Source organism: Paroedura picta, chromosome 1, assembly GCF_049243985.1.
Source record: "Paroedura picta isolate Pp20150507F chromosome 1, Ppicta_v3.0, whole genome shotgun sequence".
NCBI classification, from domain to species: domain Eukaryota; kingdom Metazoa; phylum Chordata; class Lepidosauria; order Squamata; family Gekkonidae; genus Paroedura; species Paroedura picta.
The window spans coordinates 180,826,666-181,264,432 of record NC_135369.1 but is presented as its reverse complement, the minus strand read 5'-3'; the positions used below and the strand labels follow the sequence as shown (position 1 = coordinate 181,264,432).

The window sequence follows — 437,767 nt, the reverse complement described above, 5'->3', positions numbered from 1 at the left end:
TATATACCCTCTATCCCATGCTTGTAGCCAGGGGTTGGGCAGTCCTACCAGTTCATTGCAAGGCAACCAAATAGCAGAGAGCTGAATTTTTGTGATCCCCCCCCCCCTTTGTACATCTCTAGGCTCTATGGAATGTCACTGGGGAAAGATTTTAATGGGGCATGTTATGGGGAAGTCATGGCTTTAAATCCTATGATGTTTGTCATTCAATAGCAAGCCAGCCAGCAAGATACAATTTTAAAAACAAGCTCTTTATTTTATGGTGTGACAATTACAAATTGATCGAACGTAAGAACAAGAGCCTCAAACAGGAGTGTGCCTGATAGATTCTTGGCCAGGGCCGATTTCCTTGGAGGGGGGGCTGTGGCTCAGGGGTAGATCTTCTGCTTGGCATGCAGAAGGTCCCACATTCAATCCCTGGCATCTCCAGTTGAACATTTTTTTAAAGGATTAGGTAGTAAGTGATTGATTGATTTTAGCAATTATTTGCTGCCATTCTGCCGTGCAGAACTCAAGCCAGCATACAAAGATGTGAAAGACCCCTGCCTGAGACCCTGGAGAGCCGCTGGCTTTGGGGGACCAAGGTTCTGTTTTGGTGTAAGGCAGCTTCAACGTGGGCAATAGAGCCGACATGCTCTCTCTGCCTGCAGCAATCTTCTGTTGGCGTATCCAAGCAATTGCCTGACACCAGGCTAGTACAGAACGTTCACTCTCTTGCAATGGGAGTTAATTCTCGCTCTGCCTCCCTTTCTTGCTGGTTGGAAGCAGATTTAGAATCAAGCCAGGGAGGAAAGGGGTTTTCTCCCTTTACTGGATGCCGTTCCAGGTGCCACAGAGAGGGTGAGAATGGTAATGTCTGTACCATTCTCCAAACTAGAATGTGTGTGTGTTTGTAATTTCGCTCACCTACCAATCCTCCCCCAACCAGGAAGCGGCATGGAGAGGCAAAGTGAAAACAACCCCCTGCAATAGGGCAGCCCCCCCCCCGCCCTCCCCACTGAATCTTCCTTTCCTGGGTCTATTCTGCAGAAAACAGATAATGCACTTTCAATGCACTTTAGAAGTAGATTTTCCTGTTCCGTACAGGAAAATCCAGCTGCCAAAGCACTTTGAAAGTGCATTATCCTATGTGTGCAGAATGGGTCCTGGTCTCAGTGTGTTGCTCTGGAGGGGTGGGGGTGTCAAATCCAGAGGCTTCAGGAAGCACAACCTCCTTGTTCCAGACACCAGTGTTTTGAGTGTGTAACCAGACTACTGTTTCGCAGACAGCAATAAATCTTCCTGTATATGAAATGCAGGTCATGGAAATCAGCAGGCACATGAAACAATGCACAACACTGGATGACACACCATTGGCAAAAAGAAGTGACCTTGCAAGAGCGTCACAGCACCAAGGCCACAATCCAGTGCAGGCTTGCCCAGAGTTGGATTGTGGCCAGCATTTTAGAAACAAAAAAACGGACATCTCTTTCTCTTTACTAAAACCTTTGTATTTCAGCTTGCTAAGCCGATCCCTGGGTATTTTGCCCTTCATTTTTAACATCTATTTTAATGACTATGCGTTAGGACTGTTAACTGTTTCCAGAGCAAAGCATACAGAACAAAAGTGGATAAAATGGTGGTACGAGGGAGACCTAACCAAAAGCACGTCTGTTAGGTCACGAAATGTGCCCACTGCTTCAGCCTTGGAGGAGAAAGGGGTTCTCTCAGTAACCAAGCAGAAGGCAGAAGATGGCCTAACATGAAATGGTAACAGAAACCCTCGCTTAGTCGGAAGCGGGGGCTGGGTTCGGTTCTCCCAAATACTAACTGGAATACACCTCTTCTTTGGGTTTTGAGGTAATAAGTTAAATAAGCACCAAGAGGATGTGCTCCCCGTCATTTTGGAGCAATCTGTTTTTTACAGATTTTTCATGCAGACTTGGCAACGGCTGATGTGTGTTCGGATGAGTCCTGCCTTGAGCGTATCCGGAGAGGGCGAGTGTTGGAACTGGTTGTCGATGGTCGTCAGCCAGAAGCTGTACTTGTTGGCAAAGTAGTGGCAAGTCCCCTGAGCGCCGTTGCATTCGATGAAGGGCGTTGCGCGGAAGTCCTCCAAGCAGCTCCCCGGCGAGACGAGCGACTGGCCTCCTCCTTCCGCACCAGCGGCCGTGTGCTAAGAGAGACCAAGAGGGAACCGTGGTCAAATATAAGACATGTGATCTGGAACAATGCTTTCATTGGCCTCCACTGTTTTCCACCTCGTGACTTGGAAGAGCCCCCTCCCCCCTCGCCAGTTTTGTGTAGTAGTTAAGAGTGGTGGCTTCTAATCTGGCAAGCTGGGTTTGATTCCCTGCTCCTCCACATGCAGCCAACTGAGAGACCTTGGGCTTGTCACAGCCTGAATAGTGCTGTTCTCACAGAGCAGTAATATCCAGTCTCTCTCAGTCCCACCCATCTCACAAGGTGTCTGTTGGGAGAGGAAGGGAAGGCGATTGCAAGAGAAAAGTGGCATATAAGAACCAGCTCTTCTTCTAGAGTCTGTTTTTGGGATTCCTTTTTTGTTAATTTCTTCCAAGCAGTATTTTCATTTTCTAAACTTAATGACCCAGCTACGCCCACTTCCGTTGCTCAGCTGATCAGCATAGAGACCAATATATTTTCTAAAACAGGGGTCATCAACCCCCGGTCTGCGGCCCAGTGGCGGGCCGCAAAGGCCACGGTACCGGGCCGCCGGCAGCCATGCCTGCCTCCCCCTGCCGGGAGCAAGAAGGAAGGGAAGAGGCAGGCACAGCCGCCGGCATGGCGGTGACGCAAACGCGCATGCACGCTGTTGCCGTGCATGCGCGTTAGCGCCCCTAGTGGCGAAAACACACATGTGCAGTTGTTGCGCATGCGTGTTAACGCCACCTGGTGGCGAAAACACGCATGCGTGGCAACTGCGCGTGCGCGTTTTCGTAGCACCCGGGCCGTCGGCTCTTCCCTCACTCCGGAGGCGGTCCCTGACCTGAGAAAGGTTGGGGACCGCTATTCTAAAAGATATCACAAAAATATTTTTGAAAAATCTTGGGTCCCAATCCGCAAAGCCCCAGGAGAAGCAAATACCATAAGGAAGGAATAGCCGATCCATAAGCTGCGCCATCCTTCTGGGCAGTGCGGGATAGACACATCCTGGCTGTGTATAGCGATGGCAACGGCTGGAGCTTCACAGACAGAACAGCGGCTGATATAAGGCTGGATTTCTTCTTCTCTCACAGGCATCATGGGCAGTGGGGCCGTCGTAGAGAGCCAATAGGATTTGTCGTTGCGGCTTGCGTAGTAGCAGACGTCTCCGGGATTGCAGTAAAGGAAAGGCATCGTGCTGAATCGAACCAAACATGACCCAGCTAGGCCTGGAAAAATGAAATGCGTACCTTACGTTGGCTTGTGTCATTCAGAAATCCCCACCTTCCTTGGGCCAATGGACACCTTGGGGAATTCTGCCACATGGGGGGCGGGCACAACCACAAAATGGCCTCTACAGGGGGCGGAGCCACTTAAGTGGCAGTCCAAGTGCAAGGAAGTCGAGACGTAGTTTAAAAAAATACACATAGAATGAGGAATGAGAATGAGAATAAAAACACCACCTTGGGGGCAGCGGCCGCTGAAATGCATTTTGCCTCTGCCTAGCCTATGAGGTCTCCAGTGGAGTTCCACCTGTCCAAACACTTTCTAGAAACCCTTGGCAGGCAATATTCCTCATTTAGATCTTCCTGAACTTTCCAGACTCATTAGATAAGGGCTGGCCAGAGCGCACAGCCCAGGTGGGACACACCTGTGCCACTCCACCCCAACCTCAGCCTCTACAATCGTCTCTACTATCCAGTTGGTCTGTCTGTCTGTTTGTGACCGAAAATACAAACTGTTGCTGGTAAGTGACAATGGTAGGCACCATTGTCTCTCCCATTGCTGCTCAACTGTAGACTATAAAGTTCAGCTCTGCAGTCAAAAATTGCTGCTTTGCAGGATGGACTCTTGAGGCATCGTACCATTTTGAGGCCCCAACTCCAAACCTCAAGGAATGTTTCCAACCCAGGGGTAGCCAACCTCCAGGTGGGGCCTGGAGATCTCCTGGAATTACAGCTCATCTCCAGACTATATAGATAGAATCGGCTACTGTTGGGGGTGGACGGGGCTGTTTTGCCAAAGAAACATTTGAGGCTTCCCACACAGGTTGTTGTGGAGATGAAACCCTTGAGGCCTACTGCACAGGGTTGTTGTGCAGATGAAACATGAGGCAAAAGAACTCCGCAACAGCATCCATTTTCATCTGCACAACAACCCTGCGTGGTAGGCCTCAAATGTTCAGAGAGTTGCAGAGAAGAGACACGCATGGATTGGCTGTTTCTTCCCTCCAGCAGTGAGGCCGGCCACAGCAGTATTGTAAGTGAGAAGGCGCTTTCCTCAGGCCTCCCTGTCAGCCAGTGGTATTGGAGAAGGGGAAAGCTTTCCCCCCTCAAAAGGAAAGCACACCCATGCCCACAGACTCCCCTGCATTGCTCTTGGAAGGAAAGGCTTCCCTCCCCCCCCTCTGGGTTCTTAGAGGCTCCCTTCACAGCAGGCCTGAAGGGAAGGGGGTATGTGCAGAATCCTGAGCAAGAGCAGCCATTGGCCCTGAGTGGGGGATGTTCCACCAATAGGAGGCTTCGGAACCTTCAGCGTTTTGTCAGGCTGTACAGCAGGGGTAGTCAAACTGCGGCCCTCCAGATGTCCATGGACTACAATTCCCATGAGCCCCTGCCAGCGTTTGCTGGCAGGGGCTCATGGGAATTGTAGTCCATGGACATCTGGAGGGCCGCAGTTTGACTACCCCTGCTGTACAGTCCTGATTTTTTGTATATAGATATCAGTCTCTGAAAAAGAATTATCGAAACAAGCTGAACAAGCTTCTTGTCATGATGCTACGAATGGAGACGAAAACCGAAGTTAAAGAATATTAAAACTTAAGCTAATGGGATAAAAAATATATAAGCTGACAACTATATGAAGAACTTTGTCTTCAAGAGGCCTTTATATTACTGTGCATAGCCAGTGTCTTTTTCTACGGCTTGTTTCTGTGTATCCTTTTTTGGTATATTCTCGTCCATACATACCCAGGTCCTGATTGTGTGCTTTATCTTGTCCTTCGAAATACAACAAACTGTAGCCGCTCCACAGCTTGCTCATGCCCACGGGGCACATAGGCTCTTGATCCGACTGGCTGTGCTTCACGAGAAGGTATCCTATATTAACGCTGCGGCCTGGCATACCCGGCAGCCCAGGACTACCTGGATCACCTGGTGCACCTGGAGAGAAGGGAGAATACCATGTGTGTGGATTTCAAGGTTAAAGGGCAGTAGCATAATTTCTGTGAATAAACCTTCCCTCCCCGCTCTGATTTTGCTCTGTGTAGATTCTCCGTATTCCTTTTGTGGACTTCTAAAGAGAAGCTCACCTGGACACCTGGGGTGAGCAACAATCCCCTCCAGGGAACCAGTCAGGGGTCAGAAGGCTGGTGCTTTGTCATCCAGGCTGCCCTGGGGATGGCTGAGGGATATCTTGGACTTCCTAAGCAGCTCTTCCTCAATAGTTCATGCCCCACTTGGAGACAGGCAGTCCCAGAGCCATAGAAAGGGAACAGCATTCGGGGAGCACCACTTACCTTCCAAGCCCAGAGGACCCTGCAGTCCCATTCTGCCTTGGTCGCCTCGGAAGCCTGGAGATGCTGGTATCCCTCCACCTCCTTGCACCCCGGCTTTGCCTGGCAAGCCTCTAAAACCTTAAATGTGAGGTTAAGGATAGTCATAAATGAGTGCAATGTTATGGTAAGTTCTAAGCAAGGAAATATCACAGTGCATAAAGCCCAAGAGATCACTGGTAGGCAAAATCAGCTCGCTTACTTGTCTGCATCATGCAATCCAACTCAGTGGAGAAAGCCATTATGCTCCTCAGCGATCACCGAAGCCCTGAGTACATGACTGACTGGCATGTGGTTGGATCCCGTCTGCCAGATCCAGTCAGTTTACAGCAAAACTGACCAATAGCGCACACTGGTGGGAAGATCCGTTTGTTCTCTGTGTGTATATAAGCTGGGGTTTTGTGGGGTTTCCCTAGTTCAGTTTTTGCCTCTTGCATCCTCTAGCTGGGGTCAATAAAGAGCTGAAATGAATTCCCAGCGTTCTGCTGTCTGAATCCACAGATATAACGGTAGCCATGGCATAGATTCACATGGCCAGACCAGCCGCATCAAAGTACGGGGATAATCTTCCAAGGAGTTGTCAGAAAGCCCCTCCCCCCCTTTCTTTTGCAGCTGCATCACTAGATCATTAGATAGAAAGAGCTTTTCAGAAGCTTAACTGGTCCCAAATATGTGCAAACTGCATCCTAGGGGTAGGTTCCTTCATCTTGCTTGCTTGCACAAGAGGTCTTCTGTAGCAGGCACACAGATGAAGAATATTTTATGGTTCATGGAGTCAAGACCCCAAAAGCGACATACTAAATTTCTGCCTGCTCAGGGTATCAGTCCCAAAAATGTTACCTGGGTGACATTCATATATAATATTTCCAAATGCATACCTCAACAGGATCTGGTCACAAGACATTATTTGGACTTCTGCTTTGTTATTTACTTATAACATTTATTGCCCACCTTTCTTCTTGACAGAGCTCAAGGTAAAGTGCATGACACAGGTAAAGTGCATAAAATATACAGAATACATAAAACCCAAAATTTAAAATCAGAGCTAAAGACTGCTAAAATGACATGCTTCCTTTTTTTTCACTGAAAAGCTGGGCTCTAAATTTCCTGAGAAGGGATTTCGTCCAGCCTATTACTCTGGTGGCTCAAACCCTATCTCAGGGATGGTCAAACTGTGGTTCTTCAAATGTCCATCCACTACAATTCCCATGAGCCAGGGGATCTGAGCTAAGCTGACAATGTAAACTGATTTCCCTCTCACTCTCCCCTCCCATTGGGCTTCTTCGATCATTCGTGAGCCCTGACTGGCTGTCAGCTGCTCTGCAAGACACATACTGGTTGGTGGCTGGCAGAAAGGGGGTGGACAGGGGAAAAAATGCCTACCTGCATCTCCTGGTGGTCCTTGTGGACCCATTTCACCACGACTGCCTTGAGGCCCTGTGTTCCCTTGCGGACCTGGTGCCCCTTGCAGAGCATGCAATTTAGGGGGGACAGGAGCCGGGCCAGGGGAGCCTGGAGGTCCCTGAAATCCTAAAAATTAAAAAAGTATTAGAATAAATGATTAAAAACAAGTCAAATGATTTGGGATACAAGATGTACAATTTGCACAGATCCACCTCTTTACAGCTAGCTAGTGTGAGAGATTGTTCTTAGCTGCAATTCTTTATCTGGCTTCTTAGGGAAGGGCGTGTGTATAACCTTTTAATTCTGTTCTTCCATTCACAAAATCACAGCTGCCCTTAGCTGTGTCCGATGTTCATTGAGTGCTCTTCTGTGCAGGCACACAGGTGCAGGACAGCCATGGAGAAGAATTATAAGATTCGAAAGCTTTTCTATCTAAGAGATCACTCCCCCCTCCCCTAGAGCCTGTGACTAGGAAAGGGTGAAATTTTAGGTATGGAGCATGTCACATCTGAAGATCCACAAATCCCTAAGTCAATGGGCTGATGTAATCACTACCAAGAATGCTGTAGAACAGGGGTAGTCAACCTGTGATCCTCCAGATGTTCATGGACTACAATTCCCATGAGCCCCTGCCAGCAAATGCTGGCAGGGGCTCATGGGAATTGTAGTCCATGAACATCTGGAGGATCACAGGTTGACTACCCCTGTTGAAGAAAACACAAGTCAAACCAGATGTTGCCAGCGGTTCAAAGGGTTTATTAAGTAGACTGGCTAAAACCAGGAATACTCCATTGAACCATAGTTAGAATTGATGGTGGGAATAGGTTGAGTAGCCCTTTAGGAAATCTCCTAGATGGAGGGGCAGCCAAACCGCACAATCGTCCACCCTGTCATGGTAGGCCGAAATTTCTAACAGATGGCCCTTTCAGGATGATGCTGAGATCAGGCAGGAAAATATCAACGGGCAGGAAGAGGGGTGGTGATTTTTCCCAGCCACCCAGTTCAAAAACATGTCCCACTTAGATGTATGGGACTGGCGGGTGTCAGGTTTAAGGATTACTTCTAATATCCTAGCTCAGTGATTTGGCCTCATAGGATCAGCCAGACTGTCAGATGAAAGGAGTTTATGAGAAGGGCCTGTTGAAGGAAGCTGAACTCTGACAGTAGAGTGAAATAAATCCCACAGTCTAGGGAACCCGATCTTCCTGGGCTGAAATGAAATAGAAGAAGGTTCTTATATGCCGCTTTTCTCTACCCGAAGGAGTCTCAAAGCGGCTTACATTCACCTTCCGTTTCCTCTCCCCACAACAGACACCCTGTGAGGGAGGTGGGGCTGAGAGAGCTCTGAGAGAACTCTGACTGGACCATGGTCATCTATCACGCTAGCATCAGCTCCTGCTTTTAGGCTTAACGTTGTCCCACCGCCATCTTGTTTTTTCAGCCAAGCTTCAAATATAGAGCTTGTAGGGGTTAGAGATGATCCAGTACATTGAACTCCTCTGTTAACCCAGGAAGAAGGACAGAACTTCTGAAAAGATACATGTTTCTTGAGCATGCCCTTAAACCAGGGGAAAAATAACCATGGCTAGACTGAATAAGGCTCTATTTCTGGATTCTTAAAGGGTTCCAGGTTCCAGATAGAGTTGCCAACTCCATGGGGTCCCTGGAGAGCTCACAGAACTATGACTGATGTCCAGAGGACAGAGATCCATTCCCCAAGAATGGCTTTGCAGAGTGAATTTTATAGAATTATACCACACTGAGCTCCCTCCCCTCTCCAAACTCTGCCTTTCCCAGGCTCCGCCCTAAAATCTCCAGGAATTTGCTAAAAAGGAGTCTACAACCCTAGACATGAAGCAATCTATGAAGAAGGTAAGGATTGTTTCTCTAAACAACAAGTCAAGTGGCAAAGCTTGTGAGTGGGTGGGCAGAAGGGACTGTGTCGTGGCTTGGCTCTTGTGGCCCTTTCTTGCACACCCTGGGAAAAGCCAATAGGCACTTTGGGATCCAAAGGCAAATTTTTTCTGGGCAAAACTGGCCAGGGATTCTGTTATGGGGGGGCATCATCTGGGCATGGATCTGGGGCCACTGTGGGTAGACAGGTAGTTGTGAGTTTCTGCATTCTGCAGGGAATTGAACTAGATGACTTTGGAGGTCCCTTCCGAGTCTATGATTCTATTCTAAGCACAACCACACACTCACCTGTCGGTCCTCTGTCACCTTTGGGTCCCCTAGGGCCAAAGTCGCCCGTACTTCCTACTAAGCCAACAAGTCCCATGACTCCTTGGTCCCCTTTCCTTCCTGCGAAAGACAGCAATGATGGTTGTGTGTTACTGTGGGTCTGCCAAGTCAGCCTAAACCAGCAGATCTCAGGTTTTCCCCACCCTACCTTTTGCTCCCGGATATCCTGGTATTCCAGGTCTTCCATCTGGGCCTGGGTCTCCTCTAAATCCTCCTGGACCATCTTCTCCAACCTGGCCCACTGGACCCATTTCTCCTTTGGGTCCAGGTGGAGCAGGTATTCCAGGTCTCCCCAAAGGCCCTGGGTAACCTGTTAAGAGGTACACATAGTTTTACAACCTGTATCAAAAGACAACGCTTCAAAGGCTTGCCTTTTCTCAACTAATGCCCTACTGGCCAGTGTGGAGTTGCGTCTTGTCTACCACAACCACATTACAGTCTGCAAAACATTTGAAAGGAGACAACAATACTCAGCAAGAAAAAGGTGATTAGCACCAAAAAGGTGATTAGCACCATCACAGAATATACAGGGGTAGGCAAACTGTGGCCCTCCAGATGTCCATGGACTACAATTCCCATGAGCCCCTGCCAGCAAATGCTGGCAGGGGCTCATGGGAATTGTAGTCCATGGACATCTGGAGGGCCACAGTTTGCCTACCCCTGTCTGAGAACTTTCCTACATCTGAATAGGAACGTCTGGAAAGTTTTTGGGAAGCAAGGTCAAATAACTTTTAAAGTGCTCTCAAGAGGGGAAATGTATTCTGAGGGCAAAAGATCCATTTCTATTCAAACCTGGACTTGGAAATTAATGAAATGTACAGAAACACCCTGCTTTAGAAAGCTAGTCTGCCAACCAAGAGAATTCTTCTTCTTTGGCAGGCTAGTTTTTTCTTTGTTTAAGGACTTATTTCATAATGAAACATGGGATTAAATCCTTTCTGGAATTTCCCACAGGAACAAGGGGTGTGTGTTTTTTGTCGATTCCGTTCCTGTTTCTCACAGCAGCATAACATGCCCTCTAAAAGCTCCACTGAGGGAACATTTTAACTGGAGATGCTGGGGATTGAACTAGGGACCTTCTGCATGCCACAGAGATATTCTATCCCTAAGCCGTGGCCCCTTTCCTCATCCTTCATCTCCCCCCTCCGATTGCCTTTCTACCTTTTATCTCTAGACTGACTGAGCTTGTTTTCTGCCGTTTCCTCCCCTCCCCTGATCGGCCCTGGGCTCCCTTCTGCTCTCCCTCTCTTAGCACCTAGTCCTTGGAGGACCTCATAAAACCCTATGGTTATCTCCATACCCGTGAGATCCCCTAAAGTTCCCCCCTTCAATCTTGTATCACCAGCTGACCATCTGCCTGTTCTCATTGTTATCCCAACTCCTATGCTCTCCATGCCCTCTGGCAATGTCACTGTTCACCTTTCAGAACATTCACAAAACCTCTGCTTTTTATTTTCCTCTTCCACACACACCAGGCTAGATAAACAGGGCCAGCCGAGGGCCCTTGTTCTGTCCTCTGCCAGCAAGAATTCTGGTTGATGCTCTGGCCTTCTTGCTCCTTGACTACTGCAACCTTCCCCTATTTCCTTCCACTCCCTTACCCCCATCCCTGGATCATCTTGATGTGCATGGAATATTCTTTCTTCTGTCTGGCCTGCTTCTGGATCCTTGCTCTTATCTTCAAAGCTGTCCTTGGCCCATTCCGCACATGTTGGATAATGCACTTTAGAAGCAGAGTTTCCTGTTTCCCGCAGCTGTGTGGAACGGGCCCTTCTCTCCTCCCTCCCCATCTCTGCTGTCTTATCCTGACTCAGTCTTCTGCTCCTCCGGCTCGAGGACCCCGAGCCACCCCGAGCCACCCACAGGTCTCCTGATCTTTCAGGTGACTCTTCCATTTCATCCTGTCATGAACCCCGATTCATGCCCTCCCTCCCTTCCTGCAGCCTGGTCTCCCCAAGCACCATAAAGCTGTAAATCTCCCTTTGGCTCCATGCCTCCCCTGCATTCTCGGTGGGACACCACTCTCTCTCTTCCTTATCGAGCCGCTTATTGTGACCTTGCCGAGACAGCAGAGTCTCAACAGAAATGTAGCTATTAGGATCAACAGACCAGGCCATCTGGCCTGGCTGGGAAACCTCGCACCCTTGCTGTCCGGTGCTCTCCTGCCTAAATTCCATTGTACCCCCTCCCCTATCGCCTCGACCCTATAATAGTCACCCAATGTCTATTGTACCTTTGTATCTGCCAAGACCTTTGCTCAAGAGCTTATAGTGCTGTCTGTTAAATAAAGCTCTTCTTTGGATCCTGAACTGCTGTCTGGTTTCTGAATATGCTTTAGCACGGACTCTATTGACTGGGCTCAGCTTGATTCCTGACACATCTCGGCTGCCATTGATGCTGCTAAGTGTTCCTGAGTGATGTCACCTCGCTATTTCCTTCAAATCTACTTTTCCCCTGAAACTCCCCCCACTTAAATCAACCCCAAGCACAAGTCATGGAGCTCCTGCCTCTGCCCATCGGCCTCTCTGCCCGTCTCCCTTTGAGTCTCCCTTAGGACAAATTTCCAGCTGCAAGCTCCTCGGGTCAGAGACCTGTTTTCTTGTGTTCTGCCAAGCGCCATGCCTGTCGGTGGAGCTGTACTAATAAGTCATCCTCATCATCACTAGTAATAGAAGGCGGGAAGATGGAGTTACCTGGTACGCCATCAAAGCCAGGGGCTCCAGCGTCCCCGGGGATTCCCGAGATATTGGAAATTCCAGGAATGCCTGGAAATCCAGCCGGTCCGGGCTCTCCAGCTGCACCTCGTGGCCCTGCCAGGCAGAAAACCGAGACATTAACGTTGCAGGATGAGTCAAAGGCAAAGCGAAATTCTTAGCCAGCTTGGTGGAGTGGTTAGGAGTGCGGACTTCTAAGCTGGCAAGCTGGGTTTGATTCCCCGCTCCCCCACATGCAGCCAGCTGGGTGACCTTGGGCTCGCCACAGCACTGATAAAGCTGTTCTGACCGAGCAGGAATATCAGGGCTCTCTCAGCCTCACCTCCCTCACAGGGTGTCTGTTGCGGGGAGAGGAAAGGGAAGGCGACTGTAAGCCGCTTAGAGACTCCTTCGGGAAGAGAAAAGCGGCATATAAGAACCAACTGTTCTTCTTCTTCTTCAGGAATATCAGGGCTCTCTCAGCCCCACCTCCCACGCAGGGTGTCTGTTGTGGGGAGAGGAAAGGGAAGGTGAATGTAAGCCCCTCTGAGACTCCTTTGGGTAGAGAAAAGTAGCAGATAAGAACTAACTCTTGTTCTTTTTTAGAGAACCTGACGTTTGCTTTCTTTGTGGGTTCTTCCCACTGCCACAGGTTAAGGTTTCACACATTTTGGAGCTGACCAAAATGATTCAGTTTTCCCATGCCAAATGATTACCACTTTTATACCTCATTTGTCACTGCCTGAAGGAGTCTCAAAGCGGCTCAGAATTGCCTTCTCTTCCCTCTTGCTGCAGCAGATGCCCTGCGGGGTAGGCAAGGCCTCAAGAGCTCTGAGAGAACTGTGACTAGCCCAAGGTCAGCTGGCTGCATGTGGAGGAACGGTTCTCCAGATTAGAGTCTGCAGCTCTTCACCACTACACCAAGTTGGCTTTACATGGTTTTCCTGCAGTGACTGATACATGGTCTCATCAGGGGTCCCCAATGTGCTTTTAGAAACACTAGGAGGGGGTCAGATGAGGATTTTGCCCAGCAGGAGTTCTGACCAGTGATTGGAGATCTAATTAGCTTTGCAGACTTGAAAAAAATGCTTTTGGCAGCAGCTGCTACAGCAACACAAGAATTTGAAGGTGTGTGCAAGAAAATGTTTTAGAACCATATGTTCATTTAAAAAGGCTTCCTGTTAAACTCTGCTCCCTTTTATTTTGTGGCTTGCTTCACCTCCTGCAACAGCTGTTTTTGCCACTGACTCCACCTTCTGTGGCAGCCATTTTTGCCACTGACTCCACCTCCTGCAGCAGCCATTTTTGCCACTGACTCCACCTTCTGTGGCAGCCATTTTGTGGGTGCAACCTCCACCCTGGCTGGGCACTCAAGTACAAAACCTGTGAAAGTTGCTAACAGGAACGTCTTTAAAAAATCGTGATTAAAAACTGATGCTATAAAGTTAGGTAATGAGAGATTAGATTTTTAGATTATGGCCCTCTTTGGTGGTAGAAACAGAGGGCCCAGTTATAAGTGAGATATTTGGAGGGCCTGCAGCTCCTCTCCCTGCTCCCTTAGTTCTGCATTATTCTGTCCTTTCCTTGGAGTAAGCTTGACTGACATAAGGGCTCCCAACTCTTGCTTGGGTTTTGTGCAAACCGGACTGGTAGTGTCTGTCTCAGAGCCACTGGCTTTTTGTCCTCGGAGATAACTGCTTGCAATCTGAAGGAGTTGGTTTGTATACCCTGCTTTTCTCTACCTGAAGGAGTATCCAAGAGGCTTACAACCGCCTTCATCTCCCCACAACAGCCCCCCTGTGATGTACGTAAGGCTGAGAGAGCTCTGAGAGAACTGTGACTGGCCCAAGGTCACCCAGCAATCCTCATGAGTCTCAAAGCGGCTTACAATCACCTACCCTTCCTCTCCCCACAACAGATGTCCTGTTACCCTCCCCCCTGACTTACTCATGAGAAAACCTTTGTGGGATCTGGTTGCAAGACATTTCCCCTCCTGTTTCAGATCTGAAGCCCTTCCTACTCTCTTTGACCATTTTCTCCTCTCCCCAACTTGCTCAGCCTGCTTAACCCTTTCAGTGCTGCAGGCAAAAGAGAAACAAATTCAGTTCCTCAGCAAGACTGTCCTCAGTGGAGTCCTCCAATGCAGCTCAACGGAGCTGCTTGTGAGTAACTGCACAGGGGATCCCAGGCTGTGCAGCCCTCTCAGAAAACAGCAGGGAGCTGGGGGAATGGGGGAGAAGGAGGTGAACATAAACTCCTGCAGGCTCTCCAGTGTGTCTTCCCCAAGCCTAACACCACCACAAGCACTCTACTTCAGGGGTAGTCAACCTGTGGTCCTCCAGATGTCCATGGACTACAATTCCCATGAGCCCCTGCCAGCAAATGCTGGGAATTGTAGTCCATGGACATCTGGAGGACCACAGGTTGACTACCCCTGCTCTACTTACCAGTCAATCAAGTCAGGTGTGGCACGGAATCCTTGGGGCACTGGAAGAAGCTAACAGCGGAACTGAACAAGGGGAAACAGCTCTGGAGCTACAAGGCAAGTCTGCAAGCTTAGGCGCTCAAGAACTAAACCAGGCAGCAGAACGTGGGAATCAGTTTGCAGGAAGCAGGCACCCAAGTGCAACAGGGCTTTTTCCTTAACACAGCTGCAGTTGCTCCCCTTCCATGCTGGCCGGAAGTCACCAGGATTCGTGACCCCACATGAGTTTGCGACTCACATTTTAAGAAGTTTTGCTCTAAATGAGGACCTACCGTAGATCTATACAATCCATTTCCTAGGAATCCCCAGCACTGAGTTGGCTGTTCTTTACCATTGCTGCGTGCTGGAGTCAGTGTTTTCATAAAGGTCCCAAGATCCCTTTCCCTCTAAGTCGATCTGTGATCACTGCTTGCTTGCTAACGTTCACTCTTAAGAACACTGAATACCACAACGATTTTCATTTTGGAAGTATTTCCCTGTACGAGAACTAGTGTTTCACAAGTGACTTTGGCCAAGAGCATTTTCTCCCCCTAGCTGCTTTCCAGATGCCCAAAGAAAAAATGGACACAATAGATTGGGATGTGATGGTAAAGGTAAAAGGTAAAGGTATCCCCTGTGCAAGCACCGAGTCATGTCTGACCCTTGGGGTGACGTCCTCTAGCGTTTTCTGGGCAGACTCACTACGGGGTGGTTTGCCAGTGCCTTCCCCAGTCATTACCGTTTACCCCCCAGCAAGCTGGGTACTCATTTTACCGACCTCAGAAGGTTGGAAGGCTGGGTCGACCTTGAGCCGGCTGCTGGGATTGAACTCCCAACCTCATGTAGCATTCAGGTAGCATTTCTGCTGCCTTACCACTCTGCACCACAAGAGGCTCTTGATGTGATGGTACCACGCATAAACCTAAGGAACAAGATACTGACCTGTATCGCCTCTCACTCCTTTTTGACCTGGAGCTCCTCTACTGCCTTCAACAGAGCTCGATTCTCCTGGTGTACCTTTGTCACCCCAAGTACCTCGGAAACCTGGTGGGCCATATGCGTCGGGACCTTTGATGCAAAGAGAAGTGTAAGAAGGCTTCTGCAAGGTCAAGCATCGCTTTTCTAGATAGCAAAACAAATGTTCCAGTAACATTAATTATCCAGTGCTGTAATGGGGTAGGAGGCATAGTGGACAGCTTCTGCAACGTTTGGGCTACTCTCTTAAAATGATACATGGGGCTGCCCTTGAAGCTGCAATTGGTCCAGAAGGCAATTAGTTGACGGGTTGATCTCTGATGTTACCTGCAACGGATGTTGAATGCTGATCTGAGCTCCTCTGTTTGCTTAGCTTCCTGCCTAAATGCATGATGCTCTATGTTTTCCCTAGGAATTGGCATTAGAGGGAGGACTCAAATTTTCCCAGGTGGTGAGAACTGATGGGTGAGACACTGAAGGCAGAGATGGATATGGGCTGCCTGGTGTCATAAGGGAAAAGATATTTCATACCCATTTAATTAGAATATATATTTGATCTCTTGGCATAATTCATCACTATGTAAATTAAATCTGACTAGTTAATCCTTCAAGGAAGCAACACATCTGTCTCATTCTTGATTGTTCATTATAATTTCTCCATAGTGCTATTAATTGACATCTTCCCACTCCCCTTATTAGATGTTTTATTGGGGGGATGGGAGACTGACTACTACCACCATGTTGTTGGGTTTGTTGTATGTTTTTGTGTCCTTGAATTGTTTTAATGGGATTTTATTGGGGTTTTTAGCATGGACGATTGTAACCCACCACAGGCCAGTCTTGGGAGTGGTGGGTAATAAATTTAAATCATCATCATTATCTTGATGCCACGTGCTCATCTTCTGGCTTTCTTCTTTGTGCCCAGTATCTCTGGTTCTTCACATGAAACGCTCACTCAATTCAGCAGGACTGGGCAGAAGGTGACCTTTTTGTTGTTAGTTGTTAGTTGCGAAGTCGTGTCCGACCCATCGCGACCCCATGGACAATGATCCTCCAGGCCTTCCTGCCCTCTACCATTCCCCGGAGCCCATTTAAGCTCACAGGGTGACCTTTATCGAAACCCCGAATTATCTTCAGTGATGAAAAAAGGAAGCTCGGCTGTAGCTGCTGTGTTCTGAAATAGCAAGAGAGAAAATTCCTACTCCTCTCAACCTGGAAAGCATATTGCCAAGGTCAGGTCGAGCCACTACTGGTGTTGAATGGGATTCCATTCAGCATTCAGATTCTCTGTTACGAAGGCCCCATTCACTTTAGCACTTCACCCCACTCCATTTACAGTTTTTTACTAGATGCCTGTAAAACCTACCTAGAGGCTGAGTGGATTCCAAAGGCTGATGTTGTACCTTTAGATCAGGGGTGGTCAAATTGTGGCCCTCCAGATGTCCATGGACTACAATTCCCATGAGCCCCTGCCAGCAAAGGATGGCAGGGGCTCATGGGAATTGTAGTCCATGGACATCTGGAGGGCCACAGTTTGACCAACCCTGGTTTAGATGAATCACACCTCTGTACTTCATTTAAAGATTCAGTGTGATTAATTTATAATTTTTGGACTGTAGTTTTTGCTTGCTCGCTCGCTTGCTCATTTATTTAGCGATTTATATACCGGGACAAGGCGATGGCAGTCTACACAGGGAGGCTGTCTGTGGGTGCGAGGCCTTGGGAGTGCAGCGCCGCTACCTTGTGGGGGCAGGCCTTCTAGGGGCTGGGCCAATCAGGGTGCACCCAGTTTTGCTGGGCATGCACTAATTGGCCCGCAGAACATGTCCAGCTGGAAACAGAGGCCGGATACGGGAAAGAGTATCCAGACACTGGCCGGACATGCTCTGCCCAGGAGGGCTGTTCACTAGGTGGTAAGGATATGTTGTGATTTTTATGTCCTGTCCAATATTTTAATGGGTTTTTATTGGGTTTTTCAATTTTTGGACTGTCTGTAACCCGCCACGAGTCAGTCCTGGGAGTGGCGGGAAATAAAAAAGCCAAATAAATAAAATAACAGACAGTAGAATATATATTTTGGGGAGTGGCTCCCAAACTACAGAATGAGCTTCTGCACTGATGCATCCTTCACATCTTGACCCTTCAGAGGAGACTCTAAACATTTGCCAACTTACATAAGATTTGTGCTGTTATTCTGCTCTGGTTGTAATTGTCGTAGGAAGCAGAATAATTCTGACCCCTGTCCCGCTGTGTTTGATTTACTGATCTCAGATTGTAAGCTTTATTCCTCGTTTTCAGAAACTTTGTTGTTCCAAAAGCAAGTACCCAATAGATTTGTGTATAAGCCTAGTTTGTCAGCAGCTTTTCTCATGCTGAAAAAGCCCTCCTCTGCATATACGTGGGTATATACGGTAACTGAAATAAAAGCTTGTTCCAGCCAGCCAATCATTGCTCTGGCAGCTTGTAGGACATCAACAGTTTGACTGAGGGACTCTGATCTTTTTTACTTTTTCTTTCACTTCTTCTTCTTCTTAATCATGTCTTCCAAACTATTATTTTGGTTTCTGTGGGTGAAAAGCAGGGTACAAAACCAAGCAGGTATTCATCCTCTTGACTTTTCTGTATTTGTTGGGGGGAGGGAGGCTGGATGGGGGAGCCTGTGATGATGGAGCATTTCCCACCCTCGACTTATATGCGAGTCAATAAATTTGCCCAGTTTTTGTGGTAAAATTAGGCGCCTCGGCTTATATGAGGGTCTGCTTATATGCGAGTATATACGGTAAGAACTTCCACAAAGGAAGAAATGGCTTGCAGGTCACCAGCACCTGTCTCAGTAAGAAACAGCATAACCTGGACATACCTGGTGTTCCTTGCAGTCCCTTCGCACCTGCCAACCCGTCTAATCCAGGAATTCCTTTTGGACCAGGTACACCTGCCATAAAATATCGTAAGGTCAACATAATATATAATTCCTAGATATAATTAGCAAATGTTACAGGCTGAATGGAGGGAATGAAGAGATTGATATGGAACAAATTCACATGCCCAAAGGTAGATCTGCAGCTTTATCTTCTTGGCATCCATGGCCACATGGAGATTTGTAGCCATTCTGCCTGACAGGTTTGTATACATGTGCTATTGTTTTCTGCTTAAAAAGAAGCAAAGCTCACTTTTCTCTACCTGAAGGAGTCCTAAAGCAGCTTACAAACACCTTTCCCTTCCTCTTCCCACAACAGACACCCTGCGAAACACGTGGGGCTAAGAGAGCTCTGAGAGAACTGTTCTGTGAGAACAGATCTAAGAGAACTATGACCGGCCCAAGGCCACCCAGCTAGCAGCCTGTGGAAGAGGAGTGGGGAATCAAACCCAGCTCTCCAGAGCTCTTAACCACTGCACCCTGCCGGCTCTCAGATGCACGGGCACATGAAGCATGGCCAGCTGGCATGATGGATTTCTTCTCTGGTGTCCGTGTCTGGCACAAAAATAGGAAAAGCGGCTGGGGGTTCATGTTCACTAAGCCAGTAGCGGATATTATTGATGCAGCAGTTAAACAATTTTACCATCAAACTCAAAATCCAAATTTCGAATTTAGCCCTGATGTCTGACATGTCGGGGAATTTGTTTTTTTTTACAACCAGTCAGCAAATTCTTGACTGCTTCTTTTTCTAAAAAAGATGGAAGACAGCACATGCTAGAAGCTCTTAACTTTAGGGAGTTCCAGCAACAGCTGCTAAGCACAAAATATTATTGAAAATAAGCAAGCAAATGCTGTTGAACACTATAGGGAGGAAGAGCTTGTGCTTCGCATGCAGAAGGTCCCAGGTTCAGTTCTTGGCATCTCCAGTTAAAAAGGCTATCTGATGTGGAAGAGCCTGAGACCCTGGAAAGCTGCCGAAAATATGAGTAGACAGCACTGACCTTGGTGGACCAATTGTCTGATTCGGTACAAGGCAACATCATGTGCTTACATCAGGGGTAGGCGAACGGCGGCCCTCCAGATGTCCATGGACTACAATTCCCATGAGCCCCTGCCAGCAAATGCTGGCAGGGGCTCATGGGAATTGTAGCCCATAGACATCTGGAGGGCCGCAATTTGCCTACCCCTGGCTTATATCATGTGCTTACCCATAAGGCTATTCACAGTCTGGGTCCTGCATAGATGAGAGACCCTGGGGAACAGTTTGTTCTATGAATACCACCAGGTGGTGGTCCCTGGGCCTAAAGAGGTACCTTTGGCCTCAACCAGAACCAGGGCATTTTCTGACCTGGCCCCTACCTGGTGGAATTTATTTATTAATTTATTGAGTTTCTGGAACACATCCAAGACCTGTTGCAACTAGCACAGTTCCGCAGGGCTTGTAAAACGGAGCTCTTCCGCCAGGCTTTTGGTTGGAGCCAAAGCTGAGAGAGCCCTGATATTACTGCTCGGTCAGAACAGAAGAAGAGTTGGTTCTTATATGCCGCTTTTCTCTCCCTGAAGGAGTCTCAAAGCACCTTCCCTTTCCTCTCCTCACAACAGACACCCTGTGGGGTGGGTGAGTCTGAGAGAGCCCTGATATTCCTGCTCAGTCAGAACAGCTTTATCAGTGCCGTGGTGAGCCCAAGGTCAACCAACTGGCTGCATGTGGGGAAGCGCAGAATCAAACCTGGCTTGCCAGATTAGAAGTCCACACCCCTAATCACTACGCCAAACCAATCTTAAGCTTAAATCTTATTTGTTTTAAGTTCTGTATTTAAACATTTATGTTGTACACTGCCTCCTGGATAGGGTGGTACAGAAATCATCAATCAAATATATTGATAAGAACTAACTAAATAAAGCGTGTATTTGTACGTGTGCAGCAACTGCATACAAGCTACTGCATGCCGGCTACCCAATCGTGTCAAAATCAAGTACACTAGTCAGCAAATTGTCCAATACCAAACGCTATCGTGTGCCCAATTAGCAGCACCGACAAATACTGCTGCATATTAAACACGCACGACATCATTTACTGAGGCTGAATGCCAGCTATCAACCAGTGTGCAGCATGCAAGGTCTCGCGTATGACAAATGGAAGATTAGATTTATCGCATCGTGAAAGCCAAAGACGCTCACAGGCAAAGGATTCAAATTTGCTCACGCCAAGAATACCAGATATGCACAAATACTGAAAAGTTTGACATCTAAAACAGGCATTCTGAATGGATACGGCACCTTGTGTTCAATTATGCAAAACAGAAAGGACATTTTAAAAACAGAGGGATTTGCTATCCAACCCAAGATTGTCACTGTCTATTATTGTCACTGCAGACGTGTCTGAAATCGGTGTCTAAGAAAATGCCCAGGACTTCCTAGAACACAGTAGAACTATGGCAGGGGTAGTCAAACTGCGGCCCTCCAGATGTCCATGGACTACAATTCCCAGAAGCCCCTGCCAGTTAATGCTTCTGGGAATTGTAGTCCATGGACATCTGGAGGGCCGCAGTTTGACTACCCCTGAATTATGGTGTCATGGGACTTGGGCTTGCAATAAGGAGAAGGTTGAGTGGCTACTATTTGTCCCTGCACTTTAAAGAGGTGGAGGGAGAAAATTCCCCAAGGGAAAATAGGGGCAGCTCCAGTACTGATGGCCTCTTTGACATTTATCTGTCTTCTGACTTTTCAGTGATAGTTCATAGTTCAAAAGGCCTCACCCAAGAAGTGACTGTAGAAACAGCTAGTTCAGGTTCTGGGGTTACAATGTTCAGCCTGTAGAAGAGAAGGTTGACCGGGGACATGACTGCTGTCTTTAAGTATTGGAAAGGTCTCGTCACTTAGAGCAGGGGTACTCAACCTGTGGTCCTCCAGATGTTCATGGACTACAATTCCCACGAGCCCCTGCCAGCAAATGCTGGCAGGGGCTCATGGGAATTGTAGTCCACGAACATCTGGAGGGCCACAAGTTGACTCCCCCTGACTTAGAGGAGGGCAGGGAAGGATTCCTGTTGGCAGCAGAAGATTAGCCTTGCAGTAATGAGTTTAAATTACTTGGAGAATGATATTGGCTAGATATCAGGAAAAAGAATTCACTGTCTGAGTAGTTCAGTGAAACTGACTGCCTAAGGAGGTGATGAGATCCCCCTCACTGGCACTCTTTAAGCAGCGGCTGGACATGTACTTCTCATGGATGCTTTGGGCTGATCCTGCATTGAGCAGGGGGTTGGACTAGATGGCCTGTATGGCCCCTTCCCACTCTATGATTTGACTGGGGAAGGCCCTTTCTTCCCTGGGGCGATGGCAGAATCCAGGCATCTTTTATTCCTTCCCTCCCTCCTCCAGGCCCTCTAGCATGTGGCAACAGCAGCATTCCATGTGTAAGGAACTCTGGGAAATGTAGTTTTCCAGGGCTCCCTTATTCCATTGGATGGTTTTGGACACTCGCAAGGCAAAAATGCAAAATGGGAACAGAAACTGAAGCAAGCCAAAGGGAGATTGCCCATCATGGAAGACCCCAGAAAATATTTAGTGAAAAGACACTAGAAGGCACAACTCCCTAATTTAGCATGGAGTACAGAGTTCTTAATTCATTTAAAATTAATCATAATGTATGAATGAAATAATTAAACCGACTGACTGACTAATTAAACTTACCTTTCAGTCCTGGAAGCCCCGGCAGGCCAGGACTTCCTTTTTCACCTGATAATCCTGGGATTCCGGGATTCCCTGCTGGTCCTCGTTCCCCAGTCTGTCCTGGGAAACCTACATGGCACACACACAAAAAAAATAAGCAGTATGTCTTTGTGTGCATTCAATTGTTATCCAATCCAAATATTAGTGAAAATTCAATTTGTGGTTCAAACTTTTAAAACTATTTCACATTGTTTTACGTGGGATATACTGGTTTTATTGAGTTTTGATTCTATCAACTGCCCCAAGACGGTATGTCCGTGAGGGACGGTTTATAAACCCCTTAATAAATAAATGAATAAAATTTAAAAACTAAGGTGAAAATGTCACACTGTCACCCCTTTTACAGTGCTGTTTTGCAGGCCCTGTAGAACCTGGACAGCTCCGTTTGTCTTTCAGCAAGCCCCAAGTTGTTTGTTTTTGTTTATTTTCTGTTTTTTTTTAATTGCTGGATAAGTCCAGCCTTTATTTTATTTAAGAGCAAGAATAATAGAAATAAGAAAGAACAAAAGATTATAGTTCCATAACAAGTCAGTTCACCCTACTAACATATTTGTTAATACCTATACGTATCTGAATAAATATTAATACATATTTAGTTAATACATATATACGTATCTGGCTAAATACTGTGAGAAATACCCCCGATTGTTCTTCAAATTCCTCTGCTGGTCTTCCATTAACTAGATTAGTAAGCTTTGCCACTTTGGTCAGTTCTCCCAACTTTTCTATCCAGTCTGTTATTTTTGGTATGTCTTCTTGTCTCCATCTTCTTGCAAGCCCCAAGTTGTTTGGTAGTTTGGCGGGGAAAGGACTGAACCCCCCTCCCCTTGATTCAAGAATGCACTGTACATTGGTTTTATATTTCATATATTTAGAACTGTTCTGGATATTCAAACTAGGGTTGTGCGGTTCGGCCACTTTGGCGATCACCGAAGCCCAAGGCGGCCAGCACCACGGCGCAGAGAGGAGGTCTCCTTCCCAACCATACTCTGCACCATCACACCATTTCTGGGGGTTCTCAAAGCCTGAAGAATGTTGTGGGGGGTTTCTCAATGGTAAAAAACCTGAAAAAGGCTGCCCTAAAGGTTCGCCATGAGTCGACACGAACTTGACTACACTTTCCGCCACCCCTCTTCATGACCCAGTGAAGGGCAACACTTCGGAAATGGAAGAAACCTGTCTTAGTATTTCTTCTACATGCCCAGGTTGGACAGAGTATCATTTTGAGGAATAAGGATGGGGAGGAAGAAGTGTACCAAGGAAAGCAGAACCACCCCTTCCTTGTGATACATAACCGTGGCGGGAACTTCATGCTCATTTTGCTTGAGACCATGTTCAGAAGAACCGTGGGGGAATGAAAAGTGTTTATAAGTAGCTGTGTAAAAGGCAAGAAGTACCTTCTTGTCCTCTTAAGCCAAGTTCTCCTGGTGTGCCCCTGATTCCTTCAATGCCTGTAGAACCAGGATCTCCACTTTCCCCTTTCTCTCCTGTTCGGCCTCTGCCACCTGACAAGAAAGGAAAAAAAACAATCAATGTAAGTTAATCTTGCAAAATCTTGTACCAACTGATTTACGGACTGGGACCGGTTGTCAGACCGGGGGTTGGGGACCACTGGTCTAAGCTGTTTTATATATTGTTGTTTTATGAGTAAGCTCATGTTTTGGGCTATTTTATTTTTTGTAACTGAGAAACTGCTAATTTTGACTTTGCTGGTCTATGACCGTAATAAAGATATGTCTGTCTACCCCTGGCTAGTATTTGGATGGGGGTCTTTGAAGGGTTTGGGTGGTAGTTCCTCCAAGGAACACCAGGGGTCGTGACACAGAGGCAGGCAATGCAAGCCACCTCCAAACGTTCCTTCACTGGCTGCCAGACACTCTTCAGATCTCCCAGTTATACTACACACGTCATACAGTAATAAATACTCCTGGACTCCAAGAGGATAACGGCTTTGATATTTAGGCGCATAACTGGAGATGTGTCAACATTTGTGCTACTTCAAGGATTCCAAAATCATACACAGCAGAAGTGTTGGCAGGGTTTCAGTCTTATTTCCCCATCTGCAAGCGGGAACTGTCACACCATTTCACTGGTGGGCACAAATGCGGAAGTTCAGAACAGCTATGCATAAATTCTAACTATCATGCTGCTATCGGGAATGAATAAAGGGGGGGTGATCCCCGGTGGTCATATCAATAACAGCAGTGAAAGAGTTTTACCTGGGAATCCAGCAACACCCCCCTCTCCTTTAGGACCCGTCTTTCCTGGTAAATTTATAGTATCTCCCGTGCTACCTGTTAGAAGCATAAATTAACAAGGTGTTTGCATATATATATATATATATATATATTTGAACATTTTTTTTCCAAGCAGAAATGAGAACTTTGGTATGACTTTGCACTATTAACACAAAATGAAAGGTGAAGACTGAAAGGAAGTGAACAAACTGGGAGGGGGAGGCGAATTTGCAACCGATGCCTTGAGAAGCCTGCGGAAATCTTCCTACTGAATTCATCTTATTTTTGATTAGCTGATTAGGAACAAGTTTCCATACTGCACAGAGCTGTATGTATGTAATGAAATAATTAAGCCAGTTTGGTGTAGTGGTTAGGAGTGCGAACTTTTAATCTGGCATGCTGGGTTCGATTCTGCACTCTCTCACATGCAACCAGCTGGGTGACCTTGGGCTTGCCACGGCACTGATAAAACTGTTCTGACTGAGCAGTGATATCAGGGTTCTCTCAGCCTCACCCACCTCACAGGGTGTCTGTTGTGGGGAGAGGAAAGGGAAGGCAACTTGAAGCCGCTTTGAGCCTCCTTCGGGTAGGGAAAAGCGGCATATAAGGACCAACTTTTCTTCTTCTTCTTCTTCTTCTTCTTCTTCTTCTTCTTCTTCTTCTTCTTCTTCTTCTTCTTCTTCTTCTTCTTCTTCTTCTTCTAAATCACTAGCTGTAGAGCTTAGTCTTTACCAACATGAATTTAGATCTTGGCAAGTAAGTGAGACTTCCTGGAAATTCCTGCATGAGGGTATAGAGTTCCAAAAATGGTCGGAAGAGAACTTGAGTTGATCCTAATTTCTTTGAATGTGTTTGAATGAAGAGAAACATCTCCAGATGGTGAACCAAAGAGAGTTTTTTCTTCTGGGCTTTTTAAAAAAAGCAATGTCTGGCTGCAAACAGTGAGGTTGGCAGGTCTACTCATTAAATACGACGAATATAGACAAGTCCCCCCCCCACATAAGTAGTTCACAAATTATGTTCAAATCACAGACTAACTCGTGTTTACCTGAAGAGTCCTTTGCATAGTACTGCTTTTTCGTTCCTGGCCCTGACCTGTGGAATGAGCTCCCGGGTGAGCTGCAGGCCCTGCGGGAATTTTCGACATTCCACAGCGCCTGCAAAATGGAGCTTTTCTGCCAGGTCTATGGTTGAGGCCAGGGTAGTGCAGAAGATCACCTCCCCCCTTGGTCAGCCAGCAGCTAGTCTTACGATCTGACCCTCTTTCCATCCCTCCATAGATGAAGGTAAGGAGGGAATGGAGGAGTTTCTGGACTTTTTACTGCCACGTTGTTTGGGTTTTATTGTATTTGCTGTCCGTTTTAATGGGGTTTTTACTGGAATTTTTATTGGACGTCTGTAACCCGCCATGAGCCACCTCCGGAGTGGCGGGTAATGAATTGAAGAAATAAATAATGGACTGGGTTACAAGTTAAGGAACTAGCTGCTTCCATTGCTTCTCTTCCCAGGCATGAGATCTCTCGTGGCTTCTGTGACTGGGAGGGTGTGGAGCCTGCACATTTACTCCCACTTTAAACCACCTCCTGTCTCTCCCTCCTCAGTCCTCCTTGAGCCTGCATGTAAACATGGACAGTGGTGTGATTTCCGGTGACATTTCACTCTTGGGGGCCCAGAAGCTGACACCAGTTCTGGGGCTCCTTGAAGCCTGAAAAAAACATTTCAAGGGTTCTTCCCTGGTCAAAAGATTGAAAAAGGCTGAATTACTCTTAAAAGCTCTGCTCGATTAGAGTACAAAGGAACTCACCGATGTCACCAGACAGACCCTTCTCACCAAATGTCCCGATAGTCCCTGGCATCCCCTTGTCGCCCTGTCACATGGTTGAAAGGCAAAATTAGGATATTGAGCAGAACAGATATGACACATCAGCGCTGTTACGGTACAGATGAAAATGCCACAAATATTTTAGCCTTGGTTATTTGTCTTTCTTTCAACTGGAAGACTTTGTTCCAAAGAAGTTACGTTGAAAGTGAAAAATTACATTCCCCAGTATTCAGTATCAAAAGGATTTTATGTCCAAGCAGCTATGGGTTAGAAAGTCCTGTGAACATTTTATTTATTCAGACAAAATTTGGTATTCCACCTGTCCTCGTAGTTCAATGCGGCTTACAATAACGGTTTAAAAAAATCTCTAGCGAAGACCAAAAATAAAATAGCAAATCCCATATCTCTTCCCCCTTCCCTCCTTTAAAAGATGCCTACCATTCAGACCCCCACAAAAGCCCTGGCAAGCAAGCTGGCCTTGCAACGCCTCTTGCAGGTCTCCAAGGAGGGGACCTGTTAGATCTGTGGGTTCAGAGGTAGACATGGACACTGGTTCTCAGCTCTTTATTAGGACCCCGGCATGAAAGAATAGAGCGGATAGTTATTAAATTAGCAAGTGATGCTAAACTGGGAGGCGTAGCAAATACACCAGAAGACAGAATCCGAATACAAGATGATCTTGACAGGCTAGAAAACTGGGCTAAAATGAATAAAGTGAATTTCAATAGTGATAAATGCAAAGTTCTTCATTTAGGTAGGAAAAATCATATGGATCACTATAGGATGGACGAGAGTTGTTTTGGCAGTAGTACGTGTGAAAAGGATCTGGGAGTCTTAGTAGACCAGACACAACATGAGTCAGCAGTGTGACTCGGTAGCTAAAAAGGCAAATGGGATTTGGGGCTGTATTAAAAGAACTATAGTGTCCAGAACACGTGAGGTGATGTTATCGCTTTAGTCCGCTCTGGTTAGACCTCATTTGGAGTACTGTATTCAGTTTTCCTCACCACAACTGAGGAAAGATGTAGAGCAGGGGTAGTCAAACTGCGGCCCTCCAGATGTCCACAAACTACAATTCCCATGAGCCCCTGCCAGCAAATGCTGGCAGGGGGCTCATGGGAATTGTAGTCCGCGGACATCTGGAGGGCCGCAGTTTGACTACCCCTGATGTAGAGAAACTGGAGCGTCTCCAGGGGAGGGCTACAAAGATGGTGAGGGGTTTGGAGACCAAGACGTATGAGGAAAGGTTGAGGGAGCTTGGTCTGTTTAGCCTGGAAAGAAGACAACTAAGAGGTGATAGGATAATCACCTTCAAATACTTGAGGGGCTGTCATATAGAAGATGGAGCAGAGTTGTTTTCTGTTGCCCCAAAAGGTCAGACCAGAACCAATGGGTTGAAATTAATTCCAAAGAATTTTTGGTTAAACATCCAGAGGTTCCTGACAGTTAGTGCGGTTCCTCAGTGGAACAGACCTCCCCGGGAGGTGGTGGGTTCTCCTTCTATGGAAGTTTTTAAGCGGAGGCTCAATAGTAATCTAACAGAAATGCTGATTTTTATGAACCTAGGCAGATTGTGAGTGGGTGGGCAGGAAGGGATGTGCATGTTTGTCTCTTGTGGCCCTTCCTTGAATACCCAGGGAATTGCTGATCATCACTGTGAGATGGTAGATGAAATCAATCCAGGCCAGGCTGGATTCTGGAGGTTTTTGGTGATGGGGGGGGGGAACACTTGGGCATGAAATTGGGGTCACTGTGGGTGGGCAGGTAGTTGTGAGTTCCTGCATTGTGCAGGAAGTTGGACTTAATGACATTGGAGGTCCCTTCCAACTCTATGATTCATGGTGTTGGGGATGGGGACAGCATGGATCAGGGCCTGAGACAGGAGGAAAATAATTCACTATTTTGGGCTCTCCCCCAATTTAAGATGGCTAATACAAAATCAAACAAACAAATGGTATTTGCTTACCCGACCTCCGGTGGCTCCAGGGAAGCCAGGAATACCCGGAGGTCCTTCAGTACCAGGATACCCTGGAAAGCCTTTGACGCCTTTGATCCCAATCTCTCCTTTGTAGCCTTTAATGTAACCTGGTCTTCCAGGTAAGCCTGGTCTTCCAATCTGGCCAGGGTAGCCTGGCATCCCTTTACTGCCTGAAAACAAAGAGTTGGAAAATGATGACTTCAAAGGAAATGGAGCTTCCATCAAGCTGCCAGAGCCTTCTGGAGGGGCCTATTTTCGACCACAAGAGCACCAACTTGTAAAAGAAGCACCCTGCCGAACTTTCCTAATGGATAGCCACACAATGATGCCCTGCTGTAAGGCGTGTCCTAAATGTATCTTGCGAAATAATTTTTGTATGGTGTCTTGATTTCATTATTTGCAAACTATAACCTTTTATTGCCCTGACTTGGATGGCCTAGACTAGGCTAGCCAATTTCGTCAGGTCTTGGAAGCTAAGCAGGGCCAGCCCTGGTTGGCACTTGGATGGGAGACTTCCAGGGAAGTCCAGGGTTGCTATGCAGAGGAAGTCAACAGCAAACATCTCAGTTAATCTCTTGCTCTGAAAACCCCCGAGAATCACTGTGAATCAGTGGTGACAGTCCTTTCTATCTACCATTGTTTTTGTAATACGTGATGAACAGTGTGACGACAATGGTAAACAAATACTGAGCCAAAGGGTTGAAGGCATACACGCCATCCTGGGGGCAGTCTCCTAATTAGTGGGGGGAAATTAGCTTAAAGGAGACAAAACTGGGAGTGGGGGGAACTGAGGTTCTCCAGCTATGTATATGGGGTTTGTTCTCTGAAGACCACTTTTGAAATAAGCCAGGTTGGGTTCACTGGAAAGGTGTTTTTTTTTTAATTTAAAAGAAAATATAAAAGGGCAAAATACATATCCAGACAAGCACACTCTATGGAATTGTGGACAAAATATCACCTAAACCTGTTATGTCATGCTATGACTGGTTTTATGTTAGGACTAGTAAATAAGCCCGCTGTCTCCTAAATACAGCGGGAGCTAGGCACCATGAGACCCTTCCCGGACCGGCTGGCAGCATCCAAACCGGGCCCCCCGCAGGTGAGGCTGGCCAGGTGGCGTGCTTGGAGCCTACCTACCGTTGGTGGGGTCTGCGTAGAACGGAGCGTCAGAGGTGGGCTCGGGAGAGTGCGAGGTTGGGCAGCTCATTGGTGGCGGCGGTGCTGGGTGCGGGCGGGGCCAGGTGCCTGTTGCGGCGTCCACATCCTCGGGGCAGCAGCCCTCTCAAGATCGGCGGCGGGGGGGGCAGCGTCTCTCGCAGTGGGCTTTCTGGGCGGTCAGTGGCTCTTGGCAGGGCACGTGAGCCGCGGGCGTGACGTTGTTGTTTTGCTGCTGGTGGCGGTAGGCGGGCGCGGCTGGCGGGCTCCGCTTCTTGGGCCTGGTCGTGGGTGGGGCGTATTCGTCTTCGTAGCAGCTGCAGAGGCTTTTGGGTCATCTGGGTGGCTCTGCAGCCAATGGCGGCGGTGGGCGAAGCTGGGCGAGGCTGGAGAGGGTAGGCTCAGGAGAGAGCGGGGTCGGGCGGCTAGCGATGGCGCGGGGTGCGCGGACGGGTGGGCGGGGCCGGGTGCCTCTCCCGGCATCTTTGTCCTCCGGGCACCGGCTCTCTGGCGATCGCCGGCCAGCGGCTCTCGCGTCGGGATTTTTCTTCAGTCTGCGGTCGTGGGCAGGGCATGCAAGCCGCGGCCCTGGCGTCGTTCTCTTGCTGCCTCTTGGGGCTGGCCGGGGATGGCGCGTCTTCTCAGCAGCCGGGCAAGGTTGGAGGGGGGCGGTTCGGCAGGCACGAAGCAGGGAGGCTCTTTTCGCCGGCGCGCCGGCGTTAAGGGGCAAAAGGCTGTTCCGGGTTTTTTTTTTTTTTTATCCTGCCGCTTCTCGCCGGCGCGGCGGCGTTAAGGGGCAAATGGCTGCTCCAGGGTTTTGTTTATTTTTATCCTGCCGCTTGTCGCCGGCGCGGCAGCTTTAAGGGGCAAATGGCTGCTCTAGGTTTTGGTTTTTTTTTTATCCTGCCGCTTCTCGCCAGCGCGCCGGCGTTAAGGGGCAAATGGCTGCTCCAGGTTTTGGTTTTTTTTTTGATTCTGCCGCTTCTCGCCGGCGCGCCGGCTTTAAGGGGCAAATGGCTGCTCCGGGTTTTGTTTTTTTTTATCCTGCCGCTTCTCGCCGGTGCGGCGGCTTTAAGGGGCAAATGGCTGCTCCAGGTTTTGGTTTTTTTTATCCTGCCGCTTCTCGCCGGCGCGGCGGCGTTAAGGGGCAAATGGCTGCTCCAGGTTTTGGTTTTTTTTATCCTGCCGCTTCTCGCCGGCGCGGCGGCGTTAAGGGGCAAATGGCTGCTCCAGGTTTTGGTTTTTTTTTATCCTGCCGCTTCTCGCCGGCGCGGCGGCTTTAAGGGGCAAATGGCTGCTCCAGGTTTTGGTTTTTTTTTATCCTGCCGCTTCTCGCCGGCGCGGCGGCTTTAAGGGGCAAATGGCTGCTCCAGGTTTTGGTTTTTTTTATCCTGCCGCTTCTCGCCGGCGCGGCGGCTTTAAGGGGCAAATGGCTGCTCCAGGTTTTGGTTTTTTTTATCCTGCCGCTTCTCGCCGGCGCGGCGGCGTTAAGGGGCAAATGGCTGCTCCAGGTTTTGGTTTTTTTTATCCTGCCGCTTCTCGCCGGCGCGCCGGCTTTAAGGGGCAAATGGCTGCTCCGGGTTTTGTTTTTTTTTATCCTGCCGCTTCTCACCGGTGCGGCGGCTTTAAGGGGCAAATGGCTGCTCCGGGTTTTGGTTTTTTTTTATCCTGCCGCTTCTCGCCGGCGCGGCGGCGTTAAGGGGCAAATGGCTGCTCCAGGTTTTGGTTTTTTTTTATCCTGCCGCTTCTCGCCGGCGCGCCGGCTTTAAGGGGCAAAAGGCTGCTCCGGGTTTTTGTTTTTTTTGATCCTGCCGCTTCTCGCCGGCGCGCCGGCTTTAAGGGGCAAATGGCTGCTCCGGGTTTTGTTTGGGCCTCGGAGGCTGTGTGCGGCTGGAGTCCTGTGTTTGCGGTGGCGGTGGCCTGACGCGGCGAGAGGCGCTTCGCGCCTCTCACCGCGTGAGGCCGCCGGGCAGGGAGCCCCCGGAAGCCGCGCTCTGCGCGACTGCCGGGGTCTCCCTCGGGGGCCGGTCTGACGCGGCGAGAGGCGCTTCGCGCCTCTCACCGCGTCAGGCCGGGAGCAACTGCGAGCCGCGCTGCGCGCGGCTCGCAGTTGCTGGGAATCAGAGGGACCAATCGGCAGGCGCTTCGCGCCTGCCGATTGGTCCCTCCAGGTGTCTGTCATGAGAAAGGGTCCAATCCGGACCCTTCCTCATCCCGGACACATCCCGCCCCAGAACCCCTTACTCTTTTATTTAGTCCGTGGCGCCCGCGGCGCCACGGGCGGTGTACAGATTATAATTATATGTTACATTATAATTGCTGATGTTAAGACTGTTGTCAGTTACCAAGCTTATCCTGTACACTGTTATTCATTTAATATTTTCTGTAAACTGCCCTGAGCTGAAAGGGAGGGTGGTATATAAATACAAATAAATAAATGAGAATATGAGATTTGAACTGATGATTATTAACCATGTTCTTGGGGGACCTAATGTCCTAAATTATGCATCTCCCTGGAGTGAAGAGTAGGTTGTTAGTCGGTCAGTCATTCCTTTCCACACATTCTAAACTATAGGTCCAGACTTGTCTCTGGAGGCTTCTGGATGGTATCCATTCTGTGTCCTGTTAGGTCAATCAATGTATTTGGATTCATGAACTTCCTGACATCTATTTCTAGGTCATTTTCGGCCATTTTCAGCTTTTAGTATTTGAAATGATACTGAAGGAAGGTGTTTATGGTTTTCTATCGATAAACTGACCCTCAATGAGAGAAGGAGTCTGACTGCTAACATAACATCCCCATTCCCAATGGTGTTGCAGTTGCTCCTTACCTTTGGGACCAATGAATCCCTCGATCCCAGCTTTTCCTTCATCTCCTTTTTCACCTTTCACATCCTGGAGCATGCTTGCCATGATTTTTGGGGGCGTTCCTGGTGGGCCGTGCACTCCACGGTCACCTATGGGGAATAAATGCCCAGAGGTCACGTAGGTAGTTGTGGCTGCAAGCAATGAACCATTGCTCCAATTTAAAGTAATGGGGGACTTGTTCCATTGGTAAGCCTCCTTCTACTTCCCCATTCGAGACTGAAATTGTAAGGGATCCTGGACCCAGGGACAGAGTCCTAGGCTTCTCCTGAAGGATTGGTGTAGGCTCAGAAATGAGGACTGGTGCATATTGTTGAGAGGCAACTCTGCATTTATCCTGTTCTTTGGGTTCATGCTTCACACTCTTAGCTACTGGCTCAGATGAGGTGTGATGAGCTGGAGGGGAGCACAACCCATATCGGACCCACTACGACATGGATCCAGTAGGCAGATTCCGAGGGCATGGGGATTTTCCCAGGGTTGACTTCAATGAAGGGTTGAGGCTTTGAGGGCTTTCCCCCACAATGCTGCTTTATGTTATGGTACCTTATCCCCTGAGCTTTGGTAGTGAAGTATTGTCAGGTGTTATATGTAGGGATGTTGTGCCTTTCATCCAAATAAAGCGGACAAAAGTCGTAGTCATCTGTTTGGGACATCTTCACTCCACAATGGTGCATTTTTTGAAAAGGGCCTTCTGAGCCATGATAATAACTCAGAACAGAACAATCCCAGACAACTGGAAAAAAATTTCTCACTAGCGCAAAAATTGGAGACTCCAAAAAGACAACCTCTTCCTTCAGCGTCAAAAGAGGAACTGAGGGTGGGGTACTGCTGCATGGGCACGTGTGGTCCCTGGATGGAAGCAAGCTTACTGACTCTGGTCTGCAGCCCCCCCCCTGTAGGCTTTTAACTGTAAAGAGCTCTTCGATGGCAGGGCCATGTGAGACTGCACAGAAGATGGATGATGAACAATTCATAGAATCATAGAATCATTGTTCTCCATTTATTACACATTGTTCTCCATTGTTCTCCATTTATTTCACATAGGAGGCAGCCAAATCTAGCATTCGCCTAAATAAATGCACTAGATTAGGGGGGAAAGACTAAACTAAACCCATCCAATAGATGTTAGAGTAACATTTGTCAAAGCAAAAGGAAGTACCTTTCTGTCCTGCTTCACCGGCCAGCCCTGGTGATCCTTGTCGCCCATCGAGGCCTCTCTCTCCATGGACTCCTTTCCACCCCGGCCATCCTTTGGGGCCCATGGCACCTTTAAACCCTCCAATGCCCGATGAACCTTTGAGGCCTTGTGAGAGAAAAAGGGAATGCGAAAGGTGAAGATCCCTCCCACGTGGAATCAGTTGTTTGCCCCTGCTCCATTCTTTGCGGCAAAGAACAAGCTGGATTTCATTTTCCCATTTACAAGGTTTGACGCAAAATTGTCTATTTGAAAAATTCATATTGACATTTACCAAAATAAGTACCAAGTTCAAGCTGCGTCGTGAGAAATATAAATAAATACTTTAGTTTTCTAGCCCTCCCTCCCAGTACCGCTCAGGGTAGATAAACAACATCATAAAATCATTATAAGTTAAAGTTAAAACATTATTAAAACAAAATTCCCCAATCAAGGGGGTTTTGACATCAAAACGTTGATCTTTTCATCACCCATTTATTGTTGGTTATTTTGGGCCCCAACCATTAGCTTGGTAGAGTAGCTCCATCTGGCCTGGTAGAATAGCTCCATCTGGCCTGGTAGAGTAGCTCCATCTGGCCTGGTAGAGTAGCTCCATCTAGCGTGGTAGAGTAGTTCCATCTGGCCTGGTAGAGTAGCTCTATCTGGCCTAGTAGGAGCTACAGCTCCATCTGGCCTGGAAGAGTAGCTCCATCTGGCCTGGTAGAGTAGCTCCATCTGGCCTGGTAGAATAGCTCCATCTGGCCTGGTAGAGTAGCTCCATCTGGCCTGGTAGAGTAGCTCCATCTGGCCTGGTAGAATAGCTCCATCTGTTCCACAATCCAGATTGTGTTCCACTGATTTCTTTTCCAAAGTGGCTTCCCTTAGAGCAGCTAATCATGCATTCCTGAGTTCAGGATCTGTGCTTTACCTTTCAGACCTGGGTGTCCAGGCATCCCATCTACTCCAGAAGGGCCAGCCTCACCAGCTCTGCCTTTGATGCCAGGGAAACCTGGTTCACCTTTGGTACCAGGAAGACCTTTTATGCCCGCAGGGCCAGGTGCTCCTTGGTCTCCCGAATCCCCTCGAGATCCAGGAGGACCTATAAACAGTCACGTGGGAAAGAAAGTGAAGAAAGGTTGGGTGTGATTGCACAAATGGAAAACTGCCGTTGTAGACATTTTGAGTTAAGATCGGGGGGGGGGGAGAAAAACAATCAGAACAAATCATGAACCATCAGCATCCATTAGAATCATAGAGTTGGAAGGGGCCTCCAGGGTCATCTAATCCAGCGGTCCCCAACCTTCATCTGGTCGGGGACCACCTCCGGGGGTGGGAGTCAGCCAGCGGCCTCTGGCATGCGCATTTTGGCCACCAGGTGGCGCTAACACGCATGCGCAGAGTTGACGCGCATGCGCGTTTTGGCCACCAGGGACGCAAATGCGCACGCGTGGCAGTTCCGCACTTGCGCCTTAGCGTTGCTGGCGTGCTGGCTGGCGCGCCAGCTGCCACGCCGGCTGCTGCGCCGGCTGCCGTGCTGGCCTCTTTCCCCCCCTCTCGCTGCAGAGGGGGGAGGCAGGCACGGCTGCTGGTGGCCCGCTCCGATGGCCTTTGCAGCCCGGTACCGGGCTGCGGACCGGGGGTTGGGGACCCCTGATCTAATCCAACCCCCTGCAGAATGCAGGAAATTCACAACTTCCTGCCTGCCACAATGACCCCAATTCCGTGCCTAAATTATGTCCCCCTCCCAAACCAAAGTGTGGCCTGGAAGAAATTCATGGAGTGAATTCTAAATGACAAAGATTGCTAAGGCTAAAGGGGGAAAAAACCCCTTCCTGATCGAGACTGTATTCCTTAGTTTATTTTATGGCTTGAGTAAGTCATCTGGATATAGGCCTCTTGTGGTGCAGGGCAGTAAAGCAGCCAACATGCTGTTTGGAAGCTCTGCCCATGAGGCTGGGAGTTCGATCCCAGCAGCTGGCTCAAGGTCGTCTCAGCCTTCCATCCTTCCGAGGTCAGTAAAATGAGTACCCAGCTTGCTGGGGAGTAAACGGTAATGACTGGAGAAGGCACTGGCAAACCACCCCGTATTGAGTCTGCCATGAAAACGCTAGAGGGCGTCACCCCCAAGGGTCAGACATGACTCAGTGCTTGCACAGGGGATACCTTTACTTTTACATTTAAGTCATCTGGATATTAAATCATAAACCCACACAAGCCCCCCCACCCATTCTTTTTTGCTAGAGGATGACATTATTTTATTTATTTAAATATATAAGGGCAATAAAATCTGAAACCAATCTTAAACTGGTTTACTCAAAAGTAAATCCCATGTTTTTAATGGGTCTTACTCCTGGCCAAATAGTCTAAGAATTAGGGGAGGGGCCATATCTCAGTGGCAGAGCATTAGCTTGGCATGCAGAAGAATTTCTCACCAGTAAATCCCTGTGAACCGGTTCTTCCTAGAGATCCTTGTGGGCCTGGCATTCCAGGGAATCCAAATGATCCCGGTGGTCCCGGAATACCTGTCACGCCAGGAGGACCCGAAAACCCACGCCGTCCTTTGATTCCAGGTGGACCTGGAATTCCATCAGTACCTAACAATAAATATAAAAAAGCCAACGACTAGCTGAAAACAGTGACTCTTAAAGCCATGGAAATGGAAGCTATACATATTTTCCATTGTGGCCCCTCCTTAGATCAGGGGTAGTCAACCTGTGGTCCTCCAGATGTCCATGGACTACAATTCCCAGGAGCACATGCCAGCATTCGCTGGCAGGGGCTCCTGGGAATTGTAGTCCATGGACATCTGGAGGACCATAGGTTGACTACCCCAGCCTTAGATCAGTGGTCCGCAACCTTCCGGCTGCTGCGGACCGCTGCTTCGGAGTGGCGGGAGAGGGTGGCCCGGGGCCCCATAATTTTCTGGATGAAGATTGTCAGGAACAGCTTCCAAGGCAGTCTCCATCCCAAACCCAAGTCTGAATCTGGACTGAAATGGGTCCAGATCCTCCTCCTCCTCCAAGATTACCCAAAGCTGTCTCTACTCCAGCAAATAGAGTGCCCATCAGGAGGCAGATCATTTAAGTCTAAGAATGCCCTCTTCAAGTCTCTGACTTCTCTCTTTCAAAGTAGGAGGAACTACACCCTCCTGGAGCCACTTGACCAAGCCCTGATGCAGCCATGAAGGGCAAGGGCTGAGCCCAGACAAAGTGGGCTGCACAATTATAATCACGTTGTCCTCAGGCAGAATAGCCCTCCCACACCTTCACAATCTGGAAAAACTCCAGTGGTAAATGTTGTGTGGATGCAAGGTTGGTGGTGAAGTGAACTTGCTCCACTTGTCATCATTACTGCAGAGTACACATCATGATGCACCTCTCATCTGGACATATTAACTTCAAGTTGTTTCTCCTCTGCTTGTGCTCCAGCCCTCTAACCAATTACTTCATTGGCCTAAGCTCCTTGGTAAATCAAGGGGCATTTAGTGCCCTGTGAATGGGAAGAAGGCACTCCAGAACAACTATATCCACCATCCAGGTCATCTTTATATTCCACAGGTCAACCAGGGCTGTGACAGGGGCATCAACCTTTGCTACTTGAAAATCCCCAAGAGGCAACAGGAAGCCCTTGAGATCTATCAGCCTCCAAGGCTGGACCATCCTCCCTGAGCCTTTCAGAGGCTGTGAGAATCTGTACATCTAAACTGCAAGTCCTAATTTTATTATCCTGTAGGTAAAGGGCTATATTTGTTTCAGGCCAAAAGGAGATTTTTGAGATAACCGTAAAGTATGTTAGACTTCGTTCATGTCATTCCACTTCTTCTAGCTGTTCAATAGCCAAATCAAGAATTACCTCTAAATCCTGGTACACCTTGGTCTCCTTGGGGGCCTCGCTGTCCTGGGAATCCAGGTTGTCCAGCATCTCCTGGGAGGCCTGGCTGTGCTCCTAGGATATCTCCTGTGATTCCTTTTGCTCCTGGTACACCTGGCAAACCTGATGAACCAGGAGTACCTGGAACACCTTTTGCCCCAGGTAATCCTGGTAAGCCTTGACTTCCTCTGGGTCCAATAAATCCTAAATAGAGCAGAATGACCATCCTGAGTAGAACAAGGTATCCACCATAGCAATATTTAATACATTCCACATTGGGGGGGGGGGCTGTGGCTTAGTGGAACATTTTCATGCAAATGGTTCCAAGTTTGACCCCCAGCATCTCCAAATAGATGGACCAGCCCATTAGCGATGTGAAACTCCTTTGCCAGAGATCCTGGAGAACTGCTGCTGGTCCAAGTAGACAATACTGACTTTAATGGACCAAGGGTCTGATTCAATATGAGGCAGATATAGGGGTGTGTGCACTGGGGGTGTGCCCCCCAATTTATTTACATTTTGATTTTTAGTCCACCACTCCTGAAAGACAGCTCACGGCTGGTTAAAATAGTCTTTTCCTAATAAAACCCATTAGATTCCCAACAATCAATTAACCAAGAGGTGAAAAAACCCTATTCCCACCCTCCAGATGTTACTCCCTGACTCAGGGAAGGGGTATAGCCTGATGACCTGGCTCAACCTGGGGGGGGAGGGGAGGCATGATCTTCATCTTCCGCTGGCCTCAACCAAAATTATATTTTTCCAGTTTGGGTCTAATGAAACTGAAAAATAACATTATTTACCGATATTTCATGAATCCCAAAATCGGTATGGCACTTGGATTTGGTAATATTTAGGAATGCTGACCTTTTTCAGCTCCATTATAGCCTATCAGGACCATTATAGTCAATCAATGTGGAGAACTGATTGTGAGCCAATCCATGGATAATTGACCTGCGGCTATCTGGGACTGTTTTTTGAGGAAGAGGCACCAAATTCCCAAATAGCTGTTGGTGCCTCTCCTAAAAAAACAAACAAACAAACAAACCCATAAGTATCAAAAGGATTGGACCAGGAGGTCCAATTCTATGAGCCCTCAAAGAATGTGCCCCCATTATTCCAGTGGAAGGGGGGGGAGGCATTTAAATGGTCCCTTTAACATTTAAATACCTTTCACAAGCTGTCGCGGTGGTGCAAATCAACTTCAAATGCATTCCCAGGCCCTTTAAATGCCTTCTCCAAGTGGAGAGTTCCCTTCAAAGGCATTAATAGTGGCTGGTAACCCTTTAAATGCACTCTAACTATGGCTATCTGGTATTCCCAAAAAATCCCAAGTATTCTCAGGATTTTCAGACTGGTCATCTTGGATAGCTGGAAAAAAGAATCTGTCTGAATTAATATTTGAAAAATATCTATAGTACTCCAAATGAGACTATGCTACAGACTGAGCCATCAGTCTTTCAATGTAAAAAAAAAAAAATAAAGGGGCCGAACTGGAAAGAATAGGTGTGAATCCCATGAGAGTTCCATGTAATTCATACCAAGCCTTGACTCCCCCACCCAACCTTCCCTTCAAGGCTTTTTAGTGCTATTTTCCTTCATCTGTCTGATGAAGTGGACTGTGATTCAAAAACACATTGCCAGAAGCCTTTTGAAAGTCCATGCATGTAATATCTCAAAGAACTTCAGGTGGTTAGTGAGGCAAGACTTCCTTTTGCAGATTCCCCCTAAACAGTCTTTTGTCCCTTTCCCTGCTTAATAACTCCATCTTCTTTTATAACAATTTCCACTCATTCACCTGGAACAGACAACCACTGGCCATGGAAGGAAACCCATGGAAAACTCAGCACAAATATCATTACTGGATCATGTGTTGGGTTTTGCAATACCTGGAGGACCGGTTACACCTTCAGGGCCTGGGTCCCCTTGGGAACCTGCGACCCCCTTGCGACCATCCAGACCGAAGTCTCCTGGAATCCCTTTTGCACCAAGCACACCTACATTTTGGAAGGTGAGACGCAAAATTTAAAACGATGAGCATATACATCGCAAAAACACATACACCCAACTGGCTTCTCCATGTTGGAGGAGTTACGGGGAGCCCCCCTGCTGCCCCCGCATTCAAGCAACTGCCAATCTACTGAGGGCCGGCATTAGTATACCTTGAGATGAGGCAGTTGCCAAGGTCCAGGGCATCTAGCAGGCCTCCGCTGTGGCCTCCTCCCACTCCCTTGCTAGGCCCCCATCCCCTATGATGTCCGGGCCAATGGGGAAAGGGCTGCACACAGGTGTGATCACAGGTGGTAAGAGAGCTCTTGGGCATATCAGAAGGTCACACAGGCAGGTGTGAGCTTTGAAGGGTGAGTGGGAGGGAAGGATAGAAACCTAAATCCAGAATGGGTGTGAGTTCATTATTACAAGAAATGGGCAATACGAATTTACTGTCCACCGAATCACTGTTCTGCCAGTGCTGCTCTACATAGCTAAATCTATGCAGATTTATTGTAATGGAACGTTTAAATAACACAAGAATGCTCTTTATGTATTTAAGATATTTGTGAACCATTTTTAAAATTCTTTCTTTGCCCACAGGGGTCCTCAAAACTTGGAAACCGTAAAAATAATACAGTTAATAAATAATATAAAATATATAATATAGTAAATGAATATAGCAAATAAACAAACCAATAACTAAGTGAACAACAATGCAGGAAGGAAGATTCGACAACCCTCATTCAGCGATCAGTCTACCATCGGTCAACTAAGCCTAATAGCTGTCAGAAACTTGATGTGGGAAAAGTAGCAGGGAAGGAAGAAAATGGGCATTTCCGAAGCAGAAATTCTATAATCTTGAGGCTACCACTGAAAAGGCCCTGCAGTGCAAAAACAGCTAACAAACCTCAGCCAATGAAGAAAACAGAGCTGAGTGAGCCCAGGGCCAATATCCCCTCTAGTTGTGCCCACAGAGATGCACTAGACCAGGGGTAGTCAAACTGCGGCCCTCCAGATGTCCATGGACTACAATTCCCATGAGCCCCTGCCAGCGAATGCTGGCAGGGGCTCATGGGAATTGTAGTCCATGGACATCTGGAGGGCCGCAGTTTGACTACCCCTGCACTAGACAAAGCCCCAAATGACAGGAGCGTTTTACCTCTTTGTCCTGGTGATCCTGGACTTCCTGGAGCTCCTTTGGGGCCTGTCGGGCAGCCAGCACCTAGAGACAAACGGCACAGACTGAGGAGTTCTGGTCAATGAACATGAACCTACCGCTCAGTAAGTAATCCTGCCGTAAAACATAAGGCGATATGGCCTATGTGCCCCAAGGCCTGGTTTGTATTGGCAGCAGGGGCACATGGAATACAAAGGAACATACTGAAGGGGGAAGGAAAGGAGGCTGGCTGGGAACAGAATAATTATCTCCTAAGATTTAAAGTAATGACATCCTCTCAAGGTAGGTTTTCGGAGGGTTGTGTGCGGCGGCGTCCGAATCGGCCGTTCCAGAACGGCCGATTCGGACGCCACCGGGCACAACCCTAAGCTTCCAAAAGTTGAGGTTCCTTTCATCAGATACTCATTAGAGCAGCCTTTCTTGAATTTTACCATTGAGAAACCCTTGGAACATTCTTTAGGCTTCGAGAAACCCCAGAAGTGGTGTAATCATGCAGAGTATGGTGGGGAAGCACAGCTGTGGACACGCCTACCCGGGGCTCCTCCCCTTCCCAGCTCCTCCTGGCTCCTCATTAGCCATTTTGAGGGGGGAGAGGGACGAGTTGACATGACCATATATAGTCACATCACCTGATAGATGTATATCAACTTTTAAAACTATATTAAAATTAATTAACTCCCATTCATTTGGGATACCCTTCCAGGATTGTCATGCCCTACGGCAGGGGTGGGCAAACTGTGGCCCTCCAGATGTCCATGGACTACAATTCCCTGCCAGCAAGGGCTCATGGGAATTTTAGTCCATGAACATCTGGAGGGCCACAGTTTGCCCACCCTTGCCTTAGGGTTTTGTGAAACCCTGGTTGAGAAAACCTGCATTGACTCATGACAGCTTATGTCCAAAAAGTCTTGTTGGTTTCTAAGGTGGGACGGACTCAAATCTAGCTCTTCTACTGAAGATCAACTCGGCCAACCTCTGAAGTTCTCTGGACTGGAACAGAAGCCAACCCTTTCATGTATCCACATCCTGATTACCTTCATCGGAATATTTTTTATATAGTACTTTTTATTGAACCAAATTTGTGAAATTACAGCCCAGCTAGGGTATGCAAATCTTGCGTTCTCAACCCAGTCCTTATGAAGTGCTGGTTTCCTTTTTCTTTAACTTCCCAAGCATTTTTTGAAAAATTTAGTCACGTTTATTTTACCTGGCCGTTGTGGTTGTGTCCTGTCACCGGGGAAAAACACTTGCACTGTTTGTCCACAATCTTGAAGGAAGTTAAAAGGAGAAGGGGGGGGGGTTATTTTTATAGAATTTTGAGGTCACCTGTAAGCCACAAGCTTCCAAGAAAATCATGTCAACTCACAGCCCATAAATAATCAGATTCTTGACACTAAAACATACAGACTAGGAAATCTAATGAATGTACAGCATATAATATATGAAACCAGCGTACATGAGAGGGGACCTGATGGCTGTCTTTACGTATTTGAAAGGGTGTCACTTAGAGGAGGGCAGGGAAAGGTTCCTGTTGGCAGCAGAGGAGAGGACCTACAGTAATGGGTTTAAACTACATGTAGAATGATATCAGATATCAGGAAAAAGATTTCACAGTCACATTAGTTCAGCAGTGGAATCAACTGCCTAAGAAGGAAGGAAGGAAGGAAGGAGAAAGATGCATTGTCCAGAATAGTGGAAGGAAGGAAGGAAGGAAGGAAGGAAGGAAGGAAGGAAGGAAGGAAGGAAGGAAGGAAGGAAGGAAGGAAGGAAGGAAGGAAGGAAGGAAGGAAGGAAGGAAGGAAGGGCTTGTGATTGACTAGTTGATACTATCAGAATGTTTCCGCATACCTATTTGAGCAGCAGTCCCTGGGGGACCTGGAGGGCCTTGTGAACCCGGACTCCCATGCGTCCCAAGGTCACCAGGAGGACCGGGATATCCCTGGGGGCCTGGCAAGCTAATGCCAGGCAGACCCTCTTCACCTACAAAGCCCCTAGGGCCAGGCAGTCCAGGCTCACCAGCATCCCCTTTAGCACCTCTTATACCATCACCCTGTAAAAGAGAATTTTTTTTTAAGCCACCTGCTTACATAAAGCTCCTCTGCCTGTTAATACTACTCATTCATTCATTCATTCATTCATTCATTCATTCATTTTTCACATTTATATACCGCCCTCCCCAAAGGCTCAGGGCGGTTTGCATGGAACGGAAGAAACTATACATGAAACATTACGTATAACTAATTATAACATTAATATTATTAACTGATAACAAAGTAACTGTATGACATTAAAATATGGAGATTTTCTGAGCTCTGAACCAAGTTCAATCTACCATCTATGGCAGGGGTGGCCAAACTGTGGCTCTCCTGATGTCCATGGACTACAATTACCATGAGCCCCTGCCAGCTCATGCTGTGGCTCTCCAGATGTCCAGGGACTGCAATTACCATGAGCCCCTGCCAGCTCATGCTGTGGCTCTCCTGATGTCCATGGACTACAATTACCATGAGCCCCTGCCAGCTCATGCTGTGGCTCTCCAGATGTCCAGGGACTGCAATTACCATGAGCCCCTGCCAGCTCATGCTGTGGCTCTCCTGATGTCCATGGACTACAATTACCATGAGCCCCTGCCAGCTCATGCTGTGGCTCTCCAGATGTCCAGGGACTGCAATTACCATGAGCCCCTACCAGCTCATGCTGTGGCTCTCCAGGTCTTAATGGAATACAATTGCCATGAGCCCCTGCCAGTGGGAGTTCATGGTAATTGTAGTCCATGGTCATTTGGAGAGCCACAGTCTGGCCACCACTGGTCTATGGGCACAAGAGAGCAGAAGGCATCATTCAACGTTGTCATTCAACGGAGGTAAGTGCTTGGTCTTCCTGGAAATCCGTATACCCTTAATGTGGCTAGGTCTAAGGGACCAAAACTAATACCACACTTTTGCTTTTGTGCAGATGTGGTGGGGAAATGGGGGGGGAGTGGGGGGGTGGCAGCAAGAGCAAGTGTCATGGAGCCCCCAGTGTGAAATAGGGTTGAGCACTTTGGCGCGGTTCAGCCACCTTGTCGATCCAGCCAGCGCCTCCGTGCGGACGCCGGCTGGCACGTCCCCGCCACCCCTCTTCTCCGCACTGCAGCAGTGGCCTCCTATGTGCCGCCTCGGGCTTCGGTGATCGCCGAGGCGGCCGAATCTCGCTAAAGCGCTCAGCCCTAGTGTGAAACCTGCCGTGGTTACTTACCGGGAGCCCTGGAAGTCCTGGCAATCCGTCATTTCCATCCCTGCCTGGGAAACCATCGTCTCCTTTCGGTCCCGGAATCCCAGGGTCTCCCTGGTCTCCTTTGGCACCTGGTGTGAACAAAAAACACCTTCAGTCAGATTCAAGCCACGTGAGGCTACAATGTGGGCAATAGTCAAAGGGAAAACGCATTGCCGAGTGTACCTTTTTCTGTGACGTATCGGGCATCCCCTTTTGGCCCTGGCAGTCCGGGCAGTCCAGGAAGTCCTGGGAATCCCTGGTTGGGTTAAGAGAATCAGGTAAATTGCAGCCAACCGAGTTCCAGAGGACAAGAGAACTAGATCTGAGCCCAACAGCACTTCAGAGACTTAGCAGAGTGGCTAAATCATAGCTTTCCAGATGTCCATGGACCACAATGCCCATGAGCTTATTCTTTTAAGCAGTCTTTGTCTACTTAAACTCTGCCCGCAAAGCAGACCCTGAGAATTTGTTCTGCTAATGGCAGCATCTTCTACTGGGCCAAGGAACCTTCCACCATAACAAGAGGATCTTCTCTTGCACCTGGGGGAGGTGCTTTGTACCAAGGTGGGGAGCAATGTCGTTAGCCGGACGGATTCCCCCGGGTTCATGCAGCAAAAGAGATATTTAAACGGAAGGAAAAATCAGCTCAAGTCCCACCACACTGGCATACAGTGAAATACTTGTAATCATTTCAATCAAGGCTGCATCTCTGTTTACATCAGAAATGAAAATCATAGACGCAGAGTCAGAAGAGACCTACAGGGTCGTCTAGTCCAACCCCCTGCACAATGCAGGAACTCACCACTACCTGCCCACCCACAGTGACCCCAATTTCATGCCCAAATGATCCCCCACCCCCAAAATCTCCAGAATCCAGCCTGGCCTGGAGGGAATTCACCTACCATCCCACAGCGGTGATCATCAATTCTCTGGGTATGCAAGGAAGGGCCACAAGAGACAAACACTGAGACATCCCTTCCTGCCTTCATAATCTGCCTGGGTTCATAAATCAACCCCCCCTTCTCTCCCTTATTCTTATATCATGAGTTATTGTTAACAATTGACAATTTTGCAATTTTTCAAATGACATGAAATCCTTCATTAATAGAATAAATGAGGCTTATCATGGGATCTGCTACAATTCTAGAACCACACCAATCATTCTTTTTCCTGACAGAGTAAATCCATATAGAAGTATTTTTGTATTTGGTCATCAACTTAATTTGAAAATAATTTTGCACCAACTATTTTTAGTGATGATTATTATTTGACCTTCCCTCTTCCTGCCAAACAGTTGAATGGAAGAAGAATAGAAGAAAAGTTTTTTATACACCTTTCCTTTACTCTCCCCACAACAGACACCCTGTGAGGTAGGTGAGGATGGCAGAACTCTGACAGAACTGCTGAAAACAGCCCTAAGAGAACTGAGACTAGCCCAAGGTCACCCAGCTGGCAGCATGTGGAATCAAACCCGGCTCTCCAGATTAAAGGCTAATGTTCTTTAACCACTACATCATGCTGGTAATGAGGGAGAGCTAGCATAGTATCATGGTTACTGTATCAGACTACAGAAATCCTTGTTCAAATACCCTGACATATTGCCTTGAAGTTTGCGGGTGATGTTGAGCAAATAACTCTCTCAGAACCTGACCTACATCACAGGATTGTTGTGAGGATAAAATGGCGGAGGGAGAACCACATGTGCCATCCGAAGTCTCTTGGAAAAGAGCACGATCCGGAGTCTCTTGGAAAAGAGCACGATAAAAAAAAAATAATAAGCTCAGTCCAGGAAGGAATCACTATTTTGTATAACATGGTCCTGCAATATTCAAGGGGTCTGTTATTATCTTTATATGTGACTCCTTCTTATATAGGCTTAGATCAGGGGTAGTCAAAGTGCAGCCCTCCAGATGTCAATGGACTACAATTCCCATGAGCCACTGTCAGCAGGGGCTCATGGGAATTGTCGTCCATGGACATCTGGAGGGCCGCAGTTTGACTACCCCTGGCTTAGATAATATGGAAAATAGGAAGGCATTTCAAAAATGTCATACCTTTGCACCAGAAAACCCAGGGACGCCATGCTGGCCTTGGTCGCCGACTTCTCCCTTCCTCCCAGGCGGTCCTGGTGGGCCTGGAAAACCTGGGGGTCCTGGTTGCCCAGCTGGACCCGTTTTTCCTTCATCGGATCCGCATCCACAATCCCCTGCCTCACCTGGAGGGAAAAACACATGTCTCACCGGTTTCCCAGAAGCGAAAAACTTTTGCACAAGCATATTGCTCGCGGCGGGTAACAACATGTAAACCCCCCATAAAACCCCTAGTACATAAAACACCTAAAACAATCCCCGACCCACCCGACCCACACTACCTGATGGCGGCGGAACTATCCGAAAAACCAGGGGTCACTGCTGATGTAGATGTAAAGGGGGGGGGCAATCTCAAAAGGGGGAGGCACCGGCCTCAACCATAGGCCTGGCGGAAGAGCTCCGTTTTGCAGGCCCTGCGGAAGGATGGCAAATCCGGCAGGGCCCGCACATGCCGCTGGTTCCGTATTGCACAAGCGCAAGAGTTTTCGTAGGGAAAGGAGGCAGAGCTCAGTGTGAAATTTTGCATGCCCAGCATCAAACTAACTTACTGGCAGTCCTTGGCACCGAAGCAGAGCGATTGGCCTCGACCAGGGCCACGGCCTTTTCGGCCTTGGATCCAGCTTGGTGGAATGAATTGCCAGCCGAGATCCAGGCCCTGGCACAGTTCTGAAGGGCCTGCAAGGTGGCACTCTACCACCAGGCGTATGATTGAGGCCCCCGGGATGTCCGCCTGGCCTCGACCTGGGCCAGGGCTTTGTCAGGCCTGGCCCCAGCCTAGTGGAATGAGCTCCCGGAAGAGCTGAGGGCCCTGCCGGAATGGTCAGCTTACGGCAAGACGGAGATCTTCCGCCAGGCGTAAGGGTTGCGGGCAGGACGGGGTCTCGGTGACACCATCGGAGGATCCCTTAATGTGTGGTCAGATCAGGTTCCTCGCTCCCAGTGAGAGAGAGCTCTGACCCACATGCTGAACGGGGTGGGGTGGGGTAGGAGATTAGAACTCTTAATAAAAATTAGCTGCTATCAGCCTAACAAGGGATGTTTTTAGGGAGGGGGGTAATTGTATTTTATTGTACTGTTGTGAACCGCCGCAAGACGTTTTGAGAGCAGCAGTATAAAAATGTCAAGATAAAATAAATAAATTTGCAGCAGGTGATGTGTTAAAACACAGCTTACCTTTGTAGCCTTTTTGTCCGCGTGGCCCCGGGTAACCTGAGATGCCTGGACGGCCAGGAAACCCCGTTTGCCCCTTTGGCCCGGTAACATACTCTGTCAAAACAGAAAACAAGAGCATTAGAGCAGGGGTATTCAACCTGTGGTCCTCCAGATGTCCATGGACTACAATTCCCGTGAGCCCCTGCCAGCGTTCGCTGGCAGGGGCTCATGGGAATTGTAGTCCATGGACATCTGGAGGGCCACAGGTTGAATACCCCTGCATTAGAGGATTCCACTGCTTGAGATCAACTTTTACAGTTGCCTAAACTGGAAACACCAATTTATCATAGTGATATTGGGTTCCTGCCTAATTTTGCAAGGGGGACAGAAAAGGCATTTGTAGTAAGTAGGCAGCTCTCCCTCCCCCACTATGGAAAGCTCAACAGAAGCTCGAATGAGCTGTAAATGGGGTGGAGCTCGTTGTCCTTTGTCAGATGTAGTTTTCTCCCGATGAGTGAGCACCGCGAAGTTTTGGTGATGTATAAACTTTTGAGAGCTCTCTCTAAAGCCTAAACCCCCCAACATCTTCTTGGCCTCTCAAGTGCCACCGGACCTGAATCTACTTGGTCCTACTGCAGAACAACACAACTACGCTTTGAAACTATCCCAAAACAACTATCCCAAAACAACAATGACTCTACTACTCTGTGTCAGATGCCTAAACAGGAATTTTGTTCCACTGTTGGCCAATGTGCTCTTGATCTGTCTTCCACCGGGTCGGGCTACACATGGGGTGGGAGATGTTTTAATGTATGACTCTTGATGTTTTCATTAGAGCAGAATTCTCAACCAGGGGCCAAGGGACCCCGGGAATCCTTTATTTAATTAATTAATTTATTTATTTGATTATATTTATATACCGCCCTCCCCGGAAGGCTCAGGGCGGTTTACAGGGAACAGGAAACAGGTACAGATAGCTTTGAAGGGGGTCTGCAGGAGCTCTGAAGGGGAGTAGCATGGGGGGGGGGAACCAGGAAGACTTCTCAACTCCTGCTCTTCTTTCTGGCCTCCATGAGGCAGAGCAAGGGGAAGGGGGAAAAAAGGAGGGCTAAGGATGAAGGTAGTGATGTCACTTCCAGTGTGCGGCAGAGAGGCGTGGCCAGCTGACATCACTTCCGGGGCTCCTCCTCAATAGGCCTAAAGCAAAAAAGGGGGGGGGGCTGCAATTGTTCAAAGCAGTGGTATTGGAGGATTGTTTTTTACCCCTTCCCCTTGTAATGATCTCCTGATTGAAACACTGCTTCAAAACTGCCCCTGCCTTTAAAAAAGAGATCAGATCCTGGATTTCCCATATCACGTGTTGCCTGTTCCCCTGTATCTCCCAAAAGGACAATTCTTATTTTCCACAACTTTCATTTCCTAGGCACCAGTCTATATTCCTGATCTCATTCAGGAAAAAACCCCCACAGTTCTTGGGTTCTTCTGCATTCTCATTTTATCGGTAAGTTCCTGTTTCTTTGAGACCCCCCTCCCCAGTCCATGTGTGGTGTATGCCCTCTAGTGGTCCATTCGATATCACACTGGTTTATTTCAGCTTATCTCCCTCCAGTTTGAATCTACAGGGAGATATGCTGGAAATAAACCTGTGGGACATTGAACTGACTACTAGAGGAAGCAAATTAACTAGTCATTAAAGCTCCCCCCCCCCCCCAGGAACTCACCATTGAGTAAAATGGGGGTGCAGAAAAGGCTCTTTCAATACGTCTTGTGAAAATCATCAAAACCACATGCACAGAGCAAAGTATCTGAAAAAAGGAGCTTTGACACGCAACAGTTTATGTCCTGCTTCAGTTGTCCCTGAGATCTAAACCTAAATGGTTGGTGAACTGAGAAAGGGCCTTCTTGGCTTTGGCGCCAAAGCTTGGGACCCTCCTTCCCAAGCTCCTCAAGGTCTGTCTCCCTCTATCAGTGTTTTTCTTTGCCAGCAAATGAAGGTTTTTCTGCTTTGTCTTGCGTACCCCCAATAACAGCTATTGGTTCTCCTTCCAGTGTTGCTAGTTTATGTATTTCTAATTAGATTCTTTTATAATTTTAACTGTATTTTTAATTAATTAAACTACAAGTACAATGATATAGGCTACATATCAGGAAAATATTTTTCACAGTCAGGAGGTGGTGAGCTCCCCCTCACTGGCAGTCTTCAAGCAAAGGTTGGATACACACTTTTCTTGGATGCTTTAGGATGCTCTGGGCTGATCCTGCATTGAGCAGGGGGTTGGACTAGATGGCCTGTATGGCCCCTTCCAACTCTATGATTCTATGATTTTATGATTCTATGATTCTACTCCAATGTTTTAACTTTTTAATGTTTTTTTTGCCTTGTGGACCCAGACTGGGTAGAAAGACAGAATAAAAATGTTTTTAAATAATATTATATGCTGTTTGTAAGTTGCATGGGGTCCCCACTGTTGGGGAGACAAGCATGATAAAAGTACACGAAACAAGCAGAACAAAGTTTGAGTCCAGGGTCACCTTTAAGACCAACCAAGTTTCATGGAAGGGATAAGTTTTAGGGGCAGGCACACTTTGTCAGCTCCCAAACGAGAAAATAATTCTGCTTCCTTGAAGTTCAAGTGGCTGCTTTTCCATAAATGCTAATCCCAAAATGCTATGACCACTTACCTGAACTACCTGGAGGGCCAGGTGGGCCACGAATGCCAGGTGGTCCGGGCAGACCATCTAACCCCGCAGGACCTGGATCTGAAGCTGGGAAACCTGGATCACCAACAAATCCTTTGGGACCCATTTCTCCAGGCAAACCTCTTCCTGCAGAGAAATCTGGAAAGGGGAAAATAGATATCTGTGAATTTCAGTGTGATCTGGAGGATAGAAGACACCATGTAGAAATGCAGGTGCTGGGCTTTTGATCACACTAACAACAATGACATTTGTCTTACAAACACCTTTTCATGGTGGGGCTTCCCCCAATTGTCTAGAGCGGAATAGGAAGCCGGCAGACAGAAGTGACTTGTTTCCAGCCAAACGGCAACAGGATCAAAGCTGAGGACCCCAGGTGGGTATTCCATCCATCCCGGTTTCCAAAGTACAAGTCTTCAACTTGCTGTTGCTATAAAGATTTCTTGATTTTTTAAAAAAACATATATTACTATGTTGCCCATATGATAGACTCAGAGGGCATTTTCAGCAGAATTCAGGAAAGTATGATTTTAAGCAGAGAAAATGATTGATAGCACCAACTTGCACTGACAAGACCTCAGTAGAAGCTCTGTCTGAATCAGGATTTAAGTATCAATTTTAAGAGCATTGTTGACGTTGAATGAATCACAGAAATGCAGTGCTGGAAGGACTAACAGTGCCATCCTAAACAGAGTTCCACCATTCTAAGTCCACTGAAGGTAACGGGCCCAGAAGGATGTAAGTCTGTTTAGTATGGTGCTGTAAAAGTCCTTATCAGTGACTAACAGACAAAGGTATCCATGCCCTAATTTCTCCTGCCAGTCTTTCTCAGTTCTCATGATCCCAGCCTTGAGGAATGGCAAGGATTCTGCTATGGAAGAGGAGGTGCAAGAAAGTGCTGGTCGGCCCTGTAGTTCTGGACAATGACAAGGAGGACCCCATGTGGCCCTTTCTTTCATGCCCAGGGAAATACCGATTGCCACTCTGGGATCGGGAAGCGAATTTCTTCCAGGCCTGACTGGCTAGGGATTCTGGTTGGGGTGAGGCATCATCTGGGCATGGAATTGGGGTCATTGTGGATCATTGTGGATGGGCAGGTAACTGTGAATTTAATGCATTTTGAAGGTGGTTGGATTAGATGAGCCTAGAGGTCCCTTCCAACTCTATGATTCTATGTTGTAACCTCCTGAAGAAATATCACATCCACCACTGAAAACCTTACATCTCCCTGCCCCCCTCACCAAAACCATCGAGGGACTCCCTTGGAAAGAACAGAAAACGGATGGAGGGCAAGAATCTTGATGGTGTGAGACTGCCCCTTTAAGACCTCCACACTTCAGAAAGAAGGTGGTGCATGAGACAGGGAAGGGCCAGATGGGAGCTACCTACGATGGAGAAGGATCTAGTGCTCATTGGACTGTGAACCCCACAGCTTGTCCTGCAGCCCCAGCTCTACCAGTCCAGCTTCTCTGCTTCTCTGACCAGTCATGGCGGCCCTTGATCCCAAACAGCTCCAGAAAATTCCACAAACCCCCATGGACCCTCTCTTGCTCATGGCCAGGACAAGATATCACCATAGCATTTGGTTCTGTCCTAGCTGATATCCAAATAAGGAAATGAATAGGAAATTACCTGCTGCTGATCCTGGTGGGCCATGAATTCCAGGACTGCCCTGTTCACCTCTGTCTCCCACAAGCCCAGGAACACCAAGAGCTCCTTGGTCACCTCTTGCACCTGAAAAATCCACAAGAATGCAGGTTAAACCTCTGAGCTATCATATACGTACGCTACTCCAGAAAACACATGCCGTATCTCATGCTAGAACAGCCCAGATTAGTAAACTAAGTTTTGATACATGTCATAGGTCAGCTTCCCCACCATGGTGGCTGCTGAAACCTTTCTTGGCACCCAGGTGCCAGGTGGGCCCTTTGACAAGCAAGGCATCTGGTTGGCACTGGAGATTTGATTGGCTTCACAGATCTTCTTTAAAGGTCGTTGACTCATGCTGCGGCCATTTTGCTGAGGCTCTCTGTCGCACCGGTGCACGTGTGTGGAGAGGCCACGCACCCGTTTGCCTCTCCACCTCACTAGTTTTCCCAGGCTGGACATGTGGACTGCCGCCTCGGAGCTTCCCTGTGCTGCCAGCAGCCAGGACTGAAGCTCCCAGGGCTTGATGGAGGATTCTGGGATACGTGTTCTTCCATTATGTGCTCTTGCCTGGGGGGGGGGGCATTCATCCCGAGGCAGCAGGATCTGGAGTTTCCTGCCAAAGGGAATTCAGAGTTCCCCGGGGCTCTGTGGAGCAGGGAGGGGGAGACTGTGGGCAGGGAGGGGAGGGGCTGGGCTGCAAAGAAAAGCAATGGCGGCAGCATAGCGCAGGCACAACAGAATCTAAGAGATTGGGCGAAAGAGGCCACAATGGAGGAACAAGGGTACAGAAAGAAGCCCCCTGGGTCAGCAGGAAGTGTTCTACGCCCCCGTTAAGAGAAAGATTTAAAAAAAACAAAAAACCTCCCTGGATTCCAGTCCCTTCATATGCAAGGAGCCTTGGCTGGCAAATATGTTTATGGCCAAGGCCTCTCCCTTTCCCACCCTCTCCAGGCCAATAGCTGGGCATTTTGGGAGGGAGGGTGGGTTAGTATGACCATATATGGTCATCTCACAATTTTTTTAAAAAAAATTAAAAATATTATTAAAAATAATTTTTTCCCTCACGATTTCACAAAACCCCTGGGGCGCTGCCATGAAACCCCAAGTTTTCTCAAACCCCGGTTGAGAAACCCTGGTTTAGACACTGTCAAAATATTTAAAGCCATTCAAACCATTTAAAACCCTTAGATAAATTGAAATCAGTTTAATCAGCTTTCTGCCACTTTAAACAAATTCTAACCCTTTTAAACCATTCAGACCAGTTAAAACCAGTTCAGACCAGATCAAATGAGTTGAAATTGATTTAAACTGGTTTAAGAATGGTAAAAGTTGGTTTAGACCAGTTAAAACACATTAAACCTAGTTTAAACTGAGTGAGACCAGTTAGGGAAAGTGCTAAAACTGAACCAGGGATTTGAGTTCGCCAAGACTGAAAAATATCAGTATTTCCTGATATTCCCAGATCCAAGTATGATATTGAGTAGGTATTCAGGAATACTGAATTTTCAGCTCCATGAGTCCCAGGAATTTAAAGGGAACAAGATCCCTTTAAATACCTCAGAGTCAGACAAACCACAACTTTCCTGCTTGGAGTGGAGGGCTCCTTAAATGCTTTGAACTGAGACTTTACTCCAGGCTGTGACTTCACTGCTTGGAGTGGAAAAGACATTTAATGGGGCCACATTAAACGTCTAATAATATTAATAACCAAACCTTTTATTAGAGTAGGACGATGTGCATGAGCTGGCTGGCCTCGAAAGCCTGGGTTCCCTGGCTCTCCCTAGAAAGGTAAAATCACATCATCACCAAAAACATTTCCCCAGTTTCAATACACGATATGCGAAAATCGACTATTTCAACTGTTCTTCTGAACCAGAGAAACAAAAGCTTAATTGTCACACCACTGATTTCTTAAGCAGTGTCTTTTGTTTCATAGATCACCTTTCTCTGTCTTCCCTGGTCTTCATCTTTGTTATAATCTATTATAATCAAGACTATTATAATCAAACTAGTATCAAAGCCCATTTTAAAAATGGGCTCCCTCCCAGCAGGAGCGTACCTGCAGGCCGAAAAGCCCTGTCACTGCCTCTCTCCTCTCCTCGTGGGCGACAATGGAGGCCGCAGCCACAAGGCTTCTAGCAGGCAAGGAGGGAGGGTGGGAGCTGGAGGGGGAGGGCCAATCAGGGTGGACCTGGACAGACAGGGCCCCGGACAGTCTCCTCCCAGGAAGCTGTTTCCCAAATATATAAGGGAGCGAAATAGTGTTAAGGATGCCGCTAAATTAATTGTACCTGCAGTAATGCCAAGATATTTCACTTGTGAGTGCACCCCAAAAAGCACTGAAGTGAGCTGTTCTTTTGCATATATTTCAGTGACTGAGCAAAGTTTCATATGCATTGATGGCACAAGCAGCTAATTAAATCAATTAAGTACCTTCATTCCCTTTTGACCGTTGAGGCCGTGGAAGCCATCCAGTCCTGGGCTACCCTGAAATAAACAAGACACTGGTGGTTTAAACATAGATAATTAACTAGTCATTAAAGCCAGCAAAGTAATTTCAAGATTCTTCCTATTCTTTCTTGCCTGTTCAAGATTTCCTAGATTCCCTCCATCTCTTGCTTTGCCTCCTCTCTGGACACAGCTGGGAGGAGAGGGAATGTTTATGTAGGATATGGGGCTCGGCACACAAAGTGGGAAAAGCCAGACCTTGCATGTTCCAAGGGGGATGCAGAATGTTTGTAACGGGCAAGCAGTACAACATAGAATCATAAAACCATAGAGTTGGAAGGGGCCATACTGGCCATACAGCCCAACCCCCTGCTCAATGCAGGATCAGCCTACAGCATCCAGGATAAGGATCTGTCCAGTCGCTGCTTGAAGACTGCCAATGAGGGGAAGCTCACCACCTCCCTAGGCAGTCAATTCCACTGCTGAATTACTCTGACTGTTTATTCCCCCCCACACACACACACTGATATCTAGCCAGTATTGTTCTACATGTAGTATAAACCCATTACTGCAGGGTCTATCCTCTGCTTCCAGTGGGAACCTTTCCCTGCCCTCTTCTGACAGCCTTTAAAATCCTTTAAGAGAGCCATCATGTTCCCTCTCCACCTCCTCTTCCCCACGCTGAACATTCCCAAGTCCCTCAGCCTTTCCTCATAAAACTGATATAAACATGCAAATATACAAACACCACAAATAAAATCTGATTTTAGAACTACTTACCACATCTCCATCAGCTCCGTTTAGACCATTGATGCCCGGCAAACCCTATAAAAGTATAAGTAACAAGCAAAGTCAAACAACTGATCTTGTAGTTGCTCCTGTTTTATTTTATTTATTTAGATTTATTTAGATCTATATACCACCCTCCCCGAAGGTTTTGGAGAACAGGCTCCAGCAAACCTGAGAGCAAAGGAAGAGGAAATTTGAAGGGCATCATGTTTCACCGTAGAACTGTCTAGAACCAGAGTCCACCTTTGCTGGGAGAAGGATATGCAAAAGCCCACCTGATTTAATCTTGTAATCCCTTGAATACACCTTGCCCTGATCTGGGTCTATTCTGCACACAATAGATAATGCACTTTCAATGCACTTTAGAAGTAGATTTTCCTGTTCTGCGCAGGAAAATCCAGCTGCAAAAGCACATTGAAAGTACATTATCCTATGTGTGTGGAACGGGCCCTGGATATCCCAGGCTGGCCCAGTCAGATCTCACAAGCTAAGCAAGGTCAGACCTGGTTGATGAAAGCCCAGGTGGCCCTGGGGGACCGATATCACCCTGCAGGAGAGCCACAGGGATAAGTCCACCAAGCAAAATAGACATTTACATTATGTTGGACAGACATTGGGAGGGAACACAAGAGAGGCTAAAGTATTGGTAACGTGGCTTTTCGCATCTGAAAGGTCTACTTCAGGGGTAGACAACCTGTGGTCCTCCAGATGTCCATGGACTACAATTCCCATGAGCCCCTGCCAGCAAATGCTGGCAGGAGCTCATGGGAATTGTAGTCCATGGACATCTGGAGGGCCACAGGTTAACTACCCCTGGTCTACTTCTCTGAGCTGGAGCAACAAGGGGATTAGAATAGTGTGTGAATGTCTTGATATCACAACTCCAGAAGGATGTCAGAGCTAGCAACTAGGTGTGCTACTGTAGCCTACATGTGTTACTGAAAAGATCAAGAGATCAGGGCGAACTTACCCTTCAGATCAGGTGCATTTCCAGTGAGAAATTCTGGAAGATGTCTTGGCGGGGGGGGGGGAGCATGAGAGAGATTCCTAATGTTATGAATGGTGTGGAAAAAATGGCCATGACCTGAATCATCTGATCTCAAAAGCTAAGCAGGGTAAAACCTGTTAAGTACTTGGATGGGAGAACACCAAGCAATCCCAGGGTTGCTGTGCCGAAACAGGCAATGGGCAATCGGTCCTGGCCCCTACCTGGTGGAATGAGCTCCCGGAAGAGCTACGGGCCCTGCGGGAGCTTCCGGTGCTCCACAGGGCCTGAAAGATGGAGCTCTTCCGCCAGGTCTATGGTTGAGGCCGGCGCGCGGAAGAAGATCTGGACCCCCCCTTGCCATTAAGCCCTATTGGGGCTATTAAGGGCGGATTAAAGGGAGAGATCAGCCCCTCTGCCCACCCTGAGGTTTTTGATAATGATTAGTATGGGGTTTTGGCCTCCGAATGAATGGATGATTTTTACTTGATTGGCTAGTTTGATCGAAATTGTTACTTATTTTATTGGGGTTTTTATGTAACCTCCCTCCCAGGAATCCATGTACCTGAACTGAACCATGGACCTGTTTGTTATCCTGTTTGAAATGTTATCTTCTGTTGTTATCATTACCATTGTTGTATTCTATTTGATCGAAATTATTACTTATTTTATTGGAGTTTTTATGTAACCTCCCTCCCAGGAATCCATGTACCTGAACTGAACCATGGACCTGTTTGTTATCCTGTTTGAACTGTTATCTTCTGTTGTTATCATTACCATTGTTGTATTCTATCTGACACAAAACCAAATTCAATGTATTGTTCTTTACATTCCGTGTGAACCGCCCTGAGCCTCAGGGGAGGGCGGTATACAAATGTAATTAATAAATAATAAATAAATAAATAATGGGGTTTTTATCTTGTTAGCTGCCACGAGCCCTTGTGGGAATGGCGGGATATAAATGTAATAAATAAATAAATAATAAAATAAATAATCACCTCTGAACACCTCTTGCCTTGGAAACCCCTCTCCAAAAATCAGCTGCAATTTGATAGCATCTTCTACCTGAATATACCTTGCCCAAGGGCGAACTTACCCTTCAGATCATCACACATTGACTCACCCTATTTAGGCCATAGCATCCCTCTGATATAGGAGATGAGTACCCAAGCAAGATGTCTTGTTACTGGGCACTCTTGGGTCTCTCTTGCTGATTTGTCTAGCAAGAAAATTTCTTCCACCCATTAGATCTGGAAACCAGTCAGCATCTCTATGGGGGAGCAGAACTATTTGGTGAAAATCTGAATCCGTGAGGCCTAAAATGCTGCCTGTAATGGTGATGTATTCCCTACACTCCAGAGAAGCGAAAGGAAAGGATCATATGGGGGAAAGAATGAATTCATGATTTTTATCGTACTCTTACCCTTTGTCCCGGGAAGCCGGTGACCCCTTCTTCACCCTTTTCAGCTAAATATGCATAGGAACCCTAAAATTCAAAAAAATAAAATCATAGTTGTAGTTTAGCACCTCAGATTACCACAGTGCCTTTGCTGTACATGACTTGACCATTTCTCCTCACCTGGCAATTTCACGTGGAACTGTCTCCCCTTCTAGACTCAAATGAGCCAGTTATGGTAATTCAGAAATGTTTGCTAGGTAGTTTGGGGGCTCCTTTCGCTCTCTCCTACCGGGAAGCAGAAGGGAGTGAAATCGATCACTGAAATGGCTTCTAGCCATTTCAGTGATCGATTTCACTCCCTTCTGCTTCTGATCGAAGCCATTTCAGCCTTACAGTTGGTGCACGTGCCTGTCCACTGTGAGGCTGAAATAGCTGGCAGCCATTTCAGTGGTCTCTTTTTCTTCCCCCTGCTTCTAAGTCAGGAGAAGCAAAACAGACCGGCCCAAACATGCTGGTTTATTTCAGGGCCTATGGTTCAATTGGGTTCGAGGGGGGGGGGGAGTCAGTTTGGAAACACCCTGAACCCCAAATAAACCAGAATATTCTGGTTCATGTCCATCCCTAGTGCCAAGAACTAATGTCAGAGACAATGTCATCCCCCACCTCCAAATACAGCCACCCTCCTGCATTCAGCTTTCTCCAATTGAGTAAGGAAAGGCAAAGGAAAAGGAGACCCAGCGGCTCTGTTTCCATCACAGTTTATATCCTAGGAACAAATTAACTCTTTGCTAAACAGTTTGCAGGGCATTCCTTTTAAGGGCTGAATGACACTATTCCCTCCTTCTTTTAAACTCAGGAAGAGAGTTTACAGCCTAAAGACTACCAGAACTTTAGCTATCCGGAGGAAACTTGTGGGCCTATTCTGCACACATTGGATAATGCACTTTCAAGGTGCTTTTGCAGCTGGATTTTCCTGTGCAAAACACAATAATCTACTTTTTAAATGCATTGAAAGTGCCTTATCCAACGTGTGCAGAATGGGCCGTGGTCACAATTAAAATTGCCAAACTTTAAGTGGGATCTCCTCCTATTACAACTGATCAGTTCCTCTGGGGAAAATGGCTGCTTTAAACAGTGGACACCATGCCTTTCTAATCTGCTGAGGACCTTTTTGTCCCAAACCCTTCCCACCCCAGCTCCACCCCCAAAATCTCCAAGTATTGTCTTCCCTACCTCCCCAAGCTGGGAACTCTACTCACTACAGTGACCCGACTCACATAATTGTGAAGACCTGTTGTAAAGACAGTTTAAAAAGCCTCAAGCCTTCAGTAAAAAGCCTGGGAAAAGAAAGAGTTTGGGACGATGCCTAAAGGATTGTTTCTGTTGCTTGATGCTGATGCTTTTAACATTGACTTTACTGGTTTAATGATGCATCATACCCTTGTTGGCTTATTTTACTATATGCACTGGCTTGAGTCTCTTCGGAAGTAGTGAGTAGGATGGAAATCTGCTCCACATGATATATTTCTGGTAAGGGCTTGGAGGAGCATGTCTCATGGCTTAAGTGTCACTCAGCACTTAACACCCACTCACTTAACACCCGCCCCTGAGTACCTTCTCCTCCAACCGGCTTACCTGACTGTCCAGCTGCCAGCCAGTCAGCTTCCATCCCTGACCACCCCCTCATCCTTCCACTTCCCGCCGAGGCTCAGAGGCTGCAGATCCCTGCTGCATGACAGCTACCCCTGTGGTGAGTTCCCTAACAGCTGCCTGCAGCCTTTCCAGGTCCTGGGGAGAGGGGGAAACCATCCACAGGGTTCTTCCTCTCCACACCCCTAATCTAGCAACCGTTGTATTCCTGAATGCAACAGGCTTGTCCCCTAGTAGTTTAATAAACAGATAAAATGGATTAAATGCAACGGACTTACTGGAATTCCAGGTTCTCCCCTTATTCCTTTTTCTCCTTTGATTCCCTGGAAAAAAAATCAAATAACATATTGTTGAAATAAGACATCAGGATGAATCAAAAAGCAATTTTGAAATCTAAGCCACAGACACTGCAAAATGTACACTGATCAGTAACAACTGATAGCCGATATCGAATATTTGTTCACAGAACACTTAGTTTATCGGTATATGTTTCCATAGTGAAAGTGTTACAAAAATATTTATTCAAAAAAGAGTTACCAGGCTGTGCAACCAGCGGGAGGCTTAAGGTGGGGTGATGCAACATCCTGTGTGTCTCTATGTCACTTCCAGAGAAAGCCCAGGAGTGACGTAGGGTAGTCCTAGGAATTGTCACAAACTTTATGGTTCATAGAGTTTCCTGCAATTTCAAAAGTTACCCTCGGTCACACCAACTTATTTTTCTCTCGCCACCACTTGAGGGCAGTAGTGGGTAAAGATGACCATCAGCAGGGGGCCTCCCTCTATAGCTGGGGGCCTGACAACCTTCATTTAAAAACACATTTGAAAAAAGTTTGCCTTTGGAGACAGTTACTCATTTCAAGCTTATTTCATATACATCGCATTTCTTTAATTCACCTTTCCCTTACATTAAACATTTCAGATTTCAATAAACAAAAATGACCTTGTGTTCAGCTGTGATTTCCGGTGTGATGACCAATTCTCCAGTTGATGAAAGCCCAGGTGGCCCTGGGGGACCGATATCGCCCTGCACGAGAGCCACAGGAATAAGTCCACCAAGCAAAATAAACATTTACATTATGTTGGACAGACATTGGGAGGGAACACAAGAAAGGCTAACGTATCAGGAACATGTCATTCCAGGCCGATCCAAACGCCGTGGTGGGGGGAGGGGAGACGCGGATGCCAGTGTGTAACTTGGCTCACACACGCAGGTGAGAGTTCTCCCCCCCCACAGCGCGGCAGCCTGGAATGGCTGATTTGGACACTGCCGCACACAACCTAATTTGAAGTGCCTGTGGCACCAGAGCCAGCTTAAGGATTCGCAAGGCTCTAGCAGAGTGGCTTAGGGATCACGGCGAAAGCGATCCATGACTAGGCTAAAGATCCTTGTTGTTTGCCAAGGAAAAAAAAGCACTGAAGAAATTTGCCAGCAAAATTTTATTACAGCCTTCAATCAGCCAGCAAGAACATAATCCATAGATTCATCAACCAATGCATAAAAATAATATGTATATAAAATAAATGTTCATAGCCTTGGTAAACTAATTTATAAGATATGGTGGGGACAAGATGGCGACCAATGAACAGCGCCATCTAACAGCTCTGTGATTTTTAGGTTTTCTTCTTTTTTTAAAAAGACTCGATTAGGTTACCTTATCTGTCTTGGAATACTGGATATGAGAGAATGGGCTGAAGGATTTTGGTTCTTGATGTCTCTGATCTATTTGACATAATTAAAGAATCTCTAGAAAAGCAGGCCCAAAGATTCACTGAGTTTTCGTAATGAAGGCAGTTCTTTAAGGCAGGGGTGGCCAAACTGGCTCTTCAGATGAACATGGACTACAGTTACCATGAGCCCCTGCCAGCATGGTCAAATGGTAGGGGCTCATGGTAATTGTAGGCCATGGAGAGCCACAGTTTGGCCACAGTTTTAAGATCATATTAGAGCACTGCACAGCAATGATTAACGGAAGCAGCATGAGGAATGTAGCACATTACTTAATCAAGTAAATCACCTAATCCACATAATGGATTCTGGAATGTTAAAAGTGCCCAACCAGGAAACTGAAACAAAAACAAGAGACCAGGGAGAACACAGAGGAACTTCAACAAAAAAATTCCCATGGTTTGTGTTTTACTGATAGGGGTCTCCAGAGCCACAGAATAAAAATGGGTTAAAAAACCAATTTGAACTTGGTAAAGGCTCATAGAAAGTCCTATGCATCTGGTAAATAAGGATCTGAGAAACAGCCAAGGAAAGGAGATGGTGATTCAGTTGCAGAATTGGATGCAACGGAATTCTGCGATCATCCCGTGCCGGAGACAGAGAAAAGGAAAAGGACCTTTGCAGATGTCCGAAGCTAAGTGCCCTGAAATGAGTATGATATATTTGTTCAAGGGTTTCTTTTTCTCTGCCTTTCGCAAAATATACTGGCCTAAATCAAAGAAATAAACTGAATGAGACACTTTTGGCTACAGAATTTATGAGATTTACATATACTGGGACCAGTGATTACGCCAGAAGTTTGAGAACTCCTTCTCAAGAAAACAGCTAGCATCACTCATATTCAATGACACATACAAATTCCTTGGTTTCGATTACCTTTTCACCTTTTTCTCCGTAAAAGCCAAGACCTCTGTTGCCCTGAAATGACAATGGATTAGTATGTAGAAGGAAAAGAAGAGCTGTTATTTTGTTCCCTGCATTTTACTACCTGAACGAGTCTCAAAGCGGCTTACAATCGCCTTCCCTTCCTCTCCCTGCAACAGACACCCTGTGAGGTAGGGGGGCCCAAGAGAGCCCTGTGAGAATTGCCTGGCCCAAGGTCACCCAGCAGGCCTCATGAGTCCCAAAGCAGTTTCCGATTGACTTCCCTTCCTCTTCCCACAACAGACACTTTGTGAGGAAGGTGGGGTTCAGAGAGCTCTGAGAGAACAGAGACTGACCCAAGGTCACCCAGCTGGCTGCACGTGGAGAAGGAGTGAGAAATCAAACCCCATTTTCCAGATCAGAGTCCACTGCTCTTAACCGCCAAGCTGGAGGAGAGAATAACATGGTAAGTCACTTTGGGCTCCCCCTTGGAAAACACAGGGCTAAAAACAACTAAATAATCAGATTTCTAGATGGGTGCAGGTTGATTTTCTCTCTTTTTTTTCATTCTCCCTTTTGCTCATTTTCTTTCACTCTGTTGGTCCTGCCTCAGTTCCTTTCAGAGCTGTGGCTTATGAGCAAATTTCTCATCTCTCGACACAACCTTTATGACCTTGACTCCTTGGAGAAAGCTCCACCTCTGGCCCTTGGAGGAAGCTGAGAAGGAAGCATATTTCATAAGGCCCCTTCAGCTCCTTCTCACTGTTGAGCACAAATTCTCATCTTCAATGGGTGAAAGATCTGCCAAACCTTCAGCATTGCACATCCATTTAAAAGTTTTGTTGAAATGTTTACTTTGGTCAACTCTGGATTAGGATATTCCTGGGGTACAGCCTGGGGAGGGCAGGATTTGGGGAGCGCAGGGGTACAATCCCATAGAGTTCACACTCTGAAGCTGCCATTTTCTCTAGGAAGACGTGATCTCTGTGGTCTGGAGATTCGTTGTGATTCCAGGTGACAGCCATCCCTTACCAGGAGGCTGGCACACCTCTGGCTCAAAGACCGGTGTGAAGAAGCAGAAGAGTTGGTTCTTATATGCCGCTTTTCTCTACCCGAAGGAGGCTCAAAGCGGCTTACAGTCGCCTTCCCTTTCCTCTCCCCACAACAGACACCCTGTGAGGTGGGTGAGGCTGAGAGAGCCCTGATATTCCTGCTCAGGCAGAGCAGTTTTCTCAGGGCTGGGGCGAGCCCAAGGTCACCCAGCTGGCTGCATGTGGGGGAGTGCAGATTCAAACCTGGTTTGCCAAATTAGAGGTCCACACTCCTAACCACAACACCAAGCTGGCTATGCACTCCTAGCCACTACACCATGCTGGTGTTGTGGCTAAGAGCAGCAAACTCTAATTTGGAGAATCAAGCCTGATTCCCCACTCTTTCACGTGTACCCTTGACAAAGAGCAGTTCTTTTGGAGCTCTCTCTGCCCCATCTTCCTCACAGGGTATCTGTCGTGGTGAAAGGAAGGGAAAGAGGTTTGTTAGCTGCTTTGGGACTCCTTTGGGTGGTGAAAAGCAGGGTATAAAAAAAACACAGCTCCTTCTTTGCAAGAGAGAACAAAAGAAGGAGAGGGAAGGTCACTCTCATGGGCCTGCCTGACCCATATGTCACTAAGTCAGGTCAGTGACCCTCTATCATGTGAAAGATGGAGGAGGAGGGGAGTCAGGAACCTTCCTGCCGAGTGTATCCAATACTCTGCCTTGCACATTCCTTTCTTAGTAACTCTTGAGTTTTTCTTTTGATAAGAAAAGACACAGTAAACTAGCTAAGAATAATTAACAGATGGCTCTTTGATCAAAAGACCCCTTTGGTCTGTGATCACGAGCTATTGCAAGAGACTTCAAATGTTGTTGTACAATCTCAAGGAGGAGTGGGGAGAGATAATAGGCCAGGGGAAAACATCTTACTGTATCTCCTGGGTCTCCTCGACGTCCAGGGGGCCCCTATATTTTGAGGGGAGAAAGAAGGGACTTTTTAGAACTTTATAGAAACACATGAGAAAATCAGTAATTTTACACAATACACACTGGAAGACATTTTCAAAAAGATATTTTTTAAAATGTTCATTGATAAACAGAGTCCAGGAACACTTTTAAGACTAACAAAGATTCATTCAAGGTGTGAGCTTTTGAGTGCAAGCATTCGAAAGCTCACGCCTTGAATAAATCTTTGTTGGTCTTCAAAGTGCCACTGTACTCTGATTTTATTGTGCTACTCGTTTGAATTGATACACTTAGTACTTCACCGTTCTTTGATTTTTGCAGCTTACGTCTGTTCCAAAACAGAACTTCCTAATTCAGGGACTTTTGCAGTTTGAGACCACACACAAATGTCAGACCCCCCCCCCTCCCCACATACACACATTGGCTTTCTCAATGAACACACTTGGCCTTAGCAGCAAAATCTGTTTATTGGAGTAGCGATACGAAGCTCACGATTATCCTTGCTGAAACTGATCTGATAGGGAATACAAGGATCAATGTAGCCGCGCCCCCAACTGACAATAGGTGGGCTTCCCTTGTTCCCAGAAAAGGCACACATGACAGTTACCAGTTGAATACCAGATCAGACTTAAGGTTTTGGTAATTACCTTGAAGGCCATAAGAGGTCTGGGCCCTGAATACTTGAGGGACTGCCTCTCTACCCCCAGAGAGCACAACGTCCTAGTTGAAGCCAGGCGCATTTTGTGGGCCACTTACAAGGGAGCTTTGAGGCAGAATTTTTTAACGCAATTCTGAAAGGCAAGAGACTACCAATCTAAATAAATGCTACTTACAGGCAATCCTGGGTCTCCCACAGGACCAAATACACCTGGGGAACCAGGGAGACTTTGAGGACCCTGGAAGGGCAAGAAAAGATGCTTTTAATAAGGTCCCTACTCTGATGTCAGCATCATCTGGGGATACTATACGATGATACTTACTGGGAAGCCCATCAGGCCTGGATCCCCAGGATCACCCTACAGAAAGAAAAACGGAAAGCAGTAAATACTCTACATCCTGAATTGTCAAATGCTTCCACAGCCAGAGTCAACGGGCTGTTGTGGGTTTTCCAGGCTGTGTGGCTGTGGGTCTTCTAGTTTTAGTCCCTGACGTTTCAGCAGTAACCGTGGCTGGCATCTTCAGAGGTAGGACATGGCAATATGGGGATCTTCCTGTCCCAATGTATAGAGTATGTAAACAGTTGCTGGCCGTTTTATTTACTTCTCAGGGGTATGTGTTAGTTGTATAATGCATCACATTCCTGTCTTACCTGGGAGTCTCCCAGGGGATGGACTGGAACTAAGAAGCAGCTTTTATGTGTCTAGGTGGAGTTCATTAGAAAGTTCATCAGTCAAGGTTTGCCTGTCTTATCTGATGAATGCAAGGTGCTTTTACAGTCCAGCTTTTTAAAAATCTAATGCTCTTTAGGACTGGCGGCCAGGTTTTATTGATTTTCAGACTCACTTCTTTTTTTATTAAACTCTTATTGGTGTTTGTGAATTTCAATGGCTTCCCTGCAAAGTCTAACATAATAGCTGTGGTGTTGACCGGTATTTTTGTATCTTCAAGCAGGATTCTCTGTTCAGACTGATTTAGAGCATGTTCAGCTATGACTGATTTCTCAGGTTGTTTTAGTGTCTTTCCATGTTCTTTTACTCTTGTCTGAATGCTGTGTTTTGCAGCACAGTTTGCATTAGACTCCTACAGTCTCTTCCTACTGTGTATATGACTGTTTAAAAAATATGCTACTTCTCCAGAGAACCTGCTGGAGGTAGTTTATAAAACCTTGGCCCTTGAAAAGCTAGGTGACAGATTTTTTTTTAATTTGAAGGTCTTTTTTTCCCCCTTCTATGATTGGCTGACATAAACAAGAGTTCCAGGAGGCCAGACTCTCACAGGATTGCTACAGAACAAAATAATCCTGAGGGAAGATATCGAAATGGTGTTTTAATTAGCTGGCAAACCATCAACTGCTATACTTCAATTGTTATCCTTTACTGGAATTTATTTGCCATCAAGACATTCAGAAATTGTTATGCTTTACAGGGACTGTTTGCAATTTATTTGTTATGAGGACGTTCCGAAATGGTTACACTTCATTTGAATTGTTTGCACTGTATCTAGGGATTATTTGTACTGGATATAATAACAATTAGTTTTTACTCCCCCTTTGCGTTTTGCACAGCCTCTGGTTCTTGGGTTCTTGCAGAGGTTTCCCCTTTTTGAGTTTACAAAACATAACATGTAACCAGTAAACAACGTTAACAGTGAGAAATGCAGCATTAAAAAAAAGCCAGCCGGAGCATCAAGCTGTCGAGCCAATTCAAGTAAGTCCCATGAACCCGCGTCTATGTTAGAGGCAGGCGAGAAAAGTGATTTTAAAAGGTCGGCCCTTTAAGTAAAAAAGTCCCTGCTCAACCAATAAGTTTTACTGAGGTTTTAATAAATAAATAAATACATGCGCCACACTTATTTAGATGTGTCCTAGTACCTTAAAGTCTATTTGATCATTTGTAGAATGTAAAAAAAGATAACTAATAAAAGAGAAAAGTGGCTAAACTCCTACACGTATAAAAGAAAACAAAAATTAACTTCTTCTATACTACTAATAAGAGCCTCTTGTGGCGCAGAGTGGTAAGGCAGCAGAAATGCAGTCTGGAAGCTTTGTTCATGAGGCTGGGAGTTCGATCCCAGCAACCGGCTCAAGGTTGACTCAGCCTTCCATCCTTCCGAGGTCGGTAAAATGAGTACCCAGCTTGCTGGGGGGGTAAACGGTAATAATGACTGGGGAAGGCACTGGCAAACCACCCCGTATTGAGTCTGCCATGAAAACGCTAGAGGGCGTCACCCCAAGGGTCAGACATGACTCGGTACTTGCACGGGGGATACCTTTACCTTTACCTATACTAATAATACTTATTCTGGCAGCCAAATTCTATCAGGTAATTTTGTTTCAAATTCACCTGCTTTCTTTCACTAGCACAGTGGTTCTCAACCTGAGGGTCGGGACCCCTTTGGGGGTCGAACAACCCTTTCACAGGGGTCGCGGCAGGGTGAGCAGCTTGGTGTGGGGAGGGCGTCACCACTGTTGCCCCTCCTCTTGAAGGCGCTCGCCAATTTATATATAATTTATAACCAATTTATATCCAATCATGACCAATGGGTCTTCGCACCATCGGTCAGTTTCGGTTTAATTTCTGTGAAAGAACCCTTGCATAGTTTTATGGTTGGGGGTCTCCACAATATGAGGAACTGTATTAAAGGGGCGTGGCATTAGGAAGGTTGAGAGCCACTGCGCTAGCATGGAAGCCACATCGGGAAAAAAGCCTCTGCAAAGTATTTTACAAAAAAGAAAACAAATGTGACATATGGAAGCTATAAACCTGCAGAGGGAGCTGTCTCATCAGATCTTAGAAGTTAAGTGGGGTCTGCTGTGGATGGGAGACCACCAAAAGAAACTATTTCTGAATATCTCTTGCCATGAAAAATCAACGAGGTTGCTCTAAATTAGCCTTTCTCAACTTTTTTTTACCATAGAGAAACCCCTGAAACATCCTTCAGGCTTTGGGAAACCCCAGAAGTGGAGCGATGGTGCAGAATATGGCTGGGAAGCAGAGCTCTGGATACGTCCACCAGGAGCCCCTTCCCACCCCCTCCGTTTGGGAAACCCTTCCAGGGTTGCTAAGACACCCCAGGGGGTTCACAAAACCCTGGCTGAGAAATCCTGCCCTGAGTCAACTGCAACTTGATGGCAAAACAAATAAAAAGAGCTATCTTAAAACTGGTGGCCAGACAAACCTTCTGGGCAAATTTGGGGGACCGTCCCTTGCAGAGCTCTGCGCTCGGCTGGTACCAATCTGCTGGTTATTCCTCGCCCCAGGGATGCTTGCTTGGCCTCGATCAAGGCCAGGGTCTTTTCAGTCCTGGCCCCTACCTGGTGGAATGAGATCCCAGAAAAGCTGCAGGCCCTCGGAGAGCTTTCTGCTTTCCGTATGGCCTGAAAAATGGAGCTGTCCCGCCAGGTTTATGGTCGGGGCTAGAGCTAGAGCAGGTGGCATGGGTCCTCCTTGATACTGGCGTTGGACATCTTGACGCAGGTTGGTCCTTCCCTATGCCGTCCTGATAAGGTGTTTCCCCATATGAAGTTTTGCCATCTGTTTGGGGTTATAATATTGTCAATTGGGGTTTTAATGGGGTTTTATTGTTGGATTATTGTTGTTACCCGCCGCGAGCCAGTTTTGAGAGCAGGGGGTTATAAATTCAATAAATGAATGAACGAACCAACCAACCAACCAACCAACCAACCAACCAACCAACCAATGAATGAATGAATGAATGAATGAATGAGTGAATGAAACTCTGGCTTTAGAACACTGAAGGTCTACAGACATTTACAATAAGCTGGAGGACACATACTGCCTCCCCATATGAGACACAAAACCACCTGGCACAAAATTGCATTCATTAATGTGCTGATCCAACTTACCCTGAACTTTTCAGCTAAGTCGGGAGTCAGTACGAATGGTTCCCCCTTCTGACCTTTGGGCCCAGGGTTTCCCTACAGTTCGGAAGACAGAAACCTCAATGTCCATGAGAACATCAGCGACACCAGCATTTCACAGAGCGCTTTCTTGTGCGTACCCAAACACCACTACCCCTCTTCACCTCCAAGGGCTCTACGTAGAGAGTCCGCTTTTCAGCTAGCAGACCTATGAGGTGGACCATGACAGTGATAGACCGCCCGCATCCCAAACCAACAGACGCAGGTGACTGCAGGAACAAATGCATGTGGATTGAATTCATATTGATAGACACACTTTGAATAGACCCCTATACGGACTAGACATCCAGCGAGCCAGCTTGGTAAAAGATTTGTCTGTCTCTATGATATGGGCCTCCTGATCCTGACCTGCATGGGCAAGGCTAACCGCATCCTGTCGGAAGCCAAGCAGGGAGGCCACCAGGAAAGTCCTGGCTTGCTACAGAGAGGCAAGCAATGGCAAACCAATCAATCCAACTTTATTACAGTCGTTCAGACCAAGTTATATGAAGTCGATACATACGAGGCCAAAATAATAGGGTCTTTTAATGTAATACAATTTAAAACAGATAATAAAATAGAACTTAAAATTATGCTACTTTAGAGCATCGGATTTTTATGGCGGCGGCACAAAACTTAGCCAGCTGAGTTGTCACCTGGGGGGACTCATCACTTAGCAGCCTCTTTGCTCGATCTACATCATGATGTCCTGGCAACTTTTTAAGGAGTGGTTCAATCAAGTTGCTACGAATGTCTACATAAGCAGGGCAGTGGAACAATATATGCTCTCTTGTATCAGTTTCACCACTCCCACAAAAACATTGTCTCAGTGTAAGGGGAATGTTCTCATAGCGACCCTGTACAAGAGCTGAAGGCGAGACGGAGCATCTTGCAAGGGTAAATGCCCTTCTTTGCAATGGCAAACCCTTTGTGAATGTCTCTTCCCTAGAAATCCCCTTCAGGGGTCCCTATCATTTGTCTGTGACTCACTGACACTTTCCACCACCTAGATATGGGCACAGCAGGAAGCCTGTAAAGATGGTGGTCAGATTTCTGCTCCCATCTTGAGGGTAGAGAACAGAGCTAGGCAGCAGTGCTCAGCCAAAGCTCTGTACCTGCCCTCTCTGGCCTTCCTTCCCCCTGCCTCCGTGGCTTCCAGCTGTCCCAAGAAGACAGACCTCTTCCCCAGCCTTCCCTTTCTCCCATCCCTTCCCCCACTTGTCCAAAGGCTTGGCCATCAGTCGCTTATGTGCAGAAGGACTGTGCCAGAAGAAAGCCAGAAGCCTGGTCCTCAGGAAGAATGATCTCCATGCAGGGAAATGCATGTCCATTTAAACCCAACTCTCCATCCCTAGCTCACTGTTCAGAACCCAAAATAGAAGGAAAACAAGCCCCGAGTTTATAGTGCCGGGTGGAAATCATCAGATACCCCCAGTTGGATCCCGCTGTCTGCTCACCAAAGGCTCAGAGATCTCCTCTGGTATCTCCTTCCTTCAACAAACCTGCGTGATGTGGTTGCCAGGCCACAGGGAGCATGGAGAATGGGGGTTGCTCCATGCAGGTTGGTAGACTGGGACGGGGAGGGGTAAGGAGGCAAATTTCTCACTCCTCCCTCTTCCACCAGTGGAGAATTCACTTTCCTAAAATTGGGACTTCTGAGTGGAAGAGGAAAGCAGGGACTATCCACCCCTGCCAGCGATCTCTGCATCTGACGCATTGATATCCAGGTATGCATGAAACTGCTTGATCGTGAATCAGGCCCCTGGTCCATCAAGGTCTGTGCTGTTTGCTCTCCAAGGTACCTCAGACCTTTCGCAATACCCACCATCTGATCCTTTTAACTGGAGATGCCAGGGATTGAACCTGGGATCTTCTGCATGCCAAGCAGATGCTCTGCCACTGAGCTACGGACTCTCCCCACGCATATGCATTCAGTAAGTATGAACAACACTCAGCGACTCGGTGCATTTGAGTACTCAGCTAATAACCACAGCAGCACACAGTTCGTACTTCCCGGGGTCTACTCTGAAACTGGGAATTTTAATTGCTTATATCCCAGAGATGCTTTCTTTAATTGGAATCTGGCAGTGAAGAGCCATTGGGTCACTGAGAGCCATTGGGTCTCTGAGAATTTGATCCTGATTCGACAGGATGGGATCTTGGGCAGTATTCATTATGGCTGCATGCTGTATCATGACTAGCCACTTACAAAAAAACCAGGCAGCCCAGCAGTCCCTGGACTTCCCTGCTGACCAGAATCTCCCTTGGTCCCGTTGCAGCCGTCGTGGCCAGGCTTCCCCCGAGACCCTCCATGACCAGGATGGCCCTGTGGACACAAAACAAAACAAACAAAAAGGATGTTCATCTGACTAAATGTTTCTGTTTTCAAAGCAGCTCCTGAATTCTCACCAGTTTCATGGGAAAATACAGTAAGAAGAAGAAGAAGAGTTGGCTTTTATATCCCGCTTTTCACTGCCCAAAGGTGTCTCCCCACGACAGACGCCCTGTGAGGTCGATGGGGCCGAGAATGCAGCTTGTGACTAGCCCAAGGTCACCCAGTTGTCTGTCCATGGAGCAGTGGGGAATCAAACCCAGCTCACCAGATGAGAAGCCACAGCTCTTAACCATGACACTCTGTAGTTTAAACCAGTGGTCCCCAACCTTTTTATCACCGAGGACCAGTCAACACAATTTTACTGAAGCCCGGAGGGGGGGGGGTTAGTCTTTTGCCGAGGGACGTCGCCGCTGCATGAGCCCCTGCTCTACTTGCTTTCCCGCTAGCGCCCCTGACTCCCCACCACCCACTGGGGAGCGCTGCCAGCAGCAGCTGCGCAGTGCCATGCCGAGGGGGAGCCCCAGACATGGCAGTGAGCCGGCAGCAGAGTGGCAGGGCAGCCCCCGAGGCAGTAGCCGGGGAGGAGGACGAGGAGGAGCCGCGGCCTGGTACCAACTGATCAACGGACCGGTACCGGTCCCCAGACCGGGGGTTGGGGACCACTGGTTTAAACCAAGATGCCTTTGTGAATAGCACCAGTCCTAAGGTGAACATTGCTTGGTCCCGGGAAGAGTGCAGGAGGAGGAGAAGTCCCGCTATGATGGGTGTCTTTTCTTTTTTCTTTTATTCAAAGAGCTAAGGCTACCAGTTGAAATGGGACTCCAAACAAGGAAGGGAAATGTACAAATGCCGCACTGAATGTGCCTTTCTTTAAGCCAGGTCACCTTGTCCGGGCAAGCTATGCACAGCTGCGGAGGATCCAACAGGAACCACATCCTGCAAATGTGGAGACCACGTGGCCAAGACCTTCTGACTTGCCTGCAACTGGGACTTTTTTGTAGCACGTTTACACAAATGACAGAGTGCAGGAGTGGTAAAATTAAGGGGTACCCATGGAGAATAAAGAGAATATATTATTTTAAGTAGGTGACCACCCTAAAGAAGCACTTATTCTTATAGGAGAGCAATCATTTTTTTTTCCTTATTAAGCTTTTACAAATATTTTTATTCAGCTGTATGATGATAAAAGGTGAAGTTTAGTTCAGAATTTAGAAGAAGAGTTTGTTCTTATATGCCGCTTTTCTCAATGTAACAGTAGAGGATTGTATTAACTTTGCATTAGCAAATCAATTCATAATGTTTAAGGTTGCCTCTTTTATGTTATTGATTAAGTTAAGGAACCGATTTGTACAAGCCAATCTCTAAGCCAGGAGTGTTTTATTAGTATTAAACCAACCATTATTTTACAATTTTTTTTAAAAATTGGCTCTTATTGTTGTTTTAGTTCATTTGCTGTAAGATGTTAAGGCCGGTGGCCACAACACTAAATAAATTACTGCTTATGACTAACTGAATTTTAGTAGGTTGTAAACTGCCCCGAGCCTGTTTGCAGAGAGAGGCAGTCTATAAATTTAATAAATGTGATGCCTGGCCTCAGCATACACACATCATGCCAAGACAGTATGCGTGTCATCATCGCACATGAAACTTTTTGCAGTTTACATGTGGTGACCATGTCTTCTGTATCGGAAATAGGTGACATTGGAACTATGCAATGTTATATGAAGAAGAAGAAGAGTTGGTTCTTATACACCACTTTTCCCTACCCGAAGGAGGCCCAAAGCGGCTTACAGTCGCCTTCCCTTTCCTCTCCCCACAACAGACACCCTGTGGGGTGGGTGAGGCTGAGAGAGCCCTGATATCACTGCTCGGTCAGAACAGTTTACTCAGTGCTGTGGCGAGCCCAAGGCCACCCAGCTGGTTGCATGTGGGGGAGCGCAGAATCGAACCTGGCATGCCAGATTAGAAGTCCACACTCCCAACCACTACACCAAACTGGCTCTCTGTATGTTCTTAGAAGAAGAGTTGGGTTTTATACCCCGCTTTTCTCTATCAGAAGGAGTCTCAAAGCAGCTTACAATCTCCTTCCTTATACAGTCCTCCTCCTTATACAGTCAAATAACACCCCAAATAAGTTTAGGCAGTTTCTGTAATTGACAACAGAGCCAGAAAGATGGGCTAAGGGTTTTCTGGTATTGCCTTTGCAAAGCGATGTACAGAGAAAAGTGTGGGCGGTGAAGACAGGAATCTGAAAAAAGACATTTGGGACATGTCTGGATTTCTGCCTGTGGGTGGTGGACAAAGGCCTGGGGTCAAAGGGCTCTGAAAGAAGAGGCGACATCTGGGAAATATGCTGGGGGATTTCTGTGAAGCAGTCTAGAAAGTTAAAAAAAAAACAACCCTTTGCTCATTACTTCCTGCTTTGATATATGAACGTAAAAATTAGACAAAAATGGAATGAAACCACAACGCTGCCCCATGAGTTGCTCACGGCGTTTGTGTTTAGTGACTGAGGGGGCTTCACACTAGGGATGTGCGCTTCGGCTCGGCCGCCTCGGCGATGACCGAAGCCCGAGGCGGCACGTAGGAGGCCAGCACCGTGGCACGGAGAGGAGGGATGTGTGCATATCCCTACTTCACGCACCTTCATCACCAGCCAGGGGCCGCACACAGGCCACCACTGTCCCTCCTCTCTGCGCTGTGGTGCTGGCCTCCTACGCACCACCTCGGCCTTCGATGATAGCCGAGGGGGCTGAGGAGAGTCGAGGCGCACGTCCCTCCTTCACACACCTTCATCACTCATTCAAAATCTCCCTCCAAGAGTGTACAGATTTATTGTCTATAGCAGGGGTAGTCAACCTGTTGTCCTCCAGATGTTCATGGACTACAATTCCCTTGAGAATTGTAGTCCATGGACATCTGGAGGACCACAGGTTGACTACGCCTGGGCTATAGGATCTAAGGTAGCTTTCATTTCCTGCAAAAGTTGGCACATGTGTGGCAAAACCCAATAGGCAGAAAGAGATTTACAGTGCCAGCCTGAACGCAGCCACACTTGTCTAATGAAGTCAACTTTGTTTTATTTTCTAGAAATTCGAACCTCTCAATTACCAGAATTAAACGAAAAGCAACTTACCGGAATGCCATCTGCTCCGGGAAATCCAGTGATCCCTCTTTGTCCCTAGGATTTAAAAAAAAACAAAGAAATGACAGTTCTTTCTCTTTGTTCTTCACAATGTGGTTGGTCTTTTGAGTGCTGCCCTTCTATTCCATTAATTAAAATATTTATACCCAACCTTTCCTTAAGGTTCAAGATGGCTTACAATGGCTTTTTTCAACCTTTTAACTATGGAGGTACTATTACTGAAATAATGTTTCAGGTTTTGATACCAGGATGTGATGTCAGGTGGCCACACTTCCCTGCCACACGCCCCAGAAGTGGGAGGAGCCTCAGGCAGCAAAGGTTTAAGTGGCTGGGGGCCCTCTCCTTCCCACCCCCTCAAGGCCCATCAGTGGCCACTTTGGGAAGGGGGTGAATCAACCTGTCCAAATAAGGGTATATATTTATATTTAATTTAAACCTTTTGTCTTTCCTCTTCACTTGGAGCCAGAAATGGCTGGCGCAGAGTGGGAGAGCTCTCCCTAGCAGCCATTTTGAAAAAAACAACACACACACTCTGGGGGCTTTGCAGTAGCATACAGCAGGGGTAGTCAACCTGTGGTCCTCCAGATGTCCATGGACTACAATTCCCATGAGCCCCTGCCAGCAAATGCTGGCAGGGGCTCATGGGAATGGTAGTCCATGGACATCTGGAGGACCACAGGTTGACTACCCCTGCCATACAGTACCTCAGTACCGTGTTTGGGAAACCCTGGTTTACATTAATAGTTAAAACATTTCCAGAATGGCATATCCCAGATCTTTCCCTCCGTTCTTAAGAGATGACTGCCATTCTAAACACTTCAAAGGCTTTGGCAAATGGGCAAGATTTGCAGTGCCTCCTGAAGATCATCAAGAACTGCTCCTCCTTACCTCTCGAGGAGACCCATTCTATAGGCATGAAGGAAAAGGCTTTGGTCAATGCCAAACAGGCCATCTTAAGTGGATGGCTGCCTGAAGACCACAGTTGGGAGAAAAGGACATAAGGAAAAAGAGATGGTCCTTCAAACATTACCACTTCTCCCGTTGGTCCAGATATTCCCGGTCGGCCTCTTTCGCCTTTGTCACCTTTGTGTCCTGGCAGTCCTGGTATGCCTTCCACTCCAGGGGGTCCAGAGAGCCCCTGATGTCCATGTGTTCCTGGTTGACCCTGAGAATCACAACAGATCAATGCTTCGGTCATACATGAACAACACAATGAAGAAATCTGCCTCTTTCCTTATGACAAAGAAAAAACGTTATTTTGAATCCAGCAATCCCATTTCTTTGTTCATTAATGAGCAGCAATGTCTGCGGGTGTGCATTAATTTATATTACTGTTATTGTTGTTAGTATTTGTTGACCGCTGCTCTTGGTCCAGCCGACTCATGGTGGTTTACAACACATTAAAATACGGAGCCCCACAATACCCATAAAACCTTTAACCCCCTAACCCTTCGCCCCCCTGCCAGACTCAATGGACCCCTCTGGCCGGATGTATCAGAGTGCTGTTCAGAGGAGGGACTCAACAATGCCTTGTCCTTGGCATCAACCAAACGCCTGGTGGAAGAGCTCTGTTTTACAGGTCTTGCAGAACTGTGATAGCTCTGACAGAGCCCTTAAATCTTCCAGGAGCTCATTCCACCAGGTAGGGGTGGAATCTAATCAAATAACCCCTCCTTGTTAATGTCTTATATGTCAGGGGTAGTTAACCTGTGGTCCTCCAGATGTTCATGGACTACAATTCCCATGAGACCCTGCCAGCGGTCTCCCCTACAAAACACCCCCAAAGAGAGTCATCTTGTCTGGAGACTTATGGGCAGTGATTAATCTGGAAGTTGCTATTCCTTAAATGCTGCTAAATTGTTAATTATGTCTTTATTATGTTTTATACGGTTAAGGTGGTGTTTATTATGTTGGTTTTAATCCATTGCTAATTCTTAATTGTATTATGTACACTGCCCCGAGTCATTCTGGGAGAGCGTTATAGAAATGTAATAAAAATAATATTGTAATAAAGAATATGAGGCCATCTGTCTTGTCCATGTACTAGGGCAGAGGTTGTGAACATTTCCTCCCATCAATTCCTAATGGCTTTCTATGAGAGAGGGAGATCAGGAATTGAGGTGAGGAAAAGTTAACTTTTTGACAAATATTAAAGTTAACATCCATGTATACAGACACACACATGAGCCTCTTGTGGCGCAGAGTGGTAAGGCAGCAGACATGCAGTCTGAAAGCTCTGCCCATGAGGCTGGGAGTTCGATCCCAGCAGCTGGCTCAAGGTTGACTCAGCCTTCCATCCTTCCGAGGTCGGTAAAATGAGTACCCAGCTTGCTGCTGGGGGGGTAAAACGGCAATGACTGGGGAAAGCACTGGCAAACCACCCCGTATTGAATCTGCCATGAAAACGCTAGAGGGCGTCACCCCAAGGGTCAGACATGACCCGGTGTTTGCACAGGGGATACCTTTACCTTTTTATACATACACACACACATCATGGATACCCATATATCGAATTTCACCGAGCTCCCAAATGTGACATCTAAAAGCAGCATGCGTAGCCTCTAGCGATGAAGAAATTATTTATTGTTCCAGAGACACACATTGCAGGTGTAATGTCTGGCTAAGAGAACAGTAAACCTTCATGGCCTCTGTATGTTGAACTCAGCTGAAGCCTGTGGTAATGAGTTTGACACATCCTTGTGAGGTAAAATTTCTGACAGGGAGCTTGATTTGGAGGCTCTGTGTGACTTCTGGAATGCTAACAACAGTTATGTTAGCCCTGACAGAAACCTCACAGTGATTGTATGTGGCCGGCCCTGCATTATTCCCAAGGAGCTCATCTGTCATCAAGTATACCAGGGGTAGTCAAACTGCGGCCCTCGAGATGTCCATGGACTACAATTCCCAGGAGCCCCCTGCCAGCGAATGCTGGCAGGGAGCTCCTGGGAATTGTAGTCCATGGACATCTGGAGGGCCACAGTTTGACTACCCCTGAATTATACCATCGGCCTGGGTATGGAGGTAACTCACAGCCGAGTTCAGTTTATAGCAGGGGTAGTCAAACTGCGGCCCTCCAGATGTCCATGGACTACAATTCCCAGGAGTCCCTGCCAGCAAATGCTGGCAGGTGCTCCTGGGAATTGTAGTCCATGGACATCTGGAGGGCCGCAGTTTGACTACCCCTGGTTTATAGCATTAGCTCCTGATCCCATTCGGGTTTTCCTAGCTTTTTAAATCCTTGGAAACGGCCAGTAGATGGCGTCTTATGCTGCACGTTTGTGGGATCGTCACATGATGGCGTTTACTAATTTCCTGCTAATTTACTGTGACCTTTTAAAAATTTTATTTATCTTCAAATTTTTAGACCGCCACTCCCGGAACAACCAGCGCGTGGTGGTTGACGTAAATCTACCCCCCCCCCCATAAAACAGTAAAAAAATCCAAATAAACCCCAAGATGGCGGTCAAAGCACAATAGCAGGAGAACCCACTATATCTGCCCTTCGACGATTCATATTCCATTGCCTGAGGGAGTGTGCATGCCCATGAAAGCTCACACCTAAAAGAAAAATTCGTTCATCTTAAAGGTGCCATTGGACTCAGATTTTGTGCCAGTAGATGGCAGCAGCTGTTTGCAATGTTTGTGGCAGCAGAGACAGGCAGAAGCTGCTGATGCCTTTATGGGGATTCTCTGCCATTCTAATTCTGGGACTGTGTTAGTAGGTAAGCGGGTCAAGAGAAGGAGGACGGCACCAGGCTAGTCTGTTTCCATCTCTGCTGGTCCTCTAGGCAAGGAAGTCCCTCCCTAATGCAACCTTTTCCAACCTTTTGATCACGGAGGAGCCCTTGAAATAATTTTTCAGGCTTTGAGGAGTCCCGGAAGTGATGTCAGCTGGCCACGCTTCCTGGCCACGCCCCCAAAAGTGTCATTTCATGGGAAGTGACATCACCACCCGTGTTAACAGGCAGGTTTGAGGAGGAAGGGGTTGGTAGGTGGGTGGAGGAGGCAGTTTAAGATGGGAATAGGTGTGCAGGCGCCATATTCGCCCAGGTGCAGAAACCACAAGGAAATCCACTCATTCTTGTGAGGGAGGAGGGGGAGCAACGTAAGTGGCTGGTTCCCTCACTTGCACCCAAGTCCTTTAAGGCAGGAGGAGAAAGGCTACAGACCCCTTCCAAAGTTACCACGAGCCCCTGGTTGGGAATCCCTGCCCTAATGACTAGGCTGAATAAGAAGAAGAAGAGAAGAAGAGTTGGTTCTTATATGCCACTTTCCCCTACCCGAAGGAGGCTCAAAGTGGCTTACAGTCGCCTTCCCTTTCCTCTCCCCACAACAGACACCCTGTGGGGTGGGTGAGGCAGAGAGAGCGCTGATATCACCGCTCGGTCAGAACAGTTTTATCAGTGCCGTGGCGAGCCCAAGGTCACCCAGCTGGTTGCATGTGGGGGAGCACAGAATCGAACCTGGCATGCCAGATTAGAAATCCGCACTCCTAACCACTACACCAAACTGGCTCTAAGGAGGTGGTGAGCTCCCCCTCACTGGCAGTCTTCAAGCAAAAGTTGGATACACACTTTTCTTGGATGCTTTAGGATGCTCTGGGCTGATCCTGCGTTGAGCAGGGGGTTGGACTAGATGGCCTGAATGGCCCCTTCCAACTCTATGATTCTATGATTCTATGATTCTATTCTATGACTAGGAACGACATGTGAGTGCTTTAGAGGGTGGTCTCTACGGCATTGTACCAATGGAAATATGTGTGATGTGTTCTCACTAACCCATCGACGCACGTGCAGCAGCGTTCTGCACCCACTGCAATATTCAAACCGTCTCTAAGTACAGCTCAATGCAGAACACTTTATTTATGTATTTATTTTCTTAGATTTTTATACCGCCCTCCCATATGGCCCAGGGCGGTTTACATGGAACGTCATGGGATACATAGAACATCATACATTAAATAACAGTCACAACACAACACATCAAGAACGATTCAAGCAATAAATGCAAGTTTAACAGATCACCACAATTAATTCATTGAACGCTTTCAATGGAACAACAGAACCCCTAGGAGTGTCAGAATCATTCAGATTATGGAGGATGTGACTTGAAGGGGGCCACTGGATGTTTTTAGGTCAGATTAACCTCAGATGAATGCCTGGTGGAGGAGCTCCCTTTTGCAGGCCCTGCAGAATTCTGGGAGTTCGACCAGGGCCATGATCTCTTCAGAGAGCTCGTCCCACCAGGTGAGGGCCAGAACCGAGAAAGCTCTGGCCCTTGCTGAGGTCCGACATACTTCTTTGGGGCCATGGATTACTAGCCAGTTGGCGGTGGCAGAGAAGAAGAAGAGCTGGTTCTTATATGCCGCTTTTCTCTTCCCGAAGGAGGCTCAAAGCGGCTTACAGTCACCTTCCCATTCCTCTCCCCACAACAGACACCCTGTGAGGGAGGTGGGGCTGAGAGAGCTCTGATATCACTGCTCGGTCAGAACAGCTTTATCAGTGCCGTGGCAAGCCCAAGGTCACCCAGCTGGCTGCCACCATGCATAATAGGTTTTAGAGAAGCTACCTGCGTCATCTGGCTCAAATGAAAACGGCCGGATGCCATTTGCTTCCCTGTTCTCAGCCAGTGGTTTCATGCAGGCACTAAAAAAGGACAGGAGGACATGTCTGCCAAGGAGAGAAAACACTATTCCTCATAGTTTAGTCTAATGGGCATTTGATATACTGCTCGTTTAAACTGTGCGGCTCAGACGTTTGACATTTACTCCCGGGAAATGAAAGGCATTCCAGACAAGTGATTCAGTTCTGAAACAGGTTTTTTTTTTTTTTAAACAAATGACAAATGACAAAATTAACATGAAATCCTCCTTGCAGTGCCTAAGGAATCTTCACCAAATTGCAAGCCACATCCTTGTTTGCGGGCAGTAAGCTAAACAACTTGAGTGGGTGCTCTTTCTTCCCATGGCCCTGTCCAGTTTGTCAGACGTTTCCTAAGACTGTTTGATCTCTCGGAAAGAGTTTAAACACAAGCCCTGAAATGCTCCAAGGATTTGTTATCAAAATTCTTCCACAACAATGCAGCAATACAAAAGATTTTAAGGAATATTATCTGTGGGGTTTGCCTTCTTCTTGAGATTTCTGGATTTTCTGTACCTGTAGAGAATTCACGGCAAAGATGAAAGATGGGAGGAAACCTTGGTTATCATTGTTGACTTTTCTACGTTGTTGACTGGATGGGAACTACAAAGGACCCAAAGTTTCCCCAGCAGAGATAAAAGCAACCGGGATGGAGGGGGGGGGGCTGATGCAGTGGGAAAACGGTGCACTGAGAAAGAGGTAGATTCAAGTGGGTCACTGTGTTGGTCTGAAGCAGCACAACAAAACAAAATCAGAGTCCAGTAGCACCTTTAAGACCAACAAAGATTTATTTAAGGTGTGAGCTTTTGAGTTCAAACACTCTTAGTCAGACTATGAACTGAAAGAGGTAAATTGCCTTTTCCCGTCCCACTACCTGCTACATTGCAACTCCACAAAATACACTGTTCCAGTAGAGGGAGAATCCCAGGCCAACAAAAAGCAACAACCTCAATATGATGGGAGAACATCAGTTGAAGAGAACTTCCTAGGCCAGACAACTTCTCTTGCAGATGACAAGACCCAGGCCAAGCAAAACTTAGTTATTGCGGAACCTTACTGAAAGCAACTGGAGTTGCAGCTTAAGAAGGACCCATTTACACAGTCAGCCGTGGGCAAAACTAAGAGAGATTTCCTCCTCTTTCCAAGGTGCCCAAGATGCATAGGGGTCAAGATAGTGATGAAGTATTTTTGGTCTCCCTTTTCCAGCTGTGGTACAGCATTCTCTGTTTAGGGCAGTACCTTACAACCCAACAGGGTTTCTAGGCCTTTATTAATTCTGTGCCTGGCTGAAATCCAAGTGGAAAACTTCACCCCACCACTGTGTTATCACTGTGGGTGACGAGCTTCTCTCTGGCATGAGGCAACCAAAAAACACCAGGATTCCTGCTAGAAAGGAGAGGCGGCAACTCCACTGATATTGCCGAAGATACAGATGCTGTAAAGGTGAATCCAACCTCTTGGAACGTGAGAGAAACTTTTGAATAACGGTCTTCGAAAAACCATTTAGACCAGTTTCTTTAGGGGCAGGATGAGGCATCTCAAAAGACAAAGGTTCAAATGAGAACCAGATCAAATTTGTATTTGGGAACATCTCTAACTTGGTTAAGCTCCCTGGTTTGGAGCCTATGGCTTGGCTGATCCACATCTGAATCCTTCCCTGGTGCAATTAGACCTCTCTCAGAAGAGAGGCTTGTTGGAAGAAGAACCTGAGGAAGACTTCAGTCTCGGCTTCACAACAAGAGGAGGGGAGGGAGGAGGCACAAGCCATTGTCCATAGCATAAGATGAAGTTCCAGTTTGCCCTCTTGGGTGGTGGTGGAAAGTGTTGGCAAGTTGCAACTGACTTATGGCAACTCATATAGGGTTTCCAAGACAAAGATGAACATAGGTCGTTTGCCTCTGCCTGCATAGCAATCCTTAACTTCCTCAGTAGTCTTCCATCCAAGTAGGCTGAACCTGCTTAGCTTCTGAGATTTGACAAGATCAGCCTAGCCTGGGCCTTCCATTTTCTCTTGACAACCAAATCCAGTCAAGATGGAGGTCCTTGGGCTAGGATGGCTTGCGGAGAGACAGTTGCCACAGCTCCAGGCCCTTGATGGAGCTCAACTAACAATGGTGCCTTCCATCAGGAGCCTGGATGTGATTCTGGATGCCTCCCTTTCAATGGAGGCCCAAATCATGAATGGATATTTTTCCCACCTTCTCCAACTTGTGCCCTATCTCTCGGCCTCAGACTTCCCTTGAAACTGCTTTGGAAACTTCAACTAGTTCAAAAAGTCCTCATGGGGACCCAGTGGAGAGTACATATGACACCTTTGTCATCCCAGCTCCATTAATTCCAGTTTGGAGACTGGACCAAGTTCAAGGTGTTGGTATAAACCTTTAAAGTCCTAAGTGGTCTGGGACTGGCATGTCTACAGGGCTGACTCTTCCATAGGGTTGGGTGCTTCAACGCCCGAAGCGGCTGTTTTCTCCAAGTGCAGTGAGCACCGCGCCATGGGGGGGGGAGGGGAGGTGTGTGTGTGCCTGCTGGTGCGCTGACTCCTGTACCTCCCCCCCCCCCATGGTTGCTTCGGGCGCAGAAGCGCCCAACTCTACTTTTCCATGCTCTCTTCAAAAGCATTGAGGTCATGAGATCAAAACATGCTTAGGATTCCTGCCCCCAAAGAGGTGGGTTTGGCTTCCACCAGGACCAGGGCCTTTTAGGCCTTGGCCACAGCCTGACAGAATGTTCTGCCAAAAGAGATCAAGGCCCTGCAGGACCTTAACCAGGTCCTGAAAGATAAAGCTGTTCCACCGGGCTGGTTGACGCCAGACAGAACATCAAGAAGCGTTTGCCTCACTGCTGAAACGGGGTAGATCTGCCTCTCCAAGAAAGATCTTGAATCCCTCCCAAGTTCTAAGCTCGACTGAATGGGGCTGATGACATGTACATACATGTTTTAACGATTATAAAAGGATTTTAAGTACTGACTGTTTTAACCCATGCTATTACCTGCCTAGAGCTATCTAGGAAGAGTGGGACACAAAAACAAAGATGATGATGATGATGATCTTTCTTAAGATTGGGTGACACTTTCATGCACCAGATCAAATTATTTTAATTCCTGACACTAAGTGGCCAGCGTATCGAGTACTAAAAAGCTGCCAGTCCTTTGAGCCAGCAGGACTCAAATATCTTTCAAGCTGTTCCTTGTAGCTCAAGGCTTTGCCACCAGGCACCTGTCTGTATTGCAACATTCCTCTAATCAAGTGAAAATTGAGGAGCTAGCCTTTGCATATTCTACCCTCTCGGAAACTGCGTGGGAGTGCTCTCAAGGCTTGGAAATGTGCAGGAAGTTCCACACAGATGTTTTCTTTCAGTAGGCGTTAAAAGCCACCAATAATTGCATCTGCGTTTTGCAAAAAAGATATTTGTGAGAACATTATTTTCGATCCAAAACCAATAACTGTTGGAATTGCCAAACTCATTCTCCGGCCAAGCTCATCGTTGCGAACTACATAAACTCTAATGGATGCAAATGTTATAGTTTCTATAAGGAAGATATTTCATGGCACTTCTTCCTCCCCTGTAAGCCCAACATGCTGGGAACGGTTTCAAAAACTCCTAGGTTTTAATGAGCATTAGTCTGACTGCTTATGTAAGGAACAGGGAAACAGCATCTGTCTTTTCTTTGCTGGAGTCTCCTCCTTGTATACCACTCTAGGTAGAAGCAGAGAGAGCCGCCCTGTGATGGTTTTAAAAAATAAACTCACAGATTGTTTTAAAAAATAAACTCACAGAAGGAAAGAAAACAAAGGCAATGTAGTGAACAGTAATTGGGGGGGGGGGGGAATTACATTCGGTGTGTTCTTTGTGCCGGTTGTGTTCCCTTAAAAAAAAAAGGAGACACTCCAATCATGGAATATAGCAGGGGTAGTCAAACTGCGCCCCTCCAGAGGTCTATGGACTACAATTCCCAGAAGCCCCTGCCAGCATTCGCTGTCAGGGGCTTCTGGGAATTGTAGTCCATGGACCTCTGGAGGGCTGCAGTTTGACTACCCCTGGAATATAGAAATGCAGAGACAAACTGCATTTGGAATGTCTTTATACAGGCACTTGAAACAAAAGGGTAGATTTTTTTTCTTTTTAAGTACTTAACAACAAAAATAGAAGAAGAAGAAGAAGAAGAAGAAGAAGAAGAGTTGGTTCTTATATGCCGCTTTTCCCTACCCGAAGGAGGCTCAAAGCGGCTTACAGTCGCCTTCCCATTCCTCTCCCCACAACAGACACCCTGTGGGGTGGGTGAGGCTGAGAGAGCCCTGATATCACTGCCCGGTCAGAACAGTTTTATCAGTGCCGTGGCGAGCCCAAGGTCACCCAGCTGGTTGCATGTGGGGGAGTGCAGAATCGAACCCGGCATGCCAGATTAGAAGTCTGCACTCCTAACCACTACACCAAACTGGCTCCTAAGGGGAAGCAAGCAGTCTTCCTCTCATAGGCTCACTTCACAGCTTGTGCATATGTTCAGCCTGGAGAAGAAGATGTTGAGAGGGGACGTGATTAGTCTCTTTAAGTATTTGAAAGGTTGTCACTTGGAGGAGGGCAGGATGCTGTTTCTGCTGGCTGCAGAGGAGAGGACCTGCAGTGATGGGTTTAAACTATGTGTAGAATGATACCAGCTAGATATCTAGGGAGAAAATGTTCACAGCCTGAGTAGTTCAGCAGTGGGATCAGCTAAGGAGCTCCCCATCACGGGCATTCTTCCAACAGCAGTTGGAGAAATACTTAGGCTGCTTTAGGCTGATCCTGATTCGAAGAGGGGGCCGGACTAGATGACCTGTATTGCTCCTTTCAATTCTAGAATTCTATGATATACATTCTTCCTGCCGCTTTTAGGCTGCATGCGTCCAGATGGTTTCCTTATATGATGTTGTACAGTAGTCCCCAACCTTTTTATCACTGGAGACCGGTCAACGCTTGGCAATTTTACTGAGGCCGGAGGGGGGGTAGTCTTTTGCAGAGGGATGTCGCCGCTGCCGCCTGAGCCCCTGCTCCACTTGCTTTCCCACTGGGCCCCTTGACTTCCCACCGCCCACTGGGGGGTGCTGCCAACAGCAGCTGTGCAGGGCCACGCCGAGGGGGACCCCAGCCATGGCGCCCGCTGGAGAGCACCAAAGGTGAGCCGGCGGCAGAGTGGCAGGGCAGCCCCCAAGGCAGCAGCCGGGGAGGAAGACAAGGAGGAGCCGTGTTCTGGTACCGACTGATCCACTGACCGGTACCAGTCCCTGGACCGGGGGTTGGGGACAGCTGATGTTTTAGATGCATACTAGCTCAGTCCATTCACTATTTCTCCAGTTTGTTGTAGTGGCTTCTAATTTGGCAAACCAGGTTTGATCCCTGCTCCTCCACATGTCGCCTGCTGGGTGGCCTTGGGCTAGTCACGTTCTGGTTAGATCTGTTCTCATAGAGCAGTTCTGTCAGGGCTCTCTCAGTCCTACCTCCCTCACAGGTTGTTTGTTGTGGGCAGAGGAAAGGAAGGTGACTGTAAGTCACTTTGAGGCTCCTTTGGGTAGTGAAAAGCGGGGTTTAAAAACCAGTTCTTCTAACTTTTTAAAAATTGGTTCTCAGGTGTGCACCGATGTGACTGAGATTGGCATTAAAAACAACAGAACATCACAGAGAGTTTCCAGACGAGGAGCTTCCAGCAACTGTCCTGGTCCGGCCTTGGGAGCTCCAGTCTCGTCTTGCTGACATGCAATGAATGGCGCACGATGCCAACCGATCTGTCCTGAACCGCAAGCAGAACTTAGGGGAAATTTCTTCCCTGCGTGCTGTAAGAACAAACATACATTCTCCGTGGCCATCACACAGCTCTCTACAATATTCCCTTGTCATCGTCTCACAGACTCCCACATCCAAAACCGAAGGGTTGTCAGCCACCCACCAGACAGGGATAGCAGGGCTGGATTGCCAGATCGAGTTGAAAAACTCCCTGGAGATTTGGGAATGAAGCATGGGGAGTACAGGGACCTCAGTGGAGGGCAATGTCATAGAGTCCACCTGCATACGTTTTCTCCAGGGGAACTGATCTCTGTAGTTTGGAGATGACCTATAATTCCGAGGGATCCCTGGGTCCCACTGGGAGGTATAGCAGGGGTAGTCAACCTGTGGTCCTCCAGATGTCCATGAACTACAATTCCCATGAGCCCCTGCCAGCATTTGCTGGCAGGGGGCTCATGGGAATTGTAGTCCATGGACATCTGGAGGACCACAGGTTGACTACCTCTGTGTTGTGAGCTTTGGTGGGGTTCGGCCGCCTTGGCGATCACCGGCGCAGAGAGGAGGGGTGGTGGCAGTGCACCAGCTGGCAGCCGCAAACAAGCACAGAGCTCTGCGCCTGCATGTGGCTGCCAGCTGGTATGCCACTGCTGCCCCTCCTCTCCGCACGGAGGCACTGGCTTCCTACGCATCACTTTGGGCTTCAGTGATTGCCTAGGCGGCCGAACCGCAATGAAGCACACAACCCTAGTTGTGTACCTGGAGCAGAGACATCCCTGTGGTTTCAATTCTGGGGTACTCAAAGCAATAAATAGACTGCTGGGAGCAGATTTGGGCAACCGCTGGGGTGAAAGATCCTCAACTATAATTTCTCCCCGTTTTTGTTCCTCCTGACCAAGCCAAGAGGCCACATGCTAACCCACCTGTTTGCAATCCCTTCCAGGCATTTCGGTTGCATGACCACCCCTTGGTTCAAATGAATAATCCGGTACAAATCATTGCTACGATGATTGTAAAACAGTTTTTGCTTTTTTTATGAGGAAGGACAGGATAGCTCCTCGTGCTGCCAATTGTCAGAAGTGTTTAGCAATAAGCATTTGCACACTGAGTTGTTCAAATCCCAGGAGAATAGCAAAAATCCAGATGGCTGCAGTTTCCACCCCCCCTCCCCTCCGAGTTCCTGGACAGTCCGTTTGGTCCCTACCCACGGTCAAATTAGATTCATTGTAAACATGGAATCCACTCCAAACTTCTGGGATTCTCACAGTCCCGTGGGGATTACTCAAGTTAGGAAGAATTTTAATGAAGCATTATACACAGGCAGTTGTGTCACTATCTTAACTGTGGGAATTGAGTGCCAAAGCAGCTCCATCAAACGGTGCTTCCCCTCTGCAGGCCGCTGCAACTGTTTTTGCCTCTTTGAAGAAAACAGGTGGCTTGTCGTAATTCTTTACTTAACCGATCTCCTCTGCAAACAAGTGATCTCCAAAGGTACACACGGAACATCACTCTGTCAATACGATAATTCCACTGCCTGTCAAGCCCTGGGACAAAGACAATATGTGCTCCCAAGCTTCATTACTCGGGGGGAATGCTTTCATGCTACCTTTTAACGACCACAGGGTCTAACGCAGGCTAGAGAGCGCCTGTCGAAATATCACTGGAACAGAGGCAGGGCAAAAACTTATGTGGGATACTGGGCCACGAAATCTTCAAATGAAGAGAGATGTATAATGAGCAAGAATCCCACCGAGCCCCAAAGGAAACAAAAATTATAAACAGGAAAATAACCAAAATCGATATATATTCTGGAGCAGTGGTCCCGAACCCCCGGTCTGGGGACCGGCACCAGTCCGTAGATCAGTTGGTACCGGTCTGCAGCTCCTCCTCGTCCTCCTACCTGGCTGCTGCCTCGGGGGCTGCCCTGCCACTCTGCCGCTGTCTCACCTTTGGTGCTCTCCAGCGGCCGCCATGGCTGGTGCTCCCCCTTGGCGTGGCACTGTGCAGCTGTTGCTGACAGCGCCCCCCCCAGTGGTCGACGGGAAGTCAGGGGCGCCGGCAGGAAAGCAAGTGGAGCAGGAGCTCAGGCAGTGGCGACATCCATCGGCAAAAGACTACTACCCCCCCCCCCCCCGGCCTCAGTAAAATTGTTACGCGTTGACCGGTCCCCAGTGATCAAAAGGTTGGGGACCACTGTTCTGGAGGATGTCCAACAGGTGAAACGAAGGACTATGAACTGTATGAAGGCAACTAATGTACTTGGGCAACGGCGGCTTCTATGGTTGCACGTTTTCTTCAAACATCTCCTCTTTATAGCCATGTGTTACATGTTTGTATAAAGCACTGTCAAGTCAAAGGGGAGGGGCCTTAAGTGGGTGTGTCCACAGGTATGCTTCCCCACCACAGTCTGCATGATTGCACCACTTCTGGGGTTTCTCGAAGCCTGAAGGATATTTCAGGGGTTTTTCAACAGTAAAGAAGTTGAGAAAGGCTGATCTAGGACTTCATCAGTCTGGTTGCCGAAGAGCTCCCTTCCCTCAAAGGGGAGGTCTTCAGTTTTGGTCCTGGTGCCTGGTAGGAGGGCTGAGGATCTCAGCCAGAAATATCTCCTGATAATGACTCCTGAAACCATAGCCCCTCTGTGGCAACTGGCTGCATGTCGGCTTGTATTCAGTTACTGCTTTTGGTCCTTTAAAATGAGAACCTCAGCAAAAGGCTTCTTATCAACCAGGATTAAGTCCACGAACTGTGACATCCTGTCCTGTAGTAGCATCTGATATTGTCCCATTATGGCTGTAAAACTGGACATCCCCAGCCCCATTGCCCCTGAGAAGCAGACCTTCCAGCCTAAGAAGCTGAGTCTGCAGCCATCCTTGTCTACCGGTGCAGAGTGGGCACCCAAAAATCTTCTAGCTGGAAGGATCTTGGAGACCCGCGAGTTAGCTTTTGGCTGATAAAAGAGGTATACACTTTTAAAGCTATCGATGCCCATGGCCATCAGTGCATCCTCCGGCAGCAAGGAGTAGTGACTTCTCAGTGGCAGTACCATAAAGCAGGGATAGTCAACCTGTGGTCCTCCAGATGTCCTTTGCTGGCAGGGGCTCATGGGAATTGTAGTCCATGGACATCTGGAGGACCACAAGTTGACTACCCCTGCCATAGAGGAGTAAGGGGTCATCACATTGGTACCTAGGACAATGGGATAAACAATTTTTTTATTGAAGTCCAGGATTTCAAACGGGATAAGGTATCTTTCAGTCTCTAAAAACAATTCAACAGATGTGTTGTCAGAAGAAGCATTAAGTTGGGGAAAGAAACATTATGATGGGGCAAAAATCATATCTCTACTGGCAACTGGACGAGTTTGTTGAACACAGTCCACTGCAGTCCCTGCCCCAGTTCGATCCGGAACATGTATCTCGACACGGTTGAGATGGTAAATTTCGTTAGAGCAGATAATGATGAACATCTGTCACTGCTGCAGAAGACGATTCCAATCTCCCTTCTCACTTGTGACTGCCAAATATCTATGCAATGGACAATTTACTACACAGAGAATGTGGATGCTGTCTGAAATGGTACCAAAGGCAATGCTGAATTTTATGACGTTAACTTTTATGTTAAGAGGTTCTACGGAACTTTCCTTTAGGCTACTGCAGGATCATGCACTGGAGCGGAGAAGCCATTCTGCAAAAATGGGTGGGGGTGCCACTGGAATAAGTGCAAAGGCTGAAATTATTTCTTTTGGATGCAACGCACGCTTATCACTCTTAAAAGGACAATGGACAAAAATGAACAAGCTGCCAAATAATACTAATACTAATACTAATACTAATACTAATACTAATACTAATACTAATACTAATACTAATACTAATACTAATACTAATACTAATACTAATACTAATACTAATACTAATACTAATACTAATACTATTCTGCGAGTCACAGCGTGCCTTGAAAAAGGCATTTGATATACAGTCCTGTCAAAGTCGTTGCAGTAAAGCAAAGAAATCAATTCTATTTTTAAAAACCTACTTTCAAAATAAGCCTGCTAGAATTCTTCAGTCTTTGAAGCTGAGGCTTTGAAAAGCATTGAAGCAGTTCTGTCGACTGTACAGACGGCTGATCTTGCGAGGAAAAGGCTCCCACACGGCAAACTTTTATCTCAACACAATGTGAAGCTGACATAAGGAGACTAAGAAAGCATCACTGCTCCACCTTCTGGGCACAAACGTAGACCGGGACTGTGGTCAGTGGCCAAGAGCTAGCAGGAGAACATGATCAAATTCTACCCATATCTTTCAGATCCGGATCCATATCTTTCGGCAGAAGAGTCAGCAACAGGGAACCAATGAAGGGCTGGATTGATACCAAGGCAATTTGGCCTCAAGTGTTTGCTGGCTGTGATTGGATAACCCCAGAATAAAGAACAATGGCAACTAAAGCAATGAAAGGTATTAAGGGATTTGGTGACTGTGTCTTTTGGCTGAATGAAACTGTGGGCTAGAGATCTGTCGGGGCAAGGAGTCGCTGTGCTATGTTCTCCTAGGGAAAAGAAGGGAGCGTAGCAGGAATGTATATGGAGTAGAGCCAGAACTGGAGTAAAATCCCTTGAGAGAGCACATAGAATGCCTTCACAATGGGTGAGATGTAATGAAATGCGTGTACTAGGGGCCAAGCCCATTGCATCCAGGAAGACAACGGTCGCTGGATTAGGGAGGTGGACTGGAAGAACTCTGCGTTGGCCTCCCCCTTCCCCCAGGACCTGGAAAAGCTTCAGGCAGCTGTTAGGGCAGTGGTCCCCAACCTTTTTATCACCGGGGACTGGTCAACGCTTGACAATTTTACTGAGGCCCAGGAGGGTAGTCTTTTGCCAAGGGAAGTCACTGCTGTCGCCTGAACCCCTGCTCCACTTGTTTTCCCACTGGCGCCCCTGACTTCCCGCCGCCCGCTGGGGGGCGCTGCCAACAGAAGCTCCAGCAGCCGCTGGAGAGCACCAAAGGTGAGCTGGTGGCAGAGTGGCAGGGCAGCCCCCGAGGCAGCAGCCAGGGAGGAGGACGAGAAGGAGCCGTGGCCCAGTACCAACTGATCCACGGACTGGGACCGGTCACCGGACCGGGTGCTGGTGACCACTGTGTTAGGGAACTCAACGGCAGGGGCAGCTCTCACATGGCAGGGATCTGCAGCCTCTGAGCCTCAGAGGAAAGCGGAAGGAGAAGGGGGGTCAGGAGAGGGGAACGGAAAGTGATTGGTTGGCCATTGGACAGACAAGCAAGCTGGTTGGAGGAGGAGGCACGCGTGGGTGGGACAGCCATCCTGAGTGGGCGTTAAGCGCAGAGTGGCACTTGAGACATGCTCTTTCTCCAAGGCCTTACCAGAAATCTATAGTGGAATAGATGTGTATACGTGCATGTGTGTATACATGTATGTTCAATAGACGTTCTCAGTCCAGGTCTCCACTTGGTAGAATGTGCTCCTGGAGGAGACCGGGGACCTGTTGGAGCTGACTCATTTCCACAGGGCTTGCAAGACAGAGCTCTTCCGCCAAGCTTTTGGTTGGGCCAGTGATCCTGTAAGAACAACTGCCCCCCCTCCCCCCAGGAATTACTACTGACAGTTTACATCTGAAGGAAATTGCATGGTTGCACTGAGATGTTTGTAGTTTTCAATTTTATGATGTGTTTTCACTAATATTTTTACTAACGTTTATGTTTTATTGTTGTTTATTGGACTACAGTTGTTCACTGCCCTGAGCCGCTAGGGAGAGTGGCCTATAGGCTAGATACAGGCTAGATATCAGGAAAGAAATTGTTCACAGTTAGAGTAGTTCAGCAGTGGAATAGGCTGCCTAAGGAGGTGGTGAGCTCCCCCTCACTGGCAGTCTTCAAGCAAAGGTTGGATGCACACTTTTCTTGGATGCTTTAGGATGCTTAGGGCTGATCCTGCGTTGAGCAGGGGGTTGGACTAGATGGCCTGTATGACCCCTTCCAACTCTATGATTCTATAAATTAAATAAATAAATGTGCGTGTTCGTATGTGTGCATGTGTGTGTGAGTGAGTGAACTACAGGGTCAATTGTAGATGTACTCCTACTCCATTCCAGTCTACTCCTTCTTCAGTGTTCTCATGAAATGCCTATTCATTCACAACAACTTGGCATGGTTAACCCGCATTGTTGTCTGTCATGGTTCACATACTCGGTTCTGCCTCCTATGAAATTATGCACAAATAACAGCTGTAGGAAAATCAGGTTTTTTGGACCTTTTCCTTAACATGCATATGGTCCCAGACTGCTGTAAATGTGCCCGCCAACAATAACATTTAAATCACCCGGGTCCAGAAAGTCTCACTTAAGTGACCTTGCTGTAAGTGGGACCAGAGGAATTTGGGGACTTGTCAGGAGGAACCCAAATACACCATGGAGAGCATCAGTTTAAATGTAAACACAGTCAAAATATTCCCTCAAACTGACCTTACTGCTGGAAATCACTAACTAGCACTTCACCCCGACATTTTGTGTTCAGGTATACTGAAACCAAAAAATATTGGTATTTCCTGATAATTTCCTGATAATTCCCGAATCCCAAAACCAGTATGGACACCATTATAGTCAATGGTCCTCATAGGCTGTAGAGGAAAATCATTCCAGAGGTATCTGTGCCTTGGGGAGGGGGGGGGGGGCTGTTTTGTTTTTTTTTAGGTAGAGGCACCACATTTTTTGCATTGCTGCTGGTGACTCTCCTCAAAAGGCCTCCCCCCAAGTTTCAAAAAGATTGGACCAGGAGGTCCAATTCTATGAGTCCCCCAAAAAGGTGCTCCCAGCCTCCACTGGTTCCAGAGGAAAAGGCATTTAAACTTTAAAGGGAACGTGGTCCTTTTAACATTTAAATGCCTCTCGCAAGTCACAGCTGTGGTATGAGGGAGCTCCGAAGGCCTTTAAAAGGCTCCCTCTAAATGCCCTCTCCAGGCTTACTCCAAATACATTTAAAGGGACAGAGAGCCCAATCATAGAATCATGGAGTTGGAAGGGACCTCCAGGGTCATCTATTCCAGCTCTCTGCAGAATGCAGGAAACTCACAACTACCTGCTCACCCACAGTGGGCAGGTAGTTTAAATGCACTTTAACTACAAGTTTTTGTGGCCTGGACATTTCAGTAGCTGAAAAAATATCAAAATCAGTATCCAGCAGAATTAATATCCCCAAAATACATAAAAGGCTAAATCAAGGTTCCCTAATATTTTTGAGCTTGCAGGTACCTTTAGAAAGGTGACCCAGGGTGGTGGGAGCAACCACAAAATGCTTGTTGTAAAAGTAAAAGTTAGTCACAAACCGTCAGGGAATGAGATCATGCATAACTCCATCTGTGGATCTTCAGCATCTCTTACAGAACCTCTGTTCAACTGGATGCTTTTCCGAAATAAACTTACGGTTTTAAAAGTTTCTTTGCGTGCATGTGCAAATATACACATATACAACTTGCTTAAAATCTATTCACCTGGCAGGATCTATAAGTTCTCTAAGGGCCAATCAGAAGCTGCCAGCCCCGCCTACTTTGTAAAGATACCTGGTGGGCGATGGTACCCATTTGCACAATGTTGAGGATCCTCAATCTATATTTTGATACCCATTCTGCTACTGAATTTGTCCATCAGGGCAACCTTCTCAGGGTTTGCAGGAGTCTACAACCATCAGTGAAGACTGTTTTATATTTAAGACTAGTATCAAAGACCATTTTAAAAATGGGCTCCCTCCCAGTAGGAGTGTACCTGTGGGCCGCAAAGCCCTGTTGCTGCCTCTCTCCTCATGGGTGACAATGGAGGCCGCAGCCACAAGGCTTCTAGCAGGCAAGGAGGGAGGGTGGGAGCTGGAGGGGGAGGGCCAATCAGGATGGACCTGGACGGACAGGGCCCCGGACAGTCTCCTCCCAGGAGGCTGTTTCCCAAATATATAAGGGAGCGAAATAGTGTTAAGGATGAGAGGAACCCAATGACTAAGAGTGTTTTTGAAATATCCCCAAGCTGAACTTAGCCGTGAATTCTGAGGGTCAGAAACATATACTGGAGCGGAACTGTGCTGCTTCTAGAATTGTATTCCTGGGATGCATTCCCAAAAAAAAGAAGCAAAAATAAAACTTAAATGAATCTCTCCCAAACGAATTCCACATGTGCTGAATTTTTTTTAATGTTCTCCTTTCTGTTCTGAAGACTATAACTGCAATATTTTACAGCACAGCAACAACAACAAAAAAAACACAATGGAAAATATCTTGAAAACTAGATTCTTTTCCAAAATGCTCAGAAACAGGTCTTCTCGCATGGAAAAAGCTACGTTTCAACCATCTGTATTACAGAGGATCACAACAGCAATATACTGCAACATGACTGCCAAGAGCCCATGTCAGCATTTATTTATTTACTATAAACATGTTTCTCTAGCACTGGCTTTCTCAGCCAGGGTTTCATGAAACCCTGGGGTTTCCTGACAGCCCTGGAAGGGTTTCCTGAATGGGTGGGTTAATTTTTTAAATACATTTTAAAAATTTGTTAAACATTTATTGGGTGATATGGCCATATATGGTCATGTCGACTTGCTCCCGCCCACTCAAATGAGCAGTGATGGGCCTAGAGGGGTTGGGAGGAGGGGCCCTGGGTGGGCGTGTCCACAGCTCTCCTTCCCGACCATATTCTGCATGATCACACCACTTCTGGGGTTTCTCGGAGTCTGAAGAATGTTTTAGGGGGTTCTCAACAGTAAAAAAGTTGGGAAAGGCTGTTCTAGCATGTTATGACCCTCCCCTCTCCTCCCCTCCCTCTGAGGCAAGATTTTTCTTCCATGTCTCTTTTCTGACTGAGCTGCCCTTATGTTTTCTTCTTTGCTGAAAAAACTCTGGCATAGTAGGATATTTTGGCTGTTGGCTCAGCCCCGGATCCTGGATTGGAAGCCCCCTTTAACTTAAGCAACTTAAATGGCACTCAAGGCATTTTGAAATTCAAAGAATAACAAAACATTTTATTTAACATAGAAGAGAAAGGTCAGGTAAAATCAAAGGTTAAAAATTCTGAGGGAACTCAATACAGCGCACTCCATGCGCAGACTTTTGATCTTAGGTTTCAGGCTAATTAAGCTATTAGCGGTTACTTAAATCTTTATGTCGAAAGGCTTTAGATCCAGTGTTTCCCCCAAAAGTCTAGTAAACCTTCTTAGACTATTCTTTGACTCTTTTAGTTTCCAGAAGGCTAGTATATTCTTTCCAGTTCCAAACATCTCATCTTCAGTTTTTAACTGATTCTGTATGATCCATGGACTGAAGACCAGAGGTGGTCAACCTGTGGACCACCAGATGTTCATGGACTACAATTCCCATGAGCCCCTGCCAGGAAATGCTGGCAGGGGCTCGTGGCAATTGTAGTCCACGGACATCTGGAGGACCACAGGTTGACTACCCCTGCTGAAGAGTATTCTACTAAGGAAATTATGCAGTAATTCCAGAAGCAATAATCAGGTCGGACTATCAATATTCCATTCAACACACCCAGGCATTAAGTTGATGGCTCATGGCCAAGAAAATGTCTGCGGATAGATTTATGCAAAGGACCGCCAACTGATTCCCACCAACTCAGTGATGGACACAACTGGACTGATGGGCAGCTACAGGAATTGCCTCCTGATCCGCTAAGTTCTATGGAGCGATAACGGCAGAAGTAAATGTGGACAGTCTATATGGACAGTTCTTCTGTCAAAGGGTCACTTCTGTATGCCTGCACTTCCAGCGGTTTTCTATAAGGCGGCAGCCCAGCAGAAGACCTTCTCAGTCATGGCACCAAACCACCATGGCTTGAAACTCAACATCAAGAAAATTAAGATCATGGCATCCGGCCCTCTCAATTCCTAGCAAATAGATGGGGAAGAAATGGAGGTAGTGACCGATTTTATTTTCCTGGGCTCCAAGATCACTGCAGATGGGGGCTGCAGCAAAGAAATTAAAAGACGCTTGCTCCTGGGGAGGAAAGCTATGGCAAATCTAGACAGCATCCTAAAAAGCAGAGACATCACCCTGCCAACAAAAGTGTGTTTAGTCAAGGCTATGGTATTCCCAGTTGCAATGTATGGCTGTGAAAGTTGGACCATAAGGAAGGCTGAGCGTCAAAGAATTGAGGCTTTTGAACTCTGGTGCTGGAGAAGACTCTTGCGAGTCCCTTGGACTGCAAGGCGAACAAACCGGTCAGTCCTAGAGGAGATCAGCCCTGACTGCTCTTTAGAAGACCAAATCCTGAAGATGAAACTCAAATACTTTGGCCACCTCATGAGAAGGAAGGACTCCCTGGAGAAGAGCCTAATGCTGGGAGCAATCGAGGGCAAAAGAAGAAGGGGACGACAGAGAATGAGGTGGATGGATGGAGTGCCTGAAGCAGTAGGTGCTAACTTAAATGGACTCCGGGGAATGGTGGAGGGCAGGAAGGCCTGGAGAATCATTGTCCATGGGGTCGCGATGGGTCGGACACAACTTTGCAATTAACAACAGCAGCAGCAACAACAACAACAACAAACCAGCATGAGCCAACTATTTTGGAAGTGGCGGTATATAAAAATGATAAATAAATGATTTAATTAAATAAAGAGGTGTGCCTGGTCTTGACCGGAGCTAGGGTCCTTTCAGCTCTGGCTCCAGCCTGGCAGAATGAGTTACCATCTAACGTGCAAACTATCGCAGCACCTGCCAGCACCAATGCAGGCCCTTACAGAGCTCCTGAATTCTGATGGGCCTGCAAAATGGCACTTCTCCCTGGGCATTTTGTTCAGGCTTGGGCTGCACCTCAGTTATCCATCAGGTCCCCCAGCCTACACCCATGGTAGGGGTTACTGCTGGATGGATACTCACTTCATTGGGCCAGGCTTTTCTGATTTAGATCCCAACCTGTTGGCCTGGCCCATGGGCAAGGTCATGCCCAGAACTAAGCGGGATACCAGGAGCACATTAAATTGATCTTAGTCAATTTTTAAATTTTTTTAACCCAGATTTCTATTTTGTTTGTGATTTGCATTTTACTGAAATACCCTGCCCCGAGGCCAATTCTGAAGAGGGATGGCTTGGAAATCTGAAAAATGAATGAATGAATGAATGAATGAAGCAGACCCAGGTTCCTTTTTACGTGCTTGCTAAAGGGCACCCGTTGAGACAGGGGGACAGGAACCAGCTTGTCCTTCCCCTATCCCCCCCTTGCTTACAAAGGCAGCGGAACAGCAAAAAGCTTTGTTAGGGGGATGAGACGGGCCAGTTGCCCTAAGCCGGAGCATTCCAGCCATTTCCCAGCGCTTGTGAAAACAGGGCGAGAAAGAGAACAAAGTGCCGACGGCAAGAAGCACTTCTGAGCAAGCCGGAGGGGAAAGGGCGCTCGGGAGCGATGCCTGCAGGAGGCGAAGCATAAGCCAGCGCGTCTCCTGACGCATTTGCAAGTCAACGAACTATAAAACATCCCCAGACAGATAGCAACGTGGGGGTGTAAGCCATCTGCGGAGGGATTTCTCTCAAGGAACTCCAGCCCTTGTTTATAGGAATCCAAAGCGCTCTTGGCAGCCAGACTCAGAGCAGGGCGATGACCATGGATGGTAAGGAGAGATGTTGCTGCACAAGCCTTGGAAGAACAGGCTCCTTCCCGTCCCGCCGAGACCGAATGGGGGTTCTTGGTTGCTCTGACGCCCGAAGGCGTCAATATGTTCAAAAAAATCACGAGCGAAACGCTGTAGCGTCCAGGGAGGCTGAGTAAACAGTGATCGCTTTCACTCCTGTCCCGAAGCGGGGTTTGAGTTGGTGTTTGTGTTTCGAAAAACGAATTCCGTATATTATGTGCATTAAGTACGGTGCTAAATTTTTCTAGGGCAGAGTTCAGAGAGAAACACATGAAATGGGGGACGGCAGTCAGGGGAAAGAAACCTAGCAGCGCAGAAAGCATTTTGCATAGTTTCAGCCTAGAACAGGGGTAATCAAACTGTGGCCCTCCAGATGTCCATGGACTACAATTCCCATGAGCCAATTCCCAAATGCTGGCAGGGGCTCATGGGAATTGTAGTCCATGGGCATCTGGAGGGCCGCAGTTTGACTACCCCTGGCCTAGAACATGACCCTGAAGAAGAGTTGGGTTTTATATCCCGCTTTTCACTACCCAAAGGAGACTCAAAGCGGCTTACAATGGCCTTCCCTTTCCTCTTCCCACAACAGATACCCTGTGAGTTAAAGGTGTGTGTGTGTGTGGGGGGGGAAACTATGACTGGCCCAAGACAGCTTACAGTTGTCTTCCCTTCCTGTCCCCACAACAGACCCCCTATGAAGTAGGTGAGACTGAGAGAGGTCTGAGAGAACTGGGATAGACCTAAGGTCACCCAGCAGTCCTCATGCGTCTCAAACCGGCTTAGAATCGCCTTCCTTTTCTCTCCCCACCCTGTGAGGGGGGACTGAGAGCCCTGAGAGAACTGTGACTGGCCCAAGGTCACCCAGCAGGCCTCAATGGTTTCAAAGCAGCTTATAACCACCTTCCCTTCCTCTCTCCACAACGGACACCCTGTGAAGTAGGTGGGGTTGGAATATTCCCCTTCTACATGAGCTCCAGGCTCTTCTCCAGCTCAGATTGGAATCCAAATTTGAGAAGAATCCCTCCCTTGTATTCTCTCCTGCTTTCCCCTGTGGTGCAACAGAAGCATCTGCTCTAGCAAAAAGAAGGGCCTTGGCTATGGCAGCATTCAAGGCGCCAGGAAGACTGGGAAATGTAGTTTTTGTTTAATGGAGGCATCCCGGCCAACATTCATCAAATTTACATACTGTTAAATCTGTGGGTTCAGAGGTGGACACGGGTAGTAATTTGAGCGCTTTATTCAGGCCCCAGCATGGTGCAACAAGAAATGATCTAAATCAACAACCCCCCCCAAACCCCAAACAGTGGATCTTCCTGCTACTGCACGCTATTGGTCAGGTTCGGTTTAAACTGACCGGACCTGGCAGACGGGATCTAGTTACACACTGCAAGCAGTGATCCTGCCTTGGACCCCAAGCTCAGTCCTCAGCTGGTCTACAGACGCGACGCATACCATGGTATGCGTTAACAGGATTAACTTTTGCTTATATATTCCCATTGTCATGGCGGTCAGTTCATAGTCTGAGGAAGAGCGCTTGCCCTCGAAAGCTCACACCATTGAATAAATCTTTGTTGGTCTTAAAGGTGCCACTGGACTCTGGTTTTGTTTTGTCATGGTAGGGAGGGTTTGTGCAAAGAGGGTGAAGGGGAGACTGAAACCTCCATCCCAGCCACAGCTACTGCTATAACCCGGAAGAAGGAAAGGTTGAAGGAATGTTTCTTCTCCCCCCTCTGATGCCCCGCTACCAGGCATAAAGCACCTGGGGGGGTCCATGGGGCAACATGGGGAGTGGTGCACAGGATGAGAGTTTGGGAGATACACAGAAAGGGTCCAGGGATTTATGAGCCATTTTACAACATGGGGAGCGGGTATGTCCCCTCTAGAGATTTCTGCAATGCTGCTTGTAAATTGCTATGCCATTCCCAATTCCAGCCTAGGAATGTTTCTTCATAACTAGCGTTCAGCTCGTTTCCCATAATTCTGGAAGCAATTCTGGTGCTAGTTTAGTCATGATTATACATGAGAACAGCACCTAAGACTTGTTCTCAGTTCTGCCAGACTGCATGCTTCCCACCGCCCCCTTCTTCCAAAGGGAATTATTTTCTCATTCTTCTTCCTCTCCTTCTTCATCGCATCCTTGAGGCTGAGGATGGGAAACACAGTCCCAGCCAGAAAAAGGCCTCAAGTTTTATCTGTCCTCTCCAGACACACTGGCTTATGAAGAAGAATTCGGTTTTGTATGCTCCCCCCCTTAAGCAGTCTCAAAACAGCTTACAATCACATTCCCTTCTCCCCACAACAGGTAGGTGGGGTTCAGAGAGAGATCTGAGAAAACTGACCGACTACGTGTTGTGCAGTGGGAAATCAAACCTGGTTCTCCAGATTAAAGTCCACCACTACTGATTGTAAAGTGAGTAATTATGGTAACTAGAAAGAGTTCATTGTTAGCTTGAACACTCTGCTGCCGCAACGTCATTTGTGTACATAGCATGCATTTTTTGAAATCCCGAATCGATTAAACTATTCTATTTATTCTATGAGAATTCCAAGTCAAGATCCAAACCAAGGTTATGCATTTACATCTTACCGCTGCCCCCCAGTCTATAGTCATTAGTAAAATTATAATTAGACCGAATGAAAAAGAAGACGAAGAAGAGTTGGTTCTTAAATGTCACTTTTCTCTACCCGAAGGAGTCTCAAAGCAGCTTACAGTCGCCTTCCCTTTCCTCTCCCCACAACAGCCACCCTGTGAGGGAGGTGAGGCTGAGAGAGCCCTGATATTACTGAAGAAGAAGAAGAGTTGGTTCTTATATGCCACTTTTCTGTATGCGAAGGAGTCTCAAAGCGGTTTACATTGGCCCTACCTTTCCTCTCTGGACAACAGACACTCTGTGAGGTAGGTGAGGCTGAGAGAGCCCTGATATTACTGCTCGGTCAGAACAGCTTTATCAGTGCCGTGGCGAGCCCAAGGTCACCCAGCTGGCTGCATGTGGGGGAGCGCGGAATCAAACCCGGCTCGCCAGATTAGAAGTCCGTACTCCTAACCACGACACCAAGCTGGCTCTCAAAAAAAAAATGATACTAGTTAGGCAATTTTTTGATTGAGCGATTACTCTGGTGCCTGGCTGTCTTGTTTAGAATTCACAGAGCTCAATGAGATGTTGTGCGTTTATTGGGGTGGGGAGTAATTCAGAAAACAGACAACACTTACCAGCCAGTCAAATTACACAGTTCTTTCCACCAAAGTGAATTCCACTGGTGACACTGTCTTTCCAAAGTATTTCTAAAGGCTCATTGGTATGGCAAGGGTCTGTAAGTCTACATACGTACAGTCTCATGCCATGAATGAATTTGGGGAGAAAAGAGCAGGAGGGTGATGGAAACTGGGAGGCAAAAGACCTCTCACTGTTATGGCCACAATCAAAAAGAGAGGGGAAAAAAAAACATCTCAAGGCTACTAACAATACTTTCAAAATGTATACAGAATAAAGAAAAGTAAAGTCTCTTCTTTCTATGTTGCTTCATTGTAGGATCCAACCACTCTCTTTTGTACTGTAGACACTACAAACTATCCCTTTCGTCTGTAATTACTGTTATGACCGCAACATAAATTCAGAGGGTGTTGGGCTCAGCTCACAATGTCTCCAGGATTTCTCCAATGTCTTCACACGCATCCATTTCTGAAATTCTTTTCCTATACTTGCATCATCTGCATTCACTCCGTATTTGGTAAAACACAGGCATCTTCCTGCCCTGGCAAGAAAGAGCGTTAGTGCAGTGGAGAACTGGGTCCCCGGTGGGAGATTCTAATTCCTGAATCATTCTGGTGAATGTTGCCGTTGATTTAGTGGCATAGCAGGACACCGAGACAGCTTTTAAAGCAGCACATACAGATGTGGAGCTGGTTGGTGTTCAACACTTTTTTCTTTCTTTCTTAGAAAGCATCTCATTCTAGAATGAGATTTAATTTCTCAGAACTGGGAATCTCTCATGATAGCCAGATTGAGGGCAGCATGGGAATTGGAATGAAGGACACTGTACAAATGCACCATCAGGGGATATGTGCTTAGCCCACATCCGCATTGTAGAGAATCCTTCCCCCCGAAACATTCCAAAAATGTGTCGCTCATCGTTTCAATCAATGAAGTCAAAGAGCATGAGAGATTTTTACTGCTTGATCCCCAAAGAACCACTTCAGAGGGTAGCAGAGATATACTAAAATATACCATGAGGTCAAAGTTAGGTATGAAAAGCCTGTGTAAATCTTATTTTTTTAAAAAAAGTTGGGGAATTACTTTCCATGAAATTTACAGCACATGCACACGAGCGATACGAGCTAAAAAGGGCATGAGAAATGTAACCAAAGACTGAAATCTATTTCACATAATTTGGTAAGGAGTGGGAGGACGATGACACTGAAACCAGCATTAACTATGTTTTAATAGTTCAATATGTCAGTAAGAAATAAAATCATCAAAGCAGAAGGTGGCGTTGAGCATCTCACAGCTTCTTAGGTGGATAAATATGATCCGTTGATTAACGCATTCTTTTGGGGGGAAATGTTCGCTATGTTTGGAAGCTTCATTCAAGAGACACCAATAAATCTTTGCAGTCTGGGCTGGAAGACAGAACCCAGAGCCTCTTCAGCAATCTTCCCTTTTCTAGTAGTGCAGTGGGGGCCCATCTGATTCTCTATTATTCATACTGAAGAGAAGAAGCAGCCTCCAGTTCTACAAAAAGGCCAGCAGTGAAAGAGTTAAACAATCCACTCCCCCCCCCCAACCTGCCACTCAAAACATGGTTCTTTTCAAAGCTATCTGCCCCCCCCCCCCCACATACACACACACAAAAGGTAGCATGGGAAGATCAATCTATCACTGAGAAAGGACGGCCAGCCGGAGACCACCCATCGTGCTTCTTCAGTGAAAAGGAATTTGAACTCAGCTCCACGCCCAACGTTCTATTTACCGAACCATATTCATGGGTGCCAGCATTGGGCAACAGAGGACTGGCCCTTCCAGAATATTCTTTTCATTCCAGTCCATGGGCTCTTGATATCCTCAGGTGAATGCCCCCCAGGACTGGGGCATTTGCATTGCTGTGAATGTGCCAGGGCGCCCGTTCAACTCACTTAGGGGCCCTGAGCACCCCGGAACTTGTAACTTCTGTCTTGCACACGTACGCATGAGGCTGACTTATTTTGAACCAGACCCTTGGCCCATCAAGGTTAGCCTGGCAAAGATCTGTCACATCACCTATGACTAGTCCTTTAAATTGAATGTGCCAGGTATTGAACCTGGAGCCTTCCCTATGCCAAGGCACAACTCCTCTCAATTTTAGCATGTTCCTAACTGCTTTTTAGTGAACATGAAACCATTCCTTTTTTCTATTTTTGTTTTAACTTCCTAGGATGTGAATTATTTTCAGCCTCACAAAGAGGTCGCTGTATATCAAACGCCTTGGTTTAAATCCCTTAGGGTTATGTAAGGCATTTTTTAAAAAAGCATTTGAGTCTATTTACAAAGGGAAAGGCATACCTTTCCCTTTGCAAATAGACTCAAATGCTTTTTAAAAATCACATATATTTTCTAATTCTCCACGTCTGTTTGGCTCTGTCCCCCTCTCTATGTAGCCTGATTTTAGGAATAAACAAGGAAAGAGACTGCTACTAGACAATTTATTTTAGTCTTAATTTTAGTCTTAATTACCATATTGAAATAGTTTCCTGCATTCCCTCCCCCCTCTGGGGTGTAAATTGATTGTTTCCATACTTTTTGTCTCTGACCGTTTGAAAAACTCTGCTGAAATAACCCTGCCAGTAGATGGTGTTTAAAAACGTCAGCTTCTGTGGTGTTAATATACAAGACCTGTTGCTGAACCACCTGAATTCATGTTACAGTAAGCACCACAATCCATTAGGGCAAAACTAGATGCCTATTAAAACTCCCCTGTCTCTTTAAACAAAGAAAAGCAGCTGTGGTGGAAATCAGCCTTCATAAGCGAAAGATAAGCAGAGGGGGGCACTGCTTAACTCCTTCTATGCCGGCCATTTTTCTTTCCTCAAAGCAACCTCATCCCTAGCAGCTTTGCTACCCATGGGGAAAGTCTTTGAAATTAACCTATTATTTGCAACCCCTTAATGCAGGGTTAGTCAGCCTGTGGTCCTCCAGATGTTCGTGGACTACAATTCCCATGAGCCCCTGCCAGCAAACGCTGGCAGGGGCTCATGCGAATTGTAGTCCACAAACATCTGGAGGACCACAGGTTAACTACCCCTACCTTAATGACATACTGCCCTGACCTGAATAGCCAGGGCTAATTCAATTTTGTCAATTCTCATGATTATAAGCATGATTATGATTTGTATGGGAATATTAGATGAAACTCAAATACTTTGGCCACCTCATGAGAAGGAAGGACTCCCTGGAGAAGAGCCTAATGCTGGAAGCGATCGAGGGCAAAAGAAGAAGGGGACGACAGAGAATGAGGTGGCTGGATGGAGTCACTGAAGCAGTCGGTGCAAGCTTAAATGGACTCCGGGGAATGGTAGAGGACAGGAAGGCCTGGAGGATCATTGTCCATGGGGTCGTGATGGGGCGGACACGACTTCACACCTAACAACAACAGCAACAATTAGGGTTATGATGTGAAGGCTGGAAACAGCAAACCACCTCTAAACATTTCCTTCCTTGAAAATACTACAGGGTTACCCACAAGTCAACTGGGATTTGATGCCACTTTCCTCCACCCATTATATACTGTGTGAGAATATGTGGGAAATAATTCAAGATCTCACTTGAAATTATGCTCTGACATCTTTTTAACCCACTGGATCACCAAACTATCTGAATGGGACCCATTTCTAAATTGATTCTGCCTTTTGGACTCTATTGCAAAGTAACTCCATGGTTCTTTCCCTCTTTCCCAACATAAACACAGGAATCTCACACGGATTACCCTTGGACAGGTTTATATATTATCCCTCTTTTTAAACATTTATCTTAAGAGGAGTCTTGACAGAAACAGGCCGTATTTCATTGGCATTTCACACCCAATGACAAGTGAGGCAATCCCAAATTTACCCTTGAGCCTCCCCTCCCAACACTTTAGTTCCTCTGCTTTCTCCCTCTTAGCCTTGTGATCCATGTATGGGGGAATCACAAAACACCATTGGGTCCGAACCCACAGTCGGAGAACCAATATTTTAACTTTGGGGTAATCAACCTGTGGTCCTCCAGATGTTCATGAACTACAATTCCCATGAGCCCCTGCCAGCAAATGCTGGCAGGGGCTCATGGGAATTGTAGTCCATGAACATCTGGAGGACCACAGGTTGACTACCCCTGTTTTAACTGATTGTCAAGTATCAGAAATATTACAAAACACAGATTTCCTCTTCTCAAAAGCACCTTTGCAATAATAGCTTATTTTGACATCTTTTGAAATGAAGCTCTTTCCTGAGGGGGTTGGAAGGTGACTGGACCATAGGAGAGGAGGAGGAAGAAGATTCTGAGAAGAAAATGGTGGGGAAACCTTTACCCTTGTAATTTCTCTGCTATAGACTGCAGCCTCTCACAGATGCCTTCCGTTTCCTCTCCTCAAAGGCACAGTCATGAACTTCCTCCATCTCATCCCTGATGACTACATCCATACATTGGTCAACTATCACCAATTTTCTAGGGGTACCTGATTTTTCTCCTGCCATATCTGGCAGATCTCAGAGGCAGCTTGGTGTAGCGTTTAGGAGTGCAGACTTCTAATCTGGTGAACCAGGTTTGATTCCCCGCATGCAGCCAGCTGGGTGACCTTGGGCTCTCCACAGCACTGATAAAGCTTTTCTGACTGAACAGTAATATTAGGGCTCTCTCAGCTTCACCCATCTCACAGGGTGCCTATTGTGGGGAGAGGAAGGGAAGGAGATTGTAAACCGCTTTGTGAAAAGCAGCATATAAGAACCTTCTTCTTCTTCTTCTTCTTCTTCTTCTTCTTCTTCTTCTTCTTCTTTTCTTCTTCTTCTTCTTCTTCTTCTTCTTCTTCTTCTTCTTCTTCTTCTTCTTCTTCTTCTTCTTCAAATCAGGGTTGACAGAAAGGATAAAGGTAGAGGTTGGGCCTTCTGTAACCCAGCCTGGACAAAGTCCTCTACTAGCCTGGCCTTGGTAGCATTAGATCGTTCTCTCACATGAGTAGACTGATGAACACTGTTAGTTGCTTTTCTTTTTTAAGTGTGTAAGAATGGACAACACTCTTCCAAAAGAAACAGGTTTGGCGACCAGCTGCCATTTCATTTCCAGGCAGCTAAATGAAAGACAGATAAATAAGGATCCATTTCTACCCTTGTCTGTAGATCTCCAGGCACAAAAATACGGTAAACAATAAGAACAAAACAAAGAGAACATACCAGACTATCAGCCATGAGTAGAAGTTGAACAAGGACAGCTTGATAGATCTCCTTGTACTGGCTGTTCACGCTCCCTGAACTCCAAGTTCCTGGCAGTGAGCCCCTGACCAGAACGGTCTGGAATTGGTCATGACCAGGAGTCAAGAGGATGGGTGGTCTCAGAGATACCTCCTGCAGTTGCTGTCCAACTAAAAAAGTAGTAGGAATCTCTACATCACCCAAATATGTGATCAAGTCTTATCTATTGCTCCCCAACAAGGTTTGAACATTCTCAGGATTCAGCATAACAACATAAAGATCTCATTGACCTGACAGATTCCTGCAGGGATAGGTTCCTGACCTTTCCCTGTCTATCAGATAAGGACATCCTGCCTTCGGAGAGAGCAAGCAACTGAGTGGAAACTTGTCCTTGTTCACCATAAAGCCACATCACATAAACACATGAAGCTGCCTTCAACTGAATCAGACCCTTGGATCACCAACAGAAATAACATGGGTGGAAATACTGGGTCTTAAAGGTTTACAATAACTCTGAGAAGTAGGTTAGGCCAAGAGGACATGCTGGGTCAAGGACATTGACCCATGATTGAATGGGAGGTTGAACTGGACTGTCCTAGTCTGATCCTGTAGCCCAGGCTTTCTCAACCAGAGTTCCATGAAACCCTGGGGTTTCTTGACAGCTCTGGAAGGGTTTCCCAAATGGGTGAGAGTTAATTATTTTTTATATATTTTAAAAATCTGTGATATGACCATATATGGTTGACCTCCCCCCCCCAATAGTCATTGATGGGCCAGAAAGGGGAGGAGCCCTACGTGGGCATGCACACAGCTCTGCTCTCTGACCATATTCTGCACCATCGTGTCACTTCAGGGGTTTCTCAACAGTAAAAAAGTTAGAAAAGGTGCTCTAATCATCACAATTCTCCTGGAGCATCTAGGGCAGCATGCTACAATGGTAGCACAAAATACAGCTTAAACATTTTTTTAAAAACAGACAAGAAATTACAGATTGCTGTAAATTGCATTAAGTAAAAATTCTATGGCAGAGTCAAGGAAGCAGATCTGGATGTTAGGAAGTTTTCCTACTTACAAGAGCAAAAAATCAACGAATGACGTTAATAATCAATGAATGTCATAACCAATTGAACTGCTATCCGTCATTGATATTTTAACAACTGGATATCCTTCCTTGAGGATTTACCTCAGAAGCCAAATCCACTGAATTCATATGTATTCATACTTTGCTCTCTTCTTGCACAGTATCATTTGAACTGGATAGCATTTATATCTTATAGACACCCAATACTAATGTACGGCATGAGATCTTTAACATTTTCTATTCCAGCTTAGCTTTTGTTCTCTGTCCTGGCCCCCACCTGGTGGAACGAGCTTCCTGAGGAGATCAGAGCACTGTCCGAACTTCCACAGTTCCGCAGGGCCTACAAGAGGGAGCTCTTCCACCAGGCATTCGCTTGAGGCCGACCAACTCAGAACCCCTGCTGGTCCCTCCAGACGCCTGCCCATGACTCTCCCAAGGTAAAAGGTAAAGGTATCCCCTGTGCAAGCACCGAGTCATGTCTGACCCTTGGGGTGACGCCCTCTAGCGTTTTCATGGCAGACTCAATATGGGGTGGTTTGCCAGTGCCTTCCCCAGTCATTACCGTTTACCCCCCAGCAAGCTGAGTACTCATTTTACTGACCTCGGAAGGATGGAAGGCTGAGTCAACCTTGAGCCGGCTGCTGGGATTGAACCCCCAGCCTCATGGGCAAAGCTTTCAGATAGCTGCCTTACCACTCTGCGCCACAAGAGGCTCAACTCTCCCAAAGTGACTGTTAATTGTTATTATATTATAATTGTGGTTTTGTAATCTTTTGATGTTTTTTTAAAGTTGTTTTGATGTTATAGTCTGCATAATGTTTCATGTAAGTTATATTGTTCTGTGTAAACCGCCCAGAGCTGCAAAGAAATGGGCGGTATAGAAATCTAAATAAACAAACAAACAAACAAATAAATAAATAAAATAGTGCCTGAAAACAGGGATGAGCTATCCCTCTTTATCCAAATCACACTTTGGTTGTAAATTATTATTATTTCGATTTTTATTTCCCGACGCTCCTGAGACCAGCTCGTGGCAGGTTACAATGGTCCACAATTAAAACCCCCAATAAAACCCCATTAAAATTAAAAAGGGACACAGAAATGACAATGCATAGATCAAGAAACATTTCAGCCTCGAGTGCATGAAACCGGTCAGTCTCCTCGAATACTCCTTGAACACTGTCAGCCTTTCTGAATTCTCAAAATTGTCCCAAACAGCATTGCATGACACAGACTTGGGAATGTCATCACGTTCGCTGCTTTTGCTGTAGCTGCCGCCTGCCTCTTAGCTGCCAAATATGTATTGTGGATGACTTTTATAAATGAATGTTTCCAGCTTCTTGGGGTGAGTGTGTATGAGAGAGAAGCAGATTGGCTTGACTCTCTAATCTAGCCCTGCCATTTACTTACTCAGTTCACTGCGATCAAAAACCAATGCATTTTACTTGGCTGATTCACCTCACGGCTTTCAAAAAGAGTCGTTTCCCTCAACTATCTTGGTCCCTCGAGAGGGGCAGGAGAGCTGGCTCTTTCTACCTCATTTTTTAGAAGAAGAAGAAGAAGAAGAAGAAGAAGAAGAAGAAGAAGAAGAAGAAGAGTTGGTTCTTATATGCCGCTTTTCCCTACCCAAAGGAGGCTCAAAGCGGCTTACAGTTGCCTTCCCTTTCCTCTCCCCACAGCAGACACCCTGTGAGGTGGGTGAGGCTGAGAGAGCCTTGATATCACTGCCCGGTCAGAACAGCTTTATCAGTGCTGTGGCGAGCCCAAGGTCACCCAGCTAGTTGCATGTGAGGGAGTGCAGAATCGAACCCGGCATGCCAGATTAGAAGTCCGCACTCCTAACCACTACACCAAACTGGCTCTTTACTTCTTGAAGGACTCTCAAAGCAGCCTTCCTTTCCTCTCCCTACCACAGACACCCTGTGAGGTAGGTGAGTCTGGCTGCATGTGGAGGAGGAATGGGAAACCCACCCACCTCTCCGGATTAGAGGCCACCGCTCTTAACCATCGCCTCTCTAGCCCAGACTGCCTGCTTGATGTCCAAAGTCTTTGTGATGAACCCAATGTTCAAAACTGGAACACAATGTTTTGGGGCTTTTTGCCTGCTGCCGCTTGGAAAACGGAATTAAATCCAGTGAATTCTAAGCATGGGCTAACAGGACGAAAGCCACAGACTAGCTCAGTAGCATTTCTCATTACGACGGCCTGAAGACAAGGAGGAATATGGAATTTTCAGAAATCAGAACGAGTATTTGGACGTCTGGCATGGCTGCCTGGTTTGTGTGTGAATGTGCCCTTGTGTTTCGTGTCCACACATGCTAAATTCCGCCATCGCAACCTTGTCCAGGATGGTCCTGGGAGTGACATGCAACACAGCGGGGCTCTTGTTGGTCCATCTTAAAGTCCCTTTTGTTTATGCATATTTATAACATTTTTTGAGAATTCCTGTGTATTAATAGTAGGAGGCTGACCTTTTCTAACGACACAAGAAAGTCCCAGAAAAAGATCCAGAACAAACAAGGGTGGATATTCTTCAGCTCCCTTTTTTTTTTTTTTGGCTTCCTGTTTTTATTATTTACAGCATTTTAATTCTAGAACGGCATATTGCTTGAGCATCCACATATACAAATTGTTACCCTGTTAAATCGGGGGGAAATTAAGAACAATCTACTTTTTTTGTTAAAAAAAGTTACTATTAAAAATGTAAAATATCTGAAGTACAGAAGGGGACTGGCCTTTGTGTTTTGTCTATTCATTTCTAGGGTATAAGGTCAAAACAAAGCAGATTTTCTCAGGCTGTTTAGATTATTCTTTCTGTTACCCCTTCTGTAGGAGGTGGGGGAAGGGAAGCCTTGCTGTTTCCATGCTTGATCCCTCAGGGGGACTGAGCAGATGGTAGGGTTAGGGGTGCCGGCAAGTCTGAAGGGAAAGGAAGCTGGGAGGTGAAGGAGTTGGCTATGCTACGTTTTTGCCCCTCTTGAAATATACATCTAGATATGGATTTGCTTTTCACTCTTGAACTGCTCTCTGGCTCTATACCCTTCCTGGAGTTTACATGGTTGCCAGATCTCCCTGGCATCTGGTAGGAGACTACCTCGGGGAGGGGGGAACTCAGTGGTCATGTAATGACATTGCCAGCAAAGGGGTGATGTTGCTGGCGACATCCTGACTTCACTCCCTGTGAGCCTGGAAGTGACATCACCAAGTTACCAGGGCCACTCTGGCATTTACGCAGAACTCTGTTGTTTAACCATAGAGTTGTGTTCGAATGCCAGAGAGGCCCTGGCGACATACCAATGTAACTTCTGAGCATACAGAGAATGCCATCGTTGTGTTGATACACTGCTCAAATTTGGTTCCCTGCCATTTTTACCTTGCTGGGGAAGGGGCACAACCAAGACTGCCGACAGCATTAAGAAGTCTAAAGAGCTGGAAGAAGAACAGGATAAAGGTGGGCAAAATTGGGGAGGTGTAAGGGAAGGAATCAGGCAAGAGCTACAAGGAAAAAAAATCTAAAGGAGCAGTAAAGCTCATGCTACGCTGCTCTCCCTGTCTGAGGCAGGAGAAAGCCTGGAGAGAAGGAGATGCAACATACATGACAGGAACAGGATGCAGGGTATTTCTTTTAGCTCCTGTCTCCCTGGGAAGCCACTGAAAAAAACTCCTTCAGCAGATCTCCTCCGAACCAGAGGGAGAACTAGAAGAGTTCAAGAGGGGTGGGAAAAGGAAGAGGGATTCAAACTGTGGTAGAATGGAACAGATCAGAGGGTGGTACTTTTATAATCAAACAGGACCGTAGTCTATGGCAATGATTATTGTAGGTGTCACCTTTTACTACATTGTGACCCATTCATTGTATTGTTTATAGCAGGCCTTCTCAACCTGGGTTTTGTGATACCCTGGGGTTTCTCGACAGCCCTGGAAGGGTTTCCCAAATGGGTGGGAGTTAATTCACTTTGCATGTGTTTTTAAAATTTGTTACACATTTATCAGGTGATACGATCATATACGTCCCCCCTCAAAGTGGCCAATGATGGGCCTAGAGAGGGAGGGGAGGAGCCCCAGGTGGGCATGACACAGCTATGCTTCCCCACTATATTCTGTACGATTGCACCACTTCAGAGGTTTCTTGAAGCCTGAAGAATGTTTTGGCGGGGTTTCTCAACAGTAAAATAAGTTGCAAAAGGCCTTAACCAAGCCTTACAAGGCAGTTTTACCTTAGAGTTTCTGGTTCCTATTAGAAGAGATACAGCACCTTGTGGGAAGTTGTTTTTTAATTATTATTTTTCTCCCCAGAAATAGGAGCTCGGAACAGGGAATCCCTGTCAGCCCTACTTGCCTTAGACCAGGGGTAGTCAAACTGCGGCCCTCCAGATGTCCATGGACTACAATTCCCAGAAGCCCCTGCCAGCATTTGCTGGCAGGGGCTTCTGGGAATTGTGGTCCATGGACATCTGGAGGGCCGCAGTTTGATTACCCCTGCCTTAGACATTACTCTCAAGCTCTATAATTCTTAGTCCTATTACTGGCTGTATTATGCCATCTGACTGCAGTGATTTATTCTCAAGGATAAAAGAGGACTACATAGTAAGAAAATAAATAAATGCCAGCACTTATAACTGGGCCCAGGAGTACAATGAAACCCAAAGAAATTACAATACAACTGATCAGATTGGGTTATATGAGGTTGGAGAAATGAAGAGAATATGCAACAATGGCAAGATTTACTAATTTGATGAACAGAAGACTACCCAACAAATTTCATGAACACTGGGACTTTCCCCTAAAATATGCTGATGTTGTTAGGTGCGAAGTCGTGTCCGACCCATCACGACCCCATGGACAATGATCCTCCAGGCCTTCCTGTCCTCTACCATTCCCCGGAGTCAATTTAAGCTCACACCGACTGCTTCAGTGACTCCATCCAGCCACATCATTCCCTGTCGTCCCCTTCTTCTTTTGCCCTCAATCGCTCCCAGCATCAGGCTCTTCTCCAGGGACTCCTTCCTTCTCATGAGGTGGCCAAAGTATTTGAGTTTCATCTTCAGGATCTGGCCTTCTAAGGAGCAGTCAGGGCTGATCTCCTCTAGGACTGATGTATAGTTTATTAGATCATTACGTTATTGCTTAAACTTTTCTCTTTTCCTCTTTTTATTTGTTTATTGACTTAAAATAAATAAAATTTGATACAAGGGGAGGAGGGAGAAATTGGAACAAGTGACATGCTCATCCTGGCCTGCAGTATCAGAATGTGGACAATAAAATGGGATACGAATTCAAGCCGACAAGTAAAATACGGGAAAAGCAGCAGAAAGCTCAGAACAGAAACACGGAAGGAATAAAAACAGCCATCTTGAATAAAATCACAGAGCAGGCAGAAAAATCTTGGGAGAAAGAAAATGTCTTCACTTGGTGCCCAAGAGACTGTAGATATGGTGCCAGGTGACCCTTAGTAAGGTGTTGGTGCCACAACGGTGAAGGCTGTGGAGCTAACGCACGATGCCTCAGGAGCTAACACACCATGGAGCTAACGCACTATGCCTTAGAAAAGCAGAGGTAGGCAGAGGAAGGTCTCAGCCACTGATCTCAGCTGCAGGACAGATGTGGAATTCTGAAGTACTTAAACATTTACACGCTGAGAAGTTGTTAAAATAACGTTCTCAGAGTACTGGTTTACTAGGAAATAAAAAAGTACAATAATTTTGAAAATGACACATCTGCAGATTTGCCTGCAAACATCAGGTCTGATTGACCATTCTCATGCACCTTTGGACTCATTTTGACCTTTCTTTGTTGAGATTTTCTTACAAGATGGCTGATATTTATAATTTTCTTTTCAGTTTAGATTATTACACTTTAATGCTCAAGAAGTCTCCTGAAACTGTCACTGATTTTTACAAGCAAAGCACATTTTCTATTAGGTTCTTAACAGAGTTCAACAGATACTTTGTCTGACAACTTGAGTCCCAAGATAAATTCCAAAGAATAATCATCTCCTAAAGAAAGTTAACACGGATATGATGGGGGAAGCCGTTACTTTGGGAAGTCTTCTGAAGCATGTCCTGATCCAATGGGGAGGAGGGCAGCCGGGATGAGTTCTTTAATTTGGAGAAGAAAATAGTGGTCACCAGGAAAGGTTTTGGTAGTTTCCATGCTGTGTGTGGACACTATAGTGGGGATCACCACCTTAGACTTTCCCTAACCCGCCAACTGAGACAAACCATGGTACTTGTTGGCATGCGGCAACAGTCAAGTGATTTTTCTGAACATTCAGCTCTTGAGTCCAAACATCACAAAAGAGTTATTGTCAAGAGAGCAGCAAAATTGTCAGTAGCAGGAACACCGTGGCCTCAGTTACATGATGACAGACAAGCATATAACACTGAATGCCACTAAAACATCCTACCCAGCACTTTATCCTCCCTCCCAATCTCGGACGACGGCACTAAGCTCCTAAACCAGGCTTTCTTAACCAGTAATATCAGGGTTTTCTCAGCCTCACCTCCCTCACAGGGTGTCTGTTGTCGGAAGAGGAAAGGGAAGGCGACTGTAAGCCACTTTGAGACTCCTTCAGGAAGAGAAAAGCAGCATATAAGAATCAACTCTTCTTCTTCTTCAGTAATATCAAGGCTCTCTCAGCCTCACCTCCCTCACAGGGTGTCTGTTGTGGGGAGAGGAGAGGGAAGGTGACTGTAAGCCACTTTGAGACTCCTTCAGGAAGAGAAAAGCAGCATATAAGAACCAACTCTTCTTCTTCTTCAGTAATATCAGGGCTCTCTCAGCTTCCCTCCCTCACAGGGTGTCTTGTTGTGGGGAGAGGAAGAGAAGGCGAAAGTAAGACTCCTTCGGGTACAGAAAAGCGGCATATAAGAACCAACTCTTCTTCCTCTTCCTCGTCTTCTATAAAACCCATTAGACCTAAGGATATAAAATCTGTTACAAGCCATAAAATTGGTGGCCAGATTCCCTAATCCCCCCACAGGTCCTCCAAGATGTTCTTGTGAGAACCCTAGCAGCTGCATTCTGCACCAGCTGCAATTTCCACATCAAGGAAAAGGGCAGGCTAGCAAAGAGTGAGTTACAGAAGTCCAATCTAGAGGTGACTGTTGCATGGATCACAGTAGCCAAGCAGTGTGGGGGCAGGTAGGGTGCTAGTAGCCTCACCTGGCGCAGGTGGTAAAACACAGGGTGGGCTACTCCCATGACCTGGGCCTCCATAGATAGAGAGGCATCCAGGATCAAAACCAAATTCCTTGCAGAAGGCGAGATGTTAAGCTGTACCCCAGCCAAGGTGGGTAAACATGCTTCCTCTCCTGTCACAGTACAGTACAGTACAGTATGTTTATTCGGTCGATTGACCCATATAAATAATGCATCAATAGAAACTGCAATCTATTATAAAAGTTAATCGATATGTGTAGTAAAAAAATACAAAAGTATTACTACATAAAAATATTAAGATAATAAAACAATGTTAAAAACAATGTATTGATGGAAACAAATAATATGTTATTGTAGGTAGGGGGGGAAGGGTTGTAACATGTAAAGAAGGAGAAGGAGGGGGAAAGAAACCTCAAGGAAGTTAACTGCAGGGAAAGGGAATCAATACATCTTCTAGAACAGTCTATTAACCCAAGTGATAAGATGGCACATTACCCATTACTATCGTTCAAACATCTGATCTAATTCTAGTAGAGATGTAAAGGAATTTTGCTACCATGTTAGAAATGAGTGGGTCTTTATCTCTTAGCAAAAATTTAACTAGAGTGTCACTATTATGAGATGATAAGGATGAGTGTCTAGTGTAGTGGGCCCTCTCCTGTCACATTTCTGCTCAGCCACAGGACATCCGTCTTGGAGGTGCTGAGTTTCAGGTGACTCTGCTCTAATCATCCATCAAGAGCTTCCAAACCTCTGGCGACTGTATCTGGCAGGGGGTCCAGGTGGCCGTCCGTGAGGAGATAGAGCTGGGTGTCATCCACATATTGGTGATAGCCCAGCCCAAAACTCCAGACTAGCTGTGCCAGAGGGCTCATAACGATGTTGAACCGCTCCCTGAGGGACCCCACAAGGGAGTCGGTAGGGGTGTGATAATTCCTCTCCCAGAGTCACCTTCCGTATCTGGTTCTGGGAGAAGAAGCACAGCCACTGAAGGGCTATCCCTCGAATTCCGGAGAGGTGGTGGGACAACAGCTTGTGGGTTGACCATGTCAAATGCAGCGTTATGTCAGTTTTGGTTCCACGGGTCAAATATACTAATTTTCCAGCAATAAAAAACAATATGGTAAGGTAGATACCTCTCGTTTTTTTCACTTACAATCTGAAGTCAATTCAAGTAGCTCTAACACTCTAACCCCCAAAAACCATCAAGTGAAATGGAGTATTTGGTTGTCTCTTAAAATTCGGAAAGGATCTGATTGAAGATGTCAGGTGTTCCCTACTTTTCCAGTGGTTGGGGGGGGACACACCTGGAACGAGGGAATTGGGATAGTATGCTGAAAGTGAATGAGAGAGACGTAGGCAGAAAAAGGAGTGAGACAGAGACAGCCTAAGGTTGACAACTGCAGGTCGGAAAATTCCTAGAGATTTGGTGGGCAGAGTCTGGGAAGGGTGGGATTTTGGCAGGGGAAGAACCCCAGCAGGGGTATAATGCCAGAGTCTACCCTCCAAAGCAGCCCTTTTCTAAGACAGAGTGCACAAGAGAAAAGCTGTATTTAATAGGAGAATAACTAAAGAGTGTACGGAGTTTCACTTTTGCCAGTTTGGTGTAGGGGTTAGGAGTGCAGACTTCTAATCTGGCATGCTGGGTTCGATTCTGCACTCCCCACATGCAGTCAGCTGGGTGACCTTGGGCTCGCCATGGCACTGATAAAGCTGTTCTGACCGAGCAGTGATATCAGGGCTCTCTCAGCCTCACCTCCCTCACAGGGTGTTTGTTGCGGGGAGAGGAAAGGGAAGGCGAATGTAAGCCCCTTTGAGGTTCCTTTGGGTAGAGAAAAGCGGCATATAAGAACCATCTCTTCTTCTTCTTCAGTAATATCAGGGCTCTCTCAGCCTCACTTCCCTCACAGGGTGTCTGTTGTGGGGAGAGGAAAGGGAAGGCGACTGTAAGCTGCTTTGAGACTCTTTCGGGTAGAGAAAAGCGGCATATAAGAACCAACTCTTCTTTTTCTTCTTCTTCTTCTATTAAATACTTCCACTGACACACTATGAACAGCAGCGAAGTAACCAGCCAAGTTTAGATACTTCTACAAGATTCCATCAAATGCTTGCAAAGTATTTTTTAAAACATTCCCTTTATATATTCCCAGCTACAATCCATCTTGCATTCCCTGCGTAAAGGCCCTGAAACAGAAGCTTTGCTGCCTGGGTTGATGCGGCACATATGTTGCTCATAAATTACTCCTGGGCTCCTTCACTAGCAAAACAATTTAAGCAACTATTTGAATGACTTCTGGAAAGTCCAGCAATGTGAATGAACTCTCCTGCCTTTTTATCTTAATTAATGCAGTTGTCAAAGAGAGAGAATCCCACCACAAAAAGGCCCTGATTGGAACATCAACCTCTCTGCCAAGCAGCTCTTTTCATTATTGGGCCTTATTATCCAAGGAAGGGCTAGTTAACTCAAGCATTGCTGGACAGATGACTCACACGGAAACTACAAAGAGAGCCGGCCTTGTTTTCTCACTCTCTATGGTAAGATCAAAAAGCTCCATTAATTCCTGCTGTCTGAAGCTTCTAAATGAACTAATGAGGAAAGCAGATACACAGTTGACAGTTTATTTCTAGAAGATTCGGAGAAGTCCCCGTCATCTTACAATATGAGTAAGATATGAGAAAGATAATATGAGTGAGTTACACATTCAAAGTTGTTTTTTTTAAGCGCTAGGCAAATTAGAAACGTGTTTTCCTGCCAAGCAAAATACATGCTTTTTCCCCCCAGTTCCCAACTGGTTACAGCTGTTAAGTGTAGCTTACTATTAGTAAAAAAAAAAAGAGAGAAAGAAACACACACAAACCCACACTCAATTTCCACAGCACTCCAAGCCCCATAATGAAACATTGCTTTGACAACCGCATTATTCTCATTAACAGAATGTTCGATGACAAGGAGGCACACATTTTTTAAAAATAAGCACCGGGGATCAAACAGTCTGAAGATGCATTTCCTTACTTGGGATGAAGAAGACGCCTCGGACTGTGGGATCAGAAGCTGCAAACAGATATTTAGAATTTGGGGGAGGGGAGCTCATTGTGGCTGCATGAATGAAAGAGAGTTGCTGTGCCACAGTAAAGGGAGATATCTTGGACAACTCAGTCTGACAATGAATGTGAGTGCAGGGCAGGACTGCAACAGAAGGACCCCTCCTCTGATCTATATAGAAGAAGAAGAAGAAGAAGAAGAAGAAGAAGAAGAAGAAGAAGAAGAAGAAGAAGAAGAAGAAGAAGAAGAAGAAGAGGAGGAGGAGGAGGAGGAGGAGGAGGAGGAGGAGGAGGAGGAGGAGGAAGAGGAAGAGGAAGAAGAAGAAGAAGAAGAAGAAGAAGAAGAAGAAGAAGAAGAAGAAGAAGAAGAAGAAGAGGAGGAGGAGGAGGAGGAGGAGGAGGAGGAGGAGGAGGAAGAAGAAGAAGAAGAAGAAGAAGAAGAAGAGGAGGAGGAGGAGGAGGAGGAGGAGGAGGAAGAAGAAGAAGAAGAAGAAGAAGAAGAAGAAGAAGAAGAAGAAGAAGAGGAGGAGGAGGAGGAGGAGGAGGAGGAGGAGTTGTTTCTTATATGCTGCTTTTCTCTGCCCGACGGAGTCTCAAAGTAGCTTACAGTCGCCTTCCCTTTCCTCTCCCCACAACAGACACCCTGTGGGGTGGGTGAGGCTGAGAGAGCCCTGATATTACTGAAGAAGAAAGGTTGGTTCTTATATGCAGCTTTTCTCTACCCACAGGAGCCTCAGTGGCTTACAGTTACCTTCCCTTTCCTCTCCCCACAACAGACACCCTGTGGGGTGGGTGAGGCTGAGAGAGCCCTGATATTACTGAAGAAGAAAGGTTGGTTCTTATATGCAGCTTTTCTCTACCCAAAGGAGCCTCAGTGGCTTACAGTTACCTTCCCTTTCCTCTCCCCACAACAGACACCCTGTGGGGTGGGTGAGGCTGAGAGAGCCCTGATATCACTGCTCGGTCAGAACAGCTTTATCAGTGCTATGGCGAGCCCAAGGTCACTGAGCTGGCTGCATGTGGGGGATTGCAGAATCAAACCCAGCTCCCCAGTTTACAAGTCCGCACTCCTAACCACTACACCAAGCTGGCTTATTTATGGGTTTATTATCTGAACATTAACACACCTACCGTTCTCCTCATGTGGCTGAGATCTCGGCTTTTTCAGCATTTACAATCCTATAGAGAGAACCACCCTCCTAAACACACAGGTTATACCACACCGTATGAAAATTGGGGGGAGCCGCTCCCCCTCCCCTTATACACATACGTTAGTACCTCCATCTCCTAATATCTGGAAAGATCTATCAGACTTTTGAGGCTGTGGGCACCTTTGGAATTCTGACACAAGGCAGTGGGCACAATCACAAAATGGCTGCCCCAGGAGGCGGAGCCAACCACAAAATGCTGGGGAGCGAGGTTAAATATAATTGTAATACTAAGTCTTCAACATTTCAAGTCGAAACTCTGTTTGACAGGATTACTTTTTATCTGTACAACCAATGAGAAGCCTTGCTGAGTAAGAGTCCTACCTATCTCTGCCCGTTTTATAAAAGTACTTGGTGAACAGGAATGGCGTCAGTAGTTGCCATGGCACCCATGGGCCCCGTATAACATAACAGCACAAGGACGTAGTATATTATATCCTGGTTCAAAAGAAGTTTATTAATTAAGTTTGTCTTGTTTGCATTTAAATTTAATTAATTAATTAATTAATATATCACCCCTTACTGTGATATCTCGGGGTGGTGTAAATCAAACCCAGTATAATAGAACACACATCAAACTATCTTAACGTAAAAACAGATTATAACATTCATAATAGTCATAACAGTCAACTTCAACATAACTTGGAAGCATTGAACATTGATAATTATGAGAGGAGAAGGCCATGAGCTTGGGGACAATGGGGTGGTAGAGTTGCCTGACAGGGATAGGTCCAGGCTGCAGGGAGGCCTCCTGCTGCTGGGCTTCAGCTAAAAGCCTGGTGAATGCAGAGCGCTGTTTTACAGGCCCTATGGAAGTTCCACAAGGGCCTTGACCTCATTGGGGAGCTTATTCCACTGGGTTGGGGCCACTGTATAAAAGGCTTTGGCTCTTATTGAAGCCAGGTGGACTTCTTAGGGGCCAGGGATCACCCATCTGTTTGAGTGGATGGAATGTGTCGTTATTTGGGGGACATGGACAAACAGATGGCCATTGAGGAACACTGGACCTTGACGGCTTATGCAGAGAACAGCCATGATAGTTTTAGAGCATAATTAGAGCCTAAGTTCTTTGGATTTCACCAAATTTTGAGCCTGGCCATTAGGGCAAAACTGTGAAGATTCTTTGTGTAAATCAGTACTTACACGAGCTCCTTTCTCCGGGAAACATTCACATCCTCCACTACAGTCTCTTCCAGCACAGGGTCCAGTGTAGGATTTTCCTCCCTAAAAACAAGAACAAAGCACACATTTAAAAGACAGTTAAATAAAAGGACAACATACAAGAGTGTGTACGTGTACGTGTGTGTGTGTGTACAGCAACCCTGAATCAAAATGTAGGACAACTGAATCATTAGGGTTTCATTCCTCAATCCTAAAATGAATAATATGAGATTATTTACAGTGCAATTGTCAATGGCGTTATAACGTTCTAATGGATTTAAGAAGGTTATAACTCTTGTTTATATTTCATGATTTATATTCGCTTTCCTCCTCGATCTGGGACTCAATGCAGATTTTTTCGAAATTCCCCCTTCCACCTTATCTCCGCCTCAACAACCAAGTGAAAGTGACAAATTGTGACAGGCCCAAGAACATATAGCTGGCTTTCACGGTCAAGTGAGGGGTTGGAACTAGGGTTGTGCACGGTGGCGTCCGAATCGGCCTCTTCAGGCCGCCGCAGCCAGCGCCTCACCGCGGGGGGGAGGAATGGTGTATGGCCGTTCATCCTCCCTCCCCTCCCCTGCAGTGAGGTGCAGGCTGCGGTGGTCCGGAGCGGCCGATTCGGACGTTGCCGCACACAACCCTAATTGGAACCCAGGCCTCCAGAGCTAGAGTGCAGTAGTGGATAAGAGCAGCAGACTTTAATCTGGAGAACTGGGTTTGATTCTCCACTGCTCTTCCACAGGAAGCCTGCTTGGTGACCTTGGGCCAGTCACGGTTCTCTCAGGACTCTCCCACCTACCTCACAAGGTGCCTATTGTGGGGAGAAGAAGGGAAGGAGAAGAAGGCAAGCTGCTCTGACACTCTGTTGGGAAGAAAAAAGTGGGGCATAAAGGTAAAAGTATCCCCTGTGCAAGCACTGAGTCATGTCTGACCCTTGGGGTGACTCCCAATCTGGGGTGGTTTGCCAGTGCCTTCCCCAGTCATTACCGTTTACCCCCCAGCAAGCTGGGTACTCATTTTACCGACCTCAGAAGGATGGAAGGCTGAGTCAATCTTGAGCCGGCTGCTGGGATCGAACTCCCAGCCTCATGGTCAGAGCTTCAGACTGCATGTCTGCTGCCTTACCACTCTGCGCCACAAGAGGCTCTGGGGCATAAAAGCCAACCCTTTTTCTTCTTCTATCGCTACTATAAACGCTACACCACGCCAAGAGCTCAATTATGTTTAGGGTTGCACTTTAGACCCATAGTAATCTGCTGTCAAGGTTTTCTGCATGCGTTTTTAAATATAAATCGCGTGTCCGCCTTAACTTGGAAATAATTTTAAAAACGAAACAGCGCCAACGGCAAAATGACATTTCCTTACAACAAACTGGGATGGAAAATGAAAGCTGCAAAAAAAAAAAAAAATGGCATCCTTTGAAGCTGAACAAGTAGTTACATACGCTGAAACAAGACAACACTGGGAAGCATTGAGAATTTGATCAGCTATGCAAAGGGCCAAACAATACAACCTCCTGTATTCACTCCTCCCTGAGTACAGACGATTCCCTTTAATGTCCATGCGAGCCCTGTGTGTGTCTTTGGAGAGCAGAGCAATCTTAATAAAAACCATCAGCCCACAGACAGGGGGGAAAACTTACCATTTATGTACAAACAACCCAAAGAATGTGTAATCACTGGTGATGTCCCAGATTTCTCTTTGTGAAATCTAGGAACACATCTTATGTTGCGAACGATTTATGCAGAAACAGAGGTATTAAGTGATCTGCCCCAAAAGGAAAAGACTGGATGTCCTCTCCTTTCCAAATCCCTATAAACCTTTTGCCCCAAGAAGTTGTTTCTTGCACTGTGCAGTACAGGTCCCGCAATCTGCAGGCAACCCTCTTTAAAAAGTTTCAAGGTTCGACATGAATTTTCAGGTTGCCGCGCACGAAAATTTGCAGAGCAAAATTCAGAGGCTGGAGTGGTTCTCAACCTTCCTAATGCCGCGGCCCTTTAATACAGTTCCTCATGTTGTGGTGACCCCCAACCATAAAATTAGGCAAGGGTTCTTCCACGGAAATTACACCGAAACTGACCAATGGCGTGAAGATCCATGGTTCATGATTGTATACAAATTGGGTTTTTCTGGGGGTTCTCAGTTCAGTTCTGCCTCTTGTCCTGCCAAGCTGTGCTGCCACCTGGAGCGCCTGGCGGGAGACTGCACTGCACTGGAGGCACTGCTGGAGCAGCTGGCAGCCAAGCATGGGCACCTGCAGGAGGAGAGGAGGAGCAGCAACAGTGGCAGTAACCACCCCCCCCCCGGCCAAGATGCTCACCCTGCCGAGACCCCTGTGAAAGGGTCATTCGACTCCCAGGTTGAGAACCTCTGCATTAAAGTGTTGTGCACTGCGCCTCGGTACACCCCAGGGAATGTAATCCTCCGCATGCCAGCCTGAATACTAGAATGACATTCCTCTAGGATAGCGATCCCCAACCTGTGGGCCGCGGACCACATGTGGTCCGTCGACTAATAGGAGGTGGGCCGTGAAGGACGGCTTCTCTCCCCCCCCCCGGCCCTTTACTTCATCCCCCCGGCCCTTTACAACACACTTCGGGTGTCATTGTCTCCCATCACTCCCAGATGGCACTATCTCGTTGCAGAGAAACAAGCTCAGGGTTCCCATTGATTTGTCATTGTCATGAGTTAAAATTTCCATGAAAATAAAATGTTCCTTATGTTCATTGTTGTGGCGGGTCTGTATCTTATTTTGAAGGGATGTTTAAACATTACCATAGCGATCAGAGAGCGTTAGGGCAGTGGTTGAGAGTAGAGGAGTAAACTACCCCCACCCCCACCGGGCCTCAGTAAAATTGTCAAGCGTTGAGTGGTCCCCGGTGATAAAAAGGTTGGGGACCACTGCTCTAGGACATAATGCACCTTGGAGGCAAGCAGGAGGTGAAGCCACGGCAGGGCAGGGCAGGGCAGGGATGGTGGAGGCAAAGTGGCTCTAGCACACAGATAGGGTCTCAGTAGCCATATATGGTCCTTTCTTAGACCACAGGTGGCTCTTCCAAGCTCTGTTCCCCAATGTGACACCTGTTTCAGGAAAGTGGGCCAGCCCCTTGCCCAGTGAAGCTTGTGTTTGGCAGATCGTCCCTACCTTGAAGCAACCACCAGAGGAGCAGGTAAGCTGTGAGCCACCCTGCGACTCAGGCCTCACCCCAGGGATGGAAGTAAATGTGGCCCTTTCGCTTGAAGGTCATCACAAATCTGGCTCTCCATGAGCTGTACAGTGAATACCACTGGACCAAGACAGGGATGGTTATATTGGTAAATCCACTGCTTTCCCCTTTCGTTTTCAGGCCCTAAACATCGATAATCATTTACTTCACTTTTTCTTTTGGTTGCGTATCATGGCACTGAGCAGCCTTTCTAAACTTTTTAACCCTTGAGAAACCCCTGAAACATTCTTCCGGCTTCAAGAAACCCCCAAGTGGCGTAATCGTGTGGAATATGGTTGGGGAACAGAGCTGTGGACACGCCCATCTGGGGACCCTCCCCTTCCCATCCCCTCCAGGAACATCATTGGCCATTTTGGGAGCGGGTGGGTGGGTCATATAATCATAGAATCATAGAGTTGGAAGGGACCTCATGGGTCATCTAGTGAAACCCCCTGCACTATGCAGGACATTCACAAACCTATTGCTCATCCACTGTAACCTGCCACCCCCTTAAGCTTTCACAGAATCAATCTCTCCGTCAGATGGCTATACAGCTTCTGCTTTAAAATTTCCAAAGATGTAGAACGCACCACCTCCCGAGGAAGCCTGTTCCACTGAGAAACTGCTCTAACTGTCAGGAACTTTTTCCGCATGTTTAGATGGAATTTCTTTTGAATTAATTTCATCCCATTGGTTCTGGTCTGTTCCTCTGGGGCAAGAGAGAACAACTCTGCTCCATCCTCCATATGGCACCCTTTTAAATATTTGAAGATGGTTATCAGATTCCCCTCTCAGTCGTCTCCTCTCCAGGCTAAACAGACCAGGTTCCCCCAACCTTTCTTCATACGTCTTGATCTCCAAATCCCTCGCCATCTTTGTTGCCCTCCTCTGGACACGCTCCAGTTTGTCAACATCCCTCTTTAACTGGGGTGCCCAAAAACTGAACACAGTACTCCAAGGGAGGCTGAACCAGAGCAGAGTATAGCGGTACCATCACCTCCCGGTACCATCACCACATGACTCAATATGATCATATCGCCCGATATTTAACACATTTAAAAATATATTAAGAATGAATTAACTCCCACCCATTTGGGAAACCCTTCCAGGGCCATCAAGAAACCCGAGAGTTTCACAAAACCCTGCTTGAGAAAGGCTGGCATAGCGGGAGCAGCTGCAACAGCAAGGGAAACTGCTGTCACAAGAGGACTTCCACCATGATTCTCATGATTTCTGCTGAGATAATCCAACATTCTCAAAGAGACGAACATGCTAATCCACAAGACTGAAGCTTGTGGATCCCATACATACTTCTAAAGCAGGGGTAGTCAACCTGTGGTCCTCCAGATGTTCATGGACCACAATTCCCATGAGCCCCTGCCAGCGTTTTCTGGCAGGAGCTCATGGGAATTGTAGTCCATGAACATCTGGAGGACCACAGGTTGACTACCCCTGCTCTAAAGTAAAAAACATGAGCCATTCAAAGCTCACTGGAATCTGTCAGTGACCTCAGAATTCACCAATATCTTTAGAGCTAAGCTCGGGACGTGGTTATGGATAGCCAGCCCCTACTGTAATCCCCTCTGCTCAAAGAATTTTTATTGAGTTGAGCTTATTTTGATGGCCAGACGCTACCATATTTACTCGAAAGGAACACACTCCATAATGTAAGACGATTGCCCTGCAAAAAATTATATATTCACAAAAATTATTACTAAGCATAACTGTAATCTGCACATTAATGAAACACGGCTCTCTCTTTTTTAAAATAATCTACTTGGAGGGAAAAACCAAATCATGCGTTTTAGTAAATAAGCAGGATAAGTGACGCTTTATCACAGTTTGTTATGGTTTTCTGATGTTCTACTTGTGCTTTCAAGTGTCTTACTAAGTCACGGCTGAAACAACACCAGAACTTTCCTGGCCCGAAACCCAGTTCATACAATTGTAGCAATCATGTAATTCAATATTTTCCCCCTAACAGACAGAAACCTATCCCCTGAAGGAATTTGTGGGGAGAATCAAACTCCTGCCATTGAAACGGCCTAAAAAAATTGGCCAAAACATGAATTAGCACTTTGGCAGGGTGCGTGAACAGCAGCAGCAAAGGAGGCCCTGCTCGCCAAGGTTTCACGGACAACCACTGTTCTGGAGGGGACATGTCTGCCTACAGAAGGACAGCGTGTCCTTGGACAGCCAGTGCTCACAAGGATGGGAAAACACTCCCTGGCAAGTAGTCAAAAAGGAAGGGGAAGATGGGTGTGGGTGAGCTTTGGGACTGTTTGAGGAGCTATTTGGCCGAGAACTCTGGACGGTAAAATGTGAATATAAGATTAGGTCTTCCTTGACCTTGGATGGGTGGTACTTATTTTGACATTAGCACAGAGGTCACAAGGCTGCTTCAATAGGATATTATTTATGTAGGTCTCAACCACAGACCCCTCAACCACAGGTCCCAGAGGCCAAGAACCACCATACGGACCCAGCCAATAAAGTTTGTGCAATGAATGAAGCAAAATTTTGTTGGTCTTAAAGGTGCTTTTGGACTCACAAAATCCATCCCATCAACAAATGAAATCTGGTACTTCAGTTTGCACCAACAATTGAAAATGTCAAGAAGGGTATCATCATGCCACAAAAACCATTCATCACTGATTTCCCTCAACAGATGAATGTTATTTGACCTGGTGCCTGAAATAAATGGGATTAGATAAATTCATGGAGGGAAGATAATTCCACCATAATCCACAACCTGAGAATCAGTGGCCGAGGAGAACAAGCCAAAATGAATCCAGAGAAGATGGCTGGGAAGGCTGATCTTCTGGAGGGACGTCTACTGCTTACCTTGGATGGGGAAGAGTCTTTGTTTGACAGACTAGGTTAAGAGTTTAGAGGGAACATTAAACTGAAATTTATTCTGGAAATACAAGTTAACGTGACGGCTAAGAAGATCTACTTAGAAGTAAGTCCCATTCTGCACAAGTTGGATAATGCCCTTTCAATGTGCTTTTGCAGCTGGATTTTCCTGTGTGGAACAGCAAGATCTACTTCTGAAGTCCAGATCTCCCCACCTTCTAGAAGATGTTAGGAGAGCACCCACTCATTGTTTTTGCAGAAAGAGATGCAAGAACTTGCCCATTATTTTCTAAACAATGTTCCTTCTTGTTCAGGCCCCCTTTTGCAGACTAGTAGATCATCTACTCATGGTATCAAAAAGCTATTAGCAGATACATCTCTTGAAGTAATGGAATGTGTAGCAGAATTTTTAGCTATTGTGCTCTGTGCTTGCACTCGAAAGCGCACGCCTTGAATAAATCTTTGTTGGTCTTAAAGGTGCTACTGGACTCTGATTTTATTGTGCCACTTCAGATCAACATGGCTATCATTTCAATGTTACATCATCTGTGTTCACGATGGGTTCTTTAGGATGGCTCTCAGGAAGTATTTCAAGAATCTGGGGCTTTCCCTTAAGGAAATATTTACAGCATCAGACCATTCCTTCTGGCTAGAAGTATGACACCAAGGCAATTGAGTGTGCCTGCAGTGGAACATACCTCCCCTCAGCAATGTATTCTCTTCCTCAAGGGCATGAATTAACACCCATGGAAGCAACTGTGATCAGTTTAGATTGAGCTCAGATTCTAAAGCTGACCTGTTAAAACTGTAAAGTCTAATTTCTGTCAAATCTGAATTATTTCAACAGAGTAAATTCTTCGCAAACAAGCCACAGAAAGGTTCATTGTCACCCAAGGGCGCAGTAGAACCAGCATCATTAAGAGTGTTGGATCTTGCATCTTTACTCTTACCATGGAAGCTCACTGGGTGACCTTGGGCCAGTCACAATCCCTCAGCCTAACCTACCTCACAGGGTTGTTGTGAGGATAAAACAGAAAAGAGAACGATGTAAGCTGCTTTGGGTCCCCATTGGGAAGAAAGGCAGGGTATGCATGAATTAAATAAATAATAAATTATTTTTATTAGCGGGATTTCTCCTAAATATATGCTCTTCTGATAGCAAGATTTCAGAGGTTTGCAGTGGAGGCTGACTGTATGGAAGGCCGTTTGATATCTAATCTTTGAGATTTTCTCTTAGCCACAATCACTCTAACACTCTCCCGCAACATTTATTTCATGTAAAGGTAAAGGTATCCCTTGTGCTAGCACCGGGTCATGTCTGACCCTTGGGGTGACGCCCTCCAGCGTTTTCATGGCAGACTCAATACGGGGTGGTTTGCCATTCCCTTCCCCAGTCATTACCGTTTTACCCCCCAGCAAGCTGGGTACTCATTTTACCGACCTCGGAAGGATGGAAGGCTGAGTCAACCTTGAGCCGGCTGCTGGGATCGAACTCCCAGCCTCATGGTCAGACCTTCAGACAGCATGTCGGCTGCCTTACCACCCTGCACCACAAGAGGCCCTTGTATTTCATTTATACCAGTACTAACTTCATTTATATCAACAGTGGTCCACTTGACTAGTCCAGTCATAACCAGAATATTGTAAAACAGGAGAAAATCAAATACATACAGCAGGCTTTCTCAACAGGGGTTTCATGAAATCCTCGGTTTTCTCCGTGGCCCCAAAAAGGGTTTTGCCTATCTTGTGGGAGTTAATTAATTTACATATATATTTAATTTAAGAAATTGGGTGATATTGCCATATACAGTCCCCCCCCAATGCCCAGTGATGGGTCTGGACGGAGGAGGGGAGGGGTTCCGGCCGTAAACATCCTTGCTGGCTGAGGCTTGTCACACAGGGCAGTAACTGGAGTCCAGGAAGGCAAGTCCTCTCGTTTTAACTGAACTGTGCGTGGGAGAGTGGCAGGGGGTGCTGGAACAGTGGATGCCTGCCCCAGCCTTGTTCCCAGCCCAACAGAACAGACCTCTGGGCCATTTCTGGCATGGAGAGGGAGGGAACTGAGCATGATGTCACATCCGGTTAGAGTGTCTGGGTGAGGTCACTTCTGGTGACATGTGACTTCTGGGGTTGAGGCAGGGAGGTGTGGACTGGCATCACTTCCAGGGTTTCTTGAAGCCTGAGGAATGTTTCAGGGGTTTCTCAAGAGTAGAAAGGTTGAGAAAGGCTGGCCTGTAGTTATATGACACTAGTATCAAGCAAAGGTTTTGTTAGAGTAGAATAAATAAATGTGGTTCTCCATGGTCCAGAGTTATTTAACATCTACCAAGATATATCAGTGGAGCATCTTTCTCTACCTAGAACAACAGCAGTGCACTAATAAAACGTATAAGAGGTACATCAGGCAGTAAATGTCCATAGCTACCTTCTTCTTTTTTGGCTTGCATATCTATAGTTGTCCTGGTCTGATTAACTCCAGAAAGTCATCCAAACAAATGACATCACTTGTTTGACACAATAGGAAGTAAGGAAGCCTGGGAACTGTTCCATATATGGGATTTTAGCAGAGGAGGATATGGAGACAAGTCTATTTTTAAACCAGTTGTGGTTTGACTTTTCAGATTTGCTCACCTCTATGATCTGGCAACTCTCCTGCACAGTCAAGTTTCATACAGAATTTAGCCCGCTTCTTTTTAAACTATGATCTAACCTAAGCTTTGACTAAAGACAGCCTGCTTGGTGTACAGAGCCAGCTTGGTGTAGTGGTGAGGAGTGCGGACTTCTAATCTGGCATGCTGGGTTCGATTCTGCACTCCCCCAAATGCAACCAGATGGGTGACCTTGGGCTCGCCATGACACTGATAAAACTGTTCTGACCGAGCAGTGATATCAGGGCTCTCTCAGCCTCACCCACCTCACAGGGTGTCTGTTGTGGGGAGAGGAATGGGAAGGTGAGTGTAAGCCGCTTTGAGCCTCCTTCGGGTAGGGAAAAGTGGCACATGAGAACCAACTCTTCTCATGCTCTGACCAAGCAGTAATATCAGGGCTCTCTCAGCCTCACCTCCCTCACAGGGGGTCTGTTGTGGGGAGAGGAAAGGGAAAGCGACTGTAAGCCGCTCTGAGACTCCTTCAGGTAGAGAAAAGCGGCATATAAGAGTCCTTCAGGAAGAGAAAAGAGAGTCCTTTGGGTAGAGAAAAGCGGCATATAAGAACGGACCCTTCTTCTTCTAAAGCGATGCTAAGAGGCTTTACAGACATTATCTTAATATCTTAATTATCTTAATTCACTACAATGTATTGCCTGTGATGATTGGAGAATTTATAAATTCTAGATATCCAAAATAGGCTAGATATTCAAAATAGATTTCTATTTCTAGATATCCAAAATAAGATATTCAATTCTAGATATCCAAAATAAGAACTAACCCTCCTTCTTCTAAAGCGATGCTAAGAGCCTTTACAGACATTATCTTAATATCTTAATTATCTTAATTCACTACAACTTATTGCCTGTGATTTGGAGAATTTATAAATTCTAGATATCCAAAATAGGCTTGAGCACTTTGGCCGATTCGGACGCCACCGTGCACAGCCCCAGCTGCAGATTTCTTCCACTTGGCACAAAAAGGGATTGACAGAATCCAACCCACAGCTTAAATTCTCATAGTTGCCTTTAGAGATGTTTTACTGCACAATGTCTACACGTGGTTTTGATAAAACGCTTTAGAATGTGAATTAATCCAAAGGCGCACTTCCTAATCTGAGTCTGCAGAATACCTTAGTACAATGAGTTTAGCATTTGGGTTCAAGGCGATCTCAAACATTTAACTAAATAAATCTTAACAATTCTGCAAAATAGTCAAGAACACTAAAGGTAAAGGTATCCCCTGTGCAAGCACCGAGTCATGTCTGACCCTTGGGGTGACGCCCTCTAGCGTTCTCATGGCAGACTCAATATGGGGTGGTTTGCCAGTGCCTTCCCCAGTCATTACCGTTTACCCCCCAGCAAGCTGGGTACTCATTTTACCGACCTCGGAAGGATGGAAGGCTGAGTCAACCTTGAGCCGACTGCTGGGATTGAACTCCCAACCTCATGGGCAGACATCTTCGGACAGCATTTCTGCTGCCTTACCACTCTGCGCCACAAGAACACTGCAGGATGGCTAAAGCTACTCTTTCGAGTTCGGGGCGGAAATACCAAACAGGGTTTAAGAAATGGAAGAAAATGGGGTTCATGTGTACAGTTAGGTTAGCCTCCAGTGATAATTCGGGCACCCTTACTGGAACACTCGTCCTACGAATAAAAACAGAAGTTGTTTTATTCATTTCTCAGTATAATTACAGCAGCGTTTAAATGAGGTTAGGCTTTTCTCTCTTACAGATGTCTGCGGGATTTCAAACATTTCCAATCATTTCAGTGGCTAACAAATCTCAGCTCGCGAAACAGCATTCTTCAATTGGCTATGACTGCCATATTAGGAAAAGAAGATGGAAATAAAATGCAACTGTATAGCTAAACAAAGGCCATGCAGCCTGTATTTCAATTCGATGTGTGCATTTCAGCAAGGGACATACCAGACCTGGTGTGAGAGAATTGTGATTAGCATCTCTCACAGCTTTTTTAAGGCGGATGAACAGCTTCATGTGGCCCCTTTGAAGATTTGGGATCAGGCGAGAATGTGCTTAACCCTTTCTTCCTCCCATGCAACTTCAATCATTTAAACCAGCGTCCCCCAACATCTGTGACCCCCAAATGAGGGTCACAAAGCCTGTGAAAACGGGTCTCCGTTTTTTGCTGTTTTGTGGATTTTGCCTACACTGTTTTTTTCTGTTTCTTTGCTTGTTTGTTTAAGCAATTTGCCATGCCAAGTAAATTTGGACTTGCAGGCCACCGTACCAAAAAAGACTGGGAACTACTGATTTAAATAATACACCAGGATCTGCAATTACCTCAAGGGAAGGGTGGGGGGGGGGAGACAGGTATAACACTTGACCTTGCTCTTTCTTCCCACAGAGTTAATTGCCACTTTAGATGGCCAGTTTAAATCACTGAAGAGGCACAGGGGGAGGAAGAAAGGGTTAAAATACCCTTTTCCTAAACTTCAAAGCAGCTGTGTGGGGCAGTCAATTAGCTTTCAAAGAACAGCAAGGGATCAGCTCTGATCATGGTTTCTGCGGTCCTAAAGCTGCTTATTTTACTGGAAAGCCTCCTCTCTGCCCTCAGCCTTTCTGTACAAAGACTTCCAGGATATGGCGAGGCAGGGAGGGATCAGATTCTAGCCACGCCAAAACCCTCAATTACATCAACTTTCAGTTTCCCCCTTATAACCCGCATGAGAAAAACGCTGCTGTGAATTCGTGGAATATTTCTTGAAAGTTTAAAAGAGGTTGGAGAAACATTTGACGCGGATGTTCCAAGGAACAATGTGCCCAGGAGAGCAAAGACTCCTCCTTGGTTTGGGTTCCACAAATGATCCAATAAATGGCTCCAAAGTTTATAGTCCTCTCACAGAGAACTGGGGATGGGACCTGGGGAGGCCTGGGAATTACAGCTCATCTCCAGACTGTAGGGCTGCTTTGGAGCATCTTTTCTGGACTCTATTCCCACTGAGAAACCCGATACTTTCCACAGGCTTTGTAAAACCCCATCATGCAGAATATGGTTGGGAAGCATAGTTGTATACACGCCCACCAGGGGCTCCTCTCCTTCCCACCCTCTCAAGGTCTATCATTGGCCATTTTTTGGAGGGGCAACTGGGAGGGGGAGTTAAGAAATTTTTAATATATATTTTAAATTTGTTAAACACTTATCAGCTGATATGACCATATATGGTCATGTAGCAGCAGAAGAAGAAGAAGAGTTGGTTCTTATATGCTGCTTTTCCCTACCCGAAGGAGGCTCAAAGCGGCTTACAGTCGCCTTCCCATTCCTCTCCCCACAACAGACCCCCTGTGAGGTGGGTGAGGCTGAGAGAGCGCTGATATTCCTGCTTGGTCTGAACAGTTTTATCAGTGCCGTGGCGAGCCCAAGGTCACCCAGCTGGATGCATGTGGGGGAGCGCAGAATCGAACCCAGCATGCTAGATTAGAAGTCCGCACTTCTCACCACTACACCAAACTGGCTCTCCCCCCCCCTACCCCCAAATGGCCAATGATGGGCCTGGAGGGGATGGGGAGGGGAGGGGACCTGGGTGGGCATGCATACAATTATGCTTCCCAACCATATTCTGCATGATCACACCTCTCCCCTTCCCACCTCTTCCAGATCCATAATTGGCCATTTGGGGGTGGGGGGTCGACAGGACCATATGGTCATATGTTTAACAATTAATTTTTTAAAAATTAACTAACTCCCATCTATTTGGGAAACCTTTCCAAGGACAGCAAGAAACCCCAGGGTTTCACAGAACCCTAGCTGAGAAATCCTGGACTAGATTAAAGCCATTTCCATCCAGTACCTGGCCACCCAGATCCTTATTCTGTGTGTGTGTGTGTGTTTTTGAATCTCCCATTGATATTCTTAAATTGAACAAAAGCTCAGTTGTCTATCCTCCTACTGGAAGGATTGCCTTCCATTAATGATGTAAACGGCGGCAACATTTTCCTTAATAAAACAAGTGTTCGGTTCAAACTTTATTACAGTCTTTCAGACCAAGTTATATGAAGTTAATACATAAAAGACCAAAAGAACACGGTCCTTTAATATAAACCAACTGTAATGTGTCTTAACTTGAAAACAGTGAAATATCTGGCCTTTCAACCCTCCCATGATGTCTGCTATTTGTGCATCAGATAAAACTGTTATCAATGTCTCTAGGGCAAACAGATTGAAATTTTTCCCAATAGTAACAGGCCCCTTAATTCCAGCTCCAGGAATGCTTGTTTGTTATATAACACAAAAGTGATTGGGAGATGTCCTTAAGGTAACATTCTTTACAGATTATTCCAAACGCCAAAGGAAGACCAGGCTAGGAATACTTTAGGCATCTGTCCCAGCCTCTTTCTTGAAACCAAATAAGGTTGTCAAAGGTTTTTTTCCCCTACTTTTCCTTGCACACATACATGCACAGTGTGTCTGGACATCAGCGAGTGTCCCAATTTGCTCTGTACACAACTATGCTCTTATCAAAGGACAAACAACTAACATACTGAGAATCTAAACAGAGGACTTCCTTCAGCAGATCTAAACAATCTCATGCCCTCTATCTTCACTTCCTCTGTATTCCAACACCCAGCCCAACTGCTGAGAAAGAACCAGAAAACGTCCATCTTTGTGGAACAAAGTCAAGTTTTTTAAAATGAAGTTTCTGATGAAGGGAGAAAATGTGGCTTCTTTACTTGCCAATTATGCACAGCATTTGTCAGATTGAGAACTCTCTTCAGTCTTGAAGAGCTGGAACTTTTTACTACCCGAAGAAGTCACGGCTTACAAACTCTCTTCAGTCGATATGGCTTGGCTGTGTGGCAGATTCAGTAAACATGTGGAGCCAAAAGCAGATTTCCCTGAGTCAGCATTTCCCGTAAGATGTATATTGACCCAACAGGTTTCATTCAAGAAGGATGTATAGCTGTAATTGCTATCACAATGTTGGAAAGCCCAAGATCAAACATTTATCTGCTTCAGCCTGGAACAGACGCTTTGGATACCGAAGCACCCAACCCTAAGAATGACCTGATACAAGTCACATCATCCTAAAATGTTGCACAACAACCCAATACAAACAGGCTTTCTTTTCAGAAATGCCTGGTTTTTGTAATTCTGGCTGAAAGGATCTGTCACAAGACTTTCCTGCCAGACCATAATACTTGGGGGGAAGGTAAAATGATCAAGATGCGTATGCTCTTCGTCACACAAAGATTATAAAAGCTGACGTCAACCACTTGGATTTGGCCTGGAGACTAACGGAGATTCAATGGAAACTACTTAGGTGCAGATCTAAGTCACAATCTTGTACCAGTAAAAGCCAAGAAGGAACTAGAAAAGATCCTTCAGTGTAAAGATGTGTCACTGGGACAATAATTTGTAAGTGTAAAAATATGTCAAGATATAGCATTCTTAATGTTATAGATGAGCGTGAAAACTGGACAATGATGAAGGTTGACAGGAAGACAGCTGATTCACTGGAAGTGCAGTGTTGGAGGAGAGTTTTACAGATGCCATGTAATATCAGAAAGGCCAATAAGTGGGTTCTAGATTATCTTGTGGCGCAGAGTGGTAAGGCAGCCGCCTGAAAGCTTTGCTCATGAGGTTGGGAGTTCGATCCCAGCAGCCGGCTCAAGGTTGACTCAGCCTTCCATCCTTCCGAGGTCGGTAAAATGAGTACCCAGCTTGCTGCTGGGGGGTAAACAGTAATGACTGGGGAAGGCACTGGCAAACCACCCCGTATTGAGTCTGCCATGAAAACGCTGGAGGGCGTCACCCCAAGGGTCAGACATGACTCGGTGCTTGCACAGGGGATACCTTTACCTTTACCTAGATTAAACCAAGTCTGAATACTCCCTAGAATATCTTTTCTCAACTTTTTTTTACCATTGAGAACCCCCCAGAAATATTCCTCAGGCTTCAAGAAACTCCAGAAGTAGCATGAGTGTGCAGAATATGGTTGGGAAGCACGGCTGTATACATGCCCACTTGGAGCCCCTCCCCCACCCCCTCCAGGCCCATCATTGGCCATGGGGGGGTCAACATAACCATATATGGTCATAAAGGTAAAGGTAAAGGTATCCCCTGTGCAAGCACTGGGTCATGTCTGACCCTTGGGGTGACGCCCTCTAGCGTTTTCATGGCAGACTCAATACGGGGTGGTTTGCCAGTGCCTTCCCCAGTCATGACCGTTTACCCCCCAGCAGCAAGCTGGGTACTCATTTTACCGAACTCGGAAGGATGGAAGGCTGAGTCAACCTTGAGCCGGCTGCTGGGACCGAACTCCCAGCCTCATGGGCAGAGCTTTCAGACTGCATGTCTGCTGCCTTACCACTCTGAGCCACAAGAGGCTCTTGTTACATGGTCATATCACCCAATAAAAGTTTAGCAAATTTAAAAATATTAATTAACTCTCACCCTTTTGGGAAACCCATCTCTCATATTTAAAAATTATATTTATAGTGTTTTTAACTGGGTATACTGTATCAGGTGCTGTCTTCAGGAATGTGTAGGAGCTCTGAAATGTTAATACTAATTTTTAATAAAGAAAACCCACACCAAGACTCTAAACAAATTAGGCAAGCAGGTCAATTAGACACAACCAAACACGGGGAAAAAAACCCCGAACCATAATTTTATGGAAACAATAAAATAGCAAGTTATTTCCAAGGAAGTAATGACCTTGTAAATATAACAACAGAGGAATTAAACTTTTCAGCAAAGAAACTTAAGTGAATTCCCAGTCAGCCACAGCTGCAGACACACGCACAGAAATACTGTGTCATAGTTTATGGCACAACTTCCTTTCAGGGTTCTGTTTTATGAGAACAGAGCACTCCATAAGGTCAACAAAGACGCTCCATATGAAAAACTTGACTGGGAAATCCATTACTGACTGGATGTTCCCAGTAGCTAGTAGCAGGGGGCACCATTTCCAGGAAGTACATTTTAATTCAAACAGTGTGTATGTGTGTGTCTTTTCTTGACAAATAAGTACACCCCAGAAAAACACAAAAAGAATACCTTTTTAAAAGACCAACCAAGGGGTCATTTTAACGCTAGCTATCTTGCGGTCCTGAAAAATCCCAAATATTTTTAGGATTTTTCAGACTCAGCCATTTCAGTAGCCCCAAAAAATAGTGTGTCTGTGTGTGTGGGGGGGGGACCCAAATCTGTTTGAAAATACCGATACATTATTTTTGGGTATTTTGGGGTAGAGGATTAGCTCCATCCTCTACATTAGTGTTCCCCAACCACTGGGCTGTGGAGGCCTCAGTACCGGGCCGTGGTGGGGGGGATGGAGGTGTGGGTGCTAGCGTACCGGTAGGCACGCCTTCCTCCCCCTACGTGTTGTGTGCTCGTGGCGCCGGGAGCGATTGGCTGCCTCCCGGAGAAGCGAGTGCCGTGCTGCGGGTGGGAGGTGCGGGCACCCACAAACGTGCAGGCACGGACCTGCCATGACTGTGTGTTTGCGGGCACCAGCGCCCGCACCTCTCCCCCTGCAGCGCGATGCTCACTGCGCCGTGAGGCGGCCAATCGCTCCCAGCGCAGTGAGTGCCGTGCCATGGGGGGCGGGTGGGAGGGAGGCGTGCCTGCTGGATTGCAGGCACCTGCACGACGGTGCCCACACCTCCCTCTCCTCCCTCCCGGGCCAGGCCTCCCTTTCGAAAAAGGTCCCGAAAAATGTTGAGGGCCCCTGCTCTACATGACAGCCATTTAAATACTTGAAGTTGGTTATCAGATCCCCTCTCAGTCGTCTTCTCTCCAGTCTAAACAGACCAAGCTCCCCCAACCTTTCTTCATACGTCTTGGTCTCCAAACCCCTCACCATCTTTGTTGTCCTCCTCTGCATTTTGTTACGTTCCAGTTTGTCTACATCCCTCTTCAACTGTGGTGCCCAAAACTGGACACAGTACTATACTGTGACATGGTGGGACAGCCAGAATTCTTCAGGAAAAGAAGAAAACAGATAACTAGAGCAGCTCAAGCACAGAAGGGAAAGAAAAAAGGAGGGGAAATCTCATCTCTGAGGGAGGGGAAGGGGACAAGGGCCATAAAGATTTCAATAAACAAACAGCAGGATGTTCTAGCTGGGCACCGTTTTATTCTCTGGACGCCTGACGCACTCGCCCTTGTATATGTATGAAACATCAAATACGGCCAGACAACAGGAAAGCCCAGAGAAATCCCACAGATGGTTTACAAGTGTGTTTTGACAGGCAGAGGTCTCTGAATTTTTGGCTGGGATCTTATTAGGCTCACAGGGAGCTTCCCATGCTCGCTGAAGTTTCCCTGGTTCCCACCGTGCCCCCTGCCGCGACTCATGGCAGTGCGCTGAAGGCTGATCCCGCATTCCCATTATGTTTGAGAGCACTTCCTCTAGCGCAGGGGTAGTCAAACTATGGCCCTCCAGATGTCCATGGACTACAATTCCAATGAGCCCCTGCCAGCATTTGCTGGCAGGGGCTCATGGGAATTGTAGTCCATGGACATCTGGAGTTTGACTACCCCAGCTTTAGCGGGATCCAGAGGTAGCAGCTGAGTCCTTGCAAGCAGGGCACAAAAAACCCCACTAGATGCATAGTCTCTGGGCCTTTGCTCTTCTGCTGCTTAATGCCAAGTTTTCTTTGATCCACATTAGCCCAGTTATCTGTTATATCGATTCGGCCAGACTTTTCTTGTTGTTCTTCCAGCACGGTAATCAACTGGCATGATAGTCTCCAAGCATGCTGGCATGTCCTCTTTGAACAGCGCACAAGCAATAAGGCACTGGGACCCCAGTACGGTACATCAAATTATTCCAATGTAATAAACAGACTTCCAGGGAATCTTCAGTCAGTTCTTTAATAAGTAGAATTCTTAATCAATCCCAATGCATTTTTGCTGCATAGCTTTATCAAGGGTCATCAAATTTCAAACTGTTTTCAACTAGAATCCTCAATACAGAAGAACAATATCTTAACAGGGAATCTATTTGGTGTAGTGGTTAGGAGTGCAGACTTCTAATCTAGCATGCCGGGCTCGATTCTGCACTCCCCCACATGCAGTCAGCTGGGTGACCTTGGGCTCGCCACGGCACTGATAAAGCTATTCTGACTGAGCAGTGATATCAAGGCGCTCTCAGCCTCACCCACCCCACAGGGTGTCTGTTGTGGGGAGAGGAAAGGGAAGGCGACTGTAAGCCACTTTGAGACTCCTTCGGGTAGAGAAAAGCGGTATATAAGAAACAACTTCTTCTTCTTCTTCTTCTTCTTCTTCTTCTTCTTCTTCTTCTTCTTCTTCTTCTTCTTCTTCTTCTTGTATATATGGTTTTTAATCTGGATACCATTACAGCCAACCAAAGACTGTCATAGGAAATTCTATAAACAGCTACTCCTAGATTAAGATGTTGCAGAACCAGATTCTCTGTTAAGACATCGTTCTATATTGAAGTTTCCAATTTGAAATTTGATGCCTCTTGATACAGCTCTGCCCTGAAACATGTTGAGATTGATTAAGAATTCTACTTATTAAAAAATTAGTTGAAGTTTGAAGATTCTCTGAAAGTCTGTTTATTACACTGGAATAATTTGATGTACCATATTGGGGGCTCCGTGCCTGATCGCTTGTTCCTTGTTCGGTCTTTCACTGGGCCCCACCCCTCCAATTTCATTCTTGCTCTTTGGACAACAGCAGTAGGAAGCTGGCAGTGCAATCCTGTGCAGAGTTAAACCCCTTGGGTTCACAGAGGAGAAGCTCTGCAAAAAGATGGCACTGTCCAAAAACAAACAAACTGCGCAAAATGGTCCAGCTCCTACCAGATTTTAATGAGGTGATGCTGAAATATAGTAAAAATGCTAAAATGGACATGACCACTGGCAGTTATTATAAAAGGACGTATTTTAAAGGAGGGGCGTAAGAACCATCATCTTATTGTCATTAAAACCAAAACAAAAAACAAAATTGGCATCTGAGCTTAGATGAGTAGAAGGAACAATTTAATCCAGCCTTTCAGATGTGGAGCCAAATAACAGCCCAGGAATGTAACACTTCAGGCTCCTGTGACCTTAAAAGTACTCTCATAGACCGTTTATGCACTGGAGGTTTCATGCCGGGCTGCAGGCTGGAGTTTTAGTCATGGCAGGTTGCCCCACCTCTTCCTGCACCCACATGGGGGAGCATTTGGCCTGGTGCACCTCATCACCCCCCGATCTGTGCTCCTGACAGGGGGGTGGGGCAGTGAAGGTCCCAGTGCATAAACGGTCATACTGATTCCTCATGGTGGCACCAGGAGTTTGCAGCGGGGCCATGTGCCCTGCTGCTTCCTGCGTCTGCATGGGGGACGTTTTCGGCTGGAACACCAGGCCCGCCCCGGATTACTGCCTCCACATGGTGGTAGCCAGGGTGGAATGGTTCTACCATGCCGGGGGGGGGGGGGGCGGGGACAGTGGGGTCTTAAAAATTTGCATAAAGGTGGGATTGTGTGTCAACACAATCCCACTTTCATGCAAATACAAACAAAATACCCCATTCAACCCCATGGGGCTGTGAACCTCTGCGGAGCTGAGTGGGCCATTTTCTGTCTCCTCCAGGATGTTGTAGGAGGGGGACCTGTGGCTGGACAGGCCTTGTTGGCCCCTGTGGCAGACTGGGGGATTCGGATATTTCCGCATTCACTTTGTGTGGCTACCGAGATACTAAAGTGCACCAGACTCAGGAGTTGTCTGGGCTGATGTTGTGTGGTTGCGGGGATTAGCCCCGTTGCCCCACAGATTCCAGCCCCACCTTTTCTGCCCGTGCAGAATCAGTATCAGAGATGATGGAAGAATTCTAGCATGGCATGCTTTTTGATATTCTATGTCATGAATGATCTCCTTCTGCATCTACAGAGGGAGCAATAAAGGGGAGCTCCCTCTTCCTCCTGACCCCACACTGCAGAACATACTTGCATCCTCCTGGATGGGGCAGAGACTGAGCAGGTTAAGTCCTGGAACCCCCTCCCACAATATCACCTCCTGGCTGTCAAACACAAAATGAGCTGAGGGCAAGAAATAACCTCTTTCAATCAAAACAATTCTGATTTTGAACTGGATTTGGCCTAGAGCAGCCTTTTCCAACCTTTTGACCATGGAGGAGCCCCCGAAATAATTGGGACTATCAATATGCTTATGCTTTCAATAAAACACAAAGGGGGGGGGAATACAGAAAACACACGTAGTTGGACAGTTTATCTGTTGAGAATTTCCTGATTTTATAAAAAGCGATACATCTCTTGTATATTATCCAAAGTGGGATTATATTTTAAATTGCACCTTAAACACTAATTTAAAGTGAGTGTTGACTTGCACTTGCTTTATGTTGGGATAAATGGTGATATACAAATTTTGAGATGTTTTGAAGGACTAAGGCGACAGCTAGAACAGGATTTTCAAGGATGCAGCTTGTCACAGAAGAAGAAGAAGAATTGGTTCTTATATGCCGCTTTTCCCTATCCGAAGGAGGCTCAAAGCGGCTTACAGTCGCCTTCCCATTCCCACAATTCGACTACAACAGACAGTAATAGTATCTTGGTCCAGTAATGGTTTCTCTAAATGAGAAGGCATCGCTTTTTTGCTTGGTGAACTTGTCTGCTTTAGAATCTATTTACCAAGGACAGCAGCCTTTCTCAATATTTCTACCATTGAGAACCCCCTGAAACAATTCTTCAGACATTGAGAAACCCCAGAAGTAGCTCAGTCATGCAGAACATGGTTAGGAAACATAGTAATGTACATGCCTACCCGGGGCACCTCCCTTGCCACCCCCTCCAGGTCCATCATTGGCCGTATTTTGTGGGGTGGGTGGGTCAACATGACCATATATGGTCAAATCACCTGATAAATGTTTTTAAAATATATATAAAAAATTAACTCCCATCAATTCAAGAAACCCTTCCAGAGCTGTCACAAAACCGTGATTGAGAAAGTCTTGCCTATAGGCAACAGCTCAATAGCAAAACATCTTCCTTCCTTCCTTCCTTCCTTCCTTCCTTCCTTCCTTCCTTCCTTCCTTCCTTCCTTCCTTCCTTCCTTCCTTCCTTCCTTCCTTCCTTCCTTCCTTCCTTCCTTCTTGCAACTCCAAATTAAGCATGGGCCAGCTTCTTCTCTTGAGTTTCATTTAGATTTGAACCCTCTGGATTGGGAAATTCCTGGTGATTTGGGGGTGGGGCTTGGGGAGGGCAGGCTGTGGGGAGGGACCTCCAAAGCAGCCATTTTCTCATGAGGAGTTTAGCTGTATATTTTAGAGACGTACATCTGGGAGATCTCCTGTCCCCACTTGGATGGTGACAATCCTGGTTCTGCGGACAAGCTCCGAGGCTGCCTGCCTTCCAATTTCAGAGGTAGGATTCCTACAAAAATTAATTTTGTAACTTGGACATGCACAGTTCGCAACCAGCTCCTTCTGTTTGCATCTCCCCCCCCCCCCCCCCGGACATTGCTGATGACACCGAGGATGGTGCAGACTGAAAAATAACAATTGCCCCCTCACCAGACTCTACCGTGACTGTTTTCAAGCTATTATTCCCCAACATTAGTGTTTCTAAACACAGATACACCCACCCATCCTATATGATCACAATGCCGAATCCTTTGCCAAACACCACATCTGGTATCACAATGACGGGTGGTATTTATCTGGATGTTGTGTCAAAGGGAAACTATTTCTACCTTTTGAAGAAGGGGGACAAAACACATGGGGATCGTTCCCTTCAGTCAGGGAATTCTGACTCCCAGCTTTTAAGGTTTCCCTAGCCATAGGGCAGTGAGGAGAGCTCCATGAAACACTGAACCTGAGGGTCTACTTATATGATGATATTGAGACACGACTCATTTAAAAATAAAACCAGCGAGGGAGAAGGAAACATTGAAAACAGGCCATGTAGAAAAATTTTGTTTATCCGGAACCCATTTTGGTTTGACCCAGCTTGATGAAATGGTTAGGAGTATGGACTTCTAATCTGGTGAGCCGGGTTTGATTCTGCACTCCCTCACATGCATCCAGCCACAACACTGAAAAAGCTCTTCTTCTTCTTCTACTTCTTCTTCCTCCTCCACCTCCACCTCTTCTTCTTGATTTATGTTTTCATGCCTATAACTGTGGCATTACAGAACTGAAGATAATATCTACTGAATATTAACAATTACATTTATTCACCCCCCCCCCCCCACACACACACAACAAATAAGCACAAATAAAAATAGAATACGTTTTTTATATCCAACTGGTTGAATTTTTCTATTTTGGATATTTCGATTCCGACTGGCCCTGCTGGAGGCTGGCAACCCTACCCACTGTAGGCAATTGGTATCCTTCTTTGTGGACCAAGTTGGGAGACAAAAATGGCTTGAAGTTCCCAAGTGTTGTGCCCAGCAATGAAAGGCAGCAGCAGGGAGTACAGGGCAGATCCTGTTCTCTGTATTTGTTCCCTCTGGTGAGGGAACCCCTACGTATTGCTCCCTCTCAGTTGTAGGGCAAGTGAATGACCTTTTTATGGGGGGGGGGTGACAAAGCCCCTGCCCCCCCCCCCAGACCTCTGCTTTCCTAGCATGCTCAATGATGGTGCAAATGATAAATTGCATGCCATACCTACTAGACCTGCTCCCCCACCCCATGTGTTTTCTTTAGCGTTGATTATCTAATTTTCCATCCTACAGGTCAGACAACGCTCTAGCCAAGAACGAATGCACCCTTCCTTCCTGACCGGCTGTGACCCCCCATGTTGAGGTCGACATCCTTCCTGCCTGTCCCCATCATGGACTCATTTCCTAGCAGGACTGGGGCCTGGCGTTGGCCATTTGTTCCTCCTTGTCTATTTTGGGCACATTCCATGAGGTTATAAATCCGTGGTCTGGAGAATGGCTTGTCTCCTGGTTGAGTATTTATCTGCTCAAATGACAGGTCTCCAACACTGACAGAACTGATTCTGAGTCTCTTACGAGTGGTTTTTATTCCTGCTGACATAAATAGAGATTACCTAGTCCTAGCAGGCATGCGGCACAAGTCCATTCCACATGGGAAAGGGCTGGTGTAGTTTCTGTTACTTATGTGGTCTTAATGGTGCTAATCTTGAATACTATTCAAATGAAGGATCGTAAATGAACCAATCACAGACTCTTACTTGAAGGACTTATGGACCAATGAGTAGCCTGCGTTAAGAGCCCATCAGTGTCTTTGGTGGGCTAGCTAAACTGTATATAAGTTCGTATCTTGTCTGTGTTCTCTGTTCAATGTTTCTGGTTGGCGTTCAATAAAGAGCTGCTTGTTTTCAAAGAGTTGGGTCTACCGAACCCACAGATTTATTGCTTTTTCACAGCAACAGCAGATAAAGAATATTGACAATGGGGATTCCACAAGGTACGTTTCCCTGCCTTGGTTCCTCAGAAATGGTCATCCCCACCCTCTCTTCTCAGGGCCATTGGAACCATTGCAATTTTTTAAAATTGGCGCTAGAATATATATCGATTCAGCACTGGAGCAACAGGCCTAACAGATTTTGTGAATTCCCAGTCTTAATTTGTACTGTGAACCGCCACGAGTCGGATTGAGAGCAGTGGTATACAAATTTAAAAATAAATAAATAAAATAATTTAAAAAATAATAATAATTAGTCTCTTCCTTAGAGAAAATATGCCTTTCCCCCTATAAGTCCACAGAGGAAGCAGCTAGAGACTGAAAGCAGAGAATTCAGAGTCTGTAACACACGTGTTATAACAGTACATGGATGAATATTGATATAACAATACTATAGTCTTGGTTGATTAAAAAATAAAAGGTGGCAGGGGGGAAGAGTTAGTTGCTTTGGGGACAGGGGAAATGGTGGCTGCATAAGGAGGAAAATCTGAATTTTTCCACCCACACAGCAGCCATCCAGACTGGATAACTCCCCCAATGGCCAATGATGGGCTTGGAGGGGATGAGAGGGGAGGCGCCCAAGGTGGGCAAGTAGCTATGCTCCTCAACTGTCTTCTGCATGATCGTGCCACTTCTGGGGTTCCTCAAAGTCTGAAGAATCGTTCAGGGGTTTTTCACCAGTAAAAAAGTTGAGGAAGGCTGAGATACACCCTGGTGCTATGGGGAAGCGGGGGGGGGGGGGGACCTGCTTCCCAGCAACCCTGAACCTGGGTCATAGAACCTATAGAAAGAAAGCCGCAGACTGTGTTTTGTATGAAAACATATGAAAGCCTGTGGCCAAAACCACAGATTCACTGAGGAGTATAGCTGTATTGGTGTGCAGTAGAACAGCTAGAATTGAGTCCAACATATTAAGTGAGGAGAAAGAACACCTGCATTTTCTCTCCCACCTGGTTCACTTCCAGGGCCATTTTGAAGGAGAATGGATAAAACAGCTGGCCTGATTTTATCTGGCTGATGGGAACCAATAGCTAAAATGCCAGTGGGACAGATGTTTAGGAGCGTTGAACTGCTGATTCCACAATAAATATTTTGCGTCCCTTTTAAATATATAAACCAAGCAATATAAACACCACGAGGATGGATCAGTGAAAAGCAAAAAGGCATCAAGGATCTCCCTGACATGAGAAATTTCAGCATTCCTCCCCGAACTTTCATGAAGGAGCTTTTTTTTAAAATTCAAAAATAAATAATCAAGACATCAGTACACAGTGCTGATTTAACTCAGATCCAAGAACGTCATTATATAATTAAACATTGTATATATATTTACCGAACATGATTTGGTTCTAGGGTAGATCTAGCAACCTCCAATTATTTAGCCTAGAACAAATAGCAACGTCAAAACACACCGAGTGAGAAATGAAAGCCAAGCAAAATCCAGCAAGCAAATCTACAGCATTTTGGAAGCAGGAATCATAATGGCCCTTTGAACAAAGGCATGGGACAGCTACCCTGGTGCTAAAGCATATATAATCTATAGGCAGGATGTGGCGGAAGTCTCTCATAGGCTCAATAAGCAAAGCGATTGACCCCTTCTACAAACCAGGAACTGCTAACAAAGAGGCGGTGCCTTCCCAATTACAGTTCCCTGAAATAAGTGCCTTTGCTTTGTCTCTGAAGGGATAAAAAAATAAGGCCAAGGAAAGTAAAGAAAAAGAAAAGACCAGTTCTTTAGGGCAGAGGTAGTCAACCTGTGGTCCTCCAGATGTCCATGGACTACAATTCCCATGAGCCTCATGGGAATTGTAGTCCATGGACATCTGGAGGACCACAGGTTGACTGTCCCTGCTTTAGGGAACTCTGCTAGTTGTTCAGTTTTCCTTCAACAACAATACAAGAGCAATCTACTTGGCCTTATTTTTAGTTCTTACAGGCCCTTCCGTTTTCTCCTCACTCCATCTCTGCAGGCCAAAATATACATTAGGGGGGAGATCCATGACTGGATCGCTTGAGATTTTGTTTAAGGATACCAAGCAGGCAAGGGACATCACAACCCCAGTGCAGAAGAAGAGAGGTAACCTCAGACCCAAATTGCACACCCCTGGCAAACTACAGTGAGGGAAAATAGGAGAAGGAGCAGCAAAGCCATGAAAGAGCAACAAAGCCATGAGGAGATGGAGAAGAAAGGATGGAGGCTGGGGAGAATTGAGCTTGGCAGAAGAGGGCTTTGTTCAGAGGGCTAGAACTTGTGTGACCTCAAGTGTGCGTTCAGTTCTACCTGGCCAAGAATAGAGAGGGGAGAGGGAACGGAAAGCCCTGATCTCTGATTGAGAATCATGCTGGATTCACACAGGATGTTTGCAGACTACCATCCTCTAAAGGTGCCATTCTCTCCCAGAGTGTGGGTGTTTTGCTGTATGTGGCCTCAGAAAAAAGTGCTGTTTTTCTACCCAAAGGAGTCTCAAAACAGAATCTAAGAGTTGGAAGGGGACATACAAGCCATCTAGTCCAAACCCCTGCTCAATGCAGGATCAGCCTAAAGCAAGGGTGGCCAGACTGTGGCTCTCCAGCTGTTCATGGACTACATGGATTCCCCTGCCAATGGGCCATACTGGTGTTCATGGGAATTGTAGCCCATGGACATCTGGCGAGTCACAGTTCGGCCTGAAGCATCCATGGTATCTGTCCATCTGCTGCTTAAGGACTACCAGTGAGGGGGAGCTCACCACCTCCTTTGGCAGTTGATTCCACTGCTGAACTGCTCAGACAGAGAAAATTTGTTTCCTGAGATCTAGCCCAGGGGTGGGCAAACTGTGGCCCTCCAGATGTCCATGGACTACAATTCCCATGAGCGCCAGCAGGTCAATTGGCAGGGGCTCCTGGGAATTGTAGTCCATGGACATCTGGAGGGCCACAGTTTGCCCACCAGGTAGGTGAGGCTGAGACATCTTAGAGAGAACCAGCTGGCTTTCCGTGGAGGAGTAGGGAAACAAACCTGGTTCTCCAGCTTAGAGGCCACCACTCTTAGCCACTATACCTCAGTGTCTATGTCCATGTCTATATTTTAATTCATTCCATTCATAGTCTTTTAATCTTTCATCATGGAACTGAAGGTGGGCTTATTCAGGATTCTGGAAAGTCTACAGCAGGAGTAGTCAAACTGCGGCCCTCCAGATGTCCATGGACTACAATTCCCAGGAGCCCCTGCCAGCATTCGCAGTTTGATTACCCCTGGTCTACAGGCTGCTTTCAGACTCCTCTTTTTTCCCATGACACCTCCCAACGTACAGATTAAACAGTTTGCACATGCCTGTGAAACAGGTGGCTGGCACTGTGTATTTGCAAACAGCACAGATAATGCACAAAGTTTAGGTTGGGGGAGGCAGGGAAAAGGGTAGAGACAGTGAGGACTTGCTGCCAGGTTGGTTGCAGTGCCCTGGTATCGGCTGCCGTCCTGTCAGAGTCTAAAGCAGGAGTAGTCAAACTCCAGATGTCGCTGGCAGGGGCTCATGGGAATTGTAGTCCATGGACATCTGGAGGGCCGCAGTTTGACTAGTCCTGGTCTAAAGGGATTCCCCACTTTCCCAGTTTGTGGGGCAACCATACCTACTCTGCACCTCAGTGTTTGGTTTTATGAAGGAAGCGGTTTTATATTGCTACTTGACTTTTGAAACATATTCACCCATTAAAATGTCTAAACTTAGAAGGAGGAAAATGGTTTGGGCTACGGCCAGCAGATGTAAGCTCGGCTGCTGATGACCCCTGGAAGAGCTGCAGATTTCCCATGCTTTGGAGTCCCAGGGTCCCAACTCTAAAGGGGAAGGAGACATTCCATTCTTCCCACTTCTTGGTTCGTACTCAGCAATCCTGGAGAGGATGTCAAGCATAATTCTGTGCAATATGCATATTCAGTTCTCCAGTTTCATTTTTCCATGTTCAAGGAGCTAAGAATCTTCACGGAGTGGACAATGCGATGTTCTACATACAGGCTTTTGGGAACTCCTGTTCTAGGGCATGTTTTGTCCAGCAGAAGAACCTCTAAAATGGAACTGACACACTGCCCCATACTACAAGCCGTGATAAAATAGAAGAAAAAAGTCTCAAGCTGGCGAAGGCAAAGTGATTTAATGTTCAAAACAATATCACAACGTTCAAAACAATTTCAAAACGGATTCCCAGGTATAGTCCATTTTCGGTACCTTCATCCAAATTTGTAGGGGTAGCAGGGGTCACTGCTATAGAGAAATTACACATAGTGGTGTTAATATCAGTAGACCCTTTGAGATATTACGGGACCAGTTTGAGACTGAACTATATACCCAAGACATTATAAGAGACTAAGTTATTCCCAACAATCATAAAAACATTATTAGAGAAGGTTGAGTTGTTACAATATCGAGAATTCACTGATGAAGATACCGAAAATGGACTATACCCGGGAATCCGTTCTGAAATTGTTTTTGAACATTGTGATATTGTTTTGAACATTAAATCACTTTGCCTTTGCCTTTTTTTCTTCACTGCCCAACATTGACACATATAACTTCTTGGGTATTAAAGCCAGAAAACTGCCTAAAGACCAAGAACTGCTGCTCACAGCTCTTTCAAAGTATTCGCTTCCGACATTTCTAGTTGCTTCAATGGGTTGCAGCCACAGAAACTGAGAAACACCAAACTAAGATCCTGAAGAAGAGTAAAGGTAAACGTAAAGGTAAAGGTAAAGGTATCCCCTGTGCAAGCACCGAGTCATGTCTGACCCTTGGGGTGACGCCCTCTAGCGTTTTCATGGCAGACTCAATACGGGGTGGTTTGCCAGTGCCTTCCCCATTCATTACCGTTTTATCCCCAAGCAAGCTGGGTATTCATTTTACCAACCTCGGAAGGATGGAAGGCTGAGTCAACCTTGAGCCAGCTGCTGGGATCGAACTCCCAGCCTCATGGGCAGAGCTTCAGACTGCATGAATGCTGCCTTACCATTCTGCGCCACAAGAGGCTCTTTATTTGCGTGATTTTTGTTCTCTCCCATTGCTGAATCTCTGGAATTTTCAACTGATGTGTTTTTAATTTGAGAGTTTTCTACAGTAGGTCATATAAGTGTACAGTAAGTACATTTCATTTCCTGCAGAGAAAAGAGACTTGACCTTCTGGGGCAGAACATTTGAGACAGTTTCAGAAAGCTCTCTGGAGACCCTGGGACTCTCACAGAGGAAAGGAAACCAAATTGGATTAAAATCTGCATATTTTTCTAAGACATCCATCATGAAGACCACAAATAGTTCCACACATTTCTGAAAAAGCCCTGATGCTGATATCTCTTCTCCAGAAAAGATGAAAGAACATAAGAGGATCCCTGCTGGATCAGGCCAATAGCCCATTTAATCCAGCATCCTTTCTGAGGTCAACCAGTAAATCTGGAGAATCAACAAAAAGGCATACAGCCAAAGCCTTTTCCTTATGTTGCCACCTAGCAGTCACATTTAGAAGTTTACTTCTTCTGTAGATGATGGGTTTCCACCAACATGGCTAGTAGCCCTTGATAGACCTACCCTCCATGAATAATCATCTAATGATCAGCACTGCATCCTGCATCTTTTAGGGGAAAATCCACATTTTAAACACGTGCTTGGCAAAGATGTGTTCTGTCTGTCCTGAATCTACTTTGTATCAGCTGCATCTGGTGCCTCCAAGTTCAAGAATTTGGAAGAAAACATCCTCTGTCCGTGCTCTGCCCTGTCTTTTGGCTGGGCCGACAGGCCGAGGGCAGTGTAATTACCAACTCTTGACATAGTCGAATTAATACCTTCGGCCTTGGTCAGGAGCTCGGGTGTGACTGTGGATGCCTCCTTGTCAATGGAGGCCCAAGTCATAAATGTTGCCTGCCTAAACTTCTACCTTCTCTACCAGGCATGGCAACTTGACATTGTGATCCACGCAAGCTTCACCTCCAGATTAGATTTCTGTAACTTGTTCTACACAAGGCTGCCCTTGAGGCTGCTCTGGAAATTCCAACTGGTCCAGAACGAGGCAGCCAGGGCCCTTACAAGGACCCCAATAAGAGCGTATGTTACACCTGTGTGTAACACACAACTGCATGGGCTCCAGATCGAAGACGGAATCAGGTTCAAGGATTTGATCCTTACACTCAAACTGGGCTCAAGCATGTGGCTCCAGTGTGGTGGAACAATCTTCTGGATGAGTTTAGGGCTCCCTAGAATGGGGGTCCTCAACCCCCGGCCTGCAGCCCAATACTGGGCTGCAAAGGCCACAGTACCGGGCCGCCGGCAGCCACGCCTGCCTCCCCCCTGCAGCGAGAAGCTTGCCAGGCCGCGAGTGAAGTGGCTGCTTCGCTCGCGGCCCGGCTAGCTGCTAGCTGAGAGGGGGGGAAGAGGCAGCCGCAGCCGCCGGCACACCTGCGCCGCAAATGCACATGCACGGAGCTGCCGCACATGCGCGTCTGCTTCCCTGTAGCCGAAAACACGCATGCACGGCAATCCCGCACATGTGCGTTAGCGCCACCTGGTGGTGAAAAACGTGTATGCGTGGCAACTGCGCATGCACATTTACGTGCAACTGCCACACGGCGCCCGGCTCTCCCCCACCCCCAGACACTGTCCTCGACCAGAAGAAGGTTGGGAACCACTGCCCTGGAACCTTAAACAGTCCCAGAGGGCCTGTAACACAGAGCTGTTGTACATCATTGTCCATTTCCCCAATTTGTGGAAATCCTCCTGGAAGTCTTCACAGTCATCTTTGTCTTTCACCAGTCTCAATAATTTTGTGTCATTCGAAAACATGGCCATTGCACTGCTCACCCCTGGTTTCAGAACATTTACAAACAAATTTGGGCACTGGCCCAAATACCAACCCTTGTAGGACCCCACTGCTTACTTCCTTCCATTGCTAGAACTGTCCATTTATTCCTAGTCTTTGCTTCATTTCCATTAAGCCAATGTCTGATTCATAAAAGAACCCGCCTTCTTGTCCCATGACTGCTAAGCTTACTCAAGAGTCTTTAGTGAGTTATGTTGTCAAAAGACTCAAAACTCCAAATAAGAAACATCTGTCAGCTCTTCATTATAGCATGATAACATTATAACATGTTTGCTCACTTTGTCAAAGAACTCCAAAAGGTGGACGAGTCAGGATTTCCTTTTGCTGAAGCTATGCTGATTTTTCTCTGCTCTGGTTTGGCCTCACTTGGAGTAATGAGTTCAGTTTTGGGCACCCCAGTTGAAGAGGGATGTTGACAAACTGGAGCGTGTCCAGAGGAGGGCAACAAAGATGGTGAGGGGTTTGGAGATCAAGACGTATGAGGAAAGGTTGGGGGAGATGACTGAGAGGGGATCTGATAACCATCTTAAAGTATTTAAAAGGCTGCCATATGGAGGATGGAGCAGAATTGTTCTCTCTTGTCCCAGAGGGACAGACCAGAATGAATGGGATGAAATTAATTCAAAAGAAATTCCGTCTCAACATCCGGAGGAAGTTCTCGACAGTTAGAGCAGTTTCTCAGTGGAACAGGCTTCCTTAGGAGGTGGTGGGTTCTCCATCTTTAGAAATTTTTAAACAGAGGCTAGATAGCCATCTGATACTGTGATTCTGTGAGTGTCCTGCATAGTGCACAGGATTGGACTAGATGACCCACGAGTTCCCTTCCAATTCTATTATTCTGTGATTCTATGATTCCTTCAGCAGGCTTTGTTTCTCTGTGTGTCCAATAATTCTATCTTTGATTACAGTGTCTACTAATTCGCCTGAGACAGACATTAAGCTAACTTGCATGTACATAATTTTCTGTGTCCGTTTTTAAAAATCAGTATAGTGTGCATGCAGTGGTGGAATGTGTTGGACTATTCCAGGGGCGGCCAAACTGTGGCTCTCCAGAGGCCCATGGACTACAATTCCCATGAGCCCCTGTCAGCATGCACTAGTATATAGGTGATTCAGGTCCTCACTTGTGCCAAGGAAGCTTGCTGGGTTAACTTGGGCCACTCATACACTCTTGAGCTAACCCACCTCACAGGGGTGTTGTGAAGACAGTCAGTCAAACTTTATTACAGTCATTCAGACCAAGTTATATGAAGTTAATACATAAAAGATCAAAAGAATATGGTCATTTAATATAATAAAATTTAAAACAGATCATAAAATAGAACTTAAAACTATGCTACTTTAGAGCATTGGATTTTTATAGCGGCGGCACAAAACTTGGCCAGCTGAGTTGCGAAGATAAAATGAAGGAGAGGAAAATTATGTAAGCTTCTATGGGTCCTCACTGGGGTTATAAGTGGGACAGAAATTAATTAACTAAATACTACTTACTAATTTATTTAAAAACATTTATCAGCCACCACTGTACAGTTGATCATGATGGGATTCTCAATTTTTCTGGTACAGTTGTTGATTTTATTTATTTTCTATTTATTTTATTTCAGACACTCTCCAGGGACATGTGGCAGGGTACAATAACCCCCCCTTTAAAACATGATAAAACCCCATCTCATAACAAACAACAAAACAAAGATAAAAGAGGATATGACAAGATTGATGGTAGAATCCCTCCCCCATTCCTGCAGCCCTTGGGGCAGGCAACTGGATTGGGATTATTATTATTAATAACTGTATTTGCATGAAAGGTCTGGGACCATCGTATCAGCAGGACTGCCTCTCCCCATACATCCCCCAAAGAGTTCTAAGAATTTTAAATCTAACTAATTTATTAATTTGACTAAATTAACGACCTGTATATTTTAGCTGCGGCGTGTATTATTTTTATTTATTTATTCTATTTTTATATGTAGATTTCCTTGTAATATAATTGGTGCTGAGTCCCCAGAGATAAAGCAGGGAAAATAGACATAATTAACAACAGTAATGACAATCTGTAAACCACTCCGCGGGAGCGATAGGAATAAAAGGCTAAGGGCAATGTGGGAGGAGAAAGGGGCGGGATGAGTCCGGGATAAAAACTCGCAGGGACCAATCAGGAGCTGCAAAGCAGCTCCTGATTGGCCCCTCCGAGTGTCACTCAGAGAGGTGAGGGGGAAGAGCCTTCACTGCCGGGAAAGGAGCAGGGCCGTCGACGCGGCAGACCTGCTTCTGTCAGTCCAAGAGGTGAGGGGGCCGGGGGAAGAGCCATCACCACCTGGCGGCAAAGCCGGGACATCGGGAGGGAGGGGGGTGGAAGTATTCCGTGCAGTGAAAGGAGCAGGCCTGCTCCTTTCGCTGCCTGGAAGCCGGGACCTGGGGGGGGGGGGGAGAGACAGCCGGGAGGGGGGGGGAAGAGACAGGCCTTCCCAGGCTCCCAGGCTCTTAGAGCCAGCAGCTGCGCTCCTTGGGTGCCTGCGAAGGCCTGGAGCGAGGGGGTGTTGGGAGGGAGCCCTCACAGCTCCCTCCACCCCACACCCGCACCACGGTCCCTTCCCCCCCTCCTGCCCCCTGTTTCACTTTCTTTCCCTCTCCCTCGCTCTCCCTTTCTCTATGCCTGCCTGCCTGCCTGCCTACATTCCCTCCTTCCTTCCCTCCCTCCCTCCCATGGGGGGGCCCTCCCGCACCCACCCACTGCCTGCTAGTGCCCGCTGTATTTTTCTTACAGTGGGCTTAATTTCTAGTAATAATTATATGTTGCCATTTCCCAAAGACTCAGGGTGGCTTAAAGGTAAAGGTATCCCCTGTGCAAGCACCGAGTCATGTCTGACCCTTGGGGTGACGCCCTCTAGCGTTTTCATGGCAGACTCAGTACGGGGTGGTTTGCCAGTGCCTTCCCCAGTCATTACCGTTTACCCCCCATCAAGCTCGGTACTCATTTTACCGACCTCAGAAGGATGGAAGGCTGAGTCAACTTTGAGCCGGCTGCTGGGATTGAACTCCCAGCCTCATGGGCAGAGCTTTCAGACTGCATGCCTGCTGCCTTACCACTCTGCGCCACAAGAGGCTCTTTTGGTGGCTTACAGGGTGGCTTACATGAGTTAAAACATACAATTCACATTTATACACTATAATAGAAATAATATCAATTGTAAAATTCAAATGTATCTTTATGGGGGGTGTCATAATTTTTCCTTGGGAAGAGGTATAGCTGCTTAGCACTTTGAAATGCAATGACAAATGTTCTGAGATTAGCATTTGAAATAGAACAAAGGTGATGACTTGATGCTCTTATTAGTAGAGATAGATACAAACTAACCAAAAATGAACCGGCTAATTCAGGGCTATCCATTTCACACCCCCCCCCCCCACACACACACCAAGTGAGGGGAAGCAAAAGGGTCTGTGCTCAAATGGCTGCTATCCATTTCAAGCTGGCAGCAGACAGAAGAGCCTGTCCATGGTTGGGCCGAAAAGGCTGGCAGCCCCTTAAACCTAACAGCTGACAGGCAAGTCTCTGTTATTAGCCTGAAATAGCTAAGAAGGACTGGATCCCCCAGATGCCTAAAGCCAAACCTACAAAAAAACCTGAGAGACTAAACCTTTTTCTTCTTCTTTTATTCCAGCTGTGCCAGAATGGAGTCTGGATACACATGCCGAATTTTCATCAGTGGCTCACCAACGAATTCTTAATATATGTTCCTATTTTCTAGAAGATTCTCTGATGTGTTGTAATGTGTGTGTTTTAAAGCTTTGCTCGCTACATTTCCAAATATCAAAGGGGACTCCCACAGTCAAAACAATGGGGGAAACACTGTCAATTTCTGCATTATACTTGTTTCAGTGTATCTAAGAAGGTTCTGTGCAAACCTGTCTGTCAGCGTGTGAAAGCAAAGCGTTTTCCAAGGTCCCAGGAAATGTTTTACCATGTGCTGAGTGGTTGTTCAGGACTGCCGTGCAGCTAGGCCGAGAAAGGGAGCACTGCCTTGCTGCCTTGGCAACATGGACATGTCATGGCGGGTAACATGTGGGCTTTGTCTGTTATCATGACAGAGCCAGATCTGCTTGCCATACTGTGCTCTCCCTTACTGGAGAAAGATCCCTGGAAGAAAGCAGACACTGAAAACAGCAGACCAGAAAGAAGAAGAAGAGTTGGTTCTTACATGCTGCTTTTCTCTACTTGGAGTCTCAAAGCAGCTTACATTCGCCTTCCCTTTCCTCTCCCCACAACAGACACCCTGTGAGGTGGGTGAGGCTGAGAGAGCCCTGATATTACTGCTCAGTCAGAACAGTTTTATCAGTGCCATGGTGAGCCCAAGGTCACCCAGTTGGCTGCATGTGGGGGAGTGTAGAATCGAACTCAGCTCGCCAGATTAGAAGTCCGCACTCCTAACCACTAAACCAAACTGGCTCTCAAATATGTCACAGGGAGAGAGAAAGAAGTGAATTTTTGAAGGGGGGTGGGTGGGTGAGACTTAGCACATCTCAAAGTTATATTTTTACCACAAACAAATGTTTCCACAGTGTAAAACTGGCTTTCATATAGATTTGTTTTTTTTTCAATCTCAAAACCTTAACCAGAGGGTGGCAGTGGGGGATGAATTATCACACCCTTGTTGAGTTCCTTGTGGGGTCCCCCGCAAGGGGCGGTGATCTCCCCCACTTCGTTTAACATCTTTATATGCCCTCTGGCCCAGCTGGTGAGGAGTTTTGGGCTGGGTTGTCATCAATATGCGGATGACAACTATCTCCTCACAAACGGCCACCCACACTCCCTGCCAGATCCATTCACCAGATGTTTGGAAGCTGGAGCTGGATGGTGAGAGCACAGTCCCCTGAAACTCAACCCCTCCAAGATGGAGGTCCTGTGGTTGGGTAGGAAGGAAGCAAGACAGGAAGAGCATTTGCTCACCCTGGCCGGGATGCAACTGACCACCGCGCCCCAGGCCAGGAATTTGGGAATGACTTTGGATGTCTCACTATCCATGGAGGCCCAGGTCACTAAGATAGCCCGCCAGGTGTTCTATCATCTTTGCCAGGCAAGGATACTAGCACCCTACCTGTCTCCTGAGCACCTGACCACAGTCATCCATGTGACGGTCACCTCCAGAATTAACCTCTGTAACTTGCTCAACGTGGGCCTGCCCTTGTCCCTGACCTGGAAATTGCAACTGGTGCATATTGTGGCTGGAACACTTTGGAGGACACGTGATTCTGGGCCCCAGGGAATTTCGGTTGGCCTTGACTAGGGCTAGGGGTTTTTTGGTCTTGACCCGGTGGAATGACCTCACAGACGAGCTGAGGGCTCTGTGGGAGCTTTCGGCATTCTGCAGGGCCTGTAAGACAGAGCTCTTCTGCTGGGTCTATGGTTGAGGCCAGCCAGGAAGATCAGACGACCCCCTGCCAGATGAGAAGGAACGATCTAGAATTGGAGATTCCCCAACAGCTGACCATGGCTGTGGGCGATGAGGTTGGCACTCGGGGTCCCTCTGAGACCGGATGATAGCTAGCGCTATGGGGTTTGGAATTGTCACCACCATAGGGGTGTTTCAATGGGATAATATTGTACATTTTATTGGGGCTTTTATTGTGAACCACCGTGAGCCAGCTTGCTGGGAGCAGCAGGGTATAAATTGAAACATAAATAAATAAAATAAATAATGCCTGTGTGCAATTGCACTTTTAAACACAAGGAACGGACTTAGAGAAAGCTGCAGAAAATGAACAATGGTGAGCAAAGGAACAATATTCACAGGGGAAATTACAAAGTTAATCCAGGAAGCAGGGGCCAGCAGCAGAACACCCCCCCCCCCTCCTTTTTACAGTCAGGCACCCTGAAAATGATCTCAGACTGAGATGACCTATTTAAGCCCCTGGCCTGCACATGCACATACAAGCCCAGTCATGTGGTCATCAGCAGTGCCATGGCCGGGGGAGGGGGGAGAGAACTGCAGGTGGATTCAGCCCAAGCCTATGGATCCATTTGCCCACTAGCCCACTGCAGGTGACCCATAGAGCTGGATCAGGGCCATATATGTCTCCTTTTAGCAAAAAAAGAAAATGGTGGGTGGACTTCCATGCACGCCCCAACCTATGAGGGTTTCAGACAAAACATTTGCTGCCTTTTCCAAAGTCTAAAATGCGATGGCCAAACTGTGGTTCTCCAGAGGTCCATGGACTACAATTCCCATGAGCCCCTGCCAAATGGCAGGGGCTCACGGGAATTAGAGTCCATGGATCTCTGGAGAGCCAGTTTGGCCACACACACACCACCATCTAAAGGCATCTAATTGCACCAATGCCAACAAGGCGGTGAAGTCCGTCACATTCAACGGAACCAAATTATGACTAGTTTTCACAGGATTCGGGCTGATTAATTTTGGCTCTCTTGACTTCTGCAAAAGTTTACCGGTTTGTTTAAAAGGGGAAAGAAAGGCAAAAAAAAAAAAAAGTAAATACGGGTGTTCACTGCCCCAAGAAACACCCTTTACACAGGACTTGGGACTGACAAGATAGGGATATTTGCATGTTGATCTGTAGGGCACAACAACACACTTCATTTAACTGATGCAGAACCCCAGCATGAATTCTGCAAACACCGGTACAACTCCCCCCCCCCCCAAAAAAAACAATTGTATTTGCAACTGAGCATCAATCTCTTTTAAAAGAGTCACTATTCCCTAGCAGCAAGTGTGACAGCACCAACGAGGAACGAGGCCGCTGGCCAAAATGTACAACTGCATGCTCTCCATAAGTCTCCTTCCATCTTCCCCCGCCCAGCCAGTGGGCCTTTAACGCAAGGCAGGCTGATGTTCAACAGGTGAAGCTTGGCCCACATCTGTAGATGCCACCATGGGGTGGGGAGGGAATGCACCAGCTGAGTTCAAAGGGGACAGGACAAGAGGACGCAAGCATCGCCTCCCCCGCCCCCAGGGCCAGCGCACCACCCAAATGCCATCAGTGGACGGTGCGCCCCCAGTGTTAAGGATGGCTGGCAGCCAAGTGTACCCGCAGTGCACCTTGTCCAGTGGCCACCGGCCAGTGACCTCAGGCACCACCAGGCAGGAAGAATGGGTGCGATCCTAAAAACGAAGGCTTCGGAACAGAGTTTGAGCCAAACCAACCAAATCTAACCAACCAAAGTTAGATTCTGGGTCTGAGCTTCCCTGCGCATGCAACTCCAGAGATTGCATGCGCCACAGAAGTGGTTAGTCTTTTAAGGTGCTCCTGGGCTCTTGCTCTTTGTCAGCCGCTGCGACAGCCCAACTCGCCTCCCCTTCTTGATCTATGATGGGTGAGGAGCTCCAGCAGGGAAGCCCCCCTCCACATCCCCCCCACACCCCAGGCCCCACTGACTTACCGCTCGCACTGGCCCGCTCCCGAGCGCCGCCAGTCCCACGAGGAGGAGCGCCAGCCTGCCAAAAGAGAAGCGCGGAGAGGTTGGCAGCGCCCAGGTGGACGGACGGACGGGGGGGGGGGCGGCTTCCGACGCCGCCAGGCGGGCACGGGGAGGCAGGAGAAGACCACCACTCTCCTCCCTCCCCAAAAGGGGCTCCCACTTACCGCCGGAGGGGCGGGGGGCGCCTCATCTCGGCTCGACTGGCGGAATGCAGAAAGCCGACGGCGCCCGGTCAGCGCGAAAGCGGAGGAGGCAGGCAGGCAGCAGGCAGGCAGAAGTGGGGCGCGGCGGGCCCGTCGGAGGCGCGGCTCTCGCCGTCTCTGCGCTGGCCGAGGCTCGCAACGCCCCCTCCTCGGGGGACAGACGGACGGACGGTCGGCGCAGGGGGGTGGGTGGGTGAAGCCTCGAGGAGAGCCTGAGCGGACGGCGTCGGGCTTCAGCGCGGGGGCTCGCCGGCCGGCCAGTGGGCCGCCCCTCCAGGCCAAGCCAGGCCAGGCGAGCTCGGCGGCCGCCCTGCCTGCCTCTTCCCTCCCTCCCTCCCTCCCGTCGAGGGGCGGGGCAGGGAGGGGCCGCGGCCGCCCACCCCGTCCACCCGCGGGGGCTGCGAGGCACGCTCGGCCGGCGCGCCTCGAGAGGCGCCCGAAGCGAGCCGCGGGAGAGACGCAGGCGGGGATCGGGGCCGCCGGGCGACCATGGGCAGCGTGGGGACCTGGTGGGGGCGCCCAGGCGCGGCGCTCCTGCTGGCGGCGACCCTCCTCGGGCCGGGGGCGGCGGCGGCGGCGGCGGTGAGTAGCAAGCGAGGCAGCCACAGCCAGCAGCCCGGCCGGCGGGGGAGAAGCCCGGCGGGGACTCGGCGGGACTTTGCTCGACGGCCGTCCTGGAGCCGGCTCCGGGGCGTGCGGCCGGCCGAAGGAGCAACGGGATGCCGCCCAGGGAGGAGGGGTGGGGGGGGGGATTCCAAGGCTCGTGCTGCCGGAACAGAGACGGCTGGGGTGTGGGGAAGGGGGGGGTCTCCTTCCACGTGCCCTAAGGATGCCGTCTAGCAGGCTCCGCGTCTCGGGAGGTGACTTGAATTGCGAGAGAGGCTCGCGATGCCCCCGGCCCAGGCTCGGCAGCGAGCGGGATCGGACGGGGCGCACGCGGTGGGAAGCGCTGGCCGGTTGGTGATGCTGGACAAGCAAAGAGAAGCCCAACCCCCGTGGCTATAAAGCAGTGCAAATATATATATAAGAAAAGGTTTTTCTCGCCTTATGATTTTTTGGGATGGGCAAGAGGAACCCTCATTTGGCCGTTTGGCCATCAGATTTTGGCCATCAACCTTTTTCTTTCCCTCCCCCCACCCCTCCCCGGCGCCCGGTAGAGTTCCTCGACCCCCTCCAGGCGGGGTGGCTGTGGTCGGGGTGGGCAAAGCTCGCGACAGTCCCGTCGTGACTCTGTTTTGAGATGCTCCTGGCCGGTTGAGTCTGAGCGCATCCCGTGGGGGGAAGCTGCTGGGTTGGGGGCCTAGGCTTGAAGAATTCGGCCCGCCATGCCACATTCCCACCAGGAATAGATAAAGGACTAGGCAGTTGTCAGCTTATGGACCCCCTGCTGCAACTGTTGTCCACATTTCGGTGTAATGCGCCGAAGACTTGACTTCGTACAGTGTGCGGCATCCTACGTTCCTTGCTTCCAGCCTATCTGCATTTGTTCCCCTTTGTAACCTTTATTTTAAAGCAGGGGCACTTGAGTCTCAGCCGTCTTCGGTATTCAGGGGAGAGGAGACTGACTTTTCGGGGCTGCCAGGCCCTTGTTGAGCATGGGGTCAGTTGAGGGCTGCAGCATCCAGAATAACCCCCAAATAAGACTCTTCTTCTAATCTCCTGCATGGAAATGGAGCCGCTCCTCAGAAAGGGTGTGGAGGAGACCGATTATGCACTGGGAACTTCACTGCCCCAGCTCCCATGCAGGAGCACAGATAGGGGGTGGATGAGGTGCACCAGGCCAAATGCTCCCCCATGTGGGTGCAGGAAGAGGTGGGGCAACCTGCCATGACTAAAACTCCAGCCTGCAGCCTGGCACGAAACCTCCAGTGCATAAACGGTCGGAGAGTGGCCTATGATCATGAGTAGCTATGTGGAAAATAGTAGAAGCGAAGGGAACGGTAGCGTATGGTCTGTTAAACGCCCAACTCTTTGCCTCCCCCCCACTTTTAAACAAACCAGTAAACTCTTGCAGAAGTCAAGAGAGCCAAAATTAATCACCCCGAATCCTGTGAAAACGAATCATTATTTGGTTCTATTGAATGTGATAGACTTCACCACCTTGTTGGCATTGATGCAGTTAGATGCTTTTAGATGGCCTTGGGCAGGGGGGGGCAAACTGGCTCTCCAGAGGTCCATGGACTACAATTACCATGAGCCCCTGCCAACGGCAGGGGCTCATGGTAATTGTAGTCCATGGACCTCTGGAGAGCCACAGTTTGGCCACCGCATTTTAGACTCTGGATTTCATATTAGGTGGTTGTAGAACTGTGGTTCCCAGAATGCAGCGGGGGAGAAGAAGGCAGAGGAGCATAAAATGGAGGTGAGATGGCTGCAGGAGGCCGAGAATGCTGACAAAGAGAAATTCTTCCTCCCTTTTCAGAACACTAGAATTCCAGGGCATCAAGAGACGCTGAGGGACACTAGATTCAGGCTGGACAAAAGAAAATGCATCTTTACACTACGGGTGATTGAAATGTAGGATTAACTGCCAAAGGTTTTAGGGATGGCCACAGGTATAGAAAGCTTTCAAAGGGGACGAGACAGACCCATGGAAGATAAGTATATCCGTGGCTACAAACCCTGGTGACTGACGGGAACTTCCACGTTAGTATTAAGAGGCAATAAACCTCAATCCCAGAGCCAAGAAGCAACATCAGGAGAAGGCCTCAGCTCAGGTTGCCAGTTCTGGGTTCGGAAATCCCTGAAGATTTGATGGACGGACCCTGGGGAGGGTGGAGTTTGGGAGGGATGAAGACCTCAGCAGGGTATATTGACATACAGTCCACTTTTCAGAATAGCCTTTTTCTCCAGGTGAACGTTTTCCCCTCTGTGGTCTGGAGACTCTGTCTTTCTATCTACCAGTCATCTAATCACAGGGCGGTTCACAGAGAACGTGAATCCAATACGACAGATACAACCTAAACTCAGTCACTTCATCAGCTGCTAGCACAGTCCCGCAAGGCCTGCAAAATGGAGCTCTTCCGCCAAGCATTTGGTTGAGGTTAGGGGCAATATCTCCTGGGACCAGGATCGGCATGTTAACGTTACAGTGAAACAGTGATCGATCATTCAGTTGTTGTTATCGTTGATAATGTAGTTACCGAACTTGTATCGTATTTATCACGTTCGTTTTCATGTTCTCTGTAAACTGCCCAGAGCCGCACGGGAGGGCGAGATATAAATGCAAGAAACAAATAAACATCCACAACACAACGTTTAACCTACCTGTCCTTGGACTGCTTGTCCACAGTTATCCATGCAATGGTCACCTCCGGATTAGATTTCTGTAACTCGCTCTACACAGGCCTATTCTTGTCCTTGACCCGGAAATTGCAGGTGGTGCACAATGCGGCTGCTAGGGTCCTCACAGGAGCATCTTGGAGGACCCATATCTAGCCTGTGCTGAGGCAGCTACATTGGTTGCCAGTTGCAGCCCAGATCAAGATTTTGGTGTTAACCTTTAAGCCATCCATGGTCTGGGGCCCATATTCCTGAGGGACCACCTATTCCCCTTATGCTCCCTACAGGGCCTTGTGCTCTGTGGGTATGGATCTGTTGGAGGTCCCTGGCCCAAGAGAGGCTTGTCTGGCCTTCACCAGGGCCAGGGCCTGGGCCTTTTTGGTCCTGGCCCCTACCTGGTGGAATTAGCTCCCGAGAGAGCTATGGGCTCTGTCACAGCTTTCACAGTTCCACAGGGCCTGCAAGATGGAGCTCTTCCGCTGGGTTTTTGGTTGAGGCCAGGATAAGGAAAAGATGGGGCCCCTCACCAAGGTAATCAGGCTACCCCCTAGGAAGATCTCTCCTGAGATTTGGTTTTCAGAGGTTCTGTAGAGCTGGTGGTGGGAGGGAGTTTTTTCACCATCAAGGGGGTTGATATGGGGATTTTTATCATGTTTTATGGGATTTATTATGTAAACTACCTAAAGCAGGGGTAGTCAAACTACGGCCCTCCAGATGTCCATGGACTACAATTCCCATGAGCCCCTGCCAGCATCTGACCTAAAGCCTTTTTAAAAGGGATAAATAAATCATTTACACCATTTAATATTTTGATCATCACTCAGCAGACTGGACAGATCGAAATTGCCCCATGATATATCCAGTGGTCATATCTGGTAGAAGGAGGTTCTGGAGGGCCCAGTAGATTTTGTAATTATAATTCCAGGAGATCTGCAGCCACCCCCTGGAGGTTGGCAACCCTATGTATCTCCCTGTCTTTGTGCCTTCTGGTTTGGCTTGGAAACATGGAGGCAGGAAGACCTCATCAGCTGCATTGTGATGGATTCTGTGTCATCTGAACTTGGATAATGGGGGGGAGGGGAGATCAGAGGAAGGAAGGGCTTGTCTTCCCTTTGGGGCAAGTGTACTATAGGGAGACTTGAGGACACCTTTGGGGTACGGGTTAAAATGGTGGCCTAGGGGCCTGGGTAATGCAGGGATCCCTAGCGTGGTGCTCACCTGTGCTGTGGCCCCTGCTAACATCGTTCCTGATGCCCACCCAGTGTTTTTTAGAAAGCGGTCAAGGCTTTTGCCTACCACGGTTTCTGTTTGGGCATTGCAGATTCATTTGACGATGCAGCATGACCAAAGCATGCAGATTATGCAGCATGAGCAAAGCATTGCAGATTCATTTGATTATGCACCTTTGCAGCATGACCAAAGCCAGCTTGGTGTAGTGGTTAGGAGTGTGGACTTCTAATCTGGCGTGCCGGGTTAGATTCTGCACTCCCCCACATGCAGCCAGCTGGGGAACCTTGGGCTTCCCACAGCATTGATAAAGCTGTTCTGACCAAGCAGTGATATCAGGGCTCTCTCAGCCTCACCTACCCCACAGGGTGTCTGTTGTGGGGAGAGGAAAGGGAAGGCGACTGTAAGCCGCTTTGAGCCTCCTTCGGGTAGAGAAAAGCAGCATATAAGAACCAACTCTTCTTCTTCTTCTTCTAAAGGAAGTTTTATTGTGTATGCAAGAAAACACTGTTAAACCACATAGGCATTTTGAACAGCATCCTGAAGTGTTGAAGAGCTACTGTGATGCATGACCTCTTTGACTGCCTCTGCCTTTCATGGCTGCCATTTTGGGTTTGCGCCCACTGCTTGGGTCTGCATCCTAAAATGGTTCGCCAGCTCAAAAATGTTAGGGCCTCTGCATCTCTTCTCCCAGCTTTGTGCCAGAACTGTGAGCTGCATGGCCTCGCTCTGGTTTCCTTTGAGACCTTTTGGCGAACGGCGGTATATAAATCCAATTGTAAATGAATGAATGAATGAATGAATGAATGAATGAATGAATGAATGAATAAATAAATAAATAAATAAATAAATAAATAAAGTGACCCCCTCATCTGAAGTCATATACTGCAGGCATGGATTTACCATCTCAGTTGTGGCACATGAGAGCAAGGCTAGACTTTTGACTTCATTCTCAGTTTCATGCTAGCTTTAAAGCAGCCTTTCTCATCATTTTACCATTGAGAAACTCCTGAACCATTCTTCAGGCTTCCGAGAAACCCCAGAAGTGGTGCAATTGTGCAGATGATGGTTGGGAAACATAGCTGTGTAGATGCCCACAGGGGGACCCTCCCCTCCCCACCCCCTCCAGGCCCTGATAAGTGTTCCACAAATGTTGTTTGTTGAACATTGTTCCACATCCAAGGGGCGAGAATCCTTGTCGGTTGATTTTTTATTTATTCACATATCCCCCATTTTTCACCCCACTGGCTCCCCAGAGGAGTTTACTATATACTCTTTTCATTTTTCCTCACAACAACCCTGCGAAGGAGGTGAGGCTGGGAAGTATGGTTGCCCAGTCAGCCTGGCAGTGACTTTCAGGTAGAGAGCAGAATTTCCCAGAACTTGTTCCCTGGGGCCCTTTTCCCTAGAGCAGGGGTAGTCAACCTGTGGTCCTCCAGATGTCCGTGGACTACAATTCCCATGAGCCTCATGGGAATTGTAGTCCATGAACATCTGGAGGACCACAGGTTGACTACCCCTGCCCTAGAATCCTCCAGAGACTGCACTGGGGCCTTCTGTATCCAGCACCGATGTTCTTCCAGCCATTTGCAGCCCCTAACACAGGGGTAGTCAAACTGCGGCCCTCCAGATGTCCATGGACTACAATTCCCAGGAGCCCCTGCCAGCGAATGCTGGCAGGGGCTCCTGGGAATTGTAGTCCATGGACATCTGGAGGGCCGCAGTTTGATTACCCCTAACACTTCCGTACAAGTTCTTGGGCTTTTTAAAAAGGATATTACTCACAAATGGGGCCTCCTGCTCTAATTAGATCAAGAATTCAGCATTCAGTCTTCTGCCCTTTCAGGGACAGTAGTCATAGCAAAGGTCTTTAAGAGGCAAACAAATATAGATAAATAATGACTAAGATCAGAGCCCCTGTCATGGTTGCTTGTTACTGGGGACATCGTCCTTGTTGTCGATCCAGACTAAACAAAAGAGGATATTTTCAGAAGCCACGGTGTCCAAACTTTTGTACTTTATATTGTGCTTAAAAGCCAGCATTTGCAGACTCACAGTTTCCATTGTTTCCATTGTCCAGTTCCATCCTGAGCCGAGTTAGACTTCCTCCCAAGCCCATTGACTTCCATGGACTTAGAAGGGTTTAACTCTGCTGACACAGTCAACTGTTTGCACTGCTGGCCATCAGTTAGGATTAATAAAAGTAGTGACACCCAGGCTCTCCCAGGTGTGTAGGACACATACCTGCTCTGGCCCTCTTTTATGCATCCCCCGAACCCTCCCTCCCTCTCTCACAAACACACACACGCAAACCCCTTCCCTCACCACTTTCCCCTGCCCTCTCCTTCCCTCTTCCTTCCCCGACCTACTCCCCGATCCCTCCCCCCAGACATACATACACAAACATGCACACAAAGAGTCCTCCCCCCTTCCTCCTTACCTCTTCTCCCAGGAGGGCCCTGGCTTCCTCCGGCCTGGAGGGGAGCACTTGGGCTTGTGCTGGCTCCCAGGGGCCTGGAGGGCAGCCACCCCGCCACCAGAAGCCGTACGGCTTCTGCCCCTCCTCTCCTCACCTTTGCAGTGCCGCTGTCCCACCCGGCCTCAGCACCACCTCACGATATCCCCTGGCTGGGCAGGGTGGTGCTGGGATGGCCGGCTGCTGCACTGACCCACTCGGCTATCACACTGACCTGTGACTGCCCAGGCCTTCCTGGGGCTACAGATGTCATGTCTGTACCCATTTCCATCTCAGGGACCGCGCCCGAAGATGTGTCCCGCATCAAAAAGATGTTCTGTGAAGTCTTGAAACAAACAGAGCACCTGAAGAATAGTTCTTCAGATTGTCTTCCTTTTAACATTTCTGGTTGGGGGGGAAATGGAGAATGTTAAAATTCTGCTGTGTTTTTAATGCATTTAATTATTTGGGGAATAATTATTTTTTCCAGCCAGTAGCACATTATTTATTTTGAGTATGACAAAGACCCCATTGCATAGAGGAGGTAATTTCTATTTTGTGTGTGTGTGTGTGTGTGTGAACACTCATAGAATCATAGAATCATAGAGTTGGAAGGGACCTCATGGGTCATCCAGTCCAACCCCCTGCACTATGCAGGACACTCACAACCATATCGCTCTTCTACTGTAACCTGCCACCTTCTTGAGCCTTCACAGAATCAGCCCATCCAAATACTAAGCAGGGCCAACCCTGCTTAGCTTCCAAGAACTGCCTAGCTTGTGCCATCCCATTTGAAAGAAGAGCTGGAGTTTTGTACTCCGCTTCTTATTACCCAAAGGAGTCTCAAAGCGGCTTACAATGGCTTACTGTGACTGTCCCAAAGCTGGCTGGCTGCACATGGAGGAGGAATGGGAAATCAAAACCGATTCTCCTGCTGTTTCAGAGAGAGGCTGTTTGAAAGCCTGCTAAAGTTGTGATATATTCCTAAAGAGTATATCAGTTTTGTGCCTTAGGTCAGTATTAGGCTCATGCTGTTTGTTGTGTATGCAATTCCTCAGAGGACCAGAGCTTGAGATCCAAGCTGGAATCGTAATAAAACAGCCAATGGGAAGCAAGGATTACAGGTGTTCTGTAACCAATGAAATGTTCGAGTCAACGTCCAATGAGAGGTCTCTGCATAGGACCAATGAGGTTACCGGGCAGAGAGATCTATTTGTTCATGACCTGTATATATGAGGTGGGCATGGGGAACTCAGTTTAGTGTTTGGCTTGGGTCAATTGAAGAGCTGAAATGTACCAACTGTGTCTTTCTTGAACCCACAGATATAATGTTGTTGTTAACGGGAGAAGGTTGTTTTCTTGTTTCTTTAAGCTTCCGGTTTCAGCAGACTTTGTCTTCCCTCTTCCTTCCTTTTCCTTCCAAAGTCCTTTCTTCTGTGGTTCGTCACTGCCGACAGCTGCTGCCCTGCACCCATTCTGCACATGTTGGATAATGCACTTCTAATGCAGTTTAGGAGTGGATTTTCCTGTTCCGCACAGGAAAATCCAGCTGTAAAATCACGCTGAAAGTGCATTATCCAACGTGTGCGGAATGGGTGCTGGACACGGACCTTGGCTACCCGTGCAAAGGAAATTCCAATGCTCCTTGCTCCAGCACTTTAACCTTGTGCTTGTAGCACGGAACTAGATTGCATTGGGCACCTTATAGATAGATGCATTTATTTGTATATAGCCAAAGGCATTTACAAAATATAAAGTACAAATTTACAAATAGTAAAAGAGAATAAAAGGAACTGTATCAAAATATAAAATTTAAAACCAAAGATCTGAAACAGCGCAAGAGAGTTAAGAGGCTGCCTTAGTGGTTGTAACGTTGGCCCTTATTTTCCTTACAGCCTGGGCAAATAGAGCAGTTTTAGATGTTACATTATCAACCTGGTCAGATGAAAGATAGATTGTCTTTTCAGCAATGGAGGGAAGGTTAGCACCCCGTGTTTCTCCTACACTAGGAGGTCAAAAAATATCTATTTTACTTTATGCATTGGGCACTTTAGGTGCTTGTGGTATGCCTTGGCTAAATGGGTCTGTTGTGCCTGTTTGCTTGCTTGCAAAGAAGTATGGAGATTGTAGAAGAATGTGATGCTATCAGGAGCCTAAGGACAAGCAGGATCAATGAGCAGTCCAGCAGCACCTTTAAAAACGAACCAGATTTCTGCTAGCAGAAGCATTCATGAGTCAGAGCTCACTTCATAAAGTGCATGCCTTGTATATTATAGAAGAGACAAAATCCCATGTCATGACCTGGCTGTGGGAATTTTCTCTCAGTGGCATGAGATCAGAATAGTGGAATGATTGGGCCGCCATTCATGGAAGTAGCACACATTCCCCCTGTCCTCCAGAGGATATGAAGAAATGAAAATGAGTAACTAACTAGAACTCATATATGCTTGTTATCTGTGGTATTTTATGGTTTCCCTGCCTTCCCCCCCTTCTTTTGTGGCTGTTTGTGGGAACCTTTTTCATTTACTTGTTTGTTTGTCCGTCCGTCCGTCCATCCATCCATCCGTCTGTTTGTTTGTTCGTTCATTTGTTTGTTCATCCATCCACCCATCCACCCACCCATCCACCCACCCACCCATCCACCCACCCACCCACCCACCCACCCATCCATCCATCCATCCATCCATCCATCCATCCATCCATCCATCTGTTTGTTCGTTTGTGCATTTGTTCGTTCGTTTGTTTGTTTGTTCGTCTTTCCGTCTGTCCGTCCGTTCGTTTGTTCGTCCGTCCATCCGTCCGCCTGTTCATTCATTCTCAGATTTCTAGGCCACCCCTTTCGGCCTGCTATCTCAGGGTGGTTGACAACATTAATATATAATAATTCAAATCAATAATACGATTAAAAAACGATTTACAATTAAATCAACCAAACAGGTGACCACATCCCCATTAGAGTTCTCATTGGGACAACCGGTGCGAGCTGTCTGGATTGCAGCAGGGCGAGGCCCTTTATGGTTCATGTGCTTGCTTGTCTGAACTGGCCTCAACCATAAGCCTGGTGGAAGAGCTCCATCTTGCAGGTCCTGTTCTGTTCTGTTAAGGCTCTGACGTTCTCAGGGAGCTCAGAGGAAGCCCTGGCCCTGATTGAGGCCAGTTGGATTTCTTTGGGGATGAGGACTACCGGATGATTTGCTGTCATGGAGCAAAGTGACCTCTGGGAGATATACTGAGATAGGCCAGTCCTTTGGCCAAAGTCAATAAATTATACTACTACTTCTAACTAGTCCCTTGGACTGCAAGGTGAACAAACCGGTTAGTCCTAGAGGAGATCAGCCCTGACTGCTCCTTAGAAGGCCAGATCCTGAAGATGAAACTCAAATACTTTGGCCACCTCATGAGAAGGAAGGACTCCCTGGAGAAGAGCCTAATGCTGGGAGCGATCCAGGGCAAAAGAAGAAGGGGATGACAGAGAATGAGGTGGCTGGATGGAGTCACTGAAGCAGTAGGTGCAAACTTAAATGGACTCCGGGGAATGGTAGAGGACAGGAAGGCCTGGAGGATCTTTGTCCATGGGGTCGCGATGGGGTCGGACACGACTTCGCACCTAACAACAATAACAACTAACTAGAACTTACTCTATTAATTAGAGGTGTAGTTGCCACCTGTGAAATTCTAAAGATTTTGAGTATTGGAGCCTGGGGAGAGAGAGGAAGGTCTTCAAAGAGATATAATGCCACAGAGTCCACCTTCCAAGGCAGCCAATTTTTCCAGTGGGAACTGATCTATGTTGTCCAGAGACCAGTTGTAATTCTGGGAGATCTCCAGCCATTACCTGAGGCTGCCAACCCTACTTAGAGGGAAAATTAATCAGGAATGTCTTTGATAAGCCTGAGAGTCCTAACTTTTTTTTATGGAACTCAGTAGTGATTGAATTACAGAGAGGTAGTATGGGAGCAGATAGATGACTTGGTCTCCCAGTTCCCACCAGAATATGAACTGCAATTTGAGATCAGCTTCGAAGTTTTGTGGGAAGAAACTTCTAGATGTCAGGATGACCCCTATCAGATTTCCAGAAACAATGAGTCTGAATCTTTGTTTCCAATCACTGTGCTTGCTATTTTTTGCCCCCGTTTCCCGTTCCTCTCAATATCCATTCCTTTTCCTTCCTCTAGTCCGAAAATTGCTGTCCTTCCCTTCCTTAGCCATGGCTTCTTGGAATGTTTCCTGGAATGTGGCTCAAAGGTGCTTAAAGAGACAGAATGACTTGTTCCACGTTTTGGGATTTGGACTGATGTCAAGGTAATGGGGAAGGGTGTTGTATCATTGGATTGGAACTGGTGTTACGCATGCAGGGAATTTGCCTTTAGGAGACTGCTTTGATCCTGGAAGATCTTAGTGAGCAATTGATCTTAAAGAGTTGCACAAAACAACAGCCGTCTTATCACTGTCTTGTAAAGCTTCATGACTAGATGTAGAGATTTAGAGTGCTGCTTGAGAGGAGTCTTGGAGACCAATCCTAAAATGGTCTTTTAGGCCTACTTGGAATCCCACTCAAGTTTATTCAGTCACTTTGTCCCAGGAAAATGTTTTTGGGAGCGGTGCTGTTACAGGGCTGGATAATAGAGAGTCCCCTTGGAAAAGTTACAAAAACAGGCAAGCCAGAGTGGGAAAGTGCAGGAGAAAATAATGCCCATGATTGGAATCTGATTAAAATGTCAGTCCCACTATCTTCAGTGAAGAAAATGCTCCCTTCCTCACTTCGGAATTAAATATTCCACTGAATTGGATCCGCCCCTGTGCTTTAATGTATTCACAGTTCCTAAGTTGAGACAGTCCTATATGATTGCATGATGCAATGTTTTCTTCCTATACCTTCGGTTTCATTTTCTTCCTATACCTTCAAAACAACGCTACCATGACCGCCAAATGGCAGAACTTGATTAATTATTTCATGTTTTCTTTGACTGCTCAAAATAGGAAGCAGAATGAAATATATTTTTTGAGAAAAATGATTTTTGAAATACTCATCTGATTGCATTTGACCAGTTTAAGTCAAAATTGTGTTGTTGGCATAGCAAACTTCTGTTTTACTTTGTTTTTTTTTTAAATGCAAATGTCTAGGTGTATGGCTTATGGGCTATTATAACCTTAATAAAACTGAACTGAACAGTGAAGAAAGGAAAGACTCTGTGTAGTGGTGTAGATCAGTGGTCCTCAAGCTTTTTATCACCGGGGACCGATCAACGCTTGACAATTTTACTGAGGCCCGTGGGTGGGGGTAGTCTTTTGCCAAGGGACGTCGCCGCTTCCTGAGCCCTTGCTACGCTTGCTTTCCTGCTGGTCCTCCTGAGTTCCTGCCACCCACTGGGGGGCGCTGCCAGCAGCAGCTGCGCAGTGCCATGCCAAGGGGGTGCCCCAGCCATGGCAGTCGCCGGAGAGCACCAAAGATGAGCCGGTGGCAGAGTGGCAGGGCAGCCCCCGAGGCAGCAGCCGGGGAGGAGGACAAGGAGGGCCCGGTACTGAATGATCTACGGACCGTGACCGGTCTCCGGACCAGGGGTTGGGGACACTGGTGTAGATGATCCATGTTTGTCATAACGAGGGTTGCCAGTTCTGTGTTGAAAAATACATGAAGATTTTGGAGGTAGAGTGTGATATATATCACTGGAAAATGAGGTTCTGAGCACTGTAACTACAGCAATGATTAGTCAGGGGATAAAAATCCTCACGAGGCAGACATAGCAAGGACTACAGGCTGCTCCGGTTCCTATGACAGGCGAGCCACAACTGGGTGGGATTTGTTATACTGACTGGAGGGAAGTCTGTGTAAGTTAGAGTTTAGTCTGAAATTGGTCTGTGGGAGGTCTGCTCCTTAGCTGATAGACTCCTCTGAGGAGAATCTCAAGTATAAAGACAGAGATTTCAATTGAGATCTAAGCCACACAGTGCCTGGTCAACTAGAGCAATCATTTGGCAGAGGAAATGTGAGTACTCACACTGATACTCCCAAATTAGGCTGAAGTGTGAGGTGAAACCTTCTAAGGAAGAGAAAGTGGAACCCAGCTTATTAGGCGAGGGGGAATCAGGGGTGTATTTCCTAAGATACAGGTGAGTGTGAAAGAGCCCCAGTTACCACTGAAGGCAGTGGGAGGCTGGTTCATCCACGAAGGGAGGAAGTTGTGACACAAACTGAAAGGGTGCCCATTTTCTTTAAGAACCAGGAGGAATTCAGGGGAACTCTATAGAACAATGTTTGTCAACTTTTTTACTGTTGAGAAAACCCTGAAACATTTTTCAGGCTTCGAAAAACCCAAGAAGTGGCATGATTGTCCAGAATATGGTAGGGAAGCATAGCTGCGTACATGCCCACCTGGGCCCCCTCCCCTTCCCATCCCCTCCGGGTCCTTCATTGGCCATTTTGGGAGGGAGGGCGGTCAACATGACCTGATATGTTTTTGTTGTTGTTGTTAGGTGTGAAGTCGTGTCCGACCCATTGTGACCCCATGGACAATGATCCTCCGGGCCTTCCTGTCCTCTACCATTCCCTGGAGTCCATTTAAGTTAGCACCGACTGCTTCAGTGACTCCATCCAGTAGTTTGTTGGGGGGAAACCCCCTGGTGCCATTCTGGCAAAAGGGTTATATCAGGCTGTCTCAACTAGAGTTCTGCATGGCAGCGTCCTAATGGGCCGTTCCAGGCTGATGCAGCCAACGCCGCGGGAGGGGGGTAGGGGAGGCACAGGCGCCGGTGCATAACTCTGCGCCTGCATCTGTATGCCAAGTTATGCACCAGCCCCTGTGCCTCCCCTCCCCCCCCCCACGGCACGGCGCTGGCTGCATCGGCCTGTAACAGCTGAATCTGACCACCATGTGCACAACCCTAGTCTCAACCAGGGTTTCCTGAAACCTGCGGTTTCTTGACAGCTCTGGAAGGGTTTCCTGAATGGGAGGGAGGTAATGTTTTGTATATTTTTTAAATTCGTTACCCATTAATTGACTGATATGACAGGCTAGCCACAACTGGGTGGGATTTGTTATACTGACTGTGTAAGTTAGTTTAGTCTGAAATTGGTCTGTGGGAGGTCTGCTCCTTAGCTGATATACTCCTATGAGGAGATTCTCTAGTATAAAGACAGAGATTTCAGTTGAGAGCTAACCCACACTGTGTCTGGTCAACTAAACCAGAGGTAGTCAAATTGCGTCCCTCCAGATGTCCATGAACTATATTTCCCATAAGCCCCTGCCAGCATTTGCAAAACGGAAAGGTGATAGGATTTTGCCACCTTTGATACTACAAACTGTTTTTGGAGGATTTGAGGTTTCAACCACTGATGAAGCCAATGCAAACGGAATTGATCTAGAAGCCATTATGGCTGTTCCTCTTGGTATATAAGAGATGTAAAAGAAATTGTATTTACTCATCATTACAAAGAGATTGCCAGATAAATTGTTCCAGCATTGGTTCAAACAGTAGATAAAATTGAAAGGGTACAGAGGAGAGCGACGAAGATGATCTGGGGCCAAGGGACCAAGCCCTATGAAGATAGGTTGAGGGACTTGGGAATGTTCAGCCTGGCGAAAAAGCGGTTGAGAGGGGACATGATAGCCGTCTTTAAGTATTTGAAAGGTTGTCATTTGGAGGAGGGCAGGATGCTGTTTCCGTTGGCTGCAGAGGAGAGGACACGCAGTAAAAGGTTTAAATTACAAGTACAACGATATAGGCTAGATATCAGGAAAAAGTTTTTCACAGTCAGAGTAGTTCAGCAGTAGAATAGGCTGCCTAAGGAGGTGGTGAGCTCCCCCTCACTGGCAGTCTTCAAGCAAAGGTTGGATACACACTTTTCTTGGATGCTTTAGGATGCTTAGGGCTGATCCTGCGTTGAGCAGGGGGTTGGACTAGATGGCCTGTATGGCCCCTTCCAACTCTATGATTCTATGATTCTATGGCCTGTATGGCCCCTTCCAACTCTATGATTCTATGATTCTAGGACTGTCATGCATATAAGCATGCCTGAGGACCTCACTGCAGCTTGAATAGTTCCTGAAAAGATCCCCCCACCCCTTCTTTAGGTAATAAGTCTGACAAAGACCGGATACAGGAATGGGTGGCTAATAGATAAGGCTGGCTGGATTAGGCCCTGCATCCCTGCTTACATTTCTGTTTCCTGCTCGTGGACAGGGATACCTAAAGAGACATAAACAAATGATCTCACAGAAGCCTCAACAATGCAGCCAAAGTGAATCAGGCAACAAGCATGGGCCTTTAGGGGTTGGGGGTGCCTTGTTAATGAGCAACCCAAGATGCCTGGAGAATTACTGACTGCGTGCACCTTGCTTCATGGACAAATCCTTTTTCTTTTTGGATAGGTTTGCAAAAAAAATAATAATAATTCTAACTGCATCTGTACCAGGTATGATTCCCCACTCCTTTTCCATATGAAGCCTGCCCAGTGACCTTCAGCTAGTCACAATTCTCTCAGAGCTCTCTCAGCCTCACCTACCTCACAGGTGTCTTTTATGGAGAGAGGGAGTGTAAGATATTTGAGACTCATGAGGCCTGCTGGGTGACCTGGTCAGTTACAGTTCTCTTAGAGCTCTCTCAGACCCACCTACCTCAGAGGTACCTGTTGTCAGGAGAGGATGGGAGACTGTAAGCTTCTTTGCTTAAGTCCAATGTCACTTTTAAAACTAACAAAGATGTATTCAAGGCGTGAGTTTTCATGTGCATGTAAGCTGTTTTGAGATTCATGAGACCTGCTGGGTCACCTTGGGCCAGTCAGAGTTCTCTCAGAACTTTCTCAGTCCCACTTACCTCACAGGATGTCTGTTGTAGGGACAAGAAGGGTAGGTGATTGTAAACCCCTTCGAGACTCTTTTGAGTAGTAGAAAGCAGAGTATAAAAATCCAGCTCTTCTCCCCATCTCTGTGATGTTTTCCACCTTTCCCATCATTTATTTTCTTGTTTCTTTGTTTGTTTGTTTATATACTGCCCTCCCTGAAGGCACAGGGCGGTTTACATGGAACAAGAAATGATACAAGTAACTCCATTTATAGTAATAACAAGGTGAACAAAAATATTAACATAATAACGACAATATTAAAGAACGGTGGAAACTGCAAAGAGCATCAGCTCAACTCATACTGAGGCCCAGTGCGTTGGGTGGATTTGTAGTAGTTATCATAGAAGGGAGGCTTATGCCACTGTTTATTACTATTTTTCTTCATTAGGGCTCAAATATTGCAGAAAAGAGCTCAAACTATTTGTTAATTAAGAGCAAAGACAGTTGGTATTGTATTCCCCCTCCTCCTGAAATAACCCCACAGAGTTGGACTGAAACAGTTTTCTGAATTTGATGCAAACATCCATTTATATCACAAGCCAAAACGTACCTAAAAATTAAACATCATCTAAATAAACATCAGAGGCTCTTGTGGCGCAGAGTGGTAAGGCACCAGACATGCAGTCTGAAGCTCTGCCCATGAAGCTGGGAGTTCAATCCCAGCAGCTGGCTCAAGGTCGACTCAGCCTTCCATCCTTCAGAGGTTGGCAAAATGAGTACCCAGCTTGCTGGGGGGTAAACGGTAGTGACTGGGGAAGGCACTGGCAAACCACCCTGTATTGAGTCTGCCATGAAAACGGTAGAGGGCGACACCCCAAGGGTCAGACATGACCCTTGCACAGGGGATACCTTTACCTTTACCTTAATTAAACATCAGAGAGTGGGCTTTGTATTTACACCTAATTTGGGCTCTGAGATGCAGATATTCATATGCACAGAGATGTGCCTTTTGTTCCACAGGCCAACTCTTGCTGGAGAAGATGCAGCCAAAGAATGGGTGGACACTGGCCCTCACCCTCCCACCCACTGAAGGATGTATCTCTGCAAACAAACTCTAACAGAGAACAGCAATAACAACAGCAAAAAGAACCCAGATCTGAGTCAACTTCCCAAATGCTTCCTGCCGACTTTCCTGGTGTGATATTTGGGACACAGGATGTACTCTTTTAGTAATTTAGATATCTCTGATATGAAGTTCCGTGAGCTGCGATCCCATGAGGTTTTAGGCAGACAATCTGACAAAAGCACAGCTGCTAAATCACAAAAAACTGTGAGATACTTAAAAACTTCCTGCAAGCTGCAGAATGACCTCAGCTCTGGCTTCAGTATTACAGAGGGGGAGATGAAGGATGGGTCAGCAAATCAAATGCCAGTAGCATGGGGTCTGGATGTCCATTTATCTCTCTTCCAGTTTTTGCCTAGAGCCCCTCCCAGCCTCCTCTAATTCAAGATTTTAAAAAACATTTAGTTGCTATCGCCTTAGAACTAATTCTTTTAGTTCCAGTTTGGAAACTGACAAGCAGTATATTTTGGGGGGGTTGCAAAGAAATGGCATATATTAACCTTTCTCAACTTTTTTGCCATTGAAAACCCCCTGAAACATCCTTCAGGCTTTGAGAAACCCCAGAAGTGGTGCGATCGGGTAGAATATGATTGGGAAGCAGAGCTGTGGACATGCCCACCTGGGCCCCCTCCCCTTCCCACCCCCTCCAGGCCCATCACTGGCCATTTTAGGAGAGGGGCCGATTGACATGACGATATATGGTCATATCACTTGATAAATGTTTAATAAATGTGTGTGTTTATTGACTACCCCTGGTCTAATTGGAAGGTGTGTTGGGTTGCAGAGGAATGAGCTTCTCATGTTACAGTCTGTCTTGTATGACCATTAGGAGAACAAGGGGTAACTTCACATGCATTGCCCTAAGCTTCTCAGATGATGATATGTGTATTTATATGTGTATTTATACACATATATATATGCACACACATTTATTAAACATTTGCCACATTCTACACCAGGGGTAGTCAAACTGCAGCCCTCCAGATGTCCATGCGAATGCTGGCAGGGGCTCATGGGAATTGTAGTCCATGGATATCTGGAGGGCCGCAATTTGACTACCGCTGTTCTACACACACATTATACAAAAAATGAATTAACTCCATCTATTCAGGAGACCCTTCCAGGGCCAACAAGAAACCCCAGGGTTTCATAAAACCCTGGTTGAGGCACTTCAATGTATTCAACAGTTGTACAAAGCAGCATGGACAGAAAGGAAGGAAGTGTGGTGGTGTTTGATTTTGGTAGTCTAGTCCAGGGGTAGTCAACCAGTGGTCCTCCAGATGTTCATGGACCACAATTCCCATGAGCCCCTGCCATCATTTGCTGGCAGGGGCCCATGGGAATTTTAGTCCATGAACATCTGGAGGACCACAGGTTGACTACCCCTGGTCTAATTGGAAGGTGTGTTGGGTTGCAGAGGAATGAGCTTCTCATGTTACAGTCTGTCTTGTATGACCATTAGGAGAACAAGGGGTAACTTTACATGCATTGCCCTAAGCTTCTTAGATGATGAATGAATTAAACCTATTTCAGTGAATTACAAGTTGGTTTCATATACTTCCAACCAAAAAATATTAAGAATACATCGGAACTAAGGGAAGGGAGTTTTTAACAAGGAGAAAAGATTCAACTAGACCAGCCTTTCACAACTTTTTTACCATTGAGAAATCCCTGAAACATTCTTTAGATTTCAAGAAATCCCAGAAGTGGTACAATCATCCAGAATAGAGTTGGGAAGCATGGGGATGGACATGCCCACTTGGGGCTCCTCCTCCTCCCACCCCCTCCAGGCCCATCATTAGCCATTGGGGGTGGGGTGGGTAGGTTGACATGACCATATATGATCTGTCTAAACATCCGGAAGACGTTCCTGACAGTTAGAGCAGTTTCTCAGTGGAACAGGCTTGGACAGCCATCTGACAGAGAGGCTGATTCTGTGAAGGTTCAAGGGGGTGGCAGGTTACAGTGGATGAGCGATAGGGATGTGAGTGTCCTGCATAGTGCATGGGGTTGGACTAGATGGCCAATGAGGTCCCTTCCAACTCTATGATTCTATGATTCTATGATCATATCACCTGATAAGTGTTTAACAAATTTAAGCACCCATTTGCAAAACCCTTCCAGGACTCTTAAGAAAACCCTGGTTGTGAAATACTCAATTAAACATTGCTTTGTTGTCAAATCCTGGAATACAGGAAGTCCTTATTCCTTAGGAGACCTTGAAGAAACCCACATGTCAATATTCCAGAAGGGATGTTGATGCTCAATATAATCAAGATTATGGAATACATTGTAAAGAAAAAAGTAGAAACCACTAAAAGGTAAAGGTAAGGTATTCCCTGTGCAAGCACTGGGTCATGTCTGACACTCGGGGTGATGGCCTCTAGCATTTTCATGGCCTACTCAATACGGGGTGGTTTGCCAGTGCCTTCCCCAGTCATTACCGTTTACCCTCCAGCAAGCAGACCTTGGAAGGTTGGAAGGCTGAGTCAACTTGAGCTTGCTGCTGGGATTGAACTCCCAGCCTCATGGGCAGAGTTTCAAACTGCATGTCTGCTGCCTTACCACCCTGCGCCACAAGAGGCTCATAGAAAGCACTAATAAATGGTAAATATGATATCACAGGGGCTCACATTTAATGTTCTTAAAGAGTTGGCCATCATAATCACAAGCAGTTCAAGAACCTAAAAGACAAGCTTATTTTGCCCAGATTGCCCCTTATAAAACATTAAAATACTTTTATTGTAGGCTTTCCACAGTCTCTGTTCCCACCAACAGTTGGCCAACTTCCTGGCATTAAACTTTTCTCCAAGTCGGGACATGCATAGAACTGAGCGGTTGCTTTCCCAGATAGCAGCAGCTATGGTTCACCCATCTTGGGAGGGGTGAAGAAAGGAAGAGTCAGCTCTTCTCCCCCAGAATAAGCCAGTTGGACAAGAAAGTTTAGCAAGTGGAAATGGATGAGAGAGCAACAGACCTGGTGGGAATTCTGTATTCCCCTTTCAAGTGGAAGACTTGGGCCAGACTAATGAAGGGACCCAGGTTGTACAAGCAAAAGTTAAAAGGATCCTTTTGTTAACTCTTCATCCCTACCAGTGATCGTGAACCACTGCCAGCTACAGAAAGAGGCCAGTGCAAGTGCAGGGGGTTGGACTAGATGACCCAGGAGATCCCTTCCAAATCTATTATTCTAGGATAAATCTATTATTCTATGATGGTGGGTTCTCCATCTTTGGAAATATTTTAAACAGAGGCTGGATAGCCATCTGACGGAGAGGCTGATTCTGTGAAGGCAAAGGGGTGGCAGGTTACAGTGGATGAGTGATTGGGATGTGAGTGTCCTGCATAGTGCAGGGGGTTGGACTAGATGACCCAGGAGGTCCCTTCCAACTCTATGATTCTATGATTATTCTATGATTCTAGTGCCCAGGAGCTAATGGCAGCATATGAGGAGAGGAAACTGTCCACTCGTGAAAGGGGAGAACAGAGTAATGTTGAGCAGTCAGCCACTTTTCCTGGGGTTCCTGACCCATGGCTTAGCCACCCCTTTCAAGAAGCACACCTTGAGCAGAAGTTGCTTGAGCTGTTTGAAGTGGACGGTGCTTGGGCAGTCCTGACTTCTCCATGCCGTGTTGTGGTGGCTGGGAAAGGAACAGTGGTGGAAGGGATAGTGACTGGTCTGTGTTTGTAGCGGAGTAGTTGCTTCCAAAGTAGACAGCATCCTAAAAAGCAGAGACATCACCCTGCCAACAAAGGTGCGTCTAGTCAAGGCTATGGTCTTCCCAGCTGCAATGTATGGCTGTGAAAGTTGGACCATAAGGAAGGCCGAGCGTCAAAGAATTGAGGCTTTTGAACTCTGGTGCTGGAGAAGACTCTTGCGAGTCCCTTGGACTGCAAGGCGAACAAACCGGTCAGTCCTAGAGGAGATCAGCCCTGACTGCTCCTTAGAAGGCCAGATCCTGAAGATGAAACTCAAATACTTTGGCCACCTCATGAGAAGGAAGGACTCCCTGGAGAAGAGCCTAATGCTGGGAGCGATCGAGGGCAAAAGAAGAAGGGGACGACAGAGAATGAGGTGGCTGGATGGAGTCACTGAAGCAGTCGGTGCAAACTGAAATGGACTCCGGGGAATGGTAGAGGACAGGAAGGCCTGGAGGATAATTGTCCATGGGGTCGCGATGGGCTGGACACGACTTCGCACCTAACAACAACAAGTTGCTTCCTGGGATAGGAAATGTTGGAGGTGGTATTTTGTTGTAGTTATGTATAATATCCTCTGAAATGACCATTGTTTGGAAAGACATTTTTTGTTTGAAGGACAGTTCCTGATCTTCCGGAGAACAAATAGCTGGGCAGAGTAAGAACACATTTAATACTGGATCACATAGGAACGTGCATTTCATGACAGGGGGCTGGGGATTATTTTGTTGATGGTACACAGTGTAGATTTTCCCTGTGTGTAAAACATTAACTAGAAGAAGAGCTGTTTTTTATACCCTGCTTTTCACCTTCTGAAGGAGTCCCCAAGTGGCTTCCAAACACCTTTCCGTTCCTCTCCCCACCGCTGACGTCCTGTGAGGTAGGTGGGGCTGAGAGAGCTCTGAGAGAACTGGGATTGGCCCAAGGTCACCCAGCAGGCTTCATATGAAGGAGGCATGGGGAATTCGACCTGGTTCTCCAGATTAGAATCTGCCCCTCTTAACCTTTACACCATGCTGGCTCTCAAATAGAATTAATTGTTGCTGCTACGCATATAAAAGATTGTGTAGATTCCCACTGGCTTTCTCCTCAGGATTATATGAAAACTAGTAACCAAGCCCGCTGCAGGGAAATGCAGCGGGCACTAGCAACTTACAGTTGTCGGCGGCGGGCTGGTCGGCGGCTTGGTCGGCGGCGGTGGGCTTTTTTCGGCGGCGGCGGCCTGAAGCGGGGAGAGGCGCTTTGCGCCTCTCGCCGTGTCAGGCCGCCAGGCAGGGAACTCCCGGCAGCTGCGCTTTGCGCGACTGCCGGGGGCTCCCTCGGGCGTCAGGCCGGGAGCAACTGCGAGCCGCGTGCAGCGCGGCTCGCAGTTGCTGGGGCTGGGAATCGGAGGGACCAATCGGCAGGCGCTTTGCGCCTGCCGATTGGTCCCTCCGATTGTCTGTCGTGAGGAAGGGTCCAATCCGGACCCTTCCTCATCACGGACAAAGCCCACCTCAAGGCCCCTTAATGAATTATTTAGTCCGTGGCGCCTGCGGCGCCACGGGCGGTTTAAAGATGGCGCCCGCGGCGCCACGGGCGGTTTAAAGATGGCGCCCGCGGCGCCACGGGCAGTTTAAAGATGATAATGGAAATTCTTCTTCAGACAAGTGTGGAATTGAGATGTAGTGATGGCTTTCAAAGGGGATTGCACAGATCTAATATCAGTGGCTTCGTGCCACGGTGACTAAAGGGAACCTCCATATTAAGAGGCAGTGCACCTCAGAAGAGCAGTACCAAGAAGTGGAATCAGGGGAAGGCCTCAGCTTCTAGTTGTTCGAGCTCCAGAGGAACTGGTTGTTTTTGCTTCTTTTTGTTGATGCATCAGCTGGGTGGCTGGAGCCATTTCTGTGGCCCTTCGGCTTCTGGATGATCCGTCATGCAGCTACGAGAGCCTCTTTCATCCTGTGGAAGTGCAAGAAGTAGGGCCCAACGTCAGGCCTAAACCAGAGACCCTTGCAGAATCAGAATAACAGACAAATACTTTTTTTTACAGACAGAATGTGAAATGATTCACTGCGAACAACACTCCTTTAAGTTTGTTTTTCTTTTTTTAATCATGCCTTTTCAACATCAGTTTTGGGCATGTCCTTTACGGGATAAGCGAGTGATTGTTTTTACGCTTTCAAAAGAATAAGGGCAATATTGTGTTTCTAGAGCATTTCCAGTTTAGAGATGTGTTTTATGTTTAAGGTTGCTTGGGATCTTCAAGAGGCATTTCACTCCTGACCTTTACAAGCTGCCCCTCTTATGACTGAGCTGCGTCCTCTTCTGGCCTCACGGAAAGATTTCCTTGTTTGCTTCCATACAAAGCCTAACGCTGTGCACAAGGATAAGACGGGCCATGACTCTGCCAAATGCCTTTGGAAAAGCACCGTTTATTTATTTGTACACAAGTCTGTTCCTTTGAACCAGATCTCATTCGCAGCAGTTTTTAATTTAACTGTTGAGAGATGCATATTCTAAAATCCCTGTTTAAAGCTGACAACCTTGAGGCCTGGGTCTTTCTGCTCATAAAGGTGCCCCGGAAACAAGATTAATCTTTATTCTTTACTCCTGAGCAGATCTGATCATATTCGGCTGAGCAGAATTTAGACATACAGACTTTAAAGAAGATTTGTATGGCAGCTAAACATAGTCATAGACACACATGTGAACTTCCTAGAATCATAGAGTTGGAAGGAGCCATCCAGGCCATCTAGTCCAGCCCCCTGCTCAATGCAGGATCGGCCTAAAGCATCCTTAATAAGGATCTGTCCAGTTGCTGCTTGAGGAATGCCAGTGAGGGGGAACTCACTACCTCCTTAGGCAGCCCATTCCATTGTTGAACTAGAATCAGAGAATCCTAGAGTGGGAAGGGGCCATCTAGTACAACCCTCTGATCAATGCAGGATCAGCCTGAAGCATCCAGGATTAGTATATGTCTAGCCGCTGCTTGAAGATGGCCAATGAGGGAGAGCTCACTACCTCCTTAGGCAGCTGGGTCCACTGCTAGACTACTCTGACAGTGAATTCCCCCCCCCCCCCCCCGATATCTAACCAGTATCGCTCTACATGTAGTTTAGACTGGGGGTCGTCAACCCCTGGTCTGCGGCCCAGTAGCGGGTTGCCGGCAGCCACGCCTGCCTCTCCCCCCCCGGCAGCGAGCAGCTCACCAGGCCGCAAGAGAAGTGGCCGCCAAATCGGCCGCTTCGCTCACAGCCTGGCTAGCTTCTTGCTGCTACAGGGGGGGGGGAAGAGGCAGGCGTGGCCACCAGCACGCTGGTAGACACAAACGCGCATGCGCGGTAGCTCCACGCATGCGCGTTTTCACCACCAGGGGGTACTAACGCGCATGCACGGCGCCTGGGCCACTGGCTCTTCCCCACCCGCGGAGGCGGTCACCGACCATCAAAAGGTTGGGGACCGCTGGTTTAGACCCATTACTGTGGGTCCTATCCTCTGCTGCCAACAGGAACCACTACCTGCCCTCCTATCAGTGATAACTTTTCAGATATTTCAAGACAGCAATCATCCCCTCTCAATCGCCTCTTCTCCAGGCTGAACATTCCCAAGTTCCTCAGCCTTTCTTCACAGGACTTGGTCCCCAGGCCCTGGGTCATCCTCATCACTCTCCTCTGCACCCTCTCAATTTTGTCCACGGTCCTTTTGAAGAGAGGCCTCCAGAGCTGCACACAGGATTCCACGTGGGGTATGACCAATGTGGTCTACATGGGGACTATGACGTCTTGTGACTTTGATGTGATGCCTCTACAAACCAAGACTGCTGTATCGGTGTTCCTAGCAATTTCTACTCGATTTTTGCTGCATGGTGGATCCCAGCATTTGGGTCTTACATTGCTATGATGGCCAACTCTTACATTGCTATGATGGCCAGTGGGGAAATACCTAGAGATTTGGGGGTTGGAGTCTAGGTAGTTTGGGGAGGGGAGGCACCTCCGTTGGGTACTATGCCAGTGAGTCCACCTTCCACAGCAGCCATTTTCTTCATGGAAACTGAACTCTTATCGCTTAGAATCGAATTGTAATAGCAGAAGCGCTCCTAGCCTTTGGGTAAGGCGGTATATAAATATGAATGAATGAATGGATGGATGGATGGATGGATGGATGGATGGATGGATGGATGGATGGATGGATAAAGCCCAACCTGAGGCTTGCAATCATACACCTTGCATAGTGGGAATGGGCTTTGATCTTTAGGCCAAGGGCCTTCCTATCTCTGATTGCACTATTCAGGGCTTTCCCCCTCATGCATTTGTTCATTGTCCAATTCTTCTGCTGAGCATGTCTTCTAGCACTTGTTCAAAACCCTCAACGCCCTCACAATATAACTACCTCCTTGTTTAGCTTTTGGCAACCATTTTAAGAGCTCCTTGTGCACACCATTTTCTGCTGTTGCTATGTCACTGTTGTTGCTATGTTTTGTATGTTTACACACACACACACAAAGTTCTCTCGGAACAGGATTGATCCATCTGTCAGGTGCCGAATTCGCTGTTGAATTTTGACCATCATGAAATTTAATGGGGTGTGTTTATCAAAATCCTGCCGGGACTCAAGGCAGCTGACCAAGCCAGCCAGTGCAGTGGACATGAGGACAAAATCTCTCAGCTGGCGGCCGGGCCAGCATGACCTAGCGGACAAGGCTTTAAAAGGGAATCTTGAGTATCTCAGGCCAAGCTCCCCAATCCCCATGAGGATATTAATCATGGTGGTTCTCCTTGACTATTCTGTGAGGTATTTACTGGTATTTAGTTGGGAACATTTTCATGCTATAACTGCTCTACATCCCGCTTTCCTTATGCTCCCATGCTCCTCCGTAGAATCAAACCCTTCTCTCTAGAGGTACCAGACTGAATCCAAGCGACAAAGAGGGTGCCAGATGAGTAACTTTGGCTACCTCAAGCTGTTTGTCTTTGCAGTTATTGTCAGTGATGGAGTGCCACCATCTGTTTGCATGGTCCTCAGGGCATGTGAGGAGATATCTGGAGATATCTGGTCCTTGGGATGCCTCCAGGCATGCTTACGGTATGTCCTTGTGGGAGCCTTTGAGACATTTCCTCAACTTAAAAAAGAAACTCTCCCTCTGCCCTAGGAAGGACAAGATGTGTGAACTAAGATAGGCCATGAGAATGTATCTGTAGATCTTTAGGATTCAGAGACAGAGGCTGTGTTGGATGCATGGTTGCTGATGTTTGCACACTGAAACATTTGGAAATCTGCCAGAGAACTCTAGTGCCAGATTTCTGAACATGTGGCATGATGATGTGAACGGGCGCATCATAAAAGATTTCAATGGATAGACTTCTATTCTTATTTTTATTAATGAGCCGGCGCAAAACAAGAGAAAGAAACATAAAGTTTCTTGCATGTAGGTTTACAGTTAGGGATGGGCATGAACTGCATTTTCCCAAGGCCGAACCCTGAACCAAACAGGGAGGTTTCTTGGCGAACCAAAGGGGTTCGTGGCCTGCGAACCCCTTTGAAATGGAGCACCGTCTCTTTAAATGGGGCTTGCAAAAAGTCCGAAAAACAGCTGACCCACTCGGCTGTTTTTGGCAGCTTTCACAGGAAACAAAAAGCAAGGGTTTAAGGGGAGTTCCTTTAAACTCTTGTTTTCGGCTTTATTTACAAACTGTGACAAACTTGTTTATCATCATCATCATCATTTATTTTTATTTATAAAATAAATATTTTTATTTATTTATTATTTATTTATTATTTATTTTATTTATATATTATTTATATTATATTATATATAAGAGCATGAATAAAATAAACATAGATACATTAATGCCACTTTAAAACAATAAAATATGAACATACACAATCATTAAACCTAAGATTAATACACACACACGCACACACACATACCCGGTCACGAATCAACCCAGCCCTTGTCAGGGCAGTTTCCGATGAACAATGAAAAAGGGGAGTGTGCATGTAGGGGGCAACCTGTGGTTTTTTGCTTATGTCTGTGTTGGCCTCAACCAAAGTTCCTGCAGAAGAGTTCCATTTTACAGGCCTGGCGGAACTGCTGGAGTTCCAACACGGCCCTGATCCCACTTGGGAGCTTGTTCCACCAGGAAGTTCGTGGACGTTTGTGGTGGTAGACCCATAAGCAGGGCAAAATCTGTGTTGAATTCTGCTTCGTGGTTCGGTTCATGCCCATCTTTACTTACAATCTAAGAAACGAACCACGAAGCAAAATTCATATTGGGTTAAATGGTAAGAGTCTGTGAACACCAAGGTCTGCTCAGAGTGCTTCAATGCAGTAATGGGTAGTTTTGCCATTTGCCCAATGCTCCACCCTCAAAAAATGGGCCAGAAAGTGATATCCATAGTGACGGTCTAGGAGTTTCTCCATGTCTCTATGGTATTTACAAACGAGATTAGGAAAATTCTTGATTACCATCCAAATGTGATGTTATATCCTCTGCAAATTCCACTCTCCTCAGGTGCCACCCTGGCACTGGTCAAGGCAGTGCCTGCAACCCTAGTAATAGGAAAACAGAGCTGTCACATGTAGGAGATGAAATAGGGGACGTAGGGCAGCCATCAGTGATGGCATGACATCACTTCCAGAACCCTGAAGCTATGTCATGCCTCTCTAGGAAATCACCAGAAACTCTGTGGTGAAATCATCAAGTTTCTTGCTGTTCCTAGAAAGGACTAACATCATTTCCAGGTTTTTCCCAGTAGTGATTTCTCAGTGTTGGCTTAATGGCTATATGTTTTCCCCTTTCTGCTGCAAGTCTATTGCAGGCTGGGTTGGGGCTTGGGGCAACTGTCGCCAGATGGAGGATTTTCTACTGCCGGGAATTTGCAAAAGGGCCATGGCTAGAGAATAGATTAGATAATCCTGGGTTTAACTGGAAGATTGGTACCTTTAGAGCAGCCTTTCTCAACCTCTTTACTGTTGAGAAATCTCTGAAACATCCTTCAGGCTTCGAGAAACCTTAGAAGTGATATCAGCAAACCACATCTTCCTGCCTCGCCCCCAAAAGTCACATCATCAGAAATCATGTAACAGAAATATATGATCATAACTCCCACCTGTTTCACAAAACCCCAGAGAGAGCCAGTTTGGTGTAGTGGTTAGGAGTGCGGACTTCTAATCTAGTGAGCCGGGTTTGATTCCCTGCTCCTCCCCCACATGCAGCCAGCTGGGTGACCTTGGGCTCGCCACGGCACTGAGAAAGCTGTTCTGACCAGGCAGGAATATCAGGGCTCTCTCAGCCTCATCTACCTCACAGGGTGTCTGTTGTGGGGGAGAGGAAAGGGAAGGCGATTGTAAGCCTCTTTGAGACTCCTTCGCGTAGAGAAAAGTATAAGAACCAACTCCTTCGAGTGGAGAAAACCTGCTTTAGAGTGAGGACTTCAATCCTCAGGAGGAACGTATAGTGTAAGAAGGGAAGCAAGAGCAGCAAGTGAGAACATGACAAATATTTGGAAATAAGTACAAGATACTTAAATCAAAGAGGAGGTGGGGTAAGTAAGAAGATCAGTGAGAAGAATGTCAACAATCTTCAGAAGAAATAATGAATTAGTCACATCTTTGGTACTGGGTGTTCTAAGTGATTCTGTGAAGGAGGCCCGTAGGAACCACACCATTGAATGCTTGCAAAAATATTGCATAAGAAGGGGGACATTTTTGTAGAAATTGGGCAGAAACAAAGGATGAGCCTGAAACATCATAAGCAAGGGTTCCAGGCATATGTCCTTTTATTTGGGATCCCAGCAGGATTCTACTTGGGGCAGCTCCAAGCAGCTGCATAAATTTCTGCCTTTTTGCCAGAGGCGTTGGCCAAGAGCAGGGGTAGGCAAACTGTGGCCCTCCAGATGTCCATGGACTACAGTTCCCATGAGTCCCTGCCAGCATTTACTGGCAGGGGCTCATGGGAATTGTAGTCCATGGACATCTGGAAGGCCACAGTTTGCTCACCCCTGGCCAAAAGCATTCTCCTCTATGAGCTGTTTCCCGTTCTTTGCGAAAGGTAATGTCTACTCTTGCAGGCGTAATGGGGGAGAGGAAATCCGGGGAAAGGATGCCGATGCTTTGACCTCACGCGTCTGAGATGCTGAGCACTTCCTTGTTGCAATAAAGTGAGGTTGGTTTGGAAGGACGCATTGTTGCATTGTTTTGTGTCTTCTAAACAGTCCTCTCTTTGGAAACCATAAATGGAAAACAGCTGATGCTGTTGGAATAGGGAGGAAAAATCAACAATGAGAAGCAAACTAAAAAATCAGGACAAGAAGGGCAAAGGGAGCCCAGCTAAGACCTGTTTGTGATGGGAGGGAAATATTTAATACTGAGAAAAAAATGTAGCACATCAGTGTATAAGCAAGGGGTGGCAAATGCACAGCAACAATTTCAAGTGCACCCATGACAAGTGAAGAGCCATTTTGAAAAGTTCCTTGTTGACAGTGGGGGGAGGAGATCCATACTAGGGTTGCCACCCTCCAGGTGGGGCCTGAAGATCTTGTGAAATTACAACTGATCTCTAGACTACCGATGTTCTTCTGGAGAGAATGGATGCTTTAAGTTTATAGGAAGCATTGCATGACATTATACTGTGTTCAGGTCTCTCCTCTCCCCAGATCTTCCGCCCAAGAGAACGTTCCGCCCAAGGGGAAGTTGGAAAATACCCATGGACTTGAGGCTGGAGCCTAGGGGAAGGGGGAGTTTTTTGGGGGGGGGAGGGCTCAGCAGGGATGTCTTGCCCTATAGTGCACCTTCCAAAGCTGCTATTTGCCTTATGGGAACTGATTTCTCAAGTCTGGAGATCAGTTGTAATTCCAGGAGAACTCTCTGGAGGTTGGCAACCCTAAAGACCCTCTCTGAAAAGGCAGGTTGGGGGCCTCTTGGGAATGGGAGGGGATTGGTCAGCAGATAGGATTGGCAAAAGTTTTCCGCTGTCACTTGTGTGAGTTGTGCATTTCCCTGATCCATATATAGATTTTTTTCTTAATTTTTTTTAGTATAATTTCAAGAAGACCAGGATATGTAGGGGAAGAGCTTTTAATCATTTCCTTCCCATGCCATTTCTGCTTTTGTCATGAGTAGATGTCCCAGTTGGTTTCCTTTGTCTTCAGTGATTGTCTGTTGGTTTCCTTTGTATTCAGTGATTGTTGTGCAGACACGTTAATGGGAAGATGCTACATGGTGCTGGGGCAGGGGGTGGGGGGAAGAATGGGGGTATTTGCCTCTGTCTACACCTCCAGTCTGCAGTGCTGCATGAGGTCCATGGTCCATGCGGTGTAGGTAATTCTGGGAGAACTCCAGGACCTACCTAGAAGTAGCAATCCCAAGTCTGGACCCAGCTGCCCTAGGGAGAACTTACAGGGTCATGTGGGGGCACCTCTTGTTTTCCTCTGTCTGCCTCCCACCACTATTTCTACTTTCTCTCCTCCTGGTAGCCCCCATCTTCTCTCGTTTCCTTCTCTTCTTCCCTTTTACCAGACAAACTTCCCTTTCATCACCTCTCCCATCTTCTGCTATTGTTTATTCCACATACACCCTACCTTTCTCCTCCCAGGAGAACCAGAACTGTTTACATCATTCTATGTTCCAATTTATCCTTGGATTAGGCTAAGAATGTGAGACTGGCCCAAAGGCAACCAGGGAGCTTTGACGGTAGAGTCAGGATTGGAACCTGGGTCTCCCAGATCATAGTCCAAAACGCTAATCAGAACACCACAGAGACTCAGGGAGTGGCTGCTGTTGAACAGCCATTCCTGGGTGAGGCAGACAAGTTGTGTGGTAGCAAATTACCCCTGGCTGCTGCCAGTCCTGGCCCTGATGAGTCTTCCTTCAAAGGCCAAAAAAGCTCTGGTCTTTACTGGTGGAAACCAAAGCTTGAAGGCTGACAATTGTGTTTCTTAGCAACAGCCACAGTGGGCATTCATTTCTTAAAGCTATGGGCTTTGCTTCTATTATTTTGGGGTGGTTTTAATCCTTCCCCTTATTTTAAGGTTTGAGATTTTTTTTGCCCACCTGGAGCACTTGTAGAAAGATCTGTCCAATCTGGCCATATGTGTATGTATGTGCTGTCTAGTGATTTATCTAACATTACTATTTTTAAATTCTGCATTTGTTCCCACGTGACAGCCGTTCCCCTTTGTAGAATATCCATTTTATTTCTACAAGTTATTTTTGTCAGAGTTTCTGTGATCTAGCATTCTTGAGGGATTAATATTTATTGTTTGGGGAGTAGTGTAGGAGTTAAAAGGAAGTTGGGGGATGCAGCTGAACTGAAAGATGTTTTCAAATGAAAGGAACCCAAATTAACCAGGAAATTTTTTCATAATGTATTGAGCTAATGTTCCAGCTCGTTGTAAGGAAATGGTCTGATTTCCCAAATACTTCTTGGTTTTAGCAAACACATATAGGTAGGTTGTTTGTCATGGCCGGTATACGAAGCCAATATAATTCCATCCTAATTAATTTTGCATAAAGTATTTCGTATTGTTGAAATTTCCACTTCTCCCCACTTTGCTGCTATTGTTGTTTGTTCTACTAAGGATATTCATTAAAGCAAGCTGAGGATTTTTTGTTTAGCGCAGTTCCTAGACCAATGAGGCCTAGTGAGAGACCCGCATGGACCCTCTGTCCACTCTTTCACATCATTTCACAAACTTTTGTCTGCGATTTTAAAATCTATTGAATTCGATATTTATGCTGATGTTAATTTTTAATTGATTTTATTATATTGTGATGATTCTATAGCAGGTACACAATGAAAGCTGCTTTATGTCTCTCTGTTCATATTAAGATTTGCCAGCACACAATCCCTTAATCTTCCAAGGGTTGTTTCCTGTTTTAACCAGAGGGAGAATGAAAGGTCGGGAGATGTCCTGTGTGGTGACTCATGACCTTGTAGGATTACATGGCCAGTGGTGTTCTTATGATGGCAAATATCTAAAAATGGCAAAGAAATGATTATCATAAAGAAGCCTCATAATTTTGCATAGATGCGCTATTTCAGGGGAAAAATCAGACAAACAGTCCTGTTTTTATAGCCGATGAACCCTCCACTGATGCGTTTGACCCTGCAGATTGCTTGTACAAACTGTTCTCATGACCTTCTGGCACAACTGTTGGTCACAGCGCCTCATTTTAGTCAGCTGGAGAAGGATTTGTGCCAGGTAGAATAGCTGTATGCAGGGCACTGTCCCCCTCGTGTGAAAGAGGCGAACACCCGGTTGATGTTGATAATCCGATGTTTTCATTCACAACTTGAAAACTAAGTTCTACCTATTTAGAAGAAGAGGAGTTGGTTCTTATATGCCACTTTTCTCTACCAGCAGGAGTCTCAAAAAAGGCTTACAGTTGCCTTCCCTTCCTTTCCCCACAACAGACACCCTGTGAGGGAGGTTAGGCTGAGAGAGCCCTGATATCACTGAAGAAGAAGAGTTGGTTCTTATATGCCACTTTACTCTACGCGAAGGAGTCTCAAAAGAGGCTTACAGTCGCCTTCCCTTCCTCTCCCCACAACAGACACCCTTTGAGGGAGGTTAGGCTGACAGAGCCCTGATATTACTGAAGAAGAAGAAGAGTTGGTTCTTATATGCCACTTTACTCTATGCGAAGGAGTCTCAAAAGAGGCTTACATTCGCCTTCCCTTCCTTTCCCCACAACAGACACCCTTTGAGGGAGGTGGGGGTGAGAGAGCCTCTGACAGGACTGCCCCATCATAACAACACTATCAGGATTGTGACGAGCCCCAGGTCACACAGCTGGCTGGTTGTGGATGTATCCATCTATCTAACCATCCAGCACAGGGGTCCCCAACGTGGTCCCTGTGAGCACCACAGCACCTCCTGTCACTTTTCCTGGTGCTCACCGAGTGTTTTGGGAAAGTGGGCAGAAGCAGGTGGGGATTTTTCCTCAGCAAGGCTTCTGATTGGCCACTGGAGACTCAATCAGCCATGCAGATGGCTCTTAAAACATTGCTTTGGCAGCAGCTGCCACCCCAGCACAAGGATCTTCGCTGAAGAGAAGCTGCAGCCGCCATTTTGTGTCAGTTCCGCCTCCTTGAGCAGGAATTGTGTGGCATGGCCCACCGTGCTGGGTCAGAATGTCCAAATGTGCCCAAAGACTCAGAAAGGTTGGAGGACCCCTGATCTAGTGACTGTTCTTACAAGGAGCTCAATGTGTTTCTCCCATCCCCTTCCCCATTTATGCGCATGACAATCATGTGAACTAGGTTAGGATGTATTCAAATGAGTAGCCGTGTTGGTCTGAAGCAGCACAATAAAATCAGAGGCCCGTAGCACCTTTTAAGACCAACAAAGATTTATTCAAGGCGTGAGCTTTCGAGTGCAAGCAATCTTCGTCCAACAAAGAGTGCTTGCACTCGAAAGCTCACGCCTTGAATAAATCTTTGTTGGTCTTAAAGGTGCTACTGGTCTCTGATTTTATTAGGTTAGGATGTGTGCAACTGGTCCAGGAGCTTCAGGGTTGGCCGGAAATTTGAATCCAGATCACGGTCTGAATCTTATTGCTCTGTGCTGCTCTTCTCCTTATTTTTTGTCTGTACTGCAGTTGATGGCTGTATTTGAAGGGGAGAACAGGGGTAGGGTGGTGGTGGAGGAGGGCTTTGCTTAAGACCACCTGGCAATTTTGCGGCTGAAAATGACATTTGACCTCCAGGATGACGGTTTGTATCTGGACTACCCTGGTTCAGGACAAATAGAAAAGGTTACAGATGCCACCAAGTAAATCTTGCTCTCGAGCTTCATGTTGGTTTGTAGTCGAAATGTACAAGCTTTCTTTTTAACTGAATAAACATTGGCTCTGCAGAGAACACAAACATCTTAAAAATGATGAAGGCTGAAACCCAGTCTTGTAAAACGAAGCCACCCAAAACTGTATCATAAGACCGTTTTTGAAGCCAAGGCAGCTGCAAACTCGCTTTAAAACGGAGAATTCAGAACATCTGATTGTGAAATGTTACATTTGGCACATTGGCTGATGCACCAGATGTTTTCCCAATTTGCTTACTGATGTGAGCCACATACTTAACTACATGCCTGAAAGGGACCCCCTCTCAATGCCCCCAATAATAAACATTAAAATAAAACAACCTAATAAAAAGATATTGGATAAAGGGAATTGTAAAGGGGACTGCAGTCACCTTTTGATGCCTCTGTGTAGATCAACAGATAAGAATCAAACTTTGGTAAGCCTGAAGGCATTTGGAGAGGCAGAATCTTTTTATCCTGAGAGTTGGATGGTTCACTAACAGCTAACCCGTGATTGGGAACAACATCCAGGTCTGAATTGGCTTTTAGAAGAAGAAGAAGAAGAAGAAGAAGAAGAAGAAGAAGAAGAAGAAGAAGAAGAAGAAGAAGAAGAAGAAGACGATACAGTTGCATGTGGGGGAGCGCAGATTCAAACTTGGTTCTCCAGATTAGAAGTCTGCACTCCTAACCACTACACCAAGCTGGCTCTCGTACATCAAGCTGGCTCTTCTCTTCTCAGGCTCTTTTCTTCTTTAGGCTCTTTTAGGGAGAGCACCTCGAATTGGTGGTGGGATGGTCAAAACCTCACAAGCATCATGGCCCTGGGAGAATTCTTACAAGCAGTTTTTCGAATAAAGTTTTTATTTTAATGCACTAATGGTGGAAGGTGTTGCCACTGGCTAATGGCAACTCTGTAGGGCAGGGGTGGCCAACCTGTGGTTCTCCATAACTACGTAATTGTTGCCCATGGACATCTGGGGAGCCATAGTTTGGCCACCCTCGCTGCAGGGTTTTCAAAGCCATCGACCAGGCTTTCCTGGTGGCCCTGGAAGGGCTTCCTGAATGGGTGGGAGTTAATTTAATTTTTATATGTTTTTAAAATTTTGTTAAACATATACGGTTATGTTGACCCACCCACCTCTCCCAAAATGGCCACTGATGAGCTTGGAGGGGGTGGGTAGCGATGGGTGCAGACACAGCTCTGCTTCCCAACCATCTTCTGCACGATTGTGCCATTTCTAGGATTTCTTGAAGCCTGAAGAATGTTTTGGGAGTTCCTCAATGGTAAAAAAGTTGAGAAAGGCCGCAGTAGACATTTAGAGGTGATTGGCCGTTGCCAATGTCTGCATAGCAACCCCGGACTTCCTTGGTGGTCTCCCACCCTGCTGAGCTTCCAAGATCTTGATGAGATTGGGCTAGCCTGGGCCCATCCTTCTCTTCTGATTGCTACTCAGCCATAGCAACACTGGGATGGCGCAGTTCATATCTTAGCAGCGGTCACTGAGATGCAGGGCTTGCCTCTTGCTTGTGACCTGAAGCCCTGTTAGGGTTTTTTTTTTAAATCAAAACAGCGTAATATGCATTACATCTGTTTTCAATGAGCTGTCCACAGGAAATCCACATTTCCCCCTTTCCGATTGGCAATTGGAACACTGCACATTGAGTGCAGAATATGGTTTTTTTTCCAGTGTTTGTGTATTTTCATTATTCCGTGGGGACTTTCGTTTGCCCTCCTTGCACTGAGATTAATATGTTTTGTGCAGTTTTTCCTTTGGGCAGTCCTAACATTTTAGTGATTGCAAGCAAGTTTTCTGGGAGTAGACTTAATATTTTAAAGCATTCGTCGCCTAGTCAAAATAACGAAGTACCCTCTTTTTTTATTACCCGCCTGTTGGGAATGGCCATTAATTTTGTCATTTCCCTGCCTCTGTCTTCTCATTGACTGTAGTTGTGGAATTCAGGCATTTGTGTGTCTTTTCAGCGCTGCTCATAAGAGCACATTTTCAAGGTGGAAGAACAAGTAGACTCCACACAAAACAGCTTTCGTCTTCCATCATCCACGCTGTGGTAGTAAAGCCATTAAGTACTCCATCCTGAAAAATGTGCTAACATGATTTACTTCATAGAAGCATTTTCATGGAACCAGTTTACCTGTGAACAAGGGTGCCAGGAAGACTTGGGATAAACATATTAGTTCATACCGCAGTTACAGGATAGATCACCCTTTTGAACCTTTTGGCCATGGAGGTGCCCCTGAATCAAATATTCAAGCTTCAGGACCCCCGGAAGTGATGTCAGCTGCCCACATCTCCTTGCCACGCCCCCGGAAGTGACATCACCACCTACACCCTTCGCTTTTCTTTCACTCCCTCCTCCTGCCTTTACTACTAGTACAGTGGCTCCCCATTACGCAGACTGGAAAGAAGGGCAGAAGCTGAGAAGACAGCCTACATCCCCACCACCACCCCATACCATGCCACAACTGACTCCTCACTTTTAATTTTTACATCCAAGTTTTATCCACCAAGCCCTCTGAGCGGATTCAGCCCGTTCTGTAGCATGTGGCCAAATTGGTTAAGGCAGGAGGGGAAAGGCCATGGACCCCCTCTGGAGCTCCTGCAGACCCTAGTGGTCCACAGACCCTTGGATGGGAATCCCAAGGATAGATGAATAAAAATTGTACATATCAAGCAAATAAACAAACAAAACAAAAAATCTCTCCCAAAAAAGTGGCGCAAAACTGTTGACTAGGCCCTACCAATGTATCATGATCTAGTTACAAAGTTTTCTCTTCTGAAAAAAACCTTCACCTGGATGAATGTTTAGTACAGAAAAAAGGTAGATGAGGAGGAAGGAATCCATGTCTTGGAAGCATGGTGGATAGGCCCCAACTGTACAGTTTGTAGGGTCTTAATGAGCTTTTTAAAAATTTTGTACCCCATTTTTTATGAGCCTTTTGTGGCGCAGAGTGGTAAGGCAGCAGACCTGCAGTCTGAAAGCTCTGCCCATAAGGCTGGGAGTTCAATCCCAGCAGCCGGCTCAAGGTTGACTCAGCCTTCCATCCTTCCAAGGTCGGTAAAATGAGTACCCAGCTTGCTGGGGGGTAAAAGGTAATGACTGGGGAAGCCACTGGCAAACCACCCCGTATTGAGTCTGCCATGAAAACGCTGGAGGGTGGGGTCAGAGATGTCCCAGTGCTTGCACAGGGGATACCTTTACTTTTACCTTTTACCCCACTTTTTAGCATCCAAAGCAGCGTCCAGTCACCTTCCCACCCTCTCCCCACAACAACAAAAATAGAGTCCAATAGCACCTGTAAGACCAACAAAGATTTATGCAAGGCGTGAGCTTTCAAGTGCATGCCCTCTTCCTCAGACTAAATGTCCACAACCGACAACCCATGAGGGAGGTGGGGCTGAGAGTGCTCTGAGAGAGCCGTGACTGGCTTGAGGTCACCCAGCTGGCTGCATATGGAGGAGGAATGGGGGACCAACCTGGTTCTCCAGATTAGAGGCTTCCAGTCTTAACCAGTACATGAAGCTGTACATAGAGGCTCTCGGTGGGATACAGGATGTGTTGTGGGCTTAATTGAATTAGACAGTGCTGGGTGTAAAACAGGTAATCATTTTATGGCTGGGATGAAGAAGAGAGGGGGAAATGTATGTATGTTTATTCGGTCAATTGCCCCATATAAAAGATACATTTGCAGAAACTGCAACAATCAGGGGAAAATGACATTTCTCCTATGCTGACTATAAAGGCAGCTGTGAATCAAAAGTCCCCCCAGCACAAAATGAAACTCTCGGGTTCCTTTTGAGGCAGAGGGCAAGAGAAGGAAATGTGGCAGTCCTTCGTTAACGAGGGTAGGGATTTATAGTGTTTCTGTAATGTAAAACATTACATAAGAAATGTTCCCAGAGAGTTATGAAAATATGTTTTTTATTTACCAAATGCAACACCCAGCTGGAAGAACATAATTTTAACACACCTACTCTCCCCCCCTCCCCTTTAGTTTCCAGTTTCCTGTCTAGTCAACAGAAAAAAATTAAAGGGAAAAAAAACAGAGGAGGAAATATTGACAAATTAGTTTCATTTAACTTCAGGCAATTGTTAAACCCCAAAATGCAATTTCCTACGGTGGTTTCTTGGTCTGCACCAGTCTGCACTTTAGCGTTGGTGGTGTTGTTTTTAAAAAGAAGGTTTTGATTCTAACTCAAGATTTCGGCCAGGAGCGATAACATCAGATTTGTGGGGGAGACATAAATTAGCAGCCTCAGGAAGACGGCATGGGATTGGCACAGCAGTGAGCAAGATGGGAGGGTAGGGAGAGGGCCTGCTTAGAAATACTTTCTCAATGAATGAAAGTAAGCATTTTTCCCCAGCACAGGAAAAAAGTGCTAGATAGAATTATATTCTCATTTTAGAGACTATCTGAAAAACCTGAAATGATTCAATAAGAATACCACCAGAACCTGGCCATGAGGTGTGAGTCCTTTAACTTAGCGGTCCCCAACCTTTCTCATGTCAGGGACCGCCTCCGGAGTGAGGGAAGAGGCGCACGCGCAATGGCCGCGCGGCAACCGTGCATGCTCGTTTTCGCCACTAGGGGGCGCTAATGCACATGTACGGCAACAGCGTGCATGCGCGTTTGAGTCACCGCCATGCCGGCGGCTGCGCCTGCCTCTTCCCTTCCTTCTTGCTGCCGGAGGGGGAAGGCAGGCGTGGCTGGCGGCGGCCCGGTACCGTGGCCTTTGCGGTCCGCCACCGGGCCGCTGACGGGGGGTTGATGACCCCTGCTTTAACTGGATGGAAGAGGCAATGTTGTCCCCCGAGCATGGAAAGGCTGTCAGATCTAGGTTGGGAAATTCCTTGGAGTTTTTGGAGGTGGAGCCTGGGGAGGGGGTGGAATTTAGGGAAGGGAGGGACCTCAACCTGGTGCAATTCCATAGGCTTAGCCCTCCAACACAGCCATTTCCTCCAAGGGAACTGATCTAATTGTCGTTTCAGGAGATCTTCAGACCCTGGAGTCACCACCCCTGAAGATTTTAAGGGTAGAGACTGAGTTGGGTGCGGTTTGAGGAAGGGGGGTATAATGCCATACAGTCTATCTTCCCAAGGAACTGTTTTTTCCAGGTGAACAGCGGTCACCTGGAGGTCAGTTATAATAGCAGGAGATTTCCAGCTTCTCACTGGAGATTGTCAACTCTAATTTTCTGCTTCAGGGCACCTGTACCTGCCATGTGTGTGGCAAGTTGGGGAGAGGAGCTTGGCCCCTGTCTGCTTGCCTGCCTCCCTCCTTGCGCTTTTTGGGCTGATATTGTGGTCAAAAGCAACATTGACTTTACATAGGGTAAACAGACAGTTTAGGTGAGTTCCCCTGGAGAAGATGGCAGCTTCAGAGAGTGGGACCAATGGAGTCACAGCCTCAATGAACTGCCTCTCTGTTCAGTACCTTCAAATCTCCAGGAATTTTTTGAGTGACTTAACCCTGGGATGCACATTCATGAAGGTACCAAAGCAGACAGGCTGTGATGAGGATTCCAAAAGTAGCTTTATTGGGATTCTAGGTGAGCAACTGCAGGAATATTGCTGACACCTCTCACAGAGTATTCAAGGAACAGATATACCCTGAACCTCCAGGCCCCCTTCCCTGGAATTTGTGTGCCAAAAGGTATTCCCGTGGAAAGCCTGCTTTATCTAAACTACAAAGTGCAACCATTCTTCAAACATCTTTTGCACCCAGATGCGAAGAGCCAGGCAAGGACGGTTTGCATTTCAACATTAAACAGTGTGTACCATAAAAGATAACAGATGCCTCCTCAGAGGACTGAAGGAACAAGGCAGTGGGGAAGGGAGGCTAGGGGAGCTCCCCTGGGAAAAACAGGCTGTCTTGCAGGTCCCCTTGGCTTTAGGTATTTACCTGGGCTATGGGTACGTGACACTAAGCCAGAATTGACAGCCCTATGCACTGTGGAATGACCTGGCCATGGCATCCTGCTGCTGCTTCTCTCAGGGTGCCAGCAACTGGAGGTTTTCTCTTGAAGCACAGTATGAGCTGTTCCTTCCAAAAATCCAGCAAACGTTGGAAGCTCGGCATGGACCTGCATCCCCAAAAGAAGGGTCCAGAAGCTGAAGACCAGTGGAGTAGAGGAGGGTCACAATGTGGATGGAGGGCTTAGAGGTGAAAGCGAATGTGTCCCTTAGCTCCGGACCCATGGCTTGAGTTCCAGTGTCACTGGCCTCAAATGCCCCAAATGCAAGAGTGTAGCATTCCCACAGGGCCAGATCCCGTGGTTTGTCAGCTATAAGCTTGCGGTTCATTCCCCTGTTTTATCTGGCAGATCAACCAAGACTATGATGCTGCCTGTCTTTGGTCGTGTTTCTGTTTTATATCTCTTGGTGAATGCCTGGGAGGCAGAGCACGCTTTCCAAGTGCGTGTAGGCGTGTGTGTGTGGTGAGGGGAGGCGTATACAGAACTGCCCAGCAGCATTCAAGAAATATGATCCAAGTACTCTCCACATGCAGCTAACTGGGTGACCTTGGACTTGTCACATTTCTCTTAGGGCTGTTCTCAAAAAGTAATTCTGCTAGAGCTCGCTCAGCCCACGGACCTGAAGGGCATCTGCGGTGGGGAGAGGAAGGGAAAGGTGCTTGTAAGCTGCTTTGGGGCTATTTCAGAGGGTGAAAAGTGGGGTATAAAAACAGCCCTTCCTCCTCCTCCTCCTCCTCCTCCTCCTCCTCCACCACCACCACCTCCTCTTCCTCCTCCTCCTCCTCTCATGCATCCTGTATGCCTAAAGGTTCCTGCCATACAAATGGCAGGTTGGAGTCGCAAGAAGCATTCCAGTAGGAAGAAACAGGATCCTCTCTAGTTTGTGCAGTTGGCCAATAATCCAAGCCAAGGTCTCATCTTCCTGGATAAATGAATTACTTTAAAAAAATAATCATGTCGGCAGGAGATTTGTTTTCTTCGAGTTGCTCTGTGGGCATACTCTGTAGCCAATCGGATTGCCATCCATGCGCACAAAGACAACCGAAGATAATTTCAACATCATTCATGTTATTTAAGAATGATTGCTTTTGTTGATTTTCCAGCCTTGAACTTTGTTCACAAGACCCCTTTTTCAGCCAAAGCCAAGAAGGGTCATGTCTGGGATTCTGGTGATCCGGTCATATGTTTGTTCTTCAGGATCCTTCGCAGTAGGGATCCCCAACCTTTATTGAGCCTGCAAGCACCTTCAGAGTTCTGACACAGGGTGGGAGACACAGCCACAAGATGGTGGCCACAGAAACCAGAGCTAGCTGCACAGTGACTGCCATAGCTTACCTTCAGCCACACAGCATGAGTTAATTGCTGCCAAAGCAACATTTAAATTAAAAAGTCCACATAGCCAATCATAGAGAAGCTTTTCTGGGCCCCATACACTTTCTAAAATCGTTTAGCAAGAACCAGAAAAGGTTTCATTCATTCATTCATTCATTCATTCATTCATTCATTCATTCATTCATTCATTCATTCATTCATTCTGCAGTTTGTATACCACCACTCTCGACACAAACCGTCTCATGGCGGTTCACAGATTATAACAATAAAATTACAATATAACCCCCTCCCCCATAAAACCCCCATAAAAACCAATTAACAACATATGCAGTGACAGATGGAGGCCTACTTAGGATCTACAGCCCTTCTAAACAGAACCTAGGTGTTCCAGCCATGCTGATGACCCTAGGTAAAGATGACCCCAAGGGTCTTGATCGTTCAAAAGAAGGGTAGAATCCACAGTTCAAAACTCTGGTTACCGCCCTGGCCTCAACCAAACGCCTGACGGAAGAGCTCCATCTTACAGGCCCTGCAGAATGTGGAGAGCTCCGTCAAGGCCCTCAGCTCATCCGGGAGCTCCTTCCATCAGGTTGGGGCCAGAGCCGAAAAGGCCCTGGCCCTGGTTGAGGCCAGGCGGCCATCCCAGGGGCCCAGGCTCCAGGGTGCCCATAGGCCCCGTGTTGGAGACCCCTGCTTTAGACCAGTAATCTCAAACCCATCTTATAGCTGCTGTTGTTTTACTCCATTTTGAAAGGACTTTCTGCTTAGTACACACGAATAGAGAGCAACCCGCTTTATTTATTATTCACTGCTCAGGGCGGGTGACAACACATAAAATACACAGTTTAAAATTTGACAACTGAAATATAAAAGACTTAACTGTAAATTCCTTAAAAATATAAAATACAGCTTTAGGCTGATCCAGCATTGAGTAGGGTGATAGGTTAGATGGCCTGTATGTCACTTTCCAACTCTATGATTCTATGAAAGAATTACCAAAGAAACTGCTATTTGCCTGGTGCATAAGTTTCTTGGTGAGGCTCATTCCGCACACAATAGATAATGCACTTTCAGTGCACTGTAGAAGTAGATTTTCCTGTTCCGCACAGGACAATCCAGCTGCAAAAGCACATTGAAAGGGCATTATCCAATGAATGTGTGTCATGTTGAATGATACACTTTCAGTGTGCTTTTGTGACTAGATTTCCCTATGCATAACAGGAAAATTTTCTAAAGTGCAATCTCCCCCCCAACTCCAGAGATTAAATAAGAACTCCCTGTCCCACCCAACCCATTCCACCCCAACCATCTCCCCTTCTGTCTTCAATGGGCCCATAGGAGGGGTACTTGAAGGAAGGACCCAACAATGTTCTACCACCCAGCCTTAACCAAATGCCTGGTGGAAGAGCTCCATTTTACAGGCTCTGTTGAATTGTGGTGGCTCCCTCAGGGCCCTAAATTCTTCCAAGAGTTTATCCCACTAGCTGAGGCCAGTCATATGTCCCGAATGCCAGGGACCTCCAATCGGTTGGAGTTGGCAGAGTACAGGGCTCTGCAAGGGGCATAAGGAGTAAAATGATCCTTAAGTACACTGGGCCCAGACTGTAAATGTTCCTGAAGGTCAAAACCAAAACCTTAACTTTGATCAGGAATAAAACTGGAAACCAATGCAGCTGGCGCAGCACTGACTGCATATGCCAGGGGTAGTCAAACTGCGGCCCTCCAGATGTCCATGGGCTACAATTCCCATGAGCCCCTGCCAGCACATTCTGTGGCCCATGTACATCTGGAGGGCCGCAGTTTGACTACCCCTGGCATATGAGTTCTCCATGATGTTCCTGTGAGAACCCTTGTTCTTGTATTTGCACCAGCTGCAGCTTCTGGGCTAAGGACAAGGGCAGGCTCACATAGAGCAAGTTACAGAAGTGTAGCCTGGAGGTGACAGTCGTGTGGATCATTGAGGCTAGGTGCTCCTGGGACAGTAGCCTCGCTTGGCATAGATGGGAAAATGCCAGTTGGGCTACCTTCGTGACCTGAGCCTCCTTTGACAACAAGGCATCAAAGTCGCCCCCAAATTCCGGACCAAATATGAGATCTCCAATTGCACCCCGTCCAGGTAGGGGAGGTACGCTTCCTGGTTTGGCCCTTTCCTACCCCGCCACAGGAAGGGTTGAGTTTCAGGCGGCTCTACTTGAGCCAGACCATCTCTGCTTCCAAACAACCAGTGAATGTTTCCGGGGGGGGGGGGGGGCGGATAGGGCTGGCCATCCATTAAAACAGAAGTACTCAATCTTTGGTCCTCCAGATGTTCATGGACTACAATTCCCATGAGCCACTGCCAGCAAACAATGGCAGGGGCTCGTGGGAATTGAAGCCCATGGACATCTGGAGGACCACAGGTTGACTACCCCTGCATTAAAAGACAGAGCAGGCGTAGATCTATTTCAGACATGAAAGGGGGTGGGGAATCTGTGACTATTTTGTGAACCGAGCAGCGTGGCATGAAGTGGAAAGCACTATCTTTGAAGGGCCGGGTGGAAGGAGCAAGCGGGCAGCTGCAGCTGGCGGTGACCCAACTGTTCCCTGGTTGTCTTGACATTTCGAGATGCCCCTCGGATGCATTCCCTTCCCCTGTGACATTTTGACTGCTGGAGCTGGCAAAGAGAAGAGGGGGGTGAGATCAGGAAGTTCTCAATTAAAAGGCCAGTTCCTACCAGGGAGGGGAGCTTGTAAATTGCTCAGATTTATTTCCAGTCCCACTTAAGCGCTGAAAGAGGAAAAGCCTCTTCTGACAGACCAGTTTTTGAAAGTGCGGAATATTTGTGAGGCTCCCATAGAGGAAATCTCCATTTGGCCACCACGGAGTAGAGCTGGGAACCATGGGCAACCAGGCTGTGGTGCCAGAGAGGATCTAGAACTAGCAGGCTGGTGTCCAGCTGTGTGTGAAGAAAGGAGCAGGCACTCCCAGATGCCATGATCGGCAAGCCAGGATTTACACTGACGGCAGGAAGAGGAGGCAAGGCAGAACAGATGCACAAGTATGCTTGTCTCTGTGCAGCAGGGTGGGGGAAGGAGGAAAACATCAGGAAATGCTAGATTAAAAATGCAACGGAGGTGGCGGGGGATCATGATTTTTGTCCAGTGTGCTGAAGTTTAACCAATGAATCTTTTGTTAATTTAAGAAAGAGTTGATGATAAGATCAGAGAGAGGAAATGATTACTGGAGGCATGGATGAATGAAAGGGGTCAGAACAGGGGCAGGGGTTGATGCGGCGCATGGGGAGCACTTAGGCAGCTCCTGCTCCTGAATCCCACATTAGTCAGGCCCCACCTGGAGTCCTGTGTGCAGCTCTGGAGGCCTCTCTTCAGAAAGGATGTGGACAAAATTGAGGGGGTGCAGAGGAGAGCAACAAGGATGATGACCTTTGAGGAAAGGCTGAGGGGCCTGGGAATGTTCAGCTTGCAGAAGAGGAGGCTGAGAGGGGACATGATGGCTCTCTTGATGTATTGGCAAAGTTGTCACTTGGAGGAGGGCAGGAAGCAGAGGAAAGGATCCACAATAATGATTCTAAACTACATGTAGAACGGTACTGGCTAGCTCTTAGGATAATAATTTTCACAGTCCGAGTAGTTCAGCAGTGGAATGGGCTGCCTAAGGAGGTGGTGAGCTCCCCCTCATTGGCAGTCCTCAAGCAACAGCTGGAGAGATACTTAGCATGGATGCTCTAGGCTGATCCTGCATTGAGCAGGGGGTGGGACTAGATGGCCTGCATGGCCCCTTCCAACTCTATGATTCTATAATATGGGAGGTGCACAGCAGTGAGTGGAGAAGGGGGCAGGCTGTTGACTCCAGATAACCACTGGCAACTCTGGGATGAAATGGCTGTAAATTTGTTGTTGTTAGGTACGAAGTCGTGACCCCATGGGCAATGATCCTCCAGGCCTTCCTGTCCTCCACCATTCCCCGTATTCCATTTAAGTTAGCACCGACTGCTTCAGTGACTCCATCCAGCCACCTCATTCTCTGTCGTCCCCTTCTTCTTTTGCCCTCAATCGCTCCCAGCATTAGGCTCTTCTCCAGGGAGTCCTTCCTTCTCATGCGGTGGCTGTAAATTACTTGTCACAAATTGGCTATTGCTTCTTTCCAGTTGCCAAAAAGTGGAACACCAAAGTCCTTGTGTTCCTTTAGAGAAAAGTCTGGCAAAGAAGTTAATTGTGAACAAAATCAGGGTAGGCAGGAGTCAGAAGGGTCTGAGGAACAAATAAGGGGCATAAATTTGGTGATTGAACACAGGCAGAGGAAGGCAAAAGTTGAATTCTCCAGGTGTGCAGGCTACCTGGATCAAGGGTATCATGTCATCCCTGACCATGTGCCATGGATTCAGAGAAAAAGTGAACCAAACACTTGTTTTCCTGTTTTTCCTCCCCCCTTCTTCTCATATGTCTCAGTACACATGCACCGGAGTCTGTTCCCTGGAGGTAGAGAGTGTCCTTCATGATGCTATCTCTCATTCTGCATGTTATGGCTCTGGCTAGTAGTCCTGGCTGCCTTTTGGCCACTAGGTATAAAGATGTAGATTTCGCTTTGTTCTGGCTGTCCTTTGAAGATTAAAGCCCTTCTGATCAACCGAGTTGCTCTTGGCAATGGATTTTCTATCATGAAGTTTCCATATGGACCCTTCCTGTGAAAATGGCTCGGTGGTCTTGATTCCTACAAGAGAGTCGCCTTCATTTGTGCCATAGGGCAGACATAAAAGGTAAAAGGTAAAGGTATCCCCTGTGCAAGCACCGAGTCATGTCTGACCCTTGGGGTGACGCCCTCTAGCGTTTTCTTGGCAGACTCAATACGGGGTGGTTTGCCAGTGCCTTCCCCAGTCATCACCGTTTACCCCCCAGCAAGCTGGGTACTCATTTTACCGACCTCGGAAGGATGGAAGGCTGAGTCAACCTTGAGCCGGCTGCTGGGATTGAACTTCCAACCTCATGGGCAGACAGATTCAGACAGCATATCGCTGCCTTACCACTCTGCGCCACAAGAGGCTCTTTGCGTCACAAGAGGCTCTTAGGGCAGACATAGGACAGGATTATCACCTACGTGAGGAAGACACCTGAGGCTGCCTTATACCGAATCAGGCCCCTGGTCCATCAAGGTCAGCATTATCTACTCAGACTAGCAGTGGCTCTCTGGGGTCTGTGGCAGAGGTCTTTCACATCACCCACTGCCTGATACCTGGGATTGAACCTGGGACCTTCTACAAGCCAAGGAGATGATCTGTTCAGGGTGTCTGTTATGCAGCTGTAGGAGACTGCGTGCTTCCTGCCAGGGGTAATCGACCTGTGGTCCTCCAGATGTTCATGGACTACAATTCCCATGAGCCCCCTGCCAGCAAATGCTGGCAGGGGCTCGTGGGAATTATAGTCCATGAACATCTGGAGGACCACAGGTTGACTACCCCTGCTTCCTGCCGTCCAATTAATGCAAGAGTCCTTGGTGGCAGCAAGCATTGGACTCTGGATGCGGACCATCTTAGCTCCACAAGCCGAGTCTTCAGCTGAGGCTGCAAGTCCCCAAGCTTTGCATTGTGTGTGATTGTGAGAGTCCAGCGCATGGCATTTATCACATCCTGTATAAGAACATAAAGGCCTTTATACCAAGCATGGATAGAAGAATGGCTGGCGTGCGTCCAGCCATCCATGGGTGACATCGTGGCTAAGAATGGGGGACTCTAATTTGGAGAACTGGGTTTGATTCCCCACTCCTCCACATCAGCCAGCTGGGTGACCTTAGAGCTGTTCTTGCAGAGGAATTCTCTGAGGGGTCTCTCAGCCCCACCTTTCCCAAAGGGTGTCTGTTGTGGGGAAAGGAAGCGGAAGCTGATTTGAGACTGCTTCAGGGAGAGAAAAGTGGGGTATAAAAACAGTTCTTCTCCGTGTGGGTTTTCTGTGCCCTCCCCCAAATTCCAATTCTGGGGTAAAAGGTTAGATCAGCCCTTTTCCACCTTTTCATAATGGAGGTACCCCTTAAAAAAACCAGATTTCAAGGAACCCTAGGCCCATTCTGCATCCACTGGATAATGCACTTTCAAAGTGCTTTGGCAGCTAGATTTTCCTGTGCAGAACAGGATAATCTACTTCTAAAGTGCATTGAAAGTACATTATCCAATGTGTGCAGAATAGGCCCTAAAAGTGGTGGCACAGTTGATCATTTACCAGTTCCATTGCGGAGAAAGAGCTCCAGTGACATCTAGTGATGTCAGCGGCCATCTGAACTTCTGGCAGGGGCTCATGGGAATCGTAGTCCATGGACATCGGGAGAGCTACCGCTTGGCCACCCCAGCCCTATAGGGTAGCCAAATATCCGTTGCAACATGATGGCAGAAACAAGCAGAAGAGGGGCTCATTGGGGATTGTAGTCCATGGACCTCTGGAGAGCCACTGCTTGGCCACCCCAGTCCTAAATGGTAGCCAAATATCTGTTGCAACATGACGGCAGAAACAGGCTGAAGTCTCCTCTCTTTGCCATGGGCCTTTCAACCCACGCTTGCGGCCCTCTTGCAGAGTTGCTGAGTTCGCTTTTCCGAGCTGCTTTCTCTCTGGCGCGGGCGTGTGTGGAAGAGCCAGGGTAGTAATACAGTGGGAGACTTATTTTGACATGCTGTCGTAGAAGGGAATGCCAGAGGAATCCGGGAGATAAGCGGCTTCCAGTTGGCGGCACCTCATCATTTCCCTATTTGGTGGGATCAGCAGCCCGTGGAAAGCTTCCGTCCCGGTTTTCCCTCCTGCTTGAAGGAGGAGAGTCACCTTTGCCAGCGAGGCCAGAACTGAGCCCCTCGCCTTAGAAGAATGTGGATAAGGCAGACGGGCGGCTCACGGAACCCTGTTTCCAACTGACAGTGGGGGGAAAATGGTTTTTTAAAATTCAGGCCCTTTCTGGACAATATTCAGGCTCCGCTCCCTGCAGCAGCATCAGTTGAAAATAAAATAACGGCACGAGACTGGGTAGCTTCGTTTTCCCTATTCTTGGACCAGTCGCAGTTCTCTCAGAGCTCTGTCAGCCTCACCCGCCTCACAGGGTATGTGCTGTGGCATGAGGAAGGGAAGGCGATTGTAAGTTGCTTTGAGACTCATGAGGCCTACTGGGTGACCTTGGGCCAGTCACAGTTCTCTCAGAGCAGGCTCACATGCCTCCCAAGGGGCCTGTTGTGCGGAGAAGAGGAAGAGGGAGGGGGTTGTAAACTGCTTTGAGACTCCTTTGGGTAGTAAAAATGGGGTACAAAAATCAGCTCTTATTATTATTAGGGGCCAAGCTTGTTGCACTCAGGAATACAAGCAGTGGTAGATTAGGGGAGTGGGGTAGAAGAACTCTGCAGACAGCCTCCCTTTCCCCTCAGGACCTGGACATGCTGCAGGCGCTCTTAGGGAGCTCACCAGCAGGAGCAGTTCTCACACAGCAGGCATCTGCAGCCTCCAAGCCTCAGAGGGAAGTGGAAGGAGGAGGGGGTGGTCAGGAGTGGGGGGCGGAAGGCGATTGGCTGGCTGCTGGACAGAGAGGCAAGGCGGTTGGAGGAGGAGGCATTCAGGGGCGGGACAGCCACCCTGAGTGGGTGTTAAGCTCTGAGTGGCACTTAAGCCATGAGACATGCTCCTCCTCCAAGCACTTATCATAATAATATTATGTGGAACTGATTCCACCAATGTGTTACACTTTCTAAGCTCTGTTGATTTTACAAAAGCCATCTTCTGTGTGCCATACCTGAGTTTTCATGACTCTAATTTTTGGACGCTGTGACCCATTTTACTAATGTAACAGGATTAACTTTTGCTTAAATATTCCCATTGTCATGATGGTCAGTTCATAGTCTGAGGAAGAGTGCTTGACCTCGAAAGCTCACACCATTGAATAAATCTTTGTTGGTCTTAAAGGTGCCACTGGACTCTGATTTTGTTTTGTTGTCCTCCCCCCCCCCCCCCGCCCCCCAACTGTCTTTCCCACTTGCTTGTGCTCTTTTGGCATAGATTCCCAGTGTGGTCTTTCCTTCTGGTTTGGGGTTTCTCATAAATCCTGTCATGGTCTACAATTTGTTTTTTTGTTTTTAAAACAAGCAGCAGCAGACCCAGTCCTATGTTGCTTGAGGCCAAAGCCCATGAATCAGAGAATGGTGTAATGCTCCAGGGAATGTGGTTTCCGACCCTTCAAATGGAGCAGAAGCAAGCTGTGGTTTCAGTGGTTCCTGCTTGGCCAACCTTCGGCACTTCAGTCTCTCCCCCAGTGGCCAAAGGCTTCGTCTTAGCAGGATGGGGCCGTTGTGCCCACGGAGCAGCACGGCTGGTTCTTGCAGTTCCACTCACTGTCCGCCCTGGCCTCTCCCACTGTTGACTAGTTATCCCTGCATGAATCACAGCAGTATTTGGTAGAGCCATCATGTAATACCCAACCACACACACATACACACAAAAACAAATATTAGTAGTGCCCTGCCGCATGCGAAGGAAAGCCAAGAGGATCTGTCCTGGGGGGACAGACATCAGAAGGCCAACAGCAGAAAGCCTCAGAACAGCAGTAGCCAAACTGCAGTCCTCCAGATGTACATAGACTACAATTCCTATGAGCCACTGCTGTGGTGACCCATGGTTTGTAGGTGAGGCTGAGAGAGCCCAGATATTACTGAAGAAGAGTTGGTGCTTATATGCCGCTTTTCTCTACTCGAAGGAGGCTCAAAGTGGCTTACAGTTGCCTTCCCTTTCCTCTCCCCACAACAGACACCCTGTGAGGTGGGTGAGGCTGAGAGAGCCCTGATATTACTGAAGAAGAAAGGTTGGTTCTTATATGCCACTTTTCTCTACCCGAAGGAGGCTCAAAGCGGCTTACAGTCGCTTTCCCATTCCTCTCCCCACAACAGACACCCTGTGAGGTGGGTGAGGCTGAGAGAGCCCAGATATCACTGAAGAAGAGTTGGTGCTTATATGTCGCTTTTCTCTACCTGAAGGAGGCTCAAAGTGGCTTACAGTCGCCTTCCCTTTCCTCTCCCCACAACAGACACCCTGTGAGGAAGGTGAGGCTGAGAGAGCCCTGATATCACTGCTCAGTCAGAACAGCTTTATCAGTGCTGTGGAGAGCCCAAGGTCACCCAGTTGGCTGCATGTGGGGGAACGGGGAATCAAACCCAGCTCGCCAGATTAGAAGTCTGCACTCCTAGCCACTGCATCAAGCTGGCTCACTAAGGTCTCTCCCCACCCCAGGCACCCTCCCCCCCAATATCCATATATATTTCCCAACCCAGAGCTGGCCACCCTCACTCTGGTCCATATGGGGGAGGGGGAGGGAAGTCTTCTAGCAAGAAAGAAATCTTTGTTCCTTGGCATGCACTGAACAGTCATTCCCTTCCTTCCCAATGCAACAGCGTGCCTTGCGCATCGATGCCAAAGCCACATGATGCCTGAGTGTGCATCTCGCCTGTGTCTCATGCATCCCCCACTGGCAGCCAGAAGCAAGCTTGGCTCAGCTGGGATATTTTCTGGCTCTGCAGCTTTCCAGACTGGTCACAGGTCAGGAGCTTAACTTGGGATGTGGCCTATGAAATGCTAGCCAAATGACTGCCCTCATGTTGATGAAGTTTCTTCTGTATCTTGTTTTCCTTCCTCTGTTGCCTGCTTGCATCTCCCCCCTCCCCCCCGTAGAATTTGAAGAATCAGTTCCGGCACATCAGGAATCGTTGAGATTTTTAAAAATCTGAGTTTTTGGTGCAAGGAAGTGATCTTGCACCATTGGTCCCATGTGGATAGATCCCGCCTGAGTTTCCAAGTTCTGGAAAATTGTTCTTGCCATTTGGGGTGTTTTCATGATCCCATATGACACCGGAGACCAGAAACTCTATGGTGACTTCTCCACCGCCAAGAAGGTCATGAGAACTGGCGTAGTTCTCGGTCTTATTTGAGTCATGCATCTGGCTTTTTGCAGAAGACATTAAATTAAAGCCAGGAGAGCTCCTGTTTATGAAAGCAGCCTTGTTTAGAAAGATTTCTCCTCTGCACCAGTGTTTTTCGTTTATTGTCATGTTTAAGCAAGTTGTATTCTTATTTGTTGAAGATTCTTGTGGAGGGGCTAGGAACACGGTACTTTAGAAGGAGAACAGAGGAGCTTCGGGCAAGGTAGTTCAACCCTGGATCATCACCTGCTCTTATCCTGCTTGATAGAAAACTAGACACATTTTTCAGGTGGTGATTTATATGTAGGGTTTAAGGACCTAAGGGGGACTTCTGATTTTGTTCTCCTATACCAGATTGTGGGAGATGCTGCAAGATACTTCAGTTGATAATAATAAGAGCTGTTTTTTCCTACTTTGATTTTCACTACCCAAAGGAGTATCAGAGTGGCTTACAATCGCCTACCCTTCCTCCCCTCACAACAGACACCCTGTGAGGGAGGTGGGGCTGAGAGAGCTCTGAGAGAACCGCGACTGGCCCAAGGTCACCCGGCTGGCTGCACGTGGAGGAGGAGTAGGGAATCGAACCCAGTTCTCGAGACTAGAGGCTGCCTCTCTCAACCACAACACCAATGTTGCTCTGCATAAAAGTCTACTATGATTAATACTATGGATTGCATTCTTATACGACTACTCCTATTCATTATGGGTGGGTGGGGGGAGGACTGGCTTATTCACACTTGGAAACCAATATGGCAATAAAATATCCAAATTGGACTTATATAGAGTCTTGGGGGGTAAACGGTAATGACTGGGGAAGGCACTGGCAAACCACCCCGTATTGAGTCTGCCATGAAAACGCTGGAGGGCGTCACCCCAAGGGTCAGACATGACTCGGTGCTTGCACAGGGGATACCTTTACCTTTACCTAGAGTCTTCCCTCTCCAGTGATTCTTTATTCTTATTATTTCACACAAGTCCTGACGCATTTCGCTTTACAGCTTTTTCAAGGGACAATGATTTCAACTTATTAAGGAATCTCTTGATAGAGTATAAGGTCATGCTAACAATAGCTAAACTTAGCTTGTGGCGCTCCAGACGTCTGGAGGTAATTATTTGGCATGGGAAAACTGAATCATTTTGGTCAGCTCCAAAGTGTGTGAAATCTTAACCTGTGGAAGTAGAAAGAACCCACAAAGAAAGCAAACGTCAGGTTCTCTAAAAAAGAAGAAGAGTTGGTTCTTATCTGCCACTTTTCTCTACCCAAAGGAGTCTCAAAGTGGCTCACAATCCCCTTCCCTTTCCTCTCCCCACAACAGACACCCTGTGAGGGAGGTGGAGCTGAGAGAGCACTGATATTACTGCTCGGTCAGTACAGAAGAAGAAGAAGAAGAGTTAGTTCTTATATGCCACTTTTCTCTGCCATATGGAGTCTCAAAGTAGCTTACAGTCACCTTCCCTTTCCTCTCCCCACAACAGACACCCTGTGAGGGAGGTGGAGCTGAGAGAGCACTGATATTACTGCTCGGTCAGTACAGAAGAAGAAGAAGAAGAGTTAGTTCTTATATGCCACTTTTCTCTGCCATATGGAGTCTCAAAGTAGCTTACAGTCACCTTCCCTTTCCTCTCCCCACAACAGACACCCTGTGAGGGAGGTGGGGCTGAGAGAGCCCTTATATTACTCAAGAGGAAGAAGAGTTAGTTCTTATATGCCACTTTTCTTTACCAGAAGGAGTCTCAAAGTGGCTTGCAATCACCTTACCTTTCCTCTCCCCACAACAGACACCCTGTGAGGTGGGTGAGGCTGAGAGAGCCCTGATATCACTGCTCTGTCAGAACAGCTTGATCAGTGCTGTGCTGAGCCCAAGGTCACCCAGCTGGCTGAATGTGGGGGAGTGCAGAATCAAACCCAGCACACCAGATTAGAAGTCTGCGCTCCTAACCACCACACCAAGCTGGCTCTCTTAACTCTTGCTAGAATAAATACCCATTCAATGGTAGTTACGAGAGGCCGCTTTTCTGTGTCTTCCCTTCTCTGGTAGAATTTGCTATTGAACTCTTGTTGAAACAGATTCAGCCTCGCATACTTTATCGGAATTCCCCCTGCATTCTGATCTAAAATGCCCTTTTATTCTACCCCGGCTGGTGAATCTCAGTGTTTCTAATCCAGGCAGGGTGGTCCCCTTCCTGCTCTCAGATCAAAACCTTGGATGCTGTGCTTTAAAAAAAACTTCTTTGGGGAAATAAATAGAGATTGTACATGAAATTTCAGATTGTTGCACCACTCGGGGCATGGCGTTCTAGAGCTGCCTTGGAGACAAAGGAAACCGCCCCCGGGTAAACAGAGGCTTTCGAAACAGTTTTTTTCCAATACCAGATGGTACAAAAATGTGGATCCTCTCGCACACCCTCCAGGCATTCCCAGGGGGGGGGGGCAGGGAAGGGCAGAGCGTGTCTTGTGGCTCTTCATCCTTCTGTTGTGGTCTGGTTGGAGGTCAGATCAGCTGGGGCCAGACACGCTTGAGAGAGGCTGTCCTTTGTTTTCTTAGCACAAACCCCGATAATTCTGGAAGCTGAGCAAGCAGCATTTTTCTAGAGTGGTAGACTGTTAGATTGAAGTTCCCCTCCTCTGGTTTACAACAAATCTGTGGGTTCAGAGGTGGACGCAGATGCCAGTAGAGCATTGAGCTCTTTATTGAGACCCCAGCACGGGACAATGAATCATAGAATCATGGAAGGGGCCACACAGGCCATCTAGTCCAACCCCCTGCTCAACGCAGGATCAGCTCAAAGCAAGCATCCAAGAAAAGTGTGTATCCAACCTTTGCTTGAAGACTGCCAGTGAAGGGGAGCTCACCACCTCCTTAGGCAGCCTATTCCACTGCTGAACTACTCCGTGAAGAACTGAACTGAACAGAAAACTCAACCAACCCTCTCTCGAAAACCCCAACATAAGCAAACAATGGATCTTCCTGCCAGTGTACACCACTGGTCACTTTCAGTTTAAGCTTACTGGATCTAGCAGATGGAATCTAGCCACGCATTGGTCAATTACAATGTAAGCTACAATCCTGCCTTGGACCTCAAGCTTGGCCCTCAGCAGGCCTTCAGACCCAGCAAGTAGGGCTGTCAGCTTTGGGCTGAGAAATATCTGGAGATTTTAGGAGTAGAGGCTGGGGGCTAGAGGGGGGCCTCAGTGGAGTGCAATGCCATAGACTCCCCCACTCCAGAGCAGCCATTTTCTCCAGGGGATCTGATCAAATTGGGCGACCAATGGATAGGATTCCCCTTGAGACATCGGGAGAGTTCCCTGAAGGGATGGTCCACCCCCTCCTGAAAAAAAACATTGCTGGATCCACAGGACCCCATCAGCTGCTACCCGGTCTTGCATCTTGTGTTTCTGGGAAAGGTAGTTGGGAGGGCCACTGCGGATTAGCTCCTGGCTTTCTTGGAGGAATCTCTGGATGGCTGAGGCAGAGTAGCCTGAAACTCATCCCCTCCAAGATGGAGGTCCTGTAATTGGGTAAAAGGGAACAGGACCAGGAAGTGCACCTCCCCCTCCTGCATGGGTTGCAGCTTATGGTTGTACCTGCAGCCAGGAATTTGGGGGTGATCTTTGATGCCTCCTTATCTATGGAGGCTCAGATCATGAAGGTAGCCCAAGTGGCATTCTACCATCTGTGCCAAGGCCGCCTACCAGCACCTTACCTGTCACCAGAACATTTGGCCACAGTGACTTGGGTCATGACACAAAACCCTTTGATACAGCAATCCATTCTTTCCCCATTGCAGTAGATTCTCATATCAGTACCTGGAGTACTGTGTGCAGTTCTGGAGGCCTCACTTCAAGAAGGACGTCGATAAAATTGAAAGGGTACAGAGGAGAGCGACGAAGATGATCTGGGGCCAAGGGACCAAGCCCTATGAAGATAGGTTGAGGGACTTGGGAATGTTCAGCCTGGAGAAAAGGAGGTTGAGAGGGGACACGATAGCCCTCTTTAAGTATTTGAAAGGTTGTCACTTGGAGGAGGGCAGGATGCTGTTTCTGTTGGCTGCAGAGGAAAGGACACGCAGTAATGGGTTTAAACTTCAAGTACAACGATATAGGCTAGATATCAGGAAAGAAATTTTCACAGTCAGAGTAGTTCAGCAGTGGAATAGGCTGCCTAAGGAGGTGGTGAGCTCCCCCTCACTGGCAGTCTTCAAGCAAAGGTTGGATAAACACTTTTCTTGGAAGCTTTAGTATGCCCTGGGCTGATCCTGCGTTGAGCAGGGGGTTGGACTAGATGGCCTGTATGGCCCCTTCCAACTCTATGATTCTATGATTCTTTCAGCGTAGATGGCTAAAATGGGAGCAAACATCTGTGACTTGGACAGGGTCTTGGTACCATCACGCGGGCGAGCCCAGCATTCAGCATGCTCTGTGATCTGCCCTGCCCACAGGCTGATTCCATCTCTCCCACGTCATCTGGTTCAGAAGTGGAGGAGAACATTGCAACATGTCTGCAGCCAGCCGTCTCCACCTTCTGAGCCAATAAAGATTGCTGCATCTGGAAGGAGATTGCTCCTCTTGAGGACGGCTGTGCCACCTCCCGAGGATTTCTCGTTTCACAACTAGAGAGATGTGGACATGCTCTTCCAAAGGGCAGTTTACAGAGAAGCTCCACAGTCCCCTGGCTCAGGCTGACAAGACACCTCTCTTCTGGAGTTGCCAACCTCCAGATGGGGCCTGGAGATCTCCTGAAATTACAACTGGCCTCCAGACTACAAAATCAGGTCTCCTAAAGAAAACGGCTGCTTCAGAGAGTGCGATCTACAGCATCAAGCTTGCTCCCCTCCCTAGACTCCACCCAATTCAGGCTGCAACCCCAAATCATCAGGGTTTTCACCACCTGATGCTGACAACCATACCCTTCTTGGACTAGGAGAGGAAAGCATGCTGTGGGAAGTGGAGCCAGTAGGAGCAATTCGGGGAGCTCCAAGGCCTAGCTTACGATCAGACGCCCCACCACTCCTTTCTCAGCTGAGTCTGGGGTCACCAGAAAGTAAGGTTTTGCAGCTTGTGCTACTGAGCTGTGGAAGAGGCAGAGGCATCAGGGGAGACTGATGCCCCTTCACTCCAAAGTTCAGCATCATGTGAGGATCTCTCCTTCATTGGGTGGGTATGGGAAGCATATTACCTGAGAAAGCAGGTAAGAACCTAGGGTTGCCAGCCTTCAGCTAGGACCTGGGGAATCTCCAGGAATCACAGTACATCCCCAGACTATAAAGAACAGTTCTCCTGGAGAAAATGGATGCTTTGGAAGGCAACTCTAGAAGGAGTCAGTATTTTCATGCTGGTTGCTTCATAGAATCATAGTTGGAAGGGTCCATACAGGTAGTCTAGTCCAGCCTTTCTCAACTTTTTTTTACCATTGAGAAACCCCTGAAACATTTTTCAGGCTTTGAAAAACCCCAGAAGTGACCCGATCATACAGAATATGGTTGGGAAGCAAAGCTGTGGACATGCCATCCCGGGGCCACTCCCCATCCCACCCCATCCAAGCCCTTCATTGGCCATTTTGGGAGGAGGAGGGGGCATGTTGACATCCATATATGGTCATATCACCCGATAAATGTTTCATAGAATCATAGAGTTGGAAGGAATCTCTGGGGTCACCTAGCCTAACCCCCATGAACAATGCAGGAATGCACAACTACCAGCCCACCCATGGTGACCCCAATTTCATGCACCAAAAACCTCCAGAATCCTGCCAAATTTTATGCCATGCCTTTCTGCCCTCTTCAGGGCCACCAAGGTGACTAATACTTTAACGTTAACAACATGTATAATAAAACACATCGTAGAACCAAGCAAAACTGCATCATTAAAATGGAGTTGAAATATACATATAGTCTATTTCCAGCTGAGAGGGAATACGAAGGAGGAGGGTGCTGATAATGGTGAACAGTTAGCCCTCTGTGTCAATCATCCTTCAGAGTCCCTCCTCTCCTGCAGGGTTCTGAACCAATCCTTGTGATGGAGGCCTCATGCAAATCCAAGTGATTATCAGCCAATTGGCGGCCACAGAACTCCACTGTGTGGGAGGGGCTAAATGAGCCTCAGCTTCAGAAGGTGAAGAAAAACTTTCTGGAGGAAGGGGGCCTCTGGAAAGGAGCATCAACGTAGCCAGACTTTAATTTGGCTTTTTAGTTAGGATTTGGGGGTTGGCTTAGTGTGGCCAGTGTTATGTAGTGGTTAAGAGCAGTGGCCGCTAATCTGGAGAACCAAATTTGATTTTCCCATTCCTCCACATGCAACCAGCTTGGTGAACTTGGGCCATGCACAGTTCTCTTAGAGTTGTTCTTGCAGAGCAGTTCTCTCTGGGCCCTTTCTACCCCACCTACCTCACATGGTGTCTGTTGTGAGGAGAGGAAGGGAAAGGTATTTAGAAACTACATTTAGACTCCTTCAGGTAATGAAAAGTGGAATATAAGAACCAATACCTCCTGCTCATAGAAAAGTAATAAAGCTTACTTTTATATGACAAACAAGCATTATTCCTAACAGGTGTGTGCATCTTCAGTGGTAAGGAGCCCTGGGAGAGAAAAGTGTCACCTTTAGTCTGTCCAGAGAATGAGGGATCAGATCTCCCCTCAGGAGCTACTTTATTTGAAAGCCAGCTTTACATACCTCAGTTGTCCAAAAATCATATTTATCTTCCTAAATCCCTTGTTTCCTGTTCTGTAATCCTTTGTTGTTCCTCTTTACCTGTATCTTGTCTGTCAAGCCAAAAATCTAAGAAGCCAGGGGTCTCCGTTTACATCACAAATAAGCACAGCCTTACATGGCAAGTTTCCCAGTAGGAGACTTTTAAGGAGCACATAGCTTGCAATCTTTATTTTCAAGCTTCTGCCCCCCTTTTCATTTGATTGAGGGTGGGCTGGGGCCTAAAGAATCTATAGGAGAGGCCGGAGTGGGGGATTAGAAATTCTTCAGTCCAGAAGACACCCTTCCTTCCAGAATCACAGCTCCTAATGTTCCAGAGGAGGGAAGAAACTCTGACACACTTGAAGTCTGCAGTCACCAATACAGCCAGTACTACCCTGAACCTTCCAAGAACAACATGGACCTCCACTTTGTTTCTGGATGCCTTCCAAAGCCATTAAAACCCAAATATTTGACAGGCAAAACAGGGGGGGTGACTGGGGGATGACCCAGTGGCACTAGGGGTGCCAGCCTCCAGGAGGAGCCTCAGGGTCCCCTTGGGGTACAGCTCACCTCCAGACTTCTGTTTCCTGGAGAAAATGGCAGTTTTGAACCATAGAATCATGGAGTTGGAAGGGATCTCCAGGGCCATCTTGTCCAGCCTCCTGCAGAATGCAGGAAATTCACAACTACCTGCCCACCCACAGTGACCCCAGTTCTATGCCCAGATGATGCCCCTCTAAAAACCAGAACCCCTGGCCAGTCTGGCCTGGAAGAAATTTGCTTCCCGTTCCTAGAGTGGCAAATGTCCCTTTTCTGGTCATGCAGGAAAGGGCCACAAGAGCCAAGCACCGACACAGTCCCTTCTGTCCAGCTATTCACAATCTTCCTGAGTTCACAGAATCAGCAGGCAGTATGGCGGGCAGACAGTATGGCATTGTACCCCACTGAGAGCTGTGATCTCCCCAGGCTCCAGTCACTAATCTCCAGCTGTTTCCCAGCCTTGGTTTTGAAATCCTAACATCCTCCCTTGCCGGGGACCAGGGGTTACCTGGCAGAACTAAACAGCACAGGGAAGTCTCTTGCATGGAAGGCGCCCTTTCTGGTTCCCCCATTCTTGCTTTATAGGCCTAATGATGTTTATGTATACCTTACCGCGTTTGTTGTGTCATTCTTCAGTGGAATTGTGTTCGGTATTGGCAGGTAATGGGCCATGTAGTGCTTGCGTTGCTCTAGATCTCACCCATCACGGCTATGCAGATGAGTCTGTAAAAGTTCTTGCCTGAGTGCTTTGTTCGGTGCAATCGCTAACGTTCTCACTGTACTTTCTGTATAAGACCTAAAGTTCTAAATAGCACCAGTTACCCTTCTAGGGAAAATAAGGTCCAAATATTTTGCTGAATCCAAAAGTTTCATTCAGAGCTATAGCAAGGGCAGGGTCATCTTAAAACAGGCTCACTCAACCAGGCTTTGTGGTGCCCTGGGGTTTCTTGATGGCCCAGGACGTGTTTCATAGAATCATAGAACCATAGAATAATAGAGTTGGAAGGGATCTCATGGGTCATCTAGTCCAACCCCCTGCACTATGCAGGGCACTCACATCCCAATCGCTCATCTACTGTAATTCCTAAATGATGATGATGATGTCATCCGTTCAGACATGTCCAACCCTCGCTGATTCTATAGGAAAGTCTTTGCCACGCGCCCCTGTCTCTGACTGCTTCTTTCAGTTGGTTCATGGTCATCCCTGTATCGGCTTTGATCGTGTCGAGCCAGCGGATCCTTTGGCGACCACGTTTCCTTTTGCCGCTGACCATACTGAGCATTAATGATTTTTCTAGCAAGTCTGATTGCATGATGTGTCCAAAGTAAGTCAGCTTTAGCTGTAATATCTTGCCTTCCAACAACACAGTTGGTTTGCTTCTATCTAAAACTGTCTTGTTGGTAACTTTGGCTGTCCATGGTATTTGCAGCATTCGTCTGCAACACCATAATTCAAAAGCATCTATTCTCCTCCTGTCTTCCTTCTTCAGGGTCCAGCTTTCATGGGGAAGACAATGGCGTTGACTAGTTGGCACTTTGTATTAAGGCTGATAGCCTGACTCTTCCATATTCGGTTCATGCCTAACATTGCGTTCCGGCCCAGTGATCATAGAGCCAAGAAAGATGAAGTCATCAATACATTCAGTGTTCCCGTTGTCATTCGTGACTTTGGTGCTACTGCCAGTAGTTGTCATGATCTTGGTCTTTTTGATATTTAGGTCTAGTGGATGAGAGTTAATGAATTTTATATATAGTTTTAAAACTTGTTAAACGTTTATTGAATGGTATTACCATATATGTTCATGTCAACCTGTACCACCCCCCACCCAAAATGGCCAATTATGGGCCTGGGGAATGGGTGGGAAGGGGAGGGGCTCCAGGTGGATGTGTCCACAGCTCTGCTTCCCAACTATACTGCTTCCCAACTCCCATCATTGTGCCACTTCTGGGGTTTCTCGAAGCCTGAAGAATGTTTCAGGGGTTTCTCAATGGTAAAAACATTGAGAAAGTCTGTCCTAAGCAGAGTCACACCCTTCTAGACCCACCTGCCTCTCTAAATCTGCTCAGGATGCTGTTGTTGGAATACAGTAAGTTTTAGAAAGGGTTGCCGATAGGCTTAAGCAGGGCACAGTGGCATGGAAGTGATCCTCCAAAGCAGCCCTTTTCTCCGGGGGCCCTGATCTCTGTAGTCTGAAGATAAGTTAGAAGCTCATGAGATCCCTAGGTCCCACCAGGAGGTTGGCAACCCTCGTTTGAGAGGGCATGGCACCAGTTGCTCAATGTTTCCCACTTTTGCCAGTTTGGATGAAGGCTGCTGTGTGTTCATTCTATGTCCCAATGTCCTCTTAACTAGCAGTCTGGCATGGGTCAGTTGCAACATTCAAGTAATTTGTTTTCTCCTTAATTTCCAGGCTTGCTCCGGTTGTGGAAAATGTGACTGCAGTGGAGTAAAGGGGCAGAAAGTAAGTATACCCAAACATCTGCGCTCTTGCTGGTTTCTTGCTGTCCCACTAGTAACAAATGACTGGGAGAAAAAGAAATGGATATCAGTGTTATCCCATTTTTGAAAACTGTCCCTTAGAAAACAACCCTGGAGAAAATCCCAAATCAGGATGCCTCTGTTTGCAACGTCTCTTTCATCATTATTATCCTCAATAGCTGCAAAGCCCGTTCCTAAGAACGGGCCTTGAAAGGGTCCCCTCTCCTGGCCCCCGGACCAGGCAGCTTAAGGTGGCTTTGGGCTGCAGCTCGCAGCCTGATCAAATAGGTTGGGCTGGGGCTGGGGCTGAGGCTGGGCAGCTCATTAGCAGGCCCGGGACAGAGCTCCTTAGCAGGCAGTCAGCAGGCAGTCATTAGGAGGCCCTCCACCATGATCCTTTGCCCAGGGCCCTCTTCTCTTACCTGCTGCTGGCTTCAAGCACTGAGGCATGTCTGAGAGCAAAGAGACTAGAGTCCAGGAATGGAGGGCGGGAGCTGCAGGGACAAGGCCAATCAGGGTGTAGCCATCTGCATCCTGATCGGCCCTATTCCAACTTGGACAGCCGGACACGTTCCACCCCCCAGGCTGTTTCACAAATATATAGAGGAACAACAATGGATAAGGATAACTTCTGTGCTAAGTATAGAGATGAAGCTAGGCTAGCTAGTTTTTAGAATGCCTGCTGGAGATACATTTTTAAATTGCTAATTCCATGACGGGTCTGAAAGAAAATCATGCTGGATGGTTTTTAATTTTATATAAACCCTGCTCTGGAGATGTTCTTGCTATTGCATTGGATGTCCTTGATCCCTCATTGGGGAGGAGAGGAAGTGGGCGCCTGGGATTGGTGCCCCGTACCCAGGAGGGCTGGGCTGATGAAGTTGCAGTGAACGGGATGCATCAAACATAGTGGAATACCTCCACACTGTCTGAAGATCCATGAAGATCCCAGGCCATCCATGAGTGAAAGCAAAGGTGTTTCCTTTTGTAGATCAGGATGGGAGAATGTTGAAAGATTAAGCTGACCCTTCCTTTAGCAGGGGGTCGGACTAAATGGCCTGTATGGCCCATTCCAAATCGAGGATTCTGTGATTTCTATCCTGGATGCTTGAGGCTGATCCTGCCTTGAGCAGGGGGTGGGACTATATGGCCTGTATGGCCCCTTCCAACTCGAGGATTCTGTGATTCTTATCCTGGAAGCATGAGAATTTGGCAGTTTGTATTGCATGGGGGAAAGTAGCATAGCGTTATTCTGCAGGTGGGTCCTGAAGAGCAGAGGGAGGCTAGAGGTGGTTCCCCAAAGTCCAGGAAAACTATCAAAGTGCATCCTACTTTGAGTTTGAGAAATTCTGGCTGAAGACCAAAGGACAATGTTGCACATGAGATCTGTGGTCAGTCCTCGTGGTTATGAGTCATGCATTGGAATAACATTTCTGCAGTTTTTCAGGCTCAGGAAAGAGCGTACAAAAATCTCTACAATGCAATTCCTTCAAATGATATGCACGAGCAATAGAATGCCTTGAAACCCAGCCCACCAAATGTCATTTGGCCCAATTCCACTGGGAGTAATGCTATGCATTTGTGGATCATCTGCATGAATAGTACAACTTTAATTTGATCTGCATTGATTCATTCATCTATTTGGGGATTTATATTCCACCCTTTCTTCGGAAATGTAGGGCGGATTATGAAACGGCACAAAACTTGGGGCCATTTCGCACGGGGATCTTTGTTGCAAATTGGTCACTGAATGAAAAATCGCCATTTAAAATAGTGGAATTCGTCGTTTTGCACACCTGGCTTTGTAGTGGAATCAGTTGCGTTTTTTAGTGTTTCCCACAGGCTTCCGGTCTCGGCAGAAATCGCTAGAAAGGAAGCGCTATTGCCAAGCTCGTCCCGCCCCTGGCCGTCAAGCAGCCAATGGGCAGCCGTTAGCATGCTCCCAAACAGCCCCTTTCCCTTTAAGAAAGGTTTAAAAAAAAAAAAACAGACCCATAGCAACGAATCTAGGTAGATTCCTTGCAACGGAGAGACCCATCCAGCTGCCTAATGTGAGCTGTCGTTTGATTGTATGATCGTTGGCACGCTGCCTCGAGTGATAAAAAAAAAATCCCCCCCCCCTCTCACGGCCCCGATTTTGGGCTGAATTAATGTGTAAAAAATAAAGGGACTTTATTTCAGCAAACGGGCTTTTATGTGGTTTGTGCTTAGTGACTAAAGGTGAAGGACTGAAGCCAGGGAAGCCTCTAAACAGAAAGATGCTCGCCGGTGCGTTTATCCCCGCTCGCTCCGAGAAAAAAAAATGGCGATCGCTTCGCCGGAAGTTTGGAGGACAGGCTCAGGAGGAGGGACTTTGAAGAACCCGCAACAATGGTAACGCACAGGTCTTTAGCGCTAGTGTTGCAGATTGGTTGCAGGAGTGTATCGCTATCCGGAGGGTGAATCCACTTTTCTGGATTCCCCTGAAAGCGCTAAAACGAAGCGCTTTTTGCTGATCGGTTTCAAGAGTGTTGCAGATTGTCTACGACGTCGTGGGTAATGCCAAATTAGTAGCGTTTTCAATTAGCAACCATTGTGCTATTTTTAAGCCGTGCGAAATGGCCCATAGAATCCCTGCGTACAAAACTTAAAATTCACAACAATTCTGTATTGCACTAAAATATCAGAGCAGAAAATCATTAAGGTAAAGGTAACGGTATCCCTGTGAAAGCACCGGGTCATGTCTGACCCTTGGGGTGGCGGTCTCCAGCGTTTTCATGGCCGACTCAATATGGGGTGGTTTGCCAGTGCCTTCCCCAGTCATTATCGTTTACCCCCCAGCAAGCTGGGTACTCATTTCACCGACCTCGGAAGGATGGAAGGCTGAGTCAACCTTGAGCCGGCTGCTGGGATCGAACTCCCAGCCTCATGGGCAGAGCTTCAGACAGCATGTCTGCTGCCTTACCACTCTGCGCCACAAGAGGCTCTAGAAAATCATTAAATATTACAATTGGCTGTGATCCTTTCTCTCATGGACGTGGGAGAGGGGAGGGCCATTCAGAAGTCAGAATGCTCCTGGTCAGCTGGCTGGTAGCCAGCAGTTCGATCCCCAAGGTTTGCCGGAATAAATTAATTTGCTAAATTTTCTAAGCCCTGATCTGGATGGCCTAACTCAATTTTGTCAGATCTTGGAAGCTTAACAGGGTCAGCTCTGGTTAGTACTTAGATCACACTATCTCAACCAGGGCTTCAAACCCTTGAGGGCCCAGGAAGGGTTTTCTGAATGGGTGGGAGTTAATTTTAAAAAGATTTTTAACATTTGTTAAATTTTTTGGGTGATATGGCCACCTATGGTCATGGTGACCTGCCACCTCCCCTCCTGAAATGGTCAGTGATGTGCCTGGGAGGTGGGAAGGGGAGAAACCCTAGGTGGGCATGTCCACAGCTATGCTTCCCACCCATATTCTGGGTGGGCCAGCCCTTGGGAATTGTGCAGCCCTTGGGAATCTTGCAGCCCGAAGATTGTTTCAGGGGGCTTCTCAATGTTAAAAAAGTTGACTTAGAAGCTAGACCACCAGGGAAGTCCAGGGTTGCTACACAGAGGCAGATAAACCAAGCAACCTCTGTCTTGAAAACCCTGTGGCAGGGGTCCCCAACATGGTGGCTGTGGGTTCCTTGTGCCACAGCACCCACCAAGAATTCTTCTAGCACCCACCAAGTGTTTTGGAAAGTGGGTGGGGCCAGGTGGGGTTCTTGCAAGATTGGGCACTGAATGGGCTGTACAGACTGGATTTCGCAGTTCCGTAGTGCCTGCAAAATGGAGCTCTTCTGCTGGGTTTTTGGTTGAGGCCACGGCAAGGAAGATCTGATTCCCCATAGATACATGAGATCTTGGCTCCCCCTGAGATATTTGTTCCAGGAGGTCTGTTGAGCTAGGGGTGGGAAGGAGAGGTCGCCTCCAGGGGATGCTTGTTACTGTGTTTTTTGTTATTTTAACTGGGGGATTCTATGATTATTATGGGATTTTATTGTGGGGAAACGCCTTTGTGTACCACCATGAGCCATTTTGGGAATGGCGGTTATAAAAATTGAAATAGAAATAAACAAACAAAAACAAATGCAATTTCAGTGGCAGCTGCTACCACAGCATCAGTTCAATTGCCATTCCTCTCTCCAGCACTTGGGCTTCTTTTCTGTGTGGCTCCACCTCCCAGGGTGGCCATTTTGTGGTTGACACCGCCTCCTATGGCAGCCATTTTGTGCTTGTGCCTGTCACTTTGTGTCAGAATTCCAAAGTCACCCACAGGCACAGAAGGGTTGAGGATCCCTTCCTTATGTAGTTACCACACGTTGGTGATGACTTGGTGGCACTTTCCACCAGCAAATTTACTAATTCTGGCCAAGAAAAGTGCTTTGCACATCAGTTTGGGAAGACTCTTCCAGACTCTTTGCTTTGCTCGTTTCACAGGTTGGGTTCATTTTATTTCCCTTCCATTTTTCGTTTTTCGAAAGCTTTGGGGCAGACAGGGGGACAACAAGGTCTGTTTCCACCAGCATCTTACTACTATTACATCATTTTCAGCCTGGGCTGGAGATGCCTAGGATTTAACCTGGACCCTTCTGCATGCAAAACAGATGCCCTAGCATTGAGCCATGGCCCCTCTCAGTAAAATCCAGTTACATCTGTTGTATTACTCTCTGACATGCAGTCTTGGGAGGCCCAGGATCCTTGGGAGGGCCAAGGATAGACAACCCCATATGGGAACAATTGGATTCCTACTAGGCAAGATTGCTGCTGATTTTGTTACTGGCTTTGCATACAGTCTGCATTGCCCTGGGAATACGGAAATCCTTTCCTCGGCCTGTGGAAAGACTAAGAGGGACATGAGGACACGGATGAATATTGGAGTGGCTGTGGGCTGCTCTCCTCCACTGGCATTCCCCTCTCTTTAACATTTCACGGTACACTTCTAGGAACAATGGCTCTGTTGCACCATGTATGTTTATAGCATCATGGGAGTTTTGCAAATATTATGAAACTGGACCATAAACTAGATGTTTCCCAATGCTTCCCTATTCAGCAGCTGTTAAGAATCCTGATTACTCCCCCGGGAAAAACAGTTTTCCAAACTGAACGGTTAGAATCATAGAATCATAGAATCACAGAGTTGGATGGGACCTCCTCGGTCATCTAGTCCAATCCCCTGCACTATGCAGGACACTCACAACCCTGTCGCTCATCTACTGTAACCTGCCACCCCCTTGAGCCTTCACAGAATCAGCCTCTCTGTCAGATGGCTATCCAGCCTCTGCTTAAAAATTTCCAAAGATGGAGAGCCCACCACCTCCTGAGGAAGCCTGTTCCACTGAGGAACCACTCTAACTGTCAGGAACTTCTTCCGGATGTTGAGACAGAATTACTTTTGAATTAATTTCATCCCAGTGACCACCAACCTGGGGACTCCGCAGATGTGGCCAGGCGACCCCGAATGGGGTCGGGATCCCAAGGTTGAGAACCACTGGCCTATGGGCTCTGTCTATATTTTTAACCCTATAAGTTGTGAACAATAAATGTTAAAATTATTTGAATGTTTATATTTTCTGGACACCGAACCTTTTCGGTCCTAACTACTGGCTAGTTAGGCTTGTTGTTTTTTGTGGCACTCTCCCCTTTTCCTTTTTCCTGAACTGGATTTCTGCCAGTTTGCTGAAAGTATCTGAAGGAATCTAGACCACAGTTCAAGTAGGGCAGGAAGAGCTAGAGCACATTTCAAGGAGGGCATGGTCCTTTTCTTAAGATAGTCTTTATTGCTGTCTGGGTCTGGCTCAGTGAGAGAGCATCTGCTTGGCATGCAGAAGGTCCCAGGTTCAATCCCCGGCATCTCTAGTAAGGATCCGGTGGTTGATGGGAAAGATCTCAAAATGAGATCCTGGAAAGCCACTGACAATCTGAGAAGACAGTTCTGAGTTTGATGAACCTTTGAAACCTTGTATTTTGTTGACCAACAGTTTAAATGAAAGCAATTGACAGGACAGTCCTAAGCAAAATTATACCTGCTTGTGGGGAGGTGCGATATAGATATCGGATTAATTAATACATCCCTTGCTATATCCGCTGAAGTCAATGGGTTTAAAAGGATGCAGCTCTACTTAGGATTGTGTTTGTGAGCCTTTTGTTCTGCTGAATCCTCAGTAGCTGACGCTAACAGCTGTCCTACTAAACGGAAGGTTCTAGCAGATCCATCGTGAAGAAAAACACCTTTTTAAAAAGGTTGCTTCAACACCATCCTCCCTTGTCACCAAAACTGGATGCCAAGCCACATGGGCCTAAGAACATACGAGGAGCCATGCTGGGTCAGGCCAATAGTCCATCCAGTGTGACACTTTAACCTATTGTGCATGGCAGCGGTCATACCAGGCCACTGACAGAGTATTGTGTCCCCATGGGGGATGCTTATTGTGTCTCCACGGGGGACGTGTTTTAGTGGTGCAAGCTGGTGCTCTGCTTTCTGCATCCCCATGGGGGTCACATTTTGGCAGCGGACCAGCTCCGCACCAAAATGCGTCCCCCCAGGGAATGCAGCCACAGTGGATAGGTTCCACTTGGCGTGGGGGCAGTATTTTACAGGAATGTCGGACTGTGTGAGAATGAAATTCCACCTTCCTGCAAAATAGCAACAACAACAAAAGCCATATGACCCTGTGGCACCATGAAACACCACAGAGCCAAGTAGGGAATTTTTGGTCCCCTCTAGGCTACCATAGAACAGGGAGGAGCTGGACCTTCCCTGCCTGGCTGCCAGTGGCAGCCACAGCAAAAAAAGAAATGCTGGAAAATCAGCATTCCCTTGCTGTGGACCATCAGAGGACCTACAGCTGGGGATTAGCTCCACTGCCAAGCTGCCATCAGCCTGGCCTTTCCTCCCTGTGCATAATTGGTTTCTGTGTCACAGAGTTGCCATAACCCAGGTGTTATCAGAAGGTCCATCAGCAGGGTCTGAACTCTAGAAGCTCTTCCACAGTTGCCCCTAGCACCAAGAATATGGAGCGTTACTTCCCCAGACACAGTGCTCCATCTAATAGCCACTGATGGACCTCTGGTCTGTATTTATTTATTTTATTTATATTTTTATATTCATATTAAGGCTCATAGCCACATTTAACTATTAAAAACCCATACCGTTTCGAAAAAAATATGAGCATCTAAAATCATTAAAGCCGTTTTGACCTCTTCCTGCAGCAGTGAATTCCACATGTGAATAACTCTTTGGGTGAAGAAGCACTTCCTTTTATCTGTTCTATAAGCCTGCTGCTCATTAATTTCGTGGAATGCCTACAAGTTCTTGCATTGTGACAAAAGGAGAGAAATATTTCTTTATCTACCGTCTCTACCTTATCTACCTTCTCTAAAAGGTAAAGGTATCCCCTGTGCAAGCACCAAGTCATGTCTGACCCTTGGGGTGACGCCCTCCAGCGTTTTCTTGGCAGACTCAATACAGGGTGGTTTGCCAGTGCCTTCCCCAGTCATTACCGTTTACCCCCCAGCAAGCTGGGTACTCATTTTACCGACCTCGGAAAGATGGAAAGCTGAGTCAACCTTGAGCCGGCTGCTGGGATCGAACTCCCAGCCTCATGGGCAGAGCTTCAGACAGCATGTCTGCTGCTTACCACTCTGCGCCATGCTTAATCCCCGGCATGTCTATCTCTATCTGTCCTGTCACCTCATGAACTCTACGTTCTGATTGGCCCCCACTTCTATCGAATGGTTTGCTGACTCACTCTCTTCCCTTGCGACCCTTTCCCCACCCGTCTTTGCCCTGAGGAAATAGGCATTTCAAAACAGCACAGGGGACTGGGTGAAGCATGGGGTCCCAGAGGCTAGGCAAAGCTAGGAAAGTGGCCAGATCTAGCCTTGTTTGGTTGACACCCAAAAGTCAGAGATAATTTCACTGGGATTATTTGCCAATAGCAAATGGGCCCTTAGGGTTCAAATGCACACCCATGTTCAAAATGTCACAACACGGCAGACCTCTTCGCCTCTGTCCACGAGCCCTTTCTTGGCTAGTCCCTCTAATTTTTAGATTTTGAAAAAGATTGTACCCTGCATCATGCACAAACAACGCTTGCTTTGGGGAACAAGATGTTTCTCGGTTCTCAGGGCTGGTAATTCTGATATGGGATTTGTCAGGCATTGAGTGGCCTTCTTCAGCTGCAGCTGCCCCCAGCTGCAGAGCGGCGAGTTTCACAGAGGGGTTTAGCGTTCCCAGCCTTTCCCTTGTGGAGTTGCAGAGTCACTGAGCTGGAGTGCATTCCCAGAAACCGATTCTGATCTCTAGTTCCAGCTCCGGTTGTAGACGCTGGCTTTCACGAGTGCCCTGTCCTGTGACGTTGAGGGGCTGCTAAATTCTATGATGTTATTTATTAAAACATGGCCTGCATTTTAATGAGATGGCAAACATCGACTCTGTGCTTCAGATTGCAGGTTGGAATTGTTAAATCCGTGGGCTCAGAGGTAGACATGGACACCGGTAGTGATTTGAGCTCTTTGTTATGGCCCCAGGATGGTACAAGAAGTACTGAACTAAACCAATTGAAATGCAAGGAGTAGGAGTTGGGAGGGGCACCAGTACCCCTAGTGGGAAGGGCTAATGCCAGGTCCCGCCTTCCTGCAGGAAGGCGTAGCCAGACTTGGGGGCGGGGGGGGGGAGGGGATCCTGCAGGCTTAACAACTAGTATCTATTTAAAGCCCTCGATAGTTTGTAAATAATTTCTCTCTTTACTTGCATTTAAAATTAATCTTTTATTTGATTAAGAAAAAGTCCAGTGTGCTCCAGGATCAAATGATGCATAGATAAACATCTCAGGACAATGGCAGAAGCAGAGTAATAATTCTTTAGTTGTAGTTCTTTTCTTTTTTGAAGCAAGTGAATCTTACAAATGGAGATTAGTTCGGGGGCAGAATGATTTCATTGAGCAGGTTGAAATCCGTTCTTGGGCTCCCTCATGTGGTTAAAAAGATGCAGGTGCTCCCGAGATAAAGGATGTGCACATGAAACTCAGGGGTGGCTGAACTGGCTCTGTAGATGTCCATGGGCTGCCAGCAGGGGCTCATGGGAATCGTAGTCCACGGATGTGTGCAGAGCCACATTTTGGCCACCCCAGTCCTAACTGCTGTTGTTTTCTTCATCGTGAACGTTATCAGCATTGAGAGGTTTTGCCCCCAGGTCAGTAGAGCACAGCTGATAGATAGCACAGTGTTGTGAAAGAAATAGTGGCTGTTGTAGGCATGAGATTGCATCAGAGAAAGCAGCAGAACAGAGTGCAGGCCCTTTGTGCTCAGGAATGGGGTCTGTGGCGACTCCAGCAAGGGGGCAGGCCAGGAGGTGAGCAGGCTGGGAACCAAGTCCCCTCATGCCTGGAGCTACATAGAGCATATGGGCAGACACAGCCCAGTCTGAGCATTACCCAAGACCAGACAAAGCTCTTCCAATATAACTGCATCCAACCAGACAAATATGGACAGGCAGAGTAACCCTTGAAGCCTGCGGACATGAAAAACCAGAGCCATTAAAGCTTTGATCTGCATCTGTGTGTGGTTGGCTGTTGCGCTCTAGCAGTCATTTGCAACTGGGATTTCCTTCTGGATAAAGGTAAAGGTATCCCCTGTGCAAGCACCAAGTCATGTCTGACCCTTGGGGTGACGCCCTCTAGCGTCTTCTTGGCAGACTCAGTACAGGGTGGCCTTGCCAGTGCCTTCCCCAGTCATTACCGTTTACCCCCCAGCAGCAAGCTGGGTACTCATTTTACTGACCTCAGAAGGATGGAAGGCCTTGAGCCAGCTGCTGGGATCGAACTCCCAGTGTCATGGTCAGAGCTTCAGACGGCATGTCGGCTGCCTTACCATCCTGCGCCACAAGAGGCTCTCCTTCTGGATAGGACAGTGCAATTATCCTAAGAGGCATGGATGCAGCCCTGCAGAGCCTTCTGTCCTAACATTCCAGGGAGCTTTCTGCCACAAGGGGCAGTAGATAGCAGCACAAGACTAGCAACCAGCAGGAAATAGATAACCCGGTGACATCACTTCCAGGGCAACAAGAAATTACATCACACTGACAGCGATGCTGTAGCATTTGGGCAAGTTTTGACTGGATGTTAGAGTGTCGCTGACAGTGCAACGATGTCACTTCCAGTTGCATGGTAGCATAGCGCCAATAGCAGTACAGCCCAAATTGCCCCCATTCCCCTCATTTCTCTCCTACCACCCAGCTGAGCAGCAGCAGGAAATCTCTGAGTGGGGGAATCTTCCACTTGCAGCAGGGACTTGGCAAGTGCCTGCAAAGATCAGGCCTGTTCTTTTTATTAGCTGTGCAACAGTTCACGAAGTATCATAGCTCATGCATAAAGGAAGCACATTTATTACCAATGGACCTTTGCCACTCACAGAAGATCTGTTCCCAGGGTGACTTTGAATGGGGGAAATCTGCAAAAAGTAGGAGGCAGGGTTCTGCCGCCTCCCACCAGTAACAAACGTTTAGTGATTATTATTATTGTGGTAGGCTGAGAATTAAAACAGACCGGAGACTGCGTCATGTGCTCGAAATGTAGGACCGAAGGGAAAAAATGGAACCATGAGTCAGAACCCCATGAACGGTGAAGGTCTACTGTCCATATTTGTTTAGGCATTTTGTAGGCCAGCTTTTCGTAACGTGTTCAAGACGGCTTACAAAAGGAAGAGCAGACGAGAAGAACCGTTCTGGTGACCTGAAAAGGGGCCAGAAATTCCGAAGCCTTCTAAGAAGTTAATTTTTTTAAAGGTTCCCAGAAGGTTTGTCGTGAGGATATTCTTCAAGGCTCCAAGCCAGGAGTAGTCAAACTGCGGCCCTCCAGAGGTCCATGGACTACAATTCCCAGGAGCCCCTGCCAGCAAACGCTGGCAGGGGCTCCTGGGAATTGTAGTCCATGGACCTCTGGAGGGCCGCAGTTTGACTACCCCTGCTCCAAGCAGAGGGGAGTTCCGTGGTGTGGGAGCAGCCTCTTTCAATGCCCTTGCAGTGGGGTACATGGGATGGCCTTGGCAAATCTATGTCTATGTTGGGTTATTTTGAGACTGTATCAAAGAAGAACTTCAGTGAAAGAGTAAGGGTGCTGAATGCTTCTGATTCTTCTAAGGCAGCCTTTCTCGATCTTTTTACCGTTGAGAAGCCCCTGAAACATTCTTCAGGCTTCAAGAAATCCCAGAAGTGGTAGGATAGTGCAGAATATGATTGGGAAGCAGAGCTGTGGACACGCCCACCCAGGGCCCCTCCCCACCCCCTCCAGGCCCATCATTGGCCATCAGGGGGGAGGGCAGGTTGACATGACCCTATATGGTCATATCACCTGATAAATGTTTAACAAATTTTAAAAATGTATTTTAAAATTAACTAACTCCCAGCCATTGGGGAAACCCTTCCAGGGCCGTCAAGAAACCCCAGGGTTTTCCAAAACCTCTAGAAAGCCTGTTTTAAGGGATAGGCTTGTGACTTTTAAAAAATTTAAAAATTATATACCCCATCTAGACACACACACTAGCACTCTATAGTCTTCTCGGTGCTTTAAAACAACACCAAGCTACACACCTTACCACAAGTGGGCACCCAAGACCACCATCATCACGTCTGAAGGCTACAGCCACTGCTGCTAGGTAGGAAAACCTTCCATGTCTCCCATGTCCCTCCCACAATATTTTTAGCATGTAAGATGGCCCTGATTCACATCCAGCGGTTTGCCGGAAAACTCTCATTAAAACTCTGTGGTCGAGTTTAGAATTCGAGGCATTTGTAATCCAAAGCAAATCTGCCCTGAAACCTTGAAGCTCTTTGCCTTATTACGGAGGAGTGATTTGCAGGGCGACGTGAGCAGTCCTTTGCGAGCGAGAGGGAGTTCGTGATTTTCCAGGGTGATGAGCTCGGGTGTGGAACGAGTGAATTTTTTCCGAGCATTACAGGATCTTTGCTGCCCATGAAATCTTAGGCGAGCCTCACGTATAAAAAGAAGATGTTAGTCCCATTTTATGGGAAAACAGCCCATGACTCATGTGTTGGGAAAGATACCCCATTTGCCTTTTGTCTGAACATCTTGTGCTTCCTTGAGGAGTGAGTTTTTGGCTTCGGATGGCCTTCGGTGCTGTAAGTATCTTTCCAATCCCTTTAATCCCCGTCGGCTACAAGAACAGATGTTCGAGATCCACTGTGAGTTTCCATCGCCTTTTGCAGATGTGCCTGCCGTTGCAGCGCCAGAAAGACAAGCTGTCCGTGGGACACAGCAAGTGGCTTCCCAGGGCAATCCTAGATAGAGTTTCACCCCACCCCCCAAGCCCATCGACTCGTATGGATTTAGAAGCCCACAAGCCTCTTGAGATCTCTCGTGTCCGGCATCTCATCTGGCATTCTTCTCTGCATCTTAATTGTTTTCCATGTTCTTTTCTCACAAAACATCCTCGATATGTTGTTTGTCAGAAAGAGAACACAAATTCAGGGCCATGCCATGCATGGCACAACTATCTTTGAAGGGACAACGTGTGCTCCTTCAGATCTAGGCATGTCTGTGTGTGTATACACAGTAGGTGGTCTCCCATTCCTGTACTCACCAGGGCCGACCCTGCTTAGCGTTCAATAGCTGAAGAAACCAGGCTAACCTGGGCTAAGTGGCTCCAGGTAGAGCTGCTTATTACTTTGGCCCTTCTTTTCAATCAGTGGTTTACATGGATAATTCAGTGAAAGTATAACAGGATGGTTCATTGTATCGAACAACAATTTCCCCAGCCCACCCCCAATCAAAGCACATTTACCTGGCTTTGAGGAACATGACCAGTATGCTGATCACATAGTGTGAAATCATCCTCATCAGCTTCAGGATCCCAGTATAGGAACCCATTTTGTCAGCCGCCTGACAAACGGAGCCCCTGGCAGCCGCGCTCCACGCGAATGCCGGGGGCTCCGTGGACTAGCGCCCGCTGCATTTAGGTGCAGCGGGCTTGATTGCTAGTTTATTATATTTATCTACTGCCCTCCACTGAGGCTCAGGGCGGTTTACAAGAAACTGGAATAAAAACAGCACAGATAACATGATAAATTGAACAGGAGAACAGTAACATAATGGAACAAACATAGTGAGAACATCCGATTTTAACTGTAACATACTGACCAACATATAAGAACCAACTCTATTTTTTCTTCTACTTCCAAGTGGGTATGGTTCAAACTAAAGGTGATGATGTTTATGAAAGAGAAAGGAAATTTGTCCAGCTTCCCAGGTGATGATTCTTACCTCTCACTCAAGTATGTTGCCCTGAAGAGATTAATTCTCCTCCACTAGCTTGGGTGCAGCGTTATGGTTGTTTGGAACATTGGTAAGAGACTCTGAGGATTACACGATCTCAGAGCTCATCTCTTGACTCTGTGATGCTTTATTCACTTCCGTAGGGGGACTTCCGACTGCCTGGCTCAAGAAAGGGGGCTTATTTCAGCAAGGGGCGTTGTTTATGTGTTTCACTAAATGTGGTGCTTCTTTGATTTTCACAGGGTGAAAGAGGCCTGCAAGGTTTACAAGGTTTGGTCGGGTTTCCTGGCGTACAGGGGCCTGAGGGGCCTCCGGGGTCCCCAGGACTCAAGGTAAGATTCAAGACCACCATGGCAGGTGATTTGGCTGTGGACCTTACACGGTTTCTAGAAAGCAGCAGCTAGTGGCTGGTTGGGGTGGGAGGTAAATAATGACATTTTTATGTGGGTGGTTGGATCAGGGGGCTGCTGTCACCTCATCGATCTACTTACTTGCTCTGTAGAGAAAACAGTTACCCTGAAAGGGTTTTTATTTGAAGTTGTGCTAAAGTAGAAGAGCCTTTCTCACCCCAACCTTCTGTCTTCCAGGGTGACACTGGAGAACCAGGACTGCCCGGGACAAAAGGAACCAGGGTGAGTCTGCCTGGATTTGATTTTGTGGGAAAGGAATGTTTAGGAGCTCTCAAACTTCGGAAACGGACATCAGAAGAGCCCTGCTGGATCAGACCAGTGGCCCATCTACTCCAGAAGCCTGTTTTTGTGCCTGTTACCCTAGAACACAGGTGGCCAAAATGTGGCTCTGCAGAAGACAATGGACTACAACTCCCACGGGCTCATGGGAGTTGTAGTTCATGGACATCTGGAGGTTTGGCCACCCCTGCCCTAGAGGGTGAACAAACAGGGCATCTTATTCAAGCCTTGCTGAGCCACTAAGAGATTTCCCAGTCACCTGACACAACCATTTGGGGATGGGGATGGAACCACCACTCTTACTTAAAATCTTATTGGGTGCTGCTGTATCAGCTGATCTGTCTTTTATCAATGAGAAAGTTGTTCCAGATAACATGCTAAAAACCTAATCCAGACATTTAAAAGGACAAGGGTGTAAATGATAACAGGGCACTTGGTAAGACTTTATTGTGGGTGACACAAGTACTGAACCCCAGAGAGGAAGGAGAGGTGGTATCACGGTTCTTCCATACTGGCCATGCATCCTTGTTCAAAGCAACTCAAAATATTTCTCCCCTTATTATATTTTTGACGAGTTAATCAACTTGCCACATTTTGTGGAATTCAAAACCATAACAGAACAGCTTCAGTATCCCTATTAAGAGTGGTGCCTTTTTATCATTGAGTTCTTAACATTCTTCCCATCTATACTTTACATGCTTGACTTTTCACTTTTTAATTCTCTTCCTTGTTTCCCTTGATTTTAGGGGCCACCAGGTCCTGCAGGCTATCCAGGGAATCCTGGCCTTCCTGTATGTATGGCATTTATTCAGAAATGAAACAGCATGAAGTTTTTGGGCAGTGATGTCCACCAGCAGCTAATATGTTAACTGGTCCCCCCCCCTTCTTCTCTCTCCTAATTCAGGGAATCCCTGGAGGAGAAGGAGCACCAGGTCCACCTGGTATCCCAGGATGCAATGGGACAAAGGTAAACCCTTCAAGTATCCATTTGGGTGGCGTTATTGCTTCAGTTATATCCTGGGTACAAAAATGAATTGACTCTACTTTCTTCCATTAGGGTGAAAGAGGTCCTTTGGGCCCACCGGGTTTGCCTGGGCTCCCTGGAAAACTAGTAAGCATTTTGTTTTTTTTAACATTTCAAACAAATTCAGCGCAATGTTATGTTTGATAAAAGTTAAGCGAATGTTTTGATAGGAAGTGTGATCGTTTTTTACTGTAACTTCACACGTACACTTGTAGAAACTCAGAAAAATCTGGATTTTTTAAAGGAAACGTATCTGTCAGGCCTGTCGATCTCGCAATAAGCAGGCATGCTGTTGAAGAAAATCTGTTTATTGAAGACAGTAGCGAATGGAGTGCACATTGCTTCCTTGCTAAAGCTAAAGGGCAGCCCACAAGCGTAACTTTTATGTTTTCCCTGAGACCTCTCCCCCTAATTTGAAAGTAGGCCTGCTGAGCAACCCGCCATGTACAAACGTTTCCCAAGCAAGGCTTCCCATGTGGGAGCGCTCGTTGGAACCTAGATATCACAAAGCATTCCTAACTTATGCATCTAGAACAGGGGTAGTCAAACTGCGGCCCTCCAGATGTCCATGTACTACAATTCCCAGGAGCCCTTGCCAGCATTGACTACCCCTGATCTAGAAGGTCAGAGCAATAAAACTCTGGGGAAAATAAACCTGCCTCCCCTCACAGGCCTTCAGTCTGTGGACAAATACTGAGCAATGAAAGCGTCCTGACAGGTCAAGGTAGGGAAGAGACCATGGGAACAGGTAAACAGGTAACTTGTGAACATGGCAAGACCAGGGGAACAGGTGAACAGGTCCTGTGAACAGGGCCTTGACATATCATTTCTTTTCTAGGGGCCTCCAGGAATTCCAGGAATAAAGGTAATTTTAATTTAAAAAATAGCTTTATGTGGTGTTTACGGTATACTCATATTCAGATGGCCTAAGAGAGTGGTAATGCTAGTGATCGTTACTCAGGACCTGGCCATTCAAAGCGAGTTCCTTCTGGTCACCCCATGCAGTGTGGCCCTTAAAAAGGTAAAGGTACCCCCTGTGCAAGCACTGGGTCATGTGTGAACCTTGGGATGACGCCCTCTAGCGTTTTCTTGGCAGACTCAATACGGGGTGGTTTGCCAGTGCCTTCCCCAGTCATTACCATTTTACCCCTGAGCAAGCTGGGTACTCGTTTTACCGACCTTGGAAGGATGGAAGGCTGAGTCAACCTTGAGCCGGCTGCTGGGATCGAACTCCCAGCCTCATGGGCAGAGCTTTCAGACTGCATGTCTGCTGCTTACCACTCTGCGCCACAAGAGGCTGTTAAGATAACTCACAATGTACATTTTGAAAGTTTTTCTAGAGGACAAAAATATTGTGAGTATTGCGCTTGGTTGTCCCAACTCACCTCAGTTCCCTGCTTTGCTGTGTATCCAAAACATGCACTCCCCATGAGGTCTTGTCACTTCAACCCAGCAAGAAGAATCCTGTGGCTGAAATGGGCCTCTGTTCATGTATCTCCCCCTCCTCTGAATGCTGTTGTTTCTGGTACTAACCTTTAAGGCCCTGCATGGTCTGGGATCCACATATTGAGGGACCGCCTTTCACAGTATGCCCCCTGCAGAGTTTTACGTTCTGTGGGCACAAATTTATTGGTCATACCCAACCCCTGAGAAGCGCACCTGGCCTCGACCAGGGCCAGGGCCTTTTCGGTCCTGGCCCCTGCATGGTGGAATGAGCGCCCGGAAGAGCTACGGGTCCTGCAGGAGCTTTTGGCATTCTGCAGGGCCTGCAAGATGGAGCTCTTCTGCCAGGTCTATGGTTGAGTCCAGCACGCTAAGGAAGATCTAGACCCACCTCCTGAGTCACTCTGTTGGGGGAGTAAGATCTATAACCCCCTTTGTTCACTCCCGGAAGTGGTAGCGTGTGGGTTTTTAGTCAATTTTTGTCTTCTCGCCACGGTATATTTTTTAGACTGTATTGGATTGTGGTGCATTTTAAAATTTTAGGGCTTAATTTTATTGGGAGTTTTATGCATATTGTAACCCGCCACGAGCCTTTTTGGGAGTGGTGGGATAGAAATCTGATAGGTAGATAGATAGATAGATAGATAGATAGATAGATAGATAGATAGATAGATAGATAGATAGATAGATAGATAGATAGATAGATAGATAGATAGATAGATAACATGTCAACATTGGGAAGGGAGGGGGACGAAGAGGCTGCCCCCAACAGGTAACCATGTATATAATCTTTTTCTTTGATTGATTCCTTGTAGGGAGATCCAGGAGAAATTATTGGGCAAATACCTGGTGGTGTAATAAAAGGTGAAAAAGGATTTATGGGCCAACCTGGACTACCGGTAAGGCTTACTCTAAACGTGGCAAAATTCCTTATTGTTAAGACGGGGGATTAGAACAGGTTACGAAAGACAGAAAGCACCAAGATGGGGTCTGAAATGGATTCCAGTGCGGGTTATACACAGACACACAAATGGTACAGAGAAAATCTCTCCCCACCGTGGAAACCTGTTCTTTGGAGGGTGGCATCCCCTGTCCAGAGAGCTGGAATGCTGTTTCTTTTCTAGTTGTACCTGAGGACTCCATTGGAGCTTTGAGTAGTTCAAATTGGGCCTTGGAAAAGGGCAATATTTTACATCTTACTGAGTTGCCTGTGCTGGATCATATGAAAAATTGACACCCCTTACTCCATGGGTGAACATCTCAGTGCGAGTAAGGTCAATCCTGTACATTAGCAATCCCCAACCTGTGGGCCGTGGACCACATGTGGCCCTTTGACTAATTGGAGGTAGGCCCCGAAGGACGCCTTCTCACCCCCCCCCGGCCCTTTACTTCATCCCCCCCAGCCCTTTACAACACACTTTGGGTGTCATTGTCTCCCATCACTCCCAAGTGGGACTATCTCGTTGCAGAGAAACAAGCTCAGGGTTCCCATTGATTTGTCATTGTCATGAGTTAAAGTTTCCATGAAAAGAAAATGTTCCTTATGTTCATTGTTGTGCCGTGTCTGTATCTTATTTTGAAGGGATGTTTAAACATTACCATAGCGATCAGAGAGCGTTAGGGCAGTGGTTGAGAGTAGAGGAGTAAACTACATCCCCCTCCAGGCCTCAATAAAAGGCATTGAGTGGTCCCCAGTGAGGGGTCCCTGGCGTTGAGTGGTCCCCAGTGATAAAAAGGTTGGGGACCACTGCTGTACATGATCAGTTTACTGCATGTCTTTGTTAAGTTAATGGAGCGCTTAGTTTGAATTATACTACTGAGGAAGGCCTAGTTGCTGGAATGCATTTGGTACGGGTTCTTGCTTATGGTGACAATATATACCTTTGAACCTTTATTTATGTAAATAGACATTGGTCTTGAGATTGGGATCAGCCACATAGCCCGAGCCATAAGATTCTTGTTTTAAAATGCTATTTTAGGGCCTCTGGATGTATTATTGAATTCAATTATATACAATATATATATATTGTGGTTTTGCATTACATATATATTTTTTTACTTTCTTTTTCTTTGTTCCAACCTTTCTGGCTATCTGACTTGTTATCAAGTGGTGTTGCATATTTATCTGAGGGTGCCTCTAAATGGAGGGGTGCAATGGTCGAGCATCTTCTTGGCATGCAGAAAGGTCCCCAGTTCAATCTTTGGTTAAAAGAGATGAGCCATTAAAAGAGAGGTAAAACAGCCAGCTTTGCCTAGTGGTTAAGAGCGGCGGCTTCTAATCTGGAGAGCTGGGTTTGACTCCTCACTCCTCCACACGCAGCCAGCAGGATAACCTTGGGCAAATCACAGTCCTGTTAGAGCTGTTCTCATAGAGCAGTCCTGTCAGGGCTCTCTCAGACTCCCCTTCCTCACAGGAAGAGAAAAGCGGCATATAAGAACCAACTCTTCTTCTTCAGTAATATCAGGGCTCTCTCAGCCCCACCTCCCTCACAGGGTGTCTGTTGTGGGGAGAGGAAAGGGAAGGCGATTGTAAGCTGCTTTGAGACTCCTCCGGGTAGAGAAAAAGTGTCATGTAAGAACCAACTCTTCTTCTTCTTCAGTGATATCAGGGCTCTCTCAGCCTCACCTCCCTCACAGGGTGTCTGTTGTGGGGAGAGGAAAGGGAAGGTGATTGGAAGCTGCTTTGAGACTCCTTCGGGTAGAGAAAAGCAGCATATAAGAACCAACTCTTCTTCAAGAGGATCAGGTAGTAGGTGATATGATAGACCTTTATCTGCTTGAGGCCTTGGAAAACTGCTGCCAATCAGAGTAGACTCTACTGACTTTGAAAGAACAAAGGTCTGGCAGCTTCACGTGTACTTTTCTCTCCACACCAATGAAAAAAGTCTGCATGGTTAGGACCATTAATGGGCTAGGGGGCGACATCTTTCCATTACCCCTAGTTTCTTCTGGGAATGGTTTTGCCCCTCCTCCATCAGTGAGATCTGCCGTAACTCATTCATCTCATCCCTTACTCAGTCTTGCCCTCGCTTTCTGGTGTATAGGTCGATGGATGAGATAATGCATTGCCTGATATAATTTCCATTGTATTGGTTTCTCGTAAATAGGGAGTAGCTGGACCCCCAGGAATTCCAGGCCCTGTTGGACCCCCCGGACCCCAAGGAAGGCCAGTAAGTGTCAGCTTGTTCTCATTTGCATGCAGGAAGCTATAGTTCATGATCGCAAGTATGTGTTTGTCTGCATTTGCCAAAGGATTCTAGCAGTACCAGAGCAAAGAAAAGATGGGAGATAGCATAGGTAGAAGAGCAGGACAACAGTCAATGAACTCATCAAGAGCTTAGCACAGTCTTTCTCAACTTCTCTACCATCGAGAAACCCCTGAAACATCCTTCAGGCTTCGAGAAAGCCCAGAAGTGGCATGATCATGCAGAATATGGTTGGGAAGCAGAGTTGTGGACATGCGCACCAAAGTCTCTCCCCTGCCCACCCCCTTCAGGCCACTGGGGGGTGGAGGGTGCGCCAATGTGACCATATATGGTCATAAAGAAGGTAAAAGGTAAAGGTATCCCCTGTGCAAGCACCGTCATGTCTGACCCTTGGGGTGACGCCCTCTAGTGTTTTCATGGCAGACTCAATAAGGGGTGGTTTGCCAGTGCCTTCCCCAGTCATTACCGTTTACCCCCCAGCAAGCTGGGTACTCATTTTACCGACCTCGGAAGGATGGAAGGCTGAGTCGACCTTGAGCCGGCTGCTGGGATTGAACTCCCAGCCCCATGGGCAAAGCTTTCAGGCGGCTGCCTTACCACTCTGCGCCACAAGAGGCTCAATATATGGTCATATCACTTGATAAATGTTTAACAAATTAAAAAAATATATTACGAATTAATTAACTCCCACCCTTTCTGGAAAGTGAATCGGAAGCCGTTAGTTTGCTTTTCACTGAGATACAAGAACTCAGAATCCAGCCCAATCTTGACCTGCAGATTAACCCCAGAAGGATAACTAATCCAAATAGACTTCCCCTGACTTTTGGATCCAAACTGACGAGGCTGGAGTTGGCTATTTTGTCCGGCAATGCCGTGATGTCCATGGCTGCGCCCCACTTTATTTATTTAAATATTTCTCCCCCATCTTTCCCCTGCAGCTCTAGGTGTCTTACAAACCCACGTTTAAAACACACAAAGAACAATAAAACCATTTGAAAAGCCACCTCCCTTTCATTTTCATACGTATTGTCCAACCAAAACGTTTAACCTATGCTCACACCACCACCTAGCGTCAGGCTGTCGTGACCTTGGGAAGAGGGCTTGGTTTCGTTTGGAGTGGAAGTGGAAAAAGGAGCTGAAATCCCCCAACAACCAAGTGAAAGAAGGAGGCATTGCTGCCCCCAGCTGGAATGTCGCTCTTAATCAACCCAGGTGCTCCTTGCTTCAGGCGTCTCCTCTTTCAGTACCTTGGACAGCAGAACACAGGGAGGGAGTTGCACGAAGGAAAGGCAGAGGACAGACAAGCAAGCCCTTCCTTACTATGCTAGGCATCTGGGCTGAGCGTTCGTTCCCTGGGTATCTGCTGAGGGAAATATAGCGACACTCATTCCAATTAAAGGCCAGGAAGTTAATTTGGATTTCCACATCACCCCCACCGAAAGGGTAAAGGACTGATCTGTGAGCCAAAGAGAACTCAGACCCAATCCACAGAGGTCACGGCAAGCTGGAGGACACTGTATTACGTGGGTCTCTTTAAACTTTTCCTGCAACACAAAACTTGGCAATGCTTCAGCACAGCTGTGCATGCCATGGATGTTGATGTTGTAATTGATGCCTAGACTATGGGGACTGGGCTGCTGTGTGCCGGCATGGGGATCCTTTTGTGATATAGGTCAGGGCTGTGAAGAGCAGCCTTCTGCCCTCTTGCAGCCTCATGATCCTTTAATGCTGGCTACTGTGAACAGCAACAAGCTCAGATATGCAGATGATACCACTCTAATGGCAGAAAGCGAAGAGGAACTAAAGAGCCTGTTGATGCGGGTGAAGGAGGAAAGTGCAAAAGTTGGCTTGAAACTCAACATCAAGAAAACGAAGATCATGGCATCCGGCCCTCTCAATTCCTGGCAAAGAGATGGGGAAGAAATTGAGGTAGTGACTGATTTTATTTTCCTGGGCTCCAAGATCACTGCAGATGGGGACTGCAGCAAAGAAATTAAAAGACGCTTGCTCCTGGGGAGGAAAGCTATGGCAAATCTAGACAGCATCCTAAAAAGCAGAGACATCACCTTGCCAACAAAAGTGCGTTTAGTCAAGGCTATAGTATTCCCAGTTGCAATGTATGGCTGCGAAAGTTGGACCATAAGGAAGGCCGAGCGTCAAAGAATTGAGGCTTTTGAACTCTGGTGCTGGAGAAGACTCTTGCGAGTCCCTTGGACTGCAAGGAGAACAAACCGGTCAGTCCTAGAGGAGATCAGCCCTGACTGCTCCTTAGAAGGCCAGATCCTGAAGATGAAACTCAAATACTTTGGCCACCTCATGAGAAGGAAGGACTCCCTGGAGAAGAGCCTCATGCTGGGAGCGATCGAGGGCAAAAGAAGAAGGGGACGACAGAGAATGAGGTGGCTGGATGGAGTCACTGAAGCAGTCGGTGCGAGCTTAAATGGACAACTGTGAACAGCAGTAAATAGCAAACTGTCCCTCGGTTTAAATACTTCCGTCAGCAACAGGACAAGAAGAATTGTGAGTATTTCCTCATTCTCAGTGAACCCCAAGAATACGGCTGATTTCTAGAAGCTGGACAATCTTTTATCTGCATATTTGTGCCCTACCATATGGCTCAGGGGGTCCTTGAAGTGTCTGCATTGCCAACAAGGATAATTTGCTAAATTACATCTGATTTATATCACTTTAACCCAACTGGCGCACTGCAGCGCTGGCTCACTTCTCAACGCAGGGTCGCTTCGGTGCCCGCCAACTTCTCTGGTGTTCCCATAGAGATGGAAGAATTACAACTCAACCTGCACAGTAAAAATAGCACGGAGGTTAACAATCAATTTCAATGCAAGGCATATTCTCTCGGTTCCCAAAGGCATGACCCTTGTGTTTGGCCTTTCCTCCCGTGGAATCCGTCTTCATATGCATGTAATGAACATGCAAGCTGATGATGCCTCCGCTAGATGCAACTTTATAAACTCCGGCTGGAAGAGAAGCTGCAATGAACACAAGTCTAGTTGCTGCGCTTCTGTGCTCCTCTCCCCCTTCTCTCTTTCCCTTGCATGGAACCTGAGGCAAAATGCCCTCTTCTGAGCAAACTCCCATTCACTCGGACCTCCAAACGCAAGGGCCTCCATGTCTAGTTCCGGTTTAGTATCCTGGTTTGTGTATAGTGTTCTGGTTGCTCCCCACTGTACTTTGTAATGCTTTGGCTGCAATTTCTACCCTGCCTTTCTCCCCAGGACCGTTTACGCACTGGGAACTTCGCTGCCCTAGCTCCTGTGCAGGAGCACAAATCAGGGGTGGATGAGGCACACCAGGCCAAATGCTCCCCCATCTGGGTGCAGGAAGAGGTGGGGCAACCTGCTACGACTGAAACTCCAGCCTGCAGCCCAGCGTGAAACCTCCAGTGCGTAAACGGTCCAGCAGGGCCAATTGATCATGTACTGTTTCCATTGCGGAGAAAGAGACTCGGCCTATGGAGGAAAAGGGGAGGTGGGCTCCAGTGACATCTTGCAATGTCAGCAGTCATCTCACCTTCTGGGGGAGGCCGCAGAAACCCTGGGGAGCTCTCACAAAATCCCAGGGTTCCCTGGAACCCTGGTTGGGACCCCCCGGCTCTAACCACTACACCACGCTGGCATGCCGAACCAGGGCGCCTGTGGTTGGGCCTCAGAGTTAACTGGAGCTCCATCGGTCTGGGAAGCTTTTCACCAAGTACCAGGTCTGAAGGGCAGAGGGGGAAGAGGGGGTCACATGAGCACTGAGATGTCAGAGACACGACGAGGCTGGCTGGAAGCCATATGTGTGGAACTGCAGCTTGTCACAACATCTGAAATGTTACAGGTTTCAGATTTATTGCAGGATCTTCTTAAAATTTGAAATCAGCATCTTGTGATCATTGATAGTGTGGTAGGCTTTTCCTTCCAGAGTTTCCCTCCTCTGTTGTGTCCAAGTGGCCTCCGATGTGGCTTTCTTCACCTGCAGCCGCTTCCGTTGTTGTTCCTGTGCGTATGAATGCCCACTCCGCTCACACAACTGAAAAAATACACTGCTGGGGACCATGAACGGTGGACCAGTAAATGCAGGCCAAAAGCCACTCTCTGACTTGGACAATGCCGTAGATTTGATTACAGTGATGGGGAATAAACGCGAAAGGTGTCAGTTCAGTGTCTTCTCCCCCAAAGACATCTGTCCTCTGAGCCGTGATTTAGAAAGGAATCAAAGCAAAGAATTCTGTACAGCTGGCTTCAAGCCAGGTCGGCTCTCCCAGGATACAGCTGACTCAGCTTTGGCGCCTCGTAAATGTTTGCTGGTTTCAATCTTGTGCAAACTCCGTTCAGAGCAGATCCAGTGGAAATCCAGTTCAAGCCGGTTTAGCGTGTTACGACTGGGAAGTTCAGTGGACTGAAATTCCCATGAAGCTCCCATGGAACCACCGGGCTAATCAGTCTCTCCCGGGGCTCAAACAAACAAGACGAAAAATAGACATTTTCGGTTTCAGTTTATTTATTCTGTGTCTTAGCCTTAAGCCTTAACAGTAGGATAGAATCAAAAGGAAACAAAAAATAAAAGAACGTTGAGTGCAACACAATAAAATGAGAGTCCAGTAGCACCTTTAAGACCAACAAAGAGTTATTCAAGGTCTGAGCTTTCGAGTGCAAGCACCCTTCGTCAGACTATGATCTTCTTACATGACAGGGAATATATAGCAAAAATCGGTTCTGTTACATCTGCGTCACAACCAGATACAGCCAATGATAATCCTTTGTCAAAACAGCCAATGAGTCCCCCTAGAATTCAGTGTACTTTACAGAGAGAAACCAAAGTGTTGCTGGTAGAGAGATCACTGAGAGATCACACGGCTACTCAGTTGAGTGCAACAATAAGCATCAGAAAGAATATCCAATATAATAGACACACACAACAAATGCAAAAACCATAAAATCCCAACCCGTAAGAATTCAGTACAGAAAAGACAAATCAAATTTCAATTTTAATGTGTCTTGACAAATGTCTTTCTTAATTTAATTGACATCTCCTCCACCAGGCATTCCCCTGAGACTGACCAACCCAATAACATCTACAGGTCCCCCCTTAGACACCTCCTCCATGGCCTACACCGGTCTGACCTCTCTGGGGTTGTTTAATCAAAGTTGTCGTTCCTGTTATATTATCGTTGATCAAAATCGTTGATATTATGTTAATTTAAACCATTGTTGGGTTATTGGTGATGTAATTTTTGACTGTATTCTATGCTTAGGTCATTCCATGAATTACCCCCACAATGTGGTATGTAACCCGCCCTGAGCCATATGGGTGGTATAAAAATCGAAGAAATAAACAAACATAGAATGGCAAGAATGGTAGTAATAGACAGGCAGATGGGCATACAAAAAGGAAATCAATTCATGCCTCATCTGTATCAGGGAGGCTTAATATTTTATCTATCTTTCTATCTATCTATCATCCATCTATCGTCCATCAATCGTCCGTCCGTCCGTCCGTCCGTCCGTCCGTCCGTCCGTCCGTCCGTCCGTCCGTCCGTCCGTCCGTCCATCCATCTATCTATCTATCTATCTATCTATCTATCTATCTATCTATCTATCTATCTATCTATCTATCTATCTATCTATCTATCTATCTATCTATCTATCTATCTATCTATCTATCTATCTATCTATTATTTAGACTTATTTCCCACCACTCCCGGGAAACCAGCTCATGGCAGGTTACACAATAAAACCCGACATACAATTAAATCCCCTTAAAACCCACTAAAATTAACATTCACACCTCACAACACAGCAGGGCAGTAAAAAACAAAACCTCCTCCCACAGCGGCACATCTGCCAGAAGGAGCGTCATTTCCTCCTATCACCTAACTCCGGGTATTACAGATAGACATTTCATTCCGCCCATTCCATGCAAATGGCCACGTCATGCAGAGAAGGCAAGGGAGGGGGATATCTGGCAGGAGACCCAATTTCAAATATGGTAACTGAGTAGAGACTCGGGGACCGTATTTGGAACTGGACCCCCAGCTTTGGTATTCGCATCCCAAGGGAGGAAGCATGGGTGCTGAAAAAGTCTGTGAACAGAATAGGGCTCTACTTTTGAGTAGTAAAACCGAGCAGAAGTTAACAGCTCAAATCCCCTTTACCTGCCTGGCATGACTCCAAGCAGAGACGACCTGTCAGGCGAAGATGCATAGACAGAAAGAAGTCGTTTTCAAGCTGGCAATGGCAAAAACTTTTATAATTATTATTATTGTTGTTGTTGTTGTTGTTGTTGTTCAATTTATATCCTGCCACTCCCCAGCAGGCTCGTGGCGGGTAACAGCAGTCTTAAACAAACATAGAATGGCAAGAACGGTAGTAAGACAGGCAGATGGGCAGCCAAAAGGAAATCAATTCATGCCTCATCAGCATGAATTATTCAAACATGAATTATTCCAACAATATAAGCAGGATGAGCTCCTAGGTACAGTCTCGTTTTCATATTACTTCATCAGTGATACTTGGTCAATATTTTGTCGTATTTCTTTAAAGTTGGTTTCTACAAAGATTACTATCAAAATTAATCTTCAGCAATCAGCCTTTTATTTTAAGACATATATCTTATATGTCCAAATTCTCTTTTATAGTTATCTCTCTCATAAATGGGTCTACTAATATCAGTGGTCCAATAAGGTATCTATCCTTCGGGGTTTCTTGTAAGTGGCCCATGACTCCAAGGCAAACTGAGGTGTACAGAAGCAGCGCAACTAAGCCGGAGTTAGATCGTAGCTTTTCATCCTTAACACTGATTCGCTTCGCTCCCTTATATATTTGGGAAACAGCCTCCTGGGAGGAGACTGTCCGGGGCCCTGTCCGTCCAGGTCCATCCTGATTGGCCCTCGTCCTCCAGCTCCCACCCTCCCTCCTTGCCTGCTAGAAGCCTTGTGGCTGCGGCCTGCATTGTCGCCCATGAAAACAGAGGCAGCGACAGGGATTTGCGGCCCACAGGTACACTCCTGCTGGGAGCGAGCCGGGGGGGGGGAGTTTGCAGCCTTCTTGCGGGCCGCAAAGCCCTGTCGCCACTGGCAGGGGGGGAGCTTCCCACTCACTTTAGCCAAAGGGAGCCGCGGCCAACCTCTCACGCCCTCCTGCCTTTTTAAAATAGGCTTTGATACTAGTTTTACTATATAGTCATTTGTCAGCTATGATGCCACTTGGTAACTATGTATTAAAATTGGGTATGGGTTCAAAATGCATCAGCTTGATGACGGACCTTTTCGTAGACAATGACGTTGCATTAAAAAGGATTTTTCATACTGAGTGGTTTTGTATTTAATAATATTCACTAGGTCCTCCCATGGATTTGTCAATTGACTACACATATTTAGGTAACTGCCACTGTTTGACTGCATCTCTTACAGAGTTTTCTTTGGCATGCCTCCAAGACAAACTGAGGCTGCAGGGGCTCTCCATTTGCATTTTGTAAAGCAAACAAGATCTATAGTCTTTGTCTTTAAGCCCTCAGCTCTAACCTTTCCATCCCAGGGCTGCAGTTAGGATAAAAGAGAGATCGGGAGAATGTTGTCTGTCCTTCCGAGCTGCAGAGGTGGGTTGGAATAAAAACTGAATGTCAACGAAGCCTCTATTTATTAAGTAACTCTTGGTTAAAGAAGTGACTAGCCTGAAAAGAATTAGGAAACTGTAGATAACTAATAAAATCTCTTCTTTTGCAGGGACCTCCAGGCCCACCTGGATTACAAGGCGAGAAGGTAAGAATGAACTCAGTCAACACTGGAAACGTTTTTTCCTAGTCTGGCTTGGGATTCCCGTATCCTTAAGGGAACCCCAAGCCCGTATCCTTAAGGGAACCCCAAGCCAGTGGGGGAGCATTTGCTAGGCATGCTGAAGCTCCCAGGTTCAATCCTCAGCATCCCCAGTAAAAAGAACCAGGCAGAAGGTCGTGTGAAGCAGGGGTAGTCAACCTGTGGTCCTCCAGATGTTCATGGACTACAATTCCCATGAGCCCCTGCCAGCGTTTGCCACTGGGGTTTGCTGGCAGGAGCTCATGGGAATTATAGTCCATGAACATCTGGACGACTACAGGTTGACTACTCCTGGTGTGAAGGTCCTCAGCCCAAGACCTTGTAGAGCTGCTGCCAGTTACAATGAACAATATTGAACTTGATAGAGCAGTGGTACAAGGTAGCTTCTTTTAGAGATGGGCTATACTTCAGCAGTAGAGCATCTTAGTATGTAGAAGGTCTTGGGTTCAATCCATGGCTTCTTCAGTTGAAGAGATCAGGCAGGAGGTGATGTGAAATACCTCCACCAATATGACGAATGAAGACTAGCCTTGAGAATCCAAGGAACTGATTCAGGGCAGGACACCTCCATGGGTTTTGAAGACACCTCCATGGGTTTTGAAGCATCAAGACCAGGCTTCATAAAATATCATGACCAAAGCGTGGCCATTCCTGATAGCGTTTGCTGGCAGGGGCTCATGGGAATTGTAGTCCATGGACATCTGGAGGGCCACAGTTTGCCTACCCCTGCCCTAGAGCAACTGGAACACCCAGCTCTTGCATCCAGAGGCAGAAATGCATCTATGTCTCTCAGGGTCAAGCTAGGCAAGACGCTGAGTGAAAGGTGATCAAGTATTTTTGATGGGTTGAAAAGTAAATCACAGCCAGGCACACCCTCAGTATTGGACCACAAGGGGTGGGGATGAGGGACGGGAGAGGAAACCCGCTCTTCACCATCTAGCCTGCTATTAGAGGCCTTGATTTCCTGTTCCCGTGACTCATAATAGATGGACAAGGAGTTGGTCGATTTCTTTAGGCCAATCCATGCAGGGGTGGAAATACCTGAATCCGGGCTGCGTGTGACTGCAAAACCAGATACCTTCCAGCATTGTGAAGCTGGCTAAAGTTGACTACCTTGAACATGTGGTTACAGCTCTTACCCATTTCCCTCCATGTTGAGGCTGGTCTAGATGTACCAAATTGGCCTCTTATCATTTAATGGGGTCAAGAACTCTACAATACATTGAGGTCTGGCGCATGTTTCATTTCTCCCTGCTGGCAAGGGAGTAGACCGGGGATCCCCAACATGGTGCCCATGATAGCCACCAGTATTTTACCTACTGTCCACAAAGAGTTTGCAGAAAGTGGGTTGAGAAAGGCTAGGCTAATAATTATTATAAAAACTGTAGCAACATGTTTAGCAGCTGTGGAATGAATAAGGACAGCCTACACTGTGTCCCGTGGGCCTCTTTGGGGTTCTGGCACAAGGTGATGGGAGCTACCACAAAATGGCTTACCATTGAGAAACCCCTTAAATGTTATTTAGGCTTTCGGAAAGTGCAGAAGTGGGGCGATAGTGCAGAACATGGTTGGGAAGTAGAGCTGTGGACACGCCTCTCCCTTTCCCGCCCCCTCCAGGCCCATCTTTGGCCATTTGGGGAGGTAGGGATAGGTCAACATGACCATAGGTAAAGGTAAAGGTATCCCCTGTGCAAGCACCGAGTCATGTCTGACCCTTGGGGTGACGCCCTCCAGCGTTTTCATGGCAGACTCAATACGGGGTGGTTTGCCAGTGCCTTCCCCAGTCATTACCGTTTACCCCCCAGCAAGCTGGGTAAATTTTAATGTTAAAAATTAATTAACTCCCACCCATTAGAGAAACCCTTCCAGGGCCATCAAGAACCTCCAGGATTCACGAAACCCTGATTGAGAAAGACTGGATTAGACTTTCCATTCCCAAACATTTTAAACAATTGGCTTTTAGTTTTATGTTTTAATAGTTTTAATAGTTTTATTGCTATTATGTCTCATTTTGCTTTTGTAAAATAGTCAACCTTAAGCTTCTCTTAAATATTGACTTTTATGGTTTTAAATGTCCTCCAGTTCTACGGCTGATGCATTTCTAACCTCTTTCTTATGGAATGCCTTCCTTTTTTTACTGCCATTGTTTATTGGTGCCTCTGAAACTTTGGCCTAAATGACTGTAAATAAAGATTGATCGATGGGGGAAAAAAAAATTAACGTGACAACTGTGAAGCGACGTGTAAGACTGTGCCTGAAAACAAAATGGGTCATATCCCAAATGGATTTCTTAAAAATAAAATGCTTCCTCTCTGTCACCAGGGCCACATGGGTTTAAGTTTCCAAGGACCAAAAGGTGAAAAGGTAAGCTGGTTCTTCTGGAAGCTCACAGTGCTAACTGGGAGCCCACAAGTAGAGCGGCTGCAAAACTCACCCTTTTGCTGTGGGCTCACCTCTGAGTCTAACATGAGTTGGCCACTCGCCCTTCAAAGAGTGACTCTGGCTGACGGGATTCCTTTGGAAGGCAACCAGCTTTTTAGAAGTCCTGGGTACCTTCAAAGAAAATGAACCTCCCGCAGTGACAGTGGTTAGTACCACCTTCCCATGCAGGGCATTGCTTGATGTCAAGGGCTGGAGATCTGTAGCAGCAGATCTCCAGCCCTGTAGCAGCAGATCTCCAGCTATCACCCACTTTACCTCCTTGGGAATTTCCCTTCAGCACCGCATTGGCTCTTGCCAGAAGAATGCTGACTGAGTTCGCTTCCAGAAATGACTGATCATTTCAGGGTTTTCTCTAATTCAGTGAAGGAACAAATTGGTGTAAGAATGGTGGCCTCTAATCTGGCAAGCCGAGTTTGGTTCCCCACTCCTCCTCCACATGCAGTCAGCTGGGTGACCTTGGGCTGGTCACAGTCCTGTGAGAGCGGTTCTCCCAGAGCCATTCAGTCAGAGCTCTCTCAGCTTCACCTCCCTCACAGGGTGTCTGTTGTGGGGAGAGGAAGGGAAAGTGATTGTAAGTCACTTTGAGACTCCTTCGGGTAGTGAAAAGCAGGGTCTCAAAATTAACTCTTCTCCTCCTCTGGAAAAAATGACTGCCCTGGAGTCAACAACTATTTTATTGTTCAGAAATCTGTGAAACATTCTCCAGGCTCCCAGAAAGGAAGCACGGATCACTGTCACATGGATCACTGTGACCAGACAGGCAGGGCGTTAGTTGTGCCCCTGCAAATGTGGGAAGACACACTCCCTGTCCTGCACCTTTCCTGCTCAGTCACAGGATCTCCATCTTGGAGGGGTTGTGTTTCAGGGAATAGAATCATAGAATCATAGAATCATAGAGTTGGAAGGGGCCATACAGGCCATCTAGTCCAACCCCCTGCTCAACGCAGGATCAGCCCAAAGCATCCTAAAACATCCAAGAAAAGTGTGTATCCAACTTTTGCTTGAAGACTGCCAGTGAAGGGGAGCTCACCACCTCCTTAGGCAGCCTATTCCACTGCTGAACTACTCTCACTGTGAAAAACTTTTTCCTGATATCTAGCCTATATCGTTGTACTTGAAGTTTAAACCCATTACTGCGTGTCCTCTCCTCTGCAGCCAGCAGAAACAGCATCCTGCCCTCCTCCAAGTGACAACCTTTCAAATATTTAAAGAGAGCTATCATGTCCCCTCTCAACCTCCTTTTCTCCAGGCTGAACATTCCCAAGTCCCTCATCCTTTCTTCATAGGGCTTCATAGAACTCTGATCTAACCCCCCAGCAATGGCTTCCAAACAACTGACAAATGTATCTCCATGAGGAGATAGAGCTGGGTGTCATCTGCATATTGATGGCCACCCAGCTCATAGCTCCGGATCAGCTGTCCAAGGGGGCGCATGAGGATGTTAAATAACATGGGGGAGAGTACTGGGCCCCGTGGTACCCCACAAGGGAGCCCATATGGGCAAGATAGAGACTTCCCCACAGCCGCCCTCTGTGTCCGGTACAAGGAAAAGGAACACGGCCATCGCAAGTCTGTTCCCTATATCCCGGCTCCAGCGAGGCAGTGGGCCATTAACTCATAGCTGTCAGATCAAGCAGCATAAGTACCACCGACCCGCCCTGATCCAGCTGGCACTGGAGATCATCCACCAAGGCAACCAATAACATCTCCACCCAGTGGCCATGACGGAACCCCGACTGGTATGGATCGAGCACCGAAGCTTCCTCCAAGTAATCCAGGAACTGGTCTGCCGTGACCCTTTCAACTACCTGTCCCAGAAACGCAAGATGCGAGACTGGGTGGTAGCTGGCTGCAAGGGTGGTCTACTGCCTCCTTCAGCACCCCTGGGAATTCCCCTGTAAACAGGGAAAGGGTGACGATCTCTCCCAGGGGGCCTCCTATTTGCCAGTCATTCATTTTGAGTAACCGAGACAGACAGGGATCAAGGGGGCAAATGGTCACCCTAACCGACCCCAGCAACTTTTCTACTCAGTTCCTGAGAGCTGAGAGTTAGCGGGAGGATAAGAATTAAGAAGTTTAGTACCTCAATTATATTTTTTCCAAAGTTGTCTGGCAAACGGTAAAGGAGCAATAGGCATATCTCAGAGTGAGTGCTGTTACCTAGGTAAAAAAAAATGAATGTCCTGTATGTCTTTCACTTTCTATCAAGGACTCATTCTGCACACATTGGATAATGAACATTCAGTGCCTTTCCCTTCCTCTCCCCACAACTGACACCCTGTGAAGTACATGGGGCTGAGAGGGCTCTGACAGAACTGCTCTGAGAACAGCTCTAACAGGACTATGACTAGCCCAAGGTCATTGAGCTGCAAAAACAGCTCTAAGAGAACCATGGTCACCCTGCTGGCTGCATGTGAGGGAGGAAGTGGGGAATCAAACCTGGTATTCCAGATTAGAGTTTGCCACTCATAACCAGTACACCAAGCTGGCTCTCAAGCCCCTATTTTGACAGGGAGATCATGATTTGCCCATGGCTACCTGTTGAGTCCATTGGCAGATGTGGGATTTTAACACCCAGCAGTGTTTCTCAGTACCTTTCAGGTACTTGGAAGATCTTTTCTCTACCAAGACAATGAAGTTACCAGCTACCAGCATAGCTAATATTAGGAAAGGTGGATCAACTCAATACAAGACTGTTTTAGATGTTCAAGTATGTCCATCTGTGAGTTAGTTATCATTCTGTAATTTCCCATTTTAATTGCCCCAGCAGACCCAGCCATGCCGTCATCTTCCTGGAATGCTCATCACCATCTTGTTCTAATTTTGTCCTGACCCCCTGTGCTTGATTAACGACATGCAGATTCGAAAGCCCTTCATAATCAAAGATATAGTTCTTGGCTTGTTCTGTGTCTTCTATAGGCAGATTTCATAATTCATTTCACAGCCAGACAGTACAGATCTACATCCAGATAGGATCTATAATTTACACACAAGAGTTAGAATCCAGATCAGTAGCAGGGCTATATTATACACTCTCCTCACTTGAAACACTGTCTTTGCACTCAGAAGGAAACAAAAACATTTATTTCAGTCACAAACCTTGAAAATGTGGACTTAGTGTCTTTTACCTACTAAAATAGGCAGCACTATGGCAAAAAACAAACAAAAAACAACTCAGTAGTTTATTTCAGAAGAGAACCAACGGCATCACAGGGCCCTGCAATCCTTAAGACAAAAGCCATAGGGATCAAAAGGCAGTTTATAGAGGCAAATTCCCCAGCTGCATCACCTATACACAATTCAGAGTCACACAGAACAGTTCTTATCTACAAAGGATTGTACTATTTTACTATTAACAGCTGGCATCGTTAGGCGGGAAAGAAATAGCCAAAACACCTGAAGGTCTGATAGAGGGCCGTCTGGCACAGAGCATGGGAACGGAAAAGTGGTGGGGGGAGGAACGAGGGGAGGAAATCTCCTCTGAGAGTTCTGGGTCAAGCAAATAGTGGCAGGAGCCAATGGACACCTGATGCTCAGAGAGAAATGCTTCCAATATTGCCTCCCTGAAGAACTGCAGTTTCTTCAACAAATGATCTAGATTGGAGTCCAGTAGTACTTTAGAGACCAATTTGGTTCTCAGATATAAGCTTTTGAGAGTTAAAGCTCCCTCTATCAGATATACCCTGAAAGTCTTGTTAATTTCTAGGGTGCTCCTGGACTCAAATAAAGCACTTCTACTGCAGACCAACATAGGTACACTCCTTAAAAAAACCTTTCCTCTGTGTAAGCAGAAAAATCTGTTTTAACGATCCTTTCCCACTATTCTAAACGACCAAAATCTCTTGGATCACAGTTGTACACAATCAAAGGATGGGCTTGTTTTGACTGAATTTGAGATTTCCAAGTTATTTGGACTCTTGCTGGACCATAATTAAATTTCAAAAAATCAATTTTGGAATAAAAGAGTTAATTGCATAAAAAGGTAAAGGTAAAGGTATCCCCTGTGCAAGCACCGAGTCATGTCTGACCCTTGGGGTGACGCCCTCCAGCGTTTTCATGGCAGACTCAGTACGGGGCGGTTAGCCAGTGCCTTCCCCAGTCATGACCGTTTACCCCCCAGCAAGCTGGGTACTCATTTTACCGACCACGGAAGGATGGAAGGCTGAGTCAACCTTGAGCCGTCTGCTGGGATTGAACTCCCAGCCTCATGGGTAGAGCTTTCAGACGGCTGCCTTACCACTCTGCGCCACAAGAAGCTCTCTTAATTGCATATTTTCACAGTATTCCCTTTCTAGCTAGGTAGACCGCAATGCCGGCTGCTGATTTGTTTGTTTGGGTTCTCTCTAGGGTGAACGAGGAGTCATGGGCCCTCCAGGTCCTCAAGGAGGTACCCCACAGCAGCAAGAAAAAGGGACTATAGCCATACAAGGAGACAAAGTAAGAGCATGGCTTTTATCACTGTATCTATTATTGGTGCACTGACCTGGGTGGCACAGGCTGGCCCAATCCCATGCGATCCCGGAAGCTCAGCAGGGTCGACCCTGGTTAGTGCTTGAATGGGAGACCACCAGGGAAGTCCAGGGTTGCTGTGCAGAGACAGGCAATGGCCAACCACATCTGTATGTCTCCTGCCTTGAAAACCTCCTGGGGTCCTGGTAAGTCAGCTGCCATTTGATGAAACTTCCCACCACCCTATTAATGGCATCGTTTTCAAAAACAGTGCCAAGGATTAGAAACAGTGCGGTTACTTTGCCCTTCTTCTCCTTTTCATTTTAAGTCACTTATTCTCTCTAGGACAGTGGTCCCCAACTCCCGGGCCGGGGACCGGTACTGGTCTGTGAATCAGTCGGTACTGGGCCACAGCTCCTCCTCGTCCTCATCCCTGGCTGCTGCCTCGGGGGCTGCCCTGCCACTCTGCCACTGGCTCACCTTTGGTATTCTCCAGCGGCCACCATGGCTGGGGCTCCCCCTCGGCGTGCCCTCCAGTGGGCAGCGGGAAGTCAGGGGCACTGGCAGGAAAGCAAGTGGAGCAGGGGCTCAGGCGGCGTCGACGTCCCTCGGCAAAATACTACCCCCCCCCCAGGCCTCAGTAAAATTGTCAAGCGTTGACCGGTCCTCTGTGATAAAAAGGTTGGGGACCACTGCTCTAGGACATTTGTGGCCTGGAGGGCCCTTGACCCACAATCCTGTCAACCATCATGGTGTGGGATGAGTTATGCATCATGCTACTGTCAACTCACAGTCACCAAGGAGGGGGCAAGCAGGCTCACACCATTTTGCCTGTGCAAACGTTCCTTCCTGCATATGTGGAACGCATTGATGTTTGCAGGCATGCACAATATTTGCACATGCACAATAAGGAGCAGCCCTCTTGCTTCTAGTAGCCCCTTTTTCCTCTAGCAATAATCCCCCAGCCATAAAATGGGTACAGCTATGCACATCTCATTTTAACATCAAAAGGAGCCCTTAAATGAGAGGAGCTGAATTCTTCTTGATTTGTTTTCCCTGTCACCATTGCTCCTGTGGTTCCCTCCCAGCCCAGCATTAAGTTGAAGGAATGAGGATTTTTGGAAGGGCGGAAGAAAGGTGGGAAGGGTTCCATACCTTCATGTCAAGGATTGAGCTTGACCCTTAGATCTCATAGCTGCATCCTGAAATTTATACAGTGAAGATGTGAAGGCAAGAGAGTTGGTACTGAACTACAGAAGGTCAAGGGGACCTTCTCTGATTTGAACGCTTCCTTTCTTCCTCTTGTTTCTGTCTGAGATTGATTCATGCTACTCAAGACCTGTAGGTCAGAGGAGTAGAGGAAAGAAAGAAAGAAAGAAAGGTTGGAGAGGTTGGGACATGAAAGCAGAGAAGGAAAGGTGAACAGGTTAGGTGCAAGGAAGAAAAATCTGCAGACAACAGACGGTAGACAAGCTGTGCAAGAAAGAGATTTGGAACGATGGTTAGGAATGGAGAATTGTTGCGTGTGAACTGTCAAATAGGCTTGATTTTGGGGAACTGGACAGGATCAAAAATGTCCGGAATTCTTTCCCTTTTAAAGATTTCTCCATTGAGATATAGCTCAGAAAGTAAAAAGGGACGTCTCCTGTTTAAAGAAGAATTCTCTCCATTCTTTTCCCAATCTCATAGAAAACTGATAGCCTAAGAAATTGTTTCTGCTAACTTACCAAACACATTGCAACTGTTCCCGGTACATGGCCTGACTCCAAAGCATGGTGCTACTCACGTGTAGGTTGGAGGGGCCACAGAAAGTGTAATGAAGTCCTACAAAATAGTGGTTCGTTCATCGGCTCTGTTTTTTTTGGATTCCCACAGGGTGATCCAGGTGAAAAGGGAGATCCTGGCTTTCCAGTGAGTAACACTGTTATTTGCTTTTGACAATATAGCAATAAACACATCCTAGGAGATCCATTTCAGGTGTTTCAAAGCTGATATTGAAATTAGCAAAGAAATACGGATGACATCAATCTTGATCTCTTTTTTTAAAGGGATCACCAGGGTTAAACATCAAAGGAGAGAAAGGTGAACCTGGGAAACCGGGCCCACGGGTATGTATGCATGGTGCTGATTCATCAGTTTGCTTTTCCTTATCAAGGACTATTATTAATTGTCAGGGGGACCATTCCCATTAACTTTAAATATGTGTACGAGCAGTAGTTCCATTTGTAGATCTTTTCTCTTTATGGAAATTATTATTAGGACTGTGCAGTTTTGTTTTTTTTTAAAGGGTATTTTTCAGTTCAGCTTTACTGACCCTCTCCCCCAAATTCCAGCAGTACGGTATTTAGATCCAGGATTTTTCAGAAATCCTGCGTGTTTTCATGCCCAATAGACCTGAGAAGGAAAATACGGGTTAAAAAAACAAACAAAACAGCCTGATCCTTAGTTGTCTTCATTTCTCCTGCCATGCGGTTTAAACTGTGTAGCAGGAGTCCTTCCTTCTCATGAAGTGGCCAAAGTATTTGAGTTTCATCTTCAGGATCTGGCCTTCTAAGGAGCAGTCAGGGCTGATCTCTTCTAGGACTGACCAGTTTGTTCGCCTTGCAGTCCAAGAGTCTTCTCCAGCACCAGAGTTCAAAAGCCTCAGGCATGTAGACAGTGACAGAAATACACCAAGACACAGATTTGGGTGCACAGATGGAACACAGGTAGACAGCCAGAGGCACAGATACAGATATAGATATACATGGATAGTGACACACAGCCAGGTATGCTGATAGAGACAGAAATAGTGAGGCACTGTTTCAGGAACACTGATAGAGACATAGAATACAGATACAGAGACACAGATATGTGAGTATTGAGATATGCAGAGATGCAAACTCAGAGACATCCATACCGATTGTGACACAGATATAGAGACAAAGACAGATAAAGATCGATAGAGATGCAGACTCACACAGATACACAAGTAGAGACACAGACATACAGATGATACATGGAGAGAGAGAGACAGAGACCCTGATGGTAACACAGATACAGAAAAACAGGCATAGACAGAATAAGAGACACAGATACAAAGATACAGGTACACGGACAGTGGCACAGCTACACAGATTGGGACATAGAGACAGACACACCGCTAGTGACGCAGATACACATGTCAAGACAGATACACAGATGGAGACAAAGACCCAGATACATGATAGCGAGACAGATACAGATGGAGAGGTACAGATAGAGATGAACACTCTGATATACAGATTCGCAAATAGTGACACAGTCAAAGAGACCGGCACGGATACAGAGAGACACAAATACAGATATTGATAGGCATACACAGTGACACAGCTGCACAGGTAGCTACACAGATTTACAGACAGTTACACAGCAACCGATGCAGAAATAGAGACAGAGGCGGATACAAGACTTGTGACGTGGATAAACAGATAGAAATACAGAGACACAAATGCAGACTCAGAGACAGACTGAGAGAGTCACAGGGACACAGGCACAACAATAGGGTCATGATCCAAGGCTACTCTCTCTTTAGAGGCAAGACAATTGAGATATTCTGCATAGAAAAGAGTTCAGAGCTGTTTTATTTAATCCAAGAGGCTACATCTAGAAGTATGATCAAAGTCTATTGCTAAGAACCACTGGCTTGGCCAGTCTTGGGCCAAGTCTTAGGGACCCCCCTCCCCCTTTCCCCACCAATATACCATTCCCCCCCCCCCCCCCATAAAAGCAAAAAGGCTTTTATCTTCGAAGGACGGTTAGAACAATTTCACCCCTAGTGGCCAAAAGGCACTATTCCTTAGAGCCATAGCGTGCTGAGTAAGAGATAGGATTGTGAAGAACATCTTTGACTTCCTGGGAACAGACTACAGTGTGTGCGTGGGCACTCAGAGCCAGACATGGAAGGGATGTGTGTGTCAGGAAAACAGGATTAGAGCCAGGGCTTTTAGAGTTCAGTTTGCTTATCACCTTAATCCTTGGCATGTAGTACAGGGCTACATGACAGAGAAGTATAGAACTACTGAGATGGAGACACAAATAGAGAGAGACATACATAAAAGTACAGTCACAAAGATGGATGTCACAAGCACAGCTTGTCCCACGTGGGTGGAGATGGATGGGGCCAGCAACAACTGGGAAAGTGTCAGCCATTAATTACTAACGTAGATAATATTATTTCTCCAATGTTTTTGTGAACCGCAACTGAACAAGGGAACTGATTGGCTGTTTTAGCAAAGAATTATCATATGGCCCAATCTGGATGTTGTGGCACAGTTTACTAATTTACCATAATTAGCTTTTGCCTTATATCTCTACAGTTACGATGGTTGTTCATTTAATCTGAAGAAGAGTGCCTGCACCTGGTCTTAAAGGTGCCATTGGACTCTATTTTTAAAGATGGATGAGTGTGTGTTCATGACTTCTGAACAGGGCATAATCATCTAGAGCTGAAAGCCAGAGTTACCATCCTGGTTGAATGTTATACTAATAAAAGAACAGAGATGGGCAACAATGGTATGATTCAGAATCAAGGGGCAAACGAACCTGCAAGCAAACTTAACTCAGCTTCCTTGGATGTGAAATTCTGTTTTTAGAAACTCAGTAAAACTCTTACAAATAACAGCTCAAAGTTAGCGTGACCAGCAGCTCTCTGAAAGCATCTTTGATTGCTCCACCCATTGGACCCTTGGTTGCAGGAGATGCCCAAATTGGTCATCCCTCCCTAGTGTCTCAGGGGTAGGAGGCATGCTGATGTTATGGATATAGTTCCCGGAGGTGGCAGAAGGGGACTTTGGGCTTTCCACAGTTAATGTCTCCAAAGCAGTTGCTTCCGTATGGTCACAAGGACGGCCTGTGCATGGAGATCTAAATTGATTGAGGCCCTTACCATTCAATTTATCACAAGCGTAGCTGAAAGAAGGTCCTTTCTTTTGACAACCAAGCCGGCAGTAGGAAAATTGCAAAGCTTGACCATCTGTAGGGAAGATGCACCCGGATGGTGCTGTGGCATTTCGGCTGCCTGTTGCCATCTGTTTGGGGTGGGGGGTGGGAATCTGACCTGGCGCTTAATTCTATAATCTTAACACTTCACGACATAGATTCCTTTTCTGATAAAATAAAATGAAACTTCTCATGTTACAGGGACGACCTGGAAAAGATGGAGAGGATGGAGAAAAGGGAAGACCTGTATGTGTTTCATTTTTGTCTTCTGTGTTATCTTGCTTTCACATGTTTCTTTTCAAACTTTTAAAAATTTGCTGTCATGTTTCCATGTCACTCTTCCCCAGTGGCTCAGGGCAGCTCACAATGCATTACATAAAACATTTGAATTATAAAATCAGTCTATTAAAACCAGCCTGTGTTAAAACCCCAGGAGCTAACATCCTCTTTCTGGGGGGTGGAGTTTTATGCTGGTGTAAACGTCGGGCATCTCGCTGTGATTTTCTGTGCGATTTTCTGTGGAAGGAGGCCAGTTTTGCTAGCAATCTATAGGCCTCAACCATGGGCCTGGCCGTGCCTTCATAGTGGGGGTGGGGTTGGGCCTGTCCCAGTTAATATTCCTTAGTCATTTATAGCTTGCCACTGTGGTTCAGGCATGGAGGACAAATTCGTTAAACAGTTCCACACACTCCGTTCAAATGCTGGTGTGAAGCTGTTGAGATAGATTTCATGTCGATGCGTGGTGGCATGCCCGCCGCAGAGTGACCTTGAACTATTCACAGTTCTCTTAGAGCTCGCTTAGCCCCAACTTCTTCATAAGGTGTCTGTTGTGGGGAGAGGAAGGGAAAGGCGATGGTTAGCTGCTTTGGGACTCCTAAGCGTAGTAAGAAGTGGAGCATGAGAAATCCCAGGCTTCTCTGTTTCTCTTCTAAAATAGGGAACAGTCATTGATAATGTCCTTTTGTGGGTATTTTTTCTGTCGCCCCTGTAGGGACCAAGTGGCTCACCAGGATTTCCAGGGCTGCCTGGGGCAGATGGCCCTAAGGTAAGCAGATGCATACCTTTATTCTCTCAGGCTCAAGACAGATTACATCGTGTAAGCTGAATACATTCAAGAGCATGGATGGGTAATGAAATGGGGCAATAGAGTCTGGATCGCAGAAATTTGACAACACACAGCAATCTGGAAGAGCTATAGCACAAGGGTAGTCAACCTGTGGTCCTCCAGATGTCCATGGAGTACAATTCCCATGAGCCCCTGCCAGCGTTGCTGGCAGGGGCTCATGGGAATTGTAGTCCATGGACATCTGGAGGACCACAGGTTGACTACCCCTGCTCTAGCATACGTGTTCAAACTCGACACTTTAAATGATGCGGAAATACCTTCAAATAGCATTTGTATGTGTTTAATTTGCCCGTTGGAGCTATAGCGCCACTTAAGGTTGACTGTACACATTGCAGGGTTTTGTTGTTGTTTTTTTAAACTCGCTTTTGCTGTTTCTCTTGCAGTTGAGTCTTGGGGTCCAGCTGACTAAAGTTTGGCAAAACTAGCCTGACAAAATTTCAGCTTTGACTTATATTCCATGTGCTTAAGGGGCAGTACTGGATGATCCTTGAGGGCAGCAACATCCGTGCCAGAATGTCACTGATTTCTGACCTACCGTATATACTCGCATATAAGCCAACCTGCATATAAGCCGAGGCACTTTTACCACACAATTTTACCACAAAATCTGGGCAAACGTATTGGCTCGCATATAAGCCGAGGGTGGGAAATGCTCCGTCATCGCAGGCTCTCCCATCCAGCCTCCCCCCCCCCCCCCCGCCAACAAATACAGAACAGTCAAGAGGATGAATACCTGCTGGGTTTTGTACCCCGCTTATGTATATGAGAGACCGATTTCTAGAACGTTTGACCAAAAGAAGCAGGCGCATTATTTTTTTCCATGAATGCATTACTTCAAGCACACACAAAGGAATGGATTACGTGGTTTCTTTTTCTTTCCCTTGACAAAGGTTGAACTTTCTAGCAATTAATATCATACCTGAAAAAAAGGGGCATTTCATTGGTTCAGTTACCAGGATCCCCCCATAAACCCTTTGGGCTCCCCTTCTCATATTTTTGAGTCTGTGGCACCCTTCAAATGTGTCAGGGCCCCCCAGGGGGCCATAGAGCCCTGACTGAGAATGGCTTGCTCAGACTTGGATTTCCATACTCGTTTTTTCTACCATTGCGAAACCCCAGAAATACTCCTCAGGCTTCCAGAAAACCCAGAAGTGATTCAGTTGTACAGAATATGGTGGGGAACAGAGCTGTGGACACGCCCACCCAGGACCCCTTCCCTTCCCACCCCCTCCAGGTCTACCATTGGCCTTTTTGGGAGGTAGAGTCACCATGACCATATATGGTCTTTTGTTGTTGTTGTTAGTTGCAAAGTCTTGTCCGACCCATCGTGACCCCATGGACAATGATCCTCCAGGCCTTCTCTACCATTCCCCGGAGACCATTTAAGCTCGCAATATATGGTCTTATCGCCTGATAAAGATTTAACAATTTTAAATATATATCTCTATATAACAATTAACTCCCACCCATTCAGGAAATCCTTCCATGGCTCTCATGAAACCCCAGCGTTTCGCAAAACCCTGGTTGAGAAATCCTATAGAATCATAGAATCCTAGAGTTGGAAGGGGCCATACAGGTCATCTAGTCCAACCCCCCACTCAACGCAGGATCAGCCCTAAGCATCCTAAAACATACCATCCTGTACTATGGTCTCTAATGGCTCTATAGGACCTTGGTTTCGAGACATTCTTATATTTAACATGATTTATTAGACTGTAACCTTGTACCAGTATAAGATATTCTTCATGTATTTGCTTATCTATTCCAACTTCCGACCTCTCTGATCATCCAGTATGCGTGGGTGCTAAGCCTGTTAACTTAGATTCACACCTAGCTTTACAACCTCAACTCTGCCCTTATTTACTCTTGAATTCACACACCAAACCTCTGTACCTCAACTCTCCTCTTGTAATCTTCTCCATAAGAAGAATTCGTAGCATGATGTTTTCATGTGTCGGAAGGACTGAGCTGTGACTCATAAAGGCTCATGTTGAAATAAATATTAATAAAGTGCCACTGGACTTTTGATTTGTTTTGCTTTGGATGATATTAGAACAGTTTCCTTTAATCTGTTTACTAATGCACATTGGTGTGTGTTTCTTTTCCAGGGAGATAAGGGCATATCTGGTCCTCCAGGACCACCAGGAATTGTAAGTGTGAAACTTATGGTTGCCAGGGCACTTATGGGAGGATTGGGACGGGGACACGGAGTGTGGGATGTTGGGAAGTGACAATGGGTATCTCTAGGAATCACTGAAAACTCTATGGTAAAACCATAGAAATGGTAAAAATATAGTTTCCAGCAGTTCCTAGTATACCCAGAAATAACAGAGGCTGGCAGCGTTGGTATAGTGGTTAGGAGTGCGGACTTCTAATCTGAGCCAGGTTTGATTCCCCACTCCTCATCCACATGCAGCCAGCTGGGTGACCTTGGGCTTACCACAGCACTAATAAAGCTGCTCTGACTGAGCAGGAATATCAGGGCTCTCTCAGCCTCACCTCCCTCACAGGGAGAGGAAGGGAAGGCAAATGTAAGCCGCTTTGAGACTCCTTCGGATAAAGTGGCATATAAGAACCAACTCTTCTTCTTCAGCAATGTCAGGGCTCTCTCAGCCCCACCTCCCTTCCAGGGTGTCTGTTGTGGGGAGAGGAAAGGGAATGCCGCTTTGAGACTCCTGCTGGTAGAGAAAACTACAAGACATATAAGACCCATGTAAAACCTTATATTTAATGGTATATATGTCTTAAGTATAACCATTATGTGCTGTTTCTTTGGTTATACTTTTATAAAGGTGCTGTCTACTGGTTTTTATCTGGTTTCTTTTTTTATGTCATCAGAAATTGAGAGTTCTTTTTTGTGGGTCTATTTACCTCTGAAGTTCATGAAGGGATCCACTGTGGGTTTAATTCTGTTGAAATCCCTTGAAATAGAATCATGGAATCCTAGAGTTGGAAGGGACCTCCAGGGTCACCTCGTCCAACCCCCTGCCCAATGCAGGAACTCACAAATGCTTTATCGGTTAATGTGTAGCATAGCAGCCAACCTTTTACCATTAGAAAGCAGTGAAAGTTATGGAGCTTGTGGATATACTTTTCAAGTTTGAGGCTAACAACCAGTGCACCTGTGGCTTTGTATATCTGCAAAAATATCCCCTACCCCACCCTGACCTCCTAATAAAAGTCAGCAGTCTAGGAATGTGGAGTCCTCAGTACTTTTTCCCGAAGATATTCTCGAACTAATGGCTTTAAGATTTCTCAGATAACCTCAACATTGTGGATGTTTCTGGACCAGGGAAGTTAAGGCACATTTTTATCATTTGCTGGACTCCCTCTTTCCTTCATACTTTTTTTTTTTTGCTAGAATAAAATGCAGATTTTTTTTTGCTGAAGTGCAGAATTCTTTAGGGCCCAGAAAGTTGCCTTAAGGTAGGGGTGGCCAAATTGTGGCTGTCCAGATGTCCATGGACTACAATTCCCATGAGCCCCTTCCAGGAATTGTAGTCCATGGACATTGGAGAGTCCATGGACATCTGGAGAGTCACAGTTTGGCCACCCCTGCTTAAAGAGACAAGCTTCAATGAGGGATGTTTTTAGTTAGTCTCATTTAGATATACACAGGCAATGGGGACTGCTTCCGAATGCACTGACAACAATCTCAGATCACCAAAGCCACGGCTACGAAATGCATTCCTGTGGCACTTTGCAGCTGCAGTTGTCATGTCCTCTGTTGAATCCTAAGGGAACAATGCAAGCGAAATCCACGCAGGAGAAAGCCCATGGCTCTTATCAACGGAAGGGATCTGAGTTTCCTTCTGACTTGTCCTTTCCCCTTTTGTCCAGGTTATTGGGGCAGATGATGAGGAACTCTACGGGGAAAAGGGGGATCCGGGCCCTCCAGGATTCCCAGGACAAAAAGGGGAACCAGGTTACAAAGGTGCCTATCTCCTATGTTTTGTTTCCTGCAACTCGAAATTACAAACTCATGCCATGCTTTATTGGGACTTGCTAGGGAGAAATAAACAGTTCCTTGCTTGCTCCACCCCTCCCAGCTCTTATATTTTGCCACGATATAAAAGGAAATGGTTGTGTGTGTGGGGGGGGGCATCTTAAAGGGTTGCCAACCTTTAGGTGGGACCGGGAGATTCCCTGGCATTATAATTGATTTCCAGATGATGGAGATCAGTTCCCCTGGAAGCAATGGCTGCTTTGGAGGGTGGACTCTGTGGCATTGGACCTCAATGAGGTCTCTTCCCTCCCCAAGCCCTCCCCCCAAAAAAAATCTCTAGGTACTCCTCAGTGCAGAGCTGGCCACCTTAGCAACTTTCCATTTTGGACAACATTCTGGCTGACTCTCTCAGTGGTGTCCTAGAACCCAGCTTGCTTACCGATCCAGTGCTAAGGCCAATTCAAAGACTTCTAACTTTCCTGTGTTTTGTGTTTTGTAGGCTTTCCGGGTGTTCCAGGACCACCTGGTCTTCCAGGTAAGAAAAGTGATTTGATTGTTCAAAGAGGAGTCTTACCTCTCTGCTCATAGTCAAACATCTCTTTGATGACATCTTTTATTTTATTTTTTTAGTTTCAGCACATCTGCAACTTCTGCACCTCTGAACTATATTTCTCTCCTTATAAAATACCTATACAGCCAAAGAGCTTTTATATTTCTGAGGTATACTAAGATAACAAATGAAATACGTCCTGGAACTTAACTGTGGAAGTTACATGTGCTAAATAACGTACTGGATTTCTCCGTTACAGATTAAATCCCTGATAAATTTAGGCTTGCAGCCTTTGGACTCAGTCTTTTGTCCTTAAACATTGAGGAGTGGAATGAAAAAATGGCTGGAAAATGACCCCCACAGTGACACTCTAGGAGTTTCCCCATGACTTTTTGATCTTCACTACACAGATTACAGAAAACTCCTACACTGTTGGCCAGAAATGATATCGCATCCTCCTCAAACGACCTTTCTCAGGCAGTGCTGCCAGCTCTAATGTGCGGCAGAGCAGAGGTTTCAATCTAAAATAAAATAAAAGGAGTATAAACTGATGATAGGTTTCCTTAGCGGGCCCTGATTTTATATTATCAGTGACTTGGTCATGGTCTTTGTCACATCAAATAAGGTTGTGGTCATCCTCATTTCACCCCAGTTAAGGAGAAATGCACAGGTGCAAACTTCTGCATCAGCGTTCTTAAATAATCGAAAATTCAAGTGGGTAGCCGTGTTGGTCTGAAGCAGCACAGCAAAACAAAATCAGGGTCCAGTGGCACTTTTAAGACCAACAAAGATTTAGTCAAGGCATGAGCTTTCCAGTGCAAGCTCAAAAGTCTGAGGAAGAGTGCTTGCCCTCGGAAGCTCACACCTTGAATAAATCCTTGTTGGTCTTAAAGGCGCCCCTGGACTCTGGTTTTGTTATGTAATTGAAGTTTGTAAAACTTTCTGCACAACTCTTGCTTCCCCAGGGATAGATCTGAATCCCCTTTTTCCATGAAGTATTTGTTTTTCTTTTCTAAGGAGGAAACTGCAAGGAGGAGCAATTTCTGTGAACTGGGCCTCAAAGCCCACCTGAGGGGGGGGGGAAGCCACATTATGCTATGGATGAAGTTGAGTGGGTGGGTCAAGGTTTTGTCTGGCATCTCACCTTTTGTTCCACTGGTGCTGTCGCTACCTTTCCTTCTGCTGGTGGCGGTGGAGGTTCTCACTAGCATACTGTAAACGTCTTGGTAAACGTCTTGCTTGTTATTCCTGTTATTTTGTTTTAAATGCTGGTCCTTATGCATGCCTTCTTCTCTCAAGGACAACCCAGCCCAGGGATAACAGGGGCTCCTGGGTTTCCCGGGGACAGAGGAGAAAAGGGCGACCGGGGCCCTCCTGGGCTTTCGCTGTTTGGACCGAAAGGAAGAGATGGGTTCCAAGGCCCCCCCGGCTTACCAGGGCCCCCCGGGCCCCCTGGCATCGTAGGCAAGTCAATCCGATACCCACAATATAGAACTCATTGTGTTTGTACAGGAAGAGGTAACATTGGAATAGTCTGCCATGGAAGACTGCAGGGGGACCTTGAGCCTGCCTGACTCTCTTAGCAGAACCTTCTCACAGGATTGCTCTGAGGATAAGAGGGAAGAGAGAATGTTTGAGACCTATTGGGGAGAAAAGTGGGGATGTACAGTAAATGAGTTGCCAATTCCCCCTTCCCTCTGCAGATCCTGCCTTCCCATCATATTAGCAATGAGTCAGGTGCTCCGGCTTATAATTCCTAGTAGTTAGGGACACTACAATGTTTGACAAGCTTGACAAGACCTTGCCTGACAACTAGCAATAAATCTTTGTTCAATTAGCAATGAGTCAGCTGAGACAGGGCGGAATAGAAGTTCAAATAAATAAATGAAGCCGCAGTCTGTTTTTAACCCCAATTGCTATATATATGTCTTGGCTCCCTTTTCTCTATTTTCTCCAATATGGGCAGAAGCACTGGGGGAGGGGATTATTTAAGATTAATATGCGGCATTTTGAAGCTTCACAAAAGCAGCATATTTCCTGTGAAGCCGGTCCACACTGAGGAGCTGAATTCCCTCCCCGGGGGAGGGGGGAGGTTGTAGGTGGACCAGGAATGGGGAGGTGATAGTCCTGCCCCCTACCTGGCTTGCTCTACTGCAGAGTTTTCAAGCTAGACTCAAAGTTAGAAATGCAGATGGCCACTGCTGTGTGGGGTAGCCAGCACGGTTTAGTGGTTAGGGGTGGTGGCTTCTAGAGCCGGGTTTGATTCCCCGCTCCTCCAGGTGCAGCCAGCTGGGCGACCATGGGCTCCGCACAGCCCTGATAGTGCTGTTCTCACACAAGCAGCTCTGTCAGAGCTCTCTCAGCCCCACCTCCCTCACAGGGTGTCTGTTCTGGGGAGAGGAAGGGAAAGCAATTGAAAGCCGCTTTGAGACTCCTTCGGGCAGAGAAAAGCGGGGTATAAGAACCAGTTCTTCTTCTCCCGTCTCTTAACTTCTTTTCAAACAATAGTACACAAGCTGTTCTCTCCCTAGTGTTGGGGCTCTGTTTGGACCAAAAAGAGCATCCTGTCTCCAGGGATATTTTTTCACTAATCTTTAAAAAAAAGCCCTGCCCCAGAAACGAAGAGCTGAGCAAAAACAGAAGTATTCGTTTGGAAAAAAAAAAAGGGAAGGAACAAACAGGACAGAGAGGATTGCCTTGCAAACAATATTAAGTAAAGGTAAAGGTATCCCCTGTGCAAGCACCGAGTCTGACCCTTGGGGTGACGCCCTCTAGCGTTTTCATGGCAGACTCAATACGGGGTGGTTTGCCAGTGCCTTCCCCAGTCATTACTGTTTACCCCCCAGCAAGCTGGGTACTCATTTTACCGACCTCGGAAGGATGGAAGGCTGAGTCAACCTTGAGCCGGCTGCTGGGATCGAACTCCCAGCCTCATGGACAGAGCTTTCAGACAGCATGTCAGCTGCCTTACCACCCTGCGCCACAAGAGGCTCTTTTAAGTAGATGACCTCAATACAAAATTCTCCCAAGTAAAAGACCGCAATACAAAATGCCCCCAAAATCCTGGGCAAATATAATCACAATAAATCACATATTTACAATTGGGAGGGCAAAGGGAATAGAAACATCACTTAATTTAGTGCCAGCTTGTCCCAGAGGGCGTGTCACTGTACAGCAGGGTTCCGTAAAGCCCTGGGGTTTCCTGATGTCCCTGGAAGGGTTTCCCCAAATGGGTGGGATTTGCATCCAACCCCTGAGTTCTGAAGATGAAGAGGATTTGCTAAGTGTTCTTGTGGGTTGTTTTCCATGTTGATGGCTCAGGGCCCTCTGACCTACTGACATTCTTAAGGTGGGGTTTGACACTTATAAACAGCCTCCTTTTTCCTACTTTCTAATTGCAGATGAAATTCTTGGATGTCAACCTGGCCCTCCTGGTGACAGTGGCTCTCCGGGCGCTCCTGGCCAACAGGGCTACTCGGGAGAAAGGGGAGAGAAAGGTAATAATGTTGACCTTAGTTTTGTGTAGGGTTGCGAGTTCCGGAGCACCAAGAGCACACCCCATAATCCTACAACCATAAAGTAGGAAGGGACCATCTAGTCCAACCCCTTGCCCTATATAGGATAAGCCTAAAGTATCCATGATAAGTATCTGTCCAGCCGTTGCTTAAAGACCACCAAGGAGGGGGAGCTCACCACCTCCTTAGGCAGCCGTTCCACCGCTGAACTACTCTGACAGAAAATTTTCTCCTGATATCTAGCCAGTATTGTTCTACACATAGTTGAAACCCATTACTGCACATCTTATCCTCTGCTGCCAACAGGAACCACTCCCTGCCCTCAAGAGAGCAATCAACCTCTCTCCTATAGGCTACCCCCACCCCAGACTGGCCAGACTGTGTCTTGAGTGAACACCAAGGCGTGTAGTGCAGGGGTAGTCAACCTGTGGTCCTCCAGATGTTCATGGACTCCAATTCCCATGAGCCCCTGCCAGCAAACGCTGGCAGGGGCTCATGGGAATTGGAGTCCATGAACATCTGGAGGACCACAGGTTGACCACCCCTGGTGTACTGCATTTCCACTGTTGTGCCCAGGTGTTACTCTTCTGGCTTCACACCGTTGGCTGCTGACAACGCCGGACTGAGCAATGGCCAGGAGGCCCAAGTGACCAGGAGATCTTTGCCTTAGACCTCATGCAAAGTCCTCTTGGAGAATATCAATTCATGTGACAATGTTAGCCGTGCAGATCAGATTCTCCCTGTTGTGCAAAATCCTAATCAGAGTTTTCACTTTTCTATAAAATATACCATTTTCTGGGGAGCTTTGGTGTGAAATCTTTCAGTCTCCTTGACGGATTATTCTTTTCCGTGGCGATCGCAAGGATTTTGTGCTTTAAAAAAAATAGTTTTGGATGGAATCCCCCTAATGGTCTCTATACTTTGTCCTGCAGGTGAAAGAGGTGAAAGCTGTGCTTGTGATGGGCTGCCAGTGCTTGGACCACCTGGTCCCCAAGGTTTGCCAGGGGAACCCGGTAAGTCATCAAACCAGTAGACATCTCAGCTGCAAAGCGGAAAGGCCAACAGAACTCTGTTGCTGTTTTGCAAAGTATCAAATTGCATCCTAAACAAACTAACAGAAAACCCCCAAAATCGGTATTTTTCAGTTTGGGTTTATTGGGCCCCCAGAATTTCAGGATGTCCGAAAAAGCCCTGATCCAGTTTGATATTCAGATCCACGGTCATTAGACAATCTCAATTCCTTTCAGGCCCAATAGACCCAAGAAGAAAAATACTGCCTTTTCCCTCCCTTAGCTTCTGCTGCTCCCATGTTTTGGATCTTTAAGAGTAGTAGGATTGCAAAATGATGTTTGAATTGCAGGATGACTTCTGGACAGCCTCTAAAGATGAGGTTCATGTTGGCTGGTGAGGGTTGTGTGCAAAACTTGGCTGGCTCGTAACATCAATGCTGAACTGTGACAATGCAGAATTCTGCTTGCGGTCCATTTCTAACACTGGCAAAGGAAGGGATTAATGGGGAGTAAAGCTGAGCTGAGAATCCATTCTGAGAAACTGCTGTCCTGTAGAGCAGGGGTAGTCAACCTGTGGTCCTCCAGATGTCCATGGACTACAATTCCCATGAGCCCCTGCCAGCATTTGCTCCCCTGCCAGCATTTCCAGGGGCTCATGGGAATTGTAGTCCATGAATATCTGGAGGACCACAGGTTGACTACCCCTGCTGTAGAGAACTGTGCTTTGATGGAGTCCCTGACCGGGATGGGCCAGGCCACCCTGATCTTGCCAAATCTTGGAAGCTGAGCAGAGTCAGACGTAGCTTGTACTTCGGTGAGGAGACCACACTTTCCAGCCTGCTGCAGACCTAGCCACAACAGAGACGCGGATGCCCCCCATGGCTAACAACTGCTACTCAGTTATTATTAATTTATTTCGGGGGATTGCAACATGCCTGTAGCATTTTTATTTTTGTTTCCCTTTTGGTCTAAAGCAGGGATTCCCAGTCTGTGCACACTCGGGGGTCTGCAGGAGTTCGGGGGGGGGGGAGTCTGCAGCATTTCCCCTCCTACTTTAGTGGACTTGAAGACAAGCTAGCAAATCAGCTGCTTCCATTGCCCCCCTCCACCCCTCCTGAGTGGCGTCCAGAACCTACCTGCCTATTCCGCCTTAAACTGCCTCCTGTCTCCCCCACCCCCATCTCCCTTGATCCTGCCTGTTAACCCGAGTGGCGATGTCACTTCCAGTGACATGTCACTTCCGGGGGGCACTGCCGGGAAGCATGGGCCAGCTAACATCACTTCCGGGGCTCCTCAAAACCTGAAAAATTAATTCGGGGTGCCTCCAGAAAGGCTGAACGTTCCTGCACAGACATTGCCCCCCCTAAACGGAATTACAGCCTTCTAGGTCCCTTGAAGTCCTCGGGTGACACTGCTACTCACACGAGGGCAAAGGCACTCCTGTGGACAAGGGGAGGACAGCTGCCAGCAGGAGCAACATCAGCAGAGCCTGTTGCGGGGCAGCTGCCAAAGCCCAGACTTCCAACAGGGCCTGCTGCCGGTGCCTCCCTTGCCCACGTGGGTTCCCTGCCACATGGCTGCACATGCTGCTCAGGGCCTCTGGGGAAAGGGCGCGGAAGTGACGCTTACTGCTAGGAGGCTAGGTGGCAGGAGGGCTCGCGGGAAGAACGCACCATGGGGCAACGAGAGAGAACCAAACAGGCAGATGAGCAGGTGGCTGGGAAGCGGTGAAATGCCAGGGGACGGCATTAGGAAGGAGGTCCCTGAACACTCTCGGGCCAGCCTTCCCCCCCCCAAAAAAATACCCCTCCTGGAATCACCTCACCCATTAGGCATATCCTTAGTCTGAGCCTTTTGTGGGTTCCTTTTTCAGCACTGGATTCTGGCTAGCATGAGTCTGTTAGGAACTCAGACGTTGAGCGGTACAATACAATGATGTAAAACTTGTTGGTTATTTATTCTAGCGCACAATTACAAACAGAATAAAAACTTCATAAAAACTATACAGAACCAACAGCACATAAGACCAAACGCGTTTCGACCCTACTGGGTCTTCCTCAGTGGTCAGAACTGTGATCATACACTCTATATAAAATATCTATATTAAACTCTTTCTAAAGGGTAGCTGAGTGGTTGAATGGGATCTGTAAATGATGGCTCCAAGCAATATATGTAAATTATATCCTTTTTGGAGACCACCTCCTCTGATATATGCCTGGGGTCTCAACTCTTCGCTAGTATTTAATTCTGTGCTGAGAGTGTATCTCATGTGCATCAGAAAAAAAGCTGTTGGTTCTATATCATTTATATGAAATTTTTATTCTGTTTTTAATTGTGCACTATAATGAATAACAGGAGCCTCTTGTGGCGCAGAGTGGTAATGCAGCAGAAATGCTGTCTGAAGCTCTGCCCATGAGGCTGGGAGTTCAATCCCAGCAGCCGGCTCAAGGTTGACTCAGCCTTCCATCCTTCCGAGGTCGGTAAAATGAGTACCCAGCTTGCTGCTGGGGGGTAAACGGTAATGACTGGGGAAGACACTGGCCAACCACCCTGTATGGAGTCTGCCATGAAAATGCTGGAGGGCGTCACCCCAAGGGTCAGACATGACCCGGTGCTTGCACAGGGGATACCTTTACCTTTATAATAAATAACCAACAAGTTTTACATTATTTTATTGTACAGCTCAACTTTTGAGTTCCTACCTGTTGAGGTTGGGTTGTGTTCCATTTTTGGTTTGGGTTTAACATGAGTCTGTTGCCAAAAAGAGAAGTCCGGGGTTAAGTTGTTAGACGCTTTGTACTGTTTTCGCCCTGCCGTTTGCTTTGGTTGCTTCTGCAAATATTTTACCCTCCTTCTGTGAACTCGAGAGCAAATGTTCAAAGAGAGTCTTTATTAGCAGCAGTTTGTCAGTTGAATGAATTTCTCCCCTCCCCGTTTTTTTTGAAAGGCATTCCGGGGGGCCCAGGTGCTAAAGGGGAGAGGGGCAGTCCGGGGTACAACGGCATTCCTGGAGTGACGGTAAGTAAATGGCCCCAAATGCCTCCTTCGCTGAAATTAATTAATTGATTGATTGATTGATTTTTAAATTATAGATATTTAATAGTATATGAGCATAGAACAGAAATCGTGAGTACATAAATACAGATAATATTTATTTATTGTTGTTTGTTTGTTTGTGGAATTTTTATACCGCCACTCCCAGCGAAATTACACAACAATGTCATAAAAACAATATACAATATAAAAATTTTACAACCAATTAATAAAAGTTAGCAATTCCCCCCCCCCCGCCACAACAAAAAAAATCTCCTCTCTTCGCAAACCAACTGTTGGAATCAGTCAAAAGGTCAATATAGATATTAAAATAAAATAAGTTAAATCATAACAGGGGGGCAATAAGTTATCAGCTTCAATTGTTCCTCTAGTCTCATGCAGTTTACAAACTTACTTATTAATACAGTCCAAATAAAAATGCCAATGGCTTTGAATTTCATCTGGGGGTCTCCTGTTTATTAAGTTTGTCAGTTTGGCCATCTTGCACAGTTCTCCAGTTTTGTCAAGCCAGACTGTTAAATTGTAGTTCAGAGTGCTTCCGTTGCTGAGCAAATGCTAGTCTTGCTGTCATTGCTGCATGAAAAAAAGATTCATTAGCATTGCTGGGAAGATTATTAGGCATAAAGCTTAAGAACATAAAATCAGCATACATAGGAAATTTTACATTCAGAATTTTTATCCAAAATTTCCTGGCCTTCTTACATTTCCACCACATGTGATAAAAAGAACCCACATTCTCATGACATCCCCCCACATTTGCCACCATATTGCTTGGACATTCTACTTATCGCTTTTGGTGTTATGTACCATCTGTAAAACATTTTATACCCATTTTGTCTTAACATTTGGCCCTTTGTAACTTTTACATATGTCAAATGAGAAATTGTGTTTTAAGTTCTGCATCCACTTCACCATACAGTTTTTAGTTTGTTGATGTGGAACACCTACTGGTGCGGTCCCCCAATGGAAGTCTACAGACATGACGTCCGTAGTTGCGCCCCCAGGGACTGTGCCAGTAGATGGGCATTGGCGCCAGAGCACAGCCCTCACAGTGAGATACAGTGCTGTGTTGCACTAGGCTACCCCCCCCCCCCAGTTATGCCTCCCAGGCTGCTCCTCTGGAGAGCAGGGCCAGCCAGCACGACCTGCCACCAGGTAAGGAGAGGGCGGGAGGGGGACAGGAAACAAGGATATATCACTTGGGCCTAAAGCCCCTGTGATCCATATGTACCACATCACCAATACACCTCTTAAGTCTTTCCAGCAATATCTTCACAAAAATTTTACAGTCCACATTTAGAAGAGAGATCGGTCTATATCAGGGGTAGTCAAACTGCGGCCCTCCAGATGTCCATGGACTACAATTCCCATGAGCCCCTGCTAGCATTCGTTGGCAGGGGCTCATGGGAATTGTAGTCCATGGACATCTGGAGGGCCGCAGTTTGACTACCCTGGTCTATATGAATGAGGAGTAAATGGAGCTCTGTGACTGCGTGTGTGCGCCAACTGGTGCACCACCACCAGCGCCGCCCCTCCCCCTCCCCATGTCGTGGCTGAAGCGCACAAGTTCATCTTCCCCATAAATTAGGCCCCACTCCGAGACATTTAAAATCATGTTGTCAGGTAAAAACACTAAACTCTGCTGTCACTAAATTTGCATAGAGGGCAACTCAAATAAGGAAGACCTGGGTGAATCTAGAGTAACCTTGGTAAAGGTAGCGGGAACTACTAGCTGCAATGTATTTGGATTTGAAACTTTATCGAGTCGCATAAGAACCGAGACTGTTCTGGCACTTGACTCTTAAGGCTTAATCCAGAATCTGTCATGCGGGGATTTTCTTTCGGGTTATTGCGTTCAGGACCGCAGCTTTAGTGATGTCACGTGGTTCTACTTTAATGCTTTGTTCAATTACTCTATAACTGAATGTAATTTCAGGGCCCTGCTGGAGTGCCTGGATTGATTGGAAGCCCAGGAGCGAAAGGAGAACCTGGAGATGTTTTTTTCGACTCTGATTTAAAGGGTGACAAAGGAAACCCTGGTTTCCCTGGGTCTCCGGGCATTTCCGGCCATGATGGAAGGCCCGGGCGGGATGGCGTGCCAGGTGTTCCAGGACCAAAAGGTGCCTCGGTAGGTCCCAGCTGTTGATGTTTGTCCTCCATCTTTAAAGCTTAATAATCACAGATTGTTATTGTGCCTAATGAAGTCAATGTATTCCTCCCCTCCTAGTCCTGCTACATGCCATATCACATTGTTTCTGTTTATAATTCTCAGTCATTGGGTGTTTTTGCAAGTATATCCCATGGCAGGTATTTGCATGTGAGATGGATTTCTGCTCACGTCTGTTTGGATTATTTTTGCTGAATTTTTGTCATGTGCCACGCCTGGCTCATGGCAATTTGGTCATTTTCTCTCAGGCTTGAGTTGTACTCCTCATGGGTACCGCCCCTTGCCCTGTGCGCCTGGTTATTCTGTAGCTCTCTGAACTGCAGTGTATTCATTTTGTTGTGCTTATGTCTTACATGGCTGTTCCGGGTTCGAATGTAAACAGTACTCTACAATAGTTTAACATCTGCTGTTGCCCAATCGGCCTGTCCCTTATTTTCACACTATTGCTGATCAAATGGATAGACTGTGGGAAATAATATTCCCACTCGAAATTTGGTGATTTGGTGGAGCATGGGGACGAGGCTATAATTGTTCTGGTGTTCCAGGGCAAACTTGTATTTGCTTGCACGTGATCCCCCTTTTGGATGCTTCCTGATTTTCGTCAGTAAAGACTAACTGAAGAAAAGACTAAAAACTTCAGTTTTATTCCAATGCCAGGTTGTTAGTTCTGAAGAGATATGTGGACTGCACTTCTAGAGTCATGACAATTGTGTAGTGTCCATACCAGAAATGCTTCCAGGTAGATAAAAAGTTTTGCCAGACTTTGGGGGGAAAAAGAAAAGCTCCCAACCAAAAGGTCTTCTTGGAAAAAGCAAAAGATTGCGATGTTCTGTTGCAACTCATGGCCTTGCAGAAGAATGAATGCTAAAATTCACAGAGGTTTCGCAAAGCATGGAACTAGCAGCTGACAACACACTGAGAATTTAAAAACCTGTTTGATAAATAATTTACTAAATGTTAAAAATTCATCTAAACTGTAAAATGTCGTCCCCCCCCGGTCAGGAGCACAGACCGGGGGTGGGGGTGGATGAGGTGCACCAGACCAAATGCTCCCCCATGTGCGTGCAGGAAGAGGTGGGGCAACCTGTCACGACTACAACTCCAGCCTGCAGCCCAGCATGAAACCTCCAATGTATAAACGGTCATAGTCTGTCTAATACCTTTGCCTAACGTGCCTGGGAACCAAATAGATGGCATACCAGTGTCAACTAGGCAGAAGATGCCAGAAGTAGGAATCAGGCTGGGGGGGACACATTCAGAGGGTAAGGGTGATCCTTGGCCTCAACCAAGTGCCTGGTGGGAGAGAACCATTTTGCAGGCCCTTCGGAATCTAGAGGATTCTATAAGGGTCCGTGTCTCTGCCGACAGCTCATTCATTCCACCTGGAGCTGGAGCCAGGGCTGAAAAGGACCTGGGTCTGGTTCAGGCCAAGTGCAGCTCTCTGGGGCTGCAGATCACCAGCCAATTGGAGTTTGCTGAGTAGAGTTCTCTTCAGGGGACACATTCAGCAGGTGCATAAAATCAATGAAATAAATTAAGCAAATATTTATTGAAGAGAAATAAGAAAGTTAGCCCCTCCATCCAGCAGGTAGCCCTCATATTTTTTTGATATGCCAGAGTCCAATTTCAATGTTGGTTCAAGACAGGGGTGGCCTTCCCCATTGGGCAACAGGCCACAATATAATATCTAGTTTGGCCCTTACTTTTTCCATCCAAGGAACATTTTGTATTCATTAGAATATGGCTCTCAAAATATAAAACATAAGCATGTTGGTCAAAGTATATGGGCCTTCCTGTGAACATTACTACAAAGAAATATTTCTTCATAAGGAAAAGCAATGAAAAAGAATTCAAGTTATGAAAGAGTTTTTGTGTAGGCAAGTTTGAAAATATAATTGGCCCTTTATAGCGACTTTATATATGAAAATTGCCACTGTTCCTTTCTTCTGTTGTGCTAAGACAGAGATCTCAGACATGATGCCACATGGCATCCAATGACACCTTCCAGGGCACACGCCAAATGTTTTGTGATAGTGGGTAGGGCCTGAAGGGCCATCAAGATTTCTGATTGGCTGTTGCGGATTTGATTGGCTGTGCAGTCTTCTTAAAACGTTGCTGAGCCACAGCACAGAAATCGTCATTGTGTGACTAAGCTATGGCAGCCATTTTACGGCTAACTCTGATTTTCATGGCGGCCATATTGTGGCTGTGCCTACCACTCAAAACGTGCTGACAGGCTTTAAAAGGTTAGGAACCCTGTGCTGAAAGGACAGCCCCTGAAAAGTGCAAAACACCAAGAGATTTAAAACGACTGAAATGCAGAAACAGAATTTAGATGCATTCAGGAAGCCCCTCCCAGATTTTACATAGATAGGAGCCTGATGTTGCTGGGACCATTTTCCGTTAGCTTATTTAGCATGTCGAGTAATACCGTTCTGCAGGAGGGCACCAATAGCCACTGTCAAAGGTGAACGAATGGGAAGATATTCAATGATCCGGAGAGTCTGAAGGCTGTATGAAATTTTAATGTAGAAGAGAATGATTTTTCCTCCCTCGTCTCCTTACAATTAGGGAACAATCGGCTTAAAAGGTGACCGTGGCCCTCCGGGAACAAGTGGGTTTCCAGGACCCCGTGGAGAAAGGGGCTTCCCTGGTAGCCCCGGAACAGGGCTTCCTGGACAACCTGGCAGTAAAGGGGAAAAAGGTATTTCAGGGATCCCCGGCGCTTCGGGACTTCCAGGTAAGGCCTTTCTCTGTAATGATATCATTTTTACAAAGATTTACAGTACACCCCCCCCCACCCTCTCTCTGCTTATATGTAAAGATCGAGGAGGTATGTTGCAACGTATCTGCCGCAGTATGCATGCCAACGGAAGTTTATGCCCAGAAATGAACTTTGTTGGTCTTCAAGGTGCCACTGGTCTCCGATTTTGTTCTGTGGCTTCAGGCCAACCTGGCCACCCACCAGAATTCACTGTACACCCCAGCAGCCATTTTCACAATGGATAACCAGCATAACCGTGGAAATCTTTTCACAGGGCAGCTGAAGTGTATCAAGAATTATGTACATGTAGGATTGCCAGACCTGGTCTAGCCAACCAGTGGGAAACCAGGGGGCTATGGAACTGGGGGAGGGGAGCATCCATGGGTAAAGCCATGATGTTTCACTCAATTCCTTGAGAAGTGTGGTGTCACTTGAAAGTTTTCTATCAGACGTACAGGAACATTGCCTGCTGGGAAGCCAGTTTGCAGGTATATGGAGTACTAGTTCCACATGCTGGTTACCCAGCCCGAAAATGCCTTGGGAGGTATTGTTGGGGAACCCAAGTGTACCGTACATCAGAGGTAGTCAACTTGTGGTCCTCCAGATGTCCCTGGACTACAATTCCCATGAGCCCCTGCCTGCTGTCAGGGGCTCATGGGAATTGTAGTCCATCAACATTTGGAGGACCACAGCCCTACCCCTGCCCTACATGGATCCCTTTCAGATTCAAACAGGAACCACCAAGGCTATTTCAGATCAGGGAACCCACATAGGAGAAGACTTAAGCATCCTCTTCCTGTGTCCCGGGGTCCCAATCCAAATCAGACCCCCACAGGCATGGGAATTGTGTTCACAGTCCAGAGCTCACAACACGTGTCTACTGAGAAGCCCCCCTGGTGGGCCCAGACACAGCCCAAGAAGTTTGTAACTTGCTGTTCTAAAACCAGTCTTTGAAAGAGTGGCGAGGAAGATTTTATGTATTTGCTGGTTCTAAGGAATGTTGATGTGGGATTTCATAACCCGCGAATGGAAATGAGCAAAACAAGAAAAGTACAAAACCTTATTCTGACCCGGATGAAGAAACTCTGGCTGCAACTAGGAATGACATGGAATATTTTTGATCTGCTGAGTTTTCTTTCATTCTCTTAAACCTCAGAGTGGTGTGGGAGCTACTGCTGATTGCATTGGGGAAGTAGGGGGGGAGGGGGATTTAACTCTTTCTTTCCATGGTGCTTCCTCTAATTTGTGCAGTCCCAAGAGATGACGTTAGCTCCACAGCGTCAGGTTGCTTCAGTTGCTCAGAAAACACCATCTTTGACTTGGTGCAAAAGATAGGTTTATTCTAAAGCAAGGAAGTGAACTCGACATATCCTTTGTCAGAACTGGGTTTTAGGGAATTGAACACAGCATATAACCTTTTCTACTCCCAGTCCCACCCGTGAGAACCCAAATAACATGGGAAGCTTCAAAGAGAAAACAAACCAGGCATCTGGCAGACACGGAGCCCAAGGACAAGGAAGGCAGGGTAGAGTGAGGAGGAGGGGAAGGTGCAAATGGAGGAGGAAGGGAGCAATACATTTTCTAGGGTCGATCTACACATTTAACAGCAATAAACCGAACAGCATAGGCATGCTGATGGAAAAGAACAAACATTCCACATGGTTTGTAACAGTGACCGGACTTGGGTATCTCCAGGCGAGAACTGGAGATTTCAAAGCTGTTACCGTCCAACGCATCAATGAATCCCAACAAGGTTTACGACTCAAAAACAGCTCTCCACTGGAAGGCAAGGCAATTAACACATCAGTCGGTTACTCTTCAAAGACCAATAGTGCTGACTATACGCACAATAAGGGGTGGTGGAAAGATACACAGTGGAACCACAACAGTTTGACAGAACCAAACTGGTTCTGACACACGGGGCAAAAAAGGAAGCATTACTTCTGGGGTGGCCAAGCTGTGGCTCTCCAAATGTCTATTGTCTATAATGACCATGAGCCCCAAGGGCTCATGGTCATTGTGGTCCATAGACATCTGGAGAGCAACATTTTGGCTACCCCTGCAGTACAGAGTGTTGCAAAGTTACCTGCAACTGTGGCTCATTCTGCATTCATTGGATAATGCAATTTCAATGCTCTTTAGAAGCCCATTTTCCTGTTTTGTTTTTGGGGTGGGAATTAAAAAATGCCCGCTCCTCCAGTGCATCTTTCTCAGTCACACCAGCAGCCCCATCCCTGAGATTCGGACCCTCCTTCTGTTCAGCTGGATCCTCTCCTTGGGGAATCCAGTGGCTCATCCCTATGTCTTCTGAAAGATGGAGGAGAAGGAAGTGTCCTAAGAGTAGGAGGGCTTGCTCTGAAATACGGTTGTGTGGCGCATCATCACACCCTCCCCCCCCCCGCTGTGAGGCTCTGGCTGCGTCGTCCCGGAGCGGCCGATTCGGACAATGCGGTGCACAACCCTACTCTGAAATACAGATGGGCATGGAGCTCCACCTGTTCAGCAGCTGCCTCTTTGTCTTGCCTTTCCAGGACCAAAAGGTGAAACCGGGCAGGCCGTTTTCTTGCATGGCGCTCCAGGGCCAGCCGGTGTTCCTGGCCCTCCAGGACTACCAGGTGTCCAAGGTACCTCGTCTCATTTTCATGCAAGGAGGGCCCAGGGTTGCTGCTTGTCTCCCGCCTCCCACCCACAACTCTCCACTTGTATAGAAAAGCAAACCTAACCTACTCTCTTTGACCTGCACAGGTGATAAAGGAGATGCAGGGATCCCGGGAAGACCTGGCCTGCCGGGGGAAAAAGGCGTCCGAGGCCCACAAGGAATAGGGTTCCCAGGTGCTCCGGGACCCCCAGGTACGTAATTGACGATCTGAAGAGAATTTTTCAGTGGAGGCAATAGGCTCAAATAATCTGTTGAAGTGAATGGAAGCATATTCTAGAACAGAGACCTGCCCCTCCCCAGTCATTGTGGAGCTGCTGTCTCCTTTTATAGAGTCCCTGATGATGTCTGCTTTGAACTGGTGTAAGGTTGCCAACTCAGGGTTGGGAAATTTCTGCAGATTTGGGGGTGGAGCGTGGGGAGGGCAGGGTTTGGAGAGGAGGGTGGAAGGTCACAGAGCAGGCTTTCTCAACCAGGGTTTCATGAAACCATGGGATTTCTTGACGGCCCTGGGTTTCCTGAATGGGTGGGGGTTAATTAATTTTAATACATTCTTCAAATTTGTTAAGCATTTATTGGGAGATATGACCATATTTAGTCATGTGGACCCTACCTCCCCCACAAAATGGCCAGTGATGGGCCTGGAGGGGTGGGGCCCCAGGTGGGGGTCTCTGCTTCCCAACCATATTCTGCACAGTTGTGCCTCTTTCTGGGGCTCTGAAGAATGTTTCAGGGGCTTCTCAACAATGAAATAGTTGAGAAAGGCTCCATAGCAGACATCTTTTCCAGAGAAGAAGAAGAGTTGGTTCTTATATGCTGCTTTTCTCTACCAGAAAGAGTCTCAAAGTGACTTACAATCGCCTTCCCTTCCTCTCCCCACAACAGACGCCCTGTGAGGGAGGGGAGGCTGAGAGAGCTCTGACAGGGTTGTTAGATGAGAACAGCTCTAGCAGGACTGTGACTAGCCCAAGGTCACCTACCTGGCTGCATGTGGAGGAGGAGTGGGGATTCAAACCCAGCTCTCCAGATTAGAGGCCACCGCTCTTAACCACTACGCCAAGCTGGGTAGCTGATCTCTGCAACCTGGAAATCAGCTGTACTTCTGGGAGAACTCTAGTCCTCATCTGGAGGTTTTGCACCACTAAGTCTCTTCTATAGGAATCACGCACAAAGAAGAAAAGCTGCAACTGTAAGCCGCTTTGAGACTCCTTCGGGTAGAGAAAAGCGGCATATAAGAACCAACTCTTCTTCTTCTTTTTCTTCTTCTGGTAGCAAACACTGGAAATGCCAGGCATAATTCTGCCTTCTCCAGATTATCACCCCATTTGGTGGCATATTCCCAAATTTGCCAGGATATCTGGTGTCATGCTGTAGAAGTTCTAACACTGATCTCTGATGAAGTTTCCACTGGTTTCTTCCAACTCCTCAGCTTCAGAGCCAAGATAAGCCTGTAGCTCTACTGGCTTTCTCAACCAGGGTTGCCATGAAACCCTGAGGTTTCTTGACGGCCCTGGAAGGGTTTCCCAAATGGATGAGAGATAATTAATTTTACATATATGGCCTTGTAAACCCACCCACCCATCCATCCCAAAACGGCCAACGATGGGGATGGGAAAGGGAGGAGTTCCACATGGGCATGGACCCAGCTCTGCTTCCCAACCATATTCTGTACAATTGCACCATTTTGGGGGTTTCTTGAAGCCTGAAGAATGTTTCAGGGGTTTCTCAAGGTAAAATACTTGAGAAAGGCTAGGCTACTGTGTTCAGTTACCTTCATGAATTGGCCAACATCAGCCTCTGTTTTGACCTACCTTGAATGGGATGAAATTAATGCAAAAGAAATTCCATCTAAACATCCGGAAGAAGTTCCTGACAGTTAGAGCGGTTCCTCATTGGAACAGGCTTCCTTGGGAGGCGGTGGGTTCTCCATCTTGCCAATTTTGGTATTGCCAATTTGCGGCAAGATGGCCACCGGGGCGGATGGAAGGCATTAGCTCCTCCGTCCTGGGGAATTTTTAGGGTTCTTTTTTTCATTGTTCAGCCCCGAACTTGTCAACCGGGTAGGGCAGAGACCACCCCAACTGTTTAACTAGAGGAGCAGTTTCTAAAGACTGAAAGCTGGGAAGAAAGCTGGGAAGCTGGGAAGAAAGCTGCAGGGAGTGCCGAGGAGAGCGGAGCGGCCGAGAGACAGCAGACGAGCCGGCTGGAGACGAAGAGGGCAAGTGGAGGGGGATTGAGAGGAGAAAGTGAGAGACTGGGAGAGTTGAAGAACAAGGAACTGGGAAGGAGTCGGAGAGCTCTTGAGCTCTTGAGCAGAAAAGCCGGAGCGGTTAATGCTGAGCTAATAGTTAATATCTGAGCTACGTGGAACTTACTGTGTGCGGAGGACCAGCACAATTCAGTAGCTGGCCTGAGAGCAGCAGGAGCTGCGTTGCTCTGTGTTTAGCTGGCGTCGCCTAGAGAGTTTTCCCACATCATTGGAACGGAAGAATGCTCTGCGGTCACTTTAACGCTGCATGGCTCGCTCTTCTACTACTCCCCCTCTCCCCCACCCCCTCTCACTGCCCTCTTCTTGGAGGACGAGTGGGAGCTCTTGCTGCAAGGACTGCACACCTTTGATCCATCCAGCAGGTGTTGGCACAGAAAACAGCTTCCCCCAACTCGAAGCTTGGGAGGATTCAGCCTGGAAGGTTGGTTGCAGTGTGGGACCTTGTCTGTCTCACTCAGCTGTGGCAGAGCTGTTGAGAGCAGAACGGACCCCTGCATTCCACGCATTCCATGCTGGAGCAATCAAGATCAGAGGCCCTGCTGCTATAAAGTGCAACGGCAACATCCGAAGAGTAGGAGAAGAAGGAGACTGTCTCAAGCTACCCCCTGCGCCGCCTCCTGGATGTTGACAGAACTGCTCTGACTAAGTTCTATTCAGTTGGGGGACAGGATTTTATTTTTCCAGAGTGTTAGGTAGGGGTGGACGACCAGAGGAGAGCAGCTGGGTACCCAGCTGGATCCTCGGTATAACACCCTGGATAGCTAGTGGGTGGGACCAGTATAGCTGTAGTTAGTCGAGGGTGGGTTTGAGGGAGGGTTTTTTGAGGGGGGATTGGGACGGGAGGGATTGGGTTGGGAGGTTTTTAGACAGCTATTAGAACTGCTAGATGAAGGACTGCCCTACATGGTGGCCTAGGGAAGAGAGTGTGGCCATTGAGATGGGGATCCGGCCCGGGGCTATAATTCCAGTTCTTCTGGGCCAAGGCAAACATAGCGGTGGGAGGAGATTCAATAATAGGGGGGCAACGACATACGTAGGTCCAAGAAGGCCCCGGCCGTGGAATTTCCACGGACGGTGGCCTGGTCGATATGGACGTTGCCCTTCAAATCTTCGTCCCATCCCCAGGTTCATGGGGGAGAGGGCTAGGGTGGAACCGGTGTTGATCCTATGCAATGCCAGGTCAATAAACAACAAGTCCTCAACCCTGCGGGATTACTTCGTAAGGCATGAGGCTGACTTGGCTTGCGTGACGGAAAGCTGGGTGCGCGAAGGCGAGACCGTCGCCTTGAAAGATCTGGCACCGCCTGGGTTTTCCGTCCTGCATCAACCCCGGCTCCATGGGAGGGGAGGGGGGGTGGCAATTCTGGTCAGAGAGACGTTCTCCTTCAGGGCTCTCCCTGCGCCAACGATTCCGGGGATTGAGTGTGTCGGTCTTGGGTGGGAATCGGTCGAGAACGTGGCGATCTGGTTGGTGTACCGAGCACCCACTGCTCCGCCCGATTCCCTGCCAGGCCTGCTGGAGGCGGTGGCTGCCTGGACATTGCAGTACCCAAAACTTTTAGTTTTGGGGGACTTTAACGTTCATGCGGATGCGCCGTCTTCAGGACTTGGCCTGGATCTAGTGTCAGCCATGGAGACACTAGGGTTCTCGCAGATTGTTGCTGGTCCCACCCATCAGGCTGGTCACACCCTCGATTTGATCTTTGGTGCAGGTGTAGCGGTAGATCTGGTGGCGAATAACATCGTTCCATGGTCAGACCACCATGCCCTGAAGGCTCGACTGAGGATACCACCCCCTCTCCGTTTGGGTGACGGGCGTATTCTAGTCCGCCCGCGGAGACTCATGGAATCTGAGAGATTCCTGAATGCCCTGCGGGACCCGATGCCCTCCGGCACCTCGTTGACGGCCTTGGTGGAGGACTGGCAGTCCCGCCTTACGGCCGCCATTGACGAGATTGCTCCTAGGCGCCCTCTCCGCCTTCGCCTCAAACAGGCTCCATGGTATTCCCAGGAGCTTCGGGAGAGGAAGAAGGAAGTGAGACGGCTTGAGCGAGTGTGGAGGAAGACTCGTGACGAAGCTACAAGGACATCTCATCGCACGCTTATGAAGGCGTATGAGAATGCGGTGAAAGCGGCGAAACGAGACTTCTACGCCGCAGAAATCGCGTCCGCAAGCTCTCGCCCAGCACAATTATTTAAGGTAATTAGATCACTTACCGCCCTGGAAGAAGGGCGACAAACGATAAGGGAATTGGAATTGAGCTGTGTGGCATTATCAAGCTATTTTGCGGACAAAGTCCTGTCGCTCCGCCGTGACCTACCTGCCACGATTGATACAGTTAGTGAACTGGAAGCTCCGTGGCCGTCAAGGGGGTTAGTGTTTGATGGCTTCAGGCAGCTCTCTGTAACCGAAGTGGACAAGTTACTGGGTTCAGTGAGGGCAACCACTTGCCCCTTGGATCCCTGTCCGTCCTGGTTGCTCAAATCGGGCGACCAGCGGATAGGAGGCCCCTTGAGGGAGATTGTCAACCTCTCATTAACATCTGGAGAGTTTCCCAAGGGGCTCAAGGAAGCAGTGGTACGCCCCTTACTGAAAAAGCCATCATTGGACCCGCGGAACCCCGCCAGTTACCGCCCAGTTTCGCATTTGGCGTTTCTGGGTAAGGTGATAGAGCAGGCCGCAGCGGACCAACTCCTAGGTTTCTTGGATGAAACTTCGGCCCTCAACCCATACCAGTCTGGCTTCCGCCCTGGCCACGGGGTGGAGACCGTGCTGGTCGCCCTCATGGATGATATCCGGCGCCAGCTGGATCGGGGCGGCTCCGCCATTCTCGTGCTTCTAGACCTGTCGGCCGCATTTGATGTGGTCGACCACGAGTTATTGGTACACCGCCTCGCCGGAGCTGGAATAAGGGGGACTGCGCTTCAATGGCTGGTCTCCTTCCTCCAGAACCGGACGCAGAGGGTTGCGATGGGGGAGAGTTTGTCGAGCCCTTGTGAGCTCCCTTGTGGGGTTCCGCAGGGGGCGATACTCTCTCCCACACTTTTTAACATCTATATGCGCCCTCTAGCCCAGCTGGTCCGGGGCTATGGGCTGGGTTGCCACCAATATGCGGATGACACCCAGCTCTACTTCCTAATGGACGGCCGGCCGGACTCCACCCCGGATACATTTGCCAGCTGTTTGGAAGCGGTAGCTGGATGGCTCAGGCAGAGTCGCCTGAAACTCAACCCCTCCAAGACGGAGGTCCTGTGGCTGGGCAGAAGAGGGCAGGACCAGGAAGCGCGCCTCCCATGCCTGAACGGGGTGCAATTAACACCTGCACCAGTTGCCAGGAATTTGGGAGTGACATTTGATGCCTCCCTCTCTATGGAGGCTCAGGTCACCAATGTAGCTCGGACAGCATTTTTCCATCTTCGCCAAGCCCGGCTACTAGCGCCCTACCTGTCCTCGGAACACCTGGCCACAGTGATCCATGCAACGGTCACTTCCAGATTAGACTTCTGTAACTCGCTCTACGCGGGCCTTCCCTTGTCTTTGACTCGGAAGTTACAGCTGGTCCAAAATGCGGCTGCCAGGGTCCTCACTAGAACACCTTTGAGGGCCCACATTCAGCCGGTGCTTCGTCATCTGCACTGGTTACCAGTCTGTTTCCGAATCAGATTCAAGGTATTGGTATTGACCTTTAAGGCTATACGCGGTCTGGGTCCCATCTACCTGCGGGACCGCTTGGTTGCTTATGCCCCCCGCAGGGCACTCCGCTCTGCGGGTATGAATTTACTGGTTGTCCCGGGCCCACGGGATGTGCGCCTGGCCTCGACCCGGGCCAGGGCCTTTTCAGTCCTGGCCCCAACCTGGTGGAACGAGCTCCCAGAAGAGCTAAGGGCCCTGCAGGATCTACCAGCTTTCCGCAGGGCCTGTAAGACGGAGCTCTTCCGCCAGGCATATGGTTGAGGCCAGGGCAGCTCTCCCACTAACCCATCAGAGGATCCCCTCCAATATTGAAATCTCTAACACCGAGATCATGGTTAGATCTATTGTATTGGTGCCACCCTCTTCTGAACATTATTCTCTCCACCAGGCTGAACTAAGATCAGAATTGTGACCACCGCCGCTATATGTTATGTTATATGTAACTTTTAATTGGGGTTTTTATGGGGATTTTATTGTGTTTTAACTATTTATGTTGTAAACCGCCCTGAGACCTATTGGGAGAAGGGCGGTCTAGAAATTAAATAATAATAATAATAATAATAATAAAATAATAATAATCTTTGGAAATTTTTAAACAGAGGCTGGATAGCCATCTGATGGAGAGGCTGATTCTGTGAAGGCTCAAGGGGGTGGCAGGTTGCATTAGATGAGTGATAGGGATATGAGTGTCCTGCATAGTGCAGGGGGTTGGACTAGATGACCCATGGGGTCCCTTCCAACTCTATTATTCTATGATTCTAAAGCAATCCCCAAAATATGTTTTAATTTGCCTGTGGAAGGGGGGTGTCAGCCATTTAGCATGCTGTATTAACAATATTATGCATTTGGCTTTTTAGGATTCTCAGGTCAACCAGGTTCACCTGGCCCAGCTGGGGCAAAGGGCGATATTGGTTCCAGCGGGTTACCTGGCGCACCAGGATTGCAAGGTCCCAAAGTAAGTGTCAACTGCTTGAGCTAACATAGGAGAAGGGCAGCTGCTGGTGCTGGCTGTAATGTCCACGTGGATGCTCTCCACTCCTGCCTGGCCACGGAAGCCGGCAACCTTGTTTTCTGTGTAACCTTGTGTACACAGTGGTCTTCATATTGTGCAAAATCCTTCTGGGCAACTTCTCTGGACACTCCTAGCTAGGGTTGCGCGCTCTGGCCCGCTTTGGCAAGCACCAAAACCTGAGGTGGCTAGCGCCGCGGCATGAAGAGGAGGGGCGGCGCCAACAGCAGTGCGCCAGCCGGTACCCGCACGCAGGTGCAGCTCCTGCATGCAGGCACCAGCTGGTGCTCCACCACCCTTCCCCTCTGCACTGCTGGCTGCCTCGGGTTTTGGTGCTCGCCGGAATGCAGAGTCAGTTTGGTGTAGTGGTTAGGAGTGCGAACTTCTTATCTAGCATGCCGGGTTCGAATCTGCGCTCCCCCACATGCAACCAGCTGGCTGACCTTGGGCTCGCCACAGCACTGATAAAACTGTTCTGACGGAGCAGTGATATCAGGGCTCTCTCAGCATCACCCACCTCACAGGGTGTCAGTTGTGGGGAGAGGAATGGGAAGGCGACTGTAAGCCGCTTTGAGCCTCCTTCGGGTAGGGAAAAGAACCAACTCTTCTTCCTCTTCTTCTTCTTCTTCAAAGTGAACAAGCCTACTCCTAGCATTAGGGAATAGGTGGAGCTGTCTGGTATGACTATGCAGAACTTACAGAAGCAGAGGAATGGGGGGACAAGAGGATAAACATTGGAGGATATCCAAGGTCAAATGGAGAACGAGGTATATGCTATTCAGGAACCATATAGCCAGTAGGCAGGATCCAATTTGTTTTTAAATAAGTAGATACAATTAGAAATCTTTAGCTTTTTAGTTCAAATTGGTATGACATTGGGTTCCTACCTCCTCCACATTCATATATATTATTTATAATTCAATTTATAAGACTGCCCTTCTCAGCTTGGCCATCTCAGAGCGGTGCACATCACACTAGAACAACATGATGACCCATGTTGGAATAAAACAAAAGTATCTAACAACAGGTGTGTCCTTTACTGCCAAGCTTCTCCCACATTGCTCTCCTGTGGCTGGTTACAGGGGAGAGTGCTGGGGAGGGGTCTTAGATGTTACTGGTGATCCAGCCTCAACCAAATGCCTGGTGGGAGAGCTCTGTCTTGCAGGCCCTGCCTTGGAACTGTGTAAGTTCCAACAAGGCCCGTATCTCCTCCTGGAGCTAATTCGGGATCTAGGGTTCTCACTTGAACATCTTGGATGGCCCACATCCAGCCAATGCTGAGGCAGCTGTATTGGCTGCCAATTGTATTCTGGATCTGGTTAAAGGTATTGGTTTTAACCTTTAAGGCCATCCACGGTCCCAGGTCCCATGGATCTGAGGGACCACCTGTCTGCCTATGCCCCCTGGAGAGCACTCTGCTTTTCAAATACTAACAGGTTGGTTGTTCCTGGCCCAAAGGAAATCCGCCTGGCCTTGACCATGCTTTCTCGGGCCTGGGCCTTTCCTGGTGGAATGAGCTCCCAGAAGACCTCAGGGCCCTGACAGAGTTAGCTCAGTTCTGCAGGGCCTGCAAGGTGGAACTCTTCCACCAGGCATTTGGTTGAGGCCAGGTTATGGACAGAAATGTGATCCTGGGCCCCTCCTCAAAGCTAAGGCTTCCTTTACTGGGCAGATAACAACACCAGAGTTGATTGGAAAGTATTTTTAATTCTTTAGACGATGCCGCGTAAGTTTGTTTTTAAATTTTATTTTATGTTTTAATGTTGTTGTGATATATTGTTGTAAGCTGCCATGGGCTGGCAACGCTGGGAGTGTTTATTATTCAAAAGAATAAATGAATAAATTTCCACCAGGTAGGGGCCAGGACTGAAAAGGCCCTGGTCCTGATCATGGCCTGGAGCACTTCTCATGGGCCGAGGACCACCAGGCTGTTGGAACCAACCTCCTTGGCCTTCCTGTCACCTTGGCTTCCTTGCATTGTTGACTTGTACGAAATCTCCTCGTGTTACTTTCTCCATTTGTTCCTTTCCACTACTTGCCTTGTATCTGCCTGGTATACCTTAAAGGTAAAGGTATCCCCTGTGCAAGAACCAAGTCATGTCTGACCCTTGGGGTGATGCCCTATAGTGTTTTCATGGCAGACTCAATACGGGGTGGTTTGCCATTCCCTTCCCCAGTCATTACTGTTTACCCCCCAGCAAGCTAAGTACTCATTTTACCGACCTCAGAAGGATGGAAGGCTGAGTCAACCCTGAGCCGGCTGCTGGGATTGAACTCCCAGCCTCATGGGCAGAGCTTTCAGACTGCTGCCTTACCACTCTGCGCCACAAGAGGCTCTTGGTATACCTTAGGTCACTTCATATCATGCTGTTGCCTCATTGTGTCTCTTCCCTAACAGCCATTCTGCTTCATTTGCTTCCTTCTCTTTTTCCAACTCTCTTTCTTCTTGTTTCTCCCCTCCACCATGCTTCCTGCAGACTTCAAGTAGCTCCTTGTCTTCCTAGGATCCATGTGAAATAATAATAATAATAATAATAATAATAATAATAATAATATTTATTATTATTATTATTATCATCATCATCATCATTATTTAATTTGTTTACTGCCACTCCCGAGGCTGGCTTGTGGCGGCTTACAATGTCCAATAAAAATCCCATTAAAAGAGACTGGCGGAATACCTCCAACTCCCCCGACCCCTGTATTCTACCTCTGGAGGGAGGGTCAAGATCACAATAATTGCTGTTTAACACCGGGGGGGGGGGGGCATCGATCTTCCACACTGAACCCGGCCTGAACCATAGACCTGGCGGAAGAGCTCAGTTTTGCAGGCCTTGCAGAATGTCGACAGCTCGTTCCCCCAGGTGGGAGCCAAGACCAAAAAGGCTCTGGCCCTGGTCAAGGCCAAGCATGCTTGCCTGGGGCCAGGAACGACCAGTAAATTGTCACCCGTGTATCCCACCCAAATGGAATTTCCAGAATTTGCCATCATTCTGTCACCTCCCTCTTCATCCCCTCAAGCTGGAATGTTCACAGTCATTCCATAACACGATAGCAGCTTAGCAAATGATTGGCTGTGCGTGGGTAGGGAGGAGCTTGCATGTGGTAGTCCGTTTTTTCAAAATTTTAGCATAATCGATCTTCACATCTTTAGGACAAAACTGGACGTAGCTTTGAAGAACCTTCATCTGACGTTACGATGGTTGGTCCTTCTTTTTGGTTTGGCTGTTATCATCAATGATTTATTATTCTTGATGTTCAGGGCGATGCTGGAGTGGGACTCCCCGGTCAGAAAGGATTTCCTGGCCCCAAAGGACGAGATGGCCCTCCTGGATCAAAAGGAGACCAAGGACTACCTGGCTTTCTAGGAGAAAAAGGATTCCCAGGTGTGCCTGGACAGCCAGGTCCCCATGGTAAGTCCTTTTCTGTTCCTGGCTAAAATGGTTCCGTGGTCAATTTTCTCTGCGTAAAAATGTGAAGTAGGCGATAGATTAGGATTTATTGATATAGGGCTCCAAGCCGAGTACAAAAACACTTGAAAACTCAGAACAACACAATAATTATGTGAATGAGGTGAAATTTGTAGCTACTTGCCAGCTGACTGGCTGTATACCTCCTTTTATGAAGTTAAGTGTGTAAATGGACTTCACAGGTACGAAGAGTGAATTACAAATATCACTTGCAGTGCTTGTTCAAAGGCTTCCTTTGATGACCTTGGGCAAAGGGCACTTTAGAAAGATCTAATGTCATCTCCTGCTTCTAAGATAAGGTGACCAGATTGTCCCACTTTTGGAGGGACATCAGGGGGCACCTGGCAAATTATACTTACATTGAAATTAAAAAATATATATTACAGTACTATTTATGCGTTCTATGAACATTTTTGTTGCTCCATATAGACCAAATTTTAATGAACACCCCCCCCCCCCCCCCGCGGTCAGTGGTGTCCCGCTTTACCAATGTTAAAATCTGATCACCTTATTCTAAGACCATTAATGTTCTGGTTTTATTGCTTTGAGGTTGAATCGTATTTTTACACATGTGAGCCAACTTGGAAGACCTACAGTGCAATTCTGCACAGGTTTATCCTCTTAGAAGTCCAGGTGCTTAGAAGGGTGTGATTCTGCTTAGGAGAACACTGCTGTAAGCCAAAAAGCAAGCTATCAATTGAACACATACAGGTGGATAATGTTATTCAATTTTCCATTTAGGTGACCCTGGCCCTTCTGGATTACCAGGTCTACAGGGTTCTCCCGGTGTGCCAGGAATAGGTCCTCCTGGCCCACCCGGTCCAGCAGGACAATCTGGGCTTCCGGGACCAATTGGTAATTTTCTGATTTGTCATTTCCTTTTCCACTTCCGTTTAGGCTGAGCGCACCTCAAAACCAAGCACGTTAGTTCGGATGTCCACCATACAAAGCTCTTCCTGATAAAAGGCATGGTGGTTTGCTTTTCTTAATGTTTGCTGTGAACCTGGACATAATGTAAAGAAGGGTTGCTTTCACAAGGCTTGGAGTTCTTCATTTTAAAAAGATGGAACAGTAAGCATGCTGGTAATTGTTTGGAGGAAATCGCAGCAATGCAGAGCAGGTTCCTCAGAGGAAATTTTTGCTTTCATAGACTGGGGCTTTTCTTCCATGGACATAAATGTTGAAAGGAGAACAAAAGTCGTGATGATTTTTTTAAAAACACATCACAATCGCCCCCCAGGCACAATCATAAGAGTGCCATGTCCCATCAGCTATGTTGAATATATTGTTTTAGGAACTGCTGTATGTAATTTTCTCTTAAATATTCCAGGATCTCCAGGAACAAAAGGAGAGAAGGGTTATACCGGTGTCCCTGGGCAAGACATTCCAGGGCCAAAAGGAGATAAAGGTGGCCATGGACTTCCTGGGCTGCCGGGCTTGCAAGGGTTGCCGGGTCAACCTGGCCCACAAGGGAAAGATGGACAGCCAGGTTTTCCAGGTATTCATTTTGCCTTCCAGTGAATGATTGTAGGTTATGCTAACACCTCATTGATGGGTTGAAACAATCTGTTGTTGTAATGTGTGGGGACAGGAGAAAGATGGCCCAAGCTAGTCTGATCTAGGGTTGGCCTTAGTTTGTACTCGGATAGGAGATCATTGAGAAAGTCTAGGGCTGTCATGCAGAGGTAGGCAATGGCAAACCATCTCTGGCCCTACAGGTAACTAAAAAGTCAGCTGCAGCTTGATGTCCCTTTCTACCACAACATGAAGAGGAAGGAAAAGGCTGGGGTGTGCGATTCTGCAGTGTTTGCTTTCCTTCTGCTTTCTGGAGCGTCTTCGTGTCAGAAAGAGCTCCATGATCCAAGACGGCACAGAAGAACATGTCTGGGAAGGGTTAGAGTGCTTTCAGTAGAAGGAAGCAACACAGCTAAAGAATGATTTTGATGTTAATATGCCTGTGAATTATGTACACACAGACTACAAGTTCTTCTCTGCTCTTTTATGGAATCCAAACACCAACCAGAATACCGAACACCAACAAGGGGAAAACACAAGCTAACATGCAATCCAGTGGGCCCACCAAGAGCTCTGATTGACCCTTAATGTAGTCCTTCGATGGGTCCAAAGGATCCAGAATTCAGAGTCTGCTATTGGTTCCTTAACAAGCCTTCATTTGCATGGTGGTTCACATGAGCACCATTCAGTCCACAAACAAGACAGGTGTCCTGATAGAAACAAGAGTGTTTGAATCTTAGGCACCTGGCTGCTTTTCTGACCCTGCCTGTTGAAACTTCTGAGACATGGCTAGAGCAAAGGCTAGTACTGAATACTTTCAACACAAGATACTATAGAGCTGGTTTGTGACCCCACCACCTCTTCTGGCTTAAAGGAATGACACTGGACACCAAAGGCCATCCTGCCTGAATAAGAGGCTCTGAGGAGTCTTGGTTGGGTGCCAGCCAGCATCCCTGAAGGACAAGGAAGATGCTCATCTATAGCCCATTCATAGAAGCAGCATCCACAAGATGGAACAAAATCCTGTTATTAACAAATAGGGATTAACTTTATTGCTTTAAGGATTTATAGCCCATCGTTCTCATGGCTGCCATTGCTGGAACAGTAACAATCACCTACAACTGTGGTTCTCAACCTGGGGGTCGGGACCCCTTTGGGAGTCAAATGACCCTTTCACAGGGGTTGGGGCAGGGTGAGCAGCTAGGCTGGGGGGGGATGCACAACAGCCCTGCGGGGTAGATTGAGATAGAGCATTCGTGGGTCTGGAGCAGAGGAAAAGAGTGAGATCGGCATGGTAGGAGAAGAGGCAAAACTGAAGTGAGAAACCCCAGAATCATGAACAATGGATCTTCACACCATTGGTCAGTTTCGGTTTTATTTCTGTAAAAGAACCCTTGCATAATTTTATGCTTGGGAGTCACCACAACATTAAAGGGCATTAAAGGGTCGCGGCATTAGGAAGGCTGAGAAATACTGACCTACAGGCTTTCATGTAATCAGGCAGAATAGAACCACGCAAATGATCATTCAGTTCAGAATTACCAAATAGGTAAATCTTAACAATGAAACTCTGTAATAGCTTTTGAGGTTTGCTGGCTCCTGTTAGATCTTGAGTTGATTCCTCTATTTTTGCATGCATCTTCTATGTCGCCTTTGTGGCAGATTTTGTCAGGAATACGTTATGTGGTCCCTGGGAAATGAACGTGGAAGGTCACTTAGGAATTTCTCGGGGGGGGGGGCATTCAAATGGGCAACACAAACAAATCCTATGGCAAATCCCAAATATTTGTGGCCTTGTCGTGGCAAAAGCTGTGTCGGTTGGAGAACACTTGGTGAGGTGCATAAAGTTTTCAACGATACCCCCTGACTTAGAAGCTGGGAAGGGTCATGGTAGGGCCCAAAGTCAATGTATAGCAAGATGTCCACCCTGGGGTTGGCCACTTCGGCTCAATTCGGCCACCTCTGCAATGACTGAAGCCCGAGGTGGCGAGCAGCGCGGAGAGGAGGGATGGCGGTGAAAACAGTTCTCTAATTAGGAAGATCTTATCACTTTACTTCATGGCGCCATCTTGGTGTGGTGGTTAAGAGCAGCAGCTTCTAATCTGGCAAGCTGGTTTTGATTCCCCGTGGGCTGGTCACAGTCCTGATCATGCTGTTATCACAGAGCAGTCCTGTCAGAACTCGTTTAGCCTCACCTCCCTTAAAGGGTGCCTGGTGTGGAGAGAGGAAGGGAAGGCTACTGTAAGGCGTTTTGAGACTCTTTTGAGCAGTGATAAGCGGGGTATAAAAACCAACTCATATTAGTCTTTCTCTGTGGTCTTAAGGGAGGCAAAACCAAATAAATAACTGTGGTCTCAAATTATCTTACATCAGTTTATACGACAAATGTATATTCAAGGAAGGTAGAGAACCAAGGAAGGTAGAGTTAACGGGTAGACCAAGGGATGGGTTTTGGGTGGTGTTCAGCACCGTTACTTGCGTAGTACTTTAATCACTGATGTGTAAACAATTATTCCAATTCGGTTTTAGGGATCAAAGGAGAAATGGGAGTTATGGGAACCCCTGGAATCCAGGGTCCTCCAGGCCCTCTAGGAACACCTGGGTTTCCTGGTGACAAAGGTAAGAATTATTTTTTGTAGGTTAACAGGCTGAGTGAAGTCAGCTCTCTGGTTGAACACAACTGTTCAGCATTCTGTTGTTAAAGTTCGTGAGTTTGCTTGTAGCCCAGCAACCCCATTGACCATCAAGAAATTCGGTATAAACATTCAGGCTGCAATTCTCCATTTGAAATCGGAAACATAGCTTGACCTGCCTGTTGATTTTCAAATGGGGAGAATGACAATCGTATGGAGCTGGGAGAGGACATGAAGAGTCATCCAGTCCAGTACCCCACCTTCTTGGGGACTTAAAAATCACAGACTCCTGACAGGTGCTGATCCAGTCTCCCTGTTAAAACTTCCAATGGATACTTCAACATGCTCTGGTCCAAGTCAACCTATTCCATCTACAAACAGCCCTCGCCATCAGAAAGTGTTTTGGAATATTTAAATGGAACCTCCTTTCCTGTCATCTGAACCCAATGCTCCTCATCCTTGTCTCTCAATCTGCAGTAAACAAGTTCACCCCCTCTTCAACATGTCTACTTTGTACGTAGTTAAGCACAGCTGTCCTGTCACCCCCTTGCCCTCCTCTTCTCCAAGCTACACAGACCCAGCCCTCTCGACCTCACTTCATAAGGCGTGGATTCCAACCCTTCAGCTAGTATAACAATATATTGTTATATTGCTATATTGATACTGATACTGTTCCATGTAAATGTTCCGAAATGTTTTCTGTAAACCGCCCAGAGCCGTAGGGAAGGGCGGTTTAAAAATCTAAAATAAAATAAAATAAAATAGTGAGTGAGTGAGTGAGTGAGTGAGTGAGTGAGTGAGTGAGTGAGTGAGTGAATGAATATATAAACAAATAAATAAATTAAAATCCTAGCTGGGCGGGGCTCCCGATCGGCCCCCTTGCCCCCAGACTGACAAACCGAGGGGCCAATCGGCAGCCGCTTTGCTTTGTGCCTGCTGATTGGGCCCTCTGTTTGTTAGTTTGGGGATAAGGGGCCAATCTGGGAGTTTTGATCCTGGACTCAGCCCACCCCAACCCCCCTTATTGTCTTACTAAGAGGGACAGATGAGGCCGCACCATAGATCTGTAAAGGGACATTACATTATTTTATTCTCAGTCCCTTTCCTAATAGTCCCTAACAGTGTTTGCCTTTTTCATGGCTGCAGCACACTGGGTTGACCCTTTCATTGAGCTATTCAGTACAATTCCAACGTCTCTTTCTCTCTCAGTCTCAGCGAGTTCAGACCCCATTCCCCTATGCTGGAAATTTAGATTCTTTGCCCCAGTTTACAGTACCATAACTTGCCAGCATTGAACTTCATTAGTCCCATTGTTGCCCACTCTCTAACAATTCAGTCTTTGATTACTGTATACTAATTTGCCAGGGATTGATCAGTTTAGGGCTGATCCTGCATAGAGCAGGGGGTTGGACTAGATGGCCTGAATGGCCCCTTCCAACTCTATGATTCTATGATTCTATGATGTTAGAGTGATTGGCCTGTAATTTCCTAGCTCCCCTCTGGATCTCTTTTTAAAAACTGATGTAACATTTGCTACTCTCTAGTCGACTGTGGCTGAATTAATTAATAGATCAGGATTCTTATATCTGAGTACCTTAAGACCTCTTGGGTGTATGCCAACAGGACCCAGAGACCTATCTTTTTCATTATTCCCCAATAGGTCTAAAACGTCATCTCTGGTCACTTCAATTTGGTTCCGTTCTTCAGACTTCCTTCTTGAATATAGGGGCTGTGACATAGTTGCAGGCCCCACAATTTCCACAGTGAACACAAAAGCGAAAAAGTCATTGAGCTTCTCTGCCATCTCCCCATCTTCCTGGTCACTGTACCTAACTGGAGAAACAACCTCTGCATCTTCCGCTAGGTCTTGAGACCTGCTCAGGACCAAGTCCAAGATCACTGCCCTTCTGGTTGGCTCTGTGACCAACTGTTCCAGTGCACAGGAATGTGTGATCTTTAGGAATCTCATTTCTACGGCATGACTCAAGCATAAGTTTACCCAGACAGTGTGAGGGTAGTTAAAGTCTCCCATTGTAATAACATCATCAGCTTTAGTCGCCTCCCTTATTTCCTTCTCCATCTCAAAACCAGCCTTGAGTTTGATCAGGTGGGCAATAGAACACCCCCTCACACTTGTATGTAACCCTTAGGGCCCAGTATTTCCACCCATGTTGCTTCTGTCCTCCTGGAGGGTCATGTTGTTCAGTGCACACATTTTTTGCAGGTGACGCTGGTTATCCTGGAGTGCCAGGACTCAGAGGTAGCCCTGGTTTCAAGGGTGAAAAAGGTGAGGCTGGTCTTCCGGGAGCACCAGGAAAAATGGACCACGTCGACATGGAGAGCATGAAAGGGCAGAAAGGAGAACAAGGAGAAAAAGGTCTGTAAAATTGAGCAACATCTGCTGCAGCGCATGGTCACTTGAAGATCACCTATATTGGGTTTGGGTGGTGTTTACATCAGTGGCAAAGCAGCTACTCTTCTGGCTTATGTGCCTGTGGAAAGAACTAACTTCATTTAGACATGGGAGAGCTCCACAGATCACACCAGTGCTGCAGAATAGCCATAACTGGTCACCTTATTACTGGCATATATAGAAAACAATACAAATGTAGTCCATAAAGGGAGTAAGCCAACAAAATTCAGACTCAAGAAGTCAAGAGAACTTATCATGGAGTGAGAATAGGATAAAATACAGAAACCTGGTGATAGTTTCGGTTATCTGAGGGTGGCGATCTTAGAGAAAGTAACTAGTTAACTCCTTGGTGTTGTGGGAGTCATAAGTTCTCATTAACAGTTTCAGGAGATGTCCTCTGTGGTGTTTGTCACTCAAGGTAGAACATGCTCAATGGATTCTAGTGGTTTAGCTGAGCAGGTGCAGTCTCTCCCTCCGAGCTGGGACTTTCAAAAACCAGGCCTTAGTTAAGCCTCAGATCTAGCTCTTCTGCAGCAAGATCCGCACAGCTGCCCTCCGAAACCCTCCTCCCATTCTGTAGGGCAGACTTCTGAGGGGGTGGGAAGAGAACGATTACACAACCCAAGAGTTTAAACTGGACTTTAATTGTTGTGCTTTCCAGGTCTCCAAGGAGTAATCGGAGAGAAGGGGTTTCAAGGAGAGCCTGGCACAACAGGCGTGCCGGGGAAGGATGGTGATCCTGGTTTACCTGGCCAACCGGGTATTTATTTATTTATTGATTCATTCATTGATTCATTCATTGATTCATTCATTGATTCATTCATTCGTTTGTTTGTTTGTTTGTTTGTTTGTTTGTTTGTTTGTTTATTTATTTATTTATTTATTTATTTATTTATTTATTTATTGTGTTTCTATACCGCCACTCCCAGCATGGTTGGCTCGTAGCAGTTTACAATTCAATATACATCTCATAAAACATCAGTAAAACATGATAAAACAACAAGATCCCCACAGGATACCTGAAAATACAAGTCCAAAATGGTGGCGTTAAAAAGAATCTCCTCCCCAACAGACTACTGCCTTGGCCCTCAAACAGTCATGCCATCTCTACATCACGTGATATAACCATTACAATAATACAGGGAGTAGCTTACCCAGTGGATCCGGGCAGAGTCTAATGCCCTCATCCGGAGACTGGGGGGGGGGGGTGACCTGATCTTAAACCCCGGGCTCTCCACCCGGCCTCAATCAAACCCATGGTGGAAGAGCTCCGTCTTGCAGACCCTGTGGAATCCAGAGAGCTCCATCAGGGCCTGCAGCTCTTCCAGGAGCTCACTCCACAAGTTAGGGGCCAGGACCGAAAAGGCCCTGGCCCTGGTTGAGACCTGGCATACTTCCTGGGGCCCCAGGACAACAAGCAAGTTCATACCTGCAGAGCAGAGCACCCTGCAGGGGGCATAAGCAAGTAAGTGGTCCCACAAGTAGGTAGGACCCAAGCCATGTATACTCTTAAAGATCAAAAACAGTACCTTGAACTTAATCCAGAAGCAAACTGGCAACCAGTGCAGTTGTCTCAGCAGTGGCTGGACATGGGTCCTCCAGGATGACCTAGTGAGGTCCCATGTAGCTGCATTCTGTACCAGTTGCAATTTCCAGGTCAAAGACAAGGGTAGGCCCGTGTAGAGCGAGTTGCAGAAGTCTAATCTGGAAATGACAGTTGCATGGATCACTGTGGTCAGGTGTTCCAAGGACGGGTAGGTATGAAAATGCTGTCTGGACTACCCTAGTGACCTGAGCCTCCATAGAGAGTGAGGCATCAAAAATCAGCCCCAAATTCCTGGCCGATACTGCATATCTCAATTGCACTCCGTCCAGGCAGAGAAGCCATACTTCCTGATCCTTCCTCCTTCTACCCAGCCACAGGACCTCCATTTTGGAGGGGTTGCGTTTCAGGCAACTCTTCCTGATCCATCCAACCACTGCTTCCAAACAACTGGAAAATATCTCTGGGGGGAGAACTGGCAGACCGTCCATCAGGAGATAGAGCTGGGTGACATCCGCATACCGATGACATCCCAGCCCATAGCTCCGCACATAGGACACCTTGCTTTCTTCCCAGCATAACTTCCGGCTACAGCCTATAAGCTGTTCAACATGTTATTGTTGCCAGGGTTACTCTACAGAATATACAGAAGCAAAAGCCTAAGGTTTATCCTGGTGCATCTCATCGAGCAATATGGATTGATCTAATGTTTAATACTTCCTTTCCCATCCAGGGCCCAAAGGGGACCTGGGCTCTCCAGGGTTCCCCGGGGAATCAGGAGTTCCTGGGTCTAAAGGAGCAATGGGAGAAATGGGTCTGCCAGGTAAGGCGAGCGTTACACCTTTGTCAGTGTCTGAACTCTGTTGTGTTGTAGCAAAGAATCTCATATCATGTCCTATAAACCTTGACCTTAGGGCATTCTGGACAAAAGGGCGTGCAAGGTCTGCCGGGCGATCCAGGTTCACCTGGGTTTCCAGGACAGAAAGGTCTGAAAGGGGAGAAAGGAGTAGCTGGATTACCTGGAATTGGCATCCCTGGGGCGCCTGGTGAAAAGGTATCTGTGATCCGCCATCTTTATTTATGTATAATTTGACTATTATACCCCCCCCTCCCCGCAAGCGGGGTTGGGGTGGTTGAGAGCAATAAAACCTCCAAAATGCTGAAAGTACAATAAACACATTGCAAAATGATCAAATGTAATTTGACCCTCCCCTTCCCACCACCTGCACCGATCCTGTCCAACAATATGTTGGAAAGGAGAGGAGGGAGACCCCCGAGTGACTGGGACGAGCGTTAGAACAATCTGATCAATAAAACATTAAAACGTATAAGCCGCCACGATCTCATCCACAGGCCTGGTAGAAGAGCGCCATTGTACAGGCCTTGCTTCGCCAGGGCCCAGAACTCAGTTGCCAGTTCATTCCCTCATGCTGGAGCCCAGGTGGAAAAGACCTTGGCTCTTTGGGGGGCCAGGGATCAGCCACAGGTTGGTATTCGCTGAGACTAGCGCCCACCAGGATACATATTGGAAGAGGCGGTCCTTCAGGTACACAGTTGGTTAAACTCATTGCTATTTATGCTCAGCTCTTTATGCTATTTACTAGAATTAAAGCCCGCTGTAAAGAAAAGACAGCGGGTGCTAGCAGATGGGGAGGAAGAGGGGGGAGGAGATGGCAGCGCTGAAGCCATTCTCCCCTCCCCCCCCTGTGTGTGGGCTTCAGCGGGGCGAAAGGAGCAGGCTTGGCGTGTCTCCAATGCGCTGGGCCTGCTCCTGTTGCGCCGCTGAAGCCTCCCCCCTACCCTCACGGTCGAGGCTTCAGCGAGGCGAAAGGAGCAGGCCCAGCGCATCTCTGATGTGCCAGGCCTGCTCCTTTCGCTCCACTGAAGCCATTACCCGACCCTCTCCACCCCCGGGCCTGGCTTCCCGGGGCTAGCGGGGCGCGCCAGGAGGATTCGGCCAGCCTGCCCAGGCCTGGGGGGGCGGCTGCTGGGCTGGAAAGGAGCAGGGCTGCCATGTCCATGCTCCATTCCATAGTGGGAGGAGACCCTGGCTGGAGGACTCACTGTGCCGGCAGGCTTCCTCATCTACACGGCGACTCTCCGGCTGGGCCCGGCAAGGCCGGGCCAAGCAGCCAATAGGGAGGCGCACTTTGCACGCCTCCCCATTGGCCGTTTGGCTCTGGATGGACACTCGGAGGGCCAAATCAGGAGCCGCTTTGCAGCTCCTGATTGGGTCCTCTGAGTTTTTATCCTGGACAGGGCCCGCCCTTTCTCCTCCCTGTTTTATTACTACCGCTCCATAGGAGCGGTTACAGATAACTGATAGACTGACTTGTCTGATAAAAGTCTGTACTGTATTTCTAATTTAAAGGGCATGAGACCCTGATTTCACACGTGTGGTACCCAAGCTAAGCCAAGCCAAGATGGTTAAAAAAAGCAGCACGCTAGAAACTAACACCCATTGATTTTTCAGGGCTGTTTTTAATAAATATGTTTTTAATCAATATGTCATATGTAGCCCTGCACTTCTCCTCCTGCATCTGTTCTTCTTGCCTTGGGTGTCGCCCGCCAGATCTCAGCTTCCTGGCTCTCCTGTCCCCTTTGCTATCTGAGCCTTGTCCATCCCTGCTCCCTGTTTGTGCTCTGCCCTCTCAGGGAGCTCTTTCCCAGTCTGGACTCTGCTCCTCTCTCCCTGGCTCTTAGAGAAGAAGAGAAGAAATGCTGGTGTTTTATACCCTGCTTTTCACTACTTGAGGCAGGGGTAGTCAAACTGCGGCCCTCCAGATGTCCATGGACTACAATTCCCATGAGCCCCTGCCAGCATTTGCAGGCTGGGGCTCAGGAAAACTGTAGTCCATGGACATCTGGAAGGCCGCAGTTTAACTACCCTGACCCAAGGAGTCCTAAAGCGGTGATTTTGTTTTCCCTCCTCTCTCTGCCACATAATTTATGGAACATCCTGTTGTTAGTATTGTATGAATTTGACTATGCATTCTTCTACTCCACAGGGAGAACATGGACAGCCTGGTGTTCCAGGCCTACCAGGGGAGAGAGGTGAAAAGGGTATTGTAGGACTTCCAGGTACTCCTGGTTTTCCAGGTCCCAAAGGGCAGCCAGGTCTTCCAGGTGTTTCGGGTAAGCAATTGAAGCCCCCTTTTTCAACTAGAGCTAACACTACGAGGTTCTTAAACAACAAAATTAAACTTTGTGTGTGCCTTTGTGTTTTAAAGGTATTCCGGGAACACCAGGAGAAAAGGGTGAAAAAGGAGTATCAGGTTTGCCTGGTTATCCTGGCTTAAAAGGTCAAACAGGTAGGAACCCCCTTTTAACCATATCAAAAATGCTCTTCCAGTGTAACGACAAAGCATCATGTCATTTGGGAATGTTTCTTGTTTTTTTTTTTTTTTTTTCAATTGCATGCCACTGACTTGGTTTCTGGTCAACCCAAGAGCTGTCCAGATAAGCCACATTTCTATGCAGTCAAGAAGGCCTTGATTTTTTGATATGTCCAATGGTCCCAACAATCTGTGGTCACTGTCATTTGGCTGGACCGTTTCACACATAATGCTTGATCCTGAAAGGTTTACCTTCCTAGAGGTGTCGCCACACAAAACGGTTAATTGCCATCAGCTCTTCTGGTCAAACTGTCAACCAAACCGAGAAAAGAGTTACCCGCTCAAAAGTGTCTCCAAAAATATTATATGTGAAGAAATCAAAAGATGACCTAAATCACTGCAGAAAAAAAATCATACAAAGATCATATACAAACCGAAGAACATGGGAAAAAAACCTGAACTTTTATAATTAACAAACTAGCAACAAGAAATCACCTTGCAAAACAAAGGGGGTGGCAGCCAAGATGACAGGCAAACTGTGAAAGAATGATAAATAAAAATTAAACTTAACAAGTAACAATAGGGAATTCCCCCCCCCCCTGGCTGTTTGATACACAGGTTGCTCTGCAAGCTGCACAAAGTTCATTTATGGGGCCTCCTGTCTATCCTTTCTTTAGCCACGTGACCCCTGCTTCACGGGTTTCGATATGGTGACAATCTGCTAGTTCTCACACGCATTGATGACTTCAATAGTTTGATTAGCTCCCTTCCCTGCATTTTAGGAATAGCCTCCACTTCTCTTAGAAAAAAATATATATTTTTAACCATAATAGAATGGAAAAGTTACATAGAAAGAGAAAAATTTCATAGAATCCATACATTCATCCCGGCAATCTTGAAATTCTTCCGGTAGTCTTCGATTGAACTAATTAGTTATTTTTGCCATTACGGCAAGTTCTCTAACTTGCCCAGTCCACGAGTCTATATGAGGAGATTGTTGTAGTTTCCAGCATGACACTGTTTGAAGTCTTGCGGCTGAATTCTCTTCCTTGTTTCAGTAAATCTGTAGGAAAGACGCTTAACAATATACTTCTTGGGTCTAAAGGAAATTGACGTTTGTTAACGGTCTCCCACTTTTCTGAGTGTCGAAGACCACTCCTTCACCACCAAATCTTCTACTTCTAAGTGGAAAAGAGTCTCTCCTGAAGCTATAACAGGGTTTGTACCCTGTGTGGTTAAGAGTGGTGGCTTCTAATCTGCCGAGACGGGTTTTTCCCCTCTCCTTCATGTGCAGCCAGCTCGGTTCGGCCGCCTCGGCTCGGTTCGGCCGCCTCGGCTCGGTTCGGCTCGGTTCGGCCGCCTCGGCAATCACTGAAGCCCAAGGCAGCGTGTAGGAGGCCAGCATCCCTAGTGCACACCCACCTGGGGCCCCTCTCCTTCCGACCCCCTCTACTTACCATTTTGGGAGCAGGTTCAACATGCCCATACATGGTCATATCATCCAATATTATAAAAATATTTAAAAAATTAATCAGCTCCCACTCATTCAGGAAACCCTTCCAGGACCATAAAGAAACTCCAGGGTTAAGTATAAGGTGCTGGAGGAATTATGTTTTTGCTAAATGAAACTAATGTAGTCATCCTTTTAGAATTTATACTTAGCTCCCAACTGAGTTGAATTATATTATCCCTTATGGGAACCAACTCCATGTCTTCTTTGATACATGAAATGTAAATTGACACATTCTTACATCTCCCAGCTTTTTTTCAACTAAGTGAGATATAGTTATTATATTTTGATTAATTTTTTCCAACCAGTGGTAAAGGTAAAGGTAAAGGTATCCCCTGTGCAAGCACTGAGTCATGTCTGATCCTTGAGGTGACGCCCTCTAGCGTTTTCATGGCAGACTCAATACGGGGTGGTTTGCCATTCCCTTCCCCAGTCATTACCGTTTTACCCCCCAGCAACTTGGGTACTCATTTTACTGACCTCGGAAGGATGAAAGGCTGAGTCAACCTTGAGCTGGCTGCTGGTATCGAACTCCCAGCCTCATGGGCAGAGCTTCCAGACAACATTTCTGCTGCCTTATCACTCTGCGCCACAAGAGGCTCCAACCAGTAATAGCTGCTGCTTATTCATTATAAACACTCCGAAGGGAACCCAGGATTGCCTTCTGTTGAGCTCTGAGCTGATTTTTACAGAAGTTCTGATATCCAGCCTATCCTTCATATATTTAACATTAATTCAGGAGTCATCGCAAGGCTGCCTATAAATCACTGTATTTTAAATTAAAGGTAGTGAGAGTGTCCTGTTAACTATATGCCAAGAGAAATGCTGAAACCTCGATGACAAAAACCTTGATCCTTTGCAGGTGACGTTGGGCGCCAGGGTTTCCCTGGTACCCCTGGAGAAAAAGGACAGACTGGCTTTGATGGAATACCAGGCTTTCCAGGTACAAAGGGTGACCCAGGTAAGCCGTTCCCTTCCTTCTGTCTTCTTGTCTATAAGATGCCATTACAGTAATTGAATACCGATTGAACACTTTAATTGAGTGATTGAACACTCTAACCCAGCCTGTTACAAACCTTTTGACTGTGGAGGTAACCACTGAAATACTTTTCAGGCTTTGAGGCACCAGGAAGTGATGTCAGCTGGTCACGTCTCCCTATCACACACCCTAGCAGTGAGAAGAGGCTTGGTTGTTGCTGTTGTTGTTGTTGTTAATAATATTTCTTACCCACCACTCTCGGCATGCCGGCTCATGGCGGGTTACAACATAAAATTTCCACAACAATAACACCCCATTAAAACAAAATAGAATAGTACAGCATGATGGAAATACAGTCCTTCCCCAAAACGGGACACCTGCCACAGGACAGCAGAGGGCTACGTCAACAGGTCACACCCAGGTGGTCAAAGGGCGTCATACTTCCTGGGGGAGGGACACCATATCTTCCTAGACTGGCCTCAACCATAGTCCTGGCACAAGAGCTCCATCTTGCAGGCCCTATGGAAAGTCGCAGGGCCCATAGGTCTCCTGGGAGCTCATTCCACCAGGTAGGAGCCAGGAACAAAATGGCCCTGGCCTTCTTTGAGGCCAAGCAAACATCCCTAGGGCTGGGAATGACCAACAAGTTGGTACCCACAGAGCACAAGGCCCTGTGAGGGGCATAGGGTGACAGATGGTCCCTCAGATACGTGGTTGGCAAAGGTTCAAATGGCTGGGGCCCCTCCCACCCCCTCCAGGTCCATCATTGGCTACTATGGGAGGATGCAAGTCAACCTGCCCGAATGAGGATAGATTTTTTAAAAATTAAAACTTGTTCTTTCCTCTTCACTCGGAGCCAGAAACAGTAGGCACTGGGTGGGAGAGCTCTGTGCAGCCACCATTAAAAAACAACAACAACAACACAGTACCATTGAGGGGTTTCATGGTACCATACAGCAGTGGTCCCCAACCTCCGGTCCGAGGACTGGTCCCAGTCTGTCAATCAGTCAGTACCGGGCCGCGGCTCCTCCTCGTCCTCCTCCCCAGCTGCTGCCTCAGGGGCTGCCCTGCCTCTCTGCCGCCGGCTCACCTTTGATGCTCTCCAACAGCCGCCATGGCTGGGGCTCCCCCTTGGCGTGACACTGTGCAGCTGCTGCTGGCAGTGCCCCCCCAGTGGGCAGTGGGAAGTCAGGGGCACCGGTGGGAAAGCAAGCAGAGCAGGGGCTCAGGCTGTGGCGGTGACATCCCTCGGCAAAAGGCTACCCCTCCTCCGGACCTCAGTAAAATTGTCAAGCGTTGACCGGTCCCCAGTGATAAAAAGGTTGGGGACCACTGCCATACGGTATCTTGGTCCCATGGTTGGGAAACTCTGCTCTAACCAGTTTCCATAGAGCTCCTAAAAAAATTCAACCTTATTGAAAAGTTACAAACATGCGCAAGGATTGGCCCTGTCAATATTGAAATAAGCAGAAAATTATTGTAGGGAATCAGTGGGGAGGTGTCTAGACAAGGAGTGCTAACAGTTCAGTACACTTAACAGTTCAGACGCCCTTCCACGACTGAACAAATTTGATCTCCCCGGTGTTGTTGTTATTTATGTTGTGTTATAAATTATTACTTGGTTGTTGCGATGTTGTATTGAAACTTGTATGTTATAGATTATTACAATGTTCCAGGTAAACGGCCCAGAGCTGTAAAGAATGGGCGGTATAAAAATCCAAACAAACAAACAAATAAATAAATAAACCTTGTCTGACTTGTACTCTCAGCACCTGCTGCTCTCTCCCAACATCTGAGCCAAATGCCTATCGGTGTATCCCACCTTTGTCTGTCACTTTCCAGGTCACCTTTCGCAGGCCCATTCATACAGTTCTGCTGAAATGTTTTTGACGGCAGTTTTAGAGTAATGGTTTATTTCTAGTCCTCCAGATTTTGGCATTTCCTGCAAGACTAAACTGTCTAAGACAGCGGTCCGCAAGCTTATGCTCGCTGTGGACCGCTGCCCCGGAGTCCGGGGAGAGGGTGGTCCGGGGGCCCACGCACGCGCGGCAGCCCCAACACAAATGCACCTGCGCGGACTGCCGCGCACGCGCATTTGTGCCCGGCAGGGCGCAAATGCGAGTGCACGGCAGTCTGCACAGGCGCGTTTGCGCCACCGCCATACCGGTGGCCGCGGCTCCCCCTACCAGCCCCTCCGAGCCGCGAGCAAATCGGCCGCTAAAGCAAGCTTCTCTTCCCTCCCCTCCCGAAGCGAGAAGCTTGCCGGGTCGCAAGCTAATCGGCCGCTTTGGTGGCCGATTTGCTCGCGGCCTGGTGAGCTTCTCGCTTTGGGGGGGGAGGGAAGAAGGAGCCGCGGCCCGGTGCCAAGGCCTTCACGGCCCGGCACTGGGCCGCGGCCCGCGGGTTGGGGACCACTGTTCTAAGGTTATTGTAATTTGGTCGCATCATGGTAAGATAAGACTCCCTGGAAAAGACAATGTTAGGAAAAGTTGTAGGGAAAGAGGAAGAGCCAACAGAAGATGGATTGATTCAGTAAAGCAGGGGCTATCCAGATGTCCATGAACCTCTGGGGTTCATGGGAATTGTAGTCCATGGACCTCTGGAGAGCTCCTGTTTGGCCATCCTTGCTTTAGGGATCATGGGAATTGTAGTCCATGGACCGCTGGAGGGCTACTGTTTGGCCATTCTTGCTTTAGGGATCATGGGAATTGTAGTCCATGGACCGCTGGAGAGCCATCGTTTGGCCACCTCTGCAATAAAGGAAGCCACAGCCTTGTTATGGTGCGACATTTTGGAGATAATTAATCCATAGGTTCACCATAAGTTGAAAGCGACTTGATGCCACATTGTACACATAACAAGATTTGTGAACAAGGGCTAGTAATTGCTGCATTTTCTCAGTATGGCTCCCTTTGTCTTGCAGGTCTTCCAGGCAGAGGGCTTCCGGGTCTCTCAGGTGAAAAAGGAGAGAAAGGTAATATGAACAGCACTGGATGCAAAGCCAATATGGCTGAATAAATAACCAGCCATGTGGACATTTGCAATGTGAATCTTCTGATTACGTGGATACATTGTCTGGAGAATAGCATGGGATAGTTCACCTCACTATCCTCTGGCCCCGTTCCTCCCTGTCCTGGGTCTCAGCTTCCCTCTTATCCCTTTCCCGCTCCCCCAGGCCCTTTCCATAAGTGCTCAAAAGGGCTTCCCCTGCCCTTTCTGGACACCAAACTCGCTCAGATTGGCAGGCTCAGCTGGAGCCTTTGTGGGCTGGTCTTTCTCTGACGCTCCCTTTTGGCTGGCCGGGGGCACCCTAGCTGGGAGACAGACATGTTGCTCATAACGTCTCCTTGGTGCTGTGCCCAATGAGGGGCCACCGGGGTTAGGTGAGTGGGGGGGTGTTGATGGGGTATCCGCTTCTCCCAGACTGGAGGTCCTCCTGGAGAGTCAGGGTGACTGAGTCCCAACAGGTAGTAAGAGGTGGGTAGGGCTCGTACCTGCAAGTATCCTTGTGATGACAGAGACACCAGGGTATGAATAACAAACTGTCCTCCTTGCATTTCCTCAGGCCCATTTCCTCTGTTCTTGACATTCTTCTTAACCATATTCAGCCTTGTTACCCTTTGTTTACTGATCGATTTACTTTCTTCATCATCCCCCACTCTCGTAGAGAGAAGGCAAATTAACAAATGAAAGAACAGTGAAACGGAGACAGTATTAATGACATTGCAGAAACTGGATTTCACAGTCGCAGGACCCTGAACTGCAGAGGGTGTATTCCAGGGGTAGTCAAACTGCGGCCCTCCAGATGCCCATGGACTACAATTCCCATGAGCCCCTGCCAGCGTTTGCTGGCAGGGGCTCATGGGAATTGTAGTCCACGGACATCTGGAGGGCCGCAGTTTAACTACCCCTGGTGTAGCCCATGCAGCAAGCAATGCAGGATAGAGGAGAAGGAAAAGAAGCCTGCCTAGCCATAAAAATTAAGTCTTTATAGAAATTGCCTTCCTGCAGCATGGAATGATGATAGGTCTACTTTTTCTCTCTCTCTTTTATTTAGACATGGATTATCTAACCCAAATGAGTGTTGTTTTAAATCTTAGGCACCAAAGGAGACGTGGGCTTTCCCGGAGCCCCAGGAAGTCCAGGGATTCCTGGGGGGAAAGGGGACCCAGGATTTGAGGGTCCGCAAGGTCCCCAAGGCCAGCCAGGCATTCCCGGATTACCAGGCAGGGTCATGGAAGGAGTTAAGGGAGACCGAGGGCCTCAGGGTCGACCGGGGCTTCAAGGTAAGGGGGCGGTACTTATTTATTTATTTATGTTTACACTTTTGTTCCTCCCTCCCGAAGCAGACTGGGCAAATTTAATGAGCAATGACTGTCACTTGTCAAGGTGTATTTCTGCTCGGCTCAGCGGTATCTGTTCCCCCCCAACCAGTGTCATTGTTCAGCTCCTTCTTAAGGCAGGCTGGATTTTAGCTTGTTTATGAGAGCACTGGAAGATGTAGTTTGTTCAGTGGAGTCATCACAACTTGAGACATTTTTGTGCGCTACAAATAAATTGCTAACCCAAGAGGATAGGAAATATTTTGAATGGCATTGCTTTCAAAAAAATAATAAGTCAACCCTGAAAAAAAGAAACATTTTGTTAATTTGTCCGTTTTCATTTCCAGTTCCTCTCTGTTTGTAGCAGGAGATTCAAGTTGGCGCATTTTGCTTCTCAAATAATGACCATTAACCTGTCTGGAGCAATATGCTGATATATCTCAGGGCTGTTGTTTCCGTTCAGTGATTTGTCCACTCTTCTTTAGGGCAAACTGGACCACCTGGATCTCCAGGAGTTCCCGGACTGTCTGGGATAAAGGGAGAAAAGGGATCTCCGGGTTGGCCAGGAACACCCGGAAGGGTAGGAACCAAAGGTGACCCGGGAGCTCAAGGACTTCCCGTAAGTTGGTTTTTTTAGGAGCGCCAGTGAGCTTGATCCTAGCAGCAGATTATGGCATAGTTGCATAGTGGTTAAGCATTACTTTTTGAGAATGAATATTCAATAGAATATTCAACTCTACCTTAGACCAGTGCCCTTGAAATCATGCAGGTGATACACCTTCCACAAAGGCATTCTGTGCACAGAGTAGTCATTTCTTTTCATTAGCTCAGGCCAGGGGTAGTCAAACTACGGCCCTCCAGATGTCCATGGACTACAATTCCCAGGAGCCCCTGCCAGCAAATGCTGGCAGGGGCTTCTGGGAATTGTAGTCCATGGACATCTGGAGGGCCGCAGTTTGACTACCCCTGGCTCAGGTTTTCTCAACCAGGGTTTTGGGAAACCCTGTGGTTTCTTGAAAGCCTTGGAAGGGTTTCCCAAATGGGTGGGAGTTAATTAATTATGTTGTTGTTAGTTGCGAAGTCGTGTCCGACCCATCGCGACCCCATGGACAATGATCCTCCAGGCCTTCTTGGCCTCTACCATTCCCCAGAGTCCATTTAAGCACGCACCGACCTCTTCAGTGACTCCATCAAGCCACCTCATTCTCTGTTCTTATTAATTATATTAATTAGTTATGTATATATATTTGGGTTATATGACTATTATATGGTCATGTTGGGCCTCCCCCACCCCCAATGGCTAAAGATGGGCCTGGAGGATTTAGTAAGGAGAGGCGTCTCAGGTGGGCTTGTGCACAGCTATGCTCTTCCAACCATGTTCTGCATGATCGCGCCACTTCTGGGATTCCTCAAAGCATGAAGAATATTTCAAGGGTTTCTCAGTGGTGAAAAAGTTGAGGAAGGCTGCATTAAATAATATTCACCCTGGAAGGGACCTTGGGTGGATCAGGTGGCCAAGCATTTGTACTTTGGGAACTACTTCTCCCTCCCCTGTATGGCCATTTTGATCCTCTTCCATGTTGCTGAGCGCATTCCTTGGCCAAAGCCCACTTTTGCAATGGAGGATGCACAAAGCAGCTGCACAAAGCAGATGGGGAGCATGGGAACCACGACTTCAAGGGCCAAATTCGGATTCCTTTGGCATACGCATTCTCAGTCTCCTTCGCACGGGCTTGGTTGAAGGCCTCCACGCAGATACCAGTTCTTATTTTCTAAAACAGGCTTTCTTAAACAGGGTTTCATGGCCATGTCAATCCACCCTTTCCTCCCAAAATGGGCCTGGAGGGGGTGGGAAGGGGAGGGGCCTCAGGTGGGCATGTCCACAGCTCTGCTTCCCAACCATATTCTGCACCGTCGTGCCACTTCTGGGGTTTCTCAAAGCCTGAAGAATGTTTCAGGGGTTTCTCGATGGCAAAAGAAGTTGAGAAAGGCATTTCTAAACATAGCTCCCTTGGATTGCTTTTGAATTTAGAGATCTATGTGCAGCCTGCATAACATCTCTGCAAAGGGGCTTGGGTGATACAACTAAGGGCTGGATTTTTTTGTCTGTGTGTGTGTTGTGCAGGGAAATGCCGGCTTTCCTGGATCTGATGGAACGAAAGGTGACATGGGACCCCCTGGAATTCCAGGCCCTCCAGGTAGGAATCGAACCAGGTCTCCTCTGGGAGGTTTTAGCCATCATGGAAATATCCATTATTTGAAATATAAATGAAAGAGTCTTCTAGCTGTGTGTGGAACGAGAAAAATTACCTTATTGCTCTTGTCGTTTCCTAAATTTGGTGTCTCTTTGTCTTAGTACTAATCAGATTGATGCAGCAATAGTTCTGCCAGCAGTGTGGGGAACCATGGGTTCCTGCTAACAATATTGCATCCGATGAATTAAAAAATACATTATTCTCACTTAACGTAAGCAGCTAGAAGCAATCTAAAATAATGCAGTGTGCCCATGTAAAGAGAGCCAGCATGGTATAGTGGTTAAGAGTGGCAGCTTCTAATATGGCAAGCTGGGTTTGATTCCCCACTCCCTCACATGCAGCCAGCTGGGTGACCTTGGGGTCATCACAGCCCTGATAGTTCTGTTCTCACAGAGCTCTCTCAGCTTCACCACCCTCACAGCGTGACTGTTGTGGGGAGAGGAAAGGAAGGTGAATGTAAGCCGCTTTGAGAGTCCTTCGGGTAGAGAAAAGCGGGGCATGAAAGCCAACTCTTCCTCTCCTTCTAAAGTGAAATCAAGTCACAGTCAACTTATGGCAATCCTGTAGGGTTTTCAAGGCAAGAGATATTCAGGCGTGATTTACTATTGCTTGCCTCTGTGAAGCAGCCTACAACTTCCTTGGTGGACTCCCATCCAAGTCTTACTCACCAGAGCTTGCCCCTACTTAGCTTCTGAGAGTTTACAAGATTAGGTTAACTTGACCCATTTGGGTCAGGGCTAAAATAATACGACAGTAATTGTTTTTACAGGCAAATTCATGGCATAATCACAACTCGCTTCCCTGGTCTGCAGTAGTGATGCTCCGTATTCTTGGTGCTAGGGGGCAACAGGGAGAGGGCTTCTGGAGTTCTGACCTTGCTGGTGGACCTCCTGATGACACTTCAGTTTGGGCTGCAATATGACACAGAGTGTTGGACTGGATGGGCCATTGGCCTGATCCAACATGGCTTCTTTTATCTTGTTATGTAGATATTCAGTGGGTTGGATCAGGATCTTACAGCAGCCAGGAACAAGCTGAGCTGAGAGTGGACTCAGAAGCTTGGAAAGCCCCATGGGAGCCACATTATTCTGCCCCATGGCCAGCTTTCGGTAGGGTCAAATCCAAGTAGCCTTTGTGGAGCTACCAGCCTCAGCTGGACTCAGTTTGGCTTCCTCCTGGCTGTGGATGGTCCTCAAGATATCAGAAGACCAGTGGCAAAGATTCTTGTAAAGTTCACCCCTGATTAGTCATATGAGTTAAGTATCTTTGGAAGTACATTTGGAATCAGCTTGTAGCTTGACCATTTATTATTGGGGCAGGAAGCTGAGTAGGGTGGGATAGCTTTTAAATAAGAGAGAGAGAGAGAGAGAGAGAGAGAGAGAGCAGGTGATTGAAGATGTCTTCCTTATTCAGGTCCAAAAGGTTCTTCTGGATTCTCTGGACTCAAAGGTGAACAAGGAGATCAAGGGGCTCCTGGTGCGAAAGGTATGGTGTGACCTTGTAAACTTGGACTATTTTGAAACCATTAATGAACAGGAAGACAGCTCTGGGTGAAATCTACTGAATTTAGATCCCATCTCAGGGGGCCCCGCCACCCTGTTAGAACCTGTTGGAGAAGGAATTATCCTAATTCAGTGTCGAGTCATCCTCCACATGCACACGATTGAATGTTGATCTAGAGCAAAAGAGGCCAAACTCTGGCTCTCCAGACGTCCATGGACTACAATTCTCATGAGGGGCTCATGGGAATTGTAGTTCATGAACAACTGGAAAACCACAGTGTGGCCATCCCTGATCTGCAGTATACACCGTGGACTTTGACTACCACCCCGCATCAATAATTATATTCTCAAGTTGTTCACTTCTTTCCTTTGACAGGTTTTCCGGGCCCACCGGGTCCTGCAGGCCCTGCTCAGTATCTGAAAGGAGAACCTGGTGTACCAGGTCCTCAAGGCCCAGTTGGGCCCAAAGGATTCAATGGTCCTCCAGGTCCAAAAGGGCAACAAGGTGAGGTACTCTGTTAATGCCTCTAGTTAGCAAAATAAAGGTGCCCACAAACCAGCCTGTGTGTAGCTTCTGTGTCAGCCCTTTAACTTTGCTCAGGTGAGATTCAAATGCCATCTTCTGTCCAATCCAGAGCCATTTAATTCATGAAGTTGACTCAGACCCTTGGTCTACCAAGGTGTGGATTGGCTTCTCGAAATGGTAGCAGCTCTCCAAGGTCTCAGTCGAGCTCTGTCACACTACTTGCTAGATTCAATTGGGTAGCCGTGTTGGTCTGAAGCCACTTGCTAGGTTAACCTTTTGGCTGGGGAGGCTGGGGTCTTAACCTGAGAACTTCCATTTGCAAAGCAGATGTTCTACCACTGATCCATGGCTGTTGCAACGTGCCACGCATAATGCATAGACTTCGTTTCCTTTCGGATGATGGGGGCTTCTGCATATGTAACTGGCCAGAGCTGCAAAAAAAATGGGCGGTATAGAAATCAAATAAATAAATCAGTTTAGTTCTCAGGCCGATGTGGGTTGGCATTTCGGTAGCATGTCTGTATAAGCCTCTAAACAAAGAGGAACCATGTAAGGTCACCAGTTCTGTGCTATATTCCAAATAGAACAATTCCATGTATCGGGACTAAGAACATGGCTTTGCTTTTAACAGGTGTATCAGGATCTGTGGGGGTGCCTGGTCCCCCCGGCATCCCAGGATTCGATGGCTCACCCGGTCAGAAAGGAGAAACTGGTCCTTCCGGCCCCTCAGGTAAGCCCAGGTAGCCTTCTTACATTTCTGGAAAGAGCCATGTTCTGTATGAAAAGTATTTCTCAGTGCCCCACAGTTGAGTAAGAAGTTGGTCGACAGATATAGGGTTGGATCCAGACTCAGTTTTTGAATGGCGGAATAGAACTTCCCTGTCTCCCAGGGCAACCCGTGGGCCTCCACAAGATGTTGCTTCTGTGGAACCCCAAAGAACAACCCCAAAGAATAACAGCACCGGGATCAGCAGCAGGAAGGGAAAATCAGTAGAAATTGCCAATTTAGTCTGGATCCAACCTAAGCCTGAGCATTTACAGAAATGTCTGTAAAGAACTAATATAGATGCACTGGGAAACCAATATGGCAATAAAATATCCAAATTGGACTATATAGAGTCTATATGTTCAGCCTGGAGAAAAGGAGGTTGAGAGGGGACATGATAGCCCTCTTTAAGTATTTGAAAGGTTGTCACTTGGAGGAGGGCAGGATGCTGTTTCTGTTGGCTGCAGAGGAAAGGACACGCAGTAAAGGGTTTAAACTTCAAGTACAATGATATAGGCTAGATATCAGGAAAGAATTTTTCACAGTCAGAGTAGTTCAGCAGTGGAATAGGCTGCCTAAGGAGGTGGTGAGCTCCCCCTCACTGGCAGTCTTCAAGCAAAGGTTGGATACACACTTTTCTTGGATGCTTTAGGATGCTTTGGGCTGATCCCGCGTTGAGCAGGGGGTTGGACTAGATGGCCTGTATGGCCCCTTCCAACTCTATGATTCTATGATTTATTTGTTAGTGTAAAAAGAATATATATAACCTACATAATGTCGCTATTATGTACTTTGTTTAAGTATATGAAATATCTTGTGCAACAATACATGAAAACTGCATTTGAGAGTTAACATTTTATTGACCCGGCTTGACTCATTTTGGAAATACCCTTGCTGTCTTACAGGCCCCAGAGGTTTTCCTGGTCCACCTGGCCCTGAAGGCGTACCAGGGCCGATGGGCGCACCAGGCGCTCCCTCCGTAGCTCACGGCTTCCTCGTGACTCGGCACAGCCAAACCACGGAAGAGCCTCAGTGTCCGCATGGAACGAGAGCCATGTACTTTGGGTATTCCTTGCTTTATGTGCAAGGGAATGAACGTGCCCATGGCCAGGACCTCGGTAAGAGATCTCGAAAGGAATCTAATCCTGCCTTGTATAGCCGGTGATCACGTCTCAGGGGGGTGGCAGTGAGAAGAAGAAAAAGAAGAAGAGTTGGTTCTTATATGCCACTTTTCTCTACCCGAAGGAGGCTCAAAGCGGTTTACATTCGCCTTCCCTTTCCTCTCCCCACAACACACACCCTGTGAGGGAGGTGAGGCTGAGAGAGCCCTGAGATTACTGAAGAAGAAGAGTTGGTTCTCATATGCTGCTTTTCTCTACCCGAAGGAGGCTCAAAGCAGCTTACAGTCACCTTCCCCTTCCTCTCCCCACAACAGACACCCTGTGAGGTGGGTGTGGCTGAGGGAGCCCTGATATCACTGCTTGGTCAGAGTAGTTTTATCGGTGCCGTGGTGAGCATGATGACACCACTTCTGGGGTTTCTTGAAGTTTTGAGAGGTGAGATGGAGGTTGCTGGTGCCGAGGCTAGAGATGGGTGCTTCTGTTGGCTAGCCAAGTGCAGAACTTGTAGGAGTGAATGACCTGCTGCAGACTTAACAGAGATGCCCTTCCCAGAGTGCCTGTTTGGTGTAGTGGTTAGGAGTGCAGACTTCTAATCTGGCAAGCCGGGTTTGATTCCCCGCTCCTCCTCCACATGCAGCCAGCTGGGTGACTTTGGGCTCACCACAGCACTGATAGAGCTGCTCTAACCAAGCAGTAATATCTGAGCTCTCTCAGCCCACCTCCCTCACAGGGTGTCTGTTGTGGGGAGAAGAAAGGGAAGGCGAATGTAAGCTGCTTTGAGACTCCTTTGGGTAGAGAAAAGCGGCATATAAGAACCAACTCTTCTTCTTGAGTAATATCAGGGCTCTCTCGGCCCCACCTCCCTCACAGGGTGTCTGTTGTGGGGAGAGGAAAGGGAAGGCGACTGTAAGCCACTTTGAGACTCCTTCTGGTAAAGAAAAGCAGCATATAAGAACCAGCTCTTCTTCTTCTTCTACCATTTCCCCACTTAGGAAGGGAGGGGGTTTGTGTGAATCAGTTGTACACGTTGTATAATATATCATAGACACATCATACAGGAACAGCTAATTTAAGATTTATGGTAATTTCATTTTCACTGGAGAGCAGAGCAGGCTCAAACCATTACTTGGACAGTCTTTAGTAGGATTCATTACTTTTGGTTGGTTCCTAAGTTACAGAAGAGATATAAGACGACACTCTTCCACCAGGCATTGGGTTGAGGTCAGGACCCTCTGTTACCATCTAGTGGGGGGCCCCAGCCAAACCCCAATTGTCCTTCATTCTGTCCCTGGCCGCAGTTTAATCTGCTAGGCTATGAGCACTAGGGAGAAATTATTGACTTTATTTTACTGTATATTTTAATGTATGTTTTTTTTAATTTTATTGTTGTGAGCTGCCCCAAGACCTTTGGAAAGGGGCAGTATACAAATCAAAATATAAATAAATACATGATATAAGATATTTCTTTAGAGTGGAAAATAAGACGACTTCAAAGATTTAATGCAAGCTGGTCTAGATCACCAGATATGAAGATTTCAAAAGCCGTAATAATGATCTTCAGAAAGAAAATGGGAATTTTTAAAAAATCTCCCCATTGACTTCAGTGGAGGGGAGAAACATTGAGATGAATGGGGGAAATGGCTGCCAGTATCTCTAGATGCACGCAGGCAGGGACGGAGGTGAAAGTGGGAAGGGTCAATTTGAGCTAGATCCTGTTTTTTAAAAATATAAATGGGAAACCCCGTGCCATGTTCTGACTGCTTGCTATTCATATTGTGCCTTTTCTAAACACCTTGAGGGAGTTTCTACACAAGTAGAAGCCTTCTTTGAAAAGAAACACCACTGACTGGAGAGAAGCCGTGTCACAAGGGCATCACAGGAAACATACGGAGCCAACCCTCTGATGTTTGCTCTTTCAGGCACGGCCGGCAGCTGTCTACGTAAATTCAGCACAATGCCTTTCCTGTTCTGCAACATTAACAACGTGTGCAATTTTGCCTCCCGGAATGACTATTCCTACTGGCTCTCCACCCCGGAGCCAATGCCGATGAGCATGGCCCCCGTGACGGGGGACAGTATCCGGCCTTTCATCAGCAGGTGAGCATTGGGGCCATGAGTACAGCCCTAAAAATGTTGTTGTTGCCAACTCTGGATTGTGAATTTCCTGGGAACATGGAGGTGGAGCCCGGAGAGTGTAGGACTTGAAGTGTGGAGGGAGCTCAGCAGGGTGAAATGCCCTAGTCTAGGGGCAGTCTAACGGTGGCTCTCCAGATGTTCATGGACTATAATTCCCACGAGCCCCTGACAATTGGCCATGCTGCTATGGGCTCATGGGAACTGTAGTCCATGAACATCAAACAAGTCATAGTTTGGCCCTCCTTGCCGTAGTCCTCTCTGCGATGGAGCCATTTTCTCCAGGGGAACTGATTTTTGTAATCAGGTCCAATTTCGGGAGATCTCCCAAGTCCCACCTGGAGGATAGCCATTCTACCCCAAACCCAGTCTTATTTTGTGCAATTGTGGTTTCATGCCATCTTGCTTCCCTGACTGTGGCCAAGTCCTGCGGTCATCAGTCCATTCCCTGGTTGTGCCCTTCTTTCACTTTTGTTCCATGTTTTCTTTCTGTCCGTGGCGGAGAGGGAGGAGTTGGAGGACCCAGCTGGGATTCTGAGCAATGAGGGCTGGGTTGGAACTCATGGGGCAGCACCCACCTTATTTCCTTTCCTCAAGGACCACAAAGATCACTCACTACCTGGAAAGCGGTGGGAGAGGAGAGGCCCAGCAGTCTGTCTCCCATTATTCCCTTGCACTGCCTGAAAACACAGAACGTAAACAACTCTCCAAAGTTTAAGAATTTAGCTGTGTTGGTCAGCAGGAGACCAGCTAGATTCAAGTCCGGTGGCACCTTAAGAGACCGACAAATTCATATCCCACAAATCTATTTTTTTAACAATATTTTTTTTAATTGGAGAGCCATTTTGATGTAGTGGTTAAGAGTAAAGGTAAAGGTATCCCCTGTGCAAGCACCGGGTCATGTCTGACCCTTGGGGTGACGCCCTCTAGTGTTTTCATGGCAGACTCAATACAGGGTGGTTTGCCAGTGCCTTCCCCAGTCATTACCGTTTACCCCCCAGCAAGCTGGGTACTCATTTTACCGACCTCGGAAGGATGGAAGGCTGAGTCAACCTTGAGCCGGCTGATGGGATTGAACTCCCAGCCTCATGGGCTGAGCTTCCAGACAACATTTCTGCTGCCTTAGGTGGTTAAGAGTGGCGGCCTCTAATCTGGAGAACCAGGTTTGATTCCCCGTTTCTCCTCCACATGCAGCCAGCTGGGTGACCTTGAGCTGGTCACAGTCCGGTTAGAGCTCTCTCAGCCTCACCTCCCTCACAGGGGTTGTTGTGGGGAGAGGAAGGACAGGCAACTATAAGCTGCTTTGAGACTCTTTCGGGATTTTGAAAATAGGGATTATATAACAATTATGTACGTCAAAAATATTATATATTACTGATTATATGGAGCAGAAAATAATTCTTCCCAGGCATTTTCTATAAAAACTGTATTATCAATTCCATCATTGCTACATATTTCATAATTTCTACTTACTAGCTATAACTTTTAGAAGGTTTAAAAGATGGTCATATATCGCACAATGAAAAATAAATGATATTTTTGTTTACAACCCCCTTATACCTTTATATTCAGAACTTGTTCTCATTCTCCTTCTGTACTATAATATGTTTATATGCATTCTCCCAGGCTTATTGCCCAGCATCTGCTGGAGCCCCCCTACCAAATATGCCCCCAGACCACAGTCTAGCTCCAGGAGATCGGACAGCGTCCCAACCCAGGACAGCTGATGTTGCTGTTGTTACTAACTTAAATTGTTGTTTTAATTTAATTTTAAATTTAAAGCTTCGGATATTTATCTTACATTTTAAATATGATGTACACCCCCCCCCCTGAACCGACCCGCTGGGAGGGCAGTATACAAATGAAATGAAATAAAATAGATAAATACAGTTTTTAAACTTTCTCACTTGAAGATGGATTCAAGTGGGTAGCTGTGTTGGTCTGAAGCAGCACAACAAAACGAAACCAGAGCCCAGTGGCACCTTTAAGACCAAGAAAGATTTATTCAAGGCGTGAGCTTTCGAGTGCAAGCACTCTTCCTCAGACTATGAACTGACCATCATGACAGTGGGAACGATGGTCAGTTCATAGTCTGAGGCTTGCACTCAAAAGCTCACGCCTTGAATAATCTTTGTTGGTCTTAAAGGTGCCACTGGACTCTGATTTCGTTTTCTCACTTTAAGTTTGTTTCTTGCTTGCATAATAAACACACCATCCTCAAATTTCAAATTTGATTTGTTTCTCAAATAGGCTGTTTGTTTTGCCATTACTGCATAGCTGGCAAGTTTATTTTCCCAGACTTCTGATTTCCATTTTGCTGTGGAGATGATTCTAGTTGACATTACCCTGTATTGAAATATCTTTTCCAAAACCTTTGATACTTTCTTAAGACAGTATTCCTAGTAGCATATTCTTAGCTTCCATGAATTTAAATTTTAATATATTATGCTTTTTTCATGTATTCCAATATCTTTTTTACTTTTTTACAAGTCCACCACATATAGTGAAAAGTTCCGTGTATATCTTGACATTTCGAAGATTTTCGTTTTCAGATATTATCTACTTTCTCACTATCTTCTGGAGTACCCCCAAAATCTTGTAATGTGTCTCCTTTAAAGTCAGCCATTAATTTCTACACCCAAGAGTAGTATCCTTGTGGGCCGATGGTTTTCATTGCACCTTCCTTTGACCTCGGCTCCAGGGATGGGAAATGGGCAGTTATCCGTGCTTCATTTTGCTTTACCATTGGATCATATTATTATGTTTCTTCGGCAGCTGCTTGGTTGTACAGAGGCAGTAAAAAGTAATCTAACTCTACATTCAGTTCTGTTCACTCCTTTGGCAAGGCCTTTGTGCCCTTCTGTACAGACCCTCTTGGTTAATTGATGTAAGAATGAGGGGAGGGGGGCATGTGTTGTGATATCTAAAAGGACAAATACAGGAGAAAGGAGGTACTCGCAGGAAGTTACAGAATCTCAATCTTGCCATTTTTGTAACCCCTCCTTTCTCAGATGCGCTGTGTGTGAAGCTCCAGCAATGGTGATGGCAGTCCACAGCCAGACGATCCAAATCCCATCCTGTCCAGATGGCTGGAGCTCTCTCTGGATTGGCTACTCTTTTGTGATGGTGAGTGTGTCCGCACCTTCCATGCCTTTGTTGCATTTCTCAGTCAGGAAGACCCGCCTTCTTTTGATCCTGTTTCTCTGCAAGAGTAATTTTACAGGCTGTTCGAAGGAGATTCTGGTTTCCTCCATGTGAGGTGACTCAAGACAGCCTCCCATTTCACGGGGAAAATGGAGGCTGGATGGAGCCTGGTCTTGTCAAGACGATTCACACTGTGCCTGGCAGACAGACCACAGCGTGGTTTGCCATAGAGCAGGGGTGGCCAAAGTGTGGCTCTCCAGATGTCCATGGACTACAGTTCCCATGATCCGCATGTGGGTGGTTAGAAAAATTTTCAGTTGGTCCCTAAATGCCAGTAGGGAAGGAAGCAGGAAAGCTTCAGAGGGGAGGGCATTTCACATCCAGGGCGCCACCACTAAGGAAGTCCTGTAATTAGCCACCATTCATTGCAAATCTGCAGGCAGAGTTCAGAGAGCAGGGCTAGATCTTAACTGAGGTGCTCAGTTCAGGTGGGGGCAGGGACCTTTGGGGTCTTTATCCCCAAACCGCTTAAGGGCTTGAGTGCGCAGCTGCAATATGAATTGTGTCTGATGGCAGAGTGGCAGCCAGAACCAGAATTTCTTGCCAATAAAGTTGGAAAGTTACTGTAGAGAGAGGCCAAAAGGTTTCCCTCCCTGCTGAAATTTTATGTAGAGGCTACACGGAAAAAAATAAGCTACCTAACAGGTAAGAGGCTTCTCCGAATATTGCTTGCAGTTCTCTTCCAATTCCTTTTAAAATATTTTTATTTATCTATCCTTTAAGCTGGGGGTCATCAACCCCCGGTCCACGGCCCGGTACCGGTCCACAAAGGCCACGGTACCAGGCCGCTGGCAACTGCGCCTGCCTCCCCCCCCCCCCAGCGAGAAGCTCGGGGTAGAGGCAGGCCCGGCACGCCGGCGACGCAAACGCGTACGCACAGTTGCTGCGCATGCGCGTTTGCGCCCCCTGGTGGCGAAAACGCGCATGCGCGGCAACTGCTTGTGCGCGTTTGTGCGCAGCTGCCATGCGGCGCCCAGGCCGTCCTTTCTCCCCTCGCCCCGGAGGCGGTCCCTGACCAAAGAAAGGTTGGGGACCGCTACTTTAAGCCACTGCCAGCTCACAGCGATTAACAACAAATAACATGCAATACAAGTATAAAATACATAAAATGACACAGTTCTTCGGCCCCAACAAGCTAGCCATAAACCGAAAGCCCCATCCTACCTCCCCCAGTCTGCCAGGACTCCAGGGATGATGTTACCAATAGGAGACACCGGAGGAGGAGCAAAATCTTCTGTCAGCCCGGCCTCAACCAAACGCCTGGCAGAAGAGTTCTGTCTTACAGGCCCTGTGGAACTGAGTTTGTTCTGACAGGGCCCTTAGCTCTTCCAGGAGCTCATTCCGCCAGGAAGGGGCCATGGCCAGAAAGGCCCTGGGCCTGGTTGAGGCAAGGCGAACTTAACGTGGGCCAGGGATCACCAACCTATTTCAGCCTGCAGAGCAAAGGGTCCTACAGGTGGCATAAGGAGATAGATGGCCCCTCAATTACACTGCCTCTGCATGGGCTGGATAGGGGCTCTCAAAGATGCTCCCTCCCTCTTTGTAAGGGCATCGATCTCCCAACCGGAAAAGACATTGCTTGCACTATAATTTTATAACAAAATACCAAAAACACTCTTGCATTTCCTATAGCCTAGGCCAGAGAAAGAAAGAAGTCAGCAAAGAGATTGTTTGTCTCCACTTGCTCTGTCTGCACGCACTGAGAGAAATAAGGGCACTTTGTAAGTTAGAAATTTGTTCAGGGACACATTTCAATCTCAAGCAATTTGTCTGAGTCAGAATTATTGCAATGTGCTTCTGGGGAAGGGCTGCTTCAGAAGGAGGGAGGGTAAAACCTGGGCTTTCTGTCAGGTCACCATTCAAACACCAGTTTTCCTTTTGTAACTGGGTATGTCTGTTTTCATGTCTTGCAACCCTGTTAAAATGCTGCTCCCTCATGCCATTGTTCATGCAAATGATAACCACCTACCTTGCTGAATTGTTGTTAAATGCTAACCAGGCCTGGGCCCATAACCAAACCTTGTGCCGTGTTGCTCTAACCTGATGCCTGTCTTCGTTCACAGCACACGAGCGCTGGGGCAGAGGGTTCGGGGCAAGCCCTGGCATCCCCTGGCTCCTGCTTGGAAGAATTCCGCAGTGCACCCTTCATTGAATGCCATGGCAAGGGAACCTGCAACTATTATGCAAATGCTTACAGCTTTTGGCTCGCCACAATTGAGAGGAACGAAATGTTCAAGTAAGTCGTACATGATTGATCATCAAACGTACACACCTAGGTAAAGAAGGCAGCCTTTTTCAGCTGAGATTATTCTGAGAAGCGAGTGAGTCAGCTTTGAACGATTGGATCCGTTTGTGCTTTTTCATTTTCTTCTGCCTATGCAGTTCTCCCTGTCAGTCAGATGCAGGATGAGTAACATCTTGACTGTCTGCTGTACTGAGGGTTGCAAGTAGATAAATACTCTGGATCTGCTACTGATTCAAGCTAGGGCATACCCACCCAAAGGTTGCCATCATGTCTAGTTTGGCAGAAGAGCTGTGAGACTGGAAAGTTCCTGATAGCTCCTAAGAGCTGGAAATAATTTTGTAGAGATTCAGAGCATTTACTGTGTTTGCAAATGACCTTTGTTTGAGTTGGATCTTGACCAATAAGTTCTTCACTGTACATCCCCAGTCAGAAGTATATTTTTAGCATTGCCATTTAAGACTTGTATCCGTAGAGCCCTAGAACGTTTGGATGGTCACACTTTGGTGTGACACCTTTCAGCAGCAAAACAGACAACAGGCACTTGTGCGCCCCTGCTGCTTTGGGGTTTTTCCACCCTTTTCATCACATGTTTTTCTCCTTCCGATGGTCTTTGTTTTATGGCTGGCATAAAAACTGGCAGTTTCAATCTGTAGGGAGATACGCCAGACATAAAGCGATGTAATATCAAATCGAACCACAAAGGGAGCTCTAAGAGAACTGATGACTAGCTCAAGGTCACTCAGCTGGCTGCATGTGAAGGAGTGAGGAATCAAACACAGCAAGAAGAAGAATCTGAAAGTAGCTTACAATCGCCTTCCCTTTCTTTCCTTTCAAGAAAGAACCTGGGGGGCATGTGAGGCTGAGAGAGTTCTGACAGAGCTGCTGTGTGAGAACAGCTCTACCAGGACTGTGGCTGGCCCAAGGTCGCCCAGCTGGCTGCATGTGGAGGAGTGGAGAATCAAACTCAGCTTGCGGATTAGTGGCCACTGCTTTCAACCACTACTCCAAGCCTCAGGGACACTAGTAGCAACACTAGGGCTTGGCTTCATCCTCCGTGTCAAGCCAGGTACAACCTCCATGTCCACACAGCACACTTTCAGTCATCATAACAGTGTCATCCCAAACAGACATTTTGGGGTTACTGATCCTCTGGTCAAAGAAGTCGCATATGCCTATAGTTGAGTACACCTGAAAGTCACATGCACCTGTTGCCTTCCATTCTGGCCCTTAGGTCTCTTGGGGACTTTAGACATTTTCCTTCACGGGTTACTGAAGACTCTCTCCCTCTCTCTCCCTCTCTGTTTTTTCAGAAAACCAACTCCTTCCACTCTGAAAGCAGGGGAACTCCGCTCAAACGTTAGCCGCTGCCAAGTTTGTATGAGGAGAACATAAGGACTTCCCGGTCATAGCTAATGTCACAATATGGTGCTATTCCTTTTAACAGCAGTGAAGCTTAGGCCTATATCCTACGGACTTCACTCTTGTTGCCCAATATAAAAACCATCAAGTGCCTTACAGGAACCTGTCTAATCAAACCTCTGCTTTCTTGGCCCTTTCCTTGCTGAAGAGGAAGAAGATGCAACGGAGCTTCAGACGGCACTTTTGAAGAAACGCTGGGATGTATCTAACCTGTCTTGAAAGTGGCCTTCCTCCAGCCAGAGGGGTCTTCCTCCAGCTTCAAGCAGCTGCTCCACTGATCGAAGGAAAACTTAAGTGGGAGGAAGTTTCTTTAGATTGGAGGAAAGCTTCTGAGTTGAGCCAAAAGGAAAGGTGGGGTATAAATATCTTAATAAATAAATCAAGTTTGCTCATTGGAGCAATTGGATAGGGGTAGGATCCACCCTACTGTCTTATATATAGAAAGTGATGCACTGATCCGTACCCCAAATCCAGAGGAAACCCCCCCTCCTTCCCCCCCCAAAGGTGCTATGAAGGCTGTGTCTCTGCCTCATGTGTGACACCGACCCCCCATTTCCCACTCATGCCTATGGTTTACTTCCTTCTTTCCTAAGCCCTGCCCAACCTGCCCCAGATTTCCAGATTCTTGGTTTTGTCTTTAATGGTCACTGTACAAAGTAATGCTAATGTAAATAAAAGTCCTGGAGGAAGAGGACTGGATTCCCCGTGACATCGTAGAAGGCGCCGACCGGCAACGGTTGCCTACTGCCTGAATTGCACACCACGCGAAGGAACAAGCATGAAAGAGGAGGACATATCGTGTCGGTCACAACAGGAATTTGCCCTCTGGTACTATGTGGCTCTTGTTAAGGCAGTTCTAGCCAACTTTCCTGTGGAACTCAGAGTGATCCAGTGATAAATAAATAATTTATGCCAACAACTGGGCAAATGAATTTTAGTTTGTTTTTTAGGTTTCTTTTCTCCCCCCGCCTCCCCTAGTACCGACTCTCACAGAAGGGAAGTGTGAAACATCTAATTCTCCTAGGGAAAGTTTTATTGTCCAGGCTGGCTGGAATCCTACTGGTTACCCCATGACTAACTCAGTAAGATGTACCTTGACCTTCCTTTTTAAGTATTTAATATTTTTCAGGGTTAAGCACTAATACACTGAATTGACTTGATTTTTGAAACATGTACAAGGCCTTTTTTGCATAGAGTATTCCATGTCAAACACTCAGCAGATTTCTATTGAATTTCTATAAAATATGCCAATATTTGAGAATGTTTATGTCTAAAACCGATTGTATCATATAACCAAGACAATATAAAAAAAATGTTTTCAAAAAGTAAGGCCTTTCAGGTAATTCCTTGACCGTGTAGTTAAAAATGAAAATTTGTAATAAAACTATTTCTGTAAAAAAAAAGGAAAAAGTTCTGTAAACAGATTTGTTTTTCACAAGCTGCTAGCATACAACTGAACAACAATTTCTTTCTTTCCCTGAGGGTTCAGGGCAGATAATAACAATAAAATAAAAATACATATACATATAAAATTATTATTATTAATAATAATAAAATTATACCTCCCTTCCAGTATGACCCAGGGCGGTATAGAAAATAGGTTAAAATTAACAGTGAATGAAAAACACACAATACATCATTAAATCAGACGAATTAAAACATAAGTAACAAATTGCCAGCATTCACAATACAAGCGTCCAGGCATTTCACTACCCATAGATCTCCAGACTGTATATCACCCAATGATGGGGGTGTTCTGTAGGGGAGGGCCATGGATGTTAAGTCATTGGCCCCAACAAAAGCTTGGTGGAAGGGCTCCATCTTGCAGGCCCTGCAGAACTGTGCCAGATTTCCTCTGGGAGCTTATTTCACCAAGTAGGAACCTGGTTGAGGCCAAACATAATTCCTTGGGGCCAGGGGCCAGCAACCAATTGAAATTTGCAGAGTAGAGTGCTCTACAGGGGGCGTAGACACCCTTGAAATCTAGGAATTTCGATTAAGTTTAAATTCTAAAATTTAAAAAAACTGAAAAGTAAATTGCCCAAAGCCATCTCCCTCGTAACTAAGAGGGGGGAGTATAGCTCTCTGATAAAATTTAATCTGATGGATTTTGATAGGCCGGTAGATTTTGATATTATTTCAAGGCCTCAGCCGTAGATCCAGCAGAACAGCTCCGTTTTACAAGCCCTGCAGAACTGGTTGAGCTCCCACAGGGCTTTGATCTCACTGGGTAGAGCATTCCACCAGGCCAGAGTCAGGGCCAAAAAGCTGTCTTTTAGCTATGAAGAAGAAGAGTTGGTTCTTATATGCCACTTTTCTCTTCCCAAAGGAGTCTCAAAGTGGCTTACATTCGCCTTCACCTTCCTCTCCCCACAACAGACACCCTGTGAGGTGGGTGAGGCTGAGAGAGCCCTGATATCACTGCTCGGTCAGAACAGCTTTATCAGTGCTGTGTTGAGCCCAAGGTCACCCAGCTGGCTGCATGTGGAGGAGTTTGGAATCAAACCCGGCTCGCCAGATTAGAAGTCTGAACTCCTAACCACTACACCAAGCTGCCTCTATGCTTAAGTGCAGCTGCCAAAGCAAAGTTCCCACAGAATTTCCTATCCTATCACAAACATGAATGGCCCTGGCCTCATGACGAGCTATGTGAAATCTGTGGGTTCTGAGACCAGGACTTTGGGGGTTCATTTATTGACCCTGGCTCTCAGGTAGAAGAAAACCGCACAAAGCACCCCAAATATATACAACTGAGAACAATGGGAGCTTCCTGCCAGTATGCACCAGTGCAGGGGAAGTCAACCTGTGGTCCTCCAGATGTCCATGGACTACAATTCCCATGAGCCCCTGCCAGCATTTGCTCATGGGAATTGTAGTCCATGGGCATCTGGAGGACCACAGGTTGACTTCCCCTGCACTAGTGGTCAGTTTCACTTTGAACTGATTGGATCTGGCAGTCAGGATCCAGCTGCACGTTGGCCAATTACATTAGCAGGATTAAAATCCTGTCTTGGACCTTGAGGTTCAGACCTCAGCAGGCTTACATACACAGCAGGCCCTCCTTCCCTTTCCCCTAAGAACTCCCTGAGGCTGAGGAGGCCCCCCATGCCTTCCCCAAATGGAAGATTCACAATTGATCTGAGGGGTTTTGTCACCCTTGCTGCCATCTTATGGAAAGACTAGCAAGAAAGCCCATTGCAACCAGGAATGCAATGGGCGCTAGGACCCAGGGGACACCAGGAGGTGTTTTTTTTTTCTGCTGCGTGGAGCTGTGAAAGGCTCCTACAGGGTTTTTTTTTTTCTGCTGCTTGGAGCTGGGAAAGGCTCCTACAGGGTTTTGTTTTCTGCTGCGTGGAACTGTGAAAGGCTCCTACAGGGTTTTTTTTTTCTGCTGCTTGGAGCTGGGAAAGGCTCCTACAGGGTTTTGTTTTCTGCTGCTTGGAGCTGGGAAAGGCTCCTTCAGGGTTTTGTTTTCTGCTGCTTGGATCTGCGAAAGGCTCCTACAGGGTTTTTTTGTCTGCTGCTTGGAGCTGTGAAAGGCTCCTGCAGGGTTTTTTTTTCCTGCTAGCTCTCGTGGGCTTGGAGCTGCTTGGAGCTGGGAAAGGCTCCTTCAGGGTTTTGTTTTCTGCTGCTTGGATCTGCGAAAGGCTCCTTCAGGGTTTTTTTTTTCTGCTGCTTGGAGCTGTGAAAGGCTCCTGCAGGGTTTTTTTTTTCTGCTAGCTCTCGTGGGCTTGGAGCTCCTACAGGGGTTTTTTTTCCTGCTGCTTGGAGCTGGGAAAGGCTCCTTCAGGGTTTTGTTTTCTGCTGCTTGGATCTGCGAAAGGCTCCTACAGGGTTTTTTTCTTCTGCTGCTTGGATCTGCGAAAGGCTCCTACAGGGTTTTTTTTTCTGCTGCTTGGAGCTGTGAAAGGCTCCTGCAGTGTTTTTTTTTTCTGCTAGCTCTCGTGGGCGTGCCGGCTTGGAGCTCCTACAGGGGTTTTTTTTTCTGCTGCTTGGAGCTGGGAAAGGCTCCTTCAGGGTTTTGTTTTCTGCTGCTTGGATCTGCGAAAGGCTCCTACTGGGTTTTTTTTTTCTGCTGCGTGGAGCTGCGGAAGGCTCCGACAGGGTTAATTTTTTTCTGCTGCGTGGAGCTGTGAAAGGCTCCTGCAGGGTTTTTTTTTTCTGCTAGCTCTCGTGGGCGTGCCGGCTTGGAGCTCCTACAGGGGTTTTTTTTGCCTGCTGCTTGGAGCTGGGAAAGGCTCCTTCAGGGTTTTGTTTTCTGCTGCTTGGATCTGCGAAAGGCTCCTACAGGGTTTTTTTTTCTGCTGCTTGGAGCTGTGAAAGGCTCCTGCAGGGTTTTTTTTTTCTGCTAGCTGTCGTGGGCTTGGAGCTCCTACAGGGGTTTTTTTTCTGCTGCTTGGAGCTGGGAAAGGCTCCTTCAGGGTTTTGTTTTATGCTGCTTGGATCTGCGAAAGGCTCCTACAGGGTTTTTTTTTCTGCTGCCTCTCGTGGGCGTGCCAGCTTGGAGCTCCTACAGGGGTTTTTTTTTCTGCTGCTTGGAGCTGGGAAAGGCTCCTTCAGGGTTTTGTTTTATGCTGCTTGGATCTGCGAAAGGCTCCTACAGGGTTTTTTTTTCTGCTGCCTCTCGTGGGCGTGCCGGCTTGGAGCTCCTACAGGGGTTTTGTTTTATGCTGCTTGGATCTGCGAAAGGCTCCTACAGGGTTAATTTTTTTCTGCTGCCTCTCGTCGGCGCGGCGGCTTGGAGCTCCTACAGGGTTTTTTTTTTCTGCTGCCTCTCGTCGCGCTAGCGGCGAAAGGCTCCTCCGGGGGTGTTTCTTTTTTTTCTGCAGCTTCTCGGCGGCTGGAGTCTTGTGTTGTGTTTGCGGCGGGGGCTTCCTTGGGGCCGGCCTGACGCGGTCAGAGACGCTTCGCGCCTCTCACCACGTCAGGCCGGGAGCAACTGCGAGCCGCGCTGAGCGCGGCTCGCAGTTGCTGGGGCTGGGAATCGGAGGGACCAATCGGCAGGCGCTTCGCGCCTGCCGTTTGGTCCCTCCGGTTGTCTGTCATGAGGAAGGGTCCAATCCGGACCCTTCCTCATCCTGGACACATCCCGCCCCAGAACCCCTTACTGTTTTATTTAGTCCGTGGTGCCCGCGGCGCCACGGGCGGTGTACAGATAGGTAGGGAGCTGGCTTTTGACCACTCTCCGGTAACAAAGACAAGCGAGCAATTTGGGTTTTCTTTGTTAATTGATGCCACAAACAGGACCAAGTACTAGTAATTAGAAACCTTCCCTGACGGAGAAGTGAGGGAGGAACCGGTAACGTTTCAAATACTATGAGTAATAACATTAACAACATTAATAACAATAACAACATTAATAACAATAACATTAAAGAACGGTGGAAACTGCAAAGAGCATCAGCTCAACTCACACTGAGGCCCAGTGGGTTGGGCGGGTCTGTCATGATTGTTGTAGGAGGGAGGCTTGAGGGTCATAGAATCATAGAGTTGGAAGGGACCTCATGGGTCATCTAATCCAACCCCCTGCACTATGCAGGACACTCACAACCCTATCGCTCATCCACTGTAACCTGCCACCCCCTTGAGCCTTCACAGAATCAGCCTCTCCATCAGATGGCTATCTAGTCTCTGTTTAAAAATTTCCAAAGATGGAGTCAATGGGAAGCAGTGGTTCAGGTCGACCTCAACGAAATTCCTGGTGGAGGAGCTCCCTTTTGCAGGCCCTGTGGAACTGCTTTAGTTCTGTCAGGGCCCTGATCTCCTCTGGGAGCTCATTCCACCAGGTGGGGGCCAGGAGGGAGAAAACTCTGGCCCTGGTTGAGGTCAAGTGGGCTTCCTTGGGGCCAAGGACCACCAGGAGGTTGGAGGAGGTAGAGCGCAAGGCTCTTTGAGGGGTGTAGGCAGAGAGGCGACCCTTCAGGTACACTGGACCCAGACCGCGTGCGGCCTTAAAGGTGATAACCAAAACCTTAAGCCTGATCCGGAATTATGGGCATTTTAAGGATATTCAGAAGTGCACCAATGGGATAAAAAATGTAAGAAACCCATTTCCCTCAAAAGCGGCTCAACCACACTTTGCTAACCTCACATAAGCCAGTTTGTATGAACAGGTAAATAAATCCCGCTAGCAGCCGGTTACCAAAACAGGTGAAATTACAGGGGGGAAATCCATTAGCCCCCAGTTACTAAAACGGAATACAATGGCAGTTTGACAACGGCCCTCGTCACTGTGCCAGAAAGTAGAATGCTGAGTCATGCTGAGTCCTCTTGGGGAAGAGTCACGGTCAAAGTCAGGGAGTGACACGGATCTATGGCTGCCGTGGGCCCAGCAGACCCAATGGCATGCTCTTAGTCTCCTCTGATGATTACTTCTCAGGACCTCCACCCCACCAGCAGCAGAAACGGAAAAGCAAAGGAAATCAGGCTAACAAATCTATTCTTATGTGCTTCATCTTATCTTCGATGGAGACCAACTAAATTTTTTTGAAACACTGTGCAGGATTTGGAGTTCTGCAGAACTCTTCATCAGGGGGAATGTTTTTTTTTAAAATGTTGTGGAGGTGGGGGACTAACTTCAGGCCCTGATCTTGACACGAAGCCTTCTCCTGGGCGGAATTGGTATCGGGCTCCCTGGGCATTATGTGAAGATGGAAGGTTGCTGATTCTAGAAATTTCTCAAGATGTGGGGGCAGGGTGGAGTCTGAGGATGGCAGTTTTGGGGAAGGAACCAAACAAAGCAGCCGTTGTAGTCTGGAGACAAGATGTAATTCAGGTGAATTTCAGACCAACAAGTTTGAACTAACATGTTAAGCCTGAATTAAAATGCCCACTCTGATCTCCCTAAGGCAAGCTCTCTCAACCAGGGTTTCATGAAACCCTGAGGTTTCTTGAAGGTTCTTAAAGGGTTTCCTGATGGTTCTGAAAGGGTTTCCTGAATGGGTAGAATTAATTTTAATATATTATTTAAGTTTGTTATGCATTAATTGGGTGATATGACCAGGGTGCCCTCCCCAATGGCCAACGATGGGCCTGGAGGGGGTGGGATGGGGTGGGGCCCATTGGTGGGCGTGTCCACAGCTCTGCTTCCCAACCATATTCTGCATCATTGTGACACTTCTGGGGTTTCTTGAAGCCTGAAGAACATTTCAGTAAAAAACATTTCAGTAAAAAAAAAAAGCTGAGGAAGGCTACCCTAAACAGTAGAAATGGAGTCAAAGATCAGTAGGTTTCTAATGACTCAGCAAAATAACACTGAAGGAATCCTTTTGCAAGTCCAGGGTAGAATTCTGACCAGTACAGAGTTTGGCCGTATAACAGTTTTAGTTGCTTAATCTTTCTTGTCACTCCAGTTATAAAAACGCAGCAAGGTTCACAGGATGTTTTCCACAGAGATTCAAAAGGGAATGGGTCTTATCTATGATTCATCTCCTGCCATTTGATTATCAAAAGAGGCGCAAACAACTCTGTCCTAAATCAACAGGCGGCTCATTTCTGAGGAAAGCCAAGCAAACAAGGTCGGAGTCCTCTTCATTTCCCCTCTGCTTTCTTCTCCTGCCCTCTGCTCAGTTAATGATCAACCACACCAAGGAAGACTCGTCCAAGTTCAATGGGGGGCATTCACCTGACAGGCTGACCAGAGCTATCCTCATAGAATCATAGAGTTTGGAAGGGCCATACAGGCCATATAGTCCAACCCCCTGCTCAACGCAGGATCCTCCTGAAGCTATCATCCCGAAAACAAGAACAGATGGAGAAGAAGAGTCTCGGGTAGTGGATGTGTGGTCTTTGGCTTCCTTTGGGCCCTGGAAATATTGGTTGCTGCCTCCCATGAATTTCCGTAGGCTCAGAGGGAGAGTCTCTGAAGGAGTGCTTCTATGTGCACCAGGGGCAGTCCGGCAGCCCATCCCTGTTGTCACATCTAGTTTGGTTCGGGACCTGCCTGTGCCCTCCTTACCTGTTGCCAGGTCTGGGCAGAGCAGCCCCCCAAGGACTCAGGGGAGATCCAGCCAGCTTGAATCTAGTCACATTGGGGGGAAGGGCTTCAGAGACCCCCTGCTGCAGTGCTGTCACTCAACCCAAGAGGACTGAAAGAGGCATTGAGCAGGGGATTGGCCTTGATGGCCTGTATGGCCCCTTCTAACTCTATAATTCTTTGATGCTATGATTCTGTCTCACTCGGGACATCCTGACAACCAGATGCAGCAGGGCTTTGTGGACTGAATCACAGCCTTTTTGTGAGTGGTCTTGAGCAAAACACACTCTGTACCATTGCTTACATTAAGGGAGGTCAGTCCCCAGGTGAGACCTGGGAATCCCCGGAATTACACGTCATTTCCAGAAGAAAAGAGATCAACTCAACCAATAACATAAAGAAAAATAAAAGCCGAACCTGGAGAACAGGTGAGAGCCACAAACGTTAGGGATAAAACCAAATACAGAAAAATAGGAAAACAATATTAGTAGAGCTCAAATATGTTTAAAAACCACAAAAGAATGTCACATATGTTGGGCATACATGAAATATCCCCGTGTGTACACAAGAGCCAAATGCGTTTCGATCATACTGATCTTTATCAGAGGTCAGTATATAGATACACACAGTTGTACATAACAATTTTCAATTTACAGCAGGGGAGAAATGTCTTTAATTTGATATGGCTGATTCTGGTCCTGCAAAGTATTCATATTGGCAAAATCCTCTGCCTGCAAATATTTCCTATTCCTCTCTTGGGCATTGGGAAATTCTGCTTTGTGCGTCTGTGAAAAGGCCCAAAATGAGAGGTCCGTTCCCCTGAAGAAAATGGCTTCCTTGGAGGGTGGACTCCCCAGCATTATACTCCACTCAAGTCCCTCCCCGCCCCAAATCCCACCCACTGCCTGCTCCACCCCCAAATTCTCCAGGTATTTCCCAATGCAGAGCTGGCAGCTCTGCTTAGATTAGATTAAATAGCCTAGGGAGACAAAAATGGGCTGTAGGTCTCCTGGAATTACAACTGGTCTCCGGGCTAGAGAGATCTGTCCCCCTGGAGGAAATGGCTGCTATGATGGGTGGACTATGTGACATTACAGTCTGCTGAGGCCTCTCCCCTTCCTACGTTCCACCTACAAATCTCCACAACGAATCGCTTTTTGCGGATCGGTTTCAGGAGTGGCAGATTGTGTGCGACATTATGCATAACTGCAAATTAGTAGCGTTTACAATTTGGAAGCCTTTTGCAACATTGAAGTCGTGCGGAATGGCCCAAAGAATGCCTCCATCCGCTCAGCTGTGAAACACCATGGGGCTTAAATAAGGAGGTCCTGCCCCTCCCTTGAACAGGGCCGCCAATGGGAGGAAGAGAATTGGGGGGGGGGCAGGCAGCTGGGGGGGGGGTGCTTGAAACCAGCCTCTTGCTGAATTCAGCCAATGCATTTAAACAAAAACAAAAACGAATGCTCTTCTGACTGCAGCCACTAGGGGCTTAGGGAAGGCAGAGCTCAGAAATAGAAAACTGCAAAATTTCCTGCAAGGCGGAAGGGGAACCTTGCGTCTCTGATGCTGCCAAAGCCATCGGCTGAAAAGGGAAACAATCAAACAAATCAATGCAGAGTGGTAAGCTCCATGTCAGGCCATTTCACAAACAACACGAATTAGCTGGAGCATCACGTTATAGTAAATGACCACCACTTACATTTATTTATTTATATTAGATTCAAGTGGGCAGCCGTGCTGGTCTGAAGTAGCACAACAAAATCAGAGTCCAGTAGCACCTTGAAGACCAACAAAGATTTATCCAAGGCGTGAGCATGCACTTGAAAACTCATGCCTAGAATAAATCTTTCTTAGGCTTTAAGGTGCTATTTTATTTATTTATATTACTTGATAACAATAAGGAAAATATATTTTATAAACCATTTTTCATAAGTGCTCAATATAACATATTTTGATATTCTTTCCTGGATTGTTTTTACCGCCCGGAAATCCCTAATCTTAATTCATTGTATAAGCGTATTTTAAATTATTTGAGCACTGAAGAAGACCCCATGTGTTACTACTCATTGTAGATTGTATCAGTGTTTACATTTTTACTATGGACACCTGATTGTAATAAATATTGGTATCTTAAACATAGGTTCCTAACAAACCCATCGGCCAAGCTAGCACAGGAGTAAGGCAAGATCAGCCAGGACAACCTATTGTTAATGCCAGGACCCACTTTCCTAATGCTTTCTCCCTGTTTAGGGGGTCTTTGCATGCACACATGGGAATGCATGATTGCAGGTCAGCTGTGGAAAGGAGCTTCCAAGTAGGGTTGGGCGCTTCGGCATATGAAGCGGCTGCTCGCGACCGAAGTAGCCAGCGCCGCAACGCAGGGGTGGGGAAGGGGAGGCCCGGGCGTCAACGCGCCAATCAGCGCATACACACAGACCACTTCGGACGCCAAAGCACTCAACCCTACTTAAAAGCTTTCCAGAGAAGGTTCTAGACTCTGAATTGCTCCTCTCTCACTTCTCTCTGTTGCAGGCTTTCTCAGCCGGGAGTTTCCTGGAAGGGTTTCCAGAATGGGTGGGAATCAACTGATTAATATAGTATTAATTCATAATTTATATCTAACTTTCTCTCTATCGCTATATAAGGTTAAACGTTTCTTGGGTGATATAACCATATACGGTCATGTCAGCCCATCCTCCTCAAATAGCCAATGAGGGCCCTGGAAGGGGTAGTAAGGGGAGGGCCCCCGGGCGGGCGTGTCCACAGCTGTGCTTCCCAACCATATTCTGCACAAGTGGGCCACTTTTGGAGCCCAAGGTCACCCACCTGGCTGCATGTCGGGGAGTGCAGAATCGAATCCAGCATGGCAGATTATGAGTCTGCACTCCTAACCGCTACACCAAACTGGCTCTCACCGACCTATGCCTGGAAGGGCTGGTTTTAATGAGGAAATGATGTGATTGTTCAAGCCTTTAGGAATGTCAGTGCTAGGGTTTGCTCTGCTGTGGAAATGGACAAAGTCTGTTTGCAGCAACCATGCCAGTACTATAGAGGGGGCACTAAAGCCAGCAAGGCAATCTGCTCACATCTTTCTGTCTGACTTTTCATCTGTTCTGCTGCTATCCCTTTACTGCTGACTGCTAATCTCAGGGATTTCCTTCCTTCCAGCTGCTCTTCCTCTCTGTCTTTCCTAAACATCTTAAAGGGCAATGTGTGTCCTCTGTCTCTCCTAGTTGGAAAACAGTTTGCACAGCTGGACTATTCAAAGGACACATCACAACGTACAAGGCTGCGAGTCGCAGAGAACTCTCCTTCAGCCTGGATAGTACCCCCCCAAAATTATGGTGAGGAAGGAACTTCAAGTCAGGACGTAGTTTGTGCTGTTCTGCAGAGGTGAGTCAGAGCAGATGCTGGTATCCTGTGCCATTCAGCTTTTGAAGTTTTCCTTTTGGATTAGCGCAGCTGACAATAGCTTATACAATCCAAATCTTGTTTGCTTCTAAGATACAACCAGACTCAGCTCTTAGGCATCACATCACAATGCCTTTCTCACTTTTCCTTTCACAGTATGGATTTATTTGCCAACTAGCTTCAAAGCCCATTCCTAAGAATGGGCCTTGAAAGGGCCCCCTCCCCTGGCCCCTGGTCAGGTAGCTGAAGCTGGCTTTGGGCCGCAGATCACAGCCGGACCAAGTGGGGTGGGCGAGGGCTGGCCAGCTTGTTAGCAGGCCCAGGACAGAGCTCCTTAGCAGGCAGTCAACAGGCCGGGAGGCCCTCCTTAGCAGGCCCTGCCAAGCAGGCCAAGAGGCCCTCATTAGCAGGCCCTCCACCATGACCCTTTGCCCAGGGCCCTCTCCCCTTACCTGCTGCTGGCTCCAGGCACTGAGGCATGTCTGAGAGCAGAGAGGCTAGAGTCCAGGGACGGAGGGTGGGAGCTGCAGGGGCAGGGCCAATCAGGGTGCAGCCAGCTTTGCTATTCAACTTGGACAGCCGGACCCATTCCACCCCCCAAGCTGCTTCACAAATATATAGAAGATAAAGATAAAATGCTTAGGAATCTGTAACCACTGGTCTCTGCCTACTTGTGAATAATACTTTGTTCTTTCCAGGGGGAGGGCTCTTATTGGCTCTTGTAGGAGGAGGCCAGCTCAATGATGTTCTCCAGCTCATTGACTCCAACGAAATACCTAGCAGAAGGGCTCTGTTTTGCAGGCCTTAAAGATGGCCTTAAGGACAGTAACTCTCCAGGGTCTCAGCTGAGGTCTTTTATAAATAGATGCTCTAGCACAATAACATTCCCCAATCCTTTTGAGCCTCTGAGCACCTTTGGAATTCTGACACAATGTGAAGGGCACAGCCACAAATTGGCTGCCACAAGAAGTAGAGGCAGCCACGAAATGGCTACCACAGTTTACTGTCAATAACACAGTCACAATCCCTTGTGGTGTGGTGGGAGCTATTGCCATGGCAACTGTTTAAAAAAAACTGCACAGCCAGTCAAACCTCTAGTAGACATTCAGCAACTTAGCTGGCCAAAGCCCCACCAGGCTCAATCTACAAACACTTGCCGGGCACCGGAAAAGGTGCCGGCAGGCACTATGGCACCCATGGGTGTCATACTGGGGGGGGCCTGCTCTAGCACCAAGCTATTGCCTCACCCCTCATTCATTCTGCCTTGGCATTGCTTGGGGCACATGAGGAGGGCAGTTATTTTCTTCTCTCACGAAGGATACGATAACACGAGCGAGACACGGATTTAAGGGAACAAGCTGTCACCGCCTGACGCAGTTGTGGTAATTTTGCTGCTGGGAACTCCCTGCCTCTCTCTTCAGGCCGGCAAAAGTACACCATGTCCCATATGATCGTTCTGTCCTTATTTGTTCATGAATAATAACTGGCAGATTATCTGAGTAGGGGGGGGAAAGGCTACGTAGCAAACCGCGCATTCTGTTTTCCGCTCTTTTTCCCCACTACACCTGGAGCTGGAGCAAAGTGGAAAATGTTGCCTAGTGCTTGCGGCTCTCCAGTTACAAAAAAAATGCAACAACGCCACACACAGAAGAAGAAAAAAATCTTTTCCTTTTAAAAAAATTTGTCTTAACACCAGCAAGAAGGAAATAAATGCCTCCAAAAGCAGGTTTCCTAACAAAGGAGGAATTGATGGCAAGCCGTCCTGAGCATACGTAAAACTAAAACAGAGACACACACACAAACCCAGATGGGAGGTACTGTAACCAAGATTAGGTGCAATGATTTAACTGCTTGGGTTTAATTCCAGACATCTGGCTAGCAGTTAGAGCAGGGAGGGAAAACGATGACCAAGAACTGAGGTAGAGAAGCCACGAACTAGTAAAAAGAGGTCCTTATTCTCCCAAATGATTTCTGATACAAATCTTGAGATAAGCACATTTTGAGGAAGTGTGGGATCCTTGTTCTGTGTTTGACAAGTTGCTTTGTAATAGACATCTTTAAAACTCACTTCTTTATTTTAAAAAATAAATTACATATCGTTATAGCATTATGACAATACTAGTAATAAAGCCCGCTGTAATTAAAATACAGCGGGCGCTAGGCAAGGGAGCCCCCAGCAGTCGCACTCCGCGTGGCTGCCAGCGGCTCCCTTGGCCGGTGGCCTGACGCATCGGAGGCACTTTGCGCTTTGCGCCTCCCGACGCATCAGGCCGCCGGCAAGGGAGCAACTGTGAGCCGTGCGGAGCACGGCTCACAGTTGCTTCCTTGTCGGCAGGGCGGGAATTGGCCTTGCGCCTGCCGATTGGCCCGGCCGATGGTCTGTCCGGAGGAAGGGGCCAATCGGCACCCTTCCTCATCCCGGACAGAGCCCGCCCTAACTCCTCCCACTAAGCCCTTACGGCTTTATTTAGTCACGGGCGCCACGGGCTGTGTTAAGATGTCTGTCAGATTCTCTGTATTCTCGGCTTTAATTTTTTAAACATCTTCAGACTTGGAGATTTAAAAATGAAAACTGGAGATTCTGAGAACTGTTGTAACACAATAATAATAGATCAACTGTTGATTCCCTCCCCCCCCCCACAAAGGGGGCAACAATCACCATGGGACACAGGGGCATGGAAAATTGCATGTATGTGTGTGGGACACGAAGCAGCCAAACATTCCCATTTACATGGACACAAGCCCAGGTTTCACTGCAGTCTTTCTCCAAACATCATAGTAAAGCCAGTTTGGGAAGGATCTCAGGAAAACTGTGGGGCGGGGGTGGAAACGGGGAGATACACAGAAGTACTTCGATGCTCGGGTAAAGACCCACTTTCCAGCAGTGTGCAAGCTGGAGCAAACAACTTGTGTAGAAGTCTCCTTACTAACTGGAAAAGTGCTTGGTTACCCAATCCCACAATTTCTGTAGTGTGCTCTGCCAAAGTACACAAAGACTATCTCAGGTCACGTTTCAGCGTTATTAAATGGCGTGACAGACAGACCCAAGTTCATCTTTTTCTCCCGGTATATCTGCCAACCCCCTTAGTATCCTGGTGGTCAGGCTGAACGCCGAAAATGGGCAGGGGGTGGGAGCAAAGGGGAAAAGCAGTCATCGAAATGACAGCCGTCAAATCTGAGCGGTAACGAGTAACAAAGCCCAAGTTTAGAAGGGAATCCTGAGGTAAAATTTTGTTGTAATGCCTCTTCCGAGGCCAAAGAGAGTATATGGCAGCAGCTGAATATATTGCAGGTGCTGAATCCACTACAAGTGAATCTAAATCAGCTGAACCAGAGAAAGAGAGGAATCTTTGGGGGCAGAACAGTTGGAAATGCAGAGAATGAGAAGAAAGGTTGAAATGGCTATGTTCAGGAAGAGAGAAAGAAAGACAAAGAGGAAGAAAAAGAATGAGAGGTTTTAAGATTAAAAGAGAGAGAGCAAGAAATTGAGAGAAAAGAGAGAGTAAGGAGAAAGACAGAGCTGGAGTCTGCTTGCTTGGAATGCGTCAGACACTAAACAGAAAAAGAGCAGGAAAGTCAAAGACAACATGAATGAGAGTTTTTAACTTCGGTAACCCCATAGAATTAAAACATCAAATAGTTCAAGAAATTATAATGCACAGAGTGGGAAAGAATAAGCATGAAAATAACAAAGAATAGGAGAAAATTAATTATACGATAAACAATTTTTTTATATTCAATTTTTGGGGATGTTTTTTGGATTACAAACTGGCTAAAGGTAAAGGTAAAGGTCTCCCCTGTGCAAGCACCGAGTCATGTCTGACCCTTGGGGTGACGCCCTCCAGCGTTTTCATGGCAGACTCAATACGGGGTGGTTTGCCAGTGCCTTCCCCAGTCATTACCGTTTACCCCCCAGCAAGCTGGGTACTCATTTTACCGACCTCGGAAGGATGGAAGGCTGAGTCAACCTTGAGCCGGCTGCTGGGATTGAACTCCCAGCCTCATGGGCAAAGCTTTCAGACGGCTGCCTTACCACTCTGCGCCACAACAGGCTCTACAAACTGGCTAGACAGCCATAATAAATGAACTTGTGCTTGAACTTTGGTGACTCTAATTGTCTCATAAACTAGAGAGGATTAGAGATGCAGAAGTTAAAACTGCAGAAGATCCAACAGAGATCTGAATTGGGAGAGCCCAGGTTAGTCGACGAAACATTCCCCATCGACCAAAAGAAATTTCCACATTATCAGAGGACAGATAGTGCCGTCTGCTCAATGCAGGATCAGCCCACGTAGAAGATGTATCAGTCCAGCTGCTGCTTGAAGACTCTCTTTCCCTTGCTCTAAAGACTGGGCAATAACCTGTGAAAACTACCTACCATTTAATGTCTTCCTGGTACTTCAAGGAAACACACACAGAACTAAGCAAATAGTCCCGAGAAAGGCATTTAAAAAGTTGCCAAACATGTCGGGGTAGAATAGATGCCAGGCCATGTCACTTCCATGGCCTCGCTGCAGCTTTTGGGCTGGCGTCTTGCTTGTACCAGGAGAAACCCTGGAAAGAATTCCTTGGCTCAGGCAGCTACCTAAATAATGGTGCGTAATGCGCCAATATTTGGCAGCTGATAAAGCCATTGCATGAGCAGTGAAGAAGAACGGTGGCAGGGGGCTTGTTCCTGCAGGAGTACAAGTAATCCCAGAAACCACAGTGACATAATAGTGGGGAAGTTTAAAGTGGATCTGTTTTCTCTGCTCAGCAGAGCACTGGCATGGTGACAGCTGCGACTCAAGGGACACCTGATAGCACCCCCGGTTGTGCGTCAGTGGAAAAGTTATTTCGTACCAATTTTGTTCTCGTGCAGGCAAAGGGGAGGAGCCGCAGAGAAGGTTATCTGTGGAGTGTGTTTATGCATACAAATATATAGATCATAGTGTGTGTGTATATAAACACTAAATGTATACCCTTTTGTCTCCGTTTACGACTTTTCTCTGCGAAGATGCGTGTGCAGGTCCGTCAGCTGATGACAGGAGACGGGCTCTTTCAAGGTGTCAGAAATCTTATTTTCTTGAAAAAGCATGGTGCGTTTTTCTTCTTTGGGTGTTCTGAAACGACACGGCCCTAAAACTCTAGCCCTGTGTTTCGTAAAACCCTGGCATTTCTTGATGGCTCTGGAAATGTTTCCCAAATGGGTGAGAGGAAATTTTTATATATCCTTACCACTTTGTGACTCTAATATTTGGAAAGAGCCCTCCTGGGAGGAGCATGTCCGGACTGTGTCTGGACTCAGCTTCCTGTGTCCAGCCTCTGTTTCCGGCCAGACACTCTCCACGGGCCAATCAGGGCGAGCCCAGCAAAGCTGGGTGTGCCCTGATTGAGCCGGCCCCTAGAGGTCCTGACCCCACAAGCCGGCCATGTGCCATGTCAGGGCGCTTGCCGCCAGAGGCAGCCTTGCCACCGACGGAGCCAGACCTCCAGAGCTCTGCCGCGAACGCTGCTCACCTCCACTACAGCCGCAGGAGGGGATGGCTGGCCTCGGGATGGCCGTCCTCCTCCTTGACAGGGCCAGCTGCCACCTATGCATTGATGAGGCATGGTGGCTCTGCCGGCAGGCCAGGCCCCTGTCTAGTGTCTTCTCTGCAACGGGCTTTCTTGCTAGTATATATGTATATATATAAACATTTATCAGGTGCTATGACCAGATGCTGCATAATTGCACCACTTCTGGGGTTTCTCGAAGTGTGAAGAATGTTTCAGGGGTTTCTCAATGGTAAAAAAGTTGAGAAAGGCTGCTGTAGCATCTGGAAACCATTTGTTTCTAGCCAGGATCTGTAGCTTTGGCCAATTTTACATTAGAGAGCTTTTCAGCCATTCTCCCACTGTATGAACGTGTGATGAAAACAAAGGCAGGTTCAATGCTCTTGTTCCCAGTTTCTGCATGAGACCAGGGCCACACCGGAAGGCTCGGTTATGACGACATCGCATCAACACATGAAGCTGCCTTATATTGGATCAGATCAATGATCCATCGGAGTCGCTGCACCGTAGATGAGATCAGTCGACATCGAAACTAAGTTTTGTTGTAATGGGCCAGGTCATATAAAATCAGTGGTCCCCAACCTTTTTATCACCGGGGACCACTCAACGCTTGACAATTTTACTGAGGCCCGTGTGTGGGGGGGTAGTTTACTCCTCTACTCTCAACCACTGCCCTAACGCTCTCTGATCGCTATGGTAATGTTTAAACATCCCTACAAAATAAGATACAGACACACCACAACAATGAACATAAGGAACATTTTATTTTCATGGAAATTTTAACTCATGACAATGACAAATCAATGGGAACCCTGAGCTTGTTTCTCTGCAACGAGATAGTCCCATCTGGGAGTGATGGGAGACAATGACACCCGAAGTGTGTTGTAAAGGGCCAGGGGGGATGAATTAAAGGGCCGGGGGGGGAGAAGGTGTCCTTTGCGGCCCACCTCCAATTAGTCGACGGACCACATGTGGTCCGCGGCCCACAGGTTGGGGATCGCTAATATAAATCAAGGGAAGCAAACAAGCAGAGCTTTCACTTTGCTTCTGCCTCTTGTGAGAAATTTTATGTAGGCGTGCGCACACAAAGGAAATGTTTGCTATTAGCATTCTTAATCACTTCACCCCTGTGAGCACCCTTCTATCTGTGCCTGTTACACAGGCCTGTTCCCCCTTCCCCCTTCAACTGGCCTGTTCTTCTCTTCCCTCTCAAATTCACCTTCTTCTGGGGGAAGAAATATCTGGAGATTTTGGGAGTGAAGCCTGAAGCGGGCAGGGTTTGGAGTAGGAAGAAACCTCAGCAAGGCAGAAGGCCATAGAATCCAGCCACCAAGGCAGCTGCATTCTCCAGGAGATCTGATCTCCACCATCTGGAGATCAAATGTAATAGTGAGGGATATCTCCATCTGGAGATTGGCACCCCTAACCTATCTCCAGATTCCTGTCCGGATTCATCCACAGAAGACCAGTGATCCTTATCACAGTTGTGGAGCACGTGAAGGTCCAACTGCAAAGTCTTCTGGAGAAGTGCCGGGAAAAACCTCTGCTGGGGGTATTTATTTATATTATTGTTTTTATATACCGTCCTCCCCAAAGGTTCAGGACCGTTTACATGAAACAGGAACAATACAGGTAAGTCCGTTTGTAGTAAAAGTTGGCTTGAAACTCAACATCAAGAAAACAAAGATCATGACATCCGGCCCTCTCAGTTCCTGGCAAATAGATGGGGAAGAAATGGAGGTAGTGACAGATTTTATTTTCCTGGACTCCAAGATCACTGCAGATGGGGACTGCAGCAAAGAAATTAAAAGACGCTCCTGGGGAGGAAAGCTATGGCAAATCTAGACAGCATCCTAAAAAGCAGAGACATCATCCTGCCAACAAAAGTGTGTTTAGTCAAGGCTATGGTCTTCCCAGTTGCAATATATGGCTGTGAAAGTTGGACCATAAGGAAGGCCGAGGGTCAAAGAATTGAGGCTTTTGAACTCTGGTGCTGGAGAAGACTCTTGCGAGTCCCTTGGACTGCAAGGCTAACAAACCGGTCAGTCCTAGAATATCAGCCCTGACTGCTCCTTAGAAGGCCAGATCCTGAAGATGAAACTCAAATACTTTGGCCACCTCATGAGAAGGAAGGACTCCCTGGAGAAGATCCTAATTCTGGGAGCGATTGAGGGCAAAAGAAGAAGGGGACGACAGAGAATGAGGTGGCTGGATGGAGTCACGGAAGCAGTCGGTGCAAACTTAAATGGACTCCGGGGAATGGTAGAGGACAGGAAGGCCTGGAGGATCATTGTCCATGGGGTCGCGATGGGTCAGACACGACTTCACACCTAACAACAACAACAATAAACAATAATATAGTCATAATAAACAACATTATAGAATGGTGTAATACTTAGAAGCACATTAAATGAACTCTTACTGAAGGCCCAGTGGGTTGGGCGGGTCTGTCGTGATTGTTGTAGGAGGGAGACTCAGGGGCTACTGGGAAGTGGTAGTTCGGGTCGACCTCAACCAAATGCCTGGTTTAGGAGTTCCCTTTTGCAGGCCATGTGGAAGTGTTCAAGTTCCATCCGGGCCCTGATCTCCTCTGGGAGCTCATTCCATCAGGTGGGGGCCAGGATGGAGAAAGCTCTGGCCCTGGTTGAGGTCAAGTGGGCTTCCTTTGTGCCAGGGACCACCAGGAGGTTGGCGGTAGTAGAGCCCAAGGCTCTTTGAGGAGTGTAGGCAGAGAGGGGGAGTATACCTCAGGTATACTGGGCTCAGACCGTGTGTGGCCTTAAAGGTGATAACCAAAACTTTTTGCCTGATCCAGAATTCGACTGGAAGCTAGTGCAGCTGCTGGAGGATGGCTGGACGTGGGACATCCGAAGTGTTGCTGTGAGGACCCTGGCAGCTGTGTTTTGGACCAGTCTAGAACTTGCAGAAATTGCTTCCCTTTCTTAAGGGTTGCCAAGTCTAGTTTGGAATGTAACTAGCAATTCAAGGTGTAACCTGAGGAGGGTGGCGTTTGGGGAGGGATCTTAGTGGGGTATAATGACACCCTTCAAAGCAGTCATTTGCTCCAGGAGAACTGACCTCTGTAATCTGGAAATCAGTTGTAATTCCAGAGTAACTTTACAGTTATGCGCCCATAAGTCTTCTGAACAGTTGGATCCCAGCCAGAAATTTTGTACATGCAACTTAGAATAATTCTTTAGTCCAACCTCATAGCACCAAGGTCTTAAGGTCACATAAGGGGGGGGGAGCAATCGTCCACTGTAACCCTCCTAATTTTGTACCTGGAGCTCAGCAAACTGTCAAAAATAACATGAGGATAGATCCAAATGAGTAGCCATGTTGGTCTGAAGCAGCACAATAAAATCAGAGTCCAGTAGCACCTTTAAGACCAACAAAGATTTATTCAAGGCGTGAGCTTTCGAGTGCAAGCACTCTAAAATGCTCTAAAAATAACATGATTAACTTAGAGAGACAAAGTATCTTGATGCAAGGAATCCTTGAGTGCCTAGTTTTGCTTTTAATGATGCATATTTTTGGCAAGCAATTCCTTTGCGGCAGTGTTACATATTGTGGCCTTTAAGAGATCCCAAGAGACCTGAATAAACCCACTCTTGCTACGAGGAACACAGGGGGGCTTTACGCACCGGGATCTTTGTTGCAAATTGGTCACTGAATGAAAAATCGTCATTTAAAGTAGTGGAATTCGTCGTTATGCATACCTGCCTTTGTAGTGGAATCCAGTTGCGGTTTGTAGCGTTTCCCACAGGCTTCCGGTCTCGGCAGAAATCGCTAGAAAGGAAGCGCTATTGCCAAGCTCGTCCCGCCCCTGGCCGTCAAGCAGCCAATGGGCAGCCGTTAGCATGCTCCCAAACAGCCCCTTTCCCTTTAAGAAAGTTTTTTTTTAAAAAAACAGACCCATAGCAACGAATCTGTGTAGATTCGTTGCAACGGAGAGACCCATCCAGCTGCCTGGTGTGTTTGAGCTGTCGTTTGATCGTTGCCACGCTTCCTCCGAGTGTAAACCCCCCCCCTCTCACGGCCCGATTTTTGGCTGAATGAATGTTTAAAAAATAAAGGGAAAATACTTCTGCAAACGTGCTTTTCTGTGGTTTGTGCTTAGTGACTAAAGGGGAGGGACTGAAGCCGGGGAAGCCTCTAAACAGAAAGAGGCTCGCTGGTGCGTTTATCCCCGCTCGGTCCGAGAAAAAAAAAATGGCGAACAGTTCGCCGGAAGTTTGGAGGACAGGCTCAGGAGGAGGGACTTTGAAGAAACCGCAACAATGTTAACTCACAGGTCTTTATCGCTAGTATTGCAGATTGGTTGCAAGAGTGTATCGCTTTCCGGAGGGTGAATCCACTTTTTGGGATTCCCCTGAAAGCGCTACAACGAAGCGCTTTTTGCGGATCGGTTTCAGGAGTGTTGCAGATTGTCAACGACGTCGTGCGTTATTGCAAATCAGTAGCGTTTTCAATTAGCAACCATTGTGCTATTTTGAAGGCGTGCAAAAAGGCCCAGGGTATTCTGGCAACATCTGACATTGGGTTGAAGGTGGATCTGGAGACATGGTGTCAATGTAAACCATGTAGAGTCTTAGTCAGGTAACTTTCGCCGCTGATAATTTACCGGTGTCTCTTTTAATAATAACACCAATGAGTGAAACTTTCACATTATGATTTCTTTAGAGACAGGAGCCTGGATAGCAAAAATAACGTTGCCGTTTCCTACATTATTGATGACCATACAAAAAGCCAAATGTATACGTGCATTTTTTTCTGATGTGTATCTGGTAGAGGATGGTTCCATAAGCACCTGCACAATTTCCAATCCAATCCAAATCCTTTATTGGCAGATAAAACTGTATCACAGTCAAAACTGGAATAAGTAGGCATAAGAACAAAATTCAATAAAAATAAGAAAGTAAATACTTAGAACCCAAACAGAATGAGTAAATATGCAACAAATTGCCCTTAACAGTGGTGCTGACACAATTTAATGGCATCTTGCAAAAATTTGGCCACCATTTCTAATATTTTGGTGTTGGTTTTATCCAAGAAGAAGGAGACCTTAAGGGGGTAAGGAAGTTTCTTCTTCTTCTTCTTCTTCTTCTTCTTCTTCTTCTTCTTCTTCTTCTTCTTATTATTATTATTATTATTATTATTATTATTATTATTATTATTATTATTATTATTATTATTATTATTACCACCCGCCACTCCTCGGAAGCCGGCTCATCGTGGGTTACTACAGTGATTTATTTATCAGGAGGGGCTCGAATTTTTTTTAAGGAAGATTTGTAATAAAAGGACAAGGAAGACAGTTTCGATATTGCTTGTTTTACATGGACGATATCTATCTGAATGGAGCACTATCTGGTATCTTCCTAAAAGAACCACTGAAAGCAGGGCATTGCCTCTGGCCGGAGAGAAAACTCACCGTTGGTTTGGTGTTAGAAGATGGTGTAGATAAGTGGCTACCTGGCCTACTTTAGGTGAAACCCCCAAATTCAGAGGGGAGCATGTTTTGTTAGCTGCACTAATGAGATTTCTAGGTCTAAGAGCCTGCAGTTTTATTTATTTATTTATTTGGATTTTTCTACCGCCCATTCTTTACAGCTCTGGGCAGTTTTCCTGCACAACTGATGTCCACTGAGACCAGATGCATCATCAACAGATCTGATTTTTGAAATTAGTGGAACAGGTTGCAGCCTAATCATGAATGCAGGTACTTGGAATTATCTTGATGTTTTAAGCAGAACTTACCCCCATGGAAGTGGCCCTATTATTTATTGGTTTGTTGTTCATATATTGGTTTTTTAAACCACCCTTCTCAGCACAGCCGTCTCAGGGCTGTGTGCAATAAGATAAAACCAGGAATACAATAAAATCATATAACTAACTGAAAACTGTTACAGAGAGCTATTGGCGGCCTCTTAATTTCCTGCCCTGGTCCTATTTATCAGGGTGTTGTGTGTGTTTGTGGGGGGGGCTTCTAGATGTTCCATGCCACCTGGCCTCAACTGAATACTTGGTGGAAGGGCTCCATCTTGCAGGCCTTGCAGAACTCCCCTGGGAGCTCATTCCACCATATTGGGGGCCAGGACCGAGAAGGCCCTGGCACTGGGTGAGGCCAGACTTCTCTTGGACCTCTAGCCTATTGGAACTGGCAAAACAGTGCTCTTTGGGGGGGTATATTCAGAGGAGTGGTCCCTCAGATATCCTGGCATTGATGACCCTGGCTAGAGCTCATCAGATCTTGGAAGGCAATCAGGGTTAGCCCTGGTTAATACATGGGAGACCATCAAGGGATTCTGTGCTTCCTATGTACAGGAAGGGAATGGAAAACCACCTTTGGCCTTTTGCCTGTGGCTGTTGTAAGTCTGTTGCAAACTGATGATTCTTTAAACACACACTTCCTTGGAAACAACTTTAGGATCTCGAGTTTAGGCTGCAGGACAAAGTACACCTACTTGAAATTACATCTTGTATAAATCATTTGTTTCCAAGTAACACCTACCTTGCAGGGGAGAGGAAGGGAAATCAACTGTCAGCCGCTTTGAGACTCTTTCAGACTTTGAAAAACGGGGTATAAAAATCAGCTCTTCTTCTTCATATTTAGGATTAGTGTGCCGATAAGCTAGGCAGAGATGTCAATACAGTATGAATGAAATACTTCATTTGCAGTTTCAGTATCAGGTGTATGTCCTGATTGCCCCCAATGAAACCTACATGGTGAAACACATAGTGACTTGGTAAAATCTATTTCTTATCATCTGGTATGTTTTTCTTTTTGATTTCTTGATTAGAATCAGGCACCTTCGGTATAACAGAAGGCAAGTTGGCCGCCTTGTGTTCTGCTTCATTGGCAACCCCCTCGCCAACTCTTCTGTTTAATGTCTCTTTTTTGTTTCCCCTGTCTCTTTCTCTCCAATAAGTTATGCCAGCTTTTCTCCACTTTTTTGCCATTGAGAAACCCCTGAAACATTCTTCAGGCTTTGAGGAACCCCAGACGTGGCGCAATCGTGCAGAATATGGCTGGGAACGGAGCTGTGAACACGCCCACCTGGGGCTCCTCCCCTTCCCACCCCCTCCAGGAACATCATTGGCCATTTTGGAAGGGGAGGAGCAGGTCAACATGACCATATGTGGCCATAACACCTGATAAAAGTTTAACACCTTTGTTGTTGTCGTTGTCGTTGCTATTGCTATTGGCTGGCTCATGGCGGGTTAAAGAATAAAACAATACAATCCCCTAAAACCCTTATAACTCCCCTAAAACCAATAATTAAAATACAAACTACCAGAAAGCAGCGGCAACCAACCCGCCACTAACCCCCACTGGGAGCCAGAGGAGCAGCTGACCACCACAGATGTTATGTGGTGGAATACTTCTTCTTGGGGGGGGGGGGGGGCAGATCTTCTTCCACACGCCAGCCTCAATCAAAGGCCTGGTGGAAGAGCTCTGTTTTGCAGGCCCTGCAGAAAGCTGGAAGCTCCCGCAGGGCCCGCAGCTCCTCCGGGAGCTCAATCCACAAGGTAGGGGCCAGGACCAAAAAGGCCCTGACCCTGATTGAGGCCAGGCGAGCCTCCTTAGGGCCAGGAATTTAAAATATATTAAAATTAATTAATTCCCACCCATTTGGGAAACCCTTCCAGGGCTTTCATGAAACCCTGGTTGAGAAAGGCTGAGTTATGCAGTGACAATCTGTTGTGAGGGCTCCTTTTCATATTCACTTGGCATTTTTCTGCTTTTCACCCAGTCTTGCTGATTCCCTCACATCAGTGGTCCCCAACCTTTTTATCACTGGGGACCGGTCAATGCTTGACAATTTTACTGAGGCCCGAAGGGGGTGGAGTAGTCTTTTGCTGAGGAACGTCGCTGCCACCACCTGAGCCCCTGCTCCACTTACTTTCCCGCTGGCATCCCTGACTTCCCTCCACCCACTGGGGGGCGCTGCCAGCAGCAGCTGCGCAGTACCATGCCAAGGGGGAGCCCCAGCCATGGTGGCCGCTGGAGAGCACCAAAGGTGAGCAGGCAGCAGAGTGGCAGGGCAGCCCCCGAGGCAGCAGCCAGGGAGGAGGACGAGGAGGAGTCACGGCCCGGTACCGACTGATCCAGGGACCGGGACCAGTCCCCGGACCGGAGGTTGGGGACCACTGCCTTACATGACTGCATACACGAAGCTGCCTTGTCCTGCATCCGATGCTCAGACACTGAGCCACAGCCCCACTGACGCAACATGGTCAAAGAAAAACAAAATCCATCAGGGACAGCAAATACTTCTAAACAAGCTTTGTACAAATGAAATACACAGGGGACACTTCCGACCAGAATGGAACAGGAGTCAAGCTCAAATCTTATTCACAACCATCTAGGCACTGCCTGCAGTGTTTGTTTGTTCGTGCTTTTCTATCTTATCCTTGCTGACCTCTTCCTTTGTCAAATATTTAAACAAGGATACCCTTGCTAGTTTGTGAAACAATCTTAGGGACTAATTTAGAAGGAGAACGTGAAGATGACAGTACTGTGAGAGACAGCCTGGTGTGGGGGTTACAGGGCAAGATTCGGCTGCAGAAGACCCAACTCTTGGGCCAATCACATCTCCTCAGCCTAAACTACCTCACAGGGTGGCTATAGGGATTAAATGCTACTATATGGGAGGGACACATATTTTTAAATATAGTATTTTTATTAATGTATAATCAGTTTAAAAACCCAGTGCTTTTAAAATAGCCTCAATAAAATCAATGATGATGATGATGATGATGTTATCCGTTCAGTCGTGTCCGACCCTTGGTGATTCTATAGGAAAGTCTTTGCCATGCGCCCCTGTCCCTGACTGCTTTTTTTTGTTGGTTCATGGTCATCCCTGTATGGGCTTTGATCGTGTCGAGCCAGCGGATCCTTTGGCGATTACGTTTCCTTTGGCCGCTGACCATGCCGAGCATGAATGATTTTTCCTGCAAGGTGCAGGGGTTAGACTAGATGAGCCAGGAGGTCCTTTCCAAATCTATTATTCTATTATTCTATGATTCTAAATCAGTTTATCTGGCCTTCTGGTCCACAGAACTGACTACAGGTCCAAAGTGTCCTGAATATATCTTTTTTATATAAAGGAGCCAACTGGCTATAACAATTATTCTGTTTATTGTATATTTTATGTATGCTGGTTTTATTTGATGCCTGACCATTGATAAAGGTAGCAACACCAAAACACGGCTGGTTAGTGGAGGGATTAGTATGTATGTATGTTTTTGATTTTATTGGGGCTATGCTAAAAGCCTCTGGTTTTGAACTTGATTAATAAATACTGATACTATGTGTGTGTGTGTTTTTTTTTTATTGTGTTCCATCCCGTATAGGTTTAAGTTCATTTTGCTTGTGTTGACCTTATAGGTTGACTTTTCACTGGATATTTTCTCCTTTTTGTTTTGGACACTATTTTGGGTCTCCACTAGAGAAGAAGGCAGGATATTAACTGGTTTCAACTGGGGCCAGGTGGAACACTCTGCCTGTTGCAATCAGGGCCCTGCTGGGCATTAAACATTTCAACAGGGCCTGTAAGATAGAGCTGTTCCACCAGGCCTGTGGTTGAGGCCCAAGGGACATCATAATCCAAGCTGATCTCTCTATCCATATCCCGGCCTGTATTCATCAGTCAATTTCCACATTTTAAAGCTCTATTGAAGAATTGACACAGGCATTGTCCTTGCCTCCTCCACTGGTTTAATTGTGGCATTAGCATGGGGCAATCTTGTACTGTGTAATATTGTTGTATTTTTAGGAGTGTTTTTAAACGGTGAGTAGGATTTCATTGTAATTTTATAAAATGGATTGGATGTTTTTAACTCTATGGTGACCTGCCCTGATCTGCTAGGAAAGGGTGGGCTACAATGCAAAAACAAATAAATGAAGTAAATAAATAAATGTTGGTTGCTTAATCACAAATTCTGTTTTAGGATAAATTTAGAGTCCATGGGCACCTTTAAGACCAACAAAGTTTTATTCAAGGCACGACAAATCTAAGTTCCATCTGATGCTAAACAGTCAGAATCCTGATTTAATAGATAGAGTCGCAGTCTTCTTGCAACAAGTAACTAGAATATGAGCATCTTACGTTTAATTTGGTGTATATTTCTAGTTGTCTGTTTATATAGTTTGGCATGCCAATAAAGGTGCTCTTGTTGTTGCATTTCATGTTAACCATGAAAATGGTTAACAGATTCCAGAGATAAACAGGAAAAAAAAAACCCAGCAATTTCGATGTTTGTATTGACTTGAGACTGAATTGCATGGGGAAGTATAATGAGGTAATATATAATCAATTGCTGAGAACCACTAGCTGAGACCTTGCCCTTCTGCCCCCTTCCTCTCCTCTCAAGCATGGAAGCATCTTAGGGCATCATCTTCTTTGAAGTGGAGCATTTAGCTGTCTCCTCTGTTTGCAGACCGGAGAAAAACATATCACTATATCATTCCAAACTACAATGCATTATACTAGTCACGGTTACATTACAATCTACTTGTTCGATTATTGCAAATAAGAAATTAAAGGGGTTAATTTTAAAGGGGTTTTTATATATTTTATATTTTGTGGTTTTAACCGATATCTTTGTTTTGTAAACCGCCACGAGACGGCTGGGCCAGGAGTGGCGGTCTATAAATTGGGGAGGAAAAATCTGTTTTAGGGTGCTGGCAGACTGACTCTATGGCCACTGGGGCTGAGGAAAGGGAGATAATGTGGGGCTGGCCAGCAAGTTCCAAGAGCAGATGCTCACAGTGAATGCACCACCTGCCTGGACTGTCTTCCAAATGCTTCCCTCCCATTACAGGCCTGGGGAAGGGGGCGGACAATGCTGTAAGGAAGCGCAGGCCAGAGCAGTGAAGAAAGGTGCATTAAAACAGATGAGAACTTACGCTTCCCATGAAATGGCTAGCCTGACAGTCAGCCCTTTACTGCAGATACTTCTCTGCAAAAACATACAGTATAAACTCAAGCGAGATTGTCAGGCTAGCAGCGGGCGTAGAACTAAGGTCAAATCTGACCCCTGGTTAGGAAAAGACGACCATTAATTGGAACCCAAATGGGATTAACAGGTAACCACAAAAAAGCAGCAGACATTCAGTGTCCATAAATTTGCATTACAAAACGAACGAAAAATCCTCTAATTTCGCACTGGCACTGACTAGTCCAGGGGTGGCCAAACGGTGGTTCTGCAGATGTCCGTGGACTACAATTACCATGAGCCCCTGCCAGCAGCTGGGAGGTATGGTAATTGCAGCTGGCAAGAGCTCATGGTAATTGTAGTCCACGGACATCTGGAGGGCAACCGTTCGGCCACCCCCAGACTAATATATCCTTGCAGCATTTTAAGAACTGAGAAATCGAGGTTAGATGGGGCTACCACCAAGACAAGCCTGTTTCCTCTCTCCAGCCATTTATTATCTTGGGTGTGATAGAATATCATGGAGAATATGGGGTCATCTTTTAATGCATCACAGGACTTCTGGTATCAGCAGAGAGCAGCTAAAGGTCAATTTGATTTATCATGTCCCGGGGCACTTTAAAGATGACCAATTTATTCCGGCATAAGCTTTTGTGAGTCAGAGCTTCACTTCACCAGAGGAAGAGCATTAAACCTGCAGAATCAGAAATCCTTTATTGGCATATAAAATGAACACAATACAATTTGGGATCAAAAGATGTCAAGCCCCAACGCTGAACAAAACGATAGAATGAGTACAAAGAACACCCAAGGAAAATAATAAATACGCCACGAGTTGACCCAAATACTTATCCTGCTGCAACTTCATGGCACCTTGCAAAAATTTGGCAATGCTTTCTGAATTGTTGTTATTCAAAAGGGAAAAAACCTTTCAAGGATCAGGATGCCCCACCTTATTTAATAAAATGGGCTTTATTATTTTGTATGGATGGATATCTGTGTGAAAGGGACAATAAAACAGCACATGCAAGACAGTTTAAATGTTGCTTGTTTTACACGGGCAGTTATCCGTCTGAATAGGCTTCCTAAAAGGATTGCTGAGGGTAAAGTGTTACTTCTGGCCAAAGCAATACCTCTTACCTCTCATTTTGACTAACAGCTATCTGGACAGCACACTCCCAGTCTGGAATTGTCAGATTCCACTCACTATATCTCTACTTGCAACCAAATGTCATTCAAACAACACACTACTAAACTAAACAATGTTAAGCTTGTTCTTCATTCTTCCAGAGTGCATTCCTTCAGTTCGTTCTTCTTCAGCCACTGCCTGGCAATCTCAAAGAAATACAAACTGGTCTTCTATGCTTCGTGAACAGAACAAGACCTGCCCTCTGGGCTGCCTGTTGGCTCTTCTTCAGGGAAAAGATGCCTGAGATGGATTCAAAAGGCTGTGGCTGAAGCCTGAGCAAGGGAGCGGGACCTCTCTGGGCAGGATAAAGTGTCCTTCCTCCGCCAGAAGCCTAGAGCCTGGCCACAGTTTCTTCCTCCTCACCTTCCTGCAGCGTATCCTTGCAGCCCCACTCCTGACTGGGAATAGTTACCAGATGGGCTGCCAGCTAACCATAAGAACATGAGAGAGGCCATGATAAGAACATGAGAGAGGCCAGTCCAGCCCTCTGGGTCACACAGTCACCAAATCCCAGGGACCATCAGGGGGTCTGCCAGCAGGGCCAGGATGACAGAAGCCCTCCCACTGTTGCCCCCAAGCACCAAGAATAAGACCATCACTGCCCCAGTCAATGCTATGTTGGATCAGGCCAATGGCCCATCCAGCCCACTAGTCTGTGTCACACAGTGGTCATATCTCAAAGGCCATCAAGAGCCCTTGCACCATGCAGGGAAGGCTGTGTGAATTACATGCCCCCAGAGTTCCTGTGGCAGAAACCAACCAATGGGAAAGTGCGTCTGGAGGTCTGGCCCTGCTGGTGGGCTTTCTGATGGCCCCTGGTTTTGGCCAGTCCCCCCCCCCCAGCTGGCATCTCTAGCAAAGTGTCAAATGTAGGTGGGGTGGGTCTAATGGATACGTCAATTCTGGTGACACAGGAAGTGATCTGGTAACACCACGTCCTGCGATGTGGGAGTGGTCTGTTGATGTCACATCCAGTGTGAATGTTTGGATGATGTCACTTCCAGTGGCACATGACTTCTGGGGGTGTGGCCAGTTGACATCACTTCCAGCGGTCCTCAAAGCCTGAATACTACAGGGGGTCCTTCATGGTCAAAAGGTTGAAAAACACTGCCTTAAAGAGTGACAAAATCTGTGGCTGGCTCACAAAAGCTTTGGTCCCCTTTCACAAATTTTGTTAAGTCTTTAAGGCATTATTGGACACTTGCTCTTTTCTACTGCTACAGGCAGTCTCCCCATCTTGGTAATTTCTCCAGGTGGTTTGGCGTAGTGGTTAGGAGTGCGGACTTCTAATCTGGCATGCCAGATCCGATTCTGTGCTCCCCCACATGCAGCCAGCTGGGTGACCTTGGGCTCGCCACAGCACTGATAAAGCTGTTCTGACCGAGCAGTAATATCAGGGCTCTCTCAGCCTCCCCCACCCCACAGGGTGTCTGTTGTGGGGAGAGGAAAGGGAAGGCGAATGTAAGCCACTTTGAGCCTCCTTCGGGTAGGGAAAAGCGGCATATAAGAACCAACTCTTCTTCTTATTATTATCCTTGAGAATTGGGGTAGAGTGTCCACATATGTTTCACCAATTTGTAGACCTCGTTGAGGTGATAACACCACAAATCCCTGTGATAATCCAGTTGAAAATTCAAGGTATGAATTCCACTGATTGGCGGTGAAAGACAGATCCAAACCAAAGCTACATTTCTTTTTCAGATGTCTACTCTCAAATGAACTAATTGCCAGTCTGAGAACAAACAAATAATATATACGGGTGGTGAGGAGCCCCGAAGATCTTTATCAATGACAGTTAAATTCAGTTGGAACAAATTGGTGGAAAGCCATGCCCCCAGTATACCATGCACAGTTCTTTGGGGGCATGAAAATTAATTCTTCGTTAATTTTCAGAGCCTTCAATGTTTTATTCCTTAAATTCGAACAGTGTAGGGGAGCGTGTACTATGCTATCTTTACATTTTTTTACAAGTGTGACTCCAATAAATTACTTTCCACCCAAAGTTTTGAATGAGTCTGCATATAGCAAACTGAAATTACACTTGACTCACCAATCAAATATTTCAATTCAAGTACTTCTTGTTCTTGGAACATAAAATTAACATAAGGAACATTAAAAAAAAACTTAACTAAAATAAACATGCTTAAAGCAGAGCTTACACTCTATTTAGGACATTGGAAAAGTTTCCAGTGCTGTTTTCCCCCAGAAACCCACATCATTAGCTACTGGTGACCCAAGAACCTCACATGGGCAGTGTGATGGGAAACCGCTAGCCAGGGCAATAAATATTGAAATGGAACACTAGATCATAGGGTACATTCACACACGATGGATAATGTACTTTTAATGCATTTTGGTGATCGTTTCCAAGTGCATTTTCCTGGTTCCAACTGCAAATGATTGCTTAAGTCAGGGATTCCCAACTGGTGTGCCATTGAAGGATTTAAAAAAATATATTTTTAAATATTAAGATTTTTTTTCTCTCTTATATGGGCAGGTTGACTGCCCCCTCCCCAATGATGGGCCTGGAGGGGGTGGGAAGGGGAAGGGTCCCAGCCATTCAAAACTTTGCCAGCTGAGGCTCCTCTCGGTTCAAGTTGACTTGCTGGCGTTGGTTTGATGAGTGAGGAGTGGTTTTGTTTTAACTTGAGGGGAGGGTTGGCAGAGGGGCCTGGCTCAGGTGTGTCCCAGAGCTTGAGGGACAGCAGAGGGGCCTGGCAGGGAGGCGTGGCACTTCCATGGGTGTGACGGGGAAGCGTGTCCAGCTGACATCACTTCTGGTGTGTCTTGAAACCTGAACTTTTTTTCAGGGGTGCCTCCATGACCCGAAGGTTAAAAAAAGCTGGCTCACGTGCATTGAAAGTATATTATCCAAAGTATATTGTCTGAATGCACCCATAGCGGGCCGAGTATTTTCTCAACCAGTTCAAGCATCTTGAATTATATAGGGCTAGACCTGGAACAGCTCTTAGAAGGAGGGATAAATAAAGCAAAAAGGCCAGGTACACCAGAGATTAATGGGCACTGAACTGCAAAGAAATTATGCTGCCCTACCTCCTTTTGACAAGAGCCTGAGATCTGGGCCAGGTCAGGCTACAGCAACATACCTTGCTACTATCCCAAATTCAAATCATAGATGAGCATTTAGAAGTGAAGATTTGACTCCCTGCCTTCCGTGGTCCTTTACAATAGATTCTTTTGAACCCCGGGGCCTCCAAGACATTGTTGATAAAGTTTCTCGTATTTTATTACACGGTGCTTTTATATGAGGAAGAGAGGAAACAGTTAATTATGCCTTTCCTTGGGCACTTTAATCTCCTTGAAAGTTTCTCGATTTATGCAGAGGATTTACTGTTGAAATATCTACTGGAGGATAAGCCCAATTTGGTTTTGCATGCAGGATCAAAGTTTTGCTAAGTCGTGATTTGTAAATGGAGATCACTTTTAAGGTACACAAACAGCTAACGTGTGCTAGTTAATGATGTATCTTTTTTGATCTAGTTTTTATACTTGATATTGCACTGGGTCTTTTGGTTTTTTCACAATTATGATGCAGTTTATACATATTAGAAGCAGAGTTGGTTCTTATATGCCGCTTTTTCTCTACCCAAAGGAGTCTCAAAGCGGTTTAGAGTCGCCTCCCCTTTCCTCTCCCCACCACAGATACCCTGTCCGCACTCCTAACCACTACACCAAACTGCGTAATATTTACTTAAAGGTAAAGGTATCCCCTATGCAAGCACCGAGTCATGTCTGACCCTTGGGGGTGACACCCTCCAGCGTTTTCATGGCAAACTCAATATGGGGTGGTTTGCCAGTGCCTTCCCCAGTCATTACCGTTTACCCCCCAGCAAGCTGGGTACTCATTTTACCAACCTCGGAAGGATGGAAGGCTGAGTCAACCTTGAGCCGGCTGCTTGGATCGAACTCCCAGCCTCATGGGCAGAGCTTTCAGACTGCATGTCTGCTGCCTTACCACCCTGCGCCACAAGAGGCTCTAATATTTACTTAGAGGGGTATTATCCCAGAATTTTAATTCGCTATTTTTTTCTTCCTTTCTTATGTTATGCTGGAATCTGAGTGGTCAATGACTGTAAAAATAATATAAAATATATAAAGAGAGCTTGATCTCACTTGGCTGGGGTGGTGTAGTGGCTTAGAGTGGCAGCTTCTAATCTGGCTCGCCAGGTTTGATTTCCCACTCCTCCTCCACATGCAGCTAGCTGCGTGACCTTAGGCTCATCACAGCCCTGATAGAGCTGTTCTCACACAGCAATCCAGTCAGAGCTCTCTCAGACTCACCTACCTCACGGGGTGCCTGTTGTAGGGAGAGGCAGGGAAGGCAATGGTAAGCCAACTCTCCTCCTTCTTGTGGCCTTTCCTTGCGCATCCTGCTTTTCCTCTGGTCTCAGCCTTAATCTGGAATTGGAGTGCTCCATAAGCTTAACTAAAGAGCCTCTTGTGGTACAGACATGCAGTCTGAAAGCTCTGCCCATGAGGCTGGGAGTTCGATCCCAGCAGCCGGCTCAAGGTTGACTCAGCCTTCCATCCTTCCGAGGTCGGTAAAATGAGTACCCAGCTTGCTGAGGGGTAAACGGTAATGACTGGGGAAGGCACTGGCAAACCACCCTGTATTGAGTCTGCCATGAAAACACTGGAGGGCGAAACCCCAAGGGTCAGACATGACTCGGTGCTTGCACGGGGGATACCTTTACCTTTATAAGCTTAACTGGCCCAGGCTGCAGACACAAATCTCCCAGGGACAGATCTAAGTAGCAGAGAATATGCCTGACCGCTTCTTCTTTGGCTGCTCTTACATAATCGGACTTGCCTGGACTTTTGCAGAGCCTCGGTTCAGGGAAGTCCCAGCTAACTTGGCTCCCTTGGCTGCCTCTGTATGCTCTTGGATGATTAGACTGGTGGCTTAGTTACTTTACATTGGCAGGGACAATCAAGTTGCTCTTGCACATTACGTAATGGTCACTCAGGCTTCCATCCTAAGGACACTTTCCTGGAAGAAGAAGAAGAAGAAGAAGAAGAAGAAGAAGAAGAAGAAGAAGAAGAAGAAGAAGAAGAAGAAGAAGAAGAAGAAGAAGAAGGAGTTGGTTCTTATATGCCGCTTTTCTGTACCCGAAGGAGGCTCAGAGAGGCTTACAATCGCCTTCCCATTCCTCTCCCCACAACAGTAAGTCCCATTGAACAAAGTGACACTTGTCTCTGAATATATCTGCTCCAACTTCCTCCCTATAACTTCACTTTCTAGTTGCTGAAGATGAGTGCCCCTAGGCCCACTGAGCCATGACATATAAAGCACATAGGTCAAAGATGTGACGGAGGGGAAAGGAAACCTGTTTAGTGTATTAGGGATGTGCAAAAAATAGTTTTGGGTACACTGGACCGCCAAAATATTGGTATGTCCATTAATCCTAATACTGATGTTACTGGGTAACATAACTGGTTTCTTTTGAGGATCCAATTTTTTTTATTTCGCCCTATGGCATCCATTCTCAATTTTTTTTGCCAGTGAGAAACTGTTGAAACACTATCCACGCTTTGAGAAACCCCAGAAGTAATGTGATAGTACAGGATATGATTGGGAAGCAAAGCTGTGTACATGCCCAGTCAGGGCCCCTCTCCTTCCCACCCCCTCCAGGCCCATCACTGGCCATTTTGGGAGGGGAAGGCAGGTCAGCCTGACCATCTGGGGTAGCCAAACTGTGGCTCTTCAGTGTCCCATGGACTACAATTCCCATGAGCCCCTGCCAGCATCTTGCTGGCAGGGGCTCATGGGAATTGTAGTCCATGGGACACTGAAGAGCCACAGTTTGGCCACCCCTGCCATATTTGATCACCTGATAAATATGTAACAAATTCAAAACATATATTAAAAATATCATGTAGAATATGGTTGGGAAGCATAGCTGTGTACGTGCCCACTCAGAGCCCTGCCCTCCCCACCCCCTCCAGTCCCATCACCGACCATTTTGGGGTGGGTGGGTGTGTTGATGTGACCATATATGGTCATATCATCTGATAAATGTTTAACACATTTTAAAAAATATTTCAACCATTAATTCAGTGTGAGCTTAAATGGGCTCCGGGGAATGGTGGAGGACAGGAAGGCCTGGAGGATCATTGTCCATGGGGTCGCGATGGGTCGGACACGACTTCGCACCTAACAACAACCACAATTAATTAATTCCCACCCAGGGCTGCCAAGCAACCCCAGGGTTTCAAAAAACCCTGGTTGAGAAAGCCTATCTTATGTGAACCATTACACTCAATGGGAAATCTATAGGGGAATATCTGGGGAGGGGGGAAGTGTTCTGAAGTAGAGGCACCAAATCTGAAGCATAGCTGTTGGCACCTCTCCTCAAAAGAACCCTTGAGTTTCAAAAAGTCTGGACCACGGGATCCAATTCTATGGGCCCCCCAAGGAGGGGGCATCATCTGGGCATGGAATTGGGCTGTTAGTTGTGAGTTCCTTGCATCCTGCAGGGGGTTAGGCTAGATGACCCTGGCGTTCCCTTCCAACTCCATGGTTCTATGATTCCAACGTGCCCTCATCCTCCATGGAGGACAAAAATATCCAAAAAAAGCAAGGGCAATAGAAGCTCAGAATACTAGAATCAAAGACCCCTTGCGAATGTATGCAATAAGAACTGAAAAATACCAATGAGTTCTTGTTCAGGAATAATTTTGGCTTGGATAGAGCCAAGGTCTGGAGATGGAGAAAGAAATGGAGGTAGAGACAGATTTTATTTTCCTGGGCTCCAAGATCACTTCAGATGGGCACTGCAGCAAAGAAATTAAAAGACGCTTGCTCCTGGGGAGGAAAGCTATGGCAAATCTAGACAGCATCCTAAAAAGCAGAGACATCACCCTGCCAACAAAAGTGCGTCTAGTCAAGGCTATGGTCTTCCCAGTTGCAATGTATGGCTGTGAAAGTTGGACCATAAGGAAGGCCGAGCGTCAAAGAATTGAGGCTTTTGAACTCCAGTGCTGGAGAAGACTCTTGCGAGTCCCTTGGACTGCAAGGCGAACAAACCGGTCAGTCCTAGAGGAGATCGGCCCTGCCTGCTCCTTAGAAGGCCAGATCCTGAAGATGAAACTCAAATACTTTGGCCACCTCATGAGAAGGAAGGACTCCCTGGAGAAGAGCCTAATGCTGGGAGCGATCGAGGGCAAAAGAAGAAGGGCACGACAGAGAATGAGGTGGCTGGATGGAGTCCCTGAAGCAGTCAGTGCAAACTGAAATGGACTCCGGGGAATGGTAGAGGACAGGAAGGCCTGGAGGATCATTGTCCATGGGGTCGCGATGGGTCGGACACAACTTCGCACCTAACCACAAGAGCCAAGGGCTCCCCCCTAAGGCTGAATGCCTCTGACTGAGGAGGAATCTATCCATGCTTGACATGCAACCAAAGCGCCTCTCCTCGTTTTCCTCCTCCTTCGCGTCACGACGCGCCTCCCCCGCCCCGCGTCACGGCTTCAGACGAGCGCGGCGCTGACGGGGGCGCGCCAGGGAACACGCGCGGGCGGCCCTCGCTTCGCCTCCGCGTCTCCCGCCCGCGCTTGGACGTGACTCAGGCGGCTCCCGGGCGGAAGGACTCGTGGCCACGGGCGGCCGCTCCGCCTCCCCGGCGCAGCAGAGCGGGGGGAAAGGGGCGCTTCCCGCTCTGCTCGCGGCGAGTGTGGGACGTGACTGCGCGGCTCCGGCGGGAACACGACGGGAGGCGGCGGGGGAGGAAGGAAGGGCGCCTCGGCCTCCCTTCCCGCCCCCAGGCGACCTTGGCCACAGCCGCGGCGGTTCTGCCTCGAAGGCACCTGCAGGAGACACGCACGCGCGCACCAACCCTCACCTGGAAAGCTAGCGTGCAAGGAAAACTAGAAGGCGACCTGGCAGCCCCGGGAAGAGTGCCAAAGCGAGCAGACAGCGCTGAGTGGCCAGGGCAGCGGCTTAGTTGGCACTCGTCAAATGCCCATGCCGAATACGACTGGGTGTCTGTGGTCCCAAGGAGCATGCTTAGTTTGAAAACGGACCCTTGTGTGCTAGATGTCTAGGTGCGGGTTGGTTTGTGTAGCCTAGCTTTCTCCCTACCATGCTGCTTTCTTTCCCCATTTTGTGCCATCCACTCACTTCCATGAGTGTTAGGTCAGAAGGAAGTGTTTTCAGGCTATAGCTGCCCTCTGACAGCCCTGGGAAGGGTTCCCAAGTGAGCAGACAGCTCTGAGTGGCCAGGGCAGCGGCTTAGTTGGCACGTCAGTTGCCCATGCCGAATACAACTGGCCGTCTGTGGTCCCAAGGAGCATGCTTAGTTTGCAAACGGACCCTTGTGTGCTAGATGTCTAGGTGTGGGTTGGTTTGTGTAGCCTAGCTTTCTCCCTACCATGCTGCTTTTCTCCCCCAAATCTGTGCCACCCACTCACTTCCATGAGTATTTGGTCAGAAGGCCAAGAGTTTAGCAGCTACTTGAGATTCCAGTGCCAACTGCTACTTGGGCATGTTCAGTCCCAAAAGAGCGTGCTCAGTTTGGCATCTGAGGCCCTCTGAGCTTTTCTTGCCCACATTTGATTTTAATACTCCTGGGAATGCGGATAAAACACGGCAAAATTAGGCCAGATAACATCGGAGACCAAGTAAGGCGAATGGAACACAACAGAGGGTCTCGGTTCATTGCTCTCGGCATTCCACAATTAAAGAGACATCGGCCCGTTCCTCTCCCATTTTGATTTGTTTCCCTCACTGTGTTATCCTCTGGAACTGAACCCGAACAAAGGTAACTTTAGAAACTAAGCTTGTCATTCCCGTTTGGGTCTGGAATCTGTTAAAACGTTTTCATTTTGCTGTACGCCCAGCAGGTTACACTTTGAATAAACCTTTGTTGGTCTTAAAGGTGCCATTGGACTCAAACTTTGTTCAAGGAGTAAGGACCAAACAAAAATTGACATTTACTGCGGTGAGAGAAAATTGCAATATGATTTTGGAAAAAATACCAACCTGGTAGAAGAGCCGAGGAGCTAGCCAAGACAGAGCAGGTTAAGTGTTTTCCACTGTAACCTGGACAGTGGTTGGCCGATGATCCATCTCAGTGAGAAAGCCCACTTACAATGTGATGCCCCTGACCTTGGGAGATGCTCCAAGGTGATTGCAGAGAGGTTTGTATTGTGCAGCTTTGCCCCCACCTTTCTGCAGGAAGGACAAATGTCTGCAGAAACATTCTCAAAATTGGAATGGCCTGCATTTCCTTTGGGGAGGGGACAGAGAAAACAGTACAGGTTGGGAAACAGCCCATTTTCACATTGCTCCAGTCCCCACAACCGCCTGTTCGAAAGAGCTTTAGAGGAACAATTCCAACCTTATACCCCGGATTATATGAGCCTATGAAATTTCTTCAGGTGACGGAAGTCACAGCCGACCGCTCATTAACACAGGAATCCCCACTCAGCAGCCATCTGGAGAAATGTGCTACCCATGGCCCATTTTAAGATTGCAGCAGCTCAGATTATAAACTGTTATGCTCGGTAGGGGGCGGGGAAATTAGAGAGAGCATGGATAGTGACCTCATTGAGTTTCCACCTCAAGAAACATCCAGAGGTGGTTTGCCATTGGCTGCCTCTTTGTAGTGACCCAGGCCTTCCTTGGTGGTCTCCCAGCCAAGTGCTAACTAGGGCCGACCCCATTTCGCTTCTGAGATCTGAGAAGATCGGGTTAGCTTGGGCCACCCAGGTCAGGACAAAGCTGCTCGTACAGCCATCCCCACGGGTCCATGCCATCTGTGCAGGGGGAGCTGGTGACAGGCACAGGCTTGATTTTGCAAGCGCAGGTGCAGAATTCAATTCTAGGCTCCTTTACTGAAATCTTCTCAGGTGTCAGGGGAAAGACCCTGGAGATCCCCAGCCATTCAGCACAGAGAAGGCAATGCTAACCCTCAAGGACCTGGGAGGACAAAGCGGCATTATGTCTTCTTGAACTGGTGTAGCCCTCTGGGGTCTCCTGCCCCAAAAGGTCTTTCTGCCACACCTGCCACCCAAGACCCTCCACCAGGATATGCTGGGGACCGAATCTTGGTACACAAAGCCTCTGAAGTACAACAAAGCCACAGCTTCTTTTCTCCTAGCCAAGCCCAAAGAGTCTCTCAGAAGTTAATACTTTTTGCCCCTCAGCTGTAAACCTTGCAGCTGCAGAGGGGATTTCCATATAGATCCTTCCCCCTATAACTGACAAGGAACTTGTCCTGGAAATGTCTTGGAGGACTGCCACTTGGAATGCCCCTTAGATGTCATAGAGCAAGCAGGGAAGTGACCTCCTGAGTAGGGTTGAGCGCTTCGGTGCGGTTCGGCTGCTTGGCAATCACCGAATTCAGTGATTGTCGAGGTGGCCGAACCACACCAAAGCGCTCAACCCTACTCCTGAGTCCAAGCAGTACTAGTTCCTGAGAATAACAAAAACAGAGACCAACAGCACCTTTAAGATCGACAAAAATTTATTCAAGGCATGAGCTTTGGAGTGCAGCCACTCTTCCTCAGAATCATAACTTTCATACAAAGGAGCCGCATGTAGATGTGGTAGTGTTCTGGACAGCCAGGCGATCAGAAAATCTTGTTGTCAGGAACTTCCTGTTCTGTAGTGGAGGTGGAAAATGCTACCAAACTACAGCAGACCTACCTTATGGGGTTTTCAAGTCAAGGGAAGAGCAGAGGTGGTTTGCCACTGCCTGCCTCTGCGTAGCAACCCTGGGCTTTCTTGGGGTTTCCCATCCAAGGACTAACCAAGGCTAACACAGTTTAGCATCCAAGACCTGACAAGATTGTGTTAGCCTAAAGAATATATGTGATTACAGAGAAAGTTTTCATGACTAAGTTTCCATTAGACCTGGAATTTATGCCGTTAGGTCTGCGGTCCTCTAATCCTTATTCATGATTCCTCTATATATTTGTGAAACAGCCTGGGGGGGGGGGGTGGAATGTGTCCGGCTGTCCAAGTTGGAATAGGGCCAACAGGGTTGAAATAGGCACCCTGATTGGCCCTGCCCCTGCAGTTCCCGCCCTCTCTGGACTCTAGCCTCTTTGCTCTCAGACATGCCTCAGTGCCTGGAGCCAGCAGCAGGTGAGAGGACCCTGGGCAAAGGATTGTGGGGGACAGCCTGCTAAGCAGGGCCTGCTAACAAGGGCCTCCCGGCCTCCTAGCTGCCTACTGTCCTGGGCCTGCTAATGAGCTGGCCAGCTCCTGCCCGCCCCACTTGATCTGGCTGCAAGTTTACTCAAGTTTGAAGCTAGTTTACATATAAAAGCGAAAGAATTCCCACCCCCATGCAACTGTAGCAACAAGACTCACCATTGCTTCAAGATGGAAGCAAAAAGAGTTACCCAGAGTGGAATTCTGGCTGGAGTTTAGGAGCAGTTGTGCAGTCATGGCAAACTTGACTAACTTGTTAAAGAGAAGGCCACCAGAAGAATTTACAGACTGCTGGGGATTCTTCTTAGGATTTGTGGGTGAGTTAGCACATTTTGGTGACCAGATTCAACATACAAATGCTATGTGATTATCAGTAATCGATTTAGATTTAGGAGTATTCACTGGAGTGGAGATTCTCTTTCTATTATTATATTGATACATAGAACACTATATTTCTGTAATTGTCTTTCTTTTTTTTAATAAAAATGTTTTTTTTTAAAGGTTGGGTTAGCCTGAGCCATCCAAGTCAACCCCTTCTGTTCTAGAGGGACCAAAAATACAGCAAAGTAGCAATTTCTGTCCGCACAAGACTGGTGATCGTGTTTTCCAGAGAAGAGCTGTTTTATTGTACCCGATAAAAAATGAAATCAAATGGCAAGCAGGGGTTTCTGGGTTTCTTCTCCTGATTTTATTAACTATAGTCCTTGTTATCTAATGTGTCAGCAACCAAAACGGGGCCCCAGGTATTCTTATCCCGCTTTCTTAATCTTCGTCAGTGGTTGCAAATCATTATCTTAATGTAAGCATTCAATTATCACAGTAATCGCACAACACTTTAGTGAAGCTTCAAACGTTCTAAGATTGTAAGACATACCACATTGGCATCAGCTCTACAATCACAGGGGTGTTTCCTCATGGGGTTGATTTCATTGGAAATCAACATTGTTTTGTAACCAGCTTTTTACTACCCAAAGGAGACTCAGAGTAGTTTACAATTGCCTTCCCTTCCTCTCCCTGCAAGACTCCCTGTGAGGTAGGTAAGGCTGAGACAGCTCTGAGAGAACTGCAGTTGGCCCAAGGTCACCCAGCTGGCTGCATGTGGAGGAGCGGAGAATCCAACCTGGTTCTCCAGGTTAGAGGCCGTTGCTCTTAACCACAACACCCAGCTAATGCAACAATTTTCTGATCAGTATAAAATCCTGTACAAACACACAGGTAATAACATAATTTTTAAGAATGTTAAGAAGCCATTCATTTGATCTTAACCGAAGGAGACACGTGAAGGGAAGTGGCAATTTTTTCCGCCACCAGTATAGGAAAATGGATGTCTATTTATTGGTTCTCTGTTCAGAAGAATGTTTATGCCACTAGTCAGTTGCTCGGTTGGCTCATGTACGCATTCACACTCTGTGAGCAGGAAGGTGATCCAGTTACCACTGAGAGGTGAGGCTGAGAGAGCCCTGATATTACTGCTCAGTCAGAACATTGTTATCAGTGCTGTGTATCACTGTGGAGTGGCCAGTCTTTGTTGAAAAGAAAACAAACTCATTAAGTTACATGCTGGCTGCATTGCTGAGTCAAAGAAGACTCTGACAATGAATCTTGTTATTCCACTTTGTGTATATGCTACTGGTACAGGATTGTTTGACTGAATTTGTATTGTATTGTACCTGCCTATGATCTTGGTTGTATTGCTATCACTGCATGTCACCTGGTATACCTGCCATGACTTAATCTGGTTCCGTTTGTCCAGAGATTATAATTATTCGGCTGTATGTATATGATCTCACATAGCAAGAAAGGAGAATGGCGGTTCAGAGGACAAGCCATGGATGTTTGTCTCTTGCCTAGAATGCTCTGTGGATACGATGGTCATGAATAGTCATGAGTCAACAGCACGTTCTTCTGGTCCATAAGGGGGCATCGGGCCCATTCCACACACAGAGGATAATGCACTTTCAGTGTGCTTTGGCAGCTGGATTTTCCTGTGGAGAACAGGAAAATCAACTTCTAAAGCGCATTGAAAGAGCATTGTGTGCAGAATAGGTCCCAGGTTACCAGGTTCCAATAATGGGGGGGATAAGGAGACTTGGCAAGTCGGACCAACAGAATCTCCTGCCTTCAGAGATGATTTTCTGAACACGAAGAACAGAGAGTTGGGTGGCTTGAATGGTACTGGCTGAAGTTTTGAGATATTCATTTTTAAAAGAATTTATCCCATGACTGCTAAGCTTACTCTGCAGCATTTGGAGAGGTACTCAGTCAAAAGCATTTTGGAAGTCCCATAACCTAGGTCTGAGCCTCAAAACAATGCGTGGGGGAGGTGCTAATGGATTCAGAGGCCTTGACCTGGATCCGGTCAGATCTCAGAAGTTAAGCAGGGTTGGCCCTGGTTGATAATTGAATGCAAAAATACCCAGGAAATCCAGAGATGACATCCAAGCAGAGAAAACCACCTCTGAACATCTCTCCCTTTGAAAACCCTGCAATAGGCTTTCTCAACCAGGATTCTGTGAAACCCTGGGGTTTCTTGACGGCCCTGAAAGGGTTTCCTGAATGGGTGGGAGTTCATTATTTTTATAGTTTAAAAATGTGTTAAACATTTATCTGGTGATATGAATATATATGATCATGCGAACCTACCCGCCCTCCCAATGGCTAATGATGGGCCTGGTGGGGGTGAAAGGGGAAGTGCACAGCTCTGCTTCCCAACCATATTCTGCATATTCCTTCTAGGGGTTCTGGAAACCGGAAGGATGTTTCAGGAGTTTCCCAACAATAAAATAATTGAGATAGGCTGCCCTAGAAGTTGTCCCTAAGTCGTTTGCAACTGGACAGCTCTTTCCAGGGGATTCTGACAGGTGTGAATGTTCCCAGGTGACCCACCAGAATGCAGGGCTGCCAGTGTCCAGGTGGAGATCTCCAGGTATTACAGCTGCTGTCTAGAGCAGGGGTAGTCAACCTGTGGTCCTCCAGATGTCCATGGACTACAATTCCCAAACAGCGTTTGCTGGCAGGGGCTCATGGGAATTGTAGTCCATGGACATCCGGAGGACCACAGGTTGACTACCCCTGCTCTAGACAGCAGGGCTCAGTTCCCACGGGGAAAAGAGCGACTTTGGTGGCAGACTCTAACCCAGGGAGGCCAAACTGTGGGTCATTGCCGGTCATTGCAATCCATGGGCATCCGGAGAGCGTGCTCCAGGGCAATAACCCCCCTCCCCACTGGGGTTTCTATTCCCCCCAAGCTCTCCCCTCCCTCGACTCCTCCCCCCAAGCGTGGCTGGCGACCCTGCGGGCAGGAAAAGCCTTACCGCTGCGGACCTGGGACTGGTTAAGCCGGCTCAAACCTAAGCCCGGTCGCGCGCCGCTCCAAGTGGCCGCCCCCCTCCCCCCGGCTCTCCCCCCTCCCTCGCCCGCCTCCGGCCAGCGGGCGCTGAAGGGGCGCGCGCGGAGGGAGCCCCCTTTCCGCAGGGTGGCGAGGGCGGGGGAGGGCGCGCGCGCGAGGACGAGCCTCACCCGCACCGGGAGCCCCGCCTTGCCGTCCACGCCGCCCAATAGTCCCCGAGGAGACCCTCCTTCCTCCTGCCCATTGGAGGAGGCGCGTTGTGTTTGACGCGGCACGGCGCGGCGCGATTGGACGAGAAGCCGGGGACGGAACAGGCCTCCCCGTGGCCCCCCCTCCCCTTACCCCGCACGCCAGCTCCCCCAACCCCCCCCCTCCCACCCGGCACTCGCCTCCCTCCCCTCCCTCCCGTGCGAGCGTCTGGGTAACCCGGCGGGTCACGTGTTGTTTTGCTCTTTAGCTGGGGCGCGCAGAGCGCGAGGAGTTCCTGGCCGCGTCCGTGGTCCTGAAGCGGGAGGAGCAGCGCGGCCGGCGCCGGGAGAGAGGCACAGCGCGGCAGAGGCGCTCCCGCAGCGGCCGGGGGTCGCTGGGTGTGTGTGTGTGTGGGGGGGGAAATGGCGAGCCCCCCGGCGCAGGAGCCGCCGCCGCCGCCGCCGGGCAGCCCCTCGGCCGGCCCGGGCGCCAACCTCAACCACAACAACAATAACCAGCCGGCGACGCCGCCTCAGCAGCAGCAGCAGCCGCAGCAGCAGGAGGCGCCGGGCGACGTGCGCAAGTGCGGCTACCTGCGCAAGCACAAGCACGGCCACAAGCGCTTCTTCGTCCTGCGGGCGGGCGGCGGCGGCCACGGCACCGAGGAGGCGTCTTCTTCTTCTTCTTCGTCGGCGTCGTCCCCTCCGCGGCTGGAGTACTACGAGAGCGAGAAGAAGTGGCGGAGCAAGGCGGCGGCGCCCAAGCGGGCCATCGCGCTCGACGGCTGCCTCAACGTGCACAAGCGCGCCGACGCCAAGCACAAGCACCTCATCGCCCTCTACACGCGCGACGAGTACTTCGCGCTGGCCGCCGAGAGCGAGGCCGAGCAGGACGCCTGGTTCCAAGCGCTCGCCGAGCTGCTGCGCGACGCCCAGGCCGCCGCCGCCGCCTCCTCCTCCTCCGCCGGGCAGGGCTCCCCGCCGGCCGCCGCCGCCGAGGACTACGGGCCCCCCGCGCCGGCCTACCGCGAGGTGTGGCAGGTGACGCTGAAGGCCAAGGGCCTGGGCCAGAGCCGCCAGCTGACGGGCGTGCACCGCCTGTGCCTGTCGGCGCGCACCGTGGGGCTGGTGCGCCTCAACTGCGAGCGGCCCTGCGTGACGCTGCAGCTCATGAACATCCGCCGCTGCGGCCACTCGGACAGCTTCTTCTTCATGGAGCTCGGCCGCTCGGCCGCCACGGGGCCCGGCGAGCTGTGGATGCAGGCCGACGACGCCGTGGTGGCGCAGAACATCCACGAGACCATCCTGGACGCCATGAAGGCCCTGCGCGAGCTGGCCGAGTTCCGCCCGCGCAGCAAGAGCCAGTCGTCGTCCTCGTCGTCCTCCTCCGGCGGAGCCGCCGCCCCCGGGGGCTTCTCGGCCTTGGGCAGCCGGCCCATCTCGGTGCCCGGCCGCCGCCATCACCACCCTGCCCTGGGGGCCCTGCCGCCCAGCCAGACGGGCCTCCTGCGACGCTCCCGCACCGACACGCTGGCCGTGGCGGGAGGAGGTGGCAACGGCGGCTGCGGGGGCGGCAGCCGGGCGCGGACGGCCAGCGAGGGGGACGGAGGGCGAGGGGGCTCGCTGGCCGGCAGCCCCCTCAGCCCGGAGGCCGGGGGCGCTGCGCTCAGCCGCTCGCACACCCTGGGCGCCTCTTCCTCCTCCGCCCGGCCCAGCCGCTCGCTGGTCCTGAGCCATTCGCCCTCCGTCGTCTCCAGGTTGGCCCTGGAGCCGGGCCTGCTCTCCAAGCGGGCCTCCAACAGCAGCGCCTCGGGCTCCCCCGGCGACCCTGCCGCTTTTATTGCCTTTGAGGACCTGGGCTCTAGCCCAGGGGGGGAGCCGCGGCCATTCTCCTCTTCCTCCACGGCCAGTAACCACAGCGACACCCCTGAGACCCCGCCCGGTCAGCAGCTGGACGGCTACATGGCTATGGAACGGGGGCGCCTCTGCTATCGGCCTTACCTGTGGGAGAGTGCCCGGGCGGACAAGGCACCCCGGAAGCGCACCTACTCCCTGACAACGCCGGCCCACCAGCGCCCCTTGCCCCTCCCGCTTTCCTCTGCCTCCCTGGATGAGTACACGCTCATGCGGGCCACCTTCCCTGCAACGGGGGCCTCTTCGAGGACGACCTATAACCCTTATCCGGAGGACTACTGCGACTTAGAGATTGGCTCTGGGGGCACCAGCAGTAGCAGCAGCTCCCACCTCGGCCCCGGCGGTGGTGGGGAGGAAGGCTATATGCCCATGAGCCCTGGGGTGGCATCGGCCTCGCCTGGGAAGTCTTGCTCCAACCCTTACATGCCCATGAGCCCCACCAGCGTGTCAGCCCCACAGCAGATCTTGCAGCCCCGCCCCTACAAAACCAGTAGCGAGAGTTCTCCGGACGACAGCGGTTACATGCGCATGTGGGGTACTGGGTCCCGGCTGTCTGGGGAGAGCCCTGATGGCCGGTTGGTCAATGGTGACTATCTCAACATGTCCCCCTTGTTGCATGGGCCTCCCCCTGCTTCTGCTTCACCTTTGCCTTCTCCAGAGGGCTTTGGGGGTCTGGGGCCCAGGGGGCGACCCAGCTCCTTGTGTGGCCTGAAGAGTCAAACGTCCCGGAGCCCGCCGAGCTCTCTGGGGGAGGGGAAGGACAATGACCAGTACGTGCATATGAACTCACTGGCAGGGAAGCTGGTCCCGGATCCGAAAGGGGAGACTTCGCCAGCCCCATGCAGCCACATTGTGATGCCTTTAGCCATGCACCACAGTCTGATGGAGAGGGCCCTCAGCCCGCAGGCAGGGTTGTCCAGTCACAGTGGTATGAAGCTCGGTCACCGTTCCGTGGGGACGTTGCTTCTGGGTCGCAACAAGGAATCCTTTCCAGGTAAACTCCAAAGCTCCGGGGACTATGTTAGCCTAGGCTACTCAGTAGCGCCACCTGGTGGTCTTTTCTCACTTCGCTCTGGCTTGGGGGGGCCTCCCAGCTCTCCTCTGAGCGACTATATGAACCTCAACCTGAACGGGTCTCACTTGGGCGCTGTTTCAGTGGGATCCATGGAAGACGTCCTGCTGCCAGGGTCCTGCCCCAGCCTGCGGCAGCCAGATGAACATTACCTAAAGATGGAGACGGGAGTCACCTGCCTTTCTAGTCCGTCTTCTGAAGTAGGAGACTACGCAGAGGTGGCTTTTTCGATGGCGGCCACCCCGCCTCAGCCCATTTCCCACAAGCCAGAGAGTCCTCGTGTCGCCAGCCCGGTGGCTGGCCTGAAGCGACTCACAATCTCCGGGGTGGAAGCCTTCCTCTTCGCCAACCCTCCCCCCGATCCGAATCAGGGAGCCAAAGTCATCCGGGCGGACCCCCAGGGGCGCCGGAGGCACAGCTCAGAGACGTTTTCTTCCACGACCACCGTGACGCCCGTCTCGCCTTCCTTCGCCCACGTCCCCAAGCGGCACAGCTCGGCTTCTGTGGAAAACGTGTCCCTCAGGAAAAATGAATGCTTCGTGGAGGAGCAGAACAGTAGTCCCATGTGCCGGGAGACCTCGGCCGGCTTCCAAAATGGCCTCAACTACATTGCCCTGGACGGGGAGGGAGACCACGTGGCCAATGGCGGCCTGAGTGGGCCCAGAGCAAGGCACTCCCACAACCACAGTATCAATGACACCTACGCCCGGGTGGACTTCCTGACCCACAATGGGAAAGAAGCGACTTCCGTGAAAGGTCAGTTGCCCTCCTCCGTTGCCATCTTTGTATTTCAGTTCTGCCCTGTTTTCAGAAACACATCAGTTACTATCAGTTATCAGACGATCATTAAACGGCCTGATACATGAATCTTGATTAACCGATGATGAGATGAACTTGCAATGCATATCCATGCATGTATACACATGGTTTCATTGTTAGTTCCTCAAGAGTTAATTGAAGATTGCGAATGCTAGAAAGAAATTGGCTGTCTTTTTAAATTAATGGGGGTGGGGGGGGCGGAGGAGTCTGGAGAAAAGGAGGTTGAGAGGGTACAATATAGCCCTCTTTAAGTATTTGAACGGTTGTCACTTGGAGGAGGGCAGGATGCTGTTTCCGTTGGCTGCAGAGGAAAGGACACGCAGTAATGGGTTTAAACTACAACGATATAGGCTAGATATCAGGGGAAAATTTTTCACAGTCAGAGTAGTTCAGCAGTGGAATAGGCTGCCTAAGGAGGTGGTGAGCTCCCCCTCACTGGCAGTCTTCAAGCAAAGGTTGGATGCACACTTTTCTTGGATGCTTTAGGATGCTTAGGGCTGATCCTGCGTTGAGCAGGGGGTTGGACTAGATGGCCTGTATGGCCCCTTCCAACTCTATGATTCTAGGATTCTATGAGTCCTGTTGTGAACGGTGCTTAGCAATTGAACTGTAGCATCCAAGTGGCTTTCTTGCCATGGGCTAACCAAACCCATCTAAGCTATGGCTTGTTCTGTGTAAACTGTCCTCAGATGCAAAGGGAGGGCAGTATATAAATATAAGAAATAAATAAAATAAACAGTGACCTTGAGCACAGGGGGGCAAAGCAGACATGGTAGTGAGAACATATGTGTGCAGGGTGGTAGAGAAATATCCCAGTTAACTGAGCCCTTCAACTCACGTGGAGAAAAACCTTCTGGTAGTTACTCTTATTTACGTAATAATGCAGAGAGTAAGCCTTACAAGCTGTATGTGCACCCTCCCAAGATTCAGTTCCCAGTAGACCAGGGGCGTCCAAACTGTGGCTTTCCAGAGGGCCATGAACTACAATTCCCATGAGTCCCTGCTAGCATGGGAATTGTAGTGCATGGCCCTCTGGAAAGTTTGGCCACCTCTGTTCTAGACAAATATATTGAGTGAGGGGGAGAGGTGATTTAAGAGTCTTTTTGCATCGATGCAATATGGTATGTAAGTGTCAAAAGCAGCAGCACCTCTGAGTCAACAGTGTGCTGCCTTTTAGTGCTGAAAAAGGGATCCTTCCCACCTTGTTCAAAGAGCAATCTTGGTATTTCAAGATTCAGATGAGTAGCCCTGTTGCTCTGAAGTAGCACAATAAAATCAGAGTCCAGTAGCATCTTTAAGACCAACAGAGATTTATTCAGGGTGTGAGCTTTTGAGTGCAAGCACTCTTTGTCAGACTAAGAACTGACCATCATATTTCCATTGTTATTATGGTCAGTTGTTAGTCTGACGAAGAGTGCTTGCCCTCGAAAGCCCACACCTTGAATAAATCTTTGTTGGTCTTAAAGGTGCCACTGGACTCTGGTTTTATTTTGGTTTTTCAAGACATGCGTCAGGAAAATAGTCCCAAAGTGGCTGACAGATTGTCTGTGTTGAGGTAGCTCGGAAATACAACTGAATAATAGAATGAGGGATATAGTATTGCAGCTTCCTTGCCCAGTCTGGCATGTGCTGATAGTGAATTCAAGATGGATAAGGGGAGTAAACAGCACCATGGACTGATTTGGAAGTTTATTGTCATTGTGGAAATGATAGGACATGCTATATTGGATCAAGCATGCTGGCGAAAGAAGAAAACACACTTTCATTAAATGTAGGCAATTGGTAGTTACAAAAGACACAACAGTTGATGCAGAATTGCTTAATTAAAATTGCTTAATAACCAGATGCTGCCTGCAGTTTGCCTTGGTAATAAATGTAACAGATGTGATCGTTCTTACTTTCTTGTTGAATTGATATCTCAGTGGGAAAACAGAAGACTGTTATTTAACTGTCCTAGGCAATCCATTGTGCCTTGCAGATAAGAAACTGTTCTTGTCTTAATTTTTTAAAGCACTATTATGTCCACAAATGAAACGAATTGTGGAAGAATATTTAAGTATTCCTGTTTAATGGGTTTGGGGCTTCATGGCACAACCCATCTTGGACTGAACTTTCTTCTGAGCAGTCTGGAATAAGTTTTTTTTTTTTAAGTAAAGCTTTTTAATAAAGCTCAGAGGGTTATGCTTTAAAGGTGTGAAACCCGCTCTATAGAAAGGTATATCTGAGCTTCACAGTTTAGCTCAGGCTAAAGCATGGCTTACATAAACTATGCCATCGAGGTGATCACCTGAACACACATAACTTGCACTTTAATGGGAAAGTTAAGGTGTGTCATGTTAGGATCTGAAATCACGACTTGGATCCACCAGAGTGTTTCCGTGAGTCATATGGTTTCTGCCCACAGAACATGACTTTCTCATTTCCCCCCTGCTGGATCAGACCAGGGGTGCATCTAGTCCAGCATCTGGTCTCACACAGTAGCCAACCAGTTTCTCTGGAACGCCAACCAGAGGGCTTAGAGGCTGAGGCATTCCTCTGAGGTTGCCTCCTGGCTCTGTGTTTCAGAGGTTTAGTGCTTCTGAATGGGGAGATTAAGAGGATAAGAAGACCCTTGCTGGATCAGACCCATGGTCCATTTAGTCCAGCAACCTGGCTCATACAGGAACCAACCAGTTCCTCTAGAGGGCCAACAACAGGGCATAGAGGCCCCGGATGGCAACAGCTCAGTCGGGTTAAGCCCATGCAGGAGGGGAGTAGTCGGGCCGTCCATGCTTGGCTCGTCCTATGACTATGGCATCCTGGAAGGGACAAAAAATGCCCTGGTTTGGCTCTTTGGCACCAGAGACCTGGGGCATTTTTTCCTACCGTATTCCTAAATGGAAAACAACATGTCCATACCACACGCCCCCCCCCCCCCAGTATGGCAGAACCTTTCTGCCCCAGCAGCCTAATCCGGAGGCGGAAATTCAGGTCAGATGAGGTGTGCTACCTTAAATGGTTCCCCATAGGGACGCAGAAAGTGGAAGGACAAACTAGTCTGCTGCAAACTCCCCAAGGCAGCCCAGCGCGGTACCTCTAGCGTAGTAAACATCCCAATGAGCTTCCATAACAGAGTGGGGATTTGAACTTCTGTCTATCAGAATCTAGTCCAACTCTCTAACCACTGCACATCACTGCCTCCAAGAATGATTTATTAATCACAGTTTGTCTGGGCTTATGTGGCGCATGAAAATAGACATCTTGTTCCTCAGCACCCCCCTTTTCATACTCCCCAGCTAAAAGGCATGGCCAGAACAAAAGCAATGAAAGCAGTGTTTGTCAAGGCAAACCAGGGTCTGCTTGACTGTAAGCCAAGCCCAGGTTTCAGCGACTTAACCAAATAAACCATAGTTTCACGTCATGTCTGAACAAGGCTGCAGCTTATGAAAACAGCTGTGCTAATTAGTGTAAACAATAAGCAGACTTCTAGTTGTTTCATTAAGATTTATTTCATTGGGATTTGGTTAAACATAGGTTGTAATTCACCAGAGCAAAAGGATAGGGGTGAGGTACTGACAAGTACTTAACATCCCTAGGCGTTGGCTTCAACCTTCAGGAATTTGTGACAAATGTTAAGCCAATACCAGCTCTGTCCAGGGCTGAATATGCAGAGGTGCTAGACGAGGGGTAGTCAAATTGCGGCCCTCCAGATGTCCGTGGACTACAATTCCCATGAGCCCCTGCCAACAAATGCTGGCAGTGGCTCATGGGAATTGTAGTCCATGGACATCTGGAGGGCCGCAGTTTGGCTACCCCTGTTCTAGACACTACATTCTTCATCCCTCCAGAAAAGAGTCCAGGGTAGCTCATCTAAATCCAGATGAGCTGCAGTTTTTCTGGTCTTAACCATCTGGATTTAGATTAACAAGGAAGATGGAAATCACTTCTAAGTAAGAATATTTTTAAGTAAGAATATTTTAAATAAATTATCTCCATCCTATAGAAAATGCCACATTTAGCGCTGATTTTTCAAAACATAAAAACTCTCTTATATAAATCGTTCAAAAACTCTAACTTACAAATTTACAAATTTCAACAAAATTCAGCATTACCGGCTTCAAGTATTATAAGTTACAAGATTCAGATCTTCATTAACTGCACAGCTTTTTAGATAGCATCCCTCACCTCCTTATGTAATTGGCATTTCCCAGCCCTCCAGCCACAGCAACCATCTACACCAAACATGTACAGGTTTTCATTGTTTGTCATAGGCAGACATGCTTTATAACCAGTACACTATGTTCCCCACTGTCCTGTCGACCGTTCCTTTTTTCATGCCCTTAAGTACTTACAGGCTTCTTACTTAGTTCCTGTTTCTTATTAGTGTTTTTATCTCAAGAAGCGCAGTACCTATAATAAATTTAGTTCAGGTGGTCAAACAAAGAGATGTGATCCTTTAGAATGGGTAGGAAACTAGCAGTTCAGCGCTAAGAACCTTTTCCTGGATATAAATCCCATTGAGTTGACCTGAGTAGGATTCAGGGGTAGTCAACCTGTGGTCCTCCAGATGTTCGTGAACTACAATTCCCATGAGCTCCTGCCAGCAAACACTGGCAGGGGCTCATGGGAATTGTAGTCATGGACATCTGGAGGACCACAGGTTGACTACCCCTGCAGGACAACCTTAGGATTTGCTCTGTGGATTGCTTTCATATTGGAAAAAAATGTTTAAATGTGAAAACAAATATTGCAGAATTCTTTTAGAAGGAAATATCACCTGGTGCTAATGAACATTTAAAACAGGTGTTATTTTTAAGGGCATTAACTCTCTTCAGTGCTCGCTTTGTCATTTTTTTAAATACTCTGTCAGGTACTGTGTTGGCCACCCATTTACAAAAACCGTTTTGTAACTGGCATTGAGTGGAATTTTCTTGTTTAGGTTAAACAGTCAATTTCCGAACTGTCATAATTCATTTTAAATGGATTAAGCTAAATGGCAGACAGTGAGCTGTTGTTTGTACCAGAAGAAATCTGCTGTGAAGGGCCACTTCTGAGTGTTCGGTCTCTTTTAAATTAGTGACCAAAGCTTATGTCAGCTTGTGTTGTTTTCGTTTTGGAGAAAGATCTCAATTTGTGGGCTTGGTTTAGCGCTTCTTTTTCTTTTAAGAAGCGAATTCTGGTGCAGTGTTGCAATTAATTTTAAAAATAAATATCGCTCCAGGAAATAGTGCTTTTAATGCAGTCCCATTAGAGAGTTTAAAAAAAAAAAGATTCACAATAATTTCACGGAATGTAGAAATGAAAATATTTCCTAACAATCTGACCCAAAATCCAGTTTAGTCACTCTGTGCGTGTGATCCCTTTTCATAAGCAAAATCACTTTAGTGTAGATTTCCTCTTGTACCCCTGACTTGATCTATTGATTTTAAATGGCTGCATTAAGATTATGTTTACAAAGACATGTATAAACCAGGGTTACCAGTTCTGAGTTGGGAAATACCTGTACATTTTGGGGGTGGAGGGACTGGGGAAGGTCAGACTGGGGCGGGGTGGCCGAACTGTTGCTGTCGCCTGGGGCTCATGGGAATTGTAGTTCATGGACATTTGCCATAGAGTCTGCCTTACTAAGGGGCTGTTTTCTCCAGGTGAAGTGATCTCAGTCATTTGAAGATCAATTATAATCCCAGCAGTTGTCCAGCCAGCACCAAAAGGTTGGCAACACTACGTATACATTGTGAAGTGGTGACAAAGTTGGGTCCTATAGGTAGCATTCCCTAAGTTTTGCATGCTGTGCCATGTTTACAAGTTAGACTAAAACGTTTGCAAGGGTGGTTGCTTTTAATACCAGCTAATCTCTTCATTAGTTCATTGGGATTAGCTCCACTCTTTGTAAGAAAGCATGTACACACACATGCACGCACACACATACACAAAGTAGATGGCTGGGGCACCTCCTGTCTATTTGGAGAATTGCTCTGCATACACTCTGATGAATGATGATACAGCTGCATTGCTGGAGAATAAGAGTTTAATTATTAGTTCCTTAGTCCTTTCCCCCTGCAACTAAACCAAACGCAGAGTAGCCTTGCCACTCTGTTGTGTTGAGTAGGTTCATTTCCTAGGGAGTATGTAGAGGTTGCCCAGATATTTTTCTCCTGATCCATTTTAAATTAGCCAATTGAGTAGAATTGTAACCTTGCATTTCAGTAGCGGTTTTAGGCCTTTCATGAAACCAATGGTATCATTTTTGAACTGGAAAGAAAGGTCTAAGAAAGCTTTACAAAAACTGGCAGGTGCAAATGAAAGTGTTTAAACTCAGAAACAATCAAAATGTGCGTTGAGGTATTTTTGTCTCAACATTTGTTTCCTTTTGGATTGAAAAACCCTTTGAAATAAGCATGGCCCGTGGAAGACCACCAAGGAAGTCAAGAGTTGCTGTACAGACTCAGGAAATGGCAAACCACTTCCGAATATCTCATCTTGAAAACCCAGTCGGGTTTCCATAAGTCAGCTGTGAGTTGGCAGCATCCCCCCCCCAAAAAAACCCTTTGCCAGATTTTGTAGGACTAATGGGAATTTGCCATACCCTAAGAGTGACGAGAAGAGCCTCTTGTGGCACAGAGTGGTAAGGCAGCCATCTGAAAGCTTTGCCCATGAGGCTGGGAGTTCAATCCCAGCAGCCGGCTCAAGGTCGACTCAGCCTTCCATCCTTCCGAGGTCGGTAAAATGAGTACCCAGCTTGCTGGGGGGTAAACGGTAATGACTGGGGAAGGCACTGGCAAACCACCCCGTATTGAGTCTGCCATGAAAACGCTAGAGGGCGTCACCCTAAGGGTCAGACATGACTCGGTGCTGGCACAGGGGATACCTTTACCTTTAAGAGTGACGAGAGCCTCTTGTGCCGCAGAGTGGTAAGGCAGCAGACATGCAGTCTGAAAGCTCTGCCCATGAGGCTGGGAGTTCGATCCCAGCAGCTGGCTCAAGGTCGACTCAGCCTTCCATCCTTCCGAGGTCGGTAAAATGAGTACCCAGCTTGCTTGCTGGGGAGTAAAACGGTAATGACTGGGGAAGGCACTGGCAAACCACCCCGTATTGAATCTGCCATGAAAACGCTGGAGGGCGTCACCCCAAGGGTCAGACATGACCCGGTGCTCGCCCAGGGGATACCTTTACCTTTACCTAAGAGTGATGAACAAGACTCTGACTAACCCTTTATCCTCCCCCAAATTCTCAACCCTTTTTACAGTTAACTTTCTGTCTATGCAAAGTGACGGTGCCCACATCAGCTATGCACAGCATTTGGTAAATATTGGAAGGACAGTAAATATTATGGGTTCAACAGTTTATATTAAGGGTATGTCAGTATTTGTTGAAATGAAAACCTGAATTCTTGTATAGTAATGAATATTCCCTGTTGCGTCCTAATGTGTTGAACACATGGAGTTGTTTTATATTGAATCAGATCCTTGGTCCCTCAAAATCAGTACTACTCCAGGAGAGGGCAAACTGTGGCCCTCCAAAGGTCCATGGACTATAATTCCCAAGAGAATTCCCAATTCTTGGGAATTGTAGTCCATGGACCTCTGGAGGGCCACAGTTTGCCCACCCCTGGTCTACTCTGAGGTCTTTCAGAAGATCCCAGGTTCAAATCCCTGGCATCTCCAGTTTAAAAGGAACAGGCTGCCTGCTTTTAAGAACAGGGATGACCATGAACCAACTAAAAGAAGCAGTCAGAGACTTTCCTATAGGCAGAGACTTTCCTATAGAATCGCCGAGGGTCGGACACGACTGAACGTATAACAACAACAACAAGCCACGGATTTGAACCTGGGATCTTCTGCATCTCAAGCAGATGCATTTCCACGGATCCATGGCCCCTCCCATGTTCATGTTGCCAAACCTAGTTCTGTATAATTCTATTCTATATAAAAAGCAATTATTAAACTCAAAACTAAATGGTTTCTTACTCTATTGCTCTATTAAGCTGCTGCTAATTCCAGTCATTCTTGGCATTAGGGCCGATGGTTTTCTGTGCCTGCAGAACTTCTGGAAAACTTTATGTAACTGTATGACATTTCTCAGTGCCGTACAGCTGACCCGATCAAACATTGAATGTAAATGATGTGCAGGAAGTTAAACCGGCAGTAAAAGCTTTCCCGGATTGTTGAAAAGATCTTCATATCTGTGAGTGTCTCTAGAACTGCTTTTCTCAAGAGAAACCCCTGAAACATTTTTCAGGCTTTGAGAAACCCCAGAAGTGGTGTCATAGTGCAGAATATGGTTGAGAAGCAAAGCTGTGGACACACCCACCCAGAGCCCCTCCCCTTCTCACTACCGCCAGGCCTATCATTGGACATTCTGGAGGGGAGGGGGGTCAACATGCCCATATATGGTATTATTGAACACATTTTAAAAATAGATCAGAAATTAATTCCCACCCATTTGGGAAACCCTTCCAGGGCTGTCAAGGAACCCCAGGGTTTCATGAAACCCTAGTTGAGATAGCTTGATCTAGAGCAGTGGTCCCCAACCTTTTTATCACCGGGGACCACTCAACGCTTGACAATTTTACTGAGGCCCGGTGGGGGGGGTAGTTTACTCCTCTACTCTCAACCACTGCCCTAACGCTCTCTGATCGCTATGGTAATGTTTAAACTTCCCTTCAAAATAAGATACAGACACACCACAACAATGAACATAAGGAACATTTTATTTTCATGGAAATTTTAACTAATGACAATGACAAATCAATGGGAACCCTGAGCTTGTTTCTCTGCAACGAGATAGTCCCATCTGGGAGTGATGGGAGACAATGACACCCGAAGTGTATTGTAAAGGGCCGGGGGGGGGTGAAGTAAAGGGCCGGGGGGGGGAAGGCATCCTTCGCGGCCCACCTCCAATTAGTCAAAGGACCACATGTGGTCCGCGGCCCACAGGTTGGGGATCGCTAATCTAGAGTAAGGAAAGCAGGTTGAAACCACGCTGTCTGCTCATCGACGCAAAGTGGTAAACATTTTCCCCAAAATAATCGAAAGCTTTAGAGTAGGGGGTGGCCAAATCATGGCTCCCTAGATGTCCATGGAGACTGGGGAGCCATGAAAGAGAGTTTAGTTACATGTATTCCTTACTTGTATTCCTTTGCATGCAGCTGTTGTTGATACTGCCAGCAAGGACCCTTGGGATGCTAGGAAGAAGTCTAAATGCTCTGTCAGCCGCACTCTTTTAGGAATGTCTATTCTGCAGAGGCCGGATATGGAGAAAAGGGGAAGTGGGATTGAGGGGGGGGGATGAGGGATTTGTGAGATGGGTTGGGTGAGAGGTGGGGTCCGTGGCAGGCATGGGTCTGTGAACTGGGAGTGGGCTCCCAAACTGAATATCAGCATCTCAGAAGCAGTGATGGTGGAACACAGGTTGCCCGGCTGACCTCTGCAACACATAAGACAGGTGGGGGGAAATGTGAAAAGGAGATGTGAAGGGACCTTACCCTTTTCTTTTGTTTCCCCAGTTTGTTAGAATTGTTACCCTGTTGATCCCAGAGAACAAGAGACCCAGTCGGTAAGGAACCTTTTTTTTTTTTTTTTTGGTCTGTTTTTGTTTTCGCAAAAAAAATTGGACTTGCGTATGTGTCTGAAACAAAAAATGGAAGCTTAGGCATTTGTGGAACTGGCCTTATCTGGGCATTAAAATTGTCTTTTGTGCAGAAAACCAAACCGCGGCCGCTGTTGTCGCCTTGCCGTAGCCAGACGTTTTGTTTTGTCTTTTAAGCCTCGGATTGATTCTTATCCTTCGGCGGGTGATTTTGTCCTGTGTGGTTTTTAAATTTGTTTTCTGCCAATGAGTGTTGCTGCTGATGGCTTTATCTTGATGGTTTGGATTGCAGTGCTGCGGGAATGAAAGTGACTTGAATCCAAGCATTCCGGCTTAACTGCGTTAAGCGCTCAGCTGAGCACACAGGAAAGACAACAAGCTTAAGTGAAGATTTTTAGAGGAATTTTACTATGCATTTTTTATAATGCACCCATTAATTATACAATTTCATATATTTTAAATTTTGTACTGGCTCCCTGATTATGCAATTTTCTACTCTGAGATGTTTTTTCTTGCTACCTGTTTTATCTGGCCGCAGTGCTGTATTAAAATAAATTTGAATTTGAGTAAAGGTGCTGTTTTGCTGGCTGCAGCGTATGAAAAATTAATAGGCCTAGAAAGGTGCTGCTCTTCTGGCCGTTTCAGTGTAGAGGAAAGTCTCACCTTTGAGCGAAGAGCTTTGTATTGCATTGAATTGTGGCAGATTAAACCGCCTAGAGTCCCTCTCTACAACTGTGCAGCCGATTGTGATTGTCATTACGCGGCTGAGACCATTGACAGTAAGCATGGGCTAAATGCTTAGCTCCCGAGGCAAGTGCTAATGCTAGTATATTTCTACTTTAGATATACCAAGTACAAAAATCTCCCCCCCCCCCCCGCACGCCCAGCTCAACACTCCCTCTTCAGTCTGGTTCTCCCCCATCACTTACTCATTCAGTAAAGCAGGAGTAGTCAACCTGTGGTCCTCCAGATCAGTGGTCCCCAACCACCGGTCCGGGGACCGGTCCCGGTCCGTGGATCAGTCAGTACCGGGCCGCGGCTCCTCCTCTTCCTCCTCCCCGGCTGCTGCCTCAGGGGCTGCCCTGCCACTCTGCTGCCGGCTCATCTTTGGTGCTCTGGTGGCCGCCATCGCTGGGGCTCCCCCTCGGCATGACACTGCGCAGCTGCTGCTGACATCGCCCCTCCCCAGTGGGCGGCGGGAAGACAGTGGGCGGCGGGAAAGCAAGCGGAGCAGGGGCTCAGGCAGCGGCGGCAGTGTCCCTCGGCAAAAAACTATCCCCCCCCCCCCCGGGCCTCAGTAAAATTGTCAAGCGTTGACCGATCCCCGGTGATAAAAAGGTTGGGGACCACTGCTCCAGATGCTCATGGACTACAATTCCCATGAGCCCCTGCCAGCGTTTGCTGGCAGGGGCTCATGGGAATTGTAGTCCAGGGACATCTGGAGGACCACAGGTTGACTACCCCTGCTGTAAAGCAACTATCAGTGAACAACTGGGCAGATATATGGATTTGCATAGCCAGGTTTCGTAGAGATCCTGTTATTAAATATCCGGAACTTGGTGTCTGTTTGCCACCAGCCTGCTCTGGCGTTCTCTGGCAGAATACTTCCTATTTGGCAGATGGCAGGCCCTGGGCCACATGTTCCCCCATAAGAAAGACTGGCTGGATGCCAGCGCTGTTCTGGACAATACGTTCAAGGGGGTAGCTTTAAGAGTAAAATGAAACTGGAAGGAAACTTGTTCTTTGGAGGAGCTGAGAAGAGAAGTACTGGGGTTTGCTAAAGATCCATGCAGCCTCAGGACATAATTTCCTGACGTCAGTGTGAGCCAGGTACTCCCCCATCTCCCCCCCCCCCCCAATATGTTGAGTAAGTTTGTCTTTTTGTCTTGCTCATGTCCAAGAAGATTGTTTTTCTGTTTCTTGATAACTTACTTTTGATTTAAGGACTATTCTCTATGTTATATTTATGGGTTTGCTTATTAGTTCGTTTTCTAGGCCACCCCTCTCCAGAATGGTCTCAGGGCGGCTTACAACAAACATGTAGATTAAAACCTAGAATACAATAAACTACACAAAACCCCCAACATTTATCTGTTTAAAATTTTTCTCACTAAACCGTAGACACTCGTTCCATTAGTTTATATCCCCAGTGAGCCGGGCATACTGTAGGTGGAATATCACCCTCTGGCCCGGTGCAGATGGGGGCAAGCGGCCGAAGAAGAAGCCCAAGTGTAGGGCTACACTGGGGGCCCATACAGATGGTAAGGGTGCACCCCTTGGCCTCAACCAAATGACTGGTAGAAGATAACCATTTTTCAGGCCCTTCGGAACGCTGGAAGTGTCATGCCCCTGCGTCCAGTCCTCCTGCCACTGCCTCCACCCTTCTCAGAGCAAGAGCCTTAGCTGTCAGAGCCTGCTCTTCAGCCATTAGTTTCCATGCAGCTGCCACTGTCAGAGCAAGAGGGAGAAGAGAGGAGCGCCGAGGAGCACAATCAGCAAGGAGCACAATCAGCAAGTTCTGAGCCCCCAACAAGAGGAGCAACTGGGTCCCAGCCAGGTTGACACTCCGCCCTCTTTGCCGGCTGCGCCTTCAACCGCACCAGCATCCCACCTCAGCCCGGACAGTTTCTTAGAGAACAAGCCAAAGTCAGCTTAACCATTAGCCTGTTAAGGGGGCCAGCTACTTGCTCGGCTACGCCTTTATTGCTTGCAGACACACCAGAACTCACCAGCTTCCAGGTTTTTGTGACCAAGTGAGAGGCATTCGGAGATGCACAGAGTCTGCAACAAGGTACGAGGTTGGTTCAGGACTGCACTGCGGAGTTACAGATTATTGCCCAGAATCTGGACTGGAATGAACCGACCGTGGTCATTTGGTTTGTGGCATGGCTGAGTGATGAGTGCTGGAAAAATAAGCACATGTGGACCAGCCACCCCCCTTGAGCAAGTTGGTGCAGCTGTGCTGTGGTCCTCCAGATGTTCATGGACTACAATTTCCATGAGCCCCTGCCAGCACGGGGCTCATGGGAATTGTAGTCCATGAACATCTGGAGGACCACAGGTTGACTACCCCTGCTCTAGAGGAATGCCGCTTGACTTGGGCAGGGTCACATACCCTCAACCAGGGACACCTGTCGCCTCCTTGAACCACCACTCCAAAGCCGCTGCCCCCTCTAGACTTGAGGGAACTGATGCAGTTGGGGGAAGTTAGTCCTCAGCTGGACCCCAGTGAAAAGCAGTGGCAGCAACAACACAATCTTTGCCTCTGTTGTGGGGGACCGGGGCACTATGCAGGGCAATATCTTGAGAAGGGTAAGCTTCCTTGGCAGGAGTCGGAAACAGCCTGGCCCAAGCATCGTCAGGCCCGCTCGTTTATGAGGAACTGGAGGACCCACCACAGTGCTGAAACATCTATTCCTGCCAAATCCACTACAGCTGCCTGAATGGCAGTGGCTGCTGGTACATGCTCTGGTAGACTCAGGGGCAACTCATTCATCAATGCTGGCTGCACTCTGATTGGCCCTGACACTACAGCTTCCGCCCTCCCTCCCTGGATGCTAATCACATTCCCCTTAGACACGCCAGAGACAGAGAGAGACACACAGAGCCCTGCCAGACTGAACACAAACCTTCATTCCCTCCTTTCGCTCCTGCTATGGGGGAGGAGGCAGAGAGAGACACAGAGAGAGCTGCCCCAAGCTGCTGACCAGCCCTGCTTCCCTCCTAAGAACGAGCCCTAATTACCTGCTATGGCTCCTGCTGCCACAGAGAGAAAGACACAGAGAGAGCTCCCCTGCTGCGATGTAGGGAGAGAGACACAGACAGACAACTGCTCCAAACTGCACACCAGCCCTGCTTCCCTCCTACAAACCAGCCCTAATTACCTGCTATGCCTCCTGTTGTGACACCCAGTGAGAGGGAGAGAGAAGAGACACAGAGATCTGCACCTCCCAGTGTCCCCTGGGTCCTAGCGCCCATTGCATTCCTGGTTACAATGGGCTTTCTTGCTAGTATATGGATAAGACTTTTTCAAGAACAAAATGCTGTTCCCATCTGGAACAAGGATGTAGCCTCCCGGGTGAAGGCAATTGATGGGCGCTTAATAGAGGCGGGCCAGGTGAAATGGGAAACTGGAACCCTTTTCCTACAGGTGCAGCAACACCCAGAAACCCTGGCTTTTGATGTAGCCCACATTCCCCGCTTTCCCCTGGTGCTGGGTATGGATTGGTTGGCCCAGCACAACCCATTAACCGACTGGCAAAAGTTAGCTGTCCGGTTTGGCAAGGACTGCGTTCATGCTGCCCACCTCTCGGCTGAATCCAAGATGGAGGATTTTCCTCGAATACAGGGATTTCATGGACATTTTTGGAGAAAAAGGGGTGGATCTCCTGTCTCCTCATTGCCCATATGATTGCAGGATTGACTTAAAGCCAGGAGCTTGGTTACCAGTAAAGAGACTGGATGTGCTCTCCAAGCCAGAATGGTACGCACTATGCTAGTTTCTTGATAAAAACCTGCAATGCGGGTTCATTTGCCCCTTGACGAGCCCCGCGTCCACTCCTATTCTTTATGTTAAGAAAAAATGCATAGAACTACACATGTGCCGTGATTACTGGGCCCTGAATGATATCACAGTCAAGGACTGGTACCCTCTCCCACTCATTTCAGAAGTCCTGGAGCGTGTGGAGGGAACCAGAATCTTCATCAAGTTAGACTTGCGCAGGGCAGACAATCTCCTTAGAATTTGAGAAGGAGATGAATGGAAGACCGCTATTGGAACACAATATAGGGTGTGACAGGAAGGTGTGGCCAGCTGACATCATTTCCGGGGACCTTAGAATATATTTCAGGGACTCCTCCACAGGTAAACAGTTGAAAAAGGCTGTGGTAGAGAAAGAGGGAATGTTGCGTGTCCCTTATTCAGCAGTGGACTTTGTCTCGAATAGGTTTCCTTATATAGGAACCATTTTGGTGCTTTATACCATGGCTTCGTGTAGGAAGCAGAGTCTTCTCTAGCAACTGTATACAGAAGGATTGGCTATCCTCTAACTCGGAGAATGCAGGCCGTCCTAAAATATCAGACCAAATTCCATGATGGGTTTATGGGATTGTAGGAAATCCATGTTTGAAGAGTAACCATATTTAGTTATTTATTATTTATATATTTCTAGTCCGCCCCTCTTGAACCTGTCATTTGAGGGCAGTGTACAGCATTTATAGAATAAAACTATTAAAACAAAAATACAATTAAAACAACTAAAAAGCTACAAATAGGTATCCTGTACTAATTGTACAATGCCATCTTGGTAAAGTGGTTAGGAGTGCGGACTTTTAATCTGGTGAGCTGGGTTTGATTCCCTGCTCCTCCCCCACATGCAGCCAGCTGCGTGACCTTGGGCTCGCCACAGCACTGATAAAGCTCTTCTGACCGAGCAATAATACCAGGCTCTCTCAACCAACTCTTCTTCTTCAGTGATCTCAGGGCTCTCTCAGCCTCACCTCCCTCGCAGGGTGTCTATTGTGGGGAGAGGAAAGGTAAGGTGATTGTAAGCCGCTCTGAGACTCCTTGAGGTAGAGAAAAGCAGCATATCAGAACCAACTCTTCTTCTGTGCTGAGTCATTGCTGTTGATTCCCCATAGGAGGGAGGATGTAGGAGGAGACCCCAAACCGGCAGGGGAGGCCCATACAGTGTTCTGATCTTGAGTCTACTTTATTCTGCTTGTGTGTACCCAGTGTGGGAAGTTACAGCCGTGCTCTTGCTCTGTACAACACAGTGGGCGGAATCACCAAGCATGCTTCTGTCACACACTGAAGTGTGTATGTGGGCAAGGGCACTTACAGGAATGAATTGCGGAATGGCACTTCCTTGAAACCCAGCCAGGTTTCTCTTCTAGAAAGAGCTGTGTTGTGTAGGAAATTATAGGTGGGCTATTGTCTTTAGACCGTAACAAGAAGTACTACAGCTGAATTCCGCACTGATATCAGCTTCTCCTCCACAACATGAGACTCTCACCTTGTGCAGGGAAAATGCAGTCTTGGACCCTGGACTGTTTCCTCCTCAAGGAGGAAAAAGAGTTGACCTGATTACAAAGCTGACCAGGAATGAGTGTCCTTTGATTGTCTTAAGGTCAGAATTGAGTAGCTGGATTGCCTGCAAGGTTTAAAAGTGTTCCTTTGGGATCGTGTGTATGTAGGATTAGGAGAGAAGATAAATCACTCTTATCAGAACATGGAGGGTGCTACACACAGGCAAAAAGTTCTTTCCTTGCCAACACCCCTCTAAAAAATTGGGGGGGGGGGACTGGGAGCATTGCTTTGACAATAGGGTGTCGTTCTGTGTCTTGGTTCAGATTAGAACCTTTGTCCAAATTAATGGCATTTTGAAAGGGAGTTGGTTGATTATTTGAGGGCAGACTTAGGGGTGTTTTATAAGGCTTTTAATATTGTATTTAAGCCATATTATAGGTGGTTCATGAGCAGGCCTTTACACTTGGTCCATCCCATTTCTGGAGGGTGGTAGCTCACATTCAATTTCTGGGATTGACAATGTGGGGAAAGCCTTGAAGGAGAAATACTCTCGCTTTAGGATAGCCACTACTCTTCCCTGCCCACAGTCTAAGACTGATGGAGGACAGAAAACCCAGGCTAGCTCTTTAAGGGCAACAGTTTTACCCTCCCTGACCCAGGTTTCCGTCACACACGCCATATCTCTTATTTTCTGCTTTGTTGTTAATCAGTGTTGGAAGTGATTTATTCCCTTCTGCCTCCACCCTATTGTCCTGACGGATGGAGCGGAGGTTGGAAGGGGTCCGAACATGACTGTATCTCGGATTCCCCATCTCGTCCCTCCTCCCCCCACTGCTGTCTCAGCCTCTTCCCCTCAATATCGGGACCCCTGACCCCCTTGGGCCCCCTGTTGTTGACTCTCCCTCAATTATACCGATGTAGATAGGGTGTCCATATGTGGAGTTATTGGTTTCTTTCATTTCTGACCACTTTGTTTCCTTATTGGGTCCTGTTGGAAATTGTTGGGTGTTTGTCTTACTCCCCTTGTTAGCTAGGGCTTATTTTAGACCCTGGTTCCTGCTTGGTGTGTGATTGGTATCAGGGTGATTGATTGGTGATTGATGGGTTTATGTGTTTTCTGGAGGAATGGCTCTGATCACTAGTTAAGGCATCTCAGGGCTACCCAGTCCAGTTATTAATTAGGAGTAGGGTGTGATTTGCTGTGTGATGTTTGGATCTGGAGGGGTGACCTCGATAGCCAATTATGGCCTCTCAGGAAATGCCCAGTCCAGTTTTAAGTTGTGTGTTAGACGCATTTGATTGTGTGCTAAGTCAGCAATGTGGGGGTGGGTGGGAGTGTTTCTGGGTTGATTAGGTGTGATTAGTTACTTTGGCATGGTTTGGGTATTAAGCATGAGTTATTTTAGTTGTTAAGTGGATGCTGACTGATTAGTGGGATCTGTTGGGTGAATTAATTGGGGTAGCTCATAAGGATTGAATTAGCAAGGTATGATGGGATGGAGGAATCAGTTTAAATTAATTACGATGCCAATTGGATTGATTATAGTCGATTTGAGCTGAATTAATCTAGGAATTGATTAGAACAGCGGTCCCCAACCTTCTTGTGGTCGGGGACCGCCTCCGGTGCTGGGGGAGAGCCGACGGCCCGGCCGCCGCACATGCGCGGCAGCTGCACGTAAACGTGCACGCGCAGTTGTCGCGCATGCACGTTTTTGCCACCAGGTAGTGCTAACGCACATGCGCAGCAGCTCCGCTTGTGCGCGCTTGCATCACTGGCGTGCTGGCGGCTGCGCCTGCCTCTTCCCCCCCCTCGCAGCGAGCAGCTGCAGGGGGGAGGCAGGCGCGGGAGCTGGCGGCCAGGTACTATGGCCTTCGCAGCCCGGTACCAGGCTGTAGACCGGAGGTTGAGGACCCCCAGATTAGAAGATAGGTTTGAATTGATTGGGTAACCATTTGGGTTGCATTAGATAAGGGATAGTCCAAATAGGGGAATCAATTGAATTGAGTTCATTTATTGTGGGGATTGTTTCGAAGGCGGGTATCCCGCTAGATTGTTCTGGCCACGCTTCCTTCTTTTGATGCTACTGATTTTAAGGATGCTTTATTTTATCACAATTTATTTAAATCAATTTAAATTTTAATTATATCTACTGTTATTGTATGTTTTATTGTGCATTTTATATCTCTGTACACTGCCCTGAGCCAACTTGCTGGTGGGTGGGGGTGGACTAAAAATCCAATAAACATAAACATAAAATGTTTTTTTTTTTTAATGGGGCGCGAATCCTTTTATTTTCATGACCGATTCAGAATACCTTGCAACATGCCTCCACCGGTTTTAGAGGTGGGCGCTTTGGCGCCCAAAGCGGCTGATCTCTCCTGAAGGAAGGAGGCACGGTCGTCAGCACATTGGCGGATGCACACACGCAGGTGCGGAGCTCCATGCCAGCATGTGTGTGCCTGACAGCCGCACCTCCCCCCCCCCCCCACGGCGCTGGGTGTGCTGGGATAGACCAGCCGCTTCAGGTGCCGAAGCACCCAGCCCTAGCTGGTTTACGGCAACCCCATAGGGTTTTTGAGGCAGGTGGAATTCAGAGGTGATTTGACATTGCCGGCCTCTGCACTCTGGAAATTCTCAGTGGCTCCCTATCCATGGTTGACCCCGCTTTGCTTTTGACAACGGATGAGATTAGGCTTATCTGCACCCCCAATCCACAAATGTCACCTTCCCAAAGTGGGCGTGGGGAGAGTAAGCAGCTGTACCGGAGGGGTTCCTTAAACTCACCAGTGGGTTTTCCTGCCCAGTCCTCTTCCCAAACTGCTCAATCATGATTTTCTGCTGGAAATTGGGAGAAGTGGCAAGTTGCCTTCGCTTTCTGGTTGAATTTCAGTTTGCTGAAAAGACAGGACTCAATTGGGAACTGCCCTCTGCCTCTGCAAGAGCCTTGCTGCCCCCCCCCCCTTTGCAAATATAACGTGTTTGACTTAGTTAGGGGGTGAGTGGCAGGATTGTGGGAAGGCACCTCTCCTGGTATGGATTTCATGAATATCCCCCGCCATCCGGAACTGCTGAGCATTTTAACTTTTACTAAGCATTAATTTTCTCCAGGGGAACTGATCTCTGTAGTCTGGAGGAGATCAGCTGTAATTCCAGGAGATCCCCAGGTCCCACCTGGAGGCTGGTATCACTAATCAAATGGGTTTCTGAATCCAGATCCAGCCACAGCACTGATAAAGCTGTTCTGACCAAGCAGTAACATCAGGGCTCTCTCAGCCTCACCTCCCTCACAGGGTGTCTGTTGTGGGGAGAGGAAAGGGAAGGAGATTGTAAGCCGCTTTGAGACTCCTTCGGGTAGAGAAAAGCGGCATATAAGAACCAACTCTTCGTCTTCAGTAATATCTGGGCTCTCTCAGCCTCACCTCCCTCACAAGGTGTCTGTTGTGGAGAGAGAAAGGGGAAGGGGATTGTAAGCCTCACAGGGTGTCTGTTGTGGAGAGAGGAAAGGGAAGGAGATTGTAAGCCGCTTTGAGACTCCTTGGGGTAGAGAAAAGTGGCATATAAGAACCAACTCTTCGTCTTCAGTAATATCTGGGCTCTCTCAGCCTCACCTCCCTCACAAGGTGTCTGTTGTGGAGAGAGAAAGGGGAAGGGGATTGTAAGCCTCACAGGGTGTCTGTTGTGGAGAGAGGAAAGGGAAGGAGATTGTAAGCCGCTTTGAGACTCCTTGGGGTAGAGAAAAGTGGCATATAAGAACCAACTCTTCTTCTTCAGTAATATCAGGGCTCTCTCAGCCTCACCTCCCTCACAAGGTGTCTGTTGTGGAGAGAGAAAGGGGAAGGGGATTGTAAGCCTCACAGGGTGTCTGTTGTGGGGAGAGGAAAGGGAAGGCGAATGTAAGCCACTTTGAGACTCCTTCGGGTAGAGAAAAGTGGCATATAGGAACCAACTCTTCATCTTCAGTAATATCAGGGCTCTCTCAGCCTCACCTCCCTCACTAGGTGTCTGTTGTGGAGAGAGAAAGGAGAAGGGGATTGTAAGCCTCACAGGGTGTCTGTTGTGGGGAGAGGAAAGGGGATTGTAAGATGCTTTGGGACTCCTCTGGTAGAGGAAAGTAGCGTATAAGAACCAACTCTTCTTCTTATCGCTGAATTTACTGACATTGTTATTTCTCTTTCTCTTTTCAGAATGAAAACAATTTTACCACCAATGACCTAGACGTCCAGCGTTTGTTTTTTTTTTAAGCTATTTGGTTCGAATTTTTTTAAAAATTCAATTTAAAGCTGGTTTATGGTCTCTTTTATTCTATTTGACGTAGCTTTATATATCGTAGGGAAGGCAGCCTGTGTCTTGTTCAAGGGGATTTATCGCCACACTGTGCTTCTGTTTGCATAAACTGTGCTGGAGATAACCCTTTGAGGACTCTGAACTCCTTCAAGCGAGCTGTTTTATTCCAGTTCACGTGGCCATTCACCTTGTCAACACAGACTACAACATGGACTATATTTATTGATCAGTATGGTAGGATATTTGACTTTTCAACCGGCTCCAGCAGTGAGATCTGGTGTTTACTGGCATCCTTTCCAATCTACGACAGCGCTACCTCAGTCAAAAGTGAAACTGGATTTGTATTGCTGGTCTACAATGCCTGGGATCGCTCCTTTTATCTCCGTGCTGAACATTCGTCGGCCTTATTTAAAACCGTCACAGAGATCCTGCCGCTGGTGGGCTGTGAGGTTTGCGCATGCCAGCTGCTACGTTCACTTATCCCACAAAGCCCAGGATGGGAGCTGGAAAGGTTAAGCCAAGATGAAAACTTGTTAGATTAGAGTTTTATTGAGATATTTATGATAATTATAAATTAACTACTGGAAGCAACTGAGCTTCTTATCACGAAGCGGCAGTTGGCTGCCCTTCTTTACCTCTTGACACGTTTGTATAATCATCTCTGTATAGCTTTTTTATTTTTTGACTTCTTGACATTGCGAAAGCCTTTTCTCCCGCTTCTGTGCTCATGTTTGTCAGCGGGCCCTGATTCTAGCTGTATTTTTAATAACCAAAAAACCCAACTCCCCTCCCACTAACGTGCTAGAACAAAATTCCTTCAGGGTAGGTTTGCCAGCTCCAGGTAGAGAAATTGCAGAAGATTTGGAATAGAACTTGGGGTTTTGGAAGGGCAGCCGCCTCAGAGGGATATAATGCCATCCTCCCTTCAAAGCATGCATTTTCTCCAGGGGAATTGATTTCTGAAGGCTGGAGATCAGTTGTAATTCCGGGTGATCTTTGAGCCCCACCTGGAAGTTGGTAAACCTCCCCTCCCTAGGCCTAGTCTGCACACATAGGATAATGCACTTTCAATGTGCTTTGGCAGCTGGATTTTCTAGTGCAGAACAGGAAAATCTACTTCTAAAGTGCATTGAAAGTGCATTATCTATTGTGTGCAGACTAGGCCCTAGGCAGACTTAATCCAGTTTAAACACCTTTATTTCTGTGGGTTTAGACTGGAATAACACTGCATACAATTGTGTTGTTTGTTATTCAGTCATACCCTCCTGCTAGGTACGAAATATCCCCGCAAAAGAGGCCGAATAAAATTTGAAAGGGGAAAAGCCTAAACCTTCACCCGTTCTTCTACAAATTTACGGCAGATACATACTCAGTATTGTGATAGTAAGAGTGTCACGGCGGCTGTTTATTACCAACGTGGTCCTTTCAACCTTGTGTTGTTCCTAGTCTGTATTTGATCAAAGACTAAACAAACTTCTGAAGATGTAAAACTGTTCCCTGGGTGCCTCCCCTGAGCCTTGTAAGCGTAGCATAATGGCCTGTGAGCATGTGTAGTTTCATGTCGGAGTGCTTGTATTAAATATATACAGATGGTTTCATTCAATTTGAAAAGCCCTGCAGCTGAATATCCACAGCTGAACACCGTGGTCTGCAGACAGACTGTGTCACCAAAATGGTTCGACATCGCTTGGGTATCAAACCTCTTTATTGGATATCTGTTGGACCAATGAGATTATGCAAGTTATTTGTATGAAAACCTCACCCATCCTTTTGTAGGTGAAAAACTGGAAGGATTGTAAACATGTTCTTAATAGTACTCTGAATGCAACTGGTTCATTACTGTAGTTTGACAAGCACCAAGCTATTCCTTGCTTCTTAGAACTTTTTTCCCCCATCTTAAGAGTCAGTATATTAGAAATTCTTTTGAAAGTACTGATGTTGGTGCAAACATTTGAAAAGGCAAGGAAGGAGGCTGTTTTTTGATAGAGATATGGTAGGAAGTGGAGTCCATTCCCTTGAAAAAGGCACACACACACACACAAACACACACACACACCCCAGCGAAGACACTGGACCTCATCTCCAGACAAAGCACTTCACACCCCCCGGCATGTAAATACCATTGCGGATATAAGGAGTCTGGTAGCTCCCTTTTCCTTTGCCTCAGTGGCATGCAGACCAAGCATCTTCGTATCAGCTTCTTTGTATTCTGAACCGAATCCAAGGAGCGGTGTCCGGCAGCCGCTTTAACGTGCTGCGTAACAAAATCCTTTTGCACCGTCTTTGGTGCACTGTAGCTTCTTGTTTACAAGGCATTCGGTTAGCACCTCTTTAGCGCAGATATGTGACAACAGCTTCATTATAGCCTTTGAAACGCTGGCGCAGCCGTTGACTTCGCCGTTTCTTGGCAAGACACCCTGGAACTCTTGCCTCTAATCATAATTCTTAACAGATTATTCAGGTTGTGTTTCAAACAATGGGTGAACACCGTCATGCTTCGGGTATTTATCGTGAAGGGCTCGGTGAAATTCTTTGCCAGCTTGATGTTCTTAGATTTGTGAACAGCGGACAGTTGAGTTGTGCCATCCGCAGTCTTCAGAGTTAAATTCTGAGTTTTATAGTTAGTGGTTGCTTTGGAAAGAGCTTTGAAGGTGTGAATTGCTGGGTGTTTTGACGGACAGTGAGGCCTGCTCCTTTGGCATGAAGCTTAAGATTCCTAATTCCTTATTTCCTTTATTCATCGTTTTAATGGCAGCCCAGTGTTTTGCAGGGAGGAGTGTTATGTCGTAGTTTTGCCACAGCAAGATATACAACTGGCAGACGTGCCGTTAACTCCATTGTGGTACCATCCGCTTTTTTGTCACTACTTGAACACAACAAAATCAAGAGGCCAGTGGCACCTTTAAGACCGACAAAGATTTATTCAAGGCGTGAGCTTTCGAGTGCAAGCACTCTTCCTCACGCCTTGAATAAATCTTCGTTGGTCTTAAAGGTGCCGCTGGACTCCATTTTGTTGTGCTACTTCAGACCAATATGGCGACCCACTTGAATCTACTTGAACACAGTTTTTGTTCTTTTTCTTTGGTGCTAGGAGGTTGCTCAATCCATTGATAAATCTATGTAGTTTTAAAGGCTATGTAGCAATTTTCTCCTGTCCATCCATTTTGGGCTGGCCTTGTCTTCGCTGCCATCGCCAAATTTTACATTTGTCTCCCAAGCGAGTAATTTCAGGTCCCTCTTATGGTACTGGATTGCCAATCTATGCTTACATCTCTGAAACTGCCTTTTCTTACCCGGGGATTGAGGCTGTGGCATTGAAACGGTACTGAGAGACTTCAAATGAGCTTGATGTCTGACATTTCCTCTGATATCCATTGTCACTCTGGGCCAGTCAGAAAAAAAGGACCGGCATTCAGAAGTTGGGTCATGCTAATGCAAAGGATTCCTTGAAGAGTTTTTCTATGCATGCAGTTAGCAAACTTCAGCCAGTAAGCACTCAACAGGCGTCATATCCTGGTGTATCATTTGGAACACGCGTTTCTTCATTTTGTGGATTAAAGTGATCTGTTAGTCTTGAGAGATCAAGCAGTCCATTGTGGCCAAAGGTTCTATCATCACATCGCGGGGAAACATCTGCAAAATTTAAGACTTCCTTTTAAAATGACTTTGGGCATATATTTGTGAATCTCAAAGAAAACTTGACCCGTGGAACATTCTTACTGATTTATTGCTTTTACAATACAGTTCCTTCTCGTGAGCCAGTGTGGTGTAGTGCTTAAGAGTGGCAGATTCTAAACTGGAGAACTGGATTCGATTCCCCACTCCTCCACATGCAGCCAGCTGAGCAACCTTGGGCCAGCCACAGTTCTCTTAAGGCTTTTCTCACAGAGCAGCCCTGTTTGAGCTCACTCAGCCCCACCTACCTCACAGGGTATCTGTTGTGAGGAGACGAAGGGAAAGCTGGCAGGGGCTCATGGGAATTGTAGTCCACGGACATCTGGAGGGCCGCCGTTTGACTACCCCTAAGCAGCTTCGTGATTAAATTTGTTCCCTCTCTATTGACAAAAAGAAAATAACAGAATGAGGAAGTATTTAGTATATGTCTCGAAAGGCCTTGTTTGAAAAAAATGTCACCTCAGGGCTGACTTGTAGAACCGTTGTAATTAAAACGTAATTAAAACCAGTGTTTTAGCTTCCAAAAGGGGGAAACGATTTTTCACACAGTTCCTAAGAATGCAGTTTTGTAGCTTGTGTAAATATATTTTTTTTTCTAGGAGAATTTACCCGGGCAAATCTGTCGCATCTATGTTGAGATAACGAGGGCTGTAGGCAGCCATAGCAGTCCTGAGGGTGTTGTCCTGGCTGTAAGCCATGCAAGAGTGTGACCCCCCCGGGTGCTCTTCAGCTACAGAATTTTTGGGGGTGTAAAACTTAACAAAAACATCCAGATATAATTATACCGGAATTTTGCCATGTGATGGGCTTTTTGCGTACTGTGTCCTCAGACTATAAAGGTACGCCATGTGATTGTTCCGCCCTAACCCCCCCCCCCCGAGTTCTCTTTATTAAGGGACGAACTCGGATGTAAATTGGAAATGAAGCATGACATCTTTATTACTACGGAGACGAAAAGGAGCCAGAGTGTCTTAATGCTCAAGCCGAATACAATGCAAAGTCTTCCTGCTTTCTTGCTGAACCTTAGAACAGAAGATTGTATTACAAGACAAACCTGAATGTAATCCCCCTCCCCAATCATTTAGTGTTCCTCCTAAGGGCATTGGGGAGGGGGAGGGGATATCATCATGCATATGCTGGCAAAATTATTCCTCACCGGAATGTCACTCTTGACCTGTTCTGTTAACCAGTTCTGTAATGAAGTTGATTGTGTAGGATGTCCCCTAGCACAGCGGTCCCCAACCCCTGGTCTGGAGACGGGTACCGGTCTGCGGCTCAGTCAGTACCGGTCTGCGGCTCCTTCTCGTCCTCCTCCCTGTCTGCTGCCTCGGGGGCTGCCCTGCTACTCTGACGGCGGCTCACCTTTGTGCTCTCCAGTGGCCGCCATGGCTGGGGCTCCCCCTTGGCGTGGCACTGTGCAGCTGCTGCGGGCGACGGGAAGTCTGGAGCACCGGCGGGAAAGCAAGTGGAGCAGGGGTCAGGCGGCATTGGTGACGTCCCTCGGCAAAAGACTACCCCCCCCCCTCGGGCCTCACTAAAATTGTCAAGTGCTGACCGGTTCCCAGTGATAAAAAGGTTGAGGACCACTGCCCTAGCAAACGGGGGAATGTTGGACTTGTGGAAACCAAAATTTAACTTTTCTCCCTTCTGTTCTTTTCTGATGCCGCAACCAGAAGTCTGCTGCGTCAAAAACAAAGGAACTTGACTCTCTAACCGGGTTCTCATCTATACTGTACATTTCACAAGAGGCATATGCAAATATATACATTCTTAATTTAGTTTACAATATGGAACCAAAATGTATAAATATTAAGTTTGATTTAAAAAACAAACAAACAAACACTTTGCAATGTATATTTGGGGTCTTTGTATATTTTGCTTGATTCCCCCCCCTTAAATTTTAAAATATTTTTTGCTATGTAACACGAACAGTTAGTGAAGAAGCAGTGTTTTCTTTTTGAATACATCATGATTTCTGGATATTGAGATAGTAAATATATTTCTTGCTATTGTGATATGACAAGAGACTTAACTTATCTTGCTGTGTCTTCCAATGTACACACTGTATATAGGAGTAATCCGTGATGCAGCTGGGATGAGAATACTTGGATCTAGAGTAGCGTCATGTATTTTAGTCTGTATTGATCCTGGCTGCTCTACTTAATAGCCATATGCAATAAAATGTTATTTATTAAAGGAATAAAGACTTGGAAGGGTCTGTTCTCTGCAGAGGTTTTGTTTGTTAGCATGAAACCATTTTCATCCTTACACAGAGAGACCTATTAATACAGTTTATGATGGGATAAATATGTACCTTATATTAAAAGGCGTGTTTAATTCCATGTCATGCCACACAAATATAAGAGTCCTCTAAAACAGCAAACGCTGGCAGGGGCTCATGGGAATTGTAGTCCATGGACATCTGGAGGACCACAGGTTGACTAACCCTACTCTAAAAAGTAGCCTGTGCTTTGAAGTTCTCTTCTTGTTGTTGACAATGGATTTTGAGGTGTAGGAGAAGATCCTTTCTTTGCCCCACTCAAACTTCTTTAAGTAAGTTCACTCACCTGACCCATACTAGTAAGCATCATTCAAGAACCTCTGTGTATAGCAGCAAGTGGCTTACACTCATATCCCATTAAAAGCTACTAAGCTATCTGGTCAGGCCCTGACATTGAGTGTAGCATCAGAGTGAGAGGGGGCACTCAAAGGTTCTTAACTGAAATCCTTAGCTAGTGCTTCCGTCCTGCACTTCCATTATCCTCGACCAGCCAAGAAGTGATGCCAGCTGACCACGCCTCGCTGTCATGCCCCCTGGAAGTGGAAGGAGCCTTGGAAGCAAAGGTTTGAATGGCTGGGGTACCTCTCCTTCCTATCCCTTCTAGGCCCATCATTGGCTCCTTTGGGAGAGGCGGGTCAACCTGCCCAAATAAGGGGGGAAATTTTAAACCTTTTATTTTGTCTTCGCTTGGAGCTGGAATCAGCAGCACAGGGAGGGAAGTCTCTCCCCATCTTCTATTTTGAAAAAACCCATTCCCCAGCACCATTGAGGTACTGTGGTTGGGAAACCCCACCCTAGACTCGGGTCTCTGTCTTCCTCCAATGTTAAGGTCAAACAGGTGTCTAGAACGGCCATGGTTCATTCAATTTATATACTACAATTTATATATGTCTCGGGGCAGTGTACATAGAATCAATCGGGAGCAGAAAGGTACACTAACATTTAGAATGGTGAACGACATAACAGTAGTAATGATTTGGTAGGAACAACAGGGAACAAACCATTTCTGTTAGGGACATTGTTGGATATTAGGGGTTGCCTGGTAAGGGGGCCAGGTTGTAGGTGAGTCCTCGTTTCTGGCCTTCACCTGAAAGCCCAGCGGAAGAGCTCCATTTTGCATGCCCTATGGAATTGTTCAAGTTCCAGCAGGGCCTTGATTTCACCAGGGAGCTCGTTCCACCAGGTTGGGGCCACCAATGAAAAAGCTAGTCGATATCCGGCAGACTTCTTTAGGGCCAGGGATCACCAGATTGTTAGAATGGGTAGAGCATGTTGCTCAAACAGATGGTCCTTTATGTACGCAGGACCCTGACTGTGTACGGCCTTGAAGGTGAGTAAAGGTAAAGATAAAGGTATCCCCTGTGCAAGCACTGGGTCATGCCTGACCCTTGGGGTGACGCCCTCTAGCGTTTTCATGGCAGACTCAATACGGGGTGGTTTGCCATTCCCTTCCCCAGTCATTACCGTTTACCCCCCAGCAAGCTGGGTACTCATTTTACCGACCTCGGAAGGATGGAAGGCTGAGTCGACCTTGAGCCGGCTGCTGGGATCGAACACCCAGCCTCATGGGCAGAGCTTTCAGACTGCATGACTGCTGCCTTACTACTCTGCGCCACAAGAGGCTCTTGAAGGTGCATACCAGCACCCTAAACCTGATCCGGTATTCAGTTGGTAGAGAGTGCAGCTGCTGAAGGCTCAGGGTTATATGGGCTCTCCGTGGTGTTTGCATGAAGACATGAGCAGCTGCAGTTTGTACCAATCGTAGCTTCTGGAACAGGGATAAGGGAAGTATCAGAACTGGGATGGGTAGGAGGTGAAAGCAAATAAACTGGAAGAGAAGTTATCCAGCCTTACATTCTTTTTGATGAAACTAATTGGAACCCCCCCCCCACACACACACACACACTTTCCTGATATAAGAACCCCCCAACATTGGCAGCCTTCAAGCAGTGGCTGAACTGATACTTATCATGGATGTTTTTAGGCTGATCCTGCACGAAGCAGGAGGGTTGGACTAGATGGTTTGTAGGACCCCTTCCAACTCTTATGATTTTCTGAAGAACACTGCGCTGGGAATAAATGCAAAAATGTTGCTTCCCCATCTTAACCGGTTCAGCTCTTGGAATCACGCAAACAATATTCTGCAGGATTGTAGAAATAGAAAATAAAAACACACAAGTTAATTTCTGTCAGCTTGAACAATCACAGTATTGTACATCCGTGGCAACTGGAAATGTAAAAGGCAACATCTCTAAAGACTACCTAATTTTAAAAAGAATTACCTTCTCCTCCCTCTGAGCAACAAGAATATTAGAAACAGAAGCAAAACTTGGATACTAATTCCTTTCTTGATTAGTAGAGAGCCTCTTCCATTACAATAATGGGGAGAAGGAGTGGGGAGTGGGGATTCCTGCAGCTCTTCATGGATATTATTTGTAGAGGATGGCAAATGTTTGACCTTTTTGGCCTCTGTTTGATCTTTTCGGCTTACTTGATGCTCAGATCATCATTCGATATAATATTGGATCAACCGTCTTGTGTCTCAAACAGCACTTGCAAAAGTCTTTTTTAGCCATTTCTGGCTGCCTGCTTCCGTTCTTTCCATGGAGGGCTGTCTCCCATGCCACCCATCTGCCGGGCTGGGTCTGTGCCCGCTTGCCGAAGCAGTCGGGCTCCTGTCAGGAATCGCCAGGAGGAGGATTTCTTCAAAGGGCATCCTGTGTCTATCTGCTGGCAGAATGTCTTGGGCACCCATCCCATCCTCTGTCGCAATTCAAGTTGTCTGCCACCAGTTACCCCTGCAGACTGTGACGAGTGAAACAAGCTGCCGCAGACGTGCAAGGCTGATTTATCTCTTATTCTCTACATCAGGAGTGGCCAAACTGGGGCTCTCTAGATGTCCGTGGACTACAATTACCATAAGCCCCTGATGGCAGGGGCTCATGGTAATTGTAGTCCATGGATATCTGGAGGGCCACGGTTGGGCCACCCCTGCTCTATATGTTTTCTTGGGATGACAGCTGAGGCCAAATTCTCTACATGTCTACTTGAGGCAACAATTGAGGCCTTGTTCTGCACATGTTGAGGCCTAGTTCTTCTAGCTGAGATGGTAATTCGTTCCTCAGGCTAGTTTCCATAAGAAAAACCACCACCACAATCCAGCAAGTGACTATTTCTCCCATAGGGAGAAAACTCCCCTCTCTCTCTCACACACACACCTTATTTATTTATTGAAAACATTATTAGCTGCCTTTCTCCTAGGGTTGCCAGTTCTGGGTTGCGAAATACTTGGAGACTGGGGATGGAGCCAGGAGCGGGTGGGTTTTGGGGTAGGATGGAACTCCCGTGTAAATTTTATTGTGTCCACTGTCTAAGGCTGCCATTCTTGCTAGCCACTCAGGTTCTGAAAACCTTTACTGGCATACATTTTTGCTAGCAAAAGGAAGAAAAAGTCCCTTTACAGTCAGAAAAAATACAATATTCTTCCCACTTTCTTTTATACATTCAGTTCCATCCTTTGCCCCCATGTCCCATTGCGGTGGGTTACAAAGTGATGACATAATCCAAGGTATAACACAAGTTATTTACTTACTTATTTGTTTGTTTGTTTGTTTGTTTGTTTACCGCCCTCCCCAAAGGCCCAGGGTGGTTCACACAAAACAGAAATGGTACAGATAACTTAGTAGAACAGCAGAAATACATGGAGAACATTAACACCTTCTGATAGCCCAGTGGGTTGGGTGGAATTATGGTGGGTGCCATAGGAGGGAGGCTCAGGGGAAGGGCCCTTGGGAAGTGGGGTTTCAGGCTGACCTCAACCAAATGCTTGGTGGAAGAGCTGCTTTTTGCAGCGAGTTAACTACGCATGTACGAGTTTCTACATTACATCACCTTATTTCTGATTGGTCCCCGATCGCTCATGTCCCCCCTTTTTGTGCTACCTGTCTTGTGCTGGTAAGATAACCAAACCTGGGTACATTCCTCCCCCTCCCATGCTGGGAAGTTTAGAACTTTATGCAAGTGAAGTCTTTCCCACGATGGGAAGAACTCTGCACATGTTCTTGTATATTATATCCTATTGTGCAGGAGTAGACAAACTGTGGCTCTCCAGATGTTCATGGACTACAATTCCCTGGGAATTGTAGTCCCTGAACATTTGGAGAGCCACAGTTTGGCCACCCCTGCGTATAATGCCTCACATATCACAAAACTGTCAGTAGGCAGGAGAACTAATCCAATGTTGTCATGAGTAAAACTGCCTTTAACTGCCCCCTAAAGACTGAGAGCAAAGGGGCTGGATGCACCTACCCAGGGAGGTTGTCCATGCTTGTATCTGACCTTTCTGCTTAGCCAAGTCTGAATTGTTCCTCATTGGGAAGCCTGAGTCAGAGAAGGCTCCTTGGGGTTGGAAGAAGGTACCACTGTGGCCTACAATGCAGGTCATGTTTTATCTCTGGTGAGGTTCCTCCTTTGCTGCCTGTTTTAATAAGCTAATTATCCTTCTGCTGGATAATCGTCACCCAAATTTGGAAAATGCCAATGGGAAATGGAAACACGCAATTTACAGTCCCAGGGCTGGGCTAAAAATTATATAATTTTAAACATCTAATGATTTTACATTTTTTATATTAAACAGAGTTTGTTTCACTAACATTATAATCTATATATTTGATTGTTGAATCTTATACAGTCTTTGACTGTATAAATATCCATCCATCCACCCATCCATCCACCCACTCACCCATCCACTCACCCATCCACCCATCCACCCACCCACCTATCCATCCATCCATCCACCCATCCATCCACCCACTCACCCATCCACTCACCCATCCACCCATCCACCCACCCACCCATCCATCCATCCATCCATCCATCCATCCATCCATCCATCCATCCATCCATCCATCCATCCATCCATCCATCCATCCATCCATCCTGTGAGGTGTATATTAAAAAAAAACAACAACAACAATGAAAAACCCTTAGCTGAGAGGTGATTTTCATCAGGAATCTGGGCTCTTTCATTACATGGCAGAACAATCATGATGGGGCTCTGTTTTCACAACTGTGCAAACTGAGCACACACGAAGCTGCCTTATACTGAGTCAGACTGTTGGTCCATCAAGGTCAGTATTGTCTACCCAGACTGGCAGCAGCTCTCCAGGGTCTCAGGCAGAGGTCATTCACTTCACGTCTGGCCTGGTCCTTTGAACTGGAGATGTTGAGGATCGAACCTGGGAACTTCTGCATGACCGTTTACGCACTGGGAACTTCACTGCCCCAGCTCCCATGCAGGAGCACAAATCAGGGGTGAATGAGGTGCATCAGGCCAAATGCTCCCCCATGTGGGTGCAGGAAGAGTTGGGGCAACCTGCCGCGACTAAAACTCCAGCCTGCAGCCCGGCATGAAACCTCCAGTGCATAAACGGTCCATGCCAAGCAGAGACGCTACCGCCGAGCCATAGCCCCTCCCCATCTGTCACTGTCTTTGTCATTGTTAATTGGATTTGTATGACTGCCGCTCTCAGAGGACTGGCTCGCGGTGGTTTACAATATTTCAGATACAAATCAATACATTAAAACCATTAACATTCCCCATTAAAACCCTCCTAAACGATAACTCACTCACAATGATGGCGATATAATAAATAACAATTGTTCCCACCCAGGACCATTGGGTGGGCAAAAAAGGCAAGCAGTTGGATAGTTGGCCATAGGATGGAACGCTGCTGAGTCCACTCAGTTCTGCTTTCTCAAACCTGAGAGTGGTCATCCACAGTAACAACCCCGGGGGGACTTCCCAGATAAACTCAGGGCCGGTCCACCCCAGCAGTCTGGGATCTTGGCTATACTACCGAGGGTGCCGTGCCAGGAGTGTGCTTTACAGAAATACGTTCTGTTACTAGCATGGCTGAATTTTTTCTGGGTGGGTGGGTGGGAGACAGCAAGGCCACTTTTCACCCGCACACCATCCTGTGAGGTGCTGAAATATCACCCCTCCCGCCTCTATATCTTTCAAGCAATGAGTTCCCTGCCAGCTACTCTCAGCTTTCGCTGGGCTATCCAAAGTTTTCCTCTGGGGGTTGTAAGCAATCGGCTGCGAGCTACAGTCACCGCCATATATAGTTCTAGTGCTTTTAATTGCCGCACACGAAATATCCTGTGTGCGTGGTGTGTGTGTTTAAGTGTGTGTCCATGGGCACAGCCTAACCGGGGGAGAAGGGGAATCCGAATCCAGAATCCCAGATTGATCAGGAACGTCACGCAAGCAAGGACTTGGAAGGTGAATCTCGATGCCTTCGTGCTTTTCCTTATTGGTTTACAGGTGTACATGGCACATAGCCACAACCCCCTCCCTTCATTTGGTAGTCCAGATTAGCCTCGGATTAGGGAGAAAGCATATTCCAAAGAAGGTGCATGCGAGCTGTACGTTCGCTCTGGGTGGGGTGGAGTAGGATCCTTGAGCGACTGGCTCAGTTGAAAGTGCTGACGGTCCTTTCTGGAAGCCGTCCACACCATCTCTGACCTGCTTCCTGGACCAATTTGGAAGCAGATCTTCCTTGCGCCGGAATAGAAGCATGCCTCGCAGGCATTTTCCCCTGCATGGAAGGCTGGGATGCCTCTCATTTCAGCCAAGGGAAGAAACCTGACTGGTGGTTTATGTTCTACACCCCCTTGGATGCCATTGTGGCTGTTCACCTCCCAAGCAGGGGGAAAGCCGGAGGAGACTATATTTGTACAGGGTGTTTCCCACAGGATCTGCCTCCAGACTTTGCAGGGAATAGTTGCCAAAGAAAAAGAAGAAGAGGGGCTGTTTTTTAATATCCTACATCAGGGGTAGTCAACCTGCGGTCCTCCAGAGGTCCATGGACTGCAATTCCCATGAGCCCCTGCCAGCATTTGCTGGCAGGGGCTCATGGGAATTGTAGTCCATGGACATCTGGAGGACCGCAGGTTGACTACCCCTGCCCTACACTATCAAAGAAGTCCTAAAATGGGTTACTAGCACCTTTCCCTTCCTCTCCCCACAGCAGACACCCTCTGAGGCAGGTGGGTCTGAGAGAGCTCTAAGAGAACTTCTCTGCGAGACCAGCTCTATGAGAATGGTGACTAGGCCAAGGTCACCCAGCTGGCCGCATGTATTGCAGGGGTGGGGAACCAAACCCAGTTGTTCTCCGGATTAGCGTCCGCCGCTCTTTAACCACAACACCACGCTGGCTCAAATAAATGTCCAAGGTAGCAAACAGCATTTTCAAAACCACTCAGCACAAATAATAATTAAAATAAAATGGTGGGAGGCCAGCAGCAGATTCGAATGTTTGTAAACAGCCTGATGATAAATGCAACAGCATGAAATGATTGGGTTAAATTGGATTAAACTGTCATTACACAGTAGAACAGCCTTTTTCAACTTTTTGACCATGGAGGAACCCCTGAAATATTTTTCAGGCTTTGAGGAGTCCCAGAAGTGGTGACAAAGGAGTGGGTGCCGAAGTAAGATGAGGGAGTCCTCCAGTCATTCACCTGTTTCTGGGCACAGCACTCTATAGCCCAGTGGTTCTTAATCTGGGGGTTGGGAACCCTTTGAGGGTCAAACGACCCTGTCACAGGGGTCACCGCAGGGCAAGCAGCTTGGCCTGGGGGGGGGGCTTCATCCACACAACAGCCTTGGGGGGTAGATCGAGATAGCCAGTTTGGTGTAGTGGTTAGGAGTGGTTAGGACTTCTAATCTGGCATGCCGGGTTTGATTCTGCACTCCCCCACATGCAGCCAGTTGGGTGACCTTGGGCTCGCCACGGCACTGATAAAACTGCTCTGACCGGGCAGTGATATCAGCACTCTCTCAGCCTCACCCACCCCACAGGGTGTCTGTTGTGGGGAGAGGAATGGGAAGGCGACTGTAAGCCGCTTTGAGCCTCCTTCGGGTAGGGAAAAGAGGCATATAAGAACCAACTCTTCTTCTTCATAAAGCATTCATCTGTCTGGGGCAGTGGAAAAGAGCGAGATCGGCATGGTGGGACAAGAGGCAGAACTGAACTGAGAAACCCCAGGAAAAAAACCCAATTTATATACAATTATGAACAATGGACCTTCATGCCAGTTTCAGTTCTTATTTCTGTGAAAGAACAATTGCAAAATTTTGTGGTTGGGGGTCACCACAACATGAGCGACTGTATTAAAGGGTCACAGCATTAGGAAAGTTGAGAACCACTGCTATGGCGCGTACTTTCAGAATCACATACCACAATAACACTTTCTCTGGTTCTTGGATTTAAATACAAAATATGCCCTGCCATATTTGGTAAGATGGATGTAAACTGTGGGCAGCCTGTTCCAAACATAATTTGCTGTCAGGATTGCTTCACTCCACTATTATTGGGTAGGCCTGTATCCATGAGCATGCATTCTCTCACCTCCAAAATCTCAAAATCTTGATTTTCTTTCAGCAGTACCATTTGGCTCAAGTGTAAACCTCCCCAACTTTCTGTGCTGTATACTTTCCTCTGCCAAGAAGGCTTATGTATGATCTGATACAAATTTACCATCTTTATCTGCCTGTAGTATTTGAAGCTTTCTTCCAAATTTATTAGCAACCACAACAATTTATCTCTTGAGGAATTTGTAAACTTCACTTTTCTGCCACAGCAGATATGCAACTGAGTACCTTAAAAAAATCATCCAGGAAGATTAAAAGATACTTATTTCCGCCATTTAATGTTACATGGATTGGTCCAAGGATATCACTATGAATTAATTCTAATGGCTTGCTAATACATTTCTCAGTTCTGGGTGGAAATGAGGATCTAATTCCTTTCGCTCTTAGACAACATGCACATCTGCTTATATCATTGATGTCACATGTTTTCACCTTAATGCTTTTAGAGGATATTGTTCTGAATGTCTAGGATTCATAGAATCACAGAGCTGGAAGAGTACATACAGGTAATTTAGTTCACTACCACCCCCTGCTTGATGCAGGATAAACCTTAGATTATAATGTCCTAGGTGTCTGTACCCCAGTTTCAGCCTCTCTTTAACTTTCCTTTCATGTGTCAGATGTACCTGTTCACCTGCAAGACTCAGTTCATATACTGTTCTCTTTCGGTTATCTTGTGCATATAAACATTGTCTTTGCAAATAGTCCTTTTTTATTTCCAAAACATATGACAAAGCCTTTGTTGTCTAATGTAGACACATTCAATAAATTACAGTTTGATTCAAGTACATACAGGACATCTCCAGTTTCATTTAGGGCATTTTTTTGAGGTCTGCTACAGTATAATGTGCCAGTATCTATACCTTAAATCTGTAAGCATTCACTATTGGCAATTTTCATTTCTCTTTACTCTCATACACTGTTCATCAAAGAAATCTTTGTCGTGTGTACTGTGACTAGATACTCCATTGTCTATTAGCCACTTATTCTCTTTTGATTCTGATTCAGCCTCATCATAAATAAGGCTTTTTAGTCAGTTAGGAAAAAAACATCTTCCTTTGTATGCTGCATTAGAACCATCGTGTTGTTGATTTTTAAGCCTGCATCTCTGTGCAACTTTGAGGTCCATTCCGCACAACTTCAATGTTGCAAAAGGCTTGCAAATTGTAAACGCTACTAATTTGCAGTTACGCACGACATCGCACACAATCTGCCACACTCCTGAAACAGTCCCGCAAAAAGCGATTCGTTGTAGCGCTTAAAGGGAAATCCAGAAAAGTGGATTCACCCTCCGAAAAGCGCTACACTCTTGCAAGCAATCTGCAACAGTAGTGAAAAAGACCTGTGCGTTCCCATTGTTGCAGTTCCAGCCAAGTCCCTCCCCCTGGTTCTCTCCTCCGAACTTCCGGTGAAGCCATCGCCACTTTTTTTCTTGGAGCGAGCAGAAAGCAACGAACCGGCGAGCCTTCATTCACCCAGCGAGGCTTCTCCGGCTACAGTCCCTCCACAGAACTGCTTTAAAGCTCCCCTAAGTCACCAAGCACAACACAGCCCTGTTTGCAAGTTCACTTTATTTTCGGCCGAAAATCGTGTCCGTGCAGGGGGGGGGATTTTTTTTTCACTTGAAGGAGCTTGGTAAGGATGAGTCACTGGCTCACACACCAGCTAGATGGGTCTCTACGTTAGGAGGTATCAAGGCATATTCGTTGCAACGTGTGTTTTTCTTTTTTTTCTTTTTTTTTTAAACCCTGTTCTTAAAGGGAAAGGGGCTTTTCGGGAGCATGATAACAGCTTCCCATTGGCTGTTCGTTTGATTGACATCCAGGGGCGGGACAAAGCACAGAAAAAATCGCTTCCTGCCTAGCGATTTTTGCGAGACCGGAAACCTGTGGGAAACGATTGAAACGCTACTGGATTCCACTACAAAGGCAGGTATGCGTAACGCCGAGATTGGACTATTAAAAATAGTGTTTCCGCTTTGCGGGACCAATTGGCAACATTGGTCCTTGTGCGGAATGGGCCTGAGAAACTACTCTTAGCTGGTGATTTCTCTATAGTCCCTTGCGAATTGGCCCTGTTGGTTGCTTTTCAACTCAGCTATCGGTTTTTCTCCTTTTCTCTGAGTAGCACTCGTTCTTTCAAGTTCTTTCTAGAAATTGAACTTGAGGCATTCGATGATTCAACTGCAATAAGCCATTTGGAGGCTTCCTCCCACAATTCCTTTAGTGGCTCATTGAGAGGGTTTGTATTTTTCTTTTGGCTTTGACTCTGCACACTCACAAATGCAGAACATCCCCCCAACCCCCAGTCTCAAGCATAAATTTTATCTTTTGTTCATCAGACTGGTGTATTTTCAAACATCTACCTCAGATATATATTTTTCATAATTTTCCCTTTTATGAAACCATGCTTTGCAAAGTTTTCTTGTCCATACTCCTTGTGAGTTAATACTAGTAAACCCCAAAAATCTCTTCTTGACTCTTAAGCATTTCTTTTGCTGTCTGGGAATTTGCAAACATGAAAGACTCACGGTCATCCATTGACCCTATAACAATGTTTGTGATAATTCCATTCTTTATTATCCAAGAATCCAATTCCTTGCCTTTCTCGGTTGGTTCTTCTTCATCTAGGATTCCAGCAGCTCTTTTTGCTTCAAGGAGCAGATGAAATCTTTTAAGTCAGCTTCTATAGTTCTCAGCAGTAAGTTTTACAGTCTCTACATATATGCTTGGTTCAGCCATCTTTATCATAGTGTCGCAGAGAAGAACAATGGAGAATTTTTCAAGACTAAAAAATAATAAGGGGATCTGTAAATCAAAGATTTTAAGGCATGAAACTTAATCTAAGCTTTTGATATAGTCTTGGCCCATCATCTATTGGGTTCAATGTAATAAATAAACAAACAAACAAATAAATAAATAAATAAAGTCACAATTCATCTGATTCTTCACATTTCAGGTTAAGGAAGAAAGTGCTATTCAAACAAATTACAAAGTTGATCTGACACCAATAACAAGAGAAATGAATTTTACTTATCAAAATAGAAGCAGACAGAGGTCCTATACAGCAGTGGTCCCCAACCTTTTTATCACCGGGGACCACTCAACGCTTGACAATTTTATTGAGGCCCAGTGGTGGGGGTAGTTTACTCCTCTACTCTCAACCACTGCCCTAACACTCTCTGACTCTGGTTGCTATGGTAATGTTTAAACACCCCTTCAAAATAAGATACAGACACGCCACAACAATGAACATAAGGAACATTTTATTTTCATGGAAATTTTAACTCATGACAATGACAAATCAATGGGAACCCTGAGCTTGTTTCTCTGCAACGAGATAGTCCCATGTGCACCTGCTGGATCGTGGATGAAGTAAAGGGCTGGGGGGGGGGAAGGCGCCCTTTGCGACCCACCTCCAGTTAGTCGATGGACCACATGTGGTCTGCAGCCCACAGGTTGGGGATTGCTACTATACAAGATGAAAACCGAAGGCAAGCCAAGGCCAAATAGGTTCAGCATCTAACCAATTGGAGGGCAGGGCCACCTGTCAGGTATACCTGAGCTAATTCTCTTAATCCTTTACATCCCAGATCCTCAGGCACACAGAGTTACAATATCCAACAGAAACAACCATTTGAATATCACAGTAGCAAAAACAACAACAACACGTTTTTGCCTGCATGATATAATACTATGGGTATGTAAAGTGCCTGGAATTCTTTGTTGGTCTCCATCCAAGTGCTGACCAGGACCAACATTGCTTAGCTGCCAAATCTGATAAGATTGGGCTAGCTTGGGCTTCCAGGTAAGGACAGATAAGCCCATATTTATTTATTTATTTTATTTCTATACTGCCCTTCTATATGGCTCAGGGTGGTTTACATGCTACATCACGGGGGGATACATGGAATGAATCAACATACAACATAGTAAATTCCAACAACAACAATCCAACAGTGCTTCTAAACAACACAACTTCAGTGATCCCAAACAACAACAATATAACAGGAACAGAAACTTAGCTACGGCCCCTAGAGAGGTCAGACATGGAGGGGAAGTCTGAGGGGGACCTGTGATCGGTCTCAGGCAAATACCTGGTGGAGGAGCTCCCTTTTGCAGGCCCTGTGGGGCCTGCAAAAAGGGGAGTTCAGGCTGTGGGAGTTCAGGCAGGGCCATGATCTCTTCAGGGAGCTCATTCCACCAGGTGGGGGCCACAACAGAAAAAGCTCTGGCCCTCGTTGACTTCCTTGTTTGGGGCCAGGAAAGGAAGAGATTGTAAGTGTCAGGATCAGTCCCTGCTCTCTGCCATGCTTGAGTTTTCAGTGAACATAAGAGACTCCATCTTGGAGTGCTGTGCCTTTACAGAAACGTTCCCATGTAACCAGAATGCTTATGCCTGTAGTTTTCCTTTGATCCCCCCCCCTTCTTTGATCCTTGCATTTTCACACTGCATAGTCTCCCCGCTGTGAAACAATGTTGCCCAGTTCCTGTAAACATCTTATCTGCTAGCCTGAGGCGCCGGCCTGACCAAGGCCGCGCTAACTTCAACACCTTGGCAGAAAGCCTGGGATGGCACCTGGGTGAGGGGTCCCTCCCTCCCTTGTGAACGCTTGGGTTTTAGGCGGGAGAAATGTATTGATAACTGCTTGTTGTCCTGGTATCGAACAGTGTTGACTTCGAATGTTATAGTGACCAGATCTACTTCCAATTAAAGCTTTCTTCCTATAGAAGCTTGTTTGTGAGTTTTGTCTGAGCTTGACAGTAAGCCGGTTTGAGACTTCAGGTAGAGAAAAGCAGCATATAAGAACCAACTCTTCTTCTTCAGTAATCTCAGGGCTCTCTCAGCCTCACCTCCCTCGCAGGGTGTCTGTTGTGGGGAGAGGAAAGGGAAGGAGATTGTAAGCCACTTTGAGACTCCTTCAGTTAGAGAAAAGCAGTATATAAGCACCAATTCTTCTTCTTCTTCTTCTTCTTCTTCTTCTTCTTCTTCTTCTTCTTCTTCTTCTTCTTCTTCTTCTTCTTCTTCTTCTTCTTCTTCTTCTTCTTCTTCTTCTTCTTCTTCTTCTTCTTCTTCTTCTTCTTCTTCTTCTTCTTCTTCTTCTTCTTCTTCTTCTTCTTCATGCTCTGCATAACAATCCTGGAGTTGCTGGCAGATCTCCCATCCAAATATGAGCCAGAGATCCGATAACCAGGGCCATCCAGGTCAGAGAAGAACAGAGGCTTCCTGGGATGTGATTTACCTTCATACCTTGAAACGTTTCAGCTGTCCATTTTCAAGTATTAAGACTCTGTACTAAGCCCTTTTCTCCAGGCCTGTTGGACACCCTGTACACACAATAAATAACACCAAAGATCCCCCCCCACCCTGAATTTTGCCTGTTGCAATCTGGATTCTAAGCAGAGCATGATGTCTTCAAGGGGCCTTCCGTTTTCTTTTACAAGCCAAGCAGGAATTTCCCTTTCATGGATTCCAGACTTGTAAACCAAAAACCACCTTTTGAGTCTGGCGTTTCCTGTTTCCCTGCCTTTTTTTTAGTGCCTCCCTGATCTCCGCCTCTGGGGCTTATTTTAAAATCTTTTTTTAAAGGTGAGCTCCATTGATGAAATCTCTAGCAGATTCCCATGCACTGCATGTGACATTTTGAATCCCCCAAGTACAACTTTGTAGATTTCTTTTTGTAATAAAATACTTCTGTCCTGCCTTTCCTGGAGGGAAGGTATAGTTGCAGGGGTCTGCAACATGGCATCCATGAGCATCATTGGTATCCAACAACAGCTTTTCCATTTCCCACTTTAGATAGTGCCTTTAGATAGTGGACAAGACCAGGGGGGGCTTTTGCCCAGCAAGATTTCTGATTAACCATTGGACATTTGATTGGCTCTGCTGCTTGGGTAGCAACTGCCATAACAACACCAAGTTCTTCACTGTGGCCAATTCCGCATGGGCGGGAAATGCCGGGAGGGCGCTCATATGGAAGTGGGGCTAATTCCCATCTCCACATGACATTGCCACTGGATTGGCCCTCTCCTGGACCTGGTGCACATTAGGCCGCTGTTGACCCACTTTAAGGGAATGCTTTAAGGGTACATGGCTATTTTCCACATTCCCTGAAGTGCTCTGGGGGCCAGCAGGGTGTACCCCAGCAGAGACCTGTGTGGAGGGGAAGAGGCTGGAGAGAACAAAACATGCCCTACTGGGCTCTGTGGCATTTTATGGTGCCAGAGGGCCGATTGGGGCTTTTTTGTTTTTTCCCCCTGGAAGGTGGGATTGCGTTCTAATGCAATCCTACCTTCCCACAGCCTTCCGCTGTTGCCACCCCTGTGTGGCGGAACCTTCCATCTGGGTCTGCATCTATGGGGATGCAGAAATCCAGGGCGGACAGTGTCTGCCACCAAAATGTGTCCCCCATGGGGATACAAGAAGCAGTGGAGCATACTGTTCCACTGCAACATACTAGTGGCCCCCCAGAATGGCGCCGATGGTACAGAATCGCCCTGTGGGACTAAAGGTAAACTGTGGCAGCCATTTTGTAGCTGGCTCTTTCCTCTGATGGCAGCCATTTTGTAGCTGGGTCTATCACACTAGGTCAGAATTCCAAAGGTGCCCCTTGTTATAGCCCAGTGATGGAAGTTAATCAGGGTTGGTACTTGAAAGGGATAACGATCTCAGGAACTGCTTGTCTGCTTATGACCCCTGGAGAGCACTCCGCTCTTCAAATACCCATAGGTTGGTAGTTCCTGGCCCAAAGGAAGTCTGCCTGGCCTGGACTAGGGCCAGGGTCTTTTCGGTCCTGGCTTCTACCTGGTGGAATGAGCTCTCAGAGGACCTCAGGGCCCTGATGGAGCTGACTCAGTTCCAGCCCACAAAACAGAGCTTTTCCACCAGGCATTTGGTTGAGGCCAGGATAGTGACTTAGTACCACCTCGGGCCCTTCCCCAACACCTGTAAACCTCTAGATTTAAAGTCCTCCGTGTCCAGAGAAGAACATCAATCTGGCTGCGGATAGTTATTAATGCTGTGAGATGTATTTTCTTATACGGAGTTATTTTTTTAGACTTTAATGCTGATTATATTGTATATTTCATGCTTTTAGAAGTTGTAAGCTGCTATGAACCGGGTTCATCGGAGTGGCAGATTAGAAATCGAAATAACTTAACAAACTACACAGGGGAAAGCAATGCCAAACCAACTCTGGACCTCCCTTACCTTGAAAGCCCCTTGTTGGAGCCTCTATAAATCAGTTGTGACTTGAGGACACTTGTCTTTCCAGCATTCCTGGGACATCAGGAGGGTTCATATTAACTAGGAGACACCAGCATGGTGACAACGAGAGCTACTTAGCCCAGAGATTTGCCGATTCATTCTGCCATTCCAATAAATGCCATAATTTGCCTTCTAAAATGGAGTCAATAAAATCCTAGTCCACTAGTGGCATTTCAGTAAATGTATCCATCGGATAAGTGGCTGGAAAAAAGCTTGGCCTGGCAAAAGCAATTCTGCTGGAAGGCCAAAGAGAATTAAAGGGACAAAGTGAAACTCTTGATGCAATTTTCAAGCACGGTCTAGAAGCAATTCTTTACTGAATTGGATAGGTTGGACTAATTCCGGACAGCAGCCGTACCGATCTGCTGCAGCAAAAGGAAACAGGAGTCCTGGAACGTGTTAAAGATTGCCAAGATTTCTTCCAGCAGATTCTCTCTTGAGTAGAGCTCATGGCATCAAATGTCCAGCATTGCCAATCTCCAGGAGGGTTGAAGAATAAGAAAAAGCTTAAGGCTAGTAGAACATAAAAATATTGTTTCGTGTGGTCACTTATGTGAATCTTATTCAAAAGGCTGTGCTCTTTGCCAAAAGAAACTCCCTGAATTTAGGAAAGTCCAAAACTTGGTCACACTCCAATGAAACAATGAAACACATAACAGAAGTCCAAAAATATAATAATCTCCAGTAACGATTGGTTTTGACTTGTTAGAGTGTTCTCCAGGACTATATTTTTTACTGCGTCAGAACCTGTTCAAAGTGATCTTTTGACACTCATTGGCACTTCCCTCAATTTCGGGGGTTTCTTTTGGCAAAGAGCACAGCCTTTTGCTTAAGAGTCACATTAGTGACTGCGTTAAACAATATTTTGATTTTGCTGCAGCAGATCTGCTTTGTTTCCCCCCCCCCTCCTATTTTTCAACTCACAGCTTTTGACCTTCTTGTTTGTTGAACCTCCTGGTGGAGCCTGGAGATCCCCAGAATTCAAACTCAACTCCAGGCTACAGAGATCAGTGCTCCTTTGCAGAAGATTGGAATCCCCCAGCTCAAGAGTTAGCAAGACTACCTTTAACCTCCGTTTTAGAAGTGAGAAGAATGTCCCCTAAGACAGATGTAGTCAACCTGTGGTCCTCCAGATGTCCGTGGGCTACAATTCCCATGAGCCCCTGCCAGCATTTGCTGGCAAGGGATCATGGGAACTGTAGTCCATGGACATCTGGAGGACCACAGGTTGACTACCCCTGCCCTAAGAGGTTTCATTCCTCTTTCCCTGGCCAACCAAGGGCCCTGTTGTTGGCTCTCCCTCACCCCCTTCCTGAGTTCCAAAGGCCGCATGTATTTCAGATGTTGTTGTTTTTCCCGGTCGGCATGCAGGACTTTGTCCTTTTGTCCTTTCTCATAACTCTCTATCGACCCGATTAAGGTTCCAAGAACAATCAGGACTGTTTTGCAGAATCAATAGGAACATTTTTATGGCTTGTTTTTCCTCGCTGGGCTGCTTCACTTCCTGGTTTTTCACCCAGCTTTTTGCTTGGGGTTTCTGAACAGGCCTTCAGCCAGCCAGGTACAGGGTCTCATAGGTGGCGTCCCTTTTTAGCCGACAAAGAAATATTTAAGAAGTCAGCAAAAGAGCTTAGTGGGCTGCTTGGGAATCGAAAGAGGGAGTGGAACAAGTTTCTCGTGCCTGCCTGCTTATTCAGAGAATACGCATCTAGACATGCATGTTGGAATATGCAAGGCCTGCAATGTGCATAACTGGGTAGAATATAAAGGGGGCATCAGATGAGATGTATATTTAACATACACAGGATCGGGAGATCTTGATTTTGAAATTATCTCATCCTGTGTCCTGATTGGATCAGGACACTTGGATACTTCGTGCTTTTTGAGCATACTTTTAGGGACTTTTGGACTTGGCTCGGTCCTCAGTCCATACAGTAAACAGAGCTGTAGAGTAACAGAGCATTTTGAAGATATGCAGTTATTAGTTATTTTTGTGGGTGAGGCACAGATCCAGATTCACAATACTTTGAGGTTTAAAAGAGAGTCATCTTTATTGGGGAAGATTATTTGCAAACATATATCATATTCATTTGCTTCAGTCTCCTTACTGAAGCAGAGTACAAAAATGTAGTCATTACAAAGAAAAGCCTCTTGTGGCTAGGCAGTAGGCAGACTACATGCCACACATCAGCAGGTAGAGAAAGCTAAGCCTAATGGCTGCTCGATTGCTTGAGCAAAAGTATACACTGCTTTTCCTGGAGAAGCAGGAAGTGGGCACGGGCCCAGGTATAAAAAGAACTCTCCCAGGAACGTGCTGGGATTTTTCAGCTGCTCATGGCCACAATCCCAGCTCGGACAACCCAGCACCTCAAGTGAGCAAATACTGAACCAGCATTGTGTAGTGGTTAAAGAGCAGTGGCCTCTAATTTGGAGAGCTTGGTTTGAATCCCTACTCCTTCATATGCAGCTAGCTGGGTGATGTTGGGCCAGTCACAATTCTCTTGTGGCTTTTTTTCACAGAGCAGTTCTCTTAGAGCTCTCTCAGCCCCACCTACCACACAAGGCATCTGTTCTTGGGAGAGGAAGGTGTTTGTAATAAGATGCTTTGGGACTCCTTTGGGTAGTGAAACGTAAGGAATAAAAAACAGTTATTCTCCTCTTCTGAAGGGTGATCACCACTGAAAAACCACACCTCACCTTGCTGTATACATTAGGGCTTTGTTGTTTTGTTGTTGTTTTCTTGCGTCATGTTGCAATGTGTGACATAAGAGTTTCCAAGGAAAACAAAGCATGTTCCCCCTAGTGGCAGCTCAAGACTTGGGATTAGAGGAGTCCAAATCATTCATCCCACAGTTGAAAAGGAATTTGGAACTGACAGTTTCTGATTCCCACTAGGGAAAACCCAGCAGTATTAGCCAGCAAAAGGAACCTGATTATATTAAGCCCAATGCTACGTTAGTTATAGCAGCCTGGCAGAGCATGAAAACAGCCCTCAAAACCATCAGATTTTGATATTATTGTCTGCAATTTGCAGATCTTGATAAGGGAAGGTGAAATTTTCCTTATGAAAGCGTGTGTAGATGGAAACCTAGGCAGAGTCTACACTTACTTTGTTTATTCCATTGTCAATCCTGTTGAATTCAGATCGCTTTGAACTTGGATCTTCCTCTTCACCCCCCTCTCCATTGAACCAGGAAAGTCTTCTGCACGTGGTTAGGGTAGTTCAGAAGGGGGGGGGGGAGCCAAGGCTCTTTCTTTCTTTTCTTGAAGGGTGGGGGGAGAGGAGCCAAGCAGGGAGCCTCTTTCTTTTCTTGGAGGGGAGGGGGAGAAGATCGAAAAAGATCGAGAAGATCGAAAAAGGCAGAGAAGGGAGAAAAAATCCAGGACTGACAGAAGAGAGAAATTATGGGCTTCTCCTTTAAGGCAAATTAGTCACATGACCACCTGTGGCCAATCACGGGTCCTCTACCACGGAGGTCCTCTACCACAGAGGAGAGCCCAGATTCAAAACAGCCTTTAAATATTGAGCATTAAAAGCACTCTAAGATATCGCACAATAAAGGTAGGGTCACTCTGGATCAATCCTTCTTGCTGCAGAAGGAAATTTTAAATCGCCCCAAATCCAAATGGAAATCGCATTCTGTGTAGAGGGCAGAGACTGAATCGATCTGGGATTGGAATAAAAGCTCCGTGCAGTTTACACTCTAGAGAGGCCCAACTAGGAATCAGGACAGATTCAGTGGGCCAGTTCAGATCTGAGTTTAGATCTTCCAATTCTATCAAGAATGCAATGGGACCTTGCACCAAATGTCTCTCCATCTGGCTTTCCTCACAGGGTTGTTGTGATGTTAAAGGGGAAGGCTCGTATGCCATCAGTTCAAAGGATCAGGATTAAAAAATCTTGTTAATATAGTAATAATGTCTGCAAATATTTTAGGAAACTATGCTGGGGGGCTTGTCATTTCTTCTTCCGTCTGTCTGGTATTCTAAAGTATTGTGCTCCATAAGTTAAGGCTGTCAGATCTGAGTTTGGGAATTCCTGGTGATTTAGAAGTGGAAAGGGAAGGGACCTCAGCACGGTGTAATGTTATAAAGTGTACCCTCCATAGCAACTATTTTCTCCAGGGAAACTTTTTTCTGTTGTCTGGAAATCAATTGTAATTCCAGGAGATCACCAAGACCAACCTGGAGTTTGTGTTGGAATAGCAATCAGAAAGTAATTTGGTGAAGTAAGCTGTTTAAACAGCTAAGCCGTACCTATGTACTCAGTAGTGATGCCTAATGGTCACTCTGAGATTGTAGTGGAAACATCCCAACACATGCCTAGGAGAACTCTTTGAGTAAGCTAGGCTCCTGCCCACTTCCTGCTTCTTCAGGAAGAAGATCTCTGTGTGTGCAAGCAAGCAGCCATTAGACTTAGTTCTCTTCTTTTGCTGATGAATGGCATGTAGTCTGCCTGCATCCTACCCACAAGAGGCTTGCAATGTGCTGCTTTTGTAACTACTCTTTAAGCTTTTGTACTCTGCTTCAGAAAGGAGACTGAAGCAGATGAATATGATATATTTCTGTAAATGATATTTCTCAGTAAAGATTCTCTCTTTTAACCTCAAAGCACTGTGAGTCTGGATGTGTGCCTTATCTACAAAAGGTAACTAACAGCTGCATACTTTTAAAATTCTGTTACTTTGCAGCTCTATTTTCCTGGAGGGACCCAAGATCAAGACTAGTGCAAAAGTCACAATAATTTGGCCACCTTAACATATTTCAAAAGATAGAGTTCTGTTTCCCCTACTGGCCAACCAGATATTTCTTGGAAACCCACCAGCTAGACATGACAGGAAGCAATAGGGCCCCCCTCCCACTGCAATTGGTATCCTGGGACACTGTCTCAGGAAGTGCCATTTCCATTTAGCTGTTATGGCCATCGAGGGACACTTTGGACTTTTTGGACTCATTTAGGTTAGTGGGCGTCACTACAGGAAGCAAATTTCATAGAATCGAAAAGCATAGATAGAGGCATTTTCTGCAGCAAATGTATCTATTTCATTGGGTGAACCTCCCCACATGCAACTTCAAGTATTATGGGAAAACAAAATAATAACAATAAAAAAACTTCTCTATCTCCTTTCTTCACATCATGATTAATTTTATAAATCTCCATCTGTCCTGTCCATTATTGTTTGGAACACTCCCAATTCTTCAGTCTTTATTCTTAGGGAAGATTCTTTAACTACTTGAGTTTACTTGATTTGGCTTTTCTGTACCTTTCTCCTTTGTTTCAATCCCAGAGATTTAAACAAAGGCCTTATAAAGTTGGCCTTGCCCTGAATAGGCCAGACTAGTCTGATGTCATCAGATCTTGGAAGCAAAACAGCAGTGGTTTCGTCAGCACTTGGAAGCGAGATCACCAAGGAAGTCAAGGGTTACTATGCAAAGGCAGGGAATGGTAAGCTTTACTTTTGCCTTGAAAACATTGGTAAATTCAAGACCGATTCCGCACAAGGAATTTGCCCCTGGACAGCCTCTTGTTGCTGGCGGGTTTTAATGCTGCTTCCAGCATTAAAGTTGCTGAAGTTCCAGTTGCTGAAATCAGCAGCAACCTGAGTCTGGGCAAGGGCTGGAGCGAGTTTTGGCCAGATTTGCCTCGTGATGAGGGAAAATGCTAAAACTGGATTTGCCATTTTTCGCCGCACTTCACATCAGGGAGCAACCAGGAGCAAGCCTGTGTGGAGGGAGAAATGTGTGACAATCCCTGCAGCGTTTTGCCTGCCCTTGCACCCACCTTCCCCTTTCCATTTCCTGCTGTGGAGGGTAGAGTCCCTAGCCTTATCCTCCACTGAGATTGCTCCCCGCCCCAAATTTTGCTCAGTCCTGGCTCCACCTCCAAACTCTCCTGGTGTTTCCCAAACCAGAGCTGGAAACTTTAGTAAAAGTTTTTGCAGATTCTGCCCCCTCCCAGCTGAAGAAACCACAAGATAATTCGCTCATACTCAGGAGGGGGAATGATGGGCCAGTTCCCTAGCTTGTGGCAGAAGGGGAAAGGCTGAGGACCCCCCCAACAGAGCTTCTGCTGACTCCTGTGGATTCATGGACCCCTGTTTGGCAATCCCTGGTCTAGGTATATATCATGGACGGGCCAGCCCTGTATTCAACTTCTCTGTGCTCTCCAGTCCCTTCAGGACTCCTACCCTCCTGCATTTGTTAGAAGTGTTAACATTTCATGTCTTGACCGACAGCTGCATAACAGTTTAATTTCTCTTTACCGAACAAGCAAAATATAGAAGAAATTTGAAACGGTACTTCTTGGAATTCTAATTGTTCAGCCCCTTGCTGATGTGTTAACAAGAGGCTTTCGTGGCTGGAAGTCAGCTATTTCTGTGTTCATACCTATTAGCAATTCTCTGTAAAGAAGCCAAATGAGTTTATGGAAGTCGGGAACCAGCTATTTCTGGGCTCATGGGTAAATGGCAGACTGCCAATGACGTTGGATATGTTCACAATGAGCTGGGTGACCTTGGACCAGTCACAGTTCTCTCTCCGATCTCTCTCAGACTTACCTATCTCACAAGTTTGTCTGCTGTGGGGAGAGTGATGCTGAGTCCCTCCAGAAGAACAGTGCTGCAGAGTAATGGAGCATTTGCAGCTATAGGTTAGGAGCGATTTTTCTAACATCTGCAACAGGAGTGGTTTAAAGATTTGTGGGGCCCAAGCAGGATACCTCTTAGAGCCTCTTGTGGCACAGGGTGGTAAGGCAGGAGACATGCAGTCTGAAAGCTCTGCCCATGAGGTTGGGAGTTCGATCCCAGCAACCGGCTCAAGCCTTCCATCCTTCTGAGGTCGGTAAAATGAGTACCCAGCTTGCTGGGGGGTAAACGGTAATGACTGGGGAAGGCACTGGCAAACCACCCCATATTGAGTCTGCCATGAAAACGCTAGAGGGCATCACCCCAAGGGTCAGACATGACTCAGTGCTTGCACAAGGGATACCTTTACCTTTACCTTTAGCAGGGTACAGTTGCACCAGGAGCAGCCAGAAAGTGAAAGGGGTGTCAATCTGCATGCCCTTTAAGAGGGAAAAGGCGGGAGGAGAGAGGCTGCAGCCTTGTTCCATGGGGTGGGGGGAGGCACCTTGCGGGGCCCCTGGAAATGCAGGGCCTGTGGCACGTGCTACATGGAGAAACCAACCAGCTCGTATGCCGAAGCCAACAAGTTGCAGTATATTGGGCCAACGGCTCTTCGGATCGGACCGCAGACAGCTGTGTACAATAAACTGCCGGCTCCCGATCAAACAGATAGCAGTTAAAACCAGGAGGATTTTCCATGTATTGTAAGGAATCCATCATGAAACAAGGCCTGGGCCCAGCAGCAGAGTTTTCCTTTTATGAGTTGACCTTCTAAGCTCATAAATTCATCCTGTGTTCCCCTCCCCTCCCTTTCTTTCGGCTGCTGCCAATTTGCAACATACAGGAAACCAATCTTGTACAATAACTACCTTCCTGTATGCAGTGCCTAAATGGAGCCAAATGGATGGGCGGCGGAAGGGCCTCCCCCAGCCTTTCCTGCCAGGAGAGTGCTGATCGCAGCACGTCCTCAGAGTGGCTCCTCGGTGCGGTTATTGACTTGGCCGCCGTAATTGTGCTCCGATCTGGCTGCCCGGTGTTTGAGAGAGGGCAGGCGGCCGGGGAAGAGACTGCCCTGGCCTTTTCAGCATCAAACTCAGGCTGTTTGAACAAGCGGAACGTATACATACGGAAGCACGTAAGGGATCGATCCAGCTATTCATGGCTACCATTCTTGAAGAAAAGATGGAAGTGCACGATTGTTCTCTCCGGGAACAGCGAAGCGCAGGGAACCAGGCACCAGCGATAGGGTGGCCCGTCTGCTGGAATCCCAACGCATCTTGTGACAACAGGGATCAATTCCACCGGAGAAGATGGCTGCTTTGGAGGGTGGACTGTGTGGCGTTATACCCCGCTGACGTCCATTGCCTTCCCAAACCCCAGCTTCTCCAGGCTCCACTCCAGGTATTTTTCAGCCTGGAATTGGCAACCTCGGGTAATACCGAAACAGTATAATGCACCTTAAGGCAGTCTTTCTGAATTCTGGACCCCCGAAGGAAACCATGAAGCATTCTTCAGGCTTTGAGAAATCCTAGAATTGTCACAATCAGGCAGAATCTGGTTGGGAAGCAGAGCTGTGCCCCCGCCCACCCGGGGGCCCTCCTCTTCCCGCCCCCTCCAGGCCCATCAGTGGCCATTTTGGAAGGGGGGTTGACATGACCATATATAATCTCCCTCTCCCTCTCCCCTACTTCACAAGGTTGATGACATTTATTGCACTGGGCCACGAGGGTTGTGTCCTTGGCTGGGATCGTTTGCAATCCTCCTTGGGCCCTTAATTCATCCAGTGTCTTTAAAAAAGCCCTGTTCGTGGCCAATCGTAATGCAAATAAGCATGCCCAAATCTCACCAGTCCATTGCTACTTTGGCTGTAGTCCTTTGCTTCTTCTGTGGTCCTTTGGAGATCTGGTGGGAGGGGATTTCTGGCCCGTTTTCTCCTTTGGATGGGATAATGTGTTTCGATAAGTTCCATGGAGATTAGATACCTGCAGCCCATCATTGTTGTTTACTTTTTGGGAGAGGCCAATGGTAGAACTGTGGCTTCCAAGACCAGAACCCTGGGAGACCACTGCAGCTATTTATTGGGACCCCAGCATGATGGTACAAGAAGCAAATCGAACTGAACTGAAAGAAACCCACCGACACCCCCAACATATATACAAATGCAGAACAAGACAGCTTCCTGCCAGCGCATGCTATAGATCAGGGGTAGTCAAACTGCGGCCCTCCAGATGTCCATGGACTACAATTCCCAGGAGCCCCTGCCAGCGAATGCTGGCAGGGGCTCATGGGAATTGTAGTCCATGGACATCTGGAGGGCCGCAGTTTGACTACCCCTGCTATAGATCAATCACGTTGCCAGGAGTACTGTCCTGCCTTGGCCCTCAAGCTCTGTCCTCAGCAGGACTACAGACACAACCGCCACGACGGGAGGCCATGAAAGAGCACTTCTGGTTCAGTTGCCAAGGAAACATAAATGGCTCCGCTTCAGAGCTAGTTCCTTGTCCAAGCTGGCTGGAGGACAGTGTGGAATAGGGTTGTGCTGGACAACCGTAGGAAGAAGGTGGCATGTAAGGCTTGTTGTCACCTCCTGTCTCAGAGTTCTTGCCACCAGTGGTGGCAGAAACACTCCATTCTGCATCCCGCCGTGGACCCTTCCGAAGAAACACGGGAGAAAGTCTGTGTTTTCTCTCGTGATGTTGCTGCCTGGTCTCGAGGGCAGGTGGTAGAGGTGGTTCCCCTGCATCTTGGTTTAGTCTCTGCCAGGCAGCAAGGAAGGAAGGGCTTGCAACTGGTCAATAGCCTGAGTAGGCCCTGCACAGCTCTTATATCCTATCCCAGGGGTAGTTAAACTGTGCCCCTCCAGATGTTCATGGACTACAATTCCTGCCAGAAGGGGCTCATGGGAATTGTAGTCCCTGGACATCTGGAGGGCCACAGTTTGACTACCTCTGCCCTATCCATAGCTTCCTGCAACTCAAGGAACCTATGGGAGAACCAGCTTGACATAGTGGTTAAGAGCAGTAGCCTCTAATCTGGAGAGCTGGGTTTGATTCCCCTCTCCTCCTCCACATGCAGCCAGTTAGGTGGCCTTGGGCTAGTCACGGCCCTGTTAGAGCTGTTCTTACAGAACAGTTCTGTCAGTGCTCTCTCAGCCCCACCACCCATCTCACAGGATCTGTATTGTGGGGAGAGGAAGGGAAGGCAATTGTAAGCCATCTTGAGCCTCCATCTGGTAGTAAAAAGCAGGGTATAAAGACTAACTACTTCAAGGGATGGCAGCATTTTAACATTTCCGGGAACAAATTATTATTATTATTATTTATTTATTTATTACGGTCATTGACCAGCATCAAAGTATCTACAGACATACATTATTACAGCGTTTTAACAGGACATTCGGCATCAGGGAGTTGACAAAGGCACAAAACATGAATACAGCATTTTGACAGCCAGGTCATTCAGCATCAACAATAGCCAAAGATTTCCGCACTCTGCTGGCAGTAGAGAACAGAAGACAAGTTAGAAACTGAGGAAGACCTCAGATTAGTGTTCTATGACAAATGGATATGCTGGGTAGTGTAATGACACAACATTACATGGGTGTTTTTTTAGAAGTCTGAGCAATCATCTGTAATGAGGACAAATGGACTGTTGAAGAGGCATGGCAGGTGGCCAGCTCAATGGGTAGGACCACTTTGTCTTTTGCAACAAAGTTGTTTCCTTGGGGGGACGAGCTGCAATTCAGGTAAACAGTTGGAGGGTCGACAGCCTACTGTAGCAGCCAAGCTGCTTCCAATTCTTCTTTGCATGCATCTGCGTGTACCTAAAGGAAGATTTGGATAGGAAGATCACTTTCCGGAAGGTATTTTCCCTTTATGAAGAAGGAGGGGTCAGAGAAGAAAAACTATATTAAAAGGACAGAAATGAAATTGACCCCATGGGGGGGGGGGGATAGAAGAGGAAGAAGAGTTGGTTCTTATATGCCGCTTTTCCCTACCCGAAGTGGCTTACAATCTCCTTCCCTTTCCTTTCCCACAACAGACACTCTTTGGGGTTGGTGAGGCTGAGAGAGCCCTGATATCACCGCTCGGTCAGAACAGCTTTATCAGTGCCGTGGCGAGCCCAAAATCACCCAGTTGGCTGCATGTGGGAGAGCGCAGAATCGAACCCGGCATGCCAGATTAGAAGTCCGCACTCCTAACCACTACACCAAAATGGCTGTCCAAACTTTCTCTTATAGCAGCCTTTCTCCACTTTTCTACCATTGAGAAACCCCTGAAACATTCTTCAGTCTTCAAGAAACCCCAGAAGTGGCATGATATGGCTGGGAAGCATGGCTGTGGACACACCCATCCAGGGCCCCTCCCCTTACAGGTCTATCATTGGCCATTTGGGGTGGGTAGGTTTACATGACAATATATGGTCATAGGTAAAGGTATCCCCTGTGCAAGCACTGAGTCCTGTTTGACCCTTGGGGTGACGCCCTCTAGCGTTTTCATGGCAGACTCAATACGGGGTGGTTTGCCAGTGCCTTCCCCAGTCATTACCGTTTACCCCCCAGCAAGCTGGGCACTCATTTTACCGACCTCGGAAGGATGGAAGGCTGAGTCAACCTTGAGCCGGCTGCTGGGATCGAACTCCCAGCCTCATGGGCACACAGCTTCAGACAGCATATCTGCTGCCTTAACGCCCTGCGCCACAAGAGGCATCTTATATATGGTCATATCACCTGATAAATGTTTAATGTTGTTTAAAAAAAAGATAACAAATTAATTAATTCCCACCCATTCGGGAAAGCCTTCCCGGGGTGTCAAGAAATCGCAGGTCTTCAGAGAAGCCTGCATTCTAGGGATGAACACAGGAATTCTAGAACTTCATTCCTCAATAAATCAAAGAAATTGCAGGTGCTTTATTACAGCAGGATACACATCTGTTTTAAAAAGCCACAACTAAAAGGCTGGTATTAACTTTCTCTGCAAAAAAAAAAAAGGGGGGGGGGAGGAATACCTTTAGAGATGCCAACAGATTATTCTTTTAAAGTAAACACCTTATTATGGAAATAAACTGAAGTCATTTTTAAAAAGAACCCAGGAACCTAACAAAGGGCCTGCCATTGCTCCAGGAATCCGTGGTGATGAAGGAATAGATCATCCATACAGAAGGCTTCGTCTCTGTTTACAGCAGACTGTTACTCTATCATCTTTGCAGAAGGGGGGGTGGGGAGAACACGGGGAAGGCAGCAGCCCAGGGGCCATTAAACATTTATAATGTTGACAAAGGTCTTCCCACTTAGAGGCCTGACGGAAGTAACTGGAAAAACATCACATGATGGACTTCAGACGGAGAAGCAGAGTCTGAAAGGCAAGCAAAAGGAGAGCAGTCGTCAGCTTTCCTTCCAGGGTTCACTGGCTCATCTTTGTTGTCCTCCAGCTTCTGACCAGGCATGGGCAAAGATTCCCTGGCGTTCTTTGGTTGGATTAATAACCACAATGGTAATAAATGACAAAGTTCTGTTTATCCCCCGCTCTTTCCCAAAGGTTCGTGGCGGGTGACAACATATATCAAAACCATCAGATAAAAATGGTCACATCCAAACATCCAGATTAATTCATTCACGGCTGCCTTTAATTTCCCAGTGGGGGGGGGGGGCAGTGCAGATGAAACTGCCCTCAATATGGTGACAGCTGGCCTGATGTTTTCCGCAGGAAGGCCAGAATTTTGGTACCACTTCTGGCCTCAGCCATAGGCCTAGTACAGGCTTTCTCAGCCAGGGTTTCATGAAATCCTGGGGTTTCCTCACAGCCCTGGAAGGGTTTCCCAAATGGGTGGGAGTTAATTAGTTATATATACACTAGGGACCAAGCTCGTTGTACTCGTAAATACAATGGGCGCTAGGTGTGCTTTTGGGGCCAGGGGGAAGGCTTTCTCCTCCCACCCCCCGGGTCCAGAAGCGCACCCGCGGCCTCCTCGAAGGCTGGACTCTGAGGCATTGTATGATTTTGAAGTCCCACCTCCAAAACTCGAGGAATATTTCCAACGCAGGGGTAGCCAACCTCTAGGTGGGGCCTAGAGAGCTTCATAATATAAAGATCAGCCCCCCAGGCAGAAAGGGCTACTTTGGACAGGGTTGTGGTAGGGAAGAAAAATTTAACGCCTCCCACACAGGTTGTTGTTGAATTGAAAGACTTAAGGCCTACTGCACAGGGTTGTTGTGCAGATGAAACAGGAGACAAAAGAACCAGTTTCGTCTGCAGAATAACGCTGTGCAGTGGCCTCAAATCTGCAGAGAGTTGCAAAGAAGAAATACACATGGCTTGGCTGTGTCTAACCCCCAGCCAGAGCAGTATTTGAAGTGAGAAGGGGCTTTACTGTAGCCTCCCTGTCAGCTGTTTGGCAGAAGGAGAAATTCCCCCCCCCCAAAAGTAATGGCCATCCCCATGCCCCAGTGTTGCTCTTGGAAATGCCTCCCTCCCCTCAGTCAGGGGCTGTTAAAGGCTCCTTCCCAGCAGGCCTGAAGGGAGGGAGGGAGGGAGGGGGGAGCGCACTCTGCAGCCTCCTGCCAGCTCTGTCAGGGTTCTGAGGCAATTTGCAGTTGGACATGACAGTTAGGACAGCCTTAGGGTGAAAAGGGCAGGCGCATCCTGTCCAAGCCTCTGTTCTCATCCTCCTTGGCAGCCCTACTGCGGTGGTCCTTTCCCTGTGGGGGTTAGGAGCAGACTGGCAGCAACGTCTCCAGATTGCCCCTGGCTGGGCTGGGTGGGCGGATGGATGGAACTCTAGATGGAACTCTGGTCTGTCCTGGTGAGGGCCCAATCGGAAGGCGCTTTGCGCCTTCGGATTGGCCCCTCACCTGACTGGCTGGAATTCTTGTCAGTCTGGGGCCAAGGGGCCAATCGTTGGCCCCTGTTTCCTATCCTGGACTCAGTCCATCCCCCTTAGCTGTACTGTTTTATTTATACCACTCCCCGAGCGGTTTACAGATGTATGTATGTATGTATGTATGTATGTATGTATGTATGTATGTATGTATGTATGCATGCATGTATGCATGTATGCATGTATGCATGTATGCATGCATAAATTTGTTTAACATTTCCGGACAAAAACGTTCTTGTCCAGAACAAAAAGTTCCTGTCCAGTTGTGAGCTGTAGTCATTCTGTGAACCGGCAGGAGAAGAGGGCCGATGCAGCAGTCATGACATTTTAGGGGGATGTTGGGGACAGAGAAATGGGCATTGCCAAGAACTTGGACCTGAACATGATCACTTGCTGACACGAGAGGTGAGCTCCTGCCAAGATCTCTTCAGTGTTTTCTACCAGCAGTTCAGACACACCGCTAAGCAATTTGAAGACAAAGAAGAGTTGGTTCTTATGTGCTGCTTTTCTCTACCCAATGGAGTCTCAAAGTGGCTTACAATCGCCTTCCCTTTCCTCTCCCCACAACAGACACTCTGTGTTGGAGGTGAGGCTGAGAGAGCCCTGATATTACTGAAGAAGAAGAAGAGTTGGTTCTTATATGCCGCTTTTCTCTACCTGAAGGAGTCTCAACGTGGCTTACAGTCGCCTTCCCTGTCCTCTCCCCACAACAGACACCCTGTGAGGTAGATGAGGCTGAGAGAGCCTTGATATTCCTGCTCAGTCAAAGCAGTTTTCTCAGTGCTGTTGTGAGCCCAAGGTCACCCAGCTTGCTGCATGTGGGGGAGGAGTGGGTAATCAGACCCGGCTCGCCAGATTAGAAGTCTGCACTCCTAACCACTACGCCAAGCTGGCTCTCTCCCCTTAAGCCCCCCCCCTCCCAAGTAAAATAGTATTCTCTGTGCTTGTGCAGAGAACACCCTGACATCCAGAGACTGGAATTCTCTGCCAGATGGTGTAGCTGATAAAGATGTTCCCTGTTCTTCTGTGAAGATTACTCACATCTTTGTATGTGGTAGGCTACCAGAGACAGGGCCTTTTCAAGGGTGGCACCCAGATAACGAATTACAAAATATCTTATTCAGTTCATAAGGTTCAGGCAGAGACATGTGAATAAAGAATGAGGAGGTGCAAGCCTTCAATTTCCGTTCACTTTTGCAAAAGAAAACGTGCCCTTCAAAAAATAAAACAGGCTCTTCCTTCACTGTAATTCCAATTGGAGAGGTGGCCTGGATGTTTTAACTATGCAGTCCTGATCCGTTTCTATGTAATTGTGTTGCCCTGCCGGGCTGCACCTGTAAGGCCAGGTAGTTGTGCCAGAGCACAGAGCTTGCCCCATATTCCAGAGTCCAGTCCGGGAGGTCGGGAGAGACAGAGTTCACAGGTATGCAGGGTGAGAAGCGGTCAAGCCGAGCCATAGGACAAAGGCAAAACACAAACCTGAAACAGGAGTGGAGCTGAAACCAAGGCAAAAGACTCAGAGCAGGAACATCAGAGGTTGAGGAGCCGGGAGGTGCAGGAACAGAACTTGGCTGTGGTGAACCAGAACAGGAGTTTCAGGAGACAGGCAGGGTAACACATACATTGACCCCACCCCCACCCCCGGAAAGCTTCTGATATAGTCAGAAGCTGGGTGAGGCAGCCCTCAGCCAGATAGCCTGCAGCTGGAGCTAATCCTCATCAGAAGAAGGTGCTGCAGCCAGACCCCATCTAACCTGACAGCGAGGTGACTTTCTGACAGCTGTCAGGGTAGACGCTCTGACGCTGCTGTTCAGGGATCACAGGAGCTTTGACCAGAGCCCACTGGTGAGTCTTCTGGACTGGTGACTGCTCTGTCCAGTGGCTTGATGTAATACGGCTGGGTAACGGCCTGGCTGGGCCCAGGCTGCTCACCACCAGGTAGGTCAGGCGGCTCCGGGTCTGTGGCAGGTGGTTCTCCTGGTGCCTCCGGGAGATCCTGTGCCTCTAGAGCGCCCCCTGGTGCCAAATCCGAGGAGGTGGGTATGACAGTCACTAAAGAAGTACATATCTACACATAGTCTCTCAATCCCTGCTTACCCCCAGAATCAAACTATGTTGGCCTTGGAGGTGCCACCGGACTCAAACTTCATCCTCAAATTGTCAGCATAACTGTATGCTAATTTAATGCCATTTAACGCCAATCTCCGCTATAATCATGCAAAATTCCTTATGCATGCAACTAGCCCTTCCTGGCAATGAACTCCCACCACCATCTATATGCAGTGGTTGAGGAAATTTTGTTTGATTGTATTGGAAGAAGTGTGCATGCACATGACAATTGTACCTTGAATAAAACTGCACATCTGGTTGGTCTCCAAGGTGCCACTGGGCTCAAAAGGAAATGGCAAAAAGAAATGGCAAGAACAATAAAGAGGACCCGGGCCCCTCCTACACTTCTAACAAATGCTATAATGGCAGAATCAGGGCATTTCTGAGATAAACAGAGTTTCTGTTTCAAAGCCAATGGACATCAAAGGACCTGGAAGGGTATAACTCTGTTTAGGACTGGACTACAAACATTTTCCCCAGATGATTCTGAGGCCAATTTTGTTGGAATTCTTGTTCTTGCATCCTTGCATGCACACTCACAGATAATGATGTGATTCATGATGGGAGAATTCCATTTCTGCTAGCTTTGACAGTTAGTCACTGTTTTGTACGTTGGGAGTGAGAGTTAGAGTGACTCTCTCTGGTCATGTTTATAAGTCAGACAGAAAATGTAAAATAACCTCTGCTTCTATGCTATGAATATCAAAAAGGAAACCGTACAACAGAACCGGATTGTATCTTGATGAAAACAGAAAAAAATAAAGGAAAACATGTATCTCTGAAACCAGATTTACCTCAGAAGAAAATTAGTGTTGAAGCTTTATGATTGAACATTTTACTAGTGTGTAAGTGAACATATTTAATCTTCCTAAAGAAGGACCGTGTAGTTTATTTTCAAAGCCAAGGGAGAGCTGTTGTCACCTGGCAGTTATAATATACAATTTTCCTCATTTCACTGAGTCAACTCTGTCTGGGAGGTTATTGCAAATGAGCCAACCTTCCCAAAGATTTCGTCGCATTTTTACCATCCAGCTATTGATAGAAAGCAAAATCCCAGTATCACCCTTAATACTTATAATTAGACAATACATTTAGGGGACACAAGCCTGCCACTTCTGCTACAGGCCTGCGACAAGAGGCCTTTTGAAACCTGAATTGTTGGGAGAGGCATCCAAAATTCAGTGGGCTGCCTTTTTGCTGGCTGTATTTAATTTGTGGGCTCAAAGAGCTCTGTTTGCAATCTGCCCCAGGGCTGAACAATGGCAGGGAGACGGGGCAGAATCATTTTCAACACACGCCCGTCAAGAGGGGCAATCACCACCAATTTGTTTTAGGTGGGTGCAGCATGGGCTCGGAAACCCCCCCAAAGAACTTGGAGAGCAGACCTGCAGTGTATGGGGGGGAAGGGGGGACTCCCCGTGGGCTGGGTCGGAAACTGCTTCAAGGCCATCCCGACACCATTGTTTCTGCAGAAGGAGACCCACAGTGAGCTTCAAAGGCTTCCCTCGAGCTGACAGAGCCCTTTCACAATTCAAAGGCCAGTCCGTAGCTGTGAGAAGCAGACAGTGGCGGAGCAAGAGCCCAGGAGCAACTTAAAGACTGATGAAATTTATGGCCAGGGAGGAGCTTTCGTGAATTACAGCTCACTTTTTCAGATATCGGGGCCATCCCACACATGTTACGTAATGCACTTTCAATACACTTTAGAAATAGATTCTCCTGTTCCGCACAGGCAAACCCCACTGCAAAAGCACTTTGAAAGTGCATTATTCAGTGTGTGCAGAACGGGCCCAGGCCTCCAAAGAAATGAGCCAGGACTCACCAAAGCTCCTCCCCTGCCACAAATGTTGTGAGTCTTTAAAGTGCTCCTGGACTCTTGCTTTTTTCCTGCTGCTACAGACAGACTCATATGGCCCCCCCATCTTGAGATATCTGCACGGGGGTTGGGCATGAGGTGGACCTCTACCTGGCTGGCGCTAGAGTATGGTTCCCAACCTCCTAGAAATCTCAGGGTCACCTGAAGAAAATGGCTAAGCCAGAAGGTAGACTCTGGGAGCTAGTTAATTTTTTAAATATTTTTAATTTAAAAACTTTTTGGGCTATATGACCATATATGGTTATGGCGACCCCCTTCCAAAATGGCCAATGGTTGGCTTGGAGGGGGTGGAAAGGGGAGGAGCCCCGGGCATAAAAATCCTTGCTGGCTGAGGTTCATCACACGTGGAAGTGACTGGAGCCCAGTGAGGTAAATACTCTCATTTTAATGGAATGGAAGGTCAGCTCCTTGCCATGATTGGCCAGTCCCGCTCCTCCCCACCAGGGACTCTAGTTTAAGGGGCAGTTGCACTAGTCACATTACAAACTTTTTAATCTTTTAAATTTTTGTGTGTTATGTTAATACTGTCATCCACCCTGAATGAAGTAGAAGGGTAGGATAGAAATAAAATGTAATACTACCACCACCACCACTACTACTACTACTACTACTACTACTACTACTACTACTACTACTACTACAACTGCTGGGGAGGGGTGACTAGCAGATGGCTGCCCTGGCCCTGTTCCTGGCCCAGTGGATTAGGCCATTAGTCCATTTCTGGCACTGGGGAAGGGGGGGGGCAATGGAACGTGATGTCACATCTGGTGACATGTGACTTCTGGGGGCATAGCAGGGAGGTGTGGCCTGCTGGCATCACTTCTGGGGTTTCTCAAGGCCTGAAGAATGTTTCAGGGACTCCTCAATGGTAAAAAGGTTGAGAAAGGCTGATCTATGTCCTTATACCCTACTGAAGTTTCTCCCCTCCCCAAACCTTGCCCTTTCGGGGCTCCACCCCCAAAATCTTCAGGTATTTCCTAACCTGCAGCTGGAGGGGTCAGCTGGAATACCAGAAGATGCTTCCAGCCAGAGGGAAAGCAGGGTTGGGATCCAGGGTCTGGCAACAGAAGTCCTGGCAACTGGATTTGATGTTGTGTTGTGTTTGGAGACACAGCAAGTGCATGCCCTGAACAAAGGCTTATGACCACCTTCAGATTCACTCCTGTCTCTATTAACTTGGGAGCCCAGATCTGGAGAGCTCAGGCAAGCCGGTCCCATCAGGTCTCAGAAGTTAAGCAGGCCTGACCTCAGCTAGTATTGGGAGGGGAGACCTCCAAGGATTTTGGTCCTCCGGGAAATACCAGGTGTCATGATGCAGAGGCAGGCAACAGCAAACCACTTCCAAACATCCCTGCCTGGTATTTGGACGAGAGACCTCCAAGGATTCTGGGAGTAATTCCCCTAAGGAACACTAGGGGTCTTGACGCAGAAGCACCTCCGAACGTCTCTTGCCTGCCTGCCAGGCAATCCTTGGATCTCCCGGCTGCAGCAATTCTGTATTGGGGTGGTGGGGCTGCCCTAAAAGAACTCTTGCCCTGCTTTCCAGCCCCTTCTCCCATCTGCTGATTTGCCCAACTCATCTCACAGAAAACAATTCCACCAGCCAAAGGCAGGCACTCCTTGGCTTGTGGGGAGCTTGCTGGGACCGGAGGAGGGAAGGAGAAAAGATCTGTGGATTTGTTTCTATTATTATTATTATTATTATTATTATTATTATTATTATTATTATTATTATTATTATTATTATTATTATTATTAATTGGATTTATATCCCACCACTCCCCGTAGGCTCGTGGCGGGTCACAGCAGTCCTATCCCCATTAAAATACCCATTAAAAGACTTTAAAACAATCCCAACATGGCGGAACTTATTATTCCCACCCCTGCTATCAGAGCGGCAGGGAGGGTGGGAAGGAGATGCTAGGTCTTGCGGGGGGGGGGGATGTTGGCACTCATTCGCTGACCCCGGCCTCAACCAAAAACCCGGCGGAAGAGCTCCGTCTTGCAGGCCCTGCGGAAAGCTGGTAAATCCTGCAGGGCCTGCAGCTCACCCGGGAGCTCGTTCCACCAGGTAGGGGCCAGGACCGAAAAGGCCCTGGCCTTGGTTGAGTATTCTTGCCTTGCCTGTTTGGTCTCCCAAAGGGCTATATCAGGGTTTAGCCCAAAGGAAGTGTGCTTTGCAAACAAGGTAAATTTACTCTGTGGAGCATGGATGGATCCACCCCAGAAGTCCATTTACTGCTATGAAAAACACTATTTATTTGATAGGCATGCTAGGTGTCTTCCCCCCAGCACGTGTGCCATCAAGCAAAAGTGTTATTTTGAATTTTGCATCCAAGTTCCAGGTATGTAGAGGTATTGGTGAGCTGCAACAGACTCATGCCAACCCCCTGAAGGTCTGACGGATTTTCCAGGCAAGAGATGAGCACAGGTCGTTTACCCTGGCCTGCCTGTGAGTAGCAGCTGCCATCTTCCTTGATAGTCATCCCTCCCCTATTCAGGTACCAGAATTATTTCTCATCTGAGCTGTGATGAGATCAGCCTACTGTTAGGGCTGCCACAGGAAAGCAGGCAGGAATTGGCCTCAACTAGAGCCAGAGCCTTCACAGCCATGGGTCTTGCCTGGTGGAACGCTCTACCCGAGGCAATCAGGGCTTGTGGGACCTTAAGTGGTTCCACAGGGCTTGTAAAACAGAGCTGTTCTGCCAGGACTACGACTGAGGCCTAACATCACGATTCTGGCCTCCCTGCTTGAAAGTCCACCACAGACAAGCTGTCTAAAAACCCATACACCCCCCTCAATTCTGCAACCATCTCAATTCTGCAACCATTTCACTCCAACTAAGAAGAGGTGACCTGAAGGTGGAATAGACAGGTTTGATTTTAAAGTTAATTAATGATTAAATTAATTAAAGTTAATTAAGTTTATTAATGTTAAACTTTGTAAGCTGCTCTGAGCCTCTGGGAAAAGGCGGGGTATAAATGTAAAAATAATGGGAAAAAATCAGAGACTTCATCATTTTTGTAATCCCTTAGTGGGTTGTCAGTGGGTTGTCGTCACCCATTTGGGTAAATAAAATAACAGCATCACGCTCATTTCACCAGGGAATTGGTGATTCCCTTCTGGCAGAAGAAGCACCATTTGCCATTTGTCCTTGCTGCGGTTTGTTTGGAAGAGATTCTCGCCAAAAGCAGTTGTCTCTTTGTGTACCTAAGCCATCAAAGCCTGCCCTTCTCACAGCTGCTAGAGACGGTCGCTCGTGAACTCAGCGGGAAAGGGCTGGCCGGTCCCTTCCGCTGAAAGAGAAATCTGTGTACAGACACGTTTATTTGCGAAGCTAGAACACCCCCGTGACATGGGGTGACTCAGGGATGTGTATTTGATGCCGGGCCGTGGACTCCTGAACAAATCACATCAAGACTGAGGGAGGCAGATGACTCATCATGGGAAAATTGTGTTTGCCCATCAGTGAATGGACCACCTGATCCTCCGCAAATATTTGCTCAGCGTGCCTTTTGCGAAAGCTCCTGGTGTTTCCACTACTGGGTAACGTTTATTTAGGTGTGCATATTTACCTGTGCCTAAAGAACACTTGGGAGAATCAGGTAGCCGCAGGCTGAAGGGAATGGTTATTGGATCCAGGGATGAGGAAAAATATGCAGTGTGATCATTGGCAACATCTCTCATGGGAGAATATTGAGAAATTTTCTCTCCTCCCCTTACCGTTTCGAACAAAAGGTGGGGAGAAAAAGGAGGAAGTTGAAATATGTTCTCAAACAGAAGGTATTATAGTCTGTGGGACACAGTTTTTCAAAACAATCAGCTCTTTATTAACTCCAAACTCCTACCAGGAACACCAAATACTGAACAAAAGAACACAAGGAACTTAGATACATTTGAAGAGGCCCTCCAAAGAACCTGACTGGTCCTTAAGTGGGAGTTCTCATTGGTCCATGAGTCCACCACAACATGAGTTTATGATTGGCTGATTCTCCCACACAACAAAAATCTCCAGAATCCACCTACCATCCCACAGCCAGAAGAGACAAACGCTGGCACATCCCTTCCTGCCCACCCACTTACAATCCGCCTAAGTTAAAAAAAAATCAGCATTTCTGTCAGATGGCTACCTAGCCTCTGCTTAAAAACTTCCCAAGAAGGAGAACCCACCACCTCCTGAGGAAGCCTGTTCCACTGAGGAACCGCTCTAGCTGTCAGGAACTTCTTCCAGAAAAGTTGTAGTTCAAGGAATTGCCAGAAACTGTATGATAAAACCGTAGAGTTTCCAGCAGTTCCTAGAGCTACTGCTTAACCTGACAACTCTACTGGACTACATGTTCAGTCAGGAAGGGATGCCACTCACTCCGCAGAGGACCCATATCTCCCTTGAAATAATGCCTGGTTTATATCTGTGATGACGCACATGGTAAAAAAACCTGATTGGCCCTCTGGGGGGAGACATTCACCCAATAAAGAGAGGGCACTTCCTCACTGAGGGCCAATCACAGTTGTTCCCTCCCCTCCTCTGACTCCTCCCCCTTCTATCCACTGCCAGAAATTCAGGAGAGCAGGAGGAGGGCTAGCCTCACTCAGCAGCACTGATCAGCAGGGAGACACGTGTCGGGGCATGAAGCTGGTTCTCTCTATCCGGCTCCACCCAAGTCCTTGATAGTAGAGTGCAGGAGGGCTGGCTCTACTCCGCAGTGAGACACCCACCATGGCCAGACACCTTTGGGGATCCCAAGTAGGAGGCTAGCCACCCCCTGGAGCCACTGCTGCTGCATCAGGAAAGCCAGCTGGGGTAGTGGTGCCTGGCCAAAGTGATCCAGCTAGCTGTCCTGTCCCCGAGGCCCGCTGGAGATGGCGCACCTGCCACTATGGCTGCACTCCTTTGGAGAACCCAACAGGGAGGGGGATCAGCTGAGCCATCCCAGCTGAGCCACAGGCAGCTCCCCGCTTTAGCCTGTGGCTACAACAGGCCTTGAAACCAGTGTCACATAATTTCATGCCAGTGTGGCTTTCTTAGCACCTTGTTCTAGGATGGCTCCTCTGTCCTTACACAGTGTTTTCCTCTCTTTTGCTTACTTTGGCTTCTCAGCCAAATTAATTTAGTGCTTGTTTACATAGCAGTAGCAGAACTTCAGGGGCTGCCCAATGGTGGCTCTTCAGATGTCCATGGACTACAGTTCCCATGAGCCCATGCCGATTGGCCATGCTGGCAGGGGCTTGTGGTCATGGGTTGCCGGTGGACATTTGGAGAGCCACAGTTAGGCCAGTCCTCACTCTCTTGACTATTCTCACGGTGAGAGGGCTTAACTTAAAGCTTTTCTCTGGATTCTAAGTTAAGGGAATAATGTGGGGATAAGCCACATAATTGCCCTCCTCATCTTAAGCCATTTAATGAAGCACATAGTCTTTCACGAAGTCTAGCAGTGTCACACTCTAGTACTTCCTGGGTCGGAATGAAAATCGGGTCACTGAGGAGATGGTCATTAAACAGTCTGAGGTTGCTGCTTGCTGTTGTGGAAACAGAATGCCGCTCTTGATTCTAGCAGCCTCGTAAAATGGCATGTGTCCAAAACACGGGCACATAAACCTTTGCTTCCCTTTGGGTGTACAAACGCAAACAGCTCTTTTGATCTGGGAGAAGGAAATGGGCTTCAATTCTGCTGCTGATCTGAATATGGAAGTAACTGCTGGCACAGAAAACCACACAAAACTGGCTTTTATAGCTTCGGATGTGCTCATGAATTCCCCGTTCTGAAACACGACGACACTTTACGGGATGGCTCAGCTATCGGGACACGGAAGGACACGTGCTACATTTGACTTTTCAGGACAGCCTTCTCCTGAAAAGCAAGCCCATGTTTGAAATGAATAAGCATTACGCTAGATCGGAAAAAACCTGGGAAGACTGTGAGCTGGTAAGATTTCCCCTTTTGCCGGGGGGGGGGGGAAAGGCAAAGTATACCCAGTGGGAAGCCAACCAATAAGGAGAGACCAACCATGTGACACAAAAACAAAAAACCTTCAGTGTTGCAACAGTATCTGGTTTTTCTCATTGGTATGATGCAGATCAGGATGGAAATCTTGGCTAAAAAAAATAAAATGAATTACACTAGTGATAAATGTAAAGTTCTGCATTTAGGAAGGAAAAATCAAATGCATAAATTAGGATGGGGAGAGTTGTCTTGGCAGTAGCATGCCCAAAAAGGATCTAGGGGTCTTAGTAGAAAAAGAAGAAGAGTTGGTTCTTATATGCCGCTTTTCTCTACCCGAAGGAGGCTCAAAGCGGCTTACGGTCGCCTTCCCTTCCTCTCCCCACAACAGATACCCTATGGAGTGGGTGAGGCTGAAAGAGCCCTGATATTATTGAAGAAGAAGAGTTGGTTCTTATATGCTGCTTTTCTCTACCTGAAGGAGTCTCAAACCGGCTTACTGTCAAGCGCAGACAAAACTCACAAACAAGCTTCTATAGGAAGAAAGCTTTAATTGGAAGTAGATCTGGTCACTATAACATTCGAAGTCAACACTGTTCGATACCAGGACAGCAAGCAGTAGTTAGGATGGGGAGAGTTGTCTTGGCAGTAGCATGCACAAAAAGGATCTAGGGGTCTTAGTAGAAAAAGAAGAAGAGTTGGTTCTTATATGCCATTTGTCTCTACCCAAAGGAGTCTCAAAGTGGCTTACATTCGCCTTCCCTTCCTCTCCCCACAACAGACACCCTGTGAGGAAGGTGAGGCTGAGAGAGCCCTGATATTACTGAAAAAGTGTTGGTTCTTATATGCCGCTTTTCTCTACCTGAAGGAGTCTCAAAGCGGCTTGCATTCGCCTTCCCTTTTTCTCCCCACAACTGACACCCTGTGAGGGAGCTGAGGCTGAGAGAGCCCTGAGATTACTGAAGAAGAAGAGTTGGTTCTTATATGCCACTTTTCATTACCCGAAGGAAGCTCAAAGTGGCTTACAGTCACCTTCCCTTTCCTTTCCCCACAACAAACACACTGTGAGGGAGGTGAGGCTGCGAGAACCCTGAGATTACTGAAGAAGAAGAAGAGTTGGTTCTTATATGCCACTTTTCTCTACCCAAAAGAGTCTCAAAGTGGCTTACAATCACCTTCCCTTTCCTCTCCCCACAACAAACACACTGTGAGGGAGCTGAGGCTGAGAGAGCCCTGAGATTACTGAAGAAGAAGAAGAAGAGTTGGTTCTTAGATGCCACTTTTCTCTACCCAAAGGAGGCTCAAAGCGGCTTACAGTCACCTTCCCTTTCCTCTCCCCACAACAGACACCCTGTGATGTGAGTGAGGCTGAGAGAGCTCTGAGATTACTGCTCAGTCAGAACATTTTTATCAGTGCCGTGGAATATAGATGATATACTTGCTGATCTCGTTGCACGATCATCATCGAAGATTTTAAACCAACTTAAACCAACTACAATATCGATTGTATTGTCATATCTGTTTGTACACCACTCAGCTCAGCTGGAAGGGCAGTATAAAACTCGAATAAATAAAAAGAGAATAAATGAAATCTGAACTCTCCCTGGAAGCTAAACTGACTAAATGGAGGCCATCATGCTTTGATCACATTATGAGAAGACAGGAGTCGCTGGGAAAGACAATGGTGTACAGTAGCGATCCCCAACCTGTGGGCCGCAGATTACATGTGGTCCTTCGACTAATTGGAGGTGGGCCGCGAAGGACGCCTTCCCCCCCCCCCCGGCCCTTTACAACACACTTCGGGTGTCATTGTCTCCCATCACTCCCAGATGGGACTATATCGTTGCAGAGAACCAAGCTCAGGGTTCCCATTGATTTGTCATGTCATGAGTTAAAATTTCCATGAAAAGAAAATGTTCCTTATGTTCATTGTTGTGGCGCGTCTGTATTTTATTTTGAAGGGTTGTTTAAACATTACCATAGCGATCAGAGAGCGTTAGGGCAGTGGTTGAGAGTAGAGGAGTAAACTACCCCCCCCCCACCGGGCCTCAGTAAAAGGCGTTGAGTGGTCCCCGGTGATAAAAATGTTGGGGACCACTGGTGTACAGGATCTGAGCAAAGCTGTCGATGACAGAATGGTTTAGGGATCATTAATTCAATGGGCTGCCATAAGTCAGAAGAGCCTTGATGACATTTAACACACATATATATAGTATATCATCAGCCACCAGCCCAGTAGAATTCACTTCAGAAATCATGCCGGGATGTAAACTGAGGCCCTTTCTGCATACGCTATTTTCAATTATCACTGGCGTGAGTTAGTTTGGCTTTACTTCGAATCCCGTACATGCACTTTGCACCTTTTTAAAATCTGTTTTTTCTTTGGGAATCGCGGAGTGTGTAATAGAATCATAGAATTGGAAGGCTCCTCCAGGGTCATCTTGTCCAACCCCCTGCAGAATGCAGGAAATGGTCACAAGAGCTGAGCACTGACACAATCTCTTCTGTCCACCCACTTACAATCTGACTAAGTTCATAAAATCAGCCTTTCTGTCAGATGACTATCAAGCCTTCCAAAGGAGGAGAATTCACCACCTCCTGAGGAAGCGTGTTCCACCGAGGAACCACTCTAACTTCTTCCGGATGTTTAGTGGACAATTCTTTAGAATTGATTTCATCCCATTGCTTCTGGACTGACCCTCTGGGTCAACAGAAAACAACAGTTAGACGGACCATATCAAGTACCGCAGGTGGGTTTGGCTATATCTGCAGTGACAGATTGCCCGTAGTCATCTGCAGCTGGAAATCTTCTACGGGGGACAACAGGGCTGTTTCAGTGAGAAATATTAAATTATAAAATGTCCCAAGGATAGATTCAAATGAGTAGCCCTGTTGGTCTGAAGTAGCACAATAAAGTAGCACCTTTAAGACCAACAAAGATTTATTCAAGACGGGAGCATTCGAGTGCAAGAAGACTTAGTCTGAGGAAGAGTGCTTGCACTCGAAAGCTCACACCTTGAATAAATCTTTGTTGGTCTTAAAGGTGCTCCTGGATTTTAAAATATCCCAAGTTACTATATGTTGTTCCAGTAACCCTCCTTTAGATGGCAGTGCTGCGTCTGGCCCAGTGTTTGAGTGATGATGAAGGGGCAGGTGCCCAGGGGCAGTCAACCTGTGGTCCTCCAGATGTCTATGGACTACAATTCCCATGAGCCCCTGCCAGCGTTTGCTGGCAGGGGCTCATGGGAATTGTAGTCCATGGACATCTGGAGGACCACAGGTTGGCTACCCCTGTGCTAGCCATTTGGTCCTTTCTGACTCTTGGTGATGCTACGGCTCAACTGTTGCCACGGTTTTCGACCTTGCAGTGCTTCTTTTAATTGCACAATGTGCTGGCCAGTGTCCACTGTGCAAAGCTTTAATAGACACACAGAACGTGCTAGGTATATACCGGCAGATAGTTGATTGATGGATAGATCAATGGATAGATGATTACTAGAACAACAGATAGATTGACAGATGATAGAAGTGTTTTATTTATGTTGCAAGCTGCCTTGAATTCCTCGAGGGAGAAAGACGACTCACAAAGGTTTTAAATAAAACCAATCAATGAACGCTAGGCTCCACTTGCTCCACACCTGTCTGAGCGTCTTGCTGCCAAATCCCTCTCCGTCGTTCAGGATAAGGCAGATTGATGTGTTCAGACCCTTAAAAGTCTTCCTTGCTTGTGAGACCTGATGGCACAAAGTGCCGGTTTTTCAGATCAACGGAGGATGCTTTAGGTTCTGGTTCTTTCACCCAGCGAGGCTTCTCCGGCTACAGTCCCTCCACAGAAGTGCTTTAAAGCTCCCCTAAGTCCCCAAGCACAACACAGCCCCGTTTGCAAGTTCCCTTTATTTTCAGCAGAAAATCGTGCCCATGCGGGGGGGGGGATTTTTTTTTCACTCGGGGGAGTGTGGTAACAATGACTCGCCAGCTCACATGCCAGCTAGATGGGTCTCTACGTTAGGAAGAATCAAGGCATATTCGTTGCAACGTGTGTGGTTTTTTTTTTTTTTTTAACTGTGCTTAAAGGGAAATGGGCTTTTCCGGAGCATGATAACAACCACACATTGGCTGTTCATTTGATTGACGGCCAGGGGCGGGACCAAGCACAGAAAAAATCGCTTCCTTTCTAGCGATTCCTGCGAGACCGGAAACCTGTGCGGAACGAATGAAACGCTACTGGATTCCACTACAAATGCAGGTATGCGTAATGCCGAGATTCCACTTTTTAAAATAGCGTTTCCGCTTAGTGGAATCAATTGGCAACATTGATTCTTGTGTGGAAACACCCAGAGTTCTGGTCAGACAACTGAGCTGTTTTGACAGGGAAGTCTAGGTGGGATAACTGAATCCAGATTGGTTAAGCCCACAAGGGCACATCCGGGCTTAATCAGGTAGAAGACCTTATCCACGAGGTCCTGTATCGCCCTCTACACAATAATGTTCGAATCAGGTTGAGCACAGCAGTGTCTACTGTCTCTGGCTCTGATGATGATAAAAATAATATTTCTTTTGGCAGACGTTTTCCCTCCTGTCACTTTAAGAGTTGCTCATTTCATTTCATTTCCTCGTCCTTTATTATTAGAAGAAGTTTTGTTCTCAAGTATGGCAGAGGAATCCTTATTTTGGTTGACGTATGATTGTTTTATTCCATTCCATTTGTTTTATTTTCCACTTACAATCTTTCTTTTTGCAATTTTCCTAATGCGATCACTGGTTCATACTGTGACGTATGTATGTCCATATATTTTCATTTTACTGTTTTCACGTTTTGTTTGTTTGCATGGTTGTTATGGCTTCGCCTTCAACAATAAATTCAAAATTCAATTCAATGCGTACTCGGACCCCAGAGAGTGAGGCAGACGTGCTTCCACAGGGCACTCTTGAGGGAAGAACATAGAGGCACTAGTTAAGGGAGGACCCTGGGAGATGATCCTTAACATAGCCAAGGAGAGGAATTTTCTTCTGGTTTAAACTGCACGGAGCTTTTATTCCAACCCCAGGTCGATTCAGTTCCTGCCCGCTACACAGAATGCAATTTCCGTTTGGATATGGGGTAATTTAAATTTTCCTTCTGCAG

General features: G+C 47.2%; 3 protein-coding genes and 1 long non-coding RNA gene across 5 annotated transcripts; 2 read left to right on the top strand and 2 right to left on the bottom strand.

Moving 5' to 3' along the window:
- Positions 1–230: 230 nt before the first annotated feature.
- COL4A2 (collagen type IV alpha 2 chain) lies at positions 231–156,081 on the bottom strand. Its single transcript, XM_077314453.1, has 47 exons — positions 155,773–156,081; positions 155,570–155,624; positions 118,243–118,323; positions 74,190–74,324; positions 73,151–73,195; positions 69,889–70,005; positions 67,626–67,697; positions 64,081–64,116; positions 63,934–63,996; positions 63,065–63,100; positions 61,115–61,156; positions 59,453–59,536; positions 58,791–58,835; positions 56,887–56,949; positions 54,470–54,514; positions 53,675–53,728; positions 52,955–53,021; positions 51,224–51,325; positions 49,577–49,732; positions 46,916–47,008; positions 45,707–45,867; positions 43,836–43,908; positions 43,635–43,741; positions 42,246–42,447; positions 41,605–41,664; positions 40,380–40,442; positions 39,118–39,225; positions 37,211–37,432; positions 35,791–35,952; positions 34,287–34,457; positions 33,344–33,487; positions 32,148–32,273; positions 28,150–28,331; positions 26,166–26,229; positions 24,344–24,418; positions 23,522–23,629; positions 22,086–22,193; positions 18,333–18,404; positions 15,440–15,565; positions 12,034–12,150; positions 9,489–9,650; positions 9,302–9,400; positions 7,079–7,225; positions 5,660–5,776; positions 5,112–5,303; positions 3,085–3,371; positions 231–2,155 (listed from the first exon to the last, which is right to left on the bottom strand). Exons 1-47 carry the CDS (start codon positions 155,796–155,798, stop codon positions 1,901–1,903), a joined length of 5,127 nt encoding a protein of 1,708 aa, XP_077170568.1. The 5' UTR covers positions 155,799–156,081; the 3' UTR covers positions 231–1,900.
- A 72-nt stretch (positions 156,082–156,153) lies between these two features.
- Positions 156,154–321,426, top strand: COL4A1 (collagen type IV alpha 1 chain). The gene is made up of 52 exons (XM_077314467.1): positions 156,154–156,393; positions 216,056–216,106; positions 229,665–229,754; positions 230,010–230,054; positions 230,858–230,902; positions 231,016–231,078; positions 231,169–231,222; positions 231,974–232,000; positions 233,394–233,477; positions 235,686–235,748; positions 243,511–243,546; positions 245,923–245,964; positions 250,390–250,479; positions 252,367–252,402; positions 252,540–252,599; positions 255,652–255,696; positions 256,442–256,495; positions 258,685–258,726; positions 260,417–260,510; positions 261,022–261,057; positions 262,372–262,536; positions 264,474–264,569; positions 265,520–265,600; positions 268,545–268,615; positions 270,588–270,779; positions 273,390–273,558; positions 276,114–276,206; positions 276,328–276,432; positions 283,059–283,156; positions 286,473–286,623; positions 287,422–287,535; positions 288,011–288,178; positions 290,725–290,814; positions 293,053–293,205; positions 293,903–294,001; positions 295,518–295,607; positions 295,699–295,838; positions 297,793–297,919; positions 298,015–298,095; positions 300,492–300,590; positions 303,532–303,582; positions 304,709–304,894; positions 305,416–305,549; positions 307,056–307,128; positions 308,599–308,670; positions 309,064–309,192; positions 309,845–309,943; positions 310,885–311,097; positions 313,020–313,197; positions 316,245–316,359; positions 318,501–318,673; positions 319,993–321,426. Exons 1-52 carry the CDS (start codon positions 156,301–156,303, stop codon positions 320,072–320,074), a joined length of 5,037 nt encoding a protein of 1,678 aa, XP_077170582.1. The 5' UTR covers positions 156,154–156,300; the 3' UTR covers positions 320,075–321,426.
- Positions 321,427–364,109: 42,683 nt separating this feature from the next.
- On the top strand, positions 364,110–393,435 carry IRS2 (insulin receptor substrate 2). Of its 2 annotated transcripts, XM_077314430.1 has the most exons (3): positions 364,111–367,613; positions 377,161–377,210; positions 387,457–393,435. In XM_077314430.1, the coding sequence occupies exons 1-2, from the start codon at positions 364,295–364,297 to the stop codon at positions 377,166–377,168; spliced, it is 3,327 nt and encodes a 1,108-aa protein (XP_077170545.1). In that variant the 5' UTR covers positions 364,111–364,294; the 3' UTR covers positions 377,169–377,210; positions 387,457–393,435. The 2 variants fall into 2 exon arrangements, with proteins under 2 accessions (XP_077170553.1, XP_077170545.1); XM_077314438.1 differs by lacking the exon at positions 377,161–377,210 and having other exon boundaries at positions 364,110–367,613.
- A 27,355-nt stretch (positions 393,436–420,790) lies between these two features.
- Positions 420,791–424,598, bottom strand: LOC143821354 (uncharacterized). Its single transcript, XR_013225785.1, has 3 exons — positions 424,472–424,598; positions 424,197–424,288; positions 420,791–421,195 (listed from the first exon to the last, which is right to left on the bottom strand). It is a non-coding gene; the product is annotated as an uncharacterized LOC143821354 (long non-coding RNA).
- Between the last annotated feature and the right edge of the window lie 13,169 nt (positions 424,599–437,767).

Coding starts and splice junctions, on each gene's coding strand:
- COL4A2 (XM_077314453.1), bottom strand. CDS start 155,798: ATGAGGCGCCCCCCGCCCCTCCGGCG. Junction 35,953..37,210: donor AGGTGTACCAGGATTTAGAG/GTAATTCTTGAT, acceptor ATTTATTGTTAG/GTACTGATGGAATTCCAGGT. Junction 34,458..35,790: donor CGGTTCACAGGGATTTACTG/GTGAGAAATTCT, acceptor GACTGTTTATAG/GTCCTCCTGGATCTCGAGGG.
- COL4A1 (XM_077314467.1), top strand. CDS start 156,301: ATGGGCAGCGTGGGGACCTGGTGGGGGCGCCCAGGCGCGGCGCTCCTG. Junction 231,223..231,973: donor CTGGGCTCCCTGGAAAACTA/GTAAGCATTTTG, acceptor TTTCTTTTCTAG/GGGCCTCCAGGAATTCCAGG. Junction 261,058..262,371: donor AGGACCACCTGGTCTTCCAG/GTAAGAAAAGTG, acceptor TCTTCTCTCAAG/GACAACCCAGCCCAGGGATA.
- IRS2 (XM_077314430.1), top strand. CDS start 364,295: ATGGCGAGCCCCCCGGCGCAGGAGCCGCCGCCGCCGCCGCCGGGCAGC.